The 561,054-nt window shown below is 37.8% G+C and overlaps 11 protein-coding genes across 22 annotated transcripts; 6 read left to right on the top strand and 5 right to left on the bottom strand.

The window, feature by feature from the left end:
- Nucleotides 1–35,528: 35,528 nt before the first annotated feature.
- Nucleotides 35,529–37,565, top strand: LOC121654429 (insulin-like). The gene is made up of 3 exons (XM_042008561.1): nt 35,529–35,695; nt 36,211–36,403; nt 36,630–37,565. The coding sequence occupies exons 2-3, from the start codon at nt 36,220–36,222 to the stop codon at nt 36,761–36,763; spliced, it is 318 nt and encodes a 105-aa protein (XP_041864495.1). The 5' UTR covers nt 35,529–35,695; nt 36,211–36,219; the 3' UTR covers nt 36,764–37,565.
- A 23,562-nt stretch (nt 37,566–61,127) lies between these two features.
- Nucleotides 61,128–62,017, top strand: LOC121654625. The gene is made up of 3 exons (XM_042008841.1): nt 61,128–61,134; nt 61,280–61,351; nt 61,464–62,017. Exons 1-3 carry the CDS (start codon nt 61,128–61,130, stop codon nt 62,015–62,017), a joined length of 633 nt encoding a protein of 210 aa, XP_041864775.1.
- A 148,808-nt stretch (nt 62,018–210,825) lies between these two features.
- On the top strand, nt 210,826–218,765 carry LOC121654526 (leukocyte cell-derived chemotaxin-2-like). The gene is made up of 7 exons (XM_042008711.1): nt 210,826–210,915; nt 211,232–211,301; nt 212,565–212,864; nt 213,252–213,342; nt 216,541–216,686; nt 218,227–218,427; nt 218,738–218,765. Exons 2-6 carry the CDS (start codon nt 211,253–211,255, stop codon nt 218,391–218,393), a joined length of 753 nt encoding a protein of 250 aa, XP_041864645.1. The 5' UTR covers nt 210,826–210,915; nt 211,232–211,252; the 3' UTR covers nt 218,394–218,427; nt 218,738–218,765.
- A 1,650-nt stretch (nt 218,766–220,415) lies between these two features.
- On the top strand, nt 220,416–260,052 carry sh3pxd2b (SH3 and PX domains 2B). 3 transcript variants are annotated; one of them, XM_042008708.1, is made up of 15 exons: nt 220,417–220,804; nt 223,116–223,196; nt 232,341–232,416; nt 237,698–237,774; nt 243,480–243,571; nt 249,310–249,335; nt 249,880–249,915; nt 251,732–251,863; nt 252,891–252,992; nt 254,575–254,658; nt 255,465–255,582; nt 255,841–256,055; nt 256,303–256,349; nt 256,438–256,563; nt 256,885–260,052. In XM_042008708.1, the coding sequence occupies exons 1-15, from the start codon at nt 220,733–220,735 to the stop codon at nt 258,424–258,426; spliced, it is 2,826 nt and encodes a 941-aa protein (XP_041864642.1). In that variant the 5' UTR covers nt 220,417–220,732; the 3' UTR covers nt 258,427–260,052. The 3 variants fall into 3 exon arrangements, with proteins under 3 accessions (XP_041864644.1, XP_041864642.1, XP_041864643.1); XM_042008710.1 differs by lacking the exon at nt 254,575–254,658 and having other exon boundaries at nt 220,416–220,804; XM_042008709.1 differs by lacking the exon at nt 249,880–249,915 and having other exon boundaries at nt 220,418–220,804.
- A 449-nt stretch (nt 260,053–260,501) lies between these two features.
- Nucleotides 260,502–301,321, bottom strand: stk10 (serine/threonine kinase 10). The gene is made up of 20 exons (XM_042008706.1): nt 300,776–301,321; nt 289,950–290,114; nt 282,451–282,499; nt 281,775–281,924; nt 278,390–278,462; nt 276,926–277,120; nt 276,233–276,314; nt 270,818–270,952; nt 268,586–268,936; nt 268,098–268,499; nt 265,736–265,860; nt 264,943–265,066; nt 264,626–264,805; nt 264,363–264,455; nt 264,132–264,261; nt 263,917–264,041; nt 263,620–263,808; nt 263,413–263,538; nt 263,157–263,270; nt 260,502–262,089 (listed from the first exon to the last, which is right to left on the bottom strand). The coding sequence occupies exons 1-20, from the start codon at nt 300,932–300,934 to the stop codon at nt 261,949–261,951; spliced, it is 3,108 nt and encodes a 1,035-aa protein (XP_041864640.1). The 5' UTR covers nt 300,935–301,321; the 3' UTR covers nt 260,502–261,948.
- Nucleotides 301,322–308,479: 7,158 nt separating this feature from the next.
- zmp:0000001268 (CYTL1 domain-containing protein) lies at nt 308,480–312,387 on the bottom strand. Its single transcript, XM_042008992.1, has 4 exons — nt 312,217–312,387; nt 312,072–312,116; nt 311,686–311,832; nt 308,480–308,770 (listed from the first exon to the last, which is right to left on the bottom strand). Exons 1-4 carry the CDS (start codon nt 312,367–312,369, stop codon nt 308,726–308,728), a joined length of 390 nt encoding a protein of 129 aa, XP_041864926.1. The 5' UTR covers nt 312,370–312,387; the 3' UTR covers nt 308,480–308,725.
- A 3,282-nt stretch (nt 312,388–315,669) lies between these two features.
- On the top strand, nt 315,670–384,041 carry stk32a (serine/threonine kinase 32A). Its single transcript, XM_042009360.1, has 13 exons — nt 315,670–315,997; nt 316,902–317,378; nt 323,798–323,853; nt 326,948–327,099; nt 342,346–342,519; nt 358,651–358,688; nt 365,260–365,349; nt 367,998–368,101; nt 369,676–369,792; nt 373,436–373,561; nt 375,042–375,170; nt 381,340–381,404; nt 383,055–384,041. The coding sequence occupies exons 2-13, from the start codon at nt 317,327–317,329 to the stop codon at nt 383,164–383,166; spliced, it is 1,215 nt and encodes a 404-aa protein (XP_041865294.1). The 5' UTR covers nt 315,670–315,997; nt 316,902–317,326; the 3' UTR covers nt 383,167–384,041.
- Nucleotides 384,042–389,835: 5,794 nt separating this feature from the next.
- On the bottom strand, nt 389,836–428,019 carry dpysl3 (dihydropyrimidinase like 3). 4 transcript variants are annotated; one of them, XM_042008701.1, is made up of 14 exons: nt 427,642–428,019; nt 412,055–412,143; nt 411,015–411,199; nt 409,246–409,410; nt 408,947–409,008; nt 408,019–408,099; nt 404,938–405,006; nt 403,677–403,797; nt 402,314–402,470; nt 401,694–401,835; nt 399,172–399,342; nt 396,230–396,409; nt 394,340–394,493; nt 389,836–391,565 (listed from the first exon to the last, which is right to left on the bottom strand). In XM_042008701.1, exons 1-14 carry the CDS (start codon nt 428,005–428,007, stop codon nt 391,471–391,473), a joined length of 2,037 nt encoding a protein of 678 aa, XP_041864635.1. In that variant the 5' UTR covers nt 428,008–428,019; the 3' UTR covers nt 389,836–391,470. The 4 variants fall into 4 exon arrangements, with proteins under 4 accessions (XP_041864635.1, XP_041864634.1, XP_041864633.1 ...); XM_042008700.1 differs by having other exon boundaries at nt 394,322–394,493; XM_042008699.1 differs by lacking the exon at nt 427,642–428,019 and adding an exon at nt 421,895–422,080.
- A 6,447-nt stretch (nt 428,020–434,466) lies between these two features.
- Nucleotides 434,467–469,665, bottom strand: jakmip2 (janus kinase and microtubule interacting protein 2). Of its 2 annotated transcripts, XM_042009106.1 has the most exons (24): nt 469,534–469,665; nt 453,868–454,115; nt 453,464–453,718; nt 452,988–453,230; nt 451,836–452,045; nt 451,275–451,373; nt 451,044–451,190; nt 450,807–450,947; nt 449,182–449,238; nt 445,594–445,716; nt 445,276–445,404; nt 443,575–443,658; nt 442,932–442,994; nt 442,590–442,688; nt 441,264–441,365; nt 441,099–441,152; nt 440,948–441,013; nt 440,792–440,860; nt 439,632–439,709; nt 439,303–439,353; nt 438,717–438,869; nt 438,520–438,585; nt 438,125–438,201; nt 436,109–436,194 (listed from the first exon to the last, which is right to left on the bottom strand). In XM_042009106.1, exons 2-23 carry the CDS (start codon nt 453,994–453,996, stop codon nt 438,151–438,153), a joined length of 2,469 nt encoding a protein of 822 aa, XP_041865040.1. In that variant the 5' UTR covers nt 453,997–454,115; nt 469,534–469,665; the 3' UTR covers nt 436,109–436,194; nt 438,125–438,150. The 2 variants fall into 2 exon arrangements, with proteins under 2 accessions (XP_041865039.1, XP_041865040.1); XM_042009105.1 differs by lacking the exon at nt 438,125–438,201 and having other exon boundaries at nt 434,467–436,194.
- Nucleotides 469,666–495,558: 25,893 nt separating this feature from the next.
- LOC121654626 (sodium- and chloride-dependent creatine transporter 1-like) lies at nt 495,559–498,129 on the top strand. Its single transcript, XM_042008842.1, has 4 exons — nt 495,559–495,568; nt 496,304–496,404; nt 496,963–497,133; nt 497,919–498,129. Exons 1-4 carry the CDS (start codon nt 495,559–495,561, stop codon nt 498,066–498,068), a joined length of 432 nt encoding a protein of 143 aa, XP_041864776.1. The 3' UTR covers nt 498,069–498,129.
- A 2,267-nt stretch (nt 498,130–500,396) lies between these two features.
- LOC121654478 (prolyl 4-hydroxylase subunit alpha-2-like) lies at nt 500,397–533,115 on the bottom strand. 6 transcript variants are annotated; one of them, XM_042008644.1, is made up of 16 exons: nt 532,995–533,115; nt 527,220–527,327; nt 525,330–525,426; nt 524,819–524,970; nt 523,506–523,643; nt 522,841–522,891; nt 521,612–521,851; nt 519,322–519,518; nt 514,929–515,105; nt 513,408–513,478; nt 512,447–512,546; nt 511,146–511,199; nt 509,860–509,925; nt 507,386–507,454; nt 506,983–507,079; nt 500,397–500,977 (listed from the first exon to the last, which is right to left on the bottom strand). In XM_042008644.1, exons 2-16 carry the CDS (start codon nt 527,302–527,304, stop codon nt 500,907–500,909), a joined length of 1,665 nt encoding a protein of 554 aa, XP_041864578.1. In that variant the 5' UTR covers nt 527,305–527,327; nt 532,995–533,115; the 3' UTR covers nt 500,397–500,906. The 6 variants fall into 6 exon arrangements, with proteins under 6 accessions (XP_041864578.1, XP_041864579.1, XP_041864574.1 ...); XM_042008645.1 differs by lacking the exon at nt 522,841–522,891 and adding an exon at nt 509,984–510,043 and having other exon boundaries at nt 527,220–527,322; nt 532,995–533,096; XM_042008640.1 differs by having other exon boundaries at nt 527,220–527,322; nt 532,995–533,096.
- Between the last annotated feature and the right edge of the window lie 27,939 nt (nt 533,116–561,054).

Below are 561,054 nucleotides of genomic sequence, written 5' to 3' on the forward strand. Positions count from 1 at the left end.
TTAGTAACTGTGTCAGCTGAAGAACCAAATTCTGTCTCTGTTCAGGCCTGTCTACAGAGCAATCGATGGAGCTGAAGTGTTGAGCTCTTAGAGAAGAAGGCAGTGAATATATGGATGGTCAGTAAGCGAGCAAATGAAAGATCCAGACATTGTAAAGGAGTTAGATATGAGAGAGGGAATTTTTAAGTAAACATGGCTTGCAGAAGACTCAAGCTGTTAGCTGTGAGAGGTTTTCTTTCATTTATCTATTTATTCATTTATTTGCATGTGTAGCTTATGTGTGTGTGCATGTGTAGTGGATGACTGTTATTGGGAAACCAGCTGGAGGTAGAGAAGGGGCTTGGTTTTCTCAAGCTGTGCCAGCTGCTGCACCTGTTTCAACTAGTTGAAACTCACTGAGGTGCATTTATATCAAGTGAACTTGTGCACTGGCAAGCAAATATATAGAAGCATATTAAGCTTTGGTGAAGATAGTCAAATCCAACACCTGTCTGCAAAAACAAAACAAAAATATACATTCCTGAATGTCAGGACAAGCTAAAATCAAGTGATGAAAATACAACATTAACCCATCTAACAAGTACCAATAAAGTTTATTTATGGTTTCAGAGTTGTAATAAGTTATTCTAGTCTGGTAACAGCTTACGATACATTTCGTAGATATGCTGTTATACGCTTTTGCTTGTTGATTGTGTATTTCATGGGACTGCAGGAAATGAACAAATTCTTACATTTTTGCTTGTGGATCTCTTCACAAACAGCTGATTATATGTTTTAATTAAAATGTCATGCCTTCTGAACACAGCACTTTGTAATGAAACCAGCAAACAGATGCAATGTCCTAAGTCAAACAACATGCATTGGAAAGAAGCTTTTAATGTGAAAATGGGAAGGCAGAATTGGGAAATTTTTTAATGGGGAGCCACAATATTATCCACAGCAGATGAAACAGACCAGTGGCTCTGTGTGTGCTTCTTCATGCACAGATTTGTGCACTTATTTACTCAACATTTCCAATTGCTTTAGGAGGGAATACAAAATTATTCTAATGATGTTATCTTAACTTTCATGTTGAATTTCCATGAAACCTGTGCTTTTTTGTTTAATTCTCGCTGTTTCATAACAGTTCTCAGAGGCTAGTATTAAGAACTGTTGCTTATATGAGCAACTTTCCATTTTAATGAATAACATTATTTTTGTAATGAAGTGTATAGATTCTTGATTCAACAACAATAGCCATACTTAAGCTTTCTACCTTCCAGATAGGAAAAAAAAAGAAAAACCCAATGAGTATTTTTAACTTGTTTCTTTCATTAGCTAATTATATAACATGATGACATTTTATTGTTAAAATCAAAGTAAGAGTCAAGTTGAAAAGTTTTAACTTTGAAAAGTTATACATGGAGTTTATTCTGTGATGTAACACTAAACTACAAATCAAATTCCTTACTAAATATGTTTTTGAGTTGGTATGCAGTAAAAAAAGAGAGAGAGAGAAAAGAAAGAACTATTTTTTGTATAAAAATGTGCCTTTAAGCCATTAAGCCTTGGCAATATGTTGTGAAAAAAACACCTAGAAAGACACAGCCAAAGTAAATGAAGACTTGTTACACTAAAGTGAGATTCTTGGTATATACTGTAGAGAACTGAGTCCACATCTAGAGGCTTCAAAGAATGAATTCCCAGTGTTAAACAGAATATGAATATGTGTCTGTCACTATGCATCTGTCTGTCACTATGCTAACAATAATTACATGTACACAGCAACAAAACCATATCTAAACCCTCACATTTGCACTAAAATCCCCTTTCATTCTTCTTATTTTTAAAATTAGGGTGTAACCTTTGCACACCAGTTGAAAATAAACAATATTATCCTGTTTGATTTTTTTTTCTTATAGAAGATAATTACACTACCGTTCAAAAGTTTGGGGTCACTTTGCCATGGGATTCAAAAGGGAAGTGACCCCAAACTTTTGAACGGTAGTGTATGTCAGTAACTTTTTCAGCCCTTATGAGGGCCAAGCGCCTTAAATTATTAAAACAATGACCAGATAACACTGTTTAGTTTATTTATTTATTTTTTTTTATTTCTTATCATTTTTCCACAAATTGTACGTTTAAGAAAAATGATTACCAAGTATCTCTGAGCAACATGTGGGCGTATATTTGGGAATCAAAACTGGTTTCTACAGTGTTACAAAGAAGCATGACAATCCACAAAAACACATTAATAGCAGAAATACAATCTTTTACAACCATTACAAAAGAAGTGTCCCTCTAGATTTGATGCAAGTAAGAAGCTTGAAATGTAATTTTGGGTTTGGACTCAGGAGGCAAAAGTCACTCTGACCAGTTTAAAACGTCAAGGATCACATTTAGCCTCACAAGCCTGATGTTTTTTGTGGGAGTAATTATTTTCCAAGCAGTTTTGTAGACAGTCAACATGACAAGCCACTTGGTGTTTTGTTAGCCACACAGCGAGAGCTTGTCTGAAAAGATGTTTGTCTGTAATTTTGTTGTCAAATTCTGCGTTCAGGAAGAGGTTGAGGTGTGACATGTTTTCAGAGGCTCAGGTTGTGGCATATATACACTTTTATTCTTGCTTCAAGGCTTCTTGTTTTTTCTGCAAGATTACTAGCTGTACATTTTCATATCCTTTATCCTTTGCTTTTTCACTTTTGCTGACTTCTTTAACGCCTCTTTCACGTTCCCTTTTCTCATCCCCTTTAACATATAAGAACCCAGAGAAACACAAACATTTAATATTTATGGTTTATTTTTCGCCTGCACGTCATGAACAAAACAGCTTTTGTCATCTTTTCACACTGTATTTTCTCTTCCATTATCAGTAGCAGAGTGCTGAAGACTTCCCTTGGAGATACTTTCTTTTCAAAAGCCTGAATACAACTGGACTTTATCATGAGCATTTAAAACACAAAGCTCTTTAGGGCAGTGCTGAAAATTGCACATTTCAGGTTGGATTGTTTTGAGTGCACAGCTAATGTTAAGCTGCTGTAGAACATCCATAGAATTATTTATTTTTTTGTGCCCAAAGCAATTCATCATCCTTGGGGAGTCAACACTTATACAGAAGTGCTTTAAGTGTGAATTGAAAGCTGCTGACATGACTTACTTTTTAAAACAACATGATAAGTGCTTAGTGTTTCGGTGTAAATTGCTCAGAATATTCCGCTTTATACTTCTTTATAAAAAAGAAACGTAGCGAGCAGAATGGAAGACAATTGAAGCATTTCTGATATATCAGAGTTCAACATTCTTTATATTAAATCTTAGCGTGTAAAAACTGAATTTTATAATTATATCTCTCTCAAATAGACATATTTATCTTGGTTTGAATTAGTATGTTCAGTGTAATGGGCACGCATTGAGCAGGGCTTATGACAGCATCCCTATTAATTGTGTCAATTAAGCTTGTTCTCAGTGAATTATTAATTTATTCTCATTTTCATGTTCCTAATTAAATGTCTTGGGGTTTGATCAGCTTTCTTATGTTGCACCAGCACATTCACATTGAACATTGAAGTAGTTTTATTTTTTTATTTTCACTATTTTCTGCTCTGCAATCATACACAAAGCAGTAAAAAAAACAATATTTGAAGCTTGGATGTTTTTTTAATTCATGCACCGTAATACCAAAGATTATTGTATCAATTCAATTAAATATTTTCATCCTCAGCATGAGATGTAAAAGTTCATTGTTTTTAAAATTGTAAAGCAGAGGTGTGTGTGTGTGTGTGGGTGCTTGTCTTGAAAGCTTTAATCAGATTAGGCAGAACTCAGAGCCAGAGTGAAATGTCTTGAAATGAAATGGAATGAAATTCTGCTAAACTATTCATCAGCTAAGTTTGTGTTAAGTGCAAAGAGCAGGCACAAACACACTCGCAAACAAACACAGACAAAATCAAAGTGTGCTGTTCTCTTGTACCTCCCTTGAATCAGCACGACAGCCTTCCACATTAAGGCAGTCTTGTCTGGGCCTTATGAGATGCCGGAAAACACTAGATTGCACTACTTTTACTTCCTGAGATGAGTCATGTTCTAAAGAGATTTATTCTACAGGGCTGATGGAGAAAAAGCTATAATCTATGTACATATCTCAGCATCTGCCCTCCCCCAAACCCTTCTTCTCAACTGCTTGCATTTCAATATTAAGATTTTGTGCTGTTCAATCTCATAACAAGTTTCTGTTCAAATGTCATGCTGTATATCATGGTAAAAGAAGCCTGTCAGAGCTATAAATCAGGTTGCGTCAGAATAAATTCACTCATTTTCTAAAATAATTCCTTTTGAAATAAGTCTTGCAGTCTTTTCTTTTTGTGTTTGTATGATAATCATTCATAGTTACACACAAAGAAACAATACTTTGAAAACGACTCATTTAACATCCGTCTGGATTCTCATCAAGTCAAATTAATTGTTTCAGTTAACATTATGATATGTTTTTGTTTTTTTCAATGAATGCATCTTTGCAAATATCAGCATCTGCAAAAAAAGCTTTTTTTTTATATATATTTAGTTTTTTATTTTGTCATTTTATAGTGACATATATATATATAGTGTTTATTTTGAACATGTCAAGAAAAGAAAGATTACTTTGACCATCCTAACTTTACTTTCTGTTTCAATGTGTTGTTCCATTCCAGTTTTGTTTGTAATCTTATCCCATTTAAACAACCTCCCCAGACTTTTTAGTGTATGTATGCCTCACTATTTGCTACTCAATTATCAGTTCTTTTATTTATCTCTGGTTTACAGCTGTTTCTTGCAAACAGTATCTCAATTCTAGTTTTAGTTTTTTTCTTGTATAACTTTTTTTTATTTCTCATATTCCTACATCTTTTTCTTAAACATTCTGGATGAATTTTGGTAATCCTGCATATCACTGATTTTTACCTCCCACTTCATGTCTGCATCGAATTACTTATTTGTGTTTTCAGATGTCTTTCTTTCTTTTTTTTTTTTTTTTTTTTTTTTTTTTTGCAACCTCTAGTTCTTTGCTTCCCTGATGGCAGCCAGGTTTATGACTGCTTACAAAAACACTGTACTTTAAATGACACTTTTACATATCTCTAATATCTTTGCCCCTTCTTTGAACAGAATGACAAGAAGTCGGTAGAGAGGGAAGAAGATATGCTGAACTAAGCAGATGGTCGTCCAACATGAACCATTTCTCAACTTCTTGGGCCAGATGTATAAAACTTTGCATTATTCCAAGGCTTCGTGTGCACAGAAAATTATATGATGTGCATATAAAAGTTTTGGTATAGCACGATGGATGGATGGATGGATGGATGGATGGATGGATGGATGGATGGATGGATAGATGGATGGATGTATGAATGAATGAATGAATGAATGGCCTTGTGACCTCACACTTGATGTATGTTTCGCAAAAACATAAGAAAATGGCTGTGCAAAAGGTAATTGAACTCCTGTGCAATCCTGGAAAAAAATCTGTTTCAAGGTAGTACAGAGATGCGGTCATGGAATGCTAGACATCCCGGTCTACTGTGGATGGTGCTTCAGTCGCAGGAGCTATTGAGCCCTTTGCTATGGGCCATTCAGCCCATACTTGGTTTGGGAACACTTTGGTATCCTTCTAGAAAAACTGACATATCATAGATTGATGGATGGAAAATGTCCCCATAATACGTACCCTTGTTTTTCCAGGTGCAAATAAACTAATTTATGCATCACCAAAGGCTGCATTCCCTACTTATGGGAAACTGTGAGTAAGAAGTGGTCAATGAGAATGAGAAAAGGACAGATGGTGTGACTGTGTGAGAGAATGGCTAATGGCAGATGGAATGGATGAGAGTGGGAGGATGATGGTGATCAAAGCAGAAGTATGTGAAAGAGTGATTGCCTTTGAATGAGCTGTGCATACATATGTGTGTTACAACTAGGGGTTGGCTGTCCTGACACTTTCTAATTGGCTTTGTCTTGCATTGCGATTTCATTGGTGTGCCAGTGGCCCTATTAAAATGACCTTCGGTTTCTAATGAAGTGGGAATGGAGACAATGTTGTCCATCATAGGGGGCATACAGGAGCTAGATGGTGTATATGTCCTTGCAAAGAGAGAGAAAAACACAGGAAAATGGGATTTAAAGTCTGTATATTAAAATATTAAATAGAAAAGGAATTAGTTGAGCAGATGAAATAAAGGGGAAAAAAACATTCCTATTACCACCCTGATGCTAAGAGTTGTGGGTGATGAGGGAACAGGAAGAGGCTCGTCTATGATAAATGAAAAGAGAAAGAAAAAAATAAATGTACGTGGCCTGAAGCACAAAATTATATGATGACAAATAGTGTTGGAGAAAAGAGACTGTTTTTTTTAATATCTCTGTTAAACTTTACTCACTTAGACTTCACATGTAAGGTTCAGCGATGATAAAACTCTCTATGTAGCTCCTTATAATATCCTTGACCCTCACTCTTATCTGGGGGAAAAAACAGACCTCCCTGAGGAGTTTGCCCTCCAATACTGGATTTTTCTTTACCGGTTCATTGTCATCTCATGTCTAATACCTCACACAACACTGAAGATGAGAATGATATTTTGCTAAAACTGCACTCACTCTGAGTGTAAATTTTAAATACACATTCAAAAATGCACTCTAAACAACTGCATCCAGAGCCAGAGCAGTATTGTGTACTCACACTACACGTGTGTGTGCTCTTTTAGAGACAACCTTCCACCAGTACACAAGCAGTCTAAACAAATTTGCCACCACAATGCGATCAGTGCTGGACAAAGTACAGTCTGCATCCCTTCTAACAAAATACAAATGCCTTTATGATGGCTTGTGCTCCAAGTAAGGAATCCTGTTTCTGAAGGGCATTTAAAGTTAACTAATTTTCTGCCTGCAATCAGCGGAGATGGGTTTCTCTCATCATCTTTGATTCATGAGTATGTATAGTATTGAGGCATTGTGAACCATAGCAAACTAGGACAAAATTAAATCTAGGTAAGTGCCACTCGGCCTAAAAAACACATAGACATACAGAGGTGCACACGCCCCTCTCAGAGAGCCAAACATGGCATTATTTTTGGAGTCAATAGACTACCTTGTCCTTGACAAGGAGCTACATTTATTAAACTGAAATCAATCATGCTAAGAGACGATTAGTAGCCTATAGGAAAAACACCCACTTTTCTTTTTGTGTCTCTCTGCTTTTCCCTATACACTACTCAGTTACAGCTTCTCCATCCATGGGATGTTTAGAGGTAAAACACGCTGAAAGTCATGCTCTCAAAGTCAAACATCTTTATGGAGAACAGTGTCACCTACTGGCTTACTCTGAATTTATGTAGAGCATTATATCTTAGTGAAGTGAAACCTGTGCTCTGGAAATAGTCATAGCTGGATTAACCCACTTTGGAACCACAGGAGGGAAAAAATCATCTGCTTCAGCAAATAGCAATTATAAAAAACAAACAAGTCCATCATCAATGATATTAAATTAGATCCCTCTCTATGAGTCACACCATATTACAAGGTTTTACAATCAAACTATAATAAAAGTGTTATTTAAAACCACTGACATTTAATTTTGCCATAGACCAACACACAGAAATTAAACACAAAAAGTCTGATTGGATTGTTGTTCTGAAAAAATATTCTCTACTTCTATTTTAAAAGGCTATCATTAAATCCTGCTGTTTTGATATTTGAGTAGAGCAGAAATAAAGTTTCACTCACCTATTTACTAAACCTAACCGAAAATAGACTGATGATGAAAGTAAACAGAATGGGCCCAAGTCTGGGGGTCATTTGTGGATATTCTTTAAAAAAATGCTCAGTTTTATCACTGTTATCAAATTTAAAGAGTCAGTGGTGCTCAAAAATGTACAGGCTTCCAACTATGTATGTATAAAGCATTACTTCCCATTTAAGCAAACAACATATGATACTTTGTTCGTTGTAAGTCGCTTTCGAAGCAGGCTACATGAACTGAACATGAACACGACTAATTCTAAACTTTTTAAATTGATGTGATGGGATCTCAGGGACACATATCACTCCAAGCTGAAGTCATACTATTTATTGTAGCATTTGCTTATTTCATAACCATGTTTATTACTCTACATCACAAAACAGGTTGTCGTAGCTTTAAGAATGAGGGGATCTCCTCAAAAAACCTAAACCTAGCAGCTGGATGAAAATCACTTCAGAAAAAACAATGTCCTAAAATAACTAAAGGATGGTTAAACAAAGTAAAGTTTTCACTCAGGATTAAAGTATGATCTCTTGGTTAAAAGTTTTACATCCATTTCACTCTACTAACCATCTCATGCACTTAAGGGTACTGTTTTGTTGTTGTTTTTATTTTTTTTCCAGCCTATACACTTCATCTATTCTTCGTTGACTGAGGGGATATGTTTATGCACCATGATAGATGAAGTCATGCATCCACAACATAGGGAAAATGTAAATGATGCTTCATTTCCTATCGTCTTTGTTCCCATGGCGCCAGTTTGTAACTTTGACACATAATGTGCACATAAACCACAGTTAAAATGCTTGTGATTATTTTCTGACATCTGTTAAATGGAGTTGGGTTTAGATGTGTTAGAGCTCAAGAAAGGGAAAATTTAAATGTAACTCATGATAACATCAGGTGGTAATCAGCTACACCACCGAAGTCTGTGATAACAAATCATTTTTGAATATTGAATCCTCTAACTCATTCCTATAATATATGGTATGATATAATGTGGAAGCTGAACATAAAATCCCACTCATGTTGTTGCCACAATCTGTCATTTTGGAGCAAACCACCATGTTTGCTTTAGTATCTCCCTCACGTATATTTTCTTTTTTTCTTTTTTTTCTACCCTGCTTGCTTTCCTTATCACACACCTCCTCAGGAAGACATGCAGTGTGAGCACCCACACCTGACTGCATGACGAAGCAGATAACGTAAGATACTGTTCAGTCACACAGCATGATATTAAATTGCCCCTTTCAGTGGTTTGCCTTTTTTTTTCACTGGTGTCTGGCAATGTGCGCCCCAGTTTTCCTCATTTTTTTCTTGTGTTTACTAACATATTTTTTATCCACCATATACCAATGTGTACACAACCACTTGCATATAGAACACAATATTGGCATTGGTTTACTCCCATTTCATAGTGTGTTTAGAAGACATCTCTTGCAACATCGAGCACTCGGGGAAGGCGGCTTGTCCCATGTGCAGCAGACTAGGAGGTCAGATTCATAAAGGTCAGCTGTGCTATGCATAAACAGACACAAACCACTGGCCTGGATGTTTTCAGCAGCACGCAAGGTAGCTCACAGCCAGATCAAACAGTGCGAGTATGACCCTTTAAGCCTTTGAGCACCATCTGGTTTTGAGCCCATTCAAGAGAAAAAATCCCACCAGGTTTGAAAGAAAAGGGAAATAAACGAGAAGAGATTAATGAGCTCTGGGAGTGGATTGATACAGAGAAAAAGAAGGAGGGCATACACAAGACAAAATGAAGAAATAGCTATTTAGCAAGCACGTTTTAATCTGTATTTTCACCATGGTGTAGTCTGGATTAAGGTTAATTTTACATTTACTACTAAAAATAAATTTTCTACAGGGGCATAGTTAAGGGCAGGGTGTATTTCCCCATTCGCAGTTCAAGGTTAAGGATTATTTTATTTATGTTTGTGCATGTGTAAGGAAAAACAGAAAACAGTATTTATCTATGAATTAATTATCATGGATAATTTGTCCATATCATATCATAAAATTATATTTCTAAAGCACTTTAAAAACAACCAACCTTACCAAAGTGCTGTGCACTAAATGAAAAAAAGAGGGATGGGGGAGGTTAATTTTAAAAATTAACCTGTTCATGTCATTACATGAACAAGAATTTAAATGCAAATGAACAATAAAACAGCCATAAATTACCACATAGGAGCTAAAAGGAATTTTAAATAACGCAAGTACATACAAAGGATAAAAAATTAAGACACAGATGACAAATAACACCTGCTAGAAAGCCAGGAAGTAAAGGTGAGTTTTTAAATGAGTTTTGAAAACAGGAAGAGAAGGAGCTTGTCTAACCTGCAGTGGTAGCTCAAGCCATATTTTAGTAGCTCAAACTGAAAAGGCTCTGTGTCTTCTGGATTTATAAAATGTTTTCAGGACAGTTAAAGCACGTGGTCAGCTGATCTAAGATCATGAGATGACATGTAAGGATGAAGCAGCTCAGGCAAATAAAAAGAAGCAAGACCATTAAGAGACTTAAAAAATAATAAAAGAACCTTAAACTTTGTAGATGAATGGTGTTACAGGAATGTTGATTCCTGTGATTACTGTGATCTGAGTTGTGTTACTCCCTTCTTTCCCTAGACCTGTCTTAGTTATGTAAGAAATGGGAAGCCAACAAAGGGACATTATGTTCTGGAGTTATGTGCTCTCATTTTCTTGTACCAGTTAAAAATCATTCTGCAGTGTTTTGTACCAGCTGTACTCACAAGAGGGAAGCCTGGCTAATTAAAAAAAAGGAAAAACCAAAAAGAGTTACAATTATCCAGGCGTGAGATGATACAGTAGTAGCGGTTTAAAAGTTCCCATCCAAGCTGAAAGCCAGCCGAATACCTGCCGGCTTCCAGCCCAGTTCCATTCCAGTTCCAGCCAGCTGCCTTCCAACTTCCAGCCGCCAGAGAGGCCCCCTCCTTCTCCTGGGAGTGTCGATGTTTTAATCAAACTCCACCCATTCCTTGTAATATAGGGTAGACCCAGAAGATGGCGCTTCTCTCACAGACTTCTCATCGCCCGTAGTCTGTCAGATTTTATCTGAATTTACACTGACCGGCAGAGGCGCCACTCAAAGCACCTCTGATGGCCAGTCACAATTCATAAAAATGCATAAAACTTAATACATAATCATCGTTTGACGTGGAATGTGAAATTGTAACATGCTTGTGCGCTGCCAATTGTTTTATTCAGAAATGAATGCTAGTAGGTTAATAAAACCTTTCAAATACTGGATCACAGCCCCTAGCTCTATTCTCAATAGGATGTATTTATCATACTGATTAATCTTTTAATATTAGCATTATTAACATAGACAAATCAGATTTGGATCAAGCAACACAGAATCTGTTTGAGGTAGCTAGGAAGGGTTATTTTATTCTCATATTATTTATTTCACCTCCATAAGAAGACAGGGCGACAGATAAAAGCCCCACGCAGGATCGGAGATAATTTCTTCCACTTCAATGTGTCTAATCGCGGGGGGACATCCAACACTCGCTGTGCTGCGACTTCCTGCTCGCCGGGAATCCCGATTACGTCACCCCTCCAGGTGGGCTATTCCCCGACACGCTCTGATTACCATTCCAAAAGGTACTGTATGCAGCCCCCAACTTGAACATGCGCCTTCTTCAACATTCGCACTTGCTCCAGAAAATTACCATCTCTTAGGCTCCTCCACCACCACTTTGACTGTGGATTGATACGTAAATGAGCCGCAATGAGGCAGCTGAACAAGTGACCCAGTTTTGTGATTGTTGCACATTGGGTAAGAGTGGTCAAACGAGTCCAGTTTGTGTTGTCATGCTACCAGAAATTCAGTAGGCTAGTCGGTCCTAATGCAGTGAATTTCCATGTTAATGTTGCCAAATTCAATAGCATAGCAAGAGATGAAAAAAGAAACAACGATATTTCTTCAACATGTTAACCAAAATATTTACCTCTTAAAGCATAAACCAAGTATTTACAACAAGCAGTGTGCTTTTTAACGTTAACGTGTGCCATAGCCTACTGCACCGCTGTTCCTCCTTCCAAGTCTTCTTTTTTATTATATTGTTGTTTTATCATCTGAATATACTACAACAACACAGAGAAAATATATGAAAGTTTATTTTACGCTGGTATTTGCGCAGCAGAGTTTTCTGCCGCCGGATTTGTAGTCCAGGAACGGAGAACACAGCTGCTGCCAGGAAAGGTGGATTACATTTTGTTAAAGCACAGCAATCTCCGAGTAGCCTATTATAAATCTCAGTGGCAAAATAAAACACACTGGTCTGGTTTAGTCTTCACTCTGAAATGGTTCAGTCAGAGGAATATAAAGCTGTTTTAAAAATGTTGAGCAAGCTTAAAATAAACATTCATAGGCTATCTATGTGTTTTAGATTAACACAATGATAAAACAACAATAGGCTATAATAATGGAAAAGAAGCGGTGCAGCATGGCAATGATGCGTTAATGGCTCGGGTCGCGGGTTAAACATCAGTCTGGTTCGGATTTAAATGGAATAAATACATTGGTGACGAGTCGGGTTCGGGAGTCATTCTAACGGGTTAGAGCAGGTATGCGTAGCAAAACAGAACCGTGCAGGACTCTGCTCTAAGCAGTTCGGACTTGGTTGACCTGGAACCATTTGACAATAAAATCTGGAGCCATCCTGCAACGCGCTCGCTTAGGCGTCCAGTTAAACCGTGTTTATTCAACCAGTCCCTACTTCATTGCATTCATTCTTTCCTCATAGCCTACGTGCACATTTTTTTCAAGATTGTTTATGTCAGTTTTGTTTTGGAAAATGAAAAAGGAGTCTTTGCGCAGAATTTATAACATTATTCTAATCTTGCCACTTGCCTATTTTATTATTGTGTATTTTTGTAATAACATGTAAATTCACTGCATAGGAACCAACTAGTCTACTGAATTTTGTGTGACAACACTAACAGAACTGTTTTGACAATGCAACAATTACAAAACTGCGGCTCATTTACTTATCAATCCATAGTCAAAGTGGTGGTGGAGGAGCCTTGGAGATGGTAATTTTATGGAGCAAGTGCGAATGTTGAGGAATTTAGCCTTTGTTCAAGTTGTGGGCTGCATATATGCAGCCCACAACTTGGTATACCTTTCAGAATGATAATAAACAGAACAAGACACACCAAACCAGGAGCTAAGACCACGAAGTTCAGCATCATGCTTATCTATCTTTGGCGTTTTTACACCAACATTTTTATACACTGGATAATGATAATAATTATCGATTAAAGTCACGGATAAAACTGCTGTTGTTAAAACACACCCATCTCTTACAAAATCTAAAATGTAAAACAAAAAAAACAACAAACAAAAAATCTGGATCACTGTAGAAATATCTTTATTCATTGCTGATCATCTGGCCATTGAAGCGTTTTTATTTGGAATTGGGAACAAATATTTTCCACCCTGTTATATTCTGTTCCACTCTGTTATGTTCCATTCCACCCTGTTAGTAAGGTGTTTTTTAATTTTTTTTTTTTTTTACTAAAAACATTGAGGACTGTGAACCTTGTTGCACCATATTAGGAAGTGAGGAACATTAAATTGATTTTGCTTTTCTGTTCCCAGGTCAAAAGGAATGTAATTATCTCTCATTTGAAATACTTGATTATGCTTTCCTTCTTGCCTTTGTGGAAACAGAAACGTGATAATCTCTCACTTGAAAGCAAGCTGGGCGTACAATAGTGTGATGACGATGAAAACTCACATGACCAATGCTCAATAAAGGGTACATGAAAATGTGAGAAATGGTCAAAAGCACATATACCGTTTGTGGTGAGTGAAACTATACAACACAGTCCACAAGGCTCTTTTCAAGCACACTCCTCCCCCCAAGGAGTATGCTTGAACAGCTAACGGCAGGTAATGGCTGTGTTTACAAATGTAAAGGTGCTAATTGTTGGCCATTGAATTGTTAATTTCAAACCGGGCAGCCTTTTGGTTGTACTCTGGGCATGGTAGAGGGATAAGAAATCTCTGGGTTTTCCAGTGTTAAACACTGGAAGCGTCGCCAGCGGTCTTTTGATGACCGCCAGTCACGCTACCATGCTTATAGTGTATTAAAAACTAAACGGCTGAACCTGGTATTTTAGGACTTTTATTAGATAGTTGTTGTCTATAGTTTTACCTGCTTACTTGTTTGGAAAAGTAAACGCATCAATATTTACGAGCAGTTTAGCACGTCTAAACTTCCACAGAGCCGCACAGGGAGATTCTTTCTCAGCCAAACTGTCGTATATCACGGCTATGGAGTTGTAATAAATGGCCGCCCTACTCTGCTTCTGATTGGCTGTAAGATCACAAACCCTGTGTGATGATAGGCTGCTGGTTCCTGTCATTCCTACCAGCCTTTGCGCATGTGCCTGCTTCAGACAGCGGGCAGGCAGCTGTCCCACCGCTGAGACACAGTTGTATGACGTTTTATCACGTTTTATCACTAGATCGCTATGAATAAAATCCAGGGACACTTCATTTCACAGTATAAACCATTTATTTACTTATCTACTTAGGATAATAGCACTTTGAGGCCTAATTCAGAATATAGGTTGGGCTGGGTCCGGACTTTTGTGATCCCTGCTTTACACATTATCAGTATTATGTTATTTTTACCTGCCGATATTACGTTATGATTTTGTCAATATTCAGTTATGCAGCAGCTGTATCAACCCCCACTGTGAATAACTTACGTTGCAGTCAAATGACCGCTGGCAGCGCTCCTCGGGATGTTTAGAAAGCTCGCTGCTAGTGACATTCACCACTTAGCCGACTTGAGGAGGTTGTGCTTTGCCTCATAACACCATTAGCTACACATGTCGGCTTTTTTGATACATTTATTTGACGCCATTTTCAAATCAAATCATTTTTTAAATGTTGGCAAAAATGCAACAAATGAGCGACACAGCTCATTATAAACTGTTTAGAGAGCAGCAAGATCAAATCACTGCTCCTCCCCGTGGACAAAAGAGGGATTGCAGCTGTTTTTTTACTTGGGCTGCTTAGGGGCAGAGCCTCGCTGACGACGTCATTGCGGGGGATTACATTACCCCCACAGACCTGTGAAGGATCGGCCAAGGATCAGTCAAGGACCAGTCAAGGACCAGTCAAGAACCAGTCAAGGACCCATCATGGAAACAGGGGAACTTTTAAACCGCTACTACTGTAAAAGCATGGATAACCGTCTTTAGGTGGCATTTAGACAGGGGGCTTAATTTTTTACAGCTGACTCAACTGAAAGAAGCAGGACTTTACCACAGTGTTGACTTACGAGTTGAATTTTAGGCTCCATTTTGACACCTCAATTTATGATACTGGATTTCCCATGTGGTGCCAGAGAGGAGAAGTCAAAGGAAGGGGTATAGCTGGAGCCACTGGAGTTAAACAGCAAGATCTCTGACTTTTTTATCATTAAAATTGAGGAAATTCAGAGCTATCCATCCCATTATGTCATTGAAACAATCAAGGAGAGGCAGAAGAGAACCATAATATTTTAAAATAACATCAGCATAAAAGTAAAATGGCATGCTATGTTTTCAAAAAAATAGCACCAAGTGGTGGCACATGAAGAGAGAATGAGAGGACTGAGAATGGAGCTCTGTGGCACCCCTCAGTGGATGCCAGCAGAAGCAGAGGTAAAATCATCCATCATCACACAGAAACTCCTTTCAGAGAGGTAGGACCTGAACCATTGCAGAGCTCAGCCAGTGATGCCCACCCACTGCTCCAGCCTGGAGAGGAGAGTGTCATGGTCCACAGTGTTGAAAGCTGTAAAATCTAAAAGCACAAGAAAAGCACAGTTCCCAGAATCCATTGCTAAAATTTTGTCACTGAAAACCCTCAACAGAGCTGATTCATTGCTGTGTTACTTTTTAAACCCAGACAGGAACGCTTCCAGGAAGATCTTTAGCTGGGTGTAGACAATTTCTTTCAAGATTTTGAGAGATTGGCATAAAAAAGTAGAAAGATCAAGGCCAAATTTCTTCAGCAAGGGCTGCACCACCGCATGTTTAAAATTGCTTGGAAAGTGGCCCAGCTTGAAAAGGCTCAGATCAAAGCTGGATAAAATAGTTGCAAGGTTCAGCTGCTTGCAGTCAAAATTTGATTTGAAAACAGTTGACAAACCTTCAGATTGAAATCAATCCAAACTGGGTCAGGAAAATCCATGGAAACCGAACCAAATGGCCCCTCATCCTCATGACCGTCCATCGTGTTTACCACGACATTGTTGGAGAAAACCTTAAAAATGCACAAATAATAAAGAACAGGTACTTCTTCCCACATTATTAAAATAGGCAGGTACTTTCTCTTTAGATTCTTCTCCTGTGTGTTCATTTTGATGGAGCATAGATGACAAACTACTTCTCTCAGATGACAATTTATTAATTTACAAGGTATTCCATTCCATAATTGACATGACCAGGGAGAGCACTGTGCAGCCCCCCTGCCAATTTCCAGGCAATGTGCCCATCAGGCAGCGACCACCACAGTACTACAATAGGTCCGCTCTAACAACAAATAGTTTAGTCATATTATGCCAATCAGAAACATTAGCAGTAGTTAAACACCAGAACAAGGGGATAATACAACCTTAATTCCAGTCTCCCAATAAATTTATCTACAACGTCTATGATGCCTTCTCTTGCTCGGTAGGTGTGGTGCCTGGAAAAGGTAAGCTGGCACTCCAGCCAGGAGCAGGGGTAAGGAATTGTTTCTTCCTCTATAGAAAGGAAGCTCCAATGTTTGGTGATCATCTACCAGCAATGAGTTGACATCATGAAAAAAACATAGAGACTACAGCGAAAACTGAACATTAGAGAGCGGTAGACAATACGCAACACACACTGGCACCATCTTAATTTGCAGTGTGTCCCAACCTGGGGTCACCAAAGAAAAGGACAGAGTGTCAAAAAGGTTTTGCTTGTACAAAGTCTGTGTGATGGCAAAAATTAACGAGTTACGACCCGACCCATAAAAAAGATAAAAATGGTAAGAAAATTCAAATTTTTTTTAACATGTGGTCTTTATTTGGCCCTTTTACATATTGTAAAAAAAAAATTCCCATTTTTATTTTAAAAATATTATAATGTGGTTTTCTGCTTCGGGGTATCTACTATTAGGAGACAGAAGACAAGTATCAGATTGTGTTCAACAGGATTTTGAGCAAAGTTTAAACCATAAATTGAAACAAAATTTCTCAGAAACTGTAGGTAATAAATATGTCACTTCAGGCTCTTATGGGTTAAGACAATTTTAAAATAATTTTAAAATAAATTTTTTTGATATAGTCATGTTTTTAATCATTTGGAGGTTTTGTTCACATGCAACTAAGTCCCAAAAGGGAATAAACAGGGTAATCAAAATCTGCTATATAACAAAATTTAAAACATAATCCTTGTAATAATAGATAGAATATAAAATTAGAAAAGTTTCTTAATAGGCCACATATTGTGCAGCCAATAATTTTATGTCCATTTATCCATGGTCATTCTGATAACCTTGATTTATCCTGGGGTCCACAGTTTTTTGTTAGTTACATAAGGAAAATAGGTTGGGAACCATTAACTTAGAGTACATACAAACATACTTAAGTATGATAAATTATGAATAGTTTTGTTAAGGAGTAAATCAAACAGTAAAGAATTACACTTTCTACAGCCAGCTGAAGCTAACAATAAGACAGGCATCCATTGATTATTATCTGACTACTGATAGCATGTAAGCCAGTGACAGTTACACTGATATTTGTACGTTTGTGCTGTTAACATTATATCGTTAGTTTTGGTTTTGCAACAAACATGCTTTGATTTTCAACCATTAGCCAGGTCTCTAAATAAAACATTGCAGATCTTAAATATTCAGCCCAGATAAATAAAGGAAAATTACCATTTTGACATGTTTTCTGAGTTTTATGAAGGTTTATTATCATTTAACTTGCGCAGTGTTGTAAATCCCTCAGTAAGGGTATAGGGTATTGGGGTATATGAATTCCCTTATGCAGCAGAGATGAGGTCTGTATGGTTTGGGGACCTCAGAATACCCTCTGTTTCATATGATGATGTGATTCTGTTGCCTTCATCATACCATGGCCTTCAGCATGCACAGGGGGAGGTTTTCAGTCAAGTGTGAAGTGTTGGAAATAATTCTCTGCAAAAAAAAAAAAAAAAAAAGAAGAGAGAGAGAGTTGCTTCCTTCAGGTTGGAGGTGAGTTGTCGCCTCAGGTGATGTATCTCTGGGTCTTGTCAGGAATGAGGGTAAAAATGGAGCATGAGGATGACAAGTGGATTTTAAAGCATGAGCAGTAATGCAGGCAGTGTATCAGATGATCTTGGTAAAGAGTGTGGTTTGCCAAAGGGCAAAGCTTTTAAGTTATCAGTATATCTACATTTCCACCCTCTTTGTGGTCATGCGATTTGGGTAGCATTTAGAGAATGTGGAAAAAAAGCTACAAGCAGCTAAAATTAGTTACTTCCATAAAGTTGCTGGGTTTCACTTTTGTAAGTGAGTGAAAGAGTCACCAAATGTACCAAATGTAAAAAATGTTGATGCCTAATCTGGAGAAGGATTATTCACTGACTAAAATGCTGCAACTTGTCATGAGTCTCATTTATTAATTATATCATCTAACTTCTTGGATTATTCTTTGAATTGATGCTTAAGATTCTTTAAAGGGATGTAGTACTAAATATACTTTTGGTATGTCCTCCATGCACTTTCATATCACACTGGCAACAGTTGGAAAGTAACCAAGCAGCAATCTTCGCTGGTAAAATGTGAAGCCTATGCGGAAATGCAAAAAATTGCAGTTGCAATCATCCGCTATGGGGCTGGCTCCAAAACAGAGTCAATCCTTATAGACTCCCATGTTAAAAAGACCAAATTTACAGCAGAAATAAACATGTTTAAAGCCTGGTACAAAAATCCATTTTAGGATTATTAGGTCAAGTTTACCTTCATGACAACTGTGAGGGGGGTGGAATTTTTTCTAACTCATCCGTTTGTATGTTACTTAATTTAGAAATTCGGCATTATTGGGTGTGTCATTTTGATTGACAGGTATCCAATATCCATAGAGTGCAGCACAGCTGCGGTTTTTAGCCGGCTAACAGCGTGCCTTAGCTTTAGACCACCTACTTTCGTTAGCTGGTTAGCTACCAATAGCTCCGGGTTAGTTTGGTTAGCTCTTAGCTACAGGCAGGTCAGAGTTTGATGTGTGTCAATCATCCACCTTCACAGTCTCCCTGTCAGCTCCACCTCATTGCCCAATTTTGGATTTTCCTGGAATGACAACATGCGTGACGCTGCCAAGGTGGCGCCAGTGTGAACTGCCCAATGAGCTTCAATTCAGCTCTTCAGAAACCTTCGGGTGTATCTTTTATATACAGACTATGAGAGTAACTCATCTTTTATTTCTAAAATTCTTGTAAACAATGTCCATGCATTGTCATGTCCTATGGTGGAAAGAAGGAAGGACCAACATGCAGGACTACAAGACAGGAAGCAGGTGGATGACAAGTCGAATAGCAAAACTTGTACTAAATTATAGGGTTACAAATGAGGCAAGAAAATAAAATAAATTTAACATAATACAAAAGGGGACAAATTCTACTTGTAAAACAGCAAGCAAGACAAACCAAAAGGTTAATTAGACCAGATCATGAAATCCTCGCATACATTAAACAATGACCACTCAGAGGAATGGAACAGAATAAAAATAAGGAAACACAAAAACATTAGCATGAACAAGGTATCCCAACATAAACCAGGGAACACTTTTAAGGAATTAAAACAAGACTAGAAACAGAAATCTAACATGAACTAAACTTAATAGAACAAAAATTTTGGCCGTGGCATGTATTCTAATTTCTTGTGCTATCCTTTGTAAAAAAAATAAATAATAATAATAATAATAATAATTAAATAATTAAAAACATAAAAAAATAACTTTGGTGTCATGAAACTTTGTGCTTTCATCGACTTAACTTCTTGCTGCCCATGGTTAAAAACAGCCTATACTGACGTATGGACTTCATAAAATCCTGACTGAGCTGTGGCATAGTATTAGAGTGGCTGAAATCAAATGCAACAAAATATTTGGTAGAGTTTAGGCATTTTTCATCCAGAAGCAGAAATACTGATGTCCGCATTCTGGCATTGTGAAAAAAAAGGCTTTCTCCAGCAAGTTGGGCCAACAGATGAGACTAACAGAACTAAGCACAATGCTGCAGTAATTATACTCTAACATGTGACTGTCTATTACCTGCAGTGCAGAGAAAAGTCACAACAAATCAAAGAACAATAATGTAATACTGAACAAAAGAGTCATCTGTTGTACCACAGCCACGACACCAAGATATCAAAAAAAGATACCCCTCTTCCAGAAAGCATAAATTTTGTGATGAAAAGATTTTAGTTCCTTTTATGCTTTATTGAAGAGTTTCAATACCCTATAATAATCATTAGAGTACACTTATATGATAGGGTTTAATGAAGCGCAAAGAACACTGAGAGACGGAGAGAGACATCAAAGTGGAAAATAGATATATAATTAATCTCCAACTATTACATTGATTCACTTGACCACAACAAATTCTCATCAAAAAAAAAAAGAAAACAAAAAAACTTTTAAACTCACTTCTTCTACTTCTTTACTGCTGGCAACATCAAAGACACACAAGTGTAGCCTTGCATTTCTCTGCCAGTATAACGCTGACACAGGCAGACCACAAAAAGGAACAGAACTCACTGACGCTCATTATTCTGCAATAGCTGTTTCTATCTCTTGATATCAACTTGATCAAGCTGCATTTCACATCCTGAAGATTAAACGAAAGAAAGACCCACTGACACCAACTGAAGACACCTGCAGTGAGGGCCTGGCAACATGTCACAAAGACAGAAAATCTTTCTTTAGTCTTTCCCATGGGTGTCAGAGTTCAGGCAGTCACTGCCTGCAAAGTATTCTTTTTAAAATATTTAGACATGATACTAATGATTATGCTCATTTGGCAAATTAAATTCAAGATTTATGTATTAAAGATCTTTAATTCATAAACCCTTTCTATAATTTCTATGCAAATACCTTTTAGAGTTGAAAGTCTAAAAATTTAAACACATATTTGCTATATAGTTTTAGCTTTGGTGAAAAATATACATTAACAAATATTTGTCTAAATATATATGAACCAAACCACATGTACAGATGGCTAACAAATTAATGAAGGTGACCCAGGTCACCTACTGGCTTTGTGGGATCAAAGTTGGTATGTAACACATTGCAGTCAAAAGTTGTTGTTGGACTATTTTAATTATGGGACTGCTGTTAATTAAAGATGATAGAAAGCTTATTTGTGGAGGTTTAAAGTGCAGCACCTTTAGCTTCCACTTCCTGGGATCATTCACTGAAAATGTTGATTTGTTTTTCTTCTCTTCTCCTCAGCTTTGACAATACTAGATTACTTGTTACTTCCTGTAACTTTGGAGAATTTCATTCCTTTCGTTGCACTGGCAATATCAGTGATCTATGGAGGGTGATTGTCTTGTTGACACATTGTGTCCCAGCCAGTAATTTCAACAAGTCTTCAGGGACTTATTATGTTGTTATAATTACCATTAGAAAGACTAAGGGAACTGTTAGTGACTATACCCCACATTCATCATGCCTTCCCATGCCTATAGGCTGCACAGCTCCCATTTGATAAACTGCATGCTTGAAATAGAGGAATTTTACTCCTGAATAAAAATAATACCTTACTCTATATATGTGCAGTCAAGCACATCTGGTTGTTTTTATTACCTCTTATTGTACTATTAAAATTTCAGTTTGCAGTTTTATCCTTTTTTGTCCTTAAGGTGATAGAAATTTATAAGAATTTTACACTCCTCAGCTCTCTTGTCCTAAACCTTTTTTACCCTTATATGTACTTTTTTTACATTGGACAAAATAGGACTGAGTGGATTAATGAAAACATTAAAAATAGATTATTTTAAAGCTTTAGTCTTTACAAATAAAGTTTTAAATATCTGCTTAATTTCAGACAATATTTTTAAAATAAGTTGATCCTAGACAAAGGGAAATTATTTTGTACTTGCCTTCTCATAGGATTAATTCGTTAAGTTTTTGGAACCCATTTTTTAATTCTGTTTTCATTTTTGACCTCAACTACACATAGGTTTTGATGCCACTTTAGTGGTAATATCTGACTGCAGATAAACATATACTGTAGATAAGTCAACAAACAACTGAAGATTTTTCATGACAAAATACACTCACAAAGAAATGACAGCAGCACAAGCTTTGCCATTTCTTCTGGTGAACACTTCCTGTTCCTGTGGCTTCACATCAAGTGTCCAAATGATAAATAATAGGAATTTTTTTCTAAAGTCCTTTCTAAAGATTTTTTTTCCTCTAAAGGAGGAAATGGCACCAGAGAAATGGTCAGAGGGAGCTATTAAATGAAAAGCTGCAGACAACAGTTTGTTCCTGTAGTTTGTGAAAACCGTTACAGTTCTGGTAAACGTCATGCTGTTCTGGGTTGTCATGTGTGAGTTTGTGTCCAAGACAGAAGAAGTACAGAAACGGCAAAAATGCAGTGATTTGTATGTTTGATATTTTGGTTGTGAGTGCGCTTGCTTAAATCTGTGTGGTCTAGGTATTACTCATGCTGTGGCGTTCACATTATGGGGGCTATATCCTCTTTCTGGAGACATAAGACATTGTAATTTTCTGTGATTAATGGTGCACCATGGTTTAGGTTTAGGGTCAGATTAGGTTCAGATTAGAGTAAGAGTAAGGGTAATGTAAATAACAGGGTTATGATTAGAGAAAGTCTCCATGTAAGTCAGTGTAATGACACTGTGTGTTTTCTTGGAGGGTTCTAATTTTTCCATTTCTGTGTCACTGACAGAAACAACAGGGAATAGAAACAGTTTATTTGAACTTTTGGACAACCTGGCATTCAGCAGCATGCATGTCCTTGGTTCACACTGTCAAATATTTGCACTTGCAGGCCTGTGGCTGCTGTTCCCTCTGTGTGCCTTTACCAAACAATGTGTGCTCACGCATTTGTAGCGATCTGCTACACCAGTCAACAAGCAGTACATTCTTAGTGCAGCCGACATTGGACTATTGAGGTCAGTCGTCCTTGTAACCTTAACCTACCAACTCTGCCCATGCAGTAAATGGAATCTGACGTTGGTAAGTAGTCCCCCCACATTCTGTGCAGGTGGCCTTGCAATCAGCTGTCCTGGCCTTTAAATGAGGCTGACTGTTCCAGCACTCAATGAACTAACAAGAGAACAGATTTCAAATAGCTTCTTATACCTTCACATGCTTAGAGAAAACAACCTTTTTTCCCCCCCTTCCCTTTTTAATTTCATAATTTCCTTTGAATGCTTGTTAACAATGCTGACAGGTTATTAATATCAATGACTTTACACTGTCAAGTCTAGGTATAACAACAAGCAGAAGGGACAATCTTATTATCTGTGGTGTAAGGAGTTTGTTTGTGTCAGACAAGCAGAGATACTTTAAGCCACTCACTGTAAACTTTGCACCACAAATTAGATTGATTGTGGCACAGCTAGTGCCGTGCCCAGTTTCCTTTTCCAGACACAGCAGTTTTCTTTGCCACCTCATCATAGTGTAACACATTTAAGTGCAGCTGTGCTGCATGAGGTCAGACTGTAACAGAAAACATCACGATGGACCAATAACTAAAATATGTCATATAAAATCTGTCATGCAGATTGTATGACAGATTTGCTTCAGTGTTGGTTTATTATCAACTGTTTGCTTTTCTCTTGACTGAACTAGTAAGTGTTCTACTTGTTTATGCAAACATGTCATGCATAAGTTATCCCCCATCCTCACTGCAGCTTGAGAGGACCAGAAGGAGCCACTTGTGCCAAGAACTGTTTTACCCATCTTGATCAAAACAATCTGCCTTTACAGGGTTTGTTTGTGATGAGTTATTCTCAGTATGCTCACATATAAAGGAAACACACAAAACTCAATTTTGAAGAGATTTACTTTGGTTTTATGAACATGGTTGAAGCACTGATGATAGTTCTCCCTATCTGATTTACAATCAGAGAGGCAGACATTGACCAAAAGGCTTTATTTTAAAAAAAAGTCTAAAAGCTGCTAAATTTAGTTGGCATCAGTGTGACTAAAAGACTATTTCTCCAGTGTATCATCAGATATTGATCTGCTGTGTGAATTGGCAGTGGAGGGATGGATTTAACGTGTGTGTGTGTGTTTGAGTTAGTTGGTCGGGGGCCTGAATCAAAGCCCTGCAGGTGGCTAACATTATGTGTGAAACCCTGAATGTATATTTTAGAAAAGTGCAACAAATAGGGGTTTTAGTCAGGGTTAGCTGCAGATCACATATGTGCTGCATAACAAATGCAGTCACAGATTAAATTTTTATTTCCATAATTATCCACATGAATTGGTGTCATGAAGAATCACATGCCTATGCCACTGATGTAGCTGCTGTGTGCAGCTGGTCTCTGTTAAGAAATTAAACACACATGCCACCCTGCAGAAAAATGTGCAAATAAGATACAGTACCCTGCAAATATCCTGAGCCACCAGTGACTGCTTTGTATATTGTCAAGTTCTCACTAAGTTATCTGTTATTTGCAGGCAATACTGGTTCATACCTTGAATCAGGTGACGTTTAATGCTCATATGAGTCAATTGTAAGTGTTAAGTGGCCTATTGAATAAACAGACTTCTTTGAAATGGTCAGGTTCAAGAACTGGACTGAAAATGAGTTAAAAAAAAAAAAAAAAGCAGCCCAGTTTCCAAAGAAAGTCTTTCAAGGTGTTCTTCAGCAATAGTTCTCTGTGCTTTCTGAAAGAACGTCTGACACTGACAAACTCACCATATTAATAATGTTGAATTATGGCTCCACAAGCTTTTTTTTTTTTTTTAATACAAGTCCAACTGTGACACTTGGTTCCAGGTTAATCAGAAACTGAAATGAAGAGGACAAATGTAGTCCCATCCTATATTGTTGCATTGTATATTGGGGGTGTCTGTGCTTATATAAAGGAAACTTCATGGCACCATGACTCTACACTGATTTTAAAGGACTACTTTAAGGTTCTGGGATCATTGCAGGGAAGTTATGCATTAGAATCACAAACTGAGACCATGGATGTTCTTCAATACAATAGTCTTTTCTTTTTTAAATTCTGCCCTTAACTTAAATGTCTAATTTTATTTTTAAGGGTCTGTTAACTGGAAATGCATTACTTCTACACTTCTTTATAGATGATCTACCACATCCCTCACCATCTAATTTAGTCTCTTTCTTACACCTGTTTTTTACTCTCAGGTATTGTATCCATCCATCTGCAGAGCTTGCTCCTGCAAACTGATGAATTCAGAACAGTTTTTAAACACAGACAAAGCTGTATTCGTCCAAGAACCCTCATCAGGGCAAAACCAACAACAGGAGAAAAAAAAAAACAAACAAAGAAGAGGCCTACAATTCAAGTTGTTCCCATATTTTCAACACTGCTTCAGTGAGACAACAAGCACACAATCGCAAAGCCATGTCCATGCAAAAGATCTACATTATGTCCATGCTCTTGGACAACCACACACAGTCCCACGGCTCTGCTTCTACCTTCCATTACTAGTTACAAGAGAGAAGTAGCAAGTTGAGATAAGAGTTTCTCCATAGAATTTGCAAACAGCAGAAAATCATTGAACATTTCCCACTTGCAAACTTGAAGTGTATGAAGTACAAGTCATTTAATTAGACACAGATTTAAATATTTCAGTCAAGTTGAACACACATGCTTAATCTGCCATAATTAAGGATGCATATCATGTACACCCACTGGTGATGGGAGATTCTATCATGTAAAAATGATCACTATCCTCATGTCTGTTAATAACAGCACGCTTGGCTGGTATTCTTTTTTTAAGAACCTGTAGCTTAAACGTAGTTATTTTATTAGCTGGTCATTTGAAAGAGCCATTGGAGTACTTCAAGCTATGTTCAGTGTTTTACTAATTAAACAGTATATTTCAGTTAAAATTCTATAAGGACATGGAACAACATCTCTGCCTAGTGCACCTCATATCCCAGAGAAATTTCTTGAATACACATAATTAGCCATAATTGTAACTGTGTCTTCTTTTTAACATGATTTGTAATGAAGGACGTCTAGTTTAATTATCTGCATCGTGCTCTGCATGCAAGTTTCTTCTTATTCCCATAGATGTGTGCAGGTTTATCTGTAATGAAAATTGCTTGCTAATTAAAGAAAACGCTGTAAATCTCTACAGGATGAACACACTGTTTCATGGCATAACACACTGATAACAGTCACGTGAGGCCACTGCATCTTTGCTGACTGAGGAAACAAAAAGGGGGTTTTGAATAAAGAAAGCTTAATTAACTACTACACTCTAAGGTGCCACGTCAAACAGATGCTAACACATGTTGCTGCTAATGCTTTCTATTGGACTTGACTATTCTGCAGTTTTGACAGGGCTTGTGTATAAAGCAAACCTGAACAATGAAAGACTAATTTTTCAAATAGAATTTTATTATGTATCATGCAAAACTTAAAGCTATATTACAAATTAGTAAAGTATGACTGAGACCATTACTTTATCCCCAGCCTTGTTCCAACAACAAAAACAACTACCACTGTAACAACTATTTGATTTGGCTCATTTTATTGTTACTCCTAATAGATTCAAATGGACAACAAAACCGTAGCTTATGCTGATTTTGCTTTGTACCTATCTTAAATCTTAAATTATCTTAGAATTGAATATTCATATTATCAGTGTTATATGACTGCATACTGAAATGAAAAGTACAAGGTTAACATATATTAATATTGATTAATATTGTCAAATGAAATTCAAAATAATAAACACACTGTAGCATCCTGTGCCAAAATCCAAAGCTTTGTCAACCTTTCATTGAACCATTTTTAAAACAAAAATCTGCTTGCACTTGCCCTTAATATTTAAATCATAATTAAATCATATTTGAATGATTATAGGAGAGTCTGGGTACAAAAAAGTAAACCCAAGTTTATATTTTCTGTCATAGCAAGCAGGAAGGGACTTCTTCAGCCCAATCTTAGTTCAGTCTACACTAACTGGCTTTGTAGTGCATCTCCATAGAAGGCTCAGCATTTAATCAGCAAGTGCAAAGCCGTCATCATCATCATCATCATCACCATCAACTGTGATAGGATTTGCTTTGACTTCATTGCAAAATTGGTGATATATAAGCACGGTTGTCCTGCCCACCGGATGTAAATAAAATCCAACAAGTGTAATAGAAATCCACTTTTAAGTAAGTTTATCAGCAAGTGAAGCCAGAAGTTATGGTGGTGGATATTTGTTGAGCTTTCTGTATCTTCGGTAAAATGTTGCAGGGATTTGCTATATTAATGGATTCCCTAGTATTAATAAATGTAAAATATTTTCGGTTAATTGTATAAATGCTATTTTTTTTTTTTAATCTAATTCTTTTTAAATCAATTGAAATTCTCACCCCGCCAATCCCAGTAACACATGCACCCAAAGCTTAAAAAGAAACGTGTGGAGAAATGTGCCATGAAATAGTCTTTAGTTTATTGGGTGCTTCTTCATTAACTACAGTAAAAACCAGGTCAACTCATCTGCTATAGTGTGAGATTTTTTTTAAACCAGGAAACTCTACAAACTATTTCAGGTGAGTTGAGCTTTCAATAAGACAGATGCTGTTTTAGTAAAACAACTCTGCTGTATATGATAAGTGAGTAGATTATTTCTAAAGTAATTAACAGACTTTTCTTTGTGTTCAGGAAGACATGTCCCCAAGATGCCTCATCATATTTTCCTTTCTTGTTTTTTTTTGTTTTTTTTTCTTTTTGGTATTTGACATATCTGTTCTTGATTCATCATTGTTTGCCCATTGTCACTTGCACAAATTTGTCCATGTTTTGCTTGCAGTGTAAAACTAAGTTTTATTTAGTCTTGCTGCCCCCCAGTTTGGGAACCTATGCATTAGAGTCACTTCAACATATAAATCTGTATATAAATAAAACTTTAGCAAAGGAAAAACTTTTATACACTGTTTGGAGTTTTCATTTCCATATAATGTTGCCTATTTCTTTAGAAGCTGAAATATATGACCCACATATTTTTCCAGAGTTATACAGTTCAGAGAATGTGATTCTGTCAGAGTACTTGGCAACATGTATTACATTCAAACCGATCTTCATGTATTTACATGCCTGTGCATTATTCATACTATAGCTGCTGCAGTTGCTGTTGAAACTACCTCCTTGTTTGGTGTAGATGCACAATTGATAATATTGGTGTGCTTCTGTGGCTGTTTGTGTGTCTACTAAGACTTTATGTTTTCTATTTGGAATCAAAAATAGCTTACAGCATTACCCTTGACGAATGCATATTGAATACTGGTTGTGGTCTGTTTGAAATGTGTACATGCTTTCAGAAGTGAGATCAAATTCCCATTGTTTATATATTAATGCAGTGGGGCTTTTTTTTACTTTAAAAAGACTCAAAAACAAAGAAATGATATTCAGTTTCTTCCCTGACCAACTCCTTTATCTTTAGAAAATGTAAACAACTCCTGAAATTTGATATCAACAACACCCTAAAAAAAGTTGGGAGTGATGCATATTTACTGTTTTGGTTCATCACTATTCCCTTTAATTACACTTTTATATTGCCTTGGATGTAGAATGCAGAATGATTTCCAGTGTTGTTGGAATAACCATAGGGCTCAGAGGAAAATATAGTCACTTGAAGTAGCATAATGCCTCTCCTAAATTGGAGTATATGTTTCCACATCACTGGTACCTTCACACACATGCAAGTTACACACGCATTAACACTGATGTAACCTCTAAAGAAAATGTAAACAGCTGAAGTTAGGTTGGGTATGAAAAACTATGGTAAAGGTAAAATTCTAATTAGCTTGGTTTAGGGTGTTCTTATAAAAGAACATGGAAAAGGTGGATTAAAAAAGTACTGTGTTAAAATATCCATGACATCAGTCAATAGCTGCCAAATCCCAACAAACCTTAAAGTCATACTGAGTGGAACCATAATTCAGTTCATCAAAACAATACAGAGTTTCCTCTTTGTGACTATTTCACATTTTTTCTGGGAGATGAGGATGGGATGTTATATACTGAAGTGATGGAGTGAGGAAGTGAAAATTAGCTTTCATGATGTTGTTGTGTCGCCTGATTAAAGATGCATTGGCACCAACAATTTACTATCATTGTGATGTTTGCATTACTTTTCTTAAACTCTCCATGTTCTCTCTTCAACACAAAGAAGAATTTAGATTTTAAATAAAAAGAATGCAGTAGCATGCACTCATACTCCCACAACTTATTATTAGTACAGCCACTTGTTAACATAATCGATTCACCAACTAAACCAATACCCCATTTTTAAATTGCAAAAAAGAAAAAAGAAAAGAAAAAAAAGAATAAATAAATAATAAAATCTGTTTTATTCAAAAAGTTTGGGGCTTTGTAAAACTTCTAAAAGTGGAAAACAGCCAGTCTAACTAACTAAGGCTTAAATAAAAAACAAAAACCTAATTGACTGCACTTAATCCAAAACAAAAACACAACCAGAAAGCAGCACTGCTAGCTAAACAATCAACTACCAAACAGTACTATGAAGGAAGGTTTACAATGCTAATACTAACCCAATCTCCAAACAATTAACAATTACATTGATGAAACCAAAGCAAACAGCCTTAACAGCACAAATCACAAAAACAGTCTCTACAAAAGTGGGCAAGCTGTCAGCCAGAACACAGCTGCCACTGAAAGAAGGGATGCCCTTTTATCCTTGGTAGAAAGCTTCAGCAGCAGCAACTGGTCCAGAGGGTAGCAAACCAGGGAGCAGGTGAGGAAGGTGTGGCAGAGTGCAGTAAATCCCAGCCAGGCGATGACACAGGGTGATTTTTTATACAAGATGGAATAATTAGTTGCACAGGTGACAGCCGTAACACCTGACCACAAAGAAAAACATGTTTCCATTAGTGAGGTTCCACCTTTTTTGTAAGGTAATTAATATATCAGTTTAGCAATAGGTAACCTTTTCATGTGTGTGTGTTTTTTCAAATCCAAGTCAGAAGCATTATCATGTGGAAAAAAAACCTCAGCATCACCAGCCTCATTTGATAGAATAAGAGGTGCCTAAAATGTTTTATATATGGGGGAATGCTACATCTTCTGGACCTGTACATGGCATGCAATCCCAAAGCACCATAGATTGTGGAAACTTGCATGCTATCTTTAAAAAGTCATATTTATATCATTCACTGGACCTATACCAAGCAAAAGCTCTGGCAAAGCAGCACCAAGATTACAACCTGGTGTGGTTTAACTAAATAAGGTGTTAGAAATATGTGTTGTTGTTGCTATATGGTATATTTGAGTTCCTGTTGTTCAGTCTTTCATTTATAGCCCACATATGCTTACATGTACTTTAAGTGCACATATGAATGCACACACACACACACACACACACACACACACACACACACACACACACACACACACACACACACACACACAGGCTAAGTAATCACTATAAGCCACCAGCCACCAGTGCTTTTTTTTCTCCTACTCTCATCATAACACTCAATACAACAGTCACAGTATGACTCCATTATTCATATCATATTATGTTAATCTAAAACAACATTTGTGTCATTTTGTCTAGATGCTAGTTTACCATAAATATTGTATGTTATCATCACTATTTTCTGCAACCATAAAAACAAGAAATGGTCAACAGCAACTTCCCCCGACGTGATTCAGCTAACATTAAAGTCAGTTCAACTTAGACAGATAAGAGACTGTCCAACCTTGGGAGGGGTTCCCAAACTTTATCATGCAGCAACCCACCTGTGAAGTTACAGTATCTCACAGAAGTGAGTACATCCCTTGCATTTTTGCAAATATTTTATTATATCTTTTCATGGGACAACACTATAGAAATGAAACTTTGATATACAGAACACCAAACAATAAAAACTAAGCTTTGATATGTCAGTTTCTATAGTGTTGACCCATGAAAAGCTATAATGAAATATTAGCAAAAATGTGAAGGGTTCACTCACTTCTGTGAGATACTGTATGTTTGGTCCAGCAGGACCCACCACATATTTCATGCAATAAAATAAGCCCAACAAGCATAAAACAAGGCAATCACATCATTTACAACCAGATAAACACACTGATGCAGTCAAAAGATTTCCTCATCAACTTTTACACACATTACACTGAAATAAGATTCTGGTTTGAACACCATATTTTGCATTTTACAATGTTTGATTCATTTTCCCATCCGAAGGCCTTTGTAAATATTTCCTTTTCATTTATGCATGATTAGACTAGTAATAAATATTTCATATTTATCCTAAACTGGTCAGATTATTGTGAACTTCTCCTTTGACCCATGTTATGGGTCCCTTCGAGTTAAGAATTCACGTTATTACCGTCCTGAGACTGATTAATTGATAACTGATTTGACTAGCTTGAATTAATTAATTTATTAAATTATTTAATTCAGTACTCTAATGGTGTCCACACAGCCATTAGATTAGTATAAGGCTAGCTGTGTGGTGGTGCTCCCGAGGTAATCAAAATTTTGACTAATAAGTCATAATTTTATTAAATTATTCAAATTAATAATTTTATTAAACATCTTCAGTGTTTAATGATGCTAAATTGCTACAGACATTAGGTTAAATACTGATTCTGGTCAAGTATCAGTTCTGGTTCTGTTGGATCTCAGTGCTGCGTTTGATACTGTAGATCACAGAATCCTGTTCCACAGGCTGGAAAACTGGATTGGACTTTCTGGAGCGGTCCTTAACTGGTTCAGGTCCTATTGAGAAGGCCGGAGTTATTTTGTTACAATCCGCAGCTATAAATCCGAGCGAGTGGCTATGACTTGAGGAGTCCCCCAGGGGTGAGTCCTTGGACCTCTTCTGTTCAACTTGTATATGCTCCCTTTGGGTCAAATATTACAGAACTGTAGCATTATTAAAAAGTTTTGCAGATGATACCCAACTTTATGTGTCTCTGTCACCAGATGACTGCAGTCCAATAGACTTATTGTGTCAGTGTCTGGAGCAAATAAACACCTGGATGAGGAAGGATTTTTTACAATTAAATGAAGACAAAACTGAGATTATTCTGTTTGGTAGCAAAGAGAAGAGGGTCAGCATTGGCAAACACCTGGAGACTCGGGCTCTTAAAATCACCGACCAAGTTTGTAACCTTGGAGTGTTGATAGACTCTGATCTGACTTTCTGCAGCCACATCAAACAGGACTTCCTAAAAAGAGCATTAAACATCTGCAGCTCATCCAAAATGCTGCTGCTAGAGTTTTAACCAGGACTAAGAGATCTGAACACATCACATCAGCTTTGAAATCTTTACACTGGCTTCCAGTCAGTCACAGAATAGATTTTAAACCCTTCTGATTGTTTACAAATCCCAGAATGGTTTAGGCCCAGAATACATCTGTGATATGTTCAGAGAATATAAACCTAGCAGAGCTTTTAGATCCAAAGACTCTGGTCAACTAGTCCAGACGAGAGACTAGGCTAAACATGGAGAAGCAGCATTTAGCTGTTATGCTGTAAAGAAGTGGAACAAACTGCCAGTGGAGATTAAACTTTCACCAAATGTAGACATTTTTAAATCCAGGTTAAAAACATTTTTCTTCTCATGCACCTATGCATGAAATCTGCATGTTAACTTTTTTTTAACTTATCTTGCTTTTAATCATTTTAATGTAATTTATTATTTTATTGTGATGTGTTGTCTTTTACTATTTCTAAATATCTGTAGTACATTTGTTTTATGTAAAGCACTTTGAATTGTCCTGTACATGAAATGTGCTATACAAATAAACTGCCTTCTCTTGCCGTTTTTTATTCCGAGTACATTTCGCCACCACATTTCACTGCATCTAAGCTGTTCAACCTCTGAGAGTGTTGATCATTAAAAATATATATTACTGTCATTTTGATTAATCACCATTATTAGTTAGAACTGATGAGCACAAATTTTTATTTATTTATTTATTTTAAATTTTTTTTTTTTTTTTTTTTTTTTTTTTTTTTTTTACCAGCCAGGCCACTTTTGGGCCTAGGCCACTTTTGGGCCTAGGCCACTTTTGGGCCTAGGCCACTTTTGGGCCTAGGCCACTTTTGGGCCTAGGCCACCAGGAAATGTCTCGCTTCACCAGTGGGCCAGTCCAGGTCTGATGGTGTAACTCAACAAGTAACCGTGTGTTTATTTAACAACCATCATATCCTGCCAAAGGCTTTTACTGTGTAGTTGATAAAAAAAAAAAAAAACATATCCAGCTGAGAGCTTATCAAATTCTGAGGGATCAACCCACCTGCATGACAGACCCCTGACTGAGACTGCCCTCGGACCACACAGCATTCTGCTGTCACTCTTCACTACACCCAGCCATACAGAGACCATCTACACATCATATTTTAATGGAGTGGTTCAAGTTCTTAGGCTGAAGTAATTTTCAGCTTTCACACGGGAAATCAGCACATGCTTGTAGATAACTTGTTTCCAACATGTTACACTCACTTCATGGAATTATTATGGAAAATGTCCAAACATTCTTACTTTTTACAGTGTTCATTATATTTAAAGGTCTTAAGTTTTAAAGTTCTTCATGTTTTCTATGAACTTTTTTACATTAAGAAATACTGAAATGCACATAAATTTAATAATGAAGCAAAATCTGTGAAAGATTTAAATTTCAATGCATATTTTATGTGTAATTGTGCTCATTCAAATAACTTGAGTAGGAGGAACAAGTCATTGCTCTGCTGCTAATCATATGTCACTTTTTCTACTACTGCTTGAATGTCATAACAGGAATTTTAGGAGAAAATATTGAATTGTAAAAATGTTGAATCTGAATATTTGGTTTAAGATTATACATACATACATATATATATATATATATATATATATATATATATATATATATATATATATATACATATATATATATATATATTAAGTGGTCAAGACTTTTGCACAGTTCTTTACATATACAAATACAGTGATATGCGCACCACATATTATAGGTCTACAATTTCTCATATCTATTACAGCATTTCTTCCCTTAAGGGCTCTCACTGACTTTTAGCTCACAGTCATGCAAGCAACATTTTTTCACACAGGCAGCATGGTTCAACAACATGACGAATACCTGACTCAGTGTAGAGCCCCAAGCAAAACTATCACTTTAGTGATGTACACAGTCCGTAATGCATGCTGTATGACACTAAATGCTCTATAGATATACCATTTTGGATCATTCTCACCTCTTTCTGTGTTTGATGGAAGAATGATCCATTCTGGATAATTTTAACATCAAACACAGAAACACAACCTGAAGTTTCCAGTTTGCACAACCACAAGGTATTTTTTTTTTTTTTTTTTTTTAAAGTACAAAACAAGTTTGTATTATGATGTTGTGGCACCTGGTAGAACATGCATTGGGACCAAGACTTTGCAAACAGTTCAGTGTAACTTTTTCATAGATGTCCCATATTATTTCTTCAACATAAACTTTAAAATAAATTTATTTAGATTTTAGATTAGTTTCCACCCTACAAGGATGCTCATTTAGCCTTTTAAATTTGTAAAACAGATCAATAAATACATGAATGAATAAATATTTAAATGAAAAAAAGTTAAGGCACAAATCAGTTTGATTCAACACCCTGTTTTTTAGAACATATCTAATATTTATTAAATTAAAATTTTATTTTATTCACAATATTATAAATACAATGATGTATTATCATTTTATCAATATACTAAAATGCTCTATCATACTTACAGATGCTATTTTTCAGATCAACTAGAAACAGAAAAAACAAACACAGAGTAACTTCATCCAAGAAAATAAGTTCATGAGATCATTAACCAAATAAAATTAAATGACATGACACTGTTGTGCTTTTTCTTTTATGACTGCTTAAATTATTTGTTGTTCTTACTAATTCAGTTTCCGATTTTTCTTGTTTAGGAGTCAACCGATCGCCTTTGCACAATGGAGCCTTTTACCAGTTTCCACCACAAATATTCACTCAGATGTCACTGAGTTTATACTGTATGTCTTTGCAAGGAAAACTGTAAATGGACTGATGAATTATCGTCCTAACAATGAAATACTAAACCTCCTTTGATAGTGCCCAAAATCTTTGTGGCCATCTTTGTATTTGCTGTAGATAAGATTTCAATGGTTTTGAAGTGAAATATAAAATGAGCTAATATGAAAAACTCTTTTGTTCACCGACTTCATGGAAAAATCTGGAATGATTTGTGTCTGTAAAATAAGGAAAGAAGGAAAGAACATTCTAGAGCATTTAGGGTAAAGGGTGGCTGTTGCACAACTTAAGATGCAAACTGAAAAAAAGGACAAAGTATCTGTCAAGATGTTATTTTTTACAAGTACAATCCCCAAATAACCATTTCCCTGCCTTAAAAAAAGGACACCAGTTGGTTTGTTGCTCAAATTAAAGTCCAAAAAAATTGGTAGCTCATCAGGGTGTTCCAGTTAGGTGATCAGATCATAGCGGACCATTAGCCCAGTTTGTTTTACTAAGTGCTGTAAAGTGTGTTTGGTAAACCAGTGGCACATCATGTGCTAACTGGCATTTTTAACGAAATCTCATCTGTGCACATACACAGCAGGCGTGTCTTCGATGTGTTGAGAGTATTAATGCAGAGGGCAACTTCAGCTCAGGATCATACTATCTGCTCCTTTACATCTACACTTCATCCATCTCCCACTCTTCTAAACTCTATAGGTGAGCTACACTTCTCCACTTTATGCTTCTCTTTTTATCCTCCTTTTATAAAGAAGTTGTGTTTTTCTTTAACCTATTCTTATTTCCACATATCCACACTATCGCTGTCTCGTATGCATCTTTAAATAGTTTCATATTTAACTCTCCTTCCATCTCTGACCTCTACAGATAAAACTGTTTTGAGCCCTAACTCCACCTGTGCTCTTAAATGTTACTACCTTTTCTTTATCTTTTTTTTTTCCAGCTCATTCATGTTTAAACATTTGTTTCCTTTTTAAATCAAGTAAGTGTATGGTCCCATTAGGGACATTAGTTTGCAACCAGTAATACAAACAACAACATAGACACGATCACACAGACGATTAAAACCATGGGCTCACTGAAATATGTTTAATAAAACAGACCAAAAGGAAACAATGCATTTATGAAAAAAGATGAATGGTGTAATCAGAGGTTTTTACGTGCTATTTTTTATTTGATGGTTTTACGCTTTCTCACTGAATGTTTGTGTCCAGGTCTTTTTCATGATGGCAAGACTGTGGATACATACTGCCACTCTGCTGGTCTTACTGGTCATGTTGTGCCCCTCCTCACAAACCACTGAACCTCAACGTCTGTGTGGACCTCACCTCGTTGACGCTCTTCACCTTGTGTGTGGGGAAAGTGGCTTTTACTACACCCCTCAGACCCAAAACAAACCTGTGCAGGGTTAGACTACCATTTTTATAAAACACTAAAACTTACAGTATCAGAATAAACTTGAATTTAACTTTTCTCTATAGCAGCATTAAACATGTACTAAGCATATTGCAAAGAAATATATCCTACAATTCTGGTTTCTGTTTATTCCTTTCAATCATGTGTTCTCTTTTTAAACAAGCATGATGGCTTTCACTTTTAACTGTCTCCCTTATCCTACACTATCTGACTACAGGTAGAGCAGCATGGGGTGAAAACGAGAACGGCGCTTTTAAGGACCAAATGGAAGTGATTGGAAAGCGAAACATAGAGGAGCGCTGCTGTGCTAGACCTTGCAGCATCCTTGACCTGCAAAGTTACTGCTTGTGAAAATCCAGCGCAGACACCAGCACTTAGCCCTGTTGCTACTTTAATAGCTTTGCATAGCTTAGTTTAGCTTTGGTTAACTTCCTAATTCCTAATGCCTCTCAGTGCATCAGGAGGCCTGTAGTTTTGAGTTCTTGCTATTGATAAGTTGTTAAATTTTGTGGAAATAAAGTTCTATGATATAAAAATAAATGGAGAGTGGTTACTTAATAGGTATTATTCTTTTCTGTTTATTGAATGATTATTATTATTTAACTCTTAGCCATTAAAACAGTGAAGTTTATTTCATACTGATGATAAATAAACAGCTTTATTGCCAATAAAAGAGCCGCAATTTATTATTTTGTGGTGTTTTCTTCCTTTGCTTCTCTGTGCAGGCATAAGACAGACATAAGACTTATAAACAAGTGGCTGAGAAACTAGCCAAAGCTTAACCCAAAAAAGCAGTTGTCTGAAAAAAAGTGCTGTCTGACTCGTCCCCCGCCCCTCTCTGATGCCCGTGTGCCTGCTGCTGCTCCTACACCTCACCTCTGTCTTCCTCGTCTTGTGTCTGTTATCTCCGGCATCTGCGCAGGCCCCACTGTTTTCTCTGGCAGGTTAGCTGGGCCGCTTCCTCCGCTGTCATCTGTGTGAGACTGAAAAAATCCCATGAGCTTTAGTATATTTTTCTCCCGGTTCTGTTTTTCACAAGCCGATTTTTTCTTAGAAGCACTACTCTCGAACTTTTTTTGCCTGAAATCTTACACCTGTCTCCCTATCAAAGTGGTAAACGTGACCAGATTGACACATAGGGGGACAGGGTTGAGCACGGTTGCAATGTGGTAATTTAAATCAATCAGCAGTCTCAAATTTTCATATAATGTGACTGACAGGAAAGATGACAAGTTACCTAACAATTTTACTTTTTATGCTAATTTTATCCCAAAATGATAAGTCCCTAAACTCTGTGGGCCCCTGGGCTTTAGCCCATGTAAGCCCATGCAATAAGGCAACCTTGTCCACCACGGAAGTATGGAAGTCAAACTGAGCAAAGGTCCACTTTGCGGCAGAGCGGGGAGGGAGTGTTCATAGGGCAGGTCAGCTGTTTTCCTGGTGGGCCGACATGTTTTCTTTAGTGTTTTCATGGTTTAGTTATTGGTCTCACTGGTCAATAATACTCAGTAGATGAGCAGCCCATCTTGTTATGTTATGTTTACTCTCTTTTTCAGACTTTATAAAGGTAGTATATTAACGGAACTTGCTAACTAGTTTGTATTAACTGAATTCCAGTTTTTCAGATGGACCTCTTTTCAAAGCAGGGACACAAACAAAGGAGGGAGCAGCGAGAGTTACACTGCCCTTACACTGCACCTCCACAGTCCGAAAGCATACAGCTACCTGAGGGATTCTCTGCATCTTCCCCTGCCACATCCATATACATTACAAAGGTGTAGCACTTTTTTATTATTATTATTATTTACACTTTTTAAACATAATGGTCAAAATACTTACAACACTTAAGCCCTACATCCTTGTACAACAAACAGGGAACTGATGTAAAATTTTGTTCTTGCATGTGCTATTTTTTGTTTTTGTTGAAAGTCTTGGAAAACAGATCAGTCTTAGAAAAAAATAAAAAAAAAGAAAAAGTGCCCAAAATAGGGACCCACGGGTTGAAGCACTTAAAGAACTATTTGTTTTCTTTTGTGGCTGCACCACGTTGCAAAATAAACTACCCTAGAGTTACAAAGTGACAGCACATGCAAGAAGCTGAGCAAAACAGTTCTTTTTCTAGGGTTTTAGCTCCCTGTTTGTGTGTGCGCGCGCGTGCGTGCGTGTTAAAAAGGATAAGTTCAAATGATCAAAGTTGTTTATTAAAGTTTAAAATTAATTCATTTATACATTTATTAATATTTTAACATATGTCTTTGCTAAATAGCATAATAAAATTATTTCAGCAGGAAAGCACACATGCGATGATTGTAGTTAGGCTTACAACTTATGGGCTCGACACACGGGAGGTGACCAACGACAGCGACGGGCGAAACTTATCGCAACCTTCGTGAAACCGAACACACGGGACGCGACAAACGACAGCGACGGCAGCAGTGTCATGCATCGTGCTATAAGATTGCTTTTCTCCAAGAAATTTGGTTGGTTATGATATTAGTGGGAATTTTGACATTTTCAAACCAGTCCCTGACGTGACAAAGTATGACAGATGGAGAATCAGAAGATTTTGCACGGATTGATAGAAATCTTGATGTTTACTGTATAAAAGAAAGACAACCCAGGCTTCATCCGAGTTTACAAAATAAAAAGCAGCATCGTGAATATAATCATTTTATGTACTTCAAGGCTGATCCAGATAAATCCAGAACCTACGTTCAGAGAAATTTACTTTGGAGCCACGCGGCTCCCTTTTATTAAGCTAAAATGATCCATTCTTCCATGTTCAAAGTGTTTGCAGACTGTGCTGTCTAGCCTGCTCTCATTGGTCAGTCCATGAAGCCCCTCGCTGACTGGCTGTAGTGCCAGGTTACAGCGTTGCAAGCCCCGTGTGCACTTCTACATGAACGAGCGCAACATTTCACATGCACAAATGTCGCCTTTCGCTTGGCTGGAGGAGAACAGCAATTTTCACCTCAATACGCAGGTTCCATAGAAAATGAATGGAGAAGGAGCGACGTCGCCTCCTGTGTGTCGAGCCCAATAGAAATAAATTAATTGGAGGAACATAAGAGACCCATCAAATACGGTGGCCGTGTTGATACGTCAGCTCCAATAGGCAGCGTCAGTCTATGAGGCGTCTATGTCAGGAAAACAGTTTAAGAAGACAGGTAAATAAAAAATTAGGTGGAAACAGTACCTGGTTAACCGGGGTAGTGGGAAATTAGTATCTGCCTAATTAATACTGTGGGAAGAAGTACCTCTTCTTTTACTGCTTGTGCATTTGCCACAGCAGGACTTCATCAGCTGCCAAGGAGAAGTTGTAAGCTATACTGTTTTTAATGTTTACCTCATTTATCAGAAAATTCTATATTCTGAATGATGAAAAAAAACAAAAAAACAAAACACAAATTCTGTGTTCTGTGTTCATGCTTTTGTTGAACCTGGTGGAGATAACATTTCCAGAAGAAGAAAAAATTGGTGGGGAAGCTGGATGCTGCTTTAATATGCATCAGTATAAATTTTTTTCTTAAAGCCCCAGTGTGTAAGAATTACTCCCATCTAGTGGTGCGCATATGTAATGCAAGCAACTAAGTAGCACTTTACTGGAACCTCACCGTTTAAGTGCATTATTACAATTACGGAAGCTGCATATCGTATGAAATCATTTTTGTGACTTGCAGACTCAGAGATCATCTGATGAAGGGGGAGAAAGAGGAAAATGAAGAGGAAAACAAAGAGGGAAAGGTAGAGGGAGTCAAAGCGGGGCAGTGGACCTGTCGGTGCTGCAAGAGGAAGATCCCATGCTGTAACATTACTCAGTGTAGGGAAAGCTCTCAGAAAATACATCTGAAAGAAGTGCATGGTCACCTGCTGGTATGACTTCTCTGAAGAGTAACAAAAACTGAAAACTGTTTGCAATGGAGCCTTTTTACTGTAGGCTACCTAACAAATTAGCCATTTCTGGAGTTTTATATAGCAAGTAACAGTAAATAATCTGACTTAAACAGGAGGATAAAGTTGTTGCTGCACTACCCTGCCCTGTTTCTAACATAACGCCAAAATAAACTTCAGTGTTAGATTGAATTAACTTACCTATCCAGCAGAAAGCCTGCCTCAGTTTTTTGAAGTCTCTCTCCTTCATCAATTGCCTCCATCTGGTAAATGCTCCACCGATGTACACTCTCGTTTTCTCCTGATTATTATGGTTTAATTTGGATCAATCATCCGTTTCAATGTAAACTGACAAGCTGAATCATCCACGGTCATCTTTGCTTGATTATCTAAACCCCCCCCCCCCCCCCCCCCCCCCCCCCCCCCCATCTACACACACACACACACACACCACCACCACCACGTAAAACATGTTAGGCTAACAAGTTTGTCCCCTTTCGGCTACTGCATTTAAGGATGGCGATGCAACATGGCAGCCTGTTTATAAACAACCCATCTCCCCTGGGTGGGGTGGGTGGCTCCTAATCTCAAGCTTGGGTCCTCTACCAGAGATCTGGGAGCATGAGGGTCCCACTGCACTCTTGGAAGGATATGTCTGATGTTTCTTCAGGTATCTGTTGGAGCCACTTCTCCAGTGTGGGGGACACGGCCCCCAGTGCTCCAGTGACCACTGGTACTACTGTTGCCTTCACCTTTCAGGCTTTCTTTAACTCTTCCTTGAGTCCCTTGTATTTCTCCAGTTTGTCATGTTCCTTTTTCCTGATATTTCCATTGTTGGGGATGGCGACAAAGATCACTATGGCTTTCCGTTGCTGCTTATCTATGATCACAATGCCCAGTTGGCTGGCCACCACTATTTTGTCAGTCTGTATCTGCAAGTCCCACAGGATCTTAGCCCTCTCATTCTCCACCACTTGGGGAAGTGTTTCCCCTTGTGACCTAGGGGTCTCTAGTCCATATTCTGCACAGATGTTTCTGTACAATATGCCAGCTACTTAGTTATGGCTTTCCATGTATTCATTGCCTGCCAATATCTTGCACCCTGCTGGGAGGTGCCTGGTTGTTTCAGGGGCCTCTTTGCACAACCTGCACCTGGAGTCCTGCCTGGTGTGATAGATCTGGGTCTCGATTGCCCTGGCACTCAAGGCTTGCTCCTGCACTTTCATGACTAGCGCCTCTGTGCTGTCCTTCAGTCAAGCCCTCTCTAGCCATTGGTAGGACTTGTTCATATCTGCCACTTCAGCTATCTGTCGGTGGTACATCCCATGCAGGGGTTTTTCCTCCCATGATGGTTCCTCCAACTCTCTCTCCTCGAGCTTCCATTGCCTGAGACTTTCACTCAGTGCTTCATGTCTTGGGGCCTTCTTTCATATGTATTCATGGAGCTTTAATGTTTACTCTTGAATATGGGCCCTGATGTTCACTGGTCCTCGGCCTCCATTTTTGCACTTAGTGTATAGCCTCTGAATTCTGGATTTGGGGTTGAAGCCTCCATCCACGGTGAGCAGCTTCTATGTTTTAACACTAGAACCGCCAGGGGGGTAATTTTTTACCTCCTTGGTTTCTCAAACACTTGTATCTCTGTAAAAATAAAATCCCTACTTCTCTCAATTCATGACTTTTCCTGATATGGGTCCAGTGAACATACAGGGTGTGCAGAATTATTAGGCAAGTTGTATTTTTGAGGATTAATTTTATTATTGAACAACAACTATATTCGCAATGAACACAAAAGACTCATAAATATTAAAGCTGAATATTATTGGAAGTTGGAGTGGGGCTCTTTTTAGTTTTAGTATCTTAGGAGGATATCTGTGTGTGCAGGTGACTATTACTGTGCATAATTATTAGGCAACTTAACAAAAACCAACTATATACCCATTTCACTTATTTATTTTCAACAGGGAAACCAATATAACAACTCAAAATTTACAAATATACATTTCTGGCATTCAAAAACAAAACAAAAACAAATCAGTGACCAGTATAACCACCTTTCTTTGCGAGGACACTCAATTCCTGCCATCCATAGATTCTGTCAGTGTCTTGATCTGTTCACGATCAACATTGCGTGCAGCAGCAACCACAGCCTCCCAGACACTGTTCAGAGAGGTGTACTGTTTTCCCTCCCTGTAGATCTCACATTTGATGAGGGACCACAGGTTTTCTATGGGGTTAAGATCAGGTGAACAAGGAGGCCATGTCATTATTTTTTCTTCTTTTAGACCTTTTCTGGCCAGCCACGCAGTGCAGTACTTGGATGCATGTGATGGAGCATTGTCCTGCATGAAAATCATGTTTTTCTTGAACAATGCTGACTTCTTCCTGTACCACTGCTTGAAGAATGTGTCTTCCAGAAACTGGCAGTAGGACTGGAAATTGAGCTTGACTCCATCCTCAACCCGAAAAGGTCCCACAAGCTCATCTTTGATGATACCAGCCCATACCAGTATCCCACCTCCACCTTGCTGGCGTCTGAGTCGGAGTGGAGCTCTCTGCCCTGTACTGATCCAGCCACGCGCCCATCCATCTGGCCCATCAAGACTCACTCTCATTTCATCAGTCCATAAAACCTTAGAAAAATCAGTCTTATGATATTTCTTGGCCCAGTCTTGACGTTTTATCTTGTGTGTCTTGTTCAGTGGTGGTCGTTTTTCAGCCTTCCTTACCTTGGCCATGTCCCTGAGTATTGCACACCTCGTGCTTCTTGGCACTCCAGAGATGTTGCAGCTCTGAAATATGGCAAAGCTGGTGGCCAATGGCATCTTGGCAGCTTCACGCGTCACTCCTGGTTGCTTAGTAATGCGCTTGAGTTTGACAGCTGTCAGAGAGTACGTAATAGGGTTTTAAAATCGTTTAGGCTAATCTAGTGCTAAATTTTACAAATGGATAAATACAGGAGATGGATGAATGCCAAAGAAGCTTGGTTATTATTCCAAGACCTGAGTGACGGAGAGTTGGAGGGAGGAGAGGTAACACTGGATGTGGGTGAGGAGGATTCTGACGAGACGGGGGAGGAATCGGTAGGGGGAGAAAGTGATGATCCTCTATTTTTACCCAGTAACGAGTCATCTACTGAGGATGAGGAGCTGTGGAAAGATCGCAGACCAAGGAAACGGTCCCGGCTTTTGGTCACAACTGAGGAGTCACCCACCACACATACTCAGCCTCTGGTAGCCGATGGGCCTGTAGTGCAAGGTGATGACATATCATTTTGTAACATACTGATAACATTCTCTGCTCAAGCTGAGCTAACTCTACATAATTTTATTGATTAGAACCACCCCAGCCTGCGTCTGACCTTCATGAGACCACCAAAGATGGAACTGTTTGGACTACAGCCAGGACTTCGAGCCGGGAGAGCCCAGTCCCAGGTGCCTGATGGATTGTGGAATGCTTCAGCACATCTGTGACTGTTCGGTGGCGGAGGCACACTGGAGGGGAGAAGCAACACGGGAACTGAACCTGACTGAACTGAAGTCCTTCATTGGGCTCCTCTTAGCCAGAGGAGTACACTGTGGAATGCACGTGGACGTGGAGGATTTGTGGTCAAATGAATGGAGGTTCAATTTCTTTACCACTACCATGTCACGGAATCGGTTCAGGGAAATAATGCGCTACCTACGGTTCGACCACAAAGCTACCAGACAGATACAACTGTCACAAGACAGATTTGCTCTGGTGAGTGAGGTGTGGGACAAGCTGGTCCAGAACAGCCAGGCGGCCTATAAACCAGGCCCAGAAATAACAGTAGATGAACAGCTGTTCCCTTCAAAGTCTGGCTGTCCCTTTATCCAGTACATGCCAAACAAGCCAGACAAATTCAGCACAAAATTCTGGCTCGCTGCTGATGTGGAGACCAAATACATGCTGAACAGATTTCCTTATCTGGGGAAGGATCCGAGTCGCTCAGTAACACAGAGTGTAGCAGAAAGCGTGGTGCTGAAACTGATGGAGCCGTTCATGGGGAAAGGGAGAAATGTCACCACTGACAACTTTTTTACTTCTTAAAGAGGAGGTGCGTTTGGGGTGTAAAATGCAACTGCAAACAAAACAAAGCAACCAAAAAATGTACAAAGTACCAATGTGCAGTGTGTGGAAAGTGCACAGTCAAAGTGTACAGCGTGTGCGCTGATTGTGAGTGAGGCTAATGTGTAGCCAGCTTGAATATGTATATAGTCGATATTTATTTTATCAAATTATACAAATTTATATTATATTCTCATAGTAATGTTAATAATTATTATTTGTTATTTAGACTATTAAAAAGTTATTGTCATGTGTTCATGTGTGTGCATGCGTGTGAATAAAAACAATAAATGAGTGGAAGAGCAACATTTATTTATATTACCTTCGTCTAATGTGAACTAAAATATTGAAATCTGTTATTTTGTTATTTATTATATTCTGGTTTGACTGTTTAGCTATGTTTTTTTTTTAAGTCTCCATTATAATTATTAAAATAATAAATGGAAACGAACAACTTCAATGCATCTTTGCGTTATTTGGCTGTTACAGCAGGGGGTGGTAAAAATGACCCTTCTCGGCGGTTCTAGGAGTATTGGAATATTGGCGGTTCTAATGTTAACATCTGTGGGCTCAAGTTCCTTCTTTGGCCTGCTTATTATCCCAGCCATGTATCTGATCACTGGCAGGGCATAGCTGTTGTAAATGTAGCTTCTCCAGCTTCAGTCTGTACTCTGTTCTAGACTAGCTGACCTGAGTCCTGCAAACTATAAGTAGGGCTTTCGGATCTATTCTCTGACTGACTGGGAGCCGGTGTAAAAGATTTTAAAAATGTCTTCAGATCGTTAAAACTCCAGCAGCAGCTGGAGGTGTTTAATTGTTTTGGTGGCTAGTCTTGTTACTTTAATCCAGTCTACTGGAGATTAATGCATGGAAATGTCTTGTGGTCATTAGCTCAGTTTGTTTTAGTAAGTGCTGTAAAGTGTGTTTACTAAACCAGTCACATCGTCGACTGCTGACTGGAAACTTTAACACAAACTCATCTGTACACATACGCAGCAGGCGTGTCTTCAATGTGTTGAGAGTATTAATGCAGAGGGCAACTTCAGCTCAGTATCATACATCTGCTCCTTTACGTCTACATCTACACTTCATCCATCTCTCATTCTAACTTTTTAGGTGAGCTACTCCCCTCCACGTTCTGCTTCTTCTCTTTCTCTGCTCCTTTTATTAGGAAGACCTGTTTTTCTTATATGTTTCTTTTATCCACATTATCTCTGTCTCCTGTATCCATCTTTAAATAGTTTAACATTTTCTTCTCCTTCCATGTCTGACCTCTACAGATGAGCTCCTGATCCTTAACTCCACCTGTACTCTTACATGTTGCTACCTTTTTTTTTTTACTTCATATCTTTCCACCTTATTCATGTTTGATCATTTCTTTCCTCCTTATGTGTTTCTTATATTTTTTTTTCTTTTATTTTGACTTTTTTTTGTTTGTTTGTTTTACACTTTTGTACTAAAAACAATGTTTGTGTCCAGCTTGTCTTCACTATGGCAACACTATGGCTACATACTGCCGCTTTGCTGGTCTTACTGGTCATGGCGTGCCCCCACTCACAGGCCACTGAAATTCATCAGCTGTGTGGTGATGAACTGGTTGAGGCTCTAATGTTTTTCTGTGACAGAGGCATTTCCAAGTATCCAGTCAGAAACAAACCTGTGCAGGGTAAGACTACAAAACTTAAACAAAGCATACTAATATTGTTGAACTTCTTATATAGAGTAAGCAGTATATTCCTCCAATCATGTGTTCTTTTTTTTTAAACCAGCCAGATAAGTTTTAGCTTTAACTTTCTCTCCTATCTTCTACCATCCAAATGCAGGCGGAGCACAGACACCATTGACTGGCAATGAAGACACCATGTCTAAGGACCAGTTGCAGAAGCTAAGCGTTGTAGAGCGCTGCTGTGACAGGCCTTGCACCCTTGATGACTTGCGAACCTACTGCAACTAAAAAGCCAGCGCAGACACCAGCATTTAGCCCTTTTGCTGCTTGGTTTGCCTTGCATAGAATAGCTTAGCTTTTAGCTAACTTAAAATGTAGCTGCTTCCCTCCATGCATCTGGAGGTATGTACTTTTTCTTTTGTTTGTTTTTTTTTTGTGTTCTTTATTTCTTTTTTATTAGTGTTATTCATTTTTAGCCACAAAACCAGTGCAGCTTAGCCCATGCTGATTATAAATAAACAGCTATGTTGCCAGTAAAAGAGGAGTGATTTCTTATTGTGTGCTGCACTCAAAAAAGAGAAATTGTCCAAGTTTCTCAACTTTAACATGTAATTTCTATTTAAATTAAATATTATTGTGAGATGTATATAGTTCATTTCTGTACTTTTTCTTAAAACTGTACAACTCAATATTTACTTAATTAACTCATGTTTAGCTAACATGAAAGAAGCATGTTCAAATATATTTGAGGCCAAATCTCAAATGTTATCGCAAGATTACCACAAACATGAGGAGCAGATGAAGGTTTAAGGTAAGCTGGAATTCAATTATCTGAAAAAAATATATTATTTGATTCGTTAATTTATTACTTTAGAATGGAGAACAAAATGCTAGCTCTCATTCTTTGTGCAGCTAATGGCTAGATATAACAGTGCTATAATTAGCCTACTGTCCTACTTCAATGAGATGTACTGTTCACTGCTTCATCACAATAAGGAACATAAGTTAGTTTTTAATGAGTAATGTTCAGAGACAAGGCACCTACATGACCAAAATAAACATATTCTTTAGGGCAATGCCAAATTTGGATTTTTTGAATATGGCATGAGTAATAATATTGTTGTAAATGCATTAATACATTAAAAATAATTGAGCATTTATTCCACAGATTAATTACTTTGCATTAAAGTGTTAATTTGATAGTCCTAGTTTTTCATATTGGTATTTGTTCTTATTCTTCAGGCTGCAAGAACAAGAAAAAAGTTAGGTTTAAAGACAGGGACAAAAATCTGCCATCTGCAACTTCAGTCTTGCACAGTTTTCTGTTTTGCATTCTTGAATAGACATTTGCAAAAGAACTTATATTTAAAGAACTCATATAAGAATTTATATTTTTAAATTTACAGACAATTTCTTTTACAACTTTGAAAATAATTTTCTATACATTTACAAACTAGAATTTCTCAGGCAAAGATTCTTTTATACAAATTATTTGCAAACATTTATTTACAAATCTTTATAACTGTATTAAGTTAACTCTGTATATAGCTGCCACACTAGTGCCATTTTAGAGGTGGGGGGATTTTGTTGTTTAGGAAATTGTTCTATTTTTATTCTGTTAAGTAGCATCGCTAACTCCAACTCCCCTAGCTCTGGGCCCCATTTCAGAAAACGCCAAATTAAAAACACCAAAATGCCAAATTAAAAAAAAATATATCTTTTGATATATTAATACCAAGATACATTGAAGCAGAGATACAAATGTTTAATAAGTGGAACAACCAAGATAAAAAAATCATACTACTCACGCATTGGCTCGGTCAGCTATTTTCTGCCAGTTCATGTTCTTTTGCCGCAGCTACTGTATTGCTTTTTTCTGAAATATATGGTCATATTCTGCATATGCATTCATTAATATTTCTAACTCCACTGGAGAAAAGTGGGAGAAGCAGCTCTTTTTTTCATCTGTTGCCATGGTGAATCATGTTATTCGTGTTCCATTGATGAGGGCTTTTTATCCGCCCATGCACGCGTTGTACTCAGGGGTAAGCTAACTCAGAGTTGATTGAACTAATGGTTATCACCTGTTCTGAAACCAAAAAGTCTGACAGCTCAGAGTTGGTCAACACAGAGCTGCGCTTTTAACTCAGAGTTTGTTGGACCCGCTTTCTGAAACGAGGCCCTGGTTTTCATTATTCTTTGTACCAAATCCCCTGTTGCAATAATAAAATCAATATTGTTTCACCTTTAAAACCTTTCCACAGTTGCGGCTCATGAACCCTAGCAGAGTCGGGTCGTAACTGATGTTCCTGCAAAAATTCTTTGTCTGCACTCAGAAAGCCACTCTGATTCATTCAGAAATTAGGCACAATAATAATGTCATTGTAAACCCGTGTAGGTAACTACTGCATCAAAATTCTTGATGCTTTTGGTTGAAACATTTCAAAGCTGTTTCCTGTCCTGCATTTGGCATCACACATTAGAAGTATTGCTATGGAGCTAAATCAGGGCCAAAATGTTGGTTTATTTGAAAAAAAAATGTTTATATTAAATTTAATTACAATTGGATTATGTTTTGCATTTTTTAAACAATTTTTTAAAAATTAATTTTTAATATTGAATTTTTTTCCATGTTTGACCTTCTTTTTCTATCAGCTTTAAATATTTTGAAATTGATATTTTTTCATTGTTTTGTTGTGTTCTTTTTAACAGATACTGTATGGCCTGGTAATATTTGGAAGGATTGAATGCTACTCAAGAAAAGTGATTAAGTGATTTTCTTTCTTTCTTTCTTTCTTTCTTTCTTTCTTTCTTTCTTTCTTCAGCATTAGACAGAAAAAGATGATGGAAATTGAAAAGTGAGATACTGGTGTATTGGTTCACCATTAAACTTGCTGTATGATATACAGATCTTCCTGTCTGACAAACTGGTCCAAACATGTTTAGTTTGTGAGGATTTGGTAACTATAAAGGCGGAAGCTATTTTCTACTGTTGTAAGCATCAAGTTATTTGATCATAATTCTAATATAAACTGCAGCATGCTTTTTATCTCTTCTATCCATGATCCCAGTTATGGATCTGATCATTTGTTGGAGGCTGCAGTAGAGTTAGCAACGTAAATGTTAGCAGTTTTACAGCCGATTTCGCGGATCTAGATGGGCTATAAGTGTTAAAAATTATTAATGCTATAGGTTCCGTATGTTTATTCATGATAGTTGAACCTCCAGATTAAGCACTGTAGGGTCTGTGGCGTAAACGAAATGATCCTTGATCTGAAAACTGATTAGGAAACACCGCTGGTTTAGAGAACCGGCCTGTTTCCATGGTAACGCTGACTAAGCCGTAGCTGATTGTACATCACTTTAGATAAGCGTCTGCAAAGTACCCATAAAGTACATATATATATAATATTTGCTTTTATATAAACTGCCATTGTGTGTTCACCATAGGTCATTGTGGCATCAAACTACCGAGCCAGCAGTGGCACTGAGGCATTTACCACCTGCGGGCTAGGACGCTGCTGTGGAGAAATGGAGAAGAAGAGAGAAATGTTTTAATAAAAATTTTAAATAAAATGTTTTCTGCATCCCTGTTTTAGCATCTTCATTACTGCATTTCATATTTTAAATGATGATTTCTAGTATTATCGGTTTCCTGTTGCCAGACGTGAACGGTATCAGTGTAAACACCAATGAAAACAGATGTATAATGTAAAGTACTTTAATTCAGTGAAGATATCTTTGCATATTTAAAAGCTGTTTTATTAGTCTTTTAAATTGCACGTTAGGTATGGGGGAGACACATGAACGTGTGCTGATGGTTTCTATTGTTATCAACTGAGATAGATTAATACAGTGGAGGCCACGGTTCTTTGTTTCACAAATAAGGCCTTTTAAACGGCATTTAATAGCATAAAAATATGATGACATGCAAACACGTATGTTAATGAATGAATGAAATGAATGAAATTTTCATTTCATTTCATTAATGTGATTTTGGATTTTGGAAGAACTTGGAAGGATTGTCCTTAAAAAAAAGTATATTAATGGAGCAGCGGTGCTATTAGGCAGCATGTAAGAGGGTCATATACCTTAAAATAAATAAGCATACGTTCTAATTCATGTGCAGCCCGAGGAGGATCCTGCGTTGGATGCTACAAAGTTTACAGGTGGGGTTAAGTAAGGAGTAAACAAAGTAAAATCAAGCGTTGGAAATTCATTCTGTAAATTAAGGCAGCAGAAGAATCACCATCAAAAGCTGGTATGTCACTACCAGTAAGTGCAAAACGTTGGTTGGTGCTCAATTTGGATCAGCACTTACCCACGATAGTGTGCACTACAGAAGGTAGTGCTTAGTGCGCACTACACACTACCTTTCAGTGCACTCATGTGTCTGTTGTGTTTGGGTGGAGGGCAGATTACATCTACTCCTATGCCATGAAGCATGCTCTTTTTTGTTTGTTTGTTTGTTTTTGATTTTATAAATGTGTTAAGTTTGTTTTTACCAAACAATACCTCATGTCATTAACATGTTTTTCTATCTATAGTTACAGTAAAAGTTTTGATTACATTTGCACTTATTGATATTTTTATCTCTAGATCATGTACCTGGGTGCTGCTGCTAATAACAAAGCAGCAACTACACTTGATTTCTTCTTGGAGGCAGTACAAAAGAAAGAAAATTATTTCTTTTAATAGTATTACCCATATTTTTCAAATCTGTTGTTTTATGATTCTTCACATGATTTAAATTGTAATTATTTTAAAATCAGAGGTGTGAAATATACATATTCAGTTGTTGATTAACTCTCATAGTCGTGTTTAAATGGTTCAAACATTTACAAAATGTACCTTAAAAAACCATCCCAAATTTCCTTCAGGATTAATAATTTATTTATCTAGCTATCTATCTCATAAAAGTATGCTTTAAACAGAGTTTGGTGGTATTTCACTGGTGTTTTTAAGTGTTTGAGGTTTAGAAACGTGTAGCCAAATTTACTAAACTTGAACTGTTAATGGGTATTTTTGTTTTCACAGTGCGAGGTGATCAGGGGGTGGAAAATGTTGGGATAGCAAGATGCATGTTCACCATTAGGGGCCGTGGAAGAGGAAGTTTCTTGTCAGGCAAGAGTGTTCACAATCAAAGGTAAATTTAATATAAAGCACCCTTATCATTTATTTTTCAAGTTAGTGAATTTTGAGATAAAATTAATAGAAGTTATTCATTCTTTGATGTCATTGAACAGAATAGAGCTCTTGTGGCGAGATGTGTGGATGGCTGTTTCAAGTGTGCACTATGAGATCCTTCATAACCTTGAAGACGAAGGCCTTCTGGAGCCGTGTGATGGTATTCAACCAAACCAAACCGACCAAAACAAGACAGGCCCCAGGACAAAGTTCAGGGGGAGCCACCTGGAGGCAGAACAGACGGCAGGATTAGGTCAGGAGGCCGGCCGGGGGGCCGGACGGACCGGGGCAGAACCTCCGGAGGACGACCCGGAGGCCGTGCAGACAGCAGGATCAGTTCAGGCGGCCGGACGAACCGGGGCAGAACCTCCAGAGGACGACCCGGAGGACGCACAGACAGGTTTCCAGGCAGACGGGCAGGCTTGGACTGGCGCTCTGGAGGACGGGCAGGCTTGGACTGGCGCTCTGGAGGACGGGCAGACTGGATCTCTGGCGGCGGACGGGCAGACTGGATCTCTGGCGGCGGACGGGCAGACTGGATCTCTGGCGGCGGACGGGCAGACTGGATCTCTGGCGGCGGACGGGCAGACTGGATCTCTGGCGGCGGACGGGCAGACTGGAGCTCTGGGTCGGGCACCAGTAGTGGGTAAGGGGCGTCTCGACCCGAGACCCCCTCGGAAACAGGAATCAGAAGAGAAGCATCACCACTGAAGACCCCCTCAGGAACAGGAATCAGAAGAGAGGCGTCACCACTGGAGACCCCCTCAGGGACAGGAATCAGAAGAGAGGCGTCACCACTGGAGACCCCCTCAGGGACAGGGACCAGAAGAGAGGCGTCACCACTGGAGACCCCCTCAGGGACAGGGACCAGAAGAGAGGCGTCACCACTGGAGACCCCCTCAGGGACAGGGACCAGAAGAGAGGCGTCACCACTGGAGACCCCCTCAGGGACAGGGACCAGAAGAGGAGCGTCACAATCGTTGACCCCCTCAGGGACAGGGACCAGAAGAGAGGCGTCACCACTGGAGACCCCCTCAGGGACAGGGACCAGAAGAGGAGCGTCACAATCGTTGACCCCCTCAGGGACAGGGACCAGAAGAGAGGCGTCACCACTGGAGACCCCCTCAGGGACAGGGACCAGAAGAGGAGCGTCACAATCGTTGACCCCCTCAGGAACTGGGACCCGAAGAGACGGGCAGGACCTGGGCACCGGCGTGGGACGCCGAAGAGCTGGGCAGGACCTGGGCACCGGCGTGGGACGCCGAAGAGCTGGGCAGGACCTCGGAGCTGGCGTGGGACGCTGCAGAGCAGGGCAGGACCTCGGAGCTGGCGTCGGACGCCGCGGCGCAGGGCAGGACCTCGGGGCTGGCGTCGGATGCTGCGGCGTAGGGCAGGACCTCGGGGCAGGTGTGGGACGCTGAAGAGCTGGAGCAGACCTGGGAGCAGGCGTGGAGAGCTGGGGCACTGGAGCAGACCTGGGAGCAGGCAGGACCTCCGCAGGCTGCGCAGACAGGTTCTCCGCAGGCTGAGCCACTGGAGCTGGAGGTGAAACTGGAGGCGTGGGCCTGGGAGCCCGTGACGACACCCGTGACCGTGGAGCTGATGGCGTCACTCGAGACGTGGACCGAGGAGCTGGTGTCGACCTCCGAGACCTGGCCTGCCCCAGTGGTTTTGGGCTAATCGCCAGTCTGGTTCCCCAGAACGGCGACCACTCTGGATATTCCAGCGGCTCAGGCTCCGTGTCCAGTCCAAGGAGCATTCCCACCAGTTCATTTGACGACATGTACTCGATGGGCTGCCGCCCCTGGTGCCTGGACGTCCTCCTCCTCCTGGACCTTGTGGGAGGAGGATCAGGAAACCACAGGTCTGGCTCCTCCACCGTTGGGAACCAGTCAGCAACCTCAGAACCGTAAAACTGATACCAAGCCATCAAACCTGCTGGGTCCAGTTGTGGTCAGATCCTACTGTCACGAATGGCGGCGGAGGTGAGGACCCAAATGCAGGCAGGAGGCAGAACTGGTGCAGGTAAAAAGGTTTATTACCCAGGAACTCACGACAGGGAACCACAGACGACGGGGATAAACTCCAGAGAACAAAAACCAAACATGACAAAATGAGGATCTGACAATGAATGACTGAAAACCGGGAGTACTTATACACAGAGGGAGTAACAAGACACAGGTGAAGTGGATGACTAATCAGACCAGGTGAACTAACGAGGCAGGAACAGAAAACCACAGGAACACAAGAGGGAAAACCAAGCATGACAAAACTGAAAACTAAAGCATGAACATAACTACAAACCAAGAACATGACCAAACTAATCATGACAAAAACCAAAATCCTAAACAATCAAAACACCCACCAAAACCCAGAAACCGTGACATTGACTTTTTTCATCACAGGAGATGGAGGATGCAGATCTTGATGTCAGCTCTACTGGGGAACTGGATGAGACCAGTCCTGGAATAATTCTTCCATCTGTTGAATGTCCTCTCTCTGAGCAGGACATGGCAAGACTAAGGGACACTATTGATGTTACAAGACCATCTCAGTCACAGAGCAGAGACATTTATTTGGATGTATTGAACTTCGTAATAAATCAACTTTCCTAGATGGATTCAATATACTTTAGACTTTTCAACACAGAGAAGGTTGTTGTAATATGTTTATTTGTTGAAACATGGAAAATGAAAGCTTGGGAATTTTGGTGAAAACAGCCATCTCATTCCAAACAGCATTTTGTTTTGTTTTGTAAATTCTTTGTGTACTTCACTCACTTAATTTACAACTTATATAAGTGTAGCTGTGAATCTGTCACTGTATTCTTGTCGAAAAGCATTGGGTTGATCTGCCCGTTACAGAAGTAACTGTAAACCCATGGGCTGAAAGATGCAGGGGCAGGACCTCCTTGTGCCAAACTAACTGCTAAAATCTCTCCAACAGTCCTATTCATAAAAACGGAGCATGAGTGTATTGCTTTTATTGTCAAATTTTACATGAAACAACGGTTTGCATTTATGTAGAAATACCTGAAGAGTCCACTGTCGAAGTCAGTCAGTCAGTAGCGTGAACTTTTCTGGTGTGGTGGTCCCTCAAAGAAACAAGTCTCAATTCTAGCCACCATTTCTATAGACAGAAGTATGTTAGGAATTAACTGTTTTGTCTGTTTTGTCTATACCAATTACATTTTTATTGTGTTGCTGTGGCTCAATAATAGGTAGCACCACAAATTTATTTGAACATTTATGAAATTTCTTCGAACTGTTAGACCATACTTTGCTAAAATCAGACAGTTTTGAGAAGTTTAGCAGAGGTTGTCAAGAGGACTAACCATGCTCAACATAAGGGACTGATTGATATCTTATTAATAATAAAAAAAACAAGTCAAATTTAATATTATGACACCACAACTGTAACAGGGCTCACTCGGTAGATAAGACATATAACATAGAAGTATAAAATTGTCATGAATTTGGAATTAGTCATTCCTTAACCATAAATATGACATATATAACATAAACTTATCTTCTTTGGATTCACCTGTGAGAAATTCTTCTCGAAGTGCACCAGTGTCTACTCCTGCTTACCCAAAGAAGGACACCTTCAGTGTAGCAGTTGGTGTATTTGTCTTTTGACGCTGCCACTGCAGAAGGTCTCGCTCCAGAATGTTTGTTCTTGAAATATGGATTTTGAACTGTTTCCACATCAACTCTTTCCCAAATGGTATTCAATACATCATCAATACTGATGAAAAAGCATAAAACAGAATAAACTACTTTTGTTCAGTTCAGAGCGTGGGTCGTTTTCAGCGTTGATGTATTTGAGCTTTTAATATGCTCCTCTTCTTCTTTGTTCCCCTTAATCTCATCCATTGTGAGATCATCTTTGCTTCTAATGAATGTACAATAGGTGGATTCAGTGTAGAAATATTTCCTTTAAAAAGTACAGTATTTTATATTCTGTAATGTAATTTGAATAGCCATACTTATATCAATTACCTTTCCCCACATGTGCTTGCAGGGATTTCGAGGAAGTGTGGTGCAAGTTCAAGTTACAGATGGGACATGGAAGCTTCTAAAATTGACATAAAACTTCAAATATTAATAAGAGTTCAAATATAGTAACATTAATGTACTATACCCATTACCATTAAGATATTTACCTTCATCCGATTCCTCTGTGTCGGTTTTCTCTGGAGGATGTGTCACAGAAACTATTTGGACCTTGCTTTGACATGCCTAAAACAAACAACATTAGACATATTGCAATGGATAATGATTAAGATTAAAAATGTAGTGCAATAACATCCTATAAATGCATATATTGTTTTAAGGTATTTCTATCTACCTCAGTATCCTCACCTGAAGACTCTGACTCTGTGCAGTCCTGCACATGAAGAGCCAAAATTTGCAAAGGCAAATTCACTTTGCATTGTGCTTTGGGCATGTTTTTGAATTCCACTGCATCAGGAGGTAATGGCGTAAGGTCAAATTCTTGTTGTAAAGGAACTATATACAGTAAGTTTTTCCCAGCCCCAGTCACACTAAGTACAAGTGTCCCAGTGTATCCTTCAGAATCAGGGGGCACCAGTGTGAGTTTCCTTTTACCCTGTCCACCTGAAAATAAAGGTTTGTAGATAATTTCAAGTTATTTGCACATAGATGCTAATTTAATAACTATCGTTTCTTGTGTTTTTGTTACCCCTACCTGTGGCTTTGTAGAGCAGCCATCCTCCAGTTAGACCATACATCTTAGGATACTCACTTTGAAGTCCAAAGAACTGCAAAAACATAACCATATCGTGCTGTCTGCATATTAAATGATCTGCAGAGACATATCTTAGATCTAAATATCTATATACTTATATACCTTTTTATGACTCATGTCCATGGACATTGTGAGATGTCTTTTGCCCAGTCCTGCCTGGGCAAGCTCAAATTCCTCAAAGGAGGAGGGTGTTGTTTCTGCATTACAATTCAACAGATAGACATAGAAACTGAAAGGCTACCATGTCTTTGAGGATAGTGGCCCATGGATCTTTGGATTATGCATCTTTCGTTTTCCAAGTGTTACGACCCGACTCAGGGGTATGGAAGGGAGTAACAAAGAACACGGCGTGGACAGGTGGTAAATTAAAATGAAAGCACATTTATTTACAATTCCCGTGAAAAGTGATGGACAACCTGTAAAACAAATAAAGATGAGCTGGGGTTAGTGGACCTGCAGAAAGAAACAAACCAAAACCTATACCAAACACTCACCGAGTGCACACAAAGACACGAACGCAACTTGGTGAGGAAACTATAACCAAACAAAAGCAGCAGGCCCATAAACTAATGTGACCGTCGTCACAAACAAAACACTCTAACCTAGCCCAACACAGAACTAATCACAACTGAACTTAAACACCAAAACACACAAAGGTGATTACCACAACACACACCCAGTGCACAGCGTGAGAGGGAAAGCGGCCTGAGCCATCCCGGCTCTCCCCCTCCAGACCTGCCTCGGCTGCAGCACTTTCAGCCTGAGCTTCCCCGTAGGCTGCAGCCTGGCTGGTCCAGAGGAGTGCCAGTCACACAGGGGCGGGGACAAAGGAGCTGGCTTTAGCCACTCCGGGCAGCGCTCTGCCGCCCCTAATCAAGATATAAACGACCACAGCTGTCTATGACAAGCAGGGGCCGTAACACAAGATAACTTTTCTTTCCAAAAATCCCTGGGAAAGATCTGGATGTAGTCAGGACAAATAAGTAAAAGTGGTAGCATAGCAAGTTATAACACAAACTTGTCAAAATGAGGTTAAAACAGCTTAAAAAAATCTATATTATCTAAAACCTTGTCATCTCCTGATCTACAGAGGAAGGTCCCTATTCCTGCCTTCCTCCTTGTGCTGGCTGGTGCTGTCCCTGAGAAAGGTTCTAAGTGAGCACTGTAATAAGGTTCTGTGCAGCTGCTGCAACTGTTGAGCTGTAGTTGACATTCTGACGAACACAGATATCAGCAAAGGCAATCCACATGTAGAGAAAACATAAGGAAATTATGAGGGCTGTACAACTTGCAATAAGTAAGCATTAGAATAGAATAGAATAGAATAGAATAGAATAGAATAGAATAGAATAGAAATACTTTATTAATCCCTTCAGAGAGCCCTCAGGGAAATTTGGGTACCAGTAACAATACAACACCAACAGTAAAGCAGGACAAGCACAAGACACAATATACACAGGTACAAAGCAAAATAGAGGCAAATAGAATGCAATAAATATAACAATAATAACAATAAGATAAGTTAATAAAACAATATAAACAAGCATTGCACACAGTAGAGGTGGTACAGATTCCTTGTTCACTTATACTTGCACGTATAAGTTATTGCAACTGTTTGTATGGGTTATTGTGCATGTGTTGTATCAGGCGGACTGCACACCTCCCTCTCCCCCCTCCTTCTCCCCCTCCTGCCTAATGCAGAGTTGTACAGTTTGATGGCTCGGGGGACAAAGGAGTCTCTGAGACTGTTGGTCCTACTCTTGGGGAGGAGCAGCCTGTTACTGGTCAGGCTTCTCTGTGCACTGATGACAGTGTGCAGAGGGTGACTGGCATCATTCACAATAGCCAGTAGTTTTTTTAGTGTTCTCCTCTCTGCCACTGTCACCAGGGAGTCCAGCTTCATGCCAACCACAGAGCCCGCCCGCCTGATGAGTTTTTCCAGCCTGTTAGCACACCTTTTTGTCATGTTACCCCTCCAGCAGACAACAGCATAAAAAAGCGTACTAGCTACCACAGACTGATAGAACATCCACAGGAGTTTCCTGCAGATGTTAAAAGATCTCAGTCTTCGCAGGAAGTACAGACGGCTTTGGCCCTTCTTGTACAGGTGATTTGTACAGCATGTCCAGTCCAGCTTGTTATCCAGCCACAACCCGAGGTACCTGTAGTTGTCTACAATCTCTACCTTATCGTTCCTGATGGTCACTGGATGTGGTTGTGGGCTGGACTTCCTGAAGTAAATAACAAGCTCCTTAGTCTTTGAGGTGTTAAGCTGGAGATGGTTAATCTGACTCCAGGGGACAAAGTCACTGACCAGATTCCTGTACTCATCCTCTCCATCATCCCTGATACACCCCACGATGGCTGTGTCATCTGCAAACTTCTGGATGTGACACAGCTCTGAGTTGTAACAGAAGTCTGAGGTGTTGAGTGTGAAGAGGAGGGGGGCCAGCACCGTCCCCTGGGGTGCTCCTGTGCTGCTAATAACAGTGTCAGATGTGATATCCTTTAGCCTGACGTACTGCGGTCTCTCTGTGAGGTAGTTACCAATTCAGGACACCAAGCAGGGGTCCACCTGCATCTCCCTCAGTTTGTCCAGAAGCATCATCATTAACATTAAGCCTTAATATGGGATGTTGCATAAACAAAGATCTTGGAGGGACTCAATTGTTTTTTGTTTTTTTAACAAAAAAACTACAACATGAACATTAATTTCACTGCTGTCAACAAAAGACAAAAAGGACAAGAGGGTGATGATCAAACAATTAAGAGAACTTGGGAAAGCACGTCATCCAACGTGGTGCATTGTGGGACGTAGCTGTCATACTTGCATTCTGTACTGTATTGATTCTGTACTATCTGTAAGCTATATATTTATACACACACACACACTTAGATACATACTGCTTATTGCACAACATACAGAAAACATTTTATCAAGTAACAGTTTTCTCTCCATCACAAGGATCTACCAAGGATAGTGGTACTGAGCTGCTTAAAATAGTGTTTTTGGTGTGTACATATCCAACCACCTCAGGGTGTACAGGTATTCTGGTCTCCTCGCGATCTTCATCATGCTGACAGTTATAGAAACTTTCTGTAAAAAGAAGAAGAAGGTCAATAAATAAATCTACACCTCATTACAGTGGTGAATAATTCTAAAATAAGTTGTTTCTGTGTGGTTGTGGACATATTTTATCTAAGGGAACTTCAGACTAATAACTCGCCAGTGAACATGCAATATGTTCCCATATATACTCCACATGAGCAACAACAACAAAAAAGCTCCAGTTCTCCAGGGCTTCAGTCAAGTCCAGTTTCGCCATCATCTTGTCCATGTTTTGGTGTATACTGCACAGTGCCCTGAAACATGTTCAAACATGATGTGCAACATTTTAGGTATTGATTGTGAAAATTAGAACAAAATCCTTACAGAAACCAAAACATGTAAATCCTATTTCTCCACTGACCTGCAGCCTTAGCAGAGGATCGGGAACGTTTGTTTCTACGTTTGATTTTGAGTTTATTTTTTTTAAAAAAGCACGGTGTATATTAACATACATTTATAATGTAAATATGCAGGATTTGAACAAAGCTTAATTCCATCATTAGTTTCTTATAGTTACAAACGCAGGTCTCAGTCTGTGATCGTGTTTTTGTTGTTTGATGTTTTAAAATGACAATGGCTATCAAAATACTGAGTAAAATCTACATTTTGTGCCATTTTTTTTAATCTACATTATAATAAAAATCTGGATGTATTGATGTACAACAAATTAGGCTTTACTACTTTATATAGGGACACCTTTTAAACCAGAAAATTATAATATAAATATCTATTATGTTACACAGGAAAAAAAAAAAAAGAAGCCAACCAAATTTACTCCCGGTTTTACCTTTACTTTTGTCAGTAATTTTGTCCACCCATTATGTTTTTAACTTACTTTAATCCCAATAAGCACTCAATTGATTGTCAGTGGTTATTGAACAATTAAGAACAAGGACGCCCCCAAGTGGTGGCCAGTGCCACCTTGAACAAAACCCTGGCCACCCCACTGGCCACCCCTGAAAATATATATATATTTTTTTTACTATTACCATGGTACAGCATGCTTTGTTTATATTTGAATGTTGAGTTTTGAAAAATATTTCAAAACTGAATAAAAAAGATAAATAATATGTATTTTAATCAGGAGCACAGAGGGCACCTCACATGTAGGGTCCTACTGTAAGGTCCTTAGAGTGAGGACACCAAAGCGGGATAAACAAAGCGATGTTGCCGCTGCACATTTCCACATTCCACTGAATGGACATAACCGACTCTACAAAAGGCTCGTCAGTAAGTATATGATGAAACCACGATCACTTCAGTTTAATGGTTTTCTGCCAATTGTTGGTGGGGTTTAAATAATTATAGGGATGATGGCTAGTGCTAATATGTGGATGTTAATGACCTGGAATGAATGGTTCCTGTTACATGGGCTAATGCTACCAAGCTAACGTCAAATCATGCTATTCATAAGTTTATGTTTGCACAGGTTAGCTAGTTAATAACATTATTAATCTATCTACGTTAGATGGAGAAAATTTCAAACAACCTTGTGAACTTGTCTTTAATGCTAGCTAATGTTAGCTGGCTAAATACCATTGCCCAGGCAGCTAACATTACACAGAAGTTGCTATAATGGTGTCATGATTTAATTAGTCACTGTGTGCTAAAGTTATGCCATTTTGCAGACAATGAAGAGAAAGTCTTCAAAAGATATTGCCTCCTTCTTCTCAAAGAGACAGATGGTTACAGAAGAGCAGGACAAGGCAAATGCTAGGCAGCCAGAGAAAGAAACAGAATCAGAGACAGAGAATGACATTGTGGCTACAGCTGAAGGTAACTCAAGTCAAGGCAACCGCAAATGTTTTCCTGACTTCCTGACTTCCTGACTAGATTTGTTTCTCAGAACAATATCACAGAGTTGATCAAATCCTAGACCTTTTCTTTGAGGCCACACAGTCCTTGTGCTTCTTCCATAACTGTTATTTATTTTATTACTCTAGCTTTAGCTATAGCATAATGTTGAGTGTAGTGCCGTGTTGAAAGGAATTTCTCCCCTGGGGATGAATAGTAACAGGGTAAAAATGATATCCTGATGTTGTAATCTGTGGGCTGTAGAAACACTCAGACTAAATCATCTTATAGTAACAGCAGGCTCTGTTTATTTGCATATGATGATCAATCAAAGTAATTTGATGACATGTATCTTTTACAGTAGAGGGTCCAGAACAGCTGGATCCTGACCAGCCCAGGGCTCCAGGTAGTGGAGCTGCTCATGGACCAGCAGGTGAGGATGATGTTTTCCTGGATGGTAGAATTGATATTTAGAAGATCAATTCTAGAAGAACGCCTTGTCATCATATTTTTATAATAATGACTGCTTTTCTATGTTATTCTAGACATATCCCGGTCACGAGCAGATGGACCAAAACAGCCCTATTTAAAGGTTTACCCTCTGACCTTGTATAACGACAGGAGACGGGGCTTCAACTATAAGTGGTTCTCCACTCATAAGTGGTTGGAGTACTCACAAGCTACGAACTCTACCTACTTCTATGCCTGTCGGGATTTTAGTCTCCCCAGCTCAGGTGATACTGTATTCACATCAGAGGGGTTTAATAACTGGAAAAAAGCTATGTTTACTGATGGGGGATTTGCAACCCATGCAAAATCTAAGTCCCATTGTAATGCAATGTTTGCATGGGCAGAGTACAAGAAGACACTTGAAAGTGAGTGCTCTCTCCCAGCCTCAATGAATACAGGGTATGAGAAGCTGGTGAAAGAAAACCGAGAATGTATAAAAAGTGTTGCAGACTCATTGCTTCTCATAGCCACACAGAACATAGCACAGAGGGGAAACAATGAAACTGAAGGGCACAATAAAGGAAATTTTCTTGCTATCATGGAACACCTAGCAAAGCATGATCCCAAAATAAAAAAAAAAGATGACTAGTACCAGAAATGCAACATACCTGGGCCATCGTACACAAAACGAAATGCTTGATTGCTTAGCTGATATGGTCCGAACCGAAATAATAAGTGAAGTAAAACAAAGTGAAGCCTTCAGTATTATGGTTGATGAGACAAAAAATCTTAGCAAAAAGGAACAGTTGTCTTTTGTTATCAGATTATTATGACGGGGTAGTGCAGGAAAGTTTCCTAAATTTTGAAGCAGCAGAGCGTTTAGATGCCGCTGAGCTCACAGAAAAAGTCATTCTAACTGTAAAAAGCTCGTATTAAGGCTGAGGCACCTCTAGCTTTTTATGTTCATTGTAATGCACATTGTTTAAATTTGGTATTAGTAGATTGTGTTAAGTCCTCGGTGAAGCATCCTGTTTCTTTTCCCTTTTACAAAGGCTTTATGTATTTGTGTCCGGATCACATGTACACCAAAGATGGCTGGAAATCCAGCAAGAGGTGTATCAGGGGCCCCTGTGGCCCACACAGTGGGCTTGCAGATATAAAGCTTGTAATATAGTTCAAGACAGACTACCAGCAATCACTCGTCTTCTCAAGGAACTTTATTTAGAGGGAGGTGGTGACCGTTGATGCGAGGGGTTTGCTGGCTCAAATAGATGAGAAATGTGTTACCCTTCTTATAACATATACTCACATGTTTGGTGAAGTCTTTTATTTATCAGAATCTCTGCAGTCCACTGAACTAAATTTAGGGACTGCAGTATCACTTGTAGATGCTCTTGTTGACACGTTACAGAGCTTTAAGGTAAATGGTGCACTCTTTGATGAAATGTGGGAAGAGGATATGTCCTTGAAAGAACAGTGTTCAGTCAGCATTAAAACTCCAGCTCGCGAAGTCACACCAAGCACAAAGCTGAATGATTATATATTTACTTCAATCACTCAGAGAGGACAGGGTACAGATAAGGAGTCATTTTGTTCAGGATAATTTATTCCAGTTATTGAGGTTCTTCTGTCTGAGGTAAACCGACGCTTTTCTAAAGAAACTTGTGCTATAATGTACGGGATACAAGCCCCGAATCCCAGTAGTCTCACATTCTGTGTTGAAGAGCGTGTTTTTCCATTTGCTGTGCAGTATAACTGCAACATAGATGACCTGAAATCTGAGATGAGGCTGCTTAAGAGAATAATTGAGAGGAAGAAATCTAAAGGGCAGAAAACACCCTCTAGTTTATTAGAACTTACCGTGTATCTTGAACCATACAGTAAGGTCTTTGTTGAGTTTTACAAACTATGCAAAATTGCACTTGCGCTACCACTGCATCTTGTGAGCGTAGTTTCTCTGTACTTAAATTGATTAAAACTCATTTGAGAACAAGAATGAGTGATGGACGTTTGGGTAATTTGGGTGTTTTAAGTGTAGAGTCAAGAAGGGCAAAGGCCATTAACCTTGATACTTTTGTTGATTTGTTTGCCAGACGACACAACAACAGGCAGATCAAACTCATATAAGCATCTTTGCCATTTTGCCACTGTAATTTTGTCCTAGGTCACAAAAATATATGCACAAAACACATAAGAATGTAAATAAATGCAAATGGTAAATAAATGTACATTTAATGGTGAGAAGAGTCAATGTGCTGATGTTCATTAAGGTTGTTTGACTAGATCAATGCTGTAGTCGCCATATACATTGAGAGGAACAAGTCCTACTTAATGTTCAGATATGCCCAAAATATCCCTCCCAATATATTTACTGGAAGCCCACAATATCCACAATATTTGAATTATTTTTGTGATCCAGGAAACCTTAGTTTAAATTCAACAATCCAATTTTTAAGGCCCCTGAAGTTAAATTTCAGTTTTTGGTTTTGTAGAATGAGGAGCAAAGTATTTAGATTTTGCTTTGAGTGCACCAGATTAATGCATCTACAATGTTCAAATTAAAAAAAAGACCCCCTAGCTGAATTTGGTCCCCCACCCACACAACCAAGGCTGTAATCATGGATATAGCCTTCTCTAGATAGTGGCAGATAATTTCATTTTGTCTGTTTTTATAGGAACACTTCTGATCAGGAGTTCTTCGGTATGTAAGCTCAAACTGAGTCAATTCATGTTTTTGTCCACAGACTACATGGACTTTTGTAGTAATGCATAATTGACTTAATAACCTTTTGCCACCCTGCTCTTTTTTCTGGCCGCCCTGTGGCCACCCCTAAAAGAATTCTCTGTGGGCATCCCTGATTAAGAAACAGTTTTAACTGATTTAACCATAAAATAAATATTAAAACACAAAAGAAATTTTACAAGCGTCCAAGATGACGATCACGTGGATGTGTCGCAACAATGGCCGATGGGCCTTACATCTATGAATGAACCAGTAAAAGCTGGCGATTAGCATCTTCGTTTCAAATAAAGTTACTGCAGTTTCACGGACATGGTATAACAGTAAGTTTGTCTGCGAAGCTAAACTGAAGTAACTCACTATCTACAACAACTGAAACCATTTAAAGGCCTAAAAAAACAAGTATCAACTTACTTCCACATAATGTCCGATGTGACTGGACGGCAGGCTCTGCTAGTGGCTCCAGCTGGGCGCCAAATATGAGAATTAAAGTATTAATCGTCCGTTGGCATCGGCACTTACCTCAGTGTCCTCTGAGTCTGGGCAAAGAAGAGTCGTTTGCTTTGTCTGAAGAATACTTTTACAACTTATTGACGTGAACTGTACTGGAAAACATGACAATAAAGAGAAGCGCAGCGCAGAACTACATTGGCGCTGACCGATGACGTCACACGATGTGCGACAGTTGAGGAGTAGGATCCCACAGGAGAGTGAGCGGCGACCTGCTGTTAGCAGTTGCTCAGGGAAATTTCACATTCATAAAAGGAAAAGGGCTGACAGCAAGCCGAACTTCACAATGTTTCTACAACATCTTTTTCAATACAGCTCCAACCTCAGTGGTCTTGAGAACTCAAAAGCCTTAAAAACTAAGTTTACTTTGGAAGAATTCTTATTTCATCGAGATGACTCTTTCCTCGCTTTACTTTAACTGATGGTTAAATATATAAATGTATATGCATATGCACAACTGGATTTAATTTACTCAGTGGTCTCACTGAATATCACTTAATACTTGATCCCCTTGCTATACAGTTTATGTTCTGTATGTTTTATTTTCAATTGTTTGGGCAGGAGATTATTATCCTCTAACAAACAAAGATGATTACTTGGTTGTTGACTGGATACTTATTTTTATTTATATTTACTTATTTTGTTGTTCCACTGTCACCACTGAGATGCATTTAAGGTCAAGGATATGTTTAGTCTAAAACAGTATTAATCACTTAAAGATGACCTTTTTTGCCATTTTTTTAAATGAGTTTGGAATAAGATTTGTTGTTTCTCCAAAAATATGTAACAAACCATATTTTCAATATTCATTTTTTTTCTTAACTGTCCACCTTTGTAGCATTGTATTTTTAATATTCTACACAAAGTTGACAACACGTTTTTTTTTTTTTGTTTGTTTTTGTTTTTTTTTGTTTTTTTTGTTTTTTCTTTTGTGTTTTTTAACCTGTCCTGTCCAGCATCATAGCAGCAAAATGATAATCTGGTTGATGTATCATCCTGAACAAATTTGCTCTGCCAAGGGGAGGCCTATGGTTGAGGCTCCTCTTCATAATCTGATTCATTTATTTATTTACTTTGAATCACGGAATCTATGTAATCTTGCTGGACCTGACCGGAGAGGACAGAAAAAGATGGAAAATAGCAAAAAGAAGCAAAAGGGAAAGAAAAAAGGAGACAAAAACATCACAGACAGAAGGAAACGACCCTTCAATCCATACCATCACCAGGTAACAAACTGTTACACTTGTACATAAAATCACCAGAAAATCTCCTCAAACTTTTACAAAAACATAAATAAACAAAAGAAAACAAAAAAAACAGAGCTGCTAGTCATAAAGAGTTCTTAAATAATAACCAAATCAAAAGGACATATCATGAAAGTAGCACAACAGCAACCAGATACTAACTCACAGGAAAAATAAAAAGAAGAATTATCTCTTAGTATATAAACCCACTGGACAACTTAGTCATTGTGTCAGCATGTTGATGACTGAAGTTGACTTCATGGCTACTTCAAGTCATTTTCTTATTTTTTCTCAGCAACTCTTACTAATAAACAATTTCAAAATCAGAATAGGTCTTTATTGCCAAGTATGTTTGCACATACAATGAATTTGTCTTGGAGTTAGCAAAAACAATAAAAGTGAAAAAAGAACACACACACACAAAAACAAACAAAAACAACAAAAAACCAGAACACAAACAGTATTTACAGGACATAAGCCCCCCACTGCTACCCTAGCGCTGGAATATGGCTCCAAGTATAAGTAGGCTCTTGAAGACATTTTGTTTCCCTCTCTCCAGGACAGAGAGAGGTGTTGGTGGGGGTGGGAGCAGCTTCAAAGAGGCGAATGGCTGGTTTGCTGGGGCTGTTGTGGAATGTTGGGTCCAGCACATTGTCCTTGAAAGCAGTAGTAAACCTAGGGTTGGTGGCAAACCTGAACACATCACAACAGTCCACAGCTCCACTGGTCCACTTCTTAGATGTCCTCAAGATTCAAAGTGTTTATTGTCATTTGCCCAGTAAGGAAACATTTCCCTGAACAATGAAATTCTTTGCTGTCTGCACTGAATGCCATACTAGATAGAAGATAAACATAAAGATAGATAATTTACTTAGTTTTTTTATCATATGTACATAAATGTGCAGTGTGCTACATAAACTGTTGTAAGGTAGACGGTAAGATGCATGTGCAAAAGGTTAGCAAAAAAGAAAAAAAGTGAATTGATGTCATTAGTATTTTTTATGCAGGGGTGGAAAAAGTACTGAAAAATTGTAATTAAGCTAAAGTATCTTTACTTTGCTTAAATTCTACTCAAGTAAAAGTTATAGTACGCACTAAAGATCTACTCAAGTAAAAGTAAAAAGTACTAAATTTAATTAAGTAAAAGTTACTCAGTTACTTTAAATTACCTGATGTAAACAAAAGAAAGTCATAAATCCAATCCAACACTGTTTCCAATAAACTTTTAAAACACTACAGTAAAAGAGAGAAAATAAAACTAAATCAAAGTATCCATGATGCTGAAAATATTGAGAAATTCCTTAATAACAAAACTGTGCTCTTTTTTCTTTATATCACAAACATAAATAGTCAGTTGTCTAAATTAACAAACACTGACTGGTGATATAAGAAAATAAATAAAGTGCCATGCCCCACAGAATATTTTGCATAATACTACAACAATAGACTGTAAAGCGCTTGTTCAGCTTGAACAGAGGATGATTTTCAAAGTTTGTAGCGCTAATCTGCGCTCTCTTCGCTCTGAACAACAAAGGCCGGAAGCTGTGGCCGGAAGGCCGGTGTTGAGTTTCAGAGACAGTTTGTTTTTATTTTTGGAAAAGAGTTCAGAAGATCCATACGTTCTAGATGCAGTAATTTGAGTAAATATGTTACTTTGTTACTTTCCACCTCAGTTTTTATGTAGTAATACATGCTTCTTCTTGTGACCTTCTCATGGAGAGTTATATTATGGAGCTTTGGGACCACATGGGAACACCAAGATTTTTATTTTTTTTTTATCATTTTTTTCGGTGTATGTGTGAAACAAGTTCGTAATTGACATCTAAATCAACATTTTGATATTCAGAAATAATAAAATAACACAAGCAAAGAAATCACTATTAGCACCCCCTGGTGGGTCCATGTTGCCATAACATCACTGTGGAAAATACTAGGATTTCCTGCATCGGCCTATGTGTACAATGTACAATAAATATACAATGGAAAAAAAAAGAATCCATTTATATATTTATTTATTTATTTATTGCTAATCATGGACATATCCAAAACTCCAATTGTTATATTTTTTTACATAAAAAAGCGAATAATTAGTAAATAAGTCATTGAAACAAAATGTTATTTAAAGGGGTAAAAATGGACGAGGGTCACCAGAGAGGGCAAAATTCAGTTGTGTACGAGTTGGGTTATGAGATTTGTTATGTATTTTAAAATGTTTACCTAATGCCCGACGACGTATTCACGCGAAGGCGTTAGCGTCAGACCGTTTCTGATATTATTATCCCACTTATACCATGGTCACTTAGGAAATAAATAAATATTAAATCAATTATTAATACGTTATTGTTGTTTTTACCGGTAAAATCGTAAGTTTTTCACAAGAAGCATCTGAGTGGACTATTTAATATTGCTCATTGTGACACGTTGCCAAGACAACCGGCTCTGACACGGAACCTGCAGCTTGGTCAGCCGCAGTTGCGTGACACAAACATAACATTTCAGAGGGCGGGTGCAGCTCTTACAGTTTGTGTGTGTCCACAGGATGATGCGACATTTTGTTTCAAACAGTCAAAGTCCGCAGATAGTTTCCTACATCGTTCAATAAGCCTGCAGGCAGCTTTCAGCGACGCCCTGTCACAGACGTGATCTGGTGTGTCTCGGTTCTAACACAGAACCTGCAGCCTGGTCGACCGCAGCTGTTGTATTAGACCTGATCAGTGGAGAGAAGGGAGATGATTGCTTAACTATGTTACGTGACACAAACATTTCAGAGGGCGGGTGAAGCTCTTACAGCTTGTGTGTGTCCAGAGGATGATGCCACAATCTGTTTCAGTCACAGATAGTTTCCTAAATCGTTTTTATTGCAAGAAATATTATTCGCCATTCACGCTGATCATTAAATGTGTATCATGCTAGTAAGTCTATCCTAAATCGTTTTTAGAATGTTATCCATCCTTCACTCTGTATCAAGTAAGGTAACCAAGACAGAAAGACAGGCGACAACCTATTTAAAATTAAATGCAACATTGCTGTTGATCGTGACGTTTCATAAAGATGTTGGTGTGTCGTGTTTGAAGGACGGAGATTTAACGTTTGTGGACCCTGAACCTGCCGGTTGGGACATTGCGGACGACAAAATGTTGCTCCATTCTCGTCTCTCCTGGACTGACGGAGCCCTGCACCTGCTTTCACAGCAATACCTCACAGACATGATTTGGCCCATCTGCAGCCCGGCGTCTGAGTTTCTGTTGCTACGGTTATAGTGAATAATAAATAAATAATTCAAACAAACTGTCATTTAAAGGGGTAAAAATGGACGAGGGTCACCAGAGAGGGCAAAATTAAGTTGTGTATGAGTTGGGTTATGGGATTTGTTCCAGACGTATGTATGGAGGATATCTCATAGGATCTGTCATAGATACAAATGCGGAGAATATGACGTAGGATCTGTGAGAGATGTGTATACAGAGAATGTCATACACTAGGATTTCTTAAAGTTGCGTATATGGAGGGTATCCAATGCTAGGATCTATCACAGATGTGTATCCGCGGCATATCCTATACTAGGATTTGTTATAGATGTGTATACGGAGGGTATCCTAAAATAGGATTTCTTACAGACCTATCTTTCCGTATATACTCGGAAACAGTCCTATATACTCGGAAACAGTCCGGATATGCCGCCGATATGGAGACTTGTGGATCTCTCTGGATCTTAGGTCTTTTTGTCCAGTGTAAGAGCTCTTTTTTTGGACCTAAACTGTCCTGTGATTAGTGAACTATAAGTAGGGCTTTCAGATCTGTTCTCTGACTAACTGGGAGCCAGTGTAAAGATTTTAAAAATGTTTTCAGATCTTTAAAACTCCAGCAGCAGCTGGAGGTGTTTAATTGTTTTGGTGGCTAGTCTTGTTACTTTAATCCAGTCTACTGGAGATTAATGCATGGAAATGTCTCGTGGTCATTAGCTCAGTTTGTTTTAGTAAGTGCTGTAAAGTGTGTTTGCTAAACCAGTCACACATCGTCTGCTGACTGGAAACTTTAACACAAACTCATCTGTACACATACACAGCAGGCGTGTCTTCGATGTGTTGAGAGTATTAATGCAGAGGGCAACTTCAGCTCAGTATCATACATCTGCTCCTTTACGTCTACATCTACACTTCATCCATCTCTCACTCTAACTTTTTAGGTGAGCTACTCCCCTCCACTTTCTGCTTCTTCTCTTTCTCTGCTCCTTTTATTAGGAAGACCTGTTTTTCTTCAATGTTTCTTTTATCCACCTTATTTGTCTCCTGTATCCATCTTTAAATAGTTTAACATTTTCTTCTCCTTCCATGTCTGACCTCTACAGATGAGCTCCTGATCCTTAACTCCACCTGTACTCTTACATGTTGCTACCTTTTTTTTTTTTACTTCATATCTTTCCACCTTATTCATGTTTGATCATTTCTTTCCTCCTTATGTGTTTCTTATAATTATTTTTTTTCTTTTATTTTGCCTTTTTTTTGTTTGTTTGTTTTACACTTTTGTACTAAAAACAATGTTTGTGTCCAGCTTGTCTTCATTATGGCAACACTATGGATACATACTGCCGCTTTGCTGGTCTTACTGGTCATGGCGTGCCCCCACTCACAGGCCACTGAAATTCATCAGCTGTGTGGTCGTGAACTGGTTGATGCTATACACTTTTTCTGTGGCGACTCCAAGTATGGACACAAACCTGTGCAGGGTAAGACTACAAAACGCAAACAAAGCCTACTAATATTGTTGAACTTCTTATATAGAGTAAGCAGTATATTTCTCCAATCATGTGTTCTTTTTTTTTAAACCAGCCAGATAAGTTTTAGCTTTAACTTTCTCTCCCATCTTCTACCATCCAAATGCAGGCGGAGCACAGACATCATGGACTGAAAGGTATAAGAAAAAGTTGCATCAGCGAAACATTATAGAGCGCTGCTGTCAGAGTGCTTGCACCCTTCATGACTTGGAAAACATCTGCTAGTGAATAGCCAGTGCAGACACCAGTATTTAGCCCTTTTGCTGCTTGGTTTGCCTTGCATAGAATAGCTTAGCTTTTAGCTAACTTAAAATGTAGCTGCTTCCCTCCATGCATCTGGAGGTATGTAGTTTTTCTTTTGTTTGTTTTTTGTTTTTCTTTTTTATTAGTGTTATTCGTTTTTAGCCACAAAACCAGTGCAGCTTAGCCCATGCTGATTATAAATAAACAGCTATGTTGCCAGCAAAAGAGGAGTGATTTCTTATTGTGTGCTGCACTCAAAAAAGAGAAATTGTCCAACTCCATTGTTTTTAACTTTAACATGTAGTTTCTATTTAAATTCAATATTATTGTGAGATATATATAGTTTATTTGTGTACTTTTTCTTAAAACTGTACAACTCAATATTTACTTGATTAACTCATGTTTAGCTAACATGAAAGAAGCATGTTCAGATATATTTGAAGCCAAATCTCAAAAGTAATCGCAAGATAATAGATCACGGTTCACCACAGACAAACATGAGGAGCAGATGGAAGGTTTAAGGTTAGCTGGAATTCAATTATCTGAAAAAATATATTATTTGATTGATTCATTTATTACTTTAAATCAATCAATCAATCAATCAATCAATCAATCAGTCTTTATTTATAGAGCACTTTTCATACAAAAAAAAAACAAAGTGCTTTCCATGGTTAAAACAAAACAATGCCCCCCCCCCTTAACTACACACACACACACACACACACAACCCCCTCCCTCCCCGCGTCCTCTCACGTACCAGTATGTACAAGCAAGCATACACATACACACGCACATACTTGCACATATTAAAAGACTAATGTGAGGTTGAGCACAGATGAGCCAGGTAATCACAGGGAGCCGTCTGCACTGGGAGCTGCTCACAGGCCACAACCGCCAGGACACCGACCCAGGGCACACGGCCATGCGAGAGGCAGAGGAGCCACCCAACCAGACTGAAAGAACCCGCAGGACAGAGCCGCACCAGCCACAGCCGATGAAAGCCCCCGGTGCAGAGAGCCCCCTCCAAGGAAACACTGGAGAAATAACCTAAAAATAATATAAATAGAATAAAAGCATAGAATAAATAAAAATGGACAACAAAATGCTATCTATCATTTTTTGGGCAGCTAATGGCTCGATATAACAGTTCTATAATTAGCCTACTGTGCTACTTCGATGAGATGTACTGTTCACTGCTTCATCGCAATAAGGAACATAAGTTAGTTTTTAATGGATAATGTTCAGAGACAAGGCACCTACATGACCAAAACAAATATATTCTTTAAAACAATGCCAAATTTGGATTTTTTTTAATCTGGCCCTGGTTTTCACCATTGTTTGTACCAAATCCCCTGTTGCAATAATAAAATCAATAGTTTCACCTTTAAAACCTTTCCACAGTTGTGGCTCATGAACCCTAGCAGAGTCGAGTCATAAATTATGTTCCTGCAAAAATTCTTTGTCTGCACTCAGAAAGCCCCCCTGCTTGTTCAGAAATTAGGCACAATAATAATGTTTTGTAAACCAGTGTCGGTAACTGCTGCATCAAAATTCTTGGTGCTTTTGGTTGAAACATTTCAAAGCTGTCTTTGCTGCATTTGGCATCACACATTAGAAGTATTACTATGGAGCTAAATCAGGGCCAAAATGTTGGTTTAGTTGAAAAAAAAAATTGAAATTAAGAAAATTAAATTTGAAAATTAAAGTCAAGTTGTTATTGTGAACTTTGAAAAAGAAATAATTGTATTCAAAATAAACAGTGTACCAAATGTTTATATTAAATTTAATTAACTAAATTTGATTATTTTTAATAATTTAATTAATTATTAATTAAATTAATTAAAAGTTAATTGAATTATGTTTTTCAACTGCAAAACATTTTTTTTAATTATTTTTAACATTGAATTTTTTTCCCATCAGCTTTAAAATATTTATTTTTAATTCATATTTTTAAGTAATGTTCAAAACCTTATTTACAGTTTCATATTTTTATTTCACCTTCAGATGATTTTTTTAAACCTTCAGATTCCTGTTTTTCAGTTTCAATCTTTTGGCCCTGATCTGGCGTGATGGGCGGGGCTAATTCATATTTTTTCTGTAATGTTCAAAACCTTATTTATTTAAAGAAAATAAGGGTATGAAATCATGACTGACAGCACAACTCAGTTGCCTCTATCGTGTTGCCTTCAGGAAACGTGAAAATTGACATAATCTACAAAACACCTACTCCACATTATTATTATACAATTGATCAGTGTTTTCATTGTATGTACAGACTGTACACACCACACACATATATATGTATATATATATATATATATATATATATACATATATCATACAGTCATGATCTCATGATTAACTGATCTAACTGGACCTCTTTAAATTTTAGTTGAATACCTCTGCTCTATAGCTATACCATTCTGGATCATTCTTACATCTTCCACAGCAAACACAGAAGCATACATATCTATATAATTTGTAGTCTCCATGTTACTATATGTGGAACTTTTCCTCATATACTTTCTTACTTTCAAGTCTAAAATAGTCTTTTATTATGATGTTGCACCTAGTAGAAAATGCATTGGCACTGAGACTTTTTTCATATTTCATAGACTCTCCATGTTATTTTTTTCAACATCACCTTTAAAAAAAATTCATTTGGATTTCAGATCAAGTCAAACAACTATGGAGTTTCCACTCTAAAAGGATGTTCATTTAGCTTTTCAAATTCATAGGATAAATTGACTGATACTTGAATGAATAAATAAATAAAGTAATGGCACAAATCAGTTTGATTCAGCAGCTTGCTTTTTATGACTGCTTCAATTATTTGTTAAATATTATTAATGAAAAGGAGATTTTTTTTGCAATAAGTCTCAAATTTTCCTTATATAGGAGCCGACCGATCATCTTTGCACAATAGACCCTTTTAATTGACCTTTTTGTTTTCCAATTTCCACCACAAATATTCAGATTCAAGATCCAAGCTGTTTGTTGTCTATGTCATTGAGTTGATATCTCTTTCCAAAGAAAGTAATACATGCTTCTTCTCGTGACCTTCTCATGGAGAGTTATATTATGGAGCTTTGGGACCACATGGGAACACCAAGATTTTTATTTTTTTTATTATTTTTTTTGGTGTATGTGTGAAACAAGTTCGTAATTGACATCTAAATCAACATGTTGATATTCAGAAATAATAAAATAACACAAGCAAAGAAATCACTATTAGCACCCCCTGGTGGGTCCATGTTGCCATAACATCACTGTGGAAAATACTAGGATTTCCTGCATCCGCCTATGTGTACAATGTACAATAAATATACAATGAAAAAAAAAGAATCCATTTATATATTTATTTATTTATTGCTAATCATGGACATATCCAAAACTCCAATTGTTATATTTTTTTACATAAAAAAACGAATAATTAGTAAATAAGTCATTCAAACAAAATGTCATTTAAAGGGGTAAAAATGGACGAGGGTCACCAGAGAGGGCAAAATTTTTAAAAAATATTTTTTATATTGAATTTTTTTTCCATGTTTGAGCTTTTTTTTCGTATCAGCTTTAAAATAATCTTTTTTCAAATTCATATTTTTAAGTAATATTCAAAACCTTATTTACAGTTTCAGATTTTTATTTCACCTTCAGATCATTTTTTCAAACCTTCGGATTCCTCTTTTTCAGTTTCAAACTTTTGGCCCTGATCTGGCATGATGGGCGGGGCTAAAGAAAATAAGGGCGTGAAATCATGACTGACACCACAACTCAGTTGCCTCTATCATGTTGCCTTCAGGAAATGTGGAAATTGACATAATCTATGAAACACCTACTCCACATTATTGTTATACAATTGATAGAAAATACATCATGCGCCACCAAAACTAAATAGTTGGTACAGTTTTTGCTGTTCTACAATTCCCTGTGTTGTATTAGGACCAAGGAAGTACCTGTGCTGTATTCAGCTGCTCCTACAGTAATACTGATAGTTGTAAATGCGGTCTTGACAGACCCTCAGAAAGTCCCTAATTATGTTAATAATACATATCAGTGTTTGTAATCAAGTCATTGCACAGGTTTGCATATTTGTGGGGATGGTCAACTTCCATATCTCTCAATTTCCTTTGTGGCTATTCCATTAGCAAACATCTCATTAACAAGAAACTAGGATGATGTAAATTTTATCATTCAAAGATCGCCTGTCCTTATCAATCAATCTACAAATTCAATCCAATGTCGGCTGATGAGAGCAACGGGTACGAGAATCAAAGGTTTCAAGTTACAATGGCGATAAAAGAAAAGAATGGAATAAGCAAACGGCTCTGCACGTGCATGCATACTCTGGACTTTACTTTTCTCTTTGTTTCACAAATATTAAAACAATTAGAACTACTTCGTGGTGTAATTATTCGAAAATTAAACACTTACCCGATTGTTCGCGCCAACATCGTTGCCCGAAGAGGGCGCCATCTTTCAGAGAGGTACAAAGTTCACTGAAGGCCACTTTGGGGGGCATGGGAAATGTCAACTTCTAACATGTGTTTGAGGAAACTGCTAAAAATTTATCACTCTTACAGGGTGATTTGTACACAGTACTAACTGAAACAGCTTTAATAATTGAGCTTTACTGGTGGCGCATGATGTATTTTTTATCAATTGTATAATAATAATGTGGAGTAGGTGTTTCGTAGATTATGTCAATTTTCACGTTTCCTGAAGGCAACATGATAGAGGAAACTGAGTTGTGCTGTCAGTCATGATTTTATACCCTTATTTTCTTTAAATAAATAAGGTTTTGAACATTACAGAAAAAATATGAATTTGAAAAAAAGATTATTTTAAAGCTGATAGGAAAAAAAAGCCCAAACATGGAAAAAAAAAATCAATATTAAAAATTAATTTAAAAAAAATTGTTTCAAAAACAAAACACCTCCTACATAATCCAATTATAATTAAATTTAATATAAACATTTACATTGTACACTGTACATGCACACTGTTTTATTATTTGTTTTTCAAAGTTCACAATAACACCCTGACTTTCATTTTTAACTTAAATTTTCTTAATTTCATTTTTTTTTTTCAAATACACAAACATTTTGGCCCCGATTTAGCTCCATATATTTTTTTCATTTAGTCTGTTTTGTTTAATGACTGAAGATATTGTGAAAATAATTTTCACAATTTATGTATTTTTAACATTAATCATTTTACTTCTTTAAACAAACACTCTTAGTTTGGGTTAACTGGTTTTATTAGCTTTAATTGAACCTATTCTCAATGGTTTATTATATTCCTACTTAGATTAGTATTTTTACGTGTAAAGAATACATAATTACCTGTAGATAATTTTTCCAATGCATATTAAGTTGGATTACCCTTAATTAGTTAGTGTTATTTAATTTGTTTTCAAAATTTGACATAATTCAACTGGGTCGAACCTAAAAGAAAAAAAAAAAGTTGGAGAAACTCAAATAAATTGAGTTGACCCAAATAAAGCTTTTTGGTTAACGACAACAATATTGCTTAGGGTAAAATAAAGAAAGAAATAAATTGTATGGAAACGATTTTCTATTTCTTCATAGTTCATTCAGCAACTTATTAAAGCTGCCTGATGTTCACGGAAAATCTGGAGACCTATTGTTGAAGATTGCTTAGCAAAGATTACAAGAAAGTCAGAGTCTTTGGCAGCAAAATATAAAGAATTAAGGGGTGACCGTGACATAAGCTCCACATATTATGGGTCCACATTTTCTTATATCTATGCCAGCATTTCTTCCTTTAATGGCTCTCATTGACTTTTTTCTCACAGTCATGCAAGCAACATTTTCTCACTCAGGCGGCACAGTCTAACAACATGACAAATACCTGAGTGTAGAGCTCCATGCATGTTGCGGGTTTTTGGCTTGTTTTTTTGTCTTTGTTTTTTCGGAGTGTAGTTGCTAATTTGTGCTGGTCCTGCTCCTGTTATGAAGCCCTGATTCTCTCACAGCTGTCCACAATATCTGATATTATGTTACAAGAGTTCAGACTATAGGAGGGGGATCACATCTAGGTCACAGTTTCCTACACTGTACCAACATTATAATGAACTCAGACGTAAATATAAGAGCTCTTTTTTTTGGACCTAAACTGTCTTGTGATTTGTAAACTATAAGTAGGGCTCTCAGACTAACTGGGAGATAGTGTAAAGATTTTAAAAATGTCTTCAGATCGTTAAAACCCCAGCAGCAGCTGGAGGTGTTTAATTGTTTTGGTGGCTAGTCTTGTTACTTTAATCCAGTCTACTGGAGATTAATGCATGGAAATGTCTCGTGGTCATTAGTTCAGTTTGTTTTAGTAAGTGCTGTAAAGTGTGTTTACTAAACCAGTCACACATCGTCTGCTGACTGGAAACTTTAACACAAACTCATCTGTACACATACGCAGCAGGCGTGTCTTCGATGTGTTGAGAGTATTAATGCAGAGGGCAACTTCAGCTCAGTATCATACATCTGCTCCTTTACGTCTACATCTACACTTCATCCATCTCTCACTCTAACTTTTTAGGTGAGCTACTCCCCTCCACTTTCTGCTTCTTCTCTTTCTCTGCTCCTTTTATTAGGAAGGCCTGTTTTTCTTCAATGTGTCTTTTATCCACATTATCTCTGTCTCCTGTATCCGTCTTTAAATAGTTTAACATTTTCTTCTCCTTCCATGTCTGACCTCTACAGATGAGCTCCTGATCCTTAACTCCACCTGTACTCTTACATGTTGCTACCTTTTTTTTTTTACTTCATATCTTTCCACCTTATTCATGTTTGATCATTTCTTTCCTCCTTATGTGTTTCTTATAATTTTTTTTCTTTTATTTTGACTTTTTTTTGTTTGTTTGTTTTACACTTTTGTACTAAAAACAATGTTTGTGTCCAGCTCGTTTTCATTATGGCAACACTATGGATACATACTGCCACTTTGCTGGTCTTACTGGTCATGGCGTGCCCCCACTCACAGGCCACTGAAATTCATCAGCTGTGTGGTCGTGAACTGGTTGATGCTATACACTTTGTCTGTGACGGCGGCTCCATGTATGGATTCAAACCTGTGCAGGGTAAGACTGCAAAACGCAAACAAAGCCTACTAATATTGTTGAACTTCTTATATAGAGTAAGCAGTATATTTCTCCAATTATGTGTTCTTTTTTATTTTAAACCAGCCAGATAAGTTTTAGCTTTAACTTTCTCTCCCATCTTCTACCATCCAAATGCAGGCGGAGCACAGACATCATGGACTGAAAGGTATAAGAAAAAGTTGCATCAGCGAAACATTATAGAGCGCTGCTGTCAGAGTTCTTGCACCTTTGATGACTTGGAAACCCTCTGCAACTGAAAAGCCAGTGCAGACACCAGCATTTAGCCCTGTTGCTGCTTGGTTTGCCTTGCATAGAATAGCTTAGCTTTTAGCTAACTTAAAATGTAGCTGCTTCCCTCCATGCATCTGGAGGTATGTAGTTTTTCTTTTGTTTGTTTTTTGTTTTTCTTTTTTATTAGTGTTATTTGTTTTTAGCCACAAAACCAGTGCAGCTTAGCCCATGCTGATTATAAATAAACAGCTATGTTGCCAGTAAAAGAGGAGTGATTTCTTATTGTGTGCTGCACTCAAAAGAGAAATTGTCCAACTCCATTGTTTTTAACTTTATTTAAATTAAATATTATTGTGCGATATATATAGTTTATTTGTGTACTTTTTCTTAAAACTGTACAACTCAATATTTACTTGATTAACTCATGTTTAGCTAACATGAAAGAAGCATGTTCAGATATATTTGAAGCAAAATTTCAAAAGTAATCGCAAGATTACACCTCCAAAATAGATCACGGTTCACCACAGACAAACACGAGGAGCAGATGGAAGGTTTAAGGTTAGCTGGAATTCAATTATCTGAAAAAAATAAAATATTTGATTGATTCATTTATTACTTTAAAATGGACAACAAAATGCTAGCTCTCATTCATTGTGCAGCTAATGGCTAGATATAACAGTGCTATAATCAGCCTACTGTGCTACTTCGATGAGATGTACTGTTTACTGCTTCATCGCAATAAGGAACATAAGTTAGTTTTTAATGGATAATGTTCAGAGACAAGGCACCTACATGACCAAAACAAATATATTCTTTAAAACAATGCCAAATTTGGATTTTTTAATATGGCCCTGGTTTTCACCATTGTTTGTACCAAATCCCCTGTTGCAATAATAAAATCAATAGTTTCACCTTTAAAACCTTTCCACAGTTGCGGCTCATGAACCCTAGCAGAGTCGAGTCGTAACTGATCTTCCTGCAAAAATTCTTTGTCTGCACTCAGAAAGCCACTCTGCTCATTCAGAAATTAGGCACAATAATAATGTCATTGTAAACCAGTGTCGGTAACTACTGCATCAAAATTCCTGGTGCTTTTTGTTGAAACATTTCAGAGCTGTTTTCTTTGCTGCATTTGGCATCACACATTAGAAGTATTTCTGTGGAGCTAAATCAGGGCCAAAATGTTGGTTTAGTTGAAAAAAAAAAAAAAATTGAAATTAAGAAAATTAAAATTGAAAATTAAAGTCAAGTTGTTATTGTGAACTTTGAAAAAGAAATAATTGTATTCAAAATAAACAGTGTACCAAATGTTTATATTAAATTTAATTAACTAAATTTAATTATTTTTAATAATTTAATTAAGTATTAATTAAATTAATTAAAATTTAATTGGATTATGTTTTGCAACTGCAAAACATTTTTTTTAATTATTTTTAATATTGAATTTTTTTCCTATCAGCTTTAAAATATTTTTTTTTTCTAATTCATATTTTTAAGTAATGTTCAAAACCTTATTTACAGTTTCAGATTTTTATTTCACTTTCAGATCATTTTTTCAAACCTTCATGTTCCTGTTTTTCAGTTTCAAACTTTTAGCCCTGATCTGGCGTGATGGGCGGGGCTAATTCATATTTTTTCTGTAATGTTCAAAACCTTATTTATTTAAAGAAAATAAGGGTATGAAATCATGACTGACAGCACAACTCAGTTGCCTCTATCGTGTTGCCTTCAGGAAACGTGAAAACTGACATAATCTACGAAACACCTACTCCACATTATTATTATACAATTGATAGAAAATACATCATGGGCCACCAGTAAAGCTCATGTCATGTATGTCTTATTTTTAATAAAGTTCAATTTGTTCAGTGTTTTCATTGTATGTACAGACTGTACACACCACACACATATATATGTATATATATATATATATATATATATATATATATATATATATATATATATATATATATATATCATACAGTCATGATCTCATGATTAACTGATCTAACTGGACCTCTTTAAATTTTAGTTGAATACCTCTGCTCTATAGCTATACCATTCTGGATCATTCTTACATCTTCCACAGCAAACACAGAAGCATACATATCTATATAATTTGTAGTCTCCATGTTACTATATGTGGAACTTTTCCTCATATACTTTCTTACTTTCAAGTCTAAAATAATCTTTTATTATGATGTTGCACCTAGTAGAAAATGCATTGGCCCTGAGACTTTTTTTCATATGTCATAGACTCTCCGTGTTATTTTTTTCAACGTCACCTTTAAAAGAAATTCATTTGGATTTCAGATCAAGTCAAACAACTATGGAGTTTCCACTCTAAAAGGATGTTCATTTAGCTTTTCAAATTCATAGGATAAATTGACTGATACTTGCATGAATAAATAAATAAAGTAATGGCACAAATCAGTTTGATTCAGCAGCTTGCTTTTTATGACTGCTTCAATTATTTGTTAAATATTATTAATGAAAAGGAGATTTTTTTGCAATAAGTCTCAAATTTTCCTTATATAGGAGCCGACCGATCATCTTTGCACAATAGACCCTTTTAATTGACCTTTTTGTTTTCCAATTTCCACCACAAATATTCAGATTCAAGATCCAAGCTGTTTGTTGTCTATGTCATTGAGTTGATATCTCTTTCCAAAGAAAACTGTAAATGTTCAGTGGCCAGATGCATTATCATCCTAAAAATGACCTCAGCATCACTAAACCTCTTTTAATAGAAGTGCCCAGAATCTTTGTGCACACCTGTATATTTAATATAGATAAGCTCTAATACAGTGTTTTCATATTCAAACTTTGCATGGTATCTCATTATGTTAAACACCCTCTGGTGTGACCACCCGTAATAAATGGCCCCATGGCCAAAATGGTCACTTTTTTCCTTATAAAGATCACTTAAATTCCTCAACTTTTTTGACTCTGGATCATCCACTTAACTTTTTGCCCCCACTTTGGCACTCTTAGAGGTTAGCGTAGAAGGAAGAGGGCATGAGTTGTTTAAACCAACAAGCACTTCTCATAGATTTTCAATAAAGTTTTCAGTAGCAGAGCCAGCCATCACCCCTCTAGGTCCCTTAGCTGTCGGAGTGGAGGAATGGCTCACATGTGGCGTTCATCCTTGGGCGTCAGCCACTGATGCCAATGGTTACAGACTGCAGCCTGCAATGAAGCCATCAGGTTTCAATGGAGAGGTGTGGTCTGTGGCTAGGGGGGCTGCTGCAGCCTATGGCTGCGATGGCTTTAGAGAAAGAAATTTCCTCTCTCTTAGGCCGGGGCAAAATTTGGATTGTACCAGAGGAGGAAATTATTTTTGGCTTTTACTCCCATTATTTCCTCATTCAACAGAAGTGAGAATCATTATGCCCAATCATTATGTTTCCATACCTCCCATCTCACATGAGCATTTATAAGCATTTATAATATGTCAGATGCACAATTCAAGGAGTAGCATACAAGTATCAGACCCTCCCATTCCAGCTGGCACTAACCCCAAAGGCCCAAAAAGGCCTGAACCCCTGTCCCATGGCAGTCCTCAGAGTCCTGGCATATTTGGATGATTTTATCATGTGTGCGCCCAGCAGGGAGCAAGCAGAGAAAGATACGTTGACCTCATTATGCAGCCTGTCGGGCCTGGGTTTCAGCGTCAATCACATCAAGAGTGCATTGGTCCCTGCTCAGAAATGGGAGTATTTTGACCTCGAAATAAATTCAATCTCTTTTTGAGTTTTTCTGTGAAGAGAGAAAGTGGAAAAATTTCACCAACATCTTGCACTGTTTGACAGGGGAAACACTGACTAATTGAGACACTGCATGCACCTTACAGGGCTGAAAGCCTCCGTAATATCAGTCATTCCTGAGGGACTGCTGATGGTGCAGGATTTTCAATGCTAATTGTCCTCCTGCAACTGAATGTGAGATGCCATCTCAGATGGAGGGTGAGAGTGTCTGCTGGTTCTGTGTTATTAGAGAGAGCCAAAGGTGTTCAATGCTGATGACATGTTGGGATCGGTGGTTTTAGGGAACACTCTAAAACCCGATGCATTGTTGACAGGGTGGGAGGGCACATTTAAGGGGAGACCCGTGGCTCCTGATGCTCTGTTTCGGATGCTCCGAGTTATTAACTTTACTCCTAATTGTGCAGAATGTTTTACCAAACCTGAGGAATTGTCATGTATTGTTCAGAACAGACAACACACTGGCAGTGGCTTATATACATTGGCAGGGGGGCACTGTCACTCTCCACAGTGTGGCCCACTGCCTGATAACATGGAGCATCGAGTGCATGCTGTCAATACGCCCACATCCCCAGTGATCTGAACAGCGAAACAGATTTACTCTCCAGTAAAAATCCACTGTATGGGGAGTGGAGGCTCAACTTCGAAATTGTCTAGCTGCTGTGGTAGAGATTCAGTCAAACATTGTGGATCTCTTACATCGTATGAAAATGGACAGTTCCCCCTCTTCTTGAAGACACATTGAGGCATCTATGGTAGAGAACGCTGCTATTTGCAAGCCCCCTACACAGCCTGATAGTGTCGGTGTGAAGCAAAGTGAAGGAACAACACCTGTCTCTGATTTTAATAGCGCCATGTTGGCCGAGCAGACCATTGATGGCAGAACTGATGATTCTCCTCCTTGACCATGGCATGGCACATCAAAGGATCAATTTCAACAGTTTTGTTGTCCCTTTGAAAGTAATTGAAACAACTTGAAACACCAGGGTGCCATCCATGCATTCCCTCATGATGGACATAAGCACATAAGCTCCTTTTAAATTGATAGTTAACAGGGTGTTCCAGTAAGAGCTGATCAGATCATATTGGTCCATTAGCTCAGTTTGTTTTACTAAGTGCTGTAAAGTGTGTCTGGTAAACCAGTCACACATCATGTACTGACTGGCAACTTTAACGCAAACTCATCTGTGCACATACGCAGCTGGCGTGTCTTCAGTGTGTTGAGAGTATTAATTCAGAGTGCAACTTCCGCTCAGGATCATACCATCTGCTCCTTTTCATCTACACTTTATCCATTTCCCACTCTTCTAACTCTATAGATGAGCTGCTCTCCTCCACAAGCAAGAACAATGATTGACGTGTGTGTATGGTGAAAAAGTTATCGCATAAAATGGTTTATAAGTGTGCAGTTTGCGACACAAACTTGTTCGGGTGGTTTTCCTAGGGCAGCCATTGCAGAGCAGAGATGAAAAAAGTATATAAGGAATCTGAATCTATTGGAAAGAGTCTTTTTCTCTCAATCTGTGGTAAAGTGCTTGTTGTTCTGTTAGACAAAAATCTTTTTGATCTTTGTAATAAACTAAAAAGTGGCTTCTCTTATGTCTAGTTGTGATTCCTGGCTGTGTACAGAATAAAATCAAGGAAATTATGTGAGATATGAGATAAATATTACCTTTCACACCACATGTGATATATTAAAGCAACTTGCAAAAATGAATAGAGGCACATTTGATATTAATACTCATAAGAGTGCATACTCTTAAACAGCAGTTACAAGAGAAAGGAGATAGCATTAATAAGAACCTCAACCACTAAAATATGTTCTGTCATTGTGAAACAAAACCATTGAAATAACATGGTCATCGTGGAAACGTGCTCATTAGTCAGGCTGCAATTTCCTCACCTGTAGAAAATTGATAGATGGATGTTAAAAGGTACCCCAGTGTGTAAAGATGCACAATGGCTTATCTGTAACAGCTGGACAATATGGCGCAAGACCCGGGAGTGAGCGGATTTTCGGAGACCAGCCAAGCTTACTAAAGGCTCATTAACCTATTCCAATGGTCGTGTGCTGTGCTCTCAGACCTCTGTGATGGTCTTGGTCTTCTGTGATTCTTTGGGCCCGGCGTTACAGATACCACACCACCAGGAGAACCCACGGCGTGCCGGTCCCTCTGCAAGTACTGACAACACTGGGTTTTCTGGCAACCGGCATCTTCCAGAGGGATCCAGCTGACAGGTCAGTGATATCACAGCCAGCCTTCAGCCGTGTCATGCCAGACGTGTTTGACGCCATCACTGGTTTGGTTACATTAACTTTCCTACACTGAGGGAGAATGGGCAAACAAAATGCAATTTGCAGCAATGCCCGATTTCTCTGGTGTAATCGGCGCTATTGATGCACTAAAGTTGCTATAAAAGCACAGAGTGAGAATGAAATGAATTCCTAAACAACAAAAACAAACAAAGAAAAAAAAAAAAAACTTTAATCCCAGAGGGAAATTGGAAATTAAATCTGCTGTCATTACCATAGTATTTTCATGATAATGATCTTCTTAATAAAGATCTGTTAACCTGCTCTTGTCTCCGGGTGGTCCATGCGTGATAGCATGTTAAGGCCTAATTATCCCTCCTCTGAGTGTTTATAGACCTTTCCAAAACTATAATGAACATTTTCAACATTCTCACACACTTTATACACTCTGAAAAACCTACATATATTTAATCAAATGGCTGCTTGGATGCCATTAGAGTACTAAATTAATTAATTTAATAAATTAATTAATTCAAGCTAGTCAAATCAACTAGTTATCAATCAGTCTCAGGACGCTAATAAACGTGAATTCTTAATTCAAAGGGATCCATAACATGACTCAAAGGAGGAGATCACAATAACCAGACCAGTTTAAGATAAATATGAAATATTTATTACTAGTCTAATCATGCATAAATCGTAAGGAAATATTTACAAAGTACTTTGCATGTGAAAATGAATCAAACATTGTAAAATGCAGAATATTATGTTTAAACCAGAACCTTATTTTAAGATCATGTAATGTGTCAAAATGAATGAAATGTTTGCAAGAAATGAAACAAAAGCTAGTTAACCTGTGGTGTTAATTCAACTAATGTTTAAGAAGACTGGGGGGGAAAATGGGATCTCTGAGTCCTAAAAGAAAAAAGAGGGAAAACTGAATCTCATCTGTTTAAAGCTGGAAGTTTAACTAAGATGTAGAACTACTTCACTAAGGCCAAATCTGGACCGCCCACCAACCATTCCTTGAGCAGACAAGCAGAGAATTGATCCCAGTAGGACTCATCCGGTTCTGTTTGGATCGAGCCGACTTACGACCGCTGTGGTGACTCTCCCGGGCACATTAGGAAGTTGGGAAAGGTGGTTTGGATCCCGAACGACTCCCAAGAAGACCAGAAGATTTGTCACGTGGTGGTCCAAAGGTTTGAATCAGACAGCTCTGCTGATGCGGACTCTCCCGCTGCTCGGCTGGTGGTGAGGATGGACAGTGAATGGCTTGCGGTGATATGGCATAAGATAAAGAGTCCAAAAAAAAACTCTGTAGAACTGGTTCTAAAGTGTTTGTCCACCTACGTTAACCAGTTATCCAAATTAAAGTTCAAAATTTTGTTTCATTATCAAAATCAAAGAAAAATAAAAACATAACTAAAAGTAGAAGAATCAGCTGAAAAAGGAATGAACTAAATGGAGTAAATCAGTCCAAAAAGGAACAAAACTGGTCATGCATTCTTAATGCAGGCCCAACATTTTTGTATCAGATGATGTTCTTACATCATGGCAAATGTAATTCTACAGCATCATCTCTCTCTCTGGAGATGCTTCTGTAAGCAGTTCTGAGGCCACTATGAGTCCATTCCTGGTCTGTACAAAAAATGGGCCGTGCAGGAAATAAGTCTGAAGACTTTGTTGTCCCCGAATATCATCAGAAGTTCCTCATCAAAACTCCTCTCTTCTCTCTTCTCTCAACTCATTTCTCCTCCTTTGCAAACTCTAAACTACTAATTTCTTTCTTCTAAGTTTAAGAAGTGTTAGCATGGAAACGCCCAAGGGTATTGGTCTGAGATCCTTTCCAACCAATCAACAGTCTTGTGGGCTAGTTTTGGGTCAGATCATATAACAGAGGGCTGGTCTGAACATTCTGTAAAGTGTATCAAATTAAACATTTGTGAATACATCTGTATGTCCAAGTTATAAAAGCCTTAAATGAAACCCGTGAAAGGGGGTTTCTCTAATCAGTTAAAGAAAAACACAAGTTTTTGAGAGGAACAGCTTCAAAGTGGACAACATTCTGGATAAGTTCCATCTGGAATCCATAAAACATTTTTAGTTCATTAAAAAGGCAGATTTGTGCTACAGAATATTAAAGTTCAGGAATATCCCAGATCTTTGATGTAACTTTACAAAGTACTTTCCCCCATTCAAGGTTGGAGTGTTGACCTTCTTGACCTGTGGAGCTAAAGAACCAAATCATAAATCTGAGTCCTGGATTTTTACCGGTCAGACCACCATTTTTGGAGTGAGGGGGACTGTTTGTCTGTAAAAATTCTCAAAATGTTTGTGGGGTTAAATAATTACATTTTTAGGGCTTAATTTCATCTAATTAATTTTAATTTAAAAGTCCAAATCTGCACTGTCTCTCTTAGGCTGGATTTTCTTTTTCTTTCTTTTTTTTTTTTTTTTTTACTTGGTCATGTTTAGTTTATATTCTTCCCTTTTTGTCATGTTTATTTTTATTAATATATTCTTATGCTTTTAATGTCTTTGTAATGCCATTTGAATCACCATGCTGTTGAATTGTGCTGTAGAAATAGACTTGCTTTGAATGTAGAAGGAAAAGTCTCACTGAGTAACTACTTGGTTTAACTAAAAATTCACCTGACCTACTGATGGGACTGGCATCGACAGGACAAGAAAACAAGTAAAACCTTTCAGCCCTCAGTTTCAGTGTGCATAATGAAATGAAAAAATAAACCTTGGGCAAGGAAAAATGACAAACTGATGGATGTCAGTGTTCCTGACTGCTGCTCCTAAAAAAAGATTTTTTTTTTTTTAATGACAGTAATGGCCAAATTAGCTACAGAATGTAAATGAAGAGCAGCTGTAACATGAGCTAATATCAATGAGTGTTACCAAATAAGTCAACAAATATGTGTGAAAAAGTAATGCAAGAGTAAAGAGGGAAGATAAAACAGTCATAGCAAGTGAATAGATGCACAGGGGATTGGTGAACGTTAATTAGGAATCAATTTTTGGTAATTATTAATCAGTTATCGGTGCATGGAACATGGAAAGCAAAAGGGGACAAGGTAGTTTTAATAAATATTTAAACAGCTTAAACAACATTTAATGAAAAAAAAGCCAATAGGCTCTGTATAATTTGGTTATATATAACATTTTACAGACAAGAAAACAGTCAATCATGATGGACTGTGCAGCATTTGGATGCTCCAACCGGTCTTAGAGGGGCTTCCCAATGTTTGGATTTCCGAGGGACCCAGAACCAGAACGGAGAAAGAGGTGGCTTGTAATGGTCGGTAGGAAGGAAATTATATATAACTGCACATATAAGCAACAATGCACTTGATCCATACACTAAAAAAAAAACAATATAAGACCGTGATCACACTTATTCGAACTAATGTTGGAGAAAACTCTGTGGTTTTCTTTCCACGCATGTTCTTTGATTTGGTCAGTGAGAACAAACAACTTCTCTCAAAGTCAAGATATTTATTCTTACAATTAATTGGAAATGTTACAGAATTCTGGGTTCTGAGACTATCTCACCCTCTCTGGTTACAGAGGAAGGAGTTCTGCTGCCGACAGCCAAAATCAGAACCCTGCTGCTTTCCCTGAACCCAGTAATTAAACCTTGTCTAAACTAAACAGTGATTGTACGCTATAACTAACTAATCAACTGTTGCGAGGCAGAGTTTTTCTGCATCTTCTGCTGTCAGCCTGGTGTGTCTGCTTCAGCTCCCTCTGAGGTTCCTGTTTCTGCAAAAACAGAAGTACGGCCAAAAGCATCCACATGTCGCAGGCCAGACATTTTCCCAATACCAGTTTGAATCTTTAAATGTCAGCTTCTCTTTTTCTTCACTTAGAAACCTAAATTAGAAACACTATTAAGTGTGAAGTAATCACATGAATCATGATCAGCAATAGGAATTCATCATAGGTTCTCAATTAATTAATGTATTAGTTCATCATGAGTTATGCATTATTTAAGTATATGACTTGTACCATTATTGTAAAGTTTAAGAAGTTTAGCTCATATTGATGATAAACACTTATATTGCCAAGAAAAATTGTGTTTCTTATTGTGTAGTGTTTTCCTCCTTTGCTATTTTTTGTACTTTCATATTTTCTTTCTCTGTGCTCTGGATACTGTTTGAACCGATACTCTGATACTCAGCTCACTACAGTCACAGTTGCTTCTTACTATCAAGCATTTAGATGGTGTTTCTAATTAAAATGTAAGTGAAATGAACTGAGTCACATTTATGAGTCCCAGCACCCTAACAAGAATCTGATGGTGGACAAATTAGCTACCAATGAAGAAAAAAAAAAAAAGAAAAGAAAAGAAAACATGAGAGGCATGGGATTTATGAGTGAGTGGCTGAGAAATTAGTCAGAGCTAAACCCAAAAGATGAATTGTTATCAGAAAGCAGAAATCCGGTTGTGCATTATAAAGATAAAACAAGAAAATCTAACCTTTTATCTATAAAAGGCAACTGTAGTCTAGCTGTTTTTGTTTAAACTTAGTTTGTATGTGAACCTCATGAGTTACACAAGATTAAAAACACTCCCAGGTCCACTGGCTAAGTTACAGTAAACATTAAGGAGCCTTCACATCTAAATTGTTTGATGCACGTGTTCTTCTTGGCCCTGCAATAGACTGACAACCTGTCCAGGGTGTACCCTGTCTCTCGCCTGCTAATTACTGGGATAGGCTCCAGCTTCCCTATGACCCTGACCCTGGACTAAGCAGTATAAAAAATGGATGAATGGATGGACACATGTTCTTCTCTGGTACAACTACTGGATAAATGTTATAGTCTTCAGTCATGCAAGTCTAAGCTAAGCGTGTCTGAGATGTCTTCACAGCTAGTGGCCTTATTGAGGAACATCACCTCTGCAGAGTAACATGTTACACACATTAACACAGCATTTACAATGTGTCTGTTGTCTGGGATGTCTGAGATTCTGGGACTCAGTACTAAGCTGCAGTTTATCCACATATGTAAAGGGCTTAGTTCCTGATATGAAGTACAATTACTACAGTTATAGGATTTTTTTTTTTCCTTTTTTAATGGCCATGTAGAATAATGTGCTTGTTGCGACCCAATTTTTAGGGGTATGTGGAAGGGTGTAACAAAGAAAATAAACACGTTGAGGACAGGTGGTAAAATTAAACCGAGCACATTTTATTGACACTGGTGTGGAACAGAGGGTAAAGCCTGTAACAAAAAGAAAACACAAAATGAATGAGTGTTGGGGTTAGCGGACCTGCTGAAAGAAATATACCAGAACCTATACCAAAAAACACCGAGTGAAAACCAAAAGACTATACGGAACTCGGTGAAGCTAAAACCAAACAAAAGAGCAGCAGATCCATAAACTAAAGTGACCGTAGTCACAAACAAAACAAACACTAATCTAGCCCAACACAACTTAAGACAAAAGATAACGAAGGCAGAATACACACCAGGAAGCAGTATAGCTTAAACCAAAACTGAGTGTAAAACAAACGGTAAGTCCAAACTAAACGGACTGTTCTACCGTCCCCCACTGGGAACACACAAGCAGCCAGGATTTGTCCCGCTGCACACACTCGAACAGTCCAACACCAAACAGACTACCAAATAGCACAGCGGACACCCAGTGAACAATGCTACCAGTTTTCTGCCACACTCGGAGATGAGGCTACCTGCGCTGAGCAGCCTTGCTCCTACAACACACACACAGTGACTAAGCGAGGGGAAGCAGCCCGGGCCAATCCAGCTTCCTCCCTCTGATTGGCTTCACTATGGACCAATCAGGCTGCAGCTTGTTAGAGGCTGAGGCTGAAAAGGCTGCAGCTGAAGCCAGTCTGGAGGGGGAAACCAGAAATGTCTCAGGCCTCTTTCCCCTCACGTTGTGTACTGGGTGTGTGTGTGTGTGTGTGTGTGTTTGTGGCATCAGGGTGAGACTGGTTGGCGCAGGTGGTCTCGTCCTGATTTTGACAGGAGTTTTGGTAGCAGGGCTAACTGGGTGTTCACTGTGCTTTGTGTGAGTGATCCGTTTAGTTGCAGACCATTTTGTGGAGTCCAGTGTGGGGACTCGGTTATGGTTCTGTTTTAGTTTGGAGTCACCGTTCTACACTCAGTTTTATTTAAGCTTTGCTACACCTTTATTTTGTTCTGTCATAGTGGGTGTTTTGTGTTTAGTTTCAGTGTTGGGCTAGATTAGTGTGTTTTTGTTTGTGACAATGGTACATTAGTTTATGGATCTGCTTTTTTGTTTGGTTTTAGTTTCCCCACCGAGTTTAGTCATTTCTTTATTTGCACTCGGTGGGTTTTGTATAAGGTTTTGGGTATATGTTTTGGTTTATTTCTTTCAGCAGGTCCGCAAACCTGTCATACCATCATACTATGGTAACGAGTCTGATTTAAATGGACATGAAATGACTATGAAGGAATAAAGTTTAGTATACCATAATGTTTTCCTCTATGTGGTTTTCTGATGATACCATATCTACTGGGCTCCAAGCACATACATACAAAAACAGGCACTAATAGGAAAGCTGCAAACCAGTTTAAAAGATAGAAAGCCCTCAGCATTCCTTAAACAGTCTTGGTACTGCTTATTTAATATTAGTGCACTTTGGTGGTCACGGCATGGGAGAGGCTCTCCTGTTGAGTTTCCAGCAGGTGAACAGCTGGTTAAGTGGTTGTGTTCACTGGTGAAAACAGTGGTTTACTGGTTAATCTTATATTTAGTCAGCAGGCAGCTTTCTGATTTTCTATATTGGTTATGGGCTGATAGTCGTCTACTTTTGGGTCAAAATGTGTTAGAAGCAGCTTTTGTGTAGGTTCATAAAAAACAGAAATAAAATCATTAACATCATTTATTTATTTACATTTTCTGTCCATATATTAATACTGATGTTTGCCTCTTTAAAATCCAATCATTCTGGACCTGACTGAATGATAATGTTTAAAAAAGTAAAAAGAAAAAACCTATTATTTTGTTGAACCTGGTGGCGATAACATCACCAGAAGCAGATAGAGTTGGTGAGGAAGAGGAGCGCAGGCAGTAGAGGTAGAGACACTTCTGTTTCTGCACTTTTTCCAGGAACAGTTTCCATCAGATCCATTATTTCTCATGTCTGCTCTTTCTTTTTTCTTTCTCACTCAAAAGCTAAGTGGGATAAATGCTGCTTTCACTTCCATCATTGTGCTGGCATATAGATTTTAATTTTATTAACAAATTACACTTTTTGGAAGCATGTAACATGACTCCTGTTAACAGACTGTAATGGGTCAGTCTGAGTCAAAATGCCAGGGTATTTTTTTTTTTTTATTTATTTTTTTAATGATTTAAAGATTATCCTATGCAGTTGTTTATTTATCACTCATGCTTCTAATTTATTTATAGTTTTAAATGCTTCATCCTCTTTGTAATGACATTTTTTGTGATTATTGTCATTCTGGTTCTAGCTAACTTAAAACAAAATAAAAATATTTCATATTAGTGTGGTGTCATCTGTAATAGCTACAGGATTTTTTAAGGACAGCACAGAAGAAGGGCTGAATGGCAGATTGGTGGTTAGCACCGTCGCCTCTCTGTGATGGCCCTGCAGACTTGTATAGTAACTGCTGGGATAGACTCTAGCCCACTTCAACCCTGCTTTGGTTAAAGCAGGCATAGAATAGACGATGGATGGATGGATGGATGGATGGATGGATGGATGGATGGAAAAGCCATTTGCATCAGCTGACAATTCTAAAATCTGACACTGCGCAGGATGAGAATGATTCAGCTTAAGGACGAACCTTTGAAAACAGATTTATGGCTGTAATTGGTCTTTCCTACAATGATCAATGGGACACACGAGTTTGTCTCTCTGTGAGTAGGTGCATATATGTTTGTGTTTATGTGCTTTATTTTCATAGGTTGTGGATATGGGGCCTAACAAGAGGGAGACAATAGTTCTAATAAGGTCAGCATTGGGGGGACCAAAATGAAAGTCAAGATCTGGTTTAGGGTAAGGGTAGGCTTGAGGCTGAAATTAGAAGAAAGGGTTGGCAGTTGTGATTTATAAGGTTAGTTAAAGAAGGAGTATATTGTCTGTGATGGTCCCCACAAAAATAGGAATACAAAGATAATGTTTGTATATTAGCATTTAGCAGAGACCAGCACTCCCCCCTGCTGGCTGTAATTTAAATGTGTCCTTTGAAGCCTTTCAAACATAGTAGAGACAGAAAGATTTTATATACATTAATAAGTAAAAATAAAGATTAATCTTAACATCTCTAAGTTTACTTGAGTCTTTTATGAAGCTGTTTAAAAGTAAACTGAGAAATACATATTGAAGAATTTAAAAATGATTGGATGATATTAAACTTTTCCCAGTTAAATTCATGTTGCTGTCCTGGTGCAGAGCGCTGTGCAAGATAAAAAAGCAAGGTTTTTTTAAATAAAAACAATTACACCTTCAAATGGCCACTACAAAATTTGAATTCTGAGGTAATAATTATGAAAAATGCATTTGTATTCAGTTCAGATTTCCAGTGAGAACTATAGAAACACAGAGAGGCAGCAAGTCTGTTAGTATTCCACATGAGACACTGTGCCTCCATATTGTCATTTCCTGTTTGAGTCTTATCTAGAGTACCATGGACCTGCACTCCAGCTCCAGCTGCATGTGATTCTCTTTGCTCACCAACTGTTATTTCATCTCTGCTTCTGTTTTTTCTTTTCTTTCTTTCTTTTTTTTTTTTTTTTTTTTTTTACTGCTCCATTCTCACTTTCACACACCTTTCATGTCTATGCAATGTCATCATTAGTATGCTAAGAACTGGTACAGCTTTACCTGGACAACAGGCACTCAGACAGCCAGTCAATCGTCTCCCTGTCAGTCACTTGGCTGATCAGTCTAGCAGCTCACACTAGTCTTGAATTACTCATTCAATTGCTCAGTTGATTACTCATCCAGTTACTCGCTCAGTCAGCTTCATTTTCTGTAATATTTTTGTTTAGTTTTCATTCCTTCTGTTGATTTTAATGAGTCAGGCTTACAGATTTAGGCATGTTTATTTTATATTAAATTCTCATCACCACTACAGAGCTGGCTTTAGCAGAAAGAAGTGTTTTCTCAAGCAGCTGTTTAGTGCTCTCTAAGAAAAGACAGAAACAATGTCAAGTGATGGTGATATTTCAGAAGAAAGACAAGGCATTTGTTTTGACAGTAGCAATATTGTGCATTGCAAATCTAAAAAGAACCAGACTATCAACATGACAGTCTGATGCTATAGCATATTTATTCTGTAAAGTGTTGACCTATATATGGGGAGAAATTTTCTCTTTTTTTTCCCCTCAAAATGTGTGATTTCTTGTGCTACTTGTGAAAAAAATAGTCAGTTCTTTTTGGGCTATAAGATATATGCTGTCACCAAAGCAGTAATGCTTATTCTCTATTGTTAAAAGAAAATAAATCACACCAATTACTTTGCACACTTTTAATAGCACTATAAGGTGACATTTGTTACATTTCCAGGACTGTTACAGAGGAGGTTAGAAATAAAGATGCACAGTGGCAGGGAAAGCAAAAAAAAAAAAAAAAAAAAAAACTGATCCCCTCTTTCTGTCGTGATTACATTCTGTTCAGGCCCTGTTGCAGAGAGGAGGAAGATCAAGCCTCGGCCACAGAATATGAATTTTATATCTGCAATGCAGCCAGGAGGCATTTTCATGTAACAGCCTGCCTTGGCACTGGGCAGTTAATAGCAACTGTTTTTTTTTTTTTTTTGTGTAGTTGCTGAATTCCTGTGACTGTAGCATCTCGTTAGTGCAGTAGAAAAATTGTCGATCTACAGCTATATGTTTTTCACTCCCATCTTTAACATGACCATTAATGCTCAGAGAGAAATAACTGTTTCTTGCACTATGAGCACGAATACAGTATTTTGAGTTCAAAAACCAAAGACAAACAAGAAGCAACTCACTTAAAGTGCTCTGATCATTTGAACTTATTCAATTATTTATCCTAGGTTTGCCTAGACTGGCTTTTCACCCATTGTTGTTCCAATCAGTGCCGCCGCTCCCACCACTCGCATTATGCACTGTGCGTGGGGCCCCGAGTTCTGGGTGGGCACCACAGAAATCTAGCTCATGATTTATGTAATTATAATAGGGCTGGGTGAATAATCGAATTTTTATCTCAATTGCAATCTGGGTTTTCAATGATCATAAAAATGAAATGATCCAGTTATTTGCTCCTTCTCAGTTTACTCTTGAGCTGTTTTCAGTTGCAAAACGATCGCCACTGGTATTGGAGCGCTCTGCTGCAGACTGTTCCCACAGCCCCAACCGCTTTGTTTCTATTCGAACCAAGTTGTAAACGCAAATGTCAACTATGAGGGGGGGTGAAATTTTTTTCTAACTCATCCGTTTGGATGTTATTTATTCTTGAAATTTGGCAGTGAGAGTGTAGCACAAACGCCCTTTTTAGCCGACTAACAGCATGCCTTAGCTTTAGCCTGCCTACCTTCATTAGCTGGTTAGCTACCGTTAGCTCTCAAAATTTCACAATATATAAGAATGACAATCAAAATATGTACCTATATAAAATCTACTATACAGGATTTTAAAAATTATAGGAAAAATATAGATAAAAAAGGATAAACCTGAGCAGTCAGTGCAAATTCTAGTAAATGTTTTGGATAGAACTCACAGTTTTTGTTTCCGAACAATACCCTCTGCCCATAGATGTTTCACATGAATGGGGCGTGTTGGACATCAGACTTCTATGATGTCACAAATGCGATGAAGGCAGTGTTGAAAATTTGTGTATAAAAAGAATGGGTCACAATGAACGGCTCACAGCTGTGATTTGGTTCCCATCGTTCATTTAAAAGAGCCGTCAAAAGAATCGATTCGTTCATGAACATCACATCTCTATTATAATGGTGGTTCTAAGGATTTTGAGCTACAGCAGGAACTCTACTTTGGGAACAATAGGAGAACATTAAACTGTGCAGCATTGTAGACATTTCTGTTCATTTTTCTGTAAATCCAGTTATTATTTTTGGCTGTACTAGCTGCATATAGAATTTAGCAGAAATGTGACAAAACCTAGTGGCATTAAAATCATGTAATATTTGATAATTGTGGATTTTGAAGGGGGTAATGATGAGCTCATGAACTCAGATGGTCTTTTGTTGTTGTTGTTGTTGTTTTTCACATTATTCAGTTAAAAAGGCAAGGGAACCAACTCTGTCAGTGTCAAGATTCACTAAAGTGTCCAATGATGTGCAGAATGTAGATGATCCAAGCATTTTTTAGCAATAATTACTCATGTTAATTTAATAGTAAATTAATATATTAATATTATGGTACAATTTTGCAAAAATATTTTTTATTTAATATAATAATTATATTTATAATACATTTGTATAATTACAACAATATATATGATTCTGCAAGCTGTCATTTGTAAAGTGAAAATACTGAAATATGTGAAAACCTCTGTTCATTAGCTTTGGATGATGTTAAAGTTTTGTTATACTCATTTAATATTACAAATTATCCAGTAAACACAATATGGACCCTTTGCACACAAAAACATGAGCCATAATTGAGTATATTCTGGTTGTGTCTAGTTAAAATGTAACACTCAGGAACTGCTGCAATTTTTAATCACTAAGCTCAATGAAAGGTCATTAGAAGCCACCCAGTAGCAGTGTGATGGATGATGGGATAGATGCTGACAGGTACTTTCTGCTTCTTAATTATTAAAAAAGTTCATGAAATCATATGATATAGAGTTAATTACTTTAACCCTTTAAGACTGACGGGATCACCGGCAATCCCAACAATATCACCAGCACACTGACGTTCCCGTCAGAGCGGCATCGGGAGCAATTTGAAGACCATCAGCCTTAAAGAGTTAAGTGTACTCTTAAAATAATTCAGTAAAGTTAAAGTGAGGTTTAGTCCACTACATAAACAAATAGCAAAGTATGGTTTGAAGAACCTATATTATGCTCGTGCATTTTATGTATAATGTAAAACATTTTGCTACTTATCTGACACTGAATTTGAACTATCTCCAGATAAGTGAATTACTGTTTGTCTTCTTAAGAACCGACTTATTCTGCAGTTTCTCTTTTTTGGTGTTGTGTAGGACGGAGAAGGGAGGGGTTGTTTATGTTCAGATGTAGAGAGGAGCAGGGCTAGGAATAACTGCGACAAATAGAGGAGAAATAGATAACCTGGCGACTTTATGAGTACAACTTTAATTCAAGGACTGTATTGATATTGAGTTTCTCATCATACATTCTGTATGATTTGATGTTGAATTAGGTTTAAAAGAGATATCATTTTGGGAGTCTACTGGACTGGATTAAAGCACAAAATAAGTGTTAGTATAAGTTTAAAAAAGCACAAAATTACGTTAAAATCTTTATGAAGTACATTCTAAAGCACATAGTCACGTTCTGTCTTCAGTGCTTGGTTTTAGCACTTGTCTACTTAAGGCTGCTTTTGCTTTTTGATTAGTTAGCTGATTGGTCAAAAACAACACTCTAGATGCTCATTAGATTTTTTCTTCTCAATGTTAAAAAAGGATCCTTCACATTTGCCAAGTTTGGTATTTTGTAAACTGGACGAGTGTGTATTTGTTATAACTAGTAAACTGACTTGAACTGATTATGTATGTAAAGTGATTTGAGATTAGTTTAATGTGAATTTGTGCTATTCAAATAAAGCTGAACTGAACTGATAACAAAGAAGGCACTGGACAAGCATTGTATACCAAAGACTTACTCAATATGAAGTAAACTGTTCACTTTAAAATGACATACATAAAATGCCTTTATAATTCACTAACAGAAAGCAAAAACTATGAGTGTGTATTCCGTCTCTTACTGATCATACTTTTTTTCTCACAGTGAACTTCATTGATATTAAAGGTAGGTGTCAGCTGGGAAAGAAACAGAATCAGCACAATACTTTGACAGATAAGTTAGGTTAAAATCTGGCCCAAGGCATCAGTCTTTTATTCTTTTTTTTCTGCCCTTTTTTTTCTTATTCATAGCAATGCTTTACCACAGCCTAAAGGAACGCAAGCATCATATCACATCATAGCTGCTCTTTCTTGACTGCGACTGAATGTTTTTCTCAGCCCTTTTTGTTTCAAGTAATACTACCTTTCAGCACAATTTCACTAGATTATCTCAAGGTGTTTACTGTATAACACAGCAACATACCACATCCACTCTGGACAGGTCACCACTCTATCGCAGGGCCCACACAGAGACACAAAAAACCACTCACAGTCCTTCACTCACTTAATTAACCAAACATGCATGTCTCTGGAATTGTAGGAGGAAGCTGCAGTGCCTGGAGAGAACCCATGCATACACGGGAAGAACATGCAGACCTTATTTTGCCTGATAGGCAACATGGAAAATCAGATTGAGCATTAGTGTGTAAAGGTAGACACCTCAAGGTTATACAATACAAACATCATGCGTGAGCACAACCATACCCACACTCACAGGCACACTTTCATACCAGTAAGTTGCAGCCTATTGCTTTTGAGCTTGTCAACAAATCTGACCTTCCTGATGCCTGACGAAAGATTTCGTTATTACACAAATCAAATCAAGTTGTTGCAAATTCAATTCCAACACCTACAAGCTTTGAGAAAGTGTAAACCTGAGCTGCTTTGCAACAGAATACATAATCAGAAGGGAGGAGAAAGAAATCCATTATGTTACCTTTGTATTTTACTTCGAACAATAGGAACAACAAGCAAAACATGTGTTGATAATGCTCCAAAGATTATTATTCATTTGATTCCAATAAGCTGTTTGCCTGTTTGTAGGTCGGTTATTTTTTAAAAGTCCCAATAAGATGGAAGGTCTAGTTGATCAGGATATACTTATACCAGTCAGCTCAGGCCATGTCTGTAATTTGCTATAAGCAATGTAATTATAATCTGCATGCTTTTGCTTGGCTGTTTTTTTTTTTTTTTTTTTTCTTCTTCACACTTTCCATCTTGAGTAACATTTCCAGCAACACATCTTCCAGTGATTATTTTAGCAAAGCAGTGGCTTTTGATATCTGGTAAGGTGAATGACAGCCTGCTGTAATTGGCTAACAATACCCACTTAGAGTTTCGATCATTAGATAATTGGATTGAAAATTAAGCAGATATTGTCCTTGTACTTTATTAGCTCCAAGTGGATTTTCCTTCATTCTCTGGCAGTAAGTGCATCTTTCAAATTCTGAGTTCTTCTTTCTCTATGCCTTCTTGTGTATTTGAAAGGCGGGGGATAATAGACTAGAAAATAAGTGTCAGAAAGATAACCAGAGAGATGGAGCAGCGAATGGAGGATGAGTTTGTAGAATCTGATTCACTTTATTTTATATGAAGGGGGTGGGTGTCCTTAAAGGGTAAATTGATTCAGTCACTGTGATGAATAGGCTCAATTAATCCACCTACTGTGGGACAGGGGTGAATACATGTATGAGGAGATATCTCCGTGTTGGTTAATTTTTCAGACATCATCTTACATCTCCTCTAGTGAAGAAATCATTTATTAACTACATTCATCTTCTTCTGCTATCCTCTTTTTTTGCTCCCATGGAACTCTCCCACACCAACAGATATAAATATGCACACAACTGACTTGCATTAATTCAGCAAGAAGACTCAGCTATAGCGAAAGTTATGAAGAAGTATTAAAAAATAAACTGACTTGAGCTTTTAAATTTGTTTTTGTGGGAGCCTGATTTTGTTCCATGACTTAATATTCTATTGGGCCTCTCGTATTTGCAGTTTCACATATGGATCATTCTCACTGACATCACACTGTTCGTTTTGTTGGGGGGCAAAAAGCTAGCTAGGACCCCGCTCCCGCTATTCTGCTAGCAGACTTCACACTTTCCAAACCAGTTCAGCACTCATTTGGTCAGGTCAGACAGGGATATTTTTTTTAAAAAAGGGATCTTGTTGGTGCTCAAAATCCATAGAATTTTCCAAATTCCTGCTTAAAAACTCCAAAACATCCAACTGACAGATATTGCTCCCTGATTAACCTTACCTCAACATTCAAAACTACCTAGGCAATGGACAGTCACACTTCACAGAGTGTAGAATTAAAAGCTTACAAGTCAGATTGGAGGCTTATAAATATTTCATGGCAGGATGGGTTTTAGACCTTCAGCTGTGGAAAGTGCCCCAAACAACGTATTTCCAATATATTATATGTAGGAGTTAATGTCAATTACTGTGAGAAAACATGGCTACTTAAAGGCTGATTTGTTTATTTAGACCACAAACTAAAAGCCTGGAGCTCACTTAAAGCACATATTACAGGATTGTCCAAATCTTCATGGATTTAGAGAGCACACACTTGATGATAACAAAAAGACAGATCATAATCTCTCTTCTGATCTTGTAGTGTGTCATGTGCACTACGGAGCACACCACACATTAACCGATTCTTCAGCAGTGTAGCGGGTTCTTCACGCTTGATATTCCAAATCTCGCCTAGTCAACCAAGACTTCAGTGTAAACAAATAAGGCTGATGAACAGGAAACAGTAATGATGGTCGCTTTCAGCCTCTTACTTTCCAAAAAAAAAAAAAAAAAACACACACACACACACACACACACACTAAAAAAGAAAAAAGCTTTTGCAACGACCAGTGATGGGAATAAAAGCGTTATAAATAACATTGCTACTAAGGGTGCTCCTTTATTTGGTAACGACTAATCTAATTGATTACTTTTCCCATCATTCCAACACTGTTACCATTACTGCTGAAAATGTGGGTTGTTACATCTTGATCTTTAGCCAAAGGGCATGTTTTGTTTTTAAAACCTCTTCCATCAGTCAGCTGAGTCAGGTCGCGTCTTGATAGACTTTTGTACACATGACATTACACACTCTTCTCAGTGCACCCCACTCGCTGCAGGATTCCTAGTCGTAAATATGCTCACTATTTATGATAACACCTTCCGAGAACTTCCGAGCTGAAAAAAACAAAATCATTGTTAACACACCCCACACCGCAGGAAAATCCAACACGATGTTGTTTGCAAACATCCAACAATCAGGCCTTTGCTGGCGTTGATCATCAGGGGGAGATCGGGACAAAAATCAGCCTGATTATACTGTAGTGTAAACCAGTACCAGATTTAGCCACTGTTTGTTGGAAGGTGCATGGTGCCTTGATTTTATAGAAATGTAAGACATTGGATTGAATTGGAATGTGTCTTTATGGATGTCTTGAGTTTATTTTTTCAGGAAATGGCACAATGTAAATAAAGATTAATTGAACGGAATTGCAAGTAAAGAGTTTTTAAAATTGCATTTCATAAAAAATTAAACAAATGAATATGTACGAATGTATGAATGAATATTAAAAATATTTTAACACAATATCTTGCCATTAAATGTCATGTTATTCGGTTTATTGGATGACCTGCAGTAGTTCTGTTTCACAAGTCAAAGAACATATAACAAGAAATGAATACCGTACGTCAGGCATAAGGCTGTTTTTGGTTAATTACTTAATGTGCACTTTATGCCTTTCCTAAGCTCCAGCTAACATGCATAATTAAATTTAAGCAATGTGAATAAAAAATTTAATGAATGATACAAATAAAATTACTTTATTAATTTTCAAAAGGAAATTTTAATTGCATCTACAAAATCAAAACAAACAAAAGAAAAAAGCAATAGATCAAAAGATTTTAAATGGCCCTCCTTGACAGTATCACCCAAGTCCAGCCAGATGTTTTAAGATCCAAAGTATTATGACTATGTCACACAGAATTAATGTGGATGCAAACCCAACCAGAGCTGGAAAGCTCCCAGTCGAGATAATGGGATTGGGATGCAGCTGAGTATCCTATTTCTGCAAGCTGACATTGGGTTGGCACATGGCACATTTAGCTTATTTTCCTAATAACTGTATGACAATAAAAAAAAAAATGATTATAAAGGTTCATAAGGTTAGATCGGATTCAGTATATCTGCATATGCAGGATTTTACTTGTGGTTTTATAAATGTTTATGCTTCTGGTCCCTGGAGACCAGTAAAGGCTTTCTGTACCACGAGCACTTAGTAAATTGCTCAGGAGTAATTTACACTAGACAAATATGATATATTCCCATTCCAGGAAGCTCTTTTATACTTTCCTTATAATTTCTCATTGTACTCCAGCTCCAGTGTATTACATTTTCATCACTTAAAATTGGATATCCCAGAATAATAGTCGCTCTCTCTATTATTAATACTCTGAATCCGTCATGGCAGGAAGAATCAGGGCTCAGAGACCTTGATAACAATTTCAAGGGCCTCTGCAACTGTTGGCATGAAATGTTCTTTTTATGCTGGTGAACAAGGGTAGTCTACCTACCAAACTACAGAGTTTAAACTAGAGACACTGACCCAAATAAATCATTTAGTTTATTTTTCTTTTACTCTGTCTTTCTATGGGACAAAGTCTTGACAAATGATTACTTATCAGTTGTGGGTCAAGTAAATACACCAATCTGGCTTTAATGTTCACAAGTATTGGAAGATATTTTTTTATCCAAAAATATCACTGTCTTTAATTTTAGTGACTTTTTGTTGCATTTGTATTGTATTTTATTTTCCATGTAAAATGATATTTTTCAGCTTAATTACAGCATTTCTAAATAGACTACAAACCACTGTTCCTTTATTTATTAGTCATGTTGTAATCAAGGACAAAATCATTTCCTAACTTATGCATTCCAGCTGTTTTTTTCTTTATTATGTCACTTTAACAAATCTTTTTTTTTTTATTATGTTGTATTAAAAAACAGGTTTAAATCCTGACCTGGGGCCCTTTGGAGCATGTTACTCTCCTCTCTCCCCTACCATCTTTTCTGACTATTGCCAACACAATCTTTAAAATTATTATTATTCATTGGGATTGTGGAAAAAAACAGAAGATTTAAGTAGTTTTTGCATTTCAGAAAACTTTGCTGGAAATGGGGTTTGTGACAGAATGTGAGCTCTCTTTGGTTCCTTGCATAAATTGAAGGCTGTTGTGAAATGTCCAGCCTTACAACAGACTGTCGCTGCTGCCTGTTTTCATTCACTTTCCAGGTGAGACGCATTTCTTTCTGACAATCCTGTTGTCAGCCTCAGCATTGAGCAGCTGTTTCTACACAATAGTAAGCTACAGAAACAAGATTCAACAGTATCTTATGCATTTAAAACTCATGTTTAATTTAAGTTACAATCCTGCTTGAAAATCTATTAAACTACCTGTCTCTTCACATTTTTTATCATATTTTTTTCTACATCCTGCATCCTCAACTTGTGAATCTTAGCTAATGATAGTTTAAGATGACATCTGTTACAATTAGCCCAAGCTTATACACAATTTTAAACCATTTATGATGTGATTCCTTTCAGCTCTGACATATATTTGCCCATATTTGCAATCATTTCTGCAGCCAGAAGTGGACACAACTTTGGCAGCTTGTCTACACTTTGGTGAATCCAGTTTCTTGTTCCAACATAATAAGTATTGCTTATTAAACAGTTTTATTTCAATCAATGGTTTAACATAAACAAAACAATCTGGTTCTGTAACCTGATCAGAAAAAAATCCTTATTTTAATTGCCAAGCACTCCCTTATGTTGGATATGCATATGAAGAATTGAACAGAAATGTCATCCATGTAAAGGTTAATGTGGAAGTTGAAGCTGCAATGCCAAAAAAAAAGCAATAAATAAATAAATAAACAAATAAAAATGAAAGAAAAGCAGAGTAGGTACATTACACATCCATTACACTGTAGCCAGTTTCCTGGCTCATACACACATGGTGTACAGATACTGTAATAAAATATTTTATAGTCACAACTACTGGAGTAAGGACAAAATAATAATGTGTGGCTTCTATAGCAAGTCAGTTCATCATTAGGATTGTCTTCATGCTGTCACATTTGTTAGGCAATGCAACTCCTTCACTTTCCGCAAAATGCTCTCTCAGTAGAGTGTTCATGTAAATTCAGGACACTAAAATGCTTTTCAGTGAATCTTTGCTGCGGCTTTGGCTCTGCATTTGAGTGCTTCTTTGTTTGAGGTTGACAGTGTTTGTCTTCATTAGCTTTACTTTGCTGCTTTCTGGTACTTACCCTGCCAGACTTCAAACCGAATGCCTTGTAAACATTAATTGTACGGTGGAATAATAACGCAGCCCTGGCATTAATTTTCTTTTATAACTAGCTTAATGCTGTACCCATTTTCACAGAAACATGTCAGAGTAATCAGCACACCAAGCTTTAATACATGTGAGATCATGGGTGATGCACAGGGAAACTGGTACTCAGAAAGATAGCAAACAACTTCAAGAGAATTATTATATAAAGAAAGAAAAGAAAAAACAACAAATGATTGTTTATGAGAATCAGTTCAACTCTTTTAACAAACACACTTTTCTTATAGTCTGTAAAGAAAAGTTGAAAAAATAAGTTTTAAAACTAAATAACAGCGTCATCACTGTCTCAAACATTCGTCAATCTTATAAAAACTTTTTCTGGCAAATTTCTGTTGATCCCAGGTCCTGAGGGCCTGGAAACAGGGGGTGTGTCCCAAACCGCGCACTTCTATACTTCGAACACTACATTTAAGTGCTTAGTGCGCTGACACAGAAATTTCAGTAAAAACTCAGTGCACTGAAAGTACCCGGATGCTGCCCTAAACTCGGCCAAAAATCTAGTGCGAAACGATGGACACTACACGCACTAAACGGCCGCCATCTTGCTGACGTAGCGGAAGGGGAGGGACTTTCAACCAGTTTTCAGAGCCGGCAGCCACCGACTCAGCGGTACCGAAGCATGCGGAGAGTATTTTCAACTGTTGTAAGTATGAAGATATTTGATCAAAATTCTAATATAAACTGCAGCATGTTTCTTATCTCTTCTATCCCTAATGACAGTTATGGATCTGATCATTTGTTGGAGGCTGCAGTAGAGTTAGCAACGTAAATGTTAGCAGTTTTATAGCCGATTTCGCGGATCTAGATGGGCTATAAGTGTTAAAAAAGATTAATGCTATAGGTTCCGTATGTTTATTCATTATTGTTGAACCTCCAGATTAAGCACTGCGGGGTCTCTGGCGTAAACGAAATGGTCCTTAATCTGAAAACTGATTAGGAAACACCGCTGGTTTAGAGAACCGGCCCGTTTCGTTGGTACCGCTGACGAAGCCGTAGCTGATTGTACATCACTTTAGATAAGCGTCTGCAAAGTAACCATAAAGTACATATATATAATAATGTTTGCTTTTATATAACCTTCCATTTTGTGTTCACCGTAGGTCACTGTGGCATCAAACTACCGAGCCAGCAGTGGCACTGAGGCATTTATCCCCTGCGGGCTAGGACGCTGCTGTGGAGAAGAGGAGGCAGCAAGAGAGAAATGATTTAATTAAAATTTTAAATAAAATGTTTTCTGCATCTCCGTTTTAGCGTCATTACTGCATTTCATATTTTGAATGATGATTTCTAGTATAATCGGTTTCCTGTTGCCAGACGTGAACGGTATCAGTGTAAACAGCAATGAAAACAGATGTATAATGTAAAGTACTTTAATTCAGTTAAGATATCTTTGCTTATTTAAAAGCTGTTTTAGCATAAAAGTATGACATGCAAACACGTATGTTGATGTGATTTTGGATTTTGGAAGAAAAAAAAGGTATATTAACGGAGCGGCGCTGCTAAGCTGGTACGTCACTACCGGTAAGTGCAAAACGTTAGTGCTCAATTTGGATCAGGACTTACCCACGATAGTGTGCACTACAGAAGGTAGTGCTTAGTGCGCACTACGCACTACCTTCCAGTGCACTCATGTAAGTGCGCGGTTTGAGACACACTCAGGGACTTTGTTGTTGAAAGCTGTTTACACACAGTTTGAAGCTGCCATATGGGAGAAGACATTTGTGAAACATTGGTCTGCTAACCCAAACATGGCCCTCCACACCTCACAGATGGGTTCAGAGTTGGATATCTGCCAGTGTTAATGTTTGTCAAGCATATTTAATGTGTTGGAGCTGAGCACTCACTGTATATGGCAAATCCACACCTTCCCATTACCAACAACACCAGAAAACTGCCACAAATACTGATGTGGATTTTGTATAATTGGTGAACACATTAAGTTTTTAACTCTTTATTTCGGACATTATGATGACATTTTCCGCTCCAATTTATGAATGTTCAGTTTCAAATTATGCTGGAAATGTCACCGTGTAAAGGGATAAGAAAAGCTCTCTGCACTGCCTTCAATACATTGTACTCAACAGAACCACCTATTTTAAGAAACATTATTCCTTAATCAACACTGACAAATGTTTTGTTTGAGAAAGTAACGTTTCTAAATGTTTTTGTGGCACTAATTTATTGATTCATTCCAGTTATAACCCTCTTTGACTGATTAAAGATTTCAGGAATATTTGTGTTAAAAAAAAATAAAAAAATATACAAGAAGTTGGGCCAAATATTTTTAATTAATGAAAGGTCTGGACTGAAGGTAGGCCACTACAGCACCTGGAGGTGATGTTGCTGTACAGTATGTAGTTTATCATTGTCTTGCTGAAATATGCAAAGCTTTGCCTAAAAAGCATATCACCTGGATAGGTGTATATAATATGTTGCTCTAAAACGTGTATAAATACCTTTTTGGATAGTTAAGGCCTTTCCAGAAGTACAAATTGCCAGTTCTGTAAGCACTAATGCACCCACAAACCATCATATGTGCAATACTTTGAAGTGGCCACTGATAATAATGGTCCTTCACCAGTTTTAGTCTGGAAAGTGTGGCAACCATATTTTCCAAACAGTATTTGAAGTTTTGATTTCTTTCCATTTTGCCTTGACCCATTCTCATACATGCTAGCTATGGTTTACATAAGATAGGGGTGTTCACACATGCCTTCTTTGTCCGATAGAGCTTTAACCCACATTTATGGGTGGCATGGTAAATTAACTGTTAACAGAACATGACTTCTGGAAGAGTTCCTGAACTCATGTAGTATTTTTCATGACAGAATTGCATCTGTTTTTATGTTGTCTAAGGTCCTGAAGACCAAATGCAGCTAAAAGTTATTTTCAGTTGTGTCCTCTGTGAACAGAAATGTCTCCAGAATATTTGAATATTTTCATGATTTCATATACTGCAAACTGCTCAACAGTTTGAGGGTGCAGATTATGACTGAACTTCTGCCCACTTGTTCTTTTCAAGGGACTCTACCTCTCCAAGGTACTCTTTTTATGCCTAGTCAAGAACCAGTTGGTTCTTTCAGCACACAACTTTGTTTCTGATATGAATTCAAAGGAAAAAAAAAAAAAAACCCAAAGGAGTTTTTCAAAATAAATAGCATGTCATTCTTTTTTTTGTTTGTTTGTTTGTTTCCTTTGTTCTTTTTTTTGATCAAGAGACTATTGCAATTGTTTGTAGTATTAAATATTTCTTTGCATCCAACTCGTGAATATGAATAGATTTTTATTTCCATGTTAATCGAAAAAAAAAAGTTAAATAAATAAATAAACTTTTAAAATTGACACAGAAACAGTAGGAAGCTTTCTACATTACAGAGCTGCTGGACATAACAAAGCCTGGTGATCAGATGCAGCATGTAAGCAGTCATTGCACTGGCATTAAACCTAAATCCAGTATTTGAAAAAACAAATAAAGCTTCTTTTGCAAAAATCACAAAAGAAGTGACATTTTATTTGTCATTTTATTTGTACTGTGTGTTTTTACCCACATCGTCTGTGGAGCTGTGTTTTTTCTCTATCTCTCTTTACATCTATGATCTTTCAAAAGGCCTCTGTGGGGAACTAGTGATCCAGAAACTGAGAAAACTTTGTGTGTGTAAGCCTAATCAGGGACATGGATTGCAAATTATACATGGCTAGAAGTGCCATGTGCATAGCAATAGTTGCAATTGCTAACACTGCTTTAATGTAGCGTCCCTGTCAAATAAAATTTAAACAAATTAATAAATAAGCAAATTCATCTGCTATTAGATGTTAAAATGAAATGCTGTTGTAATACTGTTCAGGTGGTTGTGTGAAATATTGTCACTGAACATGTGAGTACAGTTTGGAGGTACACCATGACAGCTTAAAAAAATCCCATTGTGTCAAGTATTTATTTTAGGATTAATTATTTTTCGCTCAAAGGCAGACTGAAGCTTAGGAGCTAAGGAAAATGTTTGGATTTTGGCATATAATTGACTTCAGATCGTCTCATGTGTGAATGGTACCAACATACCAAATAACTGTCTCCTATATTCAGTTGTTTTCTTGTGTTTATTTATTACACCTTTAATGACAGTTAAAATCATGCCAGTGCTAAAGGAATGTAATGGTCCAGTTTGACTCTGTCATCAATTACCACTTCACAGATTGAGTTTGCATCATTTTATAGATTATCTTGGTATTTTAATCAATGAATCTCTTTCTTTTACTCAGTATAGTCATCAGCTGGTAAAGTGGCAGGAATGAAGCTATTCAGTTTATTTATTTATTTATTTTTTCAGAATAAAATCGTGTCTTTAATATAATTTTTTTTAAAAAAAAAGGTTTGGTTGCTGCCACCTTTAGGTCAGCTTTACATGACAGTGATGTTTTGTATGTATGCCTTGTCTCAGATGTGCTCTGGATACTGTTTATCATGGCGCTTTGAAGTTCATCACAACTTTTAGATCTCACTCTTCATTTTTTGTTGTTTAAGTCTTCACTCACAGGTTTTTTCACCTCACTAAGACAGAACTTGTATTCAGAGACTCTCCATTAGCAACATAACTCATAACTGGATCCAGAAATTTTTTTAAAGGATTCTTTACTATGAGGGGATCGCGATAAATTTGCCATTCGAGCTTCTAACTAAAAAATAATGCCTAAAATCATGGGGAAAAAAAAAAGAAAAAAAAGAAATACAAGTGCTTTGCGGAGGTCTGTGCTCTCCGAGTGCTTCTAGTGTTTTATTGTTATTTTTAGTCTCAAGGGTGTACACAGAAGCTTTCATGTATGCTGCTCCCTTTGCCTGAAACAAACTGCAGAAAGACTGGAAACTTCATGATATTTTCTCTTTGAGTGCATTCTAGATGATATTGAGGCAGTTACATGTGTTTGTAGATGATCTACTGGGTTTTGGAATTTTAATTTTTCTATTTGTTTTTAATACCTTACTCAGTTTGAACGTGTGTTGTTTGTGTGTTTGTAAATGCTGCTGCTGTCTTGGACAGGACACTCTTGGAAAAGAGGTTTTTTTTTATCTCGATGAGGCTTTTCTAGGTTAAATAAAGATTAAATAAAATAACTGATTTTTTTTATTGGACCTCTTTTCTCAAAATGCCTCTAAACAGTGAAAATTTCATCATTAAAAATTTATACAGCACGGTGTGCTCTTAAAAGGAAAAACAGTCTGAGCTCGTTTTACCAGCTCTCCTGATTTAATCCAAAGGGAGGATCCTTAAGGGAGCCATTGGTGCCGGTAAACACAGCTGCAGAAGACCCTAGGATTTAAAGATGGCAGGCTTTTTTGTTCCACTTACTCCTAAAGGGAAACTATGGTGAATTATCTTATTTAAGAAGATATACCTCTTTGTATTTCATATGGGGAACAAACACTTACTCCTTACTTTGGATTCGGCATTCTTAGTATAAAAATTCAAACAGAATGTTAGAGCATGTTATAAAGTATAAATATTAAAAAATGCTTTACAGGTACAAATTTATAGTTCTGATTTAATTTAATCGTAATTTAAATCATTTTTAGTGATACTTACTTAATCCAAATCTCTACTTAAGTCTGACTGCAGTATTTTTATCTTTGTGAAATACAAAATGAATACAAGACAAGATACTGTAAAATAATCTGATTTCATTTTAAAAGTACACACACCTGTGGTTTTGCTGTATGTTTTTGTATAAAACCTAGCTAATTTTTTGATATAATGGAAATTATTCCCAATCTATTCAAAAAGAAAAGAAAAATAATAGATGGATGATTGAAAATATGGTCCTATTTACAGGTGCTCAGTGTTCTGGTTATAATGAATTTTGGGATTGGGACTATAGATGGAAAGTAGCCTTTTAGGTAACTGTGGTATATTTACATTAAAATGGTCATCAATATGTTTAATCTTAATGTCATTAAAGTAGGGATGAGACTGACCCAACATCCAGCCCCTAAACTCAGCCATTCTTCACAACAATGTAACACAACAAAGTTGATTCAGTTGTTTCTCTCTAGCATTACATTTCACTTCCAGCCCAGAATCTAAAAATCCAATTAATGTCCCTGTAGCATGACCATATCCCAATGAGCTTCCCACAAAGTGCATACCATATTTGGTGCGCCTCATTACAGATTGTTCAATACACTTGTGCAAATTATAGAAAAATGAAGTTTCTCTGGAGGTTTGTCAACTTATCCACTTGTTCCTTTCTATTTTTTTCCTCTGTGATCTTTAAACCATTATGAAACATCCCAAAGTCTAAAAACCTGAAAAGCATTTTAGTTTTTGTTAATCTCCCCCTCTCACTCTCCCTCTGATTTGAGTTTTGCTTCATGTAAGAGAAGATCATATTTTATAGTTTCTAAACTTCTCTGGATAAATGTTTGAACTGGGGCTAATTAAAAACTGCTTCACTTTGAGACTCTCATTTTAAAAGTTTAAAAATTAGATAAACCTGGCAGCTGCACCATGGTAACTATGGATTTCTTTTGTCATTTTTCCTGTGTGCAAGAAGTTGTCATCTCTCACATTGTTTTGGAGTAATATTGGCCAATTTCTCATTTAAAATATTGCTTCAGTTTGTGTCATGAATTACGGTTTATGTCCTTTGGTACTGTTATGTTCTTGTTTCACGTTCTTGGTCAGTGACGTGCAGTGAGGTTCATGGCTGGTGAGGCACTGACTCCTCTGCAATCAGATTTACAATTGTAAGAACTAAAAAGAGCATCTTATTTCACTATTCATCCAACAGCATGCAACTACTGGCAATACTTCATATCCCGTCTGCATTTCCCTTTCAATCACACACACACCAACACATTGTGTACTGCCTGTCTCACCTGCTGACTTTTCTCTGCACTTTATTGTACAATCGACAGGAATAATTTTCTCACACATATAATAAAGGCATTACACAGACTGTAGAGAGTCATGGTGTATAATAAATATTTCTGTAAAGTTCATATGGGCGATATGCTGAGGAACAGAAATGGGCACATGTTATGTTACTCAAATTCTGCCATTTTTACTTAATATAATGCCAACAAATATGTAGAGTCATACTGAAAATACATTTTTAACTCAGATTAGTGGAAAAAATAATATTTATTTTATGTACTTTTTTTCTTTTTTAACATCACCTGACCTCACCTGTTTCTCCTGACCACATGTCACTGGTCAGAGTTTTGGTTCATGTTTTTGTTTTTTTTTATGTTCATGGTTTAGGTTCTTGGTTTCTTGTATTTAGGGTTATGTTAGTCCTGTGTTGATTTCTGTTTCCTGCTCATTAGTTCACCTGGTCTGATTTGCTCATTCACATCACCTGTGTCCAGTTTGTCCATCATTGTATAAGTCCATTGGTTTCAGTCCTTCTTTGCCAGTCCATTGTTTGCTGTTAGTGATGTGTTCATGCCATGTTTAGTTCAAAGTCTTTAGTTTTGTAAGTTAGTAGTTTATTAAAACCTTTTGCCTACACCAATCTTTCTCTTTAAGCCTGCATTTGGGTCGCCATACCCACCCAATTGTGCCAATTTGTTGAGGTTTACAGGCATATGTTGATGCACAACTATTCTAATCTTACATCAGAGCAACTTGGTCTGACTGAGTTGAATTTGGGTCATTGCAACACTTTGATTTTCTTATTTAGATGTTTTATTATATTTTTCATGGTGTGCTTGGGATCAGTGACTTGTTACCAATAGGGCTTGTCAAGGAAATTACCCAAATTAAATTTATGTCAATCTCTGTGATGAGCATTGCACGTTTTCAGTTGCTCCATTGAGAGGACAAACAGTCTCTCTCTCAGCACATACAAATGTAACAACAGTCAATGTGTCTGGCCATGTCATAATATGTGCTCATTTATTACCACAAAACACTGAGCTGCCAATGGGAAAGAGGAGTGAATGCATGTATGGACATAATGAAAAGCATAAAAGCAGAGGTTAGACTGACTGAGATGCTAATGCAATGACGTGAATATGAAATATAATATGAATATAGCCAGGTCTCAAATTACACCAGGGCTTTTGGGGGAGCCTTATGTTCGTGCATGCACACACATACATATTAGTGCACGTTGCACAATCAAAAATATGGTTACTGCTAAAAATCTTCTGCTAACTACTACATGCAGCTTGTTTAGTTAGAAACGGGGGGGGAGTAATTTTAACAATTACAAAAAGAAGCATACCTATTAGGTGGTCATTGTGCTCTCAGTACAAAACCAACAGTGCTGCTGTCCACGGTGCTGAAGCTAACAGGACTGATCACCTGTGTCCTTTGGAAGATTTAATTAAATTAAATAAATGAATAAACTCACAATGCTGACAAATTAATGCTATTTGCCTCTACAAAGCATCTGAAAAATTATGGAAAAAATTCTGTAACATTTGATATTTATGGATTTTTAGGGGTTAATGAAGAGTCTACCAGCTGGAAAACAACAGCCTCAGACAGTTTTTTTTTTTTTGTTTGTTTTTTATTAGTATTATTATTATTACTACTACTACTCGGTCGGTGTTAACGTTCACTAAGTGTCCTATGATGTGAAAACAGAAATTTCAGAGGTTTAAGTGATTCAAGATCCTACATTGCTGCTATAGGAAATTATTGTTGGCCAGGTAGGATGTCACATTTCACTTGAATTGGGACAGATAATGTCAGTATAAGACTGAAATACATTTTTCTGAAACTCAGAAATAATAGATGAAGAAAATGTTTATCAAACAAGGTCTATTATTCCCCAAAGTCGGAGTTACCTTTAACTGTGACAGTAAAGGACCATTTATGTTCCCTTACGTATGTAAATAGCGATGTCAGTTTCAGACGTTGTAATAAGTCGCTGTCCTCATACTTCCATGCTTCTTGTGCATCGTCATGGTCAATTCCTCCACTAGTGGGCAGTGCTGAGTTTATTCCCCTGAGCCGAAATCAGTTTCAGACACCATTTGGCAGCAGTAATGCATCTGTATGTCACGTCAGCTATTCTGCTCAGCACTGCCAGTGATTTCAGTTGTATTGCTGTCTTCTGCGTCAAGTGACAGATATCTAAGCTCCCTGAAAATGGACAAAATTACGTGCATAACTGGAACGAAACTGTCCGTCCATCTGCATATCAGTCTTCTGCTTCAAGCATAAATGGGCCTTAAGCCATGTAAAATAATAATCCACTTAGAGGCCTTTTTGTTAAGATTAAAAGAGCACAGGATGTTGTATGCGTTGTATGAGCCTGCAAGAAACTTTACAACCCCATCATGACATTTTTCATGTCCTTTAATCCACATAAAAGGATAGTTTCTGATTTAAACTTTGATTACATAGTTCTGGTCTGCAGGTGTGTAAGCAGCTTTAATCACTACTCATCAACAGTTGGTTGATTTTCTGATTGGGACAAATTTGACGAGACAGGAATTTATGTGACATTCAGCGTATCCACGTGTGTCACATTGATTCAAGGCAATCAGTTACAACCTGAACCAGAAAATGATGTGCACAGAGCAGCATTTATTGCCTTGAGTGTGCCTTAGCAATGTGTCTGTCTTTATGCTATATACAGCAGCTGCACCAGGGCCTGTGGAAAAATTGTGCTTACAATGTGTCATGTGTCCTGACCAGCCTGCCAACATCCAGCCTGCAATGACAACCATTCTTACACATCACCAGTCCCACAATGTCATCCCTTCCCAGAGTGACATTTATGTCATATTTGTAGCTATTCCCCATTGAATGTGAGCCGCTTTATGTCTCTTTTAGATTAAATGAACTGGCCTGCATGTTACCAAGTGTGAAAAATATCACTCTTCAAAATCTTCTGCTGGGGATTTAAATAAAATTGCACATTTACATTGAATTTAAAAGCATTTTCAGACTGCTTGCATAAAACACAGCGCAATGTCTTAGCACTGACACATAACGCTCTGTTTGACAGGACAAGATGTTTTATTTCACTTCTAATTGCTCTTCTGTCTCTTAGCATCTTGGCAAAGGTTGAGCCTGTCAAGCCACAGCTGAAATACTGTAAATGTGATTGCAAAGACTTGGGTCTGAGGCAAAAAAAGAAACTGGACTGTGGTTGTATATGTGACAGAAAAGGAAGGAGGATGGTTTTCAGGCTATAAATTCTAGCTAATTTATTGAGCTGTTATGAGAAATGTAATATATTTCTTACCTTTTTTCTTTATATTTTTTTCCAGTCTTGTTAGTGCTGATTGTGGTGTGGCAGATCCAATGAGGCCCAAAACTATTCTAACCAAAGAAAAAAAAAAAAAAAAAAAAAAAAAGTGCTTTGCAGCAACTGTCCAAAACTTAAATCAGAATAACTTGCACAGCTGTATTCATTTAAAGATTTTAAAATTAAGCATATAACAAATATAGCCGTACTATCGGGGCTTCAAGTAGAGCCTGCCCTATATTTCCTGTTTAATGTAAGAACTTTGATTAATACAAATACCTTGATGTCTTGAAAGACACAGGCTCTAGTTTAACTGATCTCTAATTATGTTCAGAATAGCATTTTTTATATGTAATTATATCCATCGCCATGCAATTCAATTCAGAATAATATATTCATGCAATTCAATTCAGAATTGCATGAATGTTTTTAACATGGGGCTATCAGAAATCAGAAATACTTTATCAGAAATACTTTATTAATCCCTTGCAGGGAAATTCATGTTTTCAGTACAACCCATCCAAGACTAGACAAAACAACATATAACACAACAGGAACAGGCAGACTGACGGAGCAGCCGTTTCTACAGCGCTCCTTGATTTAGATATAGGTGAAAGGTAACATTAGGGGAGTAAGATGAAGCTGGAGAGGATAAAAAAGGCATCTCCACACTGGGCCTAAGGGCCCATTATTGAGATACAAAAACACTCCTCAGTACATAAAGAACAAAACTCAGACAATCACAACATCAGAAACACAGCAAGTCCGGACGCAGCTGACACGAGCGCAGTCCAGTCGACCCGCCGCCAGGGAGTGGAAGGAGCGGGGTAAGGAGCAGCCCCAGGCAGTGAATCACGGGGGAATGTATCTGTAGTTGTGTACTTGAGTGTGGTGCATGTATGTGTGTGCGTAGTAGTGGGCATATGAACTTTGTCCCAGTTCTCCCTCACAGTCTCTGCCACCTGATGATAGTGGGGCATCCTTGAGGGCTGATCCAGGTTGAAGTCCATCGCCCGTGAAGAGGGTGAGGGGAGGGTGGGGGGACTGAGCGTCCATCAACAAAACATTCCAGGGAGCTTTCAACCAGCCATTCAAGGCCAGCACAGGGAGCCAAATTTGATAACAGCATTTGTTTTGGTTCAGGCCAGAGCTGTTTCGTCTGCCTTGAGTCTCTACAGTGGTCCCACTGGCGACTCCAATCATCCGAATTTTGGGTCAATTTCCATCCAGGCGAGCTGACAACTTCTCCAAGTTGGTGACCACCTCACGTACAAGCCCAGAAATCGCAACCAGTTTGCCATCCAGAACTGGAATAGCCTCCAGTTTACGATTCAGCTCCTGTACCGCCACAGCCTGATTGTTCATAGCTCGGCACACACCAGCACAGAAATCCGGCAGCTTGCCAGTGACTGCCGACAGTGTCCGAATTTTGCGATATGCCAGGAAACCGCCCGCTCCAAACAGCAGAAACCCAGTTATCATGAATCCGAATGTATAGATGTCCTCAGCGTCCTCGACAGAAAGAATCGACAGACACATGACTTTCCACACTCCCCAGGAATCCATCACATATCCAGCCGAAAACGTTCCGCCAGGGCAAGCAGGCTCCCCTACGCCTGTTTTCCGGTTCGAATAAATTTGGTCGATTGCATTTAGGGACCAACTGATCAGATCCATATGTGAATATGTTTGCAGTCTGAGATTACTAATGCATGGATGAAAAGTAACCCCAGATCCTTTTGCTTAGTTAAATCCAGGAGATGATTTTTTTTTTTTTTTTTTTTTTTTTTTTTGGTTTGTGCGTTTTAAGTTGATACATTATTTTTTTTAATACAAGTCATAATGTTTGCCTTACCTTTACTATGTAGTTAATTGTCCAACTTCAACCAAGCAGTCTTGGATGTGTCGACAGCATAACGATAACATAAGGTGCAAGAAAATGGAAACTCAATGGTTGGGACAGGACTCAAATTCAGTCATGAGGCTTGACAATAGTTCCATCCCCAATTCCTTTAACATCCAATGTGGACTTCATTGCCTCTTTAAATGTGGTGAAACTGTTTTGTGACAGTTTACAAAAGGTGATGGCACTGCGCTCCTTCATGGACTTATTTTTTTGCCAAGCAATAGAAAAAACTAGGAAGTGTTAAATGCAGAGAAAGAATTTCCCAGCTTGGGTTTAATAAAGTATAATAACATTAAAATAAATAAATAGATAGAAATAAAAACATAAAAAACGGCACAAGTATTTTTTGTGGCTATGAATCAATATATTAAACGCACACACACACACACACACACACACACACACACATATATATATGTGTAATGTAATATATTTTCCTTTCCACTGTTGCCTCTTGCATGATCAGGATGGGAGATTGGATTGAAGATTGAATTCAAGAATCAATACAATCTGTTGGTTTTTCTGAACTAGGCAAATATTTTTTATAAATTGGCTTGAATGTATTTGTCTTTAAAGTGTCCTGAGATGACATACAAATAAAGCTGAATTGAACTGAATGTAGATGCTGGTTGCTGTTAATATTGGACATCTCTCAAAATACAGACCCAGATTGTGTTCTTCACCTGTGAACGTCAACTCTAAGAAATTTACTGAAGTTTGCCTGGAGGAAAAAAAATCCAAAGGATTTGCTGCAGCTTTGGCTGAGTGTTTTTGTTAAGATACAGAAACCCCAATGTCCAGACTAAAGTGGTGTGGTAATGGTGGGATTTTTCTTTGGTTTTCAGGTATGTGTTTTCTTGCTCATTTCAGTATTGTACCTTTTTAGCTTTATATTTTTTGACTGCGTTCTTCAGTGGTGTATTTATTGGACAGTTTTTAACTGCTGAACCATACATTTCATCAGGAGCATCCATCCTTCCATTTTCTATACCACTTAGTCCAATTCAGGGTCACAACAAACCTGGAGCCCATCCCAGTAATTAGCAGGCAAGAGGTTTAGGGTACACTCTCGACAGGTTGCCAGTCCACCAAATCCCATAATACAAAATGTATCAGAGAACAAATGCAGTTATAGATAAAAAAATGTCGCCTGGTTTTCAATCGTCTTTTCTAACAAACCAATGGGGAAATGATTTATTCAACACTTCCACTAAACGGTCTCTCTTTCATCTGCTCACATGCTAGTTTGAGAATTTCATAAATTTCGCCACAAGCTGAGACACAAGGGATTCCTAGAGTTGATTTATTTTTTTGTTTGCTTACTTGTTTGGTTATTTTATTGATATTTTTCATGATTAAGGCCGAATGTTTCCCAAAAGTAGTTATCCAACCTGCTAGACAAAGCACCGGTTTATTCACACCTCAGCAGGGTTTAGAAATGCTGAATATTATATTGTTGTTGCTACTTGGAAAAACTGGAGAAGGGGGTGTTTTTGTAAGGAAGAACAGCACATAAGCTGCAGGGCAGCTTTAAAATGATCTTTGCAGGACTCAGATATAATTTGGATTCTATCAGTATGGTAATAAATGTTACTGGGAGTTGGGGATTTATATGACATAAACCTGTTCATGTTAATTATAAAATATTTTACATGGTTTTGCTGTATTTAAAGTGGGTATTTGAATTATTTGTAGCCCAGTTTTATATGCTAGTGCAGATGTCAGACCCACGCTCATGTGATTTTGGTGCTACATAAAGTAAAGTTTTGCAGCTCTGTGGCAGTCTCATCTGTATGCATAAGACTGTGCACTCTTGCATTTCAGAGCATTTGCAGTGTTGCGCTACTGGTGTTTCATATTGCTGCTTCGTTGATAAGCTTTTGTGTTGTCTCAGCTGGTTGCCAGATTTGACTAACAGGAAAATATTGTCTGTGGAAAAAAAGAAACAAAAGAAAAACAATCATCTAGTAGGCATGTGAGATGATTCAATGATTTTTTTCATGGAAAGAGTCTCTGACCTCATACTTTGCCCCAGGGATTGTTGCCTCCAAGACTTTCCCTTATGCTGTATCAAGATTCCCACTACTTATCGTGCATTGCTGGCATTTAACGTGGTTTAAAAAGTGAAAATAGATTTTCTATATGAATATGACTGGAGCAAATATGCATGATTTTTTTTCTTTTGTATTCCTATTCAAATTTTAGATTCTGGTACATGTTTATTTTTTTCAAGTGAGGCTATTTTACATTTCCAGGAAAAAGTGAAATATGCCTATACTGCATATTTTCTATACCTGCGCACATTGTCTAGATGTCTACATGTACTTACTTGTTTTGCATTTATTTTTCTTTTGGGATGTGCACAGAAAACATTTAGCTTACACATGAATATGAGTCTTATTTGCCCTAACAACAAGCAGATATTTGTGGGTAGATAGGATGACTGATGGGATTAAAGCTAGCTTTGACTACGTAAATCAGTAAAACACTGTTCATCCATTCTTTATACAATTGTTTTGTTCAGTAGTTATAAAATTCACTTGAGTTTTGTTTTCATTTACTTTTTGTTTTACTTGCTTTGTTTCATACGCAAACTAAAGTTTTTAAAATTAAATAGGAAATGAACCCAAACACCTGGTTTGAAAAAGTAAAGTTTTCTATCTTTCCTAACCAAACCTTGACTGTGGCAGATGAGGTTGCAAATGACTGTTTTTGGTAGTAAGGCTCTCTTGCCCAGTCTGTAAATGCTCCAGAAGATTCACGTTTGGATAGACTAATGAATCTTCCAGATTTTTTACTTGGTACAGAAGCTGGCCAAGAGTACGCTGCAAAAATTCATTCATTATCTGTACCGCTTAGTCCATTACAGGTCGCAGGTAAGCTGGAGCCCATCCCAGCATTTTAATAGGTGAGAGGGAGGGTACACCCTGGACAGGTCACCAGTCCATCGCAGGGCCAACACAGATAAGGACAAATAACCATTTACACACACACACACACACACACACACACACACACACACACACACACACACACACACACCTAGCACCTATTTAACCTAGCACTGCAAAAAGTAAAAACTAAGTGCTAAAAGATTTTTTAAGTAGACTCTGAAACCTGCAGGATTGTAGAGCAGGAGTAAATGGCCACATTTAACAAATACTCATTACCCTGCTTTGCTTTAATCACCTAAATCACAGTTAACCACAATGGCACATTTCATCGCTTTGTTTAAAAAAATAAATAAATAAAAATGCTGCCAGGGGCAGGCCATGGTTTCAGAAGTATCTGAAAAATGGAAAAGACATTGACTGATTATATGTAATCATCCACTTATAGGCATTGATTGATGATAAGTTTATTGAGAAAAGTGGGTTGTAGAATGATAACATTACTCCCTCTGATGGAGGGCAGCATTTGTTCCATTGTTTCGGTGCCTGTTTGGAACTGCTGGGTACTTCTGAAGTGTTTTAAATCCAAGATTCTTAGATTATACTTCTTGACCCCTCTCTCGTTTTAGACATTTCTTAAATTGTTAACATCAGAAAACAGGGTTTTAAAAAGCTTATGAGATGGGAGCTGGATAGGATTGTAAAATGACTGACAGTCTGAGGCAGATTGTATGAGCTGACAAGGCTGTTGTATCATACAGTGGAGACCATGACAGTTAAAAGTTGCTAAGCAACTTGAAGTGGAATGAGATATGTGGAGCTGGGGTGGCTGGCAAGCCTAATCATGACAAGAGTCTGAGAAATAATATTATTTTAATGTAGAAGGCAGCAAGCAATGTAAGGAAAATGTTAGATTGGGCATTTTTTTAACCTTTATTTAATCAGGGAGAGCCTCACTGAGATTAAAAGCTTTTTTCCAAGAGTGTGGAAGACAGCAAAAACCAATTCAAACAAGCAATAATCCCCAAATCAAAGTAGAGTAGAATATCTACAAACAGATGTAACTGCCTTCAAATTATCCAACATTTTCTTAAAAGCAACTTATGAGACCCATGAAGTTTCACATCTTTCTGCTGGTTGTTCAAGGCAAAGGGAGCAGCATACAGAAGACAAGTACAGTACATGTATGCCTTGTCCCAGAGTCTACATGCTCTGGATGATGTGTATCATGGAGCTTTGAGGTTCATCAGAAATTCTAGCTTACTTAGTCATCATTGCTTATTATATAAACTAGATTGAAGGTCCTCTTTGTCCATATGGAGGCTAAGATACGGATATACACGTGGACAAAATTGTTGGTTAATGAAAGAAAAACTCACAATGGTCACAGAAATAACTTGAATCTGACAAAAATAATAATAAAAATTCTATGAAATTTAACCAGTGAAAGTCAGACATTGCTTTTCAACTCCCTCAACAGAATTATTTAAAAAAATAAACTCATGAAATAGGCCTGGACAAAAATGATGGTACCCTTAACTTCCATGATTAGACTGACAATGAAAAGCTTAAAGCTGACACTGGCCGATCCCGCCCTGGCTTACTGTCACATATTAATGACTATTAATGATGGGTGTGGACGAAAACATTTAAAAAGTTGAAAGCTGTTAATTAAGGTAATTAAAATATTACTTCAGGTCTGTTCAGTTTGGGCCAGGGATATTTTCTATTTATTTTTTCTACAGTTTTGAATTGAAATGCAATTAAATGCATGCTTGAGTTTACAATATTAATGTCTGTGTCTATTATTTGATTCAGTTGTCTATTAAAATCCATTTAAATAAAAATATTTTGCTTTTTGGGACAAATGCGATTCAAATGCAATTAATCGGGATTAATTAATTACAAAGCCCATAATTCCTGCAATAGGGTCCTGCCCCAAGTGGAGGAGTTTACGTATCTCGGGGTCCTGTTCACAAGTGAGGGAAGGATGGAGCGGGAGATCGACAGGCAGATCGGTCTGCAGTGATGCGGACTCTGCATCAGTCTGTCATGGTGAAGAAGGAGCTGAGCCAAAAGGCAAAGCTCTTGATTTACCAGTCGATCTATGTTCCTACCCTCACCTATGGTCACGAGCTGTGGGTAGTGACCGAAAGAAGAAGATTACGAATACAGTACAAGCAGCCAAAATGAGTTTTCTCCGCAGGGTGGCCGGGCTCTCCCTTAGAGGTAGGGTGAGAAGCTCTGTGATTCGGGAGGGGCTCAGAGTAGAGTCACTGCTCCTCCACATCGAGAGGAGCCAGATGAGGTGGCTCGGGCATTTGGTTGGTGGCACATCCCACCGGAAAGAGGCCCCGGGGAAAACCCAGGACACGCTGGTCGGACTACTGGCCTGGGAACACCTCGGGATCCCCCCGGATGAGCTGGTGAATGTGGCCGGGAAGAGGGAGGTCTGGGTTTCCCTGCTTAGGCAGCTGTCCCCGCGACCCGACTCCGGATAAGTGGAAGAAAATGGATGGATGAATGGATGGATGGCCCTTAATTAAAGAAAGGCCACGTTTTGAGATGTCTGTGAGGGACACTTCTCTTTCACTTAAAGAACCAATTAGAGGAGTTTCTTGTGAAAGTTTTATTCTTTTAACAGCTGCTCTGGATTTGTAGAAGATATTAATAGGAAAATGTGATGGAAAATAGGAGTAAAGAGTCAGCCCCAGCAGTAGCACTTTAACTGGGTGGGATCATCTGTTTCACTTCAATAATCCTGCTCATGCTAAGAAATGCAACAACTGCATAGTCAAACTACTATTCAGCATTCAAAAAGACATGCCAATAATTGAACTTGGAGAGAGTGAGTGCAATGCAGAAAAATGGCAGAGTAAGCGAGAGAAAGGCATGAGGAAGGAGACAGGCTTTACTTTATATTTTAGTTCATCTTCTAATTAACAAAGATGGATTTTCACTGGGTCTAACCTCAATTTTTTTAGATGAACCCCAATCAAGCCACTAAAATGTTCTGAGTAGTTTCATTCTGGGAACGATGGAACTAGGGATGAGAAGAAAGACAGAGAAAGTGCTGTGATGAAGATTAATGTTAAAGTGGACTAATGGACCATCTGTCTAGGCAGATACCATGGAAAAACTCCGATTTCAGCCCATAAAAACTGCTTTAGTTTGCAGGGTGGCTGCAATGAGGTTGTGTGCCTTGTTATTTGTGTGCCTTGGCAAAACGCCTCATTTCCCAAAGCCTCCCCATCCTGTGATCTACATTTAAATTGTTTCTGCATTTACATTATGATCTTCAGTGCATTTCTCTAATTGAAAAATGATAACCTTGATTATGTCCATTATGTCTTGTCCTGGTTTCCCTCTCATCCTTGTATTTACTCACTTTGTGCACTTTTTGCCTCCATTCTCAACTTATTTGATTATCATATTCCTTAGTCTTGTTTAATCCCTTCTTCATCACAATTTACAGTATTCTCACTCAGTATAGGAGTGCAAAGTTATATTCTATCAAGTATCTAATATCCAATGGAAATTATACTGCTGCCATGGTGCTTTCATTTTTTATTTATCTGAAAAGCAACTTGAAGTTAAAACTTGTGTTCTTTTAAAATCTGACAATAAAAGAAATACATTTTACATTTACAAACTGATAGAAGAGAATTCAGAACAAAGTAGAACTTAAGCAAGCAAACAACTGAATGAACATAACAATCAAACTGACCTCCTGAAATATCAAACTGGTGAACTTAAATACAAGTTGAGCTAAACCAAGAGTACAACACAAAAAAGGGAAATACAATGGCTACTAAAAATTGCACTAATCAAAACCTAAAAATAAATCCCCAAACACCCCTATGATGCTGCGGAATGTGGTCAAATCCAATGGAGCTGGCAGTAGCCTATCAGAATCCTCAGCCCTTGGCCACGCCTTTGCTGCAGCATGAAGGAGAGGCTGAACTCAAGGTAATTAAAAAAAATAAATAAATATTAATACAAAACATAATTTAATCTTACAGAGTCTAGATGTCTTTACCATTGTTAGGTATGACAAATTAAATTAAAGTAATTTAGTAATGTGAAATGGAATGTGTGGTATTTAGACTCAGGGCTGCAGATAAAATTAAAATAGATCTGCACTTGTGGTGAGGTGTGGCTATTACCAGGTGTAGCGGGCCATCACATATGTATTATTCCACATGAACCCCTAACAGTGACTGACTGCAAAGAGGAAGCGGAGAGTTCTTGAACAAATGTAGCAGGAAGTGAAATATATGGCAATAAAGTGTTAATGACAATAATAACGACAAAACGGGAAAAGCACCTTCAAATCCAAAACTGTCGTTGCTTCAGATAAAAACAATTGTGCAAGCTAGCATTTCAAAATCCCCTTTTCCAAGAACACAGACACTACAGTTGTAGAAGAAAATTTAATGCTCCATTATTTCACATCACTATCTTATCTGGTCTAATCTCACCATGTGTCACAGTCTCATAGAAATCATAACCAGACTCTCTTGTTTCCCATTCAGGTAATGAAAACTTCTCCAGTACAAACATGATGTGAGATTGATCTGAATGTAAAGCTTCCCATTTCTCTTTTGAGGCATTAGATCTGGGCATGGACTGAGACAGTGGTTGGCCAGTATCCATGAACTGACAGTAAATCAGACTGGACCTCCTGAGGCTGCAGTGACATCAAGTGACATTGAGATTTAAATGATTGTAAGGTCTAACTTGGGTGTGATTGTACAGCGTCATGATTTACACATTATTTACACATCTTAAATCTCTCAAGTGTTCCCCTTACAGTGGCTGCAACTTTATCTCAAAAGTCTTTGTGGTAGAGATATATTTATACCCATTACATGTATTCAGTTTTTGAGTAGAGACTTAAAAATACACACAAGGCTCAAAGGGTTAAAAATTGTATTAGCAGATTGAGATATTTGTAGTTGTGACCATCTGATCTGCAGGCATGACACTAGCATTTACTCACTGGTGGGAAAAAAAATCCAGTCTTCTATTATCATGAAAGAGGTGAAGCCTTCTCTATCTCAAAAACTCATGATGCTACTGTAGATCATGACAGACAGTTGGACATGATTTTGTACACAAAACAAGAACTACAGTAATGTTAATGGTCTTATTCAGGTACCATTTCTATCTTTTCTCAGTAAGGTTATGCCGTGAATTCAGAGCCTCCAAAGGTCAAACAAATCTTCCACTTGTCAATCGTAAATGTTAAAAGAGTCTGTGACACAGTTTCTATAATACAACAAACTATCATTATGTTAATGGAAAGAGAAAGTATCCAACACACATCCTTTAATTTGATGCATCAATCTTGGCCGAACTTGAATCAGAAGGTTTATAAATGGCTCTGTTTTTGTGTTGTTTTTTCTCCCAAGTTAAACTGAAATGATTTGCGGAGACATTTAGGATTTGAAGGAGGAATAACACTTTATCTTGAGTAGATGTTAATGAAGGCGTTGCACTTAAACAAGAGTGATCTTGCACCATAATGGCATAATAAGTGAGGAGACTTATGCAGTCAGATGGTACAGTTTTAACTGCAATGCTGGAAGTGTTGACATTACTGTAAATTTATGCTGCACCAAGTAGGCTAGTGCAGAGGCTATTGATACTTAGTCACTGACATCAAGATTATATGTATGAGCAAATACTACTATTTCTTAATACCCTGCATTCTCTTTACCTGCCCTTTAGTTTTACTGGAAAGTGCACGTGCAGCATTTTCTGTAAAGTTTGTGATCAGTTTAAACTGCATCTCCGAGGTCATCAACATCTGGGGTTGCAAATGCTTAACTATGAAAGCTGCTGTTTGCAGACCTTAGGTGAAGGTGACAAAGGCTAATGTGGTTCTTCACATTAGCTGCATTACCAAATTTCAAACTGTGTCCACTTTGAAAACACACTTTGGTGTCGCTCCCTGCTGACTTTTGTATCCCTCTGTGATAGCACTCATTATTAGCTTTGAATTTAATATTGGAGCTGTATTATATAACTATTTAGTCTCATGTTTTTAACACCATATTAATTTATTTTTTCATCTTTGGTAACATGTTGTGCCTTAACATAGTATAAGCAGCTAACATTGTTGTGACACTACAGCCTGAAAATTACAAATTAGCTACAGTTTATCATTTTTTGCATGATGCAAACTATCAGTTATGTCCTGTCACAGTACTGATGCACAATTATTCACATCTGTGTTGTGATGTCTCTTTGAATCAAGATATTTCCACACCTTTAGTTTAAATGTCAAACTTTTAACTTCTTTTTTTCTACTCTCTGTTCACCACAATCCTCTTCCTGTTTATCTTGTTGCTACTTTGTGTTTGTGATTGTTGGAGGTGCAGCCAGGTGGAACCATTTCTCCGTTCAACCCTCTTTAAAATACCCAGAATGAAGTACCTCGTTAATACTTGCTTTCCTGTTCTTGAATCTTCAGTCATTTATGTTGTTTGGTCCTATCTGTCCAAGACCGAGCTTATTGTCTGTCCAGCCAGACCTTCCTTATGCAGTTTGACTCTGTCACGCTTGTGCCAACCTCTTCTGCCAGGAATCTCGGTGTCATGGTAGACAGCCAGCTAACTTTTTAATATCCACGTTGCCTCGGTTGCCTGGGCATGCCGATTTGCTCTCTACTAAGTCAGGAGGACCAGACCCAATCTGACCGAGCACACTGCACAGCTCTTGGTCCAGGCTCTGGTCATTTTATGCATTGACTATTGCAACTCCTTACTGGCTGGCCTGCCTGCATGCTCAGTTAAACCTCTGCAGATGATCCCGAACACAGCAGCATGTCTGGTCTTCAACCAGCTCAAAAGAGCTCATGTCACTCTGCTGCTAATTGCTCTTCACTGGCTTCCTGTTGCAGCACGCATCAAATTCAAAGCTCTGCTTCTGGCTTACAAAACAATAACCCAAACGGCTCCTGTCTACCTTCACTCCTTAATCCAGAGCTACACTCCCTCTCGACAGTTACACTCTGCCAGTAAAAGACGCCTAGCACACCACAACGTGGCGCAAAATCAAACTTTTCGCCTCTGTTGTTCCCTAGAAGTGGAACGACCTACTGAATTCTGTCCAATCCACTGAGTCTTCATATACATTTAAGAGCAAGCTAAAGACTCAGCTGTTTAAGGAGCATTTCTGAACTTAACTCTTATACTCATCTAAATAAGTTTTCTCCAGCTCTTTGCCACAACTCGACACTGAATAAGCTGCATGCACTTATGCCCAAGATGAAATTGTGTGAGGGTGGGAAGGCAAAAGAAAAATGCACTGCCTCTAGCACTACCTGACAGCACCTGGGTCCAACTGGACTCACAGCAGTCTGACTACCATTTAATTATGATGTCCCATCTTGTTAGATTTCTTGATTGTGTTGTTTTTACTCTCAGATGTAAGTCGCATTGGAGAAAAGTGTCTGCTAAATGACTGTAGAATAGAATAGAATAGAATAGAATAGAATAGACAGCCAACACTGTTGAAGAAACTGATAAAACTAATGATCTGGATAAACACACATTTTTTTTATCATTGAAATGTAAGTGTTTGTGCAGCAGTGATAAAAGTCCAACGTCACCCAAAGTAAACTGTTTGTTTTACAGGTTTTTCTTCACGTTTTTACATTAGATGACCACTTTAGTTGTAATAATCAGTTTTATTTCATAAAAACTAGACCTAAAAAAATGTTTCATTTGTGCCCCCAGTTTCTTGGTCTTTGCTCCTGCCATCAAAACCTTTCTAGCTGAAGTATAAATTCTTTCCACCACCAGCCAACTACTGTGTTAGAGAATGTCCTGCCAAAAACAATACTTTGGGGTAAATATGTGTTGGTGTGAACTGTGAACCGCTAGTTTCCTCCTTCTCAGAGAGAAAAGCCGATCAGCTGATCACCAACAGCCGTCATGATTTGCAGAACATGAGAGGAGGGGGAGGAAGCACTCTAGCACAGACACTTTGGTGCAAAACACAGGAGAAGTAAAAAAAAGAGTAATTAATAAAAAATAAATGAAAAATACAGTGTGGGTGTGGAACCCCCTCACTGTATATGTTTGGCCTTTAACCCTCTTACTAACATCAACCCTGTTACTCTACTTTCAGCTCTGTCACAGCAAAATTTTCTTAGATTATGAAAAAATTAGAAATATTTAGAACGATCATAAGATTATTGATTTTGCTTAAAATGTTTAAATTAAACTACATTTAGGGTAAAAAATGACAAGGCTACTATCCCGAAAAGGGCAATTTTAGACTTGAGAACACAAAAATGGGAGAATTTGCAATTAGTGATTTAATGTGAAAGATATTTGTTTAATATGAAAATGTTGACTTCTTCAGAGCTTCCATAGTGTACATAACACGTCTGAACAATAACAGTGCCCACATCATGAAAAAATGGCCAATTATGCCTGAAAAGGGAAAATGGGTCTTTCTACAAGTTAAATGTGTCCTAAATGCTGTGGGGTATTTTTACGCTGGTCACTTTTGTGTTGTGTCAAGATAAATGTATTGTTAAGACCACCTTTACACAGAAAACTTATCAAAGGTTGTTGGAACAGCTACAATTTGAAGTTTCTGATTAAATTAAATATTCTGAGTTTTGTTTGATTAAAAATCATATTAACGTGAACAAATTCAAGTTTTCTTCTTGAGTGTGTCATCAGATCATGTTCCCTTTACACGTGTACGTAATGACAGTGTGCACTGCAGCCTTTTCAATTATATTTGTATATTACACAATCAAAACACAGATATGTTTAGAATGCAAGGAAAGTAATTTTTTCCCAAATTCTATTTTGTGAAAGTAATCTGATGGTGACATTTTGAAATCATGCATGGATCTATAGCTTTTTAGCCCTTATTACATTCATACTTTATAGTTTAGCTTTTCATTAATTTCAGATTTTTTTTTAGGTGTCTACTAGAAAAATGTGTCAAACCTGAAGTTCAATCAAAATGCAGAACAAATGTTTTTCTTCTTGTTACTTTTACCCTTTCACTTTCCAGACTTAACTAGATCTTGCTCTCTGCAGCAGCAGTTTTTTTTTAATGCATATCCTTAGTTATTTGTTACCATAACACTGCTGTTATGGGAAAGATTTTTAGAAAATAACACCCAAGGTATTTTCTCCTCTCTACACTTCACACTTCTATGTCTGTCATGTAGGTGTTGGCAATTCCATGCAGGAGCATACACACACACACAAACACACACATAGTTTAACAGTGACTCCTTTTTAGCAGTCAGAGCCCTGCAGCCATCTCTGATTTGGTCTTAATCACTTCTGCCTGGGGTGGAGGTAGGTCACTTTAATCTCAGAATGACCTTTCATATCTCTTGTCCAGACCTCTGCATGACCTTTTATGTGAAATACAGGATGCGTCTTTTACTTGGCAGCCATTTCTGGCGAGGATAAACAAGCAGAAGTCATGGCAAGAGTACAACATGTTGGAACTTGACCTTCAGACTCTAGTGACTTTAGAAACAACCATCATTGAAATGCATTTTTTTCTTTTAATTTTTCTGAATTGTTATAATTTCAGCTTTGTTATATGTGTAATAGATGTTGTTATGCCAAAATAAGGGTTAAAATATACAATTCAGATATGTCAGAAATCAATAACCCTGGAGCATTTTTGTTTTATTAATCAAAAGAAAAAGGGTCAGTCAAAATGTCCCCGAGCTCAAAATGACTAATTGCACATTTGCCAAAACCCAAATGTATTAAAACGCTAATAATTAAAAAAAAAAAAAAAAAAGCAAATTCAAATTGCTGATACATTATTTAAAAGAAATTATTGATTGATCAGGGTTCCTATAATGATTTTTCTCTTCAAACTACAGCACTGTCCTGAATGATTTTGCTCCCATCCAGTCTACACCACTTTGATTTGCTGGACACACTATTCAGTAAAGATTATAGCAACCCTTCACCACGTCAACCGTTACAGATTTTCATTGATTTTAATTTGCCACACATAACTGCAGGGCACACACACTCAAGCACGGGAGACTCTGGAGTACCTTACCTTATTACCTTGAACAAGGCATACATATGGATGAGAGAGCTGTGCAAAGCAAGCTAATACAAAACTGATAGGGAACCTGTGAAGGCAGAGGTGTGGGGATCTGACAATGACAAGCAGGTGGTAATAGGCAAGAAAAGCTTTAGAAAAATTATTTACAAATCAGCTTGTTCCTGTGATTTCAGTCATGACCAATGATAGTGTTTACCTTTTGTCTACTGAGATGAACAATGCAGCATTTTGGTTTGTCGTTGATTGACTGCGACAAAGAGTTCTTATGGTGGTGAGCAATGATAAGGTGACAAACAGCAGCGGAAGATAAAGGAAGAGGAAGATTAAAGACCAACGCTCCTTCCTGCATACAGGAGTCCTTGCAGTTTATCATTAAATGTAATTGAGCTGCCTGCTTGTATGCCTCACCAATATTAAGTATTAAAGATCCAAGGTGTTGGATATGTTATTAGGCATTAAGGAAAGTCAACAAGTGTAGACAGAAAAATTCTCACACAATGCAACAGAACACACATGCAATCACACAGTGAGAGTTAGCCTCCAAAAGGAAAATGTCAAAGACAGAGTTGGGACAATACACAACAAGTTGCCCACTGAAGAAGATGGCATCTGGCAGCTTGTCTCATGTCTGCCTGTCCTTTACTAAGAGGAGAGTATGATTAATGAATGCCCATGTTGTTATTATGAATACAGCAACACCCTGAGTGGATCAAAATAAAACCTGCACTGGTGATAGGTGCTATATTATCACCATTACATCAGCTGAAGCCAGAGCTGGAGCTAGCAAATAAAATAATATGAGGTGGTATGAACACATTCAGCAAACCTTATGAAACCGCTTGATTTTCTTTTACTCCCGTCACATTAGTATTACAACTGTAGTATGGTGTCTGTAGAATTGCAAGTTCCAACATAAATATCAATTAAATGATATTGCATTATGGATTTCTGTAAGACTAGTTTTAACAACTTTCCTGGGAGATCAGGCCAGGTCCAGCTGCATTTTCATCCCGTACAGCCACACTTCATCCCTAAAAGATCCATGACAGAAGAAGTATTTGTCAAGAAACATGTGAAAATTAAATATTTTGAGCAGAAATCAGAATACTGACAGAATATACATTTAGGGGCGGTGGTTGCCTTGTGGTTACAGAAGTGGGTTTGGGTCTGGAGAACCTGGGTTCAAGTCCCAGAGCTGGCAGCTGCTGTAAAACCATGAGACCAAAATTACATAATTTTCTCTTGGTGACCTGAATGGGGACAGACATCGGTCGAGCAGAACTTTCTTCTCCTGGATCTCCAAGCAGTATTGTGTGATTGGTCAGACATTTGTGGCCATTGTTAATGCAGAAAGGAATGAAGCGGAAAGTTGTCACTTCTGCATTTCCTCTGATGCATGGCTGAACAGATAGTAATAAACAGCTGGTTGAGGAGGTGAAAAAATACATAAATGTATACAATACGTGGGATTTAAAGACACTGACACTGCCACAAGCACAACACCGCCCTGCCATGGACAAAGTTTCCGATGGTGAGTAACACAGAGTGATTATCTGACACAGGTAAACAAGTAATGAAATCCATTGACAGATGAGACCAAGGACGACAGGGTATAGGAACAGGTGTTCGACGGGAAGACTTGGCTTGGCTGCAATGTCCACAGGATAGGACAAACTCCTTGACGTCCTGGAACAGAGTTTCCTACCAGAAACGACCCTTAACCACGGATAGGGTCTTGTTAAACCCTGCGTGACAGTACAAACCGGAGCAATGGCAAATAGACAATACCTCAAGCACCAAGTGACCTGGGACAAAGAGGTGATCCTTGGGGCAGTTGTCTGGCACTGGATGATGTTGATGAGAATCAGTTATCTTATTCTCTAGGTCCAATCTAGTAATTGCCAACCGTACAGAGGGTGGCAAGATGAAGTTGGTCTGATCCATAGTCTGCTCCTCATCTGGGGAGTCATAGAGTCTTGAGAGTGCATCTGGTTTCTTGTTCTTAGTTCCTAGTCTATAAAACAGAGAAAAGTTAAATCGGCTAAATAACAAGGCCCACCTGGCTTGTCTGGGGTTAAGTCTCTTAGCAGTTTAAGTAGTCTACGTTCTTATGATCAGTCCAAACAATAAATGGTACGGGAGCTCCCTCCAACCAATGTCTCCACTCCTCAAGTGCCGACGTAACAGCCAGTACTCTCGGTTTTCAACATAATAGTTTTTCTCTGCAGCAGACATGCTCCTGGAAAAGAAGGCACAGGGATGAGTTTTCTTATCTGAGCATTTCTGACTGAGAATTGCCCCAATTCCTGAGTTAGAGGCATCAACTTCCACGATGAACTGCCGTGATGGATCTGGAAAAAAAAGGACAGGTGCAGAAGTAAATAGATGCTTGAGCTGTGAGAAAGCCTGATCTGCTTGAGCAGTCCAGCAAAACCTGTTTCAGGATGAAGTAAGGGCATGCAAAGGTGACGGTATGGAACTACAGTTCCTGATGAATAGTCGGTAAAAGTTGGCGAAACCCAAGAATCGCTGTAGGTGTTTGCGATACTGGGGAACCAGCCAATCTTTCACTGCCTTGACTTTACTGGGATCCATGACCAGGCCCTTGGGAGAGATAACAAATCCGAGAAAAGAAGTGGTGGTCTTATGAAATTCACATTGCTCTGCCTTGATGTAAAGCTTATTTTGTAGGAGATGGAGAAGGATGCCCGGACGTGGTTCTTATGAGACGACAAGTACTTAGAAAAAAATTAGTATGTCGTCTAAATAAACAAAAACTAATATTCCGATCATGTCTGAAGACATTGTTAACCAAGGCCTGAAATACAGCAGGAGCATTAGTTAGTCCAAAAGGCATTGCCAAATATTCATAATGCCCGGTAGGGGTATTGAATACTGTTTTCCATTCGTCCTACTCTCTAATGCGGATGAGGTGGTACGTGTTCCTAAGATCCAACTTAGAGAAAATTAAAGCCCCCTGGATCTGTTCAAATGCTGAATTCAGTCATCAATGTGCTTCTTTATGGCTTGAGTCTCTGGACCTGACAAAGAGTACAACCAACACCTGGGGGGAAAAGTCCCTGATAAGAGCTTGATGGCTGAGCAGGAAACATAGGAGTAATCCTATAAATGTGGTGGAAGGGCCCAGGCAGACCGTGGCATTTAGGAATCTGCAAACCTCCAAAACATCAAGGCTTAAATCCAAAATCCAAGATCAGAGGTCAAGAGGGAAGGCAGAGGTCAAAAACAGAGAGGAAGTTACTTATCCAGGCAGGCAAGAATTTGTGGTTGTTACAGGCAGGGTCAGATATCCAGAGATTTGAAGCAAGACAGTCCGTTGTGGGTCAGGCAAGGATAACCCGTGGGCAGAAAAGGGTCAATGACAGGAGATCTGAAACATAAAGCAAGGCTGGATATCAATAGAGCAAGAACAATTGACCATCTCGCAGGTGGAGCCAATGAGCCTGATCAATGGACTGTAGGCCCAGCAGAGCAGCAACCATAACACTCTTGAGAAACAAATATAACATTTTTTTTTCCTGGAGGAGTTTAAAGGACATAGTGCATAACTTACAAATGCACACTGGGGAACAGCTCTGTGTGCATTTCTAAATTAATCCGATTTCTGCCCATCATTTATTGCTGAGTCTGCCTCCACTCCACTTAATCATGTTTACCTCCTACTGAAGCAGCACCATACCCACCTTTCTCAAAAATGAAAATGTTTTTACAAGATTTCCACATGTTTTTATTTAAAATCAGCTGGTTCAAAGCATTAACTGGAAATGTGCAATAAACCAGCTGCCTGGAAAAGCAACTGTTCAACTTTATTTACATTTGTATAATATCACTACAGGATTTTTAATATGTAAAAAGTTGCCCCCCCCCCTCCTCTTGAAGATTAAACATGGATTTTGAATTCCAATATAGCAACAAATAACTATTTGCTGAGAAGATATAGGGATACATTGCTGTGCTGTAATCCACGGTGTTTCTGTTGTGTTGTAATATCTGGTCCTTGCTGTGAGTGTGTGTTTATGCATGCCTTATTATGCAGTGTAGAGTAAGCAAACTTCAATATTTTTCTTTGCTACATTAATTTGCTGTATTTATGTAAGTTAAAAAAAAGACTACAAGTTTGTTAACTTATCTTTAAATTGGCATATCTTTGGTTTTATAAGCTCCTTATAAAGCTGGGGTTTGTTTTGGCCTAAAGACCCATTTATGCTCCCTTACCTGCATAAATAGCAACGTCTGTTTCAAACGTCATGTGTCGCTGTCCTCATATTTCCATGCGTGTTTTTTGTTGCCATGGTTAAGTCCATTTTTGTTAAAAACAAAATTGAAAATGACAAATTTATGACACATACTAACATTTGAACTCTACAGCACAAACTCAGCATGTATTAATATCTGCACAAATATTCTTCAGTTTTACTAAATGCTAAAAAAAAGAACATTTCACAGTCTAGAAGGTCATGCCCTTAAGCAAGAGTACAAGTTAATTTAGGCAATAAGACAAAGAAATAGCCAGAAATCTAATATTTAGCATTGGTATATGGTCTAAAAATAGCAAATCTATCTATTCAGCTACACATAGCACATACACATTTGTGCACGTAGATTGCTCTGACAGTGCAGCAAAGCCTCTATTACTGCCAGACCGGGCATCTTGATTATTCAGTCTATTACAGCAGCACAGCGTGGTACCTTTTGACGGGCTTCCTAATGGGCCACTTATTATCATGCAGTATTCTGCCACCAGTTCGATGGGCCTGGCTCTCGCTTCTGAGGTGATTGCGGTGCTTCATTGCACAGAATAACAATAAAGCCTGCCCTTTCCCACTCGTTTTTGTTTCCCCGTTTGATAAATGGACAGGTATAATACAGAGGTTGACAGTAGTGCTCTCATCTGTAAAGTAAATATTTCCCTTGGGCAAGAAAAGTGCCTTTTATTTACTAAATGTGACAGGTCCATCTTTGAGTAAAATTTTATCACAATTTAAAATTTGAATACTGTTTTCTTGTATTTGTGTAAGTTTTTTCTGACAGTATGATACAGCGCAAGATGCCTGTTCTGAATCTTAACAGAGAGCCTTTTGAACCAGCACCGGGTATTAGGAGTTAGTTACAGCACTACAGTTTTTGTAATTAATGTAAAATTTCTTTGCAGAATTATCAGGACTGCAAACAGTACTTCTACAATTTAAGATTCAGAATGCACCACAGTAGCAGTTATTTCTAGTAGGCCTAGGTCAAGTCATACTGTGTTAATTTTATATCCTTCAGGTTTCCTGAAGATAGCCCACTGTCACACAAATGGGTATTTGTTCACATTTATTTGGAGATTGCACTGCTTGAGTGGTTATCCTTGTATATTTGATTTTTTTCTACATTTGGTATGAGTATCCATGGCAACAGAAGAGATTTTTTTTTTTTTACATCATCAACTAATTATTCTCCCAAAACCAAATTAATGAGTGAAATAGCATATCAAAGGTGAAGAGGAAACAAAGAAGATGCAAAGCAGGAGCAAGGCAAAGAGAAACGTGGAGAAAATTTTGAAGCCATTTCTTTTAACCACTCTGATGGCAAATGTGAGGTCACTAACTAACAAAATGGTAGAGATGCAAGAGAACATAGTTTTACATGTGTTACTGAGTCATGGCTACATTAACTGATCTTAAACTTTTGTTTTATGTGTACTTCTTTAAGACAGCAAGCCTTTTTATGACCCGGAGAATTATTCTCAATACTCAGATCATTTAAATAATGAAATCTGATGCATTTACAAGCACTGACTAAATGCAAAACCATGATTTATATATTTTGAAGCTGTGATACGATTTCGTTCAGAGTACATACTACACTCTTGTTTAGAAATCTGCTTTTGTTCTTCGCTTGTTAAAAGGTGGAGACCCTGCACTTTTAAATAATTATAGGCCTATTTCAAAGCTTGCTGTGTTGACTAAGATCATTGAGTCTCTTGTGGCTGATCAGCTTAAAGAATTTCTTGCAAATAACAATATTTTATCTCATTACCAATCTGGTTTTAGAAAAAAACACAGTACAACAACAGCAGCCTTAAAGGTTGTCAGTGACTTTATTGTTATTTTGGATAATAAAGAACACTGTGCAGCTCTATTTATTGACCTGTCAAAGGCCTTTGAAACTGTTGATCATGTCATTTTAAAATATAGCCTGTGGGGTATTGGTTTGTCTAACCAGTCTGGTTTAACAACTTTTTAACAAACAGATCACAGTGTGTTCAGGTTGAATATTTTTCCTCTGGGTATCGTGAAGTAAAAAAAATGGTGTGCCTCAGGGCTCAGTCTGGGGCCGCTATTATTCACACTGTATATTAATTGTATTTGGTGTGATATTCATAATATTCCTAATGCCAACTTTCATTTATATGCAGATGACACTGTTATTTATTGCTCTGCTTCATCACTCACTCAGGCTCTTAGCTATTTGCAAATGGCTTTTGATGCTGTTCAGGCTACTCTCTGTGAGTTAAAATTGACCTCAATTTCAAATAAAACAAAACCTATGCTGTTTTCAAACTCAAACCAAAAAGCACTGAGCCTGCTTCCTATAATGACGTCCTTAGGTGATGTGATTGAGCCTGTCTCATTGTTTAAATATTTTGGGTTCTTAATTAATGATACGTTGTCTTTCAAGTATCATGTTGAAGATCTTGTTTAAAAGTTGAAGCTGCGTCTTGGTTTCTATTTCAGAAATAAGTCTTGTTTCGTTTTTGCTGCTAAAAGAAGACTTGTTGATGCTAGGTTTAAAAACCATTGGCACATCTTTATGTATAAGGCAATATTTAATCTGTTTCCATCATATTTATGTAATGCTATCCAATCTAAAAGAACAGTAGCTACAATCTTCGTTCTGTGACTCAGGATGTAGTTTTGCTCTCTATACTCAAAGTCAGACTTGAAATGGGAAAAATAAGTTTTAGATATGCTGCTTCAACAGCTTGGAATTTGCTGCAGGATTAGCTATGTCTGGGGGATCTGGTCTCCTTACACCTTTTTAGAAGTAAGTTGAAAGCATTAAATGATAAGTCTTTAGGTTGTAAATGTTTTGATTAATATTATTTGTAACTTGAAAATGTTGATGTATGTTTGTGAATTTATATGTAATTTTATTGGTGGTTTTGATTGACTTGTCACTTGGTTTGCTGCTGTCTTGGCCAGGACACTCATGTAAATGAGATTCTTAATCTCAATGAGGCTTTTTCCTTGTAAAATAAAAAGAAAAAAAGAAAAGAAAAAAAACGAGTAACTGCATCAGACTTGCATAAAATTTCTTTAAGATCATTGGTCAGTTAACTTCCCCCACTAGACTGCACTGTTGCAGTCTCAATGAACCCGGGGGGATTGTAGCTAGCTAGTGACAACACTGCTCATAACGTCTCACAGATTAATATTAAACATTTTATAAGGCACAGTCAGCTTCTAGGAGGGATTTGTGATGTGAGTAGAAGTGAAAACTTTTTGTCTCAATGTTTCTTTTTCTATTACAGAAAAATAAATTGACTACATTAATAATAAATAAGATCAAATTGTCACTGTATCATATAGTCTGTAAAGTGTGATCAACCCCCCAGATCAGAGCCCCCTTTCATAGCAAATCCCAATTTAACTTCAAGTTATCTCATTGTTTAATCATCTTGCATTGTTAATCACATTAAATGTGTGTACTAAGTATTTTTTTTACATGAATGGCAAAAAAATGCCTTAAAAATATTATATATATTTGTTTCAGTTCCTGTTTTTACTGCAGTTAGAATTAAAAGACTAGATGTCTTGTTTACATGCCCCTGATCCATGCAACGGGGGTCCAGAGTTTATTTCAAAACACACATATTATTCATCTCCATATGGTCTGTCAGTTTGGCCCTGGTGGATGACCACAGGACAAGAACTCAGTGGCTCAGCCCCCCCTCAGCTCAGGCATATGGCTTCATTGGGTGCAGATGATACACCAGCCACTGCCACCAGATGACACCCACCCACAGACCCACTGTCAGTGACGTTTGTGATTGCATGGAAACTCTATATGTTTTTCAGTGCTTTGACTCAAGCAGTTTGTGTCACGTTTTCGTTTACCTGCCTCAGGCGTGAGGCCCACAGCAGGCTGACCAATAGATATGAAACACTGTATGATGGAGCTGGACTGTTTGAAGCACTGTGTGACAGCAGCTAATGCATCAGCGTTGCTCTCAGGTCAAATTATTCTGCTTTCGAGTTAAAAACAAACATGCTGGGTCCATCTATCTTACCATACCTTTTTATTTAGCCTATGAAAAGGACTTCATCATGTAACTGCTTTGTATAAGTAATGTGCTGAAAATAATTTTGGCACTGATGTTCAAAACATAAGAATAAGAAAACTCTTATTTTTATTGCTTTAGAAGAGGGTTTCTGTGTCCCTTAACAGAGACCTAAAACCCTGGATCCTCAGAAGAAAACTCTGATGCCATCTGAGCTATTCAGGCCCCCAAACCAGGCCCCAGACCCCAAAATAGTAAAAAGGAAAAAGCATACAAACAAAAGGAACCTTGATTACATTTAAGATAATCCAACAAAAATGATTTTTTTAATACCCCCCCCCCATGCACACACACACACACACACACACACACACACACACACACACACACACACACACACACACACACAAGCATTTCAAAAGACATAATGAAGTAAAAAAAAACATGTTATTGTGTCTTTTTTTTACTATTCTGTCAGTTTTTTTCTGCTTTTTTGAAGACTTTATATTATTATTATTGTTTTGTTGCAGTGTTTCCAGAGATGTAAAAAAATATGATAGCTTGCCCTGTGTGCCCTCATCCATTTATCCATTTATAATGTAATATGTAATTTTTCACACATGCACCACGCTCCATTAGATTAATATATTAATTTAATGGGGTGGTATATGTGTAAAATTTTGCACACAATATTACAAACAGAAACAAATAAAGGCTCAATAGGTCCCTAGTGTTCTTTGTTTTTCTTGAATGTGCTGACTTTAATATTACCTGTACCCTTCAGGAGGCTTTTATGCTCATTAAAAATAGTGACAGCACAGCAAGAACAGTGGTTGAGAGGTCAAATGATGTATGCACTCCTGTGGTGTATATTGTGTATTCAGAGCGGAAACTGTAAGAATATCCAGCTATCAATAGCATCAAACATGCTGTGAGATCAGACCTCAAGCTGTTCTCCTTGTGTCAGTCATTGCTTTTAATTAGTGCACATTTAGAAGATGTCCTGACATACTTTAGCTGCACCCACACTGTGACTTTTGATAACAAACAGCCACCGTTGACTGTGAAGATAAAAAGAAATTTGACCCATCAGTGATTTTCTCTGTACTTTGTGAGCTCACACCCTGCCAGAGTTTCTGTGGGTGTCTCTGGACGCAATAAGAAGGTTTCATCAAAGGTAATTAGAGTATATATTACTATGCAATGTCTCTGCCACTTCTGAGGCTTCTAATTAAGCTAATTACTGTAAACTTGAATGAGTAGTTCCCAATTAATTCTTGAGCAGGACCAATAGAGCCAGTGGGTTATTAATCGGTCTGTGTCAGACACATGACCTAACAAAACGACCCCTAAACGCCATGCTGGTTGCATCTCGGATATTAACAAGCAACACAACGAGCAGTATTTTACTTAGTAGTACGTTTTAAAACCGTTCACTCAGTCGCCAGTATGGAGAAAAAGAATTACTTGAAGATATTACGCCACAACTTCAGTGTTTTTATTATATCACATGTGCATATTCTCTTTTTTTTTTTATTGAAATTTTATCTGTTTACAGTTGTGCTGCTACTGTTTATTCTGACTGAGAATTTCAATAAAAACTTTTATGAAAAAGTAAAACTGTCAAGCTTCTCATCCGGTTAACAATCATGTTTTCTATTCAGTGTTTATCTCCACAAGATTTTTTAATGTAATTAAAATTTAATGTAATGTAATTTTCATTATCACACACTTTATTATTCATGTTTAAGGCATGTACAAAAACACCTGCACATTTTTGCTGCACAAATAATAAAAAAAAACTTCCAACTGTCTGACTCTACACATACATCATCGTCATCATGTGTCTTATCCTCTGATCAGCTGATCACCATCTTCTCCAGCCTTATGTGTCCTCTCTGGTCTGTAGCTGACCACTTTTCTCTCCAGCATCAGGTGTTCTCTTCATGGTCTGTAGCTCTCCAGTGTCTGCATCCAGGTGGACTCCATCTCTGCTGCTTGCAGTGTCTCTTTCCTCAGCTGATCCGTCTTCTCCGTCTTGCAGACCGTGCAGCGTTTGTGGGTGTAACTGATGTGTGTCCTAGAAGCAGGGATGGTGCCCAATCTGAGCCAGCCATCATTTCTTAAGCTGGTTGATCTGCAATCACATATTTGTTATTTAAAAAACTAGTTAACATTGGATGCTTCCATTACATTACACAATCTTAAACACTTAATCCAACCAGTTACCATCCCATCAGATCTCTCAGAGCACTCTTGATATTTACCTGTATCTTTAAAATCATTCACTCTGTGACCTTTTTTATATAAAGATGATTAACAAAATAAATACTGATCAAACACAAACAGATTAACCCATTTCTATTTCCCTCCCTCTTTGCCTGTAGTTTACAAGTGAAGTTAGCCAATGTGAATATAGCGACTTTAAAAAGCCAAATAAAGTATATTCATTAACATTACGCAATAAAAACAACAGCAACAACAAAAAACTCTCCTACTTGCCTTTATGAAAATGCCAAGAGCAAACACGCATGAAGGGAGATGGTGTTGAAAGTGATGTCCTTCCCTCACTGCTGCAACCGGGCCTCCAACGCCTCAGTTACATCCTCAGCCTGCTGTCCAACGCCTCTTTTAAAAGTGGGAAACTGAAAAAAATCTAACATCGCAGCCTACTTTTCTACCTTTTTTAATCGTGCGACTTAGTATGGCAGTCTTTCACACAACACGAGACTCCCATTTTATCAAAGAATGTAACGCAGCAAAGACGATGAACAGTCGTTTACAACGAGGATGCAACTAACATGGCGATCAACTGCGGCTATCCCGAGTGTCAGCTGACACAAACCGATATGATTAACTCATTAAATTTCAGTTTAGAGGTCAGGAAGGCCTAAATAAGTGTCAATGAAACATTTGTTAGGGTTGTGAGCATGTTTGTTACTAGTGTACTTCATGTCTGTGGGTTTGACAACAGTGACCCTGATGCTCAGCTTTTACTTTGCTGTGTGGATTCCCATTCAAACTTGACACGAAAAAATAACTAAATTTATTTTTCATTGATTTTTTCTCCCCCTTTAATAATACCAAGTGATTTTGTTTTACACACCACTAGAAGCCCTGATTAATCACCTTTTCAATGAGGCAAAACATGTAAGGATTGTGCTTCTGTAGAATGAGCAACACAGTTAAATGTGTAGGTAGTTGTTCTAAAAAACGTGCCAAATCCCCTGCAATTTTCTTCTGGTAATGGTATTCAGTTTTGTTTTTAGGGTGCTAACAACCTGTTAATTTGAGTCCAATTTGTTGCAGCTGGGAAAACATCTAAAACCTGAAAGAACCGAGTAAAAAGATGGCTTGGTGAAGGTCTGCACTCTCTGAGCTCTTTAAAAACAATAAGAAACAACCTTAGTTCTGTTCTGCTTCTTTTTCTACATAACCTGAATGAAGTCCAACTTCAGCACTGGCAAAGTAATTTTAAAAAAACCCATTTCAGGAACAGGATTTCTTCAACATTTTCCACACAAAGGAAACTAAAGTGCTTTCTTTTGCTAAATTAAGAGTAACAATTACACAAGATGAAAAAAAGAAAAAAAAAAGAAGAAGAAAAGAATCACTTGGACTAATTTTAAGTCTCAAACAACTACAATTATCCTAGTCTAACTAAATGAAACTTTTTTTTAAGTAAAATGTTTGCTTATAAAATAAGCCCTTTGATTATTTCAAGAAATAAAATAAACAAAATCTAGCGTTTTTAATCTTTACGTAATTCCTCTCACTTCATTTTTCATTCTTCATCAGCACATCTTTGCTAATATTTCAGCTCTTCGTGCAGTTTTTGTGGCTGAGTGGTATTTGCTATTTTTTTCCTGGGTTTCTTATCTTTGTTTATGATATAGCTGTGTTTCAGTCATGCATACTATCCGTATGTAAACATTCACATAACTCTCAACGAACACTTGTCTGCATGCTGTTGTGCAGAAAAGGACTGGGTGAGGACTTTTGTGGAGTGATCATACTGGGCTATATTTATATTTGCAGTCCTTACCTCATATTCCTGTGGGTTTCCTCAAAGTTTTAATGCCTTTTATTAATGCAGTATTTAACATTGCCACATCTCTCAGCACCCTGTTCTCATTGTCTACTGCTGAAATATTTGAAAACACCATTTGCAAATGTGTGGATTTAAGAGCAGGACAATCTTCTTTGTAAGTCTTTTTTTTTTAATTATTTAATTTATTTTATTCTATTATATGTTAACAATCGTATAAAGAACAAGTGAATGTCAGGTGTATAAGAGAAACAGTAATTAAAAAAAGAACATGGGCAACAAAGTTATTAAGTAAGGTCAGAATAGTGAGAGAAGAAAAAAATAAATTAAAGAAGGAGAGGGAAGGGGAAAACGGGCACGTGACTTACCCATACAAGTATATACAAAATGTATTCAAGCCACGGTTATTCAGTTTTTCAAGAACAGTTTGTTTTAATCACTGTTTTGATTTTCAAGTTCTTATAATGTGATGCTATACTGTGCAAGTTCTTGGAAGCAGTGGTTTCTGTTTGCTTTCTGTCCATCTTTTTTTGTCAATATGAAATTATCCCAGAAGTAGAAGCTGGATTAAATTATCTAAGTCTTTTTCCATGTCTTTATTAAAACAAAGTAGAATATCTTTCTCTGTTTTCTGTGTGGAGGAGAACTGCACCAGCTCCAACCTGTCTGGCGTCCACCTGAAGCTCAACGGCCTTATCAAAATCTGGAGCTATTAACACTGGAAATGAAGACAGCAAAGAGTTCACATTGTCCAAGGCTTGTTGACAGACCAAGGACCAAACAAACGTGGCTTTTGCCTTTAACAGCCAAGTCAAAGTAAAAATGACAGTGGAAACATATCTGCAGAACCCTTTATTTTGTGTTTTAGATAAAAACACAAAAGTGGTTGTGGTGCACTAGTGCTAGTGGTAGCATTAACAGGAGTTACCTCACCCTGCCTCACGACACCCCAAGTTAAATGACCATGGCTCTGGTGAACTCACACTTAGCCAGGTTGATGGTAAGCTGTGCCTCTGCCAGCCTATCAAAGTGTCACTGTACAGTATTCAAAGATTTTTTATATTAACACTATGCAAAAAATTGAATTGAATAACTACAGTAATGAGACCAAAAAGGCTTTATATGCTGAAAAAGGGATTTCTCTTTCTTTTCGTCATTATAATGATTAGCAGTGTCCAAAACATAATCTGATAAAATCCAGTTAATTGTGATCACAAAGGTAACAGGAGAGTGCACTGCTGAAAAAATAAAGGAAACAATTGAACATCACATCTCAATGAATTAAATATTCCAGTTGAAAATCTGTATTTATTACATAGTGGAATGTGTTGAGAAAAAAATAACATAGGAATGAGCAAATCAAAATCATGTTGCAGGCAGCAGAACATTCCCCATGACATCTCCAGACTCTCTCACATCTGTCACATGTGCTCAGTGCATTACGGCCCCCTCCATGTCTCCTGGTATGTCCTCCATGCTCTCCACACTGTGCTGGGAGACACAGAAGAAGCAACTTCTGTGGGTCAGAGACACTGCGTCATGTCACTCGTAGTGATGAGAGCAGCTAGCTAAATATAAACGTGACCAAAAATTAGCGAGAAAGAATGAAGACAGGAAAATGGTCTGTGGCCACCACCTGTAGGACCATTTCTTTGTTTTTTTTTTTTTTGATAAGCTGAAATTATACTGTCTGTATAATTCCCATACCATACCATACCACACCAAATTTATTTATTAAGCACTTTAAAACAACCATAGCTATAACACAGTGCTGCACACAAATAAAATCAATATAATTAAAAGCAAAAATAAATAATGGGACATAAGAACAGTTAACAGTTAAGAACAGGGCCTTTAAGAGTTGGACTCAGGAAAGGAATTAGCTCAAAAGACAACTGGTCCTCTAGATTGCAGGAAGTAAGAGTTTATAAAAGCAATGCAAGTTATTGAATGTGTGACTTGAGATTGACTGGATTCAAAATTGTGATTAATACTACACACACATACACACACACCCTCAAACTGTTGTCTTTGTAGAGCTGACTGAAATGGAGTCTGATCACATCCTGTTTAAAGAAAAGTAACTGGTTTTGCTTGCTGTGCATGTCTCCATGCTCCACCTGCTCATTTTGTCCAAATGCCACACTATGCTGTCCCCAAAACCACAACACAATTCCTCAATGACACACATGCAGACACCTACATATGCTAATGCAGGCTCTGCTCACATGCATATTTACTCATATACAAAGTTCCCCTTCCAAACCTGCAACAGCTGCGACAACAGGAGGTTAGAGGAGTAAAATAAATTAACAGCATCTGTAGACTGCAGATTAATGGGAGAAATCATCTGTAAATTAGTCATGGACCTTATTCATCTGCTTACTCATGCACTGCAAAAAGAGTGAGTGTGTGTGTGAGAGGGAGATGCTAAGTCACAACATGTCAAAAGGCAGCCGCCTCATCTTCTCACATTCTTCATTCCACAGAAGTATTTCTGGTTTCAGTTCATAATTAATTTGTTTTCCTGCAAGTGGAAATTTCCTCTCACAGCTGTTTAAATGTCTTATATCTGATCGATTATTCTTACACTATGAATAATTGTACTTTGTTAATAGGAAAATATAATTATACTAAATGTTCAGGTTTACAAGATACATTAGTTTAGTGTTGAACTTGTTAATATACTACAATGCACAGTTTGGGAAAACTTTGTTTTGAGTATTATAACCTTTTGCAAAATTTTCTGTTAAATGTACACTTGCCAGCCACTTTATTAGGAACACCGAGTTAAGTACTTGTTAACACAAACTGCTAATCAGCCGATCACACAGCAGTCACCTGAAGTACATTTAAGCATGTAGACATGGCTAAGAGGGCTTAGTTAAGTTTTAAATTAGTAATAGAATTGGGAATAAAGCGGATTTAAGTGACTTTGAATGTGGCATCGTTATTGGTGCCAGACGGGCTGGTCTGAATATTTTAGAAACTGCTGATCTGCTTGAATTTTTAACCAGAACCATCTGGGTTTATAGAGAATGGTTTGAGAAAGAGAAAATATCCAGTGAGCAGCAGTTATCTGGACCAAAACGCCTTGGTGATGTCAGTGGTCGCAGGAGAAGAAGCAGACTGGATGGAGGCGATAGAGAGGCAACAGTAAGTAAAATTATCACTGCTTATGACCAAGGTATGCAGAATACCATCTCTGAATGCACAACACGTCCAACCTCAAAGCTGATGGGATACAGGAGCAAAAGACCACACTGGATGACACCCCTTTCCGCTAAGAACTGGAAACTGAGGCTACAATTCACACAAAACTAACAATAGAAGATGGAAAAATGTTACTTAATCTGATGAATCTCCATTTCAGCTGCAACAGGGTCAGAATTTGTCATAAACAACATTAAAGCATTGATTCCTTGTATCAACAGTTCAGGCAGCTGTTGGTGGTGTAATAATTTCGGGGCTATTTTATTGACCCATTTTGGGCTCTTAAGTACCACCTGAGCAACATTTCAACACCACAGCTTACCCAAATATTGTTGCTGACCATGTCCATCCCTTTATTACCACAGTTTACCCATTATCTAAAGGCTTCTTCCAGCAGCTTAATGTACCTGGACACAAAGTTCAAATCATATCCAGCTGGTTTCTTGAACATGACAATGGATTTACTGTGATGGCCTCCACAGTCATCAGATCCCAGTCTAATAGGTTACCTTTGGGATGTGGTAAAATGAGAGATTCTTACCATGGATGTGTGATCCTATCATGTCAATATGGAGCAAAATCTCTCAGGAATGTTTCCAACACCATATTGAGTAAATGTCACAAACAGTTAAGGCATTAAGGCTTTTCTCTCTCTCTCTCTCTCTTATTTATGCAGGATAAAATATTAAGGTTTAAAGTACTAGTCTTTTGAAAACAACCCAAAGATAAATGCACTTCAGCGTCCATAAAAAATGCTGCCTCCAATCACTGAGACTGGATTATTTTTTTGTCTTTTTTGTGGTAAAATGTCAAGCTTTTTTGGGGAGTGTAACAGTGTTTGAGCTGTCTGAAGAGGCCTCAGTCAACCAGGAAATTAAAGTTCCTTCATCTGAGAAAGTTGATTTGAAATTGGGGGAAACATTCAAACCTAGCTAAGAAAGGGGTCTGTTTATATATATGACAAAACAAAAGAATGACAAAATTTTAACTGAAATGAGTAGCGTATTCCAGCTTTTTTGTCAAAGGAAAGATGGAACACATCAAGAACGCTACCTTACTTTTCTATTTAATTAACATGTGGTGGACTTTTTCTTACAGAAAAGGACAGTCCTGCCAAGAGAGAGTGGAATCTGCCTTGTCAGCTCTACCACTCAGCTATTTACAACTTGGTTTGATGTCCACAGGTCAACAAATGTCAACTCTGGCTTAGAGAAGGAGTGGAAATTGAACTTTTCATAAACTAGGATCTAGGAAGTTTCTGAAGGGAAACTCCAATACACCCACAAATCTGTCAGGATATGACTAAAAACGAACTAATGTTTTACTGTTTCACAGACTGATGTCCAACTGATCACCTGGGACCTTCTTCTCCTATCAAAATTTGTTTTTCTCAAGCTAACTCTCCCTACAGGTTTCATCCCAAATGGGACAAAGACAGACCATCTGGTGAGATCCCCACCAGGACTTTGTTTAACTTAACACTCCAGAGGGTAATAAACTTTTAAAAGGTTTTTTACTTCATCAGAGAAAAGACGTTCTTTATCTAGGAAAGAATAAAGATCTTGCCTTATCATTTGAGATAATGTCCACTACATATATGCTGTGATAAGCAAATATATATTTATATACAGACCATTATCAGGATTAATACAAGGTTTACAAGTTTAATTAATCTAAGATCTAAAACTAGTCACCATTTCTTCTTGTTTAATTTTTTAATATCATTAATTGTGTTTACTTTATTGTATGGTGATCATTGTCCATTAAAACATGTAGCAATTAATCATTTTAACAATGGCATCATTTAATACTTTAATAGTTTATAGTGTACAGATGTATCAACAAATGTTGATCTAATAATTTTACAAAGGGAACCAGAAAGGTTTAGCACTGAACCAGCCCACATAGATTATCTGATCGCCAGCCAACTCACAGAGCCTGCCATTGGCTGGAATTGTAAGCTACACTTCCTCGTGGGCGTGTACCACCCCAAAACTTACAACAAAAAGATGATGCACTAAGTTGCATTACCAGTACTAAGCCTGCATTTAATATGCATGAAGGACGGAGAGAGGAAGTCTGCCTCTGCACATGCCTTTTGCCTTGGACTACATTTTTTGCTCTTTGCTTTCTTTATAACTAGTTAAAAATTTGGTTTATGTTCTCCGCTATTTTTAATAACTGGTTAAATCAAGCTTTCACCCTTCAGCACTAGTTTGCAAAGTTTTTGGCTCATCAAAGCTGGACATTTCATTGTTTTGGCCATAACACAGCAGACAATATCCACCATCTGTCGACACCTCCGATCCAGAAGGTCTCGGGACATGATCGAACAAGCAGACAGCTCTTCTGACCCATACCTGCGGACCACCACGAGTGACGGACCTTGAAGCCTTCCTAGAAGCTTAATTGGGAATCAACCCACCAGGCTCTCCCTCTGTGTGCTGAGTGTCACCAGAAACAGTCGTAAGTGGGTTGACTTGATCCAAATGGAACCGGACGAGTCCCACCAGTATCATCGCTGCTTAAACTGCTGAGGAATGGTTGGCTGTCTGAGAAAGTCACTTAGTGAAATAATTAGCTTTTCAGTTAAGCTTCCGGCATAAACAGACGAGACTCTTTTTAGCTTTATAGGATTCAGAAATCCTTTTACAGTCTTCTTTTTAAACATTAGTTTAATTTACACCACAGGTAAGTCAAGGCAAGGCAGTTTATTTGTATAGCACATTTCATGTACAGGACAATTTAAAGTGCTTTACATAAAACAAAGGCATTACAGATATTTAGAAATAGTAAAAGGCATCAACACATAATCACAATAAAATAATAAATTACATTAAAATGATTAAAAGCAAGATAAGTTAAAAAAAAAAAGTTAACATGCAGATTTCATGCATGAGAAAAGAAATGTTTTTAACCTGGATTTAAAAATGTCTACAAAACAGCTAAATGCTGCTTCTTCATGTTTAGTCTGGACTCTGGTCTGGACTAGTTGACCAGAGTCTTTGGATCTAAGAGCTCTGCTAGGTTTATAATCTCTAACATATCACAGATGTATTCTGGGCCTAAACCATTCTGGGATTTGTAAATGATCAGAAGGGTTTAAAATCTATTCTGTGACAGACTGGAAGCCAGTGTAAAGATTTCATCATATTTATTATGCAGTGAGACTTCAGGTGGTGGAGTGAGTGCTGGTGAGTGCTACAACAGAGTCAATAAATTCTTCATTCACGCGAATGTCTTGCAATGTTTCAATCCTCCTCTCCAGCTGTGTTATCCTCAAAGAAAGTTGCTCACTGATACTGTAGGGTTAGGAGACATCATTCCACTAGTTCTCCGATGGCAATCAACTAAATTTCTCAAAAAATATATTCGTTCCAGTGATTTATAAGTGACCAGCAGTCCTTGTTCCTAAATTTCTTGCTGATAAAGATAAAAAAAGAAGAAGAAAATGCAAGCAGAAAAGAGAACAAAGCAGGAAGCGTCCACACGGCAGCAAAGCAGGAAGACCAAGAGGTTAATTAACTTCTGTTTTCATTTTGCTCCACATCTTACGTTACAACAAGATTCTGGTCTAAACATCACACTTGCATTCACCGTGTTGGATTCATGTCTTCCCATTTTTACTTTTTGTAAATATCCCATTGACATTATGCATATTTAGATTAGATAACAAAGATTCACATTTATTTAACTAGTCGCGGTTTATGATTTCTTTCTCTGGATCATGTTGTAGATCCTTTTGAATTAGAACTTGCGTCATTAGCATTGTGAGACTGATTTGATTTGATTACCTTGAATTACTTAATTTAAACTTTAATGATGTTCATGCTGCAACTAGAATTAGCGTGGTGGTGCCCCAAGTTTATAGATATTATTAATAATAATTAATATTTTATATTGGTTATTAAAATGAATATTTCATCTAAACTTGTTTTTAATGATGCTAGATCACTACATGAGTAGAAAAAGATTAAGAATAAATTAACTTGCAAAATCTAGAAAACAGCAAAAAATAAAAATAACGGATCATGATTGTAAAACATTAAGCAACACCGTGATATCACATTCTGAATTGAAGTTGAACATACGGGAAAACTGCATTTGAGTCTGGTCCAGACAGGTTTACCATACAAGCTATAAACAGTAGGCTGTTTTTCCTTTTTCAGTAAAGAACACGTGGAGCAGCTGCAAATCAAAATGTGATTATTCAGTTGCAGCATTACTTAAGAACAAATGCAGCAGCTTTTATTTTGTTTTGTTCTAAAAGGCCAAAGATAAAAATTACATTAAGACAAGAAATAAGTCTGTTGATAGCTTATTGTGCACAAGTTGTAAAGGGGATTATGTCTGAATGGATGTTACAGTAATTTATTCAATTCTAGGTGTAATGTACAAAAAATCTAGGGTGCGAAGTAAAGATTATAATCTGCCTGAGTCTGTTTTTTTGTATCAGGAAAAAGATTAAATGGTGTCAGGTTCATTCCTATACATACATATATATATATATATATATATATATATATATATATATATATATATATATATATATATACATATATATATATATAATGTGTGTGTATTTGTGTGTATTTATTTTGAAATCTGCTCTGCAAATCTGACACAGTGGCAGTCGAACTGAGTAGCAGAGTTCTGCTTGTATCAGGAAAATATGCAAATCCCTCCGTGGACTTGTGGGACTTGATTGAGGTTACACTGCCCCACAGTAAGGCATATCCAAATGCAGTCATTTGTCCAATTTTATTGATTCTGCTGCAGTACCTAGGGTCTTTATTAGTTGGCATATAATTTTCTTCCTGGCTTGGCCTGTGAAAATGAGCTACAAGCTTATCAATGGCCCTTGGCCAGGCAACGCCTTCATGAAGAATAGGCAAGTAGCAAGGGGCCAAGCCATTACCATACCACAAACTGACTATGCTTGACAAGATCATTTTAAATTAAACACCGCTAAGCAAATTTTTGTCAGCCAAGTGAAAAAAAATCATCCGGAAGAATTTGGATCGGTGGGCAGAATGGAAGGATTAATGATTACAGAGGAGTCTTTTACATTGAGAATATTTGAGATCTTGTAACAAGCCTTTAATAGCTTCATTATTTATAACATTATTCTCCTCAGTGGATCGCCTCACATCGATTGCCAAGAAGGGGCCAATTATAACTGTGGCTTCACTCGTGACAGAAGGTCATGCTGCTAAGGTCAACATCATCAGTAGATTCTAACCTGTTCATCTACACTCCTCGGAAAGCTCTGAGCTTTCGTACAAACGTCATTCAGTTTGCTACCCTCATTAGAAGGACATCTGACAGCACGCAGGCCAACATCCATTTTGATGATGTCCCAAAGCATGCCATCACTAGCAGTCATTTCTGCTGGAGATCAGAATAAAGCAGGTACGAAATGAACTAATTATATGGTGCCTGAGCATATTGATCCAACCGGACAAGCTTTTTTAATCACTGGCCTCATGCTGATGAAGTGTATATGGCCGCTAGTCAACCTGTCAATTCCAGTTCAGGAAATATGCAGCATTTACACTGATAAGTTCTTCTGAGGTTTATTCACCCACAGTGGACATGTTATTCGAAAGCAAATATGGTCCTCAAGATCTACCATCATGCACCTTTTAGATGCGTCCCTTCTCCAACACACCTGAATCAAAGGGCTGAATTCCCTCATGTATGTCATTCAGCTCTGCTGGGGCCTGGTAGCGAGCCATTCATTTGATTCAGGTGTGCTGCAGAAGGGATGCATTTAAATGTTGCAGGATAGTAGCCCTCGAGAACTGGATACCCCTGTTTGAAATCATTTGATCCACAGCTACTCTGCTCTCTTAAAACACATGTTGTTTTTTGGTTTAGATAAACATGATGTCAGTCTGTGAATGAAAATGTACTGTTGTCTTTAGGTGTAGTACTAGCTAGCTTTTTGGGGGATAGCATGCTGTGGAAACAGGTCAAACTATAATGTGTAAGCCGAGATAAAAGGGTTCACACCACATCAATTAATTATCCGCAAACCTGAGAGTTCTGCCCCAAAAGCACTTTGCTTCAGAGGTGAACATTAGCAAGCTAATATCTGTCATGTCTTTTGTCAGTGACAGCCGGGTTAGCTATTTAGCTTTATTTAGTTATTTAGCTTTATTCTAATGCACGCCTATACATCTTGCAAACACAGAAAAAATTGTACTTCAGATACGTTATTTCAGCCATATCCAGGATTCACAGACATACTGGCTCTGGCAAGCAAATTATTATGGCTTTTCTTATCAACTTTATTTTCTTAAAAGCATTGTTTGAAAGAAACAATATGTCAGTGATCTGTCAAGCCCAAAACAGATGCTGAATTGATACTGACTCAAATTTTAATTTCTATCCAAAGTTTCAAACAGCTTCCTCTACCAATGGCATCAGGGCGTGGAGGAAAACGGCAAGCAGTGAGTCAGCTCTTTCTCACCGCATGGACTTGACCAGTTTGTTCATTGTGTCCTGAAGGTTTTTTTTTTTTTCTCCCTTGTTGCTACACATTAATACCCATTTTTATTTTGTGTAATGGTGTTCTCCTAGTCTGATTTTCATATTGTATTACGTTATTTCTAACCTTTTGAGTTACAGCCTGAAACCAGCATCTCATTGTTTGAGAGTCCGAATGCATCAATAAGGGTCCAACAACCTTACAGCCCATAGGACACCCAAGTGAAGCTGCTCAATACATGATCATTCCAAAAAAATGGCAAAATTTCTATTCCACTTAGGGATAAAGGGCTGACCTGCGCAGCTAAAGTTCAAAATGTTTGGGGTTTGCAACTTGGCCTATCCTGGCCCACTACAGTCAGGACATGGAGACATTTATGAGATTTCACTGCTACTTTAACAAAGTGATTGGGTTAAACAATTTAACACATTATTTTTGTTTGACTTTTATGATTGTGTCAATAACACAAAATGTGTCGTCCTTATACTGAGATTTTATTGTTAGGAATTATCAGAATTTGGGTTGATACTAACTATTTTCAGTCCACATATACAGGGCACAACTTGCGTTCAAAATCATTGCCCTTTCATTGCAATGAATTGTAGCTTTGATCTTATTGGCTTTAGAAAATAAAAAAGTGGAAGTGGAAAAAGTTTCATCTTTCAGCAGGAAGCCAAAAAAAGATTCAAATTGATCCGCATAAAAATGCATGTAAGTGTTCCACCTTCCCGCTCTGTGCCTTGCTGACTTTTATTAAATTTGCTCTGCTATTGCTCTCTCTTTCTGTCAGCTCTCCTCATTATTTGTCTTCCCTAACTTTACCCTCATTTTTCAGGTCTGTGCACTTTTCAAATCAGGTTTGCTTTGACTGAATTGATTGATGCTAATAAGCCATCACACAGCTTTGATGAAAAGGAGGAACCTGAGAAACTTTGTATTCCACCTGAGCACAAAACTAATTTCCTTTTTTTCTTCTTCTTCTTTTTTTAACTTTCAGCTTGAATGAGGCTTCTTTGCCTGCAATGTATCTGTGGTATACAGAAGCACATAGGATTTTTATAATGTTATACTGCATTTCTGATGATAATTTGCATGTAAAAATATGTTTGATTTGGTTTTCATTTTTCCATCTTCATTCTTGTGAACAGCTTTCTGATTCTGTGCTGCCATGGTGAAGCTCATATTTTAAACTGGCTGGGGTTAAAAATGTAATTTTCTTTTTCACCGCATCTTACATTTATGTGAAATAATTTGTCCACCTCATTTGACTTGTTGCCATCCCACACTATCTCATCTTTTATTATATATACATGGAGAAAGTCAATGGCAGAGGTCTACAAAGTTTATAAAGCTACTGGTAAAACTGTCTTTCCTTTGCTTTTCTGACAGCTTCTTAGTCACCACCTGACATCCTTCCATATATTCTCCACACCCAATTTAGCCTATTCAGGGTTGCAGGAAGGTTGCAGCCTCCATTTGAGCATAACACACACTGCACATATTCATGCCCCCCAGCATGAAGTTCAAAGTAATGCACTTCCATCGGTTGCTTCATTTGTGTCCACAATTTCTAATGTACAATAGCATTGTAAGAGAGTTTCATTTAAGTAAAGCCAGTATCGTTTGCAAAGGTCGAACCCAACCCTAAGATGATAGTGGGCAAAAGTAAAATATATTAAAGACAAAAAAAAAGTTGGTTTGCCCAGAAGATGAATCCAGGTGTTGATTGTTTTGTGCTTTTTAAAGCTGATAAAAGAGCTACGGTGACAGTTTGACAAAAATCTTTTAACGCTATTTTCCTTCTATATTTAACTTGTCACCAACCAATTTTGCCGTATTCATGTGCAAATGAATTGCCATCAAACCATTTTAAAAAGCATTTGCCAAAATACATTTGGATTGGTTTAGTTAATCAAAAATATTTTATGAAAAAAAATACCCCTGCCACTGTGGATATGACATACTTGCTGTACTCTCTTCCAGACTGTGTTTTTGCAGCACAGCACCCTCATGTGTGACCCTTCTTTGCCTTTATTGTTCAGGCTGCATACAACTTTTCAGATGGCAGTAACTGTTCTCATTACAGTGGTCCTGCCATTAACATGCCGATTTTTTGGAGGTTTTCTTTTCAAGTTTGAGAAAAAAACCCTTCCCCTTACTTCTTTCCTTAATCTATTAATTCATGCTGCTCGTTCTCCATCCTGCTGAATTAGTAATACCTCCTCCCACATCGCATGTGGCTGTCTGTAGTGTGTGTTACATCTGTGTGACTGATTGCATACATGATCAGACATGTCTTCATAGACTCTTGTGAACCATATGTCAGCAAATTCCACTGTGTTGCAAAATGTATGCATATGTGCATGTCTAAGAGGAATCTTAAGAGTCTCTACCTCAGCAAGCCACTGGTACACTAAGTCCAGTTTCTGGTGGCAGCTGTCTCTCTGTGTGTCCCTGTTTCAGGTGACAGGGTGGTTCCTTATGTCACATTGTTGTTCTGCCTCAGCGCTCAGACAGCAGGCTTCTGGCTCAGCTGCACACACTAAGACCTGGATAGCAGTCCCTAAAGAAGGAAGACGTTTCACAGATAAAAAATGAAAATGCCTTTATCATGCCAGACCTGGGAGATGTTAAAGGAGTGTTAGTTCATGTACTGGCGTGCACACATGAATTTGCATGCACGAAAGTGTGTGCTCTTTTCTGTATCATCCTCCTGTATTTTAGGATAACTGTCTCCAAAGCCCACAGCTCACATTGCAGTGAATCAGAAAAGAAAGTCGTTTGCTTGTATTTCTATATTATCTCCCTCAAGGGCATACTGATATAATGAATACATCATTGTACTATCTGTGGTAAGCAGTAGACTTGCTGATACCTTGTGCCCAGTGGACTAAAACAAAAATGGAATGGAATGGAAAATTTCCCACTGAAAAATCATGTAGTCTTCCCTATTGGGCATTTATCTATTTTGTCTGTTAGATATCAAACTGAGTCAAGGTTATTTGACTGATAACTCTCAAATTAGTCAATGTGTGTGCATGTGCACATGAGAGGGCATACACTTTTAAGTTTAAATTCAATTACCCCTACTTAATTTTGCTCAGTTGCTCTGACCCTCTCAAAATACTCTCATTTAAAAGCCAGTTTACTTTAAATGTTTTCCTCTTCCAACTTTTCTGCAAAATACAGACTTTATCTGGAGAGAAGGCATATCCATTTCCATACAAATTGAAGTTTGAAAGAAGCAAAATGGTGAAATGGTGGGAGAAGGAGGTGGACAAGGTGGCTAAACCGCTGAAAAACTGCCCCTATGGGAAGAGGGATACCAGGCAATTCATCAGTGGCTGAGAACGCTGTGATCCGAAGCAGCTGCCAGCATGCTAATGTTCCTCTCTTGACTGGATATGTCACTCTTCTTTCTAATTTCTGTGGATCGGAGTGTCAATTTAATTCAATGAAACAGATGTTTGGAGCAGCTTATAGAATTTCACTTTCTTCATGGCACAAGACAAATTCAGTCTGACATTTTAATTGCTCATTAGTAAAAAGAGTTCCACACTCATAGTGCTTATGCAGAAAGTCATTCAAGGTGCCCTTTGTGGGAAAAATATAAAAAATTAAAAATACAAGTAGAAATAAACAGATTCTGAGAAGTGGATACATATGTTGTCATCATAAAGAATGGCTTTGTATTGCACAGCTAAGACATGCATCTCAGATCTTCTGCAGATGGACTGTTTTCTGTAAGAGTAAACTGGAGAAGGGGTACAATTCCTGCTAGATGACTAATCTCAACTGATGCCAACACAGGAGGAAGGGGAAGCAGTGGCCAGCACTGGAAGTAGCATACAAACAAACTGGCAGTAGAAACTTAGAATTTAGTGAAAAGCACAATAATTACAGCTAAGCAGTGATATGCTGCTGATTTCCTTTCTGATCCAATACCAAGTAAAATTCAGGTTTTTATCTACAATACTGATCCAATACTTTGTACTAAAACTTAATGTGGTTGGAAAATGTAAATTAAAAAGTAGCATATTTTAAATCACAGCTTCATAACATGGCTGGACTCTTTTTCTCTTTATAGCAGCCTCCCGTACCAGAGGACTCAGTCTTGCACTTGCCAAGCCTCTTTAGCCCAAGATCAAATGGATTTGTATCAGATCATTTATTGTGACTTTTAATAGTTTCACTCTGGGTTTCACTTTAGATATTTCATAGTCATTAATCCCACATTAGTATTCAGTTCAAGTCCGGTGAAGGAAGTCAGAGGAAAACATGAGATAAGACTTGTGAGAATTTACCACAGTTTGCATCATTTGTTTATTCAACTGTTTTGCATTAAACTGTGAACTTTAGGGGGGAAAAAACAGTGCTAGCATTTTGGACTAGAACATAATATCACTTTATACAATCCACTGACATTCTGTATAGATAATATTATATCTGTTGATGAACTCGCTGCTGCCTCCTACTCTCTCGACTTCCCCTTAATGACCACAGACGGGCAATAGTCCACGTCTTTGGTGTCATCGAACGGCCAACCAGAGACAAAATGTGCACTGCCTTCCAGTTTGGGCAGCCAATCACACAAGTTCTGGCTGCTTGCTGATGTTTCTTCACAGAAACCACTGAAAACCTTTTCCCTGTTCACATGCCTTCTTGCCTCAATGATTAAAACAGCTGTTTAGCATTGCTCTAATTTTTCCAGTAAAAACAGAAACACAATGTAGTTCACTTTATAGCTCTCTGCCCGCCAGAAGCAAAACTGACTCAAAATTGAATAAAATACACACAGTAAAAATGCAGACGGTGATCAGAAGAACCTGTACATATACATATTTAACGTTCAGCATAAATGAGCCCTTTAGAAGCACTACTGAACTACCTCCTAACAACAGCTAATTCAGCATCTGTCTTATATCCTACAAATACTCTGAGTGTTTCATCCTCCAGCCTCTGCTGGGCAATGACGTCCCCAGGAATCTACATAAAAAAATCTCACTGTGTCATCAAAACAATTCAGAAACACATATCTTTTGGTAGAAAATCTTTTAGTCAAAGAGTTTATATAGTTCTACTTTAAGGTAGTTAAGATCAATGTTTGGATTGTGGAGGGTGTGGTGATGAGCACCATTACAGCAACAGCTACAACCAGGAGGTTTGGACTCATTTTTCTACATAGTACTGTATTCAGTTCTGTATTATTAAGCTTCTTTTGGGTTATAAATATATATATATATATATATATATATATATATATATATATATATATATATATATCCAAGTGATATATTTTAACAGGGTTTTTGCTTTTGTTTTTTGTTGTTTTTTGTGCAATCTCAAATTTCTCTTCTGAAGAAGATAGGCTGAAACTTTTACAGTAAGTAAAATCATCAATTATTGTATAGTTTAGAAGGAATCTTTTAACTTCAGCTGCATCAAAACGTACATATTTTAAAAAGCCAATGGGGTTGAAAAACTATTTTTAAGTTTCTGTAAAAAAAAAACACATTATTTGAAAGTTGGATTTAATGTCCTTCTTTTGGATTTAGTAAACAATTAAATGTCTTGGTTGCATTTAATATTATTTAAAAGGCAAATTCTAATGTTAAGGAATAAGCTATTCAGAAGCTACATCAGAAGAAAAGCATTTTATTAGCTTTACATTTGATACTTTAGAAAAATGCACATTTTTTATTCCTCCCCACACTTTCCCTAACTTTGATTTCCACTTTATTAGGTTGTATAGATCCAAGGTAAATGAGGCGCAAGAGTAATCAGATGGCTCAACCTTTTCTATTAAATGATAAGGATGCCATCTGCCTACAAGTCTGCATGTTAAGAGACTTGCCAAAGACAAATTCAACACAGCAATCCGATTCTCTTTTTACATTGTTCTTCATCAAAGGCAGCCCAGGGATGAAGGTTATATGGCTTAACATCTAATGATGTGTGGACCAAATCGATCCATTTCCCTGTGCAGTGGGTTTTCTTAACACAATAAATGGTTAGAGCTTTTATTTCCCAAATGTACTCCATGTGCTGTGTTAAAGTGTGACAGTCAAGAGGTTTTTAAATCAAATGCATTATACCTAAAGAGTATTAGCTCATTTAACAAAGGATCGTAGTTGTATTTATAGGATAAAAAATATTAAATACTTAAAGAAACTTGTACAAATTAATGATAACAGTTGAGGGTTAAGTCTCAGACAAACTGAAAAGGTTGCAGTCAAACTTTCACTTGTCCAGCTTGTGCTAAAAGTGGCTGCATATTTAATCACACGGGACCAGGTTATGTCCATTTTATCTGCGTCTACAAAAGTAAAGGACTACACACATGCCAGATCCATTCCCTAAATATCACTCTATAAATGTCCAAGTTACCCGTGACTCCCAGATCCACCTGCTGAATGTGGTCTTTAATATTAAAATTTACTACAACTGTGTCTTTTTAAAACAATAATTAGTATTATTAAGAAATCAAGGTTATTTCCTGGTCAATAACACTTATCAGACTCACCTGGAGGATTCATCGGAGGCACTGTTCGCTCCGCAGGTGAACCACATCTTAAAATGATGTCACAGCAGGTAGAAATTGGTTTTACAAACTGTAAAAGGTACAGTAGGCTATGTAATGAAATTTTATTCTACAGTGTATCACATTGCCCTTTAGCCACGGCACAGATAAAATGTGCATATGATGTGCTCGTGGGACCACACTGCAGGCAGCTTTCCAGGTTCAGGAGTGATTATTGATCTGTTTGTATATGAAGCCATTTTTATAATATTTGTAGCTCACCATGTGATTATGATCAAGCTAACATTTTAAAATTAGGAAAATCAGGCTTCATTGCACATTATTATTATTATTATTATTATTATTATTATTATTATTAATAATATTATTTTAATGTCATTTATCATTTTGTCATTCTATTTTGTTTATTTTTCTTCGTCTGTTTCTCTTTGCACACGGCATGTAAGTCATGACCTTTCATGGGCATTTTTTGGGCATTTATCTATGCAAAGTAGGGCCAGCTGGGTCGTCCTTTCATCTAAGGAGAGATTGATATTCACTAGCGATGTGCACAATAAGTCGACTAATCGATTAGTCGAAACAGGGTTCAAATTTGACAGCATTTTTTAAAAGTCAACATTTTGTCTGGAGGAGGCATATCTCAGTTGTGCATAGACATGGTGATGCCTAACCCTCATTTCCACCGGGTGCACGTGTGCCACGGTTTTGTTCCTGAAGTTTTTACATTGCTCCCCTGTCTGACTTCCTCTCTACCCTTATCTGAACTGCTGACTTTGACGCATTCTGGGTGTGTGCTTCATCAAAAATAGACTTCAAGTTTAGCAGAGAGCCTCGTCAATCCTAAGTTTTTTTTTTTGTTTGTTTGTTTGTTTGTTTTGTTAATGATGATGTCAGGATGATGTCATGACTAATCGACTAATTGTTTTTAAAAGGCCTGACAAATCCCCAATTCAATCAATTTAGGAACACATTTAAGAAGATTTGTGAGAATATATTGGCAAATTATATTATATTATATTAATATTAATTACTAATGTTGATTTTGGTGATATAAGGTTCATATATGAGTAGGTACACTTTAGCTATTTGATTATGGTGTTAAAGACCCACTACAGACCTTACTTACAGCTTTCGGCATCCATCTTGCATCCTACCTGTACTGTGACCTTGCTCCACCCAGTAAAAGAGAGTCTTATCTTGGCTCTTCTATCTCTTGTTCTGTCTCTTTCTCGCTTTCTTTTCCTTTCTTCCTCTGATAATGTCTTCTTGCATTTCTTTGCTGAATCAGCCACGTTGCTTGTTCGAAGTAAACGGTGTGTTGATATCTGTTTGCTAACATGTGACTCTAACATGTGACACAGTGCATATAGTGCATTTTCAGAGCCTGCCAGGCAATAAGGGCTCTAGAAATGCACATAATAGATGTCACTGTACTATCAAGCGAGTCTAAAACACAGAATTTTAAGACTGGAAAGTTATGCAATGCGTCTTTAAGCTGATTTATTGTTTCTATTCTGATACATTAAAGTGTTGGCAACCCAATATCACAACCAGATTTTGTGTAGCAAGTAACTTGAGATAGAAGGGAACAAAAAAAAAAGCATGCTAAATAAAGCAAATGTGTAGAGTTGTACTTATTATTATTATGATTATTTAAAAAAAAAAAATCTATGCAGTATGTAATTTAGATGCATATCAGTTAGTTCTGGGGTTTTAATTAGTGCTAGAAGAGGAACTTCTCCTGCAAAATTTAGTCAATATTCAAACGTATTTGTAGTAAATGAAGCAAAGGAATGAAATATTCAATTATTCAAAAAGAAAACAAAACAATGGAATAAAATTCTGGTTCTGCAGGTAGTAGTTGTGCCTTGAATCTCCACTCAAGGACACATCCCTGTTAGTCTGTCAACTTTAATCACTTTTCACATTAGCATGTTGGTAGAGTCGAGCATCGATCGCCTGCCCACGCTCTCCATGTGTTGGCCTTGCTTCAATTACACTTGATTCAAATCAAAGATTATTTATTTGTCTTACAAGTGGAGGGGAGTCATACCAACCCAGCGCAATCAGTGGTGGAGGGAGAGGGTTGGTAACTAATCGATCTCTGATTCTTCTATTGCTGGCCTGTTTATAGGAAGGTAGCACACCAGCTACACCCAGATGTACCTTGAGGAGCCACTTTTCTAGTTAATAACTGTTCTCTCTTTGTTTTATTTATTAAAATTAAATAAAAAATGCTTTATCACATCTGAGATGTGCACTCCCACAAATAAAATAATACTGTATTCAGTGACTTCTTTACAGATATATTAAAAATAATAACTCAACTCTTTTGTTGACTGTCTCAGTGTTTTTAAGGGCCTGAACTGGTGCATGTATGAGAGCGAGATCTCAGTCATTTAACAGTATTGTAAAGCCACCACACAAATACTGTACAATAGTCAAGAATATCACATCGTAGTTGAGATTATGTAAGAATTAAGACTTTATTTGCCCTCTTTCTAGCTGCAAAACTTTCTGTTGCCCACTTCAAGCTGCCTTTCCTAGGCTTCACTTTGTGCTAGAGACTCATCTTCACTTCTTAGCATCTCACTTCTAAGCTTATTGTCATGTTCAAGGCCTTTGAGCTTTTTCTTAAGAGATTGCAGTTCTTAAGCATCTCGTTAGAGGGCCTTATAGTCACTTTTAATGTTCTTACATACTTCACACATCCATGGTAGATCAAAGGTTTTATAAAGTAAGGTGTCTTTACTGACTTTTAGCCACTGAGCTGTTCCAAAACATCCCAAATCTCTTAAGGGCTTTTATAGGTTTCTGTAGTATTTTTTTTTATGTCAACCTACCTAAGGTTGTCCCTCCAGGACTTGATTTTGTTGGTGTGTGTGGTCACTACTTTTCTTCATGCAGTCCAGCTCTTGAGTTTTTTCTTTGAGGTCCTTTTTTTCTAGCTGTGTCATTGCAAGCACAGAAATGCTGGTTGGTCTCAGCAAGCTGGTCCCTTAGGACATGAGTTTGTTGGTGGAACTCAGAACTAATCTTCGGACTTCACAGTATCATACCTTCCAAGATTTTCTAATTCATTCAAAACATTATGTTCTTCTCTTGAAGAGCCTCTTTCTCGATTCAGTTGATTCTTTACTAGCACAAAACTGATTGTTGATCATGTCAGGTTTTTTGTTTCCTTTGAGGTCCTGAGTTTTTCTGCAAAGTGAATCATTTTCTAAATTCACCATGTTACATTGTCCTGGTGCACCCTCTTGCCAGACCTCATCTTATTTTCTCAGTGACTTCTTTGCTAGTTTATAACTGCCTGTTAACCTTCAAACATGGCCTGTTTTTGTTGGTGGAGTGATTCTTCTTCTTTCATCATATCATATGTTCATTCTAAGTCCTTGGAGTATTCTGAAACCTTTTGGAGCTTCAGACGTCAGAGTGCCCCTTTTCTGTTCCTTTTCTTTCTTTTGCTGTAACTTTAAACTTTTTGTGAGCTCAGCAGTGTTATGCAAGTTTGTGCTTCTCATGAACTAGTTCAAAGTTCAGTTCTCACAGGTTAAAATGAATAGTTCACCTTCAGAGTTCACTTTTTAGTTCAAAGTTAGTTTGTGTAGGAGCCGTTTTACTGTAAGTTTTCTCCCAACCAAGCAAACAGTTTTTCTACGGATCAGTACTCAGCGAGAGTTTATGTTGTTAAGGATAAAAGGATTGCTTAATGGATAAATAATGAATTGTAAACCAAATAAATGTGGAAATGATTTTACACCGGAGCAAACAGGAGTCATCATTAACTAAGCTGAGTGCCTGTAGTAACAACGCCAATCCCATTATCAACCAGTAGCACCTTATTGGGATAGACGCTACAGTTCATTAAATAATTATTTTTTTTTTAAGTTAGAAGTGAGAAAGAAAAACTGGACTTGAGAAAGAAAAGAAATTAAAGTGTATTGCATTGAAATCATTAATACTGGCCTTAAGTTCTATCATACAAAAAAGATATGCATGTGGAACAGATGTGTGGACAAAGGACAGAAATAACTTTTTTCAGTGTAAGAGTTAATTATTTGTTAAACGGCTAAGTTCAGCTCACCTCTTCTCTAAATTTAAAGCAAAAAAAAAAAAAAAAAATATGCTGCAAAATGTAGAAATATTGTAAGATATCTTTTCATACAAGACAGATGCTTAAACTCCACATATCTTTTCAAATTAGAAGTTAAAGGGACATTGTGTAACATTTTCTCTTGTTTACTGGCCAGTATCGATGTCTGCATGTATATTTGTGTTATCATTGGTGTATTATGACCTATGCTAAGGATCTGACAGTCTCGTAAATGAAGAATTTTAGATTTGTTTATACATATAACGGGTAAGCTGGTGAGGAAGTGCCATGACGGTCTGCCATCTTGAAACTACAGCTGCCTGCGAGGGACAAATAGTACCAAACGGAATCCCTGAGAGCCAGCGCATAGTGAGACGTGGGAGGAGAAGATAAATGAGAGAGGCTTACTACCCTGGCGAGTTGGAAAATCTTTTTAATTGTTATTCACAAAGATGCAGGACCAAGCATATGCAGCAGCAGCATGAGAGTCATTTTCACCATCACCAAGAAAGCAACAAAGGGCTCTTAAAAGGCAGCATAACCAGACGACACAAAAATTAAGGCTCAACATGGGTCTTAGCCTTCCCCAGGTGGAAGGAGTTTAAGAAGGAGAAAGATTTTTAAAGTGATGCTGAAGTTGCCAGTTTTCTCCTCGACAAGTAAGTCAACAGTATTTCCTAAATTTGCCTAAAGCTAACGTTTTTCATTTGGTTTTATTAGACAGTGTTGCCCGTTGCCATGGCCAGCATAATGGTAGTTTCTGCTAAAATACACCAGCTTCGTTGGTACAGAAGTGTATGTTCACATGGTTTCAGTCCATTTCATAGTCATGGTAGACTCCAACTTCCAATCAAGGTAAAGCCAAACTAAAAGCCGGTGGGAAGGCTTTATAAGCTGGCTTTTACTGTGACAAAAAGCCGGCGCTGGGTCGAGGTCATTTTCCCTGTCAAGATCTGTTTCACCTGTGAGAAGCATTCTTCCTTCTAAACATGGAAGAATGATATCTGACAGTTTGATGGGATGCAGTTTGCAAAATTTATGAAATCAAGAACCTCTTCACCTGAGTGAACATCCCATGAACTATAGAATGACATGCTTTCATCATTGTTGTCGAAGCTTTTTGAGACACAGCGGCTACCGTAGTGAGATGCTAGAATGTACTATATGTTAGAATGCGATACACGATTCTAACGTTAGATGGAAGTAATACTTACATTCTGACTTGTCAGTGCATCGTGGATAACATAGTGTAAAGTAAATGTAGCACTGGGGAAATGTAGGCAGTGACTGTTGTAGGACCCCACATAATCTGAAAGAGTTGACACTCAAGTTCTATATTTGTTAATACATTTTGTTCAGTTCAACATTCACAGAAAAATGAATGTGTAAAATGAAAGTGTTTTTTTTTTATTATTTTTATTTATTTATTTTCATGCACAACACCGGTGCTCTGTAATTTCTCGTACTAGTATTAATAATAATAACAATACTGTGAGCTCTTCCAGACTTTTGCTTGTCTGATCAAGTTGTGTTTGCAGTATTATTTTGCTCTATAATGTTGTCTATCTTGCAGGGAACTTTCTCTCAGTCAATGCTCATTGTAAACCATCTGTTACTTGTCTTGTGGTTTGTGTGTGGACTGTGGACTGCTGTGCTCCATTACTGACTTTTAGATCTTAGAGCTTTCTTTTAAGCTGCTCACCCTTCTTTTCTGTGCAACCTTCCATTTGCAGTCTTGGAACTTTTATTTCATTGGTTTCCAGGGTCAGCTCTTTGAGGTTTTGTTCCAAGATCCCTTTTTTAAAGTATTGTTTTTTTTTTTTGTTTTTTTTTTCACTTTCTGAGTATGTCTGAAAAGTAAATCAAGTATGTAAATGTCATTGTTCAAGACCCTGGTTTTCAAGTGAGGTAAGACCCTAAAGGTCCATCTGCAGAATCTTCTTTTTACTTTACAGAAAGTAAGCATCCTTACTTTTGTTAACAAAATCAATCTGACTTGTTTTATATTTGGAATTCCCTTTTGATTTTCTCAAAAATACTGTCAATATTTTTGTGAAGGCCCTCATTTTCTTCCTGAAGTTCTTTATTTTCTCTCCACAGGTGCCTCTTGCATTATGAGGGTCTGAGTTTCTTTAATTTGTAGAGCTTCATTTTTACTTCTAACTTCTATAGAAATGGTCTGCTTGTGCTGACTACTTTTTTGTCAAAAATATATGTCCCAGCTTACAAACCTGTGATAGAGTCCTCGGTGCATCCTGCCTCTGGTCTTAGATGGGCACCAGGACCCTGTCTAGGACATGGATAAAGCGGGTAAATACACAGATCAGAAACAGTACCACCACCAACTGCTTTATCTACAGAAACGTGGGATTTTGAATGTCATTCATCTCCCTAAAATACAAGAAATTGGCTAATCAAATATGTTTTTTCATCTACTACTGAATTACTAAGTGCCACAATTGAACTAGTCCCAGCTACAAAGATCTTATGAAGAGCATTGGTCATTTAATTGCATAACAATAAAATTTTTGAAAATAAAGGGATTTTTGAACACTTGAAGAAAAATGAAAATGAACTCCAGTCACATCACGTCTTCACTCTTAACGTTTATAACAAGCATTTTAATAAGACGATTAAGAGAAGAGTCCTCTCAATCATCTTCCTTTGAAAATATAATTATCTAAGGTAGAGTTTAGTTGGAACATTCCTTGCAGAAATAATGCATTAAAAGCACTGATGTGGCCACTTGCATGACATATTACTTGACAATTCTCAATAATAATGATCCCACACACACATCACAATTTCACATGTCTCAAGAACTAGTTCGTAGTTCAGTTTGTAGAGATTTAAACTGGAGTTAATGTTCATAGTTTGGAAATCCCACATGTCCTATATGAACTACTTGACGTTCATTTCACACTGTTTTTATGGGTTGTATTTTTCCAATGTACATAGTTTTAGGGTGTGCTGAACAGTACTGGAACATAGACATCACAGCTGTCTAAACAAATGCAAAATCAAGATACTAAAAATTAAACTGTGATAATAAAAAGAAAAAAAGAAGTGTAAACTATATTTTTTTAATTGGGAATTTCTGTAGTTAAACCCACAAAAATGACAGCTTTGCCCTCAAAGTCACATTCTTATCACAGAAATTCTAAGTCCATTATGTTCAATAAAATATTACAGATTCTAAATTATTATAAACGTCAGACTTCAAATCAGTTTACATATTAAAAATATTAAAATAAATAATATATTTTTTAAACTCTTGTCATTAGAGTGACAAGTCAACATCTTGCTGCACTGAAAGATTGTGAAACTGGGCTGTGCTCATCTACATATTGGGTTTACTAGCTAATGTGGAGCCTGCCTTCCTTTTGCTTCTTGTCCTGTCAGCTGCAACTCAATATTTTCACACACCAGTTACAACATTTTCCAGATGAGCGCCAGTGACAAACATTCAAGTCTGACAACTAACAAACAAACTTCAGTTGCAGGTGAGCGTGCCACCAAGTCATTGTATTTTATTCATTTATCTATTTTTTGGCAATGATTGTGGCCATCATTTTTTAATTAGAATGGCAAAATATCCCATAGTAAATAATCTTTAAAGAAATCCTAGATCTAAGCGGTGACCCAATTGAAATTTACCAAAATTTATCCACTTGTTCATTATTCCAGTTCTGAGATTTGTTGAAAGTTTAATCAGAATCTGTCCATAACGTCTTAAGTTATGTTGCTAACAGACAAACAGACCAATGCTGTTGAATACTTGACCTCCACCATGAGACTGTCACCTTCTCACAACATCATTTTGTCACAATGGACACAGTTTATTTTACAATTTGCATGCAGTTGCTCTCACAACCTTTAGCAGGTGCACATCCTACAAACATAATTATAAGTCTTTTGACCTGCATGAAAAATCACCCTATGGGGATGTATATGGGCGGAGGATCGTCTTGGCCCATTCGGTTCCAGCTTCTGCTGATACTGTGAATGCATACAGCATGTACTGTATATTAGCACTGCTGTTCATGTTCTCAATATAGTGTGTGTATATGTGTATGTGTGTGTGTATGATCAAAGTTAACTGGCATGCTTTGATATACTTTGTGAAGCCAATATAAGATGTATGGAAGCATCACCATTTCCTGCAGAGAACTAATTAGTTGGAAGCACAGAGAAAGCTAAGATCCATGCATTAACTTGACAGCATGCTAGTGGCCAAACTTCTTAAGAAGGGGGGCTTTACTTTCACACACACACACACACACACAAGCATACACTCTCACAAATGGACAGATCAAATGTAGATGTATGCAGGCAGACATAATATATGCAAAAGAATAGAAGCCCTAGATTTAAAAGTGTAACAATCATTACAACCACTTTCTTACTTCTTATGCAATTTGTATGGAAGTGATTCTGTACCTTAATTCAAATTAAAATGGATTAACAGAAATGCTTTTTCATTTCAATAAATAATACGCACTGCATTTTCATTTACTTCTCCAAGACTGCTCATTTTGTAACTTAATTAAAATGATAAAGAAAAGTACACTTAAGATTTAATTTTCCAAACATGCCCCAGCAAATAGGTACCAAAATTCAATTTGAAATGTCAAATTTGAAAATTAAAATGCATTAGCAGAAAGGCTTTTTCATTTCAAGGTCATAGGTGCATTATTTGACTTCAAAACAGCTCTTTTTATGACACAACTAAAAAGAAAATGTTAAGGACATTGCTTTTTATTACATGCCTGCCCCGCAAAACACATTTGAATACGCAATTCCAGGCAGTGACATCAATGGCCGCTCCTCTTCTTCTTTTTCTTCTTCTAATTCTTCAGCTCCAGTCTGACCGAGCTACACATCTAATAGATTAGAGGGCGGTGTGCATATCTGACACTGAAACATGAGAGAAAAGTAAAGTTTGAAAGTTGTGTTGGTACCATAGACTGTCAGAAACAGCAGGAAGAGCTCCATCATGTCCAAATCTATGCCAGAGCTGCTGAGGGAAGCCGCAGCTGCCCTGGAACTGCAACAAAATCATTCGCAAACAGCAGGTTTGGGCCAAGCGACAACCTCAGCCAGCAGTTCACCCCTCAGTTGCTAGGGGCTGGTATCAAAACAGAGTCCCATGTTAAAAAGACCAACTTCACAGCAGAAATAAACATGTTTAAAGCCTGGTACAAAAATCCATTTTAGGATTAATAGGTCAATTTTACCTTCATGACAACTGTGAGGGGGATAATTTTTTTCTAACTCATCCGTTAGGATGTTATTTAATCTTGAAATTCTGCATAATTAGGGGTGTGTCCTTTTGATTGACAGGTGTCCAATATCCGTGGCAAGAAATGAGAGTGTAGCACAACCGCAGTTTTTAGCCGGCTAACAGCATGCCTTAGCTGTAGCCTGCCTACCTCCGTTAACCTCTTAGCTTCAGGCAGCTCGGAGTTTGATGGATGTCATTTTTGGATTTTCTGGGAATGACGGCACACGTGGCGCTGCCAAGATGGCGATGATGGGAATGCCCAATGAGCTTCAATTCAGCTCTTCAGAAACCTACATATTTACTACAAACCTTATATATCTTTACATACAGTCTATGGGCAGGCATGAAAACAAATCCCGCCTGGGACTGCGAATTCAAATTGAATTTGGCAACATGTTTTGCGGGGCAGACATGAAAACGAAAAAGCAATGTCCTTTATGTTTTATTTTTAGTTGTGTCATAAAAAAGAGGTTTTGAAGTTGAAAATAAAATTCAGTTTGGATGATGATGATGATGAAATTATTAATTTTATTTATGAGTCAAATAATGGACCTATGACCTTGAAATGAAAAAGCCTTTCTGCTAATGTATTTTAATTTTTAAATATGACATTTCAAATTGAATTTTGGTACCTATTTGCTGGGGCATGTTTGGAAAATTAAATCTTAAATGTCCTTTTCTTTATCATTTTAATTAAGTTACAAAATGAGCAGTCTTGGAGAAGTAAATGAAAATGCAGTTTGTATTATTTATTATTCATTTTATTTATGTGTAAAAAAAATGCAGCTATATTCTGAAAATGAAAAAACATTTCTGTTAATCCATTTTAATTTGAATTAACGTACAGAATCACTTCCATAAATTTGATGTTTTGAGGTCAACAGAATGGAAAGGTCTTTAGCCCAAAGCTGTTATAGAAGATTGAATCTGAAGACGATCACAGACAAGGGAAAAATATTTAATTCAACTAACCTCATTTTCTACAAAATACAACTTTATAATTTATTTTGAGTGTCACCACATACAACAAGTATAACTTTTGTTATGCTATTACAAATCATCTGTTAGAATAATTATAGAATAGTGTAGAAAAATAACAAAAGCATTTAAAGGAGAGCAAAATAATAGACCAACAAGGCCTGTGATCTGCCATCAATACATCTCAAACAAAATTCTCCTTTTTTTTGTTTATAATACATGCATCTAGCTGTTCTTCGGAAACCTTTCACATATGTGTAAACAACACCTTCTTTTATCTTCAGTTTGATTGATAACATGCCTTTTATAATCTTTAAATGGTATCTTCTGTCAAATTAGGTGTGATATCATTAATATCAAGGGACACACTGTCATAAGCAAGCAGGTGCCTCAGTCTGCATAAAATTTTCACTTTCCTGATAATTTAGCATCACTTTTCCCAGTCTGATGAATGTACAGGCAAATCTAAACCCATCTTCCATGTATGTTCAGTTGATTTATAGTTGGGAAGCAATTAATGAACCAGGTGGGAAGTCATTAAAGAACCAATGCTTTGCTCTCAGAAAATCGAGTCATACAAGTTATTGTTATGTGGAAGATAAACTGTACAGTACATGGAGTAGTCATTAGTTCTTCACTACAGTAATTAAGAAACCATCAAGGCTGTTTAAGTGAATTGTATAATTTTAAAGTAAACATAGCTCATGCCAAAATTTATTTAGAAATAATAAGAGAAGAATAATAAGAGAATTATCTAAGAGTTCAAGTAGCTCAGAGACCTATTTTTTTATTCATGGTTGTTTAATGAAGGAAATTGACTTTCAAAGCATCTATACCTAAGTCATGCTTTCCAAATACACGTTACTGTTCTGTGCTTTAAATTGAAAGTTTTTGTGGAAAATGTGTCAGCAAACAGTGTTTGTACATCAGCAAACACATCTTCAGTCATTAAGAGTGAAATTTGAGTCCAGATAAAAGATGATGAGTTTTATGCTCCACTAATCTTGTAGAGAGCTTTTTCATTCAAAATTAAACAAATACAGAAATAAATACGGAAACGAATAAATATGTCCATATAGGAAACTTTTGATCTTTACTACTTTTGTTTAATTTCAGATCTTTATGAAATCAGGGGGCATAAGCAGCAGCCCCGAAATGTTGCATGTGTTGTAAGTTGAAGATGGATTTAGCTGGACTCTGTCTTGCTAATGGACAATTTCCCCAGTAGGTTTGATTGTCCATAGTCAGGGAGCTCCTACAGAGTAACTCGTCACATTAACTTAAACAACTCATTTAGTTGCCTTTCCTCTATTCTAAATTTCCATAGAGGACCACGATGCAAGGAGACTCTTCACCTTCAGTGTTCTAGATTTTTTTGTTGTTGTTTTTAAACCAAAGGAACAGTAATATTTTCAGTCCTGTTTTGAATGCTCTCTGAGCAGTCTCACATTAGATGGTATTAATAGACAGCAATATAAATAAAATTTATGCTCTCCATTTCAAAATGGACCCATAAATCCCATCTGACTTTATTCAATCACATGTAAAAAGCACCAAAAATTATTTAAAAGTTTAGCTGCTCTGGGCAGTGTGTAGCTCAACAGCTCTGCGGTGCAGCTGGCTCAGGTTTGAGTCCCAGCCTGGGGCCTTTTGCTGCATGTCATTCACCCCTTGCTCTAACTTTCTTGTCTAGCTTCTGTCAAATAAAGGCCACTAGAGTCCAAAAATCATTAATAAAAAAAAAAAAAAGAAGAAGAAAGATTGAGCTGCTAACAGTGATTTTAAATCTGGCACATTTGATCGCATATAAAAAGCGATACAGATGATAAAACATTAAACAGCAGGAAAATGAAAGGAAAACTGAGCTCATGTTCTCCCCCAGCTGCTTTGACTGCACATCCATGTAGCTCAAATTTTTTTATTGCTGTCTCTCTCAAATTAAGCAGAATGGCTGATACAAAGGCTCTGGATCTTTAAATATTCCAGTCATATTTTATTTTTCAACGCTTCTCCAGGGCATCACATTTAAGCAGGGCTTTGTAAAAGCCCAGCAAAGAGTTGTACCCAGCATTGTGCTGGTTTTCAGTGCCAGGACCAGAGCTTTAAGTCAAAACAGAAAGGTCCAGAAGCAGTGCTGTCTGTGCATTCTCTGCCAACATGATCCTTTTACCTCCACCATGGACGTCTGAAATAGAACGGAGAGTTCTGCCAGTACGCTGCATCTGCACACAAACATGAACAGGCTAAAACCATGCAATAAATAATAAAACTAAAACTGGATTAAAAAAACATAATTAATAAATACAAAATAAACCATATCAAAACCAAAGAATAAAAGAAAACGTCTAAGAAATAAAAGCAAGAAACAAAAACCCTGGGACATATAGTCTTAGGATGGTGAGTGAAAATAACTAATTCCAAATAAAACTGAAGAAATTGTATACAGTAAGGCCCTATCCAATTTTCAGGGGCACTGCCAGAGATTTTGGACCCCATGAAAAGAAACTGAAGTGGGCCCCACTCTGAAAATTTTGAATACATAAATTAGCAATTTTAATGATATTTTGACCATCATACCTATATTTGTGAAAAGAAAAACATGAGTGAGGCAACTTGGTAGCAGAAGCACTAAAAATACAACGAAGTTCATTTAGATTTAGTTATTTGCTGCAAGGCAGATACTTTATATTTAAAAATCCATCCCTCTTTTTTTAAATGCTTAAACAATTATTTATCTCAAGATCAATTACTTAAAACAACAAAACTTAAATACAAAATCACCTCTTCCATGAAAATGAAATGCATTTATAATCTGTGCAGAAACAAATCAAATCTCAGCTAAAACACCATCAAAAACAAAATAGCTGCTTGTTTTTTAATGATTTATTGTATTGTGAGCAATATCATTGAACATTATCACTGAACAAGAGGCAACAAATAATTAATAAATAAAAACAAATAAATAAAATCAGAAGCAAATGGTAAATTAGGTAGGCTCAGAAACAAAACATAGTAGGACCTCACATGGTATATTGTATTAGATGAACTGAATGTAATATGGTCACAATCAAACCACTGTGGAGAGCCAAACAATGGCTGGGAGCTGTCTTTAAAATTAAATCACATTTTAAAAGGTAGAACTTTGTGTAATAAGATATCAAGGAGTGGTAAAGGTACACTATTGCTGAGTAATGCTCTTGCAATCTCATTCACAATCACTGGCCCTTGCTCAACCTTTTTCACCAAGAGCCTAACGTGGAGCTTTCTTCCTACAAGATCACTTATCATGTCCTTAAGTCCAGTTTTCTATTTTATCCAGCTGTTCTGTTATATAGTATTTCCAATGATGTAATGTCATGTGTAATAGCATCACAATCATTATTTCTGGTGGCCTATTGTTATGAAGGACCTCACAGAGACAGGACTGAGTTAACAGGTTTTATTGCTCACTGGGTATTTGCTCAGAAAGGATCTTACAAGCTCAGAGTTTATCAACGTCCAAGATGTCAGCTTGGTGAGTCGGGACCGGGACGGGGAAGAGGAAGAGCTCTGTAAGCATGAACGAGGTCCGACGGAGACTGGCAGGAGAACTGGAGCTTATAAGACCTGGCGCTGGATCGCTTGCAGGTGTGTTTCATTAGTATTCCGGAGAGGGAGAGCGGCGGTGATTGGCAGGAGCAGTGTGTGTACGGAAATGTTTCCAAAACAAAGAAACTTAGTGATACCATTGCATTGTAACTAAAATGATTTTAGGGCCCTTCTGGGCCCCCTGTCAGTCATGGGCACCTAGAATTCCCCTTAACCCCCCCCCCCCCCCCCCCCACCCCCCCCCCCCCCCTTTCGGTGCCCCAGCCAACTTTATGAGACTCAAGACAATGGGAGAGACAGCAAAACTTTACACTGAGTCAGTAGAAAGACTTAATGTGAGGGGGAAATAAATTAAACAGAAACTGATGCTCTCTGTGGGTTTATTTTATTAATATGCTTATTGATATGGTTATTTTCAATCAAAATTTTATGGTATTGATATAACAACCTCTTTGAGGATTTACATAACAATCCAGAAAAAGATTGAGCATGCAGCGTCTGCAGTACCTTGGTTGTCATGACATCAACGACACAAAAGACTGGTCGAACCTTTCAAGCTGAACCCTTCTCAATGCTGCATTCACTGTAGAAGCTGCAGCTCACAGCCATGAATGTCAACATGTTTACCTCACTTTTTTTTTCGATGTGCATCATCCTGCAGGCACTTAGGGAAATAACACAAACACACATTGATCCCCCATTTCAACTCTTTTGTTAGCTGATTACAGAGGAGGCTTGTGACCACAGGCTGTTACACTGCAGAGACCGAATGTCAGGTTTAACTTAGGGCAAGGCAACCAGAATATATTGTGTGGAGGGGTCCAGATAAATCACACAGTGTAGATAATCTCTGATGTTGCTCTCAACTTGAAGGGCGCAAAAGGCAAATTGCCTCTGAGGTGACATGAATCATCATTTTACACAGAACTTTGCATGGCCGTTGTCAGATGCCATTGTTGTCTCCTGAAAATCTACACATAGCCAGCAGTGAATATGATCCTGCATTTTGAATGCAGCAGAATAGAAAGTATGCAGTCATGCACAAAGTATATTGGTGAAATGTGTCTGTGCGTGGGTGCTTTATGAAGACAAAAAGATGCGAGGGATGGGCTATGTCTCACCTCAGGTGACCAAAATCACTCTTTTGATTTTTTTTTTTTCTTTTTTACTCTTTTGAATATTAATGGACTGCAAAATGGTTGTTGAACACAGCCATTTTTTAAAACTTGAAAACAGGTGATGAAACAAAACTACTTTTCGTTGTTAGAGCAGAAACAGTTCATGATGGAGGTTTTCATTTCAAAGGCTTTAGAATAAAAACAATATAAAAAAAAAAACACTTGATGATCCTAATACACTCACCGGCCTCTATATTAAGTACACATGTTCTGTTGCTTGTTAACATTAATACTAATCAGCCAATCAACAACTCAATGCATTTAGACATGTAGACATGGTCAAGACAACTTGTCAAAGTTCAAACTGAGTGTCAGAATGGGGAAGAAAGAGGATTTAAGTTCAGACTTCAGACAACTTTATTAATCCCTTTGGGAGGTTCCCTCAGAGAAATTGAAGTGCCATTGCACCCCGCACTGTTGTACTATCAGGAAAAAATAGAAGATTAGAATAATGTGAAAGTATAAAAAATATATAAAACAAGTATATATACAAATAAGTATAAATAAAAATTAAATAGAACTACATGAGTAATAAAACAAGTATCCATACTTAAATATATACATATACATACATACATATGTATATACCTATACACCATATGTATATACCTATACACATACATTTATAACACCTACACAAAAATATACACACAGACAATACAGACACAGACACACACACACACACACACACACACACACACATATATATAGATATCTCAAATTCTCCCCAACTTTCTTTTTGTAGGAGTCTTTTGCTTCCCTCAGGCAGCGTTTCACCTCCCACTGTGCTGCTTTCATCTCCTCTTTGTCGTTAGTCCTGAAGGCCTTCTTTTTCTTGTTGAGGACAGTCTTGACTCCCTGTGTTACCATGGTTTGTTTTTTTGATAACACCGAACAGTCTTGGTGGGAGCAACCATGTCTACACAGAAGTTGAAATAGTCTGTGAGACAATGAGGCATCTCTTATATGTTCTGATCATGTGTATCCAGCAGCATATCCCATTCTGTGGTATCATAGCTGTCTTTCATGGCCACCTCTGCTTCAGAACACAATCTCCTGATGGAGTGAGTGGTTACAGCCTGCCTCTTTCCCAAGGGGGTGTACTGAGATTGTATGTATACCTGGTTGTGGTCTGACTGTCCCAGACTGTTAAAGGCAGTGACTCTGTATGCTCCCTTAACGTTGGTATACTGTAGGTCGAGCTTGCTGTTAACGGTCAGCTGGTTGTCTACAATGACACCAAGATTCCTGGTAGAAGACGCAGGCAAAAGCGTGATACAATCAAGTTGCATGCTTATCTGTGGCAGTAAGGAAGAATTGGCTGGACAGACTAATTTAATAGTATATCATTTTAAAGAACTAAAGTTGGTTCTCTGGTGCTGTGCTGTTTGTGATTATGTGATTCTTTAGCTACTAAGGATAGGTGCAATTGAATGCAAGAGGATGATATATCACTTAATCAACCTATAAGCAATTTGTCCCCCTCACTTCTAAAATGATGGCTACGCCCCTGCTGGTGGGGCAGTTGACAACCTGGTGAAAAGAAGCCAGGGTAGTCCAGAAATTATTGTGAAGGCCTCAGGATTTTTTCATCTGTGATGCTGTGTATCTTTTCACATGGGGTGGCTGCTTCTGCTCTCAGAGCAATATAAACACAGAGGGTGATCACTTGACTAAACTCCCTTGGTAGACAGTATGGCTGCATGCTAACAGTTAGCAGCTCCAGATTCAGGAAACACCATCCAACAGTGACATGGCTAGGTTTAGATCAACAGTTGTTGGCAGAGGCAGAATTTGGCATAAACAACATGAAAGACTGGATATATCCTGCCTTGTATTAATGGTTCAGGCTGCTGGTGGGGATGTAATGACTGGGGGATATTATCTTGACACACTTTGGGCCCCTTTGTATCAACTGATCCTGGTTTAATCACCGCAGCCTACGTATTGTTGCTGACCATGTCCATGTATTTATGACCACAGTGTACCATCATCCAACAGGATTAAGCTCAAAGTTCAAGTCATCTCCTACTGGTTTCTTGAACATGACAAGGAGTTGACTGTACTCCAGTTACCCCCACAGTCACCAGATCTCATTCCAGTAGAGCACTTTTGGTGGATGTTCAGCTGAAAAGTCTGCAGCAAGTGAATGATGCTGTCATTATGTCATTATGGGCCAAAATCTCTGAGGAATTTTCCCCACACCTTATTGAATATATGCCACAAACAAATTGTACCCAATAAAATGGCCGGAAGGCATACTACAGTCTGCAAAGTCACTTCAATTCCAGCCACAGGATGTTTTAAAAAATGAAAACTCTTCCTCTACCTCTCAGTCAAATGGGAAATGTAGCAGCTATAGAACCAGAAAGCTTCTTTCCATAATGATGGACATACAGAACTGAGCTAAAACTAAGTGCATAATGTAATCTGTAATGGTATCTTTACTCACACTTTACAGAGAAATCATGTTTGTAGTGTTTTGTACAGCTCGTGGTGTGGCCAACAACATCAAACAGCACCAAAACTTTCTTTATACAATATAGACCAAGAGTTGCAATGTACATATCACAGTACCCGAGAAGGTGATTATGTCTCTCTCCTTTTTGCCTCAGGAAAAAAAAGACACAAGTAGATTTAGTTGGAAGGGAATTTAATCTTCCGGAAAATTTTCTCAAAATTCCATTTAAGCCGCTTTTGGGGTCAGACACAACCTTCAAATTCAATTTTGGTATAGTTTATTTTTCCAGGAGGACAGTTGAATGTCATTTTGCTCAGACCAGAGATTTCACATCATCAGACATGAGATGAATGGCTAATGAATACAGTAATGGAACGTAGAGAAAAACAGTTAAAAAGAGAATTAAAAAATATTTTTCTTGATAATGAAGTATTAATCTAGGAGTAAGCTCAAAGTGAGTCAAATTTTCAAAAACAAATATGCATATCGAGCTGGGAGCATGCTTGAAATCAGTATTTGCATCTTGAACTTCAGGTTTCTGCAGCAAACTCTGGCATTTTGTTAGTAAAAAAAAACATTAATGTCCTTTAAAGGCTGAATAGGATCAATGAGATTGTGGTGACAGTGAACGTTTGATGACTCCTTGCTGTTTAAGAGATTTCACACTAGCTGTAACCATAGTAACCCATGAGTAGAGACTGCCTATCTTTTTTTTTTGTGTGTGTGTGTGTGTGTGCTTGTACAGCCTTAGAGTGAATTTACATTGTCATGCTGAGCAGTCACCTTCAGCAAAGCAAAAACCATACTTTATAAACATTTGGTTTCTTAGTCATGCAGTCTTGTATATTTTGTTTGAGTTTATGTTGTATGTAGTTCTCTTTACATATATCCATTTAATGGGGACAAGCTGTCAGCTGACAACCGAGTGCTGTCAACTGATCTTCCTTTTTTGCTGCATTAATTCAGAAACAATGTTTCATTTCTGATCTCAATGTTAGTCAATATGCAGTGGCTCAAGAGACTGTCCTCAGGCTTTTGTTATATCCACTTATCATGTCAAAAGTAGTACTCCTTGCAGTTTGTTTCTCAAGATGCATCCTGACAGCTTCTCCTGTTTCCCTCTGGACAATGTTCTCGGTGAAGTAAGGGGAGTAAAGAAAGTAGAGAAGCGCCCCACTAAAAGAGTAGGGACAGACATGATGTGAGACAGCTGATAAAAAAAAGAGATAGACTTTGTGTTTTTAGTTGTAACTCTTAGCATTAATCTAACCCTATTATGCCACATCTATCATATTTGATACATAAAGGTTCTGAGACCTTTTGCATCATTTTAACCTTTTTTTTTTTTTACATTTAGTTAAATGGCCAAATAAAAATTTCCAGTTCAAAAAGTTTTTTTTTTTTTTTTTTTTAATTGCTTGATTTACATCCCCATTATCTGCAGCAAAACTGCAACTATTCTTCCGGGTCTGACATATAATGAAGAACATTACAACAAAAATTAAAAGCAAAGATAAAAAGTAGCATAGAAAAAACAATACATATTCATACATTCTATAACCAGCATCAACAAACTAAACAAGTGTATAGTTATAACTTGAGCCAATGACCAATTTTAATAAATATTTATTTATATGATATAATATTTATATCATTTATTTAGTAATAATACAATAAATTTTATATGTGACTATTTAAAAGACATTTATTTACTAACAATTTGAATTATTTTATGCTAACTGTTCACTTCAAGTATTTAGAAAGTTCCATGCAGACATAGCTTTGTTTATCACTGTTCTTTTACAATAGTTTGTCTTTATCTTTGACATTGAAAAATGACCTCTGACAACATGTCTTGTGCTCTAGCTATGATTTTCTGAACTCTAACATAGATTTTGTGGGGTTACGAACATGTGGGGTTTATGATATAGATACATTCCTTTTAACCGTTCTCTTACCATTAACCAGCTGATATTTCTATGCATTTTAAATACATTTGTTCTGAAATGACAACAAATGTTGGGCTTCAAATCAACACCCTTTAAAACCCAACCAAATTAGGCTGGGCTCAAAAGGGTTAAAGTGAGGAAAAGTTTAGAAATCATAAGGATGTCAGTTGGCATAGAGAAAATTATGGACATTTCTTTTAATTGTTTTAAAGAAGCTGTTGTTACTTACTATCCAGGAGAAGAGCTAGCTCTGAATCAAATTATAGCCACTTTAGCTCTCGCACTACTCACCACTTTGAAAGTACAAGGTCAGTGTTAATCCCTGCTAAATCCCTTTCTTTATCCAACAATTTCTTTGCAAATGACCATAGTTTTTTTAGAGGTAATGTCAGATCCTGCTCATCTGTTGGTGAACATTTTGTTCTGCTCTCCAGCATTTTGCTTCAAAAGTACGCACTTCTATTGCTCGCTTCCTGAAGCCTTTTATAGGGAAGGAGTGCCAAGGCCTTCAAGATTAGGATGAAGGTGGTGATTATCAACACAGAGATAAGGTGTGTGACATCATGCTATACTCTAGATGAAATTACACCTCTAGTTTGTCACATAGCCATTTTTTAAAAATTCCTTTAATCTAGAAAGTATGAATTTCTGCTTATTGACCGTTTAAGATATCTGAGCTTTCCAACCAAGTACCTAAATCTCTTCAAAACCTGCTTGAGCTATATCCCAGCAATAAGCATAAAACTAGTGTAGTTAGGCAGCTGCCGTGCAAAGCACTTAGGCTCTTAGTGGGAGACCGTAAAGACGATGGCAAACCATTTTCAGGTTGCCATTTTCTTGGTTTGAGGGTTATAGTCATGATGAGCAAATGTTATTTCAAAGAAAATGGTGAAGAATGTCATGAGAACGCCTGAGAATGGTGGCATGGATAAAGCTTCCCTACCAGCAAGAGATGAAAAGGTTTTGGCTGCTTGAAAATAAAAACTTTATAAAGTGTAATACTTCACTTGCTTCCACTCTAGATTTGGGCCCCTTTTTGAAAAGAGTGGAAATAAATGAAGTGATGTTGCTTAAAATATCAAACTTTGATTCTACACCTTGTCATTTTGTCCTTTTTAAAACCTAAAGTCTTTCAATTGAGTGACTTTGAAAACAGATAGTACCAAAACTCGGCCAAAATTACCATAATGAAGACATTACCTTATTTCAGGTAAGCCTGAAATATTTAAAATATATTTGTGCTAAATGCCAAATTTAATTTATTCTTCACCAGTAACACATATACTGATATTTACACATCTTAACAAATCTTACAAATGCTCTGTTCCTTGTGAATCCAAAAGTTTTCCAACAAACCTTGTAGTTGCAAATTTATAATAATTTTATTTTGGGCACATGGCTCTCTTAAAAGGTTACTGTAAAACAAAAAACTGTGAACATTGTGTTCCAACATGCCGCTCATCTGGTCAATGTCTGGAAAATTTAAGCATTGCAGCTCATATGTATAAAAATGTATGTCACAAAAGTAGGACCTCTGAACACAAAGCATTGCTGAGCCGAGAAATCTTCTGATTTTTTTCTTTCTTTTTTTTTTGGCAAAGTATTTTGCAGTGAATTTTAAGCGTAAATTCAATATATAATTTGTATTCCCCTCCATGTTTTTTTGTTTTGCTTTTTAATTTTCACTGCTCAAAAATAAAGGGAACGCTTAAACAACACAGTGTAACGCCAAGTCAGTCACACTTCTGGGAAATCAAATTGTCCACTTAGGAAGCAACACTGGTTGACAATCAATTTCACATGCTGTTGTGCAAATGGAAATTATAGGCAATTAGCAAGACACCCCCAATGAAGGAGTGGTTCTGCAGGTGGTGACCACAAATTACTTCTCAGTTCCTATGATTTCTGCCTGATGTTTTGGTCGCTTTTGAATGCTGGCAGCGCTTTCACTCTAGTGGTATCATGAGACAGAGTCTACTACCCACACAAGTGTCTCAGGTAGTGCAGCTCATCCAGGATGGCACATCAATGCGAGCTGTGGCAAGAAGGTTTGCTGTGTCTGTCAGCGTAGTGTCCAGAACATGGAGGCACTACCAGGAGACAGGCCAGTACATCAGGAAACGTGGAGAAGACCGTAGGAAGGCGACAACCCAGCAGCAGGACCGCTACCTTCGCCTTTGTGCAAGGAGGAATAGGAGGAGCACTGCCAGAGCCCTTCAAAATGACCTCCAGCAGGCCACAAATGTGCATGTGTCTGCTCAAACAGTCAGAAACAGCCTCCATGAGGGTGGTATGAGGGCCCGACGTCCACAGGTGGGGGTTGTGCTTACAGCCCAATGCCATGCAGGACATTTGGCATTTGCCAGAGAACACCAAGATTAGCAACTTTGCCACTGGTGCCCTGTGCTCTTTACAGATAAAAGCAGGTTCACACTGAGCACATGTGACAGATGTGACAGAGTCTGGAGACTCCGTGGAAAATGTTCTGCTGCCTGCAACATCTTCCAGCATGACCAGTTTGGCAGTGGGTCAGTAATGGTGTTGGTGGCATTTCTTTGGGTGGTCATACAGCCCTCCATGTTCTCGCCAGAGGTAGCATGACTGCCACTAGGTACCGAGATGAGATCCTCAGAGCCTTTGTGAGACCATATGCTGGTTCGGTTGGCCCTGGGTTCCTCCTAATGCAAGACAATGCTAGACGTCATGTGGCTGGAGTGTGTCAGCAGTTCCTGCAAGACAAAGGCATTGATGCTATGGACCGGCCCGCCCATTCCCCAGACATGAATCCAATTGAGCACATCTGGGACATCATGTCTCGCTCCGTCCACCACGCCACATTGCACCACAGACTGCCCAGGAGTAGGCTAATGCTTTAGTACAGGTCTGGGAGGAGATCCCTCAGGAGGCCATCTGCCACCTCATCAGGAGCATGCCCAGGCATTGTAGGGAGGTCATACAGGCACATGGAGGCCACATACACTACTGAGCCTCATTTTGACTTGTTTTAAGGACATTACATCAAAGCTGGATCAGCCTGTAGTGTGTGATTTTGTTGTCAGCACATTCAACTATGTAAAGAACAAAGTGTTTAATAAGAATATTTCATTCATTCAGATCTAGGATGTGTTATTTTAGTTTTCCTTTTATTTATTTACTTATTTTAGCAGTGTATTTGGTTATACTACCCTGACATGTCAATGTTAAAAAATAGTTTTGTTAAAAATTAAAAATAAAAGTTAAAAATGAAAGAACATCATCCCCCTGCTATTGTATCTCCATTCTGTGTGTTTCTACTAGCAAATTACAGTTACAGCGCAAACCTCACTTAAGAAAAGGTTGAAGCCAGACAATGTGACAGACATTATTGATACTAGATTAGCGACATAAGATTAAATGTGAAGGACAATTTCTAAATGTAGGGATTTTCAAGTAAAGGGGAACAGGGAGGGAAGAGAGATGGAAGCAGAAGGGAGGGGAAGGAAGCTGAGGTGAGAAAACCGATAAGATGGATTGTCTGGAGTAGAAGAAAAGAGCAAAGCAAGAAAACTGGTGGAATGGGGAAAAAAGGAAGGGGAAAGGGTATAATAGGATGTCAGAAATATGACATTTTGTGTCAAGATGGTATGATTAACCTAAAAGAGACTGTGAGATCATTTCGTTCAGCAAGTGATGACAGTTTTTGAAGGCAGGACGACATGCCACACAGAGTCTAATGTCAAAGCTATTGGTGCTTGCGTGAATGCACAATTGTGGGATTATGTGTGAATGTAACACATTAACGGTGTGTGACCGCACTTGGAGATGGAAATATATGCACTAAGTATCTGTGACGGTAACTCTGTTCTTGGGATGTAAACACATATGTGTTCCTGTATAATTTATTTGTGTGTGATGACTTACATTCATCCAACATAAAGACATATTCTGAAAGACACACAAAATAACCCCAGAAAAATAAGAATAGTGTCTAATTCTAATAGTGAATAAATAATTTTACAGTTTTATCTACTGCCTATCTTAAATTTTGGTAGCATAATTGTAATTACACATTGTCAACTGTGTCTGCATGCTGTTCTCAGGTTGTACCAGGCAACTACTTAAAACCACGTCCACTTAAAATCAATAAACGTTTATGGGAAAAGCACGTTAGCATGCCACCATATCCCCAGTGGAAGGTACAGTCTTGATGTTAGAAGTCTGAAAATGAATGTAGTCTATGAAAGTCTAATGTCTACTTTAAAAGCATCTGTTCCTTTCTGGAAAATACCTATTTTTGTTTCTGTATATTTGCTTGTCTATCACTATATTCCTTCCTGTGTGTGTATTTGTGTGTTGTATGTTTTTTTTACTCCACTTTCCGGGATGTGTGAATGGACATGTCATGTTCTAGGATGCCTCTAGTGAGTGAGGCAAGAGACTTCTTCATCACTTTATTTTTTTATTTTTGAACTTCCACACCTTCTGCTTGACCTGAGCTGTCACTGTCCTTGTCACTGCTGCTCACACGCACACACACACACACGCACACGCACACACACACTTGCAGTGTTGTCACATGCTGTTAGTGTTAATGGATCACCTTTACAGTGTATATACACAGGTATATGCAGTATTTCACAGAAGTAACACCCCTCACATTTTTGCAAATATTTTATTATAATTTTTCATGGGTCAACACTATTTCCAAAACTAGAGCCACTTCTCCAGTGTGGGGGACATGTCCCCCATTGTTCTGATGACCACTGGTTCTACTGTTGCCTTCTCCTTCCAGGCTTTCTCCAGCTCTTCCTTGAGTCCTTGGTTATTTTCTAGTTCCTCATGTTAATTCGTCCGAATATTTCCATCGTCGGGTGTGGCTACATCGATCACTACGGCTTTTCTTTGCTGCTTATCCATGATTACAATGTCCGGTTGGTTGGCCACCACCATTTTGTCGGCCTGTATCTGGAAGTCACACAGGATCTTAGCCCTCTCATTCTCCACCCCTTTAGGAGGTGTTTCCCATTGTGACCTAGGGGTCTCCAGTCTATATTCTGCACAGATGTTTCTGTACACCATGATGGCTACTTGGTTATGGCCCTTCATGTATTCTTTGCCTGCCAGTATCTTGCACTCTGCTGTGAAGTGCTGGATTGTTTCAGGACCTCTTCGCACAGCCTGCACCTGGGGTCCTGCCTGGTGTGATAGATCTGGGCCTTGATTACCCTGGTACTCATAGCTTACTCCTGTGCTGCCATGATTATTGCCTTTGTGCTGTCTTGTCCATCCCTCTCTAGCCATTGGTAGGACTTGTTAATGTCTATAAATATATAGGGAGAGAGATAGATAGATAGATAGATAGATAGATAGATAGATAGATAGATAGATAGATAGATAGATAGATAGATAGATAGATAGATAGATAGATAGATAGATAGATAGATAGATAGATAGATATACCCCTTATTGTTATTGTTACAGTTAGCCTTAGGATCAGTTCATTCTTTCAATCTTCACACTTTATTTATTATCACTTTGCAATGTCAGATATTCGATGTGCTTGTGCAATTTCTATTTTGAATAAATATTTGTATATATTTACCATACATACCAGTTGTCATTCCATTCAGATCTGAATTAGCTGTTGAGTTACAATCTGTGCAATCATGAATGTTATGGAATTTTTTTTTTTTTGGTTTCCCTGAATGATTGTTTAACCTTTCAACTTCAACATACATTTCTAAAAGAAAAATAAATCATGGCTTTTGAGCAGCTGTAGCTCTGGAGAAAGAGCAGTCATCCACCAACTGGAAAGTCAGTGAATCGTTTCCAGGCTTCTCTTGACCTCCCAATGTGTCTATCAGGGTTGACTCCCGCTGTGCCTATTTGTGTGTGAATGTGTGTGATAGAGCAAGCACTTAGTATATAACAACAGAAATGCTGTACGAGTGTGTGCGTGAATGGGTGAATGTGACATGTAGTGTAAAGTTGTCAACATGACTGGAAAAGCGCTATATAATTACAGTCCACTTACCATTTTTCATCCATCCATTTTCTACCACTTATAATGGATCGTGTTATGGGGGCAGCTGCCCTTAAATGGTTTCTATAAGGTGTCCTGGGGGATACTGACATTGGCAGGCTGTAGGGAGGATGTGCTTTAAATATCCACACGTCAGGTCATAAGAATATCTTAAGGTGGGATAAGAAAGGTACACAAGTCATGTGACTTACATTTATATTTTCTCCAACACCAACTCTGTTCTGTGCATAAGCACAAAGAACAGTCAGGAAAACTGGGGAAAACTGAATCCATTGTTTCTATTCATCACAGGTGTCTTTTGAGCCATGCTTTTACTGGTCCCTCCCTTACAGACTTGTTTGCTATGGGTGACCCTAACAGGGGCATAAAGCCCCCGACAACACAGCTCCTAGTAACTTCAGGACGTGCAAACCCCTCCACCGTGGTAAGGTGGAAGCTCATGGAGGAGCCACCACCTTACCACAAGATGTCAATTTTCCGTGCTGTGTATATCATAAAGCATGCTTAACCTTACCAGGGCCTCTTAACTTCCTGTTTATCACCATGATTCAGTGCAGCTGTTAGTTTGTGTTTGTCACCATAAGAAAGGGTGGTTTGACAGTAGTAAATGACTGACACATACAGAAATATTTGTATGTGAGGGACTGAGGCCAAGGATAAAAAGAACACAGGAGGTGTTTTTTTAAAGGAAAAGTCTTTTTCTACCTAATTTACAAAAAAAAAAAAAAAAAAAAAAATCAAGAAAAATACAAATTCCAAATGAACAATTCTGGGTCCATAAAAGAGGTCAAATAAACAGAATGTCAACATAAGGAACTGAAAACTAACTGACTTGTTACTAGGGAGACTTTGTGCTCTTCAAAGAAGGTCCACACTTACTTAGCAAGCTTGGGCCTCCCACACACAGCAACTTCCCCAGGAACTGGTAACTCAAAGAAAACACATATTAACTGATAGTAAACCAAATTAACAAGGTGACAATGAGTCAACTGTGTGCACCCAATTAGTTAACCACCCAGCCAAACCTGCTAATAAAGTGTGAGATATAAAACAAAGTATTACAAATAAAGTGTCTATTGAATTAACTGAAATAAAGTAAAAGGTGACCAGACTGGGCTCAGTATGTGCGGCTGCCTAGGCGGCCATCACAGTTTAGTAGCATGAGCACATAATTTGTATGTATTTCCAGTTACAATTGTACTGTATTTTAGTACTGAATATAATACTGTTGTAACAGTTTCTTCTGCAAAGATAGAGCTATTTTTGCTTCAGAAAGCTTCTTTACACATAAAACATCACTAAGAAATTGAGAAATCATAGTTTGGCTATCATAGGCAGCCCTTATTACAGACATCCTTTAACTATCTTCACTGTCTTGGGAGGTTTTTTTGATGACTCAAAATGAACTCTACTTGAGGCAGCTGTAGCTCAGGAAGAGGGGAGGTTCCCTACCAACTGAAGGGTTGCGGCTCTTTTCCCAGCTTTCCCACACTACATGACAAAATATCCCTGGGTAAGACACCAAACTAGCAGAAGCACCATGTATATGGCTGAGCTACAAGTAAATCGACAGTATTAATGCAATTTATTTACTTGAAGCATAGTTTGTTTTTTCCACACCCAGAAATATTTTTGCTCATTTTAGAATATTTTAAATACAATATTTGTAATCGACTAGTTCTTACAGTGCAACATCTATTTATGTCTGCAACTTGACCCTGTAGAGACAGCAGGCTCGGTTGCTTTTCTGTTTTTCTTCATTTCATTGCATCTACTGTTTTCTGTTTTGAAAAAGAACAATTTGCATACACCTAACCATTGTTGTTTTAATCTGTGATTCATGTCAGATCATTTTTGGGGGGTTACAAACAAATCCACATTGGTTAAAACTAAGCAGTTATCAGCACTTACACTGGATCCCTCTCTATGCCGTAGGGAAACAGTGACACAATGAAGTATTCCACACATCAGTATTTTGAACTGCATTTTGTGTTTTGCAATCCCACAATTATAAATTGTATTTTCAAAACAATTCCCTCAACTATGCGTCTTTACCTTGGAGAACTAAATATGACCCCTTTTATTTGATGCCAATGATTTCACGGTCAAAAAAATATCTGCTGAGCTTGAATGATGAGATTGGTGGATAAAAAGCCTCCCAAAAGTGCTTTTTGCTACAGTGAGCAATCTATGTGGCAAAAGAACAATTTGCATACACCTAACCTTTGATGTACCAACTCTCCTGACAATCTGGAGAAAGTAAATGGATTAGAACAAGTTCAGCTCACAAGAATCCCTCTCGCCCTTCATGCACTTTCACGCTTATTCAGTGTCCTCTGCTTTACACCTCTTTCATCAGTTTTCTTCTCTTCCTGGGAATACATTGGAGACCCTCACTTATCAAGTAGCTATTGTGACTGTGTTTGTTACAAGGTTCACTTGACTCACATAGTACAAACACACTACAAACATTATAAAACTTCACTGCTTTAAATAGAACTGGCATGCCCTTTCTTTCCTTTCTCTGACAGATGTAGTACAGCTGCATGTGGTTCTACAATGAATGGATTGCACTTGTTGTACCTCCACAGTACAAAGACAATAAAGACTATTTATCTGTCTTGTACAAATTGCCCTATAAGTTTCTTTATTGTTAATTTCAGTTATCTATTGTAAATAGTCGAGGCAGTATTTTGTCCCTGTGCGGACTCGGTAACTGCGCTAGCGCGGCGACATCATCGCTAATGCTCGCCATCGAACGCAGATAACAGAGTATAGGAGCTAAACAGCCGTAAAGAGTTGGCCTCGGAATATTATTATCTGCCCAAAGAACTGTTCCCCTCATTTGTGTGCGTTAATGACAAGTAAGGCTGCTATTTCGTGTGTTAGTTTCAGACAGGGAGTGTTTCTATCTGTTGTAACTAGTAATTATTGATGTGGCTAAGGTTAGCAGCTAAGTGCTACTCATGCTAGCCAGCAGGCATGTGAAGTTCAGCCCGTTCCGGCCTATATATGTTTTTTTTACACTCGTTTGGTGTAAATAGAAATATCTCAGTTGTACTGTATCTCAGTTCATATCTCAGTTGTGTGTTATGCAAGATAACAGTTTATATAAACCGATTGTATTGAGTATTTGTATTGTGTTTATTTACAGAAAACCACACACACACCCATACGCATACTCCCGTGTGTACATATGCACACACCAAGTGATTCTGTAATGTTGTCTGAGGATGCAATACAGATCTTGCCTCATCCTTTCATCACCCATCATCTTCATTAAAGCCTACTCCTCATATCTAAGAACATGTGGTGTTCTGGCCAACAATTCAGGTTGAGAACACATCCATCCATCCATCCATCCATCCATCCATCCATCCATCCACACATCCATCCATCCACCTGCACCGCCCCACCCCGCCTGCCTGCAAAAGATTTTGCAGCTTGTCACCCAGTAAAAAAAATCTGCCAGAATGTGCAGAAAAGGATTTACATGGTTGTAAAAAGGATTTGTATTTGTGGAATAAAAAATAAGGTTCTTTTGCGAAAACCCTGTTCACAGATGCAAAGCACAAAACTGTGTGCAAGACCGAAGTTGTGTTGCGAATTATGTCCATATCTTTACACTTCGATCTGACTGGATGGTGACAAATCAAACTATCCAATCAGAGAGCTTCCCGACCTCTGGCATTGCTGCAGACTCTTTAAGGGGAGTAGATCCATTTTAAAGACGGGGCATGCTGCGACCAGAATGCTTGAAACTGGGTGCGAAAATTTCTGTGAGAAAATAAATGTGATGTTTGAAGTTTGTAACATTATCAGACAAAACAATATGCTTCATTTCAATTGTGGAGCTGCAAAGTGAATGTGATAAACTGTTGGCTTTTTTTTCATTTGGGAGCTCCCTCCCGACATTTCCCGACGCTGATTCAAGGATTCAAGGATTCAAAGAACTTTATTGTCATACCAGCTCACATTTACATGTTTATGGTACGAAATTAGAACTGAGGTCCCGGTTTGAGCCATAAGAAGGAGGGCAATAAGTGAAATAAAATAAGACATGAAAAAAAAAAAAAAAATAGAAATATAGGCTAAATATAAATAGAATATAAGCTAAATACAATAGAATATAAACAGCAAAATTTTAAATAAAATTAAAATAAAAATAACAGTAAACACTAAAGAGCCCAGTTTGCATGTGCAGCCTAGATAAATATGTGCAAGTATGTATGTGCATGAGGTAGTGATAGTCTAAAGTATAACATTTCTGATATTAATATTAATGATATTGCACTTATATGGACAGCAGGTAAACATGTAAACATGTGGACAGGAACTCCCCTGGGGGGGTAAAGTGTTTGCAGTGCAGGTCTGTTTGTCAGAGTGGGGGGGTGGATTCAGTTGGGGTGGGGATGGGGATGGGGGCAGGGCAGCAGGGTTTGGGCTAGGGTGGGGAAGGGTGGAGGACGACAGCGATTTTTGTCTCGTCGTGCAAGTTCTATAGAAAATGAATGGAAAAAGAGCAACGTCACCTCCTGTGTGTCTTGCCATTAGTCTGCAGCGGTCGGGAGGTCGGGAAGCCTTCTGCTCTCTGATTGGATAGTTTGATTTGTGACCATCCAATCAAAAAGAAGTGTAAAGCTATGGGCATAATTCTGCAACTGCAACTTCAGAGTTTTGTGCTTTGCGTCTGTTAACAGGGTTTTTGAACAAAAACTTTTTTTTTTTTTTACTTTTACAAATACAAATCTTTTTTACAGCCATGCAAATCCTTTTCTGCACATTTGCAAACATAGATTTTTTTTTGAGGCAGATTCTTCTTACAGAGTGACAAGCTTGATTTACAGATGCAAACTCTGAAATTATTTGCAAACATTCATTTACAACTGCAAAATCTTCATGACTTAATACTGAGCCCATAGAATTGTCTTTTTATCATCATTCTGCATGTAGGTGTTATTCTGGTACTAAGACAGTTTTTTTTTTACTCTGCTATCTATAATTACACAAAATTATCAAAACTGCCCTCACCATTGCCTTCAAAACTGCAAACACAGAGCACTAGCCTTATTAGAAGATAATCAATGCAATGATGAAAGAAGGAAACAGTCAAGATCAGCATCTCTAAGCATGGTCTTCATTCACAAATAGCTAATTGGCCTTCTCAAGTTGGAAGTCAATTGCTCCCTCAAGTGGAGCAATTAAAATGTAATGGAGTGGGACTGACAGGTGGACTGGGGTGAGCAGTAACCAAAGGAATGAGACCAAAAATACAAGCAACCTGACTGGTGGAATAAGGAGTCATCCAGGATGGATTCAGAGCACAGCAATCATCTTAAACAAAAGGAACCAGTTGAGGTGGTTTGGGTTTGAGTATCTTGTCAGATGCTGTCTAGATGTCTCCAAGGTGAAGAGTTGCATGTAAGTCCCACCACAAGGTGGCCTCAATACAGACTTGCTGAAGAAATAATACATATGAACTGGTTTGAAAGCACCAGTTGGGGGGGGGGGGGTTGGGGAGCGAAAGGCCTGCATCTCTGCTCAGGTTGTTGCTCCAAAAACCTGACTGAAAAGATGGATTATGACATATGATCAGATGCAACTAAAGTAGAAATCACCGTAACTAAAGTTGAAGTCATGTTGATAAATATTATTCAAATGTTATCTCTGAAAGTCATGCTAACATAATGGCAATTCACTTACCACAGCCGCTGTTTGATACTCATGTGGGAAAGGCAGATATGGAAAAGCCAGCTCTGAAATCCCTCAAACCAAACAAATAAAAACAGTCCTTTTTCAGAACAGGTCCCTCTGCAGTCATGTGGTCAGTACAGAGGAACTTTACAGCCCCAGATAAAGAAGGAGTACTGGCAGAACTCCAGCAGAAAGAACGCATGAGGAATTGTAGAGGGGGGAGGGGGAAGTTGCTCCTCCTTTTACTGGGGCAAAAAGAGATGGAAAGAGAAGCAAGAGAAGGGGAAATGTTGCATTTCTGTTGTCTTGAAGTAGGTCATATACACAGTGCTGCATTTGTCATAAGTGACAGCCTATTAATCATAGAAGAGGTAGTGTCAATGCCCAATGGCTTTGCTCTGCAGGTGGGTTGTCCCACTGGATGCCAGAGCTCCAACCTCAGTGTTATACCTATGTTCTCATCTCTTTCCTTCTGTTCTTATCCCTCGGTACTCTGTCACTCTGAAATGGCTTTCCTTGCGTGCCCTATGTCCACATCTGACTCTCACTTCTTTCTTCAATTCTGCTTTTCTACCCTTGAAACTTTTCACTAAACTTAGGAAAGCAAGTCAAACTTTATTTTTAAACAATCAGCTTTTTGCATCTTTTAAAATTTGAAAATCATTATCATTAATTTTCTGACTTTTTCTCCTTGTGGCCTTATTTTTATTTTATCAGTTTTTGTTTGTTCCTTTCTCGGTCTGTTAAAACAGCTTGTGGTGCTGCACTGAATTAATTACAAATAGTTGTGTTTCTGGTAAGTTGAATAGCTTGAATGAAAAAATGAATAATGCAACCATTGTGTAGCTGAGATGTGTTATTGGACTGGTGTTTTAGTTTAGGCTGTAGGAGCTCAGGAGGAAGAGCAGTCGTCTGCCAACCTGAAAGTTGGTGGATTGATTTAAGGCTTCCTCTGACTACATGCAGAAGTGTCTTTGGCCAAGACACTGAACCCCACATTGACTCCCGATGTGCCTATCTGTGTGTGAATGTGTGTGATAGAGCAAGCACTTAGTATATAACAACAGAAGTGCTGTACGAGTGTGTCCGTGAAATGGTGAATGTGATGTAGTGTAAAGATCTTTGAGTGGTTAACATGACAACAAAAGTGCTATAAAAGTACAGTCCATTTACCATTTATTGCAAAGGGGCTTCACTTTTACAATGCAAAAATCAAACTTGTAAGGTTTGTCATGCGATGTCTGGCAACACTGAGTTACATATGTCTATATAAACAACAGAAAAGTTCATCCTATGACTGCGTTACAGGTTGTCTCTTGCAGAGTTTTAACTATTTGTTTGTCACAGTGTGTAATTGATATGTAACATTTAGGATGAATATGGAAGGTTTTTTGTTTTCTTTATACGCCAGGGTAATAAAATTATGTGTCATCATTGTTTTCTTTTCTTTTTCTTCTAACTATGATTGTGGTCATGCTATTAAGACATTTTTATTATATATGTTTATTTTTTTTCTTATTTTTCTTTTTCTATCATATTTGTATCTAAGTTCTGAATAGAATTTTACCCACACACTTACAACACAGACACTATTTAACACCCTGCATTATTTCTGTCTGGATTACACATGTGTTACTTTATGTGTCATGTCACATCTTGTACTACTGTTTTGTTTGTTTTTTTAAACCTTTTACAGAGTTCACACTGAGAAAAAATAAAAGGAAAAAGTTTATTTGTATTTTTTAAATTTTTCTTTAGACATTTATAGTATGAATCAATCTTTTTTAATGAATGGCTGAGATGACAGGTAATGATATAGTAACACCAGTAAAATGATAAAAAATGTAATCAGTTTTGGGATAACACACACTTAGTTTTTGGCACTGCATACTCAAACCCAATGATGGCTCAGACAGGTTTATTTTCAGAAATCTTTAATAAAATTCATTGCAGTCATTGAATATTTTGCTCTAACAAATGGTAGAGCAGGACCTTAAAGGTGTTTTTTTTGTTTGTTTGTTTGTTCAATACATTGATAATCTTTTGATTTCGTCAGCCTTTCAAAGTAGCCCAACGATATATATATATATATATATACATATATATATATTTCTTGCAAATTGAACATTCCAACAAGTCTTATTCATTCCTTTTTATACTTCACCTTTAATAGTATCCAAGTCTTACTCGGTTCGGTATGCAACATTTAGTACAGGATAAAAATCCACCAATTCAGATTGCGAACAGTCAGGCTGAAGCACTAAAAATATCTTTGTTCCACAAATCTGCACCAACCTCTACAGACTACTGTCATTATCTTCTCAGTGTGTCGTTCAAGAAGATGATCACAGTTTTATGGCTATAAAATGCTGGACCAGCGTTTGACAGTTACATTTCTCTCACTGTTATTTTGCTCAGTCAATGGATATTTTATGTGGAATTAGCTCTGTTACTTTTACTTAACAAGATATTCCACCTTCTTTGTTTAAAATGAAAAGTTGCTCATAATTCTAATCAGAGCTATATGCAATATGCCTTGCCAGAAGATTCCTGACGATTTATAGTTTATCTTTGCAAATTACTTGATAGAATTTCATGAATGCCAGCTATACTATAGAATCAGATATGGTTAACTTTAGCTTCTGCATACATCATTGTCACAAATACAGCACGATTATATTCTGCAGGAGACATTTCAACATTTTTTTCCCCCTTTGGGCTCAGGTCCATGATGTGAGCTTGCAGCAAACAGTAGTTATAGTTGTGGTAAGGTAAGGTCTTCACAGCAGTGATGTCAGTCACTGTCCTCTGAAGTGATGGAAACACAGTTTAAATGGTTGTGTGTGTGTGTGTGTGTGTGTGTGTGTGTGTGTGTGTGTGTGTGTGTGTGTGTGTGAGGAAGGGTTTGTCCATCACTGCCATTGATAGTATTACATATTTCAGTCAGATCCCACGGTCATATATCTGTGTGCATTTGAGACCTGAGATAAGAGGGGATTTATGAAGACAGCCCTCTGCTAAGTCAAGGTGAACAGCAGAGATATGATGCCTTTGTGTGTGAATGTGTGCTTCATTCAGTGTTTGTGTTAGAGAGTGCACACGTATGATAAAATGCTACTGTTGTGTTCACTACACACCTACATGTCAGCATTGTATTTTTGGCTTTTATCAGAGTAGTTTTTTTTAAACTTAACTCTTGCCTTTGTGGAATTCCAGTGAAGGATTTAATATAATTCATCCTTTGTGTATCTCAGTATCACTTTTTTCTTGCAATCAGTCATTTTGTTCGTAGCTAATTTAACTCCATTTATGGTCACAGGACCTGAAGCCTCTCTTTGGCAGGAGGCAAAAAGAATTAGACATTTCCCTACTTTTTACCTTGAGCGCTACACTTAATGGACCCAATAATTTAATTGGAATTAAAGAGTCATTTATGTTTTTTTTTTTTTTTTTTTTATATCCTGAGAAAAAAAATCAATGAAGGGTAGGAGAGATATGTGGCTTATCACTTGGTCCACAGACATTGCTCTCCTTCCTTATGTTATGAAAAGATGTTTTCATCCTGATGTTGCTGCTAAAATGCAGCCTGCAGGTTTGCCACTACAGTACATATGCATCAAAGCTTAGACTGATTTATAAATAATAGCCTGCATGTATGCATGTTGATGTGAAAAATAAACAGAAATTTTTTCATTTTATTTAATTTCTTGAGTATTGGATCATTAGCGCTGACTCTTATGTGGGTCAGCGGATGACAGAAACGTGTTTGCCTTCGAAGACGCTCTTTCGTCAAGCACCATTTATCCCACCAGGCTGCCCAGCAATCATACACTGATTAAAATGACAAAGACACTTGATGAAAAAATAAATAAAGAAACTCAACTCACTTAAGGGTTCTTAGTGTGTATACACTTGCACAACAATCCAGGGCCAAGAAAATACACAATGCATTAGTTCATGTTTTAATTATCTTGATGTTGATTTAGGGTCTCATTATCTCATCCACATCAAGTATTTCTTTTAACTTGTGAAGTGCTACAGAAATGACTGATCAAGCTGTCAATCCAGCACCTTCTGATCACATCTTAAGTCTTTTTTTAATGCCATGGCTGAATGAGTTAGCTTTCTGGGCTATAACAACTCATATGTACACAATGCTGGGTTGTGGAAGGAAAAGATGGAAGCTGAGCTAAACATCCTGGTGCTTTTTCTTTATTTTCTCACCAATGAAGTGAAGAGTGCAATTGTGGAAAAGAGTATAATTCAGTAGAAAAATGGTAAAAAAAAATAAAATAAAATAAAAATACTGAAACAAATAACAAAACCACAAAAATGTCCTTTAAGAAGTAAGACATATCAAACATTAGGTTCTCAACTGCAAATTAATTTTGCACTCCAGCTTTATACTGGAAGCCCCTCCTACAAGACCAACCAACATTAACTGACATTCACGTTACAATTAATGCAATACCCAGACACAAAACATGGATGTGCACATCAACCCACACAATAAAATTTAGTCAAGGTTATAAAATATTCAAAATGGCTCCATAAGTCCTTGAAAAAAATTTGGTAAATCAACAGAAAAACACCTCTTCAAAGTATTTCAGTATCTCACAAGCGACAATCTCCAGCACTAAAATGTGATGCCTATGCGGAAGTGCAAAAAATTGGAGTTCACCCCTCATCCGCTAGGGGCTGGCTCCAAAACAGAGCAAATCCCCAAAGACTCCCATGTGAAAAAGACTGGGTTCACATCAGAAATAAACATGTTTAAAGCCTGGTACAAAAAAACATTTTAGGATTAATAGGTCAAGTTTACCTTCATGACTGTGAGGGGGGTGAATCTTTTTCTAATTCATCCATTTGGATGTTATTTATTAGGGGCGTGTAATTTTGATTGACAGGTATCCAATATCTGCAGCAAAAAGGGAGAGTGTGGCACAGCCGTGGCTTTTAGCCGGCTAACAGCACACCTTAGCTTTAGCCCGCCTACCTCCGTTAGCTGGTTAGCTACCGTTAGCTACCGTTAGCTCCGGGTTAGCTCAGTTAGCTCTTAGCTACAGGCAACTCAGAGATTGATGGGTGTCAATCATCCACCCCCGCCTTCACAGTCTCCCTCTCAGCTCCACCTCTATGCCCATTTTTGGATTTTCCGGGAATGATGAAACACATGACCCTGCCAAAATGGTGATGGTGGGAACCGCCCAATGAGCTTCAGCTCTTCAGAAACCTACGGCTGACGTCATGGAGGCTCTGTCCATTATTCATATACAGTCTTTGGTATCTCAGGGTGCAGCAGCTATTTTTATACCAAAACACTAGTTACTGATGTATCCAACTCATCAGCCAAATGTATCAAAGAAATTTCTTTCCACCTTGCTCCAAAACATGTATTTGAACTCAACCACAAACTGGTCATATTTTGGTGATCAATGGCTAGAAAAAAAATGTCTTTGGTTATAATTAAATCTGTGATAAAATGTAAAAGTCTCCAGAGAATTTCTGACATCTAATGAATTGAGGAGATACTGATCGTGAAAGCCAAGGTGAATTCAATTTAACTCACTGGATTTCAACTGCTAGTGTAAGCTTGTTATTGACCACGTTCACACAACACTCTCGTCCCCTTCTGCTACGTGTCTGCTATTGTCAGGTTCTTCATCAGTATTGCAAACCCCCTCCAGTCTAGCAGCCTTCATGCTGCTTGTCTGTCTCTAGTTACATGAAAACAAGTTCTCCTCTGACAATACACAGGCAATAACTTTTATTCCTGGGTTTGGTGATGCCCCAGATTACTATGATGTACTTATGATGTTAGTTTGTTACTAAATTGTTAAAGGTGAACTTCCCTCACATGCAGATATTGGCAGTTTCACCACCAAGAGTTGTAATGATATGTCAGTTTTGTTATTTTCCTAATCTATTATTTGATTTTATGTTTAGAATTTCTTTAAGTTTAGGTTGAGTTTTTCTGTGTTAGTCCAACTCCCTGTATTTTTGTGCAGTTTAACTCCTTGTGTAATCTGTTGTGTTTACTTCCTGCTACCCTGTTACACCAAGTTCTCAGATGATTAATGTTACACCTGCTCCTCTTTTCTCATTAGTCCCTTTTTTGTCTAATTTCTTTTTCCCCTTCCATTTTATTGTTTGTTGCTGTTGGTTTAGTTCTCTGAGAATCCTGCTTTGACAGCATCTTTTCTTTGTTTGGACATAATAAAGCCAATTTATCCATCCACCTGCCTCTTATCTTGTGAATTTAAGTTTGAGTCTTTCCTCCTCAACTCAAACCCTATGGATTGTGACATGATTGCTAATATAGATGCACGGAAACTGTTCTTTTTAAAATAATTTCTCACCCTTCTGATTGGCCGACATTGCTACAGAGCAAGAGAGAGAGAGAAAGAAAGGAAAAATTGTATTTATGTGACCGTGGTTTTGGAGTCTTTCCCACTGTTTCATTGCTTTTCTTCGCTGTTTCATATGGGTGGTTGTCTGTATGTGTCTTATCTGCTGCGCCCACTGTATGGCTCCACTCCGCATGTGTGTTTAGTCTGCTTGACTCCATTCAGTGTGTGTTTTTCCCCACAGAATCCACCTTGTGTGACTGTTTTCTCTGCTGTACACATACTATAGCCTGACAGAGCAGAGCTGAGGAAGATAGAGGAGGAGGATGTAGGAAGTTCGACTCACTGGAACTAACAGCAACTCACCACATTACACTTTGTGAACGTAATAAAAGCTTCTCAACATGTGTTGATCATCAGGATCCCTTGATTTTCTAAATCATCGCTGGGTTTTCTTCTCCTGTTTGAAATGTCACACACACTGGAGCTGACCAGCAAAGCATCTCTCTTTTTAAAGCAAGTAAATTAATAAGTGATGCAGAACACCTCATCTCATCTGCAAAGGCAAAGAAAGGAGGGTGAAAGGCAAGCTGTGAAGGGGTGAGATGGGGCTAATTTGCATACCATTACCTCAAATAGATTGTAGATGGGGTGTCGCTCACCAAAAGCAATGTATAAAGTGATTGTATTGTACTCTATATCTCGATGTTTACACCTTGCTCCCATGAGCAGTCAAAAAATTGATGGAAGCAGGTTTAAGCCTATTGGCTCCATTGAACTGGACTCAAGAGCTCAGTGCAGTCATCCGTTTATTCAGCTACCAAAACACAGGTATGAATTTGTTTTATTTATTTATTTTTTATTTTTAGAGTGAGGTGAAGATCGTATAAATCTTTAAATCAACTCCTCCTTCTTAACTACTGTGTACATATAGATACAAAACTTTTCCGTTAAGTTACTGAAAAGCGTCTTTAAAAAGTAAATGGTATCTGAATACTACAAACATAACCTCTTCAGCAACACTCAGAAGTGAGATGTGACAACTTGCAGCATTTGTGATAAAAGTATGTGTCTATAAGATTGTTTTTTGTTTGTTTGTTTGTTTGTTTTTATTCATATATAATTGCTTCTGAGGTTAAAAAAACATACAGTGATACATGTGTTTATGTATTGATGTATTGATGTATAATTTTCCAAACTTCAGATTATTTTAGAGTTGCAAAAAAGTAAATTTTGGATAATTGTGCTAGACTTCTCTGCAGAAGAGAATAGCGTTCAGTGATGTATGTCAGTCCTTTGTGGATGTCTCTCTTGCCTCGCTTCCTGTCTATCATCTGACTCCTAACTGAGGAGGATCGGCTTGCACAGCTGACAGTGACTCCTATCCTCTGACATTTTGCTCTTTTTTAGAGATGGTGCTCTCTGTTTTATTCTTATTTTAAGACTCTCACATATTCTTATCACCTTCACATAAACCTCCTCTCCGTCTTTGTCATGCTTTCCCCCTCAGAGTAGACTCTGGAACTTTAAACCACTTTCTTTAGCACTAAATCAATAGGAAAATATAAATATGTTTATTGAAGGCCAAAAAAATCTCAGCTTGCTTATTTTATCATTTCATTATGCTTTAGCCACAAGTTGATATGCTAATAAAGTTGGACTTGACCATAAGAGAATCAGTCACGGGTATGATTTTACTCTTTGAGTGAGTGAGTTATTGTCATCACTTAAAGTGTTAGGCTACAATACTTATATGTATTTTACTATCACATAAAAGATATAAGTTTCAAAAGAGTTTTTAGTCTGTTAAACCACCAATTAATCTGTGACTTCTCAGTGCTTACATGGACCAACATTTTTTTTATATTGCCCAACAAAATTAGACTAACAATACACCAAAAGTATTGACCAATGCTTTTTTTTTTAGGTTATCATATTTTTGGATTGGCTATTTGCAGTTAAAAAGCTAAGTATCCACTTATGTCCATGTAAGGATAATATATATTGCCATCATTGTTGAAATGCAGATTAATTTATTATATTCCAGCCTTTGCATGTATCTTTGCTATTCTGTCCCATGTGTAAATTCCAGCCTTAAGGTTGGGTGTATAACATGTACCATCAGATAGAGGGCTATTTCAACCCTCCTTCTAGACAAAAATAAGTAAAAAATCTGATGACCAATACAATTTTCCTACACTGCAACTGGACAAGAACATTGCCATCATGGGAATGTGACATAATTAGGATTCTTTTTCTCACACACTGAAATTCTTCACCAGGTTGGTCAATGGTGTCTGTGCTAAACTGCCAAAGGATTACCCCTGTGCATTCTTTATACTATTTATGTCCAACTGTGGTGACACTAATGACTTCTGTTAACAAAAGGCTACTCTTCTAGCCCTTAACAAAATTTTGTAGCTCCTTTTATAGACATTACATTGGTCTCCCTCACAGAACTTTGTTTATTCTTTCCAGGATTCCATACTTTCCATACTGGTATCCATAGGTGAGAAGATTTGCGGCTGAATTTAGAATGTATTGGAATTTATTTAGGAATTTGTAGGGTGTATTATATAGGATGCTGTTACAGGAATCAAGCCAGGAGGTGATAAGTGTGTAGATTGGGGTACAGCAGCTGAGACAATTAAATCATGGAGGCAATGTGGTTATTGAATGTAAGGTAGCTATCAAAGCTGACTGCAAGGATTCATATGTGTGAGGAGGGGGTGGATTGGTCGAGGGTGGTTGTAAGCAGATTCAGTGATGTCCAGATTTATTGTCGAGTTGGAGAAAGTTGGCTTACATCCATGACTTTATTTCTGTGAAGCAGTTGGTGAAAGTGGAGTGGGTTGCAGGTTTTGTGGATTTGGCAGAGATGTACATCTGGGTGTCGTTGGCATGGTAATGGAAGCCGAGTTTGTGTAGGGCAATGGTGTGGCCAATAGGAGAATATTGAGAATGAAGAGCAGAGGACCATACACAGAACCTTGAGGAGCTCATTAAGAAAGAGGAGTCAGGAAAGAGATGGAGTTGTTGATGGGGATAAACTTGTTTTCTGTTGGAAAGATAGGGTCTGAATTGGGAAAGAGCAGCTCCGGTAATGTTAAAAGAGGATTTCAGGTAAGTGAGAAGGGTGGTGGGGTTGATGGTAAAATGCTGACATGCCCAGAGTCAGAGGAAACAAGGAGAATATGTCTATATCTATTCTTTTGATTTTAGATTGAATCTTAATTTTATTCCAATGTTAGTATCTTAACTATCATTACTTTAAAGTATCACTATGTAACTTTCTGACCTTAAAAATATATATTTCTGACTCATCTTGAGGGCATGGTGACATTTCTTATATACATTCCAGGAGCCATTGCTGCCCAGCAGCATCCCACAGCTGAGAAACCACACTTTACAACTCTTGCTTCTTTGACGCTACTTCACGGTGCAGCTAAGATTTGCTTTATGTACCATGTCACACACTAGCAACTGGATATCAACACACTAGCCAATTTGAACATGCACGGGAGGACATTACTGGAGCAAGAGAGGGAAAAAATGAGAGAAATGGACAGAGTAAAAGATAAGACGAGCCAGTCTAGTTCTGACTTTTTCTGACTGGAGAGAGCGAAGACTCCAGGTAGGTTGCAAGATGGATGCCAAATTAGCCGTTGTTAGAGGGTGAAAAAAGATCTGCTAAAGTTCCATAATGCTTCTGTAAGTCAAGATTTACTCAATTGGGGTTACAAGGAACAACTATTTAGTCTATTCAAGATCTTGTGTTGCAAAATGTAATAACATTTTAGTCAAGATGGTAAAGACCCCACATCAGTAACAGAGTTATATGACCTTAGTTAAATATTTGCTATCATGTTACAGTCTAGAATAAATAAAGGTGCTATAACCTGATCTTTTCATGTATCCTCTGTCCTCTAAGTGTCTTTAAACACAAAAAACCCCTTTGCTCATACCACAACTTTGTTTCGTGAGAGTTCATGCAAGCTTTTGACTAATTTAAATAATGTTAATGAGGTGCGCTCTGATTGGCCACAGAGAGGCCAGAGTCTGAAGGGGAGCTGACTCAGTGCATGCACAGTGCGTCAGACTCCAAAACATCAACAGCTTAGTGATGACGAGCGAAACTGACCGAGCAGCAGCTTACGGAATTCAGCCATTTATGTTTGAACCAGACTCCCAGCCTGAGAGTGAAGATACCACTTCTACACTACACTACACTACAACCTCTGTAATACTGACAGTTCACCATTTTTAGCCTCTTCCAGGAGGCTCATTTCTGCCCATAACTCACGTCTCAGACACAGCAAAGCATAACTTTATATCAGTAGCAGCACTTAACGATTGCATTGATGGTAAGGGGGTTTAATATTGCAGCTCATTTTCCCAGTGAGCATACTGAAACTATTTTGCTCCATTTATAAACAATGTGCTGCTTGAGACTACAGCTTTGGAAGGACAACACTGGGTGAAGGTTAAAAAAGCTCCATCAGAAATTTTATGTTTTTATAAACCAACAGAGATCCCAATTTTGGTATTCATGAAGTCCCCATCTCGGAGTGAAAACATTTTGTTCTGAAAGGTTATGTGGTGAAGATAGAAAAAGGTGGTAGTTTTGAGACTAAGAATTGGACTAAGAATTGGTGCAGCAGCAGTAAAGGTCAAAGGGATGACAAAAAAACAAAATTATACCCTTTAAAAATGGTTTAGCCCTGTTTTCTGATTCCATCTTCCACCTATTTATTTTTAGCTCTCATTTTTACCTTCATTGAAATGACAAGCATTATGGTCTACTGCTTCTGCTTTGCATGCACACTTACCTTAAGTGTTAAAGCAAAACAGCCCTCTCTCACTGAAGAATAAGTTGCAAGTGACCTGGAAGACTATTTATTCACATGATACCTTCTGCTTAATATCATGTAAAAGATATAATAAAGTTTAGTGTATGTACGGATCTATTTTTCTAATCCACAGTAGTCTTGCTATTGTTATTTTTGCTATTAAGTGTCAGTTCCTTCTGGTAATTTCTAATAAGCAAGCATCCTTGAAGGTACCAATTCCCTAACTAACCTCAAGTCATGATACAAATTACTATGCCTTTATCTACTCAGTTGACTGAGCGTAATACCAACCATCAACAAAACCCTTCCCCACCACTGCGGGAGCTCCTACCCTGGTACTGACAGCACATTGATTGTGCTCTGAACTGGTCTCCACAGACTAAACTAAACATGTCTGACTGTTTATATCAGATGATAAGTGCACACCCTTTGAAGCGTATATAATGTTGTAATTGTAGCTCTTGCTCATAGTGGAGTTGATTAGATTTCTTCCTAATGCAATTTCATCAAAGTTCCTGTATATTTTCAATTTGGGTAAACAAATCTTAAAGGTCTCTTACAGTGTTGACTTCCTGTGTTCTGAAGAAACACAAAGAAGACTGGAAAGAACTATTTTTATAATAAAGTAGGCTACTTATACAGAAAATGTGGCACCTGATGTTTTGATCCGTGGCCTCTTTCATTTACAAGGAATCTGTACTTGGGCAAGATGGTGAATCCTCAACGCTATGTGTTGATAGAATGTATAATTTCTACAAATTTGTAGAACAAATAGTTGCAGTTTAACACTGAAAGTGTCAAGTTATTGTTTTTTTTAAGAGATGCAACTCACATCTCCACATCTCATCACCTATAGCTGTTCACTCCTCTTTCTCCACCTGAGGGTGTTCACATACAAACCAACCAGAAGTTCAGTCATTCCTATGAGAATCACCATCAATTTTTATAGATGCACAAAACTCCACTTTCTGCTTTTCCCCATCTGAAATTTGCCTCAGAGGTGGATTGCCTGAAATATTTACAATCATCCTATCAATTTTGGAGCAAGATTGCATAGTGTGCTTGGAAATTTGATTGCTTTACATTCAGAATAAATGCTTTGTTTTAAATACACTGAAGTAACAACTTCACAGGTGCATTAAGCCAACACTGGTATCACATTAAGGGAAGAAGTGTAAAGTAAGGCATGCATGCAAAGGTGGTTCATACATATTTTAATTTTTCACAAGAACTGACTACCAAACATACTGCCCTCTTTTAACAGCAATTCTATGCAAACATTCCATAAAACTAGACAGGAAAACTGCTAACATTAGCCTCATCAATTCGAAAAAAAGAAAAGAAAATTATAGGTGCTCATGATGATTGTCAGCTTTGTTTTCTTACAGAGGCTGTGGTATGTTTTCTGTCTATTTTCTTTACATGTAGCAGCTGCTTGTTGCTGTTGCTTTCTGTCTGGAGTATCTTTGTTTTCTTTTCTTATCCTTACTCTCTCCCCCTCTTCTCTCCTCTCCTCTCCTCTCCTCTCACTCTCCCTTCATTTGAGACCCCTTGTTGAAATAAAGAACACTCAAGCATCAGGGGGAGCTTTAAATCCACAAAGTTTTATTTCTATCATATCCACTAAGTTATCCCCTTGGTGAAGCAAATTTATTCAGCACAACACAGCAACAACGCCACCATTTGGCTTGCCATGAAGCTAGACAACATAAGAAATATAAACATGACAGGGGCATAGTCTTTACATCAGATGGAATTAATGACTGAATACACATGTTTGTTGAAACAAGGGATCATGTGTCCATCATATGTCTCAGTATGAATTGTACACTGCTGACGTGGCCACACACACTCACAAGGGGTTGGCAGAAATAGCTAATCTGCAGACTTTCAAGTTTAGGACCCAACCCGTACAACATGTTTGACGATTCCTCTCTATCTACTTGTTGTTGTAATGGTTAGAGCTCAAACTACATGGTTGGGTTCCAAAAATATGCATAGTTATGGCTTGCACATTTTACTGTTAATGGATTGTGATTCCCATCATGTTACATGATCACTGCCCTAAACAAAGCGACAGCTTGGGGATCCATTTCCATCTCCCAATTTACAGCAATGGACCGTGACACTACTGTGTTTTGTGTGAACAAACGTCCTTAGTACAGGTTTTCCAGTGAGGCCGGGTGGAATCCCATGCGGCGTTTTGATGCATTCAGTGGTGTGTGAATGTACAGTATGTGTGGTAGGGATATGTGTTCAGAGGAGAATGCAACTTGTCCTCTTTAAGTGCTTTAAATGGTCAATAAGACATTAAAGAGCTACATGACTGCAGTCCATTAATGACTGATTTAACATAACTCGGGCTCCTAAGGGCTCTTATAACCACTGTTTACTACTAATAAATGGAAAAATGTTTCTATGTTTCCTTATTTCTTCGCACTCCACTTACAGTGAAGTTGCTTGGGAGTGGAAAGAAAAATCAGAACAAAAGAAACAGTTTCAGAAAGCTGCAAGGCTTTTAGAGAGTTTCTGAGTTTTGTTTTAGGACTAAATTAAACCAAACTGAATACACTGAGCTGCAACGTGATATGTACAGTTGCTTGGTTTTTCCATAATTCATTTATTTTGGTGAATAGGATCCTCCAGTCAACACAATCAATCATTTTCAACATTCTTGCAATCTACTCTTTATATTTCCTATTTATTTAATATCTATATCTAACAGTTAATTAACCAAAAAGTTGTATGTTCATTTTCTGGTATTTGGAGGGGAGAGTGTGTTAATGCTGTTTGACATCTGCTGGAAATCACCCACCCCTTGTGCTGCTACAAGCGAGGCATGCAATCCTCACCCTCAGCTACTGACTGAACCTGTCTGACTTATTTGATGAAATACAGAATGTATGAAAATGGATGTGTGGAGAAAAAATATTGTGGAGATTTAACCTTATTTCCCACCATTCCTTCTAAAGATAGGTCAGTGGGCTGTGTTTAAATTGGCTATACTGATTTGCCAGGTCATGTGTGGACAGAGACAGAATAGGAGTCAGTGAACATATTGTGTGGAGGTGATTATTAGCAGGCAAACATGGTGGTACAATTATTAGCAAGCAAAACAAAAGTTGGCTCTTTTTTCTTTACCTGCTCTTTTCTCCCTCTCTTTCTGTCTCTTTTTTTTCTTTCTCTTTCATGTTATGTTTATCTCTCTATTCCTCACTGCGCTTCCATCCAGTTAGATACTGTTTGAATGAGCACGTTCCCTGGCATGAGAGTGCTGTGTAATTAACCTACGAGACTGTCGCTGTTGCAACGTGCCTCCTGCCTGCCTCTTCGGCCTGCTCTGGTGGATCATTACTGCCATCTTTAGGAGAAACATGAGTCTAAGGATTTCTTCTGCAAGAGGAAAAGAAGCAGCACAGAAAGGAGTTGACACATTTACACCCAAGTTCTCCTGAAATGATGGAATACAGCCCTGCAGTCCCTCTCTATGTGTTATATCCCCACACAAACAATCTTATGGATTTTATTAAGTGAATATAGGAAAATTGGATGGAAATCGTTTGAAGCATCTTTGATAAATAAACAATTATGTGATTGATTTAAACAAAAACAAAGAATAGAATAAGAGATATTGATGGCTTTTTTTTTGTTGTTGTTGTTGTTGTTAAGTCAAGCACAGGCTGGTTTCCCATAATTCAGTTTACCTGTATTCTATTATAGACCAAAGACATGACAGGAGACACTCTGTGCTTGTTAAATTCCCATAGGGTGTCCATATGTCCTCCTTTACTTGGACATGTCTTCTTTTTGAGAGCTTAAAACTGCATCAGGCTGGAATTTTAAAATCATACATAATTTTGCTCTAGCTCAGCCTCGAATATGTTTATTTCAGATTTAAATTGCAGTTCACTCCCCACAGTCATTTATTATTATCCACTCTCTTACAGCGTTGTTGTGTTTGAGGGAGCAACGGGAGAGTGAAGGAGAGGAATCACGAACAGGCCAGAGTAACTGGCTGCTCGTGTAATACTATGGGGAAAATGTGGGTGATTCTCACTCCTCATAGTCTTGGATGGGCTTCGAACCCCTGGGGCATAGAAAGTCCATCAAAATTATTTCTGGTGTGGGTTTACCACCCACGCTTTCACCAAAGTTTTGCACAAACACCTTAATGAGACAAGGAAAAGATGAGGGTTTATGTTTTTGACTGATGGCTTTAATGGCTTTGGGGGAGGAAACTATTCAGGAGTCTTATAGTTTAAGATCTAAGTGTCCACTATCATGTAAAGCTAGAAAAATGCTGAAACATAAATGTAACGAACTACAGCGGAAAATTCCCATGTTTTTGTCTTGACGGTGAGACACGGAATGCTCAGTGCATGACATGCAAAACCATGGTGCTGGAAGCTCACAATCAGTTCTGCAGAGATATGGGTTGCTTTTTTGTGTGTTGAACTTGTTTGTGGTGTGCATTTAAATATTTACTAACTTTCTGAAGTGACAAATATTAAATAGAAAGAATTAACACTTGCTCAAAAGTTACCTTCTTACAGTACATTAAAGCACCGAAAGTGGATTGAATGCCACTCATTTAGGCATATACTTTATTTAATCTTTGGCCAAAAAAAACAGAGTAAGAAATAAGAAAAGTAGTTTTATCTATTATAGATTCAGTAAAAAAAATGCCTATTGTCCACAATGTCCTTGAAGCTCTTTATCATACTGTAGTTGACTTGACTGTGGCTGATGCAGCATATTCCTCTGTGCTATAACCTCAAGTGTTTTCCTGAAACCAACACGTCAGTGAACCACATTGTTCTGCTGTTCCTTTTCTCTTTGTGGAATACGTTTGAGATATTTTGACAAAAGAAAAGAAAAACTTATAGACCTTCAAAACTTTCTTAAGGGTCACTGCTGAGCCATTTCTCCACCCTTTGCATTGTCCTGTCTCTTCTTCTTTTACCTCTCTGTTTAACCTTCTTTAAAAAAAAAAACAAAAAAAAAAACTGAAAGTCAGGTCAGCCCAACTGAAACAGGGCCCCTTCAGGGAGCTTTGCAGGTATATCACTGCAGCTTTGGCTTCAGGAAAGCTATTTTGCTCTCTGTGTTAGTGCTGTAGAGTTAAATTAGTTGCTCCTCTGGAAGCTTCTACAATTCATCAAGACTTGAAAGGGTTTATGGCCTGGCTTAATCACAACGTCTTTAGCTTTTTTTTTTTTTTATCTCAGTATATAGGCATATTTTGATTGTTAGACCTATTCAAGTTATGGTGTTAAGTGTAAGTTTTGTAATGCTCATTTAAAAAAAAAAAGAACAGGTGAAACATGTTAATATCTTGATTATTGACAAATGGTCACTTTGTATTAGAATTGCATCCCTTAGAGGCCTAAATACAAAAATGCAAAAAGCAAAATATGATTGCATTTAATTAAGACTGAGTCAGCAAAATAGTTCAATAATAAAATAGCTTTTATGTTATTTTTAATAAAAACTTATTTGGAGAAATATTTATATACAAAAAGAAAGCTGCTTTGCTGTGAATCATACACAACTGCTTTAGATTCATGATCATGCCAGCTCTGGGAGCTTATTGAACTCCCGTCATCTTCTTTGTCTTGATTATGTTCAACATGAGGTGATTGTTTCCCACGTCATGCCAGAAAAGATGGATTTCCTTTTGGAAATCATGGACACTGTCCCTCTAGCTGAGAAAAGACCTACGTACAAAGTTTGGAGTAAAGACTCCAAGTAAAACTCCAGCTGTTGTTTATCATAATTATGTTAGAGGGGATATTTAACCTAACGTGTACTGTAAAAATGGCATGGAAATGGTTGTTTGGAAATAATGTATTTCAGACTAAGTCTTCATTTCTCCCAATATGTAAAAATAAATAATAAAATCTCCCATGTGAAATCCCACAAACACAAGCGAAGCTAAGTAGTGCTGTGTGCATGAGTGTTGGGAAGAAAACTGACAGGAGACTTTATAATGATTTCCTGCCCTTCAGTGTACAAGCAAAAAAGCTCAGTAAAGCACAACACAGATGTCCTGGAGAACCAAAATTTCTCTAGTCACTCTTTAGCAAAGACCACCTTGATGTCCCACCATTAACCAACCATGTTGGCCTTGGTGTCTGTGTCTTTGACGAACAGGAGCTTTTCTGTGTGGAGTTTGCATGTTCTCCCTGTGTGTGTGCGTGGGTTTTCTCTGGTGACTTAAGTGGTCAGTAAATTTTCCCAAGGCATGAGTGTCGGTGATTTGTCTATCTGTGTTGGTGCAAAAGACTGGGGAGACCTGTCCAGGGCGTCCCCTGCCTCTTTCCTGTTAATTGCAGGGATAGGCTCCAGCTTCCCAGCAACCCTGAATTAGATTGGATGGATGGATGGATGGATGGATGGATGGATGGATGGATGGATGGATGATGGATTGATGGTTACGACTCAGGACATTAGTAAAAAACTTTTAACCCTGAAACAACGGACGTTACTGGCTAAACGCAGTCAGGAAGTGACAAAGGTAATTTAATACTAAATGTATCATGGATATGAAAGATAGTTTATCATATGTTGGTCCTGAACATGTGTTATTAACACATGAATGTATGTATGTTAGCATGTTAAGTATGGAAATTTGTGTTTTTGATTGATTATTTTCCCTTTTTAATGATACCCACTGGTGTTGTTTTACACACTGTTGGAAAGCCTGATTTGTCACCTTTACAACGAGATATAAGTTTTAAGGATCAAGCTCGTTATTACTTGTTTTAAGATGTACATGTTGCCAGGTGTGTGTCAGTCACAGATGTATGACTGACATGTGATTGACACCTAACTGATAGATTGACATCTCACACTGATTCTGGAACCAGTGGCAATCCCATATCTCCAGAATCTAGAGCTATCTGTAATATTAAAAGGGAGGAATAATTAACCAAGCACAAATTTTACTGTTGACCAGAAAGACTTTTACATATTTTCTCTTAAGATTGGACTCATTTCTCAGAAGAGGTTTTTCTTACTTCACCAAGACAATGATGAATCAAATTCCACACATATTACAAAAGAGCGTGACTCCAATGAGTCTGGCTGTAAACTGCCTCTAATTCCAAACCCATCATCTACATCTGACACGTTATTAACCAGAGACCCTGACTGTTGAACATTTCACTTTCAAACTACTGCAAATAAATCCAAGTGATGCCACATGCTGACAAAGTTCAAAGCAGTACATATTTCAACTTTAACTGCCTGCATTAAATCATTAATTTATTGTTGTATTCTACTTAGCCAATATTTCACACACCTCTGTAATTTGTTTTTGGGGAAACAAGGCTGTAGTAAAACAATAATTAAGTGAGTGAAATGGCTTGTTCTGGAACTTTGCTGATGCTGGGGCTTTTTTCTCTGCCTGGTGGACAGGTATATTGGTATCACTTTTCTTCTAATTGCGTGAGTAGTCGGAGCACACTAATGCTAATTACAGACTGAAGCTGTGTTAAAGGAGTTTTATCTCAGAAGCATGAAGTAAAAATACTGTAATTATAGATAATGTGGGTGTAATTAGGTACTTCTTCACGAACAGACTTTAAATGAGATGTTGCGCAGATGAGAGCAGGAGCAAGATAGGAACTCATTTGTAATGCATTGTCTTCATTTACAGAAGTCAAGTTCTCCTATAGAAGTGTGAAACAACAATATTGGAGGTGAAAATTGGAGTAATCTGTTTTGTTGGCTCATCAATGCAGCCTCACAGTTCAGACTAATCGATCCAGTGGCTGCTGTCCCTGTGCTTGCTATATTTAACCCCTGCAATATGCTATGGGGTGAACAGAATATCTTTGTTTCAGAAATTATTCTGCAACCCTGGGGCAGAGGTTTAGCAGCATTTTGTGACAGATGTATATTTGCAGCCTAGCATATTAGAACTGAAGTCTTATAAAAGTGCCACAAAAAATAGATCCCAAGTCAAACCTCTCAGTTTAGAAATATTCTCTCTTTTTTGCCCCCCCTCTCACCTTAAGCTTGGCTCAGATGCTTGTGAAGGTGATGTGGCTGCCTACCATGTTTTTAGCTGTGACTTTGCTCTCTCTTAATTCATTTCCCCCTCAACTCCACCTCATCTTATGCTGTCTACCATTGCCTTCTTCCTTATCAAAGCAACAAGATGTGATTTAAGCATCTTCTTCACTGCGTTTGATATTTTCACTCTCAACGTTGATCTATCAGTCATGAAACCTTGCCTTGATCCGTACATGATTGGGCATGACATGCAAGACATTTATCGTCTTGGCCTATCATTTCCAAAGCTTTTGATATGTCCGCTCATGCATAGTGCAAAGGCTTTCATCTTTAAAGTCTATACTCTCCCTCTCTCTCCCCAAAGAACTATTCCCACTGTATCATCTGTGACTGTATGTTTTTTCCACCTTTATACCTGTAAGTTGTGTCATGGGATCTTGCAGATCTCTGAGTATGACAGTTATGAAGCCACATGAAATAAAAGTGACATGTTAATGTGCCAAATAGAGGCAATTGTATGAGCACAGAGGCAAAAGATAAATCTGTTTCCATTTGAAAGAAATGCCAAATTTTGTCCCTGCAGAACAAAACATACTGAGGCTGATAAGGGTTTTAAAGATGTCACAAATACATTACAATGCAGTGGACTTGAAGCTGTGTTCACTCCAACAAAAATCTGTTGCAAAATGTCAGAGTATTTATAGCTCTAACATAACACTGCAAATCTGATGCAAGCACTTGTTTCTGAGGCTCCTGGTTCTCACCATTTCAGCGACATTCAGTCCTGCGCTTTGTTGTCTCGCTGCTTGTTGATCAGGTCAGCTTTTAACTTGTGCTGCAGGTTCCTGGGAATTCACAAGAGAGATAGACTGACATTTGTATGCGTTAAAGGATATTCTCAGTCTAAATGTTGTTTTGTTCCCAACAGACTCAAAGAGGAATGAAGGCATTTGCTCCTTTAACTAATGTCCTTTTAAAGTCCTCCAAAGCAGACATGGAAATCCTTTTAATAGAACAATTACTAAGTATTTGGTGCCCCCTGTCTGCAGCTGCCAGCATTACCAACTTCTTCCTACAACCTATGTGGCTGTTTGTCTGTTCAGGCTGGCTAAGCACTGCGCTCCCCAAGCTCAGCGAATATGTTTACAAATCGACACACATAAGTTGGTGTGACTGGGCTGCTGTGTTGCCAAAGCTGATTTAGACCCTCAGAGCAGTTCCGGTCCATGAGCAGACCACAGAGCCTTTTCACAAGCCTGTTTTGTGAGGTGTTCCTTTCACCTCAGCAGCAAAGAGGGGCTCAAACAATAAAATGAAAGCCAGGCTCATTCCTAAAACCACCCAGCTTGAAAAAGGTGACATATCGCTGCCCTCTTTTGATATTTTGCCTGCCAATATTTCTCAGTTGTGGTGCCCTCATCCTCTAAAGAGGGAACAGCCTGGCTGTGTGCTGTTTCTTTACAGACAGGGGCCCGAATGTCATTTGATGCATGCCTGGCAGTCTGCTGAAGGGAACGTTAGGGAGAGGGAGGGAGAGTCAAGAGAATTAGAATGTATTTCAGGTCTAAAGCAAGTGGTGCATTGCTGCAACTCCTATCTCAGGGAAGGAGGGAGTTTGGGAGGGGGGACATGTGGAGGAGAGCAGGTGGGAGGAAGAGGAGCAGGGTTTTTTTCTTTCTTTTTTTTTCTTTCTTTTTTTTTTTCCTTTTTTCTTCGCTTTTTTTCAGCGAACTGTTGCTAGGAAACACTTGTGGCTTCTCGTCACCCTCTTCTTGAAATGCCAGAACTAACTGACAGAGAAGCAGCTGAGTGAAATGTCAGCTCCATCCTCCCAGGAGTCTGAAGAGTGTGGTGCATGTTTCTATTTAAGTGGCCGTGTTTATCAAAAGGTTCTCACTGAGTCAACACCAGCCTTTCTTCTGCTGGAGAAGAAAGTGTTTAGGATGCAGACAGGCTGGCAGGGGTGTCTATTGCTTCATTCTTATCCTTTGTTTGCCTTGTTGGATGTCTTTCCTAATTTCACCTCTTATTTTCTCTTTCGAGATGGTTCAGCCTGCCTCTCCCCATTTTATTCCGCCAGTCACTCCATCATTCTCAGTTGAGAGCTGTTGCTCCATCTTTTATTGGATCATCCTTTTCTTTGTCTTTTCTTAGTCTCTCTTGCTTGCTAATTTCCTCTCTCCTTTTCAGATTCAGACCCACGAAGTCCAGCAGTGAAATCCTATGCTCTGGCTGCAAAAGGCTCAACTCCCCTCTGGCTGGTCTATTCTCTACACTTAGAAAATTGCAATTCAGAGACAGAAAGCACTTTGGAATTCAAATAAAAGGTTTCAAATTATGAAGTGTCCTCATCTGCAGCTTTCCTTATATGAAATTGAAGCAGAAGAGTTTGACCTACTAACTTTCACTAACCCAACTTCTAACAGCATTACTTAACAGATAAAAGAACAAAGCAAATAATTTTCTGTGATTTTAAATTTTATGCATGAAACACACCCCAATAAAGTTGAATCATATTGTTTTTTTTTTTAAATAATTTGGAAACTAAGGTTACTAATTTTGGGAGGGCGTTTGAAGATACATTTGCATATATTCTTCCTTAAAATACCATTTCAGCTGCTCAAAACTCTGTGGATGTTGTTTTCTGAGATCTCATTCTGTATAACTTCCAAGAGCGTGGCTCCATAGGTATAGAGTTTGTGTGCTTGACTGGTCTGACTGCAGACCAAATCTGTTAGGGTTGAGAAAACTTGTCTTTGCCCACTGACTGCATTTCATGTAGAAATGAGTTTATATGGTGCAGAGTGTAATTGGAGCAATGCATACAATCTATTCTGGATATTCACTCTAACTCTGCACATCATTATGCAGCCTGTAAGTTACATATTCCAGCACAAACTAGATGGTGGCGATAATCACTTCATGGAGACAACCTATAATTCCTTAGTAAAATTATCACATAGCATTAGCTGGTGATTCCTCAATAGAAAAGTAGAACTCAGCCATTTTATGTCAATAATAAATTAGAGTTTTAGTTTTTGCAACTTTTGACATTTCCAGCTGTTTTTTTTTTTTAATAACAAGCTCCATGTGACTTTCAGTGCAGCAGGTTTGCCTTTTCCAGTCAGTAAATGTGTGTTTTCTAAAGGCCAATATCAATATTGACAGCGGAGGAACGTCCTGTGGTTCAGGTCTGGAGCTTCCACAGCAGGCTGGCCTCCCAACAGTCCCCGCTTTGTGCTACAGCCCACAGCGCCTGCAGCAGCACTTCAACTTCTCTGTATGACAGGTACGTATACTTTTATTCTCTCCCACTAGAAGTAGTGAATAGCATTCTATCTGGAAGGGTTTTTGCTCTCCCTCTGTTTGGTCCATGGAGATTATAGTCTGGTTTTATATTATAAAAACAGGGCCAGTGTGCAAAAATATACCTGAACTGATTGCGCAAATAAAATTTGTAAGCATATTAAACCTTACATAACTATTAGCCAGCTGCTGCAGAACATAAGAATCACACAAGCTTCACTTACGTGATCAGATTAAATTATTTCCCAAGCAACTTTTATTTTTCTATTAATCCCTATTCTCCTTGTTGTTTTCCTTAGTTCTGACCTGATCTTCACAACATGAGACTGCTGTTGAGGGTCTGCTTTATTGCAATGCTTTTGGTGTTCTGTGAGTAGCATTCTCTAGTGTATTACTACCTACCGCAAAATTCACACTGTGTGCATGCACAGGAACACATGCAGTATGCCTGGAGTGTTTTGATAACTGCATGTATGCACATGAAATGTTTACCTAAAATAACTGTAGTCTTGCATTTGCAGGCACACACACACTTCAATTTTCCATTCAGCAGTGTATAATAATAAGGTTCCTATTATGGAAACAATAAATGGTGTATAAATGTCTGCCTGCCCCAGCAAATTACCATGAACTGAACCCTATTAGGGGACTGTAAACTGCTGTAAACACAAACCTTGGGGGGTTTGGGCCCATTGTTGGAGCGACTGTGTGTTGGCACAAGTGGATGACACATTTAAAGCATGAATGAGTACTTAATGCAACATTGCATTATTGCATCTAACTGAAAGAGCTTAAGGCAGATGCTGACTCTGGGGGATTGCTGAGTAATGGGAAAAGATGACTTAACAAGTCTGCAGTTTCATGAGGAGGGACCCAGTCAAGAAGAGTAAAAGGGCACATGCTAGCCGATCACGCTAACATCTGCCTCTCTTTGTATCTATGTGTCATGACATGATTTTCATAATATATTGTAGTTGTAACAGGTCATAAATATAGCAAAAGAAAAAAAATAAAAGTTACGAATAAAATGTTGTCCTCTCTAATTTTATTTCATATGCAGAGGGAAAATAGATTTTCCATGTCAAAGCCAACCCCAGTTATTAAGGCTTTGTAGTGATAAGCAGCTTGTTTCAATAACTGGGACCATTGTACATTCCGGTGCTGAGGCAGTGTGATTGAATTATTTTCTTTGCCTTTGAGATTACTGAAGATTGGAGACTTGTTTGTTGCCAGGATAATTAGAATGCTGACAGAATTAAACACAGCATGAATAACTAAACTAACTCATTCAAATAACACTGCTCTCCACAAGTATGTCCAAGCAATCCTCTGTGAGGTTTGACTCAAAAACAAGGAAGTGTTTGTTCTCTTTTATTAACTATGTAGATTTTTACACTTGCACCATCTAAAATCCACTCAATGTATGCAAGCAAGATGCTGGAAAGATACAGATGTTAAATAACAGGCATTTCTGCATGTGTGGTGTAGTCTGAGTTAGAAGAGCTCTGATTCAAAAATCTAAACTAATCCAAGGTTTAAGGTAAAATTGAGAAGTTGTTTTGAGCTGTTCTAAGTTTTCCATCCCCTTTCCTTTTCTCTGACTTCTTCCTGTGCCTTTCATCTCTTCCTAAGATATGCTGTTGTGTGCTGAAATGAGGAAAGAAGAAGAACCTCTCAACTCTGGCAAGAGCACCAACAGCATCATCAAGGTGAGGAAAAATTACACAGCTGCTAATGACAGGAGACCTGAGAATGTGACACTGAGAAAGAAGGTCAGAAACACGGGACGTAAGAGAGTTTCCAGGGGACCACAAAGTGACAGCGGCTGCATCAGACTGGGAGGCATCTGCCAGCCGAATCGTTACGTCTGCCGAGGCCACTACCTGGAGGGCAAGTGCTCGGGGGCCAAGCTGCGACAGTGTTGCCTGCAAGGTAGAGAGATGCAGTTAGAAACAGAAATATAACAAAAGCCAACCTTAACCAAACTTCTCCAAACATACAGATTTTCCTTCCTAAGTAGGAACTAAAAAGGTTTTCTTCATGACTCATGAAAATGTTATTATGGGTATGTAGCTGTATCAGTATCTGACACATGACTGACGGACAAGACGTCAGAAAGTGACATTTGAATAGTGCCTTTCTGCTGTAATCGGCTTTATTTCCACATGAATAGAAAACGCGGTGACTCAGACTCTGTAGATGTTTAAACACATTTTAAAAATATCATCCTGACGCTTGGCCTTTTAAAATGCTGTGATTGTGCTGCATTTTAGGAAAAAATAAAAAAAGCTAACATATTAAATTTACCCTCCTCTTTAGCTGGAGCCTGGAGCGTCCTTTGCGCTGGTCACCACAACAACAGAGTGAGGGCCTGTGATGCACACGCATGTGGAGCTTTCAACTCCAAGAGGTGATTCTTCCTGATCTGATTCGTGGTTAAGCTGAAGAAGATCAGTCATGCTTGCAAGGTGACAGTGTCAAGGTGCAGATATTGATAAAGCAGCATTTATAACTTTGTGTTTTGCATACTCTCCAAAACTACAGGCCGTGTGGCTTCTGCAATGTCTTACTATGGCAGTGGTTCCCAATTTTTTTTTTTTTTGTTAAGGCCCTTTTTGGTTTATACAGAGATTTTTATGCAGTGTAACAGTATTCTTTGCTGTCAGAGTAATTTCAAGCACCTTAACAGTGTGATTATGGTCACGGGTTTCTTTTTTTTACTGTGTAAAAATATTCAATACATTTGTCAAAAAATGCCTCTCAGTGCAAAATAGGTTTAAAAACATGAAAAATTCACTGAGAGAAAAAATAAATAAATAAAGGTTTGTTTTACAAAAATTACACCTTTAAGCCTTCCATCTTTTCAGTGACTGGTGTGAGCCTGCTTGTTGCAGCAGATCTTCTCAAATCTGGGTTGTAGTTGTAAGACTGCCTCTCTGTCAACATGGCCACAACAGAAAACCCTATCTCACATTAGCAGGATGTGGTAAAAGGAAGAAGTATGGCCAAGGCTCTCTTACCTAGTAGTGGATATTCAGACTGTTCAGCAGGTGGTGTTGCACTCAAGTGGACGCGGATCCAGTCATATTCTTTGAAATCCTGCACCAAGAAATATCTCTGGAAATGTTTCTGAAGGGCAGAGATGTGGGCTTTCATACATGAGATCACTGTGTTCTGCAGCTTGTTGTCTTTAATGAATGATTTCAGATTCTCAAATAAGTCCACATTTCCATCTTTCAGTTGCTGCTGCCTCATCTCAAATTTTCTGATGAATGATGTGACTTCATCTGTCAGATGTGGGAGCTGTAGGTTTGTGCCCTGCATCTGCATATTCAGTCTGTTGAGTTTCGGAAACATGTCACTGAGGTATGCAGGTTTCATGAGGAACTTTTCTTTTTTTTTTTTTTTTTTTTAACTTGTCCTGTCCAGCATCATAGCAAGCAGAATGATAATCTCATGGGGAACTGTTTGCTGTAAAACATGTGGGAGAGATCACTGTCCTCTTCCTTCACAAAGATGCAGATCTCATCTCACAGGTCAAAGACCCCGGACAGCACCTTCCCACATGGCAGCCATTGGGACAACAACATTGGGAAACAGAACAGCTGTGTGGTCGGAGCCCATTTCCTCACACAGTGCCAAAAATATCCAGGTTCGACGGGTCGTGTTTTGATGTAGTTGACTGCGGATATGACATCAGTGATTACACCATTCAGCTCGAGACTCAGCTGTTTGGATGCCAGTGCTTCGCGGTGTATCATGCATTTTTTCAACTGCATATTGGGGGAGATGCGTTTGATGAGCACATGCAGCCCACACAGTCCTCCCATTTCAGCCTGGCCTCTTTCAAGAGAGAGTCCATGATGTTAAACAGTTCTTCTGCAGTTGCACTGCCGGGAAAGCAATTCTTCCCTCATCTCGTCTCCACCCATGAATCTGACAGTAAGTTATCAGTAAGCAGGCCTTGTTACTGTCCCTGGCTGCATCCATCTGCAGTGAAAAGCGGCTGTCACGCACATTATCATTAAGCTGCTCCTCTATGTCCTTTGACATTCATAAATGCGCCTGCCGATGATATTATTGGACAGAGGAATAGCCTGTAGTTTCCAGGCTGTTGTGTCATCAATCATAGTTAAAGCCATGTCCATAGCACAGGGAATTATTATTTACTCCGCAATTGTGTGTGGCTTTTAACACTGTGCCACTTGGTAGGCAACTTCATATGAGGCAAGTTGAACATGGGATGCACCTTAAGTAAAGAGACACTGTTGGACAGTTTCCGAGTTTTGCTCAACTGACTTGTCTTTGTGCTCTGCATGTCGTGTCTCCAAGTGGCGTCATACAACACACTGCGGCCTCTCCTCATTAAACACCACTGTGTAGGTGAAGCCAAAGGCAAGAAATGCTTTGTCATTTTCCAGTCTTTGAAAGGATGCTGGTTTGGAAGCATATTTGGCAAGGCTTCATCTGCTGCTTTGGTTTACGTGGGAGCCCCATCAATGCTAGCAGTGTCTAAGCATTTATTTTTTCATTCATTCATACCCCCCTGCAATGGGGATGCACCCACTTTGGGAACCACTCCACAACTGGATGAACTTATTTTGATGGGTTTGGCCTGAGAAAAGCTTCATCAATATTAACAATCTGAGCTGATATAACTTCACAATGCAGAACCTACCAAACCAAATCAATGATCACTCTATACCAGAATTAAGCTGTGTCTCAGTGGAAGGCTTTCTTCCTGTGAGCTGGAATATTCTGTGTTTGTAATGAGGATCGTGTCCCAAAATGACAAATTTTCTTTCTTTGTCATTTTTTATCCATGTCACAGATTTTGAGAGAAAGAAAAATGACTTTTTAGGTTTTACACCACTCATTCAGCGAGGGAAAAAACTTCTATCTCAAAATGTTATGTCCTTAGGTGCAAAAACCTGGTTGTGATCATTTTAATGTATTTTACTGAAACAGAAAATGTCATCAACATCTTGACATTTTGGAACTATAAGGTATATTATAACAAAAAAATGCCATAAAATCTATCACACACCATCCTTACTGTTGTGTAAGAAAAAAATCCTTTTATGTTTAGCTATTAAACATTAATGGAACATTAACTTTTTTTTGTTGTTTTATTTTATCTGCAAATTAGTCTTTGCATTCAAAGAGATACAATAAGAAAACCTGACATACGGCTATAAGTGCATTTAGATATCTATTAGCATCCTCAGCAAAAGTAGTGATTACCAGGTCTAAAAGGCTCCTGAAGGTTGGAAGGGTTGGGCCGCAGAGTTCTAAACACGACTGACTCACATTTGTCTCCTTTCCAATCCAGTTATTTCTGCACTTTTTTAAACTTATATTTTTAGTTACTGTTTATGCTTTAACTTGTTTTAATCTTAGGCTTAAGCATTCAAAAGTTGAAAATCTTGCAGCAATGTCAAGTGACTGTTTCACATGTGCAACGTATCACTGGTCCCCTTTGAAGACTCTCATTACTGTCCCATAAGGAAGATTAAAGAAGGAACATACCAGTCAAATTTAACCTTAACAGTATTTAAGGGTTAAAGCTGTAATGTAATATTAGCCTTTTCTGTAACATCTCTTACAGAGGTAATGGCCTCCACAAAGCAGTGGACCTGGTGTGTGATGACTACAGTGTTATCAATGCTCCATTCTCAGGCTCGTTGGCAGGTCCAGTGAGTCAGAAAGATCCAGCTGGTAATCAGTATGATGGGGTCAAACTTCTCAGTGATGGTAAGGAAAAGCAGAATGTATTGCTAAGATCTTTAAGTTTCGAATCAGCTTCGCTTCCAGCTATCCCTTGATTCATGTTGCCTGTGAGGTGTAAAATGGCTGAACACATCTGCTATGTTCCCAGGACAATTCCATCTACAAATCCTTGGGGGTTTTTCTACAACAGGAAATTAGGAAAAGTGGATTTAATTAACCACCATAACCTTGTGCTGTTACTTCTTAATTGCTGCTATCTAGACCATAGCTGGGGCATAGGCGAGGTTATCATGGTAGAGGCATTTTGCAGGGATGAAAAGTAATGATTTGGAGGGATTAGTCAAGGTGTGTTGGGACCATGGTTGAGACTCTACTGAACTCTTTGTTCCCTTTCACATCTGCACCCATCTTCATCTGAGACCCCATCAAAGGCTGCTCATGAGTAATGACCCCCACTTAGAGCTATGATTACAGAACAAAGCGGCCCCTCCATGTTTGTGCCTAAAATAGCCATCCAATATATGTGGATGTGCTCACACCAGTTTAATGTGTTTTGAGACCATCCTGAGCTGATAAGGTGCTGACATGATGAGTAAACATCATTAGTCCTCATTCCGGTTATACCCTTAATTGAATTGTATTATCAGAAGAACACATGTACTGTCAGCTCCTTTCATCTCCGGGTAAAGCACAGACATGATTACACATTACAGAGACACATTACCCCAGCGTGATGCCCACATCGATGCTGACGCACTGATCATTAGGTGCCTGTAGGATATAATGATGGTGTGAAGTTTACTGTGGTCTGTAGCTTACTTTTAGGTTGTTTGCTTCTTGCCAACTTGGATGTTGGAGTATTCAGAGGATAAATTCTTGATCCCAGGAAAACACGAAATGTATGTAGCAACATCTTGAAACGTACAAACATAAATGGCAATACTATATATTAGGTAAAAACAGAAGGACACAATTCACACAAGGGCACCATGGTTGGTATATCTCAACACCAAGATTTATTTATAACTAGTACCTCTCTGTGAATCATCTTAGTAGTGTAAAAATTATGTTGTGTGTCTGTCAAACTGCATTATTTTAGGCATTTTTTAATAGAGAAAAGGGAACGTGTTGTGGACCATTATGTTATGGAAAGACACTACACTCATTCATCTCTTGAATAAAGTACATTTTTTATTACAAAAAGAAAAGAAGGGGGACTGATGTCCGAAGAAAACTTTCAAAGTCTTAAGAAAACCTGAAAACTGCTGCTTGAGACAACTTTAAATTTCAAGAAATTCTGGCTGCTAGGAAGAAAAGTACAAAGAAATGAGGAGTGGCTGACTTTTGGTCAGGGCTAAAGCTTTCTAATGTTTTTTTTATTATTATTTTATATTCACAAATGATATTTTTAGAGATATTTTTTTTTTTTTTTTTTTTTTGCAAATATCAGACTTTTTTTCTTATCATTGAATGGAACGATGACTTAATCAGGAGGAAATTTAAAAGTATTGGCAGCCTGTCCTTAAAAGCTTTACAATTTAATATTTGGTTTTGTCTCATCCAGTACACTGTGTGGAGATCTTCAACATCCGTCCCTACCATTTCTTAGGCCCTGTAGCTCAGGGAGAAGCTTTAGGCTATCTGCTGCCTCTGCAAGAGCGCTTCGACGGTATAACATCACATGTGGAGCTGCGCATGTGCGATGGTTCTGACCCTTCATCTTTCATCTGACTTCCAATTTTAGGTATTATAAGACTTGTGAACCTTTTCTCTTTACTTTTTTTTCATTCAAATTACACTGGTGCATGAAGAGAGTCTTGATACCTTATACTTGATCTAACTTTCATATGCATCCAAAAAAAGCACTTATTATTTCACAAAGCTGACACTTCTGTTAATATTAATCTGAAGATTTTTCTTTGTGTTTAATAGCTACACTAACTTTTCTATGACATCTGCAGAATTACACTGTGTTATGTTTTCCAGAAAGTACATCATTCTTACAGGCTTTGTGATGACCATCTTTTTATTAGTGACCATTCTTTATCTTCAGGTCTCATAGCTTTTTGTATAATTTTTTAAAACCCATTATTATTATTATTATTAACCAAACCATAGCATTTGTGAAAATGATTATTCATACACATTTTTCCTTCACCTTTCGTGTCAAACATTTTCCTAATCTATATATATTTGTATGATGTAATAAATAAAAGCTTTTATTTCTGCTTTTGTTCAAAGTGATTTTTATTTCCCAGAAAGCAGCTAAAACAAAAATGCAAGATCTGACTATTAAATGTGGGATTAGATAATAACCCTTTTCTAATAACAGAAAAAAGGGACAAAAACCTTTATCCTAAATTCTAAATTATTATGGCACTATATTTTATTTATTCCCAATTGACCAATCGTTGTATATTAATCTACTAAAATTCCTCTGTAAGGGCTGTTTCTGAACTGCCAGTGTGTTAATGTAATGAGTAGAGCCAACCAAAAGATGGAGCTATTTTGTTACAAAGTTGTAAACATCCACATTCATTATAAATACAGAAAATATGAAATGTAACCTATTCAGCTAAATAAACTGCAGCACAACTCTTCAATGTGCAAAGGTAATAAGCACTGAAGTTTTCTTGAGAGTAACAAAATTTTAGTCTGGGATTTTGGCTGCAAGACAGCAACAATGTGCACAGGGATGACATATCTGATGTAGCATGAGGCTTTAGGCATGGTCACTGTATTTTAAGTCCAGCTGAACTTAGTCTGTAATATATTTTGTTATTCCATTCCCATATATTATCAGTAAAAACCTTTTTTTTTGTGCCAGTTAACAGGTCACTTCTGGTGGATTTAATTGTAGTGGAGTTGACTTTGATATATCACTGTCTACTATATGAACTAAATTTACTAAATTTATCTTTTCCATTCTTTTGGTGCAACTATATGGAACCTGAATGACCAGCTATATGGTGCCTATATAACAGGTAAGACAAAAGTTTGAACTTTGGTTTTGAACTTTGGTTTGACAAATTACCTGTTTACTCAATACTTGCACCTTAATTTAGTCCCTAGGGCTTCTCTATACTGTAAAGGTTTTTTTTTCTTTCTTATAGCCTTTTTTAATTCTAAAAATAAAAATATCTACAACAATCAAGTTATCTCAGCAATGATGCCACAGAAATCAATTTAGATACAAGCAGGAAGTGAAAACTGAGCAAAAAGCAGACTTTCGCTCAAGTTTTACTGACATTTAGCTAAATTCTTAGCCAACGTCTATCGTTTTTAACAGATGGACAATTTCATAAGGTACAACAAACATATTAACCTCGAAATAGTTTAAACGAAACAAAAACCTCAGTGAAAGACGTTTTTTAATCCATTTATTTATTATTGAACTGAAAACTAAAAGTAATGGCCAAATGGTTTAAATGCTTAATGCGATTTGCTAACCGTTTGCTAGCTTTAAAAGTATTCGAAAACATTTTTCCGGTTGCAGTAACTAAAAGTATATATGTGTGTGTGTGTGTGTGTGTGTGTCTGAGAACTCTTGTCTAGCTTGGGCTTTTGCACTAAATCATCAAAAATGCACGTTTGGCCTTGTTCTTCTCTATAAGCTGGTTTGTTATTAACTCGTCGACCCCTGCTCCCGCCCGCGGTTGTTACTTAGGTCGGAACTCTTCAGTGCTGCTCAGGCAGCTGCTGGTTAGCTGTGACGCCCTCCGGAGGGTTGGTCCATGGAGCGTTTTAGCTGAAATGGGAGTGGGCGAGCTGGGATAGGCTGGGAGTTTGGTTGGAGCCGTCAGCGGGTCGGGACAAGCTGCAGGAGAGGAGGGAAACAGGGACCGATAGATCGTCAACTTATTTTCTCTGGGGTGGTTGAATGTTGGGCAGGAAATTTGACGTGGTAACTTTTAAGAAAACGGCTTTACAGTCAGAGGTCACGGATCGTAGCAGCGCGGATGACAAAGGAGCGTCGCAGTGAAAACTTTTCCAATCGGGTTTGATCGCTTGTAAAAACCAACGGGGAACTCTTCTTTTCGTCGTAACGGAAACGTAAATACGAGGACATCATGCCACGGCGCACCGTGCAAGAAGTAACCGTGCAAGATGTCCAGAAGCGAAGAAATCCGAACAAACACTACGTAAGATCCTATTTTCAAATATATATATATAATCACCAGAGCGCTTTGTAGACGTTAGTGAGCAGAACGAGGTTATTCTGCAGTTGTGCTTTTCCCTGCAGGGATAAGTAAAAACAAAGAGAGTGTCAAATTACAGTTTACCAAGCCTGTCCCACATGGCGAAAGAGTTTTTCACAACTGGGTTTTTAATCATGCTTGGACTGTGGAGATTCGTTTAGGTTATTTCACAAAAATCTCAGCTAAAACATAAATCTATTTTGGCGATTATATGTTGACAACCCACACAGTAAATAAGATGCTCAGCCTTTCTATAGATGTATACACTGGTTAAGATCAAAATAAAACAAAGATGTCTAGACAATGTGAAAGCTCTGCAGTTTTGCATTAAATAATTCAGGCTCATGTGACCAATGACCCTCTCGCTGTGTGCACATTTTCACTCTTAGTATCACATGTAGATGTGTATAGTATGTGAATATAAGCATTGTGCAGCCTCACCAACAGAGAATGAATCAAAGCAAAATATCACTTTCAGTTCTGTTTACATGCTTTTTTATCTTATGTGCCACAAAAAGGTACACTTTTAGAAAACACTGCAGGCAAGTCAGTGTGTGTGCTGTCTTTGAAGAATAATCCTGATGTGCATATTAAGCTTTGCCATGCATCAGATCATCCAATTAACTGAGCAAAACATACCTTCAGGCATGGTTTGAGCAGGAAGTGTAACTAACAGATTTGCAATGGTCATCACAGGGACATCAGTAGAATAGAACCAAACATCAGCATTTGTCCTGCAGCATTTGTAGTTTGATGACCTCCATAAGACAATTATACAATTTCTGTTACTGTACTTTTATTTATTTTTTATTTGAGCACCCAATGATAGAATCAGACAAAAATTAATATGTCGATGTGTAAAGGTTTGGTGTTTTATATTTTAAAAAATGGGGGCTTTGTATTGCAATAGCATAGTTGTTATTGTGTCTGTTTCTGAATAAATGGAGGGAATGAAGAAGATAGGGGAAAATTTTCCTTTCATAACAATCACTGCAGAGCTTGTGTGGGAGACAAGAATGTGAAAAAGACAAATCATCTCTGGCTTTTCTGGAATTCATAAAGAATGGAGTTTCTATTAGTTTTGTCTTCAAGTGTGCTGTGAGTGCCTGCAAGCACACACATTTAATAGCCTGTAAAGTAACACGTACTGTATGACATCATAGGAGCAGGAAGTCCAACAATGACAACCACAGCCAAGGCCTTAGCAGGTGTTTGTGTTAGTTATGTGTTCACAGTGTGTGTCTTCATGTGGGTTCAGACCAATATGTTGCTTTGTATCCATGTAATGTACGTGTGAAAAGGAAAGCTTGGACCTAGCAGACCTTGTACTGCTGTGAGCGTTGGGAGGTCAAGGACACAGAGTGCTCGTGGCCCTGTGTCTTTCCCATCTGTCTGTTTGCTTTCGACCAGAGATGATTACCTCATATTACAGTTTGTCCCCTACTCCTTGCATTTACACACACACACATCAAACATCAATCCTAACTCTTTTATTTAATCAAGACACCCTCCCTGCTTGTCTGTAGAGCCCCTCAGTTTGGCCCATCTGTGGCCATATCTGACTCAAGTGCCCTGAGAGGAGTCAGGCCAGAGAAGGTCTGGGAGGGAGGCCAGCAGCAGTCAGCCAGACACAGTGAGCCACCAGGGAGTTTCCAACCTCCTCCCTGTTCATCTTCTCAGAGAACAGACTGGAACGCTGTGACTATTGCCTTCAGATCCCTGTGATTAAGTTAGATTTGTTGTGATATTAAACTTTTTTTTTCACATAAGCATGGTAAACGTTCCCTTGCACATTTCCAATATGTATTTTCCTTATCTTAATGCCACCCTTGTGTCAAGATAACAACAGCTGCTGTCAGTGTTCCTTTGTTTTTCCTCTTTTGAGAAATGGAAGTACTCCTTGTGGAGCCATTTGAGTCAGTCTGCTGCATCCATGCAGGGTAATAATCTACTTTTTGGTAGGAAGTGATTCAAATGCCCCAGGAAGTTGAGTAATGGGAGGAAGTGAAATAATGGATTATTCGTGTTGCTTTTATGTGAGCAGATCATAACATTGACTGATGCCTGATGCTGGCTTAGTAAGCGATCTGTGTGTCTTTTCTTTTCCGGTCTCATAAGACTCAGAGCACTTCAAAATAATACCACTATGACTCAGAAGTGAAGCTGGAAGGGGCGTTGGGTTTTCAGGTATTTAGCTATAAATACTGTCTTGTACGTTTCCATGTTCTAATTATTTTTGTCTTTTTTTTGCCAGGTTTACATCATCAAAGTGTCCTGGAGCGATGGCAGCACAGAAATCATTTACAGACGCTACAGCAAGTTCTTTGACCTCCAGGTGAGAAAACATGTTCATGTGTTGCATGATAAATGGGGCCAAGGAGTTGTCACAGCTTTTTCCATCAGAAGAGATGAGCATAGACCAGTACAGTGAGGGAAGGACTGTCTTCATCACACAAAACTCCTCGTTTGTAGATCTTATACTTGTTGGCAGCCTCTTCCTGCTCCACCCTTATGACACTGGTAATTACATTATGTGAGAAGAGTCGGAAAATGTTCCACTGAAGTCAACAGCGGACAGTGATGAATGAGGCGACCACAGAAATGTCCTAATCGTTCTTGAACGTCAGACTGCTGGTGTATGTTGCACAAGGAGGAAATCTCATTAGTATCCTGGTATCCCTTCCTCTTTTGAAGGTGATGGATCTAAGGGTGGGGGGGGCTGGCTACATCTTAGTTCAGAGAGCATGGAAACCCAGTTAGGCGATTGCCTTTAATGAGCATGTAAGTTTTAAGCAAAGCATACTGTCAGACGAAATGAAATTAAATTCTTATTAATTGATTAGAACAGTTAAAGCCTGAGCAATGAAATAAAGAACTGTAATGCCTCACCCAAGCTTTCTAAGGCTTTCATGTATTTCATTACTAATTTCATTAGTTTAAGCCTGTAAAGGCTGCTAATAGAACGCTTAGAAGTCTGCTCACATCACATTGTATAGGCAAGTCAGCTGATTGGGCTGGCTGTCAGGGTAATGAACACCTTAAGTATCTGTTTTTTGTGTTTCTATGTCACTATGATAGCCTAAGCTGTAATATATACAGTACATAGTCTTATATTGGTAAAGACAGTTCATCCATGGAAAGGAAATACCTTTGTTTTCCTGTTACATGGATGCATTTCTTGGGCTGTATGTCTTGTTACATTGTCAGTCAAAGTGAGCCATTGCATGAAGACACAGCTTTGTTTGGTCATCTCTTTGCCATTTGCTGAGAGCATCCTGCAGCACCTTTTATTTTATTTCAAGCTCAGCAAACTGGATGAAGTTGTGGGCGACAAGATGGTTTTTCAGCTTAGTGGTCTTTTAGCGATTCTGACCTCCACCTTTCTGCTGCAAGTCTGTCAAGTTTGCTCTTCCTTATTAATGGGCTCTCCAAACCATAATATTCTAATACTGGTGGCGTTTAGCTTCAAAATAATCTCCATAACATTCTGGTATACAAATGCATACCAGTCTGTCTAATAAGTGAGGCACCCCCAAAATATTTATTGGATGGGAGTAAAACTTCACACGTGCTACAGAGGACAGGTGCACAGGGATGACGTCCATGAAAGTGTGTAACAGCATGAAATAACATGGAAATGAGACAGTCATGTTTTATTTCACTCAACTGTTTCTACAAAAGTAAATTAAAAGAATTATATGATGATAATAATGACAGTTGTTAAACTGCAAGGAAGTCAGTTTTCGTGCTTTGGCTTAACGAACCGTTAGGCTTTATTAAATATTGTTCTAAAATGACAGAAATTTGATGCAATCTGTTGGCTTTTTTTTTTACCTAGTCAGCTTTTATCACACTAAACTGGACTGTATTTAAAGGAACTGAATTACACTTGATTTGAATTGGATTTAATTGGCTAATAACTGGATTGAACTGAACTTTATAAAATTGGATTTGCTCTTGTTTCTTTTCTGCAGCTGAAGTACAATTCTGTTAGATATTCATGGTCGATTATTCAGTGAACCTGGTATTATCACCTAGCCAAATGCGATACTTGGCTTTTGAAGAGCTTTATGGCTGGTATGCCCTAAGCCTATGACATAATGAGGCCTAAAAATGTCAGTGACATGATATTTTTTTTGTCTGTCATTATCTGAGAAATGAGCTTTGATAGCTGGAAATCGTAACACCAGATAAAATAACTAATTTATTGTAATTAAACAGTTGTTATTTGTGTGCTGACGTGGAAATGACTTTAACCACAGCCGCAAATGATGACAGATGTCATTTTCTGCTAATTTAATTTGCATTAAATTTCCAGCATGTACACAACACTGTTGGCAGCTTGGAATCGGATCATTTCTGAGCCATTTTCAGTCATTCCCTTTTTGTTGCTTACCTCCTCTTTGTCGCTCATCTGCTTCCTGCTGTGTTGGCAGTGTCTGGGTGGGCTCTTAGTGGTGAGGGTGATAGAAGATAAACCTCACTGGAGAGATTACAATATAAGTTTCTTATCTCCTGTTAGGTTTGGCAGTGATACATTTTAAGCCAGCTTGATTGGCTGGTTTGATTTTAGAAAGTCTCACCAGCTTCACTAAGATAAAGAGGCTGTATTTTGTGCCAGTATAATTTCTACACCCCTGAAGGGGAATTTTCTAGTTATTTTCTTGATAGGCCAGTTAGCCTGCTGGCTATAATGAGGAAGAAAGCAGTTTGACATAATTACTTCTTTCGACCAGGTCTCTGATTGTCATGGTAACATAGAACAGAAACTAACACTTCATTTCTTGTCATGCATCTTTGTATTTCTTTTTATTTCCTCCCCTGGTTTGAAAATTTCTCTGGCCATGCCAAAAATGTCAGAGCCAGACAGGATGTGTCATCAACCACATCCTCCCACAGCACAGCTGGCTTAAAGCAGCTGATACGTAAGACACGCACCAACAACATGTGCTTTTTATGTGACTGTTTACACTGGCTGTGTTTATGTACTTTTTAAACACTTTTTTTGGTGGTAAATACAAGATTCATTTTTAATCTTCTCTTATCAGTTGTGCGCCATTCATCTGTTCTGTGGGATGTTTGAGCAAGGCGGGTACACACTACAGGATAACTGGGCCCATTTTTGTCCTGATTTCCTTCTTACGATCCAAGCCAGCTAAGGCCCGATTGTGTGGTGTTTACATATGACATCGTGTCTGATTTTCCTGTGGTGTGGGGTGTGTTAAAAATGAATTTGCCAGGTCAGATTTGCTTGGAACGCCTCGGAAGAAGAGATCTCAAATAATGAACATGTTTAATATTTGCGTCTAGAAATTCTGTAGTGTGTGGGGTGCGTTGAGAGAAGCCGTAATGTCACGTGTACTGAAAAAAAAGCCAATCAAGACCAAAGCTGACTGGTGGAAGAGGGAGTAACAACGAAGGGTTATTTATAACGCAGTTTTTCCCTGGTTGTTTGCAATTATCGTGGTAACGTTACTAATAGCGCACAGCTCTGCTCTCCAAACTATCTGTAATACTGGTGACAATTTTCACTTGTGACAATGTTAGCTATATGCACTGTGATGCATATGGTGCACATTCCTGCCATCTTAATGACTTTTTCTATAATCATTTTTCTTCTTGTGTGTTTTTTTTTTTTTTTTTGGAAAATAAGAGGCCGAAAACAGCCATTATTGCGTCTTCCTGTTCGTCCGCCATGGTTGTTTACACTGAAGTCAATGACTATGGGGGATTTGGAATATTGAGCGTTAGGAACCTGAAGAATCGGTTAGTAAGATCAGAGGAGAGAGATCTTGTGCGATTTAACAATTTAACAAAATAGCAGTATTCACAGCAGTTTCATTGTGTATTTTTGTTGAATTAAAGTTGTGGTAACACTAGCTGTGTTTTGACCAGCAGTACCCTGATCTTATGTGATCCAGGGTGTTCCACTAGAAGATGATTTCACCCTGTGTGCGTTGTATTTTCTCTGAAGTTCAGGGTGTGTAAGGTAAATGATGTAAAACTGTTGTAGAATGTATCAGACAGTGTGTCTAATGATAGAAGCATTATAATGTTAACATCTACTGTCTTTCTTTCTTTTTTAGATTTGCACTGCGTTAAAGTGATGAAAACATTTAGGGGCCTGACAGTATTTACTTTGGAGAAAAGTTTCTTTAACACCAAATCGTGCTCAAGATAATTGGAGAGAATTTATGCAATAGTTCTGTACTCTCAGTTTTATAAAGGAGTTTTACTCTGAGAGATTGAACTTGAAATCAACGTCATTATACTGTTTTTAAACTTGTGTTTCCATGGCAACCAAAACAGTTTCCATTCTGCACACGTGTCCTGCTCAGTTCCATAAGCTTAGACTTGCAGTTTTCTCAGTCGCTTTAGGTATAAGATTGATACACTTCTATTTTACAGCTTATTCGTAGTTGCACAGCTGTCACATTTTTTCCATGTGCAGTAATGAAGTAACAGAACTTTGTAAAGGCAGTGGCTGCCTCGTCTGGCTGTTTCACAGAGCACAAAGCAGTAACAATGTGCTTCCTTCTAGTAACTTTATAAAATTATAGAATTTCTACATGCAGCTTAGTAAGTTAACCTGTGGAAGTGGGAACGTACACACCTTTCTACAGACCAGGTGTATTTATTTGCTGTTTATTTCTCAACAGCATGACATAAGTTCACAGAAAGCCAAATATGTGAAGGAAACTGTGTGGTGTTCATTTGTAGGTGACCTCAGGCATCTACTTGTGCATCCACAGTTTAGCTATTTTTATTTTATTTTTATTGTCACTCACTCACTGGCTTGACAAGAAAAAACATCCAGATTTAAAAGTCTACAACAATGCAGACCTGTCAACAGACTAGTGAAGCTGTTTTCTGTGATCCTAATTGATGGACTTTCTTACACTGTACCGTACACCCAACTACTTAACTAGAATTTTAGTATAGCCTAAGGCCAAGATTGCAATGAAACTTTGTTAAGTTTTCTTTTACTAAGGATAAGCTGAAGGTTTATTTAGAATGAGAACATGTCTCCTCTTCAGGCTATGGTGAATGAGAGAGGGTTCAAATCAGACAGTGGTTTTTAATTCGATAAGTTATTGAACTGTGTTCTGCTTTATGCAGCAGGGGTGCTCTGCTTTGTGCATCAGCCTGCGTACATGGGTTTCCTTGGATACCCGTGACTTGCATATTGCCGTTGGATGATGTGCACGAGGATCTGTGGGGTCATTTGAGTATTAACCAATCTGTTGTAACCCTGCACTTGATTTGATTTGCACATACACAGACTTCCTCTTTCCGCAGATGAAAATTGAATGCACACAAATATAGTTTTTCCACAAAGTGGAGCCCCAGTCGGTGCTATAATATAGCCAGCTATGATCCATAATGTTGTTTAGGTGCACATCCACAAGCAAGTAAAGGTGGACCTTCAGCTTGTGAACCCCCTCCCTGTGGAGCATGAATATTTGATACTGAATGCATGATGTAAATGGTGTTTTGAAGACATGACTTTTCTCTCTCCATGTGCATTTTCTTGTTAAAGTGGCTCTGATTACAGAGTAGACACAGAGACTGAGGAGTGCCTGTACTTGCAGTCAGACACATGGGAACAATTACAATGTGTGGGGTATCGGATCTTCTTTGTCTCTGCCTCCGTCTGCCCGGCTGTCTCTCTGTTTATATTGCCCTTCTTAAGGTGGTACCGTGTCATTGGCAAAATATTGGACTATTAAGTAAATTGATGCTATTGGAGTTAAGTGGTCCCCCCCCCCCCCCCCCCCCCCCCCTTTTTTTCTGGATTCCTTCTCTTGCATTTTAAGCAAACGTTGAGAGAGGTGCAGTGCCTCAACTCTTTTGCTTGTCTAGAAGAAACATTTTTGCCATCATTTATTAAATTTTCTATTTTTGAACAAGGGTTTCTGGCTTATTAGGGTTGTCCATTACCGCAAACATAAAATCAGTTAATTTAACTTACCAGTTAAGTTTTTAATTCATGCCTGAAGGCTGATCTTACGATTATGAAAGCAATATATTTGGTTCTATCATTGAATATTTCCTATAGTTTTTACAGTGATGACGATAAGCATCACAATGATGAGCTTCCCAATCTTTAATGTTAGATTAATGAGCCATATCCTCACCGTTTGTTTTTTAATCAAAGTTAATTATAATTGGCAGTAAAATCGAAGGGATGATGTTTTGATAGCAGCTATGTAAGGCAAACAGCTACCTCCCCTTAAAAAATTTATCAAAACCTTAGTCTAATCTATATATTAGACTAATGTGCACACATTATGTGTGTGTGTGTGTGTGTTTGGTGCAGGGGTCTGCAGCCTTTTCAATCCAAAGAGCCATTTTTCCCTCATCCAGCTAAAAAAATCTTCTTTAGAGACGCAAATGTTATGAGACTTTTCAAAAAGGCAACTTAATAGATATATATTTTAATGAAGAGCCACCATAGGATGTTTGTTCTTTTTAAAGAACCACATTTCTATTTCCATTTTTAGGTTTTAAAATAAAGAAAAACATAAAACCTTTATTAAAAAAAAAGAGGATACACAGACTTTCTTCTAACGGATGTAGATAATTGTGGAAAATGATGTTTAAAAAAAAAAAAAAGTCCCAGGTTTCCAGATAAAGAAGATAAAGAAAGATAGATTTAAAAAAATATTTTAGCCACGTATTTAGATGCATTGTGGAAGGTCCAGAGAGCCACTTGCGGCTCCAGAGTCGCAGGTTAGAGACCCCTGATGTAGTGTTTGTAAACCACAATTTACTGCATTTTCTTTATATAGCTGTAGGCCTTCTTTTAAAGGAAAGAGACATTTTTTGCGCGTAACAATGCGATTAATCGCAGCATGTTATGCAATTAATTGCGATTAAAAACTTTAATCGTTGCCCAACACTAATATGTGTATATATGAATATATATATATATATATATATATATACATATATAATTTATGTATCTTTTCTATTTAATAAATGGCTAAGAAACCTGTCAATCATTTTGTTCTAGTTGTCATTTTTGGGGACCAAATTAATTGTTAATTGTACAAATTTAGAGTAACGCTTTTGTTTCTGGGAAAGCTACTATGAAGACTAATTTGAGCGGTCTTTATAATATAGTTTATAGTGTAGTTCTCTTTGCAACCACATGCTGAATGGTAATTATTAACGTGTGGCTCCAATCGAAGGTTGTTGCTCTAAATAACCGGGCAACTCACAATACCAGACTTTCCAGTGATAGTTACTTACTTGTGTTAAGTTTTAGGATTTTTAAATATGGGACAACTAAATAAAATTTATATAAAGAAAAGAACAAACAAAAGCCATTTAAGTCACGGCATGTTTCCAGTCCAGACTCTTAAATGCCATAGCCATCGTACTCCTCCAGCAATGCTAGAATCTCCCAGGCAACAAGCCTGTCTGCTTCACCATGAAGACATGACATTCAATTTTTTCTTTTTTTTATTTTAAATGGACCTTAGATTTGAGCTCCACACAGCAGGGTAATAATTGAGCTCTCTCTTTTACAGACAGGTTAAATTGATCAGTATTTTGTCTTTTTGTCTACAAGTTGTTGCGGTGACTCACAGGCTCAATGTGAGGCATTACAAATGCTTACACTACACTACTAATACAATAACAATAAGAAAACAAAATCAAATGTTTTTTTTATTACACATTTGGCTAGAGCCACTTCTATGTCTCAAGGGCTGCAGTGTCATAAATTGAATAAAGCATTTGTCTGTGTGATCACATGAGATAGAAATGAAAAAATGCAAATACATTGGATTTATTAAATATGAATGAAGGCATTTGTGTGCACACTGTATTTAATGTGTGACAGACTGAAAATGAGCTCTTGGTCCTTTGTTTAACACTAATAGACTCTAAAAATGAGTTTCATATCACTGAAGTCTCTGAGGTACTTAGTGGAGTGAAAAAAAGTAAATTTTCGCCATCACATTGCAGAGCTTTTTTGTTTTGACCCCCAAATGCTTCTGTGGAGAAGAAGCCTTCAAAGATAAATCCTTTTATCAGGTTAACGCTGCAGAGAACATTGTCAGAAATTGTATTAAACTCATTAAATGTTACTTCTTTTGGAGTAGGCTAGCTTTGGCAGCATCAACAGTCCCACTTATCCTATTAAGACCTGAAGCCGACAATACAGAGATTAAAGATTCGAGCTATTTATTGTCAATTTCTGCGGTATGTGAGTACATACACAAGAATCTAAAAGGACGTTTCTCTCCAGCCCATGGTGCAAAAATACAGAGAAAAATTTACAAAACCGTGTATGAAAAATTTAATATTGGATTAAAAAAATACAATAGAAAAGATACACTTGTATGTGACATCAAGTCTTCGTGGGTCAATCCCTCTAAAACCTGGTGCTAAGCAGTGAATCCTTTATGCTCCCTTACATACATTATAGAGACGTCTGTTTCAAGCATTGTCATATGTTGCTGCCCCTCATATTTCCATACATCTTTTACGTTGTCATGCTTGTTAAGTCAGTTCATCCACTAGTGGGCAGTGCTAAGTTCAGAGTTCACAGAGTTGGTGACGGTAGGTGTGGACATCCTTACGGTTGTTGTCCTCGTCATCGTCGTCTTCTTCTTCTTTCAGTTCCTCTTCTTCTTCTCTGGTTTGTTCCTTTCACTGTTTGCATGTCAGCCATACTGCTCAACACTGCCCCCATGATTTCCAGTGGTATTGCAATGTTTGCTGCGTCAAACAGCGGTTATTCAAGCCCCTTGAAAACCGACCAAATACAAGCATAAAAACACAGGAGATGGACGAAGGTGTCCTTCCATCTGTGTATATCCATCTTCTTTGTCGAGCACGAATGGGGAATTTACTAGGGCTTTAAGATTTATAACTAAACTGTTGTCGTCTTTTTTAAAATTATTTGTGAAAATGCTGCAGAGCCACATTCAGAAATGTGCATCAGGGGAGATGAGCATGCACAGCATGAACAAGAGTTCATGGGTCAGCGAGGCCATATGCTGATTTATTAGTCTCTGCCTCGTCTGGGACACACACATGCACATTTATTGAAATGCTTTATGTCCAGAAATACAAATGAAACACTTACTTTTTACACAGAATGACTTTAGAAGAGTGATAAAGGAAAAGTTAAGCAAGATCAGGATAAATAAGGAACCACTGCCTTTTGGCCTTTTAAAAATGATGGAAACTGAAATGTTCCACTATGTCAGTGGTGCCTTGCTGCTAACAGCCCTTTAGCTACAGCAACATTTGAAGCTGAGGGGAAAATCATACCATCTGCTTAGTATATTTCTAATCTTTGGCAGACCTGTCCTTATTGGCCAAATTCCTTGTAGGAAATGCTGATTTGAAGAAATCACTTCCTAACCCCCCTCTACTGTCCTGTTTATTTGATGTATATGCGTATGTGTAAATGTAAACACTTTAATGTGCCAATAACCTTCTATTAATTGTGGGGTTTCAGATGGAATTGCTGGATAAATTCCCAGTGGAGGGTGGCCAGAAGGACCCCAAGCGCCGGATTATTCCTTTCCTACCAGGTAAGAGTTAAACACACAGTGCGTTTCCTGGTTTCCGTTGTTACACACACCTACAGCATTTTGTTGTAGGTTCTTAGAAACAAATACCACGATAGTTACTCTCATAATGATTAAAACTCAATTACTTCTTTTTTGTATTTGAAACATTTTTTTTAATTTTTTATGAAGAAATCAGTAATTGTAATTATTTATTGCTGATGATGATACCAAAAGATGCACATTTGTCTCTCCACTCACTATTGGAGATTTTTCTCTCCTTTCATTTCCCTCTTATTGCTCCATCAGAAACACTTACATACATCACACAGCAATGAGTCACAGATAATCGTTGAAAGAGCTTGAAGAAAACAGAATTGTTGACATAACTGTGTCCCACACACAGAGAATCCAGAGTAACCTGGAGCTGCTTTAACTGATCCTAATCTTAATGTCTCAGTCAAAAATATGTTGATCCAAAACTCATGAAACGTTCATCTAACACAAATAATCTCTCAGCATTTTTTTCCATTGGGTTAAAAAAAAATCTTGAAGATTACAGTGTGTAAAATGATATTTAGCAGTGTCACATCTGAATCATCATTTTATGTGAACCATGATTTGTTTCCTACAGTAAAAGCAGCAGTGAGGTTTGGTTAGAGTACAGGCTTTTGGTTTATTAGAACAAGTCTTGAATGAATGTTGAAAGTAATCCTTTATGAGAGAAAGAAAAGCCTCACCCATAGACCCCACCCACGTCTCCCCCACCAGGCCATGGGATGGGCGGGGGATAGTATTGCAGGTCTGGAACTCATTGAGAGAGCTTGCACTCAGAAACACCACATACACTATCTCTCTCTCTCTTTCTCCCTCTCTCTCTCACACACAGACACACACGTTTGCAATGTTTGATAAACTCTCAGTAGGAGGAGGGGAAGAGAGATAGAAAAACACAGCTTTTAAAGTCAAACTAACCAGACTGACTGTGGATACCACCACAAACTCTTATTTTGAACTTTTATCTACTTTTTTTTGTTTTTTAATCTTGAAATTCAAGTTTTTGTCTTTTTTTTTTTTTTTTTTTTTTTTTATCCTTTAGAAGGGTCTTTGCTTTTCTTCTATCATTCAGGGAAACTTTTTTTTGGTAGTACAGTTGTTGATTCCTGTTTTCTTTGTGAGTCATCTGAAGGAAGGCATAAAGTCCTTTACGACTGCGGTAGAGCTGCTACAGCCTAGAACACACTGATGACGCAGCGCCACAGCTCATCATATGACTTGTATCAACTACTGCAACCAGGACCAACAGGAAGCTTTGTGATTCTTTAGAAACATGCTGCTTAAAATTGATGACTTATCTATTTTTGTTATTTCTTGACCACAATAATTAATCTTGTCCATTTTACATATAGATATGCTTATATATTGCATCGTACTATAAGAAAGAAGAAAAAAGTACTAAAGCACCAATGGACGAAAAGCTGCTATAAGACGGGAGCCAGGATGTATTCACATGTAGTGTGTATAATTAAAAGATATTTTCTTTGAAGAGCAGTAATGCTAGTAATGGGAATAATAGAATCATTTGTTTTGACGTGTGTCATCTGACATTGGTGTGTTCAGGTCATAGGACTCGACTCTACATTGGTAAGACTTTACATTGTGTTGTTTTGTAAAAGACCGTCAGACCAAATGCTGACTGAACAGTTGGAGGTTTTAAAGAATGACTTTTGCTGGTATAGATTCCACATCAGATCAAATTCCTCTCTCAACTTTCCCTGAAAATCCTTCGTTTTCAAAGCAGGTGTGGACTGATCCCAATCTTACTGAGCACTGAAGTCGTTTTCTCTCCGTGGTTTGGTTTGTTCAAGGCCCCAAGTTGTTTTTACTCCTTTAGTATCTCCACATCAGCAAATAGTTTTATTTTCCTGTTTGTGTACACAGTGCAGGATTCTTGCCCATTTCACTTTTTTTTTCTTTTACTGTCAGACATACACATAAAATGCTTGACAGCATTTTGTTCTTTTTCCATACTTCAGCTTTTATGAGGAATTGCTTAGAATTTAATGGTACAGAAATCTACAGGCCTTCATGTATACCTTTTTAAGGATCCTATTTCCTTAGAATGACTCAAACCAGACATTTTGTGAAGATGTTAAATTGGATCGTTTTATCTCTGATCCCTAATAGATATTTATACAAAAAAAATAATAAATAAAAATAAAGCAGGGCCAGTGGATCAGCCTTTGAAAAAAAAAACCTGGCTCTGTTTCTTTAAGGCGCCTTGAGATTAAGAGGTGAGATTCTTGCAGGGTTAACCTATGACTTTATCATTTTGTGAGATCACTCTGCTCCCCACAGCAGGAGGCACAGAATGTCCGTTCGGTCAAGTAAAGCTTTGTAGAGCTTAATAACTGTTTCCCTGAAAGTACTCAATGAAGGGCAGCAAAATGATGACCTCACTGCTTAAACAGCACATTCTTCTTTTCTCTGCACGGGAAAAATATTACTGCTTCTTCATCTACTCGAATGTGGTGTACCAGTCACAGACAGAAGTGTCTGCCTCATTTTGGTTATTTTGAGACAAGTCCAAGACAAAAATCCAATACAAAATAAGCCTGAGCTCATCTTCCCACTCTTGTATGATTAAATCTCAGGCCAGACTTTAATTAAATGTGACATTTCTCCTATTTCTAAGATTTGTAATGGTAACTTCAAAGCCTCGTCTCAAGAGTTCTAACACCAACTTCATAGTCATATGTCAGTTTTACCATGACAGAATAAAGATTTGAAAGTTTCAAGTTCCAAAACAGCGATAGACCCCCCCCCCCCACTAGAAAGAGCTTTGTCTCAGACACTTGAAATCTCACTAAAGAGGCAGAATATGGTGATGAGTGAAGTGATTTAAAAGGTTAGTTGTGAGTGCAGCTTTTTGTGTGTGAGGTGAACAACAGCGACCTTCTCTGTGCTGCCATCTCTGTCAGTCTGCTGGCTCGGCGATGTGCCATAAAGTCTAGCCTGCCTCAGCTGTGGCTCCAGGGCAGTGGCTTTTTCCTGCCTCGCTCTCTCCCCCCAAACAAGCTCTTTTCACCGGCTGCATCCATGAGCTGCCGTGCATACAAAGTGGGCAGTGTTGAGTCAGTGCTACTCTCCTGACCCCAGAGAGCTTTGGAAAGCCTTCAAGACTGCTTTCTGTTTAAGAAGTGATGAGAGGAGAAAAGGAAGAAAGAAATGGAGGAGAAGTAGAAATCTTAGGCTTGACTTTCAAATGTCTTCAGTCTTTGAAAGCTGGCCAGACAGCTTGTCCTTTCAGATGTTCTAACAAGATGTTGCTAATATCCATAATGTCTTTTCTTATTGTTCATGTACTTTGTCTCTTTTACTAGCTTTCTGGCTTGCATCACCCCCTCTGTGGCTGGTTCTTTAGTCGTTAGCTCCCTCTGCTCTTTGGTTTCCTTGGCTCCCTGTTAGATCTACGTCTATTTTGTCTCAGTTTGTCTTTGCTGTCCTAGCTTTACTTTGTCTCTTAGTACATTGAAAGTTTTTGGTCCAAGACTTTGTTTATCCTAAAGGTTACACTGCCTTTTATTTATTTTATAATATTGGTTCCTCCTGCTTCTTAGTCCCATTTTCTTTGTCCCCTTGTCTCCATGACTCATGACCGATACAATGTTTGGATTCACTCCACTGGGCCCTAAAAATTGGTGCCAAATTTCATTGTATAACATCAGACTGTCCAGCTCTAATGGTGGCATTAAAATAAAAATAAAGAAGTAATGTATAAATATCTGTACAGTGTCCCAGACTTGGCTTAAAATAAAATAGAAAGCTCAGGAACAGAGAAACATTTTGGAAAGGGCTAATACCTCACAACATACCAGCTACTTAGGTATGATATCCAAATTATTAAATGCGATTTTTTTTCTTTTAGGAGATTTAAAACTGGTCATAAAACAGTGGCCATAATTTATCATGAACCAACAAAACACATGACTCTTTACAAAAGAAAATGGTATAACTCTGAGGAATGCTTCATACATTATCTTAATTTTAAATGATAGAAATTGATAAAGAATTAATTTCTAAAATTTGTTTTAACCAATGCTCAGATTGGCTGTTCTGTAAATTTATGAAATTTTTTTTCTACTAGATATTCCTTAAATTGCTAACTTAAAGTTATCATTTCTAAAAGCTTGTAATACGTAATTATTCTGATGTAAGTGTTCAGCCTGGGAGGCTTCATTGTGATAGGAAAGAGTTAAATATTTGATACTATTCAGCTGCAGTGTCTTGTTCACACAGTCATATTTTCCTGTGGTTTTCCGTTTTTGTCAACCACCTGAGTCAACGCGTAGTTTGCAGAAAGAGCAGAGATGCCTGGATGGAGCACAGAGGGAAGGGTCTTTGGAAGTTAAATGCTGGTGGTTGTGGTTATTGTGTTAAATTTGCAAGATCTGCTTCTCTATGTGAGAGTCAGCAGTCCACACATGGTCACACATTCCTCCTTTAACCCATTGAGACCAAATGAAATTTATGGATTTTGCAGTTCCTGTGGTTGGAGGGGAGCTCAGATCTAAAATGGGTTAAACTTATCTCAAGATTCTCAAGACAAAGAGGAAAAATAATACTCAGCAATTTATATTCCAAGGGTTAAAGAAACAATGGTTTTGTTCATGGTTGACGGCTCAGCGAAATCTCTCGAGAGATACGTTCAAACTTTATTCTGAGCAAAAAGAAAACACCACAGGTTCTTGATGCTTGCAATAGTTTAAAGCAGATCCTTTTTTTGCTTATAAAATAGTTATATTCAACATAGTTTACAGTTTTCATTAAGGCTATCTTTGTAAATTTATTGCTATACTGCAGCCTGAATGAACAGAAAATAAACATGCTCAGAAATTTCCTGCACACTGTAAGGTTGAATAGCATTTTAAAGGAACTTTTTGTAGCCATTTCTTGTTATTGTTATGGCGGCCCAGCTTGTCTGTGCCGCTATAACAATAATTGTGTCATGGAGATATAATTTGCCTTCCCAAAATCATTTATTCATGGCTTGGAAAGACCAGCATTCATGCAGCTCCTCCTCCAGCTTATTGTGCTGTCAGTATTATTAATGATGCAACGTTATTGTATCTTTTCTTTTAATGACACTTTTCATCAGCTTCTTGTTTTTATTTCTTTTGGTTGATGCTAAGTTTACACATACAGTACGATTACGTGCACCAGGCATACACATTATATGTTGATGGCATGAAATGATAAAATTTGACTTTTGTCTCCTAAATCTATTTTTCTGACTCTCTTTCAGGGAAAATTCTGTTTAGGAGAAGCCATATCAGAGATGTGGCAATGAAGAGGCTGCGACCCATCAATGAATACTGCAGGGTGAGTTTACTGACTTACAGAGGGCTTAAACTGGTTAATCTGTCATATTTCTTGTTTCATGAAAGATGCATCAGTCAGGTTTTATATCTCTTCCACTAAGTGCTAAAATCAATATAGAAAGTTGAAAACAACTTTCTGTCCCACTCATATTACTAAGAGGGAAAAAATATATATTTTTATGTCCTTTGTGTGTAAATGAGAAACACTAGTCACTGGTGTTTTTCACCACTTCGCTTGAAGGTTTCTGGCTGTGTGCCTAAATTCCAATGTAAGTCTGCTTTAGATTTAGAAATAATTACTGCATATGTCTGTGGAATACAGTTGCGAGTATTTTTTTGCTGCACCCAGCAGGAATATGACTGTATATGTCCATGCATTAACTTGAGGAAGCTACGTTTCACATTGATGAATATCTGTCTGTGCACCTTGACCTATCTTCACAAAATGTCAACTCGATGCAACTTGTAGCCTCTCTGCATGTTTCTGTCAGAAAGCTTTGTGACATAGAAGATAGAATAGAAATAGAAATACTTTATTAATCCCTTTGGAGGGTCCTCAGGGAAATTTGGGTTTTAAAACTAAGACAAAGAGAGTTGAAAATCCTGTTTTTTTTTTTTTAGGCCTATAGTTATTGGTAGGAGTTTAGTAAGATAGGCAAGTTATGTGCAATTATGCAAGGGGGCACAAAAGCAGTAACTTAATGGGTTATATATAGCTATTAACCACCATCATGTCTTTTAGGCACATTTATTTTTACAGTTAGGTTCTCTTGAGATAAGATATCCTATTTGTGTTTGAACTGATTTCTTGGTTTGCCCATGCACAATAACCATTTTTTTAAAACCGATACTGATAACCGATAACTTTAAGCTACTAAAGGCCAATACCGATAACTAATAACGAATAAACACACTTAAGATCATGACATTGGTACTAAGAAAACCTAAAAGACTTTTCACTGTTTATATGAAGAGATGATTTGATTTTTTCCAGCGAAAAACTTTTAGCATGCCTCTCAAACATTTTCTAAAGATATCAAACAGAACTATTTGATATAATGTCTGAATACATTTGGCGATAGCATCATACTTGGATGGAAGGCACACATCAGCAAAGTAGCGGCGGCTTGGCATCGTAAACCGTAGCTCCAAGTGATGAATCAGACGAGAAAAGTCCTTAACGAGGGTAAAGGGCTGGTCGTCAAGCGCCATCATTTCCATGATTAAACCTTCAATAACCTTAGCCCGTGGGTCATGTCTGGCAAATTTCTTGGACGTCTCAAACGCCTCACGGATGTCTGTCAGGCAAGTTTGACTTCTTTGAGGTTGGTTTTCATTTTTTTGTGTCTTTAGCATCCTCATATGCTTTCAAAACTGTTGAAATGATGATTATGTTTCAGCTGACTGATCAGGTTTGTAGTTTTGAAGCTTGTGCTACTTTTCCCTTCTCGTGGAACTTATTTGGAACAGTTATTACAAATAACCAGCAAATGGTCTTCTTGGGAAACTTTTAAGATTTCCCACACTACCGACGCCATGTTTTCTGTTGTCAAACGTAAGCACGCTGTGCTGCATGCTGGTGGTGCTGCATTCAGGGAGTGATGGAAAAATCCCCATTCCCACATTTGCTAGTCATGCTTCCAGCCTTTTCAAGTTCACGCTTCTATTGTAACATGCCGAAAAATAATACACTGGATGTCAGTTTAAGTCAGTAACTCAGTCAGTTTTCTGGTTAGATAACAAATTTAAAAAACTATCAAAACTATGACAAAGTTTTACCGAGCTGTCTTCCAACATGAGGGGTTATTCTTACATTTTTTCAGTCAGAAAGATTTTCTCTTTTTATGCCAATGTCACATGAACGCAGCATTCACTGCAGACCATTCAGGTCTCATAGTATAAGCGGAGCCGTGCTGACAAAAATATATATGTTATCGGGGAAAGTCATATTAATATTGGACTTATCGGAATGATGTAATAATTTCCTGTTATCAGGCCGATATTTATCATGCATCCCTAGTTTTAAAGACTGAAATAAAGCTCATAGCCACACTGCAGGATTTGCCTAATGAGATGATGGATACAGTTACTTTTTCTTTTGTAAATAAACCTGTTGTCTTTGCTATCTAAATTAGCAGCTGTATTGTGTGGGCCAAGATAAACTCTGCACCTCCCTCGAGCAAAACTGGCAACCAGCATTCACCCTGCTAATGTGACCTAAAAGCTTCCCAGGGGCTCGCTCAGACTATGGCCGCCCTGCAAAAAGAGAGGTTTCAAGAGGAATCTGTGTATAGTTAATAAGGGTAAAAGTTTCAGTGTAGCTAAATAAGATCAGGTGATGTGGGCCTCCAAATGTTCTTCTTTTAGGAAAGATTGTGGATAAATTAAATTTTTGTTAATATGTTGTTTTAAGCAACATTATATTTAAACTTTAAGTGATAAAAGTAGTCTATGTTGTATTAATGGTGTCTGTGTTGCCATTTGAAATAACCCAGGTCAATATGTCAGTTAAAATAAGTCAGAACTGTGTATTATCCAGCACATTACATTTCTTTTAACTAAAGACATTAATTACTTGGTTGAAAAAGGGGGAGGAAATGCAAATGCACGTTTTTAACTCCACTGTAGCAGAAATACATCCATAAAACTGCCAATGGCAAGCAACTAATAGCTTCAATTTGACAGAAATGTAGCCACCGTAACCCCCAATGAATACATTATGATTGATACTCAGCCTCTTAGCAACAGAGCTGTTCCTCAGTTAGATTGCCAACTGTTTATCTGAGTGAACCACTAAGTCTGGCTTTTTTATGATGTGAGCTATAAAAAAATATCTTTGCTGGATAGGATTTGAAAAGATATAGATGTGAAACGAGTGACGCCAGAAAAGCTGCTGTTGTATGTTGTCCTGTAGTGGTTTCTGTCAACAGAGCTGAGGCAAATGCAGAAAGGGGGCTGTTGCTGACCTTGCTAAGGGTCATCATACCCATAAGCCATAGTCTGGGATTTGTTCAGTTTGCAGTGTTGCCTTAAGGTTCTAAACTCTGTACAACTTCACTCGCAAGGAAATTTAGCTTTTGACTTTAAGTCATAAAAAAGTATCTGTGTTGAATTTTCTTTGGTTGGTTTTCATCAGATGTGGTGCTGACAACTACTGTTCAAAGCATAGTGAAGACTTGCAGTTTAATCTCTGTTTTTAATTGTACTCTAGTAATATTTAACATGCTAACCGAGGCCTAGTCTGAGATGTAGTTCTTATTTGGACACTTCACAGTCTGGGCTTGGGGTGGGACATTCACTTTGGCAAATATTGGCATCCATATTAAATGTTTTCTGCTTGTCAATCATCTTAATTTTTGTAAATTGATGGACTCAGATTTGTCTAGAAATGGCCTTAATAATCAGCAACAAACCTGTTACTTGTTTACATGGGTTTAAAACATGGTGTAAGATCAAAGTTGATGTTTATCTGCTGAGCAGTGAGCATAATAATTGTAATAATACATAAGTACTATGTCATATGTTGTTGTGAGTCTGAAGTTGTATTTAGTTCATTTTAAGACCTCATGAGGACCAGATTGCTTTAGTTATGACTTATGTGATTTGAAATAGGGCTTGCTTTTTGTTTTTACATAACTGCGGCCCATACTCACCTTTACTTATATTTTCAACTAAATCATTTAACTACTTCTTCTCATTTAAGGATCTCGTCACTGTACAAATTAGTTTCTAATGTGAAGCTGAAAAGCACCTTTTTCTTACCAAAACCAACAATTTGTAGGACTGCAGGGTGAAGAGAGGCACTTTTATATATAATAAACAATGTTGTGGACTGAAGGGGCTCCTTGTCATCTGGAGTTAAAGGAATGTACAGCTGGTGTAAGCAACATCTTTAACCACTTATGTTTGGAATAAAGAGTTTAGGGGAGAGGAATGGGTAAAGTTGTTGATTCATGTGTGGGAGGGTATCTTTATAGGATTAGCCGAGCCAAGATTACATTTTTTACTTTTGCAGTTCCTGTTGTGGAGAAGTATGACAAGTTCAACAACAAAAAAGTGCTGTTGAAGAGTTGATGGAACTTGGACACATTGTGATATGAATGTTGAAACTTCTCATAGCCCTTTGATATCCCTTTTCGACTGCAACACAAGCCAAAACCTTACCCAAAGAAAACAGATCAGAAAAACAGCTTCTTTTTTTTTTGTCCTCCCTCACATGTCGTCAGGTTGACAAGGTGAGAGTTTTGTTTTTGTTGTGGAAGAGCTGAGTCAGGCGTTCTGTTATACAGCTGAGGCTTTAACCTGACTCACATGGAATTTCCCTGGTTGCGCTGTCTTATGTTTTTATTCATGTCAGGAAACTCTTTTGGCTGAAAGAAGAAAAAACACTGGGAATCTGGGAATTGTTTGCTTAAACCGAGAATAAGACTGCTGAGCTGGGTCCAGAAGGCAGGGCACATAGTGTGATTAAATAGATCATATCAAAAAGGTCTTTTTTTTTTTTGTCAGTGAATATTTTCAGTGCACACCCATGATCTTTTTTTAGTAATGTGAAGATCTGTTCCTGATAGATCAATACAGCCACAGTGTCCCTTTATAAAGAGTAGATCTTTCCTTTCTACAACATATTTTTCCTTTGAGAATACACGTGTATTACACGTGTGCTGTTACTTGCATGCATGCACACTCGGGCACGCACAATTACCTTAATGCACCCCCCTCTGTAAAGAACACCCATAAAGTCCATTTAATGTAATTTATCCTGGGCCTCCCTCCTGTCTCTTCTCAGGGGAGAATTGTAATGAGTGGACAGAAATAAATCCAAAGACAGGATAAGCATATGACGATGCACTCTGACCTCAGGCATAGCATAACATTCTGGGCTGCAGGACTTAACATTTGTGGGTCTTCTGGTGATAACCACTACAAACTATTAAATCAGCTACTCAGCTTTAGTGTTTTAAGGTATGGAAACAGATATTTCAAAATGGGAAACTTAGAGGCATAGTAGTGTTCAGCAGCAGGTACCATAAATCAGAAAAACAGATATTTGAAAATACATGCATAGTTATTTTCTGAGTGACTTTGCAGTAAAAGAAATAGTGTTTTTTCCAAGGTAGTAGTGCCTCTCTTTTCTATCAACACAAGCCAAGCTGTTGGCACAGACCTGTGGACGTAAGTATGAGAAAGCAAATGTAGCGTATGCGACAAGGACACTTGGGTTGGGCCTTTGGCTTCAATTGCATATACATCAGCCTTGATGTTATATCACCGTGTGACAGGCATTGTGAGAGGTTGACTCTGCTCCTTTAAAGGACAAAACTGAAACACTTAGGTGTATTAAAATTAGAGGCAGAGGCCAGTGGAGGAAGCTTGATGGATAGCACTGAGCTTTGCTTGCCAGCAAATAGAGGAGGAGTGGCTTAGCTTCATCAGAGGTGGCCCATTTTACCTCTGATCACTGCTTGCAGCTATTCTCTCTCTTCTTTTAAAAAGAATTTGTTTGATTGCAGCCCTTTAAACCAAGTGAAATGTCTAACCAAAGGCCACAATAGGCCGTATCCATGCTAAAAGGCAGTGCCTGCCTCTTTTCTTCTGTGTATAGATTCAGTGTATAGAGTCAGTAACAAATGATCTTTTAAAGAGTGATGTAATAAAATATGTTATGTGATAAACTAAGTTTCCTGCTGTCTTTTGTGTCTGTAGGCTCTGATTCAACTGCCAGTCTATATTTCTCAATGTGAGGAGGTCAGAGTGTTTTTTGAAACCAGACCTGAGGACCTCAACCCACCCAAGGAGTAAGTACCGCACATTAACACAAACACATGATTTCCCAAAGTTTTAGAGACTCCCAGCTTTACACACAACGGCAAAACCCTTGTTTCCCTGGCTCATGTCATGTCCCGTCCCGCCAGCATTTATCATCCATTCTGCTGGTAATGAGCATTCATTTCACCCTTGTAATGCACATGATTTCATAATGTCAGCCCGTTTCCTGTTGTTTTTGTCGAGCAGAAACACACTTAATGGGTCATTTTCTAAGTGCTGAGTTTGCATGTCAGCATGTAGCTGCAGCTCAGACTCCAGACAGCTGAGACTGCACCGTCGCTCTAAACATTTGTCGACTAGCTCTTGTGTTTCTTGTAAATCTTGTTGCAAATATTAGAGTCATTTTTTATTGCTGACTGTAACTGTGTGCCAAAACAAAGACACTGGGCACCAAATTCCAACATCCTGCACACACATGCACATGCTGACACACTTAACTTCACACATAAACATTGGTTGCTAATGAGTTGTTAAGGTTACCAACAGCTTCAAGGCAGAAGAGGTCAGGCTTACATTTTGACCCTTTTCCTCCCCAAACGCATTAGTTTTAACCTCTCTTTCATCACACTGTGGTGTTGTGGAGGAGTTGTCATAGTCGGCTGGAAATTGAGATAATTAGTCTTGTGACATATAATGTAAGCGCCTATTAGGTCAGCAGTAAAATAGCACACAAAAGAATGGAGGTTTCATATTATATTCTGGGACCATCTTTGTGTCCCTTAAATCAAACTTCATTTCAGTCTATTATATAAAATTAGCCAAACACAATGGACAAACCGACCACAAGCTGTAGTGCTTGTTTGCATTTTTAGCAGCCACCAGCTTCTTCCTGCATTGTTGACATGAGATTATAGAGGTTGCTGCATTCTGTTACTTCTCCACTAGATGCTACTAAACCTCCAGTTCTGCAGATGTTTGTGTAGCTGTTAACATGGGTCACTGTGTAACAAAAAATGGCTTTATTGCTCTTGGACACTCATACTTATGTTTGTTCAATAAAGCAAAGTAACAATTTTTCAAGAACATCTACATCATGGGACTTTTTGGAAGAATAGTAAGTTTCCAGCTGCTGGAATGAATCTGATGAAGCAGAAAACATTTAGCTATTTGCAACATGCATCGTGTAACAAAAGGTGTTCGTCAATAGCAAGTGCATGAATCTTTTGTCTTTAATACACACGTAATGTTCAGCTATAGAAAATGTATTGATTTGTAAGTGAAGGAATCAAACACTCCCTTTTGAGCTAAATATTTTGGTTGTAATTTTCTTTGGTGCAGGAGGTCTTAAAATCCCTTTTTTCTTTTTTGGAAAATAAAAAGGGGATTTGTGAATTCCAGATAGCAAGCATCTGCTGTCTGCCAGAACACCTTTATTGAAAATTCAGGGAAAACCCTATATATTGGAACTAAGACACCTTTTTAAAGCACCATAACATTCACAGTCATGGTTTTGATTTCTCAAGTTTCCATCTACTCTGGAGGGACTTGCAGACACTGAGATGCTTACTGAGGACAATCAAAAGCATGTATAGCTGTCATGGGGATTGAATGTAAAGCATGTACTTGAACTTGTAGCCTGTCACATTGTCATCTATGATCTGGATGGTCACTTTGCGAAGTGCTGTCTGCTTTCTCATTAAAAGTATGATCATCGCTAAAAAAAATAAATAAAAAAAATAATGCTAGAGCAATAATCTCCTATCTGATATTTCGTCCTGGAGGGCGAGTATGCAACCAGAGGGAGAGAAACCATTGTGCAGTGAGCAAGATACTTTGCAAATGAGATGACTGATTAGTGTAAACAAAGTATGTTTTTATACAAAAATAGCTGATGTTCAGAAAGATAAGGGACCAGTCCCTTTTCCAATTCTCTATTTTGCAGAGGTGAACTGTTTCTTTACTTTAAGGTTTCCAGGAACAGTTGTAATCTAGCCCTATAAACATGGCATTAAGGGCTTTTACATGGCTAAATGGGTACCTTATCCGTGCAAAACATAGTGGAAGGGCCTAGACGAGGAACTGTCTTGGACTCACCACAACAGATCTGAAGCACACAACCATTATCATGGACACTTAGAGCGTGGTACACACATAAGAATTGTCGGGCTGTTTTTGTCCCGATTTTGCCTCTTCCCAACCGAGGACGGCAAACGGCCGTTTATCTTGACTCTTGTCAAATATAAATATAAAGTCTGTGTTCACGTCGTCTCCAGTCTGTTATTTTTTCAGTTCTGGCTTTTTCTGTTAACAATAGTCCCTAGACCACCATCATTCCCTCATCCTCTATATCCTCTTCCATGCTGCGTGTTGTGTTTTCCGGTTGTTGCTATGTTTCTTCATCTTTGTTTTTTGCCGGTTGTTGCTGTGGTTCTTCTTCCACGTTTTTGTTAGATCACGTTTGATCATGTGAGATGTCCGGCTCGGAGGACTAGATTGTAGATCAGCATCGTTATGTGTGTTGTTCTGGGATTAGATTATCGGAGCACACCACACAGTAGGGCCAGTGTGACATTTGAAGCTTGTCTGTGGTAATACAGACTAGTTTCTTTCCACCAGGTTCCCATAGCTAGTTTGTCTCAGACCAGCAGTTATGTTCTGCCCGGTGTGATCTGGAAAAAAATTAGTCTGAAGACATTTCGGTTTCATGTTGAAATTTGCGTCAATAAAATGTAGCGCGACATTAATATACGGCTCTATGGTGCAGCTTGACCACAGGTCCGCAGCGATGGCGAAACATTGGACTGTAGCCACATCCTTCACACCACCCTCACCACACTCATCATCCAGGGCAGGGAAAGAGGTCTGCGTGAACGAGCGCAACATTTCACTTGGCTGGAAGAGAGCAGCGATTTTCACCTCATCGTGCAAGTTCGATAGAAAATGATGGAGAAGGAGCGACGTTGCCTCCCGTGTGTCCAGCCCATAACTGGCGAGGTGTTCGCAACTCGCTCTGAATAAAACTAAAGCAGACGGGGCTGTGGGAGGAGTCTGCACCAGAGCGCTGCAATGCCTGCTGCGCTCGGTTTGCACCTGAAGACAGCACAAGAGGAAACTGCGAAGGACAAAAATAATCGGATCCTTTAATTTTTATGATCGTTGAAAACCCAGATCGTAATTGCGATTAAAATTCGATTAATCGCCCATCCCTACCACACAGTATGATCAAAACTGTTAAATGTCTCATTTTTTTATCTTCATGTGTGAGGTTTCGACCAGATGAAAAAATCTCATAAGATTAAAAAAAACCTTATGTGTGTACCAGGCTTAAAACAGCTCTCTCTTCTACATATCAGGACAGACACACACTAAGAACCTATGTGGGCTTAGCTGATACTATACAGAAAGACAAGCAGCTTTTTCTGTAATGCCTGCATTGTTCTGACCTGAAGGCTACTGGTTTGAAAACGTATGTTTATAATAAAGTAGTCATTTCTACTTTAGTAAGTAGCCATTAGCCTGGCAGCACATACACTAATAAGACCTTCCAGAACTGATGCTGAACGACAGATCAGGTCATATTGGGCTTTTACAGTATGATGCATTTTTATTAATCATATAAATTTAAAAGCATGATATAGCAAAATGTCATTTCCACTAACTTAAATTGATCATTTGTTTTTGACAGTGCAGATTTTTTTGTTTTTTTTTTGTGCCTTTCAAAGCTCAGGATCTGAAAACTCTCCCTCCTGCTGGTGTTAGAAAACAGTGCAAAGAAATTGCCATGACAATGTTAGTTTTTGTATCTGATAGACGAGGGAAACTTTTTTTTTTACATTTGCCAGTTTCACGATTCAAATTAGGCATCTAACTTTTGAATGCCAGTCATTAATGTCTCATATCGAGTGGCCAATGTGTATGAGAGAATCAAAAACCTGCCAGTAAAAAAAAAAAAAAAAAGTATTAGTGTCAGAAACATCTGCTGCTGTCTCTATTCTCTGCTCACACACTTACCGTGTCTTTTATGTAGGAGGGTAAAAAAGACAAATGAGGATAAATATAGGAAGGAGCTTGGTTTGTCTACTGAAATTGGATTACTGCTTTCTGTTAGTGCAGCCTGTTGTTTGGCTGACTGACAACAAGGCTGGTGTACAGACACGGCAGCCACTGTGGGAAAAGATTTATCATGGCCTTTAAATTTGCTGCAGCAAGACATACATGTTAGAATTTTTCCTTAAGAAGAAAGGATGTATGATAAAAAGAAGTAGAAAGAGAGAACTGAATTGTAAAGTGGAAGTTCACAAAACCTTGAGTAATAAGTGAAAAAACAGGAAATCTGAGGAAGATGGATGTTTTGTAACAAAGAGTGAGACAAGGAAAAGATAAGTTGAGTATGAGGAATTTAAAGAAGAAAATAGAGATGATTGAAATAATGAGATGGAGTTCTGTTGTACAGCATCAGTACACTATGAGGTTTTTGCGTCAGATATAAACAGTTAGAAGTTAATTTACATATGTCTTCTGGAATTAAAACAAATCTGCTGGAATTCTGTTCTGCCTTGTAGGAGAGGCTTTGATTCGTTTCACCTTATTTGCCATAATTTCTGCTGTTAATGTTCTCATGCTTCCTTCGCAGCAATAGTTTTTTTTCTTGTCCATTGTGCGGACAATACACAATATAAAGTTAAAGGTAATATTTTCCCTGTTGTTATATATTTTTCTTGGCACTAGCCTCAGAGTAATATGAACTCTTATGTGGGAGGATTTATCTGATATCCTGCTGAACAGGTTAAAATAATCACATCAGGCCAAAGGTCCAGGTCCAGGGCTACTTTAAATGACCTTGGCCTCACCTGTTTTAAAATACAAAGAAAAAACTAAAAGTGCTGTGCACATTCTTCTGTAATGATCAGAATTATTGGTACCGCTTTGGTTGGCCTGCCTCCATGTTTCTTTTTATAGTACATTAATGGGAATGCTTCTGAGTAAGGATTTATTGAGACTTAAGTCTCTACAATTAACAGTTCTACCGATCGAATAATGCTTTATGAGACTGAGAGAATTCGTGTGGATGCAGAGAATCGAACAAAGGGGTAGCTGCCAAGAATGGAGATGAGGGAGTGAGCCAAGTAGACGTGGAAGATGTGAGATGGAAAAATGAAGCCGATGGAAGGCCATAGAGTAAGGCAACAATATTTTGATGGCAAAGAGGGAGAGATGGAGTGAGAGAGTGAGAGAAATGCTGAGCATTAGCCATCAATGTTTTTTTGGGTTTTTTTTCGAGGCATCTGGGGGTTGATTTAGCTCCTGACTGTTGCCTAGGAGTGATGGTCTCTATCTGGCTAATGTCGAAAGCAGACACAGCAGATGCTGCGTTGAATTTAACATCAGGCCAAACATTAGAGCTCAGCTATCTAGAGACTCTTTATACATGTTGGCCCAGATTGTAAGTGGAAGCAGATCTTGGTCCTCCTTATATGTGTGTTTCATATTAATAGATTTAATATGCAACAGGCTAAAACATTTGGTAATAGTCATTAGTAATTATAGTATGAACTGGAATCATATAGATTCAAAAAACATTTCAAGTCACTGAAAGACAAATGTTTATTGTAATATTTAAACTGTTTTCAAGATATTTAGGGAGACGTGTGAGTTTGGATACATCACTATATTGATACTAGTATTTGTAGGTTAAGAATATCCTCTTATTCTGCAAACTGAATTCATGTTTATCTGCAGTATTGTGATGGTTTCTTCTCTTTGACAGGGAACCCATTGGAAAGAAGAAGTCAGGTAAGACCCCCAAGAGCTTTGGTTATATGTTTGAAATGCAAATGGGGCTATTTTATTTTATTTTATTTTATTTTATTTTATTTTATTTTATTTTATTTTATTTTATTTTATTTTATTTTATTTTAGTTTAGTTTAGTTTAGTTTAGTTTAGTTTAAGAAAAATAATCAGGTGCCCCATTGCCCTGTCCTCTTTTTATTTTTAATAAAGCCTTTCATAATTCCCCCTGAATATGTATATATAATATAACACGATCGCCATCTAGTGGCAGAGCCTTGTACAGGTTGAAAATATTTTACAGACTATGATGTATCAGTATATTTTTATTCCAAACATATTTATGCCAAATACATTTTTGTCTTATCTTGAATGCTGTACTGGTGTTGACCTCATGGCTGTACTGGTAACAAAGAAACTACCTTTAAAATAGTTTTTCTATTCTTTTTTTATATTCTCAACTGCCTCTCAGTTCATCTTCTTTTCTTAAGTTGCATCCATGTTATTTTTTTCAGTTTTTTTTTCTCCAACCATTTTCCTTTTCATCAGGGATTGTGGAGAGAGCGACTTCTTTCCTAAAGCGAGGTAGTAAACACACTGTCATGCATTGTCGTGCTGTGTGTGTAACCTGGTGGGTTGCTAATGGCCTGCTCCCCCCGCTCCTTCCCTGGCCTGGGCAGGTGGGATGTGGTTCTGTTGAAGGCTTGGGGTCTGCATTGGTTCTGTTAAAGAAAGAGCTGACATAGAAACCATGTGGCTCATATGTGGGCAGCATTAATTGTGGGTTATGTTGGAACAGAGTACTGAAGATATTGTGACAGTTTTAACTGCATGAAAATAAGCAAAAATGTTTTGTAGCTTAATTGTGCTCTCAACATCTGATAAGAACAGGTATTTTATTGTTTTTTTTTTTTTTTTAAGTAGCACAACTAGCTGAAAACAAGGGTGAATACAGTTGTTATGTATGTTATGTAACATTCAAAACAGTTTATATTGTAAACTACCTATTTAAAAGCATTGTTATGTCAGTATGCCTCTGAATGCCATTGTCATTAATGAAGAATGGCATTAATCACTGTCATATTGTGAAATGACAGGTTTAATGTCAGAACCTGGCTAGCTCAAAAGCAAAAAGAGAGCTAGCTAGCTAACTTAAGCTAGTTTAGCTAATTTTCTGCCCACTTAGAAGAAATATTTTCAAATTCCTGACTTAAAATTACTGATTGAGTTAAGATTTTTGCTAATTTCAATAGGACACTTAAAACCTGTCACATTAACACCCCACGTAGCAACTAAACAAGTAATTAGTTTAAAATTGCAGTCACATGAAGAAGAAAGTACACCCTTTTTCAGTTTGTAGGTAATTTCTAGGTGAAATTGGGTAAATACAACCAAAAATAAACATATGAAATTTTACACTATAACATTATTATTATATATTTATTCTGTGAAGGACTAAGCATAAATGCAGACATTTCTGCAGTCTGCTTTCATTGCAATTAAGAAGATAAGTAACAGCAAGGTGCTGCTAAGCTAATAAACTTAATTTGATCATTAGCATGTCTGTACAAATTTAATTGGTGTGATTTTCTAGTACTTTCTTTTTTACGTGTCTGCTATATAAAGTATCATCTGGGTTTAGTGTAGCAAGTATTATGTAGCACATAGTTGTAATGTGAGCCGCTGTGTATTAAAGTTGACTTTTCTCATGCTAATTTATTGCTAACGTTGGTGGTGGGTGTTGGTGGAGCTTGATTGTTTTTATGGTGAAATCAAATGATTTAAAATTAACCATCTTCAGCTTTTTAAATCATAGCTTTCACTCCCATCTGTCTTATCTTCCTTAGTTCATTCGTTTGTTCTTTCATTCCTTTTTGCCTTTTTTTCCCCAATCTTGTGTGCTGCCTCCCCCTCTTCGTGGCCTGGTGAATCCCACAGATAAGCCTCCTCTCATATAAACCTTTTTACTTAATATCTTTTGGGCAAATTGTTATCTTGGAATTATCCTTGGCATTTCATCAAAAGTAAGACATTTACATATTGCAGCTCTACAGGTGGAAATTGGCTGTTTTGTGAAGGTCACACTTAAATAAGACTTTTAAGGAATTTCTTTAAAGTGCACATGAAATCTGGCATTTCAAAAGGTCACATTACATTTGGTCAGTGAGATGAAAAACCTTTAAAGGTCAATACCTTATGACCACAACGATGTGATCTTATGATTCCAAGTTTGTGGAGCTTATTTAACCACATTCACTAATAGTACCAAAGATCTTAAGTAAATAGCAGAAGATATTAAGTAGAGGCTTTTACCACACTGAAATGTAATTTTCCACTTGTCTAAGAAAAGAAACTACCTAATAAAATTCTGTTCTGACGTCCCCCCCACCCCTTCCTACAGGAGATTCAGCCTCTGCAGACCCCCTCCTCCTCGACCAGTATGTGGCAGTGACAGACTATGAGAAGCAGGAGAGCTCTGAGATCAGCCTGCATGTGGGCCAGGTGGTGGAGGTCATTGAGAAAAATGAATCTGGCAAGTTCATTCTGTCATTATTTTCATTATTTAAGGTGCATGCTTTCATACAATCGTTCATTAGACCAGGTGATGCAGCATCATCTGCAAAAAGAATTTCAGGTTTTGATTTGTGACACAAAGGGATAATTTAACACTTCACTTCAGCTCAACCCGTCTTCTAAGTAATTTGCACTTCAGTAAGGAGAGATCAAATGAAAAGATATAAGAAAATTTATTGATCTACAAAGGTTCACTTTGAAACATTTACACTCCAATTCTTGATCTTGGTCGAGAAGTGACATACATGAAGGAAGAGGATAAGATGGGACCCCCCCAGAGTCTCAATGTTGGCGGTGTATGAACAGAGATAGGAGGTGGAAAACGCCTCTGATGAGCCTCCTGCAACTGACAGTGTGGGAAAATAGAGGTGACAAAGAACAGCAGGATAAAAATGTTACGGGGCAAATATGCGGGAAAAGATCTTTATTGAATTTGTGTGTGTACTGGTGAACAGTGTTCACCTAAAATGGTTTTCAGTAGCGTTCCTGAGCCTATTTGGTGGTTTCCACTTTGAAATCACAGCTACTAATTCTCTTTCAGCCTCACCCTTTGGATACAGAGAATTTTCTGGTCTGGCTCAGCCTCTCCTGGATGCTCTCTTTATACCCACTCCGGTTTCTGACCTGTTTCAATCAACCCTTTTTAAGTTATGAGCTGTTGTAACTTTAACATTACGTTAAGCCCAGTGTTGCCCCTGTCACAGTTTTTTCAAAACTTGTTTCTAGCATAGAATTAAAAATTAGCATTTATGTTTTCAAAAGCAGTCAAACTTCAGTGTCAGCATTTTGGGTGTTTTTGTATTGAATTAGATTTAATATTGTGTTTTTTTTTTTTTTTTTTTTAATTAATACTGTCTTTTTATTTAAATTTAGCACAACCTGTAAAATCAGATTTTTTGGAAATCGGGTTGTATAGATTAAAAAAGACCTTTAAACTGAACCCTCAAGATATGCTGTGTGTGAATGTTTGTTTTCTGCACCTTCAGGTTGGTGGTTTGTAAGCTCGGAGGACGCTCAGGGCTGGGTTCCTGCCACCTGCCTCGAGGCACAAGATGACCCTGATGACTTCACTCTTCCAGGGGAAGAAGGTACATTTAGCCTAACATGTTTATTCTTTCCTTTAGCTCCAATTTTACCGCAAAGACACAACTGAAAATTTCTAATCAAAACTGACTATATGTGCAAGTTTTTTTTTTCTGAGAGCATGTGGATGTAAGACAAATTTATTCTTGATATTGCCTTCTGTAACCTACACAGAAGTCATCTGGCCAATGATCAGATCCACCAAAGAAATGAAAACTTTGGTTATTTCTGGAGAGTTGGCGTGTGTGGATGCCAGCTCAGGCAGGATATGCAAGCTCTCCAAATATTATTTTAGTACCTAAAAAGCATAATAATGGTAAAGATTAACAAAAAGCTGAATATCTAAATTTTTATATTGCAGACCAATGTATCATACCAAAATAGCTCTGTATAGCACACGGTTGGAGCCCAGCTAAGTCAAGATATAAAGATTGATCCAGTATAAAAATTATAGACCACATTGAGAAGTTTGTATTCTTAAAGTGGACATTTAACTTTCTACTCAGTCTCCCCTGGTCAGGTCAACTGAATCAGACATCCACAAACATGAAATATTAAACAGTAAAACCACAAGTAATGTTTTAAGTGTCAAACTGAGTAAAATATAACTGGGTAGTCCTAAAAGATTACTTAGGGAAAATATTACCCCCACAATTTATAATCGGTTGTCATTATTAAATAGACGAGCTGTCAGTTGTGCTAAACTTTTGAAGGCCATACAATAAAGCAGGCTAAACACAAGCTCTCATTGTGTAAGCAGGTTTGACAAAGCTTAAAATCAGAGGTAAAGGGTATAAAAATGCTGGTTATGATCTTTGTTAACTCAAGCTTTCCTCCTCAGATTCATAGTGCATTATAATAAAAGTGGGCATTTTAATATGTCTTTTTCTGCTTTGACACCAAATACTGAGACTGCCTGACATAAATTCAATTCAGAGCTATAGTTTGTCTTAATAGAGAGGTGTGAAGAATATTAAACTTATATAGGAGAACACTTCTGTTGCTGCAAGTAAGACGAGAGGAATTAATGTTGTCTTTTAAATGCAAGACAATTCCCTTAACGTTGCCTTTTATGGGTAACATGGCAGCTGCACTTGGAGATATTAAACTTTAGACTTGATGCTTTTTAACAAAGGGGAAATAAATTTTACAGATTGGATATTAATGATGATAAATATCAAGCTAATTAACTTGTCTTCTGTTGGATGCAGCTGTGTAAAACACACTTAGACCAAACAAAAACATATTTACGAATGATGCAGATTGATCTGTTGTAACCACAGAACTTCATATGGTGGTTTTTATTAAGGAGGCCATTAAGGATGGTATGGTCATTTTGAAACTAAAGAAGAGAAACAAAAAAAAAAAAAAAAAAAAACAACAACAAATGGTCCAGGTTGAAATGAAAGTGAGCTGTGATTAGAAAAAACAAAACAACTGCTCAGATTTAAAGAAATATCTGTCAGTACAAGGCTGAAAAGCAGCAGGTGTATCTATTAGAGCTGACAATACTTTCACTGAGGATGAAACCATCATCATGTAACACTCACTTCCTATTTTGCCCCGCTTACTGTGCTGGGATGTCAGTGCCTCGGAGATTCTGGTCACTGCCAAGGCACGTGGGTCGTCGCAGAACTTTAGGGGATCTATTCAGCACAGGCTTTGGGCAAGGTGGAGCGCACGCCTTTCTTTTCCCCCCTTTTACTGTGTGTGTATGTGTGTTGCACACATGCACACACATCTGTGTGCAAGTTTGTTCATGTACATGCATGAATGTATGGTGTGTTGCATGAGTGACCCTGGCATGGCAATTAAACCCTAGCATGCAAAATTGATTGTGCCTTCGCAACTAAAAACGGGTTAAGTGTAATTTATATCACAATATAATCATTTAAATTAACCAGAATAATGCTTTATTATATACTTGCTATAAGTTGTATCATATAGATTCTCTGTAATATTTACAAAAGTAGAAATAATGACATGTCTCACAGCAACAAGTTTTAGCCATGTCTTGTCAGCATCTGGTGGAGGATGTGTGTGTGTTTTTGTGTTGTGCATTTATATCTGTTTATATATTAAATATATGTCTTTTCATTTCACAAGATGCTGCTCACGCCTTGCTCATTAAACAATTAGTGTACGTCTGCGGCATCTACAGTATCTCACTCTGAGCTAGGAGGAGAAGGTCATAATGTACTTTTTTTTGCATTTTCATTATTCAGGTATCTATTTTAAGTCAATACCAACGATAGTGAATCCTCACAAAAGCAGAACAACCCATCATCATTTTGTGTCTGTTTGAACGTGAGGAAAGTCCTAATTTTCAAGAGATACGTGATCCAAGTTTGATTGCCATTGTGTGCTTTGCTTCCCCAGCTTCCACCTTACATCTGCATTAATTTGTGCTCCACATTTTGTGAGCCTGTATGCACTGTTCCCAGACATTGAACAACATTTTTTTGTTCCAACTTCAGAAGAAAAGTACTCTGTGATTTACCCATACTCGGCCAGGGATCAGGATGAGATCGACCTGGAAAGAGACATGGTTGTTGAGGTTATTCAGAAGAATTTGGAAGGCTGGTGGAAGATCAGGTAATCCAAACCAGTGATATGCTGCATGCTCATGTCTCATGAAATCATTTATCATTTAACCCTAAAAACAGATTCCTAGTGGAATATTTAGCAGTATACAATAAACTTTGATGTTTTGTTACATCAGACAATTTCTTTTATATATTGTAGAGTGCAAATACTTTGAGAAACTGTAGGTTAATACATATGTTGTGTGTTTTCTTTTCTTCTGTTTTGTCCCAACTAAAACCACTAAATGTACTTATCTCCTCTGTTTAGGTACCAGGGTCGTGAGGGCTGGGCCCCAGCCTCCTACCTGAAGAAGTTTGATATTCAGAGCCAGAGACAGTCAGCAGGTGCTGCTGCTCATGCCAGCACAAATGACCTGGAAGGGTTTTCTAAACAGAACCAGCATAACAATGCAGCAAAAGAGAACCGGGACAACAGCCAGAAGGAGAATAGACTCTCTATTTTCTCTGATAACACCAAAAGTAGTAAGTGGATGGAACAACAGCTTCAGTCTGTAAAAAGCTTGCACACAAGTGATAAATCTCTCATCGTTTTAATCATGGCCAACATTTCCTTTGTCTACACGCTTCATACCTAGACACAATGAGAATACCCAATAAATAAATAGAAATAAAAAGATAATTGTTGATTTTTGGGGTACACATTTTTAAGATGGGATTTGTTTGGATGCTCAGACAACACATCTTCTCAACACACCTTCTCTGTCTACAGAAGTGGGATCAAGACACAGACCTCCTCCACGCAGAGATCTCACCATTGTAAGATTTGACACAGAAGATAAATGATAGAATTTCTCAAGAAGTTCATCATCGGCTTAATGGTTATGTACTTTCTTCCATCCAACAGCCACGTGGTACAAATCTACCCAAGCCGCCCATCCCTCCTCAGGTTGAGGAAGAGTTCTACACCATTGCAGACTTTCAAACCACCATTCCTGATGGTATTAGCTTTCAAGCTGGGGTCAAAGTGGAGGTGGGTCTCACACGACATAAAGCTGTGCTGCAATGAGGTATAAAAGAAAGGTGTTAATCAGAGCCAGCTCAAGGCATGTTTATTTTTGGCTTACATTTGTAGTGTATAAAATAAGGAAGCTCCAATGACAATTGGTGGTGAGGGGCCCCGTGCTTAGGGCCACACGAAGGGTCAAGCCAGCCCTGGTGTAGATTATTATTTAACAATACTATTCTAATACAATATAATTTTAATGTTTTTTTATGAGATTTCTTAATTTATTTAAAGAAATGGAAAAAAAGTAATTGAAATACTTATTTCTTGTTTTTCTTAATCTCCTAGGTGATTGAGAAGAATGCAAGTGGTTGGTGGTACATTCAGATCGATGAAAAAGAGGGATGGGCCCCTGCCACTTTTATTGACAAGTACAAGAAGACCAGTAATGCCCTGCGACCCAATTTCCTTGCTCCACTGCCCAACGAGATGGAAAAACTGAGGCTGGAGAATGGTACTTCTTCAAATGCTTCAGGCACAGATGACACCTGGTCCAAGCCTTTACCAGATGAGCCGACCACAGCCCCCGAGTCCTGTGCCCGGCCCAAGCTTAAAGACTGGAAGTCCAGTGCCAGCAAGGGGAACAGTGCCTTCTCCGGGCCTTTACCACCAGCTCCAGCAGCCCCTCCAGCTGAGGCGAAGCCAGCTCTGCCCCCTCGAAGGGAGTCCATCAATAAGAGCTTTGAATTGGAGGTAGCAGAGAAACCAAGATCAGATCATTCCAAACCTTTGCCCCCAAAACCCCCAGCACCTGGTGTCATTGTGCCCCTTGTTACACCCAAGACAACCCCCTTCAAACCAGAGAAACCAGCAGAGAATAAGAAAGATGATAAGAGCAAAGCACTTCATCTTCGAAATGAAATGGGTCTTGAATGTGGCCACAAGATTTCTGCTAAAGAGGTGAAGAAGTTTAATCTGAAGCCAGTTCCCAAACAGCCACCGAAGCCCAAGTCAGAGGTGCAGGAAGAGAAACCGGAGGCAGCTGGTCCTGCTTTGTTCATGAAGGCCAAGCCGGTGATCAGACCCAAACCGGCCCCAGCAGCCAAGCCAGATCCCCCAGCAGAAAGCGTAGTGGACATTACTAACCTGAGAAGCAAGTTGAGACCATCAAAACCTGCAGATCTGGGTCCTGTATCAGCAGAGGTGAACCAACACAATGGTCCCTCAGCAGCAGGAAATGGTCCCCACCCAAGTTCACCACCTAGCTCTTCCCCAGTCCACATCCCCACTCTCAACAATGGTAAGTACTCAGATGAACCCAAACTCCCTTCAAAACATACAAATGGTCTCAGCCAGGAGGGCTCATCATCCCCTGCTAATCCACCTGTGCCCCCCCATAAGGAAGCCCCTCAGAGACCTCCTGCCATGGCTCCTAAAAGACCTCCTCCTCCGAAGAAAAGTGACCCGTCAAGCCCAACAGACCCCAAACCTCCTGCAATAAAAGAACCTCAGGAGATCCCCAAGCCAGGACCACCACAACTTAGCAGACCCCCTCCCCCAAAACCCAAAGGGTTTTCCCAGCCACCTCCAAACAAAGAGAAAGAAGAGAACAGGGTTAATAAACTCCCGGTTCCTCCCAAACCCCAGCTGAAAAACGAGAAGCCAGGACCACCCAAAGACAAGCTGCCGCCTTTACTGAAGGAGCCCAGTAAGGATGAGCTCTATCTGGCGGTGGCAGACTTTGAAGGAGATGAGCAAACATCCACCTTCAAGGTGGGTACAGTGTTCGAGGTTCTGGAGAAGAACAGCAGCGGGTGGTGGTTCTGTAAAAATGTAGGGGAAGACGTCGAGGCCTGGATCCCCTCGAATTACCTGAGCAAGAAACCTTAGATAGGACATATGCTCTAAAATATAACCACACAAAATACACATTAGGGATTTAAATTAATAGAATATCACAAGTTTATTGCTAGTTAAGTTTTCTTTTTTTTAATTTATAGGTACCTTTTTGTTTTTTATAGAAGCTTTTTGTTTTCTTTGTTATAAAAAATATTCTACCAACCAACTGAACGAGCAATAACACGACCTTATCAAGGTTTTGTGAAATATACTTTTTTTCTTTTAAATCTAGTTATTATATGTTATGTTAGTTGCTATTGTGGCCACATGCCAGTCGCAGCCTGTGTCTGTTTTGCCATAACTCAGGCTAATCACTTGAACAGAAGTGGATGAATCTACACCCACGCCTTTTAAGATATGGTGCCTCAATATTATATGCAAATGCTTCTGTGCTTATTAAAATATATGCAGCTGTAGACTTAGTCCTTATTGTAATCATTTGACTGAAGATCACATTAGATGTTCAGATTTTGTCAGTTTCTTTTCAGCAGTAGACCCCCAAAAAAAACCTCAATCTCTAAAAAGGCTGCACAGGAGCATATTGAGGGATTTTACTAACCTCATATGGTGGATTTAAAGTGCCATTAACTTTTAGGTATATGCTTCTAGCTATATCTTTGCCAAGTAGATGAGCAGTCTGTTACATAGAGACCTGCATGTTAGTTTCCTGCTATTGCAAAGCTTTTCTTTATTGATTGCATAATCAGTGTTGCAGTGATTTGTAACAGATGTGCACTTTGTCAGTTTAAGTGAGGTAAGGTAAAGTTTTTGCACACCCTAAAGGAGGGTTAAGAATGCCACAGTGCATTTTGATTTCTTGCTAGCCCTTTTTTTTGGTTTGTTTTTTTGTTGGTATGTTTTCTTATTCACCTCATGACAGCGAAATAGCCTCCTCATTTCTCATTATGTAAAGATGAGGCTGGAATATCCAAATTCAAAAGGGTGAGAAGAAACATTTTAACTTTTAAACATCTGGAATTAAGATTTGCAGAATGTGAATTGCAGAGCAAATCTGCAAGATTTACATTGGTATGTGCAATGATTTACAGTATTGTAAGTATAGAGGATGTTCCTAACTGATGTTTGGTGCTCAAATAAAACACAAAGTGATGATCATTGTATAAATTTTTTTTTACATTATTGCTTGACTGGTTTCAAGCATACTCAATATAACAAATTATTTTTATTGTACAGTAATGTGTCATATCTTTACTATGTCCTTTGTGTGTTTTTTTTTTTTTTTTCCCCCTCCTGTGTTGTGATCAAGCAGTTAAATAACATAAGGGATTTGGCGGTCAAATAAAAAGTAGGCCACTTAACAAAAAGTCAATAGACAAGGCATAACGCTGCAACACTGATACAGTTTTGCTTCTAGTCGCAATAGTGTTCCACCATCTACAAGCCATATTTTATGCAGAAATGACAGTCTAGTAAAGAAATGTTAAGGTTTATTTCACCCGAATATGGCCAGGAGAGTACAGTAGACTGCAAGACAAATGTATTTGTTCATGGTGTCGTTTCAGTATTGTATTTGTTTTACTTTTAATGCTTTGTATTTTTCCATTACATTGAGTCTGCTTTTGCTTTAAGTCAATAAAAGTTGGATTTTTCACTTCAGTGTGTGAACCCACCATTACCCTCAATTCCTGCAAGTATGCACTTCTTTTGCTCAGAGCAATTTAACTAAGTGCAGGTACTTAAAGTTGGCTTTTTATTAGAAGATTGGAGCATTTCAAAGCTTATTAATACAGGTTTAGTACTTTTAGCAGCAAAAATGAAAACATAGCACTGCTTAGATTTGAAGTGCAACTGAAAGGTCATAAAAAAGGTTTAATTCATCTTCAATGAATCTAGTAACCACCGTTATAGCATCTCTAGATATAACAAAGCTTGCAATAGATGGCCAAATTTACATTGGTCTAATATGTCAGCATTCAGTCAGCATTTTTTTAAAGGTCTAATTGCCATTTTTTCCTCCACATCTTGTTCAAATTTTAAACATAAAATGACTCTTTGGAACATGAAATCATTCTGCTTCTGATAAGAAAATCACCACCACAATCCAGTAATTAGAAAATCTTCATTTTATTATGAGTTATTTACATCAGTGGTTCCTTCTGATACAGTTTAATTCATATTCCCTCCCCTCCACAAAAAAAAACTAATATTGTTACGTAAACTGAGGCGCAGATGAAGACTGATGAAGCCGTGGAACTCGACGGAAAGAATTAATTTAAATACTTCTGAGTGTGTGTGAGTGAGGGAGAGAGCAGTTAAGCTGTACCTGATTTCTGCTCCACAGGAAAAAAAAAATCTCACTAAAGTCAACAAGTTTGAGCTGAAGATTAAACTTTTAAAGCATCTTACAGAAGATGGAATAGTTGCACCCCCTTGGAGATTAATAGTTATATCCAAAAATCAGCTCATTTGGCAAAGACTTAAAATGATAACTGACCTCAATATAATTATGCTTCTAAGAGACTGATGCATAGTCTTTATATTATTTCCTCTCTCAGTGCAAAGGAAGGCAAAGTTTAAGCAGAGACATACATGTAATATTGCACATTGTTTAGCAGGCAGTTTAAATACTGCACTCTGTATAATAACTGTACATTTACAGGTTTAAATCCCCTATACATCAACATACAACATCCTTAAAAAAAGAAACAAAAAATTGCATTTTACTTTGGCTTTGTCAGTTCCCATCCAGTGTGACTGATTCTTACAGTAAAACACAACATAACAACACTATGAAACAGTTTTCCCTTGTTTGATAAAATCAAATTCCTAAATAATAATGAAAAAAGAAAATCATTAAATAATTTTGGATTTATCCCCCATACAAAATTGGATTTAAAGCCCTGTTGCAAACAGAAATAAATATACTTAAAATGCACAGTGTTAAATCTGGATATTGATCTTTATCAGTAAAAATAAATAGACTTTGGCAGCTATGTGACATGCACCCCACAGTCTGGATAAAGCAAACAAGAAAAATAAATCGGGGGGGAGGTGGGGGGTCAGAAAATCACAACATATCTGGAAGTTAACAAAACGTGTTTTGTTACACATTGAATTCCATCCTGTTATGAAAAATAAATTCCCCAACTGGGCACTTTGGGCAACACTGCTTCAATCAAAAGTTGTTTTTTTTTTCTCTCTTTTCTTACTTAATAAAATATCATTCGTTATCTTCAGCTCATACGAAAAATAGCCACTGTGTCATTTTACTCTCACACTGATCTGGTAGCCAATAAGAAACAAACTTGGAACAGAAATTTAATAAAAAGGCACTGTATGGAAGAAGATATTGCGCAAGTAATGTGAAGCATATCAAATAAAACTTTTCCTAGAGAAAAACCATTGAACATGAGTTAAAACATAAATATCGACGATGAACAAACCTAATGGAGGCATGAGTATGATGTCATTGCTAGTGAAGCAAATTAAAATGGGGCTGCAGGCAATGTGTGTATGTGTTGAGGCAGGACACATTGTGCAGCATCACAGCATTTAAGTAGTAGAAGAGTCTTGGTAAGGCACAAACTTGGACAGTTTATGGGGAGAGCTGGGGTGTGCACAGTCGGAAATCTCACTCATCCTGAAGAAAGCCTCCTGCTCTCTTTTTTTCATGTTCAGCTCATCTTCAAGGGTCTAGGAGAGTTCAAACCAAAATATGTGTAAGATGCCATCGCCAGGAAAGAGAAATGTTAGAAATGCAAACATCAGCCATGTGTGTGTGGAAAGCCTGCTTTATGAAAGAGTTAATGCATACAGCATAAAGATGAATCTTAAGTCTAATGTGGTGAAATATCCTATAGAAGATACCTATACTGTATCTCAACTTTTGTTTCACAATGTTCCTTGGAAAGATATGCATGTTAGTGTTGGTACATTTTGGAATTAGCCATTAGCAACGTTAGCCATAAAGCTTGCAAATTAGGGATGAACATAATAACTTACTCTGTTCATCCCTAATTTGGCCCTGCATCAGCCTTACCATTGTTAAGGTTGATGCAGGGCCGGATAATTATCTTGTTATGCTAAGGTGTTATGCTAGCAATTTATGGTTGCTAGCATAAAGCAAATGGTGGCTTGGAGCTCTCAAATCAAAATGCTTTCCTTTTAGACAGTCAAATCACATTTGTTTTTTTAAACACTTAAAACTGAATTTTTCAAATACCACCATTGCTGTCAGCTGTTTCAGATTTGCCTACCTTTCAATGTATATAAAATGCTTTAAATTGACTTTGATCCTAGTTAGACATCACTTACTTCGCTACTAATTTAACTGCACTTTGTTCAGGCAGTATAGCTTAAACAACATCAGATAAGTAGTCAATGGATGTAAGATTTGTCATGGAATAGCATTTATTAAAAGTGTAGTGAGAACTGCCAGGACAAGTAACTAACTGATAAATGATTAGCTTTATTTATTACCAGCGAAGACCAGCAAGTTTTCATTTATACCCACCAAAATGAATTTTAAACTGTTCTACCATCTAACAAAAGACACATTAAAAATAACTAATTTGTGTAAACATGTAAATTAATAAACAATATAACTCAGAGGATGACAAGGCACAATGTAATGTGATTAGCTTTTACTTCACACACTTTTCATGCTGATTAATAAACTTAAAAAATGCAAGCTATTTTTGTGTGTCAAAGTAGATTTCATAGCAGGATTTTTACAACAGATGGTGATAGGAAGTGTGTACCTTCTTTCTGGGCTTCAGCTGATCTCTCCAGTCCTTCAAGAACTGGTTGTGTTGCTCATCCAGATGTTTGAGCTTCTGAGTCTCATTCTCAATCAGCATGTGACACTTTTCATTCTGGAGGACGAAACAAGCTTTTATTAATAACTGAAAGGAAGTTATTGTGCTCATGTTAATGCTTGTATGCTATTACAATAGTCCATTCTCTTTTCTTGAAAAGTCTTACAATAACATGGCAAACATGAAACATCTCCTTTACCTGTAGCTGCTGCAGCTCCCTGATGTTGCTTTCACACTGACCGATCATCTCTTTCATCTGGTTTTCATGTTTATGCTGCTGATGCACCCTCTCCGCCTTCTGCCGCTTCTCTTCCTGCTGCTGGAACTAAAGAGCCATACGGGAAGGTAATTACTGAATAACCAACTTGATACTTAAATAAGATGGTTTTAACAACGGGGGCCCTACCTGTTTGATCTTCTCTCTGTCCTCTGAGGCACTGCTTGTTGAGTTGATTCGAAGGCTCTTTTTGAACATGGCCATGCGAGTCTTGGCCTCGCTCCGCTGAATCTTAGGCATCCGGCTCTTCTCCTGCTGCTGCCCAGCTTTCAGAATCTCAATCATTCGCTGATTGTAGCACTGCATCTGCTCTTGCTCCTGCAGAGACAAAGACAATAGATGGAAAAAATTATGGTTAAACAGTTGAGTCGCATTATCGTACAACTTCCAACACAATCTGAATCTAAAGGGGTGCAACTGATTTACCTTCTCATGTTTCTTGAGAAGTTGATGCCTCTGGAGGAAATACTGGTCTTTCAACTGCTGCTTAAACAGCTGGTGTCTCTCATAGAGGTTCTTCTCCTCCATATCCCATATGGTAGCCTCACGCTCTAAATAAAATTTATTGAATTGCAATATGTCAATGCAGCTTCCCACAACAAACACTTTAGGGTGAGGAGAGGGATTTACAGAAACAGTACCTCTGATGAGTTTCTGCTTCATGTTAAGACATTCCCTCTCCGTCTCTGCAATCTCTCTCTTGTTGTTGGAGATGATCATCTTCAGCGTCGTGTCCAGGTAGTCTTTCTGATTTGCCAAAAATGTCTCCTCCTAAACCCGAGCAAGGAGGAAGATGGAGGTGAAACAAGAAAAAAAAGGTTTTAGTAAAGGAAATACACAGAAGCCAAATGCCTGCTGAGTAATCTACTTACGTTTCTCGTCTTCATTTCTTCAAAGGAATTCATGCTCACCCTCAAAGACTCTTTTCGCTGTTTACGGGGCAGCTTATCAACAGATTGTTTCACCTAAAGAAGCCACATTTCAGGTCAGAATTCAAGCAAGATATGAGCTGGAGATAATCCATACTGGGCAGCTTTTTTTTGTTGTTGTTCCTTGCTTCAAATTCGCAACTGAACTGGCTCTAAAAGAATCAAGAAAACTACACTGGTGCCATTTCAGATGATTTCAACTGTACCTCCTTTTTCTTGTGTTTCAACTGGTCCTGGAACTTGCGGTATTCCCGTTCCTGCTCTGCCTTGATGCGTTTAGTCTCTTCTTTAAGTTTAATGTTGTGGTCTGTCTCCATTTTCTCAATAGTTTGCTTCTGATGTTTCTCCAGATTTTCCACCTCTGTGTCGTAGTACTTCTTTTTGGCCTGGAACCCACCAAGAGGAAACAAGGACATCAGAACCTAACTTTTACTGACAAACTTTAGCAAAATCAGAGAATATTTGTATGCCAGCCAAACTGTACTATATGTTGCAGGCTGAACTTATTAAAGCATCAACTTACATTCATGTCCTGGTCGAAGCGCCTTTGCATTTGTTCTTTTTGCACTTCCAGTTTGGTGTTTAGAACAGCCTGAGCTCGCTGCTCTTCTTTCTGCAGCAAACGGAGCTCACGCAGCTCCTGCCGTCTAAAAACACACACAACAGATGTTAACATCTTGAAATATCTACCTTTAGTACTTGATAAAGGTTATACTGTTGCTGTAAAGTTCACACTGGTCCATGGAAAATAGGCAGGGGTAATACAGGCAAAATAAACAAGTAAACATGCTGGTCATAAATCTATTTGAAAGGGGTTTTTCACCCCCTAAAACAAAGTACTGATCTCATTAGTTATTGCAGCCATGGGATGAGTACTATATTCTTACCACTAGATGGCAGCACTAGAGCGGCACGTTTAAGACTTATAACAGTAGAAAGTGCTTATTTTCATACAGCTGCCATTTAACTGTTTAGATCTATGATGTGAAACATCTGAATCCCTCCACTGAACCTATGAATAACTAAGACATTTGATTTTTCTCTCAACCCAAAGACCAAATTAGCTTTTTTCCATAACAGTTTGGGTATTTGTATACTTTAATCTCAAGGGCCTAAAGCCCCCAGGAATTGGGTCCTCTAAATAGTAATAATCAAAAGACAACATCCAGAAGGCCATTTGTTAAAAATACATACAGATGAAACAAGTTTATAGCCATTACAAGGATTCAGACTCCCAATAAAAGACAAAGAACACATAAATTTAACTATGTTCATGAAGAGTGTTGAGTTCTTCATCCACATATTTAAGATAATACCTCAGGAATCTCGTCTCCTCATCTTTCTTCTCATCATCCCGAATGATCTTGGAGGTGGTCACGCTCACCTCCACGCCTTCGACGACAAACTTCCTGGTCCGCTTTAGAGTCTTACTGGAAAAATCCTGACAGACAGACATCATATTAACATTAACCCCAAAAATTAAAAAAAAATAAATTAAAAAACTAAATAAGAAAGATTTTTCATATTTTAAGTATTTTTCCTCAGACCAAAGCAGAAATTCTGTTTCGGTGTATGCTTTTCTTTTTTCTTTAGACAAACAAACATATCAATAAGAAGCAACTTGTTAATATCAGACCTAAAACCTAAATTTTGACCACTGAGGAGCTTGTGGAGCCGGCATGGAGCAGGGGTTTTAGAACAGTGCCCCCCTCCCCTCATGTCCTCAAGACAAGTAATTTTGTGTAGCACATTCCCATATTATCTTTGATAAAGCATGTCACAGACATATATATATATATATATATATATATATATATATATATATATATATATATATATATATATATATATATATATATATATATATATATACACACACATATATAAGACATAGTTAACTAAGTTCACAGAAAAACATCCTCTTATTTAAAGTCTTTGAATTCATTTTTTTATCTGAATGAATATTCCTGCCGGTCAGGTTCTTCTGTAACAAACAAGGAGCTGCTGTATGCGTCAGCACAATGTAGGAAGTGACTACATTACACACTAAAAACTTGCCCTTATCCACCTAAGGTGATGCATCTTCTTTTAACCCTGTAGTTCTACATGTTTGATATTGTAGATGTTGATGTCTGAACAGGACCACAAACTTTTCTCTTGGTCTTTGGATCAAACCTGACCAAATATTTCAATTTAGGAGGTATGAGAGGGAGACTCCACAGATCTAACGACGTCATTCCATATTTGCAATAAATGGCTAATGAGTCACCATATGAATGGACAGGAAGAGCTGTCATGGCAAACTGAGCTTGTGTTTGTTGAATGCTTACGTTGGCAGTGTTGCTAATCTACATCAGCCTCTGCAGATAATGTTTACAAAAATGATATGGTAGGGTTTACTCAGCAAACACTGGCCCAGCTTCAGCTCTGGATGTCATCATTTCCTGCGTTCATTAATAGTTTATATACAGTATGAAGGAAGGATTAAGACAAAAAAAAAATTAAAAAATACAGAGAGATTAGTGAGAACCTATAACCAGGCACAGCTGAGCAAACAGCTTTCCTATAATAGCAACTTTTACCATTCAGTGTTTTTTATTAACTTTCTAGCCAGACAGATACATTAACAACAAATGCACTATTGTGTTCATGCATTATTAAGTACACAACAACATCATCAAAGGATGTGTTGGCAATTTCCTCTTTTACTCATAGTGTTTGCATTTGAAGTCAGCCATGACTTCCCATCACTCTCCATTCACAAAATTGCACACCCACAAGGTGCAGAAGGATTTAGGTGCACATGCTCACAACGATGCTCTCCATCATCATCTCTTTAGCATGAACACATACTTGTTCTACTCAAAAACAAAGACAGCAGGGCAGATTGCCTGCTGCATAATTTGTTCTGGAAAAACCAAAAGCACTGCATGTGGACATGACTCTATGCAGAGTCAATAGGATTTTGATCATGGTCAGTCAGATAGTCTCCAGAAACGACTTGCCAACAATAAGCGGCATAGAAACTTCCATTCACAATAGTGAATGCTGGACTGTGCCCACACAAAGGGCACCATTGGTCCTGATGAATGGAACGTGTTGAATATTTGGCTTCTTTTCCAGCTTGTAGCTTCCCCTCCTCATTAGGATCATCGGGGATAAATAGTTTAAGCTTAGATAAATCCTCCTCTGTGATTGCAAAAGATTCTCTTTTCTTATTTTCCAAAAAAGATGATCTCCAATCGAGTCAAGTTTCTCACATGGGAATAGATTGTTAAGCAAATGAAAAGGTTAAGAACTGTATTATCAACCCCTCTGTGTAGCCTGACTATAACTGCAAATATGTGCTGTAAGCCTAACGGGAGACAGACAACCCTCTGTGTCAGACGGTTAACACCCACACCCCAAAACACAACACAATGCACTTTCAGTTCCTCAACAGTTGCAGAAAAATAGTTTCTCCAAGGAGGGGTTTTCCTACAGATGTACGGAGCTGCTTCTGTACATTTTTAACCCTTCAGTACCGTTTCATTTCGCCACAGAGACAGGGCTGTGTTCCATTCATCATCTCTGCATCAGCAAACCACCATAATTTCAGTTCCTTCCTTTAGCATTTAAATATTTTTTCTATTTTCAAATATTCTGCTCAACAGCAAGCTTTGCTCCATGGGAACTTACCCTTGCAGATAAGGAGATGTTCTCCTTATGAATGGACATGTCCATGCTCTCCGACATCATGCTGCCTGAGTACGAGTTGCGTTTGTTGACAATCCCTCCATTGTTATAAGGCGAGACCATGTCTGAATTTCCTCCTGGTGATGCCCCCTCTGCAATGCCCTTGCTTATGGTGCCGTTTGCCCCAGAACGTGGCATGGGTTGTGGGGTTGCAGCAGTGGAAGGCGTGGGAGTGGGCGCAGGAGTGACTGTGAGACTTGAGCTTGGAACTGGTGATTCTCCGTGAGCCGGATTCACCTGGACTTTAGGCACATTTGGGTCTATGATGCGGTTAACAACTTCTGGAGATGCCTCAGTGTGAGGAAGAGATGGTGGCTGTTCAGTCTCTGGTGTCTCCAAGGTAACCTTAAAAATTGATTTAAGCATTATTACTTAAACAGCTAATACTTAAGGAGAAGAAGATACATTTAAAAGGTTAATCTCCTAAGAACCTTGTCTTCCTCCAGCGTGGGGGTACTCTTTCCATCCTCAATCCCAGAGTCTGAGCTGGAAGTCTTGGTTGAGGCCTCACTCTCAGATTTCTCCGACTCCAGAATGACCTCATCAACCAGCTTGTCTCCCACGTCCTCTGGATCTTTTGGAAGGAGATTCTGTCGTGGCAGGGGAACAGGGACCACCATGGCTGGGTCTGGCTGCTCCTCTGTTGGTGAATCTGCCTGTGTACCTCTCCTGGTTAAAGGTACCGGTGAAGCTGGGGTAGGTGTGGTGGGGCTGGATGTGTGTGGAGACTGGTTTCCCTCCAAACTGGTCTGACTAGTCTGGCATGGTTCCTTGCCTGGAGACTGTAGGAACAGAGAGGCGTTGTTATACAACTGTGTGACAGAACATTTGATGGTTTTAGGCTTTAAGTTGCTGCTGGATCCCAAAATGTTAATGTTTTCAACCTTTGCTTTTGATCCAAATGCTAATGGATGAAGTCGCTCATGCCTCCCAGCATCAGGGAAGTGGCTTTAACCTTTGGTTAGATGGAATGCAGTCAATCCTGCTTCATACTCTCACATGGCTACTTCTTACTGGGGCTGAAATGGCCTTAGTTACAGAGTTTATAAAACAATATTTTTACAGTTGCAACTGCAGAAAATGTGTGATTCTTAAAGATCACTTGACAAAATGAAGCAGAACTGGCATTTTGTTTTATATGCCTTTCACAAAGCTCAATTATTCATTTCTAACCTGAACTATTTTTTTATTTCTGTCAACTTCAGAGCAAAATGCAACTCTTAAGGCATCTTCTCACCCTGATTACATCGTCTAGAACTGAACCTGTTTAAAAGAAGCTGTTACACGACGAGCTTTCTATTTGTCAATTTTCCATTAGGGGTAAACAGTAGACATATTTTTGATCAGGTTCCGCGTCTCTTATGTCTTCGTAAAACATTCCAGTTTGGATGTGCATGAGATGAAGGCGGAGATGTTGGCTGGCCTTCAGAGCTTTGATACGCAATGCACCAAAACCTTAAGAGCAAGTCTGTGCAGTTGCAAAGAGAGAGAACACATTAATGGTGTCAAAGATGATAATTGGAGGTTCGCAAAAGTTATTTAAATCAGTGTTCCATTTTAAACAAATACTCCTCATCTTTTAAACAGACTAGTCTTCAGGAAGAGTTCTCCAGGCTTCTTGAATGACTTTTCCAAAGCCTTTCTTTGGATGTTGGCTGCCTTTTGTTCCATTTTGTCAAAATAATCCCACACGGTTTTAAAAATGTTGAGCTCTGGGGAGGATTCATCACTTCATAAGACCTGTTGCCACTGATTTTTATTCCAGTTCTTGTGCCATTTTGCATACCTCAGCCTTTTTTTTCCTGTTCCTTTTCCTTAGGGCTCAACCCCAATTCCTCCCCTTTGCTCTGCTTAAAACCTTTATAAAGTTAAAGTGTCCCTGTTTTCTTTTATGGATCAAGAAGAAGTGGCCATTTAGGTTTAGATGTCCATACTTCAAAAGGCATTTTTCTTTGAAAGGAAAATATAGAGAAAGAATCAATAGTGGCTCCACATGGTCAGTAGTCAAGTCAAGTCACAAATCATTAAACTAGCACAACATTCATCTCCACAAAAGCAAAAATCAACATGATTGTTTTGTAACAGGAAGCCCCCTCTTTTTTATTTAAGGGTCATATGACAACATCAGAACAATGAGTGACCTTAAATTATTTACTCCATCAGCAGTTGTGACAATCTTTTTCTACCCAGGAGTGGGGCTGAGAGCAGCACCTATATTTAACCACGTGTGGGTGTGGATGAATGCCAGTATTCCGGTTTCTGTTCCTTTGTTTGTGCTGACTGCACTTTTGGACTGTTGCTTGTTAATCTTGTGTCCTCGGTGGATTTGTGAATGGCCTCTGCAGAACAGACCATCAATCCATCGGCAGAAGGGCTCTATTTCGTTTTTTTTTTTGGGGGGAAATGCAAGTTTTTGCGAGGTAACGCAAGTGCTTGCCTCCATGGTTATGTGTTTATCAAATTCCAGCCACATAATGAGAAAATAAAAGTTAGCTGCGTGGGTGCAGGAAATATTGTTCAATCGTTATGTTGTGAATTCAAATCATTTTTGTCATTTAGCTGAAAGGCACAAAACTGTTCAGCTTCTACAGTTAAATAAAAGAAATAGAGAAAGGAAAAAAAAAATGATAGAATTAAAAAAAAAAAAAATGTAGGTTTGGTACCCCAGTGATCTCCATGGCATCGTCATCCTCCCCTTCCTCTCTACTCTCTTCTATTTCCTCCATGACCTCGGCTTTGGCTTCAGCCACCAGCTCCATTAGAGGACGGTTAGAAGTCACAGATCTCACAAAAGGATGCTGTGGAAACAAAAGAGTGATGAGAATCTCAAGTTAATAAACTGTCAAGGCAAAATGTGCGAAGCATTCCACATACACGAGCAATTTTTACTTTTAAAGTTCTTATTCTGAGCTTAGTAACTGGCCTGTAGAAAGACTCTTTATACAAGATAAATACCACAAACAATATTCGCTGGAGGCAACAAAACAAATCATCTATGGATATAGGTAGCATCCACCCATGAGGCTACTGAACTATGCTGCAAAGGTAAAAGTGAAACACAAACAGAAGATGCGAAAGCCTTAAATGACTAGATAAGTAGACCAAACAGGAAGTTAAAATATAAATTCCTATAAGAAAATTTGCAAGAAAGCTGCATAAAGCTTTCACTGCTGGGGGAACGTTCTGGTACAAGCTATTTCCTGCATAGCTACAACAAAAGCAGCTTCACAATGAAACTTTCCCTTTTGATGTCGTAGTTCAGTCTATTAGAAAAGAGTTTATAGCTAGCCATCTTTAGATTCAATGACATTTATAACGAAACAGTATGTCTGCCACCTTAAACACAGAAAAAAATAAAATTAATTGGTGAGTGCTGAAGAGATAAAAGGCAGATCATTCATTATTCAAATGCTTTGCACTCCAGTGTAACTTTACTGGAACAGCTGACAAAGGGAAAAGCCTACAAGTGAGTGCACATTTGTTTTGGCTGATAAGAGCTGTTTATGTGCAGGGGCTTGTCCTTGAGGACTATATTACACTTTAGCTTTTAGCTTCTCAAATGACAAACAGTCAGCTAGTGCTTAATGAGTAGTGTGCAAGAACAATGGACTGATGCAACATGTGACAGCATCCGAGTCCATGTGCAGAGGAGGAAGAGGAGGAGGCCTCAGGTCCCACGTAATAACTATTTATTGTTGAAAATCAGATTTTAATGTTTGGATATGAACATTAGACAAATCTTCAGATATGCCGACAACGAAGAGGGTTTATTTTATTCATTTTGTAGCATTAGATTACATTTAATTGATGAAAAACTCTAAAAAAAAGTTCCAACTGTCTAAGATTGTAAAATATGCAAAAGTGTTAAAAAACAGGCTCCTAGTGTCCTGCAAACATGGAAAAGTGACCATCACAGTGCACAAATTAAAATGAAGGATTGAAAATCAACTTTAAAAACTTAAATCTTCTGTGATTTTATAAGTATTTTAATAAATGGCTGCATAGATTTGGGGTCTACAGAGACAAACTCAGCTCAGATTGCAGCACTTATTGAGTGATCGGCCAATCCAGATCATTAATCAATAGAGACATGCATTACAAATGAGATGAACTGCATGCTGGGTCATTATCGACGGACCTCACATGCACACCTAAAGGCAGCTTCCCTCTCAGGCAAACCAAACGAAGACAGCGTCAGACTGCTGTACTGTTGCTTTGGCAAACCTAGCTGTGTTTTCTTTAAAAGGAGCACTATGGATCACGGTGTGGATCAGTGCAGTTTAAATCCTCTCTTTCAGGTTTCCCGTTGCTTCAGGCCCACATAGGCTGAGGATTTGGCATGTACGGCCGGGTGTGAAGAGGTGAAATGTAAACAATATGGCCCAGCGGGGCTGCAAGAGCAGAGGGCACATAGTTACCTGTTAAGCAACCAGAGCACAGCACGTAATGTACAGCTTTGCGAGTATAAATTAAAATTTTTAAATCTCGAGAGGACTTTTTTGTTTTTTTCTCTTTTAGACACGAGCGGTCAGTCCTCATGTCTTTAAAGGGCGGCACAAAAGTTAAAGGCTTGTTTTGAAGGTTGAAGGTTATAATTAGGTTAAGCTTGTGGTTGGGCAAGTTTTGATTTTGGTCGACACAAATAAAACTGACTTGACTTTTATTTACCCAAAGTTCAAAATATCACTCTTGAGATTTCTTCTTGCTCGTGAAGCTTGAAGGTTAAATTTGTGATTATTCTGTATAATCCACAGACCTCACAGGAGCTACTTTCTACTATCACAGGATTTTTTGCACACAATAGGTTCCACATAAAAAACACAAAAAAACAAGTGGGAGGAGAGGCTGTAAAATGAATATTAATCCTCTAGATGGTTTTCCACCAACCACAATGACTTATACTGTGTCATGGTGTGTTTTGTAAACAATCATTTCAGGCAAATATGTGAGACAGACAACAAAAAGCAGAGATTGGGGTTAAAAGCCATAAAAACTAATAATTTACTCATGCTATTAAGCTTGATGTCACTTCATGAAGCTTCCTCTTAAACTCATTAACACAACTCATATATTTCAGGCTACTTCAGACATTCATCCATGACCCATGAAGCCTCTCCGTCCAATCCCTGCTCTCAGTCTGGTTCTTATCTGAACTACAAAGACCTAAATCTTGTGTCACACACTGACGGTAACCATCAGCTCACTGACGTCACCCAACATGATGCATTCATAGCATAGTGGGAGACAGTAACTGCAGGCGTCATGAGCAGCAGGCATGATAAACATCTTAAAACCTCCAGCACGGCACCAAAAAACATGGACCACTCCCGTCTCTTTGCCCCTCCCTGACCGGAGAACACACGCAGAATTCCCAGCGGGCTCGAGTCTAAGGATTTTCATGGCTGCCTCCCTCTAATTGGCCAGAGGTGACGAGCTCAGGGTGGTCCCTGCATGCTATTGGTTGACAGCAGGAATGTAAATAGCTGGCATTCCCTCAGCTGTGGGATACAGACAGGAAACCATGGCTCTGAATTTTAATAGATGCTACTTATTCTTTAATCCACACCCTGCTTGCTGTTGCTCTCATTCTTTCTGTGGGCTATTCTAGGGTTAAAGTGTTAAATTTTTCTCAGATAATGGTGTCATTGGCCTCGTTTTATGCAATATCCCAGAGGACTAAGACAGAAACATTTGAGTTATTGTTTCCTTTTAGTGTCATAAACCCTGAATGTGTGTGGATATGGTGGAAAAGGTTAGAGAAAGTATTTTTAGTGTGATCTCTATTTATTGATGAGGAACAACATTAATGAAGCTTAACAAGCCAACCAACCAACAGGCTCTAAATCTCAGTATTTACAAACCATTAACTACTTTCTTTCACTTTAAAAGAACTTACTAAGGTAACTAGGGAAATTTGTGTTAGGTGGTTTGCCTTTGTTTTAACAATTGTTAGCAATAAATCTTGTACAGTTGGAAAGCATACTTCCCTTTTAAATATAGCCACATTGGCTAAAGAAAAAAAAAGAAGCATTTGTTGGATGAGTAGCAGAGTTAAGTATGTGGGCTGTGCCCATTAAAAACTTGCCAAATCTTCACAGCCAATGTCAAACAGCTTAGTCTGTTATTGACTCTTGTTTTGAGTTTTTGTACCCCAGGTGCCTGAAAAGGATGATTATGTCCAGCAATGAGTCCAGATTCTGCCTATGGAAGTTGAATCATAGGGTCAAAGAGTGGAGAAGACATGGAGAACGCCATGCTGATTGCTGCACCATTGATGTACCAGCTTTTGGCGGAAGCAGTGTGATGATGTGGGGCGACATCTTGCTCACCTGATAAAAACCAGGCTCTTCATCACTGGAGGCAAGCTCAATGCTTCTACAATGACTCTACAATCAGTGGTGATCCTACATCTCCACGGTATGGGATCCAACTATCCTCCAAGATGACAATGCTCGCACCCACAGAGCATGATTTATCATAGACTTCCAGGATTCGGGAGTGGAGACGATGCAATGACCCGCCTGCAGGCCTGACCTCAACCTCACTGAATAGTTGTGGGACAAGTATGTGCCAGACTAACCAACACAACCACAATGGTCGACATGTGACAAATGCTGGTTAAAGAATGGGATCCCATCCCACAGCAGTGTGTGACCAAGCTGGTGACCAGCATGAGGAAGAGGTGCCAGGATGTTGTGACTGTTTAGGTTTTTAATATGAAAGTGAGGCCCCTATTTGTTAAATCAATAAATGGTTAAATTGCCAATATGTCTTGTTACTTCAATCATCCAATCTAATAAACGACACCAAACAAGAGTCAAAAGCAGACTAAGCTGTTTGGCACTGGTGGAGAAGATTTGAGAAGAATATCAAGAGTGCAACGCACATACACGTCTCTGCTGCTCATCCCATAAATGGCTTTTCCTTACAAATCAGACACCATTTAAAAAGGGAAATGAACCTTTCAGCAGTATGAGATCTATTGTAAAGAAGCATTGTTACAACAAAGAAATAATCCACCACATATTAATTTTATTTTTTGTTTTTCCTTCCTTTAAATGGTTTTTTTCTTCTGTAACTTTAATGAGTGGAAAACTAGAAATCTCAGCATCCACAATAAACAGCAGCAATTCTCTTCTTCAGTAAGCACACTTTCTGAGTTTGCAGACAAGAAGTAAGTAAGTAAACATTTAGCACTTTTCATTTAAAAAAAGAAAAGCCAATGCAGTTCAAAGTGTTTCAAAAGTAAGAGAGATGCACTGAATGCTTTGCAGTAAAAGGTGTATAAAATCATCCTCACACATTAACATGAGTCACTATAAAGATTGAAAATGATCAATTAAGCAATCGAGTTAAAAAAAAAAAAAAAAAAAAAAAAGAGTCAAGTAAAGACAGCATATTAAAAAAAAATCATTGCAAGTTAAAAACTAATCTTAAAGGCATGCTTAGAGCCTTTTTAAAGAAGCATTTAGAGATCTGGTTTCTCTGACATCTGAGTACTGAACTCCACAACTAACAGCTGCCGCATTTCCAGTTTTCCTCTGGCGGGATGGAAAATCTTTAGTAAACTAGCAGTAGATGATAGTCATCTTCTTGGAGGTATATGATTACATAGAACATTTGTCATGCAGCTTTTCTGTTTATAGTGCTTTGTAAATGAAAGTCCTTATCCAAAATAAATTATTTCCTCAGGCATTTACTAAATTAAAAAGCAAATAAAAGTCAATAAAAAGTCACAAAACTGAAAGATGTCATATGCTGCTTACATGTGCTACTCCCGCTCATCCTCATATACTCATTTATTTACATGAATCTCAGTTAGAAGGACCTCTTGAAGATGAATGAGCAGTGCTTTAAATGTTGCATGTAGAGCTGACCTGTACTATAAAATTATATCCATAAAAATGGGCATGATATTTACACTGTTCAGAGATATGGACACAGCTCACTTCTCTGGAGAAATTACTGTATTTAGTGCAAGATAAAGACAAAAGAGTGGAAAGTATTCCATCACATGTCAAAGTGCATCATTACATAACCCTCTTCAGATTTTAACTGCATATTTGTCGGGGGCCTACCTCCAAGAGTTGTGCAGCAGTTGGACGCATCTCTGGATTTTTGTCCAATGACTTCTTCAAAAAATCCTTAAATTCCTTTGACCTGTGGAAAAAAAAAATGAGAAAACTTTAATAAATGAAAGAAAAAGAAAGGAATGCTAAATATAAAGTAGGTGGGGAAAATGAAAGAAGAAACAAATAATGTAAAGCAACATTTCCAGAAATGCACAGAGGTGCGTTTTCTCTCTTTTTTCAATAAAACACAGCTTTCAGGAGGAGTGATGATTCAGCAACACATCCTTTAATCTCTTTCAGCACCTGATAACTTTGCAGTAATAAATTTAGCTGCAATGGAACATTAAAACCCATAAAACTGATAGGAAAAGTTATACTTTGGCACTTGCTGCAGGATGGACTCACCACTTTATTTTTGGAAAGAACAAAATGGACTGCAGGTAGAGAAAGGGAGGACAATCTGACACAGTGGTGAGAATACTTTTCATTCGCTTAGTGTGCAAAAAAAAAAAAAAAAAAAAAAACTGGTGATATAAGGAAATGAAATAATCTAGCAAAATCTGGACAGCAAGATTTAAAACACTGCTATCATGTTTTATATTCTAACAAATAATTCAGTGCTTTCATTTAGAAATAATCAAACTCCCTCCTGGAATATACAGGAGGGAGTTCGGATAAATTACACAACACAGTCTGCACCATTTATATGGCTCCTCCAGGCTGGGAGGCTCGGACTTGGCGATCTTCAGCAGCACCCTCATGGGGTTGAGCTCGTGGTGTGGGGGTTCGATTTGTGCAAGCTCAATCAGAGTAATGCCCAGAGACCAGATGTCAGCCTTGTAGTCGTACGGAGCGTCCTTCATCGTCTCACACATCACCACCTCTGGAGCCATCCTGCAAGAAGCAAAACAACGTCAACAACTCAACTCAAATCAACTCAGCTTTATTTATAAAGGCCATTTAAAACAACCACAGTTGAAACAAAGTGCTGAACACAACACAATGACGTTTTAATTGATCTGGGAGGGTGCTCATATCAGCCATCATTTATGGATGATAACCCGTTCTAGTCAATGATCAACAGACTCCAATCACATTCTCATAGGGACTAATGCTTCAGAGCAAGGTTCACTTATAAAAAAAAAAACCCTTCTAGTTTACCCACGTCTAGAGAGGAGAACTGCACCATGGTAACAATATCACAGGAAGTGATGTCATTAGTTATACAGCTTCAGTAGAGATCCTTTACACCTTTGAAAGTCTTTGCATGAAAATATCTCTGGTGCAAATGTCTGTTTTCATGTTTAAGAGTAAAGATTTCTAAAAGGCTCGAATAAAGGAAAAAAAAGAATCACACATTTTAAATTAAGCATGGTATTGAATCCATTCCTCCCCATAAAGAATAATCTTCCTCGTGTCACTGGCTGCAGCACAAGCCCAAACCATGACCAGATCCCTTTTATGCTCCACAGTTAAAGTTGTCTATTTTCATCAAACCTGTACCTTTTTTTTATAGAATTATTTTGTCCTAATGACTCCTTTAAGAGATGTTGACCTCTAGCAGTGAACCACGCGTTAACTTCCATTTAGTGGTTACAAACTAGAGGAAGTGGCAACATGACATTATCTTCTTAAAACCAAGTGTTTCTCCTTCTGTGTGAACACCAAGTAATTACATTTCAAGAGTGCTAGGTCTATTGCTTATGATTCTTTATAAAGTTTTAAAACGTTTTTTACAAGTTTAAAATGTATCTAAAACATCTTAAAAGAAATGTTTGCAAGCACCTCCTTTACTTTTTAAACTAAAACTGCACAAAAAAAGACTATAACATTTCTTAAAATTAATAAAAAGCTCTTTTTTTTTTATTATTTTTTATCCAAGTTTGTCTTTTGAAGACTTGCTCCTCTTCTTACTTAACTTTACATAGAAACAGATTTTCTTTCTTCACCTTGATGTTTACTGAATGAGCACAATATATTTGCAGACAATGTTTTAATTATGTAAAAAGGATTGTGAAACGGTCATCTCAGATTTACAGAATAACATTAACATGATTAAGTGCTTCAGTTTGTCAAGTATTCAATAAACAAAACCTCATCTGGTAACCCCATCTTCAATTTTTCTTATACTAAAAAAAATAAAAGTCCATGTTTGTTACTCACCAGTACGGAGTTCCTATGAAAGAATCTCTTCTTTGCAAGGTTTTGGTATTTTTTGCAGACACTCCAAAGTCAGCTGCAAGAAGAAGAAAAACACGAATTATTTCTGCAAGTTTTCTGTAAATATCTAAGAACACAAAAGGAGTGACTCTTGAAAGTTTTTTCCATCTTTTCTCTGTTTTTCATTGTACACAAACAGCTTGTAAAGCTGTCATTAATCTACTATGGAGCGGAGACACAAAGCCAGATTCTGTGAATTTATAGTGGTTCTATTTCCTGAACAAGGCACTCCAATCCGCCTATAAAACCCTCAGATTACAGGCGTGTTGTTTTCAGTTTGGATCAACTCGTTTTTCTGTTCATGTGTTTCGCAAAACTCCTCAGACTTTGCACACAAGACAGCAGCCTCATTCTTTTAATCACCACAGCGCTCCATTACTGGAACTTAAATGACTCTCACTTTGAAGCTACAATTCAATATAATTAACCCTCCTGTCAAACACACCATTTCAACTGTTGCAGCTTGAAGTCTTGCTGAGAATAGCTGTTTTTCCTAGAGAGGGAATAAACAGTTCAGTGATGTAAAACCTACACAATCATCCCTCAAAGGATTCACTGCCTCTCTCATGCCAATACTTCTACAATACACACGCATACCATAGCACACCACAAGGAAATGACTAAGCGCCTGACAGCAGATGTTTTAACAGGAATCCCCGACTTCAGGATAGTTTGGAGATCAACTGTCACTTAATGCTTTAAAAACCAAAATAAGACCCAAAATCTTACGGGAAAGGCCATTGTACCAAGTTTAATGCAGCAGATCTGATGCAACTGGCCGTCCTCAGAGTTAATTGCTGCCTTGTTTAAATTAACATGTAGTTAGACAAGTTGGGGGAGACTTAATGAGTCTGTGTCATGACATAACAATTTGAAAGAGGCAACTCCCAGTGATTATATCCAACCGTGGTGTGTTTGGGAGGGATGTAAGGCAGTGGAAAAGATCCTTGATGTGATGTAAAAGTCCAGATCAGGTCACTGAGGATGACAAATTCATTCAAAACTAAAAAAAAAAAAAAGTTGTGAAGCAAAGTCAAATGAATTCAAACCAAAATACACCTGATTTCATGAGAAAATGCCACTAAAAGCTCTTGTTCATACCTTTGCTTAGTTTTATAATAGTGATGCATCATGTGCACAAAAGCGGCCCAAATATTTCCGTTTTGAAGTTTCATATCTGAAGAGCCAACACATCCCCTCTCCTTCTGGAAAGCCACACTTTAATCCAAAACACACTAGCTTTTGGGCTGGGTCCACAGCTTCAGCTGTACAATGTGAAGAATGTGGAGAACTCTTCAAAAAGCCAATAAAAGAAAATATGCAACATTCTCAGGATGCAGTTTTCCCACACGATGCTCGCTTGTGATCCTCCGACTGCGCTGCAGGAGGGGAGAAGGGGCCTCTAATTCCATGTGTGTCTGTATATGAATGCTAAAGAAACAGTTAACCACAGATCTAGAGATAACCTTCAAACCTGCAAAATAAAGACAACTCAAGCGGGCTTTATCTGAGAATTAGTTCTGTTTGCATCATTTTGGCAGGAAAAGGTTTTCTCTACACTTCATCTTGTTCCGTTTTCATTTTGACCAAAATGTATTGCTTTTGGGATCCACTTGAATCAGCCAAACTGTACTTTAATGTAATGATTATATCACACATGACATACTGTATGGCAAGCCGGGTACTGGCATGTAGGGCTACTCTGAAATCTGGTGAAACAGCAAACAAGCTTTAAAAATTTTAGAAAAACCCAAAACTCATCTTCACTGCAGCATCTTAAAGATGATAAACATGATTTGTTGAGCTATGAAAACACGATTGACTAGAAAATTTCTAAAGAGATTTTGATGGGTGCTAATGCAGCTACTGCCCGCACATCTATAGACACTGAAGGAGAGCACTGAAGGAGAGCACTGAATCACTGACATCCATTATAAACCAATACAAACTGTTGATCATTCATTAAATCCACCCTTTCCACTAAATCACTATATATTTCTGTATCTGAGGAGGTGTGTGTCTGAATCCAGTGTTACACACACATGTCCTGGCCTGCTTATTGCCGCTGCTATGACGACAGACATTCTGTGACTTAGCGACTTTGTTGCGTTGATTGTTTTTTTTTTTTTTTTTCTTTTTCTTTTTTTTTTTTTTTAAAAAAGAGACTTATGACAAATCTACCGAATTTTTCTGGTGTTACTGGAGACTTTTGGAGACTGACATGAAATAACGTATCGTTTAATCTTCCCAATGAGGAGTGGATGCTGCGCAGGCCCCTCCGCCATTCAAAAGCACTGAAGAGGCTTGGTCCTCATCAAGCAGCAACCTTGGCTGCTAATGTGAAGCCTGTGTGGAAGTGCAAAATACTTGCAGTTAACCCCTCATCCGCTAGGGGCTGGCTCCAAAACAGAGCAAATCCCCATAGACTCCCATATTAAAAAGACCAACTTCACAGGAGAAATAAACATGTTTTAAGCCTGGTACAAAAATCCATTTTAGAATTAATAGGTCAAGTTTACCTTCATGACAACTGTGAGGGAGATGAATTCTTTTCTAACTCATCCGTTTGGATGTTATTTAATCTTGAAATTTGGCATAATTAAGGGAGTGTTCTTTTGATTGACAGGTATTCAATATCTGCGGAAAGAAGGGAGAGTGTAGCACAACTGTGGTTTTTAGCCAGCTAACAGCGCGCCTTAGCTTTAGCCCGCCTACCTCCGTTAGCTGGTTAGCTACCATTAGCTCCAGGTTAGCTTGATTAGCTCGTAGCTACAGGTAGCTTGGAGCTTGATGGGTGTCAGTCATCCAGCTTCACCTTTACAGTCCCCCTCTTAGCTCCGCCTCTTTGCCCATTTTTGGATATTCCGGGAGGTCTGAGCTGTAAGTCTCCAAAATAGACTGAGTTTTTTGGCTCATTTCTGCTAAATCCCTTTCATTCCCATTGAAAACAAGTCTCTTTTTTTTTCTCCATATTATGTAAACACCGTAAGATGCACGTTTTGATATAACTTTTGTGGGGGGAGAGTCGAAGTAGCGGGTGGAGTTAGATCCCGAAATTGATGTAAAAGCCTAAATATGCACATTCTATCCTGATGAAATGGATTTGGACCAAACATGTTTTCATATCGTGCCTCTTGAACCTGGAATACAATACCTGCAGTTGTATGTGATCTGCCAAACCTCAGCTGATTTACAACACATCTCAAGTCATGGTGCTTCCATAAAGGTAGACTGTTTTTTCCACAGGCTCCAACAACTTGAAACTTGTACAAATATTGGATAAAGCATTAATCACTGGAAAATGCTCATTTTCATCCATCACCCTTACCTAGTTTGATCTCCCCATCCTGCATGAGGAGGATGTTACCCGCCTTCAGGTCCCTGTGGATAATCTTCATACCGTGGAGGTAGTCCAGAGCCTCCAACATCTGGCGACAAACCACCTTAATCTGTGGCTCCGTCAGCCCACGATCCAAATCTGGTAAGGGCAATGGAGAAGTTCAGTGTGGAGTAAAGAAGAGATATTTTAATCAAGAGGAGAGTGAAAGAGTTGGAAAGACTAACAGGAAGAGCTTATACGCCGTTACGCACACACTTCACAGTGAATATTTAGTCCACATACGGTCAAAATCTTCTTCTGGAATTCTGTGTGAATTCCATGAAAACAAACATCACAAGTTAAACCTGGGATATCAGACCAGATAGTGTTGCTGGATAAGTCATTCCAGATTAGGGAAACTGTCACACATCTAAGCTAGTCATGGGCTGCAGACTTTACTCTACTTTGTCTGTGTTTGGTTAGCTGCAGAGGGGTGCAGGCAGTTATGAGGATGTGGATTATCCAGTGAAAATACACCAGGGGGGTTTCCCACACTTGAGGACTCCACTTTGCCTGACTGTGTCAAGGTATTCAAGCCAAATTGGGAAAAAAGGAACATGTTTAAGGGTTAGAAATAGCACTGCAATAATATGACACACAGGCAAAAGAACAGAGAGGGTCCTACCTAACATAACGGCGTCCACAGCACCTCCAGGACAGAACTCAATCATGATCTGTGGGGAGAAGGGAGAAGAGGTGATGTTGAACTTGATTTACAAGCGCACAGCTTTTAGCTCTCACTCAGACAAAAAAAAAAAAAAATGGTTTTAGCATAAGCATGCTAAAATACAAGCAGAACTCAGTGGACAAGTTAGAATTCAGCTAAAGCCAGAAAAGTACAAGTTTGGATCACAAGCATATTTAAGTTATGCCATCTTCTGCTCAGCATCTTCACTTCACTTCTCATTACTTAAACTGTGAAGTAAAAACACAACCAGAGAGCAACTGCCACCAATCAACACACACAGAAGGCTAAACCATCTTGTATTTCATTCATAAAAGGTGGTTACATAAAAATTTAACAGAAGATTTCTGAAACCTGTGCATGTAAACACACAAACCAAGAGTTGATGTGCTTATTTGAAACTGTTGGACACAGAATGAAATGCAGCTGATAAGGACTGGTCATGGATCAACCTCTGGTGGTGTTCAGCATACCTGCTGCGTGATCTCACACTTAGATAAACACTGAGTTTATGGCTGTTATGACAACGCTGTCAAAGCATCAGTCTGGCACCGGACAAGGAGTGCCAGGCGTGTTTCAGTCAATCCACTGACGAGCGCAAAAGGTACACCCACACCACGTTTGAATGCAATATATAGAAAATGCTTCTATCCACATGTAATCACACGAAGACACAAACACTTTGAAGAAAACCGGAGGATGAGGAATGTCAGTCTTGGCATGTGTCCACCACGTGGAACAATGTTCTTTTGTGAGGTTAAGATTGACAAACCCCATTAGTTTGGGTTTTGTCATGTGTTACCAAGGATGTTCCACTTTGTCATGTCTAGTAAAAGACAGTTTCATATTTCAGCTGTTTTTATAAATGACACAAAGCATTAAGGCAGTCAGGCCTGTGCGTTACATTTTACATTTCCACACTGTGTCAATAGTCGACAGCTTTTAGACACCTCTTACGGTTTTTAAAATCACTTTTTAGGTGTTTTGAAAGATCCTTTTGTGTCTAAATGAGCAACCCAATGTTTTAAGCACAACCTAAAATGGAGATTAAAATGGATCATGAAGTTGTGGATTTAACTAGAGTCTATTGTTTCTGCAGAACAGCTGTGTCCTCTGCTGAATGAAAATGAAAATGCCAAAGATCTGAAGTAGTTTGTGGTTTGAAAAGTGAATGATAAGGATTTGAAGCTTAAACTGTGTTTATTATTTTTAAAATGTTGATTTTTTTAATGAGTCATTGCAAAAGACTTACAAAGGAAACACCAGAGTTAAAGAAAGCTAAATGTTTGATAGGCATAAAAGTTTACTAAAACATGTTCCCATAGCAATGATCATTCAAGGCCATCACTAAAGTCCCTCTGTCTGTTGTAATGGGATGAAGCACAAGCAACAGGAATTATTATTTCAGCGAGAAACCAGCTTTCATTGTAATCCACCAAACCGTGACCTCTTATTTGAAAAATGTAAAACATTGTGCTTGTCTTTTCTCAGCCTTGGCTTACTGTGAAAGTCAATCATGCATGCACCCATGCTCATGATGCAACTTCAGCCCTTTGCAACTCTCAGATTTGCAGTTATCAAATAAGTAGGTATAACAGAGGCTGAATTTTTTTGATGACCTGGGTCAGCGTGTCAAGTCCCGTCTTAGGCCCCTTGCAGATATCCCATCATAGCCTGAAGGAAAGCTTAATATCTTAAATAGCTTAAAATTCTAAGTGAATTTTACTTAAAGCCCAGAAACATACCTGCATGACCGACAGAAGATTAAGACATTTCAATCATTTTAAAGTCTAGGTTACTGTATAGGTCACCAAATGTGGTGAAAACAAATCTCCACCTAATCACTTTAACACTTTGTTTTAAATGATATTTAACAACTTAAAAACTATAAAAGCTAAACTTTTCAAAAGGAATAACTATATTTATGACCTGAATGTTTTGACATTTGAGTGATTTTAACAGCTTACAGTATGCAGAAATGGTTCATTCCAATATTTTTTCAAAAGTGGTTCAGTTTACAGAAGACAAGAAACAAACTAGTGAATGCCTGAAGGCATTCAGACAGTCATCTCTTTCAAATCGGCCACTGAGTGGAAATCACTGCAAACTAAACTGTGATATCATCAGCAAAGAAATAATCCAACAAGCAACCAGCACGATGGCACCCTGGATAAGGTCAGGGACCGAGCTTGGGTCGTCTCAGTTGGCCGATGCAGGAAAAGGAAGCAGAAAAGAAGTGCAAGACTTCTATTAACCCTGAAGTCATTCATTTACTTGGTGTACATTAACGCAATTAGGAAATCAAGGATGTTAAATTTTAGGTTTTAGAAATGGGCAAAATATGACATGTACAAAATTAAATTCATTATAGCTGTTAGAAATTAAACTCCAAAATTATAGTTCCACAAAGAGCTGCCTAGTCTGAAAGCGCAGTGTGTGTTTAATTTACACTACAGAGGGAGGATAACACATTTCAGTACAAACCACTTCCCTGTTCATTCTCACCTCCAACCAGATTAAATATTTGTATTTTCCATCTGTTTAAAAAGGCACCCTGGTGAATAAAAATTAACTGCACACAGCCGTGGCCAGCCTACGCAGCTGTACATTACATGACTGTCAGAGGCGACTGGTCTGTGTTGTCAGTCTTTGCTGGTTTGTTCTCCCAGCCTGAAGGAATTCTGAGTGACGTGTTGGGCTGTAGTGAAGAATGTGCTCCAACTGGTCAAGCTGCATGTAAAGCATACTCTCTAAGGGTGGAACGCACATGTAGACCAAAGCTAAACTGAAGTCTCAGCCACACAGGAAGACCCAGAAGTCGACCAAAACTGAATGCTAGAACTTCATGGATCAGCATTCAAGCTTTATTAAGTAGTGTAACTTATCCACCAATTACACTCAAGAGCTTCAAGTCAGTTGTTTTACTTAAACTTACAAAACTGTGCCTTGTTGATGTCATTCAATGTTTTATAAAAGCTATTTTTACATTTTATGAAGGCCTCTTTGTGTCTTTTCAGACAAGGTGGCACAAACTAGACAAAGCCTTAAAAAAAAAAGCTTAAAAATTAATGGAGCCAGCCTTGCTGACACTGCAGAGTGTCTCACAGTGATTTCCCACCTCATTTTGTCAGAGGACAAGGAAAAGAAGAGGTCTGTTCACCGACAAAGACGTGCTTCAAAACAGCAATCAAGAAGAAAGAAATTACGACCAGAGCATACAGCATAAAACCAGCCATGGCCTTAGGTTTCATCACTCTGTTAAAAGGCTTCAGTGATCTGCATCTTCTCAAAAGTGTGAACTTAAATGCGTTTGGAAGTATGTATGAGCTGGTGCCAGCAACGCACTGGGTTGCAGGGAGGCTTTTCCAGGCAACAAGACACAGTGTCACTATGTAAACTTAGCTCTCTGAAAATGAAACAGCTGAAAAAAAAATTACTGTTTTTATATTGTTTAATGTAAAGCTCCCAGAAACATAAATTCACAATAAGAAACATACTGCACCTTCCTTGATTTGTAATTACACAAAGCTGTACTCCGTTTAAGCCCTGCTCTACACTGTTAACTTATTCAGCTCATTTAAGTGTCTTTAAAAAGGTGAATCCTGCTTTATAGTCTGAAACTGGATAAAGAGATGGATCATGAATAGGAATTCTGAAGTCTGTTCAGAATGGTCAAATATTAGTTAAAAGTTAGGCTAAAACCCACTGATAGGCATTTGAAAAACTAGCCATGAAGCATTTCTAAGGCATTCAAGATTCAAATCTGTGTCTTCAGTGGAAGAATATCCGTCTTTGGTGTGGACTCTCCTAATAAACTACTACTTGGTGTGCTTTAAAAGTGTTGATCAAACCCAGATGACTGTGATCAAGACTTACATAGAGAGGGTAATATTACAGAGACAAATGTCTGTGATTGTATTCCGTAATAAAAATGCTAATGTCTCTGTACAACAAAGATGTGGATTAAGGCAAACAGACTGATCCATCAAACAAATGAAAAGAGACCTGTCCCGGCCTGAATACTTGACCCTACAATAACCGTATCCAGTTATGATGTGGGGTGACTTCTGATGACGCCATCTTGAGGGCCTTACCCACTTGAATTAATATAAAGTTGTTGTGATTGATGTGATTAATCATCAATCATCAAAGTCATTTCCTCCAAACTGATCATGTCCACATCCACAGGCTGCAAGGGGTCTCTGAATGGTTTTATATGTATAAAAAAAAGATTAATAAATAGACTTCATTCTTAAAAAACAGAAAACAATAAAGAAGGGAAGATAGAAGAATGGTATTTTATCAGTACAGCCCTTCCTGTTCATTCTTCTCAGCGTGCTGATGTCAGCATCATGTTAAAGGCCTTCTTTTTCTCACACTGCGGGCATGGCTACTTCACTTGCCACAAGACCAGATTGTTCCCTAAAGTGGAACAAACAGTTTCTCTCTCCTCTTTCTTCCTCTAAACCCTCTTACTCTGCAAGAAAAAAACAGAACTGGTGGGTCGGCACTGGAATGCAGCAACTGGCCCTGCCCAGTCCACCCATCTGGAGGTTACTGAGGCCTGACCACCAACTACTGCGCTAATTGTTTAGATCCTGAGGCTAGCGCATGTGCTTACCACAAAGAGGTGCAGAGCCGAGCACCGCTCCCTTTGTCTAAGATCTGCAAAGGGGAAATAAATGTCTACCTGTATATGATTTGAAAGTGAGATTATGAAGCAAAAGCTAAGAGTCTGAAGTCGCACAGAGGCACAAACCCACAGGAAGCGGGTGGTTTAAATGCAATGGGGGGGATGTTTGTACATTCGACTCATCAGCATAAACTAATAGTCTCATGGAGCGCACCGTTGACTGATGGCGAAGGTTCACCTTCTTCACATTCAGGAATTCCAGCTATGGCCAACACAGCTGTGGCCAACTCTGGGACTGTGATACAGCTGCATGTGCATGCATGTGTGTGTGTGTGTGTGTGTGTGTGTGTGTAGATCCCAGGTCATATCTAGTTGAAAGCTGTCTTTGGGGCTCAAGGTGTGTCTTGTTTGTGCGACAATCAAAAACATGAAGCCCCATTTTTTAGATCAATTTTCCATCTGGACTATTAGGTAGACAAACTGAACCCACTAAAACTTCTAAGACAAGGGATTTTACATATACCCTTGGCTTTAGTGGCATCTCCTGTGGAGAGTTTAGGAAATGCAATGCATTTCACACTGCAGGTACTTTATATTGACTGTTCATGTCCCCCAATCAAAACACCTGATTTTCCTGCAGGATCACGATTCACCTGTTAAAATTTAATACATTGTGATCCATTTCAGCATCCTGCAAACTAGGATAGCAGCTTATTAACACAAGCTGAAGGATTCATTTGAACCTGTTGTAAAAGATGATTGCTGTCATGAATATCAAACGATGCATCTTTTTAGTAAATGTCTGAACGATTCACCGCAAACATGTTGTGTCAGTCACAACCTTAGAGCACGAATTACATGAAATGGTGACTCAAAAAGATTTACTAAAGGATTCATCCCCCTAAATTCTGTTCAATTCAAGGCTGTTAAGTCATACATGCTATGATTTTTGAGGTTGCAGGTATCAAGTAAAGTTATAAAACCACTGATATGTTTTTTACGTAGTAGTTGTAGTCTATTACATTTTTGCAAAGCAGATTTGTCACACTGGAGTTTTACAGCTGTTGAGCAACATGAGCTCAGATCTTTATTGCATCTTATAAAATGCCGCTGCTCAACAAGCATTCGTCTCATTTTTATATTTAAATAAATTTTTTTTTAATTCTCAGAAGAGAAGTTTGAAAAAAGAAAAGAAAAGAAAAACAACTATCTTTAGAATCAACTCTCTTTTGTAATTGCTCAGATATTCAAGGTCATGCCCCAGCATGAGGTCACTATTATTTGCCTTGGCTAAAGAGTGGAAGATTACAGAGGGAGTTGAAGAGTTTACTCTTGACCCAGTGTACGAATGGAGAAAAAAAAATAACCCAAGAGCAAAAAAAAAAACAACAAAAAAAAAAAAAAAAAAAAAACTGAAGAGAAAATAATCCCTTTTTTTTTTTTTCCTTTTTTTACTTCTTGCTGTAACATCAGGGTGAGCATAGGGGTCATCCCTGATACGCTGAGTCACCCTGGGGATCTGCTGTCATTCTCATTTAGGCCATCTACTGTTCTTATTATTAACAGAAATACACAAGATTAGATTTAGTTTCATTAAAATAACAAAGCTATCAGCCAGAAATGGAACATCCTGTAAGCATGTCAAGATACTTAGGTAAAAAGTTTGTTTTTCCACTTCTATGATCATTCACATTTGTGATAAGGCCACTTCAAAAAAGTTGCAAAGACAAAATTTGAAACAGTGAAGAAAACATTGTGTGTTGATGAAGTTTGATGTAAACCTGGTTTGTTAAAATAAAAAAAATAAAAAGTTGGAAATGTCTTTGCTTCCGTTTTCCTTCTCCCTCTTTGCAAAAGAGCTAATACACAAAAAGGGAGACCAATAAATAAAGTTCAAATGCAGTAAACATCTAATTCATATGACCAACTGCATAAATGATCCGTTTATCCAACACAACAGCAAGGTCACTACAAGGTACTCTGACGTGGGAAATAATTATTTATGAAGTTTGCTTCACAATAACTCAGTAACTACTGGATTCGCAGCAGGCATGGTTTCTATGTTTTTAATCATCAAATTAATCCAACAGAATCTGTGACCTTTTTTTTTTTCACCCTGCCTTTTCTAGCTTCAAACAGAATGATCATTGTGCTGCGGTGTTGTGCTGAACAAGCCAACCAGCTGCTACTCATGTTAAAGAAAAAAAATCTTAACAGAAAACATCTCATAGCCTTGTTAAGAAGCAAAGTAAAGAACCATCAGGAGCACCTATGGGAGAAGATCCTGAAAAAACAAGAGCAACAACAACTCCAGCAACAATTAAATGAAAACATAGCTGCAGCTATTAGTGAATAGACCTGCAGGGCAACACTGATTGTATGAGCATGTGTTAGTTTGTGTGTGTATGTGAGTCTGAATGCAAAATATAAGGGATAAGTTGTGTTTAATGATGGGTGCAATCATGCGTTTGCACCCATTCCACCACTGTTCATCTTTAAGGGCTTTAAGGCAACTAGCAGCCACCAGGGAGCATGGAACCAATGCAGCAGGGACAGCCTGACGCTGATAATGATGATGCAGGTATTTACTGCATTTTGGTGTAAATAAACTATGTGAGCTCTGAAAAGAATTTTCACAGTGAATGAGTTGTGCTTTATTTTTTAATTTAATTATTTTATTTTTTAATATAAATATTTTTATGTTTTATAACATGGAATAAACTTCTTCAATAGCATTAGATAAATAAAAAAAAGACAGTAGGCGTGACAGGTCCATGTCACTCTGAGGCCAGTTAGTGGAACCTACCCACAGTTTGTTTTCATAGTAAAATGCATCCAGCAGCTTGACGATGTAGCGGTGATCACATTTAGCCAGGATGTCAATCTCCACTATGTAGTCCTCCAGCTCCTCCTCACATTTAGTCTCGATCACTTTGGCCGCAGCCAAAACTTCTGTCTCCTTGTTCCTGGCCTGAGAGTAAGAAACAGAACAATAGATTAATTAGATTCAACAGAAGGCCTTAAAAAAAAAGCTCTTTAGTTTAGTTAATCTTTTATAGGCTACAAATCTGTCAAAGGAGAAAGTGAATTAAAGACATTCACCCGAAAGAGAAACAAAAACATCAAGATCCACCACACAGCAATTAAAACGCCAACTAACATTTAAAGAGAAAACAGGAAAGGAAGTTCCACGCCCTTTTTGAGCAACCATGGAGACGGAGGAACCAGAAAAAAAATGCCAATGAGGCTACACTAACACACACAGACATAAACGTGAGCAGATTAATCGGCCTCACTGGTAAGAAAGAAAACACTGAACGAATCACACGAGGATGAAGATCACATGAAGTATGGTATGTTGTGAATGCAGAAAACAAAACCAACATGGTTTTGCACTCAGAACCACATGTTCAGTATGCTGACTTCAAGTACAAACAAGATGATCCAAAAACGGAGAAAAAACACGGAATTTAAAAAAAATGCAGGAGACAGCAGATGGTGCATTTGACTGTCAGAGTAAATAAAAAGGAGATCAGACACAGAATCAACACTGAAAAGGAACTTCGGTGGAAGGTAGTCTCCTGACTGTCGTATATCACGGTGAAAAACGGATCATTGTGTGTATTTCTACGTAAACGTGTCCACCAAGTGACCTGCACACACAAACAGACTATACAGCCTGGTGGGGTCTGATGCCTCCGTGCTATACGGGGGCTGTGGGAAAACATCTGAACAAACATATCAGACTCTCAGCAACACACATACGTTGGAGTGAGCCATAACTTGAGTGTGTGTGTGTTTGGCAAATAGATAGAGAAGCTGAACAGCCCCCTCCCCATAGGAGACACCCACAGTGTGAGTCAACAGGACGTCTCCCCCTGCCATCAAACCATCAGTCGATTAACAAGCCTCGACAGTAAACACGGAGACTCTGACACTTTCACTGTGGTGCTAACATCTCAGCTATAAGCTGCTACACCCAGGGTTTAATTTCAGCACAGGAGCGTTTACTGTTTGTTGGTGTTTTGCCATTTCTCTCATAGAAAAGGTTCTGTTCAGTCAGCCTCATCTGAGCTGATGGAGTTTCCATTTAGCCCCACCAGTGTGGATGTGTTTAGAGAATTAATTTCAACCTGCAGCTCTTACCTAGTAAAAAGGTTTACAACTTGTCTTCTCAGGCTTCCGTTGCACACTTGAAAGCCAACCCGTGACCCAGCTTCAAAAGAACCATCTTTCTCTCTCTGACACACACACCTTAACATTTCGGTGGTAACAGGGCGGAAGAATGTGCCTCAGACCTTCTGCTGATTTTCAGGGGTGAAGTGGGGAGACAAAAAGATTCAGAGCCTCATGCATTTATGTAGAGTCTTTTTGTGTGGTGAGGGGAATGCGTCAGTAAGTGTAATACAGAAGTCCATGTGCTTGTTTGTAAGTGAACCTTAACAAGGAATGCTTTAACACCTGGGCACCTAGACTTTCTGACTTCCTACACACCATCAAATGAACAAGTAATTGGGTGTTTGTACATGTTTGGATTTGTATGGCAACCGGATGCAAAAACCAAAATTTAAAATCCAAATCTAATAGCTGTAACAACTTTCACATTTAAAAACCATGTGAAAATAAAACAAAACCAAAATAAAACAAAAATTCCACATGTCAGAATCGCGTAAGAAAGACTAAGTTATTACATGATCATGCCCCAGAGGGAGTAAAAATATAGCCAACTACAGCGTGTAGCTGCTGCTAAATTTCCATGTGAAAACACTTCAGTTTCAAACATAGTTCGCTCTAACTTTACTCCAGAAAAACAATCAATCTTTGGCTTTGTTTGGGTCTGCTTTCTGTGGTTTTCATCTGAAGGTCTGTCTTCCTAGTGCTGTGTCTCATCTTGTCTTGTCTGTTCTAAAAGGACAGACTCAAACATCCATGAAACTGTAGAAAACTGTAGAAAAATTACCTAACTGCCATTGCACATAAGCAACTGAGGACTTTTATTTCTCATTCATAAATCCCATGGATATATAAGTGAACCGGATGTTGGAAACAGGATTTCAGTTGTTCAGTCAATTGGGGCCTTTGTGGTCCTGCTTTTTACTATATTTTTTCATTATGTTTAATCAGACAACAGGTGTAGGCTGCAGGCAGACCAGCTAAATACCCAGGCCTTATTTTTACTACAGAGCCATACTGTTGTAATATGTGCAGAAAGTGGTTTGCTTCACTGACTGTTTTCCCTGTCCGAAGGTGATCACAACTGAATGAGAGCATAGATTATCCATTATCCCTTACATTAAGCATTAACAATGTCTCCCCAGATGTGTAATTTACATATACCCCACACACCGATACCCTATTAGTGTGTGGTGATTTCTGGTTTCAAGGTATAGTACAGTTTAAGAAAGAGTCACAGTTTTAAAACCACTTTCCATCACACTGTCCTATGACTTGTTCTTTATGAATCAAATAGAAAGTGAAGAAGACTGTGTGCAGCTTGGAGGAACAGATCTCCTGAGAAGGCCCCCAAGTTTTTCCCTTTTTGGGAAAAAAAAAGGACAAAGTTGGCTACAAATCTTTTGAGTGCTAAAAATATAAGTTGACAAAAAAAAAAAAAAAATAAATAAAAACAAAAACAGATATCTTTGGAGGGGGAAGCTAATGCTAAGTGCTAGCAAAGAAAACCTGTTAATGAACAAATGTGAGATGTGTTCAGGTGTTGGTCACCTGTGGTCCCTTAGAAAACATATTTTCTGGTCTAGAAGTAATTCAGAAATACGTGTTGAATCATTTAGAAACCATTCTTTTCAGAAAAGGTGATTTACATGTAGCACTGTGGAGATTTAAGCAATATACTCCATGTATTACGCTGTTAAAATATTGCCAGTTGATTTTTTAAATATTTCTGTGGGTTAATCATCCATTGGTCTAGCGTCGGAATGGCTTTCTTTTTGTTTTTTACATTTGTGAGAATGATATGCTAAGTGATCTCCTCTCAGTGATCGTGTTGAGCATTTTAGAAAGGTTGAAGTTCAATGTTGCTGGTCTGTGTGTCAGCAGACATAGCCTACTGTAGTTTCTGAGCAGGTTAACACACAAAAGACATGTGCTTTCAGTTTTCTGAGTGTGTACCCTTCAGTTTTCATATGTACACAGTTTTTTCAAAAATTGATCAATCATGGGAATAGTATGTTCACTGTGCCTGTTGACCAAGTTATTTATGATTACGGTGCATGTGTTAACTTGACCGTACAATGTTGGATTACTTTATTCACTGAACTCATTTCTCTTATCTAAACATTTAGAGAACAAGTCTAAGAAAATAACTCATTGTGTCAGCGGACGGGATGACTTCATGTGATCAGAGCAATCTCTCGGAGGTCACCCACCTCCAGGTTGAATGAGCACACCACGCGCCGGCGTGTATTCTTGGTTTATGTGTTGCATTATGCTCTACAGTCACACATGACTCCCTACAGGGGGAATAACATGAGTGTGTTAGACCTTTGCCCCCCCTATCATAAACCTGTAAACCGCCTCTTCTCTGTAGGTTTTTCCTGCATGTCTGTGAGCAGGAATGTGGCTATCAGCACCTCTGTAACTTCTGACAGCAGGCGCCCGTGGGAGCAATGACCTCTTATTCAGATGAGCAGGGTGTACAAGCAGAGGCATGTTAAAATGCTGTGTGTAGGCCATGAATCGTCTCATAGCAGCACAAGCTGGCATTTGAAGATTACCCATTTGTCTTGGTCTATTGTGGATGTGTCACGTGAGTGAAAAGCCACAAACACATTTTCTAAATTACTTTCCAAAGTCTCATTTTTGTCTCCTTAGCCAGTATAGTTTCACTTTGATCAATTCAATAGAAGAGCACAAAACGCCTTTTGTGAGCTTTTGTGCTCCAAGTTGAAGAGAGGTCAAGTTGAGCAAAACGATAAAACACTAACGTGAGAGTTCATCCTAGATATTGCTTGCATGCAATAAAAGTGCTTTACAGATAGACTTTTTCCCCTCTTTAGAATTTGCTTCCTGGGCAACATACAGTTTTACTGTATTTGTTTTCAATATATATTTCAAGTTTTCAATACACTTAACCTAGCCACATTTGATTTAATAACAGTGTTTTTTGTATTAAAACAAATTGACAGTAAATAGTTTGATATTTTTTCTCAGAAATTTTCATTGAATTTAAAATTCCATGAAATTCTGTCAAGGAAATTACAAGTTAGTTCGTTAGTAGTTATGTAAGATTGTTTGGGTATACCAAGACAAATAGAGAAAAGTGATCAAATATTTATTTATGCTGATGATAAATATTTAAGAAAGAGTCTAAAAATACTAGTTTAAAATATTGTTTCCTCCTTTAGCTCATGAGTTAAACTTATAACTCGAATATGTCACTTACATGAACTATTGTTCTTGTCCGAGTGTACAAACACTAGAGGGGAATTGATTTACTATTAAAAAAAAAAAAAAAAAACTAGCCCTAATGGGAAACACAACCAACAGGTAATATTGATGAGAAATTATTGTTGGCTTATGTTTTACACAAATCTTAATAAATAGCATTTTATTAGTAATTTAATGACAGACTCAACAAGTATTTACAAGCAGTTACAATGTACATTTATTAAGGAAGGTAATACAATCCAAAAGCTGCACCTGCATGTGCACAGGTCTCATAATGCTTGTAAGTAATAAACCCGTCTATTATATTCCGGACCAAAACAACTCACTAACAAGTTAGGTTCCAGCAAATTGACTAAATGTCAGCGGGGCAGCTTTACAGATCTGTAAAAATTTATTTACTCTTTTTTTAAAATTATTCTGTGGTAACCGGTTTCTTCCATCACCTCTAGGTCAAAGTGCACAACTGAAAATGTGCATCATGTCCTACCTGGGTTTAAACTAAAACTCGTCTAAGGTTTCATAACTAAAGTTTACCAGAGAGATATAAATGGAAATCTAAACTTAACACCTGATCTTATGACTAACCTCAAACTTTAAAAAAAAGAGGGGGAAAGGTTAACATTTAGCAGAAAACTTCACCTCTCACAGCTCATTTACAATAAAAACAAAGACCGCTTGACATGCTTTTTTCTACTAAATCAGGAACAAGACTCTCCTTCTCTTACCCAACCCTGACAGCAGAGAAGCACTTTTTTTTGTTATTGCCTTCACAGACTAACTGGGTGTGAGGCACGTAGCAAACTGACACAAACTCACACTTACACACACCCTGAAATGAAGCAATCAGACTCTTCAGGATGTGAAAGTTCTGATCATGCATGCAAATTGCTCCACATTTAACCTTGAAGCAACAAGTCACTAAAGGAAAGCAGGTCAAAGCGGCAGGAACGATGATCCTTCACAGATGGTTTAGATGAAAACAACAAGAGCAGCCCGATCATTCGGTCTGAGAAACCTCATGACAGATGAGCAGCACTTCCTGAGAACAGCCCACACAGAACAAGCAGTGGCAGATTGAAAAGTTTTGCACTCGTGCTGCAAAAAACCGAGCTCAGACAGGTACTGCCGAATGGCAGATCATTCCAAAGAACTTGAACAAATAGCTAAATGGATCAAAAAGATTGCAACAATCAAACAGCTATAAGGAAGCTTTCTTAATGTGACAGTAACAATGGTTACAAGGAGGATGGGGAGGGACCTCCACTGCACTGTTCCACACCCACTCAGCTGGGCTCTTATCAGTTAGAGTGGGCTCAGCTGCACCTTGAGATTAGACCCAGGAAAACCCAGACTTTCAGGAGCAGCAATGACCTTCACACTGAATACGCCTGAACACATTATTGTGACACTACCATATTCTGAAGAACCATTTCTCATAAACCTCGTGGCTTTCTATTTCAAAGAGGATATGGAAACCTGTGCCCCCTCCCATTCACCCACTCGGAATGTTTCTCTTTCACTCAGTAATGAAAGATAATCACATTTTAAGCAATTTTCTTTCCAATGTCATTATGAGTTGGTTTAAAACAAATGAGAGGAGCAGTTTTCATATTTTACATCACAAACACATCATCTTGCCTGGAAATATGATGAGCTTGACTGTCCCACCTGGGAATTCTCTGGTTATAGATTATGAAAAAAAACAAACATTTAGTTATCCTTTCCATACCATTAGAAAACAAGACAGCTCCATTAAGAAATTGGTGTATGAAGTCTTAGCTTTAACTTATTATTTTATGCCCTTACAATACCTCAGATCCATGCAGATCTTGTTCTCCTAGTTTATTTTAATCAAGAAAGTCAAGTATTTGTGTGAATAGACTGACTTGTGTAGGTGCTAACCAACTCTATAATTTAAGTTCAGGTTTGGCACATAATCTATTTACACTTCAGACCAGGGATAATGGGAATTTGACAGGGTGTAACCTCACAGCCTGCATGCATCAAGGGAAACATTTCACCAGCAGCAGCAGGACAATGTGCTCAGCGGCACGTGGCTCATTAATTAGTGAGTGGATCCATACAAGTCCTCTGTTTCATGCCTCAATTGCAGCCACACACACTTATTAGAGCAAGTACAAACATGCACGGACAAAAGCTAAGAAAACGTTGTGAAATATTCTCACCTCATGACTGGAACTAGGAAGAAGTGTTAGCAGGAGACCAAAAACGCTAATAGTGCTTAACATTTTCATTAAAAGTTGGGTTTCTCAAATGAGTGATCTTTATTAAAAAATAAATATTTAAATAATAAAAAAAAACATCCAGAAATTTTGGATGAGTGTAATTATTTTCACCTACTGTTACGCTCATAGTTGACAGCGATACTTTAAGAGCATGAAACAAGAAACTTGAGTAAACAGTGAGTTTTACTCCATGTAGTCATACGATAGTGTATATAATGCATTCACCTAGGTCCTCATTTACTTATATTTGCTGTAAGGTTTTAATGCATCCAATTAGTACAAACTTAGTTGGTTGACTTCCAACTAAAGGTGGGGATGGTAATAGTAATATTTTCTCTTTTAACATTGTTTTAAGAAGACAGCATCGTCTCTTGTCAACAAATGGTTCTCCAATCAGACACTTTAGATAGTTTGATTTGCAAACAGAAACTGTAATGATTTATTTGCTGGAGAAAAATAATAAGCCCAACATTACTTCTACTTTTACCATCAATGGTACAAGTTGTTCAAAACCAATAAATGCATTTTAGTCACCATTTCCTTTAACTGCTGCGACTACTAAAGCTTCTTCTGTATTCTTCTACTGAGTACTCTACTAACCACTGCTCAAAATATCCTTGCAACCATTTTTTGAAACGACGGGTTTTACCACGAATACCGCTATAACTACTACACCTACTGATGTGTAAAGCTACTTCTATTAAAGCTACTGCTGTGATTGACAATACTGCATCACTGTCAACTAGACCGGCTGAACGTGTGTGTGGAAAACATTTAATTAAAGGATACACAAGCTGCCATCCTCACATCCAACATTAACCTGCTGAGTGAAGGATGAACTGTTGGAAATGGTGTTCTGTGATCTTGTTTTTACATGTAAAGATGTTAAAACTAATAAAGCACCAGCATTTTTTTAACTGATCATACCTAGATGTGTACATTTTATGCTCCTAGTTTCAGAGTGATGTTTTTAGCATCTTGAGCAGCAGCTTAATGCTACAAACTCAACAAACTTCTGCTGCTAAGTTGTGGATTCTCCATTTTTATTTGACTTCAAAGCAACATATGCCAGGTTAAAAAGCTGCTTTGTTGAGCTTTGAAATTCAATCTTTAAGGGTAATGTCAACAGGCATCAAAAAGCAGTTTCCAAATATGAAGTATGTCATTAAACTACAGCAGAGTAATGTAGAAAACAACTCTACACTGATGAAGTTGGACTTTTCTGTTAATTTCATTCGGCTGTTTTTGTTAAAGTTAATTGAAAACAGCTGAATAAAATTAGGTAAAATAATTATTCAGCTCACATTAAGGGAATGATCTACAATTAATACTGTTTTAGTTTTGATAAACTGCAAAAATTTAATATAAGTCAATGGATTCTGAGTATAAAATTGCTGTGTCCAACAAAATGTCTTTTCTAAAATTTCAGTAGAAAATTTTTTCAAGCATATACGTAAGTCTTTTTATTTTATATATACTTATTATTCATGCCATTTTGCACAGGTTACTGGCAGGTGCCATACAGCTGCTAAGGGAGGGTTGAACAAGGCCAAAGACTACTTTGCTTCTTTTGAGGGAATTAGCAGCCAATCAGAAGTCGGGTCATTTTCTGTCCTAGAAGGGAAATACTCTAACAGACATTCTGGAGAGGACTTAACAGTCTTGTCCTACTTCTTCAGGCACCACTGTAGTGAACTTATTAGCATAGTCTGCTAAAGCTAATTCAAGGTAGCGCTAGCAGAGCAGGACGTACTGCGATACCAGCCTGACAATCTAACGCTGAACACCAGCTTCTCAACTAAATATAATTTATCAGGCGCCAGGTGCAGAATGGAGCTGCTTTGACGTGGATACCTGAACTAATTGGAATGGAAATTTGCCATAATTCATAGTCTGTCTTCTCCATTATAGATGCCACCAGCCACCACTGTAAACATTTGATTGAATACATCAAATTTTGTTATAGACCAGCACTTCTTGAACATTTAGTCAACCCTTTTATTACATAAATATCCTAACAATCATTTATATTCGTTATTTGGCAAGATATAGCTACGCAGTGTCTCACAGAAAATACAGAGTGAGAGCATCATTAGCATTAGCTCACGTTTGAAAGACAGTTCTTTCACAATTTCCTTAACTATCAAATTCATCATGGACCTTCAACTGTATGTTGTCAACAACACAAGAAGTATAACTGCACCTACATTTTAAGTTTTCACAAAAAACAACAGACCCTAGTGATAACTGAGGATGTAGTACACACCACCAGTCGAAAGTTTGAGCTTTTTTTTTTATTTTTTTAATTGAGTCTTCTTTAACAGGAAGGTTACAATATATGTACATCATATATATGTGATCATGATCATCAAGTCCTCTTAAAAAGACTTCACCTATGGAGAACATGTGTGATTCTGCCCCAGTGGCCTTTCCCTCCCACATGTGAGTGGATTATAGTGAGATTTGAAAGCTGCAAAAGCCTTCGATTCTCAAGTGATGCTGGGTCTGTCTCTGTCCCACGATTTCCTCTCCTGGCCATTATCTGCTCCCTACCCTGCCTCCTACTCCTCCATCTGACAGCTGCAGGTGTGGAGCCGTCCTCCAAGCCAAAGCAGAGGCTTGATATTTAGATAGGAGAAGGCAAACACTGCAGCAACACAGTATGTTTCAGAGAGCCCACCAGCTCTACAAAAGGTGCTTAGTCTTTCTGAATGTTAATGCATGTTAACTTCTAAAGATTTACAGCACTCCATGTTCAGTCAGTCTTTCGACTTCTTGGAAACAATGTGAAAGCATTTTTTGTTTTTATGAATTCTGGATGTTTCACTTGTGTCATTTCTTTTTTATACAATAACAAAAAAGTTATCCACACAACACCTCGCATGCTCCCCGAACTGAAAAGATATATTGTTGGAAGATTTATGTAACTTCAACTCAGACCTGCAGCAATACAGACAAAAAGTGAAGTCTTGGCAAACAAACTGCTGAAATGTGAAATATGAAGGTAAGATTTAGTCTTCTTGAAATGCTGAACATCCCCACCCCCTACTTTCCCCACTGTGTGCATACTTTCCAGAAAAAAAAAAAAAAAAAAATACAAAAAAAAAAAACTGTCTAAACAAGATGGTCTTCTCTTAAAAATGGACTGCGTTTTCTGGTCAGTGCAGAATTCCACTAAAGCGTCATTTCTTCCATTGCAGCCCAGAGGTGTCAAAGACACCCAGTGTGCTCCAGTGGACTGTGCACACACAGAGGGCCTGTGCCCGGCCCCAGGAAGAGGTCTGACCAGCCAACAGATCTAGATTAAATACCCCTTCTTAGCAAAAAGTCATGCTATGCTGCTGAGGTTTAGGAAGCACAAAGTCTATGAAAAGTACTGTCACTGCCATTAGTGGATGTGTGAATAAGAAAAGTGTGAATAATTACTTATCTAAACCCCCTTTGCTGAAGATAAGCAAAGACACAACATGTGTGTTGCATCTTTAGCAAAGACCGAAGAAAAAACATTAAGTCTTGAAAAAGAAACCAAGTCAAGTACAAGAAGAGGAAGTAAACAGTTGTAAACATGACTCAAAGAAGTGCTTCTTTTTCTACTTCTTTAGACTTCTTCCACTGGTTGTTCTGGGATGTAAAACGTATGCAGGGTAACTAAAGCTAGCAGTGACTTCCTGACTTTATTTACCGGTGGAACTCTGGACTAACAACATATTTAAGATATGTCATAAACCGTGTCAGCAGCACTCCACCACGCCCCCAAAATACAGAAACACCAACTTACATGAGTAGGAATCAAATGCAAATAAATAATTTAGCATCTTAAATCAAACTAAAATACATAGAACTTTCTAATTCGATTGATTTGGGATAAAAGTGTAAGCTTTGATACAGTTTTTGAAGTATAAGAACAAAAATAGAAAGGTTCTTTAGGACTTAGTACGGAGAACATGCAGGTGCCTCGTGTCCTTGCAATCAAACTCACCTTGTAGACCTTCCCAAACGCACCATCCCCAAGCTCTCCAACTATTTCCCATATGTCGTTAGGGTTGATGTCCCGATGGACGTGCTCGTACTGTTTCACTTTCTTCTTTATTTCAATAGTGGGCAGGCGGAGCATCTTACTGAATCTTGAGAATGCCATGATTTTAACTTCAAATAAACTTCTAATAAGTTAAAAGAAAAATAACAATAAAATAAAAAAGATGGAAAGACAAAAAAAGAAAAAGAAAGAAAAATGATCACCAGGCGAAGATCTCTACACAGGGAGCATTACGCACGCAGAGAAGCGCAGCCCGTCAAAACCTCTTATCTTCACTTGCCAACTCCTTGACTCAAGAAAAAGGAAACTGGCTTGTTAAAAAAAAATAAGTTATTCCACTGCATCCATTTCAGTCCCCGGAGCTTTGTGGGTTCTAAGGTGAAAACATATCACAGTCCGCTTCGCAAGCTGCGGTTAGAGAGCAGGACGCGCGGTGACCACCTGCTGCCGCAGTAACACGGATGGAGCTGAGATCTCTCCGTGACTCTGGCCAACTTGTTGATTCAAACTGGGCGAGAATGCCCCACCTTGTTACACTCTCACTGGCGTCATGGAAATGTAGTTCTTTAAGTCGAAGTCATTATAGCGCCGGTGAGGGGAAAGGACTTCACGTCCGGGTTGGTGCTGGGCGGATCCTGTGACAGCTGCAGTTTCTCCCGCAACTTTTACAGCTGTGACTAAAAAAAAAAAGTTTTAGCCCGCACTGGATCTCTGTGGCGGACAGATTGGGTTAATTAATATAAGATTAATTTACTGCTTTTACACCTTATAAAGCACCACACTGCTCTATGACGATAGTTCTGGTTTTTTGGTTGTGTTTTGTTTGTTTGTTTTTTATTTTTGTTTTGTTTTGCTTTTATATGTAGAGAGAAACAAGTGAGATTTTAAGGGATAATTTATCGCAATGAAGTTAGATTCAATAATAATAATAAAAAATATTAATTTCTATGTTTCTGCTAACTTTTACAAAGAGGCGTCACCCACACAGAGAGCTATAGCGCCCTCTGGTGGAAAATTAAATGAAACAACCCAGCATCTGTTGGGTGAGAGTAAAAGTGACAGGGGATAGTATGAAAATGGATTTGTGCCAATAAGATAAAGAAAATAAACTTTAGAGACGAAAATGCCATTTCAAAAGTAGAACTTATTGGGACTACACTAGACTTACAAATTATTTGAGTAACTGTTTTTTTATTGTTCTGTTTTTTTTTAACAGCGCATATATATATATATATATATATATATATATATATATATATATATATATATATATATATATGTATATCTATGTATATACCTGAGTGTAATAAAGAGTAATAAACAAAAAAAAAAACAAAAAAAAATTGAATACTGTAGGGTTCAGCACCAGCAAATGAAATAGAAACTAAATTTAAGTGACGTATATAATATTCACATCATCAAGTTAAAATGCATGTTTTGGTGAAAATAAAAATTCACACATAAACACACACACACAAAAGAAAACATTAGAATGAATTGGGATTAGTAGATAGGTAAAATAAAAATAATGAGGGCACCAACTTCTACAGGACACTTATGCAATAGTGGTGGAGTAATGGAAATGCAGGGATTGGCCCAAGAAGCAGAAAAAAAGGAATTAGGAGTTTGAATTAAAGTGAAGCTCTGTAGTTTTAGTCATTCTGTCAGAAAAATTTAAATTTGAACATTTTGTGTTATTATAACACAACATTCAAGTTTTCCTGGTTACACGCTTTTTAGTTATTCTGACAACTCGCTTCATTTTCTTGATTTTATTTTATTTTGATGAACTAAAGTTTACACAATCACAAATTATTTGTTTGCAAATCATAATTTTGACTTTTTTTAATTAAGTTTATTTTCTTTCAAATTATAATAATTATAATTGATTATAATTGATTATATTGATATTCATTATTTTCTACTTAACCTTAATTTAACCATAAAAAAGTGCCTTATAAATGAAAGCATACCAGTGAGAGATTCTTTGGGTGGCCAGCGCAGGCCATTCAACCTGAGAGTATAAATCACGTTTCATACAACACAAAGATATCACGCAAAGATGCAAACAAAGGAAAAAACCAAAATACATACTACTGTAAGGTCATTTAGCTGAGACGTTAAAATTGAATTACATTAGAATGCAATTACAAGTGAATCAGTGCTGATAGGTTTTATTTCTCCGTCCATCTATTTTCCATACAGAATTAGTCCAATTTAGGCGTTACACCCTGGACAGGTCACCAGACCATCACAAACTCCAGACAAAAGGCCAAAATAAGGATTCTACTAATTCTTATTTTTTCTTTGGCTCCCAAGACAATCACATCAGTTTTGTTTTTGTTTAACTGAAGAAAGTTTAGACACATCCATTCATTAATTTCCTCAGTGTATTTACCAAGAGCCTGTACAGGGCCCGATCTCCTGGTCATTACTTAGTTGTAAATTGTAAGAGTGAAGTTTCTCTTTATAAATGTCATAATGAACCTGTAGATTTGTTTTTCTCCATCTGCGCTCGGCTTTCTGGCACTCTCTTTTTCTATTTTTCACCTATATGGAGTTTCTCCATGGAGACTTTTTCTTTACAGAGACAACCTTCACCTTAATAGGAGCAATAGCGTTCATAATATTGCAACATGTTTTGCGGGACAGCAATGTCCTGTACGTTTTCTTTTTAGTTGTGTCATAAAAAAAAGAAGTTTTGAAGTTGAAAATAAAATGCAGTTTGGATGATCTATTATTAATTTTATTTATGAGTCAAATAATGCACCTATGACCTTGAAATGAAAAAAGCCTTTCTCCTAATGCATTTTATTTTTCAAATTTGACATTTCAAATTGAATTTTGGTACCTATTTGCTGGGGCATGTTTGGAAAATTAAATTAAATCTTAAATATCCTTTTATTTATCATTTCAATTAAGTTACAAAATGAGCAGTCTTGGAGAAGAAAATGAAAATGCAGCTTGTATTATTTATTATTCATTTAATTTATGAGTTAAAAATGCAGCTTTATTCTGAAAATAATAATAAAAAAAAACATTTCTGTTAATCCATTTTAAATTGAAATAAGGTACAGAGTTGCTTCCATAGCTGGTAGCCTACTAATAGACTAACAGAAAAAAAAAGAGGAAAGGGGGAGCAGAAAGAGAACTTATGAAAGAGCAGGTGGAGAAATGCCGGAAAATTTCTCTTATTTTCAAATCCTCCACCAGCAGTGGTGTCCAGTCACCAGCGACATCACGTGAGTTAACGTTTAATAAATGACAGATGGTGTGTGAGATTCTCCATGAGCCTTTTATGTAGCTGTAATAATGAGCTGGTAGGCTACTTCTTCTTGTCTAAACTTCATTCTATTGGAAATCTTGCACTGGGTTGTTGTTTTATTATTAAACTTCACATCAGCCCAAACACACAACTACAAATGGACATGCTAACCGTTTATATACATTAGCTCATATTTGGGGTTTCCTGGTATAACCGGGATAAAATAAAATAATTAGTTAATTATTTGTGTTGTACTAAACTGACAGGTGGACATTTTAATATTTTGGCCGCTTGGCTGTAACAGTCTGTCCACATATACTGTCCACATCTGTCCCTGTCCAACACACAGGTAGTTGCATAGCTGTGAGAGTAAAGAACATTTCATTAGTCCAGGTTAAATGCTGATGAGGGAACTTTTGATTGAATCAGTTTATCAGTGTGTTTATTTGGTTTTACTTTACATTTCTTTACTATAAATGATATGATTGTAACTTTTCATCATTGCTGTTTGATGTCTGAGGTTCATGTTCACAAATCCATATGGAATATGTGTTTGTGTGTGTGTGTGTGTGTGTGTGTGTGTGTGTGTGTGTGTGTGTGTGTGTGTGTGTGAGTGTGTGTGTGTGTGTGTGTGTGTGTGTGTGTGTGTGTGTGTGTGCTGCAAATCTGGATATAAGGCAGGTGCTTCAGAGGAAGGACACTCCACTAGTAGTAAGGAGGAACTGGCAACAGGTACAGCAACAGCAGAACAAGTTATTGTTACAAGAATGAGTAAAGAATGTGTAGATTTACAGTAACTTATACCTAAACAGCTAAACATGAACAAAACACAAATATTTGGTGGGTTCTGCTGAGCCAAATATGGCTCTACAGGTGGGTTGAAAAAGTTTGGGATCCCTTGATAATGTTGGACCGTGTCTTATATTTTTAAGTTGAGTCAACTTTTTCATTTTCTATTAAATTTATTATAGTAATCTGGCATAGACAAAGTGAACAGAAAAATAAAAGTTATGTTGTTTAGCTCATCAGGAATCCTGTTGCGCTGTTGTACTGAACCTTTTGATGAGTGGGGGAGTGAAAAGCTCTGAACTGATGGCTTTTAGTTTTGTGTTCATGGCTGTTAAAAATAAGTTTGATTTGAATTTGAAATAGAATAATGGACTTTTGACGATTACTTACCCATATATGGGTGCATGGATTTGTGGTTGAGCATATGTGTGCGGCATATGAGTAGGGGTGGCCTGAGTGAGTGAATGTCTCCTGGTCTGACTTTTTGTCCCAGTCCGGCCCTGGCTGAGTTATTTGACCTGAAGTCAAACTGCCTCGGATGCAACCAGTCTTCAGACTCCAGATGTTCTACCAGTTGTTCCACAACCACCACTTCGATGACTTTTGAACATAGTGTATATTGATTGTTCTATATTTGCTGATTTCATTTTTATGCTCTGGCTGTTGTATATGAGAGTTAGAATAGCCATTTAAGGACATTAGGACAGGTACTTTCTTTTATTAAGTACTAGTGGGTCCATTCTTTTTCAGTGAGCCGGGGGGATGACCCGGGGAGAAGTGATGATGAGTTGGAGAGAAGTTTGCCACTAAAGCAGAGTGGTCTGTTAAACAAAGATGGTTTTAAGCTTTTCTGCGAACCCAGTCTGATTAGTTTGTTCCACTCGTAGTTTAAAGAGGTGTTCTCGTCGAACATGCCGTCGGATCTGAGCAGGTCATCCAGCTGATGCCCTGACTTATCACCCGCTTTAAATGGAGTGAAAACTCCATCCAATGACTAGCCGCTTGGTCACCTGGGTGGAATGGTGTAAAACCAGTAGTAGGCTCGTAAAAATCAATTAGTGCAACAGTATTGATCGCACTGCAGTTAACATCCGAAGCCAGTGAGAACTATATTTAATGTCAACACCTCTAAAAGATAACGAGGTCCAATATCATTGCTAATGTAATTATTTTTTAAATAATAGCTAAAATGTAGTGTGCATATACTACTTAAAGCTACTTGTTTATCTCATCCAGTACAGTAAATTGTTGTTTGATTGTTATTTGAGTGGATAATTCAAAATGAAAAAAACTCAAAGCCCTGGCACGTTTACAGTCACTGTGATTAATGGCCACAGTCCCCACACTCCACTTATTGATCCATCATCACATTAGTCTTTGACCTCAGTGTTTTAATCGCCTGCATAATTAAAGGTTAAAAACTAAAGGGAGAGAAAGATGAGGCCAGTGGAGGCCATGGAAAGACTAGCCAAATAAGTAACTGCTGAGTTATCAATAATAGGCAGTTACTCAGTAAGGCAACAAACAGTTTAAATTAATTTTATCTAATTTATTCTCATACATCTTGTTTGTTTAAATTTAACACAATGCTGCCTCTGCAAATTCTGTATTGTCACTAACATTCTGGATAGTTTGTAAATGGTCCACAGTAACTATCAATGAATAATAACCCATTAAATATAAAATTTAAATGGGAAGAAGAATTTCAGACTTTTTTTTTAAGAGTTTTTATAGTGTGGTTGTCATTTATTGTTCAAAATACAAGCTCCAGGTCTCCGGATGCTGGAGAGAATTTGGTTTTGAAATATTTGATATTGGAAATATTTGATACAGCTCTTTGTTACACCTCAAATTGAATCAAAGTAAACAGACTTGAAAACAAAAACAATGTTGAAGACAGCGTGGACACATTAATGCCAACCACAGTCATATTTTCTAGTCATGTGTTAAACTACAGGGACTCCCGGACTTTGTATCAGAAACTGATCTTAGAAGATTTGTTGAGTAATATCTATATCTATATCTCCATATCGATCAGAATTCTGATAGTTTTCAAGGCTTACATTTAGAGGATGGTCACAGGATGACCTATTTGATATTTCAAATAATAAACTCCTCAGTTGTCACGTTCTCATTCTGTTTCACACTCCTTACCAATAAACTGTAATGGATTTATTAGCACTCATATTTGTACTCGGTATCAGCAAGTCAGTTCCGACGTCAGTTTCTAACTAGAGCAAATACGATAATGTTGGGGAGATTGTGAAAATATGCATTCTCAGAGGCGTAAAAAGAAGCACAGCAGAAGACGTGGGTGGTCTGTGTGGACATTAAATACACTGCAGCAGCTTCTTCTTCTTTGTTCCTTTTGAGGGTCACACATCTGCTATAATGCTTAAAATTGCCCCTATGGTTTAAGGTGGTACTACTCCATTGCTTCGTCAGGGAACGCATGTGCAAACTCTATGACTAAGCATGATTTTTTGTTTCTCCTTCAGTGTATTTAACAAAGTTCAGCCTGGTGAGTGAGAGGCTGGAGGCTGGAGGATATTCAACTGGATTCTTCCCCAGTCGCCTGGATTACTGACTAACAAACACATCACAGTTTGTCAGACTGAAAGGTTGCGTGTCTGAGAAGTGGGTCAGCAGCACAGGAGCACCACAGGGGACTGTACTCTTACCATTTCTCTTCACACGCCACCTCAGAATTCCAGGACAACCTTGATTCGTCTGCAGAAATACTCAGGTGACTATCGACTTGTGGACTCTATCAGTGATGGAAAAGAAACTGAACAGGAAACTAATCAATTACTTTGTGACATAGCATACTGTTTTTAAGTTTGTTTTATACACAAATGTTAAAAACCGTACATAATCTTGGGGTGCTAAAACTTTCACATCTAGGTTAAAATGGTACTTGGGTATTTACTGTATCTATAAAGGTAATGCTCCCTTAGGGATCGGGAAAAGGAGAATTGCTAACTAATGGTGAGCTACTGATTAACTAAACAAGATCAGTTTAACTTACGTACTTCATATGATGTGTCACTTTACATTAAAGTACACAAAATGAGTAAGTAATCAATAGGTAATAATTAAGTAATGAATCAATACTCTGAAATTCTGTATTTCCAGTTTGTCACTGATTCATCACACTGTCCTTTTTATGTTAACTGAACATTATATAATAATTTGTAACTCTGCTAAAGAATTACAATGTGCCCCAAAATAACAATTTAAATCTTAATTAACCAACGTGTTCACCAGTAAGCACTGGTTAACTGTCCATTAGTCCCTGCTTCCTTCCTAAGTCATTTCCTAGTTCCTAAGCACAATTTTGTGTGCCTTATTGTAAAGTGTAGATTGGTTTTATTTCCAGCTTAGTTTGTCTCCTTGAGGTTGCCTTAACTGTTTAATTTGTTTTTATTTTTTTTGACTTCTCGAAAAATAAATTGCAAAAAGAAGCAGTTTTTTTCTTTTCTTGCTGGTTATATGTGACAATAACAAGAGCAAGGCTTTCATCATTTTTAAACTTTTATTTCTGCTTTATTTCTGTTTTTTGCAAAAATTACTCATGAAAAGTTGTCTATAAAACAACATATATTATTGGAGACAATATAAACAAAGGGCATCTCATTAAAATATATTGGTGATAATAAACTCTGCTACGGACAAGAAAATGATTTTCTATGTAAGAAATTTTACCATTGTAACTTCAATACATTTTATGTGTTAAACACCTCTGTTACTGCAGAGGCTTAAAGAACTGACTCATGTCATGCTCCTTCTTTACACTCTCCTTAAACATGTAGTAAAATGTTGTTTCAGCATCCAGAACATCAACGCTCCAGCAGAGCGCAGTCACTGATCGTGAACACCAAGTCCTATTGAGACAAAAAGACAGATGTAAATGAGCAGTCAACTTTTAGTATTAACACATTTTTCTCTGTGCTGTGATGAGAGGACACACTGTGTTGACGTCACAGCAGAAGGACACCAAAACACCAAAACACTCAGGGGCTGAGTTATGACGAGGGCAAAACTGCTGCGCTATTTAACATTTGCTGCGCAGTTTTGCTCTGGTTATGTTTCTACGATTAGCGCCTGATCTATTAAGACTGCTCCTGTTATCATTTGCGGAGCAAACAGCAGTATTTAAATGAGGATTTAGCGGCGCTGTTTGCTCTGTCATGTAAGGTTCTGGAGAGCAAGGAAACCGCAAACGCAAAATTAACTTTTATCCGATAGAAGTTGAGACAAATAAAGGAGACAAATAAAAATATTGCGGAAGTCGAGGAAAAAAATCTAAATGTCACCAGAAATGCTGCAATATAGTTTCATATTCAAGTTCAATTTATTTATAAGGCACACTAACAACAACCTTTAGGAACCAAGGTATTGTACATATAAAAACATGCAAGGAACAAATAAGAAATAATAAAGGTTTAAAAGCTATAAAGAAATAATAATAATAATAATAATAATAATAATAATAATAATAATAATAATAAAAGACAGGCATGATAAAGTCTTTAAACTTATCCAGCAATTCTAATATTGCAACGCTGGATCGTCTCCACAATCCTCTTCTCTGGCATTCTAAATATATTAATATAATAGAAAAAAATGCATTATCTTAGTCGCCTTTCATGGTGTCTGTGCCTCCTCCTTAAAATTATTACTGCAGCCATTGCGCGTATACTGTTGTGCCAATTAGCACCTGCTTTTCAGAAACGCTATTTTTAGAGCAAACATAAACACCGCAAACTATTTGCGGGCTACATGAATCCCACTGCTGCGCAAACCAGATTTATTTGCATAGTCTCCTCCCACTAATGTGCACTTTCTGGCCGGAACGCCCATAATGCATATGCAGTAGCTTCAGAAACGCAAAGTGGAGAGCGGCGCAGTTTTGCCAGGATAACTGACGCAGTTCCATGTTTGCGGCTTTGATAGATAAGCTTGGGCCGATTTTAGCGGAGCAAAGCCGTCTGCACCTGTTTTAGTACACGCAAAGCGTTAATAGATCAGGGCCTCAGTGTACTGTAGTCACGGTCTATGATCGACCTTAATTATAGAGAAGCCCACTTTTTCGCGCCTCAGTCTGGTCTGGGCAGACAGGTTACAGGACACTGACTGACTGCAGATCCAGATCAGATCAGGTGAGCAGAATTAAACATCCAGACTGCATGGGACAGTTTTCATAATCTGCATCATAAACCCTGCTTAATCCTGTTGAATCTCGCACTGAGTGACCCGTTAAACTGCAGCTGCTCTGATGTCCCCTTTTTTTTTATCATGTCAGGCTGCAGGGAGTCAGACTGTCTGAGCAGACAAAAATACAATCCCTGGCGATGAAATTAACAAATAAAATATAATTAAATAAATAAGAAATGGAATCCTGACTCTTGGAGTATGTCCATCAAGGTTTTTTTTTTTTTTTTTATTTTGTAAATTTTTCTTATTTTGTGTTTTAAAGTTATATGTTTTGACTATGTAAAGTCAGAAAGAATATAGAATTTAATTGTTTGTCTTTATATAAGTAACAATTGAAAACGATGGAGTGGCAGTGTCTCTCTGCCAGCTCCGAGAAATTACAGTTTTGAAACTTTTTTAAAAAAAGATCTGAAAAACAAAAGTGATTTGAAATGAAAGTGAATATAAAGAAGAAGAAAAACTGTCCAGCCAAGAAAGAAGCTGCTTTGTTAAGGTGAAAGTCTAAATCACACACAGTAAGCAGGCTGGACACTGTGGCACAAAGGGACAATATAATCCTCAATCTAACTGTGTATCTTCGGGACATCACATTATGATTTCCTTCATAGACATCATGCTGACCAAAGTAGAATCCCTATTTTTGAGACTCCTGTGAAGAGACAGTCCTTTGTTTGTTTGGTGCTGGCAGCTGACGGAGTCCAGACAGGAGTTTGTGGCTCCGTCTGCACACACTCACTCCACGTTTATTTTTATGCATGCTGAACTGTGCATAGAAACCAGTAAACATAACTTTTTTGTACATGTGAACAGTTTATTTGAGACCGTCGGAGCAGCAGTTTGGCTCTTTTAAACTAATTTGTGTATTTAGACTTGTTCCGACATTTGTTTTAGAAATGCAAACCACAGAGGTGCTACAATTTTTTCCTCATGACTCAGTAATTTGATTTTTATTTATTTTTAAATGAAACACTCCCTGATTATTTTATTTATTATGTTAAGTGGATTTTTATTTAAATACTAATTACCTGATGAATACATTTATAATTTATGTAAGGTTCTGTCATTTATTTTATCATTTTGTTTGACATTTTATTTATTTTATTGTTCATATGATTTCCTACTGGGAAATAAAGTCTTTTTCATTTTATTTAATTCATTTTCATATGTTACATTTTTAATCTGCCATCATTTCATTTAATTGTGTCATTCTGTTTGGTTTATTCATCAATCTGTTTGATTAGAGACCAGCTCCACTGTTCTCAGGAAGTGCTTGGCTTATCACTTGAGCTAATCCTTCACCTGCTGCAGGCTAATTTAGAAGTGGATTCCCAGAGAGCAGAACAAGGACTGCTATCAGCAGCTGGTGTCCCGTACAGTAGAGTCAGAGTCCAGGATTGGAGACTTACTGGAAGTAGCAACCTGGCCAACATCCAGGAAGAGAAACACAAACTGGAATGGGACTAATTTTAGCTGCAGCAAACTTCCCAAAACTCCCATTCTGAAATTACACTGGATGGGGAACACTAGTGATACATCTCTACTGCTCAGTGAACACTCATTCAGACCATTTGTCTTGTCTTACCCCGTGACATCTCTCTGACATGATGATGAAGAGCTGTCTCAGACTGGTCCACAGCTTCCTCACTTCTCTGGTGTAAGCGCAGCGGCGCTGCCTGAGGCCTTCCACCAAGTTCATGTAGGTGCTCATTTTTTGCATCACACAAGCATTCTGTCATGAGGAACAATTAAGAGTCCCCGCAGATGAGTTACAGCTGCTGAGGTTTGCAGTCAAAACACCACAGAGGAAAGTCTAACAACAGTTAGAGACCTCAAAATGGAAAGTAAATAAGAAAAATACAAACTTCTAAATGTTTTCTTCTAAAAACAATGTTTGATGACTTTATATTCGAACACTTAATTCAAAATAAGCTTTTGTTAAGTTTAAAGAGAATTTGAAGTCATACTTACATGGACATCAAGGTAAAGTTCTGGCATATGTGCCATGCAGTAGCTCTAATTCAAAATAAAAAGTAAATGAGCTTTAAAGTTTAAGAACTTGTCAAGTTTGTAAAGCAGAAATCTGTGATGATTATCAACACAGAGGCTGACTTACTGTTTCAGGGTCCCTCTTCAAATCAGCTGCCATCTGGGTGAGCTCTTGTGCCATGTGCAGAACTTTAGTGTAACATGTTGGTGGGAAGAAAGGGTAGCTGAGTGCCGGTGGCACCAAGGACAAAACAAGCAACAAGTGGTTTAAGATCAGCATAACTCGGTGACACCTGCTGTACCGACAGCCTCTGTTCGTCTGACCAGCATTCACATCCAGCCACGTATGCACGAGGACAGATTTTAACACTCCCTCTTTTGTTTACTCCAATATAATTATGCAACTGCAGAAGAAAGGCAGGCAGAGATGTTTTGTGGAGAATAAGACAGCCCTTATTTTGGTTTGAGGCAGCTGAGAGAAATATTTTTATTTTAAATGTGATTTATAACAGAAAAGAGATTTTTTTTTTACTGAAGTAAAAGCTGAGATGTCACTGGAAGGGTAAAGCTGCTCCAAGACAGTCGACATCGTCCGTTTCAGAAAAACGATTAGTGCATTGATGTAATTTTGCTTTTGCAGCTCTAAATGGTAAAACTATCCTGATTTACTTTATTCACTTTTGGGTAACTTGTGAGTTTATTATTACTATAATAGCAAGTTACTATAACTTGCTATTAATCTAAAGGAGTAATAGCAAATAATATTATAATTATTAGATCTTAATCTGCAAAATATCTAATAACTAAAGTTATAATGTAAGAAAGGTTCAGCCCTGTGCTTTATCTTTCAGTCTCTGCTCAAAAGTTGCATAAAAGAAAATCTCTGCAACCACAAAGTCTATTTACTGGGAAATACTTTAGGGTCATAGTAAAGGAAACTCTAGCAATATTTGTTAGGATGTGTAAATAGCAGTATATGTGTTAATGGTTTAGAATAAATAATAGCACAAATAAAAGAAGTTTGGGGAAGAAAAAAAACTTTCTGGATGAATATAAATATTCTTTGAAATAATGCAGCTGTTGCTCTAAATCTCTATCAAGTCATGTAACATGTGAAGATTATCTCTGCAAAGGCCCACTCTAGTAAAGTGAAGCAAATGGGAGATTTAAAGGGTTAAATTAAGTTATATGAAATGAAATTAAATTAAATTAAATGCTGTAGTTTGTTAAACTGCTTTTATATTAACTCATTCCCATCGGATTTTTCTCCACACGTTTCACCTTAAACTATTAGTAACATTAGTAACAGGCATCCGGAATGATAAATTACCAAACATGACATCCTGTATACCATCAATACTATAGCTCAGGACTCAGTACTTTAAGTGAAACTGATATATATTTCAGTTCTTCATTATTTTTAAAATCACTGTATAAAGTATGATATGAAAAAAAAAGAGAATTTACTTGTAATGCTGTGTGTTATATGAACAAAATTCCCCAAACTGGGGTCAGACAATTGAATGGACTGAACCTACTTTGCAGTGGTGGTACAGCATCATTTCAGTCTCATTTTCACAAACTTCCATAACTGCTTTTGTTCGTTAAAATCTACTTCATCACAAGTGAAATGTGTGCAGCAGCATTAAGACCTGGCCTCAGTTTAAAAAAGTTTGGTTTAAGGTTCTTATCTTTTATTATTCATCCAGCCGTTCTGAGTAAAAACTACACATACATATACTATAATAAGACTTTTGAACTGGGGAGAGGCTTGGTTATAAACAACAGAACAGTCATTAAAATGTGATATATTAAAAATGTTTGCTTCTGCAAAACCCAACAAACACTAGCTTCTCCCATACGGTCTTATCTTTTCACTCCACTAGGTGGGGCTAATTTCCAAGACTTCCCATCTCAGTCCAGGTTTCTTGTGCATCATGGTGAAAGTCACCACTCCTGGATTCTAATCCAAGCAGTACTTAACAAGACTGGTTCTCTTTACAGTGCTGAAGAAATACTTTCACTTAGAAAACTAGGACAGAGTCGGCACATGCAGAGACTTCCTGCATGTAAAGTAGCTTCAGTTTATCTCTGTCCAGGTGTGATATGACACCGTCATCACTCACTTCGACTAAAAGACAAGCACACACCCCCTGATTCTGCCAAACGCCCAGTCAGGGACTGGCCTGGTTCTGAATGATACTAGTCACATTTTATTGAGTGTTGAGATCTTTTGCTGTATGAAGATGGATGGCCCACACAAAGTGTGTCTTGGCATGAAGGAGTGGCATAAAGGGGGAAAAGATGAGCAGTGTGCACTGTAAGCATATCCTTCATCCACCCCCCCTGCAGTCCCACCACTCAGCTATTCTCCTCTTGACCTTGGCCTGCTCAATTAACAGGGGACACAGGTGACTGTGCAGTCCTTTTAATGGATGTGTGTGTTTTACATTTTGTAGTTAATGGCTGCACAAGTTGATATATGATGAGAGACTGGACTGAAGAGATTTGGCCCCAAAAGGCAGCAAATTCCACTGCAGCAGGCACATTTTCTGGTTTACAGCACTGCAAATGAGTTATTGTGATGAGAAGCATAAAGCAAAAGGACTTCTTGACATGGTAGTTGTCAAGGAAACAGCTGACTCCTGCTGTCTTTTATATGTATAGTGCTTCAAATTCAAGTATTTTGACTAAACTCATGACTCACGTTTTTTTAAGCCAAGTGATAGCTCTATGAGTAGTTAAGGACACAGAGTGTGTTTAAAAAAAGATGCTGACAGTGACAATGAGCAAACTGAAGATACAAACTGCTATGAAAGATCAGTATCACGTATCTGGATAAAGACATGTTTCAGGCATATAAAGACTACCTAACAGTAGACAGATATAGTTTTCTTGTAGGACTATAATTATTATTTATTACATAACTTTAGGACTAAGTGGTCATCAAGCCATCCACATGCCCCCCACAATACCCTGGTTGGAGCGCTATGACCACTACCATTTGACTTTTGAAAGAAAAAGAAGACTTCATCTATTTAAAACAGGGCCAAGAGGGGTAATAGGAATTCGGCTTATGGTTCAATATGGGACACCAAAGTGAATGCTATTTCACAATGACTTCCAGATGTGTTCATGACAAAGTGGGAACTCTATAAGAGCTGTAGGGGGCGCTGTTCCAAAGCCGCCCATTTGGTGGCAGCTTTGGGGGGATGTAACTTAAATTTAAAAACTAAAAATTATAAATATGAAGTAATTTTTGAAGAAAACTAGTCTGATTTGACTTAAAAAGTCAAGGACAACCACACAAACATATTTTAATGTAAGCATAAAGATAAACTCCACATTGGCTTTAAAGTATCTTTGCGGTATTTCTAGAATGTTATATTCCAATAAAATATGGTGTAATGTGCGTTTCATCCCTGTGGGAAACACACTGGGGACGTTTAATTCTGTGTTGTATGTAAGCCAACAACAAGGAAGCCTCAGCCCCACAAATACAGTAGATCTGACGGGCAGCTTATGGAACGTGCCTCCCCAGACGCACGGCTGTGGTGGCCAGCCCATCACACAGGCGGTGATGAGGAGGTCAGTCGCGCATCAGCGCATCGTGCAGCGCAGCACCACTCCTAAACCTCTGCTTCTGTTGCCTTTGTCCTTCACAGACTACGTGCGGGATTTCGCATTGCACGCCGTCGCCGCATCCCGCAAGTCACGTCTCCGCCGCGCGGTGTCGTTTTTTTCAGGTGGCAGGTGTCCCGGTGCGTCGTCGTCCGAACAACGTCGGACCGGACAAGCGACACTGTGAAGCTGCACTGTTGCTCTGCTGTTGCCCCGTTGATTAATCATCTCTGCAGCAAACCGGGCTGGAAATGGTGCCATGCTCAACTAAGCGGCAGTTTTCAGAGGTAGGTGCCCGCCGCTGCCCTGGATGGATGCAGGGGGAGAAAGAGGAAATAGGAGTACTTTCTATGCAGCGCATGTTCCCCCTTTTTGATCAGATAAGGGGGTCCGAGGACAGTGTCCTCTGCGGGGAGCTCAGCACTGCGCCTTCCCACACTAGTTTTTGAATATTTCATTTAACCCTAGAGGTTGTTGAGACGTGCTGGGATGACCTTATCATACAGTCTCAGAATGAGTTACTACTCATCGCCCACACTAAATGTGGTTAGTTTACCTGTCAAACCCAATAATGAGTCTCCTAACTTAGACAGCAAACAAACTGTCTTTCACTCTCCAGTTCCAACATTCATATTTAGGTGATTCTGACTGTATTAACATGTATGATGTATTATAAGATACAATAAAATAAAACCAAATGTTTACCTACAGGCTTCCAAGAGGCAGCAGAGTCTTTATTTTCTTGTCTGGCATTGGCACAAAATGCAGTAACTCATGAAACCTTGTGAGGCCAGCCCAAAGGATTTTCATTTACAGCACATAACACCATCAAACTATAAAACAAAAAGCCTCCAGTTGCTGTTGATAGAGGGAAAGAGATCCTACTATTAATCAGACATACCCTGTGGACAGGGATCCTGTGGGATGTGCTTCTTATTAAATATGAAAGTTAAATAATTGATAGATAGCAGACAAAGGAGAGACAGAGGATAAAGGAGGAGAGAAAATAAGAAAGCTTTAGCCTTCTCTATTTATAAAGGAAAGTGATATTTAGTCAAGCCAACTTCTATATAAGTTTGATCTCATTTAGTACATATCTGAGAAGTTCTGCCTTTTTACTTTTTCTGTCTCTGTGTCCCATATCCCCCTCACTCTGCTGCTGTGGTCATGTTTTTTTGTCTTGTCTTACAGGTTAGACTGTTAGTCAACAGAGGGTCATAGCTACAATCACATCACCAACCCCCCTCCTCCTCATCAACATCCTCCTCCTCCCCCTGGCTGGCAAGAGTCGATCGTCTGCCTGCATTCATCTAAGCAGCACTGAAGACGGAGCAAGTAGTGCTTCTGCCTGTGAGAAAGTGTGTGAGTGTGTCTGCACATCAGTGGCTTTAGTCTTCATTCCCCCTTTAGCCCTTTTATTGTGTGTGTGTGCAAAGATGTGTGGTTTTGTCAAGGTGGAGAGTTAAGAGGAAGACGGGAGCTCTTTAAGTCAGCAGCACTATAGAGAGTGTGTGCATATGTGTGTGTGAGTTAAGTTGTTGACCAGGCTATGAAGGAGAGCCTTTTGATTCTGGGTTGAGGTGAGCAGAACAGGAAGATCTGTAAGAGGAGCAGTCATGGGGCTCGGACAGTCCAGCAAGACTCCTGTCACAGGCGATACAGACGAAGGTGAGTTTTTATTCTGCTTTTTTTTTTTTTTTTTTTTTTTTTTTGTTTCTGCTTTAGTTGCGCAGACCTGAAGCGACACGGGTTGTTAGTAGAAATTTGTATCTTTCCTTCATCCTGAGCCAAGTGTTATTTCTACCTGACAAGATTAAAAGCACTTCCAGTTAATGGTTGTAAAGCTGATTAGGTATGAAAGCAGTCTTCCTCAGCAGCGCAGAGGAAGAATAACCCTTTAATGCAAACAGTTGCAGGGATATTTGCAAAGATGTAGCAGTTGGGAGAACATAAGGGAACCAAAAATTTGTTTTCTGAGTCTCAAGTGTATTCATTAATGCACATCTTTACCAAAGTTTTTAAAAATCAGTCATCTTCTTTACATATCTTATCATTGCCAATTTCATTGGAAAAGCTCTGGGTCTGAATTAATTTTCCTTCTGCATCTCCTAAATAGATAATACATTGTGATTTTATTAATCCCTGAAATTAATTCAACTCTGGCTGCAACCCAAGATGTAATACATGAGTCAGAGATTTAGTCACAAGTGAAAAGGCTTTCCCAGTTTTTTTTTCTTTTTTTTTTGTTAATGTACCATGTCATCACAGACCATCTGATGTTTCTTTCTTGTTGTATGGTTGCACATTAGAGCCCAGACTGTACAATTACACATTTATTTGTTTAATTTTTCCATCCTGACTGTTAGATTTCTGTATGACACAAATATTTTTCACAGATAATTTTCTTTTTTTTTTTTTTTTTTTTTTTACTGAAGGCATATTTTTTTTTAAAGCTGAAGTCATTATTCATGCTGCTTAGTCATCTGGTGTGCTGTTCTGGAAATGTCGCTCATAACAGAGCTCCTCTGAACTGCGGGTTGATGCAACAGTGCACCGTCACTGACTCCTCGCTCAGAAAAAATAAAAGTGTGGGCGAACACGTCGTTTGAATTAAGTAATAAAGTAAACTTCCCGCTGATGAAACTCTGAGTCAGACGTCAGAGGCAGAGAGGAGGATTCTCCTTCTGAGGTCAGAAAGGGAGAGGATGAGGAGGAATCATTGTAGAAAAAGACAATAGATAACAAAGTGAGGTTGTGACAGACTCAAGTTAAAATAGTATATAGAGGGGTTTCGGCTATCCTTAAAAATACCTTGTAAGCTCCTAAATAATGGTGACCCGCTTGTCTTCAGTCTAATGCATCTGTTAACAAGTGTCAGCTGTCTGCATGTTGAGTATCCATATTAACTCCCATCATGAAGTCACTATTTTGAGTAGCAATAAAAATGCAAATTGAATTTTCACTGTCACTGCAAGGTGATACGGGCAACAGGGCAGTTTTTTTTTTTTTTTTTTTTTTGTTAATTTTGCCTTTAAGCAATGTGTCCACATGCTGCATCAATACATGCTGACATTTCAAAAATAGGTTATTAATGTTAGTGCTGCTGGCAAAACTTATCCTCTTCAACTGGATTTGTGATATTTGAGATTTTTATAAATATAATATTTCATTTTTGTAGAGAGAGTCTAAACAAAACTAAAGCAAAAGAAAATGAAGATGAAACACAATAAAATGCTTGACATGTCAAAAGCAGCTAAATTGATTAAAAACTAAATCATATTTTATAATTTCTCTGCAACCAGCGTCAGCTGATTTACACAGAGATCTGTGCCTGAAGGTGGACTCTGCCAAGACATGTCTGTCCCCTCTGAGATGTTTACACATCATACAGTATGTCCTCACGTGTCGCCTTATGCAACCAGCAGACCCTGTTTACAGCTAACCAGATTCTATTCACATTGCAGCCGTACACTGACCCCAAGGTTCTGTTACGGTTGCCTGAGCAACCGTTTAAATGCTGATGCTCTGTCACTGTAGGACCATCAGATGAGTTACAGGTTTTCATGCCAGAGGAATGATAGGTGGAGTCAGAGGGACAATGAGACGTTTCGTCCAAGAAGTCATTTTAATATTTTAAATGATAAAACTGTGCATTTTATCCAACAGATGAGATTGTCCGGTTAAACTCTATCTTTGCTGTTTCAGCTGCATATGGTTTCCAAAAAGGAAATGTTTAAATTGATCATTTCTGTCTCTGCTGTCAGACACTTCAATCACCGCAAAATAGCGATGTGATTTGGACATTAATGCTGTTAAACTGGTGTTTGAATTGCACCAGCGAGGTGTGGTACGTGGACAAAAGAGAAGTTTTTGTCATTCACCATGAAGCTGAATCCCTCCTGTGACTATAGGCAAGACACACCCTGGGCAGGTCGCCAGTCCACTACAGGGCCAACACAAAGAGACAGATAACCACTCACGCTCACTCCTAGGGAGAATTTAGTGACACCAGTTAACCCAACAAGCATGTTTTTGGACTGTGTAAGGAAGCAGAAGTGCCCAGAGAGAACAAATGCATAAACCAGGAGAACATGCAAACTTCATACATAAAGACACCAGCTGAGAATTAAACAAAGCACTACAAGAAGGTGACGGTGCTAACCACCACACCACCCTGCTGATTCAGCTGTTCCTTGGAAAAAAAAATAGAAGTAAAAATTGAAAAGATAGTTAAAATGTCTACTCTTTTTTTTAAACAAAACTATAACCTTGAAATCATATTTTTTTCCTCTCTATTTTGCTTTTTTAGTTTGAAAGGTCAAATTAACCTTCTAAATCCTGAGGCCCACCAGTTGGGGACTGTACCAAAATAGCCACTTCGGAGACCTTGGCTGAACTGTACTAGAACCTCTGTAATTTTGTTGTGCTTCACTTGATCATAGTTGGCCTTTGCAGAGCTAATGTTTACATATTGTGCTATGATTTAAGATTCCAAAGTGATATTCATATTAATCCTAAAATTGCTTGATTTTTGTTGTTGTTGTTTTTAGGCCAGCCTGAAACCTTTTTCATTTGTGCTATGTGCCATCTTCTTCACCAACAACACATATACTGATATTGACCTTTTAACCGTTTTATTTTTAATATGCATAAATTGTTAAAGTTAGAGAAAATTAGATTGTAGCTGTTATTCCAATTACTCTTAATTAATGAGATATGGATATGTGATCATTTATACCCCTACTCAAATCAGCTTAACCAAATATGCACTGGAGGAAGAAATAATTGAAGTATAACAATTTGGGAGAGCGAGTATATGTAAAATCTTCTACAAATCGCTTAATTAATTGTCTACAATATTTGTGAGATCACTGGAGAAACACTATATAACACTGTATTACACCAAAGCTTTGCCAGAATACAAAAAAGAGGATTTTTTTTAATTATATGAAGTATTTGAATAAAAGATCTGTATATTGTGGATAAGTTTACAGATGAAAAACTAGCATGAAGCTTATTGAGAACATATCTGAGGCATTGTAATTTTGTCTGAATCTGCATATAAGCAGTCACAATAAAAGTAGAAATGGTAATATTTCAGTTCAGTTGCAGAAAACACCTGAAACTCCCTGCAATGAGGTAAAAAAAATGATTGCATAAATCTGTGTCTGGCTAAATAAGTATACTATCTGTATATTGCATGCAGTATAAATAAACAAATAAATATTTTCATATATTTTGTTGGGTGTCTAAAACAGATCAGAGATGCATATAACTGCAGCAAACAAAAGGGTTTTATTTTGAGTAAATCCAACATACTTACTGGCATGAATTCTCACTAGAGCACCAGATGTGCGTTAATCCACTACTGAAAAGTCTCATCCAGATGTACTGTTAACTCTGGTTTGAGTACAGTGCTAAAATCTGGAGCGCTTATCTATTTTAAGAACTGAATAGTCTGCTTTCAAGGATCTACCTACGTATTTGTGATTTTGACAGTGTGGATATCAACGTATACACTATAATATGCATCATTACTCATCTAAAAAATATGATTGTTTTTTGTTTTTTTTTTTCTTCTCAGATTTACTTAGTTTAATTTGGACATTCAGTCTGAACTGATTCAATCTAACCTGACTATCATGTGCCAGTCAAATTCAAAATAACTAGCAGAAGAGATCCACAGTCACATGATGTCCTCAGCTGGTATAAACCACGGGAAGGCTGAATTAGTCAATTCCACTAATGTGCAGATGTCGATTATTACAAGCTGTTACTCATGTGTCAATCATTTAATACACCATATTAAACCATTTCAAATAAAATAAGAGTTTCCTCCCTCTCTTCTTGCCTGCCTGCCTGTGTCTGCTGACTCTGAAACCTCCATCAGGGCTGAATCTTAAAGCAGGTCAGAAGTAAAATAGCAAAAAATAAATAAATAAATAAAAAGATAAAATCTGTTTCTCTAGTATGCTTATTTTGTACAGCAGCATCTCCAAATCTTTGCATACGTGTGTGTACTGTGTGGGTTAAAGACCAGTCCTCATATAGACCTTATCAGCACAGGTTGTGTAAACACTCCAACTCAGATAGTCTGAGACAAGGAAGTGCCACTGATACGTGACTAACAGAGCATAACATTAACTGTCACATCCAATAGATCCAGTGGATGCAGGCAGAAGGTGTGCATGTGTGTATGAGTGTGTATGAGTGTGTGTACGCGCCTTTCTGCTGCAGTAGAAGCAGGTAATGTTTTAAGTCAGCACTAAATGTCCAATAAATGTGTGTGTTTTTGAAAATGGTTGGGGCTGCGGTTGTGAATGTATGTGTGGCATCATCTGAGTGTGTGTGTGTGTGTTCTAATGAGTACAAAGAGTGGGCAGCAGCTGTTCCATCCTCGGGGAAACTGTGGAGAGGGAAAAACCGTCTGTCCTCGTTGTCATGACAGCAAGAAACAAACAGCCCCATCCCATTCCAATTGGTGATAAATGTAGCTGATAGATGGAGGAGAGTGAGATAGGGAGTGATGCTACAGTTTGGGTGTGTGCGTGTGTGTGTGTGAGAGAGACATGATAACAATATGAAGTAAATGCTGGAAGGCTGCTAAAAAAGAAAGCTACAAAAATGTCTTTTGACATCAGTGAAACTACTCCGAAGAAGAATCATGCAGAATCATTGTACTGAAGGTTAAACATGTCTCTGCCATATAATGTCAATGGCTTCTTGTTGCCCTGGAGACCTTCAGCTGCATCAGCTCAACTGGAGTATTATTGAATGAGCTACAAGCAAGCCTCAGTGAACCTTCTGTAACTTAACTTTCAACTCTTTCCATTAATGATGCCTCAGTGACCCAGTTTCATCTTTAAAGCCGTGGATGTGTAATCATGGGTTGTATATAGAGCAGGTTTGTTTTGGCCTGTTCTATTGTAAGTAGGAGTTTAAATAGGCTTTTATGAAGCTGAAAAAACTAAAGAAATAATTTTCCAGATGTTCAGAGGGATTGCTATTGTTTTAAAAGTAATAAAATTAATGTCAAGTCTTGTGTTCAACAACCTCAGTATTTATGACCGTCCTGGTGTTATCATTGAATTGGCACCTGGATTCCTTCCTTAAAACATGCAGAATGTGATTTGGCACAATGTTGCTGAAATAAGCTTCACCTTCCCTGTAAGACATCCTCTGAATGGCAGAACATATTGTTACACAACTTGTCTGCATCGTTCAGATGTCAAAGTTACCAACACCTTGTGAACTAACACACTTCCATCATGGAGTCTGGCTTTTTGGTCTCACTCCTCTTTAACTCTGATGATGCAATGTCTATAATTTCCACACAGAATGTAAAATTTTAATCCCTCAGACCTCATGATGGTTTTCCACCTCACTCCGGTGCATCTTTAATGAGCTTTGGCAGAGTGAAGAAACCAGTGGAAGTGTTTTAACTTGCATATGTGGATGCAGCAATGTACTGTGTCCACTGATAATAGCTGTTCAGATTGTGTACCTGAGCTCATGCAGCGATTCATACCACAGAATCAGATCTGGACCCCTTTTCAGATGCCGTGCCACCCGAGAGCCTGAAGATCACAGAAATTTAGTGCTAGTTTTCATGCCTGTTCTGTTTACAGAGATTCTCTGAATATTATTGGAATTAATTTATTTTGGCCACAAACTATTATTCTTAAAAGTATTATTAAAAAAAAAACAAAACTATTTGCTCCATTTTCCATATTGAAGCTCGATCCCTCAGATTTGATGCATAGTACCCAGGCATGTTACTTGCTCACAGCAAACTAGTCTGAATTCACAATCCACACATGGGGAAATTATTAAGAATAAAAGATGATATGATGCTTTTATGCTATGGTTTTCAAATCATTACATTTTTATTTACATTAAATACAACTTGACAAGTTTTTAGATAGAGTATACCAGTATCAATACCATTAACCAGTAGCAATAATATATTAGCATAAGAACAATATCTTATGTTAACAGTATGATAATATTTAAGGTTTGAAATTCTGCTTCAAGTTGTGTATATAGATTTTAACTGTCATTTTTCTCCTCCTTTTTTCACCTCACAGTCAACTTTGACCATTTCCAGATCTTGAGGGCAATAGGAAAAGGCAGTTTTGGAAAGGTAAGTTCATATTTAGGCTTAAGACAGTTCCTATCACCAGCAATAGAAAATGTGCACCTGATCTGTGGTATACTATAGTATATAATACTACAGATACTTTTTGTTCAAAGGTTTTACATAATTATAGTGACTGTATCTACTATGAATGTCTTAAATGTGACACACCTGGAACATAATCAAATCTCTTCAAAGGCGCTCTCTAATAAAGTCTTTGATATTAATCTGTTTTTTTTTTTTTTTTTTTCTACGAACACATCAAATTGCTTTGTTGGCCCTAAAATATGCACTTTTCAAAAGCTGAAATAAGCAAAATGTGATACTAGTAGTAGCAGTAATTTGTGTCCATTGACCAGATATTTGAAACGCACATGATCCCCTTTAGCTTACTTGCAGAGTGTGAGGCTGATTTCATTAAGTGCTTTAATTACAAAAACAAACAAAAAAAAAACATAATGTGTTTAACATGAAAAATGCAGGAAGTTTGTGTTTACCTTATCATATTCCAAAACATCTATTATCATCGGGATAATAAGTTTTGGTATTAACATGTGAAAATCACATAATTTAGCTGCTTCGCAAACATTGTGTGCAAACTTGAATATTTCTTTAGCTAACTGTGGTGTTCGAAATGACTGCAGCTGATTGTAATGGTTGGGTGTGTGGATGGATGCGCGGATGTTGTTCTGCCAGAATGCTCTGAACTCAGTTTGTTTTCCCAATCTGGGGTTTGCGATTGTTTGTGATTGTGTGATCATGTTTGTGATTGTGGAGCCAAGATTGCCAAAGATAATGGATATTTTTTTACTTTGCTTTACTTTTTTTGTCAGCCAAGCACCACATTCAGTATGCTTCTTGTTTGCTCTCATTTCCATTTACACGTTCAGTCATTTCTGTTTAAACCAGCACTTTATATTCAAAGATTGACATACAATTCTGGCTTCAAGATAGTTAAGATTTCTAGAAGGTGAATCAATTAAAAATCATTAGTAAATTTCTGCCGTGGTGCATGCACACAGCTTTAGTTGTTAATTCACAGTGTTTTGTACACCCAGCCCATGGTAACATATGGCAATGCATGTCATCACACGAAAATAGAAACTCCTCTCTCTGGTAGAACACTATTATCACACGCAGTCTGTTTAAGCTTTATCCTTTAATTTGCTCAGATCAGAAAGAAATCTAAGGTGATAGCAGTCATGTTCCCTCTTGTTGTTAAGCCATGTAATGCAGAGTAATTCAAAATCTACAGTAAGAGTATTGCACACACATATAGCGAACATGCATGCACACTCTCGCACATGCGTACACAGCACAGAACCACACAACGTCAACATGCTGTCCTACAACAGATAAGCAGTCTAATCACAGTAGATGGCAAGCTGCTCAATGCAAGCCGCGATGTGATCAGGGTTTGGCTGAATAATTGTGCCAGCTGGCCCACAGATCACTCTCTTAGATAGCAGTAATCAATGGTTTATTGAAGCTTGCAGCTCAGACAAGCACAACTGTGAATAAATGGGGTGTATTTCAACTTTAGATGTTGAGAATATGCATGTCAATATGTAATACTCATGTAGCTATCTGTTTGATATATAAACAATGACAACAAGCTTTGTGTGCTGATAATAGTTATCTTAGATCTTGTCTTATAGATTTAAGGCAAAACCTTTCATTACAAAGTTCATCCAAACTTTTTAGTTGGTCGACATTTCTTCTTATTGCAGAGATCTTACAAATCCTCCATGTGTCATGTGCAGTAAAACTTTAGGCAAACATAAATGAATGAGGGAAAGAAAAGAGCACAACTCTGTTGCAGCATTTAAGAGAAAAACATTTTTTCAACATGTCAATCAGCACATCTTAAATATGAACTGCAGTTTTAGGATCTGATGAGAGGATTTGTTTCATTAATATGGAGGCATCTGCAAAATGATTATCAACTGTAAAGGAGATGGGATGCTAAGATAAACAGTGCTTGTATCTGGAAAAACATGAAAAGACGTTGCATCAGACTACTTCATTTAAGAGTATAATATTGCACACAGCAGTGTTTATTATGCAGTGATCAGTCACAACCATAAAAGCCACATCCTCCAATAACATGGACACTTATTCATACCCTTAAATATGAGCTAAAACAACACACTGTAAAAATTCATTGCCTTTTTATATCAGAAGGGAAATATATCTATGAGTGTTTACACATTAGAGTAAACTATATTCCTTTACCTTTTAACGGCTGACCCAAGAAATTTCTTAAAAAAAAAAAAAAAAATAAAAATCTTTATTTGGCTCTTTACAAAGTATTAAAAAATAAAAATGTATAAATAATCATTTCTGTATATGTACCATTGTACATGTGCCTTAATTAAAATAAGAACATGCTGCAAAAACTAAATATCTATATTATTATAGTGCAAAATGTATCCACTATGGGCAAACGATAAGTATCAGATTCTATACAACAGACATATGAAAAAAGTTTCTACCATAAAATGATGCAGTAGATCTCAGAAACAGTATTTATCAAATATGATACATACAATGTTAAATGGTCAACAAGCCACAAAGTCCCTATAAGTAGAAAATTGAGGAGGTGAATGGTGTAGTTACTGGATGTGTTTGACACCCACTTTTTTACTTGAATGATTATCAGTCTAAGGTACTTTTGCCTGTAAAAACTGTGCTTATGGTTCAGTTTAGTCAATAACTTCTCTTGCCTAGCGTCAGAAATCAAAACTACTTTCTTGATGATCCAAAATTATTTTAGTCTCCTTTATAGATGCAATTTTTAAACACATGCAGTTCCTCTCACAACTGATAGGGATTACAAGTTCTGTGACCATAATATCATAATAAAAGGTTTGTTTTTTTCCCCCCACCTGCATGAACAAATCAAAACTGGTCTCTGTGGATAGTAACAGTGGAACCATTATGGGCCGCCTGTTGCTATAGCTGACTGTTTCCTGTTTATCAAGTTTACTGTAAGGGTTAAAGTAAAGTACAAGTAGTATTAAAAAATAAATAAATTTATAAATCATTTTTGAAACTAAAACACAAAAATAACAACTTCATCTTTGTGTGATTCAAACAGGTCTGCATAGTACAGAAGAAAGACACTAAGAAGATGTACGCCATGAAGTACATGAATAAGCTAAAATGTGTGGAGCGGAATGAAGTGAGGAACGTCCTGAAAGAGCTGCAGATCATGCAGAACCTTGAACATCCTTTCCTGGTTAATTTCTGGTAAGCCAGCAATCTTTTGTACATATATGGAAGTATAATTGAAATGATTATGTGTACCACACAATGGCTTTTTCAGCTTCTTGGAAACTTGCCTTAGAAAGCTTTTCATTTTGACTTTGTGACTTTGACAGAACGTGTGCCACAATTCAGAGAACATGCATACAAAAACTGCAATAAAATCTCTTAAACTCATGTTTGGGCACGTCATCTCAGCAAAAACCTGTGTTTTATACACAAGATTAGCTCTGGTGCATAGCAGCAATATTATTGATTTTGTAGTGCACTTGATCACCTTTTTAATTTCAGTGGTAACCAGATCCTGCCCATTAAATCAGTGACCACACAAACCCCAATGAAAGAACGTATTTAAAGAAGCATCTCAGACTGTCTTGGATGGAGCCTGCAGATACAGAAAGGTGTTGACCACAGAGGAACACTTACAAGCATCCATTCATGTCTATATCACCTTTTGAAGTTGCTAAAAGGAAAATGTAGTTTGCTCACTGATCCAAGCACAACTTTTATGAGCACGACTCTTCTCTTGGCAGCGCGCTCTTTGCCGCATCACATGTGATGTTCAGGGAATCTTTCCCTCAACACCACACAGGGTCATTTCAAACTGGGAGTGCTGTTCTTAGATGACTCATCAGGTGTTTGTTAATCATCTTCTGAAAGCTGGACTTTATTGAGCACCAGAAATCATAACTTTTAAAGATGCTTGATAAGTAAGACTTGTTAAGTGTTCCTTATGAGAGGCATCATTAATTCTTGATAAGCACTCCCACTCTTCAACACGAAGATGCCACCATGGTTTTCTGTTAAGCAGAGACAGCTGACCACAGACATAAAAAGAAGAAAAAGCAGCTGCAGGTTTTTTACTCCTTCCACTCACTTCCTTCTCTCTCCCCCAACCTCAATTTATCTTTTTTTTGAACGCTACTTTGGAAGAATCAATAGCTTTCTTTTTAATTACTAATGTAAGAGAAACACAATCAAGGCCTCTCTTAACAGGAACAAATGAGATGAAGCTGAAGCAAAGAAGGAGAGTTTAGAGGGACAGAAAAACGCAGGAAAACAGGGAATATCCTCACAGCAAAGGAGGAGGTCTGCAAACTAGAGAGGTGCTGTGTACAGACTCATCAGACAAACAATGCCAGTGCTTGCTTTCTTGCTTGATTGCATGCTGCGCTGGCCAAAAAGAGGGGGGGAAATGCTGGAAGCTAATGCTGCTGGCAGAAATCACCCCCACCCCAGGGGGGTAGGGGTGATTTCCTCTCGAGATGTGCTTTGGTCAGCGCTGTGCCCACTCATCCACCCCTCCTACTCTTTCCGTCTCTCTCACTATGTTGAGTTGGCATAAGTTATGACTCTCAGAGCTAAGCACTCAAGGTCAAAGACGGGGGGAGACTCCCTGCAAGTGTAGGAAGCGCACTGAGTCACTAACATGCACAAAACTGTCGCTTAGCCTGTCCTCTTTTTACTCACCTTGTTCTCTTTCCCTCCTTTACCACCTGCTCTACTTTACTTTTCCTCTTGCTTTCATTGCACTTGCCACAGGGCATGACCTCAGATGTCCTTCTGCACACAGCTTGCAGCCAGACAACAAAGCAGTGAAGTAAAGGATTGAAAGAAAGAAAGACAATAAACAATTTTAACCTTTAAAATGTCCAATTCATTGATGTGCCAGCACCAGTGGCTGTAGAAGTTGAAAAGGGAAAGCCCTTATTAGCACTGCACTGCTCTGACAGAATTACAGAGACAGAGAGGAGTTGTATGTTTGGGGGAATATCACTGAGCATGAACTTCCTGCCTGCTGTGCGGTGTGATGGATGTGTTGAGCACATCCAGATGACCCACACATTAGTTTAGCTTCAAAGAGAACAAAACAGCCATGCAGTAATATTTCTCTACACTGAAGCAAAGCCATTTGTTAAAGGTCTTAAAAGTAGCGTAGGAGATCCTGGAAAAAAGGTTCGAGCAAGCCACATTTTGAAAATACACAATTCAAGGTCCAAACCGCTTTAAGACTTCCCCCTGAAGCCACACCTCCAAAGTGCAGAAACGTGCAATGCTTGTTCCCAAAGATTCACAAGCGCTGGGCAGCATCGATTCGCTAACAATCTACTCTTCCTCCGCTCTCCTTCAGCTTTGTTCTTGGAAGTAGCTTTCTCCAAAACAGTGTTTGTATTCTGACTCAATATAGACTCCCTTTCTGCCATAATGTCCCTTAAGTTTAAGTGTGTACTGCATTTTGATGTAGTTAGCTAGCCAAACTCTGGCTCTTTCTTCGGTGTTCTTAGAAGCGCTTCAACCCTCTGAGAGCATGCGATTAATGCACGAATAGGGGTATGCGCAGAGGAGTTGAAGGGGGAGGGACAAATGGCAGTTGAGTTTGATCAACATGTCACTAACCAATCTTTTACAACGTGTCGGTTAAAATGATTAGATGGTGTTTTTTTCAGTCTTGTCCGTTCTACAGGTGACTACATTTTTTTTTATTTTTGTGTTAGAACATTCAATTAAGTTGCTGCAATCGGGTGTGAAAGAGATTTTAAGCAATATTGTTAAAAAATGCTCCTGGAAAACAGCTCATACCTGTCTTTAAAGTACCTACTAAATCAGGCATCCCTAAAAACTAATCTAATAATTAAAGTTAAATAATCAGAAGTTTGTTTTTGCCATAAAGTAGTACAATGTAAATTCCATCCATTATCTATACTGCTTCATCCAGTGAAAGGTCGCGGGGCAGCTGGAGCCTATCCCAGCATTTAGCAGGTGAGAGGCAGGGTACACCCTGGACAGGTCGCCAGTCCATCACAGGGCCACCACAGAGAGACAAACAACTATTCATGCTCACTCCTAGGGAGAATTTAGAGGGACCAATTAACCTAACATGCATGTCTTTTGGAGAGCTGGAGGAAGTCAGAGTTCCCAGAGAGAATCCATGCATACATGCAAACTCCGCATAGTGTGTCACATGCTAGCAACTGGATAGCAACACACACTTTGTCTTGAGTGTACACAGTGGCTGATTCATCAAAGAAGCACAAGAAACCAAAATTAAAAGAAGAGAGGAAATGAAAGAGAAAGATACACTGCATGGGATAAGACAGGAGTTAAGACTAACTTTTTCTGATTGAAGAGAGCTCAGAGTACAGGTAGGATGCAAGATGGATGTTGAATTAGTCGTTGTTAGTGGAGCCTCGCTGAGAAAATCTGTTAAAGTCCAGTATCGCTTCTTTAAAATGGCTTCCATGTAACTTTAGTCCTTTGAATCATTTAACTTGCAAGCTTTTCAGAACATGTAAATAAGACTGTCTCACCCATCAGCTTTATCGTCTACTTTAGCTAATAAGCCCAGTAATTTCCTGATTTTTTGTATGGAAGCTTTTATAATGCTTATAATAATGATTAGATCTGCTCAAGAAAGAAGGCATTACTCCGTTTGTCCCTCCTCTGCTCTTCTAGACTTTGTGACTGTGTCTGATTTGTGGGCTTCAAAGAAACCAAAACAAACAAAAAACCCTCTCATTCTGCTGTAATGAGCAGACCATGTACCCAGGCCATACAGTCCTTGAGTGCCGCTAATGTGCCACATATGCATGTCAGAGAAAAAAAAGCAGCAAATGATCTGAAGTCATTAAAAAATATCTCTCATGTCTATGATTCTGGACAAAAGTTGCTATGATGTAACATGCTATTGTAACAAACATAATTGCATAACTGCAAAGAAAAAAAGTACATTAACAAAGTTTGAAACTGTGCAGTGAAAGCTTTACTTGCTTCAGGGAATCTTTCTGCTCCTCAGCCCTTATGTAATCTCACTAATGCATTACATGTCTGCGCAAAACAAGGCATCCTTCAGTGTCATTCCCTTTTCATTTACATTTGACTCTCAGTATATTAAATAATGATGCCACAATGTCCCACAAAAGCAATGCTTTTTCTTTATAATAAAAAAAAGATTAGATGCTAAACTGCTAACATAAGAAGACTCATATAGAAGATCCGCGATTTGTTAAGTCACAACATTTTGACTGAAAAGAGTGAGCAAAGATAAGCTTAACTGCAGACTCCGATTTCACAAGTACTGCAAGAAATTATAAGACCTGATTTTAATTTTAACATTGCAGACTTTGCCAAATGCTCAGAAGCAGCATGTCAGCATGTCAAGGATTTGGCTTGATGTCAAGGTGACCTGGTGAAATAGAAGATTACAGAAACCAGGATGGCAAAAAGGAGAAGGATCATAATCAAGTGCTTTTTCTGCCAAAATGGGACTCTCGTGGAAGTAAAAATATAGTGTCTTGTGATTTAAAAGAAACATATAGCCAATTTAAAATATTACCTCCTACTGAATTACAAAGTAGGAATTTCCAGCGTGCTTTTCTCATTCGTGATATGTGTCCGTATATTTGCATGGAAGTGCGCCTATTTGTGTGTGTTCAGGATACACTGGACACAGACTGATGGAAGCTGTCAGTCAAAAGAGAGGTGTTAGTAGAAGGGACACAAGGAAGGTTGGAGGCCAGTCGGCATCGATCCAAAATGTCAGCGTCTGAGTGTTTGGCTGGCTGAGTCCATTTCAGTAAGGTGCTGTGCTCAGAGTGTGTGTTTATGTATGTGCATGCATGTATAATCACTGTAATCGCATTGCTCTATGCATACAATTCATGATTAGGCGCACAAGATTCACTCATTAATAGTTAATCACTTGACAGTTGCTCGATGTTTACTTTATTTACTTAACAGGCTTTTAGTCTTTTAACGATAATTTTTCTACATTTTATATTTTATAATTATTTCCTGTCAATGACATGACGTGCATATTTTTGTGCCAGAATATATTATTTCTTTTTTTTTTTAATAATTTTATCAATGCATTAAATGCATCACTTTATTCTATGAAAACCATTGAATTTTAATATATTTTTATATATGCAATGATCTATAGTTTTTTTTAAGTTTTGACATCTTAAACATCTTAAACTCCCAAAAACTCCCAAAATGTCAGGCGGTGCAGCCGGACGAGCCAATGGAAAGGAAACTTTTAAAAATGGCATATTTATGATTACAGCTTCAAAATAAAACTTAATGGCGTGATTTTATGTTATAAAAATTTTATGATATAAAAATGCCATTCAGCATATTTCTTGTCTTTATTAAGTTAGACAGGTGGTGCAACAAATAATTGTCACGTTGTGCGACCATGTAGAAGATCAATAAAACCAATAAATAGGTTAAAATGACAGCTATGATGGGAATAGCTGTTGTATTGAATACGCTCATTTGTATATTAAATTACTTTTCTGTCTGAATGTAAAATCGGATGCTGAAATAAGGAAATATTCGACCATTAAAAAGCAATAATCTTAAATTATTCTACATACAAAACATAACCACTTCATAATGTGTCGCTCACTGTAGATGCTCTAAGGGACACTTGCCAAAGATTTGACTTTTAAGAAAATATATATATATATATATATTTTGTAAATAATTGGTTGCATAACATGTAATATAAAACAGTGCAACTAAACATGACATTTTTTATGCAGAGAATTTACAAGTAAATATGCATGCCATTTATTTTGAAAATACTTTTAATATATTTATAGAAGCTTTATTTGTCATTGACCCATTTTTTTTAAGTCTTCTTTGTAACCTTACAAGTCAAATTGTTTGCTCTGACAAGGGAAGAGAGACTCTTTTTGTAGTAGTATGTTACCATGAGCTTTGTGTGCCCCTGTGGGTTCTTGAGACGTCCATTACTAAAGTGGCCTGGGGCAACAGTACTGGAGAGACAAAGAGAAACATGAAAGAGAACCAGCTCACCACAGGAAGAGGCTTGATGCCAGGAAAGCTAATGAAAGGTCTGCACCATTTTAAGACAATGTAAAGGAACTAATCTGATGCCTAATTACTATTCTTATACCCATCCAGCAACAGATGCCAATTGAAAATCAATATATTCTTTCTGGGATTATTAAACTCAACACAGATGAAAATACAAATTTGACAGCATTTAGTCATGGTTGGCTGATTCTTTTCCATTTCATACTTATTACTGTTAAGCTGTCCTATTAATATAATTAATCACGCAAAACCATACTAAGATTTTCCTTAAAAAATAAATAAAAAGCAAATATATACTTTTCAGTATTTTAAAGTCCCACTGGTTAACTTGGGTAGATTTTCTCACTGGGGCACACCTCATGACAGCTAATTTAGCATAAACGCTCTTGAGCAAATAAGTTAGTCCGATGTTGAAAGAATAAGAAAAAAAATAAGTTGTCAAGTGTGATTTCTCAGCCTTTGGATGTGCCGGGCAATGGTGTCTCCATGAATTTATATAATAAATGCCACCATACCATCAAAACAAGTCAGAATTGAAGTATTTTAAAGGGGAAAAGTTATGTAGTTATTCTTTAAAAAACACATATTGCATGTGTAAACTAACATACTTTGAAAAAAAAATGGTATCTCTTAGTCTGTAATACAGTTGTTAGTGAAGTTATTGTAGTAATTCACTCCTGGAGACCCGGAAGTTCAGCCTCACACAGAATTGTGTTAGAACAAGAAATAATTTCTGGAGCAGGCAGGAACGTGGTTCAGGAAAACTAGTAACAGTCCAAGGGCAGGTAGCACCGGTATCTGTAAAAACTCCAGAACACCAGGGTATGAGTCCACAGTCCGCTATCCAAGAAGCGTAAATCTGAAGTCAGTCAAAAGCATTAAATAAATATCCAGGCAGGCTATCAGCAGGGAAACAATCCGACATGGGCAGGGCAAGACCAAAATCTAGGGACGTGACCGGGTTGAAAACAGGAGGTCTGCAAATACAAGAAAAACTCAAGAACTCAACAAGGTTAGATGACCATCTGGCAGGGAAGCAGAGACTGGAGTGTGTTTAAGTAGAATGAACAATCAGGGCAGGTGGAGCAGATGAGCTTGATTGCAGCGCTGCAGCAGAGCAGCAACCATGACAGTTATACTGTTGCAAATATATACATGGAAATAAAAGCAAGTTATACTGACAAATACCACTAATAAAATGCAATAGTGTCCCTTGTTGCACCCTTACCTTTTGTTAAAAATGGCATATGCTTAATTGCGTTAGTTAAACTTAATGGAGCCTTCTGTTTGTGGCTGTCCTAGTTTGCATTGTTACCCAGGCCAGCCTGGTTTCACTGCTGCTTGGGATCTACACATAAGCTACATTGGGTCAGTCTGCCCAAGCTCTTGGTGTTATTCAATTATTGCAGCAAAAAGATTTTTTCAGCTGAGTCATGCTGCAAAATACTTAATTAGAATTACGAAAATTGCTAAAGATGACTAAACATTTGACGGACAAGAAAGGAAGCAAAGGAAGCCGCTGAAAACTGTTAAGCTAGCCAACCTGCAAAACGGGCTAGTTGCTCTTTCAATCAGCCGCTGTGCAAGGAACCATTGTAGTTTTAGATTATCTGCTGAATAAATCTGTAAACAGCATTGCAATAAATTGTACAAGGCATCAAGCACACAGCTATCATCAGTAAAACAATGAAAACAACTTTCCAATTTTCTGTGGATCAGGTGTGGCCAGTCAGCTGGACATTTACATAATTATTTAAAGCCTGCTTTGGTATGAATGAATACAGATGAATGTGTTTTTTGTTGTCTTTGCAACACGAACATTTTTAAACCAAAGATAAGAGATTAAAGGAGCAAAAAGTGAAATTGTTTCACTGTGAGGTTTGATGTGCTCTGCCTGTAGATCAAAGGGACGTCCCCACGACGCCGAACTGCAGTGAAACTGCAAAAGTATTTTAGCAAACCACCCTTTCATCCCCACAAAGCTAGGGATTAGCCTCCATGAAACCAATCATGTCTGAAACCAGGTACCAAGGTGGAACCTCCACCCACACCACTAGAGAACTTGACATCAATGTGACTAACGCCAAACGCAACAACAACAATGGCGTCTGTGTTGTTGTCCTGGCTTCAGTACAGCTTTAGCACCAAAATGCCACTGCTTTTACAACACAGTACTGCACTATTGTACCATCAACAGCGGGAGCAAACAGATACAGTAAGTATGTGCTACATCTTATTCTAGCTCTGGAGTGTTAGTCTTTAATCATCATAGCGCCCCCCACAGGCTTGTAGTATGTACTACAACGGATTTTATGTGGACGTCAAAGCCTTTCTCTAGTTGTCGCCACAGTTTTCACACTGTTTTCACATCTGAACCAGCTTCGGTGCCATGTGGACACAGCCCAGAACAGTGTGTTATGAGCCACACCTCCCTTTGTCTCTTCCCCCAACTCGCCTCGTCTGCAAACGAATGTGCAAGGTGCAAACACACTGAGCAAAACATTATCACCAGTTTGTTGAACATGTCAAAGTAACTTGTTACATCTATGTTGTTACTAACCTTTCCAGGAGAAGAGCTAGCTCCCAGTCAAATTATTGCCTCATCAGTTTTTGTAGCGCTCTCCACTTTGGAAATACAAGGCCAATGTTAATCCAGATTAATCCTTTCTTTATCTGGCAACTTCTTCACTAACAACTGTTGCTTTTTTAGAGGTAATATCGAATCCTGGTTGTCTTTAGGTCAACAGGCAAGCAGGTGTGGAAGAGAAAGCTTTTATTAAACTAAGGAACAAAAGTAAAGGTGCTGCAGCTGCATGAAATCCAACAAAGTGCTAACACAACTCTATTTAAATTCCTAAAGGAATAATAAACAAGACAGTCTAAGTGATAACAACAAGCAGAACAGACCAGGATTTAGAAAATAAAACAGAAAAACACAGAGGGGCCATCACTGGATGGAGCACAGGTGTAGAGCAAGTCACTGGAGACAAAACAAGAAGCAAAACTAACAGGATTGCACAATGTGGAATAATAGTTCATAAAAAACACAAGATGAAAAAAAAAAGCCAATGCAAAAAATAAAGAAAGAATGCAGAGATCATGACATTAAATCTGCTGGAAACAGCTAAATCCCTGCCATTTTTAATTCATTGTGACAGCAGTAGCAGCAGGTCACCCAAAACTTTATTCATATTCAACCACCTTTCAAGTACCATGTCGAGCAAATACTGCTGAGCATAAAATAAAAAGGTCACTTAACACCACATCAGTCCGTTCCACATGGATGTTTAATATGGTGTTTGAACAGCACAAGAAACAAGTTATAATAACATGCACATGCTCAGATAACAGTTGACAATATGGAGAATATTTTAGGTGTGAGTGAGTTTTTATTTATGCAAAATTCTACTTTGCAAGTAGGTTTGATTTGTGTGCATGTAGAAAATATCTCAAGAAAAACTGTAGTTGCGCCACTGAGCACATCTCAGTACACGTGTCTGTGCACTTTATAGTAATCTGAGTGTAAAGTGCATCTTTGTGGTGGTTTTGTTCCTGAGCAGCCATGTGAGCGAGTTGCTTTGCCCAGAGGACAGAACAGCTTCTCCACGACGGTGACGGCTAAGTCCTTTCAGGCTTCTCTACTTTAGACTACTGGGACAGAAAACACGAAAACTTCAGCCAGGCATGAGAGTTGGTTTTCTACCTGATTAAACTGGTTTTGCTGAGGACTGAAGTGTGATATTGATTGACTCGATAGCCCTGGCACCTCTCCCTAATAATACTAAAACCTCCTCAACTAAACCAAAAAATACATACGTGTGTTTAAGTACTAATACTTTACCTTCACATGTTAATATTGCAGGCCCACAAACCTCTGATTAATGTGGTGGTCAAACAATATGACTAGTGTGTAAGTAAGATGCAAGACAACCTCTGAATATTTTCACATGAGTTTAAGCAGTACATTCCTGTAAAAAAAAAGGTGAGCTATGTGCTAGCAAATATCCTTACATGTTATCCAAGACAAATTTAAGCTTTTAATTTGATAAATTTGGGTTTTTAACACAGTCTTGTACATGAAAGTGAAAAGCTTGTGTGTGGATGTTTTAAAGCAGTTGGAATTAAACCTTTTGTGACCAATCATGCATCATTTTTGCTCACGTAAGTTCGTTTTTTGGGTGTTTTTTTTTATAGTTTTGCTGTGTATGTTTGGTGTAAACAGATTGTAATTGGCTGTTTCACTCTGTCATGGTTCATAGTTTTTGTCTGCATAGTCTTTATCATTAAGATTGCTATGACATTCTGGTGAAAAAAAAACCTCATTAGCTCATGCTGGAATGATTTCAACGTACATGTTGTTTAGACTTCTTACTTAGCAACTGCAATCTTGATGAGTAAAACAAGAAAGCAGCTACAGTTTTTAACACTCCATGAGGTTTAAAATGATTTACAAAACTTTAATCAAGTTTCACTGTAAACTCTGGCATATGCTTGTTTTGATTACAACGAAGGGTTTAAAAGCAGTTTTCCCCCAAGTCTGTTGGTAAATTCATATACCTTTTTATGGTTTCACTTGGAGCGCTGAAGTAAGCTTGATTATATTTCTAATTTTAATTACTGGATCAGAAAAAGAACAAACATTTTCTTGCAATCAAGACAGAATTTGCTACACAAGTTCTGGTCTACATGAGCTAAGTTGCGTCCGATTTCATGCACACAACATACAAGCTGCTGTTTAATCATGCGAAAGGGACCCAGGTAAAAAGTATCAGCATTTCTTCTGTTAAATCATTTGGAAAGGGGATGACACATAAATTCTTAGCAGGTTATTTGATCAAACATAGCTTTATCAAAGTCACATTAAACCTAAATCACGAGTCACATTTAACTGTAGGAAGAGTAAATAGGAGCTGCCACTGATGATCACCCCCCACATAAAACAACCTCGTAGCTATCAGTATGGAATGCATTTTGGTCCAAACATTTCTGTTTTGGCCACAAAAATACAATTTGAGTGCCTTGAAAAAGCACAATATAAATCAAATCCATTATTATTATTATTTGAGTTATCTTGTGACTGCGATCTTGCAAATTTTACAAGAATCCAGACATTTCTTGAAAGAAACATTTCATGGCCTTAAAATGAAAACATGCCATGAGCTCTTTCCAGTATTTGTCAACCTTAGCTGTGGAAGATTAGCAATCAGTGTGTATCCAATAATAATGCAACATTTTCCCTAGTCCTAGTCACAGATAGAAACATGAACTGACGGTAGCGATTGAAGATGTGTAGATGCTTTAATAAATCATGCATTACAGAAACTGTGGTGTGTGTGATGTGTAAATATAAAAGTGGTTTCCACTGTTTAAAGACTTTGATTAAAAACACTGAAAACGTTTTCAGTCAGAGCTAGAGGTATTTACACACACACATACAAACTGTATATGTGTGTGTGGGTTTTTGTTGGAGTGTGTGCAGAATACTGATGTAGATTGAAGGCGAGATCAAGAGAGGGCCAAAAACCAGTTAAAAGAAAGAGAGGGAAAACAGGAGGATGACAGGGAAAGACAGTTAATCAAAAGATTAATAAAGAGTGTCAAAAGGCTTCGGCCCAGCAAACAAACTGTTGTCTAGCTCACACTGCAAACAACAGAAAGGATCGTTTTTCTTCTTTTACTTTTTTTTTTTTCATTTATTATAACTTAACACTGTTCTTCAACACTCACTCTTACACTACTGCACTCATAAAATTTTGTTTTCTGTAATCATAATTTAATTATGTTGTAATTATGGCCTATTTCCTCCATACAAGAATTCTGAGCTGAAACAGAAGGATTACAACTTTATTTTAGATAAATCTTTTTATCTAAACCCAACCAAGAGCTGTGCAAGTCTCAAAAAGCTACAAATTCTCTATGAAAGTCAGGAAGCACTTTGATATTTTAGAGTGTGATGCTAATATGATGCAGGTTTGACGTGCACTTCTTCCTTTATCCACACACTGGTCCACTCTACAGTTTTATCCCCATTACAGCTGATATAATGGCAACAGAGAGAAAACTTCACATCTTTGTACTCCAACAAAGGTGCCCCTCTTTTTTTCTTTTTTTTTTTTTTTTTAGAGCATATACCTTTTTAGGTTTTTTCATTTTGAGTCTTTTATAAGGCGCAAACTCTCATGAACACAGCATTTAACATTAAATCTGTGCAAAAATAGAAAACTGTTGTCATTTGTAGCCTTAGTTTATTAAATTTCACACATTAGGTGGACAGAGAGTCTAAGAGGTGTTCCTTTTTCCAATTCAATTACATAATATAATCTGTATTTGTAATGCAGAATATCTGTGTTCATAAAATTAAATTTAATTTAAAAAATAATTGCATAGCCACGGAAACCAACAAATTGGATCACATGTCTGCTCAATCCCCGGTGTTTAGCATGCATTGCGGTGATAAACAGTGGAGAGGAAAAACTCCCTTTTGATGATAATGTAAAAACTTCCAGTAGAACCAAAGTTAGGAAGGGCGGCCATCTGCCTTGACCAGTTAAAGGTGAAGAAGAGAGGGAAGATGGGTCAACAAGGACTGTAAGTAACTGTAAGTCTATGTCAGGGATATCTGCTGGAGAAAGAGAAAGAGAAGCACAAGTTAATGACAACAATAATGTCTAATTTCTTATGGAGAATAAATATTAAAGAGCAGAAAGTGCAGAGAGGTCGCCTGTGCATTATGAGACATCCCTCAGCAGTCTAAGTCTAAAGAAGCATAACTAAAAGAATTGCTAAGGGTCACCCAAGCCAGCCCTAACTGTAAGCTTTATCAAAAAAAAAAAAAGTTTTAAGCTCAGCTGAGAAAATATAGAAATATGAGATCTATGAGATACAATGGAGCTTAGTCATTTAAAAAAAATGGTTTAACGGTTTGGACATCCAACATGCCTACTTGTCTTTTTAAATGTGAAAAATGAACAAAAGACACAGGTCAACAATTTACATTGTGTCAACTCCTACAGATGTTTAAAAAGTAATCCCATCACTTTTTAAACATTTTGTAATTAGAACTTTATTTCTTAACCTTTCCAGACATTGACAATAAAATGTTATGAATGTTGTGATTTTTCCAGGTTTTTTTTATAGCCATGAAAAGGCTGCATAATAAAGATTACATGTACTCTCCTACTTACACATACACCCCTGCTTGCAGTGACGATGTGACTACATGATCAATTTTATGCCCCACATCATAAGATTAACACAAATATGAACCCAGACACACAATTTGACACACATTCTTTTACCAAAATGTTGCTCTAATGCCCACAGGCTTCACTAAGTAACTGCTACTTATCTGATTATCTGACTATCTCATCTCATTATCTATCTCATCTAGTCCCATCCACTCTGCTGTGCTGTAATAGAGACAGTAAGACACTTGGGCTGGCTTCACCTAATTTTATCTTCAAATTCTAGATGTTTTTTTATATTAAATTATATACATATATATATATATATATATATATATATATATATGTATACATATTTCATGATGCATGTAAATTTCATCTGACACTCTTCCACAAGTATTTGTTTTGTCATTTTTTAAAGTTCTTCGTCAAATGTGTGAGCGTCTTCTGGACGGGTATATCACAGATAGTCTTTCCATATCCTGAGGCCGCTGGCAATCAGACGTTACATGGTCTCAGCATTATCTGAGCCTTAGTAGACAGTTTGGAGTCAGCTCAATCAATCCCCATCAATCCATGGCAGAAAAGCACCACCTTCAGTTTATCAGCAAAGGTCCCAGAGGCAGGGAGTTTACCAACGTGGCAAAAAAACCTAATCCTTGGTCACTGAGCATTGAGCTGAAGCCAAGATGTTGTTCTTTTGGCTAGCTAAAACCACTCCTTGATGCTGTGAGGAATAGAAAGAGATTGCTATATGGTTCTCAAAGTTAATGCAAAATATGAACTTGCAGATGTAAGAAATACTGTACTTGACAGTACGCAGAGCAATGGTGAAGCCATGTGAGGAAAATCTGGCTGATGCACCTTTTGAACATTATTTTGCATTAATTAGTTTGATGGGAAAGAGAAACAAATTAAGCCATTTAAAAAGAGAGAGAAAAAGTACAGTCCAGGTGGGAGGCTTGGCATGTAAAATTGATGATTTGTGCAACAGCTTAAATGGCAGCACAGTGGGTGGCTTCCTGGTACAGACTTGTTTTGTATGTCAGTGTATAATTGATGGATAAAATGACTGATGTTCAAACAAATAAGACAGATCTTCTTTTACAGATTAATAAAAGTGTATGAAAGAAAATATAATAATAAAATACTGTCAAACCATCATTCTTAATGACACATATAGTACCTGAAGATTTCTCATACAAATCTTCAGAAAATCTAATTATATCAATGCAGATTATTCGAGGTTAGCCACCACTGAATGGAAAACCACTGAAGGGAAACATACATGTCTTGCATATCCATCTTTTTGTAACTGCACATTAAAAACATTTGGGTGGAAACACAGAAAATCAGGAAAAAATAGTCTTAAATTTACCTTTCAGGTATGTTTAAGAATGTAATTGTTATTTTTGCAGTAATTAAAAAAAATAAAATAAACGAGGAGAGGTAACTTATAAGTGTCATTGGGCTATGAAAGAATGTACTTAATTCAAGTGTCTCACTTCTATTCATACTAACATTGCCACCTCTGTGTAAAACATTCAAGGTCTCTCTTAGCTTGTTAGCCAGTAATGATGATTGCCCCAGGCATGACTCAGCTGGTGTGCTGGTGTATGATGAGTGTTTTTCCTCTGCTTGGCATTCAGCCATGCAGAGTAAAGCAGCATGGACTCTGGAAAGCCTCTGAGTGTGTGTTCTTGGAGATCAGAGTATTGAAACACTGATCGGTAATTTTGTTGAATTGTTTAATTTCATCAACCCTTTTTTTCCCTGAAGTCTTATATCTGTCTAGACTACTGCTGATTTGTCTGAGGAGCTCAGGGCTGAAATAAATTTAATTAGTATTTGGCATTTTCTTTTATTGCTCATAAATAAAGTTGTTCTATTTTCTGTGTTGAAATTCAGAGACTGAATGACAAACATGTGCTCTGTTAAAGCATTTGTTCCCCAATTCCAAGAAGTGTTTATGCTGTTATTTTACCATTTATAGTAATATGTGAATCTAGTAGGTGTTTTTCTTCTCCCTCCATCCTGTTTCCATCTTTCCGGTTACTACTGTCACATCCTTATATTTATCTTTCCTCCATCTTCTACTTATTTTTCATAATTTCCCCACCTTTCCATAACCCCCTCTTTTTTTCCACATGATAACGACAAAATTTCTCCCTGTCACTCTTCACCTCTTGCCCTTCTTCTGATGTAGGTACTCCTTCCAAGATGAGGAAGACATGTTTATGGTAGTGGACTTGCTTCTGGGTGGAGACCTGCGCTACCACCTCCAGCAAAACGTCCACTTTTCAGAGAGCACGGTGAAACTCTACGTCTCTGAATTAGCCCTGGCTCTAGGATACCTCCGCAGTAAGCGCATCATACACAGGTGAGACACTTCCACCTCATTCTCTTTCATGGGACGTAAAGTGGCCCTTATGCTCTGCTGTTCTGGTTCCATATAGTTTTCTAATATAACTTTCCATCACTATGCAGATGGAATTAAGATAGCCCGAAACGAAAGTTAGACTTGACAAAATATTTTTTTATACTCATCTCAAACTTAAGGCCAAATGTTCTGTAGATACTTATGAGCCTATGCCCTGTTTAATTTGTAATATGTACGTTAAGATCTTTTAGGACAAAAATATCTGCTGCCATCGCAAAGTCACTGCTCACTGGGTAAGGAAAGCATGGTAACTGCCAAATATTATTTTAAGCTGTTAAAGTGATTCAGGAAGCTTGAGTTATCCTGTCATGGCCAAATGTACTGCCAAAATGCACTGAGTAAGCATATTATGAAAAACCTGAACTTACTCATTACATGACAAAACATCTTGCTGTTCAAATTAAGTAAACAACTAGTTTGTGTTTTTATTTTAATTTGTCGCCATTTTATTTAAAAATGAACATAAGTTAAACTGAGGTTGTCTGCACAGAGGGCTGCACAACAGCGGTTTACAATATTGAAACCTAACATTTGTACTAAATTTTCCTTGTTTGGGTCATTAAATTCTTCAGTAAATGAACTTATCACAGCATTAGTCTTTACTTATGAGAGACTTGTGCTATACTGTCTGTTCTCACAATATTAAGCTGAAGTGTGCTGGTGTTTATCTCTCTTCATTAATTAATCATATATTTATTATATTTTACAAACGTAACTGCTCCTGTGTATCAAGAACTAGGCCATACTGACCACACTGCTGAGGCCCTCTTTTCACCATGATCCTTACTGAGTTGGAGCCAGTGAAAGTGAACCTTCATGGGAAATTATTCACTATGTATAGTTCAAGATAAAAGTTTACTCACACTTTGTCGTTAGATTGAATGGCGAAAGTGTGTCTAAACTTTTGACTTGTGCTCTAAGTTTTCTGTTTATTGATGGTTAATTGTAGCATGACTTTGATATGACAGAATGAAAGCGCAGTGCTTTGTTATAGTTCTCACTATTATTCCCAATTTCCATATTTCTGTGATTACATATTGGAAGTACAGCAATGCATTTCAGATTTGTTGGCTATTTGTTGAGAGAGAAATATTAACAGTATAAAGCAGGTATGGAAGACATGAGTTGAAGGTTTTTATGTAAAATTTTTAGATCACAATATAAATTAAACAATTTTATTTAGGGTTTGGTGTTGATTAAATATTTTAAAAGGGAATATTTCAGGGGATGGCAGTTATGGCTCAGAGGGTCCACCAGGCAGATGGTGGGTTCATTCATATATTAGTGTTTACGATAGAGAAATGCACTCTTTATATGAAATATATATGATATGAATATATCAGTGAATGTCACTTGTAATGAAACATTTTTCAATAGTCAACTAGAAAACTGGAACGTAAATGGTACCAATAAATCAGAAAGACTACTAAACTAAAGAAAAAAGCCTTTTGAAGTATTAAAAAGGAACGTCAAAATAGTTCAATATTAAAAGATATACATTAAATAGCTTCAGATGGCATCACAGCTGAGCCCCAGCTTTGGGTCTTTGTCCCTGAACATTTACATGTCACTGCCGTGCTTTGTCTCAACCTTTACTGTGTTCACTGTTATCATTGAAAAACAGCAAATAAGTAAGAAAAAGGAATCTATTTAAAGCAATTTTTCTATATGTACGTTGGTGAAAATGAAATCTGAGCTGATAGTTTTTGCCTTGTGCAGACTTTAAACATAGATGGCTAGACATAGGTTGTGCTTGGTCTCACTGCAATGTGTACTGATGCACGCTAAGTTTTGGCTTCAAGCCACTAATTGATGGGAATTCACATTAAATTCTATTCTATTTGTGTATTTCTAAAACAATTTAGTTCAACTTCACAGTTTCCAAAGTGCTAATTATGCAGAGGGTGATAGTTGGATTTTAGTCACTCAACTATTAAAAATCATCTGAGAGCATCACTTCTCATTTCCCAAGTTCCTCCTCTGACACTCCATTAATATTACCTTATCAGCTGCTATAGATAATGTGACAGATTTGTACACTCCTGCTTCATGATTCATCTGAAATTAAATCATCTTCCCCCAACCCTACAGAATAACTCTTCCTGCTTGTGATCTTCATGAGGGTCATCATAAAAACCTTACAACCATGAGCATTTTAAGTATGATAAATATTGACCCTTCGACTCTCACATGCAGGTCTAGAAGTTCATTTATTCTATATCAGTTTTCCAAATCGAATCATCAAACTTCCCCTGCAGGCTTTAGATGTTTCCGTACACTTAGTCACCTGAATCATGTGACATGAATTACCAAAACAGCTTGTCTTCAAGTTATCCCCAAGCCTGTTAATGACACAAAAATAAGAGCAAGGAGAGTGTAAACTGTGGTAGATCCACATTTGAACAACCTTGCTCTACATTCTACATAAATAAATGGACTTTTCCCTTTCTTAATATTCTTGAAATCAGAAGAAGTGGTGTCAGAAACCCAAAGTATAGTTTGTTTATCACTGAGAGGAGAGCAAACAACAACAAAACAACAGCCTTCACTAATTTTATTGGTTTGCACTTAAGAGAAGATCCACAAGCTTGATCTTATGGGAGTTTGTATGTTACATCAAAATGATGGACAACAAAAAGGCTTGTGAAACAGCTCTGCAGATCAGCATTTGGACCCATTTCTCTGCTCTGGTGACTGAGCAAAGACGTAATCATAGGAATGGCGGCATTCTCAGATCATGACTAATAGGAGACATCACCGCAACAGGAAGCACTAATTTATCAACACCCACGGATAACAAATTACACCACTTAACGTTAAGCAGGCCGCTTGCTCCCGTCTGTGCTCTTAAACCTCCGCAGGAAGGAAGTAGGGAGAAATAAATAGGACGGATTAATAATTTGCTTTTTCATGCGGTCGATTGGGGGGGTATGAATATTTAAATTGTGTTTTCTATTTTAGTCCTTGCAGAGGACAGACTTACTACTTGATGCGCAGGTGTTGGGGTTGTTTGTTTAGATGGAATCCACATCCTTTCAATCTGCATTCATAAGGAAGAGCGGCTGAAAGTAACTCAGCTCATCTCTATGGAAATTGAATAAATCATTTCCACCTTCAGATGTGGATGTGCTGACTTTGGCATGACAAGTGAATGCACTTAAAGCCTTCAGAATGTGTTTTTGTGTAAGCACCTGTCTGCAGGATGTTCACTTTCCCCTTCTGTTGGTCTTCTAGGGTTGATGATCATACAGCGTGTTTTGATGATGAGGGGTGTGATTAAAATAATGAAATCAGTCAGATGCAGTATGATGCGATATGGTAATTCTGTTATTACCTATTTTGACTGTGACAGAATGAGATTATCAATATCTAGTTCCAAATGTCCATATTAGTAAGACAACCTTTGCCCAAAACCACTTTGCATAGGAGCACAAGTTCACAACTTAGTAAATAAAATTAAAATATTGAACTATGTTGTTTCTCTGGAATTTTAAAGTGTTCATACAATCACCTATCATGCAAGGGTGTAGGTTTGATTTGGACAATGATCGGAGAATAAAAGTGGCCCACAGAAACCCTGAAAAATGAGTGTTTTTTTTTTTTGTTTGTTTGTTTGTTTTATGCACTTATTACAATGTTTTTTTTTTCCTTTTTTATTTTATTTTATTTATTTATTTATTTATTTTATTTTATTTTTTTGCAATATCATGTAATTTAGAACAGATAGAAAGTCTAGACAAACAAAAGTTTATAATCCAAAATATTCTACTTAAGGATTGAGATCAAGTCCTTTTTTTCCTACTAAATACAGGATTATCCTAACTAATAACTTAAAGACATTTGGACTGTGTCATCATCATCCTTATTGAAATAATTAAAAAAATAAATAAAACAACCATCAGCACCGCTCTCTGGTACAAGCTAGCATTAGCACTTTCAACAAAGAAAGCCACAGAGGGGACAGCCAATCACGTTAGTAAGAAACAGAAGAGCAGAGCCAGTCGTAAGCGGGTTTTAAGGCCAGACTTACAGCAACAATCACTGGTTGCAGACAAAATTAGAGAGTGGACTGAGCTCTCAGCTGTTAGTGAATGATAGGTACAATTTTTCGCCTGTGCTATTAAGGAATGTGATATTAAAACAATAATACAAAGAAACTGAATAAATAGTCAGATGGAAAAAACTGGAACAACTTTGTGAAGTTGCGTGACTCGACAACTACGTCAGAGCATCTCCAGGTCCATCTGACGGAACTACAACCAGTGAATATATGATGAAACTGAAGTCTAATTGAAACTACTAAATAAAGTTACTTTATTTGCTAGCTTGCTACAGCAAGAACACAGTGCAAACGGCTGAAATCTGATCAAGGTGCCCAATCCTCATCGTCATCTGGTTACAGATGAACACAGCAGCAGGAAATAACCAACACTTATGTGTTTCCTATCAGTACCTGTCTCTAGTCATGAGCTCTTGTACTGCAGGCCAGTGTTTAAATAAAAAAGACATTCTCATGTGATTATGGACAGAATAGCAATGAGTGCAAATCAGCTTACCAGACAGAAAATGATGCCGTTTATCATAATAGAACAATACAAGAACTTCTGAGCATAAAGCACGATACAAAATGAAGGTCAGTTTAATTATGCTAAAAAGTTTTGAAAACCATTTTAGTTTGTGATTGCTGTTTGTCATACCTAAGCTCAAAATTACAGCAAGCAAAATTTCAGGTAATTACAACTTGGTCTTCCATATTTTTGTTTTCTTTTTTTTTAGAAATCAGTATGGGTCATGACAGTACTGTACAAACCCAAAGTGATAATAAACGGCTATGGCAACAATGATACGCTCAAACTGCTGCAGCTTGTGACAGATGTTTGCTTGGGCAAGTTTGGTTAATAATTTGTAATAATTTGCTGGTCAGGTAAAATATTTGCGTAGATGCTAGAATAGCAATGTTTTGTTCCCCTTAGATTTATTTTTAAACAGTCAGTATTCTCACATACCTCAAATCGGATTGTCTAGTCATAAAATCCTTGCTGTGACTGCCTTTAACACTGGATTAGCAGAATCCAGACATCTCTGTCATTTTCCAAAACCATAATCTATACTAAAATGCTGAGATGGAAAATTAAGTAGGGTTATAACCTCCTTTTTTTTTTGTTAAGCAACTGTTTCGGAGTGCTGCACTATAAATGCTTTGTCTAAAAAACATTCAGCATTATACTCACAGTTAACTCATTCTGTTTTATTGGTGAATCTATTCTGAGTAACGGTGAGGTATTTGAAAAGAAGTGCAGCTACATCAGCAAATTATACTGTAAACAGTTAAAAAGTTTAACATCATTTTAATTTATGACTTATTCTTCATACTTCAACATGAAAAAATAAGTAGCCGATGGCCTCAGGTAGCAGTTGAGTGCTTCCTGTAGCTCATAACCGGAGAAATCCCAGAGGGTTCAGCGATATTACATCTTGTCCTCCTCGCTGTGGCCGCCGGCTTTTCACTGCACCCATGAGAGCAGAAAGTAAAAACTATAAACAGTTTGAATTTCCAATGTGTAAGCTGGATATCCATGTTTCTGTAAGTTTACACTATCTACAGGAAATGTAAAATATATTTTCCTGAATATGATTTTGTGATTCAGAAACATTTGTGTCTTTAACATCCTGTTCTTACTCCACCCAACGGCTGCCATATATCTTCTTCAGTCTAATTCAGGATTGGTTAGGTTTTAACACCAACCTCTGTGGGGAGTTTGAATTATTAACAACAGGCCGAGTCTCAATTAGACGACATCTTCAGAGACATGCTGAGTCTCTCCAAACAAGTGGAAAAGATAAATGGAAAGTGTGTGACAAGGGAGGTTGACGTGTGCGTGTGTGTATTTTCATTGGCTGTGATGGCTGTGGGTAAGTTTACCTCAGCACAGCGTCGTTGACATCAACAATAATTATCTCCGGATGAATCCTCGAGTGAATTTCGGTGCCTCCTGGAATCCTCGTAATGGAAAGTCTTGCATGTTGTCAGCCAGCAGATGCTTTTAACAAGTCAATATGCAGCTGCAGTTCATTTGGGAAACACACTGCCCATTAGAGTTGTTAAGGGACTAATTGTTTGGCTTTTATCACACTCACAGCGATGGATAGCAGGCTCTCAGCAATACCTCTTTTTACAGGTGTAAGGAGGCTTTATATGTTTTGTAAATTGTGATGAAAATATACACACGCAGAAGCAAAGCATTAACAAATTTTATTAAAATCCAACTGTTATATTATCAAGAATATGCTGCAAGGCTGGCAGGTGGTGTACCACTTTTGCTAACATTATTTTATCTCTTTTCCTTTGCATGGTTTGGACTGAGTAAAAAAGAAAAAAGATCCCACCTGCAGGGGCCAAATGCTGGTCAACTTTCAGCTTGTTAAAAAACTATACAGGGTCAGCAGCCAGGTGGCCAGTAAATAATTGGAAACTACAGAACTGTGTTTTTGTGTGCACCAGCTGAGACTAAAGTGACCTTCACTTCCCACCATACCTTTGGTGATGTTAGTGAATCCAAACAAAGCAGCTTACTACTGTCCAGTGCTTTCTACTCCACCGTTTTAACAGATTATTTTAAGGCAGGAATAATGTAATTTAGGCTGATGCAAGAATTAGATTGTATAGCTGATGGTCTTTACTCATATTTGTATATTTAAGGTGCTTTTACAAGCTTATAGTTGGTGTTTTTTGTAGTCAAGTGATGCATGAAGCAAACTTTATGACTGAGCAAAATTATTATTTGGCTAGTAAATTTTCCCAATATACAAACTACTGGCAGATTAGTTAGTGCAGCTGCTAAAACTCAGCTGCATGATCCCCACATGTGGCCCACAAGGAAATTGCTATAATCTACAGTATGTGCTGGCAGGCTTCCCATATTAGGACCTCTGGCCCACAAAATACTTTCTGTAATCCACATCCAGGCCAACAACTGACATCTGGTCCACTACTGGCCCACACAACACTAGCCAGTAACGTATCATAGCCATGTGTGCCCAAAGTAACCTGGGTTCGGCCCAAACATTTTGAAATCTTTTTTTTTTTTACCTAAACTTTTACATTGACTAAAATCATTCCTGACAGGTAGTTGTGTCTTCAGTCAAACATTCAGGAGGATGTTTCTACTTTTTCGGTATTGTCAAGCAAAAGCCAAGTTCTGTCTTGTGATTTTTCTTGATATTTAACTGGATGTGACCAAGCATGGGCACAAGCATCTTTGGTCAATGGTATTTAGACTTAAAAACTCAGCTTGTCTATTGGCTAGACTGATCACGTTGTGTTTTTAGACAGATATTTGTCAGAGTTCCCTTCAGTAATAGAGCTAGTGCTCATGAAATGGTTTTTGTTAGTTTTATTAATGGGTCAGCTGTGTCACACATCCGTTTAATGGCCAAAATACTATATGATCATCCTATCCAACCAGTCATGGACGTGGACCATTATCCTCAGTCTTCTTAAGTAGAAGTAGTAACAGTGACAGCCTGGCATGGATCAAAATAGAGACCACATTTAATAATTCCACACTCCTTCCTCATTTCTGACAGGCTGGAGGCAGGATAAGCTCAGTCTATCATGTATTGCTGGCACTTAACCAAACCAGCTATAAGCCATTCTGAACTCTCCTTCAGTCACCACAGATAAATTAATCTAATGTTAGGCTAATAGTGACCAATCAGTGTTCTTTGAAAGATATGAACACCATTTCCCCATACTGACTTTAAAAAGGACTCTCCAGAATGTTATCAACAACAAGTCCAAAGGCCAGTCTTTGTGGTGGCATGGAGTTGTGTCAGTTCCTTTGGCAAAGCTCTTTTACACCTCTGTAACGGCAACATTAATGCAGTTAAGTACAGTAAAACTTTAGAGCACAATATGCCATCCTTTACAGAGACATCCATAAATTTTTCAGCAAGACAATACAAAACCATTCTGCACAAATTTTAAATGCATGGCTGCAGAGAGGTGGGTACGGACACTAGACTGGCCTGACCCGTCCCTCATAGAAAACATGCTGAGCATTTTAAAATAAAAATAAAATTGCAACATTCTGATTTGATATTTAAGTACTTTTCTCCAATAATCTATCTCTTCACTGCTCCTTTTAAATACCATATTAAAGCTACTTGCTCTCCCTCGCCTCTTTGCCTACATCCTCATTTTTTAGTCTTGGTTGTGCAGTCTTTTTCTCAAAGGAAGTGGCCCAAGTATAGCAATGCTTCAAATAATTTATTTGCTCCCTCATCGCATTTCTTGACAAAGAATATGGTCTTAATTCATCTATCTGGTTAAAGAAAGTAGGTTTTCTCACAAATGTTTATCCAAAAACAGAAGAGACGAAATTCAATACTCCTGGCTGAATGGGGGCAGACAAAACCATCACTCATATTTTCCATCACCTTTCAAAAATATGGAGAATTTGTCATGTCTTTAAGTGAAATATTCTTTATTCATGGGGTGTGTTAATGTTTTATTTCTCAGCAGAAGAAGGCAAAAGAAGAATCAGGAGGGAGAGTAGAGAGACAGAGAGGGTGGGAGCAATTATATTCTCTGTTATAATAAATTCAGATTAAGGTGCCAGCTGGTGCCATCTCTCTAATTTCCACCTCGAAATGGTGAGTTGAGCATTATCGTTGTCGAAAATCTCCCATGGCTCAGCCTAGCTCGCAAGTCCAGATTAGAGGATGGGAGGAGGACTGCGCTCTGAACAAGACGCACTGTTTATCGGTGAGGCTGCTGCAAAAAAGATCACTAATTGCCTGCTTGTTTATCAGACTCACGTGCCAGCCCATATGAGAAAAAAGAAGAAGAGAGATTAGAGCAAAACACATGTGTAGACAATGAGACAAAGAGGAAGGACAAACAGCCAGTCAGAGAGGATGGAGAGACCTGACATTTTTTTTTTTTTTTTATGTTTACTGACTGTGAATGATTCATCGCTCATAATTGTGATGTGAGTTTTGGCCTTGGCTTTTTAGTGCCAACTAGCTGTTTTTTTGTGTGCTTGGCACCTTCATCTCCAGCTTTGTATTAGAGCGCCGACTTGTCAAACCCCACTGTCACTAAGCAGCAATGCTTGGTATTTGTCGATGAATAGAGAATGAGGCCCCCCCCCCCCCCCCCCCACACACACACACACACACACACACCCTCCCAGTTCAAGAGTTGATACCACATGCACACAATTTACAAAAGAATATTTACTCATGCACACGAAGTTACAGGCATGAACACCTGTGCCGTTCACACACCCGTTAGAGCTGCTTTCACTGGCAGACAGAAGAAAGGCCGAGTTAGAGATGCAGCAGTTTGTTGGATCGAAGCTGTTAAGTCTCTGTGGTTCGAGTTCAGCTTTCAATTCACGTTCAAAGGCAGCGGCTGACTGACTAGCTCTTCAGTGGCTGGTGGGTGTCGGCACTTAGAGGGATTCTGACACTGTGTGAGTGTGTGTCTGGGAACTTGTGCATATTTCAATGCAAAAGCTGTTCATTACTTGCTCATTTGTGTGTATTGCTGGTTTTGAGTGTGATGTAGCTGAGCTCTGGGCTTTTTGGGGCTTCCACAGCTCTTTCAGTCTCCTTTGTGGCAGAAAGGGAGAGGCACAATCTCCAACATGTCTCCACTTTTATATCAGAGCAGTGAGGAATTAAAGTAGCAGAGCCATGAAAGAGCCTGCAATTAAACTAATAACAATATACTTTATGTTAAGAAAACAAATGTAATTATTTTCACTGAAACGGCTATTGATCCCTTTTCCCCCCATTTTTAATATTTTTTGTGCAAAACAAGTAAGTTAATTAGGTTTGCATTTTGTCTGGTAAATAAAATGTAAAAATAATAATAATAATAAATAAATAAAGCATAGAATGTTTATAGTCTGTGCTACAAACTGCATCTCGACAACTTCACTTTCTTGTACAAAAGTTCCATCAAATAGATAAAACGATTAATCAGTTATTTGTTGGATTAAAGTTTGATTATTGACCTATCATTTCAGAATGAATTGTTTTATTTCCTGGGGACTTTGGAAACAACAAGTAACTTATGGATGTTGCAGCTCAGAGATGTTACACATGCCAACTAATGGTAGAGGGTACTGGATAATTAAAGAGGATGTGTGTGTGTGTGAGCTGATTTGTAGACACAAAACATATTTTTACCTTATCACATTTAGTTGATCATTTCTCACCATTATCAACAGAGATGAGAACTTTTTTTTTTTTTTTGGTTTTGACTCACTTTAAATCTAGAAGAAACATTTATCTCCAAGGTGCCATCTAATGATCTAAGAGACTATTTTCTTTAACAAGTGTGCCTCTGATCTTGTTTTGTGTGTTTTCTGTATTTTTTACTACCTTATTTATGCTTTTTCTATGCTTTGAATGACCTCATGAGTGAGTGGGTTTGTAGTTGCAGGACTTGTGTGTATGTGAAAGCCTTGGTTCTCAGGTGTGTTTGCCCTCTCCAGTATCAGCTCAGTATCATATGGCCAGGTGGAGGGTTCACTTACCTCTCTGCCTCTGATAGCAGGCTGTAATGAGGTCATTAGATCCTGCTAATAGCTTGTAGGGCCAATCATCCGAGAGAAGAGCCAAGAGGATCAGCTTGCACCCAGTCAGACTGGCAGTTCATTATATTTTCTTCTTTAAAGAAGTCCCAAATTTTTACCTACATGCTCACTTCATTCCTTTTATCCAGTTTGCTCAGTTTACTCTTTGCCTTTTTTTCTTTAAGTTGGGCCAGATACTATTCACTACATTTAATCAGTTCAGTAAGCTAGCCCTGCTAAATTCAAACAATAGATTTTTCTCTTTTTTCACTAAATGGACAGCTCTCTCACTTCTCCCTCAGTCAGGCCATTGAGTCTCATGAAGTCTCATGAGATGGTGAAAGGTCTGGACTGCAGGCAAGTCAGTTCAGCACCCAGACTCCTCTACCACTAAGCCATTCTGTTGTAATATGCTGTTAGTATTGTCTTCCTGAAATAGGCTTTCCCTAATAAAAGATTTTGTATTGCTCTAAAATCTGCGTTTCTGCATTGATGGTTTTTTCCAGGAGTAAAAGTTGCCGGTTTCACAGCTGTTTATACACAAGCTGTATCTAAGAATTCAGAAAAAAAATTAATTGCCAATGCAGTGATTTCCAATTGCAAATCTTATCTGTTTTTAATTATTTTCTTTTTCTTTTTTTTTTTTTTTTTGCCATTTTGGACAGAAATGTCTTCAGATTCTTAAACTCTCTTGCCATTATGCACTATAGATGCAAACTTCCCAGTGTCTGAAAACATGTGTTTTTTATTTAGATTCAGAGGCTCAGCCTCTTTTAGGTGTTCTTTTAAACCTGATCATATTATAGACCTGTATCCAAAAAGCTCAAATAGTTGTAACATATCTCTACAGCTTTGTCTCATTCAACCTGTATTTTGTTGCACATATCCAGACTCTTTTGCCCGGCGCTGCTGCCATGAAATTCAAGACATTCTCATATTTCTCATGACATGGTAAAATGTCTCACTTTTCAATATTTGATGCTTTCTTTGTTCTATTATGAACATAAAGTTGTTTTAGGATATTTGCAAAGCATTGCAGTGTGTTTGTATTTATATTTCACACAGGACACCAGCTGTTTCTGTTTCCCCAACTGTTTAAAACGAGGTTGTAAATGAGAAAAAACTTCATGTACTACAGCAGTGACAAGAATAACTGATAATACAAAATTAGCCAAATCCAAGTGCCTACACAGTCAGACAGAGTTCAGGTTTTAGCCATTGTATTTGTCACATTTCATCTGAGTAATAAGCAGTTCAACTCATCCCTGATGTGCTTGTTTATGTGTCACCCCAAATTTATCTTAGTCACAGTTGTAAGCTTTTTGCAGATGGCAAAGGTTTCCCTCACAGAGCAGCTCCTTCGTCATACTGCCCTGCTGTGAACAGGCTCGCAACAGTGACGCAAAGAAGAGTGAGTCATTCTGATTAGACAAGAGAAGAAAAATGTAATATAAGGTAAACAAATATAGGACAGTACCTCTAAAATGTATAGAATTCTTCAGTAAGGTGAACTCTGAAAAAGAACAGCTCTCATGAAACTGAGTCTATATATATATATATATGTATATATATATATATCATGTTCAATTTATGAATATTTAACTAATTGTATGAAAATTACTTGTGACTTTTGGAAAAGACTTAATGGTCTCTAAGGTTTATAAAATATACAATTTTTATGTAAATATTATAATTGTGTCTGAGGGTATTTATTCTGTTTTTCTTAAATTCTATTAAACCACATTTACAATATTACTGTTCAGGCAGTTGACTGAAGCGTCTAGTTTAATGTGGATTTAAGAAAATTTGCTATTGCTGACCCATTAACATAGAGTGGCTGTGTTTTCAGCACCTCCGAATTCAATTCATTAACTAATCTTCTTGGATATGACTATATCAGACAGAAATTACTTTAACAATACATAACTAAGACAAATGTACCAACTAGTTATTTTCCATTGTCCTGATATCACAATTAAAGTTTTGTGAGTGTTAGCCAGTAACAAAGCCATCAGTATGTTAGCTTTTGAAAATGTAAAGGGGGCTCACTTTAGCTAAAACATGCTAAGTTTCTACGAATATTAACTTTAAAAGAAAAAAAATTGCCGTCACCTTTACGTTAGCTGGTTGACTTTTACCATGCACCAGCTTTTAATGAGGCATGCTGCTCTGCTTTATCTCTTTAGCCAGGTGTCCCCTCCCCGTCCTGTGGCTTCACAATGACGCTGTGGCCTTTAGCTATAAAAGAAGCTTCCTTGTTTTCACTTGCAGTCTGATTTTTTTAGTGGCAACTCTTGCCCCTCCACTGTCCCTTCGTGCCATCCCTTGAGGCAAATGTCAGCTAATTAAAGGTTACATGGTCGACCTTTTGCAACCCCATCGGGCCCAGTGCCAGCCGATCTGCTAAAGTACCCAGCAGCCACGCTCCATGCTACAGGTTGTCCTAGTCTGCAAGAGCAAGTCAGAGAAACACTGTACTTGCACACAGGTTTCTGTTGCCTTTGATATGCTAAACAGTGCTGTGTTCCTATAGGGCAGCAGACTTAATTAGACAAAACACTCACCAACGCTGAAGATACATTTGTTAAAATGCTTTCTTCATAATACTGTGTCTGACTAAAGCTTGCTCTCTTTGATAGTAGAACAGCTCACTGTGATAGCATTGTCCCTGAAAATGCAACTATTTAAGAATAACATTATGATATTTACAACCAGTTAGTGGTGGATAATTATCTTCTCGCTAGCTGAAAATAATTTTTCAAGTTGAGTCCCTTAGTGGAAGTAGCAATGAGAACTTGAGAACACACTGTACCATTGAGCAGTTTTAGTCTGGAGCCACACAAGAGCATCAGCTAATACAGTTAGCTGAGGACGTTGATTTCCGGAAAATTTTGCTGCAGATTATATTGCTTTTCTTGGTTAAGGGTGTTTAGCGTAAATGAAAGAACTTATGTAAGCACATGTAATACTGGGTATAGTCGAGTGTCACAGACAATGTCATGGTTTGACAAAACGAGAACTGTCTATGTCAAGGGCAGATAAAGATCGGTGGAAATAGAGAAAACAAGGAGAATAATGGCGCTTTAGATTAAAAACATGGCCAGGAGGGGCATAATGGGGCCATGGGCTGTTCTTTGAAGTCACTGATTGTCATCAGGGACGCTTGTTGCCGGTGGCTTTGTGTCACTATGGAAATCCACAGTTTGTGATTCTCTGAAATTGTTAAAAATTCATTTCCCCTCCATAATCTGCTATTTGTTGTTGTGTGGGTGAGTTTTCAAATTAGAGATTGAACACTCATTTCTCTTTTGGAGGTAGTTGTTCAGATAAATGTCAAACTAAAGAATGAAAAATTGCACTGAGGATGAGATCTGTTTGGAAAAGCAGAGGAAGACAAAAGACGAGGAAGCAGCAGACGCTGTGACTTTGTAGATGGGTCTCAGTCAGCACCTGCTCATCTTCTCAGGTGTCCCAGCTACTTAAACAGCTGAACCTGCTGTTCTTTCTTCTTCCCAAAATTGAATGAGATATTCATTTGTTTTCCTCACACACCTGGTACACACTGGCCCCAGACACTGACATGAGGAAGCTTTGGTCGAACGTATTATGTGTCCGATTTTTTTATATTCACTGAAGTGAAAAGATTCATGACATAGTGATTCAGCCGATTGTGTATTCACTGCCTGGAAATTTAATAACCAGTGCATCATGCAGTTTGAAGCAACAGAGTTTTTTTGTGTTTGTTTTGAAGACCTGCTGATAAATAATTTGCCTGGAGAAAGAAGAATTAATATGAGCAAACTAACCCCCCCTCATGGACAGACAGGCAGTAAATTGCCATCTACAGAAACAGAATGTCATCAGCAGTAAAATAAATACACTACCATCTACACAGGTTTATTTGTAGGTGAAATGTTTTTGCGTAATCATTGCAGGTAGTGTTTGTTGTATCCGCTGATCTGTCAACTATGTACAGTTTTAATTTCTTGTTAAATAAGTTTGATGAAACTGTAAAATCTGAACAATTTACAATTTTACATGCAGGTTTTTTATTTTATTCTGGAGGTTTTTGCCAGTTTTGAGAAAAGGGAAATGTTTTTGGTTCAGTCATTCATAACTTTGACATCTGTTTTCACTTGTAATAAAGAAACAAGACCACTTCACCCCATTTATTTCTCCGAAATGATCAAGGTTTGGTTTCCTCTTTGCCAAAGCATTGTTTTTTAGTTGGAGAATACATCTTTACATGTTGCTGCTGCAACCTAGTTTATTCTTAGCAACTAAATTGTGGGAATAATACAGTACCAGCCAAAAGCTTGGACACACTTACTTGTGGATTTATTTGGAAAGTGTGTTCAAACATTTGACTTGTACTGCACATTTTGAAATTTTACTAAAAATTGTATTGACATTAAAACAGTAAGATTGAACTTAGGCAGATTTTGAAACTTTGGCACCCCCTAATGAAGGCTAAATTGGCATCAGTCTTGCATCCCATCTCTTCTTTCTCTCCAGCCAGTATACTTCAGTCCGATGTCTCTTGTTATTTGTCTCTTGTTCCTGGTTTTCTCCATTTATGTTCTCTTGGGTTTATTTGCTGAATCAGCTATAGTTTATAGTTTGCGTGCAAAATGGCCAATATGTGTACGGTTAAAAGACAGCTGTCACATGGCTGGAACAAAGTTGTGAAGTATGGTCTTGCAGCCCCGGGACACTGCAGGGCAATGATGGCTCCGGGGTTGTGCATAATTAATATCAGTGTGCCATCAAAATGAGTCAGAAGCAGATATTTTTTTAAGGACTGAAAGAGATGTGGTGTTGCTTTAACATCAAAAAACAATAAAGTTAATTGACACAGTTGTCTAATTTAATACAATAAAATTAATGTTATGTAGCTTATAATGGTAATAGCATAAGAAATACATTTTACATTTTGATTAAGTTTCAGAACAATGAACAAACTCTTTCTTTGTAAATGCTCTAACTCTTTATCAAGTTTCATGACATTTTTTCCAGTAGTTTGTGTGTAACCTTGCTAACAGAAAAAACAAAGCAGAACAAATGTCAGCAATCACATACCCCTGCCTCGGCTCTGTCCTGAAGAAACAAAGCAGACCATTTGTTTATGCAATCAATAAACCAACTTTTTTATTCTAACAAAAAAATTACAATTAAGAATAGATCAAATAAACATTTTTATAAATAAAAGTCTAAAATTGCAATTAAATTTTTAAAAATCCAAATGAATAGAAATCATCTCAAGTAATTTGTTGAATACTTACCACATGTGCCACTGTGTTTTTAACAGCAATATTTACCTTCAAAGAGGAATATCATATTGTATTGATATGCAAGTTTCTTTAAAAATGTGTGCCTTGTAAAGAAAAAAATTGAAGAAATAAATAGCTACAGGTAATTATATATTTCACAAATAAGCACATTAACACATTGTCACTAATCCTGCTGTTGTTTCTCTTTTCAGAGACATCAAACCTGACAACATACTGCTGGACGAGCATGGTAAGACCCTGTTTTCAATACATCCATATATCAGCAAGGAGGTAAGGTTCAGCTACACAGCTGGTACTGTAAAATTTGAACAAGTATTTAGTTTGCTAACATATAGTAGAAAATATGAACTTACCTAACTTTAATGTCTACAATCCTACATTTAACCACATCTGCCTAAATCTCCAACATCTGGAAGCACAGATCAAAGTAGATGCAGTGCTTAGAGGCAGGCTTCGCAGTCATCATCTCAAGAGGTTTTGCAGCACAAGAAGAAAATAAAAAACGCACATCTGCCATAATTTATTTTAGAAAAATACAACACAGAGAAGGCATGCTCGAATGGATTCTGAAATTCCCTCCAAACTGTCAATCTGAATAGTTTGAAGCTGTGTAACATCTAGACAGAATCCAAAGAATGGAATGAAATGAGATGGATTGATATGAGAGGAATGTGGAGGACAAGGTGATATTCATCATGTCTCTGCTCTGCTGATAGAGAAAATCCAGCTCTGAATGATTGAGTTTCATCACAGGTTTTATTGCCAGCATCAGGTTCACACAAACAGACAAACACTGGGAGATGAGGCAGAATGTGTGTGAGTGTGTGTGTGTTTGTTTACTGTTTGAGAGGCGGAGAACAATTGTAAATCAGTGCAGCGTTAATATAGACTGTAAAATCTTTCATCAATATGTTAATGAAGAGGAATATAAAGTATCTCATGTTGTGACTCATCGTAGACAAATCCTACACAAACCTCTTCCGATGCAGCACACTGTGCAAGTTTACTGAGAGTCACCAAAAGTGTTGAACACCACAACACTGAGTATTACATCTTAAAGACACGACCATTATTGCAACAAAATGCAACAACAGACTCCAAACCACTGATAACACGGTTTGCGAACTGCTCAGGAACATATGGAGTGTAAGGATGGAGGGAGAAAATGAGGATACACATAACCAGTCAAGTCAGGACACATCCACTTTTAAATATAACTGTATATGCAAAAATAAATAAATATGGAAATATGAAGACAAGTGACAACATATAACAATTTAAACCATATTTTCCAATGTATTTATTCATTATTTTGTGTTTTTGTGAATACATATCTATATATGTATTGCATGATAATTGAGATAATTGAAAGTACATTAAAAAAAAATTTTATATCACCCCCCCCCCCACACACACACACCCCCCACCCCCACTTCGGTACCTGTCCGCATTTAGTTTTTGCTTTGAGCCAATCAGATTTGACCATGAGTTGCTCACTCTTGCCTTTGGTTGTCAGAGAAGAGTACTCACTACTTATTTCAATTCATTACTTAATAAAATATGTTTCTGGGCTAATTTTTTTAGTGAGAAATCATAGTTTCTGAATGTTTTTGTATGAATTGAAGCTTTTAACTAATGACCATTAAAGTTGCTGCAGGGCAGATATTACCTTTCTTACCTTTTCACATCATAATACATAAGACAAACTTCTCTCATGCAGTATAACAAAACAGCTTAAAGTGTGAATAATTCTACAAAATATGAGCCAAAATCCTCTGTGATATTCCCCTACTGGTATGTACTCATGTTGAGTTGCTTGTATCATTGGAGAATTTCACTCCCGTACAGAAATAAGGACAAAACCAGCACATGTCGGATTTTTCAATTTGTACATTACATTTTACACTGTCAGGGACCACAGTAGTGTATGGATATACAGGCCACTTGACATCATGTCCTCATGCTGGTCACCAGCCTGGTCACATTTTGCTGTGGGGGAGTATCCCATTTCTTAGCCAGGACTTGTTTATGGTCAACCAATGTAATTGTGTTGGTCATTCTAGCACCTACAAGCTGAACTTGGATATACTGTAAGTGCTGAGCAGCATGGATCCAGACTGATAAGTTTTCAACTGGGGTCTGGATAAATTGCAGGCTATTCTGTCCTTTACATTTCCATATTCTGGGGGTACTCTGTGATGATATTGGCTCTGTGGGGGAGCTCTTTGTCTTCCTGGAGAATGGAGTTACATTCCTGATTTTGACTTGGGGTCAGACTTCTAAGCCCTTTTCACCTAAGCAACAATTGCCCCAAAAGATTCACTACAACATTCCTGAACCTGGCACCCCCAGAAGTCTTTTTCCAATATATCCATCAATATAACAAATAATCTAATAATCTAAATACCATTTTATTCAATAGTCTTGATGATGTTGTACATTGTACTGTATGGAAGTATTGAATCATGATTGTTTTGTGTTCCAGTTTTATTCCTAAGCTAAATTATAAGTACTTTTTATGGAATATAAACTAACTAAAAGCCAGATTTGCCTGGTCTTTATGTGAACCCAAGGGTTCAGTCTGTGTAATCATGTGAAACAGCCTGAATTGTAAATACTCTGTATAATTTGCACACATACAACGTCTCAGAGACACACAGTTGAAAAAGTACAGAGATCTCAGAGGGCATGAAGCATCACAGTCCTGCTGTCACTAAAAAACTGGAAATAGAAAAAGACAGTCAGCTGAGAGTTAGACAGAATCAGGAAAACATTGAGAGATGAGAATGAGGAACGTGATGAGCAAACAGTTTGGAAAGGTTTTGTCAAATAGAACAGACAAAAAGAGAGATAACCATATTAAATGGACAGGTAAAGAGAAAGGAAAACGATTTGAAAGCCAGCTTTGTCAGCTACGAGCCTGAATTCCAAAGGACAACAGATGTTCACCTGTGGTGTCCTTGCAAACTCAGTATGCATGTTTGTCCTCTGCATGCACTCAACCCACACTGTTTTTCTGCACAGACTTGTGGTTTGCCTCCTCGGTGAAGTCTTAAAAAAACACACAGCAGGAGGTATCAGGGCAGGAGCAAGCTGTTTGCTTTTGCTCATTTGAATTTTGCAAGTAGGGACTGACCTGTGATCCCCTATTCCTCTGGGAGCCCCTTCATAAAGTGAAAAACTATTTATTTATGCACAAATGATGTCGCTTTGACAGCAGAACCAAGGGATGGCAATGGAAGCTCCAAGAGTGCTGCATGTACATTTTAGTCCATAATAAAGAATATAGTGGACAAAACTCACAGCCTCACAGAAAAGATAAGCACCCAAATGACATAACGTAAGAATCAAACCTCTACAGCTGTGGAGGTAATCCCAGCAAAACATGTTAGATAACTAAGCCTGCAGGAATAATGCTGAGCCATTGCTCAGTGGTCACACATTTAAACACTCAATCATGGACAGTAGGAACTCACTTTTACTTAACTCGCAATAGCACCTACTTGCTTGTTCAATCCATTTTCTGTATCTTCATGATACCTACCGCCGTGATAATGTTTTCTTTTCCAAAGTCACTGTATCCTGCATTTCTGAACCTTAAAATGGGTCTTCAGGGGTTGATGTGACAGTGCGTATGACCAGTATGTGAACAGTGAAGCCTTCATGTCGTTTTTTCCAAAGTTTTTAGAATACACTTGAGCTTTATTCATATTGTGCAAATTAACAGCTTGTGGGAACTCTTTTTTTTCAAGCTCCAACCAAGTGATGTTATAGCCTAAAACCAAACAGGAAATGATAAAGTCTCAATGTAACGTTCTGTGTTTACATGCCAAGGAAACCAGCAGAACTACCTCCATGAGTGATGGTTGGATTGTAAAAAGACTGTATTTTAGTCCATAAATCAGGCAAAACTTAGTGCTATTAACTGAATGCAATACAGAAATTAGGAAAAAGGACAAACACACACACACACACACACACAAAAAAGGTTTTCTTAAGTTGGTCTTGAACATGCTTTTAAAGCACAGAAATTGCACAGAAACTGCAACTTGAGAATTAATCTACTTTGATGTGTAACAATCACAAGTTGCTAACTCTTGTAGTGGTTGTAAAGTCCAGAGGGCTTTTATGGGTCTTATTTAGATAAAGAACAAACCATTCAATCTTTTTCTTATGATGTGTGGGTCAGGGGTTAATGAGAGCCATGGCAAAACCATCAGTATGTTCTTCTCAACAACTTTGAGTTGTGAAGGATCATTATTGTGTTGTCGAGACCATCTTTTTTTTATCATCTTATCCAGTCAATATCTTGTTTACGTCCATAATTTACTCATTTTGAATTTAGTGTATTCTTCTTTTTAACAGTGAAATAGTTCCTTTGCAGTTAACGACAGCTCAAACCTAAAGCATGAAGAATGTATCCCAGTGTATAACATTCTATGCATTTGTCCTCCAAGCACATCCTTAATCTTTGCTTTGTAGAAATCCTAAAGGTGGTTCCTGATGACCGTTCTCTTGAGCCTGTAGCCCCTGTCTTGACCCTCACTGTTCTTGTTAGTCACTTATAAGTCAAGTATATGAGAAACTGAAGAAAAAACAAAAAAATGTGTTTCCTGCTTATGACTTTCTCCAGCTTTCAAGAGAGCTGTGTAAAGAAGTCTGTGGCTGCTGATGTTTTGAAAAAGATTTATGAACGTTCAACCTTAGGCATTAATATAACCTGGCATTTCCAAGACTATGAATTAGCCCCCCCTAAAAAGTTTATTAAGGTTGGAGACCTTAATAAGGTCTCTAACCTTGTGCTTGTGGTTATACTTTTAAATAGTGCATTTCTTCTTCTGCTGTACTTTGAAAGAAAGAAAGGAGAACAGGGGATAACATGGAAGTTAATTAAAAAAACAGAAGGAAGAGTGATTTGTCATTGCAATTATATTTATTTATATATATATATATATATATATATATATATATATTTATTTATTTAAGGCCCAACATCATTATTTCTTTGTGTATTTTTATTGTAGTAGAGTATATGTGTTTATACTCTATAAATAGTTCACATAGTTACCAGGGACACACTCACGCAAACAATGTGTAGAACATACTTGCTCTCTCCCTCAGTTTGACATCGACACACACATACAGTATGCACACACATCGACTACATTCAGCTCATTAGATTGTGGCTAGAAGGCATGGATTCTGGGCCATCGAGCAGCATGAAGGGACAGAGGTCAGCAGTTTGACTTTGGAAACCACTGACGTTCCTTCACCTAAATCAATGTATTATTCATCCACCCATTTTAGATTTAGTTAATTTCCATTTGCTTGTCGTAAATTAAAGAAAGCCATTGGATTTTGTATATCTAACAAATATAAACAGCATACTAAAAAGAAATTAAATAAATAAACCTCCATAACTGCAGCAGTGGTGTTCTGGGATGCTCTGCAGTTGCCAGGACCAATCCAAAGTATTTAAGGTTGGAAAACTGCTGCAAAGCCAACAGTCATGGACAGCCATGTTTAAATGATGCATTTGGGGGCAAATGGTAACCTCAGCTGACCAACCCAGTAGGAAAGCCATACATCTTATAGAAAGAATAAGCAGTGCATCCCAATTTACTGTCAGAATGTCCCACAATAAGAAAATTAAGATGCAGAAATAGTTTCAAAAAGCTACATTTACTTTGTGGCTCCAGCTGTAACCCTGAAGAGTAAAAGCAAAAGCATTGTACCTTTGCACCCTATTGACAGAAAATATATCTTTATGTTTTGCAAAAGAAATATATTGAAAGCTGCCATCTCCTATACAATCTGTTTAAAATCACCAGTTACCCCAAAATGTATGACTGTAGAAAGATATCCAGGAGGAGATTATTGGAGGAAGCGAGGGAAGGAAAACAAAAAAAGGGACAGAGCAAGAAATATGAAAAGAGTCAGCATTGGACAGATTTTTACTGGCTAGTAAAAAGCACTACTAGATACAAGACAAACGCTGAATTAAGGGGAGCACCTCAGTGGGAAAATCTGCCCAAGTCCAGCAGTAGGGCTTTAAAAGTTTGACAAAACATCAACAGTGCTTACATAAAGGATCATTTCTGTACTTTCAGCACATTTTGGTACAGAAATCAAACCTTATTTCTCCATGTTATTGCTGGCCTATGTGTAGCACTGAAGGTGCCTGCAATGGGCACTTTAGCTTCAGCATCGGACCACAGAATAAAATAAGGTCAAATGTTTGATGAATCCTATTGAATCATTGTGCATGGCTTACTGAGGAAAGACATGGCAGTCCATTGGTGATAGTGATATAGGAAATGTTGTGCTTAAATACCTTAGGTCCATCCATTCTTGTTACTTTGACATTTAACATTTACCTAAAAATGCTTGTACACGCCTTTCATGGAAACAGTTCTGTGCCAAATGCTGTGGCTTCTTTTAGGAAGATGGCCTGCTCAACAAAAAATACTTTAAGAATAGTTTAAGGAGCACAAGAGCAGGTTTTAGGTGTTAACACCAAATAAACTCCAGTCCATCTAAGCCCTACCTTTCTTACGAACAGAACAACCTTATAGGACTTATAGGACTGAATACTGATGGATATCTTCAGAGGTAGATTCAATGCCATTATGGGTTAGAGCTGTTTTTGCAAAAAAGAAAAAAGGGGAAAAAACAGACCATCTCCATATTATGTGCATAACCAGAAAATATGACTGATTGGTGTAAGTGAGGTGGTATAAATGTGTATTTAAAACATTTTATGCTTTAAGACTATGTAACATAATGTCTCTTATCTACAGGGCACGTTCATCTAACAGACTTCAACATCGCAGCTATTGTAAAGGAAGACCTAAAAGCAACTTCTATTGCTGGAACCAAACCATACATGGGTAAGAAAACAATTGGACAAATGCTTTGAAAGACAAATCAACACCTGTTATCTAACTCTTTTTATTAAAAATGACAGTGGAATAAGGCAGGCCTGTTTTACTCCTTTTGAATATGGTTACAAATATCATAAATCTGCTTCACCAACTGTTGACTTTTTGAAACTTTAAGATAGGGAATTTGGCTTTCACGATCTTGTTCTTTGGAAACCAGAAGTTGCGATCAAGGAATGAATATAAGAGAACTGTGGAAAGTCATAGTTTCCACTCGACATCTGTTTGTCATTATTTAGTCCCTCTCAAATGCTCACTGTACTGAAGAAGTTGTTAGATTTATGTTTAAATGAGCAAACTGGCACAATTTCGCTGATTCAGACCCAGTAGCATTTACCTTTCTCTTTAAACACGGCACAAGTCCAGCTGCTGTTGTCACACTAATTGACAGGCATACATAGGAGCAGTGAGTTATTTAGGCATTTAGTAATTCTTTAGAGGAATCTAACTAATTGCACAATTAAATTAATAATGATGAGCCACATGAAAGAGCAAAAACTGCTTTATAGGCATATGAGCTGCAGCAACACAACACAGCATGCTTGTGAGGTTAAAAAGAATGTTTGTGACAAAACATGTTTAAAAAAATTGTAACCTTATTGTCTAAGGACTGAAGAGTTTATTGTCGAGCTGCAAATTCTTGTCTCACCTACAAAGGGATGGAGACGGTGTCCTTGTGGATAATGATAGTTCACTTTTTGCCGAACAGATAATAGCTGTATTCATAATGCCAGTTTATAAAACCTCCATGACTAAAAGCCCATTTATGCTCGACGCAGATGTTGGATATGCAGTCAGACTGACAGAAAATAGAGCAATACCACTGGAAATTGCGGGGGGCAGTGCTGGGCAGATGTGACCACCGAAAGAAACAAACCAGAGAAGAAGAAGAGGAACGGGAAGGATAAAAAAACAGAAGAAGAATGAAGACAAGGACAACAACTGCAGAAATTGCGTGCACTTTTGAAGAAAGACTATATGCAAGTCTTTAGGGCCTGTTGGACGGTTGGAATAAACTTTATAGTGGTGCATTACCGCTGCCACATGGTGTCTGAAACTGACGTCGGATCACAGGTGTGAACTCTGAAATCAACACTGCCCTCTAGTGGAGGAATTGATATAGCAACCACTAGGTTGCAGGTTTTAGTTATTTCCTTGCTCCAACACACCTGAATAAAATCGAATGGATCCACCAGCTTCTTGTCAACTTCTTCATGATAAACCATTAATTTCAGTCAGATGTGTTAGATCAGAGAAACAATGAAAACCTGCAGGATACTGGCCCTAGAGGACCGGAGTTTGACACCCCTGATGTAAAGGATGCATGGAAGTATGAGGACAGCGATGTATGACAACGACTGAAACGGACATCCATATTTACATACGTAAGGGAACATAAATGGGCCTTAAAATTATAACCTCCATTAATTACAACACAGACTTTTCATTAAGCTTAAACATGTCAAGTAAAAAGTTCAGCAGCTTTCAGCAACCATTTGTATTTTTATATCATAGCTGATTCCCTTTACAGTTTTGTGCAAAAAAAAAAAAAAAAAAAAAACAAACAAACAAAAAAAACCCTGCATTGTACTATCACTTTAGAGTGCACATCTGAGTCAGGATGTGAGGAATGTTGATGTAAAAAAGACCACTGCATGAATGACTAAATGGTGTTTCCGTACAAGATGATAGAACCGTTAATGTTATATTTCTCCAGCATAAAAAGGACTAAATACAGCTCCAATCGGATCAGATAGGAGCTAACAGGATTTCAGAGTGATTTAAATGACAAAGTAGCATGTCTATTTGTCTGAATTTGTGTGTGTGTTTTTTTCAAGATTATCCTGGGTGCATTTTGTTGATGTAATAATATTAGATGTAAAATTTGTTCAGGATGGAGTTTGATCTGGAATATCAGGTCTATTATGGATTCACTTAGTAAGTGACTTGAATTTATGTCCCTACTTTGCAATTTTTGTCAGTGCAACAACAACTAGATGCCATTATTGCTCAAAACTAAATCACAATAGTTCATTTTTACATCTGCTAAATCTGATGTAATGTATTTTTTTCCTCATTCAAATGGCCAGTTGTGAGTTCAACTCTGATGCATTAAGTGCCACTGTTACATAAATACAAGAGTAACGTATTAGTTTTATGGGCAAACAAACACCGTTGTCACTTTCTATATAAAAGACAGAAACATCAGTCTGGTTCAGAATGATATTTCTCTTTACCTTTAAGCTTCCATTGTCTACACAACTGATATGTTTCTATTTCTCCTTGACTAACATGAACCGCAGTGTCCTAATACATCTTAAAACTAATTTTAAAAAGTTATGACAGGATTATTTTGGAGATCCGCTGAACTGTCAAAGCCATAAATTAAGGTTTCTGCTGCATAGTTTCAAACTCTTTTTTTAATCATGTACAAAAATCTGTCTGCAACAGTCTCAATAAAAACCATATTTAGCTAACAGCAGTTAAAAGCTGCCTGAATTACAGAAAAACAATGGTTGAAACAAGAAGAATGCACATTTTCTAATTTAAAAACAAAACATATCATGTATTATATACATTGTACAATATGTTCACAGCTCCTGAGCTTTTTCAAAGCTTTGAAGGGTCCCATCCCGGCTATTCCTTCTCTGTTGACTGGTGGTCGCTGGGGATTACGGCCTATGAACTACTAAGAGGGCAGGTAACAAAGACTCAGTGTACTGTCACCCTGTCCCCATCACTGCTCACCTCAGTGTAACCTTGCACACTTAAATGCAGTCAATAATGCATATGCCATCTACAGGGGAGGGCTAAAAAAAAATCCTATCTTCAGAAAATTTGGTGCATGCAAGTGACAAGTCTTCAGCCTCTACAAGACAAAGGGAGGGTCAAACTGTAACAAAGTAATTTAGGTAATTAAAGTAACTGCAGAAGGTGTTTAGTCACGGAGCTAAGACGAATTGCGAACGGAGGATGAAGTTATTCACAGAGCAACATAATTGAAATGAATCTTTAAAGATATTTATTTATTTCATGCTGGTCCCATCTGTGGGAGTTTAATTCTGATGTCATGGAAATAAACAGAGGACAAAATGTCTTGAACCAATTATATGACTCTATTAGGCCTGGTCAGGGAGCTGAAAGCAGTCTGTTTATTTGTGGACCACAGGTGCTGAATTCCCTCACATTTTTCAATATGATGACAGCACACAACAATAAGTCCTGTCAGTACAGTAATTGACACAAAAAAAAAAAGTTCTGGAGCTATCATGAAGGAGTCCTGAAGATTTCACATTGATCTGAAGAGGTTTTGCTTCATCGGTTTCCATAATGCCTCCTAAAATGCATTCTGTCCTCTGTCTGACCTCAGACTGCATACCAAAAGAAAAATCTAGAGTTCGCCATCCAGCTTATTTCAGCCCAAACCCTTTCATGACTTTTTCTAAAATGTTTGTCATTTTCTTCTCTGTCTGACCTCAAATCTCCTCTGGCCTTCAGCATCCTGCAAGGCATCCTGTATCCTGTGGTTTTCAAGGATTTGGTAACCTTCTCTTACTCAGGAGAAGGTTGTCAGTTGCATATTCTCACCAAGAGATTACATTAAGTGGCTCAGAGTTTGACCCTATTTGGCTCTTCAATACTCTCCTTTTCTGAAAATTCTCTAGCCCTCTATCACAATCTCCTTCTCCCTGGCAATTCAGTTTCACATTTGCTGCAGGCTTCCCCCACACTTCTCTCTGCCTATCACATTTCAATGTCATCCATGAAGCAAAAGTCGGATTCAGGGTATTAAAATCTGCACTCTGGATTGTGCAGGAATAGAAAGACTGAGATTTACCTTACCATTTTCCAGCTCCAGTCATCTTTGGATCATTTTGCATCTGTACAATGCACTCAAAAAAACCTAAATGGGTGTTCCTAAGTCAAAGAATTCATGTTTTAGCACAACAACCATGCTAATCTGCTAATTAATGGTTAATCCTAAAGCAACCGCAAAGCTTTGACACAATGAGTTTGATCTTTTAACGAGACTCCCTTATTGCTTGTTTCCTCTGCTATTTGTCCCCCATCAGTACAGAAAATGAGTCTGCAGAAGGTGAGAGCAAGGAGAAAAGGAAGATCAGGCGAGAATGAAGAAGGCCAAAAGTGAAACAACCCATGAGAAACTTTATAACAAAAATAGCTTCCTCTAGCAAGTAGATAGGGATGACTGCAAGTTGTCTGTAATGCCACATCTCCTCCCATATTCTCGTCCTCCCTCCATCATCATTTCAGAGGCCATACGTGATGAGATCCAATACACCAGCTAATGAGATCCTCCAAACGTTCCACAAGGTCCACCCCAGTTACCCAGCAGCCTGGTCTTTGGAAATGAAGTCTCTTCTTAGAAAGGTAAATGAGCTGTTCATACACTATACTTAACATACTGCACACGTACAAACAGAGGTTCAACGATACATGATCCCTTTACTTTCTCACGATATTCTGAGACCCAATGGCAATTTTTGTCATAGATAATTATGCATACCCAACACCAGTATTTTGTTGCTAGTTACAGAGGTCATTTTTATTTATGCAGCTCTGCTTGTATGCTGCATGGAGGTGGAATTGTAATTACAGCAGAAATATTAAGTACGCAGTGTTCTGGAGAATCATGGCATAAATGTTAAACTGACATAAAGTGGCACTGACATGTGTGGAAACCCCTAATTAAAAAATGTCCATTCCTCAAAGTTAAGCAAGTTCAACACAACATTGCAAATTGTATGAAGTCATAGATTACACCTGTCTTATATCTTTGGCAAGACTGGTGTAAAAACAATGAATGATTAAATCAAATCAATCAACAGGATTAGTACATAGTAACGTCTATTTTTTCTATTCTATTAGTTTTTCAATTTTTGTTTGGAGTAATTTTTCCAATGTCTGCCCAAATAAATAAATAAAAAATATGAATGAATGAACTTCCAGTTCTGAGAGGTTTTTGGGGCCATCTGGCTCTGCTTTTTTGAGTATTCAGTGCAAGCTATTCTCCCGGTGGAATTTACTTTAAGGCTGCAAAACAGTTGCAAATATTCTTTGCATGAAGTTTGAACACCTATACTATTAAAAAAAAAAAAAAAACTTTATAAAGGACTAAATGTTCCATTTTCTGGTTGTTTAGATATTTATTTGAATCCAGACTCTAAACTGAATTCCTCTGTTCTTGTAAACTGCTATTTCTTACACGTATTGTAAACTGAAGATATGCTTGCCTGTAAAGCATCAGTCATTACATCTTCTTAAAGGAGAACAACGCTGCTAATAATTGGGACAAGAGACAAATCAGAGGCCTGATACGATGGGTGCATGGTTTCCACTTCTTCTTGCACACATCAGTTGATACTCTGAAAACACACATGCTCTCGCACATACTTTATCTATTACCTGTACACTCCTTAACTATGCTACCAATAACACTGTTGGGTCAACTGTGCTGAAGCTTCCCATGCAATGGAGTTGTAGAGGTGGGAATCCCCAATTTTTCTGGAGACTTATAAAAACAAACGTTCTGCTTTTGTTAGTTTTGGAACATGTGGTTTCTCTGAAATCAGATTGATTCAGGCACATGCTCAGTCAGCATGGTTAGAATATTATACTCAATCATCTGCAGAAGGACAAGTGGATTGTTGAAGACTGGTGGAAAATTCACAAAACATATCTTGCGGCTGAGTAGAGGCAGAAGCTGAAGGGCTTTAAAGCAACATTACATAACTTAGTGACCTCAGAACTCTGTGCATCAGACTCATTTTGATGGCACACTGACATTTAATAGTTACATTCTTGAAGCTGCAGCATCCCAAACTACATTTCACAACTTTCCCACTCAAGGATATCACATGACAGCCATGTTTCGCTTTACAGAAGCATGTTACATGCTAGCAACTAGATATAACATAGTGGCTTTTTTGAACATGCACCATGGCTGATTCAGCAAAGGAAGGCCAAAGGGCATTACCAGAGGAAGTGAGGAAAAGAAAGCAGGAAAGTGACATAGCAAGAGATAAGACAATAAACGTTGGTTAAGAGCTCAGAGAAGAAACAGGGTGCAAGAGAGATGCCAAATTAGCCTTCATGAGATGGAGACAAAATTTGAAGATCTGCCAAAATTCAGTAGTGCTGCTTCAAAGCTTTGACATTGTATAGTTTGGCATCCCCTCTGGTATTAAAACGTTTGCATCATGGTACTTCCCTCTTGTCCTGTTGTAAATTGTATGTTTTAATAATTTTACCCTAATTTAGTTTAAACTGTTGAGAGGAATCCTACATCTTTTAAAAAATTCTTTTAATTGAACAAACATGGCAAATATCACAACAATGTAATAATATGTGGATCCTTTTTTTGTTTTTTATAAACAGAAACAACGAAAACTGAAACATGGTTGTTCCCTTAAAACAAACGATAAATAAACAAATAAATAAATATAAAGAGAGGAAGAAAACTTGTCTTGGCAGGATGACCTTAAGGGAAATAAAATAAGCTCAGAAAGGTTGCCATTTACTGAAAAAAAACTATCAGCTACTTTATTTCCACTTTTAAAAGTAGGCAACGTCTTGAAGTAATTGAGAAATGGACGGGGTCTTATTTAGCTTCCAGTGAAGCAAAAGGTGTTGGCAAACAATTAAAGATGTAAAGGCCAGAATTTCTATTTGTTTAAAGTAAATTAATCACACTACCCCAAAATTAGCTGGTCCATGGTCATTCCCAGCATCTCAGCCATGATTCTAAACTATGTCTGCCAAAAGTTGGATAATCTGGGGCAAAAGAAAAACCATATGGCTCAAATTTCACTGGGACTGAAAACATCCATCACATCTGTCTTCTACTCCTGGGAATATTGTAGATAAAGTAGCTTAAATGTGTTGGGCACATTTAGAACTTTTACAATTCTCTCAATTGCCCCTTTTCACTCTTCTGTAAATTTTATCCCCAATTCTTGCTCCCAGTCAGGTTTACTTTAAATATATCAGTGAATGGGTGTTTTTGTACATTTGGGGTGGCAATGATTTTTGTTTTGGGATTAATTCTAAGAACTCCTCCCATGATTATTTTAAGGATGTTGAGGAGTACATAGGAAACAGAGATACTGCACAACAACAATACATGAGTTTTTGGCAACCATTTAGAAGTTAATCCTGCATAGCTGCAGAAGCACTCTATTTTATATAGGTCCTGAAAAGACCTCAGTCCTTTGTTGTACCACTGCTTAAATACAGCATTTGCAGTTTTCACCATGGGGTATCTCCAGAAGGATATTGCATATTTGACTATCTCCAGTAGAGTTCAATTTATCTTCTACTCATGCCTAGAAATCTTTAGCAGGGATGACAAACAGTTTGCATGCCACTGTAAATCTGAGCTACAAAGTCAACAGGACATTGTAAAGACACAGAAGCACTGTGGTCAGTTTTGAGATATCAACAGTCTCTTCCTGTCTCAATGAAGCCACATGCAAAGCTAAAAGATGCATTGGTGTTGTAGGTTTTTTTTTTTTTTCTTGGCAGCAATCCACTGCAGTCAAACTGTTGCATTGCTTTGTGCTCAGACTCCTTGGAGCTCATTGGCATTCCAGCTGCATGTGTATAAGTGTGTGTATAGAGAGTGACCAGGGGAATGTGTAAGTGAAAAGAGAAAGGGATACATAAAAAAAAGTATGTGAGAATGACAGGGGAGAATTTCATGCCCAATATATTAGTCCTTTTCTTATGCTTCACAACCCACTGAATTCTCCTCATCATCTTATCTGCATTTCATTTTCTCTTCCTCTCCTTCTGTGTCCTTCTTTTGCTACACTTTATGTCCAGCGCCCTGCAGCTTCTCCTGTCCCTCCTCCAGTTTCAACAAACCCAACTCTCACGTTGCTGTATCCTCATTCTCAGATGCATCCTTAAGGGCAAACACATGCTCACGTCTCCATGGGACTCTGCGCTTAACTTTTCAGGCATGTCACCTCTAGGACAGCCATTTGTACTCTAATCCCTTTCTCTCCTTTAGTTGTTGTGCATAGATGTCCAGAAGCGGATTTCCTGTCTAGCAGAGCTACAGGATCTGGACTACATGTCAGACGTCAACTGGGATGCTGTGCTTAGCAAACAGCTTCCTCCAGGCTTTATTCCCAATGTGAGTATCAGAAATAAATGAAGCTGTGTTACACAATGAATTGTTAAAATCAAAGGATGAGTGAATGGTTTTCTCCTGCCAGTCAAATCCAATTTCTCTAATCTATCATTTATTTCCTTTAAAACGAAACAATACATTGTGAGTTCCTTTATGAATAAGCCATCTGGGGATGCATCAACCAAAATATGGGCAACAGTTAGTCAATTTGTATGCAAAAGATAATACACATACTAGAAAAAAGTTTTCCTCTCTGCAGCGCCATACTTATTTCTATATGATTGCTTACATTAAGCACAAAACCAAAATCTTCTCTGCCCTCTATCATTTCCTTTCCAGTCAGATCATAAACACCACCCCCTGCTGGGCCGAGTTGGATCACCTGCTGAGCGTAAACACCAGCTTTATTTTAAAGCCGTCCACTATGCTGGCCGTATATACTGATTTGGCCGAATTGCAGCATATTTAATGCAGTATTTGAAAAAAAGCCAAATCCGCTGCCCTCCTAAAACACCCAGATGCTGTGTTTTCTGTACACAGCACACAGTACACATCACTGCATTTGTAGTGTGAGGTTGGTTGGTCCAAAAGTACTGGATGAGCGAGTTTGGTGGGAAGGTACTTGAGCACTTTTTGCGATGAATTAGAGCGGAGACAGCAAGCCAGGCTTTCTTGTCTTACATCAGTGCCTAACCTCGCAAATGTGCTTCTGGAAGAATGGTCAAATATCCCCATAAACATACTCCTAAACCTTCTGAAAAGCCTTCGCAAAGAGTTTGGCTGCAACGGGTGGGCCAACTCCATATTAAGCCCACAGATTAAGAAAGGGATGTCCCAGATGTCCCAATGCTTTTGGCAGTCTAGTGTATAAATACGACCATTCAGACTGACAGACCAGAACCAGAACAACTTTGTTACAGACAGAGAAAGCATGAAAAAGTTTGCCTGTACTGCCTTAGGTGAAGATAGTCCCTCTTTGGGATTATATCAACAGGCAAAAAATCCAGTTGCTTGGCTGGAAAGCCTGTAATGAAAGCTCACAATAAATTTGAATCAGATCAGGCAATTACCTTCAGAAAAAATTAGAACTGTGCAACATTCTATGCTCACGCACAACCAAGCCGTCCTGTATATATTAACATATGTCCATGGCTTGGAGATAAATACTAATGATAACTAACTAACTAAGCAGCAGGTATGTTCACTGGCTGGACTGACGCAGTGGAGGACAAATAAAGATGAGAGGATAAATGGGGATCTGACAGTGTCTGACTAATTATAGGCTTATCTACAATTATTTGAATTAATGTTTAAACACAGAGAGGAAACTTGCTGACCATGTTTTGTTTCCCATTTCTTTTCATTCACTATTTTTTGTACAAGCTTTTGTACTTTTACTTGTCAAATAAATGTTTCATTGTTATCATTCATTCAGAAACAACAGCCTCTTCCTTAAATGTGTGTGTATTTTTTGTCTCTAAAGAAGCGAAGACTAAACTGTGACCCTACATTTGAGCTGGAGGAAATGATCCTGGAGTCCAAACCACTCCATAAGAAAAAGAAAAGGCTTGCCAGAAAGACCAGAGACCATGGTTCGGATGGGTCCCCTCAAGTAAGGATTTTCAACCAGTTACACTTTAAACAGGAAAGATTGGAAAGGGTTTACTCCAAAACTACACATGGATCAATTTAAATATCTTGCAATAATGTAAATAACTGATAGTTGGAAATGCATATTTGACATATTTTAGCTCAAGCTTAGGAGCACATGTGATCATCAGAGGAAAGACTCTCTTTCTCTCAATTATCATTATTCTTCTTCCATTTAAAGGAGGTACAGTTGAGAAGTTTTTTTTTTTTTTTTTATGTGTCTGGAGTAAATGGCAACCTTAAAAATCTTAATTGCTATATACTAATTACTACTTAATTACTAAAATCTAATAAGTCAGTGAAGTGCCTGTGTTAGTGTTTCTAGTCCTCTGCAGATTTTTAAAAACAGACAATAAAGCGCTGAAAGGTTAGTTTTATCTTCTCAGTCAGATGACAAATGGATCAGAAATCCACATAACACACTCATAAACAGTGAAAGTGATTGTGTTTTTGCTCTGGTTCAGCAGTTGGAACAGATTAGTGCTGTTGTCATTGTTTTTATGGCCAACTGTAACTCAAAAGACCTCAAGCTATGTGTGTTTACTTGCATTTTGAGTCTAAATAAGCACTGAAAAACGTGAATGAACTGCTGCCTGTGAGAAAGATAGCAATATAATATGTTTTATGCAAGGTATTTTGAAGGAATAACTTGGAAAAATTTTATATCTTTGCAGTCCTTCCTGACAGGAGCAAACATATTGAATTCTAGGCTTCTGTCCAGATATGAATCTTCTGATATTCCCATTGAGACTGCAAAAGCTCAACTATCCAGGTTGTTATGTTTAGGTCCTTGTCCACCTTTTGTCACATTGGGGTATGTTATCAACGCTGTTCTGCTAGAAGTGAAGCAAGCTGTGGGGTTCAGACTCGTTTTGGACGATGAGAAGGCAGAGCTGGCCCAATGTGCACCATGTTTTATAGAAGCTGACAGCTGCTTGTAGAGATTTGACTTTGCGAGTATATTAGTGAACAGCTAGACAACATTCTTCCTCCTGTGTCCCTTTCAGGCACAGAGAGCATCACTTTTCTAATACAGCAATAATGATAAAAGCTTTTCAGTGAAATGTTTTTTGCGTTTATTGAGATGAATGAAGCAAGGTTCCTGGGTCAGATGAGCAGGAGCTAACATATTCACAGCTTTAGTCTTCTGAGTCTTTCTACCTTCATTTTGTTGATATGAAAATTCAAATGGCTTCTTTAAATTTGTTTTAGCGTATGACCGGGAATTTTACCAAACTGTTGGGGCCAAACAACATTTTGTAGCATCATATTTTGCAGTGTGTGGCAATCTTTATTTCTGCCAGTCAGTGGGAATACTTGCTTTACTGTCTATAAATATCAGTTTGTGTTTGTGCAAAGCTTTAACATATCCATTTACCAAGGGCCTTTGGGGCCACTTGAGATGGATGCATTCAAAAGCGAGACAAAGCAAGAAAGTGTGAAGGAGAGAGAGGAATGTCTGTGTGGCATTGCTGAAGCATATCGGATCAATACTGAATGAAAAGCGTTGCCCCAATGTTCATCCCACTCTGTTTTTTCCTCTTTACCCTGCGGCTGATCTGTATTCTTTGTGCATATTCCTGCTCCTTTCTCATTTTTCTCTTCTCCTTTCCAACCTTTCTTCCCCCACTTTGTCCTGAGACTCCTCCTAGAACATCGTCTTCATGTCACCCTCATTTCCCCTAGTGTCCTGTTCCTCATCTACTTTCCTAGCTGCTCTTTTATCTCTCTGCCTCTCCCTCCTCATATTCTGCTCTGCTCATAATGTAGCATGGAATTAGCTCAATTAAATCACTGATAATATACAGCAGAAAATTGGACTTGGGCTGAGAACAAAATAAATTGGCTCGCTGGCTTCTCACATAAAGAAACACACTGCTATAGTGGCTACTTTGCATTTTTCTATTTTTTCCCCTCCTGTTAAAACTTTTAAACCTTTAAGTAGATTTTTTTTTATGTAATGGACTTACATAAAATAATCCAAATTGGAGGTGTTGATTGAAACAAAAAAATTTTTTTTTTTTTAAACATTGAGTTATTAATAAATATCAAAAACTATGAAAACAGAGCGCTGTTGAATCCGTCATCACAAAATGGAAAGAAAATAGCATCACAACTAGAGAGAGCGGTCCACCAACAGCCACAGACCAGGCAAGGAGGGCATCAATCATAAAGAGACCAAAGGTAACTCTCAAGAAGTGGACACTGGTGTGTCTGTTCATTGGACCGCTGTAACCTGTACACACCAGATAGCTGGGTTAATGGAACAGCCATGTGGGAGACTCCTCGAATAAACAAGGGAATGGAGAGTGGTAAATAATTTGGTGTATCTCTAGTTGTGTTGTCATTGCAGAATAAGATGATGTTTATCAGCAACCTTCCGTTTGTTACTTCCAAAAATCCAAAAGTCACCTTAGTCAGCTTTGTTTGATAAACTGACATAAGAATACTCTTCTGCTTTGCAAGGTAAACTACTAATAGTCTGATGCATTTTCCTTTAACACTCTTTGGTCTGATTCTCTTCCCGTTGTATTTTGCATTGTATTGTGAAGTTGTCCTGGGAAAGTGTTAACTCTTGTTTGGAGTAGTGTCAGTTTTCTTGCCTTGGTGCTTCAAATTTGTTAGAGAATGTGTAGTTTCTACATGTTATTGTCAGTGTGTTTCCAAGTTTGTGGGTGGAGTGGTTTGCATATTTTCAAAGTGACTGCAATGAGGTTGCTTTAAATGGTTACTGATAGGTTCCTCTTAGAGTGTTTCAGTTTTTGTTTTTTTTGTTTTTCTTTAGTTGCAACATGTTAAACTACATACAGTATATGGGATTATTATTAAAGGGGCTATACAATGAAACTTCCGTTTTGGTTCATATTCACTGCACCAAAATCCTCACTGGCAATGCAGCAAGAAAAAAATGTAATTATAAATGTTAACTAATGAACATAAGGTTACATTAATGATCTAAATAGCTGCCAGCTTATATTTTTAAGAGGGTGACTCCAATTATCCTCAGAAGATAAAAAATAAAAATGGAGCATGTGTTGGCCTTTGAGTACTGAAGAAGCAATAATGCTAAATAATAATAAATAATACATTTTCTGATAATAAAAGTTAGCTTTCTGTTATGAAAACAGAAGCTCAGTAAAGGTAATGAAAAATCTCTTAATTATAATTAAACTCAGGTCAGTGATGGCCTGCTGGAAGAAACAAAAGGTTGCGTGTAGATTGTGGATGCAGTTCAGTGTGAACCACTGAATAAAAGTGCCCAATCACAGATCATTTTTAATGCAGTAACATCACCAGAATCAGTAAATAGATTTTCACACTCAATCCCCTGAAAATGCAGACAAGTGTGAGAAGATCATTTCTCAGATCCATTTTCATTTTTAAAATCATTGTTTTGAGCAAATTGTTCTCTAAAATTCATGCACATGATTGGTGTGTCATGTATGCATTGGGAAATAAATAAATAACTCCTATTTACCTACTTTACCTATTAGTAGTAGCAACAACAAGTCAGACTTAGACATGGAACTTAAGAGATGTCCCCATTAGGCTCTCATCCAGCAGAACACTCCCTGTTGGTTTGTCTCATTAAATGGAAAATTTAATCCAACATTTAGATAATTAGCTTCTAAACTGTATGTTTAAAGGTATCCAATAAAGACAGAGCAGAAAGGACAAAGAAAAACAAGTAGTGAATTGCTGACACTTAAAGCACTTATATGGTCACTGCAAGGCTCTTCATTTGGTGTTTCCTTTCTGATGTTCTTTCTCTAAACATCCGTTTATCAACATGGCCATTTTTGTGTAAGACTCAACCACTTCCGTGATCAAGGAACAGTAGTCAAGATGCAAGTAAACACATGGTGCAAACATGTTTTGTTTCACACAAAAAGAGGACATCGTCTAAAAGACAAGAAAACAGAAAAAACAGGTGTAAGTTGAAAGCTAGCAACGCATTAGCAAGAGCAGTATTACACACACGAGTACATTTTAATATCATAAAAAAAATGTCCAGTTATTAATCAGTTTATTCAAGTCAGATTAAATTAGATGCTTGCTTATCTCAACTGTCTGAGTGAACAAGGGTCTAACTTTTTGTAGCTTGGAGAAAAGAACAGGATGCAAACTAAATTTAGAGAGGAGCAATAGCGGTGCACTCTACACTGTAGCCAAAGATGTGCAAGGTTTTTATCAAATTATTAGATTGAATAGGGACAAAGATGCCCAGAGGATAATGCAGTCTGACAAGAAACCAGTTAAAAGAGATATGATACAAAGAAGATAAGATTAAAGTCAAGATCTTGTCAAGCCACTTTAATATCCTTTCAGGTAAAGAAACAGGAAAAGATAACTTTGCAAAACTTGTAAATCTTTAGCATCTAAAGCCTGGCAAGCTGAACCTGCAGAGAGGCTTTATTGCATACAACGTTCAGGCTTCTGTGCAGTAAGAAACCCTGGTCTGCAGGCTACATTAAGTTTTAAATCAATTTAAATTAATTTAAATTATGGGGTACTAGTAGAAAAGAAAAGAGCAAGTGATTCCAGGTTAAGCTTGTTAGTATTAAGGGCTGCAGATGGAAGTTAGCATAATGCTAAATCTGGTGCAGCCATCTTTTTATTTTTTACAAATAATTAATGTATTTGCATGTTGTCCTTTAAATAAATAAAAAAATGAAAAAAGAAAGAAGGTGCTTTCAGAAAAGATAAAAGAGAGATTCCTAAAGGTAGAGGAGGACACTACTGCTGCGATAGCATCGTTAAACCACCAGTGTTAACTGTCTGGAATGAGATCATATTGTGCGTAAAGATGGCCATGCTAGTGTTTAAAATGGTATATAGATGCAGTATTTAGGGGAAATTTATACAAATAGGGTGCTTTTATTATTAGATTCTGGTCTGTCTTGATATTTAAAACGTGATTTTGTCATTCAAAGAGTTACAGAGAGATCATGCATCATTCGCCTCATCCCATCCATCATGTCTTTTATGTATCACATCTATAACTCATATTTGACAAATGTTCTGCAGTTCTGCTTTTGTCCTCTGTTTCTTTGTCCTTTCAGTAGTCTACATCACAAGTACACCCTGCTCTCAAAGTCTGTGTCAGGATCTTTATGATACTTCTGTTTGTCAATCTGTCATTTTCTTGTGTGATACTACAATGATGGGGTCCCAAAAGTCCACAGCTTACCTGCAATCCAAATGGAGGCAAAGCAAAGAGTAGCTTTAGATGTCTTAACTTTCTATCACTCATGTATGCAAAATGATTAAATTCCCTTATGTTTTCCACTTTGCTGTTATCACCATCCACATGCATGATTTTGTAGTTTTGAGGGCCAGTTTGAGCCTCCTTCTTGGAGAGGAATTAGCCATGTGCTCATGTTGGAATTACTTTTGATCTTTTTGGGAATGAGGGCCGCATGTCCGTAGATGTTTTAATACAGGATTAGTAGGTTTTATAAAGTCTAAAAGACTGCGAAGGAAGTTTTGACATTTGTTAAGGGTTAATATTGGAATTTGACTCTCATTAGCTGAGCTATAAAAGGAAAGGAAATAGTTTTTGTTCTAATGTTCATGCACCTCTTGTAGTTCCTTTTCTGTGACAAAGTACAATCTTATAATGATAATGAATCTCTAAAATCCCTCTCCTTGCTAGAGTGAAAAAGCCTCTGACTACTTGTCATAGTACTACGCTAGTGTGAGGACAGCCCAGTGTGACAGAGCCTGAGGTACTCATGTAATGAAGACAGCCAAATATGTAAAGCAGGTGGTGACATCTGAGCATAAGTGTCCTCCAAAGTTAGGTCAGTTCTCTCAACTGGCATCTTATTAAAGGAGGATAAACTGATGTGATGATGAATGCAGTGGGTACAGAACATCCTGCGTTATTTTGTACGTGTGACCTATTTATCCCATTAATTTGCAATGTACTATCATTTTTTTAATGAAACTACATATAATAATGAACTATCAGTCACATCAAAACAATGTAATTAGTTCATAAATGCAGAAAAACGATGATTATGACAGGTCCTGATTTGGTCATTCCTTTTTTTTTTCCTTCCAAATGCAAGCGGTAATTTGTAATTTGTTAAGTTTCTTATCTTTGTCCTTTTTTGTTTTTCCTCCAGAATGGGCAGTTACAACAGCGGCTGGATAATGTCCAGAGAGACTTCATTGTCTTCAATAGAGAAAAGTAAGGAAGTTCCTTGACCTACAACTTCTCCAACATGACATAAATGCATTACTGTAATGCTACAAAAACACCAAGTGTCAGTGTTGTCAAATAAACTAAAAGCATCTGTCACAGAACAGCATTTTTCCTTAATTAAATATTTAGAAGTTCATTTGTTAAGATAGGAAATAGAATTGTTTAAGTTATTTGATGGCAACAAAACAGGCTCATTAAGGTGACTATACCCCCTGAAATCTGTCTACTGTAGGACATCCATGTATTCTAATGACATACCAAATAAATACTTACATTTATAAATATAAGTTTAATTAATGGTGATTAAGATTTTAAACCCATTAAACCAACTAACTAATTCAATTTCAATTTTACAAACTATTATGAAATAGAAGGAAATAGTTAAAAAAAAAAAAAGACAACTCATGCCCCCAATGCAAATCTTTTTGGGGCTTATATCCATGGCAACAAGAGAAGTGAAGTGACTGACATCAGCTAGAGATTTCTGACTGTACATGGTCCTTTTCACTGGGACATGTCAGATTCTTGGCATCTGATTTTCTTTTTTCTCCTGTCCCTCTCCAGACTCTGCTACATAAATTATTGTCAGGACATAGTGACAGTTTTACTTAATATGACAAATACCCAGACAGCAAAAATGATTTGGCCCAGAACTCGCACAAGTTCTGGCCATAATCCACATAACAGATCCAGGATGTCTTTTTTTAAAACAAACCAATACTGGTGCAGATCTGTTCTTCCAACAGCAGCCCAGAGCTGTACTAACCCTGAATGATTGTGTCATACTCTCCAAAGTTTATCCTTGGACCACATCCAACCTAGATCTGGTCTAAGTCTGGTCCAGGTCTGGAATGTGGGCCAGATCCCATTTGGATGTGAATTGGGCTAGATAATTTTTAATCGGAATTTAGATCAATATTTGGGTTACCAAAGTCTACCTTAAAGAAGGATCCTTGTAGTATCTGAATCATTGATTTGGCATAATAAATAATGAAATTATGCTGTAATGATGCTAAAAGCTAAATTAAATTAGCAAAATAGTTCATACACAGTGTCATTTGATAAACATGGCTACTTATGTCAGGTAAGCTAAAGGTAAAATGGCTAATTAAGACAGTACAATTATTATGTAAAAATGTGAAAACAAACACAACTCTGGGGGAGTGGTGGCCTAGTTGTTAAATGATCTTGGGCCATGTTTAGCTCCCTGTTCTGGCAAAAGTTAACCATTGTGGGCACCTAAGAAGGTGCTCCCCAACTACTCCCCAAGCATAATAATATGACAGCCTGCTGCTCCTAGTGCAATTATGTTGTGTTGAAATCCAAGAAAGTCCCAGTTGAAAATAAATAAGTGTGAATTATTAAAACAAAAACAGTGTAAAAAGATTAGATGTTACCAAAGTTACCAATGAACTTACCTAATGCTTACCAATTAGTCAAAACCAATACTGTTGGTTTACACTTAACAATAACTGTCAAAATATTCAATTAACAATTAACATTACAAAAATACGCTATTTGAAATTTGAGGTGAATTCATCTAAAGACTGATTCTGTTTTCTACTAAGCCGTATTTTTATGCTTCATTTACTAAAGTCTGTTCAAAATGAGTAAGATTTGTTCTCTAATCAACAGGTCAAGAAAAGCAGTGGTGGACTCGTCCGAGCTAACCGTGAGTGAGAAGAATAAGGCCATAGAAGATGGACAAAACAACAACGTTGAGCCAGCTGCCTATTTATCAGGATAAGCTTCTTGAATCCAGATCCTCACCTCATTATTTGCACCTGCCTACAGCTTGTAGTTCAGCAAATTACGTCCAGAAATCTACAGTTCTATCAGCACATGCACTCACAGCTGGTTGTCTATGTTATTGCACTCCTAAGTAGTGTGTACAAACACAAAAGCAGCACTGTATGTACTTGTGCATCACAATCTATTCACAAAAGCTGCATTGTTGAGAAATCCAGAGCTGTGAAATGGACCCCTGGAGCAGTAGCCATGTCAGAGAAGTTTTTTGCTTTGCTGTCACCAAAAGGATTGACTTTCAGCTGTGTTACACATGTCATCCTCCTTTATATTACTCTGGTGCTTTTTTGTCTGCCTAGCCTCTACTCTGGGCAGCATGCTGAATTGAAAAAAAAAAAGCCAGATCTTTGCCAAAAAGAAGAAAAAGGCATACCTGCAGAGCTGAGTCTAAAATCTGAATGTGGTGACACCAACTTTTGAGAATAGAAACTGCTTTTAAAAATGGTTACTTAGGAGAGTTCTCTAGAGTAGCTGACAATGGAAACTAAAGGGTGATAACATCTACATAATATAGTGTGCATGGCAGAAGTACAAACATTATTTCTTGAAAAGTTGTAAGGTTTTCTAAAATGCTATAAAAACTTTAATCCAATTTGTTGATTTTTTTTTAACCTTTTAAACAGACAAGTCCAAAGAAGCAACTGTCAGTGTTTTTAATGAGGAACATCATTGTATTTGGAAAAATATAAACAAATTTAAAATTTGATTCCAGCAAACTAAAAAAATGTTTAAATTAAGGCAAAGAAAAACAACTGAGTTTATATAATATAGACGCAACACAACTCTAGAAGATTTATACAAACTAACCTGCTGATTGTACAATGTGAGGGTGTCAAGATTGGGTGTAAAAGAAGCATATGCTAAAAGTTTAGTCTTTTCCAAACTAGATGAATTTTGGATCAACATCTGTCAATCTTTGTTCAAATCTTCAGGAAGATCTGAAAAATATTTATAAGGCAAAAAAATACAGTAAATAATTAGGTCTTTTAACTTCCACAGTGTACAATGAAAAGACTGAGTATAAGGAAATCTCTGTAGGCCAAGGACAAAGTCAACTGTTTATATGTGGAGACCTTTAAGTCCTTGGGTGGTACTGCATGAGGGCCTCCATGCAGCTATAGTTGTCATGCCATCATGATAAATATAGCCATGTTGGCTCAAGAGTACCAAAGAAAAGTATTTTCACTCAGCACAGTTTGCAGCCGTTTCCAAAAATGGAACCTCAAACCTTATCATCCAAGGAGGAAGCCATATACTGTATCATCATACAGTATATGGCTGAAATTTATTTTTCTCTGGACTTGTCTTATCAGTATAGAGTTGAATCAATTAAATTACAGAGTCAAATTTGCATAGCATTTTATAAAATTTCCCAAATTTTATGAAAATGTAGTTTGTCCAAATAATAAAACAGTTGTTTCATTAGATAAATAAATCAAGGCCTGTTTTTTTCTTAAAAAACAAAACAAAAACAATAACCAGACATGTATCTAAGACTGAATTAATAGAGCTGAATTTAACTATAAGCTTGAGCATGAATGGCTCACTTTATCATATCAGATACATGGTTGTAGTGATCACTATGCTTAGCTTTGCTAGTTAAGCTAACAATGATGGTTAGGCATGTAACATTTGGTATTTTAGTATCAGATTTGGGTAAAGGTTCTCTTGGAAGTTGTCTTAATTTGTGGAAGGTTTAGGTTTAGGAGTTTTTAATGCAGCTACAAAACCAATGGGTGTAAAATCAGTTCTGATTCCCATTCTTGACTTTGAAAGTTTACATGCAGCTGTTTATTAAAGGCTACAAGATGTAGAACATATCAATAGTCAAACTAAGTACATGAACGTTTTGATCAAATTTTGACAAACTCCTTGATATTTTAGACAAACCTTTGCCTCAGTCTGTAAATGGCCAAATGGGATGTTAAATAAAAAAGGTAGATGTTTATGTCCTGCACTAAACCTCGCTTTGCACATGCTTCTTCATTAATTGTAGCAATTATGCACAGAGACAAAAAAAAAAAAAGAAAATTTAAAGCTGTGAGTGAATACTTTGCCCTTTAGGGATGGTTTTATAGATGTGGATTAAGCAGACTCCTTGACAAGATTACATTTTTAGTTATTGAAAATTTGTTTTAGTCAAATTTGTTAATGTCCCTCCTCTTTTGTGTTGGATACAACTACTTATATTTAGTATTGTGCCATTAGATGAGACAAGTATTTGCAATTGTCTGCAAAAGCAATGCTATGGTATTCCACAGTTTTCTAAATTTCCACACCAAACAATTGACTGCAAGGCAAAGCAACACCCCTTAATCTTCCTATGAGATAAAACTTGTTCAAAACCACATTTGGAAAAAAAAACAACACACCTCTGAAGCTTGCAGAGGGATGCCTTATCTGATGTAGACAACAAAACTAAATCCTGTACGTGTACATATTAAAAACCTGAGCTCTTTTCCACAGTTAGTAAAATTTGTGATTTCTACAAATGTCTCATTGTTCTACTGACCCACAATATGAATCACTCCTCTTAAGCATAGTATCTCTTGTAATTACATTTAAGCTATACTTCACTATCTAAATTAATTAGTGTTGGCACTTTTCTATTAATAATTGGTACAATGTTTTGACTTACCTTTGTGTTGTTATTGTTGTCACTGATGTAATTTAGCAGATCCAAAGGTGGTTTCCTGTGCAGGTCTGGGGAATAGTTAAAGGGAGTGGGCTGATTGTTGGTATACCTGGTGTAAATAATTTGTGGGAACATATTTTGTTCCAATACAACCTAACATAAGTACACACTATGGCAGTGGTTCCCAACCAAGGGGGTCCCCCAAAGAGCACGGAGGGTCCTGAGGCTTTGAACATTAAGAGCCTTTGTGATTAATGTCTACAAAGGGGGTCCCTGAGGAAAATAGGTTGGGAAACATTGCACTAGGGTGCATTTACTACATCAAATTAATGATTGGTAATCTTCTGGTGGGGCATGTTACAAGGTTAAAAAATATTATCTAGGCAAGGTAATACTTTTTTTTTTCAAAAATAAATATCTATCTCAAAGAATAATGCTGTCTTGGAACAGAATTGTCAAACACCTGTGAATCTGACTCCTGTTTAGCTTTTGTTTTTCTTTGTCACTGTGAGTTTACTGTAATCAAATGTGTTGGAGCTGAAACCATTAAGGTGTGCCTTAAATAATAATTTTCTTTTTCTGAACCAATGTGGCTGTGAATTGTGCTTTCTTTCAGTGTTTTTATTTCTGAATTATCCCACTTAATTATTATAATTATGAGGGAAATTGAACAAATTAGAAAGTGCATTGACTGTTCTCCACCTACCTTAATGTAATGCTGCCCTCTAGAGTCAAATGACTAGTATTACTACAAGTCACTGACAGGAAGATTACATTACCCATTACTGTGTACCAAAAAACAGTGGCTTAGTCAAAAAGATGAGCATTTAAGATATATGTTTAGTACAGCACATTGAGAATCAGACAGGAAAAAAATGACCCATACTTTATCTACAGTTTGTACATTGAAGACTACTTCTCTAGGTCATCTAGAGGGTATTGTCCCTTCTCTCCTCCACAGCAGACTGAGCTGAGGCAGCACTTTTCCACATTAGTGGCTGAATGGTAAGAGGGATTTTCAGCTGATAAATGCTGTTGTATCCTGTTGGACATAACAAGATATGCAGCAAACCTTGGCATATCATAGAAGTATTAAAATATATTTACAGTTATCTATACACTCAAAGATTTACAACATTCCTAAGTAAAGAAAGGAAGGAAGTGGATGGACTAAAACTAATATTAAATACAGTTAGAGATGGAGTCACTGTTATCTCTCTGTGGTATTATGCAGTGTTTACTCACCATTTTACAATCCATTTTGGGCCTTTCCTCCATTATACTGGTGGAACTTGCAGTGAGGTTGGGGTGTGTCTAATCCATCACAAGTAGAGAGAGCTCGGTGAGATTCAAGCATCCTGGGAAGCAAGATTTCTACAGTTCTGTGAACTGGAGCATTCCGCCTCCCTGTGTGCAATTTTCTTTTAATTTCCCTTTAGTTGCACCTCCTTTTTACAGACTTTAGATTAATAAAATTCTTTGCAATGGAAGTAGTAGAAAATCACTTTAATGTTAGTAGGAATTTTACTAACAGGGGTTTAACTGTGGAGGACCAGCAGAAAATGATGTTTTGGGTTAACATCTTTCCTTGCAGTACATTATATAACTGAGAGTTTTTTGTTTTCTCTTTTTTTTTTTTTTTTTTTTTTTTTGGCGTTATGAATCATTAATAGTAAATAGGATCGCATTTAACCAGTGTAAAATATTACAAATAATGATAATAATAATAATAATAATTGTGTATGTTTTATTTCTACTGTTGTTGACTGTTGTCAAGAAAACAACATAAGCTAATGATACATGCTAATAGTTAGCTACATTGGCAAACTGTTCTTGAAACCCAGACAAACGCCTGCACTATCCGTTAAACTTTTAATTTAGCTGAAATAAAGACATACATTCCTATGATAGAATGGCAGGAAGAAAGCACAAAGGGAAAGATAAGGCTGTACACACACCAAAAAATGACTACAGAAGTGGTTAAAGACAAAATGAAGCAAAAGACTCAAGCCCAAACGAAACTAAAAAGACTGGTAAATAAGACTCAGTGAGAGAGAGAGACAGGGTCACTGTGGTTTAGGTGTAGGAGGGAGTATCCAATCTTTAAAGGGTTGGTGGTTTTATTCCCACATCCTCCAGTCCACATAATGAAGTGTTCTTGGCCAAGACACTGAACATCTATTGTTAGAGTTATATGACACTTTTCGAGACGAATTGAAAAGAGAATCAGATGAAGTAGATTTTATCTAGTTTACTTAAATGCTGTTCTGTCATAAGAGCTAATTGTACATAACCGTGTCACAGTCACCTGGTGGTTATTAAATGTTGCATGCCAGGGATTAGGGAGAGAAAATACACTGCTGGGAACGAATCAAACTTACCTTTGAAATTTCATTGACAAAGAGTGGAGTCTCTGTGTGTTTAGGACTGTACTGGTTTAGGTACTATGATATTTATATAATTACATATAAGTACAGGACGTCCACTGGCCTAGTTTTAGAAGCAGACCATGCTTCTGATCTCAGCTTGCTTCCTATGCAAGTCCCTCTTTTGTAGCAATGCATGTCACACTGACCTGAGCTTCTGTCTGTGATGCCGATGGAAGGACCCAGGGAGGATAGGATTGGTAAATCAGCAAAAGGTTTTATCATTTACCTTATGCAAGATGACATTTGCTTTCTTTGTCTGGAAATCATTAGTGCATCATCTGAAATCCAAAGGCTTCATGGTGTCATTTTTAAGCATAGTAATATAAATGTGAAACGTGTCTCTTTGTTTATTTAGTGTCAGAATACTCAGTTTTGTGACTGAGTGACCTTCACAGGGTCTAAAGGAGAAAGAATGTGGACAACAAAGAGCCCACATTCCTGTTGCATAGCCAAGATTTCCATGACAACAAGGAGCTCTCAGCCAGATAAGGATAACTGACGACAGGACGAGTGAGACTATAATAACTGATTTTTAATTTCAAGTCATGACTGTGCAGAATGTGGATGATCAAGCTTGAGTTGACTAAAAAAATGAATGAAACATACTGCCATTTAGACAACAAAAGATATTAAATTTATATGAAGTTGTGCAGAATTTGAAAATTACTTGTTTTTTTTTTTTTAACTCCTAGCTTCTAAAGTTTCAAACACAAGGATTTTGTTAAGTTTCTATCATGGCAGGTGGAGTTATTTGCAGTTAGATGATGTGATAAAAATTTGTGGTTTAACATTATTTATGTCCATCTTATGATGCTAAAATTGTGAAAGTAGTAACTAAGGACAAACTCCATGAAAACCATAGAAAATCAGCAATACCAACAAAGGTAGGATTTGTTCATCATTACCTTATATTTTCATTGTGTAAGACATATTTTGGCCAAATTGTGATATCTCTACTCGTCTAACACTGCTGATTCACTATTGATACTTGCCTATAAAGCCTTAAAATATGACTAAGTCAGATGTGCTATTAGGCTAATGATATTTTTGCATGATAGAGGTTGAGGGAAGATTTTTGTTCACATTGGGCAGTAACACTCTGCTGGTATTTTGGGTTCTAACTCTACAACAACAGTAATATGATGAGTTAAAAGGAAGTTATATGTTTTTACTTCAAGTCCAGGTCCCTTCTTTAGGTTCAGCTTAAGATATTTGTAGTTACAGTTTTTCAATAAAATGGAAGCTAGATTTATAAAAACAGCCTGAATCTTTACTTATTTTGGGATATATTACTGTAAAGCTTATCTAGCCTGATTTATCTTAGTACCTGGGGTAAGCTATAATGACCATATTTTTATAAATATAAATTTAAGATGTAATACAAGCGATGAAACCCCATTCATCTTGGATCATTTACACTATGTTATTGTTATTAGAAAATTGTGCTGGCTTTAAAAAAGATATATTTCTTAGGCTATTTTCTTTATGTTTACACCAGACTTCATGGTGTATGTCTTGAGGTGCAACAGATATAAAACAAGACACGTCAGTTGCAACTCATGTTTATTCAGGAAACAAATTCAAACTTCCACACCTTATGTTTGACCTGCCATCTCTGGGTCTTGATACAACAGTAAAAAAAAAACATAAAAACAGTAATAAAGGTTGTCAACATAAATACATCAAACCACCACTCAGTCTGCCAAATAAAAACAGGGTCTCTTTCCAACATTCCCCCACAAGGGGGCAACAACAGAACAAGAACAGCTTCCTTTACTGCACTATAATCCTCTGCCTTATCAGGAAACAGCAGACACATAAAAAGCTCTAATGCACCCCCCCCCCCACCCCGACTCAACATGATCAGTATTAGGCACGCTTATTTTCACGGCTGATGTTGGGTACACTGATTGTTTTATTAGAAGGTTGTGCTGCAGTGACAAGAGAATGATGGTTTTCCTCTTGTCCTCATATGAGAGCCCAGTAGGTTAGGAATGAGAAAGTAAAGCTGGAGGTCACTTAAAGCGCTTTTATCTGAAAGCAGGTTTTTGTTATTTTTTAAACATGTCATTGCATCTAATCTTAGGTACCCCGAGCTATAAAGCTCTTCATTACAAGTTATAGTTGCGCTAACAAGGGATGGTTAATTCTTTCTTTTTGTGATCAGGTTCTCATTTTTTTGTCTGCCATGATGCTTTTAGGATTATAGGAGCAGCCAGTACAATAGAAGCAAATGCAAAGGATGGTTTTTTTTGCAATGTTTTTCTTAAGGGGCAATGATGAAGTGCAGGAAATATAAACTGACATAAACCTTTTGGGAATAAAGAATAGTAAAATCCTTCTCATACTTCCTCTTTCTAATCTTTTGTCTCCACTTGTCTTAAGCAGACGTGTCTTATCTTCTTTATTTTTTTTCTTTAAAACATCAATAATCAGAACAGTATATCATGGAAATGGTACTCATCAAACACCTCAGAGGTGGAGGCGGAAAAGGATCACGGATCACGTCGCCCATGTCAATGTGGCCCATGCAGGTCCATGTCCAACAGCCCTCCCACTCTCGGATTTGATAAATACATTTTGCTTGGTCCAGTAAACCCAAACAGGCTGCAACAACATCATTCACAAAGCTACATTACATCTACCATATATACAATGCCACCTAGAGCTAATCAATGGAACTGTATGATAATACCTGGCTAACGCAGGAGCTAGTGTTATGTTTTGCTGACTATGGAGTAAAGCAGGCTACTGAAAAAAGGGGGTGACATTGAAAGCCAAACAGGATAAAGAACAATAGCATCATTCAGAGAAATCGTTATCCATTTTCCTTTGAGAACATAGTTTGCTTTCTTTCTTGGTTTAATGTGATGATGCAAAGATTTACTCATGTATTCCTACACGATCAAAGTACCAAGAAGAAGATGTTTTAGATGCGGTGTAATGTGCTTTAGTGGTGATTCCTGACCACTTCAACTCTCCCAAGGAAAAAGGATACAATTCTCATCCGAGCATAGTAGCATTGTGACAGGTAAGGCATGAGGATTCAGTGTTTTGCTTCTTAAAATTTGAACTAATCATGGTCCCCTGCATCTCCTCCATCCCTCCCCGTTTCCCTCCCACCCACAATCTTGCACTCTGACTGTTTTATTATGGGAGCGTCTCCTTGTCTTCCTGCTGTTTAGCTGAGAGACGTGATGTTGGAACGGCCACCGGGGGGCACTACAATACGACGGCCAGCAGGCCTGATGGGGACTTCATCTGGGGTGGGGGGACCTGGGTAGAGAGGAGGAGAGAAAGATTAAAAAAAAAAAAAAAAAAAAAAGTGTTCCATGGGAAGCGATCAGAAAATTAACAGAAAAAAAAATTAGGTTGAGTTTTTCTCAATGGAGAGGAATTCTATTCCTTGGATGAAGGCCAGTTTGCCTCATGATGCCAGTTTCTGCCATGTTTTTCCACCCTATCTGACTTTAATGAAACACATTTTTTAAAAGCACAAGTTTCTGCCTCTATAGTCAACAAATGTGACAGAAGAAATCCTCATGCCAGTTTAACAAAAGGTCAATTTTCTCTTTTCAAAAATGTCTGTTACAACAAAACAAACAGGAAGTGACACTGATGCAGTACTTGATCACTAGTTCTGCACTGTGCCTCATATACTAGGACAATTTTCTTACTCAAACCAAGTTCTCTCTACTGTAGCAAAGGCTACAGTAGAAATACAGCATGCTTTAATTAATGGAAAATTAATTCAAAAGGGTATTTATATTGTGATAAAAGAGGGCCATAAAATAAGGATTTTGTACCCCTCTCTTGAAACTAATGTCAGTAATTTTGCCCAACAGATAATAGCTCTCATACCATCAAATCACACATCTAATTATCACTGAACACTCATGTAATTAATTTCCAAGCACTGAAGGTTTTTAAAGACATCTTAATCTATGACATCTGGCAAGTGTCACTAAATTGACATGAAGTGTAAATTATAGCAGACTGCTGTATGGGAGCTGCTGAAATGTTAACAAAAGATGTTCAAGTTTGACATAAAGAATTGTGTTTCCAAAGGATAAGCCAGGTCGTCTGCTAAAACAAATGATTACTAAGCATATAAACCCAAAGTGGAATGATGTCAGCCTATGATGCATTGCATTTACTCAAACAACCCTTCCCATCTCCTTCCAGACAAGTAAACCCACTCTGCAGGAGGTAACCTTGGAAAACTAAAACAGACAGGACTCTCATTCTCAGAGTATGCAAACATATGTGTGTATGCAAGAATGTACAAGCACATAACTATTACAAAGCCTGGGAAAAATTAAAAGCAGCCTTACTCCCCTCAAAAATACATGTACTCAAATTTGGAAATTCTTTCCAGCAAAGGTCACTTTTTTTTCCTTCAGTGAAGTATTGCATCAGCTACTCTTGTAAAGACAGGTCGCTCAATATTGCCAAAGGCCAAAGCCTGTTTTACACACTTTAAACTGAGTTATCACCAATGAAAATGACTACCTGTATTAACAAAGACTGGTAGTACAGTGAACACAGCAGTGGTCTGGTCTGATTTAAGGGTTCATATGGACTTATTTAGTTATCACAGAGGACAGAATTAACAGTGACTGCTGTGTCTGACAGTACGACAGTGGAAACACTGAGTATCAGCTCCATTTTACCACATATATTAATTATCACTGTTTACTGAAGTAACAAATATAACTCTAACCTAATCTTACATATGGGCACAATCAGACTGTCACTCTGCAGCCCTGCAGAATGGAACAGATGTCTAACAAAAATACTATTGTGATCTCTCACATTAGTTAGGCCTTCCTAACAGACCGTGTCCAGATGCTTGGACTGAAATCACTACGTTGAAAGGCTTAAGCCAAAACTCATCCAGCATGACTTTCAATAAGAGCAACTGTCAGAAAAACTTTTACTGTTTTTACTGAAGTTCAGTACATGAAAGAAGTTGTACCTAAAGGTCAAAGTGTCCAAAAACAGCTATCAAAAGGATTTGGTTTGGGAGTTGTAAGGTTTTGTATAGGAGGTCATTATTTAAAGGAGGTCTAAGACACATTTTTTAGAGATGATTAAAGAGAATGACTCATTTCACTAAGTGAGGAAACTCAAACAATGGCAGTAATTTTTTAAGTAGAGTAAAAACACATTTTCCACATATACTCCCTGACCAGTGAGTGTACATTATCCATAAACAGCATCAGTCAAGTTTGGACACTTTCAACTGGTTCTGTATTTATATTGTTGAGCATAAACAAAACTTGCTGAGTGAACCTGATGAGATTCTTTTATTTGGTTTTGATGGAGAGCAAACAGCCCAAAATCCCAAATAGGTGTTCAGTTAATCTGCTGAATGCAGGGACAATTGCATTATGTATCATTCAGATCCTTTTCATCTTCATCAAACCATCAATTAAGGAATGAGGTCATCCTACAAGAAAACACTACTATCAGGATAGAAATGTTACACTGTAAGATAACAGTGATCATTCAGAACAGCTTAAATGACCCCAGTGGTGTCAAACTGTGCCAGCAAAATATCCTAAACAGCATAACACAGTCCTTATATTCTGGAGGGGTCAAAGGCTCAGGTTTTTACCTGTTTGTAAGCCACTCATTAGTCCTAAATTTCCTAAATTTTATCTGATGTATATGGTAAATGTACAGTACTCTTTGATTATATTTTAGGAAGGTTATTTTACTTGATGTCAAACTATTTAAACGCAGTTAAAAAAATGGAAAAATGGAAAATAATTATTTTATGATAAGCTGTGATTTTTGGCAGACCAAAGCATGCCATGCAGAGCACATCACAAATTACTTAAAGGATGAGACAAGTCAGTTCATCTTATGGTGAATGGCTGAAAATATATCCTTTATAAAAAGCAAAACATGCTAAAAAAAAAATCCCATGACTTCACAACATGAAGAGGAGACTAAAGGGGTGTTAAATGGTGGAGCAAACAATGGGTAATACAGGGATGGTTGTTCTATTAAGAAACTGGGCTCACCGCATAGTGCAGGGTTACCTGCTAGACTAAATCCAGACTGATGCAGGTTTCTGACAGGCTGTTTGGTGGGAGAAGTGCGTGCCGATGCCGAAGGGGTGCCACCACGGGACATGGAGAATTCGGACACTGGGCCATCGTACATTCCCCTGGGCACTGCCCTCAGGACTGCCAGCTAGAGATGATGAGGAAAGAAAAAAAAGAGCATAGAAAAATGTATTTTATAAGAGATGATTAAATATAATCAAGCCTACACATGCTAGATATTACATAGCTGCAAAGTGCGATTGCTAATGTCTAAATCAAAAATACATTGCTTGGATAATTTCCTTTAAAGAAACACTTCCAGATGTCCAAGTTCACACACAAAAAAACCCTCACAAACAAATAGAAATGCATTATCAAACCCTTTTATAGGTTAGAGCAGAAAAGGCACAAATAACAGTTTTATCTGCAGTTTTAAATTGAGCAAAAACTGCACAGCAAGTGAACAAGCCATCGTCAGTACGTCTGTCAGTGCCGTGACTCAGTGGAATCTTGGAAGCTCTGTCAAGAGTTAAAAAGAGACATCTGTGAACCAAGAAAGCAAAACAGTAACTGCTACCAAGATAAACAGCACACTGTTACTAGAGCTCCATTTTCTCATCAGCAGCCAGCTGCAAATTAAGAAATTGTGGGGAAATGAGATTTCTAGAGCCAGAAGATAGATGCCAAGAGAGTAGAAAGTGGGGATCTGTGTGCTGGTTAAAAGGGACCATTTCTCATGCTTTGAATTTAGCTTTTAGCAGCTGGAAATTTTCCTTTTTTTCATTTCTTCTTCCTGAGGTGGTATAAGTACTTAACTTTGGACATACTGTAGCTGTCTGAGGTTTGACTTTTGTGGTCCTCAAGAATTACAATAAGTGCATAGTAATATTTAATTTAACTAAAAACATTCGTTTGTTCTTTTTAATACTTTGTTGCATTTTTTTTAAATTATGATCAACACCTCACACTGTTACTTCTTTTCTAAAATGTTCACCAGTCTTCCACCAGTTTCAATTTGCTTAATCAGACAGAAAAGTGACAACAGAAGACAGATACTCTAAAATATGCACACTAGATATGGAGCTTCCTCCAGCAACTTCCTGGAGTCTTGCAGTCAACATGTGGCTGCTAAGCAACAAGCAAGCCATTGTCCAGGAAAGTTACTTTCAACACCCCCAGCTTCCTAAATGGCTTTTCCTGTGATACAAGCAACATTCCAAAATGGCTTTTGGAACTCTGTGTCATTCAAGATGATAGTTAATTGGGACACTTTTTTTTTTACTTTAACAGTGATAGAAATTCTTTCTGTGTAAGGACAAATGTGTTTTAAAGATTTATCCAGAGCAAAACTCACTGATTTTATTAAAAAAATATAATAACAAAGCTTCAAATACCTGCAATGTATGGACCTTATCTTGTACAACCTGCCTCGTGGCTGAACTGTGGAAAGTGATGTCAGACTTAAAGTATCTCTCCCACATCCCACATAACTGTCTCATCCTTCTGTCCTTAATCCTAACCTCTACTACAATACAAACCCTCATATTTCACTAAATTTTAAGGTCTCAACTCCTCCATTCTACCCTCTGTAATCTGAATACATTGCAGACATCCCTTGTGGAATTCCATGCACCAAATATTATTTCTCCCATCATATTTGCTTCTATTTATGCGAAACCTTTGGTGTTATGAGGTCACTGCAACATATTCTAGCAATGCATTTTCTACTTGCATGAACATTAGGTGCAGAAAAGTTTGTTTATATGTGGTTTCATTTAGACTTTCTCTATGTTCAACAATTCACTTCAGTTCACTGCAGAGTAGCTACAAAATGCTGTAAAACTGTAAATAAAAGGCTGGATAGCAGAAGGAACTTGTATTTACCTGCTTCCTGGCTTTAACACGCTTATAGGCAAAGTCAGGGAAGGGGGAGCAGGGAATGAAGCGGCCCACTCCGGAGGTGACATGAAGATTCCCATCTTCCAGGACGATCTTACCCTGGCATATCACCACCAGGGGGGCTCCACGGAGCTCCATGCCCTCGAAGACGTTGTACTCGGCAGCCTAAAATAAACGGATATTTATGGAGGAAATGAGTTTGCTGCACCAGCTAATTAAATACATGTACAAGTAATTCATGACATACTGTGGAGCTCAGTTATGATTACTTTGTCATGTGGGTTTAAGATATGCTTAGATCATTCTTTTGAAATATTATGAAGTCATAAGCCTGCCCTTTCATAATCCCTCACTCTCACTCTTTCTCATTTGTCACTTCATTTCTTACACTTGTCTGTTTGGCATGCACAAACAGCTGCCATCATCCAGCTGGCCCGTCTTTCGTAGCCCTTCACACTGTTTCTCATCTTCCCTTGGCTCTATATCTTGTCCTCTAACTTCCTTCATGTAGCTCTTTAAAGTTATTTGCTTTTATTTTTTTCTTCATTTTTAACCCTTCTTTCTCTTCCTCAGCTTTCTTGCTAATTTTGGTGCACTTTTCGTCCTCCTTCAATATCTCTTGTGCAAACTTTCTTCCCTCGATTTGTTTGTGATTCCCGATGGTTCCCTCCCCTTATTCCTTTGTTGCTTATTTTCTCTGCACACGGCCCTGTTTTCTGCTGCCGTCCAAATTCAGGCCAGAACAGGACATAACTAAAACTCACAGCGTGCCAAACATGATGTCATATCTAAGCTGAGCGTGTGTGTCAGTTTGAGCCTGTGTTGCTGCCTGTTCTTGTCTACGTATCTAAATAGCCTTTCATGCATCAGTGAATTTTTATGTTGACAACATCTTTCAATTCAGACCAGATGTAAGTTTACTGATAAACTATGAGACAGCAGAGAAAAGGGAGAGCATTCCCAATAACACTGAGCAACCAAACAGCCAGTTATGTTTGGTCTGGCATCAGGGTATCCATTAAGGTAGATTAATTAGCTCAGGGAGCTGCTGTGCTCTTGTCCTCTACTTGTTTCTGTTATTTTATCTGGAAAAACAACCAGCAGGAAATGAAGGGGTGACTTCATCATGTAAGAACCCACAGATCCTCAGTGGATGTACTCCACATTTAGAGAAGGTGTGTAACTAGTCCAGTTCTCTTTGCTTCACTCAGTTTCTCCATTTGGAGAGAGCAATTCTCTTTTACTTCTACCATTAGAACGTTAGGCAAACCAAACATAAATCTACAAGTTTTACTTCATCATTTTTCAATTACAGGGAAAATATTGTCGCTTGTTAGCAAATGCTTCTCCCTACACGTGTATTTTTGTTAAAGGAGGAAAGAAAGCCTTAATTTCCTGTATGGACACTTCCTCTGCTGCTCAGCGGCCTGTGTGCAATCTTCTCTTGTCTGTGTGGCGGCACAAACCCCATTTCTCACAAGTACCAGGTGTACTTGCGGTGTGTGAGTGTGTGTGCTTGAAAAGTGTGAAGATGTTGTGCATGTTGAGGCTTTATGAGGCCAAATGTCCTGGGTGAGGACAAAAAACATCTGGAACGGAATAGTTTTACATGTTTCTCATATAGTTTCTTCTTTATTGTTTAACTCTGAAAACTAGAGGACAAAAACTGGTTTTTAGAAAGTTATCAAGTGTAGTTTAGTGAGGTTAATTAACCAAACTGTGCTAATGTTTTTTTTAAACTCATTTAATTAAAAAAATGACCATATGCTTCAAAAACTAGGTGGTCAGATTTCCAATTTGAATTTTAATAAACAGTCATTTTATATGTAAAATAACTAAACAAGTGTAATATAAACTGAAGTAGCACTAACAGGCTATAGCCTTTCTATGACTTTTGTTGTTAAGCTGTGGTCAAGTCCATGATGTTTCCAAATATTCATCAATGAAAACGGAGTACTCCTCCAGCTGTGATTCATGGTTGGCTCCTTCAACCTCTGGCCATTACATCTGGAGAAATTAGCCAAAGTAAAATAGACCAAAAGAGTACAAGACCAGGCTTTTGCCAAGAAGGAGGACGTAATGAAGGGAGTTTGCACTGCAGTTCTGAATCAGGCTGCATTGTTGAGTGAGAGGTTTTCTACATACTGGGTGACTTGTTTTTCTGACAGTGTGCATGTCACTGGGGTTCATGAGTTAGTTTAAAATGTATTTATTGTAACTGAATATTGAACAACGTATGCAAGTTTCCCAACCATGAGTGTATTCTGGATGATCTGTACGAGGGAAAATGATCTTGGGAAAGGAAATGCTTCTAGATTTTACACTATGTACAGTATGCTCCCTCCTGATTAACTGTTTGCATGAAAGCATGTTTTGTTTCAAACCAAGATAAACCCCTGTATTTTAATACTTTTTTAAATCATTGTGTTGTCATAACAGAGGGGTTTTGGATTTAGTGTGGCTCAACTTAATGTTGAAAGCTGGTCATGTGACGAATGCAGTGAGTAGAATTAGCGGTGAACATCCACTGAGACTTCATTTCCGTCCAGAGGAACTGGGAGCTTTCTGGATGATATTCAAAAATGTGCTCTCTCTCTCTCTCTCTCGCTCTCTCTTTCTCTCTCCCACCTTCCTTCTCTTGCACACAGATGTACACACATAGTGCTGTAGTTGACTGTTTAAAAGAATCATACCTCCAACTATAAAAAAAAAAATGTTAATTTCTTTCTTATATTGTTTACACTTGAGAAATACAAGATGTTTTACAAACTACCCGTCACAGTTAATAAAGTATAACTAGAAGGACAAAGAAATTTGGACACAAGTCAGTTTCACCAGTTTAAATGAGGATGTTAAATGAGGAGCAGAAGAAAAACAATCACAAGAAAAAGCTAACTTTTGACATAAGTTTTGACTTTTGCACATACCGAGTTGTGTGTCTTGGCAGTGATTGTGCGAATGGAGTCTGTGTCCCAGATGACCAGGTCGGCATCCGAGCCCACAGCAATCCGACCCTTGCGAGGGTACAGGTTAAGGATCTTGGCTGCATTGGTGCTGGTGACGGCCACAAACATATTCTCATCCATCTTACCTGTGGTCTGAGAGCAAAACAAGCAAGAACAGGGAAAAAATGGGTGATAAATTTACTTGTAATACCATAAAGTACCGAACCCACTATGGACTGCTGTTACTTTACTAATGTGTGTAGCAAGGCTTTGTAGGTTCTGAAATCAAGTCAATATCTGATATATTTAGATCTCATACAACTTCAAGGTATTAGACTAAAAGTTGAGAAGTGGTGAAAAGAGTGCAAAGATTAAAATAGTAAATTAACATTTTATTTTTATTTTCCTTTACATAGTTTTTGGGGGGGCTACTAAGATAGCTTCACACAATACGTCACGTCTCTCTTCTTTTTGATTGGTTCTGCTTTCACTCCTTTCTACAGCCCTGAAAGATCCAATCTGCTCCAGTTGCTCGGCTGACTAAACAGAAATGGTGGTATGCAAGACAGCTGCTTGGCCTTTGTTTTGCTATGCCTAAAATTAGGCAGTCGTTATGCAAATATGTTTTAAAGTGATGTAACTTAATAAAAAAGGAGAGCCTGGACAGCAGAGTGTCTTCTGTTGGAAACATTGAAATCTTTTGGGTGAACTTTAGCCTTTGTGATTTTGCAAACATTTTACATTCACAGACTTATGTTAAATACAGGGATGTTTTTGGTATCAGGATGAAGCACAACTAGGCATGGTATATAAACTGTGAAGGAAAACAAGAACTGCTATGATGTAATAAGCTAAGATGCTAACTCGCTAACAAAGTGATAAAGGTTAAAATGCTAACAAAAAATGATTTGCGAGCTGAAAACTTTACATTTTACTTATTTATTTTCAAGATGGAAAATCTTTTGTCCATCTGACTCAAAGAGCTTTAAGTTGCCTCTAATAACAATCTTGCTCTCTGTCTGATGCACCTCCTGTTGTCCCACCTGCAACCACTTTTTACTCCAAACAGACCCAATCTTCTGGGTCAACCATATAGGTTCCTTACCTCAATTTGTCATCTGGTTGTTGATGTTTTGTTTTTATTTAGAAGCTGTAAATGTAAAACAAATCCCCAAATAGAAAAATCAATAGCATATGATGAACTTCTTTTATCTTATAGGCAGGACTCATTTGTACCTTATCTCAGCTAGCCAAACTTTGTAAGCTAACAGGAGTCTGTTTTTCCTTTTTCATATAAAGAGCACAATTTGTTTAGGTTTAAACCAGCATGTGTATAGGTTAAAAATAGCTGTTGAAAAATATCTTTGCTTCACTGTGTAAATAATATGTTAATTTGCCAAGTGGCTTGTGTTACTTATGCTAATTAGCCACGTGGAATTTTATATTTCAGGCATCCACTTGTGGGTGACCAACACACAACCCTGCTGATGGAAACACAATCCCCTGATGGAAAACTGTGTGCTAAAATATGGAGTAATGTGCAGTTAAAAAAGGGAAGGAAGTTGTTAAAGCTCAAGAACATGTAACAGAACTCTCCTTTACTGAAACATAAATCCATAGGGTGCCATTAAACAGAAATACAGCAACAGATAATGCCTTTTCCTTACATGTGAGGGTATATTTTTGTCATCTTGTGGCATGTGTTTTCCTAATCCAATGATGAAATGTTCAGTTACAAATGACTTGGAACTGGAATTAGGTTTACTATGAGCATATTTAAGGAATATTTCATCACCTTTGGAGTCATCTCAACGATAAAATATGAAGGTATTGTTGTCAGGAGGCAATTAGCTTAGAAAAGTATTTGAAGCAGTGGAAAACAGTTAAGCTGACTGTCAAGATTTCAGAATAACATCCTGCAGCAGTCAGCCCAAGTTTGGAGTTTGGACTCTAAGCAGCCCTAAAGAAAGGCCTACCAATATTTTATAACCATAACTCTACAACAAGGCTCAAAAAAGGCTGCTTGATAGCCAAATACTGATGCAGTGATAACAAGAAAACATGGAAAAAAATTACGGTAGTGTGCTGCATGAAGGAAAAGACAGATGTGGAGATTGACTAATACAGGGTGAAGAAAGGCTCAAAGTTGCAATAAGGCATTCTAAGTGTAATAGATACCTGGGGGCAGAGATGTAGGGAAAAAGTGAAAGCCAGATAAAATACTGGGAGAACATGGTTCCTTAAAATTAGAGACCACAAAGACTGTCCACATACTTTCACATACTTTGGATGTGGAAAAAAGAGGATCATGAGCAAAACAAGCACAACAGACAAAAGCAAAGCTTCTGCTTAGAAACTGATGCTTTATTTAGGGTTAAAAGAGTAGAAAGCTAGTGAAATAATCATAAATCTTCATCTGCCTCTCTCATTATTAAATTCATTTTGTTATTTTTGATTTTCTAAAATTTAAAAACAGAGAAAGAACAACCCCAACTATTTCTCACCACAGCTTTATCCCAGATAAGTGTCATCCTTTCCTCCACTCCATTGACACCTTCTGGGATCTGAGTGAAGTCGTCCTTGCCAATGGCTTTCTGGGCCACGCTAAAGGTACAGTGAGCACTGCCAGTCACGCTCAGGTCTCCACTGGGAGAAGAGGAAGAAGACACATGAAGAATGAATTATACCAGCACTGCAAAGTCTGTCTACACAAATAGAGCTCTGCAAACACAAGGAAATGTGTTTATTTACTTTAGCAGGAAAAAGGACCAAAAGAAGCTGAAGTAAGCAGCGTGCCAGAGTTTGTTTTTTCCAGAACAAAAACCATTACACATGTTTCCTGTTTCCATATGGCACTGCAGGTTTCTTAGCAGATGAAGACCACTAGCTGAGTAACAGCTGTGATAGGCAAGTAAAAAAGAAATTAACTTTCACTTGGGATTTCGACTTGCTCAATCAAAAATAGTCAGTGGGGAAAAAAAGGACATATAAAGATTTACTAAGCACAGAAGGTGTACTTATTACAAACCAATACCAGCAGCTCTGTTTTGCATGTGGGTGCACTTTAATAAGATATAACATACAGGCAAACACCCGAACCAGAGGGCAGCAGTATGCTACGTACCTGGCCAGCAATGTGTTCAGATAGTCTGGAGTGGTGGGATCAGGGCTAAGAGGAGGTGATGTAACAAAAGAAGCTGCTTTGGCCCAGTTCTTGCTCCAGTAATGTGTCCCATCAGTCCCAAGGCTGGCTGTGATTGGCTCCCCAAACACCACATTTCCTGAGAAAGGAATCACAAAAAAAAATCTCCATTAAAATATCAAATGTGTGGTGATTCTTGACATTTGAAGATCATGAGTTGCATCACTTAAGCCTAATTAATTTGTCAGCCGTTTTAATCTCACTAAAAGCTTTACTAATTCTCTTGAGTGTTTGCAATGGAGGAACTTTGCCACAAATTTCCCTTTTGGTTAATTGTGGTTGAAATTGTTATTCCATGCATGATGATTGATTTTGACTGGTTTTGTTTCCTGTCACAAACTAATGTCTGCTATTGTGTTTGCTTGATTCTTTTTAAATTGTCCTTTGCTCTCATATGATTCAAGTCCATCCTGGTTTAAATCTAAATAACTAAAAGGTTTGAAAGCCTCTCATGGCTGTACATAAAGGAGGCCATCTGAGGTCAGCACTCTAAACATCCAAACACACTTTCCCCTTTTCTGCTCTCTCTTGTTTTCTCCTTCCATTCTTAAAAAAATGTTTATTTCACAATCCTTCACACCCTGGGAGTTCTCATCTGTTCTTTATGAGAATGACAATGAAGCCACAGAAGAAACTTGAATGACACAATTGCAGATGTTATTAAAGCATTTTTTTCATTACGTCAAGCAGATCTGAGGTCAGTTTATGCCTGTAGCCTTAGTGAAGTAATCTTATACGAAAATAACAGTGATGCTGATATACATTTCAAATTGTATAAATAGTTTGAATTTCCTATTAGAGCCAACTTTCTAGTCGACATATATGTGTGATAAACAATATGAGAAGAAATCAACATGATATTGTTACAGTTTTAGTTACTAGCGCATGGATTTCATATTGCATGTATGTGATGCAGATTAGAGTTTTCCTCTAGCAGAACTTAACAGTGCACCAGGACAATAGCACTAAATTTAGGAGCGCCACTTGAACCCACGTTCAGGGCACACATTCATTTATTTTGCTTCCAAAAATGGTCAATTAAATGGTTCCAGTCGAGAGACCCTTATTCTGTTTGCTTAACTTTTCTGCAAACAAATAAGATATGCATCTTGAAGCCATCTTTATGCAAGGTTATTCAGATTTTTTTTTAAAGATGCAGCTTTCTAGCTGCGGTAATTCTGCACTATTATCTTTGTCTTTAGTTGTGCACACAGGAAAAACTCAACTTACTTTTTCTCATTATTTGATTTATACCTGTAGTTTACGTCTAAATGTTTCTCGTTACCTTTTTTGCGGGCCTGTGAGATGATGTCAGCTGCACTCTTGCTCATGACCCGGGTCACATAGAGAGGACAGTTGGTTTGGCTGGCGATGGTGATGGCACGAAACACCGCCTCAGCCTCCAGCTAGAGAGGGGATGGCATAGTGTGTGTTTTTTACATTAGCATTTTTTTCTAATATACCTTAAATGTCCCAACCACAGCAAATACTAGTTGTATAATTTGAATTGTTTTTTTTTTTTAATGACAGTAGAAAACAAATACTTTCAACATTATTTACTATATAAACATTGACGATTCATTTTAGTTGCAATAAATTATTTCGGTTAAAAGTAAATTGTATGTAATCAGCAAGCAAATATTAAAAATAAACAAAGTGAAGTCAGATGAGTACCACATATTTCCACATTTTGCTAATTCAAACATTTTGAAAACAAACAGGCTGGGCAGGTTTTAGACACATGTTCTCAATGTGGAGCGAGGCACATTGCATTTTACTGAGATTATTAAATTTATGAACAATCCATTTATATTCAGTACCATGTTTGTGGGTTCCTTTTGAAAGTACTATAAATGGTTTTCAGGACAAAATTGTAAAAAGGTGCTGTGAGATATTTAAAAAGGATGCTGCATGGGTTGCGTTTGTTGAAATGTGATGTAAACACTTCAGCTGATTACAGTTCTGTAGTCAGCAAGCTCAGTCTGAGTAAAAAAAAACATTCATTAAATCAAACAGGACAACAGGCACTGATAAAAATAAATAAATATAATAATACAGCTTTGGCTTTGCTCTTTTAAATTAAGTTCTTGCAAGCTCATGATTATTAAAACGCCACAAAATGCATGACATTATGGCACTGGTGGGACAACATCACCCCACTGCACCACAGAATGGAAAATCTCAGTCAGGCTGGTGGCAGAAATGCTGGACTGAATGCATGGCTTTGATTTCTCTGTTTGTTAAAAAAAGATGAGCACCAACAATTGGGAGGGAACCAGGGAATTTTAACACAGCACCTTTAATGTCTCTGAAACCACATGTGTGTAACAAGACCAAGATGTGTGTGTGTGAGGAACAGTCCAAACCAAACTTCTGGTGCACAACGTGAGGCTATGACCATATTTGCGCAGCTACAGGCTGTTTTTACCCTCTTATGTTTTTCATGATGGTCTTTCTAGATTAAAATTTCATTTTCTCAAGAATGTTAGCCAAAAGGGTTCGTGTTTATTATATTTTACTTAAACTGACACAATGTAGTGTTTTACCTCCTCTGGCCTGCTCAGCACATGTCCCTCTGGTCCAGTAATACCCATCTGCAGCATCCGAGCTTGCTCCTGTTGAACAAACAAAAAAAAAAACACTCTTAACTGTTCAGTTAATATTTATGTACAGGACTCTTATTTGGAAATCAGTGGCTTAAACACTGGAGAAGATCAAAGTGCTGGTCACGCTTCAGCATAATGATCTGTTTCTCTCTGTGTAATATATATGAGCAGAAGTTTTATCATCTTAGGCCACCCACAGGCATCTGTGGGAATCCTCAGGCTGTCGAGGCTCTTTGCACACATGGAGACATTGTGTTGTGCAGTAAATGCACAAATGAGCCCTGCATAAAGACAGATTTACCGTTTCAGACATGCATTCTTTTCCATTAATCTGGCAGCAGCTGAAGATGTCCTCATGCCTGAACCAGCACCTATCTTGCAAGGTCAAGCTAGGAACATTCATGTAACCCTTTTGACATGGCACAAACATGAACTACTGCAGTTACATTAACAGATAAACATCCACAGTTAAAGCACAGTATGACCTGCTTTACAGAAGTTTCCTGTTCAAACTTCCCAACACTATGGGTGTTTCCAAGTACTATTAGGTGCAGCGCCTGAAGCATTTTTGATTGAATCAGGGGCCAAATAAATTGTAAAAAGACATTGCTAAATATTCTCAACTATATTTCCAGCTTCTCCTGTCTGACACATCAGACAGCAATGAGACAGTAAGTCTGTTCTCAAGAGCTGTCAACAATTATTTTCATTATTGGAAGTGCATATAAGAAAAAGCAAGAAGCTTATGGGAGTGTCTAATTGCAACCTGAAGAAAATCAATATTTCATCTGCTAACAACCATGGCTGGTAAACTTTACACACATACTTACCAGGCTTTTTATTTTATGCCTCATTTTATATACTGTTCAATATTTTAAGGCTAGCAAACGTGGCATCACTTTCTCTGTTACTATCTGCACAAAGTTGTGATGATTTACATGAAATTGATGTCTGAACAACTCAAAAATTATTTTAAAAGAGTAATGAAGCCATTAATGCCACCCATCTTTTGTCTAAAAATGGCTTAATGTCATTACACAGGATGTACTTCTCTGTGAGCCCTTAAGTTTCATTACAGAATTTTTAAGTATTTTTCAGAGTTTGGGACAGATAACCATTAAATTTATAGCCTGAAAAATGATGTTAGGTAATACTGTGATACAGTATTTGTATAAACTTTAAAGGTTTCTGAACATATGTAGCATTCAGTAAAGAATTCCCATGCTTATATCAGAAACTGACTAAATATAGAACTTAGCTATTATGCTATATTTAAGTGGAGTTAGCATACTGTTGTTATCTTCATAGAGATCTACATGCAAGCCTTGCAAACTGGCTCTCTATTGTCTGTACAGGTTCTGCTTGTTAAGTTGTGCTTTGTTTATCCTTTTAACTCATTTTTGTCTACATGTGTGAATTTGTGGCTCAGAGGTGGTTTAGCATTTGCAAGCTAAGACGAGAGCTTATCGTAAACAGGAAGCAAGGTTAGTCTACTCTGCTGTGGTCTGTAAATATAAGCAAACCATGAGCAATGGATGCTAACAAGGTAGGATTTAAGTCTGATCTTATGGACAATAAGGATATGCATGCATGAAGCCAAACAAAATCAAATAATCAGAAACTTAAAAATGCACATAGAGGCGGCTAACACAGGAAATGTGGTATCCATGCAGCCTCTGTCAACAAAAACTTATCCAAGGCGATTTTGATGCATGGAGTGGAGCTGTTTTAGCTGTTGCTGGCAAAAAAAAGCAAAAATCCAACTCTGCTCAGCAATGCCACACTTGGGACCATTTATTGCATCCAAACTTAAATAGAAGCTGTACGCTGGACGAAATAGTTCCACTCTGTATATGATAAGCAACAGCTGCCGTCCTTAATAAGTAAATATTTAAGGGGATTGGGTTTTATACTTCATAAGTTAGTCCAGAGGGTCATTGTTTTACCTCTGGAAAATCCCCACTATGTCATCTTTACAGTCTGTTATTTGATAATGGGATTACTCATAATCAACTGTGACTTTTAGTGAACTTTCTGGAGAGGTAGAACATGGGAAATGAAGAACCCATTAAATATAAGTATGGATTTACTTTAAAGATGAACAATAGAGCATTGGCCTGCCTGGAGGATACACTCTGAGTGCCCCTCTAGTTTTGAAGAGCTTAAGATATCTTATGTTGCTAGCCTCTTTGCCTGAATGTGTCTCCCATTTTCCAGACTCTTAAACAGAACCACTTTATGGGAATGTAGGATGGGAAAACAGTAGAGTATAGATTACATTTATTCTAAGTGGAATGATGCTATCCAAAATGATTGCCAAGATACACAAATTCCCTTAAGAGTTGCAAGCTTTGTCAGAAAATCTTTTGCTGGATTTTCAAATTTGTATTTATAGAGGGAAATGCAACTTTTAGGTTTAGCTTACAGAGTGTAGGAGGAACCGTAGCTTCAATCTACTTCGTGATGGTTTCAGTGTTTGTGTAGAACTGCACTATCAACATCACATGCAACTGTAAACAAGATGTGTCTATCTCAAGGGGTCTAAAGTAAAGACATGACATAATCTGTCAGACGAAATGCGTTGGGTTTTGCAGCTGATGGAAATTAGACTTTTTCAAAGTCCTAGTTTCGGACTGGATAAGGGAGCCCGGATTTACGATGAATCAGATCCAACATGTACGCAGAGATAGAATCCAGGCAGGTCTGAAGTTCTGACTAATAACAGCTGTCTAAGTCCTCTAAGTATTATGGCTGATTCACTTTCATTAGTCCACAAATGGTACATCCCTGTATAAACTACACCCACACATTTCTGCCCTACACCATCTCCCTCTCATCTGTGACAGACTGTTTAGTCTGCAGGTAGTGGAGATGCACTGTGATAAGGCTTGACTAGAAAGTCAAAATAAAGCCAACAAAAGTTAAATAAATCACATTTACTAAAAACAGATCACAGAGTTTAAAATGGGAGCAGTAATTAAAGCGAATGTAATAAATAAAATGGGGACTTTGTGTCGTTACCTCTGCAATGATTTCGCCATTTTCAGCATGGACCTGAGCAATGCCTCCCCTCTCTGCCAGGAAGGTAAAAACCTCATAGAGCTGCATGAGAAAGAGACAGAAAAATTATAGTGCTGCTGTTTTCACTTTTAAAATCCAGCCAGGCTGTTTAAAATCCAGAGACAGACACTACTTTTTAACTCAGGGGTCACTTACATGCCAAAACTTAAAAGAAGCCCACAATTAAACGATGTCTACCGAGACACACTGCAATTATCGTGTGTGGTCTCTAGAAATGTTGAAACTCGTGGGATGAGCTGCAGTTGTTCCTTAGAGAGGTGCATGACATCAGTTTTTCAACATGGACTATTTCAGTTACCTCATGTGATCCTCTAAAAACTGAATTAGCTACAGCTGCATGAGAAGCACAAAGAGCCCTGCCTCATACCGTCTGGACTTGCACTTCTTTACAAGGATAAACTCACGGTGTGTCATACACAACAGTTTTCATTAGAACAAGGAGAACATTTCCAAGAAGAGAAATGTTGAATACTTTTTTAAAAAAATTTAAGTTAAAGGTTTAGACATGATGTCAGGCTTAAAATGTTAAGTCATTGCTATATTTTCCAACCTCTTGGTTATCCAGTTTATCAGCAAATTGGGATTAATGATGTGACAGATGGGGAATAACCACGACTTTACTGATTGGTGCAAAGATAATACAGAGCCTTAACCAGTGTTGGAATAGCAAAACTGAGTTAAAGATTCAAAAGTTGAACTCGTTCAAGTATAACATCCAGCTTTGTGGACATGACTCCCTTTCTAAAACAGCAAGTGTAGAAAGACAAAAGTGAAGCTTTTCCTGATTAATTTTCTTTCCATAAAAAAAGGTTTGTTCCCTTTCTGATACAAATGTAGCTTAAAAGTGTTATTTTTTAAGCAAGTGTACCTCACTGTTGCTTATCTGGTAGTAGTCCTTATAGGCCATGTAGACCTGGAACGAATTCACACCTATAAAAAACAAAAATAAAGAAATAAAATCATCACAGAGAGATTCAAACATGATGAATCGCACCTTTCCCATCCCTACATCCCTGTACCACATCTTTAATGATCAACAATCAATATGACATTCTGTAAAAATGGACATAACAAGGATCATATTCGTCATATTTAGCTGGGTTTGTTTTATTAGAAGGTCCAACTTGGAAAATTACAAGTTAAATATCATATATCTGCACATCCTACCTTTCTCTTTGATGAGATTATCCACCTCTTGCTTTACGCTGTCATTCCAGTGGGTGATATCCACATTGAGAGCGTAGTCACAGCTGGTTTTCTCATCAGCCCACTGCCTCCACTGGTCATAGGCCTCTATCAGGCTGGTGCCAGGCTCTGGGATCACATGGTCCACTGGTGTAGATGTATGGTAGAGAAGGAGGACACCACAATGAAGGATTGACAGGAGTATAAAAGGAAAGGTTAGTGAGGAGAGGTGAAGACAACGGTGACAAAGAGAAAAGATGACAGGAGAATTGAAATGAAAAGACAAACAAGTGACGGGGTGGGATGAGGACAGTCACAGACAGGGCATCAAAATTTGTCTGCTGGTGTTTCTGCCTTCTCCATGTATTGTTTATCTTGCATAATCAGCTGTCTGGGTTCCTGTAGCGCTCAGCTAGTCCAGACAAATCTTGTCAGATGTCACACTGCATTTTGTTTACATGACTGCAGATGTCCTTGAAAAAGTTTGGGGGGGCCTGTTCAGCTGTTCAAATTTTGTATTTGGTTAAGTCAATACAAAGTCAGATGTTTAGGTGTCATGGCATTCCTGAGATGCAACTTGTACATTTTACAACCCCAGCTCCAATAAAGTTCCGATTGTGTAAAATCTAAATAAAAACAGAATGCTATGATTTCCAAATCTCTATAAATCCATAATAGAACACATAAAAATGTTGAAAGTGAGATATTTGGTGAAAAAACATTAGCTCTTTTAAATTTTGATCAACTAAGGAAAGACAGGCGTCCGGATCATTTTCACTTTTTAGATGACATAGTGAACTGTGTTCGTAAACTATAATTTTTAGAAATTATTCCCAAGTTCATGCAGTGATGTCCATGACAAAATCATGTCCATTTTTAGAAGTTACAAACAGTCTAGAGGTGAATACTCCCAGTTTTTGTCTGCTTTGTCTCACTGTACACAACTATCACTGTGAACTAAATATCCCGCTCCGTCTTACTCAGCTATTATAACGTCTGACATCCTGGCTCACCACCTGACCGGCCTCTTTATCTTATTAAAGACAAAGACATCCCAATCTGCTTATGTTAATAGGATGCAGCTAAACAGGCAGTCACACACACATTTAAACACAACATTGTTGTTGACAGTTAAAAGTCTGATAAAAAAAAAGGCATACACTGACTACAGTACACACAAGAAGACACACAGAACACATTTTCACTTTCTCACACAGCACTGCCTGCAATATAATCCCTCTGTGAATGGATCCCATGAATAGAGCTCACTACAGTAGCACGCCTGTTACTATCTGTTTGAACACAGTGGCAAACAGGCAGCAGAGACACAGCCAGCCTAAGAAAATGTTCCTGGTATGAATGAAACTGTGGTATCTACCAGCTGTCGGCTGCGATAGCGTCTGTAAACTACATGCAGCTACATACTGAGGCTGAACTCTACACAGACAAGGATGCAGACGCACTCCTGAACGATGCCCTATTTCTGTGGGAGCAGTGTTTCACTACGTACCACCCACTATTCCTGCCCCCTACACTCAGTCTTTTGTATGGCCCTTTTTGTTTTTGGAGGGGTTGCCCATAACATCCCAAAACTGCTCCCCATTCCTCCCTTTTCTCTTGTCCAGTGTTTAGGTAACAGCCAACCCTCAAGCTCACTATAACCTTTCTTTGGTTTTTCTCTGTTAATGGTGAGTGACACTCTGACTGCAGCCATTGTCACATGTGTGGATGACTTTCCCTGCAGCGCTTACCGATCATGGTCGTGCCACCAGCGAGGGCGGCTTTTGATCCCTGAGCAAAGTCATCCACGGTTGTGGTTCCACGGTATGGCATCTGGAAGTGGGTGTGGATATCAATGCCGCCGGGAATTACCATCTTCCCATTGGCCTCGATGGTCTTCACCCCTCCAGGCACGATCAGGTTGTCTCCAATTTGCCTGTAAATAGTATCATGAATACGTGCATGTAAGAAAACATTCATATCAGGGAAAAATGACTATAGCTGCACTTTTATACAGGTTTGCCTGCTAAACTTGAAGCAGCATGTTATCACCATGTCAACACATCAACATTTGTTAAACCCATTTAAATAAAAAAGTCCCTTGCTAAGACTTTATGGAGGAGACATGCCAGACAGCCCAACAGGCAGAAGCCAGCGTCTCTGTGCATTTGCCAGCAGCTCACTGGTGCTGCAGGGGAACGGGTGTTTATTATGCAACACCAGGCTTTCTGTGGCCTCCTTTCCCTGAGCCTTCTCACTCAGAGGCAAAAGGGACAAAGAGTCTAATCTGGAAAAAAATTGGGGGACTCACAGTCCAGTTCCCACTACCCTGGTTGTATCAGCAGGAGACATAACTGAGGACTATTAAACTATATCCATCACTTTACTGAGAAGGGGAAAGAAAAACACCAAATAGAGGTCATGATTTTCTTGATGTTGACACTGTGCATGATCAAGCAGTTTGAGCTCACGCATTTGCTTTTAAATTCATTGTGGTTTATTTTTCTTGTTTCACAGGAAGAGTAGAAGAAACCAGGCTGCTTTGATGTTGGCATCTTATAGTGATGCTAAATCTAGACACACTGAAAGGTATTCAGTACACCATTGCTGGAAAAACAGTGCAGTGCATAAAAACATAAAATTAGGAGGAAATATCTTCCTGAACTTATTGCACTAATCTTTATCCCAAACTCCTGTAGAATCCATCAGGAGCTTTGTGTAAAAGAAGCATTTAAAAAATAGAACAAGATAATAGAAATAAACTTTTTAAAAAGGTGAGTGGAGAACTTACTTAATGAGGCCATCCTCCATGTAGATATCAGCATGAAAGGACTGGTCATCGTTCACAATCCTCCCGCCTTTGATCAGAAGCCTGTCGCTCTGTGAGGAAAATTTGGGGGGAAGGGAGAGACAAGAAGAGGAAGAGGGGAGGGGGGAATAAAATGGTTCATTGCAGTTTTCTTCCAAGAAAGGCTAACAAAACTGTCAGGTAAATATCAGCTCTTTCTGTGCTAAATTTAGAGTCCGACAGTGCTTCTCTTCTTATCTGTAGCTGCATTTGTCCCTCTTTTTTCAACCCAGAGGACATGAACAATGTTTCATTCAGTCATTAAAGGCTGGGCATGTTTGTAACTCTTGTCCCATACAAACACATCACATACAGTTTAGCTATGGACCACACTATCAGGCAGCTTCTCAAACAACGCCACTTATATCTATGTAGACATATTTAACAACCATTAATTGGTATACATTGTGGTACAACTTATTTTACTCTTAACCTAATCTAATATTAAACATGGTGACTTTCTTAAGGAGTGGTGATTTCATCTTTGAAACTGACATTTTGCTGCTGGGAGCAGGGCTGCAGCTGCTTTCAAGCACTGACCAGGGATTAACATCTTATCCAAGTTCATTCTGCATTTGTTATGCAACAAAACCCACTATGGATGTTATGTCCTCAGCATAATCCATTTGGCAAACAGACAAAGTGCAACCACCAACATAGAATGCCTATTATTTTTCCGAGGCAGGAAATGGATCAACTACATGAGATACTAATGACCAGCCTCCAAACATGATGCACTCACACTTCACAATGAAACTGCAAAGCAGCATCCCATCTGAGGAGGCCTACTACATTACATCTCACAACCTCCTCCAACTGGGCGTTGCTGCAGAACCACACAGACATAAAAAACGGGCAGCTTCATCACTCCAGATCAACTCTTGCAGGTCATTGTCACGGCAACAAGCTGCAACATGAAGAGATGCTGGATATGAGGGGAAATTAGGTGTCTGGTGTTGTTGGTTTTATATCTGGTGGAGTGCACCACTGGTTATGGAGCAGGGTGGAGGGCTTCAGGGATAGATGAAACCGTTAGTTGGCATATGGGAAACCAGACAGCTGGTTGGGGGCTTTCTGGGCAAACTGTTAAGCTGATGCTTAATCCACTGAGCACAGGAAGATATCTTGGCACGAGATCTTAGAAAAAAAGTGAAAGCATTATTCAAACAAGAGATTTTGACTAATGATCTATTGAACAAATCATTTAAGTAACCTGACACCCCTCATATCTTGCTACACAGAACTATCCAAGAAGAAATGACCGTATTTGATATGTTGGCATCTTTGATTTTTGAAAGCAGAAATAAAGTGCAAGCAATGAAACTAGAGAAACCTGTAATATTATAGACAGCAGCCACACCTTTTAATATAGACAGTTTTAAGCTTTACAGTGTAATCAGGTGAGTTATGTAAACTGAACTCTGTATAGCTGTTTTGTTGGGAAACTAACTTTTTACTTGTTCATTTCTACAGGGATTTATTGGGGTTCTAGAGAGACTGACACCATTGTAAAAATTCTAGTTTTCTTTTAACTTTGGAACTGACTTGAACTTTTTGTCCCAGAAGTTTCATTTTGCTGACAAGTCATTAATGAAAAATGTTTGTAAAAGATAATTAGCTGCCAGTCTTGGTCATAAACACACATATTTTAATCCTCTCTTGACTGTAAATTCACAAATCAAGCAAGGACCCATTAATTTTAAAAGCTTACTGTTTTAAACCACATAGCTCTAAATTTATAAGACTGACTTCTTCCACTATATTTGATATTTTTCTTTGAGTACACTATTTTTCAAAGTGCATGTTCAACACAGCAGATTTTTCTTTCTACTTAAACTCCTTAATGGTTCATTAACAAAAAAATAATCTTTGAAGTAAATGATTTCTTAATTAAATGAATCAATTTAAAAATTTGGCTTTTGGTTATTTATCAAGAAAAGTAATAATTTGTTGGAATCGGCTTCTCAAATTACTAAAAACCGGGAAGCAAATAAAGTGGAATTAAAGTTAAAATAATTTATTCTAATTTTTTGTGTGTAGAGCCAACTTTAGGAGCAAAAAAAAAGAAAGAGATAAATATTCTTCGGAGACATTTCATCTGTCAGGTTATTGACTGTCTGGTTTCTAATCTATCATGAACAGAATGATTACATTTAGTACAACGATTTTAAGTGTAGTTACAGAGCAACAAATACCAGACGCAACTAGATTTATTTCAAAAATAAAAGTATAAGGTTGCATTCAAAAAGTTCTCCATCATTTCTGCATCTGCACTCTGTTAAAATAGCAGGACTATGTTCCTCGCCCTGCTGAGAAGGAGAGTCATCCATATTTTCCCACCCGCACATGTGTGAAGTGATTTACACTCCTGGCTGTGGACCCAGAGTTTCATCACTGTAATAAACTGCAGTTACTCCTTTGCACAGAAAAGAAAGAAAGAAAAATACAATAATAAGGTTTTAGTTTTAGCTGTAGTACAAAGGATACACGCATAATATCCATCGAGTTCATATACAGTCACAATGTGGGTATTCATGTCTTTCTGTGTGTGTGCGTGTGGTTGTGAATGGTGATGTACGTGGTGATGGAGTAGTGTGAAACTGAGCCCAGAGCCCGCAAGCAACCACACCCTGAGGCAGCCGACAGCGATCAGTGGTTGGAACACGGCACCGGCATGGATCATTCTGCTGAGCTCGCAGCCCTGCAACTGTCACTCATTAACTCAGAGACAATTCAAAACAGAGCAACGCTCAACGCTCTGTGCTGCCTCTTTCAGAAGTTCAAATACACCAACGCAGAACAGGTCAAACAACTGGGCCACAACATGCAATCAACAATACTAAATATCAATTCTTTCCAGCCTCATGTGTTTGAGTTTGTCCTTTTTCTGTCTGTGTATTAGTTATTTTACAAAAGAAACTGCAGGCATCTCTGCTGAGGCAAGTCTCAGGTTCAGGAAGAACAATAAAAGGCTATAAAAGGCCTTACATAAATAAAATGCATTATTTCATCTTGTCCAGCCTGATATAGACAATATACTGAGATTAGTTTAATCTGGCAAAAATATCTTACTGTTGATCGTGTCACATCATAGACATACACTGACCTGGTTCAGGTGATGTACCCTTATACAGTCTTACTTCAAAGCAACTGATACATCTCTTGCAAATCTGGCAAAGGTCAGCTAGTCAGTGGTGAAAATAAAACAATCTGCAGATTCAACCACTGCTACTAGTTAATAAGCTGAAACATCAAACAAACGAGGCTTTGCAGCTTCGCTCTGCTTTTGCATCACTATGAACTAAATTCTTCTGGGTTCTGGACAGCAGGACAGACAAACAAAGCTCCTCTTCTCTATTTCCTGATTTTTTAATTGATTGAAACTCAGTTGTTTTCATCCACTGTATCAGTAAAGAGTTTTTATCTGATTTATAGCACTGCAGTCTGGGGTGTGCCCTCGGCATGGGTGACTCACTGACGTGCTCATACAATCACTTTTACACAGACACGCATCAATTTTTTCATTTTCAGCCGTGTGACTGACAACATGGATGAGTTCACAGTCATCTACCCATCAATAGTTTTCCATATACCGGCGCTCTATCGGTGGGTTGAACAGGACTCATTTCCATTCAGTGGACTGCTAAGATCTATGAGGTAGTCAAACATCTGAAACAGTTTTCACAGAACTTTTTCAATCACACTTCATAACTCTACATGTAGACTTTGTTTTTCCATAAAATCTGTTACAAACAACCTCAAACTGTCACATTTGCCAGGTCTCATGTCATTCAGTCAGAAACAGCAATATGCTGTGTGTGTTATATTCACACACATATGGCCAACATAAGCTGTAAAATCATAATAATGCAACTCTTAGAAACTCTTAGAAATCATTCATCCTGGATTCTGTCAGTCACCACATATGATTTTATTATATACGAGTGGATGTAGAGCAGACATGCAGGAAGTTCTCATATATGCGTTTCATAACAACATTCCCCTCCCTGTGTAAAGCGACTCTTGTGGCTTTGTAACAGTCACATTGTTGGAGTTAAACCATCTGTGCTCTTCTGTGGTCATGGGAATAATCCTGACCATTTGTTACAACATTAACAAGCTGGTATACTATCCACATAATGAACACATGCCACACTCATAATACTGTCTGAGTTTTTGCTTTTAACTGGCTACTATGCTGTTCACACAACCAGTTCACAGTCCCGGACTGGATTACAAAACCACAGCTGCTTCCAGGAGGTAGATTCGGTCAACATCAGAATCAGTGGCAGACTTCTGTCTAATTAACCACTGACACTAAACAGAGGTAAAAACTGTGTAATAGGGTGTTAGCAGCTGTTATAATCCATGTCTCCCTCCTAATGGGACTTAAATTATATTTGTTTATTTATGATTTCACTCATGTCTGAAAACATGTGTATCTACAGTCTTTAACATTTCAGAACAACTGCACACGAATAGAACCACACATCCTAGCTGTTTTGTTCTGTGTCTATCTACTGTTTGAGAATAAAATGCTACTCTGGACATCACAAACTACACCAATCTGCTGATTAGGGAATGTCTGGAATTGTATAGAGCTCCAGATTGGTGTATATTTCTTCAAAGATTTAAACAACAAGAAAATGACCAAGACTGGGGCAAACCAACAAAACAGATGGACTGGTTCTCTGCATTTCCCACAAAAGAGTCTACTAAAATGGACTTTTTGTTATCAACACACAGAATCCCCAACTGTTTTCTATTGGAAATTAATTGAATGCAGTAAATTAAGAACAGAAGGCATCTTAAAATGTAAAACAACCATTTCTGTTCTTGGATTCTTGCAGACCTTCACCAGGCTTTGATGATCAGGGTGATCCTAATACGATCTGACCTTCCAGGGCCACTGACCATGTCTTCATTGGTCGATCATGTTACTATAACAGCACCCACTTTTGCTCAGCTTATTCTGCTTCATCATCAAGACAAGTTACCTTTTTTTGTAAAGCTGAAGATTCCCCTTTGTTTGCATAACAATGGGGAATCTGTCTAATTAAACCCACTTGTGTCTTTATATTATTAACTTTATTTGCAATTATGTCCATTAAAACTCCCCTAACTCCTCACTTTCCTTGCCAAAAACTACATGCAACACAGTAGCTGAGATGTTAAGATATTTAAAAATGACTCCAGTCCAATATAAGGATGGATCATAGCTAACTGAAACATGAAAAAATGCCAGCTTTAGTTTAAATGGCCAGAAATTTGCATGCATATGTGATCCTGAGGGATAAAATCTGTACACAATTGTTGCTAGAGGTTTATGTGCACAAGCTGTAATGTGTGTAACTGTGAGTTAATCTCAAACAGGGACCAATGGAAAGGATTAGTTTAAATGCAAACATCAAGAAATCGCTACAACTGTCTAAAATCTGCTACACAAGATTATAAGTATCAAAAAATGCATTGACTACAAATTTCTTCTGTTAAACTAAGCAGACTAAATGGATGTTACAGACCCGCATTGTTTTGGGAATGTGTGCTTCCAAGAGCTTTTATCTATTTATATATTTTAATGTTTGAAGTCATCGATAAGATCTTTCTACTTGCCTCAACTGGCTTCTCACGAGTGCTGACAAGCTCATCTGTTAAACTCCTACCAACAAAGTGAATTAAAGTTCAGGTGGAAAAAACATCTTGTCATTTTGGTCCTAACAAAAACAAAGCATGCAAAATAAAGTGCCTCTCATAGTACAGGAAACTGTCATTTTCTGTTACACAAGCCAGCGGTAATCAAAAATAGACGGCAGGATGTTGTTCTTGTGTTACTACGCTGATACCCACACAGCTTTTTTCCACTTTCGTCAGACTGGAGAGGGAAGCGCTCATAAAGTGGGATGCAAATGACTAAACAGCCACGGCACGGTGGTTAATTAGCGGAAAGGTCCTGGAAAAACTCCACAACCGCAAAGCAGGTCAAAGAAGTTGAGTGGATATAAGAGACCTCCATTAGCTGTGACAGAGACCCTCATGGGTGGAGGGAGTTGTGGGGAGGCAGGCGGGGACCAGTGGAATAGGGAAGTCATCTTTGAATGTGCACCAGTGCCTCTGCTGCAACCCTGTTGCTTAGCAATCAAAAATATTTACTCTTTAAGCAAAAGTGCACAGACTTTTTTTTTACACTTTCTGGAAAAGTGAAAACAATGAGTCTTATCATCTAAATTAACTATAGAGACCTCTGCCAACCACAGTCAGAGAGAAATCCTGCTTGTCTGGAATGTTGATCTTGTGATAGACTGAGGTAATGTAACCATGTAACCATGACAACTGGATAAAAAAAAACGAGTCAAAAAAACACTATCTGGACTGGACCAGACAGGCTGAATTATAAACTCCTTCGGTCAAGAAGTCTGAATCAGAATCTACGTGTGTGTCAAATCACACAAAAAACCCAACAGAGGCAGCATTTTCCTGCAGCCACAACAGTATATCCGTTGCCATGGTGAATCACACTGCAGCGTCTGGGGTATTTTGTTTGCCCACTTTGCTGCAGCCCGCATGGTGAGGGCAAAGGCTGTTTTGTGGCACGTCAACAGAGGGAGCGGGTTTCACTCCCTGGACACAACGGCTGTCTGCTGGGTCTGTTTCATGCCCACAGATGCTCATTCCAGCTGGAGGGGATTATTGATGACATGTAGCAGCCTGGAACAACACTGAGGCTGCTGTGAGTGGGTATGATGGGAAGAACCACACCTAGAAACCTGACAGAATCACTAGAGCAGTGCGACACATGAAAACAGCTGGAATAGGACGGACATATGAGGGAATAAAGAGAAAAAAAAAGCCTGGATGAGGATCAGGGTTATATAAAACAGAAGCAGGTACACTATTTACTGTAGGGTTCTACATTATAAGTATTTTGGATTTACCCTGGAGTCAATCCCTCCTAATCACTTCACAGTTTAACTTTGTAAAATGTAAATTAAAATCAAAATAAATTTATCTCTAAATACAAAGACAACAAACAAACATGAATCTGAAAAATTTCCTTGGAGAAATGTTTGTATTTTTATCCTTTTTAATCATGCTCACACGGGATTTCAGCTGCTTAACATTTTAACAACATTAACTTTAACATATTACTACTTTTACGTACTATTACATACTTTTTTTAATTAATCCAAATATTTTAAATGGGTGAAACTGGTCAAAACTGGTTGGAATTGCAGGCAAATTTAGTACAGATGTGCAACAGCGCCAGAATACATGCCGAACGGGGTTGCTAAAATATACAAAGCCCTCTAATAATAATAATTATAATAATATTAATAATAGAAAAACAAATGTTTAACATGGGTAAAACTGGTCTGAACTACAGGCCATTTTACCACCAACATTACCAAAAAGGTGTCATCTCAATGGCAGCCTGTGTTGCTCCAAATACTAGAAATTAGTTCTTCTTTTCTTGCATTCATGATTTCCAAAAACAAAAAGAAAAAAAAAAGAAAAGGATTTTATAATTTAATTCTTCAGACCACAATAATTTCTTTTATTTTAACTCAATCCATATGCAATGAGCTGAGGTTCAGAGAAGGCAGTGGTATGGTATAACCTGTATAACTGAATGGTCTGAATGGAAGTGTGCTTTACAAATAAACCTGCCTTGCTATTCTTTTGACAGCGGCCAGCTTTTTTTTCCCTTTTTTTTTTAACATATATCTAATTTGTAGCTATTACCCGACACAAAAGCTGTTTTCTCATGAAAATCTCTACACTGCAACCAAACCCTGCTGGAAAATAGGAGCAGTTCTGTGGTTAAAGTTTGGTTAGGGTAAAGCACAAAATATAGGTAAAGCAAAAGATTATGGTTTTTAAATAACTGCTTTCATGGGGATATTTGTTTCTGTGGTTCGGTCAAAGTTAGAAAATGAATTTGGTCATAAGAAAATAAACGATAACAAACTGATTAATGTCTTGCTTAAGTTAGATTATTTTCTTGACACATCCATCCACCGCAACCCGTTTAACTTGGTTGTTACCTTCATTCTTTTGTTTTGCGTCGTGATTATGGTCACACTGCTTTGTCCCTTCGATACACATCATTTGTGGGCCCCTGCTAAAACCTATGAAACTTCCAGAGCATACAGAAAAGAAATGGATATGTTCTTGCTCTTACTCGCTTAATAAATAAGGAAATAAACTTTGAGTTTGTTGAAGTGAAAATTAAACTTTAATAAGCTGGTATATCCTATCTTGAGGCAGCCAACCTGCACACAGCTTGCTTATCTTAACAATTCAAAGTTACAAAAGCTATGATTTCTTGTCAGGTTATTAGAAGAGAAGACAGAACATCTGCATCTGCCCTTATGATTGTAACTATAGATACATGATTGACATACCGGTAAGTAGTTGACACAAACATCTTTTTATAGCTGCACCCATCCTTTAAGCTAAGAACTGATCAGTTTTCACTGTCTGCTCCTGTAATGACCTTCTCCTCTTGCCTATTTTAGCATATAAGACATGCACATAATGCAAAAGATGCAAAATACAAGATCTCCATACACACATCATCTCAGCTGAGATGAGACAAAGGCTGTCTCTCCCACGGTGAAGCAACACACCCCTGACTGCAGCCTGAGCTGCAACAATGAAAACTAGAAGGCAGGCATTTCAGGCTCTATCTCTCTCTCTCTCTCTCTCTCTCACACACACACACACACACACAGGAGAGGGAGTGGGAGAGGCCGCTCTGCAGTTGTAACACCCACCACCCAGCTGCCTGAAACGCCGGCCTGCCCTGAATTCAACCCCCCACCCTCTATGCTCTGACAGGAGCCTGAATTGGTCCTTCTCTGGATGCAGCTAACCGAGCGCCACTCTACACTACAAGGCTGGCTAATCACAGCTCATCACAAATGGGTGTGTATTCTCCCCCTCCTCAGCTTTCCTCCTCTCCCTCTCACTCTGCTGCAACACAAGCCAAGTCTGTGTAGTCTGCAAAGAGGGGGGCTTCATACTTGACATTAAACTAAATTAGATATGTTGTAGAAGCCATGGATTGATGTAAAAGGAAGACAAACACATCAAAATGTCAGGTCTGCAAATGGGGCCAACATCCCTGGTCAATATCCTCCCATATGGCTAATGGATCAATGAGTGTAAACCAGAAAATCCCAAAAAGGTGGGGCACATTTTTGTAAAAATCTCCTAATTCAATGTGCCACATTCATTTGTGTCTTTTTTTTATTTCTTTTGTGTGTGTATGTGTGTGTGTAATGAATTAATAAGAAATTAAAATGGTGCTACTTTACTGTGCTTATATATAGATTTGCAACAAAAAAAAAAACATCCTAAAGAATGATCTTTTAGCACAATCAGGCCATGAACTTACAGCAGAGCGTCCATCTCCTTCCAGAAATATTTCAGTGATTTTTATCGGCGAGCAGGTTTACTACAAGGAACGGATTCTCTCAACAAAGAAGATGCAGGACACCTTTAAGAAAACGCCTTTTCCCCCTGCCCGGCTGTCGCTATGGCAGCCAGTCATGCCATTTTATTGTGCATAAAATTCTATCAGATATATATAGGCCTATATATGTGAATATTTTCACCGGCTTCCTGTACTCAGACAGATCCAACGTTTTCACATCGAGTTGGTGTTTAATATATTTTTTTATCACGCGGTTTGGCTGAAAACTCAACCCTAACGCAGTGATTTGCAACAGCACGCATCAAAGTTCCTGCAGCCAGTGGAGCAGAAATAACTATTTTACTCACTGTGATCTTTGGGATGTTCTTTTTTCCTTGATAAGACATATTTCTTTGTCCGATTCCACCTCTTAAAACCGAGCTTTAAAAATGCGATAGTCCCTCTTTACGGATGCTGCAGCGGCCCTCGCCTGGATGGGAGCTTTAAGGAATGGTCGCCCCTCTTGTCAGTGCGATGTTCAGTGTTCTCGCAAGAGAAGCGTGTGTGCTCCAGTCGCCCAGCCCCTCCCTCAGAAGGCTCCATTGGAGAGACGCAGTGTCACCGTCTCTCCACTTGAGGGCGCAGTGGAGCAGCTGGAGAACATGAAGCGCCCCTCTGAGCGTATCATGCACTCTCAGTGCGGTCAGCATCCAGTTGTCGTTGGCTGCATTACAGCAATTTCATACGCATGAAGTAGGCAAAAACATATAGAGCCATAATATTAAAAAAAAAAATGCGGAAGTGGCATTTATCAGCATAATTTTATGGCTCATCCTCATAAGCTGGTTTAAAATCCTTTCTGCACCCTAAACAAAAAAATAAATAAATAATAATGTTGGTAATACAAAGTTATTTTGTGTTTTAAATTAAGCAAATACATTTTCTAATCATTACATACAGATTTAGTTGTTTTTGGTTTGCAAAATGTAGCAGCTGTCACACAGCCTGTCTTGCAAACACATACCCCCCCGTTCCCTGTGTGTCCCCACCCAACCATGTGTCTCTATTGTTCGAATCTAAAGTGGACCCCCCTTCACTTGCCACTCCCCTCTTTAGCCTTAATGCAGCCATAATGAGTCTGATGTGCATGTGAGAGCAGGCACTTGAATGAAAGTGGCTATGTGTGTGTGTGTGTGTATGTGTGTGTGTGTGTCTGAGCAGAAACAATAACTAGAATATTTAATTTAGTGTATTTTTCACTTTTGTTTTATTTGTTTGTTTTGCTGTTTATAATATAAGGCTAAAAGATTTTCTGACAATATATTACATTCTTGCAATGTTTGTGTTTTGTTGGAATGACAAGACAATTTAAGAATTTACAGTGTGTAGAACAAATTAAAACAAATGAAGGTGTGTGACTACTCATCATTTTTTTTCTTTGCTCTGGATCCACAAAGACCCAGCGCCTGCATGCTGACATGTCCTTTTATGGCAGCGAGGCATTACTTCAGCATTTCCAGGCCTTGGAAAGCGCATGAAAAACACACTCATATGTTTGCAGGTCCTGCTACCTCTGCAGACTGCATTAACCAGCTGACACTGACAGACAGACAAGAGACTGGCAGATCAAGGATGCAGAAGCATCTCTGTCAGGTCATCAAGACTGCACCAGCAAATCCCCCCCCCCCCCCCCAAATGGCCAGGAAACATCAATATTAATTAAACAGCAGTCATGTTTGATAGCTTCATCCAAGACAACAGATACTGAATAATCATGTTTGCACCCTAGATAATATGTAATGTCTTTTTGTGTACAAAAAAACGGGTTCTGGCAAGCATGGACAAATATGTCCAGAAATGTAGACGTGCATTTTGTAATAACAGTTAGCTTTTATGAATTACACTCCTAAAACACTAAATCCTTTATTTCCCATAACACACTGCAGCACTGTATCAGCTAACTTACGCTCGGGTGTCAAAGTTTGGAGTTAATCCTGACATCTATACTCGATACTTTAAGCAAGCAGTGGGTGCTTTTATTTGGAGAAACTTAGAAATAAAATGTCAGTACATATTTGGACATTTATGTCAATAATTTGTGTGAGAGAGAGACTTATACTTATATAAAAAGAGGAGAATGGGATTTTATCCCAGGACATCTGGCTCACCTCTTTCCATTATTTGCTCCACTGCAGCTGCCCACTGCACTAATTAGCTCACTGGATATAATTATGATCTACAATTATGATCATTATCATTAACTATTGCAACTGCATGCTGTAACAAAAATACACGGTGAAAGATTTAAAGCATTTCACATGATTATTTCTATCTCCCTGAGTGTATAAATTATTTTCCCATGGCAATAAAATAACAATCCTAACAACTGGCAGACAATAACAGCAGTATAATGCATTTTGTAAAACTGAAATGAATTGATATCAAAGTAAGGCTGGTGTGCTTAAAAAATGATGTGGAAAAATAAGTAGTGGATTTCCACAAACAGCAGTTTCACATACATTTTGCATAAACAGGCAGTTTATAATACAAGGTTAATGTTAAGTCTGTGATATCACACAAGTAAGCAAATCCTGTCTCTGCTGTCCACTCAGTGTCCTCAAACAGTTTTCAAATCAAGCAAAAACACATATAAAGCCTGACTTGTGTTGATTTCTGCTGAATCATCGGGTCCCTCAGGAGCTGTAATATTGCAGTTCAGGTTTAGGCCACAAGGTGGAAAACATATTTGCTCCTTACTTTATCTAACTCTAGTGGACTATTACACCTGTTAAAGACAGGATATGGGCTGTATTCAGAACTAAGGTGAGAGAAATATAACACATTTCAGTGATAACATAATTTTTTAAACGAACATGAATGCAGATAAATTATGCAGGATGCATGCACCAGCTCTGTCCTAAACTGTCACCTGCAACAAAGGGGGTCATTAATCGGAGTGGAAACAAGAAATTCAAACCATTTAGGCAAAATGAGAAAAAAACCTGCAAGAAAACATTTGCTCATAGACAGACTGGTTTGGCTTCGATCCATCTCCTATCTGTCTCAACAGGTCTGTCATGAGTCTTGCTGCTGAGTCTACTATGAATCAAAGTTGGAGTCAAATAAAAGATCTATCACCAAGTTAGTGAGGGGGCAGGATGGTTTATTTAATGAATATGTGCCTTTTGTTTCTCTCTCAAGTAAAAGCAGCAGGAAATAAAAAGTACTGACTATGTGTCTTTTAAACAGCTCTCTACTTTCTCTAAAACCTAAAAGCTGAAACAAACTCAGATGTACACCTCAGAACTCAAGTAAAAAAAAAACATACTAACAGACGTGAATTGATTTCAGAGAAATCTTTAACATACTTCATTTACTTAATAAATATATCGGTTCATTTCATAATGTTCACTTCTTATAAAAATCCCTGACTGTTTAAGAATTAGATTTTGTATGTATGTCATCTTCCTTTTGCCTAATGGCCTCTTTCAACTCACAGCCAAATTCCTTGTGTGTGAGAATATGTATGTGTGTGCGTTTATGTGTATAAGTTCATTACAAAGCCATAGACAGAATGCGTCATCAGTTTTGATGCCCAAGAGTGATCTCAGTGTGAAGATAAGGAAAATTAATTAACTTGTTCAGAGTAAGCACCATTGAATACTGCAAATCATTAGTCTCCTTTATCCCTAAATAATAAAAGGAATTGACATGAAAAGTACGTGTACCAAAAGTACAGGTGTTTTTAGTGTCTGATATAAATACAATTTACCAAAACAGTTTGCATATTTAAAAACAATTTGATATGAACTATGGTAAGTTTGTATGTTGTTAAACTGCCTCTAGCACTACATGACAGCACCTGGGTCCAACTGGACTCAAAGCAGTCTATCACTTAATTATGACGTCCCATCTTGTTTGAATTCTTGCTTGTGTTGTTCTTACTCTCAAATGTAAGTTGCTTTGGATAAAAGCGTCTGCTAAATGACTGTAGAATAGAATAGGTGCCACCATGTTTCCGACCTTTTTTCACTCATAATACAGAAGTAGAAAGAACAGTTTGAAAAACATGAAAACACGGTTATAATGCAGGTTTTAATTAAGGATAAGAATTAATTATACTTGTCATCAAATTTAGTTTTTGATCTAGTTTTTACCACAATGATTGCAAATATATCATTACTTTCCTTTGTTTGGTGTCTCTCTCCGTGGTGCTGAAACATTAAAACAAATCATCTTATTTCTCTGCATGGTTGTCAGCACAGACCATAATATACCATAACTCTGTAATGCTGCGTTAAATGTTTGCATTATTTTCTGCCACAGATTCCTAAAGACTTCCAGTATAGCTGCAAAAATATCTTATAAATGAACTCACCCATTATTACCTGTGTCTACATCTTATGGCCATACAATGAAAGAAATTTAATACATTGAAAGAAATGCAGCAGGAACCACATAATACTACAGCAGACACACCCAGTACAACAACTACTTATCAACCACCTGAAAGTACACCAACAATAACTCTCACTGCAACATTATACTCAAATACTCCAAACTACAGTTATCAAGATTATATTGAAATACTTTTAACAGCCCTCTGTTTCAGGACAAATTCAAATTTATTTCAGGTCTGAACTATTACAGTCAATTATGTGTACACGAAAAGTAATAATAATAAAAAGAAAACATATATATTAGTTATATAGTACTTTCCTAAAGTTACAAAGCTCTCTAAAAGAAAGGATAAAGTAACTTAGATGCGATGGAAATTCACAATACAATGAAATACAGTAATCAAGGCAAGAATAAATAAAAACCATGTGGAATATTTTTAATCAGCAAATATTACTTCTAGATTCATAGCACCCTGAGTGATTTTATTTGTAATTATTAGGCTGTAAGATTATCAACAGAACTGAAAGAATTTGGGCAACCTAAGCGAATGGCCTCTGGCTTAACATTATTGAATTTAAGCTAATTTCAGGCCATCCACGACTTAATGGCAGAAAGAAAAGCTGTGACATGCAAGGCTGCTGTGGGATCTGTGGGTTATATCAACAGGTTCAGCTGAGTGTCATCAGCATTAAAACGCTTATTTACATTATGGTCTTTAATAAGCTGACCAAGAGAAAGGATGTAAATAGAGATCAGAAGGGGGCCCAGGACAGAGCCTTGTGGTTCACCATAAGTCAGACAAACTGTTAAGGAGGTAAAGTATTAAAAAATGTAGGTTAGTTCTTTAAAATTAATATTTTGCTTTGTGATTGGATTGTTTTTGCCCTAATTTATATTATTTGAGTACACTAGCTGTGTATTTTATCTGTTCTGAATGTTAGATACATGCACTTAGCTATTAAGAAGAACTTCCTTTAAACCCATTTTTTCTACTTACAGGCTACTGATCACATTTCTCAAATTTATTTGTATTACATTCTCAAGCCAGTGGGATTTGAGCTTGTGTATTCAGCAGGCTTGCACCATACAGTCACATAAAAATAGCACATCAAGAAGAATGTGCAAGCAGCACTTGTTGCCCCCCTCCCTTTATTTATCATGCTACGATTCTTAACAGTCATGCTCCCTGCCCTTCAGCAGTGTTTCCCAGTTTTCTGCTCTACTTTCTTAACCGATACATCTAATTTTATTTTACTACCATGCATCTTCAAAACCAATTTCTTTAGAAAAAAAAGTTTAGTTTTATGTTTCATTAAACTGTTCAATAACATCTTTGTTGTGTCAAGATTTGGACACAAGATCTAACAGTCTTATCCTAGTTTCTGTTCATTTTGGTAGTATAGGATGTCCTATTAAGAGTCCCATGTATAATTGAGCTCCTAAATGCACTTGGCTTAAATCCAGCCTCTCCTAGATGAATATACTGTAAACTCTAAGTACAGTATATGAATGATGGACAGTTTGTGAATTACTGGCTATTTAGAGTTTGCACTCATCCTAATTGCCTTTTCAAGGGCTTACTAAAAGTAACATCAGAATTCATATTTGTCCAACATTAATGCTATTTTTCCCCTGCATCTTTTAGTCATCATTAGCCCAAATGAAAAGTCTACCAAAATAGTAAGAGACGAAAAATGCAAGTCAGTCCCCTCACCTTCTCATCTTCGAGGTTCTGCAGCACTTCTTTACCTCTGCTGACTCTGATGTCGACTTGAGTCGAGTCTTTCCATCCCTGGCTATCTGCTGCAGGACTTTCCACACCAGCAGGGCTCTTGTCGCCTCTTACCGTGCTCGTCTCTTCCTGGTGGGTCTCTCGCTTGGCGGTCCTTGGGGTTCGAGACCCCTTCTGCCCGACGCTGAGGGCATCAAAGTCTATGGTTTTACTCTCAAAGGCGTCCTCGACGCTGCAGAACAAGCCGCCGTATTTCTGCCGGGGAGTCTGGTTGGCCGAACCGGGTCGGGCGAGATAAACCGGTAGGTCGTCCTCTTCTTTCTGCCAGTTTCCCCTCCGCTCTGCCATGGTGGAGTCCCTCTGCACGAGTGACCGAGAGAGACTGTGAAACTAGTGCTGAAGTGTTGTCTCTTTGGGTATATGTGTGTGTGCGTGTTTGTGTGCTAGGGAGCAGTAGTGGAAATAAGGCCAGAGGTGGCACTGTGGCAGTACCTGAGGTTTTTTGTAGAGGTAAAATAATTTTGTACCCACCTTCTAGTCTCAGAGAGCGAGTATAGATCTGTTTGGGAGTCCCTGCTGTATTGGAATCCCTGTGTGAGCAAACTGATCTGTATAGACTGTAACTTAAAGCCAATTAATAAACCTAAATAGTAGTTTTTAACAACTATATGTTCTAGTTTGCCAAGGCAGTTGTCAAGGTTAACTTGAGTTAAGGTAACAGGTGTCCAAGTCTTTGTAGTCTGTCGCTGTCCTTTCAGCACTTATGAAAGTGTCTCAAAACACAACTCTGAACCGGTCTCCAAACTCCCAAGCGCTAGTTTGGCCCTTCAGCAGCGACACTTTGGTGATTACTGACGCCAGCACAAATGAGACAAGATCCTGTCAGCAGCGCGGGAGACAAGCAGCTTCCAGGCAGCAGGTCTCAAACTGAGACTGCTGAGTCCAGAGGGTTGGGAAAACAGGAGTCAACACAACAGAGACACTCAGTAAACAGGAATGCAATTATGTAAGAGCCAAATATCATCAGGTTTAACAAGGTGAAGAGAGGTCAAAATTAGAATATGTTTGTTTTGCATAAAACATTTTTTCTAATTCATGAAAGAAGTCATACAAAAAGTCTGAAAAATGGAGGAAACTGGAACATCACATAAAACACAAGTCCCTGATGTGTGATAAAGCACATGTGCATAAAGTAAAAATTCAGTCCCCTGCCTGGAACAGTGGGATGGCTACTGTTTCACAGAGAGGTGGAAAGATTGGTAGAAACGTTCATCAGCTGAATTAGAAATACCACCCAGCTGCCTAAGAGATGTGGATATGTGTGTGTGTGTGTGAGAGAGAGAGTGAGAGAGAGAGCGAGAGAGTGGGGGGGCTCTCAAGGTCATTCACACCCTAGGCAAAAGTGAAGTCAACAGGCCACATCTTCAGGTGTCATCTAACAAGTTGTCATCGCTGAAATTAAGCCAGGCAGGAGGCCACTTCATGGAGCAGGGCAGCCACATGCTCATTCATTCCTACAGCACAACTCCTGCTAAATTAACCATTTCAGGTATGGCAGTCAAAATAACACTATTACATAAAAACAATTTGAAAAAGCAAAGACTGGAGCAACATTAGTAATATTAGAATTCAGCTCTGTACAGTAGCAGCTGTACATGTATCTATCAAAGAAAGTTAAAATGTACAGAAGAGAGAAAAGAATGACTGAAGAAGCTCTTTTTTCCACACATCCTCTGCTGAATACTGCTGTTGCAGTTCTTGTGATTCTATTAGCATCTTATGCAGCAACTTGTCAGGCCAGCAGGAATTTCCTCTCATATGAAAATGATTAAAGCACCAGGGTTTAAGAAGATGCCACAAGAGCCTGTGTCTCTCTCACCCTTTCCTTCGATATGTTACTTGAACTTCTATGGCAAATAATACCGAAAAACACGGATAAATAACTGACATCTGCTTTACATTTTCACCTTTAAAAAGCAGTTTAATGTTTGTATTGCTTGCACACAAGCTGACACCAGTCAGTTCAGCTGACTTGGAAAGAATGAAATATTATGTGAAAGAACAAGGACAGGACTCAAAGGCTTGTGTAGAGTATGTTTGTCTTGAAGCGTGGCCTGTTTCCAGTTATGGGACATAGCTGTAGACTGGGAGGCAGTGGGGAGTAGTCTGACTTTACAAGTCAGTAGAGTCATGAGAGAAAACAACAAAACCATTAGTAAGTTATTTATCTTAGATAGAAAGTAGTTCTGCTCAAACAGAATTAAAATTTATTATCCCTGTGTTAAGACATGAAGCTAGCATGCCGTAACTCTAACAGGATATTGTTCTGAACTAATGAGGCTTTTAAAGCAATGACAGCCAAGCTGGAACAATAAAAATGGATGCAAGCTTGGCCACCCAATAAAAACTGATGCCCTGTATGCTCTACTGTTTCCACTGGCTTAAATGTACATTCATTCGGGCATGATGGGTTGATGGCAGATAGGACAGAGTTTGGCAAATTCACGCCCACTGGTTTTCATGGATTTGGCACAACATGCCTCACAGCGACTGGGACCTTTAAAGAAAGAGGTAAGTGGGCCACCGTTCCACAGAAAAGTCGACAGGATTTAATTCAAATGTTGCGCAGTAATGCAGAAAGTCTGGCAAGCAGCCAGCAGGTCTGCATCAAGTGAGTGTTTTTTCATGAAAAAATTAAAATAATGACTTTGATTTAAGAAGGTATGAACTGAAGAGTGACCTCATAAGAAAATGAGAGTAAATTACATCCATGAAGCAAAACAGAACAGTGTTTCATGGTCATTTCCTCAGTTTGTAATGTAATTGAGAAACAGAAAATTAACAGCAACAGTGGAGGTCAAGCTGAGGTCTGGAGAAACCACCCCTGCCCCACCCCATCACCAGAGGCTGGAAAGGTTTAAAAGTCAATACATAAAACAAGCCTGATACATTTTGGAATTAATACCTATGGACATACAAAGACAAAACAAAACTTTAAGTGAAAGGCCCTCCTTTGACTATTAAATAAAGAAAAATTTTGTTAATAGAAACACCCCTTCAGCTGTGATGCACAGAAGTAGATGGATCATGGTTTGGGCTTGTGATTGCACATGTAATCCTGAACATTCCCTAAATCTACAAAGCACCTCCTCAAATAGTGCAGTATGAAGGTGTTGTCATGGCACATCAACAAAAAAAAATCTTTATGCTGAAAAGGGACAAAAACTAAAAGTGTTACTGTAGTCGCACCAAGAAGCAAATACAAACAGAAGACTCTTCATAAAGGTTGTCACTCACTAGTGACCATGTAGGCTGCTTAAAAAATAAAAATTGAAGTAATAAAAAGAATCCTTGCTTTAATTATTAATGGAATGTGTCATCTTTAACTTGTCTTACCTCCTTGGCTATTGTCACCAAAGAGTATTTTGATAAAGAGTACCTAAACTTTTCACTCTATGTAGAAATTGAAGAAAGTGCCCTGCACAATCTGTCCTCCTACCTTATTCTCCATCTGTGTATGATAAAAAGTCAGTACGTTGTATTTAAAACCACCAGCAAGTCAAAGTTGGAGAAATGCTTTTGCAAAAGTCTTTCTCATTCCTGCTTTGTCCAGCAGCGATGCTGTCAAACAGAGAGTTAAATAATTTTTTAGCAATGCTCTGATAAAACACAACCATATCTGGTGAATTCATAATCAAATATTGAGGAAAATAGAAGATAAGAAATACAAGCTAATTGAGTTTAACTGTTTGTCTTAAACAAACACTCTGAGGGTTGCCAGTATACTTGTAGGTCCCAAGGGTATGACATGTCGAAATGTTACTTTTTTCACCATTTGACATCAAACCTACTGCACAATATTAAGGTCAAACCTAACAAATGTACTTTAGATTTTGAAATCTCTTGTTCTTTTAACATGGTCAAATTAAGTTGCCATGGAGACCGTCATCCCAATTTTCTGTTACATTCTAAATATATAATTTTATCCTCAGCATACCAAATATGTAGAACTTTTTTATTTAAACTAACATGAGTTGCCAACTTTTGTTATTCACAACAGCAGAGAGCAGCAGCATGAGGTGGCGTATCTGAAGGCCCATGAGCCTGCTGGAGAAAAAGAATAGAGTCAAAGCTGCAGGAGGAAATGCATCTCTGCTGTTTAATGGGTTTCATTACGCTGTGTGTGTTTCCCTTTTTATACTTAAAATAAATCTCTGGATCTTTTCTTCTACTTTAAAAGAACACTGTACTTTGAATTAAAAAAATATCTTTACCTCTGTTTGTGGATGCTTCACCCTCACAATAAAAAGGGTTAGGGGGAGAGTTGCCAGTATGATTATTGGAGTCAGTGTTGCTAAGCAGCTGAACACAGCAGACCGGGCAGCTGCATCCGCCTGGGAGGGTTTGTCTGGTGTTATACTGCAGTTGAAATAAGGTTAAAGAGCCTCTGAGGATGGATGTGCCGTCATTTCAATTTTGTATCCCCTACATTGGGGCAGGCTTTTCAACAGTCGAGCAGGGTTTTCCATGTTATCTGGGATGACTCATCATTTCACCATGACATTTAAACTGTCCAACTCCTCTCCAACATGTCCCATGAACTTTTGCAAATGCATTTTTTTTTCTTTAACATAACAAACATGTCATCAAAAAATTTGCAGAATTAGTGTAAAATGTAGAAAAACACACTAACTCGTTTCAAAGACGGTTTTTCTTTCACTTCAAACTTTATTTTTCCTTTTTTTGTAGTGATTGTAGAGGGCAGTTATTCAGTCAGTACACACACGACCTCTGTGTGAGTGGTGAACGGAGGACAGATAGAAGGGTTTTTATGACACACATCCGTTGGCAGGGCTCATCTAGCAACAAAACCAGGCTTGACCTCTGATCTCAAACTGGCTTGGCAAGGATAGTAAGCGGAAAGACAGGCTGTTATCCTGGAAAGACAGTCACGTATCGCTTGGAAAAAACGAAAGAAAAAAAAGTTTAATGAGTTTGTGTGATGATTGAAGCCTTCAGTGTGAGGTTTATATACCACAACACTAAGCTCTATGACTGAGCTGATAGTTGGCGAATAAAATGAAGCACAGAAACATTTTTTGTCCATTTTTGTCATGTAATGGTAATGTAAGACTCCTCTGCCCCTGATGTTTCTGCCTATTGATTATTAGAGAAACACCAGATGCAAGAATAACTGTAGTAACCAATAATGTAGTAAAAGCCAGTAACGTAATGAATCTGGCTATTGTAAATACAATAAAGCCAATAGTGTAATAGCTTTACAATAAAATAATAACATTTTGCCCATAATATAACACATTATACAATCAGTTGGTTATTGACCTAGCATGAAAAACATTCTTTGAAAATGTAATAATGACAGCCAATAATGTAATAATGCATAAATAAGACTGCATTTCTCAGAAAATATAAGATTTTTCTTTTTTTGTACAGTTTGCTTATCAAAAATGGGTATGATTACATCATTGGCCATTATTACATCATTGGTTACTACGTTAACTATCAGCAGCCACAGCAGCTAGCCTATTTTCATCTTCCTGAGCCCAACAAAACAGCCCTCTGTTAGCGGGGGACAAATGATGACAGCTGTTAATTGGCACTGACAGGAGTCAGCATCAATAAAGTGCAACAAAAGTAAAATGATTCTTATAATGTCAAACTAAGGAGTTTGGAGAGAACTGAAAAAAAAAACAAAAAACTGGACACATAAAAACTTTAAATTTTTTTTTAAAGAATTCTCTTTAAAATAGTGTGAAATGTTTTATAGCATGAATATCTAATAAATCACTGGATCAATCATAATAATAGAATTCCATCCATCTATTTTTGCTTAATTCTATTGCAGTGATGTGGTCAGGCTGGAGCCTATCCCAGCTACTGTTGGGTGTGAGGCAGGTTAAGCCTCGGTAGGCCAGCACAGAGAAGAAGCTACTCTCACTAAGAAACCAGCATGTTTTCAGACTGGGTGATGTGCACTGGGCCAGAATGCAAACTCCACACAGAAAGACCAGTAACCAGTAACCGTCGTACTCGGAGGCAACAAAATAAATATGGGTCCATAAGAAATATTACAAATAAAGATATTTTGGCTTTCTTTATTCTTTTACTCTGAATGTACAAAAAAAATTGAATACTAACAATAATAATAAATAATAATAAAATAACTGGGGGGTAATAAATGCTCTGTTTCAACACAAAAAACTATTACCAACGATCGCAATAAAGATGTGAAAATCGGAACTCTTTAAGATCAAAAACCATCAATCTCTTTCTCCAGGTTAAAGTTTTTTTTACATTCTGGTAAATAATCTAAATTAGATCATAAGGATGAATTTTATTCTTACTGGAAGACAGATGAACAGTACTTAAAGTAATAAAAACAAAATAAATAAAACAAAATTATACATAATAATGTTTGTAATAATTAATGATGATTATTACAATGATTATTCATTATCATTTGTTAATTGATAATGAATAATAAAAAAAGAACATCAGTGCACAAAAAGGGGAAAGTGCATTTAAGGCAACTGCCACTTTAGCTCAGTTAGCACAAAAACAGCATCAGTCATTCCCCTTGTTAAACTGAAGTAAATGGTGTGGGCTGTAAGTTACTGTCAGCTATTTAATGAGACCCCACTGTGAAGCTCGGGCTGTGGATGGAGCCACAGGAACAGACTGATGGCAGATACTCGTGTTCAGGTACACAAGCACACCAAGCTTGTAAATATTTCAGTTTCTGGCTACAGTTAGCATCACAGGAAGAGAAGTGGAGCAGGTGTACTGTTGCATTCACTTTCTACTGTTTCAGTTTTTTTTTTTTTTAAGAAGTGGACCCCTACATGTCTGGAAGTATTTAGTGAAAGAAGATTGTTAGTATCAAACAAGTTTTGATTAGTTAAAAGAAAACAAACATGTAAAAAAAAGTGCACAAGAGAGAAGCTGCAGTATTTTTGAGATCAGGGTGGATTTAAAACTCAACTTATGGATTTTCTGACAGTAAATTATGGTCAACATAACAATTCAGCTGGAGTTTGAACCAGAACTGATGCAAACACCAGCCTGAAAATACAGTATTTACAAATCTAAAGGGCAAATTGGTGAAACCAGCACCCCCTGGTGGTGGAACCGAGCATCACATATTATACAGAATAATAAATGCAGTACAATGAATGTGGACGACTGGTGCAGGAAAAAGAAAAGGGGGAGGCAGATATTTCATTTTCCACATTCATTTTCCAATTACTTTTAGTTGTAAATCTTTAATAAATAAAGCTCATCCTTGCAGCAATCACCACAATGAAACAAAGCAATTTATATCCCTTTTTAAAAAAACTGCCAAGTAATTCAACTGTTCAAGCTGCATCAGAGAGTAAAAAAAAGTGCCACTATTCACAAAAAATAAAGAGGGAGACTACAGGTAATAATTTAGATATATATACACATATTAACAATGTTTATATTACATTACTGACCAGGGATTTTTTAATTTTCTTTCTGTGGAAATATTAAGAATCTGAATGGTGGGAGTTGTATAAAAAAAAAAAAAAAGCAGAGTGAAGCTTTTACTGTCTGCTGGCTTTTGAGAAAAGTGAAGAAGCAGTTCAACAGTTTAGTTTTGTTTCACATGGAGATCCAGGTCGAGTAGAACGGATCAAAGCGTCATTTCTTTCTTTAAATCTTTCTTCAATGAAGTCTATTATCTGCATCCAGTGGCGATATGTCAACCTGAGCGTCCCATATCCCCCTCCAGTGTCTGCAGTGTCGGTCTGCCGGCGAGCTCAAGCAGTCTGTGAAAGCACCATTCTGTATAACAGCGATGGCAGGCCAGGCAGTGATACACCGTGTCCCGAATGTTCTTTTTAATTATGTGAGACCAGCACTGCTCCAGCGGCCTCTGCACACATGGGCCCTGAGTTGGCTTAATTCTGCTCACCGATTGGCTGCATTCATGAAGATCCTTCTGACAGATTCAGACGGAAATGGAAAGAAGAGAAAAAGAGGAGAGGCTGTGGTCTGGTGGTTTGTTTTCCTCCATGTTTATGAGTTCCCTGTTTGTTTATGTTTCCACTGTGCCTGAATGATGGTGGATGGCATATTATAACCCTGCATGGCAGAGAGAACATTTCCCAGCCTTTGGTTCAGATTTGTCCAAGCATGTGTGTTTGCATTTGCATGCATCCATATGTGCATGCTTGCTCATAAACTGTCGCGATATATGTGTGTGTTCATGTGCCGCTCCTTCAGCATGTGACAGTATTCTCAGCTGTTTGGACAAACATTTGATGTCCAAAAATATCCTGGGCAGTTTCTAAAGAATACAAACCAATTTAAAAAGGAAAACATAAGAAGTGACATCTAATTTCTGAACAGGCCAACAAAAAACATATGCACCGTCAGCGGTCACTGATGTCATGAAGTTAGCAGGCACTGCGACACACTCCGTTCCCAGCTTGTCCAGAAAATAAAATAAACACTGCAGTCACAAACAGGATCTTCAAGCTGACACACGACCTGAAAAGAAAAGAGAATCAAGAATTATGAAGACTTAGAATAAAGAAAACTACTGTTTGACACAGAAAATTGAACATACAACACATTTAAAAATATTTAGGCATAAACATGATCTGACTTGTGCTTTTTTTCATAGACTTTCGTCTCTTTATTCTGCTTTTATTCATGTGCTGCATCTATTATCAGCTAAACATGGAGCTGTTTTCAGTTGGAAACCCACCGTCCAACACACAAGTGACAAATCTTAGTGAGGTTTCAGGACAGTACAACTTGACGACTGAACAAGCATGGCTTGTTTGTTGCACCCTGCTTATGTTTGCAAAGTTACATTTAAAACAAATCACGTCTAGAACAATCTCCTTCAGACAGACAGGACCAGAGTAGAGATATTTGGTCATAATGAAAAGTGAAAACCAAACACAGCATATCAGCACAAACACCTCATATCAACTGTCAAACATTATAGTGAAGGGATGATGATTTGACCTTTGTTGTTTGCAGATGCGGGACCTGGACACCTTGCTGTAATTGACTGGATTGTAAAATCCTCTGTATACCAAAATATTCTAGAGTCATTTGTGAGTCCTGTCTGACAACTTAAGCTTGGCTGAAATTAAATCACGCAACAGGACAATAAACCCAAGCACACAACTGAATGACAAAAAAAAAAAAAACTCAAGGCCTCTATCTGATTAAGAGCTGTGCATAAATGAGTGTCTGCAAACCTCAATGAACTAAAACAACACTGTAAAAGTAGGTCAAAATTCCTCTAAAACTACTCCAGAGGTCGATGATGATGGCTAAGCTTTTGTCTCTGATGGAGAAAACGTCCCACCCCATGCAGGACTTTTTTACAACACTGAGCAGCTCCTTCAGTAACAGACTGCTTCACCTGCGGTGTGTGAAGGAGAGACCGCATGTACTTCCTTCCTGCTGCTGTCAGACTCTACAATCTGCACTGCTCCCAGTAGCCACACAGCCACAACCGAAAACCACAACACACAGACATGCAACATCAATACTCTGCAATAATGTAAATTCATTTTGTATGTTTTTTTTACATAGACTTCCATATAGATTTCTTATATAGACTTTTTTATCTAGTTTTTGTTCAGTACAGTTTTTCGTTCGTATCTCTGTAATGCTGTTTTTTGCACTTGTTTTACACTATCACCTTTGCTGCTGTAGCACTGAAATTTCCCCACTGTGGGACAAATAAAGGATTATCTTATCTTATCTTATCTACATAAACTTAAGATCTTCTAAGGACTAGCAGATGTTTATAATTATGGCACAACAAATATTATAACTGGAAAAGTGAGTGCTTTCATGTTTTTTAACATAAACATTAACTGCTTGCTATTTTCCTAGGAGTCCATAGCATTGAAAGCTGTTTCAATATGCCTACCATTACTGCCTCATCTGCAAGCCACTTTGCCACCCCCCTTCTTCCTTTACTGCTTCTGACTTTATTACATGTCATGTTGACATGAAACTGATGCTGCTTTTTACGTCTACACTTGGAAAAGGAAGGAAGGTCCTGAACAGAGTAATCCTGCCACATATAAATTACCATAACCTTCTCTCCACGCAGGTGACAATGACCAAGACACAGAGAAATGATGATGATGATTATATGCAAACATGAATAAAAAGGTAATTCATCACAGAAATTCAAAGACTGGATAGAAAATGAGAATGAAAACAGAATGAAAAACATCCAGCTGAGTTTTTATAGATGAAGGTAAGGTGGGAAAGTGTGCCAACCAGGATCAAATAAACGTTTTTCTTGTGTATTTTTACAGGAAAAAAAACTGACGTTAAAGAAGACAGATTGTTCCTGTAGAAATTTATCTGGACTGAGCACTTTGGAAATATTTGACCCAGGTCTAGAAAAGAGATGGTGGTGGTTTGGACTCACAGGACTCACCTCTGCTACAGGACACGCCAAAGACTTCAAGGCCAAAGGATAAAGGCAAGAGAAAAGAACAAGAATAGAAATAGAAACTGTGGAAAGAAAGATGAAGAAGGGACAAAGACTGTGAGAGAACTAGAAGAACACTTGAAATATGTTAGCAACATCAGGTGCTTTCAGAAAGCATACTTCTGGCTAGCATGTTTGCAAATGCTGTGAAACGTGTTTTCCAAATTTTTTTCATTTCCAAGAAAGATAAAATCGTAATTTTGATGCCACAGAGCTGTAAAAGTCCCCTTAGATTATTTAATACTATAACTAAGTCGATGATAAACATGATGACTTTTATGTTCACGCTTCGAATACATTTGATACTTTTTCATTCATTCAGGGGACATCCAACACCCTACCTTTTCCTCCAGGTCTTTAATCTGCCTCCTCTGGATTTCTGTCTTGTCTTCAAGATCGCGGATTCGCTGCAATTATTTAGAGAAAACAATCATTGTATTTGAGACCCAGTACAACAACAACACGGCTGACACAACAAAATCTCCCTCCAAAGTTCTGCAGTTTAACCACACCATTACTGGCGCAGACATAAACAGACCTGGTGAGCCTGGTGCAGCAGCTCCATCCTCTCCTGGAGGATCTGGCAGTCGTACTCTCGACTCTTCCTCAGCATCTGCCTCCTTAACTTCTCCACTGCCGTCCGCAGCTCGTCCCTCTGGAGCTCATCCAGAGGCTCACCGTACTTTATCACCTGGTGAAGGGAGACGCATCTATGATCTGAACCATGCTGGAACCATCCAAAAAGTCTAGTTATACTGTTCTGTTACAAGTTCCCATTAATTAAAAAAGCATTCATGAAATCACAAGATTCCCGGGGGTTAACTGGAAGCCTCACAGGAATTTTGTAGGAGTTGTTTTACTTTTTGTCTTTTAGAATTAATTTCAAAACAGTCAATGCATTCATTTGCAAACGTCGATAAAACCAAGACATTTAGACTCAAATAGCTTTGATTTTCCACACTTTCGCTGGATGTATGATCACAAGGATGCATGCAAATTAGTGATAATTTTAGTGATGCTTTTCTTGGCATTCTCTGAACTTGACAAAAATCCCCCTAATTTAGTTTGCGTAACCACGAGGTTGTAACATAATACAGTTTCCTGAGATATAAGAAGAAAGAAACCTTGTCCTGCTGCAGAGAGTTGTATAATGTTGCTTCCAACTCTTGAATTTGCTGTTGACAAAAGAGAAGGAGAGGGTCTGTTACTAGTTTACCTGTCATATGAACAAACAATAACACATACTTAAGCTTGTGAGGATTTTCTGTTGATTACCTACATACTTAAACATGCCTAAACCAGAGCTCTTAATCCAACATTGTCACAATTCGAAGAATAATATTAAGACCATGTTTTAACTTAAAAGCACAGTAAATGATCAACTGTGTGGTGTGAAAACTGGTTATCCAATATGGCAATATCACAATGCAATGAGGCACAAACACACACTTACCATGTAGGCCTGGTCCAGGGCCTGTTTTCTGTAGTCCAGCTCTTCTTCCAGGTATCCTTTCTGTTTGCAGAACATCTCCTGCACACAGTGAGCCGTTTGGTGATGATGATTAGAGGAAAATCATAGAAGATTTTACTTTTGTAAGATTATCTGTTCCATCAACATTCATTTACACCATTAAAACATACACTATAATATACAGTATATATATATATATATATATATATATATATATATATATATATACACTAAGTATATATTTCTATATTCTGTAGCAGGTCTACAATTTAAACATAAGAAATATGACGTTTTAAGTCCATAAGCAGGATAAGATGAAAACTACAAAGCCAAATTTCATTCAGTTTGGTCAAGAGATGACATGTGAGTAAAAGAATAACTCTGTAAGGATCACTGTGTGACAGGGCACTGGCATTGGTCTTTCCAAGTCAACTTAGATATGAGATGATATGCTGCCTTGGTCTGTGTATGATTGGGGAATCTCTGTCACGATGGAACAATTTTGTATCAACATTTTGCAAGTTTTCTGCCAAACAAAGTATTTACTGAGGCCATATACACCTGCAAGTGCCACTAATACCAAATTCTACAGCACAGTAAAATACAATTGAGCACTGGGCAGTGGATGTCAGATTTGGTATACTGGTTTCCAGCCTCTCTGTGCAAATGGCCAACAGAGGTGCTGTAAATTCAAGGGGGCAACGACTTAGACATGTTATTAGCTCATTTTAGCATTTTCATCTCTATAGACAACAAAGGGAGTATATGATCCAGTAGATCACCAGGCTAGAGAAGCTATTCATTAGCCTCTCTAAAAAAAATGCACATCCAGGCAACGGCTGAGTGTGTAGCTGAGGGGGCAGGTATAAACACCCGAACAGGTCACCAGTCCATCCCAGGGCCAATACAGACAGACAACCACTCACATTTCCTTGTAAATTGGCCGACAGAAAAACCTTTAGAAATTATTTTAACACTCAAGTTAAACTAATGTTCAATGTTACTACCACAAATAAAAAACCACATCCGAGATTGATTAAATTGTGATTATTTTGGTAAAATTACTGGATCTGACCAAATACAATATTCAATCATAGCATATATATAAAAAAAAATCTATCTAGAAAGTTGCAAAGACCCACCATCTCTATCTCCAGGTCCATCATCTTCTGGTGCAGAGCTGCCTCTGTCCCTTCAATTTGTTGAATCCACTAGAGGGCGACAAGCAGCAAAACTCAAGCCAGTGCAGCACAAAATTCCAGCTATCCAATGGATCCGGATGTAATTTCCTCTCTTACCTTTTCTGCTAGTGACAAAACAGTGCTGGCCTGAATAATTGCCACCTGCTCCTCGTTTCTCAGGTTCTGTACAAAAGGAAAACGTCACCTCAATAATGTGTCTGTACTGCCATTGCAATGCATGCTAACAAGGTGAGTTTATGGAAATTACCCCATTGTCTCCAAGGATATCAAGTAGTTTAATGAGATCTGGTATGCACACATCCTGTGAAGGAAACAGAATAAAAACCACATTTGTATTTATATATATTTTTTATGGTCTCATTTAATTATGAGAAAAAAAACTAATGACAATTAAGGATTAAGTTCTTGTCACCTTGACCCCTTCCTTCATGCAGTAGATCTGAAGTGCGCTGACTCCCTCAGAGAAAGGATGCATCCTCAAATGGTTGAATGGGGGGGACCTCCTCTCACGCTCCTACAAGAAAAAAACACATTTTGCTATTTACAAATTCAGGTCTGATTACTGCATGAGTCCCACCTAACTGCGTTAGGAAAGGACAATTAGATCATGTCTACCAGCTAATGTTCTCAGAAGCTATTTCTGAGGAGCTTACCATCCGTGTGTTACCTTTATAAATCAATGTCAATTTGATTAATATCGGAGCTTATGATTATATCACTACTGTGCAAGTTTTTGATAAATGTATAAATTGGTACAAATTAATTGCTACTTTTTTCATGTAAATGCATTTCCTTTTGTAAATTTGCTCCAGACTAAAGATCTCTTCCGGTTAAACCTTCATGCTGCTGTGATATGTGTTTTGAACGATGTCTTGATGAAAAATCTATACCTCAGAGCTCACTAGGTGAAGGTTTGAGGCCTCACAAGCTGCTGTCAGTCTTTGAACTGCAGCCCAGATTAACACAAAGACGAGTGACAGCCAGTTATTAGGCTGACAGAGAGATGGAGGCTGCCTGTCTTCATTACTGAGTCACAAAATTCTCAAGCAATTACAAAAAGGAGAAAACCTATCACGCAGCTAGCATGTAAAAGGATGTACTATGTGATGTCTTAACAACAAGAAGCGTGAGAATTGGCCAGCACAATAAATTCCCATTTCAGCTCTGATCCTGCTTTTCATTCTTTGTAAGCAAAATCTTGCCGTTTGGTGAAGTAGAAAATAGTTTAAATAACTGTAAATCAAGTTTAAGTCTTCAGCATTTTATCTTTAATTTCTAAGCAGAGCTCAGTGTTTAAAAAAGTACCTCATAGATGAAGCAACGAGTTCCAGGAAATCAGGTTATTAGATCATATAACAAACCTTCACTTTTTTCTAATCTATTGTGGCTGATTTGTTGGGGAAAAAAAATCCAATTCAGTCTAGAAACTACCTTGTTTCTACAACAATAAACCAAAACAAACGACAAGTGAAAAACCCCTGGGATAAACTCCACAGCATTGATGTGAGAATACACAATTTCTCATGAATCAGGAGTGATGGATGAGCTGAAATCACCACAAGATGTGTGAAAAATGATTCTCTGGCCTTTGATGAAGCAGCATTAATATACTGCTGCGTCCACAGATTTTGGACTTTCTGAGTTTTTGTTGTTTATATGGCACAAAGGCTAAACTTCAAGTAAATCTTTTTACATGCAAGCAAAACAAATGTTTTTGAAGGAAACTTTCATGACTCACCTCCAGCTCCAGGATCCTGAACTCTAAAAGTTCATTTTGGTCTTTGGAGTCTTGCAGTTCCTGCTGCAGCCGACTGCAGTCTGAATCCATCTTTTCCACCTGCAGAAGGTAAAGAATAAGAATTAACGAGACAAGAAGAGTTGCGTTCAATGTTCTTATTCATTTTTCCTTAATCTCATTGTATATATGTATAATGACAGTAAGGGCATTCAATTCTACTCTATATTCATTATTGAAAAAAGCTTCTGACTTTCCTTGTAGTAAGAATATAGTGCAACATCTCAATATTAACACTTTAAGAAAATTAAAGGAATCTGTTTGACTTTCAGACAAAAGTCTAACCTTTTCTAACAACTCCTGGTTCCTTCGTAGGAAGAGCTGCTTCTCCTCAACCCACTTGGAGTCCTGAAAGACAGCAGATGGCTTTAATTAGAGCTTTTTAAAGGAGGCGATAATGTCATTTGAAACCTTAAGTGGTTTTCCACAACACATAAAAGAGACAAATGCCCAAAATACCTTGTTGCACTCGTGGGAAGACAGTTACAAATCTAATAAATTGATATGGTTGAATGATTCAATTAAATTCAAATTAATCTCAAGACACAGAAACCAAAAAACTCCCTTTGAGACAACTGCTGATAAATGTCTAAATAATCTGTTACAAACTTGTTTTTTCCTGTCACATCATAGCATTTTTTGTAGTACACAAACTTCATGGCCAAGACTAGATGTATTGCCAAATCTGATTTGAGTTGGCACACAATTAATGAGTCATACTGAGGTCAAAAGTTTTATTACATAATGCCTGAAACTTCTCCTTTGACAATTATTCAGGTTTTAGCCTGAATATCTGTTACTCTTTAAGCTGTAAGACACTGGCCATGTCAAAGAGGATCAACAGATGATTGAACACACAACTCAAAGCCTCTTGTAATTGCATCAATTTAGCAGGAATTTAGCTGCACATAAAGCGTGTATGCCGTACCTGCCCCTTCAAGGTGAGCTCCTTCTCCAAGTCCTCTATTTTGGCTTTATACCTGAGAACATCAGCGTGTAGCTGCTCTTGAGCCTAAAACACCAAGAAAAAACAGATTTAATTGTTTTATCACAGTTTCCCAAAGGAGTTTGAGTTTGTGTCCTCCAGCTGAGAAATGTTAGCTTCTGTAAGACTGTATAAGGATAAAAAGCTAAAGGATAGTTTATGTGCTTGTACAGCATGGCTCATAACCCACACACTGACCACAGCTGTACTGATTATAATTCTCATTACCAAATGATGGAACTGGACTGTGTGTGTGCCAGCTGCAGTGGGTCATGGTTCTTTAGTTACTCCTGAAACCAGTTAGGCCTGGTACAACCGACCTCGAACTGCAAATGTCCGATCATCGTGAGATTTCCCTGTCCAATTATCATGGTCTGTGGTGTGTTACGAGCCGATTTGTTATGATAATCCGCTCCGAAACAAGTCGTAGCCGACAATCGGGAATATTGAGCATGTTCAATATTTCAGGGTCGATTTCTGAGGAACGACTCGTGCATTGTGACTGCGTGGATAGTGACGTGGCATGGAATGTAGCCAATCAGAAAGTGAGCTGGCTGGGGAACAAGGAAGTAAGTAAAGTCCGTGTTCACGCTGTCTCCAGTCTGCTTTTTTTTTTTGTTCTGGCTTTTTCTGTTAACAATACTCCCAAGACCACCATCATTCCCTCATCCTGCATGTCCCTTTCCATGCTGTGTGTTGTGTTTTCCAATTGTTACTAATTTTCTTCTTCTACGTTTTTTTGCCGATTGTTGCTATGGTTCTTCCTCTACGTTTTTTTGTCGGTTGTTGCTATGGTTCTTCTTCTACGTTTCGACGTTTGTCCGGCTCGGAGGACTAAATTTAAGATGAGTTGCTGGACAACATCGTTTTGTGTGTGTTGTTCTGTGATTACATTTTTGGAGCACAACACACACAATACGATCAAAATTGACAAATTTTTTTATCTTCACATGTGACGTCTCAACCAGATACAAAATCTCATAAGACTAAAAACATTGTTATCGTTCTTATGTACCAGGTCATAGTGCTGGTGCTGTATTCCTCTCTCTCTCCATGTTATGTATAACCAGCTTGTAAAATGATAGGAAAAAAAAAAGTCCAAATAGTTTGACATGAATGGGGCTTTTCATAGGCAGGAGGAGTCAGAGATATTCAGATTTGGGTTACCAGTCGCTCCCCTCGGGGAAGTGGTCTTTGATGCATGACAGCTGATCACAAGGCAGTCAGCACTCAATGTACAGACAGTGATGATAAAGTCTTCATGTACAGAAATTTGAGGAAACCTAATGTCCTCCCATTTGGCCTGAAAACCTCCATGTTTCACCTATTGGAGAAACAAAATCTCTCCCCTGTTAAAACGGGACAAAGTACATTCTAAACATTAACACGGTCTAAAAATAAGGCTCAAATAGCAGAATAAATGACAAAGATGTTTCTAAAAAGGTTAAGTGTCACGTTAAATGCCCCTGGCTGGAGATAATCAAATTATGTGTAACTCGATTTGTACAGTCTTATGGCAGCTACAGTATTCAACACAATCATGACATGATCTCCATGTACCTTCTGACATAATTAATAAAAGAAAATGCAAAAGTGGATTCAGGATTGTTATTTTTCGTCTCAAGTTAAACATCTTGTATATACCTTGGCTTCCATCTCAGCATCCAGTATGCCTCCTTTCTGTTCCTGCAGCAGGGCGTAGGCTCGCTGTAACGCCTGGTATTCCCTGGTCAGCTGACGGAAACGTAACTCTGATTCCTCGTTGGCGAGGCCCTATTTTAACACATGCAGATTAAAGATTAAAGTTCAAAATTTCACTGGATGTGTATCAACCATCTGGTGCCATTAAATGGATTTGATAGACAACCATGTTACATGAGTGTGTGAAAGAAAGCATCAACAGTTTGAATCAGTCAAATACATTTAAACCGGCCTTTCGGCTGGATGAACGTCAGCTCTCACCTCATCCAGGTCCTCATCAGGAGTGGCAGGGGTTTTGTCCATGCGGAATGAAGCCACTGAGGATGTCTCAGAGTCCATGGACTCTTCATCATACCCAAAGAAGGTGTCGACTACAATGTGTCTCTGTAGAAACGTTCAGGAAAACAATTTAAAAATACATTTTTAACAAACTAGTCTTGTCAGGGCGGCACAATATATTGATCATTTATCATTGTCCTTCTTTGAATCAACTTATATGTTATCAGTACTGCAAAAACATGCTGGCATGAAATAGCACAAGCACAGATCTATTACTAAAGGCTGCAGAAGTGTAGAAGAAGAATGCAGACCCCTTGTCAACACACCTGAGATTAGCACCATATATTAAAGTATTTGTTTTTATATTGCCAAGTCACCTTGTATATACAGCATTAAAGAATAAAACTGCTTAGTTATTTTTTTCTAAAATCATGCAATATGTACATTGCAGATTCTCCAGCACCTGTTCAACACCAGCCTGAGCCAGAAAAGAATCCCGGTGCTGTGGAAAACATCCTGCCTTGTTCCAGTGCCTAAAAAACCACAACCAGCTGAACCAAAAGACTACAGACCAGTCGCCCTGACATCTCACGTCATGAAAGTCCTGGAGAGACTCTTACTGGCTCACCTCAGCAAGCAGGTGAAGACCTTTCAGGACCCACTACAGTTAAGCCACTCCTAAAGAAAAGGACTCTAGACGCCTCTATAATGAACAACTATAGACCTGTCTCTAACCTCTCTTTTATTTCCAAGATTATTGAAAAAGTTGTATTTCACCAGCTTCATGACTTTTTAAATGAAAGTGGAAATCTTGATAAATTTCAGTCCGGCTTCCGACCTCATCACAGCACTGAAACAGCTCTGGTCAAAGTGTTAAATGACATTAGGTTGAATACCGATTCTGGTCAAGTATCAGTCCTGGTTCTGTTGGATCTCAGTGCTGCGTTTGATACTGTAGATCACAGAATCCTGTTGCACAGGCTGGAAAACTGGGTTGGACTTTCTGGAGCGGTCCTTAACTGGTTCAGGTCCTATTTAGAAGGCCGGAGTTATTTTGTTACGATCGGCAGCTATGAATCCGAACGAGTGGCCATGACTTGTGGAGTCCCCCAGGGGTCAGTCCTTGGACCTCTTCTGTTCAACTTGTATATGCTCCCTTTGGGTAAAATATTACAAAACTATAGCATTAATTATCAAAGTTATGCAGATGATACACAACTTTATGTGTCTCTGTCACCAGATGACTGCAGTCCAATAGACTTAATGTGTCAGTGTCTGGAGCAAATAAACACCTGGATGAGGGAGAATTTCCTACAATTAAATGAAGACAAAACTGAGATTATTCTGTTTGGTAGCAAAGAGAAGAGGGTCAGCATTGGCAAACACCTGGAGACTCGGGCTCTTAAAATTACCAACCAAGTTCGTAACCTGGGAGTGTTGATAGACTCAGATCTGACTTTCAGAAGCCATATCAAAGCTGTCACTAAGACAGCTTTTTACCAGCTCAGAAACATCAACAGAATTAAAAGTTTAGTCTCCCAGAAAGACCAAGAGAAACTCATCCATGCATTCATCTCCAGTAGACTGGATTACTGTAATGGTCTTTTAACAGGACTTCCTAAAAAGAGCATTAAACATCTGCAGCTCATCCAGAACGCTGCTGCTAGAGTTTTAACCAGGACTAAGAGATCTGAACACATCACACCAGTTTTAAAATCTTTACACTGGCTTCCAGTCAGTCACAGAATAGATTTTAAAACCCTTCTGATCATTTACAAATCCCAGAATGGTTTAGGCCCAGAATACATCTGTGATATGTTCAGAGAATATAAACCTAGCAGAGCTCTTAGATCCAAAGACTCTGGTCAACTAGTCCAGGCCAGAGTCCAGACTAAACATGGAGAAGCAGCATTTAGCTGTTATGCTGCAAACAAATGGAACAAACTGCCAGTGGAGATTAAACTTTCCCCAAATGTAGACATTTTTAAATCCAGGTTAAAAACTTTTCTTTTCTCATGCGCCTATGCATGAAATCTGCACGGTAACTTTTTTTTAACTCATCTTGCTTTTAATCATTTTAATGTAATTTATTATTTTATTGTGATTATGTGTTGATGCCTTTTACTATTCTAAATATCTGTAATGTCTTTGTTTTATGTAAAGCACTTTGAATTGTCCTGTACATGAAATGTGCTATACAAATAAACTGCCTTGCCTTGCCTTGCCTTGCCTACAGTTTGCATACCGTAATGGGCTTGGGGTTGAAGATGCCATCATATACCTACTTCAGAGAGCCCACTCTCATCTGGACCAGTCAGGCAGCACTTTGAGGGTCATGTTCTTTGATTTCTCAAGTGCTTTTAATACGATTCAGCCTGCTCTGCTGTGTGAGAAGCTGCAGAAATTCCAGGTGGATCCCTCCACAACCACCTGGATTTACGACTACCTCACAAACAGACCACAGTTTGTGAGACTGAAAGGTTGTGTGTCTGAGATGGTGGTCAGCTGCACTGGAACACCACAAGGGACTGTACTTTCACCATTTCTATTCACGCTGTACACCTCAGACTTCCAGTACAACTCTGAGTTCTGTCATCTGCAGAAATACTCTGATGACTCAGCAGTTGTTGGGTGTATCAGTGATGGACAAGAAGCAGAGTACAGAGAACTGGTCGGTCAGTTTGTGAAATGGTGCGGTGACAATCATCTCATCTTGAATACCAAGAAAACAAAGGAGATGATTGTTGACTTCAGGAGGAACAAGAACACACATAGAAGTGTTTCCATCATGGGAGAGGAGGTGGAGGTGGTGGAGGAATACAAGTACCTTGGAGTTCAGCTGGACAACAGACTTGAGTGGAAAAGCAACACTGAGTACATTTACAAGAAAGGTCAGAGCAGACTCTACTTCTTAAGGAAGCTGAGATCTTTTAACGTCTGCACCAAAATGTTGCAAATGTTCTACAGGTCTGTTGTTGAAAGTGCAGTCAGCTTTGCAGCAATCTGCTGGGTCTCAGAACCAGAGACTTGAAAAGAATTAACAAACTGATCAAGAAAGCCGGTTCTGTGCTTGGAGTAACTCTGGAGCCGCTGGAGTTGATCATCAAAAAAAGAATTCTGTACAAGCTGACGAAGATAATGGAAGATCCTTCACACCCTCTACACAACGCCGTGACGAAACAACAGAGTGTGTTCAGTGGGAGGCTTGTTCAAGTCCGATGCAAGACAGAGAGATACAGAAGATCCTTCCTTCCAGCAGCTATCAGGCTGAAGAACAAAGCCCTTAATTAATTAATGTGATTGTTTTACTAAAAAATTACTACTACTACAATATTGAATTTCCCTTTGGGATTAATAAAGTATTTTTCATTTCATTCATTTCATGTCAAGAACTTTTCCCTTTTGTCTTTTATGATCTCATATTCAGTAAAACACACTTCAGCAAGATCATTCTTTTATTTAAGAGTGGACTTTCTAAACGTTTTGCTCCTACCAAATGATTTGCTCAACGTATTGCAACACCATATGAAAGAAAGACACAGTTTCCTCCACTAAGAGACTCAATCCCACCTTTATTGGCCTTGAACTTCTTTTATGCCTTTTCTTTCTGAGTAGTTTTTCCCGATCCTGGAAAAGGAAAAAAAAATGAAAGAGCAAAAGATCACACAACACTGTAATAACATCACTCACCAGAACAGCATCATATATGTTTCAGTGTTTGGTACAATCACAATAACACACACACCGACCTCTGGTCTTTGAAGACAAGGATTAGTTACTCTAATGTTCCTTCTTACATCTGAGACTATAGTTTCATTAATGAGGTTTATAGCCCGTTAGAGGTAAAACAGAAAGCTTCTTTTTGGTTCCCTTCTGACTGGAAGGTATTTCTTTGAAGACAGCAGGTTTGTCCTGACTGGTCCAGTTATCGTCTTGGCCATAAGGGTCACTGAGGACAGATTTAAGTTTTTTATCTATATGGATATCTTGTCAATCATTAGGGTCACATAAACAAAAATATGGACTGTGGTCAAACCACCTGGGAACCAACGAATGTCAGGGCTGCATTGTATGGGGCTTAGATAAGATAACCGCCCTGACCAGGAGATGGTTTTTCCAGTTAAACAAAGACATCTTCTTCAGTCGTTTTCTCAAGCCATCTGGAATGTTGACATCACTTTGATCAGAGAGGAGTTGGGATCTGTCTCTATGGCATTATACCGCTGCATGTGTCAGGCTTGGATCTTTACATAACCTAAGATTTACAGCTTGTATTGGGGTTTTTTGCCCTTTAAATGAACCAGTTTTTGTGTTGCTTGCTCTACAATGTAAAGGGGTCGTATTGTTGCACCCCTATCCTCACTGTATGAAATGTATCTTTCCAGATTTTTCTGCTGACCTAATGAAAGCCCAGTATGGTTATCCACAGGTTAAGAGCTTTTTTTTTATTTAAAAAACATATTTCTGTGCTCTTTTTATTTTTTCTCTCTGCCATATAATAGTTATTCTGACAACGCACAGGTTAAGCTCCAATAATTGATGGAAGTCAACCAGTAGAAATTGTAAATAAGCTTTCAAATTTCAAGTTCACTTGGGTGATGCAGGAAGAATGATGACCATTTATCTTCCAGGTTGACCTCAAAATCAGAGCTCAAGGCAAGAATTACAAAAACTTTCTAACTTGCATCCTATCTTAACTGTTTGGTAACCATAGTAATTAGCCATAAAATCAGATTTAGGAAAAAGCTATAACAGATCAACTGTTTCCAAGCCATCTAACATTATTTAAAGTCTATTTCACAAGCATCCCAACTTTCCAAATATAACCTGACATAATTTCACTTCTTTACCAGGTGACTTTGCTACTTATTTGTTTAACATTAGTGAAGTATTTTGCGGTTCCCCCAAATTAGCAAGTCAACGAGTTAAGAGGGTAAATACAACCCAATGAGACGTGGTTTAAGTATTTGGACCAGAAGCTCATTAAGAAAATGTTTACCAAGGTTGCAAATTAAATGTGAAGAGGATTTATTTTCCTGAATATTTCTATTAAAAAAACATTTAGTCATAGCAGGAGTCACAGCTGTTCATTACCATGTATACATTCTCACATAATGGAAAATCTTGACTGCCATCGTTGCATATTACTTGAAAAACAATCTAACTTATACAAAGAAATGCATGGACAAACATACTCTTGTCAGTTCATCGATTATGCTTTGCTGCTCCAGGACTTGAAGTTTGAGGAAAGCTATTTCCTGGTCATCATGAGCCTGGTCCAGGTCATTCAAGGACTTCAGCTTTTTCAACGGAGGATGAGAACTTATCCTCTCCTTCTGCAGACACAAAATGCAAAGAGAGAGCTGTCCTCAGAGATCACAGTGTCTAACTGTGAATCAGCCTGTGTGATGTGACTATGACTCTGTGCTGACCATTTCAAGGTTTTCCTTTGTTAGAGTCTTCAGCTTCTCCTCCAGCTTCTGGATTGTTTGAGTCAAATCGTCATTCCTCTTAGTCAGCAGCTTGTTTTTGTCCAGCAGGGGTTTGCACTGCTTTTCTGACTCTCGAACTCGCTTCAGCTGGTGGGAAAAAATGTACATGTCAAGTAGTGCCTGAAAATAAGGGTCAGCAATCAAGTTTTTCATGGACTGATTTGATCATACCAGCTCATTTCTCTCATCAACTAAAAGCGAATTGCGGTCCTCCAGCTTGCGTATGGTTGAATTAAGTTCAGCAATGCGCCTCTGATTTCTCCGCAGGTCCTGAAAAGAGTTAAAAAAAAAAAGATTTATCATTAAACTAATCAAATTTATTTATTTATTCTCTTAGTTAAAACTGGATTAGAGTTAAAATATTAGTAATTAGTTAATTAAAAGAAAATGATGTCAGAAACAATATTGAAACCTGATTTTATTGAGAGAATAGAGTTAGGACTTTAACTGTGAGTCATATATGTGCTTACACCTCATGGATATAGAATAAAATTCATGTGAGTTGCCACGGTGAACAGTGTAAACATGTGATGACTCACTGTCAACGTGATGATAAATATGATTTCCTTTTGGTGATGCTGTGATTTGAGCTGATCACAGGATTTTGAGCAATCACACTTAGGCTTACACAAGAACAAAGAAGTAGAAGTAGAGGAAAAGACCAGTGTTTATCCCTAAAAGATGTTACCATTTGAAATGGATGAACTTTTCCTGCTACTCCATTTTACTCACAGGGCTTCCACAGTGCTCTGCGCCATCTCCAGCTCTGCCTGGAATTTCTCGTTTCGGGCTTCCCAGGCCGCACTCAGCCTCCTTGACAAGGAACAGTTGTTCATCCAAGGCATCTTTCTGTAGCTGCAACTTCTGTAGGAATCCCGTTGCTGACTCCAGTTCCTTCTCCAGAGCAAAAATGGTGCGGTCTTTAGATTTGATTTCATCCACCTTTCATGAAAAAAGAAGAGAATGTCATCATGATGGAGAGATTATTAGCTCTCTTTGGCTGAAGGGTGATATTTGGTTTCTGATTAATTATCTAAGGGTTGAAGTTATCATATTGGGATGCTCTGCTTTCTTAACACTGAACACAGTAATGAACTAAAGTGTTATTTTTAGGCATAAGATGGACTAAAACGTAAGTAGTATTACTGAAAAGATCAGTTTTATCCTCAGGTTTCCACCGGGCTGGGCTCTGTGCACCAGTTCTACTTTTAAATCATGATTTTTAAGCACTGTAAAGCCACTGATCATTTGGTCTTTCAAACCTAAAAAAAAAGTTTTCTTTGGGTCGTTGTCTGAAACGGCAAGATTGATTCTACTTCTTCATCTCCACAATGTCAAACATGCTTGTAATCCCATAACTATAAGTGAATAAACTCCTATTCTCTCATTTGAAATAGCATCCATGCTCCTAACTCTTACAGTAAATAATGATTTAAAACATTTTTTCTGAATGACGCCAACTTTGAGAAATGCCTTTAACAGGGGCGGGCATCCTTCCTTAAAACAAAAGATTTACTGGACACTCACACAACACAAGGAAAAAGCAGTTCTAGGAACTCTAACTCAGGATGGAAGGCCACACTCAATAGGAGAGACCACAGCACACTAAAATGCATCATCAGGAAATTGTAGATCTACAGCTAATAAAGGTGCTGCAGAGCAGACCAACATCGGTGAACACACCAATCAACACAGTTCATCGAGAGTCCAATGCAGCTTTTCTTTCCTCCTTCAATATTGAACAAAAATTGGCTCAAAGACAATAAATAAACTAGAAACATTTCTGGAAAAAAATCAGCCAGCAACACAAACACACAATTCATATGAGATCATTTCAAGTATAAAACACTGTGGAATAGATGTTTATAAGCCTATAGTGCATACCAGTCTGCGGATGTCCCTCTCACAGTCCCACTTGATCTTGGAGATTTGCTCTTGATGCTGCTGGTGTTCAACCCGCAGATCTCCAGCCTTCATTTTGTCTGCCTGGATCATGTTACTGAGAGCCTCATCAGTCTGCTTCTTTGTGGTCTTTAATTCTGCAATTTCCTGCAGGAGCTTCACTCTCTCCTGGTCGAAGAAGCGACGTGCCTCCTCCTTGGCTTCCAGGGTCAGTGCCGTGCGCACCTGATAAGATAATGGTGTGGAAAAAGTAGGGATGTTGATGTAGGGGGTTAGAGGATAGCACACCTACTGAGAAAGCCAAAACCTCAGGAGGCACTACAGTCAATGTAGGAACTTACCCACCATGAGAATAAAAGTAAGCTGCACAATTTAACAAAGTTAGCAACTAATTTCTTGATTATGTGTCAAACTCAGAACAAGGATTTATCTCTGGTATATTCAGACTTTAAAGTCACCTTTTCTCCGCTACCATCTCGCATGGCGTTAAGCGCAGCCTTGAGCCTCTGATTTTCCTGGTCCTTGATCTTGGCGTGGCGGGCCAGCTCCTGCTCGTGCTGCCGCGTCAGGCTTTCCCTGAGGGCCTGCAGCTCCTTTTGCTTTTCCTCGTGCCACTTGGCCCGCTGCTCCGTTAACATGGCAGTTTGGCGATGCTGCTCCTGCTCCCGCACTCGTTTCACCTCCTGAACCTTGTCACGCTCCAGCTTGTTCACCTTTTAGAGCATCAACAAAGAGAAGGGAGAAAAAAATGAGCTCATTTTATTGATTGTAAATATTTTTTATACTGTCACTATTCAATAATGGTTGTTTAAGACTGCACTTTCAATTTTCAAGCTAATACTTCATAGATGTTGGACTGTACCTTGCATTTTTCTTGGTGTAGCTCTATCTGAATGTCAGTCAGCTTGGACCTGAGATCTTCATTTGCTGCCTGTAAGGCAGAAATAAGAGCTTCGGGCTTCTCGCCCTTCGTACGCGCTTTCTTAGCCATTGAGTCAAACACTAGATAAGCTTCTCTGATGCTTTCATTGAGACTTCACAGAAACTTTCCAAGGCACTCCCAAGGTTTCCAGTTCCTCCTTCTCCTCATTCTCCTATTAGACACAAGGGCTTGGGGAGTGGGGGAGACACAAAATACATAGTTAGATACAGGCAGCAAAGGTTTGTGGACTGACATGTTGGTGTTTATCTTAGTAGGATGAGAACAACAATTTCACAGAACAAAAATTTGGGAGCTCAGAATGCTAAAAATGAAGTTGTTATCAGGGGTGGGTAGTAACAAGTTATATTTACTCTGTTATATCTACTTGAGTAACCTTTTTTTTTTTAAGGGTTACAGAATCCCAGTCTTAAAATTTAGTCTTTCATATAGACCCTTTTGGAGGTTGTAAACATTTTGATGCTGCATAAGCTAATCAGACCATTTTGGAGTTATGAATTAGCATTAGCTACCAACTATCGCAAAGTATATCAAGATGGTTTTGATATCTTGTATGTTTGCTTATATCATTTCTAAAAAATAAATCAAACATTACAATCAAACAGCACTTGAATTGTCTTTTCACCAAATGTATATATATATACACACTACCGTTCAAAAATTTGGGGTCACTTCCCTTTTTTTTTTTTTTTGAGGAAGTTTTTGGATGACTACTTTTTATTTCTACTGCAGTAATGTTATTTTGAAGAAATGCTAACCTTGAGTACAATTGTAAGCTACCTCTGCCTAGCAGATAGCAGGTTGTCAGTTCACCTTTGTTTTGCTAACATGACGCTAACTAAACTTATCACAAAAAATAAAGAAATTTGTGTTTGGTTGATTATTTCTCCCCTTTAATAATACAAATTGGTGTTGTATTACACATTATTAGAAAACCTGATGAGTTACCTTGACAACAAGGTGTCACCTTTAAAGATCATGCTTCTGTGGAATGAGCCACAGAGCTAAATATGTGGGGAATGACTCAAAAATGCATCAAAATCCCCTGCAATATTCTCCTGTTGGTATGTTGCTTGGTGGATTGGATTATTTATTGGTGGTATTATTGGTATGATCCTGAACTGAAGCAAAACTGCACAGAATTTCACAGTAATCTGTTTGCTAGCTGTGGGCACAAGTCACTTAAAACCACAAATGTCAGCCAGTGATACTGCAGCAAAAGTCTTTGGGATTCATCCCCTGAAGACCAAATTTCATAGAAATTTTTTCCAGCATTTGCTGAGCCATTTTAGTTTGTACAAATGTATTGAAACCCACATGCTAATCCTTAGATCCACATTGCGATTCTGAAATCACGATTCAGAGCCTGCAGAGAGAGCTTATCCAGTTAATTTGTTTGATTCATTACAATAAATAAGATTTTGAGAATGTGAATGGATGTACAGAGGGGAAAATATGAAACCAACACAAAATGTTTAACTTAATTTTCTAGATTAAATTTAGTATTGCAATAACAATCTAAGTTAATAGTTAAACTATTAGTTGTTATTCATCAGATCAACTTACATATTGCTGCTGTCGGGGCAAACCTCCTATGTCCAAAACTGTTATTTTTAAAAAAATAATAAAACTGCATGATTTTTGTAATAATCGATATAATGTCAGGTTGCCGACAAACCAGCAACCTGTGCGAAACTCTCCGAGGGGGAAGCGGGGAGTGGAGGAAGAACGCTCTCCATGTTTTTCTCTTTCGACTGCAGTTCTGATTTGAAACATTAGGTGTCAATTCTATTTATCTGGCCTTTAAAGACAAATGAACAGAAACCAGAGTTCATTGCAAAAGACCCCCATGAGGAAAACACTGGAGAAAGAAATCTAAATAAATTAAAAAGTGAATAAATAAATAATAAAAATTATATAAAAAAATTATTAAATGTATTAATTTGTAACCCTTAAAACATTAACAACTAAAACAACTGTATAAAAATATACATAAGTTCATTAACTATCAAAGAATATAATGTAAATGTAATAATTTAATTATTACAAAATCAAAATCCAATCTAAAGTTATTAAATAAATTAAAAAATTAGAATGATAATAAAGAAACAAATGAGCTGTGATCAGCCAGTGCTTGATATTTATCCTTATAAATACAGACTAGCCCTAGCAAATATCACTGTGATTGATTCATTTTCTGTTCACTCATGATTTACTGACAGACAGCAATAAAAACTTCCCATGAGCTACTTTTGACAAGCCAGAGAATGGAAAAATATATATACCTAGTAAAGCTTAGGATAGCAGCATTCCATGTACCTTTGGTGGTTTCTGGTCACAGAAACAGCCACATGCTGACTCAGCGTTAAACGGTTAAGGCTTAATTAATGAGCTCGGCTCATCTCACAACTTTCAACTAAGAGTTACAGTCAAAAGTTTAGACACGTCTAAACTCATTTAAAATGACTGGATAGATGTGTCCAAACTTTTGATTGGTACTGATAATTTACAATATGGCATCATTATATCTGATCATGTATCAGGGCAGCTCCAATTTCCATTGCCTGGAAGCAACTGCAGCTATGGGAGGTGTGTGTGTTTTTTTTTTGCATTCATTACAAATTAACATTAGTAATAGTTTTTTTTTTTTTTTTTTAAAGTCCCGACCTGAAACAAAATCCAAAAGTACTTGTTTTATGTCAGTAACTTTTCATATGGACATGTTGCCTTTACATTTTACACACTGTCTTGGTTTGATTTTTTTTCATCATTTTTCTAAACTGACAGTATCCCCTAAATTCATGACAGTACATGAGGGAAATGCAGGTTTTATGGTCGTTCTCTTTTTTCATAGATTTGGATGTTACCATGATATATATACTTACACGAGACAAAAAAAAGATGGTAAAATCAGTTACTTTTACATTTTGCTGGACCTCATAACATGCACCCATCTTCGTGGTGGCATGGGTACAAGATCCAGATTTTATCACCATCACACTCTTTCAACATCACTTGTGCAGAGTGTTCCCATTTTAACTTTCCCTGTAGTTAATGCTTGCTCTGTTGACCCCTCAATCCACATGTCAAATGCGTGGGTTAAGTTTAACGATATTAACACAGGTTAAGCAGCAAATTCCTCTTACATAGCATGTGAACTTAACCCAACAACTGCATCTGTAACATTGACATGTTGGTAGAGTCTGATGCAAGAAATGACATAACACAATTACTTAATTCTGCTGCTTGGCTGACTTTAAGGCTTCAGAAGTATTTAACATCTTCTACCTCTTCTTACTTTTAAACCCAAGCTGTTTTGTAAAGTTTACATTTAAAGCCCGTTATGCCATCTAGCACATATTACCTTCCCACGTGGCGGTGAAGGTTCCTTTCCCCAGGCCAGGGCTACTCAATTCGGTCCTACGAGGGCCGCAATCCAGCAGGTTTTCCATGTATCCCTGCACCAACACACCTGAGTCAAATTAGGTGGCTCTAACAGCCAATCAGGTTCTACACAATGACTCATCAATTTGACTCAGGTGTGTTGGTGCAGGGATACATGGAAAACCTGCTGGATTGCGGCCCTCGTAGGACCGAATTGAGTAGCCCTGCCCCAGGCTGTGAGATTACTAAATGGATAACTGACACTACACCATGAAATATATCTTTTGGGTGTGGCATGTTATTTGATCATGTGTGATATTCTCATATAATCTTTCATTGCACAATTAAATCAAATAATGCATTCCTGTGGACAAAGTAACCTGCTAAATAAAATGTTTTTCTTTTTTAAATAATAAAAAAGGAACTTCTCAGAGTTCCCTTCACGTTTGGTAATGCTCATAAAACAAGAATGCAGTTTAAATTAGAAAAATCCCCTGACTCAGCTTCTTTCTTTCTTTCTTTTGTGCATCAGATGTTAAAAACACTTTACTTCTTGATTTAAAGCTCACTGTTCCTACTGAAAATGTTCTGAAAATTACTTACTTTTAACTATAAATCACTTTTAAAGTAATGAGGTTTTTTTTTAAAGGGGCTTAATTTACTTAAAATTACAACTACAATTAATTTCCTCTGTCGATGTTCATGCTAAGCTATATTATGAACAAAAATAGCCATGTTTCAAGAAAACAAACACAATAATGGTGTTGATTCATGAATTGTCTATATTCATCTGAGGTCAGCTGACTCATTCCACCATCATGTAAAGCTAATAATAATTCACCATCACCACTAATACTGTATTAACCTAAATTTCATCCATGAAAGCCAGATGCTACCTCTGAAGGGGAAGGCTAGAATATGCCGTGAGCACAAATCAATCTGATTACTGTCACAGTCCATTTTGGGACTGAACCAGGAAACAGTCCGCCGGCTAGTCAAATAATCATAATCATCAACACACACAGGGTCAGCACTGAGAACCAAATGTATCCTCTGTCTAACACATTTATGCTATTTTCAAACACAAGCCGTGTGGTAATGATTGCCAGATCAAAAAGATCTAAAATTGCACAAACTCCATTTCCAAGTAAGAGAAGCATTTTTGTAGAAACTTCCGATGAAGCCCACACCACCACCCATGTCGGTGTTCTATATTCAACATTTATCAGAGGGCTTGACACCTCTGCAAACCTTTTGTCTTTTTTAGAACATCTTCTTTACTGTGTCCTGTGGCTCAGTGCTATATGCAGAGGATGCTATCGTCTCTGGCTTGTTTTCTGATTCACTGCAAAATCCAATCCCCCTATTCTGGCAAATTCTTTCTAACTTCAAGGCACAACCACACACCCATCATTTCTCTCTGAATTTGTCTGTAACAAGGTGAAATCCACTCTGTTTACAACTGCTTGTTGCTGTTGCCTGCTTAGTAATTTTGTTCCCTCCCGAAAAAAAAGAAAACAGCAACATCCAAAGATTTGACTACATTCTGTTTAACCACCAGCAGACCTACTGTGGAGCAAAACCACTATTTCCTAAGAGTGTAAAGCACAAATTTGGTGATATTACATTGACTCATTGGGTGCCATTTTGACTCATATGCTGATTTAAAATAGGCCTATTTGTAAATAGTATCAACTCCCAAAAAGCATTTTACATGGAAGTAAAACCAAAATCAAAACACAGACTTTGTAAACGGAGGTTTTATCAGGAAACAGTGCATTTGTAAAATCAACGACTTCTAGTTAAAATGTTAAGACAAATATTTCAACAAATATATATACCAAATTTTCTGAGAAAAGTGCTTCATTTCAAGAGACCTCTCTTTTTTCCTCTTTTTGATAGTTATAGTTGTTCTTTTATAAAGCAAAAGTATTTCTTATCTGACTAATTAATAGCTGCAGTCGAACTCCTAACCAGACTGATATCAATCTGCACAGTAAGCACAACTCTAACATAAAACACAAGGACCCAGTACAATTATTTACTGCAGTAATTTAGGGGGTTAAACATATATTCCACATAAATAATAAAATGCAAGCTGCAATACACATCCTATTTCCAAAAACATGCATATATGAAAAATACAGAAGCATGTGAAAGCACCATACCTCGCTGCTTTGCCTGTGGCTGCCCAACAAACTCAGAATCCCAACAGCTGCACTTAGAAACACATCTCTCAGACTAACACATTAATGAAAGCACCTCTCTCATGCCAGTAAAGGATTTAAAGAGTCGCATCATGCTAAAGCCTTCACAGCATTCCTCTGGTAGCAAGTGGTCAGGAAGAAAACATCCACTGCTCTCTCTCTCTGCTGCACTGGTTATCTTAAACTTTAAAGATTTAAACAGTGGAAGTGATGACATTTTACTTGTATACATAAAGTTATGATGAAAAGCACTTTGGGTGCAACAATTTCTTAAATCCCCTAGTTACATATAATAAAGCATAGTTTTAATTAGAAATAAGTCATGTCCACATCAGAGGGGATTAATGCACACCCTTAATTATAAAACAGGTATTTTAAACTCTTGCTGAGACAGCATGCACAGACATGGATAAACTTGTTGGCATCCCTTTGTTAATGAAAGAAAACCCCATAAAAGTCACTAAGAAAAACTTAAAACGGACTAAATGAATAATAAATAGAAATTTGCTCATAATTAACAAATAAAAATCAGACATTGCTTTTTAGTTGTTATCCAACAGAATTATTTAAGAAAACAAACTAATGAAACAGGCCCGGACAAAAATGATGGCCCCCTTTACTTAATTTTTTTATTGCACAAACTTTTGAGGCAGTCACTGAAATCAAAAGATTTCTGTAACTGTCAATGGTCAATGAGACACCTGCTTCAGTTGTCTCAGCTTTGAAGGGTGCCTTCTCCTCAGATGTTCAGTAGGATTTAGATCAGGACTCAGAAGAAAAATTCACAAAACTCTCTGGTTGGAATGTTTTCTGGTTGGAAGACTCATGACCTGCAACTGAGACCAAGCTCTCTGACACTAGGCAGCACATTTTGCTCCAGAATTCCTTGTTAGACTTTAGATTTCATTGTACCCTGCACAGATTCAAGACACCCTGTTCCAGATGCAGCAAAGCAGCCCCAGAACATAACCGGGCCTCCCCCATGGTTCACAGTTTTTTTATTGTTGCATCTGTGAGCAACAAGCTCCACTTTTGTCTCATCTGTCCAAAAGACAATCCTTTTCAATATGCATTGTGGCAAATTCCAGTCTTGCTTTTTTTATGACTTGCTGTCAACAATGGTGTCTTCTTTGGTCGTCTCCCATGAAGTCCACTTTGGCTTAAACTGCGACGGAGGGTGCGATCTGACCCTGATGTATCATGACTCGGAAGTTCACCATTAATGTCTTTGGAGGTAGGTCTGGGCTCTTTGGTTACTATTCCTATTATCTGTGTCTTAAAGTTGTCATCAATTTTCCTTTTGCGGCCACGTCCATGGAGGTTGGCAATAGTCCCGTTAACCTTAAACTTCAGAATAATATGTGCAACTTCAGTCATAGGCTGCTTGGAGATACAGCCTTCACCTTTAACATGCCTGTCCATGTATTTCTTTCTAATTTCCTGAGACGGCTCTCTCCTTGGCTTTCTGCGGTCCATTTTCAGTGCTTTAACCAAACAGCACAGTGACTACTTGTCACCTTTTAAATAAGCAGACTGACTGATTACAAGTCTGAAGACACCCGTGATGCTAACTAAGGATTCTGGTTTGATTTTCATTGGTTGATTTTAATTTATTATGACTTCTTTCAGTTTCATGTTTTTTTCAGTGACCATTTTGTGTTTTTGATATAGTTGGGGATGTCAACAATCATCTGTCAGAACTCACTGCTATTTCATCCGTAAGGAGGTTTTATATTTGAAACCTTAACAGCAACACATCATTCCAGACACCAACAAGTATTAACAAAAACAAAAAAGTACTCCAGAATGCCAGTGTCAAAGAAGCCGAAGGCACATTCGCTCAACAGCACATGACTGAACCCAAAGTCAAATATTTCACATCAGTCTCCTGATCATTCCCTAAATAACTGTAAAAGATTTGGGAGAATTAAGTATAGAGCAAGCAGCAAAATTGATTACAAAGCAAGGAGGACACCAGAGATGAAAAAGGTCACATGTGGCCTAAAGAAAACACAAACACAGCGCAAAGCATTTGGAAATTTTACAGTGTATAAAAAAGGGCAACAGTGCTATAAATAAATCCTCAAAGCAAGTACCCCAAAGTCCTGTCTAAGGTCACTAAACTTAAAATGAATGATACTCCTGAGACGTGCATAATGTTGAAGTCCCATGGAGCAGAATCTTACTGCATTCAGCAGCCTAGTATTCAATCCAACTTTATCTGTAGGGCGCCAATTCACAACAAGGTCATCTCAGGGCACTTTACAGACAATCAATTGGAGCCAATCCACTACCTCTACTACCACTAGTACACTGGTTAAGAAAGAGAAATCAGCCAAATGAAGTCCTCTTCAGAGATAAAATCTGCAACAATGACTTCATCAGTATGTTAAAGAAAGAGAATTTAGTCTTGTTTCCTTTCTTTGCTCTCCTGTTAATGTTCGTCATGGTTTCATTTATGCCTGATTTAAAAAAGCCACAATATCTGCTAAATATTTTCCATATGCACTAGAATGGACAATGGATCAAGTGAAATATATCAAAGGAGTCGTCATGGAGTCCCAGTTTTCTCAAAACATTATACTGTATGACCATAAAAATTCATACTAATGGTCCAAACATGTAGTGTTTATATAAATTATAGCATCACTGGATGAAAGCAGCTGCAACAAACACTTTTCTCTACATGCTTAAACTTACTGGAAAAGTCAGCGTATGGACTTTTTTTTTAATTTGGTACCTTTTTAAAAAGGGATTGAACTGCTCAAAAGGAACAGCTTTGTTGTCATTTAACACATTGATCAGGCTGCAGAGAGTTAAAATTTCCTCACGAAAGGGCACAATTAACACTTTTCAGAAGAATATGGTCTTTCAATGATGAATGATTTCTTCTTCTTATTATTATTATTATTATTAATCTTTGTGGTCTTCCAGTTTCCCTATTTTTAAAATGTGCATAAGTGTCCCCACCTCTATTTTTTTCATATCCATAAATATACATATATATATATGGTACATCCTTGCTGGCAGTTGGAAAGCCATCTTTGTGCAGTACAACTTAAAGTAAAAAAAGAAAAATACATTCATGCAACTATTTTCAACACATGCTTTCTTAAATGCTAGGTCACAGGGGGGCTGCAGCCTACCGCTGCAGCGACAGTCATGAATGTTCAGAGCTGCAAACTTCACACACAAGGTTCACAGTCATTTCAAAAGGTGTTAGGGATATTTTTTTCCCTGTAAATGCTGTTTAGTGTCTGCAGCCGAAATGAACAGGGAGCAAAGTAAAGAACAAGTACAAAACCCCTCGTCTCTGGAAAAGCTCCTGCAGATCAAATGAAGCTCACACTCATTCAGTGCCAGATGGTTCCCGACCTTTCATGTTGATTTGAATATCTGACTGCCCAGGACCGCTGCCTCCTACAGCCTTTCTTGTGCATTCCCCTGAGGACCTTTGTCATTCTGCTCATACTGTCTGAGCAATTAAAACTTATTTGACCTCCTCGAAGTTTTGTCAAAGTGTTCTTTCTGTGTTGGCATTTTGGGCCTTGGTTTGATCAAAAACATGATAAAAAAGGGCCTGGCTGCAGACTAAATGGTAGACTGAGCGTTATACTGATATTAAGTCAAGAAATTGAAAAAAGTACAAATGCATTGATGCTACACCGTTTGGACGTGAGGACACCCACGACTGAGGAGCAAGCTCAGTGACAAAAGGCAGATGATAGAACTAACGAAGTAAAACGATCAAATTCTGTCAAATTCAGAGAGAAATTAAACATACAGCAAGAATCAAATGGACATTTGCTGATTTAAATGACTGTTTTTCTCTGTGCTCTGAACGTGAGTGTGCATGCATTCATTACACTGATGCTCAGAGTATTAATATAAGTCTGTGTGTTAAATACTCCAACATGAAACACACTGGCACCATGGCCCAGTTTTTACTCCACAGAGGTGTTGATGCTGGATTTTCCAGACAGGATAAGAGTGTGGACAAAAATATTTAAAGACTCCGAATTATAAAACAAAATACACTTAAAAAACAGAACTAAAAAATAAAGAAAATATTGACAGAATTTTTATTTTATTTTATTTATTATGTATTTTATTTTATCTATTCATTTATTTAGCTGTTCTAAACATTTTTAGATTGTCTTTTTATAAATTTTTGCATTTCCCACGATATCCCTCTTTATGGCAGCATCAATTACAACTATATGTACTAGGCTGATTATGCTAACTAGCGACTTTTAGGACAGCCTATAGCTACTTTTCTTACTAAGAAGTTGAGAACAGTGGCTGGAGAGGAGTATCAATCCCTGAAGCTGTTTGTTGCCAGGGACTATGTGGACAAGTCATTCCATGGCCTATGGGGGATGATGGAGACAAGGTTGTCGTTCTGCTTCGACTACAAAGTGAATCGAATCAAACCATCAAATCTGATTTGATTTGACAAGTTCTATGTCTACTTGTTTTGTATTAGTGCGAACAGTAAGATGTGTTTGTTTTTTTATGTCAACTGCAAAAAAATGTGAATTGTAAACATTGTAATTTCTGAATTTATTGTTCAAGTATTTATCACTGATACAGTGAAAATGAGAGGAAATGTGAATTTTTGCTATGCAAGGCATTTTCAGTGTGCGCCCCTAAATTTTCTGCTTGCGCTCCTAAAAATTTAAGTCCGGGGGGCCACTGTGCTCCTCGTAAGAAAAGAAAAGTTAGCCTGGAGCCCTGCTCGGGGAGCACTACATTAAAGTGTAATTACACCCCCTACTTTTTGCGTAACTCCACTCACTGTCGAATTTGAAAAATCCCTTAAACTGCAAGGGTTGGGGTGGGAGATGTGGGGTGATCAGGGAGCAGAGAGTGGGCGGGTCGAGATACACAAGCAGAAATGATTGACAGACAGCAGCTCAGCTCACTGGCAAGATGCAAATTCACAAAGCAGCTACGCCACAGAGCGGTCTTTGAGGTGGAAGACTCTTCCCCTCCTGAATCTCCTCAGCTACACATGAACAAGGTGGTCCTGAACCGTATCAGTCTGAGCCGTTAGCGCTGTTACGCTGGCCTGTCAGCAGATCTGGAAAGCTGTGGAGACTCGTGGCAGGTTGTGGCAGCGGCAGGAAGTGTTGCTGTAAGCTGCTGCTGCTACGATTTGAGCTGCTGTCTCTCGTTAGGATAGAATAAAATAAAGTCCGGTGTTACTTTTACATCCCTCAAAAGCACAAATCTGTCCCACTGCAGAAATATTTCATCAGAAACTCTGTGAAAGAATATAAGTCTGAAACTAGCAAATCTACACCATATAAGTTCACATCCCTTTATATGTGTTGGTGGGTGTGGTTTTCTATGCCTGCAAGGCAAGGACCCATCTGTTTGCATCTGGAGGGAGGGGCTGTGCGGTTTTAAAAATTTTCTCGTGACGTACATCAGTGGTTCCCAACCTATTTTCCTTGGGGACCCCATTCATGCAAAAAACCATTGACCCCCTGTCCCACCACTGAAACCATGCTAGGTTTTATGCTTTCAAAACTGAGATTCTCCCCATAAATAATATATTCTGGCTTAGTCATGTCCTTTGATGAAGCCAAAGTTAAATTGACAACATATAGCTAGCTAGCTATAACCTTTTTGTCTTAAAACAGAGCCAATGTGTGAACATTAATCACAATGGCTCTGAATGTTCAAAGCCTCAGGGACCCCCTGTGTGCTTTAGGGAACCCCCTTGGGTGGTCCCGGACCCCAGGTTGGGAACCACTGACGTATATAACCTCTCTTTGTCACGAAAAACATAACCTGATTTTACCCTGTAGAGAGCGTTATGAGCCATTTTTTACCCACAAAATCCTGTTTTTAAAATAAACTAAAAAATACTAATTTTATAAACAGTATATGTGATTTTCATCACAATTTAGTAATTCTGTGTTGTTTACAGCTAAAAAAAACACATTTTTGGGTGCACTACGCCTTTAAATACATGCATGACTCTCTTCTGAAATCACTGAATGGACTCAGGAAGACTTCCAGAAATCACTGTCTGTGAACACAGTTCACTGTAAAATCCCTTAATGCAGGGTAAAAGTCTAAGATGCAAAAAAGAACCCATATGAAAACACAATCCAGAAACACCGCCGTCTTCACTGGGCCAAAGCTCATTTAAAATGGTCTGAGGCAAAGTGGAAAACTATTCTGTGGCCAGAATGATTAAAATTTGAAATGCTTTATAGAAACCATGGATGCCGTGTCCTGCAGACTGAAGAGGACCTTTCAGCTTGTTATCAGTGGACAGTTCAAAATCCTGCATCCTTGATGATGGGGTTGCATTAGTGCCTATGGCATGGGCAGATTTCACATCTGTGACACTCCATCAATACTGAAAAGTACATAGAGGTTTTAAAGCAACATCTGCTCCTATCCAGATGTTACTTTCACAGAAAGAAACAGAAATCTTGCAGATTTCCGCAAGATAATGCTAAACCACATACTGCATCTATCACAACAAGATGACTTTTGAATAGAAGAGTCTGGGTGCTGAACTGGCCTGTCTGCAGTCCAGATCACCAAAAGAAAACATTTGGGGCATCATGAAACAACAAATCTGGCAACAAAGGTCCAGGACTGTTGAGCAGCTAGATACCCTGCATGAGACCAGACTGGGATACCATTCCTTCCCAAAACTCCAGCAACTGGTCTCCTCACTTTCCAGATATTTACAGACAGTCGTTAAAAGAAGAGGAGACGCTACACCATGTTAAACATCACCCTGTTCTAACTGTTTGAGATGTTTTGCTGCAATCAAATTCAAAATAAGCTAATATTTTCCATGAAATGGTAAAATGTCTACATTTTAAGATCTGACATGTCCTATTGAAAATAACATATGGATTTATGAGATAATGCAATTCATTGCATTCCATTTTTTTTTTTATTGAACAGCCTCCGAACTTAGGGGGTTGTATTATAACTCCATATTATATATATATATATATATATATATATATATATATATATATGTATTATAATATATTTTTAAAACTAAGATATTTCAATATTGAATCAACAAAAATTTACAAACAAAGAAAATGTCTATTTATAGTGAAGCTTACTATCACAGTTTTACAGCCTGGTTGGTCGCATATCCAAAAATGTTTATTAGCAAGAAACCCATCTGTGGAGTGTGTTATGTGTGAATGGGACAATATTAAAATCATACTGATATGAGTTGACCACGTTAATAAATGGTTTGGTTTTAGTTCTCCTTACAAACCGCTTTCAAAAATGCTCAAACATCTTCAAAAAGATTGAAGCTGGGTGAAAATGGATTATCTCATTACTGGAATGAAAATGTGACAAGAAACAGCTCACACCTGACTTACTTATATTTCACCAGCCCCCAGCTATACACCATCCCCCACAGAAAATTGCACCCCACCTCACATAGCAAAATCAGCTCAGAAGGGGCTGGAGAAAGAACCTAAAGTATATTTTCATTTTCCAAATACCCCAGGCTGACCACCAAAACTGAAAAGACATAAAAGATTTAATGTCACAACAGGAATGAAAACCTCTTAAGGTTCAGTGTCCACAGTCCACTGTGTCAGAGCTGCCTTGTTGGAACAAGAGGAGCCAAGACAATGTCACGTTTGTGGGTTTGTTGTTGATACCTGTATGTTTTTAAATGAATTTGATACTGTCCTGATTACATTTTCTATGGATTTAATAGCTATTAAGTTATTTGTATTTGTAATCCATTACATGCAAACTGTAATAAGTTCATACAGTTGCTTTTACTGAACTCATCAAAATTTAATATTGATGCCTGACATAATAAAAAAAAAATCTGCAACATGAATTAAGAGTATAAAAGCTGTCCTAAAGTCGCATGTTGGACAGGACTCTCTAATATCCCATAATACCTCACTCTGGACAGACAGAGCTCTTTAGTGACTCCATGTCCATGTTCTCCTAACTGCTCAACCAACTGTCACATCCGGCTTTACTTTTCTGGCTTGCTCTTTTTTCTGCAAAGAAACTCTTACATCTCTGGACTATTTTGTTTTTTTGCTAATCCTTATTATGCAACTGCATCATCAAGAGTTAGCCAGACTAATACAAGCATTCCCCGCAATGTAAATGAGCAACTCAAGTTTAATCAGTCTGGGAAGCTGCTGTGATGTAAGATGGTTCAAAGTGTCATCACACTAGCAGGAGTGGAGCGGTGGTCCACTGCTTGTTTTTGGATTACAGTTTAATTTTGTCCAAAAATGGCTTTTAATCTTTCCGTCTGAGGTCAAAATGCCAAACTCATGTACGGCACAGCTGTTATTGCTAAAAATAGAGCAGGAAGGTTCATAAAAATGGTCAAGCTTCATGTCTATTACATGTTTTGCATGTGATTGTAGTATACTATGTAATAAATATACATACACCTTTAAATTAAATTTTCTCTTTTTCTGCTGTAAAATGTCACTCATAAAAAATTATGTGCAAACTCCACTGTGCTGTAAAAAGTCACTCTGACTATAATTTATCATGGAGATCATGTACATGTTTACCATACTTGGTGTGGATGTCATGTGACAATGCTGCTTAGTAATGTTTGTCTTCTAGCAGTTTTAAAATAGTTTCTTTTTACAGCTGACAACATGACTAAGAGTGTCAACAGATGGAAGATTAATCATGCCATGAGTGGCAGGATACAGTACTGTTTATAGATCATCCCTTATTTCTTTATGGATATAAAGGGGAACAGAAAAAACCTTTTGACCTCCACATTGTCCAGTTCCTCCAAAAACTTTTAAGGTCACACAAAACAACATGACATACAAGACATACCAAGTTTTCAGCTTACAGCATTGTGTTGGTGCAAAATTTGTATTTTATGTTAGTCAGATTGTTCTTAAACTGCTTATATATATATATATATATATATATATATATATATATATATATATATATATATATATATATATATAAATAACATTAAAGATTATAAGAAAGTCCAGCTGATTAGAAGGAAAATATGAGGACTTGTTCAGGACATTTCTACAGTACTGAATACTTTATATCATTAAATAATATACAAAACGCAAGCAGAAACATAAATGAATATGAGTGAAAAACTGCCACCTTGGTCGTCCAAGCATGACGGTGTACAACAGTCTTGACAGATTTGTACAGCATTTTGAATATTCAAAACAAATCTATAAATAATTAACTTGTGGTCAGTCACTAGCCTACATTGGTCCTGACCCTGAAACAACAATGTGACAGTTTCCTACCCAGCTGAGCAGTGTCTATGAAACCAGGCCAGTGTGACAGCCTGGGGCAGTTCATGCTACAGCCTCACTGTGAAGGCCCAGCCAGCCCACCGTGGACTAGCCTCCTCTTGCAGCATCACTGCAGCATCCTCTCAAATGATGGTCAATAATGTCTGTCAAGCAGTAGGAAAATTACTGCATAAGATAGCACACGTGCCAAATTATAGAAGTCAATGCGCATCTGGCTTTTCTTGGGGCACGAGCAAAAACAGCTGGTGTCTTCTCTATACAACAAGTTCGGCTACCAAATACTAAACAGAGAGAAATTGTGATCGATGAAGCGTGAGCTTTCGCAGTGTGTGACAAGATTCTGCTTGGCAGAGAAAATCTCCAAGAACACACACAGGTTACGTTCCCATCATCTTTACTGTGCTTGCGTATGTAGGCCAAGCTGCCACTTCCGACATGCTGGCTAAACCTCTGCTATGCGGCCAAATCACACACGTATTACGGATTAATAACAAAATCATGCACGATAGCGGCGACAACCGGTGCAATGACACCCTTTATGAAGCACCATTAAATATAAATGAAAAGCAAAATCTCGAACCGCTACTAAGATTATGAATCGGACTCAATCCAACAGGCCCGCTAGTCCCAGGGACTGCCAGTCCAGTTCACACGATGATAAAACTACCGGCAGCCAGACTTCTTTGCAGATTTCTCTGTCTTACCTCGCAATTTGCTATCATCAGGTGTAAAGACTTATTTTGTGCGAAACACGGTCCATAGCATCTTCATATTTTTTTTCGCCCCCTCCGATATGATCTCTGCATCAGCAGCAGCTCGTACAATGAAGCAGTGATGGCCGGTGGTGATGATGCTGGGAGCCCCGCCCTCCGCTCCACGCAGCCAGAATGAGCTCACTGATTTCAGCCCAGCCGGCTGCACTACTGTTGCAGTCATCCGGCACACGAGCATACTTTTTACCTATAGAACACTGGGGTATCTAGGATATTTTTAACGGAATAAGACAGAAGTTGGTGGGAGGTGGCTAATCACTGCCACCAGTCCAGTGTTCGCTTTGGTGAGTATAAAATACAGGGATTCTTGGCTTAAATAACAGCGTTAAGCCCTTTCCAGTATCAAAAACAAAATTCTGTTAATGGATTTTAAAGAAATACAATATATGGCTTTGAAAAAGGGCTAATTGGATTTACAAACACAAAACGAAAGACTTTAAAGTGACAAATACTAATGATTAACCAATCAAAACAAAGCTGTTTTTTTGCTGCTTGCTTCTGAAGTGTGGTTCTGTTTTTAGGTCTTAACTGGGGGTTACCCACCAAACCCCACTACACCAGTCCCATTTTGACCAGTATTTGACACATTTTGGCTAACCAGATATATGACATTGGCACTATTGAGCTGTAACATTAACTGTCAACTTCTGGCATTTATTCGGGAAAAAGATTTATTTTTTATTAAACTCAATTCAGCTTTATTTACAAAACACTTAATCAAACACATAAGAGCAACCCAAAGTGTTTTAGAGAGCAAAAATGATGCAAGGCAAAACAGGTTTATTTGGATATCACATTTCAGCTATTATTGTTTATTTTTACTTTATTTTACTTTATTATTTTTATTATTATTATTATTAATTTCAGCTTTATTTGTAAATAGCAGGAAGTAATCTCTGGGGACTATACAGACAATCAGTGTTCATACAAGCCAATTAAAAAACTAGATAATAGCCTAGCTAAAGGAACCAATGGATTGCACTGAATCATGTCTTCAGTTCAATCCCCCATCCTGATCATGCATGGGGCAGCGGGGCAACAGTGGAAGAAAAGCCTCCAGCAGAATCCAGCTAGCGGCGGGCAGCCATCTGCCTCGACAGGTTGGGTTGGAGAGGACAGGAAAGAGGGATCAACAGGCACCACAAGTTTTAGCCAAGGAGACCTGCTGAGAGAAGAGAAATGTGAGTTAATACTGACGTCAATACTTTCATAAATCTATAGGAAATAAAGAGCAGGAACGTTCATAAGCAGTCTAAGCCTATGGCAGCATAACTACAGTAATGGATGGCTAGACCACCGCTAACTATAAGATTTATCAAAAAGGAAGGTTTTAAGATTGATCTAAAAGGTAGAAAGGGTGTGTGCCTACTGAACCCAAACTAGGAGCATAAGAGAGGGGCCTGATAGCCAAAAGCTCTGCCTCCCATTCTACTCTCAGAGACTCAAGTAAACCTGAGGTCTGAGAGCAAAGTGCTCTGTTGGGAATATATGAAACCATGAGATCTTTGCTATACAGTGGAGCCTGGTCATGGAGCTCTATATGTGAGAAGAAGAATTTTAAATTCTATCCTACATCTAACAAGGAGCCAATGAAGACAAGCTAAAACTGGAGAAATATTATCTTTCCAGCTAGTTCTCATCAGAACCTTTGCTGCAGCATTTTGGATCAGCTGGAGACTTTTCAGGACATATTTTGGACAGCCCATTAATAAGGAATTGCAGTTGTCTAACTAGAAGTAAAGGCATGGACTAGTTTTTCTGCATCACTCTATAATATGATTTCACCTTATTTTAGTAATATTATGCAGGTGAAAAAGGCGGCTCTAGAAACCTGTTTTATATGTGAGCCAAAATTGAGATTGTGGTAAAAAAACAAAAAAAACAAAAAAAAAAAAAAAAAAGAAGAAAGAAAAAGAAAAAAAGAAGAAAAGGAAAGTACTGGAAGCCAAATTAATGCCACCCAGATTAATTACATAGCTTTTTCAGGTCCAAAGACAACAAACTCAGTCTTGTCTTAATTTAGAAGAAGACAATTCATTCATCCAGGTCTCCAAGTACAGAACCCTGAGGAACTCCACGACTTACTCTGGTGTGTGACATTAACAATTTGAACGCAGTTCCTTTAACATAATTTCCAATAACATGTTCAAGTCTCTGTAACACAGTGTTGTGATCAATGCTGCCGAATGCAGCGCTGAGATCTAACATGATAAGCACATACAGGAGTCCTTTATGTGAGGCCATGACAAGATCATTGGTAACTTTCACCAGTGCTGTCTCTGTGTTATGACAAGCTCTAAATCCTGACTGAAAATCTTTAGATTATTTCTGCTCAAATGGGCACATAGTTGAGTTGAAACATTGTTTTTTAAGAATTTTAGACATAAAGGCAAGGTTAGATATAGATCTATAATTAGCCAACACTCCTGGGTCGAGAGATTGAGGTACATATATATTGATCAAATCCAATACACAGATATTAATTAAGGGAAAACTTCATTGAACAGTCTGATTGGGATGGGGTCTAAAAGACAAGTTGAAGGTTTAGATTAAGCTATTTTAGTTAACTCAGAGAGCTGTACAGGACAGAAACAGTCCAAACAGAAATCAGAAATCTCTTTAATAGAAACAATTTTGTTTATGAAGAATGAAGTCATCACAACTGAAAGGGTAAAGGAAGCCATTCTCAGAGGTACTATGACTCTTAGTCTGGACAAAGTGCTGAAAAGAAACCTAGTTCTTGTTCTCCTCTATCAATGACTATTTTCTAGTTCTAGCCTCATGAGGGGCTTTTTTTTTATAAGCTATTAAACTCTTTTTCCAGACTAAGTGAAATTCTTCTAGATCAGATCGTTTCCTTTCTAATTGCCTTGATGTCTGCTTTAAAGCTTGTAGCTGTAAATTAAACTGACAACTAAAATTGCTCTACATAAAACATTCAAAGCCAGGTACATAAGAAAAATTAAAACGTATATTAAGATTTTTGTGATGCACTAGTGTGTAACATTTGGCTAACTTTCTACTGAGACTCAAGACTTGAGACTTAAAGTTGTAAAAAATCACTTGTGAACATCTCTGAGTTGTAGAGATTTGAACAGTTTGGATTTCTTAATATCCATTATGAATCTCTGCGATTGTTGCCAGGTTTGAGGAGAAAACAAGTTTTAAGATATTTTGTTTAGTTAGTTTATTTTTGTTAGAAAGGAAATCATTTTTTAAAAATATTATTAGTATAATAGAAAAGTAAATTATCCTATTTTGTTCCAGCAGAGTTAGTCACATACAGTTGGGTCAGATTAGACCACCTTTGCATATATTTAACAATGACGAGGGATTACAGTATTTGGTCATGCTTCATGTACAGAAGGTCAGGTCCTTGATTAAGCCAAGGTCCGTCGTCCCCCACCACTCGATCTTTTTGCTTTCCAATAAAGGCCACACATGCCTAAATTGTTCTTTTAAAAATTAAACTAACCTTGAGGCGGATATAAATGTCAGATGATAGAGGATACAGCAAACTTTAAATGCAGACCTCTTTCTTATCTTAAAAATTTTCATATTTTAAAAAAAGAAAAGAAAACCTGTATGAAAAAAATCCCTCAGCTACTTGAATGTGTAGCAGAGAGCTACATGAATGGTGTAGTGCACGTGATGTGAGGTGGGGTCACCCATAGATTGTGCATTATTGTCAGAGCCATTTAGTCCTTGAACTCAGATATTATGGTACATGAAAGCAGTGCAGAGACATTTTGTACCATAACAACAAGATAAGATTATACTTATTCCCTCCTGCCTTAGAGTTTGGGTGATCCTTGTTTCTTATCAGCTGAACTAAAAACCACAAAGTGTTGCTTTCTTTCTCTAAATTAAAGTCTTAAGGTGTAAAGCAGGTTCTTCAATGACTCATACATTCATGATATATCATTATTTAATATTGCCTTATTAACTACTTAGGATATTTATGGTTAATCTTCAACATCAATTTAGCAAGTCATTTGTTTTGACTTGTCAGTGCTGCTAAAGACACATGACGTTCAGTGCTGTGTCACGTTTGTGAAGGGAGAAAGGTGAACAGTGTCGCATGTGTGCAGGGAAGTCAAAAGTACAAAAACACTCGTAGGCCTAAGGCTGTTTTACCTGTGAAGTGTCTTGTGCTGTCGGGTTGGAATGTGTGTGACATTCAGTGTTGTCATGTCATTCACACCTGCTTACCTGTAGGGTTGAAGGCTGTTGGATGGACTTGAATCTATTCTAGTTTGATTTATTGCTATATTCAATGTGCAGTGCATCCAGCCTTTATTCAAGTGTCAATTAATGCATGTTTGAGGTCTGATCTTATCAGTTAGTCTGACTGTGTAGCCTTGATTATCATTGTGTTTTCCTCTTTCAACAGTGTGGTAAGTCGGAATGAAGTCTTCTCTGATATGCAGAGATAGGGGTCACCAGGTCAAAATGTTAAAGCGTGTCCTCCGGTTGGTAAACAAAATTTTGTATTGGTGTCTTTCCATGCTCCCACCGTGCACTTTTTATTTTTTTACATTAATTTGTTCTAATCATCTCAACTCAGTGACAACAAACTACCACAAGGTGACAAGTTTTGTTAGCAAGCATGTCATCCAAACATGGCAAGCTGCGCATGTAATTTGGTCTGTTTTCAGCTATTTGCTTGACTCAGAATTCGGAGCAATACCACCAGAAATTGCAGGGGCAGTATTGAGCAAAATATCTAACATGCGACCAGCGAAAGAAACAAACCAGAGAAGAAGAGGATCAGGAAGGAAACAATAAAGCAGAAGAATGAAGATGAGGACAACAACTGTAGAAATTGCGTGAGCTTTTGATTAAAGGATATGCGAGTATTTTAGGGCGTGTTGAGTGGTTGAAAACAACTTCATACCGTTCCATTACACCGTATGGTGTCTGAAACTGACGTCGGCTCGTGGGAATGAACTCTGAAATTAGCACTGCCCACTAGGGGAGGAATTGACTTAACAACCATGACAATGCAAAAGACGCATGGAAGTATGAGGACAGCGTAGTATGGCAACGCTAGAAACGGACGTCACTATTCACGTACGTAAGGGAGCATAAATGGATCTTTAAACAACCACGTGGAAAGAGACATCCCTTGGTCATACAAAAGATGTTAGTCTGTTTAAGAAGGACCAAGTCATTGGCATCAAGCAGAGCAAACAACTAAAGTGATAGCAGAAACTTCTAAAATAAGGTGTTAAGAATTATCCAACGCATTATTAATAACCAGAAGGATAATGGGAAACCATCGTCTTTCAGGAAAAAATGTAGTCGTAAAAAAATCCTGAATGATTGTGACCGGTTTGGTGAAATCAAATTGTAGAAAAACAACATTATAACATTATAATCTTTTATAGTGAAAGTAAGAGTATTTCCACACACACAGTTGAAGGGAACTCAAGGGAATGGGACTGAACAGCTGTGTGGCCATGAGAACGCCACTAATCAGTGAGGCTAACTGGAGAAAAAGGCTTCCATTTGCTAGGGAGAATAAAGATTGACCTCTGGAGCAATAAAAGTAGTTTGTGTGGTCTGATGAGTCCAGGTTTATCCTATTTAGTGCTATGATATGGGGTTGCTGCAGTTGGTCAGGTCTAGGTTCAGCCAGATTATGTTCCCAAAGAATGAGGTCAGCTGACTACATGAATATACTGAATGACCAGTCATCAATGCATTTTTTCTTCTCTGATGGCAGAGGCACATGCTAACATAACGATGTCTGGATTCATGAGGCTCAAATTGTGAATGAGTGGTTCAGGGAGCAGGAGATATAATTTTCATACATGGATGGGCCACCACAGAGTCCAGACCTGAACCCCACTGAGAATGTTTGGGATGCGCTAGAAGGCTTTGCGCAGTGGTTGGACTCTTCCATCATCAGTACAAGATCTTAATGAGAAATGAATGGAGCACTGGATGTAAAATAATTTTGTAACATTGCAGTAGCTCATTGAAACAATGCCACAGCAAACGTGTGTCGCAATTAAAACTTAAGCCCGTCCAACAAGAGTGTGTGACCTTTTTCTTTGGTAGTGATTTTTTTTGGCAAGTCAGTGTTTCTCATAATTACGAGATTTAAAGTCATAATTATGAGACAAGTCACTATAAAATTTTTAAAAATTCTATAAAATTCAATCATTAAAAATGTTATAATTCTGAGATATTTTTTTGATAATAAAACTGATAAAGGTACAGTGTATTTACAAATTTGAATAAAGTGTAAACATATTTGCAACTTTTAGTTCCTTTCAATGCATTTTATATTTTTTTTTATATTTTAGCAGTAGACATAATTATTCCCATGCTCAAGTAAAAAAATAAGCACTTCTTAACCTTTCTCCCTAATGAACTTGCACTAAGCATCCCATGAGTCAGATGACAGTAAATCCAGTTATGTTTAGCTGAAAGCCTGCGACCTTACCTCCATCTATATCTAAAAGAAACACAGACAGAAAGTCTCTAATGTTTCATTTTCCATACTTATTTTTCTGTGTTTGGGTGCCACAAAGTGCAGTACGAGACTGCACAGGTCCTAAGTTAAGTTTTACAAGGATGCCAGCAGCAATGAATTCTGGAGCTGAGGTCAGAAGCAGGGGAGGGTGGGAAATGCCTTTTTATTAAAAGGTTCAATAAATTTCTACAAGTGGCACTGTAACAGGGTAAACTCCAAGACTCATTATTTAGAGCTCTGGAACATCTCAGCAGTGAATTTTGACTCTGTAAGGAAAAAAGATCAAGGTGCTACATGACTGAATTGTAAGGTTAGTCACTTATTTGTGGAAAATCGTGGCTATGCCCAGTTTTAAGTCTTAGTAAGACTGGATAACAGGATAACAGACATCAGTCCAAAACATGAACCTCATCTTCACCTTGTGTTATTGAGGTGTTTGTTAACAAAGTGAGATGAAACCACTCACTGGGAAACGTTTGAATGACTTTGCATCTCCCATGGGTACAAAAGCCAGCCAAGACTATGTGAGGAAGGAAAGTCACTTTCTTTGCAGTTTTGCAAAAACACAGTTACGCTGTTTTTCCAGTTGTCTCGTAATTCCGAGTGGTCGCGGGTATGTGACATCATTACCAGGTAGTCATGTTTTTTTTTAATGAAACCTTCTTTCCTGTCCTCTCCTTGAGGTGGATGGCTGTCCTTCCTGTGTCTGATTCTGTTTGAGTTTTCTTTTTCTTTATAGAGAGGTTTTCCACTTCATCGTGCTCAGGATCTGAATTTTAATCAAAGAGAAGATTCAATGCAATCTGATCATTTATTTAGTAAGATAATACTTTTATGAACTGATTTAATTGCATTATGATTGGATTACAGTGAACTGGTCTTTTGCAAAACTTCCCTCTTCATGTTAGAGGTCAGAGGTTAATGGGCAGACTGCTTGGAAATGACCGAAAGGCAACAGTAATTCAAATAACCACTTGTTACAACCAAGGTATGCAGAATACAATCTCTACACAGGCCTTTAAACCTCAGACCATATGGACTAAAAACAGTGGATTTTCTCATTTCAGCACCAGCTTCAAAAGAAAATCAGCTGATCTTAAGTTGTTTGTTGGGCGGCCTGAGGTTGTAACAATGGGCCAGGTGTGCATTTCATTTCACACAGCTGTACAAGGAAGTCAAGGGTGCAAGAACATCGCAGGCCTACGGCTGTTTTTTGCGTGTGGTGTTTGGTGAGTTTGGCATGTACCTAAAATTTATTATTGCTATGCTTTTCATGCCTGCCCCGCTGTGAAGAGTCCAGGTACACATTCTTCATAATATTTCAATATTATGAACTCTTGTACTTTGATATGTTAGGGATGAATATCTTTAAGATGGAGCTGCACAGTGGTGTGGTGGTTGCCTTACGGCAAGATGATTCCTAGTTCAAATCTCTGCTGGGGCATTCCTGAGTGGAGTTTGCATGTTCTCTCTCTGTACCTCTTTCCAGGAACATTAGTGTTGGGAAACATGCATGTTAAGTTAATTTGTGAATCTAAATTGACCCTAGGAGTGAGCGTGAGCTTGCAGTTCCCCCATCCTATTGTAAAATAAGGCTTATACAGCCAGGGTGTAATGTAAGAGGTAATAGTAATGAGATCTTCTTCCAGGTGTCCAATGATAAGCTCATAACTTGTACTTCTCTTTTAAAGGTGCTGAAGTGTCTAGAGACAGTTTTCATCATTGCTACATATCACCGGTGACGATCTCATTCTACTTAAACTGAATTAACTTCTTTTACTCATATTTAAAACCACCTGTCTTTCCTATAGCTCTCTCATTAAATATATCTGGTTTAAGTACTATTACTAGTAGCCATCCCAATTTGATATTATAATTAAAATCTTACAAGTTGTAATTTCAGATCAAATAGCTTTAATTTGCATTATTTAAAAGAATGTACACATTTTTGGATAAAACAATTTCTAATTCTTACACTGTGTGCAATACTAATGGACTTTTAAGACAGAGTTCATGATAGTGGTGCTGCTATGTGTGGCCTATTAGAAAGTTTTATTTAAAAAGGAAAAATAATTGCTACTAATAAGAAGGAAAGATAAAAAGTGACTTTCTCTTTCTTTTCCACTCTTCCTCCATTTATGACCTCTTGTGTTATCTGCCACAGTGTACCTCACTTGTCAACCATACGTGTGCACAGAAGTGTGCGTATGAACATTCCCATGAAAAGTATGGGATTTATTAGCACTTGTGCGTAGGAAAATGTGTAAATGTAAGCACAATTTTTACCATGTGTAGGCATAAAACCTTGTGGTAGAGAAGTGAAACTATAAGTAAAACGCATCAGGAGAGTCAAAGTGTCTCAAACCTCACGTTTTCTCTAATTAATGAAAGTTATTGTCACATTTATTGTAATCTTGACAATTTCAGAACAGTCTTTTTTATATACACACCTTTAGTGTGACTAGTTGATGGTATAGCTGTTTCTGTTTGGAGAGCTTTTGTGTTATGATCAAGTCTCTACAAGAAATTTTTTCCTTACTGTATCGTAAGGTTTGTTCACACTGGGATCTTAGTTAATGGTGTCTGACTAGTTACACTGGACACTTGTCTAATTAAGGTATAAAACAAACGCAGATTTAATTATTCTTCACTGATTTGTTTTCATTACATTTTAGGGTAAACAGAGAAATAGTTTGTTTTAATTCATGTGATGTAATACTGCATCTATTCATCACATTAGTACCGTAGTACCTTACTGCCTCTCATATGCCTGTGTGGTATTTGGTTCCACGTAATGGAACCTGGTGAAATACCATGTTTTATGTAAATACATGATACTGAGATGTTTTGGGGCCTCTATGATTCAGTTTCAAAATTGCTGACATTGGGTGTACTTTAATTTATTTTGGAACATTATATGTGTATAATTTTTATTGTTTGGAAAATGTGTAATTATTATTCTTACTTTGCTTGTGCTTTAACTTTTAAATTGCTGTTTGGCTGAGCATTTAACCTTTCTGAGTCAGAGAGAGTCAAATTTAATAAAGAAACCGGAAAATCTAAGGAGCTGAAATCAGAAAATTTGGACTTTTTTCTTATAAAAATTACTCCAAACGATTAATTCATTAATTAATCCTGTCACAATTTTGTCACTTTAAAAATAAGCCCAAATTTTCCTGTAACGATTATTCTGTTGATCATTTTCTCCACTATTGATCAGTTGTTTGGTCCAAGAAATGCCAGAAAATGTTAAGGTATTTGCTTCTGGAAAGATTTTGTTGTCTTTGTGGAGGAACTGAATTTCTGGACGGTATGGAAATCCCAGCGGGGCACTGTTGAGGCTCCAAACTCCAACACCTTCTTAAGGGTGACAGGACTGCATTCGCATTCTGTAACACGAGAAAGTGGTGAAAAAATATATGGCATATGCACAGTTCAGAAAAGTAAGTCAGGCCTCTTAAACATTTTATTATGTGTCTAATATGACTTGTTTCTGTACAATAACAAAAGTGCAGTTTTAAAGATTTAACCTGTATGGCTGTCACAGTACAATACATTTATTACTAGTTATGTTGATTAAATTTATACTGCTTTGTAATTGTTACTTTGGAGTAATTTGGAAATTTCAATCACACTGACATTGTTGAATTTCTGTGGTAAACATCAACATGAAAGCAACAATCAATTACATTTTTGGTAAATATTACAATACAATATGAACAAGTTTATCCATTGTATGCATGAGCAGACTTCACAATGTCACTTCACTATGACATTACCAGCCTTTTTTCCTGCCCACAAGACAACAAAATGACCACAAACCACTGTAGTTATGAAGTACATGACATTATTACTAATGCAATGAATATTATACTTTCGATATTGATTAACCGGTCACGCCAAAAGCATATTGTCAGGTTTTCTCTGGCTCTTCTGTTGCTGCCCTGCACAGAGAAGTCCACTTCAAACAGGGTGCATAGGGCCTTTCCTCTCTGATCAACATGTTGTAGAACACTGGTGCATTCTTTCCCATTAGACCAAGGGCACAATACATGCACTTGTATGATCCAAACACATATTCTGTTTTCATTTAAGGCAGGAAATTAAATGCAACATACATTTACCTGTACATCCAGATTTGAAAACCAAAGTACGTATAGAGTTGACAATGCGTTTATGCCATTATCCTTTATTGACCTGGAGGAACTGCTCTGACAGCCTGAATTTCCTCATGTTGATGTGTCCATTTGGATATTTAAATTTTAACATCGCCCCATCTCAGGGTTCACCACATGCAGCCATTAGCTGACGTCTTGCCTCAATAGTCCCCCGTGCATGCGTTGGCTCTTCCTGCCACCGTCCATAGATATTTATGTTAGGTGAACTGTCTGCTCTAAATTCTCCCTAGGAATGTCTGTGAGCCTGAAATTTAGTTTCTGCGTTAGCTCTGCCTTAGACTGAGTTTCTAGAGTGTAGGAGACATATCACCAACTGCTAGGGTTGGCTCTATCACCTGTTATCCTATATTGGAATAAACAGGAGTAGAAAATAGATTAAAACAAATGTGGCTGTGCTGCAAAGCTGCATCATGTCTCACCCCACTAGCTTCAATAATATTTGGGTTGTGTACAATGTTAGTTGAAACTAATCCATCAAAAGTGGCTGAACTAATATTTGTATTCCAGATGCAGTTTCAAAGTTTGTTATAAGTTTGAAGCTGTACCTGGCTGATGTAAAGCTGTAGAATTTGGTTAGATTTTCTAAAACTATGATCCATCATAATTTATCTTTGCAATTATGGTGAGCCCACACCTTTTCTATGAAAGTGGACTGAGCGGAGATTTATTTTTTAGCTATCAAACCCGTCAAGTGGCCACTACTCCCAAAAAGAGAGGTGTAAAACTTCTTTATCAAGTGTGATAGAAGGGTCTGGTTATGTTTCTCATGATTAAAGGCTTTGTTCCATATGTTAGATGCTGGATACTTATGTTGTGCCTATGAACATCAGAATTTTATCGTACAAACACCTATTATATTCTAGTTCAGTTTTTTATTCTTGTATCTTACTATATTTATTTGACAAAATCTGTTCATGTCAGTTAGCTGCTATAACCATATGTGGATAAAGCAAGTTTCCTATACTGGGAAAAATCCTTGCATATGCAAAACACATAGATATAAAGCTTTTTCTTGTTCTGATTAAAATTATTCAGAGATAAAGCGATCCATGTAGAAGGTGTGCAACTGATATGCAAAGAAACAGAAGACGTTGGTGTATTAAAAGCCAGGTTAGTGTACCACTCACTTCAGACTATCATTCACTTTTTTAGTGATTGTATATCATTTTGATTTTTACTGTTTTTTTACATTTTGCAGCATGCATTCCCTGAGTATTTTTCAAGAAGAGCAGCAGGACTTGATGGATGAGGAAGAGGTGAATGATTTGAGGAACAGTTCAAGGTATATTGGGAGATAATTTTAGAAATTCGTTACAAAAATAACAGCTTTCCCCATGCTGGAGTCGATGTTTACGTTCACTGGCGCAACATCACACATATATATCGATTTGCCTCAGTTTGTTTTTATTTCTTCAGATGATGTGGCATGGTGTCCTGCTCATGTCTGTTACCAACACACATGGGCATCTGGTTCTTGACAGAATGAGCCTTTGGAAGACTCTAGCCCAGATAAAAACTGGATACAGCAAGGTAATTTTAGAGATCATTCTCAATGTATCCGTTTCTCTGTAATTGAAGATGTAATGCAACTCCGCTCATAATAATCTGATGTGCTTTCAGATTCAGCAGCTCACCAGGCACTTGCAGCGGTCATTCTGGACAAACACTGGCTGATAGATACATTACTTTCCGTTATGACTGTCAGTCTGACATACGGTTGGAGTTATGTACAGAGAAAACTTGCAATACTTTACATTGCAAGCAGAGCAAATACTATGATTTGATCTGTTGTAGTAACAATGTCACACTTGGAACAAGCACATCTGAGACCTGTACTAGGAAGCATAGACATAGAGATATGACATACCTGTGATATCTCTCTGTTACCTGGGTTGACTTACCGTAACATTTTCTGCTCTGAAAAGTGATTGATTCAGCCCAAGGTTTTCCATCGTGGCCAGTGCCTGCTCACATAAAAGGGGTGGAGTTTGTAGTATCTGACCATGGAGAAACCCTGTAGAGCAGCCTAATTTACGGAAGAGGAGCAGACAATTATTCTACAACAATAAGAATAATTCTAACACATCATCATGGCCAAAAGCGGGAAGGAATGCTGGCAGAAAATGGCCAACTCTATTAGTGCAGAAATCTTTATACAACATTAATTAATCTACAAGAAAAAGGCTTTCAGAGCTGGCAACAGAGAGGAGGTGAGAACGATCCAAAGCTTACTGAGAATCAAGATCAGGGAGGCTAGGGACAATTATAGGAGGAAACTCCAATAAAACAACATGAGAGAGGTTAGGAGTGGTGTAAAGAACATCACTGGTTTCAGGCCATCCAACAGTGGAGGAGCTGAGGGCGATGAGGACAGGGCCAACAAGCAGAATGTTTTTTAACAGATTCCACTCTGTGGCTACTGCTCAGCCCTTTTCTAACTCATCAGGAGCAAGCCTGAAACCACCTGAAACACCACCCTCTCTCACTCCCTCTCCTTACTGCACCTCTGCCTCTGGTAAACCTGACAATCCTCCTTCACCTGTCAACTTCACATGTAATCAGGTTGAGAAACAACAGAGAACACTACACTCTGGCAAGGCAGCAGGACCGGATGGGGTGAATCCCCCTGTCCTTAAAGCCTGTGCCTCCCAGCTCTGTGGTGTCTTACACTACATCTTCATGATGAGTCTGAGTCTACAGAGGGTCCCAGTGTGGTGGAAGACATCATGCCTCGTTCCTGTACCAAAGACCCTACGTCCCAGTGGACCCCAGGATTACCGACCTGTGGCACTGACTTCGCATGTCATGAAGACCCTTGAAAGCTCCAACCCATGGTTAGACCACATATGAACCCCCTTCAGTTTGCATACCAGCCTCGTCTCAGCGTTGAGGACGCCATCATCTGGGGTGGACACCTGCTCAATTGTGTCTACACCCACCTGGACCAGCCGACGAGCACTGTGAGGTTTATGTTTTTTTACTTTTCCAGTGCATTCAGTACCATCAGGCCGACCCTCCTGGATGAGAAGCTGACAGCGATGCAGGTAGGTGATTCTCTTGTGTTCTGGATTGTGGACTACCTGACCGGAAGACCACAGTATGTGCGCCTGCAGCATAGTGTGTCAGACACGGTGGTCAGCAACACTGGAGCACCACAAGGGACTGTCCTCTCCCCCTTTCTTTTCATCCTCTACACACCTGACTTCAGCTACTGCACAGAAACCTGCCACCTTCAGAAGTTTTCTGATGACTCTGTTGTATTTGGATGTATCAGTGGAGGAGATGAGGTGGAATATCCAGCTGCTGTGGACTCCTTTGTCACATGGTGTGAATCACCTGCAGCTTAATGTCACAAAGACAAAGGAACTGATTGTGGAATTTAGGAGATCCAAAACACCAGCGACACAATACAGGGCGTCTATGTGGAAGCGGCAAAGGATTACAAATACCTTGGAGTGTATTTTGACAATAAACTGGACTGGGTTAAGAACACTACTGCACTTTACAAGAAGGACCAGAGCCATCTTTATTTTTTGAGGCGGCTAAGGTCGTTTAACATCTGCCAAACATTGCTCAGGATGTTTTATGATTCTGGTGTGGCCACTGCTATCCTCTATGCTGCTGCATGCTGCGGCAGCAGGCTGAGAGTTGCAGACACAAACAAACTGAACAAACTGATCTACAAACCTAGTGACGTTGTGGGAATGGAGCTGGACTATCTGACGGTGGTGTCGGAGAGGAGAATGTTGTCCATAATAAAGACAATACTGAACAATACCTCCCACCCACTTCACAACCTGCTCATCAGGAGTACGTTCAGTGAGAGACTGATACCACCTAAATGCTCCACTGAACAACACAGAAAATCATTCCTACCTGTGGCCATCAAACTGTACAATTCCTCCATATAGCAACAACACCCACAGTTATACATTTGCACATTGCAGTACATTTACATTTTACTGTCTATCATATTGATAATAATGTACATATTACTCACTGGCAGGATTTAACTGTATCTGTTTATATAGATATTGTTACTAATCTGCAATTTTTCTTATTGTGATTGCTGTCTTTATCTTATCCTTTATTTATTTTGTATGGAGCGACTGTGTGCACACAATTTATAAAAATTAATTATAATAAAATATTCTGATTCTGATTCTGAACATAAACAGACAGCAGTCTGATCACTGTTTCTCTTTATTGAAGGCTCAACAAGTTACTGCTCTGGAGGAGGTTAGCCATTAAGAATTGGTTACCATAGTGATTTACCCAAGTAGAGAGCACATATTTGCAAAGTTAAGGAATGTGTCTTTAAAGCCAAGTTCACAATGCAGGATTTTTCGTATCTTCTATTCTCTTAGCTGTGATTCTGCACTCACACCTATCTCACCAACTCAACAACTTCTACTAAGATATATGGCATGCTGTATTCATTTGCCTCAAATATGTTTTTGTTTTTTTTGTCTGAAACCTACAAAATTTCTCTTTGACAGAAAATCATCTTTTAAAAAAAGTTGGAGTAGGACAAGGCTTTAATAAAAATATTACAGATCTGCACCCAACTCATGCTTGGTTAGAGCAGTGAAAATGTAGAGAGCTTGCAGAGACAGTAGTCGCCTGGAGCGACAGTTGTCGCCTACACCTGTCAGTCTTGCAGCAAGAGGCAATGCATCTTATGCAAATAAACAAGGGCCAGCGGAGTTATCAAAATGAAGAGAAGTTATCTGTCTGGCTGTGACAAAAGAAAGATGGAAAAACAGGAAGAGCAAAAAATAAACCATGACTGGTGCAAGTAGTGCAGATAAAACAGAAGCTTATATAAATCAGAGCAGCTCAGTCTGTCCTGCTCCTGCTGAGTACCTGGGTGTCAGAGGCTAAAAATATAAACAGATTGGACAATATTAAATTAATGCTGTGTCCATTTAAGCTTATTTGTTAAGCAAAGAATGTTAAATTTTAGAATTTATATCTGATAACCTTTTTCTAAGGTTCATGATTGGAAGTTACTGTTTGTTGTGTTTATATTGTATGTCTCCCCTCTTCTCTTTATTGTTTAATACAGGTCTTAGCACGTAGTTAAGCACATAGTTTAATTAAAAAGAAAATGGAAAATAGTGAAGAAGAAGTAGAAAAATAGTGAAAGCTACCACAGAACATCCAAAAGTTTCATTAGAGGAATTAAATGCATTAGAAACAACAGATTTAAAATTATATTATGAACATGTTCTTGTTATTAATATACAGGACCTTGCAAAAAAATTCACGGCCTATAGCATTTTTTCTGTTTTGTTTCCTCACAACGTGGAATCAAAATTGATTGTTTAAAGGTTTGTATAATTTAATTTACAGAACATGACTACAAATTTTAAGATCTAAACACCCCCACCCTTCAAAAAAAAGAAAGAAAAAAGTCACCTTTAGCGGCAAAAACAGCTGCAAGTTGTTTTTGATGAGTTTCTCTGAGCTTGCCATGTCTTGCCACTGGGATTTTTGCCCATTCCTCAAGGGAAAATCTGTTGTGGCTCTTTCAAGTTTGATGGTTTGCACCTGTGAACAGCAAACTTTAAATCTGACCACAGGTTCTCACTTGGATGTAGGTCTGGGCTTTGATTCGGCCATTCCAACATATTTTTATGTCTTCCCTTAAATCACTCAAGCGTTGCTTTAGCTATATGCTTGGGGTCATTGTCCTGCTGTAAAGCTCTAGGTGAAACCTTAAACTGCTCAAGAATATCCTTGTATTTAGCACATCTATCTTTCCCTCGACCTCTACCATCACACATTTATGGAAGTATGATCTCAGACGTGTGTGAGGACTTTCCTCATGACTTATCACACTGTTGCCAGTGTTATAAATAAAATACAGACATGCAGAGTACAAATCTTGTACGGCTGGAGTATCCGAGCGACTTCAAAATGGTGCAGTTTGATTCAATGTTGATCAGGAAATAATAACACACCCGATGGATTTCTGAAAAATCTTCTCCTTCGTAAATCATTGTGTATCCTTTCAGCTTCTAAATCTCTGGAATCATGTTGATAAGGACAATATATGTCTGACAGCTGCTCTTAGATGGGCGGAGACAAGTAGAAACTTGGGTTTCTTTTTGGCGAACCTGCCAGCAAGTATGTTCTCTTCATGGAGTCAGTTACCATGGTAACAAACTCGGAGTAAAGCCTGGTACATACATAACGAATTTTTTAATCTTGTGAGATTTTGTTATCTGGTCGAGACCTCACATGTGAAGATAAAAAAAAATCTGTTTTGTTCGTACTGTGTTTAGTGTGCTCCGAAAATATAATCACAGAAGAACACACACATGACGATGCTGTCCAGCAACTCATCTACAATCTAGTCCTCCGGCCCGGACAAACGTAGAAGAACCATAGCAACAATCGGCAAGAAACGAAGAAGAAGAAACAGTAACAATCGGTAAACACAACACACAACATGGAAGAGGACATACAGGATGAGGGAATGATGGTGGTCTTGGGAGTACTGTTAACAGAAAAACTGAACTGAAAAAAATAACAGATTGAAGACGGCGTTACTTCCTTGCTCCCCAGCCAGCTCGCTCTCTGAGTGGCTATATTCCGTGCCACGTCACTATCCACGCAATCACTATGCATCAGTTGTCGGCTTTCCTCAGAAATCAGCACTGAATTATTGAACATGTTCAATACTCCCAATTGTCGGCTACGACCTGCTTCGGAGTAGATTAACGGGACAAATCAGCTTCTAACACATCACAGACCAAATGATGATTGGACAGGGAGATCTCACGATGATCTGGCGTTTGCCGCTCGAGGTCGGGAAGAGGCAAAATTGGGACAAAAACAGCCCAAATATTAAATTATTAATTAATGAAATTATGTGTGTACACGGCTTAAGGGTTTCTGGAGTGGAAAAGTTTCCCTCAATTCAGCGGTAATATACTCAGAACTTCAACATAACATTTATTTATAATTCAGAAATACATATAAGAGGAGCCTTACGAACAAAGCCTAATTTCCTTTATAACACATATCTGCGATGGACAGTGACCTGTCCAGGGTGTACCCTGCCTCTCACCTGCACCCTGCTAAATGCTGGGTTAGGCTCCAACTGCCCCGTGACCCTTCACTGGATGAAGCAGTGCTGATAATGAATGAATGAATGAATGAATATAAAATATATGTATATATTGTGGTTGGAAAGTCCTAGAGGATCCTAGAGAAAACTAGAGACGAGTGAGCATTTTCAAAACTGGCACCCAAACTGTGCAATGAGGTCCCCACCCATATCAAATTGGCCCCTCTAGGAACATTTAAATCACACGCACACATTTAAAACTCACATTTATTCCTTGGCTTTTAATACAGCATGAGAATCGTGTGGTCTTCGCTTGTTTTTAAATGCACGTTTTGGCCTTCTAATTTCTTTTTGGGTGTTTTGGCCTTTATTAATCTTTTGGTGTATTGTAGTTATATTCTAGTCTTTTACTGATTAATATTTTTTAATTCTGTTAATGTCTTTTAATGTGCTGAATCTCTGGCTGTGTTTGAAATGTCTGTTTAATTTACTGCATGTATATTAGCAATCATGTTTTTTTTTTCTGTCTTTTTTTTCTACATTCTTTATTACAGTTTTTTTTTTTTTCAATTGTTCACTCTATTTTGAAATCTCCTCTTTGAGATCCCCTCATTCTCACTCTTCTTCTAATTCGTTTAATTTTGTTGAAGACGGGTGAACTCACCTGCTGGATTTTAAAGCATTTATACCTACCTGATTACTGTTTTCAATAAAGTATGTGTGTCTCCACACCTGGTGGCTGGTTATCTAATTTGTTCATTAGTGTGGTCCTGGGCAAGCCAGGGCTCTGTAATGAGAAGGAGGTAGCCTCACAATCTGTGTCTACAGTGTGAAAATGCATGAAGAGTTTTGCAAAGCATTGTGTGTAAAAAGTATGAAACTGAGTCTGTGCTTATTGTAGTACAACTCTGGTTTGTTTCTTGTGTATAAAGATTTGTTAATGGTGTCAAAATGTTCATTTTAGTGTGTAAACGGTTGTTAAAAACTGTAATAAAGTGTTCTAGATATCCATAAAGATCCCCTTAGAAAAGCAAATATGTTGGGCACAACAGACAGACCATGGACGTGGATGCTAGACAGGACAAAGTAAAAAACAAAACAAAAAAAAAGAAGCAAATCTTTTATTATTCTAGTTTATTTTGTTACATTATGTAAAGTTTATTTGGTATTTTAGGACAATAATAGTGAGAATTTCCTTTAGAAAGAGAGTTTTTTGGAAAAGACTATTACCCAAGCCGCTCCAATGTGCGCGAGACAAAGATCAGGAGGGATTGGACGACATTTGGCTCCCAAAAGAAGTAAGACTGTTAGAAAAGAGCGACGAGAAGATGCCTCCTTGAAGGAACTGCTCAGCTGATGCAGTTTTGCAGCAGTCTTGAACGCGTGTGCAGTTCGTGGATGTGCGCGCACAAATATGCCAGACTGTTGAAAACCCGCTGCAGAATCAGGTAAAAAGCAGTGAAACTTGCTAAAAACAGGACTGTTTTTTATTGGATCACCAGTTGTCGCTTATCCTGTCATATAATTTAATTCATGAGTAAATGTAACGTAGTATGTTATTTGATATTAAATATGATCCGTTAACATTTGATTTTGGATTAAATATCTAAATGATTGTTTTACATTAAATGTATAAATACTAAATAAAAGACTATATCACAGCCTGCAGCTTCTCCAGTAAACATGTAAAGTAAAAAAAAGAAAAAAAAAAAGATGAATAAAGGCGGGGCTGTCTCCGCCCATGTCCTTCACTACTGTTTTTAACGACTACCTCTACAACTTGATATCTGCTGTCTGAGCCAACTGTGTCAGGACTGTCAGAGCTGGAGTCAGTCCTGATCCTCATCTCGGTCTGCACCGCATCCTGCGAGGTTTTGGGCAGCAAGTGCAACGGTTACGTATGGACGTAGAAAATTTGGGCTTTGTTGGAAACTATTAGAAGACTGAAGATGACCACCAACGGAAAGAATGGACTGACAACAGTCTGCGTGTCAAACGGATACCAAAAGCCAAAAGAAGCGGAGGGACGCGGTCAATGGGGAACCAAAGCGGAGTTCATCCTCACTGTGATGGGAGCAGTTATCGGACCTGGGAATATATGGTGATTCCCCTACCTGTGCTACAAAAACGGGGGAGGTGGGTGATGTTAAATAAACAAACACACACACACACACACACACACACACACACACACACACACACACACACACACACACACACACACACACACACACACACAAATAAATAAATAAAAACTTTCACTTGTCATTGTCATTTTTCATTAATTTAGAAAAAAACATTTGTCTTGCTTCCAGGTGTCTTTTTTATCCCCTATTTCTTGTTCATATTCACGTGCGTAATCCCCGTATTCTTCCTTGAGACTGCCTTAGGTCAGCACACCAGCCAGGGAGGGATCACTTGCTGGAGAAAGATTTGTCCTCTTTTCCAAGGTAGATGAAAACAAAAAAGTCGAATTTTTTCCTTTATTTTTCTTTGAAAATGTTGACTCATTAATAAATTGAAATAATTGCATAAAACTATTCAGTTTTGCATTAATATTTAAGGTCAAGAAGCAATGAAATAGCTATGATAACTGTTTTGAGAGTGTTTATATTAATTTTTATAATGAGATTTAAAACAATACAAATTTTAAGTCTTTTCAAAACATTTAGAGAAGAAAACTTAAAATTTCACAATTTAAAAAGACATAAAAAAAAAAAAACATGGACACAAGATTGCACTTAAAATTTTAAAATTATAACAAGCAAGTGGCTAAGATGGTGAGTGATTCATTCAGAAAGTGGATGACTGAGTCAGTGAGTAACAGGGAAACAGCCAGACAGGATCCCTGAGTGAATGAATGAGAGATGGAGTCATGTGAAAAAAAAAAATACTGCTGAATATTAGCTGTGTGTGTTCTAGTTTTTGTTCAATCATCAGGGAAATTTTTGATGTAAGCATTGACCTATGGGAACGGAGACCGTATGAGCTGCTCTGAATGGGGAAAAATATTTGCTTCTGGGCTTCTGGTTAGGGCTAGAACTACGCTTAAGGTAATCTGTGCAATGTTTTAATAAGTATAACCACATGTGCTTGTGTCTGCATGTTTTTTGAATCTTACATAAAGTCCTTCTTGAGGTCCACAAGATTCTGTAGCAGACTGAAGGCATGAAGTTTGACTGATATCATGTCTTTCTAAATAATCTCTACTGTTTGTTGTAGCAGCTATGCCTTTGCTAACTTTCTCTAAAGATTCATTTGCTTGACACACCTTTCCAAAACGGCGACAGTTATATTAATATACTTACAGAACAGTGTGAGTGCATTGGTGCTTATAACAAATTAGCCAGTGGAGCATGCAGTTGAAGCTAACTGAAGCAGCTATTAAATAATCAAATCCAAACTTATGTTGCTCCACGTGCAGTGCTGAGAATTGACTTGTGGTAGCCATGATGCAGATGTTGCCTATATAACATGCTTTTAGGAAAATGGAAGCTATGAAAGTGAATCAGAAAACAAGTTTGATTTATAACATGAGAACTGCTTATCCAAACAACTACCAAGCCAACCCTGCCTTTCCTCAGGTCATGTTTTGCAATGCATGAGCCAAGTTTGAAGAAAATGAGACGTGATCAACCTCTAAATTATATAAGTAACATGTAATATGGGGTTTTATTATGAGTGTGTTTTCACTCTGCTGTGTCATACTGACTTTCCTCTGAATAGAGAGTTAAAAATGCTGCAATAACCCTTCTGGTATCATTGAGGTTTCCAGATTACAAGATTGTGGTGCACTGTGCACAGTTTGTTGCTGCATGCATGATTTTCAGTCCTCCTTATTAAAAACAATTATAGCATAAAAGAAGAACCCTGCATCTTGCAATGCAAACCACATTTCCAGACATGTTAGAAAGAATCTTTATTTAATAGATACAACTTCAAAAAGAAACATTTTTTAGTTTCTTACCAGTTTCATTGTATTTAGAAAATATAAACAAAATTCAAACCTGAGATTATTATATTAATTTTTGTTTTGTTTAAAAAAAACAATGATAATTAATTAGAAGAAGATATTGACTTCCAGAGGATGATGACTGCTGGCAGGAGTGATCTCTGGGTTAGGCTGACCTTTCTGTCTTGCCTCTCACTGAAATAAACTATGTTGTTTTTTCACTGTGCTGAAGAGGATGTGAAGAATCGTCCACTATTTTCAGCAGCTTGTGCAGCATCCTTTTCTGGACAATCAACTCCAGCAGCTCCAGAGTTATCCCCAGTACAGAAACAGTGGTTTTGATCAGTTTGTTCAGTCTCTTTAAGCCTCTGACTGATGCTGCAGATGTCAGCAGATGGCTGGAAAGCTGATTGTACTTTCCACAACAGACTTTTAGGAGATATGCAACATTTTGTGAAGAGATTGAATGATCTTAGTTTCCTCCAGAAGTAGAGTTTGCTCTGTCCTTCATTGTAGATGCCTCTGTGTTGCATTTCCAGTCTAGTATGTTGTTTCCAAGGTACTTGCATTTCTCCACCACCTCCAGCTCCTCTCTAGACAGTGCTTGGTTTACTCTTATTCTTCCTGAAATCAACAATCATCTCTTTTGTTTTGTTTGTATTAAAGATGAGGTGATTGTTTCTGCACCAACCCACAACTTGACTGACTTTGTACTCAGCTTCCGCAGATAACAGGATATAGAGTTGTTTTGGAAGTCTGAGGTGTACAATATGAAGAGAAATAGTGAGAGTACAGTCCCTTGTGGTGTTCCAGTGCTGCTGACCACCAGCTCAGACAACACAACCTTTCAGTTTCACAAACTGTGAAGGTAGTCATAAATCCAAGTGAACTGTATTAAAAGAACTTGAGAAATCAAAGAACATGATCCTCAAAGTGATGCCTGACTGGTCCAGATGAGAGTGGGTTTTCTGAAGCAGGTAGATGAGGGCGTCATTAACTCCAAGCCCATTACAATAAGCAAGCTGTTCTTGCTTATTGAAGTGAGCCAATAACAGCCTCTAAAGGACTTTCATGATGTGGGATGTTGGGGCAACTGGTCTGTAGTCTCATAAGTTTGGACTTTTTTAGGTACTGGAGCAAGGCAGGATGTTTTCCCACAGCACAGGAACTGTGTTTTGACTCAGGCTGGTGTTGAAAAGGTGCTCAAGAATCTAACATAGTTGTTCCGAGCAGGTTTACAGAACCCTGGGGCTGAGACCACCTGGACCTTCAGCCTTGTTCCAGTTCAGTCTCTGCAGTTGTTTCTTCACCTGAATTCAGGAGTCAGGCAGGCTAGAGGTGGAGTCACTCTGACTGGTTGCAGGGGCTGATATTGTTGAAGGTTGTTCTGAGCTGTACCTATTTAGAAACATGTTTAGCTCATTAGCTCTGTCCAAACCTTCGTCATTCTGATTCTCCAGTGATCTTTCTCATCCTGACCACACGTCACGTTGTTCTGCTTGAGATGACTTTCAAACTTTTTCCATTGCAGTGATGTCCACACATTATAAAACACTACAACAGGCCATCTTACAGTTACAGCTAGAGATAACTACTGCCTCAGCATCTTGTCAAGGATGTCTTCTCCTAACTTGGTCCTATTGGTGGTTATTGAAATTGACCATTTCTTCCCCATCTGAGTGTTCCTCATTCATTTTTTGGAGCATAACCAAAGCTTATTCTGCACTGATTCTTCTGCTTCTGTTTATTTCTTTTTTAATGTTTTCAGTGGTGTATCTCTGTCTGTTTGTTAACAACATAAAAAAGTTACGGATGGAGTTTGATGTTGACATTCTGGATCTGGTGATCCAGAAGGTTCAAAATATACGAGGTACTGGGTGGACTGTTGGGCCTTTTGGGGTTTTTCTCAGGGGAGGGACTCTATGGCTTGGTTGAGGTCTGCACTCTCTGAGTGTTACTAGTTTATTAATGATTTTCTACCCGAGTATGACACAAATTAGTGACATACTACCAATCCTTCCTCAGAAAGCGAAGCCCTGGGTGCATACTCCTTTTATATCTAATCCTGACACCCTTACCTGTCTAATTTGACAACTTATGTTCTTATGTCTTTAAATGTTCATGCTGTAATAACTATAAAAAATATAGTTTATAGTGTTTTTTATTGTAAATAGCACTGAGTGTAAATTGGGACTGACTGATTAACTGCCTGTGGAGAAAGGGTGGGACTAAATAAGTTTGAGCTTCTTCTCACTCCCTTTGAGCATGTTTTCCCAACATGACTGCTGGTAAATTTATTTTAATTTGACATGTTCAAATAAATAAGACAAAAAAATCTGATATCTTAGGAGACATTTTCTCAAGAATTTAGAAAGTCTGCCATTGTTCATTAATTTTAAAGTACCACTGTTTTGTTTTGTTGTTGTTTTTTTTTTTTTTGCCTGTAATTATTGTTCATGTTCAATGTTTCCAGGCCCAGGGTTGGCATTCATTGTCTACCCACGCGCTGTAGCCATGATGCCTATGCCCCAGATGTGGTCAGTGTGCTTCTTCCTCATGATTATTCTGCTAGCACTGGATAGTCAGGTACCAACCAAGTCTCTCTGAATGAACAAACATATGCAGGAATGAATAAACACAGTAACAAACTTAATCTCCCAACTGTATCTTTCCAGTTTGTAGGTATGGAGTGCTGAATGATATCACTGGTTGATCATTTCCTGAATTACCTGAATCAAGGCTACAGACGTGAGCTCCTGCTGCTTGTTATCTGCTGTTTCTGCTGCTTGCTGGGACTACCCTTGGCCACTGAGGTTTGTATGTAGTACACGCCAAGCTGCACATTAAGCAAAAACGTCTGTAAAGTGTTACTTGCAGACTGTGTTATTCACAAAAATATGTATAAGATGTTTTGTGGAAATATATATAAATATTATCTTATCTACTTGCATTGGTGTCGTAATAGAACATCTGAGTACAATGGCAGCAGAACAGAAAGAGATCCAGCTCAATAGAAGCAAGATCTTTGCCCTGGAAAACATCCTTTCTTTTTGTTTTTGTTTGCTCATTTTATATTTAATCTTCCATTTCTTATTCAGTTGGCCTTTTAGTATCTCTGACTGTAAAACATGGCACCACATGGTGTTAAACAGTGTGATGTGACTAGTGTTCAAACAAAAAATTAGTTGGCTTTAGGTTTTGTGTTTGATCCTTTAAATATACCAATATTAAAAGAAGATATTTATCATACTTGGATATGTGAAAGCAAACTTTACAGTGTGAATACGGCTTTAAGCTAACTCACCAACACAGTTCATTACTGGCTGTATGACACCTTTACAAATCTGCAGTGAAAATTATTTGTTCACCTCTTTTCAAGATCAACAATGCAATTTAACATAACCATGTTGTGTTTTTGTGTGTGTGTTAGAAGACATGCAATGACTTAACTACTGCACGGTACCATGAACCAATCAAACCTCAGTTTCAAGCGACATAGTGTCTTGTTGGATTGTTGAAGTTTGGACAGTTTGTGATGTTTGTTGCTAATGAAGTAGGATTCCTAAATAACAATTAGTGTTTTCTTTGCTTTTGAGGTTTTGTTAAGAAGCTTGTTTTATTCTATAGTATTTATTATTCCCCTTGAACATTGAGATGAATGGGAGGATTATAGAGAGTTAAAACTGGAGGTGAAGCCTTGACAGGGACACGGATTTAATAATTGTCAACCTGATTTAGTACATTCATCCAGCGCTAAAAGTTATCAGTTAAAGGAGGAAAAATCAGCTTAATGGTGAAACTGATACTTGTTTATTAGCCTTGGGGAAACATGTTATCTTATCTTGAAACGATAGCAAAGACTTCGGTTTTGAGAGAGAAAAGAAAAAAGCTTTGAGAGAGAGAAAAAATTGGGAGAGTAAAAGTTTTCACTCTGATAGCAAAAAAATATATATTTGAGAGTAAAGAAAGGCTTTTGAGAGAGTTTTTTTTTTTTCTAGGAAATTATTTTTTTAAATGTCAAATTATTTTTTAAATGTGCTGTAACAGGATACTTTATCTCAAAACTTTTTTTAGTCTCAAATATTATCTTTTGCTATCAGTGTGAAAACTATTTATATCAAATATATTTTTTTCCTTTCAGATAATTTTTCCACTCTCAGATCACTTTTTTTTTTGCATTTAATAAAAACACAAAACTAACTCCATATGTGTAGTGTTATCTTGAGTTTGTCTCTGACAAATAAACCCTGTCTAATCAAGGCTAATGGTTTGTGGTAACAGTCCCTCTATTTGCTTGGCAAGTATATGAGTAAAGACCTTATAGTCCTGATTTAACCTGCTCACTGGTCTATAACTACTGCATTAAGATTTAGCCTCCCCCTCCTTTGGAATCAGGGAAGTAAGGGGGTATCTCGTTCTTTTTAAGGACCCAATTAAAGGTGGATTGCAACGCTGGGACCAATAAACCCCCTTTTTTCCCAGTACCACTGTGAAGGAAACCCATCTGGGCCTGGGGCCTTATCTGATTTGAGATGGGTTTTAGCTGCACTAATGTCTTTTTCTTTTGTCAACATTGACAAAAAAAGAAATCCTTCTCTGAACTAAATGATTTTTTTCCTATGTTTGAAGCCAAGGATCTCTTCACTGCTGGAGAGGAGGTCCTGAATTACCATTAGCACCACAGATTTTTCTGGTGGGGTATTAATTGAACCCAAGCAGGTGCAGGAAACAACTTTACATGGACTCGAATTTTTATGGACTGTTGTTAAAAGTAGAATTATTGCACAGTGGTAAACATGACCGTGATCCAGTTTTTCTGACACATGCACTTATCATAAAATTGTCTTACCTTCAACATTTTACTTTTTCAATGTTCTTTTATGATTAAAATGTTGGTTTATGAGTTCTGCATATCATTGAATTATTCATTTATTCAATGAAATTCTAAGTTTTTGGACTAATCTCAAATTTAAATTGAATATTTCTGATGTCTTTCTCTTTGTGTATAGGTGCTGACCGCTTTTATAACAACATCACAGATATGATTGGTTACCGCCCGTTACCATTTATGAAGTACTGCTGGTGTTACATCACTCCCCTCGTCTGTTTTGTAAGCAAAATAAATAATTTACTGTTGCCATCCCCTTTATGTCTGTTTCCATTTGAGTTGAGCATGTGTATGATCATAGGAGAAAGAGAAGTGACTCCTAGTAAGAATTATGCATCACCTTAATGTATATTTAGAACAAAATAGGATTTACTCACTTTATAAATGAACTTTCAACCCCTGCAAAGCAGAATTTTCTTCTCCAGAATATCAGATTTAACTATCATCTTTAAAATCTTTAATATAGTACAAAAACATCTGTCATTTAGCCATGAACTATTTTGCTGTGTTGATCTTTAGTGAAAGAATCTGTAATATTCACAATCTGAATCTCAACTTTCTGATCATAATGTATTATGTTGTTTTTATTTAGATGTTTTCCCACCTGGCTTTGTTATGGGTTGCATCTGCCGTTGAGAGATGCAATGAAGAACTTAAAATAAAATGACTAGTGAGGTTCATTTCAGCAGGTTTCTGAGACGTCTTTTTGTTTCATTGTTGTAGCTTCAGTCTCTTATTTTTACATACAACATCAATCCACATTGTCCCTTCTCATCACAGGGGACCTTCATCTTCTCGATTATTAGATATTCTCCACTGAAGTTCAGTAACAGCTATGTTTACCCGCTGTGGGCTAACATCTTGGGTTGGTTCCTTGCCACCATCTCCTTGTCTGTCATCCCGCTCTTTGTGTTGTTCAAAGTAATTCAAGGAAAGGGCACTCTCCAACAGGCAAGCATGACCCTTTGTTTATGTCTTAATTTAAAGGTATTTTAGACTGAAAAGAAAACATTTCTCACATAAATTAGGATCTTTGTACTTTTAAAAGTCAAAACCTGTGTTGTAAAAGAAGTGCATTTTGGTGCTAAAGCTGTACACAAGCCAGGACTGTCTGGAGCAGCACAACACAGTTGGTCACGGACGCCATTATTGTTGTGTTTGGCGCGCAATCACAACACTAACGTAACATCCTCTAGTGGGGTGGTTACACTGTTCCCACAGCACCACAGACTATAGAGGTCTCAAACCTATCCACCTTGGTACCTGGTTTCAGACATGATCGGTTTCATGGAGGCTAATCCCTGGGTTTGTGGGGATGAAAGGGTGGTTTGCTAAAATACTTTTGCTGTTTCATTTCGGCGTCGTGGGAACGGCCCCCTAGCTTTCGCCACCGTTTTCACACCTAAACCGGCTTCAGTGCCGTGTGGACATAGCCTTAGATACAACGTAATCCCCTTCATTCACACCTGCAGAAAACAGTGAGCAGCATTTGTAAAAAGTGGACATTCTCCAAAATTGAAATCATACATCTATGTTTACGATAATGTATGTTTTTGTAAAGGAATAATATAGTTTTACAGGTGTAAAGGTTTTTTTCCAAGTAAAAGAAAATGTTTTAACTAATATTAATTAACAATTTATCTCACAGAGTTTAATTCAAGGCTTTATGATTTATTGATAAACCTATTTAACCAACTCAGGTAATTTCACTTTATTCCTCCCTTTTCTTTCCTCAGCGTCTCCTACATCTCTGCCAGCCAGTGGATGACTTGCATCATGCATATCCTTCTCCTGATAGCAACGGCACTGCTTCCCACTCAGAACTCAAACCTCTAACTCCGACCTGTGAAGTCGCTCACTTAACACATACAAATGGCACCACATAGAGGTGCAATGTTCACAGTTCAAATACATCAAATTTCCAAGAGGAATGCTTTGATGTGACAAGTATGCCCTGAGCAAAAAAAAAACAACAAAAAACCATCAAGCTCAAGAATTTTCTCTGTATCATATCATTTTATCAAACTGTATTTTTAATGATAGGAAGAGTCATTGAGAAAACATTTTGTTTGGGCATTTTTTTTGTGAAGTGCTTTAAGTGCAGAACGAATAGCTTTTTATTTTTGGGCATCTGCAGCACTTTGTAACGTCACATGTCAGTGATGTGTACAGCAGAGCACCCTCTCCTTGGTTATACAAACACAGAAATAATCACAAGTTATCACCTGAAGGGAAAACATGTTTAGTCTTTTTCTCACAGGAAACTTTTCACAGCAGCCTACTTCAAGACTTCCACAGATTTAAAGAAAAGAAAAAAAAAAGAGTTAGTGCTCACCCTTTGATGTGTCTTAGTCAAACAGAGCTAATAACATCGCACCTTTTTCAGCTCGCACTGCAGCCACCCAAACTATTACAAAGCTGCAAGCGAAATGCAGATAAGTGTCCACACCTCTCTTGTTGCACAGTCACGTCTCTGTCACTCTGATCACTCTAGGTGTTAAGCGTACAAAACTGCTGTTCCCTAGGGGCCTGAGCAAAGTAGTTACAAAAGCCCACATAAAGCATTCCAAGCTTACAAGACTCTCAACATGTTCGGGCCATTCACCAATTATTCTCGAAAGTGTGAAGATAATGTATGTGTGGAGATTTAAACTGAAAAAATGTGGTAACATAACCAAACAGTCATGCAAAAAGCTGTAAAGGGGACATAGCTGCTCACGTGCATTTTGCAGGCACACATTAGCTTCATTTTCAATTGCTATAAAACTAAATAAATATACATTAAATATCATTTTAAACAAGCTTTTTTTTATTTCATTTATATAGGTTTTGCCCTGTTTCGCTGACAGCCCTTGGCTAATGCCATAGAGGCAGTCTTTCTCTTTAGTTTTTGGGTGGGGGGATATGAAGACGATTCCGATAGTAACAGCTTTTGCTTTATTTTTGTAGGTACCAGGAAGGACTGTGACATTAAAAGCTTTGCTACAGGCTGTATTGTGTCTCCAAAGAGAAATAAAGCCTTGAAAATTGAAAAACTCATATCAGTTTGGGCAGCTTTGTAGATACATCAAACATAAACTGCCATTTAACAGCCTGTAGAAGGGTTTTATCACACAGGAGAAAAAAGTTGAGCTGTTTGGTTTTTCAGCATGTCTAGCCATTTAGAATCTGATCTGCAGGGATCCAGCCTAACCTCTGCTGGATCACTGGCTTAAAAAGCCTTTTTAAAGGTTTTTACATATAAATATAGTATATATTTTTTAAATATTTTAACAAATGCCATTTCTTTGGTTGAAATGAACTGCAAGCAGACCCCATAGTGACTTGTCATTTAAACCAGTGGTTCCCAGCCTGGGGTCTGGGTCCCAAGGGGGTCCTCCAAAGAGTACAGGGCGAGGCTTTGAGTGTTCAGAGCCACTGTGATTAATGTGCATAAGAAGAAGGAGTAAGGCTATATATTCTTAATTTAACTTTGGTTTTGTTGAAGGACACGAATCAGCCAGAATACATTATTTATGGTGAGAATCTCACATTTAAAAAAATGGGGGTCCCCAAGAAAGACAGGTTGGGAACCACTGATTTAAATAACATGCTAAATGTGTCAATATGAATAATTAGAAATGATTTACAATCAGTGACAGAAAAAAGTGAAATTTGAATGAATGAAAAAAACCAAACGACACAACAAACTTTAATAAAATACACTGTTTATTGGCCCTTTTGACTACCATCTTCAGGAATAGGGATACAACAGTGTAATAATTTAAACACTATAAATAAACATGTAATAAAAATGATTTCAAGGAAAAAAATCTCACTTTTGCAGAGCAATTCAACATTTTGTGGGCAAATAACATTCTGCATTTCTAATGACCAAATTAGACAAAACTGACTCATGTTCATGTGCAAGGTTATAGTAACGCATTTAAACTGTGATACAGAAAGCATTCAGAAATCTGAGTGCAGCACCAAAACATGTCATATTTTATGTTTTATCCAGATGTCAAACTTTTTTCTTTCTTCACACTGTAGCTGCTTCTTACTTAGAAAACATGCACATATGAAAAATATGATAACGAAATGTGCATATGAAATTTTAATAAATAACATTACCTCAGAAGCTCATCATATTGAATTGTAGGTTAGCTGTAATTTATAAGCTAACATATTGGTTTCCTGTATCTCATTTAATGCTACTGATTTGCTCAAAGTTGATAGATCATGTAAAAAATGTTCAGATATTCACTTGAGAGCCAAACACAGTGCAGTTTTTTTTTTTTTACTAAAAAAGAATGCAAAAAGAAATAGAAGTGGTGGTGGCAGATGTCTTTGAGCAGAATTTTAAATTTGTGAATATAAAGCTTGTTTATATAATAAAACAAATGAGAATGTCCTGAAAGTTTTATGCATTTTTGTTGTTAATGATTGATTTACCTGATTAAGCAGACCTGTTCAAAATAAGGTGGAGTTGATGGGGGAGTGTGTGACAGAGCTGCAGCTCTATGTTTTCCAATAAAAAGACGTTACTCTCCAAGTCTGATCGCACACTCCAGAGGGATGAAGCTTCCCTTGTGAGCCGTTTGTAAACCAAGCAAAGATCAGGGAGAAAAACATTAAAGTATTTTGTAAAGTGAATGTAAAGCATTGTTACCAGAAACAAGGCACCGCGGAGAGGGAGTTTTGTGTGTGTGTGTGTGTTTGAGTGCATAAGTGTAAAGTTAACTTCAGTCCACTTCTGTGAGACCACACGGTCTCCTGAACTCTTGTCCTCGTTCATGAATCCACTTGTTGGACACTGTCAAAACAGAAATACAAAAAAAAAAATAAATAAATTGAGGACGCCCCCTCAATAAATGATAACAATTGTGAAACGATATCAAGTACAAAAGAGACACTGCAATCCATTAGATACAGATTTCAGTATTTTTCAGTATTATATAAACAATCCAACTTCTGAAATGTCCTTATAATGTGAATAAAGAGTTTTACTGAGTGGAGAACTCTAAATATTCTTAAAGTTCAGATAAGGTATTAACATCAATAAAACGTACAAAGAACACCGGAGCCATTTAAACTGTAATATGGCTCAGAAATGACTAATAATGGTAGACTCCACTTGTTTAGCTTAATCTCTGCAGTAACATAAATAAGATAAATAAAATCAGACAGTTTAATACAAGGACAAAGTATAAACTTTCAGGCTTCAGTGTTTTGGCTGCAGGTTGCATCTTGCACTTTGTAACTGAAGCCGTTCATTTCTCAAAGTTGCGTTAGAATAAAGAGCAGTTCATATTTTAATCTTGTGTGGTAATCCCCCATCTCACTTAAAAAATATACATGTTTGCGTGAACACTGAACAGAAGCTGGAATTAAAAAGATTAAAACCAAACCAAATCACAATATTTGTAACAAAAATTGTAACTAGATTTTTTTCCATATCGTTGAGGCCTAATACAAATGTAATGATGATCCGACCTGCCTGCTGGGATAAAAACCACTACAGAGCCCAAGTAAGGTAATATTAATCAGTTATTGGAAATGTCTATTCATTTTTTAATTTGGTAAGATCTTCAACATGTTCTCCAAATAGATTTCAAACCAGGTTGGCAGTCTTATTATTTTAGGGTCTGTAAGATGAGAAAAAAAACGTCTTCAAAACAAATAAAACATACGTGATTTGTTGATCAGTTCTTATAGCTCCTTGGAAAGTCAGACCATTCTTTTTTTATTGTGTGCTATATTTTATTTATCATGTATGTAAAATTCAATAAAAGGGCTATTTAAAGGAAAAAAAAATCTGGTTACAGCCTAACAGAACTGTTGTAGACTTAATAACTATTTTACTTTAAGGTGCTAAAATCACTTTATTTAATTTTTATATTTAATTTTATTTTTTTAAAGAAAAAAAGTTCCTTGAAGCACCAAAGCCATCTTTTTCTATCAATGTTTATAAGAAGTGTGGTTTAACATAAAGAAACATTCCTGAAGACCAGAAAGGAAGGAGATCCAGCAGCATCTGAATCATTTTGATAGGAAAACACATCAGGACTGAAATGATCCGAACCCACTTCCTCTATTAATGGAGGGTTTTATGACACAAGTCTGATTAGCCTCTTTCAGACATGTACTATTTTCCACTAATCTGACAGCAAGCAAGTGTATCAGTGTCATGTCAGAATGGCCCCTTTGGTGTTCTGGTGTAAATCTTTTTGACAGTAGTCAAATATCAATCAATGTCCGACCAATTACACAATACTTCCTGGAGCCCCACAACAAGAAAGTTCTGGCTAGTGTGTCGAGAACTGTCCCAGATCACATCCGCAAGAGCAAAATGACGTGGTTATTCTCGTGGCCTCAAGAACAAGAAAGAAGTTCTCGCTTCTCACTAAGTATGTGTCACATCCCCCGGCCTGTGGCCGGGTTCTGTGTTAATGCAAAGCCACCCGTGTGATTGCAACTCTGCGATTGGCTGTGAACCTGAGAGACGTCCTTGCTCTTCTGACTCCCTGCCCTCCAGACAAACCAACCAGTGGAACACCTGGCCTTTAAAAGGAAGGAAGCACCAACATTCGGGTCAGCTGGTCATTAGGCCCTCAGCTTGCCATCTGGGATTGATAGTGAAGCGTTGGTTGGTTGGTTGATTAATTGTTTGTAAGAGCATTTAGTTTTCCCTATAGTTACACCATTGTGTTTAAGTTAAGAGAAATTGAGATTGTTCGCTCTCATCGTTTGTGAGTAGCTTTTTGTTTTTGGTAAGTTTTGTAGCTGTATTTGGTTTGTAGTTTAAATAGCTTTCTGATTTATTTTGTGGTACTGATTTTTGGTTTGTTTTTCAAAAGAAGCTTGAAGTTTGTTTAGTAAGATTTTGGTTTGTATAATGGTAAAGATTGTTAAAGTTAAAAATAAGTAAAGAGAACTATTTATTTTACAATTGTTAATTGTTACCTGAATTGAGGACACCTTTAGTTAATTAGACTTCTTTCTTTTTTTTTTGTAACCGGACAAGCTATTCCGTACCTTGGACACCTTTGGTTGTTTTGTTTTTTTTGTTTGGATTGGAACTTGGGTTTGTAATAAAACATTGTGTATATCTTTAAGTTTGATCCGGTTTGTTTTGTTGTCGACCCCTTTATCCCCTGGATTTCGAGGTGGGGTCGTAACAGTATGTAACAGCCTTTATTCTGACAGTTGATCAGTGGTGCAGAGGAATCTCACAGATAGTATTGTTGAGGAAATGACTCAATAAAAAGCAAAAGTTTAGAATTTGTTTGAGTGCACTTGAACGTTATAAAAGGACCTACTAATGTCTGTCCTAATAAACAATAAACACTGCTCATCGTGTGTCATTGCATTGTTCTGCTGCAAAAACATGCGTCTCTCAAACACACTAGGGTGGATGCTACTTTTAGGGGTGTAAATAACAAGGTTGACAACAATGCATTATTGTATTGATTCAGTGGATATTGATTTAGTGTTTGCAGAGTTCACAAATTATGCCACAATACAATTTGATTAGATTTGATTCAGGAGCCAGTGATCAGTTCTTACTGATCACTGGATCATATGCTGATTAAACACAAGCACTGCTTTTTATATGGAATCACAAAAAGCAACAAAAATATTAAAATATACCATTATTAAGCTCAATCAGACATTTAAATGAAAAATAATCAGTTCTTTTAAAAACAAAGGACTGTTAACCTGACCTACAAACTCCCCAATTCACGAGATGTAGCTCGGTTGCCTCCACCCTACAACCCACAGGACGCAAAAGATCTTTTGCTAATGTCTGATACCAGAAACTCCAGGATGCACTCAAACGTTTGTTGTCTGCGTCCTGAAGGGTCAGAGCATTTTTGGCAGATTGACCCACCCACTTAAGATCAAGTTGCACCGAATTTCACATTAACTGTACAGATGATTTTCTTGGGTAAAACAAACAATGCAATAGATAACTTTACAGTACTATAGTGCACCTGAAACCTCATGAGACTGTTTAACAGGCTTATACGTGTGGAAAAGTCATATTTGAAGCTGCTTCCATCCATCGATGATGAGTCCAGCTCATTCCAGCAATACATGTTATGTGACAACTAGGGGTGTCAGGATTATAGATTTTCTTGGTACGATTATTGTCAAAGAAATAATCACATGATATGATTATCATGAATGTTCTGTGTTAATTAATTTTACTTAACACTAGAAATGTCTAAAACTGCATGAACACTTCTTAAAGGTCTTTAAAGTGTAACTACACCCCCTACTTTTTCCATAACTCCACCCACTGCTAAATTTGAAAAATGCCTGAAACTGCAAGGGTTGGGGTGGGAGGTGTGGAGTGATCAGGGAGTGGAGAGTGGGCGGGTCAGGATACACAGGCAGAAATGATTGACAGACAGCAGCTCGGCTCACTGGCAAGATTCAGTGAGATTAACAAAGCAGCTACACCACAGAGCGGTCTTTGAGGTGGAAGACTTTTCCCGTCCTGAATCACCTCAGTTACACATGAACAAAGTGGTAACAGGTAAAAAATAAAGTCCGCTGTAACTTTTATACACCTCAAAAGCACAAATCCGTCTTATTGCAGGAATATTTAATCAGAAACTCTGTGAAAGAATAGAAGTCTAAAACTAGCAAATCTACACCATATAAGTTCACATCCCTTCATTTGTGTTGGTGGGCGTGGTTTTCTATGCCTGAAGGGAGGGGCTGTGAGGTTTTTAAAATTTTCTCGTGACGTAGATAACCTCTCTATGTCAAGAAAGACATAACCTGGTTTAACCCTGTAAAGGGCGTTATGAGCCATATTTTACCTACAAAATCCAGTTTTTAATCTAAATTAAAAAAATACAAATTTTATCAACAGTATACATAATGTTCATCACAATTAAGTAATACTGTGTTGTTTACAGCTGAAAAAACACATTTTTGGGTACACTATCCCTTTGTTTTTTTCCCTATCTTTTGATGCCAACAATATTACAACAAAGTAAAGCAACTAAGAAGTCTCATTCCAACTAAATCTCCTCTGCTGTGTAAATAAATCAATCCTACACATTAACGCCAGATTTCTCTTAGAGAAAACAGATGGAAAAGGCTAAAGGACCTCTACCTGGACTCGGGAGTCTTCTTTGTGGAAACTACATTATAAAAAAGTTTTAAACATTACTTTAAAAAACATCTCGTTACTTACGGACTTAATATGTTTTTTTGAGGGAATAACTCTTCCTCTGCTGTACTGTCCCACTCTAACACGGTTCATCTGCAACTCACGCGGAACCAAAACAAAGCAATAAAAGTGGGAACACGCGTGGTGTAGCGTTCTGTTTGTTCCGTGCGGAAGTTGCACTGATCTGCGTTATGGTTCAGACATAATCTTTTATAGTAAATGATGATACTGAGGGATAGCTCTGAAAGGTTCATTTTGTCTTCTTCTTTAATACATTAAAGGTTTCTTCTTTCAGATAAAGGTTAAGGTAGAAGATGTTCGTTGTTTTACTTTGACATGTTTCGACTGGCAACTGCGGTCTTCCTCATAAGCTCATCTGACAGCTGTGACATGTTGTTTATCAGCTGTTATTCTAGGAGTGGCCAACCTGACATGACAGATCCACCAGCTTGGCCACGCCCTCCGCCGCACACACAGCCATAAAGATGACATATGGAAAAAATAAACAAACAGAACCATAGCTTTCTTGAACATGGAAATTTATCACAGGGAGGAATAAAAATATTATACAGGAAACCAACACACACCTATCGATATTTACTCTGGACATCCGAACACCCCACAGAACATAAATTGTCAGTAGTCAGCCCACTCTACGAACAGGACAGTTTATTCACGGAGGAAGAAGACAGAAGGAGGAAAAACACATCCGTTATGCACTCGCACGCTGCCCTTACCCGACATGGGCAATGGACAGAGTGACTATACTATAGAACCACTACAGCATGCAATGAAAAAATACAAAACACAGTAGTAAAACCACACACAAAATTAAGACAGTTACTGGTCCATCCCAAGGCCAAAGCAGAACTGAAGAAAAAATGCAACATCATGTATGAGATACCGTGCAAGACATGCAACAAGAAATTTGTTGGAGAAACAGGGAGGTCATTCAATATAAGAGAGAAGAAACATCAAAAAGAATGTGAGAAGGAAACAGCAAGACGGTTTACAAGGAATTCAAAAAGAAAAAGCATAACATGAACAAAACAAATTTGCCATACAGGATTACTGCAAACACAATAACCACATCACGGACTAAGACAAAACACACATCATCGGATCAGAGACTAACAAATATAAAAGATGGATCAAGGAGACAATAGAAAGCAAGCCAGGGAGACGCCTAGAGAAATGGCGACGCCTAGGAAAACTTAGGAAGACTGCAGTTTCCAGTTGAAACACAACGAACATCTACCTTAACCTTTGTCTGAAAGAAGAAACCTTTAATAGATGCTAAGGGATCAGGAAACTGTACAAGAACTTTGTGTAGGTTTGCATGTTACTTCCATTTCTCATCTCCCATACACTGTGACAGAGGAGATGGTGTCCTCAGGTAAAATATATAGAGGATCTCATTATTCTCAAGTTGTAAGCAACTATGCACATTTCTGCTTTTGATAAGCTTTAACATGTAAAAACATGATTTGCCAGCTGGTAGCTTTTACAGCACTACTGTATGCTTGGTTGTGACAATATGACAATGTTTTGAGGACACTGTTTTTACATTGGTATAATACCTCACTTTCTGTAGCCTTTTGTAAAACTGCATCTCATCTGAACTGACTCACCCCATTTACTTCCTACAAGAACAGGACAGGCTGCATGTCTGGTCCTGTAGTCTCCCTCTCCACTCTTGAAGAGATTATACCAGAACACTGATGTCCCCTGTGGAGAAATGACAAAAAGGCTAAAACAATCGGAAAGAAATGCAACACAAGAAAGATCAGTTACAGATAACCTTGAGTATTATGGGTTTCATGCTTGGATATATTTGTTGCAGCATCATGCAGACCAATTGGTTTCAAAATTGGTGGCAAATTACCATCAGTAAAACCCAATAATGTTTAGGCAAGCTAGCAGCCTGGAGGCACCAACAATGCAAACAGTCAAAACAATAGAATAAAACTTCATAGCGCTCTCTTTCATATACACTCTAGTCATGTAAACACAAACACAGCACCCTGTTGTTACCTTTCTAGGCCTGATTGCTGCCCCAAAGTCAGGAAAGACCGTAGCACCTCCCGCCTCCACATCACTCATCTGGGAAAATAAAGTAAAATGTGTGAAAACTTTCTCAAAGCACAGACACATCATACCAATTATCTTAAAAGGAGAATTAATGCCACAGGCCAAACAGTCAAAATGGAGTGTGCATTGATGTGTGTTCAGATTAATAATACGTGTAAATCGAGACATTGAAGGAATTTAATAAATAAGCCCCCAAGAAAAGGTGTCACAGATTTGATTTTGACACTTTGTGAAAAAATATTGCAATCGTCTGTCCCAATCCTGGGTTATGCCACTAAACTACCCAGAGGAGTATGTAATAATATATTTGTGTGAACAGTGGTTGATGTCAACTAAACTGTGTTTATGTGTGTAAAAAGTTTTTTGTGAGACTAAGTTAACTTCACCGTTAACCGGTGCAATCTAATCACTTTGTTCTCATGTCAAAGATGATATTACAGTAAAATCTGAAGAAACAAAATTTTAGGATGCCAAATCAAAGGAGAAGCAGGTTATGATAGAAATCATGCCGTTTGATAAAATGCATGCTTCTGTTACTGTTGTGCGATGATTCATCATAACTTCTCACGGCTGTTTATTTGTGAGGTATTTACCTCATATTGCACATGTTTAAGCATCATACAGAATTTTAAAATATGCCATTTTAGAACAGTTACTAGAATTAAACTAATTTCTGATTATTTGTAATGTTTTCATGTACAAATTGCACATCATAACATCATTTTTGTAATTTCTGCTATTATCTGAGATATTCTGTCCTGAAATACTTAGTTTTACCCTGTCCATACTTTATGAACAAACCTTGGATACTGTAACTAGGGGTGTCGGATTTAATTGTTTCTACGATGCTTCGTGATGCAGTACGTGGACGATTCTGCATCAATGCAGCAACAAAATACAATCGATTATAAGTAATGTAATGAATTCTGCCGTCTGTATCACTCTGGAAATACATTAATTTTCTGGATGAAATCAAGAAACCGGACACATAACAGTGAAAATGTCTAAAAAACTTTAAGTTAGCCTAATGCTAACTTAAATGGAAAATACCATTGGTAAGCTAGTGGTTTGCATGATCTGTCATCAAATCAAATATGTCCATTAACAAATGTTTACCTCAACAATATTCTGTTCAACTACAAATTGACTAGAATACATACAGGCAAATGTTTTCTGGCTATAAAGGAGAACATGAAAAACATCTTCTTAGCTTCCATATTCTGTCTCAAAGGACTACAGAAAAACTGAAGGGACAAAACACACTGCGTTACTGCTAAAAATCTCGCCACTAGAGGGCTGCTTAACCATTTTTGATAACAAAACATCACAGTATAGGAATAATGTTTCTTTATTTTCTGGCAATTGGAACAATAAAGTTCAATAATGAAGTTGAAAATAATAACACTGTTTACATGTTTATAATGTTTGTTAATATCAGGACACTTAGATTGATTTCTGAAATAATTATGAATAAACAAGGAGCTCATAATTATCTGACTGCTTATATTTATTAATGGAGAAATTTAGGATGCGACATAGTGATGCATCGCTGAATCTAATCAAATCGTTGATAATTGTAATCAAATCTAATCGTGGGACCAGTCCAAAATGAAAATGTTGCAAAACCGAATGTAAAACCGACATTCGACATGGTTTTTCTTTTAAAAGACAAAACTTTTAAAAGAGAAACCACAGAGGGACACAAAGGATAGAAACTTTGTAGACTTTGGTTTTGAGCATAAAACCATTTTTGACACTCCACAAATATTTTCTATTTTTACCCCAAATTTTACTTACAAGACATTCTTTGTACAGTGTGCATTTTACAGTTTATGTTGCTACAAACTGGGATTAATGGCGCCTTCAGAGTTGCATGCGTCACATGCATTCACACATCTACAAAAAGTATGTCACATTTTTGCATATTTTGCTCTTGAACCAAGATCATCTTTTTTCCTCTTCAGCCTGGTTCATGTTTTTAATTTGCAAATATTACGTAAAAAAATAACCATTACACCGTTTAATTTTAATTAGAGCAAAACGAATACTGGTACGTTTATTAGTGTGTTAAAGATAAAAGGCCAGCAGAACTCTCCACAATATGCACTCAAACTGATTGACAAAAAAGATTTACTTTTTTAGATACTTGTCTGCAGACTTCCTGATGCCTGGGTATGTCTCAAACACAACTTGTTGCTTAAAATCTTTACACTGTTAGAAATATTTGAGTCTTTGCAACATGACAAGTGATTTAAGAGGGGAGTTTAACATTTATAATGGCACAATTTCTACAGAAGTCAATCAATCCAAGCCCAAGACTGAACCAGAGCTTATGCTTATGTCCGAACAAAAGGATGGATTTCATGAGGCTTTCATTGCTGGCCTTCAGTCAGCGGCGACTGAAAGCACGTACTTACGTAGTTTAAAAAAGTTGCCACTCGATTTCCAGTGCCTAATCTTTTGAAAGCATCAGGCTCATCTTTCTATAAAGATAAAATTTAAGAGTGAAAATACATAATAAAAACAATACACATTACTTACGTAGTTTAGGAAGGTAGCAAGTCTATTTCCATCGACCTTGAGGTTGCTGTCAAAAGGACGCTGCAACAGATGTTTATATGTTTAACCCATCTTGAAAAAGACTCACATTTGGAGCCGGCCACTAAGGGCACAATCTACATTTAAATCTAGATGTATTCCTTTATATGCAACAATTTAAAAGCTTTTAGTTAAAACAGCTTCAAGCCTAATGTATAACAGCACAGCTGCACCCTCTTTATGTCTTAAAGAGGTGCTAAACAGTTTTGTCTTTAAATTAATATCCTTAAAGAAAGGACAACATACAGAATCATAAACCATTGTTCTGCAGAGACATCCCTTCAGCTTCTGTTTCTCTCATTACTTCTTATGTTCCTGTGTTTAGGAGATTTGTGAGCCACAACTGTATAATAGACATTAGCCAATAACACCAATGTAGTATTTGCAAACACCACCTGCTTAGTTTTATGTAATGGATTATGTGTACAAGAGTCGTACCAATCGTTTCTAAAAAGGATCTAAATGTCATTAAAACATCTCATATGTTGATTAGCAGAGAGATTATATCTTATCTTCTTTTTACATGATGCCTTTCACAACTGTTTGCCTCTCTCCTACTCTCTGTTCTAACATATACAGTGTTAATCCAACTGATTTCTTAATAAAGCTGCTTTCATTCATACTTCTCTGTTTTTTGTTATTAGGTGATAAAAACAAGTCTGAAACTGTAGAAGAAAAGCAGCAAAGATAACTCAACCCTGGCATAAGTCTGCTCCCCTGCTCTAAGAAAATCCTGTTCTTATCTGTGCGTTATTATGGCTCTGTATGTACAAACAGACTCAGCGGTAAATAAGTGAGAAGGTCAAAATTATAAATAACTACAAAATAATATTGGCAACTCTCTTTTATATGATATAGCTAAAGTTTGTCTTAAAGTTGCAACACGTGTATTATTTTTTCTTTGTTTTTAAGTAGCTGAGGGGGCCTGAAAAGTGGGTAAATCTGCCAAAATTTGACAAATTTAACACACATCTCAAAGAGGAAACAACACAGACATCTAAAGAGAAGATCAGGGTTTATATTAAAGGAGAATTTAAGGAAAATCACTGCAGTTTTTACAACAACTTGTATGCATAAAGTTGCATCAAAACTAAAATAAACTCACCCGTGAGAAGTCGTAATGGGGCTCGTACTGTCCGCCAACTCCATAGTTTGCAACCTAGTCAGTCACATGCAACGAAATTCAAAAAACAGATAATTAAAACAATCGTTTGTGAGTCATTCTCATGGTTTTATGATTTAGCTTGTGCACATAACAGAATTATATGTGATTATGAAGTCTTTACATTAAGCAAAAAGATCAGGATAAAGGTAGATTTTTGTAATCTGTTTTATCGTTATCAGAGCGTGTAGGACTGTTCTTCTGTTGCAGCAGGACACACAGTCCCATGGCATCAACCTTAGTGCTGCAATCTGTAACACAGTTAGTAACTCTTAAGTGAGAAAATGTGAACTGATATTTATTCTGGAAACACTCTGTGGCTAAACGTAACTTTTTATTCTTTGAACACTGTAAAGAAAACTGAGCATAAACCATTCAGCAACATGATAAAAATGATCCTTTTCATACCTTCAAAATCTTGCTTTCAGTTATTAGTATAAAACCTTTTTTCCTTTTTTTTTTTTTGCCTTTTTAACTTCAGTTTTTGGCCCATGATTGCCTTCGTTAAGTTCAATTAGGTCAAATTCTGCCATATACAAAATCAGTGCGGCAGGGACATTATTATTATTTGATACAACAATATTTAAATTAATTTACATAAGCATTTCAAGCCTGTTTATTGACTGAGTAACCTATAACTTCTTCAAGTGTAACTTCTAACTTTTAAAAGGTAATTCACTTTATCGATCCCTGGCTCTTCTGCTCCTCTGCCTGAGGATGTTGCCTGTTTTCTGTCTTGGTTTGATACAGTCTTGTGGCATGTTTGAACCCAGAGTACCAGAATAACTAATCATTGATATATAATAATCACCTGTTCTTCAGAGCAGGATGTCCAAGTTTGTCCAACATCAGAAAATCTATACCCTGGTATGCTAAGTTTCTTTAGGCATGGCCTATTCATGACCTAAGAAGAACCCAGATATCCTACTGAAGGACCTGTGACCGTTGCAAACCCCAGAATGGTTATTCTGGCACCTCAATCGGAAATCCAAAATGCTCCATGAAACTGTTTATTCACTTCCGTTGTTAGTGAAGCAGTCTCAAAGTTCAAAATCTTCACACACAAAAACATTAGCTCAGGTCTTCGCCATTTTCATCAGGACACTACTCTGTTAACTTGTGTTTTTTACAAGTGTGTGTGAACAAATCTGCAAGCGCATGCATATAAATTACAGCTACACAGGACAGATGCTTCCTGTTAAATGTGTGGCTAATGATTATTTAAGCAGGGTAGAGTACAATACCTGCAGTAACTCTGCAGTTTCTACTGTGAGACCGGTGATGTCCTCTATTCTCTGATTAACTCTTTCAATGACCGGGTCTTCCTCTTCTTCCAACCATGCACTGAGAAAACCAAAATGCAATAAGTACACAATGCACACACACTTTAAACTATATGGACATCAAGCTTAGTACTATTTAACCTGTAACTCTTAGAAACAAGGCCTGGGGTAAATACAAATCTGTATAAATCACCTAGATCTTTTTTAATAATCTAGTTTGAGGAGCAAATAATAGCAATAATAACAAGAATAATACATCCCAAATTTAATCTAAAAACTTCAAATGTATTTTTGAAAAACTTTCAGTTGCATTCTTGAACATTTATTTCAGCTTAAGTTGACTATCATCAAAATTTAGAGAAAAACGAGAGAAAAACTACCTTTCATTAATTTTCCTGTGTGTTTCCCTAACATTAGCTGTAGGGTTACTTACTCTAATTTGATACCTGCTTCTCACCAGCAATCAGCCATTTATTATTAGTTATTTCAGTGTTTTTCTTTTCTTTAAAAAACTGTTATAGTGTAGGTTTTTCTAAGTATGTTTAACTTTAATCATTCCTTCTCTCTAGCCAGAAATCTTTTTACTTCTAAATCCAAAAGCAAATACTAAGAACTTACAATTCAGATCCCTTCCCGGCCTGATCCAACCTTCATTCTGATGACTGCACTGCAGAGAATCACTTATTTTCACCACTAACTTCAACATAATACCAGTTATTATGAAAGGCTCATCATTTTCCCTTAGCACAATTTATGTCCTGGCCTTTTATTTTTTCTTTAAAAAGGACCAAAACAAACTAACAAACTTCATGTAAATCTTTCCTCCTGTAAAAACCAAAACTACAACATTTTCTACTTCAAGTCTAAAACTTATACTACAAATACCAGATTTTTTGAGCTGCCCTTGCTATTAATGACGTACCTTTTTGAAACTCTGTAGTTGGCTGTGGTCAGAACTCCTGTTTTGGGATCTCGAACAGTAGCTCTAGCAAGCTTAAAAAAAAATAAAAATAAATAAATAAAACATAAAATAAGAATTAAAGAATTTCTTTCCATTTTGGCCAAAGAATTTTTTTCTTGTATGGACACCCATTAATACTGCACAATAACCACTATGTTTACCTCACTGTTATCTTAAAAACAAATTAAATACATCCAGGTAGCAAAAATTATTCTTTTGTACAGTTTCTATCATGGCTTGATGTTCTTCATGTTTTATAAGTTAAATATTGTGATATGTAGTGATTATGATGTGCCTTTAAAAATATTAAAAGCAAGCTGTATCCGTGTACCTCACATGAAATATCTTGTTTTATTGCTGCAGAGTGGAATGCACCACGTGGTAGAAATATATGTACGCTGGCTGAAAGTATATAGATTAATCTTCTAACACTTTGTAATGTGTTAAAAACAAGAAAGAGTTCCCGATTAAGAAATTTCCTTCAGTAATAAAAATGACATGATATTGCATCATCCTTTTAAATCCGACAGAACTTGCAGGAAGTGCAAAGCTCATCCACCATCTGCATTCAATCTTAGTCTTAACAGTTTGTTTCCAAGTAACAATGTTGTAAAAATATTGCACTGGAAGTATATCTAAAAACAGGTGTGAAAGTTTTTTTTTCAATATATTTCCAGGAAAGTTTTTTCTGTGATACAAAAGCTGTTTTTCCAGGAATTTGGCAGCCAAACAGTGTGTTAGTAAAGAAACAACAGAACACAAAAGAAAAAAAAATAACCCACAAGAGAAAAAACATAAACATAAATACCAGTAACAAGACCTTTATCTAAAGAGGGGAGTCTGTGAGCTGATGGTATTTTGAAAGCCATTTCACACATAGACATGATGAAAAGAGAAAGTAGTTTTCCCAGATCTGGGTGTTTTTTCTAGACCTAATACCATAATTACTACTGAGAGACGACAAAGGTCAGAAATAGTTAATGGATAATTAACGTCAGAAATTAGTAATAGCATGCATATTTCTTCGCCAGCATTAAGAGGACTTTCTAAAAGATCAACACAACGTGCAGTAGTTAGTGAATGAGTAAGCCTGAGTTTATTACAAAGCCTGGCATGTCATGAGTCCCCATGGTCTAACATGGAGAGAAAATAAATATTTTCCTTCTGGCTGCAAATGGAAAATATTTTTTGTAGTTAAAAAAAAAATCAATAAATAAATATGTTATTTGTTTTGTAGAAATGTTCTAAGCATGCATCTTCTAACGGGGCTGATTAGTTGTACGAGTTAAAAATCAGGGAAGGTAAACAATTCCGTAATTTAAACAGTGAAAGCTGATTGAAAAGGTTCCTTCAAGTGTTCATCAACATTATTTAAATGCACCTCATTTACACCTAACAGCCACTATCCAGAGTAATGATACTGCAACTTCTGTCCTATCAAATTCAAATCAAACACCTAAAATTCTTTATTGTTGTTCTCACCCTGGGTTTTGCCAGCTCTTTAATCTTCTCAATCTCTTCATCTGACAGACTGTCCAGGTAGCGAACAATGTGGGGGCTGTCCCATTCATCTTCTTCCTTTACAGGCTTCAGCAGGAGACGAGGGTTGTTTTTACCATCATGGTAGCGACAGAACAAACGGCTCCGCCTCGCTTCATTCTGATAAAAAAATAAAGAAATAATAAAAAGTATATGAGAAATGAACAGACTGAATACTGTTTATGTCAGCCATTGTTCTATCAAGTGTGTACAGCCTACTTTTGTTGCAACTGAGAGAAAAGCCAACAAAAAAATAACAGATTTTACACTTTGCAGACACCTCTTAAAACTATCCATCCTGTCTCTGCCTCCACAGCAGGATAAAGTGTAAGATTTGACAATGAGAATCTGGCTCAAACACTAAAGTATTAAAAACAACAGGAACCTCTCACTCTGAGCTTTACAACACAAGTTTATGGAAGTCCAGCTGTAGCATGACCTAATGAGATTTCTGGCATTAGACCTCAAATACTTAAACTCAGAAAAATAGCTGCTCATCAAGCAAAAAAATGTTTTATGATAACATAACTAAAGAGTTTAGAATCCACCAATCCACACTTAGATTATGTTTGAATGGAGTAAATTCAAGTCAACAAAATAGGGCTAAACCATTAATAGTTTTTAAATCGAAACTCGCAATTTAATCGCAATTTAAGATGTTGCAATTAGCAAATTTCTAACAGAGTGATTAATTTATCCGCTACATGGTGCCTGATGCAGGTTTCACATCTGCAGCATCCATGGTTTTACAAATCCATTCGATTCAGACATATTTCCTGTTATTTTTCTTAATGACAGGAGTGTCCTTTTTTGTTTTGTTAAAGAAAATGGATAAAAATGTTACACTGGGTTTACGTTCTATTCCCTGCAGAGGAGGCAGCCGCAGCACAGAGACGACAGAGTAACTGGACGTTTGTGCAAATCTGCAGAGAAAGTGAGAGTTACTCTTCCTCTTCATATTCTTGGGTGGGATTCGCAGCTGTAGGTGAAGCGAAGTCCATCAAACGTTTCCTGGTGAGAGGGTTAAACACCTTAATAAGAGGAGGTGAAGGTAGGTTACATGTTTAAATTAAACGTGTAAAGGGCAGTCAGCTGTGAAGTCACATCTTCAAACCTCATCATGGACTAATTTTCCATAAATGACTGAGGACAGAAAATAGTCCAACTTTTGAAATGTTTTAAAATAAATTTTTTCAGGTGGTTGAAGCCAGATATTGTCTGATATACGTTCATTGCTGGTGTGGCTGTTTGAGACAATATTCAGAATTACCCTCTCACACACATGTGAAATTTGAGTCATTCACACATTATACTGAAACCTCTCATATATCATACTGAAATCATTCACACATTATAGTAAAACCTCTCATACACTATACTGAAACTGCCTCTTATATACTTTACTGAAATTTCCTCTCACATACTATACTGAAATGCAGCTCCATCTCATCCTTGACTCAGTGTTTGATAAAGGAAGTTCTCAACCCTATGTTACTGTTTTCATTTTTCATTTCATTTGCAGCTGAGACAGAAGATCCCTGGACTTTACTTCTGGGATCAGCAGCTCTGGTCCTCAGGGACAGGTGAAGGTATTGGTTGTTTACCTGCTGCAACACACCTATTCAAATTAATTAGCCATTAAGAGACTTGTGCAGAACTAGACAGCAAGCTGTTGGAGAACCATTTTATTTGAGTTAGGTGTGTTGCATTAGGGAAATATCTAAAAACTGAAGGATACCGGCCCTCAAAGACTGGGGTTGCTGATGCATGCCAGTATTCCCCATGATCTATGCAAGATCTTGGTGAAAAATGAACACAACTCTGTCTCAACATTGTCTCCAAGATTCCAAAAAAGTAAGACTTGAAAGTGTTTCTATAGCTCAGATAATATTTATAAACATTGACCTTCTAGTTTACAGTGCTTGCATTGAAGCAAGTTGAATTTCTCATTGTGCCTAAATTCAATAATAATGATGTATTAATAATACGACAAGCACCTTATCTCGTAAAAACACAGCAGTGTGTTTTTTTTTCAAATTTTATGTTAATAAAAAAAAAAACAGAAAAAAAAGGGGGGGGGGGGGGGGGGGTTATTTTTTCCAAGCAAATGCAAAGACCAGAGATTAAATAGAAAATTAACAGCCTTTTCAAAGGTTTAAGATATTTCTTTACCAACTATTGATATGTTATAAACCAATTTGTGTGGATTGTTAGTTTTGAAGCAGCTTCAGACAGATGAGGCAGAGTTTGCATTAATGCACTGATGTCTAACTAAGATGAAAAATTCAATAACTTTGATATTGGCGGATAATATATCCTTATCAGTAACTGTGGACCGCTGTCTCATTGGATTAATCTATAGCTCCTTGTGGTTATACTGTAGGTAGCATAAGCGGTGGTAGCGATTTGCCACTTGTCCCCTGGTGCTTGGTATCCGGCATGTCTCGCAGAGTATCTGTGTTTGTTGTACATCATCTCTCTTGTAATCAAAATAGTTCCAAATAAAAATTCTGCATCCACATATTCCCCCTCTTCCCTTGTTACCTTCCACCATCACACCGCTCACTTCATGTGCTTTATTGCCACATGGGTTAGCATTTACACGGAACACCCTGAACAGTAAGGGTCCATTTGATCTGCACAAAGCGTGAATGCACAGCAGCATTTGGAACATCATCACAAGTTGTTGCAATATGTCAAGACGGCTGGACACCATTGAGTAATATTACAATGTGAAATTAAGTGCAACACCAGGACATCTGCCTGGCTCATGCAGCAAGTCAACTCCAACTCAAAACACAAGCTGTCCTATCATAGATTGGTTAACGAAGAACAGTCTTTGTGTCACGATGACCAGGCCATCATGACTTCAGTCCAACAGAAATGTTGTGGAAAGACCTGAAGAGAGCAGTTAATGTGAGAAAACTTACAAACATACCAGAGCTTAAGCTGCAGAGAAATGGTGTCATTTAAAGGTCCCATATTATACACTTTATTCCCAATCTGAGACCATTCATTAATATCTAAATGAAATATTTCCGCCATGGTATGGACAAATCGACCCTCAGTTTGAGTGCAGCGGCTTCTCTTCACCTCCCTCTTTTTAGCAGCTTCAGAAATGTGCCGTTTATGGTGGGCGGAACCCTGGTGGAGCAGCTCAGCTGTTGGCTCCGCCCATCGCATCGCCCGTCATGAGGTGATTGACAGGTTAGGCCTTAGCGGTTACTAGACGCTGATTACAGCGTAGTGAAGGATAAACAAACGCCGGAACACCGGAACCCATTCCTGAAGCCCCCATTACCGACCCAAACCGCGACGCACGGAGAACACAGCTAGCTACGCTCACCAATCTGATGCACAATGGCACCGGATACAAACAGTAGAAACAGTGACTTGGCTACATTTACAACAGTGCTAATATATTTTCAAGCTATCAGACTAATAAGGCCGAAACGATAAAATAACTGCCAGCTCTTACCTCTCCAGCTGTGTCACGGACAGTTGGTATTGAACCTGGCTTCAGCTTCAAATGGTTGGCGAAGCCTGCTTTCCATGCCCCCATGTTGTGGAAACAGTCCTCTTTGAAATGCTGGCCACAGACATGCAAAACCTTTGGAAGTTTTCCGGGTACATTTCCTCCAAAAATAAAATTAATCCACTCAGTCCTCGTGGGTTCAGTGGATGGAAGTAAAAAAACGTTTTCGTGTTCATTTATGCAGCCACAAACTGAACAGTGCTTCTGTCGCTTAGCCATGTCCGCTAACGAGGGTTGCCGAAAAGGAAAAACACTGGGCGCTAGGTGATTTTTAGAGGGCGGGCTTTGAGAGCCGGTAAGCGGGTCCATCGCTCTGTGGGGAGTGGTTATTGTCCCTTATGACGTCATAACGTACACGCTTTCAAACTCGCTTACTTCCCTAGAGGTGGAGCAGGGGGGAGAGAGAGCGCCTGAAAGAGTTTCACACTTACGGGTCTCCTACACATGCGGGGGGACCAGTATGACTGTTCCAAAACCATTAAAAAGTGAATTTTGCATAATATGGGACCTTTAATGCTGTATAATTTTCTCAGTCATAAAGAAATGAAGTAGTATTTCTTTTATCAATTATTATCAATTATTTTGTCATTTTTTTTATTTAATTTTAATCTATTTTTTAACATGTACAAATCAGATCATTACCCAGAAATAATTAAACTGTTACATTTTTTTTTAAACAAAAAGCACAACCAATCTATTCTTTGGTACCACATCAGACATGTCTGAAAACATTACATATTTCATTTGCCTCTCTTACACAAGCTTTCTTATTTTATCCATTATGTTCTTATTAAGGCTTACCATTTGGAGCCCCTCTCCTCTGCAGAGAGCCTCGTACGCCTCCCTCTCTGGAAGATGGTCCTTTGGCCGGGTGTAGGTCCCTAGCTGGATGGGCTCCTCAGAGGCAGGCTGATAGGCCCGGTTCATCTCACTGAGCTGCTTGGAAAGTAGCTGTTCAAAATAACGGAGGTTTCCTCCTGCCCGCTCATGGGTAGAGTCTGTCAGTGTTAATAAAATAGGTTGTAAGTATCTCAACTGAGAAGTGGATAAACTTTGAAACACTGAAGTTGCACTACCTAGTTTTGAGAAGCTTCGCTCCTCTGACACGGCAAAAGTTTTAACTTCTAGCTTTAGCTTGTTTAACCTTTTTCTGCGTGGTTTTTTGTTCTCAGAGATGTAAAGTAACCACTGGAAAAATCATTTAGAATCTCCTGAATTTTAAGTATTTCTTTTCATTTTATAAACAAAAAGTTTCTGTTGCAGGTTTACAGCTGGTAAAATCAACTCACAGAGATTACATATGAAAATACCAAACAGTGTACCAAGTGTGTTCCATGTTCCAAGTATCAGCTGAATCTGTGTTTTCCACAGTACCACATGGGAAAGTAAAATGGTTTATTTGAAACGCAAATGCAGAGGAACCTATCAATATATTTATTATAAATGCAGGGACAGTAGACGAGTAGAACTAATGCTTATACAGTATTACAATGCAACACAAATACAACAGTATAAAATATCTGCCTGGTAGAGGCTAATCTTTAGCTGCTAATTAAGCAGCTAAATTCTAATTAAGTGTTTACACAAACAGTAATACATGGTGCAAGATGTCTACTTTCACTATAATAACTCATCTGAATACATAACATATCTCTGGCATGTCCCGTATGTCATTTGTTTAGACGTCAAAGAAAGTTGGTGAACAGAGCAAATATGCCCCCTTGTGGAGATTAGATGAAAACACACTTAATCCTCATCAGCAAGTATGGCAGTAACATATTGTGTGTAAAAATCTTGAAATCTCGAATCCCTGGTTTACAGATGATATTAGATTGTAATAGCTAATGGAGTATCAACAACTTACAAAAAAAAAACAAAAAAACAAAAAAAACAAAACAAAGTGAAATCACCTAAAAAATTTTATCTTTTAACACTATCCTTAAATACTGTAACTTACTAGAACTAGGGCTGCATGATATTAGGAAAACATGTGGTGTGTGATATCATTGTTGAATACTGCAGCATTGTTCTAACTTGTAATATGTATGTAATCGGTTGGGGGTGTGCTCAGCATGCCAAAAAAAATCCTAAAACTACCCCTTATTTGTATTTTCTCCAACAGAATAAAAGGTTTCACAATCATAAACTGAACCATGTGTTAATGAATCTTCATGCTCTGTAGAATAATTCAGTCCAGATTTATAAAATATAAATACAATTAGGATGTGCAGCAGTGGTTTGATTCTTCTATCATTCACACAAGATCTCAGCCAAAAAACTATTTCAAGTGTGGATGGAAATTTGTGTGATACTTACTAAGTTTATCCAAAGGTGATTCCACAAAATCTTAGTGTGGCGAAGTCTTTTCCTGTTTTATTTTTCTTTGCTTGCTTTATTTACATTCTCCAGGACTGCTGCCAATTTTTACTATGTGGATCATGAGGAGACCTTTAATCAAGTGACATTTTTAATATTTTTCTATAAATAAATACATAAATAGAGAATGTAAATAAGGGTACTGTCAATAAAAATGTAAACAGTAGCTTAACAAAACAAGCGGACTAGCTACCTGTGACCAACCAACCTTTTTAAAAATGAGAATACTCTGTGTGAAGCACTGGGTAATCTGTGTTTATGAGCTGTTGCATAGGCATTTTAATGTTAACTTTGTCACACTTAATGGCAAAAAACAGCTGTCTGCATCTGCTGTGCCTCAGCTGACTTCACTTGAGACGCAAAGAATGATACCACATCTCTAAAAAAGTGGCCTGCAGCTGCCCACAGAGCCCTTGATGCAGAAATAACTGAAACCATAAGCCCTTACTTAGAACGGACAACACCCTGCTGCTCTGGCAAGTGAAGAGCATCACCACATTCATAGAGGAGGGTGGACTGTAGTGACTACTGAAGCATGAAAGAGGCAACCCATCAATTTTGTTACAAAAGAGGACTGTGGTTGTACTGGTTGGGTGACAAGTACATACCATGGTAAGCAAGTGATAAATTCAACAGTTATATTTAAAATAGCTCTAGACTTGCTCATTTTTCACTGTTTATGGTTTCAAGAAAGACTGTTTTTTCTGCTTCTTACCGATAGCAACCAGCCGGCGTGTCAGCTCAATGGCCCGTGGTAGGTCACCCATTTGGTAAACAGAGTAGCTAAGGTAGTCCAAAATATCCGCTTTGGAGACCACAGCTTCCTCTCCGTCATCCAGCTGCTTTAAGGACTGCTGAAACCACAACACAGCGTGGTAATAGTCTGCATCGTTGTACGCCGTCTTTCCCATGTCGAAGCAGTCGTCCACTGTCAGCACGGCGTCGGAGTGCACACCTGGAAATGCATTCAGTTAAACTAAATTACCATCCAAACATCTTGTCCTGTCATTAATGACATTTTTAATTCTTTTTTTTATGTGTGTGTGAATATTTGAAAAGTAAATGCTGGGACTTTTTGCTTCAAAGAAACCACATCAGGTTATGAATGAAGAACTGGAAATTTGATTGGAACCATTAAAAACTGACCCCAATCATTTCCTTCCTTAAAACTATGTCCAGTTGCAGCAGATACAGGGCAAGTTAAGCTCAGGTCATAACTAACATTGTGGAAATTCATCAGAAATTCAATTCTCACTCTTAATAAACTTGGTGTCAGAGTTTTAGCTTGTGTGGAGGGATTATTTTGTGTTTCACATTTTTTATCTTGCCTCCTTCCCCAATGATTCTCTGTTATGTGTTTGTACTCACCCTGTTTCTACATGTATATTATATTGTGTCTCTCTTCTAATCGGTTAATTTGCTTTTACCTCGTTCTGTTTGTTTAATCTTTTTTTGTTTATCAAAAAGATTTACTAGAAAGTGAGATTAATGGGTGCCTTAAGTCAAGAGTTTTCAGAGCCACACAGATAGCTTTTAGCCTGTTTAGTTTTAAGATTTATTTAAGAATTTAAGATTTTGGATTTCACTAAATATTTGTAAAAAACAAACAAACAAGAAAACATGTAAATAAGGCCAAAGTGTAAGCATCAGTGTGTTCTGCAATGTCTATATCCTTTATTTTGTGTCCTTGGAAAATTGACTGTGAGTAGATTATGATTTCTGCCTGTGTGTGTGTGTGTGTGTGTGTGTCGGTGTGTGTCTGTATGATGTAATCAAAGAAAAAAAAAAAGATTTCCCCAACTAGATTGTTATTCTTATATACGGTCACATAAATAACCAAATTAAAGCTTGAATGATACACTTCACTCAAGTACCTTTAACTGCAAGTGGAGACTTACGGGTTTGAAAAGTACAAATAAACTAATAAGAAAAACAAATACCTACTTGATGTGTGCAAACTGTGCAATGATGAAGCCTGGTAAATTGAGGATTCAACTGTAAAGAAATCAATAAGGATTTCAGGAGTCATGTTAAATTAGGTATTTCAGGAGCTTAAGGACTGAAAAATTACAACTCTGTAATTGGTGTGTGATCAACGTAATCTCTGGATTACAAGGGTTTTCCTTTTTTTCTTATTTTTATTACTGGAGGGCAAGTCATACAGATAAATCCTCTGCTTTCACAACTCCACCAGATTTGCTTCTTTGTTTAAATTCCACAAGTTATGGGTTGCTTCCATCTACTATTCAGAAATCTTATGTTTTTACACAACCTAACATGGAGGGATTAGCATGTTGCTCCATGCTACATTCTCATTGACTGGTGAGGAAAAATATGGCCTAGTGGAATTCACATGGTAGAATGATCATCTTACATTTCCAATGCTCAGAGATTTGTCTCTGGTCTGTCTTCAGTCACAAAGCAGTGACAACGGCTGCCTTTAAATTTCTCACACTGTCCTGCAGGACTACAGATTTTAGCCACGATTAAAGATGTTGTCTTGATCTTTGATTTAGATGCTTTCGCATTGGTTATCTTTCATCTGGGGCAGCTGAACACTGCACAGTGTTTACTGGACTTTACACAACAAGTGTACACTCCTTAGTTACCTGGCAGCTTTCCTTTGGAAAATGCTTCAGAATCCAGCTGATATGTGTCCTGAAGACGCATCAGAGCCTTGGCTGCACCCGTCTCGTCCTCCTCACCTGGGAAGTACTGTCTGTGTACCGACATGTTAGAGATGAACCCTGGAAAGACAATAAGAAGGCCTTAACTGGGAAAGGTGATGATAATAAAAAAATATGTGTGAATTACTGACTGACCTCAAAAATTAGCACCATGTTGATCTTCAACTGTTTAAAATAATTTACAGTAAGAATGCAGTAAAATCCCTCATCATTTCCAGATCATTGAGATGTAAGTTTTTTTTAAATAATTATGTCAGTTTAGCTTTGTCACATTGTTTTAGAGAACAACACTGATTCTGTGGACTGACAGTAAAATCTCTTAGACACACAAGATCAAGTCCAAACAACACCTGCTCACAAACATGAAGGGAAATAAACACCAGAATTCACCTATTCTGACTATAATCTTCCCTCTTAAGACTGAGACAATATTCCCTTCTCAATCAGTTTTGTAAATGGGTATATAAACAAAATAAAGCGGATACAATCTCTTTCCCTTTGCCAGTATTAGAGCATGTACCCTCTGTGCTACAAGCATAACACTGTCATAATATAAATGTTTTAATTTAATATGGCACAGCTAATATCACAGAAGACAGATTGTACAATAAATTAGTTTTCTCTTTAGCTTTATACCAACGCTTAAAAGAAACTATTTGTTTTAAATTTCCTTTGAATTGCTGATATGTGAATACATTTGTGTTGCTCAAGAGGGAAGAAAAAGCAAAAGAAAACATAACATTAAAAAAAAAATTAAATAAATAAATAAAAAAAATCTTCCACCCTCTTCACTTCCATTTATTGCCACGAAGGCAGGATCAGTAGAGGTCGTACTCAGGCTGTTTATCTGCCTCACACAGAAATGGGCCTGTGTCTTGACACGTACATGCACACAAATCGAGAACATGGCCAAACTATGCTTAGATAGAGAACAGCTGCAGCTGAATCATGACGGGCTCTGTACTCCGTCTGTTCATTTAGGGGGTGAATCTGCACAGCAGAAATTTCCATCTGCTCATTACTTGGACTCAGTCTTCCTTGTACTAAGTCCCATATAAAACACGATGACTGCTGCCCTTCCTATGAAACAGAATGAATGAATTCAGACAGGACAGGAAGAATGGCACTAACGCTGAGCTGGAGTGATTACATAACAACACACTGATACCACAAGCAAAGCTGAATCAAACCATTTCTGTCTGATCTTCCTTTACACTATAAAAACCTTTCCTTACCATCAGAAGGGTTCTGAAGAACCAGGTTCTCCAGTTCTGACCATTCTGTGTTGAGTCTCTTCATCAGTTTGTAAGCATTTACTGGGTGGGCCAGGTACCCCTCTGGGTCAGAGGTGGACAGTCTGGTCAGTGCATCAAGTTTGCTGGCCCAGCTAAGAGACAAAATGCCTAATTATTCAAACCCAATTGTACATATTCCAAAGACAGATGAACATATTAGCATAACTTGATTTGCAGGGACTTAAAAGCAGGTAAAAATATGATTGCAAGAATTAAACTTAAGTAAACACTACATGCAGCAATTTGCACATGTACTGTGCAAATGGCTGCAGATGAAAACCCACATGGTGAGCCGACACGTGGCATAACAGATTAAGAAGTCCTAAAAGGCTGTGGTGGTGTAGTATAAAACATGTGAAACTAATATACTCCAGTAAAATACTTCAAAATTGCACCGTACTGCAGTAGTTTAAGGTGCTTAGCTTGAAGCTGAACTGGTTTCAGATCGTACCTTTTGACTGCAGCAAGCTTGGACTCCTCTGCTTTGATGTACTCCCTCAGAGAGTGCACCAGCTCCTTTTCTGTGTAGATCAGGTCCGTCATTTGGCCTGCAGAGTTGTCACAGGAGATTCATGCTGTATCTTAACATCATCTTGTATATTGTAAATGCTTTAAGTTTTAGGTAACATGCAGATTTAGTTTTTCAAGATAAAAGTTCCCACTTTACTCGAGTTACACCTGCTGTATTCTGTTTTCAGCACTTCTTATGGTTGCACAGTTGAGTTAAGCTATGGTTCAAATTTGACTTTGTCATTTAACAGGAACATTGTCCCTGTTCCAGTATACATGTAGAGACAGGTAATCCAATTACTGAACCAAGGATGCCAGATGCAGCAACACTGTTTCATTCTGTAAGATGAGCACTACAATGATAATATCAGAATTTTTCTAAAAGCAGAGTGACAATATGAAAATGGGTTAAGCAGCTTCTATTGTCTCAACTGGCTGCTCCAGCTCTAATATCTGATGCCTCCAACAGTCGCACAAAAGAACCCTAAAAAAATAGTAGAGTAAGAGCAACCTCATTGGGAATTTGAATGTAGTAATCTCCACTTAGGCCTGACCGTGTTCAAAAGAGATGAATAAAGGACTTTAAAGCATGTGTGAAGCATCTGGCCCCATTTGAGTCAAATTAAGCATATCCTTGCATTTATAATTCAAAACACCACAGTCCTATCTGGGTGTGTTAATACAGTTGAAAGCCTCAACCAAAGTTGTACGAGATAGGTCTTACACATTTTCATCCATTAGATAAGTCCTGTTTGACTAAAACACCAATACATTTTGTTCTCGTGTCATGTGCACATTTTCTTAGGCTGAAGCTAAAATGAAGCCATGAATTGTGGAACTTTTATAGTAATGACGTGCAATAACTAGTCAACATAAAAACCACTTGTGCAAATGCTTAGAGGATTGCATTAAAATCTTATGTGGCTAAAAAGGTAAAGTTTGTTATTTTGGCAAAACGTCATTTAAGCAAATTAATCCAAATCCACTGTACTTACACTCTTCCTGCCTCTACAAAGAATCATATAACAATGCAGCCTTTCAAACTAACTTCAAGGATTTTGGCCTGATAACTTTGATTTAGTGTACATTAACCGTGTAACACAGTCCAGGCAAGGTTTTCACTCAGTGTCACATTATCTGCATTGAGGACAAATTAAGTAAACCAAGGTTTAATTCATTTGGTTGCATAACAAACCCAAATCCTCACTCTTCCACTACTGTCCGTGACAGCTGATATGGGGGAATTGTGCTGAAACGCATTTTGTTTTTAAACATGGGGCTGTGCATTATGGCCAAATTTCTCCCCTTTGGTCATTTTTTTTTTCCCTCCACAAGAAATGTTCCAGAACTTTTGTTGTTTATTCAGATGCAATTTTCCATGCAACATGTTCTTTGGAGAAATAAGAGGCTTTTTAATGCCAATCCTTCCAAACAAGTCAGACTTGTTCAGTCTACTCGCATGAACTTTGACATTTAACATACTAAGCGAGCTGTAGAGTATGTAGCTCTCTGAGCTTCTAGTAAACTTTCGGGAAAACTGTAAACAATCCTAAATGTTTTCCACAGGTGAATAATCTTTCTCACAGTAGAATAATCACCAAATATTTTGGAAATAGCCTCTTAACTCTTCCCATATTAATAGGCACAAACAACCGCTTCTCCAAGATTATTACTGATGTCTTTCCTGCTTAGCATTGTGTTAACACACCTAAATGCCCCAAAACAGTAAACGTCTGAATAACAAGACCTGGCTGCTCCTTGCCCTCTTAATTCCTATGAAAGTCTGTATGTGAAAAGTTTAAATTTAACAGAGTAAAATCTTTAAACCTACCAATGGAGGTGAAGATTTCCCCATGTGTGGTCCAGCAGCAGCAGTGGAGCAAAACCAAGATGACAAAAAACAAGGACTTCCACATTTTCTCTTCTTCAGTAACCTGCACTGAGAAACAAAAGCACCTCGTCACCACAGAATAAATTACCATGTTGCCTGTTATTCCTCTAGCTTGCTGTCCTATTCTTCTTCTTTTATTATCATTTTTTTCACACTGAGCTTCTCATTCCCCATTACTACTAAACACAGACAGTTTCCATCCTTTTCTGACTGAATAGAACATGCAATTAAACTTGCAGTTTGTATTACCCTGAGTTGGCAGTTTATACAATGATCCTGTGTTTCCTTACTGAAATAGCTGACAGCCTAAAACAATATGTCCAACAAGTTCCCAATGAATGAGTCATTACTTGCTGTTTTATCCATCTCTCATTATGAACGAAATACTCTTAGGGAAAAAAAGAGATATGAAGCTTCCTTTATCTGCATGAAAGTGGAGTAAATATTACTCTAATTATTTTTTTTATCTAACCCTCCATATGGTTTATGTAAGGTCAGTCTAGGTTTATTTCCTTTATTACCTCCAGTTGGCCACCAGATGACCAATGACCTTCATGACAGTGTTCAGGCCGAGTTATAAACCAGAGCGTACCCAGAAAAAAAAAAGGAAAAAGGAAAAGAGAAACCTTTTTTTTTTCCTTTGGAGGAGAAAAAAGAAGTAACCTCAACCCAAGTACAACACCTCATATCCTACACGGAAATTTAATGTCTTTTAAACATGAAACTAAATATTACAAACAAAAATAAACCAAATAGAAAGTCAGGCTTCAGTTCAAATGGCCGTCTAAAAACTATTGTTTCCCAGTTTATGGTGATATTTTTGTTAGATGCTGCCACATTGTTTGAGTGGAGTTATCTGGAGCGAAAGGAACTCGAGCTGTGTTCGCTCTCTGTTCCCAGACCCGGACTGAGAGAAGCTTTCTTTGTGAAAGTGACCTGGCTTCACTTTCACCTCTTGGATTTTCTCCAGCTCTGCTTTACCGTGGCGCTCAGTGATGACTGTTTACTGCTGCCTGTGTTAAACACACACACACACACAAGCAAACACAGGCACACATGTACTTCTGTCTGCACCACATATATAATCAAAGACTTCTAGAAACCAGGAATTTTAAGCACATAAATGTTGCCTTATGATAATATCTTGGCCAGAAATCTAGTTCAAGTGAAAAAGAAATCATTTTGCTGATGCTACACCTGCTAACATGGTAAATGTTACTGATAAATGTATTGCTACAACAATATTGTTCAACTGCCCAAGAAAAAAAGAAGAAATACTGCAACTGTCTGCTAATGACATTATTAGTCTTTTGTTTAAAAAAGTCAAGGATAGTGGAATTTGACTTATTTGTGACAAAAGTGTCTCTTAATCTGTGCAAACACTCAAGACAACTGTGTAATAAGATGGTCTAAAAGGGCTGAAAATGCCCTTAAAATGTACAGTAAATCAATGTGAACTAAAATCATGGTGGCAAAAAATAAAAAAAAAGGAAAAAAGTTTAAAGTCACTATTTTTGTTTGTGTGAATATGTTTATAATTATTACAGAATTATTACACTGAAAAATAATCATGACAGCAGAACGGTCCTGAATCAAACCTCCACAATAGGAACTGGATAGATTTTGTGGCCCTTTAACTGCTAACTATATAACACCCCCCCCCCCCCCCCCCCCCCCCACACACACACACACACACACACACTTTGTAATTTGCAGTCAGAAAAATAGCTCAGCTCAAACAGAGGCTGTCACACCTTTGTCACATTCCTGGACAAGCATCTTGTTTCATTCACAACCCAAGTGTTTCTGAAGTCCTGACCCTTGCCTACAATTTCTTTAAATTGTGCTGAGTAGCAGAAGGGGAAGAGAAGGAAGCTGGGCAGATGTGGGCAGCTATATTTGAACTGTTTAAACCCAACCCACATTTTCAACATTAACTCATGCAGTGTAAAATATTTTTCCATGTTTAGACCTACAAAGAAGCTGTTATAGCGCACATTCATCAATATAAAAAAATGAAGGTCAGCAAAACCCTCCTAGATGAAATCATTTTCATTTCGATGCTGTTGTTTTCCAAAATCACTGTTAACTTACAGGATCTCAGTTTTTCTCCAGACTCCTTTTTTTTTTTTTTTTAGATGTAGGTGTGGTTTAATGAGAGAGATAAGATCCAAAGCTAACAAACTCTGGCAAAGCAGTCAGGACCCAAAGTCTGCAATGGGGACGTTTCCTCCAAAAGTAAACTTGAACATCTGTAGGTTTGCTGGACGCCTGGCTGCACCAAGCAACAGCTGTATTTTGTTATCGTTCCCAGTTGACACTAACATATCTAAATAAATGTCCTTTTTTTAGTTTTTCGGGAGATAATATTTAAATATTAGACCAGAAAACAGTGATACAGATCGTTAGGGAGCTTTTGTTCCCCAGAATGTTTTAGAACAAAAAAAAAGTAAGCAAAGCAAAAGTTGGTGACAGTACAATGAGAGAGGGAGAGCGTTGTCATGACAACCACAGCAAGACTAATTCAACACTGATGCAAAAGGATGAAGCCAAACATTTTATGAGACAGCCAATATTTTCAGGAAATGTTTTTCTGCAAACTAAAATGACCTTAAAAATAGTTTTTTCCAGGACATCTGTACATGATTAAAGCATAATACTTGAAAAAAAAAAAAAGCTTAAGATGAGGAAAACCAAAAAGAGTAAGGATGATTACAATGTCTCTAACAGTGATTCCTGCACAACCATACGGAACTAACGTTTGCTTCTTTGCTTAAACTGTCATAAAGCTATGAAATTAAAATTTAAATTCCTGTTTTTTCCCCTCTCATTTTAGCTGCAAACATCACATTCCAGTATTCTGACAGAAGCAGGCAGGACAATGCAAAGACCCATCTGTGTCAACACAGAACACAAACTGCATGCCTTAATCCACCTCAATGCAAAGAAGATGCTGGCCAATTTCCATCTCAAAGCTGCCTGCAAATGGTGAGCGGAGTGCAAATGTTGATGCTAAACAGACATCCCTCCTGACTGATGACAATCCGTAAGCTGGACGGGCATGTGCCCTCCCCCAACACACAAATTCCTGCTGTTTGATCAGAGTGATGCATGTATGTAATACACCCGATAAAGCATATTCATGTTTGCTGCGACTGAACATGCTGAGGCAGTTTCCTGGCCGTCAGTCAGGCTGTCAGCAAGACTGAACTCTCCTCAAGCAATTTAAACTATTTCAGATTTGGACTTGTTCTTGCAGCTGCCCTGTGTGTTTTAGTTTCTACTACAAAAAAAAAACTCTCCTTAATTAGACTAAAATTTGCTTTCACTAATATGAATCTGTTTCCATTTATGTGCTTTCAAAATAGCAAATACATTTTGACCAATTAAGCATCAGAAATGACCATGAGAGTTACTTAAAATCCAGTCCATTCATGGTTTACACAAAACTAACTACACAAAAATTTCCATTTAGTTTCACTTCCACAAGAGATGAGCAGACATTTCCAGCTGTGAAACAATTTTGCAATGAATCTTGAAGTAACAGTTCAGCACTTAGATTTCCTTCTTTTGAGACAAGAAAGGAGTGCATTTCCCCAAATGAAGCAGAGCCAACTGCACAAAACATATAAGAAATATTTATGGTTTAAAAAACTCAGCTACACTTTAAGCTTCTAGTCCATTTTAATGGAAGTAAGACTGTAGTAGCATCAATCATTTATAAGCAGACTGCTGTGTTGCAAACCCGTAATATCCACCTTTAGAGGGAGTCACTCATACCAAAGTTTGCATTGTGATACTCTAAATGTTTACGCACAAACTAAGACTTCATGTTAGTTTACAAAAGCAAGTATCTGAGAAGACAAACTCTGATTTTTACAAGCAGGTGTACGTAAACATGTCATACCCTTCTAAAAACCCTTAGAAGTATGTCAGTGCACTGCAGTCGTAATATAAATTAACAGGATTTTTATTGCATAGTTTCAATATTTGTGTTAAAACAGACAGTGACTGCAGATCGTGAGGTATTTTAACAATATTCCTTTTTCAAACAGTATCTAGGAATACATCATCCTCTGAGTGTGTATGTCAGCAGATTTCCAGCCTAATGTAAACTGACAGTTTTATGGTATCATTTCTATTTGCTGCCTTCCATTAATTTAGCTGCACTCCATTAGCTGCTGAAGCCAGTTACAACCATTGTGTTGCATCTAAATCCCTACAAGGCATCAATTACCTGGCGGGCACACAACCTTTTATACTGGAGCTGTGTGTTCAGAGACATTATGAGTCACTTGTAAAGACTGAACAAAGCCCACGGCCATTCTTTTTAAGCCTTTTGTCCTAAGAAATATCTTTTGAACCAGATGAACAAGCGGGTTGTAAGTCTTTGTTTGATTAAGATGATAAATAGAAAATTAATCTGCTAACATTTTAAGGACCAGGGGCAGCAATTTTTTTTTAACTAAAAGGCAAAACATCCAATGGTTACAGCTTTACCTGTTTTTAGGATTTGCTCCATGGCAGTTCAGGCTTTTCTCATGTTACTAATCTAAATTACAAGGTAACACAATCTCACCAGTCAAAACAGACTCAGCACATTTAGGAGGGTCGCCTTGAAGGAAAAGAAGCTACAACAAAGAGAAAGAATTTGCCAAGTGGCATGGTTTTCTTCCTTTCCCTAGTTTCTACAGTAGCTTAAACAGGAAAAAACATACTCTGGCCCTGGAGCAGGTGTCCATTTATAAAGGCTTTTTTCCTAAGATTGAAAACAGCTACATGCTGAAGGAAAAGAGCTTAAACTCTTCCTGCTATCTCCTACAGCATAGAAAACTCTTGACTATCCCTTATGTAAGGAAGAAGATCATTCTGTCTCACAATTCTTTCCAGCCACAACTTTCAAACCAACCCTTCCCTGTTTCAAATAGTACTACTAGATAATGAATCAGGGACTATTCTACCGACTGTGAGTCATGTTTCTTTACCACCACATATTTTCCTACATTAGGTTGATGAAGATGTGGACGCTCCTCAACTGCAATCTTTTATTTCTGCCCCTATGTCATTATGCTGTTGTCGTTTTTCCTCCAACCAATCTGTAGGAGTCAGATACAAACTGCTAGCTTTGTTAGCCGCTTAGCGTTAACAGATTGAAATGCAGTCGCTGGGTAACAGCCCTGGGTATCCCACTGACGTCAGCCCACAGAGTTGCAGTGCTTCTAGAAATTACCAAACTTCCAACTCTTCTGGCTCCGTGAGTCTCCTTCCTGTTTGTGTATAACTTTACATTTCACCTGCTAAATCTTATTGAGATTAAAAAATGTTTTTAAAAAATGCCATGCAACAATTTAAAGTGTGTGAGAATGTAATAAACATTGTAGGAACAACATCCCATGAGATGCTCATCCAGAAGGTTCGCGCAAACTTTCAAAATGTTCTCCATGTCCTCTGTGAAACAACCCGTGTCAGCGATTATAAACACGACAAAACACCCACAAACCTCATAAAATAATAAGTTACTGCACCTTCTCGGTACCACAAAAATCTCTTTGACCCGACACCCTAAAAATAAACAGCATTAAGAATGTTGGACTCATTACTTAAAAACCATCCCAGCATGTTCGCAAGGCACGCACGCACGCTCACGTCTCGGCGTAATGTACATGTAAAATATTTGCTTCTGTGGCAGCTATTCTGATACTAATGTCAGCTTACCTCTTTTCCAGAAGGTTTTACAAACACTGTTACGCTCTGGTATGTGAACGAATGTCCACTTGGCATATGTTATTACAGAAAGAGGTTGTAGGCGCTGCCACGTACAAATCCCACTGGAGAATTTACCTTAAACTGTCAAAAACACGCGCACATACATTCTTCCTCCAGACTTTTTTTTCCCTCGTGTTGCGTTCGAGTCAGTCTCGTAAATTTGACAGTCTATACTTTGCTAAAGACGTAATTGTCTGGAGAGAAAATAGTGTCTTCTCTAAGTGTCATCAAGCCTTTTATATTTATCTTAGATTTATTAAAAAGATTGAAATAGATAAATGTGATTAGTCTGCTTCTATTCTGTATTTCAGCTTGAAAATCAGTGTCTCAAATGTAACACATGCACTATACCTGAGCTGAAGCAAAATACCTCAAGCTCAATAACAACAACAATGATAACCTGTTTTGATTTTACAGTGGCTTTATATCAGGTGTAAAATAAACACTACTTATTGTATTTGGATCAGCATGTGAATGTCGATGTGTTTCTACTACCAAACAGGTACCGTCCTGCAAATACCTAGCTGTCACGACTGACCAGCTTGTCCTGTAAAATCCACACCGAAATGATCTGCAAACGATCTATTTCCTTTGATGTCTTAGGCGCTCTGGGCCAAGTAACAAAGTTCTTCTTTTATTTCATAAATCTTTTGTCATGTCTGCTTATATTACTTGGTACGAACGTTTGCTCACAGTAAAAATATTTAAACTGCACCAACAAATAATAGGACCAACATTACACATTCTCAATGAGACATCCTGTCATAAAAATATGCTGAGAATGGCCGAGAATATATTCTGACCCATTTCACGTATTAAACACAGAATATGCCCTCTTTCAATTTAGATGAAGATATAAGGTTCAAAAGTTCAATAAAGGTAAATTGAAAAACTTTGACACAGTCAATTTTGAGACTAAATAAGGAACTTCAGGGAAACTTTTAGCAGTGTTGTATTGTTTTATATCATATTTTCTCATGTTTATTTATTTAAAATGTATATTGTTTATGTTATCAGAATAACAAAAATTTACATAACTTAATTACTCATATACTTCTTTTATGTAAATGTATCAATATGAGAGATAAAAATTACAATAATCTGTCAAGCTACAAATTCTACATTTTGCTTGAATAGCATGCTAAGACAGGGGTCATTCCAATCTTTTTCACACTACTGTACTTCCTAAAAGGAAAAAAAAAATAATAATAATTGTTTAAACTCTTGGCCGGTTTAAACCAAGTTTTGCCTTTTCTTTTTCTCTAATTTTAAACCACTAATCTACACCATGTATCATTAAGTAACAGTATTTGTAGAGGTAGATACGTTCTCATCTCTGTGTGTTCTTTTAATTTCCAACTCAAGTTTGAATAATTAATTGTCTTTTTTTTAACTCCAGTTATAAAGACATTTCCCGATATTCCAGTAACATTACAAAGATGTAGATGTTTCTTTTTGCACAAAACACAAGCAAATGGGCAGGGAAACTAAAGAGTTGTCGCTTTTAGGATATTTACGGTAATGCAATCCATGCAAGCCGTCACGTTTACAGAATGGATCCCTGTCTCCAGGCCGATTTTTAGGTTGATTGAAGTCTTTTTAATTACCTACTGCTCATGAAGTTATTATCTCAGCGTGGCTGAACATTTTACAAGTCTCTGCAGTCTGTGCAAGGAACTCAGGGAGAAAAAAGCACCATAAATAACATTTAAAACAATGTAATTAAACTAGTTTGATTACAAGGCACAGAATGACTTTGCTGTGGGAGAGTAATTTATTTTGACACGTGGCTAAGACACAACTGAAGATGTGACAGACGAAATCGCTACACAGAAAATGATGTATTTAATCAAGTTTTATAACAGGAAAGCCTAGTTTTGCTTAACTGTATTCTATTTATTTTATTTTTTGGTTAGTAGCCAGTGAGAATGTTTCTTAGCTTAACATTACTTTTTAGGCTATAGAGATTTTGCGTTTCTTAGATGTTATATTTTGTGTTCATATATATAATGTAGGCCTTTAAATTCTAATCACAAATAATATTTTAATCCACACATTTAAGTTGCTTTTGGCATGTAAAATAAGGTTTGACCTGCAGGTGTCATTATGAGCTAAAACTAAAATAAAAAAAAGAGATGCGAAATATAAGAACTCCATGTGATGGACAAAAATAGAAGGAAACAAGGAAACAACAACATGTCTGTATAGTGCATTCACATTTGACACGTCACTGTGAAGAAGTAACCTAATAAATATTCTTGGTAGCATTTATTCTTCTGTGCAAACTTTCCGAGTCAAAGCATGTGCATCCTAAAGCCACTGAACAGATACTGCAATTAAAAATATCATGCCAAGAGAGAACAGAGGATGCTGATTATCATTGCAATGCATTTCAAAGTAAGTTATAGCTAAAACTGTAGCCCATCAGTCTGAAATGCATCCCATCTCTTTGTATTTGTGGGCTTGACTGATCTTGAACCCTCTAAGGCCCGACCCATGAAAAAATGGTAAGAAAAGTCAATTTTTTAAAATATGAGGTCTTTTTTTGGCCCTTTAACAAATGTAACAAAAAAATTTACATTTTTTGGTGGGGGATATTTACCATTTATTATCATGTGATAGTTTAAAAATATTATAATGTGGTTTTCTGCTTCTGGGTATCTATTAGGGGACAGAAGACAATTATCAGATTGTGTTCAACAGGATTTTGAGCAAAGTTTATACCATAAATTGAAGCAAAATGTCTCAGAAACTGTATGTAACAAATGTGTCACATCGGGCTCTTATGGGTTCAAAGTGTAGATACAGTTTCTCCATCCATCCCTGCCCCGCTTTCCTCAGGGCATAAATGTTCCTGCTGCATCTTCTTTCACATTGTGAGTCACCATTACTCATGAGGGGAGGGGGCAGAATTTATTTCATGAAAGAAGTGGACACGGGTGATATGTTTATCTGCTTACAAGTTAACCACTGTGTTATTAGATTATACAGCGTCCCATGATGCTTGAAATTCACCCAACAATAAGTTTACCCTCCACTTTATATTCATGTACATACACAAAGCTGAGTTATTATATAAATAATTTACTTTTTACTATAGATAGATAGATAGATAGATAGATAGATAGATAGATAGATAGATAGATAGATAGATAGATAGATAGATCTGAGATCTGGAGAAAAAAAAAACAACAACTCCAGACTCAAAACAGAGCTGCTTTAGAAGAGCTTTTTTACATTTCACACTTACAGTCTGTCTGGAAAAACTTACTGCACTGTTCACTAATGTCCACTAAGTGTCAGCAGTATACAATAGATAAAATCTTTCACCGTCTGAGGAATTTGACCATTACCTTTGATACTGGTTTGATCATTTGTGCTGATTTTCTCTAAATCTCAGAAATCAGTCATTTTATGTACCCAAAAATATATAAATGTTTTTATGGTTTCACTGGAATCTTCCAAGGTGACAATGAGAGGAATAATCAGGCTCAAATCATAAAAGAGTGGTTCAAGAAACATCCAGACATGAACTCTGTTGAGAATCCTTTGGTGGTTCATCATTTACATGGTAATACATGATCTTGATTTTTAAAGATTTTGAGGAAATGATTAAAATGTTCACCGTATTAAACCAAAAAGTGGTTCAAGAAAATTTCAGAGAAAGTGACTTGCACAAGGAAATGCACTACAAAATACTGAACAGTTGTTTCTTGTGGTTTTATACTTTATTCTTTATTTGTAAATTTGGTCTTGGTTGAATTATGTGTTAATGTTGCACCTGAAAGAGGGAACAAATGAAGAGGGTGAGTAAACAAGAGTCAAGATAAGAGTCTTGTTGTCATGGTCTCTGGGTTTTTGGTTTAGTTCTTGTTCTTTTACTCTCCTATTTCATTGTCTCAGTTCTGTTTGGTTTCCTGTTTCATTTTGTAGGTTTAGCCGCTTCTGTATTCTGTTCAATTTACACACCTGTCCTTACATTGCTGATTACTCCACCTGCTCCTTGATTAGTTAGTTCTCCTCCCTATAATACCCCTTGGTTTCTTTTTTTCTTTGCCTGATCATCGTAGTTTCACTGTGCTGTTTTTGTGAGGTCTGTGTTTCTGTTTTTTAGCCTTTTTTGCTGTTTTCATTAAACTTTGATTGTTGCAAATAAATAAATAAATAAAGCCCCATCCCATGTCTCCTGTGTCGTCTCCAGTGCTTTGGTGTCCCATGCCAACCACGTCCCAGCCCTGGTCAACGCTGCCCGAGTCCCAGCCCTGGTTTACGCCACCTGCGTCTCAGCCCTGGTCAGCTCCGCCAGTGTCCCGGTCCTGGTCTACGCCCCCCGCGTCCCAGCCCTGGTCAACGCCCCCCGCGTCCCAGCCCTGGTCAACGCCGCCCGAGTCCCAGCCCTGGTCAACGCCGCCCGCGTCCCAGCCCTGGTCAACGCTGCCCGAGTCCCAGCCCTTGTCTACGTCGCCCACGTCCCAGCCCTGGTTTACGCCACCCTGGTCTTCGTCGCTTGCGTCCCAGCCCTGGTCAACGCCCCCCGCGTCCCAGTCCTGGTCAACGCCGCCCGCGTCCCAGCCCTGGTCAACGCCGCCCGCGTCCCAGCCCTTGTCAACGCTGCCCGCGTCCCAGCCCTAGTTTACGCCACCCTGGTCAACGTCGCTCGCGTCCCAGCCCTGGTCAACGCTTCCTGTGTCTCAGCCCTTGTCAATGCCGCCCGCATCCCAGCCCTGGTGAACGCCACCCTGGTCAATGCCACTCGCGTCCCAGCCCTGGTTTACACCACCCACGTCCCAGCCCTAGTTCACATTCACCACAAACTGTGACTTACTGTAAGAAAAAAAAAGTAGAGAATCATCAGGAGCAAAAACAGGAAGAAAAATGGAAAAAACCATAAAGAGCAACATCAGTCAAAAGAATATGAAAACATAAATGAAGCTATCGGTGATTAAGCCTGTAGGATAACGTAGTACATGCATAAGCATGCATGAATGTTGTTGGCTATTTTTAAAATGTTTTATTAACCGAATGACAGACTTATCAAGTTACAACTAACCGGTATTTGTAAACATTGACCAGGTTAACGTAGTTTTAGAGTGACATGCTAAAAGGCTTGGGAATGGATGGCTGTAGAGAAAATAATACAGATTATTCCCACAGGGTGTCACTCTTTTTACATTTACTGCTTCTGTCTAACATTAACTGTTACACTGTCCACTAAACTTTTATGTTTGTTATACAGAGAAAAATCAACCCATGAATCTGGTGAGAAACGTTGACTCAACGTGACTTCTCTCCTCTTATCTAAACACAAAAGTATTTTGCTTGGCATACTGTAGTTCAGCAACTACAAACATGCCATCAGGTAATTCCCTCACCTGAGAAGCATGACTATAAAAAGCATGTGAAACTATGATTAGCTGACGGCATAAGAGGAACTGAATGTTAGGCATGTCGTGCATGCTGATACACTGAAACCCATCAGAAGTTAGAAAACAAATAGGAAGATGTGGTTGAAGAATATGTCGTTATCCTTTGATTTGTGTTATTAAAACCAAGATTTTGTAACAGTGACATCTGGGCACAAAATGTCTTTTCAGGCTTTGTCACATGATGACACAATTACTATATAAACCACAGATCTACTTCTATCTATTTATTTAGCTGAGGTTAAAGCTTTCCAGATGTTGTAAGTGCTCTTTTAAGTTAAGTTCATCCTCTGGGCTCTGGGTGCTAAGCTGTGCATTTGAGAGGTCACAAGGTGAGAGATGCTCTCCCTGTTTAGCTGAGATGATTTAAAGAGGACACACATGGAGGTAGGGTGCTACACATGGTATGTGTTGTTATGCATGTCTTCACTCTGGTGTGGTGTCATACCATATGCTTGTGTGTAAGTCTCGGTGATTGAAAGTGAACACACACAGAGTGAGGTTTGGGTTTCAGCTCCTTTAATCAAACCTCATCAGGTAGCTCCAGAGCTGGACAAGGAGTCCAAACGTTTTTTGTCTCTTATTCCACCCTGGTTGGAATTTCAATGACACACAAGATACAGCGAAAACAAGTCAGTGTGTGTCAGGTTCAGTGATCAAATCAAAGTAACGAGGCAGGAAAAGGACACACTGCACAAAAAGAGGGAGAAATCTAATAGCTGTCGTCTCAGTGTTTCTGTCCCAAAGGATTTTGTTAAAACTTAAGATGCCCTTCAAATAATTTCTAAAGCAATTACATTTCTGTTAAGCACACATGGCAGGTTTTGTTGTGGGTTTTACATATACATGGAGGGGGCTAAGTAATTTCTCAGGGACGACTGCAGTACATGAGAATTTGGTTATGTGAGATGTCAACACAGTCAGACCGAGTCGCCTCAGGACAGCAGAGGCTAAATGTTCACACCAAACTGATGTCAAATGCTGTTTGGAAGTAATCCTTGAAATTTGTTTTAGCAAGTCAGAAGTCCCAGGTGGGTGATGTTTGACACTTCATACCTTCAGGAATCACAGCACTAGAGTGTTAGTTCATAGAAAGCTCAGAAAAAATGTGAATCCATCCTTTTTTTTTTTTAAATACACGCTTATTGTGTTCAGAAGTGATAAAACTTTAATCTGTGTGAGAACTAATGCTGCTTCAATCCAGCCTTCAGCTTTCTTTGGGGAGTTTAGCTACATGGACAGTTTGTTCTCAAGTCGTAATGGCTAATAGCGACAGTGTTCCACAAGAGGTAAAATGGAGAGTTTTTAAGTTAAGGCTCTTTGCTAGTGATATGCCTAGCAGCTAAAAGTGGCTTAGTCCAACATTCCAGTTAACCAGCGATGAAATTGTTCAACAATACTGCTTCAACTAACACACGCTACTTCACAGTTAACTTTTCAAAAGAAAACTTCGTAGAGCAAAGCAACAGCAAATACTTCTCTCAAGCAATGGGCAAGCTAAAATTAACAAAAAGGGAGAGTCCAACCCATAAAAGGCTGTAAGATCTTGTATCAGTACTCTAAAACAACATGAACAGAACTATGTAAACCTCATAAAGACATGAAAATCATAAAACATTAAACGCAGAATGCTGCTGCAGAGACTTAAGGAAAGAGTCATATTCTGCTCCTGTATTCAGTGTTAAACAGACTAAATTATTTAATCATTTTTTTTCTTGTGCACATTTGTTGTCATTAGGGCTGCAATGATTAGTCGACGTTGACAATAGTCGACAATAAAAAAAGTCGACAACGAATTTACCCATCAACTATTGTCAGAAAAAAAAAAAAAAAAAAACTGCAGAGTGAGAAATCGTCTTCTTTTTCTATCTCTGCTGAGATCTACACATGCGCAATAAAGTATGCCACAGGAAAAATATGGCAACTGACCGGGGAACAAAACAGAGGACGTAAAAAGTCTGTGATAACTTCACGTTAAATTTATAAAATAAATTAAATACATGTAGGATTTGTAAAGCCGACCTTGCGTACCACGGAAATACGTCTGCAATGCTCGAACATTTAAAGAGGAGGCACGTCGGATTTACATAACAACCTCATGCAAGATTTCAAAGCTGAAAGTGAAATAAGAGCCATTTAATAATTATGAGATATATAATCCGATTGGTCGACTACTCATTTTAAAAGCCGATGACTAACTGACCATCAGAATTGTCATTAGTTGCAGCCCTACTTGTCATAATTCCTGGTCTTGGTCATAGTTCTTGTGTTTGGCTTTTGTCTGTTTTGGTTTGTGTTATATTTTTAACTTGGTTTATAGTTTGTGGTTTTCAGGTTTTATTTCTGTGTTGATCGATTTTGTCCTATGAGGGCCGCAATCCAGCAGGTTTTCCAAGTTTCCCTGCTTCAACACACCTGACTCAAATTAATTAGTCATTGTGCAGAACTTGATTGGCTGTTAAATCCATTTAATTTGATCCAGGTGTGTTGAAGCAGGTATACATGGAAAACCTGCTGGATTGCAGTCCTTGTAGGACCAAATTGAGTAGCCCTGGTTTGGTCAGGTTTAGTTCTGGTTAGATCTTGGTTTCTAGTTCTGGTTTTTGTCTTTAGTTTTCTGTTAAGATTATCGTTTGTGTCATGTTTTAGTTTTTGTCTTGATTTTTAGTTTATGGTTCTGGGGTTTGTCACATTTAGTTTAGTTTTCCTGTTTTCCTCATGTGCTGTGTTTTCTGTACCTGGCTCATTAGCTTACCTGGTTTGGTTTTGATTCACTTCACCTGTTCTTAGTTTGTTCCTCTGTGTACCCCATGGTTTTCAGTTTGCCCTTGTCAGATCCTTTTGGTTCATCCCTGTTTTGTGTGGTTCCCTGTCATGATATTGTGGGAAATAAACCATTGTCACCTGCACAGTTCTGCCTCTGGTCTCGACTGCCTGCATTTGGGTCCTCACCACCTCCGCCATTCATTACATTTGTAGTACAAGCCATATTCATATAACACATCTACTTCTTATACTGTGCTAAAGGCTTCACAGTGGCTACCAAAAAAAACTGCCTTGTATCAAGGGTTCAGGCTGGTGATATTTTCCTAACATACTGGACCCCAAAGTACCAACTGAGCCTGGTTTTAAAACCAAAGCCTACCTGAGTATTGTTGCTGACCACAGCCATCCCTTGATGACCACAGTATAACCATCTTCTGATGGCTACATCCAGCAACCTAACACATCATACAACAAAACTAAAATAATCTAAAACTGTTTTCTTGAACATGTACTGTATTACCACTGTATTCTCATGCCCTCCACAGTCACCAGATCTCAATCCCACCGAGCACCTTTGGGATGTGGTGGAGCAGGAAATTTGAATCATAGATGTGCTGTCGACAAATCTGTAACTGTGTGATGCTTCTGTAGAATGTTTCTAATACCTTGTTGAATCTATGCCACAATTAATTAAAGTAAATATGAAGGCAAAAGGGGGTCAATTACAAGCAAGATGTACCTAATAAAGTGTCTAGTAAGTGTATATAGTCACTTACAAAGTGGTCCCACATCACAACAAGTTATTCACTTTTTAAAGAAAAAGTAAAAATGTCTTTGTGCTTGGAAGGGGAGCAGTGACTTATAATTAAACACAAATCACACACACACACACTTATTCACTAACACACATAACACACATGCTCATACAGTTACTGTGCCATCCTGCAGATTTAAGTGCCAGTAACTACAGTTACGTTAATACTTGTTGCTGGTGTGGTGGTTGTCTTCCTGTAGGTGCTCTGGATGATTCTCTGTTTTCTAACAGCAGCCATAAGACATTTTCTGCTATGTTTCTTTACAGATGCAACAGCTAGTTGCCTGTTCAGGTTAAGTACAGTTGCTGTTGTTTTCTATCTTTTCTATCTTTGTCCTCTTTTTGTTTGCTTTACTCTCTCCTTTTCTTTTCAGTTTCCCTTCTTTTGTTTCCCCTTTCAGGTCTAGCATTAATATGTCATTCAGCAATAATTTGAAAATAAAGAGTAACACTTAAGTTTCATGTCATGGCTGTGTGTGTGTGTGAGTTTGCAGGTTGGGTTGAGCAGGTTGCCATGGGGACGGAGGGCGGAGGCTGGAGCCTCAATTGACACCACCTGCAGCTCATCAGCGGGCTCGTTAGCCGGGAGAAGAGCTGGCTATTTAGAGTCAGGCAGGAGCTCCAGTCTTCGCCAGATTGTCATTCAATGAAGCGTGGTAATCAGGCCTCTACCTACGATCTATCTGTGCTTTGCTCCTGGATTATTGACCTTGTCATTTTTTCTACAGACTAAGACCTTGATCCCCTCAGTTAACCTCAGCACCCAGGATTTTGGACTACTCCTCACATCAAGCTACCTGCCTGCCTGCTCGCCCTGCCTGCAACCAAGCTCACAACACCATCCACAGATAACATCTCCTGGTTCACCCCTCCACAGTCAGTCTCACGCAGAAACAGTAAGCCGCTGTCAATGCTGACACAACCCAGCACCTTTCCCTGCAATAACCCTCTGCCCTTTCCACAGAAGAGTTGCCCGGACCTGGATCAAGCTACCAACACTTATCATTAATAAACATTGTCGCACCTTTCTCCCGGCTGTCTGAGTGTTCTGCTTTTGGGTCCGCTTCCTGGTACCGTGGCTGCAGGCCGTGTCATTTCAAGAGGGAGCCTTACATCCACAAAGCTTCATCTCCTTTATATTAATAAAGCTCCACCTTGGCAAAGCAAATTTGTTTGGTACAACACAGCAGCTAGACCATCATTCTCCTTGCCAAGATGCTAAGACAGGACAAGGTGAAAAAAGAGAAGGCTTCACATGGCTATGCAGCTTTTTTTCTGCACTTCTTTCTTTCCTTCTTAGCCTTTAATCCTCTCTTTTATGAAGCGGTAGGGGGTGCTGTAAAAGCATGATAGTACATGTTCGTTTGTAAGTAATTGCTTGGAAGTTTGTATATTTGCACACATCGTACTCAGCGAAAGGCTCCTGTCACTGAAGCATTATTGAACAAATTAGCATGTGAGTGAGTTACTGCTTTACCAATATTGACACAGCTTCTTTTAGTGACGGAACAGGCAGCTCCAGCAGATGCACAAACAGGTCACAACCTGGTTCATGGTTGTGAAATACAGGCGGAAGGACGCACACGGAGGGAGGTCATTCTGTGGTCTTTCATGACCTCAGAGTTCATTTGTTTTAAACTGATCCTCCCGTGTGATGGGAAATATGATCCAATTGGTATTTATTAATCAGAGTGTAAGCGTGTCAGAAAAAAGGAATAGAAACAAAACTTTTGGATGGTATAAAGACAAAATATAGTAATATAACAGTTATTTAAAGCCTAAATTTAATTGAAAGTGCAACAAACTCAAATTATCAAATGATAATACTTGAGTTTTTAGAGTTTCCTCAAGTTATCAGGCTATAGACAAAGCTTACAATTTGAATTTGGGAAGCTTTACCTGTCTGGTAAAGCTTATAGTTAGTGCTGGCCTGGATGTCCTTTAACCAAAGTTATGCTGATGTGGGCTTAGACTGCTGGGGGATGCCCCATGATGTGCTGAAAACCTGCCTCCTCTTTATTCTCTATGTAAAATATAAAACATTTTAGTCATGAACTTATGTTTAAAGCTATGGTACTTGTTGACTGCATTTTCTTGTCCTCTCTATCCTCAAACCTTTCAAAGCAGACGGTTGGTGTTCCTGACCCAGTTTCTGCCAGAGGTTTTCGTACCTATTTAAAGGGAGTTTTTCCATTTTACAGAAACCTGCTGACCCGTGCATGCTCAGGATGGGACATCAAAAAGAAAATTCATTACAATTTTTTGGTTTCCTTAGCTAGCCAAATACTTTTTAATGAAGTGACTTATATGAGCACAGTTATTATAAAGTATGTATTATTATTATATGGCCAGGATCATACAACAGATTTGTTACAATTGCTAAAATTGGATTGTGTCTGTAAAAGGACCTTAAGATGACTTTGCTATGAATTGATTGTTATAAATAAAGCCAATTTGAACTAAAATAAATTGAACTGAAGTTAACTCAAAAGTAGAATAGTCAAAACACACATCTATGCACACACACGCCTGAACAAAATCTTAAGCAAGATTTTTACCATAAAGTGATACAACAGGTCTAAGAAACAGTATGTATCAAATATCAGTAAAAATGGAAATGCTTTTATTAACAAGTCAAATGGCTAATAGGGAGTAGCTAATTTATTAATTAGTCACTAGTTGCTAGTGACTAATTAATAGCTCTTAAATACAGTACACACACACACTCATGTGCACGTTGGGACATCAGTTTGACCTATAAAGTTTGATTATCTTGACTGCTGGATGTAAGTAAGTAAGAAATTAACTTAATTTGTTGACTAAGTGTGTTTGCCGTTCAGATTTAACTTTAGGCTTTAGAAAAATGTCCTGCTTTCATCATCCCATTAATGCCATATCAGGAATCGATTTAGAGAATGTGACTTGTTTAGACTCAAACTGTTATTGCATCTTCCCCAGATGAAAAGATTAAAGCAATGGTCTTATTTAACAGCTGCTGCATCTTATGATCCTTTCATTGCTAGATGGTTTGTTGGAATGTTCCCATGTGGTTTAGAGACTGAAATTGTGGTTGATTGGGAACCTGTTCAGGGTGCATCCTGCCTCTCACCTTGTAGCAACTGGAATATGCTCTGCCTTATTTCCACATATAGACAAAGATTATAATAAATAATAACAAAAAATCTTTGTGTGTATCTCTCTCTCTCTCTCTTTCAGAGTTGCTTTTCTAGATTTTATCCTTCAGGAATGCTAATAAACTGTGTCCAGGATCACTGACAAGGTCACCTCTACCTATGTATCACGTATTATGATCTGGAAACAGCCTGCTCTCCGTGAACTCATGCCAGTCTGGTTTATAATACAAATAAAGCAGTTTTCACTTTGGGGGAAGCCTGGCCAATCCAAGAAGCTTTAAAAACACAACCCTGGAGGTTGTGTCTCTAGAGAGTAGCACTCTTGGTCCCCAGAGGGCCATGTTGGTTCTGACTTCATACTGCACAAGGACTTTGAAAGCTCTCTCCTGTCTGCTTTTTCAGAAGTTCCCACAGCAATAAAGTATACAAATGAGAAATGCAGATTAACAGACGCTGGCAGGCGGGGTCTCTTTCCTCTCTCTCATGAATGGTTGCTGCTCCATCACCTTTCTAGCCTGGTTGTTTGAAACATGTTGGAGCTTTTTTAATTGAATCAATAAAACTTGTTTCAGTTTATAATTTTTTTTTTTTTATTTCTGTTTAATTAAGATTTTTTTTTTAATTTTTTGCTTGCCTGCACTGTTTGCATATATTTTAAGTAAGCAAATAGAATCTTTAGAGTCTCTGACTCAATCTGGCTATTCTAAGGTTTCTAGTCAAGAGGGAGTTGGATCCTTTTTGATTAGTAAATTATGAGACTACTAAATCCGCAGAAAACATCTTTACCTGACCCTGGATTTGTAGTGCTGCTGCAGCCTGTCACATTAAACTGACATGCAGAGCACTTTGCTCTCACTTGGCAAGGATGGTTTGATGGTAACAGCACAGGGAGGCATAGAAAAATACACTCCCTCAGACATGTGCTGGAGCAATCTGGGACTGGAGGGAGGATGGCATCCTTTCAAAGTGGAGCTCAGGCAGAGAGCAAGCGAGCAGGGCCCCAGGTTGTCTTCCCATTTCATGCAGAACTGATCACTTTAGAACAAAAAACTAACTCCTGTTAAAAGAACTGAGGCTGATCGCTCTGAGGATGATTGCGCCAGACACAAGAAAAAAAATACAAAAAAAAAAAGAAAGCTAACTTTAAACTGTTCCAATCTGATATCTCAGACTAGATTTAGCCAGTTGTATTCTCGGTAATTTCCTCTTATCTAATTCTGCTCCGAATCATTCAAAACAAAAGTGAAATATTGAGTCTATCTGCTGTCTTGGTTTTTGTTTCTGATGAAAATTCAAAACAGATTCACAGCAGACATGATGTCACAGACATCAGCAAAACTATCTTAAGTAGATAACAAAATACCCACCCCATCCCCCCCACCAATTGCAAACATTTGTTCACCTGTAATCAAATTAGGCCGGCAGTGGAGGAACCGGAGATTCAGTTAGACGATAACATCTCTGGCAGCCTGTAATGGCTGCTAACTGGCTCCCTAAATTTTCTCAGTCTGTGTTGGCTTTTTATTTAGTTTATTCAGTTATTGTTGTGTGAACAGACAGGTGTCAAACAAAGGAAAACCCCAGTGGGCTCAAAGCTCCCAGTAACTGCTGTGGCACACGTGGGAGATGTTGAACATGTTGAACATAACAAACAGATAAAAACTAATCTGGAAAAGAGGGGAAAGAAGAACAGTGATGGTAAAAGTCAAGTAGGAATGAGGAATTAGTTACTAAATCCTGATATATTGTTTGATTTTCATCTGGCCCTAACCAGCCAAACCAAAACCATACCAAGAAGTTTAAAACAAATAGTGGAAGAACTGAAGCTTCTAGGTTGTTGGCAAAGTTGTACAGAATTTGTCACACACTGTGATAAACAGACAGTTGTTTTCAGCCTTTCCGCTCATAAAATCTACTTTTCATGAATGTGGTGTTTGAAATTTGCAGTGCTCCTCACAATCACTGCCTTCAAAACTGCAGCAACAATCATCAATTTCTGCTGCAGTTTTACACCTTCCCCATGGCAAAATTACACCATTTTGACATGGAGAAGAAATAAATATGTATACACAAGTTGATGTCAGAAAAGGAGTAAACAAACAAACACAATACAGGTTTTACACCCAGGAAGTAAAACCAAACAAAATGCACAAAGCTGTGTCATAGCAAGAAATGGCACAGCCAAGACACAAGAAATACAAAATAAAAAGAAAAGGACAAGGTCAAGGCTGGGAGAAAGAAAGAAAAAAAGAAACGACCAAATAAGTAACTTCAAGACTAAATATGGAAATATTTTGGGAATGACGTTCATATTACCAGACTAAAGTCATTTATCTGAGTCCTTTCAAGGCTGTGAATCAAATATACAGTATATCAGATACGAGGGTCTCAGTCCTGGAGGTTTTCAATGTTTCCCTGCTCCAACACACCTGATTCAAATGAACAAGTCACTGTGCATAACCTCGTAGGCGGTTAAATATATTTAACTTATTTCAGGTGTGTTGGTACCATAATTTAATGGTATTGTATCAACAGGAAAAAATTGATATTGCTCATCCCTAAACCAAACTAAGCTAAAAAAAAGAGGCAAAAACAGGACAGACTAATCATCTAAGTGGCAAACTATAAACTGTAGAATAAATAGAATAGCAGAGAATAAAATTAAAATAGCCAGAAGATATACTGAGGGGTTTTGAGAAACGAAGAGCAGGTGTGCCAATCAGCAGGAAGGCAGGGAAACAGTAAGCAAATACAACAAAATGCTGTGAGTAAAAACCTCTAGAAATAAAACAGGAGGTCTGATCCATTTTTGCCACATCACATGCTTCAAGTAGTCCACTTCAAAATCATAATCGCGAACCAGAAAGAGGGTCACCACACAATGGTGCCACCTCATCGCAGAAACCACAAAAGCTAATCACAGTGTCAATTAAACATTTAGAAAGGAAAAAACAAAACTAACACAGCAGAACCAAATCCCTAAGACCATTACAGCAGAATTGTTTCCAAAATAAATTAAAGTGGTTCTGGTGGAACACACTCAGCTTACACTGGCTTTTTTAGTGTTTTCTCAAAAGAATAATAATAAAAAAACCCTGCAAGAAATAAAGTTAATTTGACTTGACTGTTGGGACAAATGCAAAAACATGTCTCTGGTTTTGGCTGATGTGGATCCACCATGAAACCCTATTTAGTAGCAGCCTATGACAAATAGAACGATGTCTTCTTCAGCTCAAAAAAAGGAAAAGAAAATGTTGCATTCTTTATAAAATCAAAGTATATTTTTTATGATACAAAAAATTAAAAAGATAATAAATAAATAGTTGAATTCAACTACTAACATAAACAAATATTATGCTGCATAAATAAAGGTTATTATGATTAAAACCACCAATTTGTGATCTGGATTAATCTTTCTGAGATTTCTTAAACTAATGTACAATCTCATCATAATATTATTCCAGTCAAGGTTAAACATTCAACTTTATATTTTCATCTCAAAATTCACAATACAGGCTACTTTTAACTTGTAGGAATTTCGCTGTTTCTCAGATTTAAACTCACAGCCTGTTCAGATATAATTTAAATGCATTTTAAACTGTTAGTTTTCTTGATCCGTGATAAAAATATTGCAGATAAAATTTGTGTGAATGTATTTGGCCTTGCTTCTCTACTGAGATAAACTTGATATATAAATCAGTCAAACACTAAATCTGTGTTATAAAACATTTAGTCTCACAGTGGGATAAACTCGGAGATGGGACCTGACAGGGGTATGGTACATAAAAGTGAAAAACACGCGATAGTCTGGAAGTCATTATGCAAAGAAGTTAAACGCTCCCCCTTTGAGTTTCCCTAAAACCACTAAAATCCCTGAAGCCCCTAGAAGGTTGTAAACAGTTTCTAAGAGCATTCTTCAGGGATGTCTCAGAAATTCAATCATTCAAACAATGCACACACACATCCTGCAGACATGTAGAACACACACACTCTACCTCTAAAATCTCTAAGGAAACAAACATAAAAACACAAAGATAAGTAATGGAGCCCATCTGCTTTCAAACATTTACTTTCTCTGATTATACTGATCAAGCAATAAGAATAGATTAGACACGCAGTACTTTTGCACCATGAAAAGAAAGTTATTAATTTTTCAAATATGTATTATCATCTTTTCTTTTTTTTTTTTTGTTTGTTTTGTGTTGCAAAGACACATTTTTTAAATGCCAGTGGTAATCTTATTTTATCATGAAAATTTTTTTCAAGCACTTGTAAATGGTGGTGCAGTGAGAGCAAACAGAATTTAACTGTAGTCTTACCAAACATTGATTTATCAGCCAGTTACCTAGCAAGAAAAGGGACATTTTTCATATTTGGAGGGGTTGACAGTCCACATACAGCCTGTTTTGCTTCAGTTAATGCTTTAGGTGTATAAAGAAGGCAGCAGGTAAACAAGCTTTTAAGAAATTAAACTAAACAAAAGCCAGGCCCTGGGTAATTTCCTGGGAGTGTGGGAGTTAGTGGCTGTACAGGTTTCTGCAAGTCGGTTTGTATGTGTGCATGTGTCTATGTGTATGTGTCCATTTTATATTTCCTTCCCACAACGGCTGTGGACATTCTTGCTAAAAAGACAAACTGAAGCTTTGAAAAGGATGGCGGCAGAAGGGAAAGGAAGGGAATGCAGAACTGTTTATGTGATAACACTCATATAAACAACTTTAAGCTCTAATTTCTTTGTCTTTCAAAACCTCACAGATGCTTTCTTTTTAACCCGGTTGTAGCCTGGTGTTCTGAACAGGGAGCCCAACTCCTTTCTTAAACTTTAACTCCCCCAGTGTTTTTAATTGCTGTGCTTTTCAGTGTGTTGCATTCTTGTTAGTGTTTGTATGTGTGTGCATTTGTGGTAAAGGTGGGTTGTTGTAAGCAGCTACTGACCAGTAGCTGTAATTCTTCCAATGTTTCAGCATGTCTCAGAGGGAGACGACATTATGATCTGTGATTTGGATGTGGCTCTTGCAAGACTGTTGACAGAAGTGTACTTCATGTTAAAATCAGTTATTTAAGAGTCTTGTGGGGCAGTGCTTGTACAGCTCACTGTACGACCAAAAAAGGTTGACAGCTCAGTTACAGACTGGAACACACAGAGATAGATGCAAGAACAACAACTACAGAAGAGGAGTATTTTTTTCTTCTTTTCTCTTTTTGGTTTGAACTCAACTATATTTGGGAGGAGTTCAGTAAAGACAAAATAGTATTTAACATTGCTAAAAAAAATATAAAGAAATCTAACTGAGATTTATCTTCATTTATTTCTTTATGTCCTGGGAAATTAATTTCACACTTAGTTTGGTAACCAAAAGTCTAAATACTAGACCTTTAGACACCAAATTAACTGCATAGGGGAAGATGTTCTTCAGGCAGTTCATGAGATTGTCAAGGATTATTACATTTAATTAATGACTGAGTCTTCATTAGCTCTGGGGAGTTTTGGTGGTGGAGCTACACAGAACTAATTTAAGTTTGTTTTTGTCTGACAGAAAACTACATTTTTATTTTCCGCTGATTTTTACTTCAGCTTCAGTTACCTTTGGTACATGATTATGTTTAGGTGTTTATTAGTAAATGGTGAAGTTTTGGCATTTTGAATTACTTGGTTAGGCTTCAGGTTTTGTGGGCAAGAACTCATTAAAATACACTACCTTGAAAGTTGTGCTTGCTTGGTGACTAAGTAAAAATGCACAAATCACATCCAAAAGCTTGAATACAGATATTTTGGATTTGTCTTCATTTTGTTTGTTTTCTGCCCTAAACCTAACCAAGTGACCTAATCTAAACATAACACTGTGCATTTGTGCTAAAGCTAACCAAACAGGAAATGAAAGTGAAAGTGAGCAAGAACAGACAGCAAAAGTATATAAAGCAAAATAAAGTTTTGAATGTGGGGAAAAAAAAATATTTCTAAGCAATGAAAAGCAACAAAAATAAATAAATTACAATGCTGAAAAAATATATAAATGAATAAAAATAATAAATTAATACATTACATTTTGTTTGACATTTAAAAATAAGCTGCTGTGACTCTTATTACACTTATTATTGTATGTGTCCTATATTTTTAACTCATAAACAGAGAACTTATCCCTTCAAACTTCTCCTGCGGTCCTGTGTGAACACGTTTCTGCTTATCTATTTATTGACATATTTTTTCCATTTGCAGTCAGCTTTTTACATTCACTGAGTCTATGGACTTTGATTATTACAGTCTTACAAGGGTTTGTGTTTAATTTCATACAAATTAGTTTAGACATTTTACAAGCTTGTTGTGTTGATCAATAAAATAATGGAACAAAACCCAAAGAAATCACCCCTGCTCAAAGAAGCCACTCAACCTTTAACCAAAAGCTTGAAACTATGGACAACAAATTCATATCCAAGGCCATGCGTGAGCAGATGAAGGGTTTATAAATTGTTTGGTTTCAGAAAAATAAAAAACTTCACAACATGATCAAAATAACACAAAATTGTGAGTTTTGTATTCTTACACAGCACCTCCCTACAATGCATACTTTCACACTTCGACCACCACAGGGGAGACAATGTGCGGTTCATTGCCTTGCACAAAGTGCTGAGGATGTTGTGGCTGTGTGTGAACTGATAATTGTCATGCCCTTTAGACCTGCAAAAGTCTCACTCCTCCCTTCTGTTTTTGTTTTTGTTCACTCTACCGATTAACTGCTCGTCTCAAATTCAATACTTATCCAGCATCACCTGTGATGCTGAATTCCTGCCTTTGTATTTTAAAATAAGGCATGAGTGTGTGCATCTGTCTGCAGGTGGTTGAGTTGTACTGGTTCTTTATTTAAATTGGACATTCAGTGTAGATGAAGAAGTTGTAAGATTTTATCACGGGGTTATATACTATGAATGGAAATGATTGTGTGCCTCTCTCTAACATACACACACACATACACTGCTGTAATAACAGTGGTCAAATTAAAGAGACATGAGAAATAAAACATCTTTACAAAGATTAGAAAGAATCTCCCAATTTCTGTCTTCCTGTATCTTCTTATGCAAAATCAGACTGGTTACAGGATATATTTCTTCACATTTTCATGGCATAGCTTACTTTAAAATCAACCAGCAACTTTGCTAGCTTCAAATTAAACTGAATCATGTAGCTTTAGCTCAGTCAGCGCCAAATAACTTACTGAGGTACATTTTGAGCATTTTTTATTTTCAGCACCAATTTGAGAATGGAGATTAACTGAGTTGATGTGTAGTTCCTAAATGCAGTGACTGAACTAAATGTGGCATGGTTTCCTTACATAACCTTAAAACTAATCTGGTGCTACCATAAATTAGCACTGTAGCTTCATGCTAACATTTAATAATACCCTTAGTTGTACTTGCACAGGGACAAAAATCTCTTCTATAAATAGGCAGACAATTGCCCAAATTTTTAAAGGATGACTTATGAGAAAACTACTTTAATACTTCAAACTGATGATCTATGTCTGGAAAGACATTTCTGTCCTCCTCCAGAGACCTGTCAATCAGCTGAGGTGGTACCTGGGGTGACCAGTCAGATTTCAGAGGTGTCCAGTGCTCTCTAACTCTGCCCCTAACTATCCAACTATCCAAATGCTAAACTGAATAACTCAATAGTCCAAGCAGCCCTTGCACCAAATGATTTTCAAATCCCCTTTAATTTCAACCAAAACTTGTCATTTTTTATTAGATCTCTATCTCTAAAACCAAGTATTATGACTGCTGTAAAATAATTTAAATTTAAATTAACTTTTCTTGTTTATTATGTGTCAAATTATTTATACCTGTTTCCAAACTCCTCTTGCATTTGTGTGGCCATACACTCAAAAATAGAGATGTCTGGTGTTTGTGCGAAAGGCTGTTAGGGGTGCTGAAAGACAAAAACACTACAGAGAACTCAGATCTTTCATAGTATACAAGTCTAGCAGTTTCACAGGCAAATGGGAATCCCTCGTGTACAGTATAAAGTTAAAGTGGGAACATGTAACATTCTCATAACCAACAAAGAAGTTTCCAATTACTTACCACAATTAACAGACAACAAGATCACAGACCATGGCACTTGTAAAATCCTGTAAGACCTATTTACGACAAGCAGTTGTAGGAACACAGCAACTGGTAAATATCTTATGCAATGAGACTTCCACTGCATAAATGATGGAAAAATGTTGTATCTTGCAAATAAATACAAATAAACCTCCATCAATTAGTACTTTATACAAAGCGTAAACAAACATAAGCAAATACTGCAGGTTACAAGACTTTGAATAGAAAATTTTGTTTCATATTCAGAGCTCATTTTACAAATATTCACAATCATACAGGAAAACCATCCACAAGTCAATTTGGGCATGCTATTCCTTTTCATCAATTACCTTTCATGTTAAGTTTTATGTTTATTTTAAATATTTATCCAAAAACTTTGGATTGCTGTTTTGATGGTGTTAATTACTGTTTGCATCCTGTGTATGCATTCTACATGCATCAACATCCAAAAGAATGCCAAATAAGAATTTTTACAGACAGGCAACTACAGGGGCAGGATTGCCAGCTGGCATCAACGGCGGTGGCCGTCCCTCTGTGGCATTGTACAACTGTAAATATAAACAAAGCAGTAAATGTGCTGAACTCAGTTGGCTGCATGTGGGAAACATTTGTGTGTTTAACTCAGGTCAGAGACCTCCAGCACAGGACAAAGAATTTATTGTTACACTGTGGATCTGCTGCAGTGTCTGTGTGTGGTACATTAGTTGATGAGTCAGTAAGATCTGAATCCAGATCAGATTTAGCCCGAGGTTCAGAGTATTATTAAATTTTGTTTTTTGTTTGTCCTTGTTATGTTCACATTCTGTTATTATCTGAGTTTATTCTGCTAAATTCATACACACAGAAACAAACAACCATTTGTCAAGCAGATTAAATTTGACATCAACGTGTAACTTTATATCATCTGGGTGGGTAGTTTCCTACCTCAGGGTCATTTCAAGACTGTTCCAGTGAAAATATTTATGCTCTAGACTAACACACAGCCAAACTGAGGCACAACGTGTTTTATTTATGTTTGTCAGCTGTATTTCTTGTACTTACATCTGCCTCATTAGTTCTGCATAACATACACTGGTGGTCAACCTCTCTTAATATATGTAGTGAAGGTGTTCTTTATTTTTGGAAAATGCTACACCTTTGTGTTGTGTCTGGCTATTCTAATCATTCAAATCATGTGACTGATCAAGGTTGCTTCAGGCTTCCTTATGAAGTTCTAAAAAATGCAAACCAAAGATTTTAAAACCTTTTTTGTTGTGATTTGAAGTCACTGCTTTGTTTAAGCAGTACCATGTAACTTTTTTTGTCTTGTTTTGATTATACGGTGACATTTATTATGTACATTCCTGGAGCTGTTGTTGCCCTGCAGCATTGTGAGTTTGAGAAACCACACTTCACAACCTTTTGTTCCAGGATGCTGCATCACTTTACAGCAATGTTTCGCTTTATGGCACCATGTGACATGCCAGTTAATGGATATCAACACACTGAATGTGCACTGTGGCTGATTCATCAAAGTGTAAGGGGACATTATCGGAGGAAGGGAGGAAAAGAAAGAGAAAAAGGGACATAGCGAGAGAAATGACAAGAGTCTACATTGGACTGACTAATACTGGCCAGAGAGAGCTCAGAGTAGAGGTACTGTACAACACAAGACAGATGCCCAGTTACACATCATAAGAGTGCCTCTTTAATAGTTGAATTGCACCATTTTCCATGTTGGATTTTTATGCTTTCTTTTGCAGTTGGTAACATTAGTATATATTTAGCATTATTTCAGTCTGCAACAAATGTGATAGTTCCATATTCAAAATAAGCTTATGGTGGTGAATGGTTAACATGGGGGCAGACTGCCATGCAAGATAAATTAATTCCAGCAATATTTAACCCAAAATTGTTCATTCTTAGCAGGTTCAGGTTAGAAATAATAAATGAACAATGAGAATTAGTGTTAGATACTTTAAAACAAGTAAACTTTGTTAGGCCTAAATGCATAGTTACAACTTTGCATATAGCAAACTGCAAAGGCAAATTTCATGGTAGAGCTATATCTTGATACCACAATGCATTACATATTTTTATCATCAACATCTCATCCCAGTTGCAGTCTTCTGCTACAAAAATGATGTGGGCAGTTTGGAGCTCAACTGGTTGAATCGCTGCACTTTACAAAGAGGCTACAGCTCCTCAAAGCAGCCGGCTCAGGAAGGAATCCAGCCTGAAGCCTGTTGCTGCATGTCACCCCTCCTTTTTTTTGTAAAAGGTCTTGTACTTTTCAATTTGGAGAATATTTTTTCTTCTCCAAATTGGAAAGTTATTGTTAGTTATAAATTAGTTATTGAAATCTGGCAAGAATACATCAACAACATCACGTAAAATTACATCACTTTCTATGTGAATGCTGAATTAACACAGAGAACTTGTATAGTTACACATTTTTAGAAATGGGTTTGGGAAATTAGAATTTGTGGTTTTGAATTTCTAACATACCTAAATATGTACAAGTGTTTTTTTATTCAATGCAAAACAATACACTTTTGTGAAATTCCTTCAGTGTTTTGAGATTTATTTGATTTGATATTGGCATTTTAACTATTGCTAACATGTCAGTTTAAGAAAATTAGAAATGGTAGAGTCCAAACAATACATTTCTATGTTTCCATGCAAATCCGGAGTCCTCATCAGGCTTTTCTCTGGATGTGATTACATTCCTAAAAAGCCCTTTGGTCTAACACGCTGTTCATCAAGCCACTTGATGCTTCAATTACTTTACACAATACCCACTAATCTCACTGCTGTCTCTGGCACTGATGTTTCTTCTTGTTTCAGGACGTGGATTGTTTACAAGACGGCATAGAACTGCCTGAGAACCAGTTTGAAACCCAAGTCACAGCATCAGATTGGCTCCTAATGAGGGGTTGGTGTCATTTAGGCTTTTTTGTTTGTTAGACTGTAGGGCGGCTATCTGTAGGTTGTTTACATTTTAGAGGATGGTTTGGTTGGAAAAGCAGGATGAATCATCATGACGAGCTTAATAAGATGTGTAGCAGATAATAGATTTAGAAATGAAAAAAGAATTCCAGAGAAAAGGGACTGATGAGATTCAATGATCTCAAGTGTGACACCTGGCAATTTTTTTTTTTTACCTTTTCTGACTAAAAATGCAATAAACAATTTTGACTAAGTTAAAGCACAAATATAACTCGTTTATGTTTCAGGAAGATGATCTATTGGCTTAAAGTTACCTTTCTGCAGAGAGGAAAGACAAAGAGTTTGTGTTGTCATGCTTAATAATTGTTACCAGAAGACTTGTAAAAGATTTGCAAAAGACTCTAGAAAACTACCAGCTCACATCTAAAGACAAATGTTTAGCCTAGTCTCAGACTGAGATTTGACAAAGATTGTGAATCTTTTGGGGTCACTATTTACAAGACTACAACTAGATTATTTTAGCATTTTATTGTGATATGTTGGACAGTTGATCTCAAACAGGGCTGATCTGCCCGCTGCAAAGCAAACAAGGGGAGAATTTCCCTCCAGGAGGGAATTACACATCATCATCATTAAGCGTGGCTTTGCATCTCCACCAGGTTACACCGGCTCATCAGAATCTGGAGGGATGAATAAGTTTCTCTTCTTCTCTAATTTGTTGGATCATTATACTGCAACACAAATGATCCACAGCAGACATTTACTTCTTAATAACCATCCACTCCTCTTTCTGGACGCTCCACAGACGACGTTTCATCACTGCTTTTTGTTTGTCTATTTTTCTTTTTTTTTTACTTTTTTTTAATGCTGTGTCATGTCTTTCAACACCATTCTGGTTAGTATGTATCAGCACTTCCAGGTCACTGCCCCACACATTACATTTTTTTTAACTAGGGATCAGATGAGCTTCTGTTACTCTTCTGTGTTAGTATCTGTATGTATGCAGGTCTCATATTAGAAACTTGAGTTCAGATGTTCATATATAGTCTGTTTTTTGTCTGGAAATTTTGTCTCTGATTCTGATCAGAATTTTAAAATGCAGAATTTTTAGGCCAGAGGGATTCCAGTTTGGTCGGCTTAGGATTTGCATCTGTTGTAGTCCTGTTGGCTCCGTGAGTAGATACCTCCAGCAACGAGAGAATTATAGCCAGGAAGAGCTTAGGAAACCCTCGAGTCTGAGGGCATGATCCTCCATGCTCCTCAGCTGAAAAAGGGTGGGATGCTTATTCTGATTTAGGAGTGAGTTTTTGTCTGACGTTGAGGGGTTGATGTATCTTTGAGATTAATAGGTTGAGTGGTGTATTGTCTGCACTGATGCATGGTACTGGTGCTGTAGCAGTCTGCTGTAGTAAAGAAAGAGCTGAACTTAAAGGAATAGCTGCCAATTTACCAGCTGATCTATATTCTAATCCTTACATGTGGTCGGGTAGGGACAGAAAAAAATGTAAAAAAAATTCATTCCAACAATGGACGTCCAATATAAATTTTCTTTGAACGGTGGCAAGGCTCACCCTCAGGGATAAGGTGAGGAGATCAGTCATGAGGGAGGGGCTCAAAGTAGAATCACTGCTCTTCTGCATCAAAAGGAGTGAGTTAAGGTGGTTTGTGCATTTGGTCAGGGTGTCCTCTGGATGTCCCCCAGGAGAAGAGTTTCAGACATGTCCCACCAGGAGGAGGCTTCAGGGCTGAGCCAAAACTCAGAGGAGACAATATATCTCTCAACTGACTTAGGAACAGCTCAATGAGATGGCTTTGGATGGGCTGGTCTCGGAATCTCTGTTCAGACCGATACCTCTTTGGCCCTGTCCTGGATAATCTGTTGAAAATCAATGGTTAGACTCCAATTCCTGCTCAGTCTTACACAGTTTCAGATATCTTTTAATCTTTGTTGTTGTGTCCACTGTTATTAATTACTACAGTAAAGCAATGGCTATAAAAAAAAAACCCTTCAATACAACAGAATTAAAAAAACATTATACAGAAGAATGGAACCAGTTTTATCTTGTTTTATGTAATTTATCTTCTCTTGCTTTCATACGGTCACACTGTCTGGATGTGGCTGAGTATATTACTCTTCTTTCACTCTATCTAATAGTAATGGTCAATAATTGAAGAGTCATTCACATCTGTTTGTTATTCTAACACAGTTCAGCTACACCACAACATTAAATATTCATTGTTAACATCTGGTCGGTGTATATTTGGCTGCTGGGAAATGTAGAGAGACTGATGATGGATCATTGTGTAATTCAGGATTTTCTATTAGTTTTCTCACCAGTTTGGCAAACGGCAAGTTAAACACTAAAGCCGCAGTTTGTTTGGTCTGAAAGTAATTTATGTATGAAATGAAAATATTTAATTTAATTTTTGTCAATCCTGCCAATTCTAATTCTCGCTGGGCTTAAACACATTTAGGCAGTTATAGTGTATAGCTATGGTAAATCAAGCATGCAAGCAGCATTTAGGGATTGACAATTTGAATTTGGAGTATTTTTTTCAAAAGAGAACACAAATTCTTCAGATAAGGATGGCTATAACTTCTGGTTTCAAATGTTCCTTCCTATTCATTTTATTATCTCATCAACCTGCTGATGTGAAGTGTGTAAGTCTGCAGCATTCCTTTGAGATAGCTTCAGGGCTGTTGTGGTCATAACTTATGAATTCATCTGCTTTTCATTTCTGATTCAGCAATATTGCAACCACATGAACTAAAGCCTTATGATTTCCCTGCAATTATTTGCTTTCCCACAGGGTGCTCCAGGCACAGTACTGCAAGTGGCACTATTGTTTCCAGCCCATGTCATTACAAGGAACAAGGAATTTTCAGTGCAGGGGACATAATGCGGCCAAATGTTGTGCAAGCTGGAAAACAGGTTTTTAAACAGCTTTTACCTATTAATGCAGTAAAGCTGTTACCAGTTGGGAGCTGTTTCTGCTCCAGATTTGCCTGCAGCTTCTGAATTTTGGACAAAATGTTTGCTGTTTTTCTAAACTCTATACACCCTGATAAGATTCTGGAGATAGAATAAATGTTGTTTTTTTCAGTAAAAACTTTATATTTTGCACTTGGTGAGTTTTGGCTGTTCAAGGCTACACTGGCTACAACAGAAAATAAGATGTTTTTTTTTTTTTTTTTTAATGCATCTTTCAAATTTGAGAACTAATTTTAAGGCTGAATTTAAACATCCAGTTTGTCACAAACCAGCACTTGTTCAGTAGCAAAACATAGCATTGGTGTCATGTTGGTACTCTTTTAGTCTTCATCGTTTTCATTCCAACAAACAAACAAAAAATCTCCATATAGAAGAACTCCACAAATCTCAAAATCTCCAGTCCAACATTATTTTTTTAATTTTGCATTACATTTTTTTTTTTTAAATTTCCTTTTAAGTTTAGCCAAAAGTTAGTGGTTAGGTTTATTAAAACATAACAAAGACATCCTGTTAACATCATAAGCACATACAGTATTAGTCCTCCTTTCTTCAAAGATGCACTATGGAACTTTTACAAATTTTCTTGGTGACGTGCCCCCTATTGACAGTTAATTCGGCATCCATCTTGCATCCTACCTGTACTTTAAACTATTGCTAGTTAGTAAACAACAGTCTTATCTTGACTCTAGCCTTGTCTCTTGCTCTGTCTGTTTGTCCTTTTTTTCCTTCTATAATGTCTTTTTGTGCTGCCTTGCTGAATCATCCACAGTGCACGTTCAAAACAGCCAGTGCATTTATATCTGCTTGCTAGCATGTGATACGGTGCATGAAGTGAAACTCAGTTGCAATGTCATGCGGCCAGCGATGCTCTATGACCGCTTTTTTCAGTAACAACTAATCTAACTTGTTACTGTTTCCAAAGCAATAATCAAATAATTATTAATTAAATATTAGTTACTTATCCAAGTCACTGTGTGTTACTATTTTGGTTGTTTTTCTTAAAAATATATATTTGCTTTCATCTTGCGTCTCAGGGAATTACGTCACGTATGCAACGCCACGTTTTTAGCCTGACAAGCACACCAAGCAGACGTAAACAACAATGGAAGGAGGAGAGAGATGCACATTTTATAGGTGAAAATTTGGTCAATGTTTTGAGTTTGTGTCAGCTAAATATGTCAATATTAGGGTTCGTTACATACTCTGTGCTGGTGACAAAGTGCTATCTAGCTTCAAATACACTATGTCAAACTTGAAAAAACATTTGGAATCGCAGCACAGTCAAACTTACAGAGAAAGTACCATGTGGTGGTGTGAAGCATGGAGCCGAGACTAATGCAGGAGGCCCCCCATCACCTAAACAACAAAAGCTGGACTTCTGTGCAAAACCAGTAGGTTGGTCAGACAGTATGTTGTAGAAGAAATGCTGCCCTTAAACATGTGTGTTTCAAGTTTATCAGCCTGTCACTGAGTCCGATGATGAGGCAGCGACGCCACAAATTATAATGTCACTTTTTTTAGATCTGTCAGAAATTCTTTCAGCTTAGAATGAAAGTGATGGCCGACCATCTCTTCTCCAGCACCGCAGGTTTGCTTCACACACCATCAACATCAGTGATGTGGTAAAATATTTATCTACCAATGCAGAGGGCACAGCAAAATGCACAGCGCTTTGGACCAAATCAAGTACCCTTGCATCAGAAACAGTGGACAAGTCAGCAAAAGAGAGCTCCTGGTACCAACATCCACAAGGTGGAATTCCTTTTTTGATCCTTTAAAGAGAATTTGAGAAATCCCCTTGAGTGAGCTGAATACTCTGTGCACCAAACTGGGAGTTAAGTGCTTTAAAGACAA

The sequence above is a fragment of the Melanotaenia boesemani genome, chromosome 15 (assembly GCF_017639745.1).
Source record: "Melanotaenia boesemani isolate fMelBoe1 chromosome 15, fMelBoe1.pri, whole genome shotgun sequence".
NCBI lineage: Eukaryota > Metazoa > Chordata > Actinopteri > Atheriniformes > Melanotaeniidae > Melanotaenia > Melanotaenia boesemani.

Bases quoted from the DNA above. Each gene is read 5' to 3' on its own strand.
- LOC121654429 (XM_042008561.1), top strand. From the start codon at position 36,220: ATGATGGCAAGACTGTGGATACATACTGCCACTCTGCTGGTCTTACTG. The intron at 36,404-36,629 runs GTTAGACTACCA...ATCTGACTACAG, and splicing joins CCAAAACAAACCTGTGCAGG to GTAGAGCAGCATGGGGTGAA.
- LOC121654625 (XM_042008841.1), top strand. The intron at 61,352-61,463 runs GTGAGGATGATG...ATGTTATTCTAG, and splicing joins AGCTGCTCATGGACCAGCAG to ACATATCCCGGTCACGAGCA.
- LOC121654526 (XM_042008711.1), top strand. From the start codon at position 211,253: ATGAGACTGCTGTTGAGGGTCTGCTTTATTGCAATGCTTTTGGTGTTC. The intron at 211,302-212,564 runs GTGAGTAGCATT...TCTCTTCCTAAG, and splicing joins TGCAATGCTTTTGGTGTTCT to ATATGCTGTTGTGTGCTGAA. The intron at 216,687-218,226 runs GTAAGGAAAAGC...TGTCTCATCCAG, and splicing joins GGTCAAACTTCTCAGTGATG to TACACTGTGTGGAGATCTTC.
- sh3pxd2b (XM_042008708.1), top strand. From the start codon at position 220,733: ATGCCACGGCGCACCGTGCAAGAAGTAACCGTGCAAGATGTCCAGAAG. The intron at 249,916-251,731 runs GTAGTAAACACA...CCCTTCCTACAG, and splicing joins GACTTCTTTCCTAAAGCGAG to GAGATTCAGCCTCTGCAGAC. The intron at 256,056-256,302 runs GTAAGTGGATGG...CTCTGTCTACAG, and splicing joins CTCTGATAACACCAAAAGTA to AAGTGGGATCAAGACACAGA.
- stk10 (XM_042008706.1), bottom strand. From the start codon at position 300,934: ATGGCATTCTCAAGATTCAGTAAGATGCTCCGCCTGCCCACTATTGAA. The intron at 290,115-300,775 runs GTGAGTTTGATT...TCTTACTCTCAG, and splicing joins CGTTTGGGAAGGTCTACAAG to GCCAGGAACAAGGAGACAGA. The intron at 276,315-276,925 runs GTGCAGACTGTG...TTTTTTCCACAG, and splicing joins CTGGAGGAGCCATATAAATG to GTCAAAGGAATTTAAGGATT.
- zmp:0000001268 (XM_042008992.1), bottom strand. From the start codon at position 312,369: ATGCTGATCTTAAACCACTTGTTGCTTGTTTTGTCCTTGGTGCCACCG. The intron at 312,117-312,216 runs GTAAGTCAGCCT...ATTTTGAATTAG, and splicing joins TGAAGAGGGACCCTGAAACA to AGCTACTGCATGGCACATAT. The intron at 311,833-312,071 runs GTAAGTATGACT...TCCTCATGACAG, and splicing joins AACTTTACCTTGATGTCCAT to AATGCTTGTGTGATGCAAAA.
- stk32a (XM_042009360.1), top strand. From the start codon at position 317,327: ATGGGGCTCGGACAGTCCAGCAAGACTCCTGTCACAGGCGATACAGAC. The intron at 317,379-323,797 runs GTGAGTTTTTAT...TTCACCTCACAG, and splicing joins CACAGGCGATACAGACGAAG to TCAACTTTGACCATTTCCAG. The intron at 369,793-373,435 runs GTAAATGAGCTG...TCTCTCCTTTAG, and splicing joins TGAAGTCTCTTCTTAGAAAG to TTGTTGTGCATAGATGTCCA.
- dpysl3 (XM_042008700.1), bottom strand. From the start codon at position 428,007: ATGGCAGAGCGGAGGGGAAACTGGCAGAAAGAAGAGGACGACCTACCG. The intron at 402,471-403,676 runs GTAACGAGAAAC...TTCCTTTCTCAG, and splicing joins CTCACAGGCCCGCAAAAAAG to GAAATGTGGTGTTTGGGGAG. The intron at 394,494-396,229 runs GTAAATACAAGT...CATCATCTCTAG, and splicing joins GTGTTAAAGCCAGGAAGCAG to CTGGCAGTCCTGAGGGCAGT.
- jakmip2 (XM_042009105.1), bottom strand. From the start codon at position 453,996: ATGGCTAAGAAAGCGCGTACGAAGGGCGAGAAGCCCGAAGCTCTTATT. The intron at 451,374-451,835 runs GTGAGTAAAATG...AACTCTTTTCAG, and splicing joins CAGAGCACTGTGGAAGCCCT to GACCTGCGGAGAAATCAGAG. The intron at 440,861-440,947 runs GTAAGAGAGGAA...GTCGCCCTCTAG, and splicing joins TTTTGTCACTAGCAGAAAAG to TGGATTCAACAAATTGAAGG.
- LOC121654626 (XM_042008842.1), top strand. The intron at 496,405-496,962 runs GTAAGCAAAATA...TTCTCATCACAG, and splicing joins TCACTCCCCTCGTCTGTTTT to GGGACCTTCATCTTCTCGAT. The intron at 497,134-497,918 runs GCAAGCATGACC...TTCTTTCCTCAG, and splicing joins GAAAGGGCACTCTCCAACAG to CGTCTCCTACATCTCTGCCA.
- LOC121654478 (XM_042008645.1), bottom strand. From the start codon at position 533,060: ATGCCAAGTGGACATTCGTTCACATACCAGAGCGTAACAGTGTTTGTA. The intron at 523,644-524,818 runs GTAAGGAAAGGT...TTGTCTTTCCAG, and splicing joins TCTTCAGAACCCTTCTGATG to GGTTCATCTCTAACATGTCG. The intron at 509,926-509,983 runs GTAAGTAATGTG...TTATCTTTATAG, and splicing joins TTGCTACCTTCCTAAACTAC to AAAGATGAGCCTGATGCTTT.